This window comes from Argopecten irradians, chromosome 1 (genome assembly GCF_041381155.1).
Source record: "Argopecten irradians isolate NY chromosome 1, Ai_NY, whole genome shotgun sequence".
In the NCBI taxonomy this organism is placed as follows: domain Eukaryota; kingdom Metazoa; phylum Mollusca; class Bivalvia; order Pectinida; family Pectinidae; genus Argopecten; species Argopecten irradians.
Genome location: NC_091134.1, coordinates 29438721 through 29969624, shown reverse-complemented (window position 1 = coordinate 29969624; position 530904 = coordinate 29438721). Strand labels below are relative to the sequence as shown.

Below are 530904 nucleotides of genomic sequence, written 5' to 3'. Positions count from 1 at the left end.
ATCTTCATTGAAAACTTGACTGTCTTAATTAATCCAAAGAGTAGGGGGAAACAAATGCAGGATTTATAGTCCCGATAATATATCTCAGCAGTATAATAATTCATTATCCCCCTACACCTCCTAAAGGAAGGCTCGGAGCAGGGGGTCGGGGTACTAATAAATGTGTTTCCTTGAATGAGGGTGCGTAGCGACGGCGCCTTGGGGGAGGGGGTGTCCAGAGCAAGGAAAAAACATGGATATCATTTGATATTGTTAACTGGGTTGATCATTGCCTTGAAAAGTTGTCTTTTCCTTAAGCTTGCTGTGATCTTGCAAAAAAATGGCCCAGTGCCGTTGCTATTTATATACGCACCCTTTTATTCAAGGGGGCACAGGTATATATATTTTGGGCCACAAAACTAGACAGCAAAGTCACTATCAGACAGTTTATTGAGCCAGACAAATTTTCAAATATACAAGCTGCTGGTACAGTATTCAAAGTTTGTCATGGTAAAACGATATACAAAAATAGAAAAGCGCCAAGACTTTGAAAGGATATTGGGAGTTGGTTGGGACTACAGAGTAATCAATCAAAACGGAGACCATTTTTTTCATAAAAACTGAAACTGTGAAGAACTGGTTAAACAAACGGACTGACATTGAAGACTTCATTGTCTATCCTGATCACATGGATACCCACTTTCTTGACAGGGGATATGAATTGGTGTTCACATTTGTGAGGATGCCAGGAAACAGAGGAAATCTGGAAAACCTGCTGAATAGAGATATTTTGTAAGACTGTTGCAAATTGTTTTGAGGTATTTGTATCTAAAACATAAGATTTTGATTTAATGCAACCTACATGTACACATTTATTTAGATATTTTGAGGCCTTATCAATTTATCATATTGATTAATTTGTAACTTTTAAAAATGGTTATTATCTCAAGAGATCTGCTCTTCAAAATCTTGCAAAAACACTTTTGGCATGATGTCTTGAATTTAAAAAATGTGTTGAAGTTCAAACAAGTACTTGAAGATGAAATGACACTTTCTTTTGAAGCAACAGAGAAAGATTTAAATATTCTAAGAGTTGAACTGTATCGACTGAAACAAAGTGGGTTGCGTGCCAAGTCCAAAGGTGGTATACAGTTTAAGAGATTTTTGCACGGTATTTCCTTATCAAAGTACTCCTGGATGGTACCAATCCAAAGACATGAATGTGAAATAAAAATTGCTGAGCAAAGCAACTTATTCAAGCAAAAGATAGTCAAGTTAGAACAGGAAAAACAAGATGTGGAGAAAAAATTTGTTGAATTTGTGAAAAATGCAAATGAAGGGAAGAAGTATTTTGCTGAAAACCAAAGTAAGGCTAACGTACCAGCTACTAGTTCATGTAGGTCAGCATGTAAAACAACCCCTAATCAAAAACGGAAACCTTTTATGGAATGTTCAGCATCAGCACAATCAAAGCGTAGGAAACTTGAAAAGGACATGTGTAAAGATGCATTAAAATTTTTAACTGATAGGGGTGTAAAACCTGTCGCTGTCATAGTCAACAGACATGGTAAAGAGGAAATTTTCAATTTATTTGAAAAGGAGGAAGCAAATGAAGAGAATGATGAGAATGAACTGTCAAAAAGTGATATTGATGAGGTAAATACATTGCTCTACATTCTTGATTCATTCAATATATCTAGAGAAGCGTACCACGAGATGAGTACGATCTACAAAACATTACCATGACGACACACATTGCAAAAATATATATCAAATTTGAATTCCAACTTTGAAATAATGAACACCCCAGATGGTCCTGGAGTTCAGCAGTCATTAAAGAGAAAACTAAGGAGTGTGATGTCAAACATTTTGTCGGCTGACAAAAGTTTTGTACCAGATGGGAAACGTATCCTAAAAATATCTGGTGATGGTACGAATGTCGGAAAATATTTACACGTAGTTAACGTAACTTTCACTATCTTGAATGAAAATAAATGTGGGTCTTCGGATGGGAATTATCCGCTGTGTATATTAAGTACCAAAGAGAAGTACTCTGAGTTGGCAATCGCCTTGCAAGATTTACGTCAAGAAGTTTCAGAATTACAGAACAGTAAATTTCAAATTGAGGGACGTGATTTTGAAGTCAAGATATTACTTGGAGGCGACTACAAATTTTTACTTGTGTCTGTTGGTATTGGTTGTATTAGTTCAAAATATGCTTGTTTGTATTGCAAGTGCAGTAAGAATGAGCGGTGTGACCTACAAAAAGAGTGGTCTATGGTTGATATATCAAAAGGAGCTCGTTGTGAGTACAAATGTGATGCTTCGGCATCAGAGGCACGGAGAAAAAAAAAAGTGATTCTTGTTTTTCTGTTACCAATGAACCTCTATTTTTCCAGTTATATCCCCATTAGAAGTCAGTACAGGTGTTTTTGATAGGAACGAATACATGCACATCTCCAAATTGGAGAAAAACTTGAAGTCAGTTGGTCTAAATTTTGAATTGAATATCAACAGAGACACAAAAAAACTGGAATACAGAGATTTCAATGGCCCTGAAAGGCACATTTTGTTCAAAAAGTTTAGAGTAACAGAAGTCTTTGAGAAGGAGAGAGGAGAGAGAGCTCAGCTGATTCAAAACATCTGGGATGGTTTTGTGGAATTGTATGACTTAATAAATATGGATGGCTCGGATCCAGATGAGATTCGCAAAAAGTCAAGACAGTGGTGTTCATTGTACACATCATGCATACCAAGAAAGGGATGTGACACCGTACATTCACATGCTTCGATATAACGTGTGTGAACTTGTGGCCATATATGGTAATTTCTCAAAGTTCAGTCAGCAGGGGTTAGAAAAACTAAATGACAACATCACAAAACAATATTTCAGAGGAAGCAGTCACAGGGGACATTCTGCACTTAAACAAGTGTTAGAAAAGCAAAATCGCATGTCAGAGTTGAAAACATACAAAAGAATCAAAGAGAAAGTTATGACCTGTAGCAAATGTTGTAGCAAATGTGGTGGGCAAGACCATAACAAAATTAAATGTATGCAATGAAATGAACTGTTGAACAATTTTTGTGACATCCTGTGATTCTCTGGATACCAATGTACATGTATTCTCTTGATACCAATGTACATGATCTTGCAAATGGTTATCTTATCAAGAACATGTAGGTGATTGTATATACTATTTTGTAATACATATTTACAGTATTTTTAAGAAATTTGTCAATTCATATGGAATGTCATGAACATTAAGGTTTCATTTTTGAAGTGAATTTCAAATACATGTACATGTATGTTATGTCTTGGTCAGGTCAAACAATTACTATAATTTGTGTGTTACTTATATATTCATTTATATTATGAATTCCTCAATCAATGATGAAAAGTGCTTTGGTCAGCTATTAAAGTGATTATTATGAATATTCACATTATTATATCATCACCATATCTCAGAAGTTTGCATTTTATGGGTAACAGATATCATAAAAACAGAAACAAGGAGAACTCAAATTTATTCAATGTGTTTTTCATGAATGATGCTGTTCTATGCATGTTTATTTACTGTATGTGTTCAAACAGTGATCTGGCAATGTCATCTTTTTGTACAACACATTTACAAATATATGGATGTTAAAGCAATTATTTTCTCCAAATAATTGTAAATTATAATAAGCTATGCCATGGTATATATATATATTGATGTTATTTTATTTTTCTTTTCAAAAAAAATCCAGTTATTGTATTTTGTTTTATAACTGAAGATCTAATCATGATCTTCTATTGTCATTATACATATATTGTTTTATTGTATATTATTTGGAATTAATTTTTTTTTGCATTTTTTATTTTTTATTTTGTTATACAGTACTGAGAAATACTCTTTTTTGTTTTTATTTTTATTTTTATTCAATTTACTATATTTATGATATTTTACATAAAAGTTATGTTTATTGATTTTTTAAAAATTTAAATGAATCTTTATTTGTTATTTTTTTTTAATAAATTGTGTGCTCTCAAGTTTCTATGGTTTTGTTTTTCATCCTATTAACCACCAGGATAGTTAAATATGTGCCATTTTGAGGAGAGTGAGGAAAGTCGGAGTACACAGAGAATATCCCCAACCTACAATCAGTACCGGTAATATAACTGGAAACTGTACTGTACATATACATCTGAGTATAGATCTAAAGTTTTCAAAGTCGTTATTCCATCTTTGCATATTGCAGATTTGGCTCACTTGCGGGTAGGTATTGATTGTTATGTTATTATTTTGTGACATGACATCATAATCAATACCTACCCACAAGAGCAGATAACTCTGTAATATGCAAATATGGAATACCCAGAGATGGAGATGGTGGTATTGCCATCTGTTGCAACAATCACTGTAATCGTGGTAATGGAAAATTTGAATATTTCTATGAATAAAAGGGAAACAGCATTTAGAATGTGAATATTTAAGCATTAATCTTCTTTCGATTGGTATTCATATTTACTATAAATGCAAACCGAGATATGTTCAATGCTTATATTAACATTAACGTCAAAGATGTAACACCAATCTTCTGTGATTGCTGATTATGTCATCGCAATGATAATAAGTGGATGGCAGTTCATGGACTGATGAATGCCAGCTGCGCTTGGTAGGGTTGCAGTGAAAATGTAAATATTTGGGAATAACCATATTTTAACAAGTGTTGTTCATATAATTCGCCTAGTATGAACATAGAAAAAAGACTTTTTTCATGCATGAATCATAGTCATATATACATGTATACAGAACAATGATATATACAACATATGAATTGTTCTACTAGAAAATATACATGTGAAGTAGGCATGTCAGCAAGACTTTGTTTGTATTGACCATTGAAATGCCTTTTTAAATATTAATTAGATCAAATCAGCAACAGTACGTTGAATTTTGTTACATCTTGGCCTATGGGAATATAGACTCCAGGTAAAAATGTAGTACGGACGTGTGCAAGTCTGCTTAGTAAAATATCATCATATTTTTATCGTGAATCACTATTTCTTTACTTAAAAGGACACAAGCGATTTCAAGATTGACAATATTGTTTGTTTATTTACAGCTTTGTAGGTTTGTATTGTTATAAAAATGTATTTATTTGTCATATATATATACACATGGTACATGTACAATGGATTCCGGAACTATTTTCCGTCTACACCGGGTTGAAGTTATCCATAGAATTTTTGAAAAGTACGGAATTTCTATTTACTATTTAAAGCTACGAATTTGATTGGTTGACTGAAGAGATTTTCCAGTTGCTCTTCGTTGTTGTAATTTATGATTGGTCGCACACTTTATTTAAAAAACGTCACACTTAGGAGCAACCCCATGCTATTCTTAGTGACTGTAACGCAAACTCTCCTACCACTTGCAGAAATTTTCTGCAATTTTACGATCAAAGAAATAACATAATCCTTGTGTACCTTACATCAAACTATATTTTAATATCGTAGGAACATTATGAATTGTGTAATAGAATATTCACACTGGAATAAGTATGCACAGCAAAAGAACGTCATTTTTTCAAAAAATGTCTATGGGAGAAGCCGGGACATTTTGAAACAGGGGTGGTAACTCGTGTTCGCACTCAACAATCTCCTGATATGCAAAAATGAGAGAAGAACTTCAGATGGAGTCTTTAGAAGAACGTCGACACAGCCTCCGTTTAATACTGTTATTTAAAGTGGTTGAGGGGTTGGTGCCAGCATTACCACCACAAGACTTCTTAACAAAAAGAAGACCAAAACGTCAAATAAAAACAAAGACATTCAAAACAAAGACATTCAGCGACTGTGTCACAAGCAACATCATCGAGAACCAAGTGTGTAACAACAGCAGAGGCCTCCAAATACCAGATAGCACAACAAACCAATATAGACACTGCTTCTTTGTGAAGACAATAAAGTGGCATGCGCAGAGTCCCTTTGTGCCTTTAAGAGAACAAGGCCAATAACAATCAGGCACACTCTCGCTGTCGTGAAAAAACTGGTCAACGAGATCTATGACGAAACACATACAGATACAGATACAGATCCTGTTTGTTTACCATGTGTACACAAAATGGCGGACGGTTTTTCGATCGCTACTTTCATTTTGTGACAAATGGGAAATACCGACAAAAGCACACTATAAAACGTTTAGAAATGATAACATTCTGTTATTTAGGAACCTTTATCATAGATATACAGTAAGTATTCATAAAACCTGTATAAACATCACTAAAACGTTGTTGCCTGTTAGTCTTCATTCACACACATGTGTGGGACATTCAAATGACATGTTTTGTTTTGAACATGGCATTCTCGCTGTTTCTATGTGTAAACACTTGGCAAAGATGTCTTAAGTTGTCCAATGCAATAAATTTAGTTCTTATACAGAATGATCAGATATATGTTAAGCATCGAAATGAAGTGAAACAGTATTTTATTAGCATCTGCAAAGACAAATCGTCACAATCTGGCACAAAAATTGTATGAAATTAGTAGATTTTTTCCGGCAAAAAACGTGGGGGCGCCCTTATTAGAGGAGGCGCTCTTAATAGGAAAAATATGGTACATGTATGTCAAAATTGGACCCATACCAACATGTTGTTATAGGAGTCCCAGATCTTCAACCAATTACAGTTTCTACCAGATAAACAAATTAAAGATTACTAAAGCATCAGACAAATCATCACCAAACATAGTGTTTAAAACTAAATAACAGAGTGAGACCGTCATGGGTCTACATTAGACCATCATGACCTTAATTAACAGACGTGAAGATCAATGACCAAGTGACAGTGGATCTTTCAACTTGGAGATGGTGAGTATATGAGAGAGAACAATAACAGAAACACCTCAAGACTAATACGATATCCAACGATAACAGTGTTTCTCCTGAAAATGTGACACATCTTGAGACTGTATCTGATCTCTATGAACTAGGATCCTTACATTGATTTATATTACAGAGATGAGGGATTGGTGACTGTAAGGATGTTAATGTAAAAGTTGTATAGTGTAGTAGCAAGCTATGTCGATCATGTAAACCTTTGGGTCAGATAAGAGAAAACTGATAACAAGACAATGATTCCTAAAATTACATCACCATTCCTACATGCCTGGTCAAAAGGAAATCCTGAAGAGATAAGACATTACTTTATTTTATTTATTTTTTTCAATTTAAGAACAAGACTGAATACACACATAAATGCCATGGCTTCATCAATTATCTACTTATTTATTTATATATTAATTTTTATTTATCTTCTTGGTAAACACCTCAGAAGTTAGGGATTAAAGATCCAGCGTCGACCCTGGATATCAATTTTGACGAAAGACCCACCATGTCGTCAGCTGTGTAGACCCAGTAGGGACTGATCACCGACCTCCTACAGAATGGTAGTGGTCCCCCGTGATGGATCCCCATCCCACAGCTGGTGTATTCAACAAAATCAGTGGGCAAGTCTTATTAAGTTGAAAAGAAAAGATATGAGCAGAGAATGCTTTTTAGAGGCCTTACTAAATTGTCTTAAATTAGTGTCTTCATCTTGTTTTAAATGCCATCAGCTTCGTCAAATTTCTTGTCTATTTATTTATTTTCATTTATTAATTTATTAACCGGTATTTTCATTTATTAATTTATTTATTGATTTTCATTTATTAATTAATTATTTTTATTTATTTATTTATTTTTTCCGATCATACTGAATCACAAACCTAGACAATGTTTCGCTGTCCCTCCAACCACAGATTACTGAAGGTAAGGATGTCAAATAAGCATCTTAGCTGATTCCTAACTACGATTGCCCTCAAAACACCACCGACAATTGACTTGATAGGTAAATCCAACTGTCAGCTGTCAATCCAAGAATCCATCAAGGCTTTCGAAAAATACAAACATGTTATGTGCAGTACATACCCTGAAAGATAGCAGCATACATCAAATTCTACGATTATCACAAAATGTTCAGCGCCAAACCAGCAGCACTTTTGATAGAAAAACACATCAAATTAGACAGGCGTAAGAGAGACCTTTTAGCTTTGGTCAGTGAGGCAAAGAAGTCAAAGCATGCAAGTCTTGTGACATGGTATACCACACAACTCTATTCTGCCCTTTGAAAGAAAAAATATCACTTGGTCAACCATCAGATAAAAATTTCACTAAACTTGATCAACAGGGAAGACACAAGAACTACACCATTCTATTAAGATTAAAAATCCTTGGTTTATCAAGGTCATTATATCATTTTAAGATAATTGAATTCAGATTATAATATCAGAATTTACACTCATATAAAGTAGCCGATGCTAGTGGATACAGAAGGCACAACTCTATTGCTCGGTGAGTCCTGTTATACACTAGGACATTCCTGTTAATTGGTAATATTGGATAAATTACAAGACTTTGGGAAAATGGACGATCGTAAACAATGGTGGACAGATGATCAAACAAACGACGATGACCAGAAACATCAACGTCATACAATATGGAAAATCCAAATAATTGGGACTGTGGAGATCTTTCATAAAAAAACCAGAAGAGATGGGCATTTGGACTCCTAGTTCTATGTCAAAAGCTAATTTAAAAGATTGACTCCTTGAGAACACGAAACAAAGACGACGACCATAGCAGACGAACATCATACACATGACACTAACACGGAAATTGGGAGTAATCAACAACGGACCAGTAATAGAGCAATCCTATTGGTGAACAAGGAAATTACTTATCATGATGCATGTTTGGAAACTAACCCTAATAAAGAAGATTTGATGTGAACGGAAGTTCAGTCACCAGAACAATAGAGTGTGTGCGCAGTAAATAGGGCAGCCCCCATACAGTATACTGAATCTAGGGCTGTCACGGGTACTAAATTTTGTCCCCGGGTACCCGAATTTTAGTACCCGACCCGTACCCGGGTACTCGACACAGATCTACTGCTTTTGTAACAAATTGGATTACGTTGTGTTTGTTGTTTGGAAAGATTGGTTGATGGACGGAGATTCGATGAAATCATATGTGGGTTCAGTAAAGATAGCTTCAGTCGTTAAGTGTCTACTTCATTTCTATTTGACATTCATAACTGCTAATGAGCTGCCGTAAAGTGTCAGTCTAGCCAGCGTGTCTGTAGCTATACCAGTCCCAGAGGAAATGTTTTTGCACATGCGCAACAGGAAGTACTACATTCGGACGGTCTCTTGTGTTATCCGATATGACTATAGTGTGACCTATTTAAGTGCACATGTCCGTCAAGTAGATTGTTCTCGCATCAAAAAACGGTCATGAGAATTTAAATGTATTGAAAAGATAAGGTTTCATCCTTGGTGAATGAAAACAAAAACAAATGAGTTGGATTTTGTAATACTTTTAATATAAGTTCTAGACTTGTTTACGTACATCCAGACGAATTGTCCTATTTTGACGGGTACCCGGGTACACATTTTTTGACCCGGTTACATCCCCAACCCGACCCGTAACCGGGTACTCGGGTACTCGTAACAGCCCTACACAGAATACATTTAGCAAAGCAGGATAATGCAACAGCTACAAACAACCATCAACCTGCTTCTAATTCGGGGAATGCAAAGAGAGACAGTTACGCATAATGCATTAGACAATCATAACAAGCTAGACGCTGCCATGGCTAGGTTGTTGGGGACTAGACACTGCCATGGCTAGGTTGTTAGGGACTAGACGCTGCCATGGCTAGGTTGTTGGGGACTAGACGCTGCCATGGCTAGGCTGTTGGGTACTAGACACTTCGATGGCTAGGTTGTTGGGTACTAGACGCTGCCATGGCTAGGCTGTTGGGTACTAGACACTTTGATGGCTAAGTTGTTTGGGACTAGATACTGCCATGGCCAGGCTGTCGGGGACTCAGGAGGGCAACGTAAACAACAACAAATCACAGACACAGATGCGTACTCACAGCCGTCAAACAGTATACTACCAGATTCTCTCCCTCCTATGGACATAATTTCAGACAACATTACGAAACAGATTATAGAGGGAAGGGACGTTACTTTAGCGCCGTTATTAATCCCAGATTTCGAAGTGGCTAAAGATTGCGTTATACACACTGAAGGGGTTCAATTTAACGTCAAAGCCCCTACTGACCCATGTCTTAATAGAACATTAACTATTAGTGAGTTTATTACGGCGTTCAACAAATACAAACTGGTGATGTTAGAAGACAACCTAACAGAAAGGTGGAATTCGACAGATATGAAGAGACAAGTTATCTGTATGAGTCGAAGTTCTATAAATACCACAAGCACTTTTCTGCCTATTAATCAGAATTGATGTTAAGTCTAAGTGTCTGTAGGCCAGGTCATTTGCTGGAGAGTCAAAAACCACAGCTCTTACATCCCCTCAGCCCAAAAACATTTATGTTTGAATAAAATGTGATCAAAAGTAAAAGTTTCTTACGGTATATTTTGCGTTCGAGTCATTTGTTCATAAAGCTATTATATTATATATATGCATATTGTATGTCAGTTTTTTTCCATTCCTACCATAAAAGTGCATACCTTTTATTAAGGGTTGCATTATTTCTGGAGTAATTTTTGCTTTTATCTGAAGTGTATGGCTATACTTAGTGTATCAGCCTATCTCAAATGCTAAGAAAAAATTGAATATAACTATGAGTTTGTGTCTAAAGTTCCATAAGTACATAGATGAAAAGTGACCCGACATGTAGAAAACACACAAAATAAAATAATTTGTTCTGCTTTTGTGGTTTGCACAATCAGTACCTCATTCAATTAAGTATAAAAAGAAGTAGAAATTGTTCTGATCTTGTATAGATTTTTTTTTCTCTATAAGCACACAGATGAGCTTTTTGTAAACCAATTTTTTTTTGCATGCTATTTATTAACCCAAATTTTACGATCAAGATATATTCATAAAAGTTTATCTCCGCGAATTGATGTTTTCCACAATTCTTGCACAATAAAAGTCCATTATTTGCATTCAATTATAAATCTGTGACACTTCATCTTCATGAAAATGTTTTGAAGTGGAAATTGCGAAATTTAGTAGCTGCAAAAGAAAGTTGTGCCCTTCAACAGAGCATGTCTAAATTCTACCATTTCAAAATTTTTCTTTTTATTTTGCTGATCATCTAAAAAAAATTTATTTATTCATTTCTTTTTTGGTTAGTTTTTTTTTTTTTTTTTTTTTTTTTACACACATCAACCTGAGCCCAGGACTTCGTCATTTGCTTCTATCATTGGACTGCCTTCATTGGTTTACTGTAGAAATTTTATTATCGAAATTAACCCTATATATATAACTAAAGTTTGAAATTCCTGAAGCAGGGTTGATGTGTTGATGAAATAACCCCAATAGCGAAAAATAGCAATAACTTTGAAACAATAACGTAACCTGAACAGAAAAAGTTTTGACCTGAGAGCTCTTCTTGAGTAATGCATGCTTTACTTTCCTTGGCAGCTGTCGACACTCTTGTATCTGATGGCTTACATTCATTATTTCTTAAAAATGATTTCTTTGAATTGATTTCCTGAACATGACTCGGTTGATTTATACACTTTCTGTCCTTAACCACATAGTTTTGCTGAAGTTTACAGTCAAGCTTCCCATTCTTTTTTGTCTTATTTTTCAGCTTACACTTTCACCAATATCTGAAAAACAGAAAAGAACAATATAAATGCATACCTCTAATGTAATTATCTATCCAACTGTATAAAACATTCTGCAATAGGTAACTTTAAAATTTAAATAGAATTTTGTATTGGTTAAAAACTACTGTAAGTCAATGACTACCCTTTATCTGAGACCACTGTAACAAATTGTTCCTCCATTTTGTTTTCTGGTATCATAGTTATTGAAACATAGAATTTTTCAATATATTTTAAGACATTCATATGTTACAATTTTTGAACAAAATTTACCCCCTACCCAATTTTCTTACAGGGTAGTCTAGATAAAATCAGGCCAAGGCAATAAAATTTTCCAATTTAGGCCTACTTGGGATGGTTACCATAGTAACTACATGTACAATGATACAAATCTATCACACTAATTCTATCAGGTATGTACTAGATATTTAGAAATTAACAATTTAATCATAAAATATTTTTTGATGAAATTGGGTGCCAAACCAAACATAATCCTTTACTTTTAGCCATTTAAGGGAATTATTAATGGATCCGAGATGACAGACACTGCGCCATGGCAATGAAAGTTTGCAGGTTAATAATAATATCCATAAAACATTTTTAAGTTGAATTATGTCAATTTATGAACATATATGTGATTTCACTACATTAAAATGACGAAATATTCCAACTATCAAGGCTTACCAATATTAAGTGCCTACTTATACCGTTAGTTTAAATTTTACATCAACTACCAATGCAACAGTTAGATATATCAAAATTAACTAATAATTTTGAAATGCACCGAACCATCACACAGTCATAACTAGAGGCACAGATTCAGTCAGACATCTTTGTAATATCAGACAAAGCCTTCTCTGTTCATACACAGCAGCACAGCAACATCATCTACCTTCTGTAATATCAAGAAAACTAATAGCATTCATAATGTCATCATTACTCCATATAAATCATCCAGTAATCAGTAGAATTATGGTTTGAATTAAAATTGATCACATGTTATCAACTTTGATTATTTGACATAAGAACCGACAACCTGATGGCCTTATCCTGTACCCAATTACCTTATCTTTAATTCTAGGAATAAACTAACAACATTCTTAAATAAAATGACACTCACGTTTCACTCAGTTGTGATGTCCCTACAATCTGAGCACTGCCACATATAATGACCTCGCCAAAAATCTATTATCCTTAATCTCAATCTGTTTGATATAGCGTGTGTTCTCCTTTTGTTGTCCAGACACGTACAGTGGTACATTGTAGATGCTGTTATAGAAACGCTGCTTGCAGTAAGTTATTAAAGGAACGATCAGGAGCTACAGTCATCTACAAACTAACACTAGATTAAATACATAAACAGGTAACTATGACGTAGCAGTGCTGTTCCCCATGGTTCTAGAAGCAGATGGACCAGCTGTCAGCTCGTTGGCTATTTCCTCTAAGTTGAGATTTTTTTCGTGTTTGTTGAGATATATCTTGGTTGTCGCTCCCTTACAGGTTTTGGAGTGACGCTGTAAATGGTATTTGGTATAGAATCGTTTCTGACACTTAGGACAGGCGTGGTTTTTCTCCCCTGTATGCATTAGTGCATGTCGTTTGTAGTTCTGAAGTTTGTAGAAGATTTTGTTACACTCCATACACTGGTAGATCTTCTCTTTTGTGTGCTGGTACTGATGCTGCTTGCGGTCCGATTCACGTGCAAACTTCTTGACACAGTACCTACACTGAAGGTTTTTCTCGCCCGTGTGAGTCAACATATGAGTCTGAAGATGTATCTTCTGGCGGAATTGGTTACCACACTGAGTACAGGAAAACCTCTTCACATCTACAAAATGTAATTAGTCTTGACATCAGAAATGAGCCTTTATCCAATGGACTTATCTTCAATTCTAGAAAAAGCTTTCTTAAATAAAATTAAATTCACCAGGACAGAACTTTTGTCTGAGATAGGTACATTTTAGGACATAATAACATTCTCTTGGATTATGATTTAAGTATGACCTCTTAAATAATCTGAAGTGTAGAGGTTAGAACTCTTTATATTAAACAAGTAGGACAGATCGATGAATGAAAGTATAGGACACAACCTAAAAAGAACTTTCGCCATGTCTTCCTCCCATCTGTATTCTGTGGAAAAACATTACTGATGAAACATTAAATACCACTTAATTTAAGATTTTTCTCTCTCCTTTTACAGTGGAACTTCTCTAAACCGATTATGGTTTGTTCATAGGATTTTGGTCGGTTTAGAGAGGCTTAGTTTTTTCATTTTTGATAAAGATGAATTAATTCTGTACATCACATCGGTATTAGTTTTCATGAGGTAATCAGTTTTGAGAAAGATTGGTTTTGGGAAGTTACATAGTACATGAATCCACACACTTACTAGTGTGAGTGTGTAGATGTTGGCGGAGATTACTTTGGTCGGTAAATCTTTTGCCACACACTTGACAGGTATGAGGTTTGATCCCCATATGAATATTCATGTGGTCGTTCAGCTTGGCCGATGATGTGAATCCCTGTTCACACATGTTACAATTCCACTTCCTTTTCACCACATCAGCATGCACCAGTTTTTGGTGAGCCCTCAGGTTGAGACGGCCTACGAACACCTTCCCACACACGTAACAGGTCTTTACCTTCTTGGTTTCGGGACTCACTGGTACTCCTAAACAGAATACATACTCGCAGTTAGTTTACTTGTGAAAACATCATATGAATAACTAGAAACTTTTTTTTAAACATTATCCACATGATCTATTAAAACATTATCTTATTTTATTTTGTAGATCTCCATAAAGCTAAAAAAAAATCAATTTTTTGTAATGAGCTTCTTCTTAGAAAATGAAGTCTTGATCACCTAGGAATGTAATACCCTATGGCCTATACATGTAGTTAGATGTTTTTGAGGGTCAAATTTTTTGTAATTTTCTCTTGAAATGTCTATATGAATCAGCCCAGCAAAACAAGGCTATACAGTATCTCACCATTCCAACATCAATACAGAAAGCCTATCGACTTGTAGTATGGTACAGCCATATAGAAAGTAACTGTATGTCATGAATCATTGACAAGAATGTCACAATCAACAATACATGGCTAATTTTTATGTCTCCTCCATATTTCATTGGTCCAGAAGATGCAGGCAGGTTGATTCCAGTATATCCCCACCTACCTCCTGCTCTTGCAGATTGTATAAATAGATTAATACAGTAGACTTGACCACCTCAAAAGGGTGAAAATCTAAGATCCCAGTGCTATAAAATTCAAATATTTTTGCACAGCAATGTATAGAAAGTACTTTTCCATCTACCAAACCTGACAGTTGAGAAGAAGATTAGAAAATATAAGACCTCTTTTGCCCCCCCCCCCTCCCTCCATTTTGATTGATCTTAGGCCATTGAAGAATCCTGCAAAACTTTTACTGAATTTGTTCTATTTCTTATAGAGAATTCAAAAATGTAAATTGGTTAAGGACATTTGACCCGAGACAACTGTGCCCAGTTTCACCAACATTCCTTAACTTTCCTTAACTCCTTAACTACAGATTTGAAGGAAGGCTCCTTAACTTAAGATTCTTTCCTTAACTTCTGTAATATCTCCTTTGGAGAATTTTAAGTTTAAGAAATTCCTTAAAGTTAAGGAATGTTTGTGAAATTGGGCCTAGACAAAAGACGAATAAAATCGATTACTTGACACCTAATAACAATTTCTCCTCTTCAATCGGTAGAAATCATTTCTGAATAATGACTGTAGTGTGAGTGTAGTGTTTACCTAAGAAACGGGCATAATCCTTGGAGTACCAGAAGAGTAGTTCATCTCCTGGATAGATTTCCTTTGTGGTGAAGAAGAAGATCTCAGAGCCTAATTGTGTGACTACCATGTTCTGAGCTGCCTCTGTTCGTGCCATCTGTACAAATTTGAGCCAGTTACACTCTTGTTCATCCTCCAAATCATACTGGTCAACTTTGTCACTGTATATAACCTGTAACATTACAACAGTTACACAAATCAAATACCAGATACAATCAAGGGCCAATTGTTGTATATAACATATGGGCCAGGTGAGCTAAAAAGCATGTCAAGCCTCTGTAATTTCATTTGGGCAGAAAATTTAGTATTTGTATGATGGGATTTAATATTCTCTGTTCTGGATTTGCCCATTACTAGTGAATTCCTTTCTGGGTTATGGATACAGTGGCTGTGAAAGAAATGATGAAATTTATTTTGGAATGAAGTGATGAAAATTGTATACATATATATATGTATATCAGTATCATGAAAATAGGTTTACATATTTCATCACAACAATGTTGACAAGTACCTAGTTTAATCTTTACTCCATCTCTCTGAGGATTTTAAGAAATTCAATGAAAATGTATTTCTGACTACATGCTAAGCTATGTTCACCAGTCGCTACATTCACCTTCAACTGAGGAATAGTTACGTTTTCACGTGGAATAGTTCACAAACTATTCCACAGCAAAAGGTAACTATTCCACAGTAGTAGGTGATAATAGTAGACTTGAATGATGTTTACCTTGAACTCCGGAAGAGAGCCCAGTTTGGACTCGCCAGGAGCAGAAGAACTCACTTTTCCAACCAGTGGCCCAAATTTGCTGTTAGCTTTTATCTTTGAGTTTGCCCACACACCTAAAAGTATTATTTTATCAAGTTACACTTTGAGTTTGCCCACACACCTAAAAGTATTAGTTTATCAAGTTACACTTTGAGTTTGCCCACACACCTAAAAGTATTATTTTATCAAGTTACACTTTGAGTTTGCCCACACACCTAAAAGTATTAGTTTATCAAGTTACACTTTGAGTTTGCCCACACACCTAAAAGTATTATTTTATCAAGTTACACTTTGAGTTTGCCCACACACCTAAAAGTATTATTTTATCAAGTTACACTTTGAGTTTGCCCACACACCTAAAAGTATTATTTTATCAAAGTTACACTTTGAGTTTGCCCACACACCTAAAAGTATTATTTTATCAAGTTACACTTTGAGTTTGCCCACACACCTAAAAGTATTATTTTATCAAGTTACACTTTGAGTTTGCCCACACACCTAAAAGTATTATTTTATCAAGTTACACTTTGAGTTTGCCCACACACCTAAAAGTATTATTTTATCAAGTTACACTTTGAGTTTGCCCACACACCTAAAAGTATTATTTTATCAAGTTACACTTTGAGTTTGCCCACACACCTAAAAGTATTATTTTATCAAGTTACAGTATCAAACAGACAAAGATAAGGCTTAAGTCATTAACAGATCTAGACACTTGATCTATTATCAATGAAAAGTAATCTTAATTCCCTAATTGAAAAATAATTCAATCCCTAAAACACTCTGTCTTTACCATGAACATTAATAAGATCAGTTCAGTTACATGTCTAGAAAAAGTTCATTATTAACATATGATTCCTGATATAGCAATGACATGTTATGTTATGTATTTCATTTTTTCACAAGCCTTTGTAAATAGTTTTACCCATCACTTTTTGTAGAGGTGTATCTGAAGACTTGAGGTAGAGACATGTGGGGAGAGATGCCCGAGCTCTGCTGGGGATAGGAGTGTCGCCAATCGTAGTATACTCTGGGTTATGGACCAGGCAAGGAGACGTCTCAGAGGAGGCAGAATCACACTCCACACAAACTACAACAGTTTCATCAGAATCACAATCTGACACCCAACATATATAGCCTACAAAATTGTGAAAACTATCTTTGTTTGAACAATGAAATAGACTTTTATTTATGCAGTGGGCAATAAATCATCAAATGAATGCATAAACTTACCTGACATTTGTGTACATTCATTAAAAAAATCAATTTCTGTGGACTAAAATTCATTGATTTTGATCAATAACCGATCAACATGAAAATTAAACCCCGGCCATGTTAAATAATTACATGTATTTCACAGTTATGTGTTAGTAAACACTATCAAATGGTATTCATAGGAAAAACTTAAAACTTTATCTTTTTCTTTGGTCAATATTAGCAATGAATATACAGTATTTGAGTGTTTGAAACTTACAAGACACAAAGACTTCAGGTATAGCCAGGCCAGACCTTAGGACTGGTTCTACAGGGACGCTGACTGCTAAGGCAGGGGCAGTGTCTGGTGGTGTGTTAGCATCCCTCTTGCCTGCTAGCTTCAGAACCAGATCAACCACTACAAAAACATCAGGATTTGAGACAAGTTAAGACAACTTATATTAACCGTACTCCACAGGCGATTGGAATAGGTAACTTGAGACTTTGTCGATGTCAGAAGACCTAAAGATTGACAACTTATGGATTAGTTTTATGTTCTGGTTGATTGTAAGGTACTGTATAGCCGGAAATTTTAGCCAAGTGATATGGTGTATCATTATGTAGATTGCCAAAACTAACTCCGATAAAATTTTAACACTGCCTATTTAAAAGAAGCTTATTATTATGAAATATACATTTGATATCTCCTGATACTGCCATAACTCCTGAGAAGTCAAAATGGCACACTGGATCTATATAACCTGACTGTATATACTATAAACCTCTAGTGACCACTATCTATGTATACAGTATATAACAACAAGAGGCCCATGGGCCTTAGCGGTCACCTGAGTTCAGACACACAATGAAACAAAGACATGCATATAAACACTATAAATATATATTGGCCCATCAGGCCCTTGAAGTCAGTCAGTGATTTTATAAATTTTTAATCAATGAAGATTATTTGGTTCCATCAAATCTGTGAATTCAGGAGAAAGATTTTTGAAATGTTATTCATTTTGACCCCTTTTGGCCCCACCCCTCTCGCCCCTGGGGGTCGGCCAGGACCAATATGGAAATGATGTTAAATGCTATCTCAGGCTAATAATTCTAACCCCGATTGACTAATTTCCTATGAAAACTAAGCAAATAATGTTCCTAAATGTGTTTTCCTATATAAACTATAATAAATTTGACCCCCTCCCTAGGGGAAAATCTGAGATCCCAGGGCCATGAAATTCACAAATTTTTGTAAAGGGCCTTAAGACCTTCCAATCTATCAAGAGTATCTGGTTCCATCAAATCTGTGAATTCAAAAAGAAGATTTTTGAAATTACCATTTTGACCCCTTTTGGCTCCGCCCCTCTGGCCCCTGGGGGTCGGCCATGACCAATATGGATATGATGTTAAAATGCTATTTCAGGCTAATAATTCTAACCCAGTTTGACTAATTTCCTATGAAAAATAGGCAAATAATGTTCATAAATGTGTTTTTCCTATATAAACTAAAGTAAACTTGACCCCCTCCCCAGGGGGAAACATGAGACCCCAGGGTCATATTATTCACAATTTTTGTAAAGGACTTTAAGACCTTTCCATCTATGCAGAGTATTTGATTCTACCAGTTCCAGAATTTCAGAAGAAGATTTTTGAAGTTTTAGCCTATTTGACCAGTTTTGGGACCGCCCCTAAGGCCCCTGGGGATCAGTCATGGAAAATTTGGTAATAAGATTCAATGGCCATCACATAGGGATAATTCTGACTACAATTGACTAAATTCCTATTATAATGACTAAATAATGCTCAAAAATGTGTTTTCCATATATAAACTTATATATAGTAAACTTAACCCCCTCCCTAGGGGAAAACCTGAGACCCAAGGGTCATATAATTCACAATTTTCATAAAACACCTTAAGACCTGTCCATCTATGAAGAGTATTTGACTCTACCATTTCCAGTATTTAAGAAGAAGATTTTTAAAGTTTTAGCCTATTTGCCCCTTTTGGCCCCGCCCCTCTGCCCCGAGGGGGTTGACCAGGACCAATATAGATATGATATTAAAATGTTATCTCATGCTTATAATTTTAAACAAGTTTGACTCATTTCGTATTAAAATTGAGCATAAAATGCTCATAAATGTGTTTTCTTTATATAAACTATAGTAAACTTGACCCCCTCCCCATACATGCCATATTTTTCTAGGGGTGGAGAGGGAGATTGATAACCATTTAAAGGGATTTTGGTCTCAAAAGAGGGAGGTATACACGCGACATATATGAATAGATTAAATATCTGCTTTTTTATGATGGAATTCTGCATTCATATTGAATTTTACTGAAATAAAGGAATGTGTGATTTTGCAAAAGTAGTCACATCCCTATATACACCCAGTTCTGGAGCATTTTTTTTGTTCGAAATATTAGACTAGCTTTTTAATAATCTTTCATAATAACGGATAATTAACTTAGATAAAGTTCTAAATTTACAAGCACTAAATTAAAAAAAAAAACAGAATCGTTACAGTAGTATTCAAAATGTAATTTAATCTGAGAGAGAAAAAAAGTAAATTTCTTTTTTAATTTTATTTATTTAAATTCAGTTACTACTGATAATTTTTTATTATCAATATCTTTTTTTTCTAAAAATAAATTCACACAGAAATTCTAAAAATAATACTTTTTCCATTTTTAAAAACGTGGTTATTAGGAAATCCGGAAATTCTATAAAATCCGGATCATCTATTACAATTACCCAAATGGCGGCCATTACGATTGCAAAGTTTGTGACATCCATCAAATACAGATAGGCCTATTTAACATTAAAAACGTGAGTAAATCATTCACAGTTGTAAGCAGTATTTGTTTTGTTGTAATGCTCACTGGCTGTTGTCATAGAATTTATTGAAAGGCCAGCTGATTGTTTTCTAGGCGGTCGATCGGCTGCTTGACTTCAGTTTACGTAATACACAGACGTGAGTGAAAGTGACGCCACAAGCCAAGGTGGAAATAGCCCAAGGCTGCTAATTAGGGTCACTTGGTCGTTGGTCAGGGGGTCAGGGAGTGGTTACTCTCGTACTAAAATTAACCTAGCATGTACACAAATGTGGCAACGAAAATAAAACGGAGGGGTTTATAGAAATCGGGAATTTAGACTCTCCTGCCGGGAGACAATAAAAGGCTTTAAAATATGGGAGATTTTGTCTCACGCCGGGAGGTATGGCATGTATGCCTCCCCAGGGGGAAACGTGAGACCCCAGGGTCAAATAATTCACAATTTTGGTAAAGGACCTCAATACCTTTCCATCTATGAAGAGTATTTAATTCCATCACATCTGTGAGTGGAGAAGAAGATTTTTGAAATTTTAGTCAATTTTACCCCTTTTGGCCCCTCCCATAGCTCCCTGGGGGGTGGGGACCATATAATTCACAATTTTGATTGGCCTTATGCCTTAGAAGGTTTGTGCAAAATTTCATTGAAATTGCTTCAGCAGTTTTGGAGAAGAAGTCGAAAATGTAAATTGTTTATGGACATACGACGCACGACGGACGACGCACGACGGACGACGACGGACAAAAGGCAATTAGAATAGGTCACCTGAGACGAAAATGTATAAACCTCTAGTGAACACTATCTAACTATAGACTGTATAACAAAAATGTATAAACCTCTAGTGACCATTATCTATGTATAGACTGTATAACAAAAATGTATAAACCTCTAGTGACCACTATCTATGTATACACATTATAACAAACTAAATGTCATAAAAAAATAAACAACCTAGGATGATTCAATTTGTATGTCTGCCTATGAAATCAATTATGTGTTTAGAATTCAATGATTTACCTGTAGCGATTTACCTGTAATTACCTACATAAATGCATGTTGAAAAAAAAAATTTAACTTTGAAATTTTAAGGCTGAATGTTCCACAAAGATTTCCCGCTTTAGAGTATAGATCATCTTTTATGATTTAATGTAAGTAAAAGTAATTCATTCTTTTTGCAAAATTTTGTTTGATCTATCAAATAAGTTATAAAAGTAACAGGAAAAAACAGCGTAGTAAGGTTCTAGCAAAGAGTTTTCAGGTTTATTTCTTACATTATTATCTACTTCTTATAGGATTATAGGAGAACTGTTCACCATCCTAAGACTGACAAATCCAGTCTGAATCCAAAAAAAAATATCTTAAATCTTATTTAGTCTTTGAGACTTCAGCTGATATGTAAATAAAATCTTACAATGGCTGGGGCACTGTGGGTTTGATCCTGTGGTGGGCAACTGAACAAAGCCACTCTGACTGGTTATAGCACTAGAAATGGCCTCTATCTGACTAGCCAGACTAGCTGCCACTGTGGAGGGATCTTGACTGGTTATGGCACTAGAAATGGCCTCGATCTGACTGGCCAGACTAGCAGCCACTGTGGAAGGATCCTGATTGGGTAGCTCCTCAGAAATAGGTATATATGCAGCTGCTGCTGAAGCAAGGTTCGTCTGCATTTGTAAGTAATCTTGTGGATTGTAACCAACTGAAACAAAACCAAATACATTGAAACCTCCTGGGGATTGTAACCTACTGACACTGAATAGCCCTTTAATTTTCCAGGTAAAAAATATCTCAATTTTGATTTTAAAACAAGAAAATTGTATTTTAAAGAATCCAAATTTTGCACATCCATATATTTAAGTAATTTTTAAATGCTACCTCAGGTCAAAGTAGAACAAAGTGATTGTAAAGTGGAAGAAACTCTGTTCGGCACACCTACTTGATGCAGGCCAGGCTTGTGGTTTGAACATGATGCTATGTCAAAACTACATTAAATATCCTGCCACGTCATGAATTGTAGAAGTGTGTGTTATCATACTATGCAAATGCCTAACATCAAACTGCACACAAAGTTTAAGAGAACACTGCTTACCTACGGTCATCTCATTGCCAATGGCTACATCATTACACTTTTGTTGAGAGAGGCCAATATCTTCTATGTGGTGTTGAGTTAACTGTTCTTGGCCGGTCAGATCTGCTCTGTCAGGCTGGTGTCCTAGATCCGTGTTCGTACACAACATCTGGCTAGGGATGCTGGACTGTAGGTCAGAGGTCATCTGGCACTCATCACCGACGGACATCAGGGATTCCCCGGCATGTTGGCTGTGTGTCTGAAGGGAGTCTGTTGATTGGTGGTCAGTCAGATGGGAGGACTGATTGGTCAAATACTGACCACTGGCTAGGTCTTGATTGGCACACTGTTGAATAAATGCCGAATTAGACACAAGTGCTTCTAGTTGGGGACTTATGAGATCAGATCTGGCAAATTCTCCACCGCCTAAATGAACTGCTATTGCATCTTGCACAGATAAGTTTTGTAGAACTGCAGGAGTCTGTGAGGACGAGAGTGAAGAGTGGATAACACTAGACTCTCCATTATCACCGGCCTGTTCAGAGGAGTTATTCAGAGTCGGATGTAGCACCTGGGAATTAGTGGTCTCCTGTACAATGTTAGCAAGACTACTCAGTGAGGCATTTGCCAAAGATGAACGGTTTTGAATTGATACCAGTTCATTAGGATTTCCAAGTTTGAGGATGGAGGACAGGTCAAAAGAAGTCCTTGGCGGTTTCAGTGATGTATCTGTCAAGCAAGCGGTGACACACGGATGGGCTGGAGTTGTATAATCTTGTATGGATGTGGCCTGGGAGGAGCTTGTCAGCGGGGCGCCAACTTGAGGGAAGATCTGGGATAGAGTTTGTAATCCACTTTGTTGGATCAATTGAAGGACAGGAGGCAACACACCTGAAAGACAAGGCAATTACATCTTTTTTTATTATTCAGAAATATAAAATCTCAGGTTTCAGAAATCACTATATACAGGACTGTTTTCTTTATTATACACCAACATCTCAAAATATGAAATATGTTAGATTTTCAAGTTTCAAACATGCAATGAGGAAATGTATCAATATTTGAATACATGTATGTTTATATGATAACTCTGAATTTGAGGCAGAAAATTGCACTGTTTAGCTATAAGGTTGCTTTGATTTAAGCTCATAGTATTTCCGCGCGTGTCACTGCAGTATGACCTCACTTACCACATCAAATTTATTTTTGTTCATCAAAGCATTCACCCCTGAAGACACATTTAGACTCTCCTAGATCAAGGATTAAAACAGTCCATTATGAAATTTCAGGGGTGAATGAGTTAATAAAATAAAGTTACTAGCGGGAATGACAAGAAAAACACAGCCACCATCGAGGCCAAGCCTCAGATCAAGAATGTGATGGGAGATGTTACAAAAGGGGATGTGGATGTGGCGCAGTGGTAGAAGGCGCAGGTATGTTTGGCTAGGCGATTGGGTGCCATAAATCGTGAGTTCGAGGCCCAGATAGGGCACGAGTCAATAAATTGTCATGCTTTGTTAAATTGTTTCTTTGATGTTTGAAATAAAGTATGTACATTCTAAAAGCAAGTGTGCCTTTTACTAGGAATGAAGACAGTAGTTAATTTTCAACACTTTGGGGAGCGTTTTGGCATATATCAGATGTGCATTGCGGTTATCAAATAACTGAATTGCTAATTAATACATGTAATGGATAAATCAATGGTACTAACAAAACCATAGTCTGGCTATCTGGTTATCCAATCCAAGACTACAATATGTAGTTTTAAATCCATAACCAAGACTTCCTTTTCCATATAACATCATTTATCTATAATGATGCATTAGTATACTTACTCATTTTGGAATTTGCTGTATTCTTTTCAGGGAGACTAACTGACAACATTATTGGCATGGTTTGGAGTCCCATTCCCTGTGGAAGAGTCAGAGCGGCAGAAATCTGACCTTCTGAAGCTAAAATAAGAATATTACATCATTATAGCAATTTGTTCAAATTTAACATATATCAAAAAGCCATCAGAAAATTAAAACACAATCTTCAGCCACTTAAATTTTTGCTTTCAAAGGTTCTTCAGATTCTGTTTATAAGTCTCACAGAGCATCTGAGGTTCCTGATTCCGCTATAGAAATGTGGTATCTATTTTATTGCCATATACATGTAGTTACAATACCAAAACAGTGGACCTTTGATAATCCGGACACCTTCGTTCCCAGTCTAAACAAATTTTCCTGACTGGCAAATTCCGTGTTCTTAGTCAATTATATTGTCATGTATGAGTTACTCCCCTTGACTTTGTAATGGATGATAGGCTTTTTTGTAATATATGTGTAGTATAATTCGTATATTCGTTTGTTATGTTTTATAGGTGTTGTTTTCATATTATTACATTAAGAATATTACACAAACATATTTCTTTCTAAAATATGAAACCGAAAGCCATTATTAATTGTGTACTATGTATGCATATAGCTACGTATCCCACTCTTGATCTGTTGTACGGAATTTATGTTTTAAAATGCCTAAGGATCAATATCAATACTTACAGACTTTATATCAAGAAAATTTTAAAATTTTAATTTTTTCCAGCCATACTCAAATGTTCTGATTGTTATATGTATTCTTAACTTTTACCTGCGAATTTGTATCCCGCAAAAACATGCGAAATCACCCAACCATAATGGTACACTGACCCTATGTGCTGCAATTAAAAGGCGACCTTCACATGCAACTCCGGGTACTTCTACCAGATATCTACTCCATCAACACTTTGTTTGTGTACGGGGCAACTCATTTTTACGCCGTCTTGAAATTAGTGTGCAACATTTTTGATGCCACGCCTTACAGAACAACAAAGATATGCAGCTCTCGGTCTTGTCGAGGCAGGTATGCAGCATAACGTCATTGCATGACGCTTTAACGTCCATAAATCAACCATAACACGGTTGGTACAAAGACAAAGGGTAACTGGCAGTGTAAAGGACCGACCACAACCCAGTCAACCTTGCGTCACAACACAGCGTCAGGACAATTTTATACGGCAACGTCATTTACTAGATAGGTTTAGGACCACAGTTTTGACAGCACAAAATGAAGTAGGTTGTCATAGACGTCAAATCCACCCTCGGACTGTGCGGAGGCATCTGAAGGAAAGGCAGATTTTGTGTCGACACCCACTCATTGGATAAATTCTTACATGATGCCATTGGGCCATCCGAGTACAATGGGCATGAGATAAGCTGGCAAATCAATGAAATTGGCATGATGTAGTGTTTACCGACGAATCCCGATTCAATCTCTCAAATGCCGATGGAAGAGCACATGTATATCAACGTAGACATGAATGATATTCTTCGAATTGCTTTCTTGAACGTGATCGTTTGGGCGGTGGCGGCGTGATGGAATGGGGAGCCATCAACCACAACTTCCGGTCATCCCTAATCATATTGAGGAATACCCTAACCGCTCGACGCTATATTGACCAGGTATTGGCACCAGAACTCATTCCACTGCTGCAGCGCCATCAGAATGGCAACATTAATTTGACGTTTCTGCAAGACAACGCGCGCCCGCACACCGCACATGTTACGATGGACTACTTAAACACAAATCAAGTGAATGTTATGCCATTCCCCACTCGTTCACCTGATTTGAACCCAATTGAGCATGTGTAGGACAAACTGGGTCGAAGACTTCAAAAACGTCAACGTCAATCACTTGCCGTTCAGGAATTGGCCACATGTTTGCAAGAGGAGTGGAACAATCTCCCGTTGAGGTTTATTCGATGTCTGTGTACCTCAGGCTCTATGCGGTCTCGAATTCAAGCATGCATGTTAGCAAATGGGGGTCATACCAGATACTAACTGAAACGCTTCAAACTGTGTCCACCTCGTTTTCAACGCGGATTAATTGATCAATATTGAATTGACCACTAACTTTTCTTAGTGTAATGAATTGGTAATGATGTGAAATAATTATTAAATAGTTACTGTGGGCAAATATGTATACTGGTGTTTTTAGTATATCTTTATTTTTTCCTAGAGTTGCGTTTTTAAAGTCCGTCAGTATACATTCTTGGCATAAGAAAACTATGATAATAAAAAGTTGTGAGCATTTTATGAACTAATATAATTGTTATTTTGTATACATATTGTGTGTTTTTATTGACCATTTCCATACGTGTGTAACAACCACGTGCACATTCACGTCTAACTTTGTGCACAATGTCACACCTGTATATGGCATGTGCCGTAGCCTTTATATCATATACCATATTAGACGATGAAATCGAATAGATTCACATACATTTAAAATACTTATTACTTTCGTGAGTATAGGAGATTTCAGAAAAGATGGCGTGACGTCACAGAAAGTTTACATCCGGGTCCTCAAAGGTAGAAACACAGTATGGCGACTAATAAAAACAAGAGGCCTATAGGCCTAAGCGGTCACATGAGTTTGGAATTAGAATGAAACAAAGACATATAAACACTATATATTGGCCCATCAGGCCCTTGAAATCATTTTATAAAGTGATTTTATAACTGACTTTTCAATCTATGAAGAGTATCTGGTTCCATCAAATCTGTGAATTCAGAAGAGTTTTTTTTTCTAATTAAAGTCATTTTGACCCTTTTTGGCCCCACCCATCTACCCCTGGGGGTTGGCCAGGACTATTATGGATATATTTATAATGCTAAAATGCTATCGCAGCGTAATAATTCTAACTAAGTTTGATTCATTTCCTATCAAAATTAAGCAAATATTAATAAAATGTCAGTATGATATTTTGGGAACTTGGAATTTAATTTCTAATTTGATGCTGATATCTGCAATATAGTGTCAATGTTAATACGTAATGGCAACTGCGTTTATTCTCGTGACGGTGGAAAATTAAATGGAATGTAAACATAGTGAAACATATGAATACCATATGTTTATATCTATATATTATTCTGACATGTTTTTATTTACACTTTTTGAAATTGAAATAAAGCAACAATTCTCGGATTACCATACTATTATTACAATAAAATGTAAACAAACATCGCAAGCGGCTGTGTTCCCACCATGTTAATGTGTACAGATATACGGAGTTGTACCTTTGAGCCCCCGGATGTACCTTTGTGTGACGTCATCGCCATCTTTTCTGAAATATCACTTATTGTATCCAAAACTCAGAGCGATATATTCTGCATGTGAAACTAGTAAGGTATCGACAGCATACCTACCCAAGCTCAAAGTGCATGTTTAAAAGCGTGTGGCTAACAATATAGTGCTTATCTCAATTAAAATACTTAAGTTTGATCTCCTATAGAAAACCAATGAATCATTACATGACTGCATGTACCAGTGAGAAAGGTGTTCAAGTAAACACCCGTGGCTATGACCTGGCAGCCATCCTTATGACAACACACACAGTGTCAAGTTGTAGTGTGTATTTTACACAAAACTGTAGCTGGCCTTGGATTTTCTCGCAGAAAATGGTCCGGATTATTGTGGGAATTGATTAATGAAAATTATGTTTCATTCCCAAAGTAGAATTCCGGATTCAGAATCCGAATTTTCGGACTAGTGAGTACAAATAATATTAAGGAAATCCGTTCCCTGACATTTCCATCCGGATTGTGAGTTTTCCGGACTATCGGCATCCGGATTATCACGGGTCCAATTTACATACTAGCCATATACATATAGCTGTATTGTGGATTATTTGAATCTGTATTAAATTACATTGCATACCCGACATATCTTATGAATTATAAGAATATATGTTACTTTATATTACATACCCGATATATCTTGTGGATTAATATTGGAGTATTGTATTACATTACATACCAACCATATCTTGTGGATTATTGGAATATGTATTACATTATATATATATACATTACATACCCAACAATATCTGGTGGATTATTGGATTACATACCTGCCATATTTTGTGGATTACTGGAATCTGAATTTGTTGAAGTCATACTGATGTTGAAAGCTTTGTCTGTGACATCACTTGTGGAAACTATAATGATAAATAGTGAGTATAAAACAGTTTTCCTTGATCATAAGATTTTTTCAGAAAATTATTTTTTAGTTAGAGATACTTAACCATGCTAATTTAGGTTCAATACCACGAGGTCGCTTGAAACATCCTAATATAAAATAGTTTCGATGAGAATAGGAATTAGCTAAGCTTTGACTAATGCTTTCATCAGGTTGGGCACAATCCTTCTTATGGGTAACAGTTACTCTCTTGAGTAATTGCTATGCTGTTTGAGGCGTACCAGTTAGTTTCATAAGCAATTCACGCCATCTTGCAGGATAGTCATGTAGCAAGAATGCTTGAATCAGATGCCTGTTAAAGTACTATTTAAATGAATTACAGAAACAGACTTCAATCTGCCGGGATTCAGACGCTATCTTCCACATAAATCATGGTCACACAGCGCTTGAATCTGGTCAGATTTCAGTACAGAACAAGCATTTGTGGTAACAGTATTCTGATTTTCTAGAAATTAATCAGGCATTTTCAATGAAATCTGGTTCCATTTAAAGATGGAACAAATATATCTGTAGTTGTATACCATGCTTGAGACATTACTTTTATATTTCTTATTTAGTACACCATTGTATAATATCAGACGATGCGTAGATGCTAATTGACGGACCACAGAACATACTAAGAGCGGAATTAAAACAGAACATAGAAAAACACAGAAACATATAAAATATAGTGTTCGCCTTTTTCTGAGCTTAGCAGTCCCTGCATAATTTTTTTTTTATTTTGTTGATAACAAAAGTGTGATTTTTAAAAACTGTACGTCTGTACTAGACCTGGCTACCTTGCACTAACACAAGCTCACAAATTATAAAATAGCTTCCAACAGAACAATTAAAATTGGACGACACTATTGCCATTTTGGAGGTTGTGAAACGTAATTTGTCAAACAAGCTATAAACTGCACGGAATGCTCTAATATTTTCCTCACTTCCTTTCAAATACATGCATAAACCTTGAGACTCGACATTTATGAAAAAAAAACTTTGTAACAACTAAAAATCTAACTTTTGACGGTGTTAAGAACTGTTTGAAATCCATTATAATAATGCATATTTGTAAACAAAAACCCTTCCATACATGTTCAGTGTTATTGTGGTTATACGTATTTACCGAGTTTTGTTCACTTTTTCGCCTGTGCAAGCTACATGCTAGTTTGACTTTTGGACACATTTGCCTTACACACAAGCAATGTGGGACGGAACACGTGGCTGGAAATAAAAACCTAATACAACAGAAACTATGCCAATCTCGAACAAATCCTTTGCCATATCAAAGGATGACATTTTTCCGATAACAAATAACGTAAATACCTTGCAATCAACACATGCATGTCTGTCGTCGGCACGCTTTTTACTTTCACTTTCTTCTTGCCATCTTGTCATTTATGTCATTAAAAATACTTAAAGGCACATTACCTTTCCGGAGCAAAATATAAAGGTTTCTTAAAAAACATTAATAACATCAGAAAATGCATACCGATGACCTAAAATAAGGTTACGACACCAAACATATGCAACATTTCCTGCGTAATATATGAAAACAGTGGAGAGTCAATTCGCTGTTTTGTCGTCTGGCGCAATGATAATCAACTACCGCGTGGTATTTAGGACGACGGCAGGAAACATAATACGACCCGCGTTATGAAAATAAACATTTTATTTATTTTAATCAAATCGTTCAGAAGGTGATGATAAATGTAGTATTAACGGTAAGATGATAATTTTTAAGACTCTACAAAATTATCGATCTTGTTTTACATTCCCATTTTAAAAATTAAAAGCCGTTACAGGAAGGTAGTGGGCCTTTAACCACAGTGGAGTCTTCGAATGGAAATATCCAATGAAACGACTAATCACAGCAACATGTTTATTTGTCGTATATGTTTGTAAAGCATAGATTAAGCAAACAATCACATGCCATATTTTTCAACATTCAGCAAAAAAAAATAAGCTCATCTTCAAAATGACAGAAATGTGACAGGTGTGTTGTTGACATTTCCATGGGTGTACCACAGGTTATGATTGTGTGTTGAAAATGCATGTTGGCAGCGGTATTTTCATGTTTAACAATATATTAATCCAATAAATATATCAATACCATCATCGCTAATAAATTAGAAAGTAGGATTATTATTATTTGTTACAATTTCTTCACACAATTTACCCTAAATGGCCTCATACAAACTATTCTTATGGAAAAAACATGTTTGCCTCGTGAAGCCATTTTTGAAAGATATTCGGCTTAAGTTTAGGTCTGATATTTTAGTATATGGTGTTATCATTAAATTCTAAAAGTCAATACGCATAGATTGAAGATATGATAGGATAATTATTGATATTTTAGGCAATAACATATAGTTGTGACTTAGAATTTCAATTTCGTACATTTCTGGAATTTGATTTTAATTAAGTTTAAAATCAAATTGGAATATATATTTATTTTTTGACAACACCATCGTGTTCTTTACTTTATTTTAGACATATGGTGTGCTAATAATATGGAATTCTTAAGTTAAAAGTCTCATTTCAGTATCCTGCATATAACTGTATACAACTGACATAGTCAAGTCCAATATAAGCCCTTAAACTCACTCAGCTTTTTGGGAAGCTAATATTTGTAGTTATGTTTGTAATGGTGCAATGTAAAAAATATTACTCCCTTTTTAATAAAAATGTTTAAAATAACTTTATGCACTTTTCTTTTAATAGAATGCCTCATTTGGGCAAAGGCGTCTGCTTCTGGTTTGATAAAAAATATAATATAGTAGGGTTAGGACATTGTATTTTTCCAAAACCAAATGCAGACGCCTGTGATTTGGGTAACTATTACTCTGTTACTCACAAGCTTAAGGGTAACTGTTACCCATGATATTTACTTTGTTGTGCCCAACCTGTTCATGTCTCACCAAAATATTTCCCTTAGTCGACCAAAATTGGTAAAATCTGCTGAAAGCTGCATAGGCATCGACTGCACTCGATGCTACTGTAGGCCTACTCTCAAAACTCGTGTTGTGAAAGCGCTGTTGTGACTTCCGGCTCGAGTTTCCGCCCGAGTATAGTCCAGGTCAACTAGACTCTTGTTGAATACACTTACGCTGGACAGATCAGCAGCGTCAGGTTGACAGAGACTGCAAGTTCATTTTGTTATGGCGGGCTTATTTTCTCTTTGTCTTTCGTGCCCAGACGCTTCGGTCAGCCTCTGTGGTCCGTCCATAGGCTTCTGATTATATTTTCTGTATTTGCATGTTACAGAGTTATCTGCCCTTGTGGGTCTTAATTTTTGTATGGATAAAGAGGTAACGTCATGTAACCCAGATTGGCACACATTTTTCTTAATTTAAGGTAGCTCCATACTTTTGGAAAAAACCATGTCATTTTTTTCTAACAGGTCTTATTTTCTTGCATTTTTCATGTAGATTTCAAATCTGTAAAGATAAATGGGTGTTCTCGAAACACTTTTTGAGATATTTGAGCTTGATATATACCATCCATGCAAATTTGCTGACCGAAAATAGAAAAATTCATAAAATTATGTTTTCTGTAATATTAGGGTGAATGTAGTCTCGATCCTGTTGATTTTTTGTCCTAAATTTCTTACGATAGAACAATATACAAAACTAGTTTATTTTTACAAATGCCAACTAATTTTTGTTATTTCCCAGCACCGTTTCTATACGTAATTACCATGTTTTGCCATATTTTCGCCCGTAAAAAATCAATGAATAAGCCAAAAAGGAAATGAAAACCCATGTCAATTTCACAATATTTGTATATGATATGCCCAAGGTAATATGTTTTTCAAATATCATATAAAAACACGGGGTTCTCGATCAAAATTTCACAATTTTGTAAGCTTGAAGTTTGTAACTCGCAACCCTACCCCCATTTCATCCAGTGCTAAGATGGGTTATATTTGACTATTTTTTGAAAATCATGCCGCAAAAAAAAATTCCACATCAGTTCATACGTTTTTGTGATATTATATCTGGTTTATGTCTGTTTGTTTTTATGATTTTCTCCAAATTGTGTGTTTAAAGGAAATCCGTATGCGATTTTTTTAGAATTCCGGAATTTCGGTCCGGCCGGGTCCCGTCTTATGATTTATAGCGACGAACGGCACTTCCGGTGTTTAAAAATCCATTCCCATTTACGACAGGGACCGCAAAAACCTCAGAGATAGCATATAATTTTCACTTCACTGCTTTTATTTGATTTATTTAATGATTTTAAACATTCAATATTATATGTAGACAATTTTCACCTATTGAAAAAATATCCAAGTGTGATGTCGTGGTGTATCGGAAACCATTCTGGAATTTAGACTGGTTCCCGCCTCAGTTACCTCCCTTGCGTACGCTTCACTGAGGACCGGTAGCGGGTAGCCATCTTGAGTGGGAATTCCAACTGCAGAGTAGTGTTAGCATCGTAGCCTGGAGGCCCTACCCATAATTCCTAGCGGTGGGTTAGGGCCTGGTACACGTCCGATAATGGCGGCCCACATCACCGTAAACAACATGGCGGACGGCAGTAGACAGGTATAGGAATACGATAAAGAAAAGTGTTTTCCATGTGTTATATTGGTGACATAGGGAAACTGGCGTGCACATGTTTTCTCCATCATCTATTCTAACAGTACAATGTGTTATTTTAGCATGTCATGTGTGATAATGGTAATTTATGATGGATTTGTAACGCTCTGAAGCATGCTGTCGTTTTATACATTTGACAGTTACCAGTAGGTCAATGGCATGCTCGTAAAGTTAACTTATATGGACGACATAGTGAAACTGGTGGACATATATTTTCTTCATCACCTATTTCACCAGTGCAGTGCGTTAATTTAGCATGTCATGTCGGATACATGTGTGCAATATATACATTATTTATATCGCTCTATGTGTTTTGTTTACTTTTGACAGTTACCAGTATGGCATGTTCGGAACGTTACCAATTATGACAGAGTCAAGTTAAATAACAACCTTTATCTGTGTATATAAGCAAATCGTTTCCTATAAGTGTATAATGATACTATTAGAGGTTCTGGTGGTTCTATCCATGAGGGTACTTGGTTCAATTCCAAGGGAACCTAGCTGTTGTCATTATACACATTACAATTACATTAATGTATCACCCTTTCCCTTATATAGAATTCAGATCTATAATATGCCATGCTGGTAACCATTTCATTTTCTTATATGTACTTCTGATTATGTAGTGCTCAAGCAAAAGACAACACATTGATTTTGGGGAAATGTCATAGGTAATTTATTATCAACATCTACGGGTACATGTATGTACGTACATGTAGGAGATCAACGCATACATGGTAGCTAAGTCAAATCCACAAGTTACCTATCAAAACATATTCTGGGCTTATTTATCTTATCTATTCTGTTACATCTGATACACATGAGTGAAGAGTATTAATCATAACATTTCCATTCTTTATCTTCAAAGTAACAATACAATGATAATAAAATACTTTGTCAATTTTCCTTACAGCTTGAAGATGCCTTGAATGTTTATAACAATACTTTCAACACTGACATTAAGATGTTGAAAACTCTTCAAATAGAAACTATCCTAAATATTGAATCAAGAGACGTAATTGCGACTTTACCAACTGGTTATGGAAAATCTCTAACATACGAAATACTGCCTCTATTATGGAAACTCAAACACAATATTAACACCTTGATAATTGTAATTGTTCCTTTAAATGTAGTCATGGATCAACAAACAAGCAAACTTGGAACATCAGCCATAGGACTCACCAAAGCCTTAGCTACCTGTTGTAATAAAGAGTTTGTTGAAAATTTGAAAACTGGAAACTATCAGTATATGTTTTCTCATCCAGAAAACATCCTAAACAATGCAAACTTAAATAAATTATTGATAGAAAACAACCAAAGGAAAGTTATTGTTGTTGACGAGGTTCACTGCATGCTTGACTGGGGACACGACTTTAGACCTGATTTTAAACGTATTGTAAATTTAAGGTCTGTACTTCCTTCTGCACGTGTTTTGGCCCTGAGTGCTACATTATCAACAAAAGCTCAACAGGATGTGGCAAAGTTATTACTAATGAAGAGCTTACATATTGTGCAATGCTCTCCAGCAAGAGATAACATATCACTAATCGTATGTAAACGTCCATCAAGTAAACAAAACATCACAGTGAAAGACACATATGATTATGCTTTAAAGCCAATGTTTCAACAACTGAAGGTAATGAAGGATGAATACCCTTTGACAATTATATACTTTGGTGGAAATATCAACTGGGTTGGCCATGCGTATGAAGTAGCTACCTTTATCTTGAAAGATGATATATGTGACGAATTTGGTTCCGCTCGTGTTGTCATGTATCACTCTGCCATGGAAGGCAGCACAAATACGGTGAGTATTTACAAATATATATCAAAGTGGTAGGTTTGTTGTGATTTAGTATTATTATTACAAATATTACAGAGATAGAAAAGAACACACACATTGAATCCAAATTTTGACATTTTCATGCCATAAATCTTAATATTCTGGTACAGAGTAATTGCTTACATATATAAGTTACATAAACGAACCCTCTTTCAAATCAAAATCATTAAGTGAGAGTTTTAACACTTATTATTTTCGACAGCTGAAGGAAAAAGTACATGCCAGCCTAAAAGACTCCAAATCTGTATTGAAAATAATACTTGCTACAGTTGCCTTGGGTATGGGTGTGGACTTGAGGAATGTGCGACAAATTATAAACATTGGTCCACCAAATACTATTGAAGGTAAACAATATGTTTATATTAATGCAGAATATGTTAAAATAGTTTTTTATGGCATAACACATAACATATCCATAGTTAGGTGCCTGGTGTCACAGTGGGTGAGTTGGTAAGATGTCATATCATATCAATTATCACAAGCCCTCCACCCTTGGGTTGCAAGTTAGAATCCCATGTGGAGCAGGTACTGACCATTGGTCTGTGTATTTTCTCTGGATACCCCGGCTTTCCTCCACCATCTAAACCTGGCATGTCCTTAAATGAACTTTTCAAGCCAAACAAAAATTGAGCTACCATTATTACCAGTATTTCTTTTCATAATTATTTCAGCTTTACATGTTTTTACGAAAGCAAAAATGAAGTATGATAATGTACATACTGTATTTTTGTATTGTTTTATCATATTTTTTTTCAGCATATGTACAACAGATTGGACGAGCAGGAAGGGATGGTGAACCTTCAGCAGCTATCTTGTATTACAATGGCAGTGATTTAGCACATGTCACTAACACTATGAAAGAATACTGCAAGGGTGAAGAGTGTCGACGAAAGACAATCATACAGTACTTCATGCCTAATTCCCAAGAATCTGAGTCTGGTCTTCCCTCCATATGCTGTGACAAATGTAATGATATTGGTTCTGCATATGTCTATACTGACCCTAGCCTAAAACAACAGAAAAATGCTGTTCATTGCGCCCTAGAACAATACCGCAGTGTAGAGACCTGCACAGAAGTTCATCTGAAATTATCAGACGATGTGATTGACATATTATCTGAAAACTTTAAAAAGTTCTTGAACTGTGATACCCTTGTGAACAATTTTTCATTTAGTACAGAACAAGCAATAATAATTTCTGGCATATTGAATTCAGTGTCTAGCATGAAAATATAAAATGTAATCAATGACTGTTTGAGCCATAGAGTAACTTGATAAATAGTATCTGTTGCTATTTTCCCCAATAGTTATTCTTAAGAAAAATTGCTGTACAAATCATTAATGGACATACATGTGTGATGTTATTAACATGTTGATTGGAAAATTGTCATTAATCACCTTTTAAACAACAGGACCCTGGAGTAACAATACACAATGAGTTTTGCATAATGCTTAAGTTTTATGTTCAACCTAATTCATAACTTGCTGTTTTTTTATGACTTTCAATCCATGAAAAAAGATGTCCCATGTCAAGTTTGGTGATAGGACTTTTTGATACCTTCATACAAGACATACGCCTTCCAGGTTTTACATGAAACGGTTTCAAGTCCAGCAGGTCTTTGCAGATAAGTTGTTCATCTTCTGCAGAACTTGGAATATTGTGTCTGTTATACCTGACAATGACATCCAGGGTGGCGGACAGGTATGTGGAAATTTCCTGCATTCCTGCAAATGCTGAACTTCTAACAGACATACTTTTGTAAGACTTGTTAGCACACATTGCTCTTAGCTGATCTTTAGTATGGCGTACTTGGTACTCCATTTCCAGGTCTGCAGGGATGTTTGAGTCTATTTTGCCCTGTGTATTCACAAACAAACCATAGAGACTTTCATGGGCTACTTTCTCCGAAAGTATTGCTGTTTGATGAAATAAAAATCTGAGAATTTCCAACGCATACTTAGACCTGTTATTGTGACCTTTGAAAACCAGCATTAAGTACTTTAAACAGGGCAACAATCTGTTCCGGCTTGGTACATGAATAATATCATGGAGCTCTTTTATCAGCAATCCTAGTTCAAGAACATTTTTTGCATACAAGTTAACACTGTCAGGTTCTTCACTTGGTAGAACTTGTTGTGTAGGGGTAACTGGAACAGTCAGAGTGTACAGAGTACCATCAGAAAGTGGAACAAAGATCTGTGTGTATTGGGGTTGGTTCTGTGTACGCTGGATGTGTTCAATTGATTTTTTCCAAATGATTTCATCAACAACTTTTCCGAAAGTATGAATCATCCATGTGTAAATTTCCTTTTTGGAAGCCTTAGTGTTGACAGGTGTTGTGTTCACTGTGGGTGAGCTCTGTGTGTCTTCAAAACCAAAATAGGAGCGAACACATTCAATGATATATGCATCTATTACAGATGATGCAAGTTCCTTGCAACTGTCATAATGGTTTTTTACATCTTTGCCATCTGCGTGTCGTCTGTTGAGTCTGATTTTCTGAGAGTGAAGAGAACCAATATCGGTGGAGTTTTCACTATATAGAACTTGGTAAAATAATGTTAACAGTGCCATTTCAGTGTGGAAAAGCTCAAAGGTGACTGGGTTGAGAATAGAGCACTTTTCATCTTCTGTAAGAGATGCAGATCTTAAACGTTTAGCACCAGAAAAGCGTTCACGAGTTAGCTGATCCCCTCCAACATGTACGCTATTTGGAACTTCCACTCCTGCCTGTGTATAGATATCTTTAATAACAGACACATAGCTGTCTAGAATGTCCACTACATCTGTATACTTCTGCTCATTCTTTCGTAGGACAGGCAATGGAACAACACAATTCTTTTCCTTTAAGCCAGTGACATTTTCTTCCTTTATGTGTTTGGGTAAAACAGCTTTCAAGAATCCGAAGTGTGGAAAGACTGGCACAACGACCCTAGCTATTAAAATTGCAAAATCACTGCGCAACTGACCTAGATCTTCTTGGTCAGGAATGAATGTGCTGCAAGGAAGTGATGATAAGTCTGTCTGTGGACTTTCATTTGAAAGGTGGTCAAAGTTTGTGTTTTGCACGATGGCAGCTGATCCAAACCAATGTTCCATGTGGCTGTTTGTGGTTGATTTTCTTTCATGGCTAGCATTGGTACGAAAATTTATGTTGTCTCCAACAAGTCTGAATCTCTTTCCTTCCACCACTGCTTCAATAAGTTTTGAATTGAAATGACCACCCACAATTTCCAGTACCTTTAGGGTTCCAGTATAGCTTAGGCATGTCCCTAATCTTTGAAGCAGGTCATAAATCTGTAAAAAAGAAAACAACTATTCATTTTTCTTTGCAAAATGTAACTCATTAACATACTTTATTTAATGACAATTTTAAAGAGATCAACAGAATTTATTGAAACAAGGTTATACCATTAAGCTAGTAGGTAATGCTCTGGTTTTAATTGGAGAACTTATCATTAAATATGTATTTTGGGAGGGTAGATGCATATGGAGGTTTTGTTATATTAAGACAAGAGCTGCTTGAGAACAACACACCAGGTTTGATGACCTGCAGAGCTTATTAACTTGGAAGTACATTTATATCATCATTATTGGTCTCTAGAAATTCTCAAACTTCTGTGCCCCATCCCCCTCTCTTATTTGATGATTGTCAATATAGCTATCACCAATTATATGGTTCTGTATTTTAATATATAAATCAATGACAGGTCACAATCCATAGTCCCACCTCTCTTTGAGAGGCGCGCTAATAAAGGTTTCTTTCATTCAAGAAAAATGTTAATCAAAGTTACCTTTTGGTGCACTTTTTCTTCAGCAAGGGACAAAGATATCATTCTCTGCATGACTGATAACTTCATATTTCTGCATTGCAGCGCACAAGCATAAATGAAGGGTATACGTAGTGCAGCTTTATTCATTTCCTGTGAGTTGTTTAACTTGGTCTTTGGCACACACAGTGCTAGCAGGATGGTGATCAGTTGTGGAAAATTTTCAATAAGTTCCTTAACCAGATTTTCCCATTTAAAAGATTTCATTTCGTTGAAAGATTTGTTAGACAAAACACTTCTGGTTTTTTTTGATAGAACTTCTGCTTTTTTTTGTGTTTTGGAATATAATTGTTGAAGCTCCATGTTCTGATCTGGCATACTTCTCAAAAAACACAGCATAGCTTTTGCGGGTTCAGACCATTGTTGTGGCTCCTCATTTGGAAGGAAACTGTCCAAGTTTACAGGTCTGCAAAATATTATGGATATTTTCTTGATCATTTTAATTACCATTTAATAACTATTGAAAAATGATTAACATCATTCATGATTCATGTACATTAATTGTGAACCTCCAATCATTAATTTGTAAATCATTTAAATGATACACTTGTATGCAAAGCATAGTTGGAGTCTTGTCTATAATTGTTTCACCAATGACCCCAAAATAACATCAGTAAACTTGTCTGTATTAATTAATTTAGAGTTGGTTGCAAAACAGTGTATTCTCAAATGTATATTGAAGGCCAGCTTTGATACTGAGATCATTTAATCATAAATTTCTGATAACACAAATGGTAATATTATCCATAATTTGTGTTCTGTAGAATAATTATCACATTTATAAGAATAATTTTGTATTTTATTTTCAGCTCAAAACAGAACACTTAAATGGTATAAGGTCGAGCTGGAGTTTTTATTACGTGTCGTAAAGCTACTGTTACGTGATATTTCAGTTGTGTATGACTATCAGATTATGTTTAATATTACATGACATGACTGGATTAAAAATGTAATCTCACATGTCTTTTGGAAATGAAATAGCTGTCTGTGTACCGACATCTGTGGTCCTTTCTTCCATAAGTATGTCAATCCCATCATCAGGTTCATCCTCTGTCACGTTCAGTTCAGACCTTATCCTGTTGTACATTAGCCTACATGATGCAGCTGTAAGTTTTGTAAAGAAGACAAAAGAATTCAATAATTTTGTATTACATAGTACAAGTTTAACAGTAACTACTTTCCTGATTAAAAATTAGAAAATAAAAACTCAATTTGTTTATAAATTTGTTTCTCTGTAACTATGCCCGTGTCATTCTCAATATTCCAGGGTTACCATCACTGTTGTTACATACAGCAAACCTGAAAATGTGTGCGACAACAGATGTGATAGGTAGTTTAATGTACAGTAAAACATGCTTTAGTGGACACATTTTTATAAAGGCCACCTGCTTAATAAAATAACTTTTCTGGGGTCCCCAATGACCAATTTCAACACAATTCAACCTGTGTATAAAGACCATCTGCTAAATAAGACCACTTTTCTTATCCTTTGTTGTGATCTTTATAGACAGGTTTAACCGTGCATCAAAAGAATTGAATAATAATACACTGTATGGTATCGAAGTTGAGTACCGTTCCCTGTGATTTTCAAATGAGGTATCTGTTAGCCTGTGATGAAGTGTCACCAGTTTTTATGACATAATCCAGGGGTTGATATTTTGACATTGATAGTAACTCCTAAAATATCGAGAATGATATATGTCACTAGTATAATGTAACCTTTCGAGAACGTCATGACAAAATGGTAGTCTCCATTGGTCTATGATGATTTCATATGAGATTTTATGAAAAGGGTCTAAATAGTTTTACTTTTTGCTTGTCAATGCTCGGGAAAAAAATCAATTTTTCTTTCATAAAAACTCGTATCAAATGTATATGTTTTACCCAAGACTAGTCTAACCTGATCTTATAAATCCAGGAATTTTTGATTTCAGGTGTTCCACACAAGCTTTCCAATCCATGTCACTTTCCTTCCTTCCATAGTCCAGCAAAAGTTTTTTTTCTTCTTCTGTCCATGTTGATTTTGTGTGCTGTATGAAGAATTACAAAATTTATTTTAAAAATCCTAACTTTAGCTTAATTTGTAGTCTATAATGCTTGATGCTGAATCAATCTGTTGATTATATAACAGATCATGGAGAACTTAACTCCAAAATTAACTGTATGGAAATTCTATAGACTGACAGAAGAATAATATGAATACATATATTTTAAGGAGCAATACAAAACACCTCTGTAATGCACATTTATTGCCAAACTACATTATACTAAACATGCCTAGCCTGGGGACTATATATATATACTATACAGGCTACAGCATATCATGATATAATTGAAAAAAAATATGAATATTACACTCACTCTTTTTTCTTTTTTAAATTTGAAACACTATCTGGAAAAGAGTCTCTAAAACCTGTCTCACAAAGTATCAATAAATCAATACCCTTAACACTTTTGAATTTGGTGTATATCCAGTGGGGCTCATTATCGGCCTTGGACGCTGCTTCAGTTTCTTTGGAGTACATTTCTTTGCATTAACAGCATAGGTATGCAGATCCAGATGTTGAAAACTTGCACATCTTTCAGTAGCTTTGCAATAGCTATGGTCAAATGCCTGCAACAAAAATATAGGTTCTTTAATGTCATAATACGTTTTGGGTATGGAAGATTGTGTATAACTTGTCAAAACAGGCCACCATTTAATCCGGATCCCTCTCTATTCCAGCATAATTGTATGGTATTGATTCACTTGAATAATCCTGGCTATTCCAGCTTTATACATTTGTATGCTGATCACAGTGACATTTGATTTAGATAAATTACTCTGTATACTGTATGTGTAACTTCACTCATTATCATGGTCAGCTGACACGTGATAACATTGTATGTCAACATGTATTTCAAAATAATCCTGAATTAAATGTAATTCACAACTTTCTTATAGTAAATCTTTAGCATAAATTTGTAACAGGAGAGGAGAAAATGTAGCGGCCACACCGGGATTCGAACCCGGGACCCTCCGAACACTAGCCAAGTGCTCTACGGACTGACCATGAGCTACCTGGTCACCGATGATCAACTCAGTCCAATCCCGCTACAAATTATTAGCCTGTGCAATGTATCTCTTGACTGTTAATTTACACAAAAATGATCAAAATTACCAAGTACGCTCATGGATAGAACTAAAATAACCCCTGGTGATACATGTTTCTACATGTACGTACATACATGTACCCGTAGATGTTGATAATAAATTACCTATGACATTTTTCCAAAATCAATGTGTTGTCTTTTGCTTGAGCACTACATAATCAGAAGTACATATAAGAAAATGAAATGGTTACCAGCATGGCATATTATAGATCTGAATTCTATATAAGGGAAAGGGTGATACATTAATGTAATTGTAATGTGTATAATGACAACAGCTAGGTTCCCTTGGAATTGAACCAAGTACCCTCATGGATAGAACCACCAGAACCTCTAATAGTATCATTATACACTTATAGGAAACGATTTGCTTATATACACAGATAAAGGTTGTTATTTAACTTGACTCTGTCATAATTGGTAACGTTCCGAACATGCCATACTGGTAACTGTCAAAAGTAAACAAAACACATAGAGCGATATAAATAATGTATATATTGCACACATGTATCCGACATGACATGCTAAATTAACGCACTGCACTGGTGAAATAGGTGATGAAGAAAATATTTGTCCACCGTTTCACTATGTCGTCCATATAAGTTAACTTTACGAACATGCCATTGGCCTACTGGTAACTGTCAAATGTATAAAACGACAGCATGCTTCAGAGCGTTACAAATCCATCATAAATTACCATTATCACACATGACATGCTAAAATAACACATTGTACTGTTAGAATAGATGATGGAGAAAACATGTGCACGCCAGTTTCCCTATGTCACCAATATAACACACGGAAAACACTTTTCTTTATCGTATTCCTATACCTGTCTACTGCCGTCCGCCATGTTGTTTACGGTGATGTGGGCCGCCATTATCGGACGTGTACCAGGCCCTAACCCACCGCTAGGAATTATGGGTTAGGGCCTCCAGGCTAACAAAAAAAATAGTCTAATTGAAAAATTTGCTATATTTTTTGCGTCCCCTGGTCGTAAATGGGAATGGAATTTTCAAACACCCGGAATTGTCGTTCGTCCGCTATAAAAGAAAAGAGGGGGGGTGGGGGGGGTGTGGGGTACCCGCCGGACCGAAATTCGCCGAAATTCTAAAAAAATCGCATACGGATAATTTTCTATAAAGCACAAAAATTTGGAGAAAATCATAAAAAAAAACAGACATAAACCAGATATACTAACACAAAAACAATATGAACTGATGTGGGAATGTTTATTTTGACGCATGATTTTCAAAAAATAGTCAAATATGACCCATCAATTTAGCACTGTATGAAATGGGGGTAGGGTTGTGAGTTACAAACTTCAAGCTTATACAAAATTGTTAAGATTTTTTGATCGAGGACCCCATGTTTTTTATATGATATTGTGAAAAATATATTATATTGGGCTATCATATACAAATATTGTGAAATTGACCATGGGTTTTCATTTTCCTTTTTGCCTATTCATTGATTTTTTTTACGGGCGAACAATATGGCAAAACATGATAATAACCGTATAGTAAACGGTCCTGGAAAAATAACAAAAATTTTAGTTTAGCAATTTGTAAAAATCTAAGCAAGAGTTTTGGTATATTGGTTCGTCTATCGTTAGAGCTTTAGGACATAAAATCAACTGGTTAGTCGAGACTACGATCTCCCCTAATATTACAGAAAAACAAATTTTAATATTAAGAATTCTTCTATCTATTCTGGCCAGCAAATTTTGCATGGAGTGGTATATTTTCAAGCTCAAATATCTCAAAAATGTAGTTCTGAGAACACCCAGTTTATCTTTAACAGATTTTGAAAATCTACATGAAAATAATGTGCAAAGAACAATAAGACCTGTAAGAAAAAAATGACATGGGTTTTCCCAAAAGTATGGAGCTACCTTAAGCATCTATTTGTCAGATTGTAAAATAATTCCAATTTTTGTACCAATCTTACAAATAGAGCCTATCATCTGTCTGTTGGTCTATGTTTGGAATTCTTCCTGCACGTGTGTCCATAAATAGCATCCTTGGATACATGTCTGGAACGCACCTGATATCAACCAGGTGCGGGTACCCAGATTGGCACACCCAGGTAAAAGCAGGGAGCATAGAGAAATATCGGGATATTTGAAATATAATTTGACTTATATTGAAACTACAATACGAAAATCAACAATTAATGTCATTAAACACTTTTCTCCATATTTATTTTTAGAATGATTTACGTCAAAATTAATGTAGTCAATACGCAGGTAAAAATTCATCTTTACGGTTATCACTTGCTTTTCATAAATGATTTTTACGACAATTCATGAATATTTTGCCTTTTTAAGCTTTGTGTGTGTGGTACTGTTAAATAATCATATAAATGGCATAAGGGAAGTAACTCTTGGATTTATAAGTGCTATTCGAGCGCACCTTTGTTTCATTTCGCATGCGCACATTATCGCAGATGAAAATTTCCACACTAGGAAATCGACATTTACAGAGGATAAAACAGCTCTGAACTTAGAAACTACCAAATAACTGACAATTAAATTCATTAAATTTGTATTCTAGACATATTTTGTACCATTTCTTCACTTTTTATAAAAGACTTTTGAGCGAAAAGAGGAAAACTAGAGTCACGATGATTATTGCACGGGGCAATATTTACCGTAACACTTGATTTCAGGTATTTTCTCAAGATTATGGATGTACAAAATTGCTCCTAGCTATGGTCATGTGGAAATATCACCATTAAAATATTTCATGATGATCAGCACAACCTCCTCATATGTATGAAAATATGGCGGCCGCAAACTGAAGCTGTTAGTGCGTAGGATTGAATTTTGAAGTTTTTTTTTTTATATATATATGTTCGTGTATCTGTTACCTAAGAAGTGCTTCGCACTTCGTGCCCTTCGAAGAGCTGTGCCCTTATAAATGTTCACAATATCATACGATTTTATCAATATATGATTCAAAATCATATAATGGCAATATCGTATCATATAGTGGTGAATTCGTATCATATAATGGCAATATATCGTATCATATATTGACAGTATCCTATCATATAATGTCAATATACCATTATATAATTACAACTTGTATCATATAATGCCAATATCGCATCATATAATGATGAAATCGTATCATATAATGATGAACTCTTATCATATAATAATGAAATCGTATCATATAATGATGAACTCGTATCATATATGATATAATGATATATTCGTATCATATAAAGATAACTCATATCATATAATGACAATGTCGTATCATATAATGCTGATATCGTATCATGATGAAATCTATCATAAAATGATAAGTATATCTTTTAATGACAATATCGTATCATGTATTGATGATTTTGTATCATATATTGATGAAATCGTAGGATATTATGGACATTTATAATATAAGGCAGCTATGGCTTTCCATAAGAAAATGTTGATGTAGTCATGTGACCGCGAAAAATTTAGGGCACATTTTCCGTCATGGTGGGGACATGTGAAGTGTCTAAATTCACATGTGAAGTGTCTAAATTCAATATCCATGCAAATTTAGAGTACATGTATCTAATACAATATGGTTTCATACTAAATGGTTAAGTGCTCTGTCATACAATCATTACATATGCCGTACAAAGTCGTATGAATAAACTGACTGAATGTTGTATTCCGGAAAACGACGTATTGATTGTAACCAGAACCATATATGTATACATAGAGATTGGAAACTTCTTCATTGGGACCTCTGGTTTAATTATAGGCATTTTCCCTTGGCTAACTACTTTAACAAAAATGTATTCTTTTAAACATGATATTTTTTTTAAACATGATATTTTTGTATCAACTCTAAGTTTAAACATTATATCATGGTATAATGTGACCGGTTTTCCCAATTGATGTTATTCGATATAATTTTTGAAAGCATGAAAATCAGTAATTTTACCTGGTTTTTTCGAAAATCAAGACCGGAAGTGCGTTTTGTTTTATCAATATATTAGTTAAAATATTATTTTTTCTATCCAAAATCGTGCTCAAACCATCTGAAAATTCCTGAACTTTTTATAACTGATATATCAAAGTTATTTTTTTTTGTAATTAACTTTTCAAGAGTTTATCTAAAAACCCCTAAGCACATACAGAGGTACATCTGCCGATCGTAAAAATGACGGAGTTGCCAATCTAGATGTATATATGTTTCTGTTGTAACGTCATGTGATTGGGGGCGTAACGTCATGTACGCACACAAGGATCTCCTATACGTCCCTGACGTACGTAGGCCTAATAATTATTATCCTGCAACCAGTATTAGCATTGTCGGAATAACGGCTGTATCTTTTCACGTGCGCCGATTCCATCAACCTCCTATTGGTTGATCCATTGTTTGAAAGCCGGACATGTTTCTTGAACATATTAATAATACGAATATATTAATAAATGTAACACTGCTAAATATTTGTAATGTTGCAAGATAAAAAAAATACAAGGAGGCTCGCCACTTTCGTCTGTCTTAACACTCACCAGAATACAGCTTATATTTTAAGACACTGACCATGCAGTATTCTCTCTATATATTATAAATCATTGATGCTCACAAAATAATGACGTAACATTAAATAATCGATACCTACCCTGCAATGGAGTTAATTCTGTAATATGAAAAGACGCAATAGTTATAATTCAATTTTGCTTGTAATTCAAGCATTTCCCAAAATATTTTATCAGCCCATAATTTGGCATCAAGGGAAATGGCGTCGCCGTTTGTAACGTCCTTTCTGATTGGTTTAGATACCGGCGTAATTATTTCATAGTCAAAAGAATCTCAAAATGAATCTTCAGTTAATAATTAGTAAGGTTAGTAAGAGTGTACTCTTAGCCCGAGCTACTCTATCCCTGACACCAGACTTAGATATCATGACAGATTATGTCTGGTGTAGGGCAAGAGCGCACAGCTATATCGAAAAGTAGAACTCGCCGACACCGTTTGGTATCGGACGACCTCATCATAAACCGTGGTTTATGATGATAAACATCAAAATTTAGATTTTTGTGTTATATCTCCATAACATGACGAAAAAAATATGTTCAAATTAATCCTTAAATATAGACATCGCATTAGGGAAGTAAGTTCCAGAGTACACGTTTATATACAACTTTATAAGTGCCATGGATATTTTGGCTAAATCGCAAGTTGTTAGAAGTTCAAGATGCATTTTTAAAATGGCGGTCGTGACGGCCATCTTGGATTTCGGAAAAGCAACAACCCTTGCGCGGGGCCAATACCTATAAGATCAGGTCTATTTGAAATTCAAGATGGTGGCCATCTTGAAACACGTTTTGAACTTCTCCTCAAGTTTTATACTATCTGTGCGATCCTGACATTAAATTTCCCTTTACCTTTGTATCTTTGTCTTTTTTGTGACACAAGCTTTTCGCAGATCAAACTGGAAACAACACTTGGTCGGGACCTTGTCAGGATCATTTCGGACAAGTTTCAGCTAGTCGCACGTAGAACTTGAGAAGAAGTTCAAAATATGTTCAAAATGACGTGTTTATCAAAAAGGACTATAGACTCTTAGTACTACTCAACCCAGATTCGTTTTTGGTTGCTACGCCAAATCAAGCGTTTGGTTGAAACGAGACAAAAGTATGCGTGTAGATCGGTCGCCATTATAGCTAGCCTATATGTTTATTGCCGCCATGTACAAACCAACAACTAGAGTAATGGAAATAAGCTGCTTCTGCGTTTTCAATTCATCGTTTAATGCAACCAAACTGTGCTAGGTTATCCTTGTCAGCGCTATCTCCGCCATTGCGAACCATTCTTAGATTGGGTAGCGCAGTCGCTAGAGCACTCGGCTAGTGTTCGGAGGGTCCAGGGTTCGAATCCCGGTCTAGCCGCTACTTTTTCTCTGGCTGCAATATTGTAGCTCAAAAGACTTTCAGACAGAAAATGATGTCGTCTTTAGAGCTACAATTGGTGCCTTTTACTGCAAATGGAGCAAAGTAATGATTATGCAAACCATTATAAAATGTTTATTTGCATTTCATCTTACTTGTTCGATATCGTTTACTTACTAGGCAATAAAACTGAACCACATAGATTAACAAATTCCCACCGAGGCATTATTTTTTAACGTAATACATATGAAGATCTTTCTGAAGGGGATTTTTACGGCAAGTCCAGAAATTGTAAATATGACGCCGTGTGAGCGGTACGGTAGATATTAAGAATGGTAGTTATGTTTGTTTTGGACAAAAATGATATGCAGGAGCGTAGGAAGCGGGGGGGGGGGGGGGGGGGGGGGGGGGCAACTGCCCCCCCCCCCTCCCCCGTTCCCCAGGACGGGGGGCAAACATGTCTTTTTGCCCCCCCATTTTCGCCGACTGAAATTTTCTAAAAATGCTTATTTGAAAGAAAAAAGGGTCCTCCTGCACATTTTTCGTACTTCATTCTAGAAAATTTTCCGCTGCGCGGTTTGTTTAGTTTTACGTCCTATTAACAGCCAGGGTCATGTAAGGACGTGCCAGGTTTGTTGGTGGAGGAAAGCCGGAGTACCCGGAGAAAAACCACCGGCCAGCGGTCAGTACCTGGAAACTGCCCCACATGGGATTCGAACCGCTGCGCGGCGCATTTCGTCAAACGTTCAAACACATAATGTCAAACCTTATATAGTAAAAATTCAATACACACGAACTAGACTAAAAATGTCTATCAAGGGATTCTATGTACTATTTTAAAAAAAATGTCTCTTAAAAGATCAATTTGTTTATATGTCTTAGCGAGACAATTAATTCATTTTTTAACAATGTGCCTATGGTGTGAAGCCGGTATATTCAGATCGAGTAGGGTTGCATAATATAATGACGACACAATTATCATTTCTAAATGCAGGTAGCTTTAAGTCGAAAATTACCATGTTAAGTACGCTTTATAATATAATCATTAAAATACATAGTAAAACTCATCTCAACCATTCTAAATCGTAATTTTTTTTCCGGAGGAGACCCTCGGACCCCCCTAACACCAAATTCTCGCGCCTTTAGGCGCTTGCAAATTCATCAAAATGCATCGTAAAACTCATCTCAGCCATTCTAAATCGTATTTTTTTTCCGGGGGAGACCCTCGGACCCCCCAAACACCAAAATCTCGCGCTTTCGGGCGCTCGCAAATTCATTAAAACTCATTTAAGCTATTCTAAATCGTAATATTTTTCCTGGGGGAGGCCCCGGACCCCACAAACACAAAAATCTCGCGCTTTCGGGCACTCGCAAAATCATCAAAATACATTGTAAAACTCATCTCAGCCATTCTAAATTACAATATTTTTCCCCGGAGGTCACCCTCAGACCCCTAAAACACCAAAATTTCGCGCCTTCGGCGCTCACACGCTAATTTGCGCATTCTTTAATTTCCTTTAAGCGGGGGGGGGGGGGGGGGGGGTTACAAAATATTGAGGTCCTTTGCCCCCCCCCCCCCCCCCCCCCCTTACGTTTCATCATCCCTACGCCACTGAATATGTAAATGCATGCATACGCATAAAATAATTGGAAACCTGCAAAAAGGTATAGAAAACTGTGCCCGAGTGATTTTCGGAGGCAGCGCTCCACTACGACACATAGGGACCAATTCGTGCCCGGTCGAAAGGTATAGTAGGCCGGGTACGTATATTCGTTCCACTTTTCTCCTCCGTCTCCTGTTAGATATCTCTATTGAGTCGTAGATTGTTGTATTGCTTCTAAATTTTGGCAAAACATGCAAAAATTGTACATTTCAGTTTAGCAAACCTATCTGAAAATGATAATGTTCTCATTTGTTTTGATCACAAATGTATATTTTATCTACCATCTTCGTATCATTGATAAATGGTTGTAATTTGCGCTGGAGAGGGTTTCATATAAGTTTAATTACTTGTTACCGGTTTTTTGCATTAACAAAATATGTTTATTTAAAAGTTAACTGTAACTTTATATCACAGATAAAAAAAAAACATTAATGTGAAACTATACCCCTTCGTGGGCCTCTTCTGGTATCAAACAATGTAATTAACTCTCGCCACCTGGTGGAAAACGCGCCTATTTACCTGGGTTTAGGTCACGCGGTAAATAATTGAGTCATCGCTTCCACAGGTAAACAAAACAAAGAAAATTGCAATATATAAAAATAAAACTAACTCAGGTTTCAAAATATATTTTCTCACAAGTGGGACACGTTGAGGAATTGTGTGAAAAATAAATGATTCATATTTTGTCGTTGAATTTATAAATGCTTCCGGAGTTACCAATGAGGTCCTACAAGGAAAACTAATTGTAAAAGTCAGGTAAGTTAAATGCTGACTGAAAACTTCAATTGACTTTCTTATTTTTCTATTATTATTGTTAAGTTCCAATTAAAAGTACAAAAGAATCACTGATAATTGCCCATGGTGAAGTAAGTGACCATGCATATCTATAAGTTATAACGGATATATAATGTTTACCTGTCATCCCTAAATGGGCCCCTGTCATAATATTATACACACCTGAATCACACCTGGGGCATGCGCAGTAGATAAAAGCGTCTTTTACCTTATTCGAATAGGTGATCTAATATAGGACGCCATTTTGAATTTAGTCGAAGCGACAACACACTATCCCTTTGTGAATATCGTGTAGACGACAAGGATTCGGAGGATGTGATGTTCATGTTGAAATAGATCAAACTTTTACAACATGGGTTTGTATACACGGCTATTGTTTGTAGGTTTTACCTTGACGCTGTATGCGTCGTGGTGCGGAAGTGTGTCGCAGTCGGGCGTTTTCCACTGGCTAGTAGAGGATCGATTCGACGAAATTATGGACAGAATGTCGTCGGTTACAGCAGATAACTGTAGGTCCAAACCAAAAGACAAACTCCGCCTGCCAATGGAAACTGTTTCACAGTTACCCCGGTACAATATGTTGCTCAGTACCGTGATTTACTCGAACAGATCACAACTTTTACATCTACACAACATGGCTCTAAATCGAGCTTTTTTCTACAGTTTCATATACCAGAGGCAGAACAGGTCTGAAGATTTCATGAACCAACCTGGTTTGCAGTACCTGTATATGGCGGCTACCGCCGACGTGACGGGGAGCGAGGGGTTTATAAACGGATCAGCTCTGTATTTCGATAATCATTGTAGTTACCCCCAATGGTACCTCTATAACGGTGTGGAATTCAACAAAACACTTCCCCTGTTTGGGCCTCGCGCGTGGAGAACCGATGATTATAACGAGCCGACTAATTGGTTACGAGAACCTACTAACAACACTGTGGACATTCACGATTATGGCGCAGGAACTATGAAAAATTATACAAGTGATGCTTTCAAAGCAGCCCCCTGGTACTCTGCGTGGCTTCCGGACGATGACAAAAGCCAGGACTCCCTCAGAAAGTTTACCTATTTCGTAAATGTCAAGTTTTCCAATGCCACTGGACAGTTCACCCACAAGGAATTTGAAGGGATCGATTTTTTCGGCCCCCCTCAGCCTGGTCAGTCCGACAGGGGTGTATCCCTCCCAGTCGAATGGACGATGCCATATTTCGACTGTGGCCGTTCCAACAGGTGGATCGTAAGTGCTCACTCACCTGTTGTGGAATATATGCCTAGATACTCCAACTGGACCCATCTCCGTAGACCCAGGTAATGACCAGAAAACACGTGTAATTAGTTACAATATGCAACTTCCGGAATCCTTATAGCATAATGTACTGTTTCATCCAAACCTCTTCTATACAAAATAACTAATACTGAATCAAATTTACCCGGCGCCCAACTTGATGCTTTGTATCACATGTACACTGTACCTACTCCAGCCACCCTTTCACAAGCTCACGTTGAGAGGCCGTTGAGATTTTGGTCATAAAGAGACATTAGATTATGTAGTAATAGTAAGCCAATGTTGTGTATACCAATGTCCTTTTTTGTTATCTCCTTTACAGATTTGTCGCTGTGGTGACCCAGGATATTGAATTCGAGAGAATAGACTTCAACCCCTGTCCTAAGAGTGAGGGAAACCCGGACCCGAACTACTTCAAGGACACTGCCCGCTGTAAACCTACAACCATGGTACGCATTTACTCTCTCCGCCATATTATCATACGATTAGTAAATGTGTTATAAATCAATACCATTATGTGCAGTTCGGGTAACAAGTTAGTCTTAAGGATGCATACATTAAAATTGGAATTATTAATATTGGAGCATTTAACGAAAATTTTGTGCTGTTAGCTTGTACAATACTAAAAATATATCTCTCTCCGCTAGTTTTCCTGTCTCAAGAGTACCTTTTTAGATACAGATCTTGTCAAAAAAGTAACATCCCAACAGGCTTTTTGTTGCAGGAATAGCCTACACAAAACTTGTACTTAATTAATTAATGGCATATATATATGTTACCTGTCTTCTTACATATAAGCCTCTCTTGACTGTGACATTCGTATCTTCTATGATAAATACACTATGATAAAATTGCAACCCTACATATCACCGTGACATAATCGTCATTTTTTGACGGCGTTCACGTAAACAGAAGAAGAAGAAACAGATATTGTAATACAAATTAATATAGCTCTATTAATACGTGAATTCTGTCCATTTTTTTCATCATTTATCCATTGGTTTTATGTAATAATATTTTGTATGGTAGCTATGTAGAGGAAATAAGCTCCTCTGAATTGCCATATTCAGTCAGCGAATTATACCTTATTGGATATAAATGTTGCGTCCCTACTTGGGACCCTTTATATCATTTCGTCACTACTTGGGACCCTTTATATCATTGCGTCACTATTTGGGACCCTTTATATCATTGCGTCACTACTTGGGACCCTTTATATCATTGCGTCACTACTTGGGACCCATAATATCATTGCGTCACTACTTGGGACCCATAATATCATTGCGTCACTACTTGGGACCCTTTATATCATTTCGTCACTACTTGGGACCCTTTATATCATTGCGTCACTACTTGGGACCCATAATATCATTGCGTCACTACTTGGGACCCATAATATCATTGCGTCACTACTTGGGACCCTTTATATCATTGCGTCACTACTTGGGACCCTTTATATCATTTCGTCACTACTTGGGACCCATAATATCATTGCGTCACTACTTGGGACCCTTTATATAATTGCTTCACTACTTGGGACTCTTTATATCATTGCGTCACTACTTGGGACCCATAATATAATTGCGTCCCTACTTGGGACCCATAATATCATTGCGTCACTACTTGGGACCCTTTATATCATTGCGTCACTACTTGGGACCCTTTATATAATTGCTTCACTACTTGGGACCCTTTATATCATTGCGTCACTACTTGGGACCCTTTATATCATTACGTCACTACTTGGGACCCTTTATATCATTGCGTCACTACTTGGGACCCTTTATATCATTGCGTCACTACTTGGGACTCTTTATATCATTTTCGTCACTACTTGGGACTCTTTATATCATTGGTCCACTGGCCTAATACATTGCGTCACTACTTGGGACCCTTTATATCATTGCGTCACTACTTGGGACCCTTTATATCATTGCGTCACTACTTGGGACTCTTTATATCATTGCGTCACTATTTGGGACTCTTTATATCATTGCGTCCCTACTTGGGACCCATAATATCATTGCGTCACTACTTGGGACCCTTTATATCATTGCGACACTATTTGGGACCCTTTACATCATTGCGTCACTATTTGGGACCCTTTATATCATTGCGTCACTATTTGGGACCCTTTACATCATTGCGTCACTATTTGGGACCCTTTATATCATTGCGTCACTATTTGGGACCCTTTATATCATTGCGTCACTACTTGGGACCCTTTATATCTCAAGTATGCCAACCAACAGCACACACACCGGTCGCGTTTAATAGGGTAAACCAGTCGTCCCAAAAACGTACAAACTAGCTAAGCGTTAAGACATTCAATTTTATAGACTATATGTGCACTTAGCCAAGGGACAGAACCCAGAGGGACAAGCGCTCAACTCAGGCCAAAAATGAAGCGTTGTCCAGGTAGACCGATATGGAGAAAAGAAAAGATCACAAAATTAATCCATTAACGCCATTCTTTTAGAACATCTCGAGATACCAATTACAACTTCTATTGAAACATATCTTGATCATATACACTATGAAGTATATTATTCAAACAAACGAAGACTCCTGTTTTAATCATGTCGACCATATTGACTGAATTCCAATGTACCATTCTTCACGCTACATGTCCTCGGAGAGTTGGAGACCCTATAGCTATGCCCTTCGATTGCGTCGAATAATTTCAAACTGCGATCTTTGTCTACGCATTGTTACTATTGATCATGAACTCATACTAATACATTTTCTTGAAATATCAAAATACTCGAATGAATAACCTGAATTGTCGTGGAAGGTCAAAAATACCCAATTTTTCGTTAGCTATTGATGGTATGTACGTTTAGTATACGACTGAAGACTCGGTTCTAATACTTTTTTATATGTATTGTTCTAGCTGCAATATTGCAGCTCAAAAGACTTTAAGACAGAAAATGGTGTCGTTTTTAGAGCTACAATTGATGCCTATTACTGCTAATGGAGCAAAGTAATGATTATGCAAACCATTATACAACGTTTGTTTGCATATTATTGTACTTGTTTGATATAGCTTACCTACTAGGCAATAAAACTGAACCATATTAAATATCAAATTCTCATCAAGGCATTATTTTTTTTTTACATAATACATATGAAGATCTTTCTGAAGGGAATTTAGACGGCAAGTTCACAAATTGTGAATTTGACGTCTTGTGAGCGGTACGGTAGATATTAAGAATGGTAGTTATGTAATCATGACTATGAGTTCTAGGACATTGTGCCTCTGTTTCAAAACGCAATGGTGTTGAATACGATTGCTGCATATATATTTTACGACAAACTTTTGGCGGGTTTTTGTACCATCGAAATAAAGTGCATCCACTTTTGAAAATGTTTGAATTTAATCAAGATTTTCCTCCTTGTGGATTTAGTGCAAACACGTGGTGAGAAATAGCAAAGTTCTATTATTAATGTGCCAATCCGTACAATGTCTTGTGTAGGTATCTGTCCATATTGGTAGGCATCGTGGCCAAGCGTCCGTTGCCATAGCGTTGCATGCGGTTTATGGACATGATTGGTATCCTATTCCGCGCGGTACATTATGGCAGACGACCTCCGGCTTTATGATGAATGAGAAACTATCATATTATCGACCAACGGCAATCGTTTGGCCGTCCGCGCCAGGCAACACATTGTCCAACGAGAATAGAGCGTAAATTATAGCGGGGTAACCACAAATCTATAATTAATGAACTGAAAGACAAAGCGAAAACTAATAAATACGACGGTACTTGGTGACTTCATTACCATTGTTAACGCCAACATATAATAGTACACATAACATGTGTTAGATACAGATTTCCGGATTATCCGCATTTACAGACGCACCGACGCGCTTGTGTATCCGTGATAGATGTGGTAGGTTTATCACCATCTACGTGGACAAGGCAAGTTATCATCACTATAGCAACTGGATGTGTATGTCTGTAGTAGTTGTGTTCAAATCGCCATTAGATATAATGTATATCGATCTACGTCAATATAGTTCGCTTGGTTGTGCTAGAAGACAAAGGTTAATTATATATAACAGTTATTATGGACGATGATGTTCTGAAATAGAAAAATCGGTTCGGACAGGTAAAAATAGCTAAAAACCAATGTAATTATATGCATATTTTTTCTAATTCCTTCGAGATATAAGGTATTAAATATATTTACTGTCTGTTTTCCAACACCATTGAAATTGTTTGGTTTTTTTTTGTCCAATGCAACACAAGCAATACATCACACTATATATCAATGTTGTAATGCAAGGTATTTGGACACCCTGAGATCGTCTTTTGAATAAACATCCCAGGGACAGCTTTAATAACGCGTCATTGATAACGTATTGTCCGTTTATTGTATTTTCAAATGACAGATGTGCATATTGAAAGGTTATATAGTCAGTCCATGTCCATTATTAAAAAATGGTTTCCAAATTAATATACCTCCACAACGAAGTTAGGAGGAGTGGGGTTAATTTGAGATTTTGAGAGTCCGGCCGTAGGTAAATTGTCTGGTAATCTAAATTATTAGGTCGATTTTAAAATCTATATCTTTATTTTCTTTCATAAATATGCCGGATAGTTCGTCAAATTTTAGTATAAAGCAAATTTTAATTAATTTTACGGTAAGATAAAATGGTAACCGACTTCTTGTATGAAAATATATAACTCGTTAGCCATTTATCGGAATTCCCCGCGTTGGGCCTCCATCGTAGCGGCCTCGCTAAATAAACGTTTCAGTGACTATGATTATAAAATTCGTGACGACGCCGTACACCCGCCAAATGCAGCGTGGTCATTTAGTAGAAATTGACAGGTAGGTTAGATTAATATATTCTGTCCATGTACGACAAAATAAGCCCTTTTAACTAATATATAATCACGTTTCTATCAATGGTAAACCTAAACAATTCAGCACTAATAAATCTCATAGACAGTAGCTTGAAGTCTTCCTTGGTTAGATTCGCGAATCTAACGAAACGGAACAGGATGTTTATTTTACGGGTGTCATAGCTTATAAGCGGTACGCACATGAAATGTTACGGTTTGATATTGAATAAGTCGTCACATGTCCTTTTTGATAAGACTTTAAATTTAGATTGGAGGAGTTTGGCGGTCTGAAATGTACAGTAGGCCTACACGTTTTTGATGGCCGTTTTCGTTTGTTCAAGTCGTCTTCCAAGAATGAATCCTGACGGACCTGCTTTTTTTATACCGGCCTGTCAGGGCTTTGTCAAGGCTCGTCTGAAAACGATTTAAAATCACCAGGGCCCTCTTTAATTCATAAACGAACAACTAGGTCCAACCAGTCAAACCGTATAATCGAAAAAGGCCTATGCAATTCAGTCTATAAGAGTACTTAATGATTTGCACACATTTCAGAAACAAACCAGTTCTAATAGAAATTACATTAGTTTGTTTTACTGTGATATGCCAGAAAAGTCCACTGTAACTAGTGAAATATATGAGAAATGTTCAAACTCGCTTACTGTCAGGCGTTACACGTAGTGGTCGGATATCTTGTATGCCGAACCCTGGCCATTAAAGAAAAAAAATCATTCAAGACTTATTCGGAAACCGAATCAAGATTTTTTAATTAAGAAATATATCATTAAACTATGATGAAAAGAAATATGAAAACAAATCATTTTTATTGTTTATTTATTTTAGTTAGGCCCTATTATATATTAGTTTGTTAATTTTTATATGAATTTTCTTACTACCAATTTCATTCTCAGAATGCTTAAAGAACTTAATAATTGTGGAGTCATTTCAGTGATTTTACTATTTGATTTCATTTTAAAAAATGATAGTCCAAACTCCTGATCAATGAATCACATCGCCTAAATACCGATTTTTTAGACATTCTCCTTTCTAGGATGAATCATATATGCGTGTCTGGGCGTCACAAGTAAATGTTTCTCAGTGGTTGGCGCATGCGCGGCGGGTATAGTTTTACAATAATGTCGCTCGATTTTAGCCGAGAGAAAGATATTGACAACATTGGATTAATGTTCATTGGATTAGAATAATGGTGATATAAGTTAAAAACTCGACGTGCTTCAAGCTAAATATCATCCCCTACTATAACATCCAGGTTATGTGTCTAAGCCGTGTTGATCGGACTAATTTTTGACACAAGGTCATTATTCGATGGTTACGGTCGTACACCTGATTTGGTTCCCACACCTTTATAGGGGACCTTTGCCAGTAGCGGAAAAGTCAGTCAGAAGGTGATATCTTTTCCGCTACTACAGTAGCTACCTTATTAAGATGTATGTTCTTGTCTTAAAATTACATTTCACCAACTCCTCAGTGGTTACGTATTGCATGTGTTTAACGTGTATGGGTAGAGTGTACATGTTGTACCTGCTTCATGGTATTGATCAACTATTTGGAATTTCAGCGATATCCATCAAAATACCTAACTATGTCGTGGAATTTGTCAATATTTCTTGTTATATGTTTTATAAGAATTGTAGCACAACACATTTGTATCATATTTTGCTTCGTGGTTATGTAACAGAACCAGCCTCACTGTCCCTTTAAACAGTGCCAATAAGATGCATTTTTTATCAACTTAGTTATGTCCAAGTACACTTAAGAAGCACACACATTTGTTACACAATTCAAACAAGTATTTCCAGGGAGTCAATAGATTCACTGACTACTTGAAATTATCCCAAATAGATATGGGTATCCAATATCAAAATGACATGTACCATTTGTTATTTCAGTGTGAGCCATTGAATGGGTATGGATTCCGTAGAGGTGGCTACCAGTGTGTGTGCCGGCCAGGATATTACTTTCCCTGGTGGCATGGTGGTCCATTCCTGGGAGACGAGATTGAGATCGCGACTGAAGATGAATATATGAACAACTTTGATTGTCTTCCTGTTGAAGGTTAGGGTTATCCGAATAGTGTTACATCTTTTAATTCCCTGCAGGAGAACTTGAATAGAAGATGAAAATAAGTGATAGAGCTAATATCACAAAAATCTAGATTTACTCTTAAGTTAACTGCCAAGTTAGACATGATCAGAGGATACGGATGTTTATGTTGAAACTCCATAACATTAAAAATAGAAGCTTAATTCAGATAGTTCAATCTAGTTGCATGAAATTCTATTACACTTTTGTATCAGCTTATCAGACCGCTCTAGGACATCAGTTTTTACTCTTTTTTTTTGTCGCCTGCACCACAAGATGAGTTTGATAATGGTCAAAATCCATCAATATTCGCAAGATTTAGTTATTTATGGTCCGATTTCATCCAAATTTTATATATTGCTTTATATCAATAAGATCTTAGATGGGTTCAATACTGGTCAAAATCCATCAATATTTGCAAGAGTATGGGACTTGATAACTTCATCTAATTATTAACAATATTTTCAACTGTAAATAACTATTTTTTGTGGTGCTGTGCAGGCGACACATCCACTTCCTTGGAATTCTTGTTAAGGTAACATAAATTTCTAAGCCAATGGAAATGCTTGTTACTCACAAGATTGAATATTGAGTTTTGATAAGAAAGATATATATAACTAATGTATTCATTATGAAAAAACTGCCTACAATTACAGAGCTTCAGGTGATACCAAATGAGATGCCGACGTTTGTTCAGAGGAGAAGGAAGAGATCAACTTTGGTGGCTAAAAAATCAACTTTGTTTAACATCATTACCTCACAGCAGAGTCCTAGAGTAAAGTTAGTTGCGAGGAGAGCTGTACCAAAAGACTCAATGAAAGAAAAGCTCAGAAATCGTAGACATATTCCGCGTTACGAAGGACAGTCCAAGAAAGTCAGAAATAAACGAGATTTATTTGATGCTGACAGGAGAGTTAAAATGGACAAGATTTTATTGAGAAAGGCCCAAACCAATTCTGGAAACTGTAAGACAAAGATGCCCTATGAACTTTTCCTTCCAGGAGATGTTGCATTTGGTGTCGAAAAACAATTTGAGGCTCAGGGACGTACAGCTCTCCGTCTGGCCCACTTCCTGTCTGACTTCTTGCAGAATGTTGATGAGTATGAGAATTTCGGCAGTATGACTGGTGACAGGCGTTTGAATGAAACGCATCTGTTTGGAGAAGTTATTGCTAATGTTATGTCTGATTTTAAAATCCTGGGCAGTGGTGTTTTCTTCGAGCGTTACAAATTTCGCATGTCGCCTCCGATAAACAATACTGATCCCAGATTTACCAACGGCATTGTGAGAGAGTTTTTTGGCCCCTATGCATGGAGGAAACAGACCAAGACGGGAGATGGTTTGGACGAGTTCTTTGCCGTAGATTCAGCTGGGTACTCTAGATACTACACAGATGAAGTGTGGTATAGAACAATTAAATCAAGATGGCAGACTAATTTCCATAGTCTCATTAAGTACACAGCAAAACCCATGGTGAGATCTGATGTTAATGGTACAAGCCTTGTCCGATTTGAGTACTATCCCATCCAATACTACGCACCAAAGTACGAACACGGAGAATGGCTGAGACCTGAGTTCAAATGTGATGACCGAGTTATGGACTGGGTAGTGACATACGTTGTCCCATTCTTTGGATTTAATGAGCTGAAGACAATGCTAGAGTTCAAGTAAGAAATTGCATGGTTCTGTAATATATGGAAAAAACAAACATCATAACTTATTGTTGCAAGATTTATTTTTGGCACATTCAAAAATAACTTTTTAAATAATAATACAAGGGGGGGGGGTGCAGGGAGAAAAGTCTGATGAATTAAATCAACTTAAGCAAATTAAAATGTTTGACTAGCTTTAATGTGTCTGTATCATATACACAATGCTTTAAATTAATTGATATGGCGGGGAAAATGCACAAATTTTAATTTTTGAATCACTTTTTATTTTGCAGAGGAGTTGTGAAAGTTGATGTCAAATTGGATTACCTGGATATTAACCAATGTCCCCAAGACTTCTATGTAGCCAACGCTTTCAAAAATACTGCAAAGTGTGACTTCAAATCCACTTATGTAAGTCCTATCATATGTAAAGCCAAAATAATTCTTCGATTTTTAGGTCATCTGAGAAAAATGTAGTTATGAGACAAACACTGTCAGCATCCAAAAAGTTTAGAATTGACTAAAATTTCAACTTTTCTCACATTAGTGCCATTTTTGGTTCTATATAGAATTGCATGCTCTCATTAGTCCTGGCTGACTTCCCTTAAAAGCCTAATGGGTGCAAGGAATCGCATATTGTTTATATGTCTTTATTTCATTCTGTATCTGAACTCATTTGACCGTCAAGGCCCACAGGTCAAATTCATGGAGTGGTGTGTTTTTCGATATTAAGGCTTATGTGTCAGTTCACACAAATGATTTTATGTTTTGTCATTCTAGCAAAGAGTTTGGTACATTACCAGTAATTTATGAATTATTTGGTATGGGATGATTTAGCATAATTAGTCTGGTACGCTGTCACCTAACATGGCAAGAAACTTATTTTGAAAACTACTTGCCAGAATTTAAGATTTCAGTCTAATTTTACCCAAAAGAGGAAAATTAACATTAAAACCGGGCAAGTTTTCACCAATTTTCACTTGCTCGGGAGCATATTTTACTGGTCTCGGGCCATCGGACCTTGGATTTTTCTTGCCCTGCCTTAACATGTGTCAAAGTTGTAGATGTAGTTTCTGCCCGATTTAAACTAATTCTAGTTTTCATCATGGACAATGATTGGTTGATGGTGGTTTCCAGAGTTAGTTGTTGGATAATGAATAAGAATTTTTTATTTACATTTGGTGTAATTCCAGATTTCTGTTTGGTTATCGTTTAGGCCTTGGTGGAATATGAATCAGATTTCTAGTTGATCCCCGTTTGGGCCTTGGTGGGATATGAATCCAGATTTCTGGTTGGTCATCGTTTGGGCCTTGGTGGGATTTGAATCTAGATTTCTGGTTGGTCGTCCTTTGGGCCTTGGTGGGATTTGAATCTAGATTTCTGGATGGTCAGCCTTTGGGCCTTGGTGGGATTTGAATCTAGATTTCTGGTTGGTCATCGTTTGGGCCTTGGTGGGATTTGAATCTAGATTTCTGGTTGGTCATCGTTTGGGCCTTGGTAGGATTTGTATCTAGATTTTTGATTGGTCATCGTTTGGGCCTTGGTGGGATTTGAATCTAGATTTCTGTTTGGTCATCGTATGGGCCTTGGTGGGATTTGAATCTAGATTTCTAGTTGGTCATCGTTTGGGCCTTGGTGGGATTTGAATCTAGATTTCTGGTTGGTCGTCCTTGGCACTGGCGGAATACTCACCTTAAATGGCTTGTGAGTATTCTCTGGTGGCAAAGATGAATGCCAGAGTGTTCATCACAGGATTTCAAAACCGTTTTATTATCCACTCTAGTAGTACAGTTGTGGTTCTCTGCTAGCATAATCTGAAGGACATCTTTAATCCTCCTTGACATACTGACAATAAGGTTATCATGGTTTGAATAGCAGATTTGTGATGATGCCTTGACATGGTGCTCTCAGATGACGAAAAGTACTGGAATTAAAGGGTTCAGAATAGGAAAAGTACTGAAAATTTTCAAAGAGTGCTTTAAAGGTGCCTGAATTTACCCTTAATCGTATTATACTAATATAATTTCTTCAAATGTGCAAGAAATTACACACACTCACTCACCAACACCTTAAAAAATGCTGGAGAAGTGTTTGAATGTCTGTGCATATCATGCTTGAATTTTGCAGTTATTTCCCTTATATGGAGAGGTTAATTGAGAGAGCTAAAATGAAGTTTTTATTTCAGTTTTAGAAGAAGAAAAAATATTAATTTTAGATATCGATGACACAATTTCTATTTTGGAAAATCTCTTTGTAGTGTATTCCCATTCCTGGCAAAAGATTCCAAACAGGATCCTACAAGTGTGAATGTCGCCAGGGATATGAGTATCCATTTAATGATCTGGCTTGGTTTTATGACGGCCAAACAATGGAGGAAGAATATTCTAAGAAATTGAAAGGAGAACCTAACAGGTAAACATATTCTGTATTTGCATTTAACAGAGTTATCTGCCCTTGTGGGTAGGTATTGATTGTGACACCATGTGTTTGCGAGCGTAGTATCATACTTTTCTAAGAAAACGACATGAATTGCGCTCACAAATTAATGACGTAACAATTGATACCTATGGGCAAGGGAGCTAACTCTGTAATATGTAAAGACGGAATTGTTAATTCAATATCTTATATATACTGCATGGGTTTTCCAGCTATTAACATCAGCTCAAGAGCAAACAATCATCCAAGTATAGTGGCTAAGCCATGCTTCTCATTAAAGGTCTGTAGGTTCCAACAGCTTAGCTTGGATACCTCCCAGTACACGATTGATAAATTGGTTAGAATGAAAGATATCACTGATTAAAAATTAATCTTCAATAGTTTGTATGTACTGAGTGGTGTAGTTTATTTGTTTACAAAGTAATGTTGTTTGTTTACAGGTACGGAACTCTCAAGTGTCGAATCGCTGGTGCTGCTTCTGTGGTTGCCAACTGGATTTTAATGTCTGGATCGTTCCTGGCTTTCCTCCTCCTCCAGCGCTGGTAGATCAAGATGGATGTTCATTGATACAACTGCAATTATTGTTGTTGCAAGTTTTTTTTTCAAGTGCCATATTGAAATTGGAATATTAAAATGCTCCATCGCCGACAGAGCATAAATGATATTCATTATTTGAACAATAATTGGTGTATTATCGTGTATATATTTGTCTAATTAACACAAAAAATAATATAAAATAATTTATTTTGCCATTAGTGCATGCACAATCAGTACTTCATTCCATATAGATTATAGTGCAACGGAATTTTTTCGGGATGCAATTAATTATTTTTCATATTTTTAACTTGAAGTAAAATTAGAAGCTCAAACTTTTCAATGTTGGTAATGGTGTAAAATAAGTAACTTTTGTAACTGAAGAAAAGTACTAAATTGTCTTCTCCTGTTTTTGATAGTGAAAAAATACCATTTGTCGGTGATGGAGCATCTTTAAACTAAATACAAAACACTAAAAATGTGTGTTAATTTAAGTGGTATTTAATCAGATGAACAAATATTTCTGATAGGTTAAGAAAGTTCAAAATTTCAATATTGCAAGAATATTTCAATATCATTTGTTCAGTTTTGATGCCCTACAGATTTTCAATGAAAAGTCATATTTTTATTTTTAATTTTTTTCAAACCTGATTTTGTAAGTAATTGGTACAATGTTAAAGTGTAACTCCAAGCAGTGAAATAAATGTTTGGGGTGTGCGTGCTTGTCAGAGAGGTATGCATTGTACAGAGAAGAGTATATTTTTATAATGATAAACAAATTCCTATGCAAATGTGATATATGTTTAGTTAAAATGTATATAATCATAATCTGATTGTAAATATTTGTATATTTTGTATATATTAGTACAATGTATATAATTTGTCCTAGAATCATAGCTCAAAGCAGAAGTCCATTCCCATCAAACATTGTAAAAGTTTCAGTCTATTGACTGCTCGCCAGAAGGTATGTAGCCATACCTTGTGATCGTACACACACGTGTACCTATTCAAAGTCAGTGCAAATGTTCTAGTATATACAATGCACAAGTCGCACAAGAAAACCTTAATTTAAAGTGATCTACATATATCACAAATGGATTAGTTTAACCTACAAAGTTATCAAGTTTATAGTCCTAAGACTACAGAAATATTGTGCATTTTTTTAGGCTTTTGATAATTTTTTAAGATAATTTTCAACAATCTGTTTTGATTTACATTGTTGATTTTTATAAATTTCTTTGTTTGATACCAAAACATATGATAAAATATTAAAAAGTTATGAAAGTTTCTTAATTAGTGGAAGATTGGATTTGAGATTTATCAAATTTATATTAATATCAATCATCCTGTATTTTGTGTAAGAATGTGTGTTTAAATGTGATAAATGTAAATGATTTTGTGAGAAATATGAAAAGTGCTAGGGGATTTTTTTTCCAAGGTTTCATCGCAAATATCAAGAAAGAATTATTTCAAATTGCTGAGGAATTCTTCTGTAAATACATGTAATATAAAGGATGTGTGTGTAATATCTCATTGACATTCCTCAGATTTATCCCTTCAAAATAATCTTATGCAATGCTTTAGTTATGGGGAATTAAGTGAGAGAAAACCAGCCCATTTCACATAGATTTATTTGCTCTTTAGTAATCAGATAAACCTATTTAAGTAATATAATGATATATTAAAAAAAAAAAGTTAAAAAGATTAGCCTTTATCTTCAGGAGTTATCTACTCGTAGTAAACGGGAAAACATTGACATGTATATCAAATGTCACAGTTTACAGGGCCTTTTCCCAATAAAATTCAGTCAATTTATGTCTCATTATATTTTCATTGTTTATCTAATTCGGTTAGTGCAATGGTTTTTTTTCACAATTTTAAAAGATATCTATTTGTTTGGATCAAACTTATTTGAAACAATTGTTCAGGTATGGAATCTGTGTGAGATCAATGTCGGGCTAGTCGTTTTCACCTTACATTGTTAACATTGTATAGCAGTATGTAATGGTCTAACTTACTCTATATACATTCTCTTGTTTTCATCATTTTTGTTTATAATATCATGCCTTTTTTCTACAACAAATATTAATATTTTTTCATTCAAGTCTTTGAATGGAGATAATTTTTATATAAATGATTTTAATAAAAATTGAAATAAAAGTGAAGAGTTTGGTTATTTTGTTGTTTCGGTGATAGTCAGGAAAGCCAGACTAAGGTGCTGCTTTCCTACTAGCAGTAACAGTTTCAACATTTGTGTTTTAAAGTTGCTCTTTGCGTCAGTCAGAACACAGAATGGTGGAGAAGTGTTAGCTGCAATATTGTAGCTCAAAAGACTTTTAGACAGATAATGATGTCGTCTTTAGAGCTACAATTGGTGCCTATTACTGCTAATGGAACAAAGTAATGGTTATGCAAATCATTATTAAAACGTTTGAATGCATTTTATCTTATTTGTTTTATATCGCTTACCTACTAGACAATAAAACTGAACCGTATAAAATATCAAATTCTCAGCTAGACATTATTTTTTTTACATATGAAGGCCTTTCTGAAGAGAATTTATACCAGAAGTCTTCAAATTATGAATTTGACGTCATGTGAGCGGTACGGTAGATATTTAGAATGGTAGACATGTTTGTTTAAGATAACAACATTATGTAAATGCTTGTATACGCATAAATTAATCGGAAACCTACAACAAAGTATAGAAAATTGTGCCCGAGTGATTTTCGGAGGCGCTGCTCCACTACGACACATAGGGACCAATTCGTACCCGGCCGGGTACATATATTCGTTCTAGAGAAGTGTCTGTGTCAACCGTGATTGAAAAAAATATTTATACTGGTTCTTGTATTTTTGGACTAAATCTGAAATTAGTATATTTTGGATCCTTCAGAACACGTACATAGATTGATTTAAATAATAACGGCATGTTAAAATAGAGGATAAATTATATGATTTATAGACGATATACATAGATAATCCTCTTAAAGCCCTGATACCCACGTTATATATCCACTATCTTATAGTAAAACAGGAGACAACAGAGTCGACACGGGTAATTTGATCCTTTTATGTACATCAAAGAAATTGTATAACAGTACACTTGCTTTGAAGTTGGGCGTCATTTTTTTACTCTTCAAAGGAAGTCTGTACAGGCCTGTAATTGGTCAGATTTTTTCTTTTGAACTGCCTTCAGTTTTACGACGAGATAGTCCAAGGATGGATATAATGTTAGTGATTGTAACCCATAGAGTATCGAGAACGCCTCGATTGCATAATCCGAGAGACGTGATCGAAGTGAGCCCCGGAGATAAATACATAAGTTGTAAAACTTTTGCTCAAAATACTTTGCGCCTGAAGGTATAAAACAAGAGAAAAAACAACAAATATTAACATAAAACGTCTTTAATTAACTTTGATGTCGCATAAAACATAACTTAGATACAAACAAAATGCTTTTAGAACACTTAGTTCCTAGATCTATACAGTTGAGTGGAGTGTCTGTGGCTATCATGAATTCCCATGTACTAATCGACTCCTGATTATAGCATCTATGTATAAATGCTGCCATCACGAGAGGTGAGAATGTATACATGTGCTATGTTACAAAGCCAGAGTATGACATTAAATACGGTTCGCTGTATTAAATTTTGCCGCTCTTCATCAAGGAAAAGCAACGTATTGTTCACACAAGATTGCCTTGCACTTCCACGAAATGTTTAAGAATCTGTATCCCTTTATCTGTGTTGTCTCCAACATGTAACCGACATTTAAGGAATGAACCACTAATTACACTAATTACTATAAACACAAGGTCGTACGTGCTTGCAAATCTGATATACTTCCATGCTGTATTTGTCACGAACCTTGGAACAACTTCAGTTGACCAAGATAAGATTTTTTAAATAGTTAAATCCTTGTCATGACTCACTCACTGTTGAGACCTATATCCGAGTGTACACCGGTTGGATAGGTGTGAACTGGGGTAAACTTTTCCTGGCCACCGTGATGTTACCCCTGTGACGATCCTCACTGAACTGGATTATTGTCAACATTGTCTCTATAGCCTCGCGCCTTTTCACCACGCGCTTTGACTGCGCATGCCTACACGCGGGAATGTGCGCTTTCAATCCTTGTGCATACAGATATATCTTGCGGCATTTCGGATATCCGGGACATGACATCATACTGGGCATCTTTGCTCTCCAACACGCTCCTACAACAGATAGACGCTGAATTAATTTTGTTAAGAAAGTGGGGAAAACTATTACTTTACTGATTTATAGAAATTCAAAAAATAAAACAACTTACTATGGCGAATATTGGTGACAAAATGTTTCATTGAGTTTTGACAAACTTCGGTGAAAATAAAGGAAAAATCAGCATTTAAGCTTAAGAAATCGTGATAACCATCGACAAACACAGGAAAACATCATCATTGACATGATCATATACAAACATAGGAAACATCAACACACATGATCTCATTAAAAAAACATAGGAAACGTCAACATAGACATGATCTCATACAAACACAGGAAACGTCAACATAGACATGATCACATACAAACACAGGAAACGTCAATATAGACATGATCTCATACAAACACGGGAAACGTCAACATAGACATGATCTCATACAAACACGGGAAACGTCAACATTGACATGATCACATACAAACACAGGAAACGTCAACATAGACATGATCTCATACAAACATAGGAAACGTCAACATAGACATTATCTCATACAAACACAGGAAACGTCAACATAGACATGATCTCATACAAACATAGGAAACGTCAACATAGACATGATCACATACAAACATAGGAAACGTCAACATTGACATGATCACATACAAACATAGGAAACGTCAACATTGACATGATCTCATACAAACATAGGAAACGTCAACATAGACATTATCTCATACAAACACAGGCAACGTCAACATAGACATGATCTCATACAAACATAGGAAACGTCAACATAGACATGATCTCATACAAACATAGGAAACGTCTACATAGACATGATCTCATACAAACATAGGAAACGTCAACACAGACATGATCTCATACAAACAAAGGAAACGTCAACATAGACATGATCACATACAAACATAGGAAACGTCAACACAGACATGATCTCATACAAACATAGGAAACGTCAACATAGACATGATCACATACAAACACAGGAAACGTCTACATAGACATGATCACATACAAACATAGGAAACGTCAACATAGACATGATCACATACAAACATAGGAAACGTCAAAATAGACATGATCACATACAAACAGAAAACGTCAACATAGACATGATCTCATACAAACACAGGAAACGTCAACATAGACATGATCACATACAAACACAGGAAACGTCAATATAGACATGATCTCATAAAACATAGGAAACGTCAACATAGACATGATCTCATATAAACAAGGAAATGTCAACATAGACATGATCTCATACAAACATAGGAAACGTCTACATAGACATGATCACATACAAACATAGGAAACGTGAACATTGACATGATCACAAACAAACACAGGAAACGTCAACATAGACACGATCCCCTTAAAACATAGGAAACGTCAACATAGACATGATCTCATACAAACATAGGAAACGTCTACATAGACATGATCACATACAAACATAGGAAACGTCAACATAGACATGATCACATACAAACACGGGAAACGTCAATATAGACATAATCTCATACAAACATAGGAAACGTCAACATAGACATGATCTCATACAAACACAGGAAACGTCAATATAGACATAATCTCATACAAACATAGGAAACGTCAACATAGACATTATCACATACAAACATAGGAAACGTCAATATAGACATGATCTCATACAAACATAAGAAACGTCTACATAGACATGATCTCATACACACACATGAAACGTCAATATAGACATGATCTCATACACACACAGGAAACTTCAACATTGACATGATCTCATACAAACATAGTAAACGTCAACATAGACATTAACACATACAAACACTGGAAACGTCAATATAGACATTATCACATACAAACATAGTAAACGTCAACACAGACATGATCTCATACAAACATAGGAAACGTCAACATAGACATGATCTCGTAGAAACATAGGAAACTTCAACATAGACATTATCACACACAAACACAGGAAACGTCAACATAGACATCATCACACACAAACATAGGAAACGTCAACATAGACATGATCACATACAAACATAGGAAACGTCAACATTGACATGATCTCATACAAACACAGGAAACGTCAACATAGACATTATCACATACAAACAGAAAACGTCAACATAGACATGATCTCATACAAACACAGGAAACGTCAACAAAGACATGATCTCATACAAACATTGTAAACGTCAACACAGACATGATCTCATACAAACATAGGAAACGTCAACATAGACATGATCACATACAAACATAAGAAACTTCATCATTGACATCATCACATACAAACATAGTAAATGTCAACATAGACATGAACACATACAAACATAGGAAACGTCAACATAGACATTATCACATACAAACATAGTAAACGTCAACATTGACATGATCTCATACAAACATAAGAAACTTCAGCATTGACATCATCACATACAAACATAGTAAATGTCAACATAGACATGAACACATACAAACCTAGGAAACGTCAACATAGACATTATCACATACAAACATAGTAAATGTCAACATAGACATTATCACATACAAACATAGGAAACGTCAACATTGACATGATCTCATACAAACATAGGAAACGTCAACATAGACATGATCACATACAAACATAGGAAACGTCAACATAGACATGATCACATACAAACACGGGAAACGTCAATATAGACATAATCTCATACAAACATAGGAAACGTCAACATAGACATTATCACACACAAACATAGGAAACGTCAACATAGACATTATCACATACAAATACAGGAAACGTCAACATAGACATTATCTCATACAAACACAGGAAACGTCAACATAGACATGATCTCATACAAACATAGGAAACGTCAACATAGACATTATCACATACAAACACAGGAAACGTCAACATAGACATTATCACACACAAACATAGGAAACGTCAACATTGACATAATCTCATACAAACATAGGAAACGTCAATATAGACATAATCTCATACAAACATAGGAAACGTCAACATAGACATTATCACACACAAACATAGGAAACGACAACATTGACATGATCACATACAAACACAGGAAACGTCAATATAGACATGATCACATACAAACATAGGAAACGTCAACATAGACATGATCTCATACAAACATAGGAAACGACAACATAGACATGATCACACACAAACATAAGAAACTTCATCATTGACATAATCACATACAAACATAGTAAACGTCAACATAGACATGATCTCATACAAACATAGGAAACGTCAATATAGACATGATCTCATACAAACATAGGAAACGTCAACATAGACAATATCACATACAAACATAGGAAACGTCAACATAGACATGATCACACACAAACATAAGAAACTTCATCATTGACATCATCACATACAAACATAGTAAACGTCAACATAGACATGATCACATGCAAACACATGGAAACGTCAATATAGACATGATCTCATATAAACATAGGAAATGTCAACATAGACATGATCTCATACAAACACAGGAAACGTCAACATAGACACGATCCCCTTAAAACATAGGAAACGTCAACATAGACATGATCTCATACAAACATAGGAAACGTCTACATAGACATGATCACATACAAACATAGGAAACGTCAACATAGACATGATCACATACAAACACGAGAAACGTCAATATAGACATAATCTCATACAAACATAGGAAACGTCAACATAGACATGATCTCATACAAACACGGGAAACGTCAATATAGACATGATCTCATACACACACAGAAAACGTCAACATTGACATGATCTCATACAAACATAGTAAAAGTCAACATAGACATTAACACATACAAACACTGGAAACGTCAACATAGACATTATCACATACAAACATAGTAAACGTCAACATAGACATGATCTCATACAAACATAGGAAACGTCAACATAGACATGATCTCATAGAAACATAGGAAACGTCAACATAGACATGATCACATACAAACAGAAAACGTCAACATAGACATGATCTCATACAAACACAGGAAACGTCAACAAAGACATGATCTCATACAAACATTGTAAACGTCAACACAGACATGATCTCATACAAACATAGGAAACGTCAACATAGACATGATCACATACAAACATAAGAAACTTCATCATTGACATCATCACATACAAACATAGTAAATGTCAACATAGACATGATCTCATACAAACACAGGAAACGTCAATATAGACATGATCACATACAAACATAGGAAACGTCTACATAGACATGATCACATACAAACATAGGAAACGACAACATTGACATGATCACATACAAACACATGAAACGTCAATATAGACATGATCTCATAAAACATAGGAAACGTCAACATAGACATGATCCCATATAAACATAGGAAATGTCAACATAGACATGATCTCATACAAACACAGGAAACGTCAACATAGACACGATCCCCTTAAAACATAGGAATCGTCAACATAGACATGATCTCATACAAACATAGGAAACGTCTACATAGACATGATCACATACAAACATAGGAAACGTCAACATAGATATGATCACATACAAACACGGGAAACGTCAATATAGACATAATCTCATACAAACATAGGAAACGTCAACATATACATGATCTCATACAAACACGGGAAACGTCAATATAGACATAATCTCATACAAACATAGGAAACGTCAACATAGACATTATCACATACAAACATAGGAAACGTCATCATTGACATGATCACATACAAACATAGGAAACGTCAATATAGACATGATCTCATACAAACATAAGAAACGTCAACATAGACATGATCTCATACACACACAGGAAACGTCAATATAGACATGATCTCATACACACACAGGAAACGTCAACATTGACATGATCTCATACAAACATAGTAAACGTCAACATAGACATTAACACATACAAACACTGGAAACGTCAACATAGACATTATCACATACAAACATAGTAAACGTCAACACAGACATGATCTCATAAAATCATAGGAAACATCAACATAGACATGATCTCATACAAACATAGGAAACATCAACATAGACATGAACACATACAAACATAGGAAACGTCAACATAGACATGATCTCATACAAACACGGGAAACGTCAACATAGACATGATCTCATACAAACACGGGAAAGTCAACATTGACATGATCACATACAAACACAGGAAACGTCAACATAGACATGATCTCATACAAACATAGGAAACGTCAACATAGACATTATCTCATACAAACACAGGAAACGTCAACATAGACATGATCTCATAAAACCATAGGAAACGTCAACATAGACATGATCACACGTCAACATAGACATGATCACATACAAACATAGGAAACGTCAACATTGACATGATCACATACAAACATAGGAAACGTCAACATTGACATGATCTCATACAAACATAGGAAACGTCAACATAGACATTATCTCATACAAACACAGGAAACGTCAACATAGACATGATCTCATAAAAACATAGGAAACGTCAACATAGACATGATCTCATACAAACATAGGAAACGTCTACATAGACATGATCTCATACAAACATAGGAAACGTCAATACAGACATGATCTCATACAAACACAGGAAACGTCAATATAGACATGATCACATACAAACATAGGAAACGTCTACATAGACATGATCTCATAAAACATAGGAAACGTCAACATAGACATGATCTCATATAAACATAGGAAATGTCAACATAGACATGATCTCATACAAACATAGGAAACGTCAACATTGACATGATCACAAACAAACACAGGAAACGTCAACATAGACACGATCCCCTTAAAAACATAGGAAACGTCAACATAGACATGATCTCATACAAACATAGGAAACGTCTACATAGACATGATCACATACAAACATAGGAAACGTCAACATAGACATGATCACATACAAACATAGGAAACGTCAACATAGACATGATCACATACAAACAGAGGAAACGTCAACATAGACATGATCTCATACAAACACAGGAAACGTCAACATAGACATGATCACATACAAACACAGGAAACGTCAACATAGACATGATCTCATACAAACATAGGAAACGTCAACATAGACATGATCTCATATAAACATAGGAAATGTCAACATAGACATGATCTCATACAAACATAGGAAACGTCTACATAGACATGATCACATACAAACATAGGAAACGTGAACATTGACATGATCACAAACAAACACAGGAAACGTCAACATAGACATGATCCCCTGAAAACATAGGAAACGTCAACATAGACATGATCTCATACAAACATAGGAAACGTCTACATAGACATGATCACATACAAACATAGGAAACGTCAACATAGACATGATCACATACAAACACAGGAAACGTCAATATAGACATAATCTCATACAAACATAGGAAACGTCAACATAGACATGATCTCATACAAACACAGGAAACGTCAATATAGACATAATCTCATACAAACATAGGAAACGTCAACATAGACATGATCACATACAAACACAGGAAACGTCAACAAAGACATGATCTAATACAAACATTGTAAACGTCAACACAGACATGATCTCATACAAACATAGGAAACGTCAACATAGACATGATCTCATACAAACATTGTAAACGTCAACACAGACATGATCTCATACAAACATAGGAAACGTCATCATTGACATGATCTCATACAAACACAGGAAACGTCAATATAGACATGATCACATACAAACATAGGAAACGTTAGCACCGACATGATTAGATATACATTTATTTTTGTTGGGTTTTTTTTTAACAAATGCCAAAAAAAAATCGGTGTATGTTAATTACTAGAAGAACGGTAGTCATAGGACGCCACTCTGAAGAACTCAATATTTGAATCAGGAGTTCAGCCCATCTGGCTTCTTGAAATTCCAGCATTTTGTTCATAAAATGACTGTCCATATCTATATATCAACACTTAAAATACTATATCAACGTAGAAATCATTGTCGGTTGTTACGAATCACAGTATTTCACAACTTGCACCAAAACCTTAACCAACGCTGACGCCAGGGTGATTTCATAAGCTCTTCTAAGAATGGAATTCATTAACACACACAAGATGAAGTGATGACATGTAAATGTAAACCATAGACATGGACAATAGAAACATTGATATGGACATGGAAACGTAGGCATATACATAAAATATGGACATATAAACGACACATGGACATATCTACGTCATTATAGTATGAATATAGGCATGCCATGTAAATGTGTGCATGTAAACGTAAATACAAATGTATCGGCATGTAAACGTAAATATCTGTATGTAAACGTAAATATCGGCATGTAAACGTAAATATCTGTATGTAAACGTAAATATCTGCATGTAAACGTAAATACAAATGTATCGGCGTGTAAATGTAAATATCTGTATGTAAACGTAATATCGGCATGTAAACATAAATAACTGCATCTAAACGTAAATATCGGCATTTAAACGCAAATAACTACATGTAAACGTAAATATCGGCATTGACGTGTAAACGTTATCATATACATGGACAGAACAGCGTAAACATAGATATGAACGCGAAAACATTACACAAAACAGGATTTGTCGAAGTACATGTATATGTAGACTGTAATAGATTTTTTGTGTAATAATGATACCGTATACTGTAGCTGGTCAAGGGGGTGATATTCTCGCTATTTCGTGGCACATTAATAGTGATAATCATTTAACCCGTGAAATTAATCCTAGATTAATCATATATTCATATCGTCTGATTGTGAAATATAGATTCGTGAAAATATCTTTTTTAGATAATAGTCGCGATTTTAGCCCGCTAAAATTATCGAAAAATAAACATGGTTTTACCGAGTATGTTGGAATCCCAGATATACTTCCATGTCGTATTGAAAGTAAGTAAATGTATATAGGCATTTAATTGAAGCACAATCTATTTTCAGTAAAAACGGGTGTTGAAAATTGGTGCCAATTATTAAAGAATGAAAAGCGATTTTCAATTCTAAGAATGAAAAATATTGGTTGAAATATATTCACTACCTTAATTATGTTTGACAAAAAATGACTTAGAAACAAAACCTTATGGAGATGAAGGGAATTCAAAAGTGATATGGAAGTGCTCTGAACACAGGTTTTTTGTGAACATCCGCAAAAAAAATAACATTTTCTTTAAAGCGAAAAAATATTGAAAATATCTTATTTATAAGTATAAGCTACTACTTTTGTTAATTGTATAAACAATGGAGTCAATAATTCGCAGAAAACATATATTATAGATAGTAAACTTTACTTACCATGTTGGTGGGGTTAAATCAACGACTAGGTCTTAATAAAGACAAGTTGGACTACATGGATACACGTTTGATATCAATATAGACTAAGGCTGCGTCGGTATAGGCTGTCGTTAAAGTTCCAAATCATTTACACGCCAATTAAACTGTGTAATTTGAAATAATTTATCTAATTGATTCTGGTGATACTGGTGATATTAAACGTTATCAAATCAGATAATAACTCACCCTTTGTGTAAGTGGGGGTAGGTCCTGACCCACACGCGGCTTTCTGATCTACTACTCCAGCTTACTTAGCGCCTAACTCCAATTCAATATACACTGCGATACACGTATATATACATAGGTATAGATTTTTTTCAATGTGTCAACATCATTCTATTGATTTTTCCTAATTTTATATAATTGAACTATAATCTATTGAATGTTACAAAGGTGTTACATTGATAAAGATCAGCCATGAATGGCGGTTTAACTTAGGTTTATGTTGGTTGGCTAGTTTTAAATGCGTCCCTACTACGCGTTAAATATGGCCGGTTACACAGTGTTGACTGGAGACCCTTACAAATCCTTTAAGTAAAATCTGATTAGGTGTACACTAGCCAGGACACTTAGAAACATTATAAGGCCAAGCTTAAACTTATATGAAATCAATATTAATCTATTTTAATTTATTATATTCATTATTGAATACTAAACTACTGCAATCCTGCTTTCTCCTTGACACCACACGGTCTGTACTTGGCTGTATACGTACTATTATGTAAAGTTTATCATATTGTCACATGAGTAATTGCCAGAGAGAGAAGTTGTAAGTAAAGAAATGTGCAGCTAAGTGTCAATGATCCCTTGATAAAGATTGGAGGTTAGACTATTAAAATTCCAAAATGTAAGCTTTATTAGCCACTAGTCTACTTAAACCCTATTTTTTTCTTGTCGAACGAACAACATATTTTGTTAAAACCCAATAACTTACACAATGTTGCGTTTGATTAGCGACACTGTCCATATAATGGTCATGTATTGTCTCCAATTAATCAATAATGTATTAAGTTATTATACACCAAGTACAATGTATATGCGATATACAAACTTTGTTATCGATAACTTTGCACTGCGGCTTTTTAAGAGTCTAACTTCGAACCGTTTCCAGTTAGTTTTACCCCGTTACGGAAATAAAATCGTGAAACTATAGGCAGAACGTTTATAAATTATAACCGCTAGTTGCTTGTGGTCCTACAATTTTGTCCAATAATAACACACTTGGACTTGTGAATATATATATATGACTTTGGTATAGATCACTTTGGTATAGATCACTTTGCTTGACAATCTTCCTTTGTCCCTGGAGTGGTCTTTGTAGACAAAGTTTTTTTGCTCAGATATGTTTTTATTCAATCATATGTTATATTACAACATGTGATATATCAATATGTGTCCAAATCCAAATTCAGCAATTGCTTATAAAATTACTACAGTATTGTACTTATAGATCCTTTGTAGACAAAGTTGACTAAATTAGGTATGCAATGATTTTCCACTATTTTCATTGGCTAATACGTGGTCACGTGACATTCAATATATAGCATATCAAATTGGTGTTTCCAGTTTTAGTTTAGAAACACCACGTCAATATTTCTTTGTAAACTTCACTGCACAAACGCTGCATGCTTCAGGGTTGGGTTCTTTTACCTATGCTTTTCTTGTAATTAATATAATTATAAGAGACTGTTTTTGAAATTTGTTAAAGGAAGGAAATATCTAATATTTGAATTTGTAGAATTGTAGAATTTCTACACGGGTGATATAACACCATATGCACCTCAACAAAGGTCCATAATGGATATGTACTGTGCAGTCGAATATTTGCCGCTATAATTGGTACAATTTAAGAATTGCTCAAAACATAGAGCACAAAAAGCATATTCTTTTCGGTAACCCATATTTTTCATTCCAGTAAATTAATCGGGATTGGCAATTTCACTGCGGAATCAAAGGATAATTATAACAACCAGCATGTTAAACAAAATAAACTATCAGGGCCTACCCATCGTTGCCTGTAAGAACGAACGTGAAAACCTAACAATTTTATCATTTGGACTTATACCCAGCCGACACATGAGTATAAATTATATGTTATCATGAGCTGTGATATAGAGGTATTGAAATGTACGTATACTGCTATTGTAACCTATCTCCGGTGCTGTCAAACCATGCTAGAACCGCTGGTCCGTTTAAAAAGCTCGTAATCCGTGAATTATCGCTACTCTTGTTATAAATCTACAGTTACATAAGGGAGCGGGGTTTATATGTGTAAGTGGTTTTATAAATAGTTTAATGTGAATTTGATAGGGTAAGCTTGATTAAACATCACTTGCTCGGGATGATCGGCAAAGCTCTGATCGATAGATCGAATGTATAAATACATTGCCACAAAACACTCTAGACCAAGATTTGAGTTATTGATAGAAGTCACACACGTACCTTTTCGTGTGTTTACGAACTTAACAAAAACAGCCGACATTTCCTTAAAGATAAAAGCAGAGCAAATAAGCTAATGATGAGGTATCAACATTATAATAGAGACGTGTGAACTATCACAAGGAGGCGCTGATGACCGCTAAGTGTCTGTTTGGACATTTTATTCTCACGGGGCCACAGTCTTTATTTATGATAAATATTTTGGGACATTTAAAGACATCGATTGATCTTCCCACACGATATGTTTACAGTTACTAATACATACTAATAAACCTCCAAACTCCCATGTACTTAAAGCAGTCTGTTTCCCACAAAAAAACGTTAGCTTGACTGTCTGCATTTTGTACTTCTCGCTATTTCACTATTTACTTCCTGAAACATTAAACTCGTTTATAAACATCATCGCGGCATTTTATTTAGCAAACACTTACATTATGTATTTGTACCTCAGAAACCGTCCGGGGTACTTCTGAGGACCAATATACAATACACATGCATTTTTTTTATTCCACTTAATAGTAGAAAGCAATGAAACCTCGTTAGAAACCTAACGCCATTGTAAGAAGCATAGGGACCTAATTGATAGGAAGGTACCGATTTTTGTTACGAGCGTAGCAGTTAGTTTCATGAGCAACTCACGCCATCTCACAGAATTGAATTTATTTTTATTCTAATTTAAGAAAAAAAAAAACAAAAAAAAAAAAAAAACAATAAAAATGTCAAGATTGAAGGTGTGGGTTAGAAAATCTTGAGGACATTTGTGCCCCCATTATGTTTCACCTTCCTACGCCATTGTGCTGAATCGCTGAGTGAGCTGGAGAGAGGGGAGTAATAGTGTGAAGTCTGAATAGTCCGATAGGGAGAATTAAAAGGGACAGAGAAGGAACGGTAAATGAGTAGAAAAATGTAGTCGTGCCAGCATACTATTTTGAAAAGATCACTGTATTTTTATTTATCATCACTGTTGTTGGATATTGTAAAATACTTGTGTGATAGTTAAATTTTTATTCTGAATACAGCTACAATACTAAAAGCGTCCATAACTGCAGGGACATAATTCCTCATATCAGTATTTATTCAGGTTTTATACGGCCTCATTGTAATTTACATCAAAAGCTGTTTTTGATCCGTTTCCCTAGATTGGAACAGGTTGGTTTGGAGGGGATTCGGCAGGGTGAGAACATTGGACCCACATTGTTTCAACCCTGACTACGCCCAAGTCTTTATAATGTAAAATGATTCATATGTAGACATAACGGGATTTATCTGCATCGTGCGCACCCAACATTGGGTTTGAAATGTTGAAGCTTCATATTAGTCTAAAACAAAATATCAAGATCTTTTTCCTGGGCCTTCAAGAGTCTAAAGGACGAGAAGCTGACCAGCTTACAGGAAATTCGTCATCACTTATAATATAGGCAGAAACAATGGTAGAAGAAGTACGCGAAGTAATAACTTGTTTTATATATTGAAACTTTCATTGGTTCAGACATTACTATAGAATTACTTATTTAACAAGAAAGTAAATTTGTCAACAATATGGCAAGCCAAGTTACCTTTTATTCTATTAATTCCGACATCGAAATTGAAATTTCCGATATCGGAATTAAAATTCCCCATATCTGAATAAAAAGTAACTTGGCTTGCCATACAACAACGCAATCAGTGGAGTTTAATAATCTAATATACTCTTACTTGGTTGAGATCCGTTTCCAGATAATGCCGACTCAAGCGAAAATCTGGCAATCGTGAGATAATGGACTTGCTACAGGAACTATAAATAGTAAATTGATTGCATGTTTTGTGATATTATATTGATCAACATCTTAATTAGATCAGTCATCATACTCCGTCCGTCGTCGTCCGGTTATCAACATCTTAATCAGATCAGTCATCATACTCCGTCCGTCGTCGTCCGGTTATCAACATCTTAATCAGATCAGTCATCATACTCCGTCCGTCGTCGCCCGGTTATCAACATCTTAATCAGATCAGTCATCATACTCCGTCCGTCGTCGCCCGGTTATCAACATCTTAATCAGATCAGTCATCATACTCCGTCCGTCGTCGCCCGGTTATCAACATCTTAATCAGATCAGTCATCATACTCCGTCCGTCGTCGTCCACCGGGCCTAAACTTTTCATTCAAACGACTTCTTCTCTCAATAACTGAAAGGTCTAGAGTACTGATATTTTGCCTGTAGCATGCTGGGATGAAGGGCTATCTAGGTTTTAAAAATAAATGATCTTGATATTCATTCAAGGTCACTGGGGTCAAAATGGCTTAAATCTTTAAACAACTTCTTGTGAATAACTAAGAGGCCTAGATACCTATATATTGAGTTTATGACATGCTGGGATAAGGGGCTACGAAGTTTGTACAAAGAAATGACCTTGACCATCATTCAAGGTTAATACACTGGTCAAAATGTCTAAAACCTTTAAACGACTTTGTGTAAATAATAATTAAGAGACTTAGACTTGATATTGAGCCTGAAACATGCTGGGATGAAGGGATATCAAGTTTTTTCAAACGAATGACATTGACCTTCATTCAAGTACACAGCTGTCAAATAGAGTAGAAACTTACAACTACTGGAAAATTGGTAGTATACAGTCCTTTGTTAGTTGAAGAAAAGGAAACATTTTCAGTCTATTAAATTCCTTTTGTATTTTGCCCTCCTGCATACTTTAAATTTGCTGTATTATGTCAATAGTCATATGACCATTTTGGTGTAGTAGTTATGGCATTACTAATTCTGGAACTAAGGGCCTAGATACCTATATTTGAGTTTATGACATGCTGGATAAGGGCTACGAGTTTGTACAAAGAAATGACCTTGACCATCATTTAAGGTTAATACACTGGTCAAAATGACTAAAACCTTTAAACGACTTTGTGTAAATAATAATTAAGAGACTTAGATTTGATATTGAGCCTGAAACATGCTGGGATGAAGGGATATCAAGTTTTTTCAAACGAATGACATTGACCTTCATTCAAGTACACAGCTGTCAAATAGAGTAGAAACTTACAACTACTGGAAAATTGGTAGTATACAGTCCTTTGTTAGTTGAAGAAAAGGAAACATTTTCAGTCTATTAAATTCCTTTTGTATTTTGCCCTCCTGCATACTTTAAATTTGCTGTATTATGTCAATAGTCATATGACCATTTTGGTGTAGTAGTGTTATTTTACTACTTTTATTTTGTATACGTTATATTTTAGTGCGCGTTCGCGTATGGTCCGTGTAGCGATAGTCGCGGGTCGCGGATACGCAATGCGACAAGATCGTTGGCGCGCGCGCGGAAAAGGCACGTGTAAGTGAGAGCGATGAGTTATGTGAATGTGACGTAATGTGTATGTCAATCATATTTGTGTCCTTATATGGTATTAGTCTATTGTCTACGTCGAGTGAATGTTGGGTAGTTTATCTGGGGTATTGGTCACTTGGGGTTTGGATGACCAAGAGGCAACATCGATCTCTAGTAGATGAACTGATTGCAGACTCATAGGAAATTAGCCCAATACATAATTGTAAGTACCTGTATGTAGTTTAAATATTATTATCATAATATAATATAATATCTATTTAATATATTTGATTATGGTAATCGTTTATTTAAAAGTAACTTATCATTTTTGGAATTTCGATAAATTTTAATATCGGGCATAATTATTCAGACGGAGAGTGATTTCGATGGTATTGGTATTGTTTTAATTAATTGTATTGTTTTATTATTTCAACAGTATAAAACGAGTGGTTTGAGCTCGTCGGACGACGGTCCGGTGAAACCCTCTTCACACTGAAGAGGTGGGTATTTTTATATATGCTATAGTTATGTAATAGTTGCCATCTATACATATAGATGTTGTTAATTGCTATTATATATGTTCTGATAACGAACTGGTTAACTATCCGTTAGAACATGTAAAGTAATATTGAACATATGAGTATAGCCGTATAATTGTATGTATATAGATAACTGTATATTAAATGGTAATATGATGTAATTCATGTTACAGGGTATTATTTTAATGAATAAATGAAGTGAACCTGACAACAGCATTGGTGTCTTCCTTGAAACCATAGCTACTACATTGGCCCATGAGCCTCTTGTCACGAAAGCTGTTGTTTTACTTGTTTATTAAATAAAAAGTTGGACAAAGTTTTTTCAAATACCAAGGTGGAAGGATTAAAGTCAAAAAGTGGACTGTTATACCTTATGATCAAAACAAAACAAATGTGTTTCTGATGGTTTTAATGTATTTGGGGACAAAATAAAAACAAACAATGTAACATGTAATTCACAATAGTACATTAACCAGGGAATTCAGAGTACATACCAGGAACATAAATTACATATACACTGCTCTGTTTACTATTAAAGGTGACCCATATAGCGATGTCCAGCGACACAACAATATTTTGTCAGTAGCCAAAAGTATAACTTGTGGCAAATATTACCTTTGTAAGTTAAGAAATATACATGTATGTACTTTCAGATATATAAAGAACAATATGATAAATTTTTGGATCTCTTTCAGGAACAGGAATGTTATTTCATTAGATCACCATGACAATATTCAATCCATTTAAGATTTTGAAATATGAAGTTTCACAAAGACACTTTGAGAAATACAGGATGTTCAATGAAAAAGCACTATTTTGTAGTTTAAATGCTTCAAACATTTCACAAGGTTAAAACATAATGCTAATTTAAATAACAAAATAAATATATGTATCAGAAACAAAAACAAGTACTAAAGTGTTTAGATCACATCCTCCTTCAGAACAGTATAAATCCACCATAAACAGCTTTCCATAGGTTATCTCCCTTTATACCAACAGTGTCATGTTTGTCATGTTTACCTCCCTTTATAAAAACCCAAACAGTTGTTTCCCTTTATTGCATCTTTAATAATAAGACAAATGTCGTCCACCACATTCCGGTTACACAGCCGTGAGAGCACTATAATACACACTGCTAGCTTGTCGTACAAGATCCTGTAAACATCTCTGTTTGTAATGATTAGATCATATTCTATGAGTGTCCTTTCACTACTTAGATGGTGCGGTCGTCATCGGGTCACAACCACGAACTGTGAAGTCAGCTGGAGGCTGGTAGTAAATTTGATTGTAAAGATAATCTCCCGAAATTTCTGTATCACTTTTTGCTATTTCTGCGGCTTCTTCTACCTCTTTTCGTACTTCTGTATCTATTTTCTGTAAATTAAGATTGTAAAAGTTTGATTAAAATCTGAGGAGATAGAGAAGAGTCCTCCACCTCCTTGCCACAAAATTTCATTTAATAATATTACTATATATTACATATAATATGTTACATACAGTTCAAATCATTCCGTCATTCTACAGTCTTTTCATAGGACATGTGCCGATAAATACTATAACTGCTCCCCTATACTTATACGAATCCTTTTTTACCTTCAGTTCATCAGCAGTAACTATGTTGGATGAGAGTAGTTTTTCCTTGAATGTGGTAATGGGGTCTTTCTTCTCGCGAATTTCTTTAACTTCCTCTCTGCTTCGGTAACTATACAGGGGATCGGAAGAAAAGTTTGACATTATAGAAAATAAAAATACATATAAGTGAACATCTTCAAAGATCATGACTTTATCTGTCAATTTGCTAGTATATTTAAAATAGATTCTTGGAAACATAATAAAATTTCATTTAAAAAATAGATAAAAGTTTGACACATATGAGAAATGAAAGCATTTTGCATGTGTAATAGGTTATGGAGAAGGTTGAGAATTTAGGTAGAGTTTTGTATTGCCTTCTATAAAACATACCTTGTACCAGGGTCACTCATACTGTGTCCACTGTATCTGTATGTAGCTACCTCCAGAAGGATGGGACCATTCTTAAGAACATATTCTTTACAGAATCTCATGGCTTCTCGAACAGCAAGTACATCCATACCATCACACTAAAGTTCAAGGTCAACAAAATGCAAGTTATGGTCTGTTCAACAAATTACAAGAATGCAGTTTTTTAAGAAATGCAGATTTGTCTCCCTTATGTTCATTTTTACATGGTAAATTACCTTAAGATGTTAGAGTTACCTCCCTTAGTGTTCAGTAATTGAATATCATATTGACGTATATCACAACCAAACTATTAAAGATGCTCCACCGCTGACAAATGGTATTTTTTCACTATTATAAACAGGAGCAGACGGTTTAGTATTTTTCTTCAATTACAAAAGTTACTTACTTTAGACCATTACCACCATTGAAAAGTTTGGGCTTCTAATTTTACTTCAAGTCAAAAATATAAAAAATAATTAATTGCATCCCGAAAAAATTACGTGCCACTGTATCCTATATGGAATGAAGTACTGATTGCGCATGCTTCAAAGGCGAAGTAAATTATTTTATATTATTTTTTCTGTTAATTATAAATATATACACACGATTTAACACAAATTATTGTTCAAATGGTGAATATCATTTATGCTCTGTCGGCGGTGGAGTATATCTTTAAATAATATTAAGGGAAAACCAAAATATGTCTTTATTCCTTGAAAATATGAAGCTTAGGCTTCTCCTTCACCTTCTGTTGTTTATTATGGTTCTGATATATTTGTACAACATCAAAATTTATTTTTGCACAGAAAAAATATGCATTTTACACAAGTTTTTACGGTACATTGCTAAATTATTCACACCTAATTTCAAAATGAACTGTTCCAGTCTTTGAACTGGAATAGTTCAAATGCGAGTTCATGGGTGAGAAAATCACAAGAATACAGAAGTATTGTACTTAGACTGCGAGTTGCTTATACCCACCCTTATGCCTGGTACATAATCACCACGGGTATAGTAGTCAATACAAGCAGAGGCGCGTTCAGCACTGGTGCCCATACCATACCCGTTGTTCTCACAAACAAACACACAAGGCAGGTCCCACAGTTTCGCAATATTGAATGTCTCAAACAGCTGGCCCTGATTGGCTGCTCCGTCACCATACAGGGTCACACATATATTCTTCTCCTTCCGGTACTTCATGGCAAAGGCGATACCAGCACCCAAGGGTACCTATGGAAGACAAATGTCAAACAATAATATAACATCACCAGTGTTATTATTTAGGTTTAACCCCCGATATTTACCCAAAGGTAATCAACAAATGTCATATTGCATAAGTCCTAACTAGTGTTGTTATCTATTATGTTGTTGAATGTTTTAGTGGAATGGATAAGCATGAAAATTGTACAAAGTTTGAAGAAAGCATTGAACTTTGTATATGACTTCTTTATGACATAAGGTTTAAGAACAATAATGGACCCCAAAAAATCACAATCTCTGATGAACATCATATTTGTTTTCAAAATGGCCACCAAAAACACCTTCATAAATTGAACATCCAAATCCATATCTTTTATACATTATGAACATCCTGGTTGTGTCAAATTCATGTTAAAGGTTTGTCAATTTGTATTCAAAGATGGCTGCCAAATTTACGACCTACAGCTACTTATAGCATATATAATTGACAAAATTGATAAACATATAAGTAATTATTAAACATTTTTGTGGTGTTTGATATACAGATAATATGACTTTTATTTGATCCAAGAAGTCTATCAGCATTAACCCATAAGACTCCTTCAACAGCAGTTTGGAAACTGTTAAACACACTTGACAGGAACTACATTACAACACATGCTCAAGCCTGCTCATCATGATATTATATCATTGATAGGTATAAATCAAAATACCAGATACAGCTGATAGACTGGTCTGATGTGTATCCTTACCTGAGCTCCGACAATTCCATTTCCTCCATAGAAGTTTTTGCCATACATATGCATAGAGCCACCTTTGCCCAAAGAGCAGCCAGATTTTTTGCCTACAATATCAAATAAGCAATCTGCATGAATTTTTGCAGGTTAAATCTAAATGCTGAATACTGCATCAAGCATTATTTTTAAACTTAAAACTTGATTGATTGGAAATTAGTAAATCAAAGTTAAATGTATATCGGTAAGTAGATAGAGCCGACACTGGTAAAATGTTAACATAAGTGGATTCTAAAACCCAATAATATATAGGATGATTGAAGTATGGAAACATGGAAACTACAGGAATGTATATGGAGACAGGGTCCTCTCTTCATAGACAGATTTTGACTACGATCTGGCTTCCTTAAAGATGCTCCACCACCGATAGAGCATAAATGATAATCATCATTTGAACATTAATTGATGTTCAGTATTGTGTATATTTTTTTTATATTATTAACTTGAAATAAAATTAGAAGCTCAAACTTTTTCATTGTGTAATGATGTAAAGTAAGTAACTTTTATAACTGAAGTGAAATACTAAATCATCTGCTTCTGTTTTTGATAGTGAAAAATACCATTTGTCAGCGATGGAGCATCTTTAAGCGTATTGATTAGTCTTTACATATACTACCCCTCCCCCTCACCCCACCCCACCCCACCCCAGATACAATGTTACATCACCACATACAGCTGACATCATATTTAGATGGTAAGTGGTGTACATCTCATTGATTTATATTTGCATTTTGTGAAAAAATGAGGTAAAGGAATATTATGTGGCTGATAAGGTGAAACATCTACCATGGAGTCATCTATCACTACGAAACCAGATCAGTTGATCCAGTCAACACCCACCACCACCATGGAGTCAACCACAATGTTTATATAACAGGGAGAATGAAATGTTTTATTTTATTGGAAATCTCATACTGCATGTATAAAGGCTTTTTTACCAAAAACTGGCATAAACATTGTTTTTCACATAATTTTCCTAATTGGTGAGACAATAACCAGAATATTGGAGATAGATGGATGCCCTGTATGTATCGGCCTACCTGTGAGCTCAGCCAGTACTCCCAGTATTGATACCCCACGCATGTAGGTCCAGCCGTGAGCTCTGTAGGCTGTTATGACTGCATCATCGGGAGTAATAGCAGCTTCCATACCGACACAGCAAGCCTCCTGGAAATACATTAAAACAGGTATTTACAGGAGAAATTTTCTTAAATATTCAGAAATACTTAGATTTAATGTAATGAATGAAATTAAGGAATATGATTAATTTTTCTTCTTATACAGATTATTGCACAGTAACAAAACTACAGATTTTCTGTTTTGTTTAATTTGAAAATTGCTAGCTAATTGACATGTTTTTGTCAAGATTATTTTTCAAAACAGCAATCAAATGATATTCCAAAGCATGTTTACTTGTCCTGAGTAGAGATGACAGAATCCTCGGACTTGCTTGGCTTTATACATATTGCCAGCTGTTGTCTCCATCCTTCTGACCGTCTGCATCTCTCGGTAAAACTTGATACATTCCTCTCTGTTTGTGGTCACTTCTGTAGATGGACCCATGTCCAGTCTGTGTAGGTCAAAATCCTGCAACATTTTACATATCTGTGATGAGAAACGCAGGGCTCTGTTATCAAATACTGTTAGGTCAAATCAATAAGGGTTTATAAGTTTATGTAAGGACATGCCAGGTTTGTTGGTGAAGGAAAGCTGGAGTATCCAGAGAAAGACCACCAATTAGCGGTCAGCACCTGGCAAGTGCCAAACTGGCGACCAAGAGGTGGAGGGCTTGTGATAAAATGTCTTGACATCTTAACCACTCAACCACCACGCCCCTTCAAAATTAATAATTAATAAACATTTTCAGTAGTTTTATATATCGGTTTGTTAAGCTCTACATTCTATTAACAGCCAGGGTCATGCATAAACATGCCAGGTTCGATGGTGGAGGAAAACTTGAGGACCAGCAGTCAGTACCTGGCAACCTGCCCCACCTGGACTGGTGGTAATACATGTAAGTTAATTGGGACATCTTAACCACTCGGCCATCACATTCTAGGTGTATCTGGTTAGAACACAGGTTCTATTTATCGGGTATATAATTCCTTACATTGCTCAGATGTTATAACATACTGGTAATCACTTTACAATACTTTTTTATATTTGTACGTCAGAGGTCAAACTGAAATGTTTGGGAGAGTAACATCATTATCATAATTGATGTGAAAGAAAATAACAGTGGCATATCAAATTATTAAACAAGTTAAATCCTTTTCATACTACCCCCGTTTGTAGTCATTAGTGTAAGATTCTAATCATCGTATGACTAGTATTGATGGAAAATACAGACAAAACTTTCGATTTCTGTTTTACATTTATTTCTACATGTATATTGAGTGGCATCAGCGAATGATTTTGATTATGATGCCACACAATATCCCCTGTGACATCACAATGTGTTATTACTTATTACAGGTGTGTATTACAATATTTATGACATTGCCATACGGATGAATGGGCCAGTAATGTGATAAAAACATTACCTTCGTTGTGAATGTTACGAAAGGCTGAATGGGCCAGTAATGTGATAAAAACGTTACCTTTGTTGTGAATGTTGCTGAAGCTGCTGTTGAGTATTTGCCATTGCACAGTGATGCCCCATACTTCCACTGAAAAAGAAAATCATCTTAAAAATGTTTTTGAAGACCTTATGTATCTGATATTTACTTTGAAATGAAAAAAAAAGATAAAATCTATATACAATGTACTACGTATTTTGTAAAATAAAATGTATTTTTTTTCTAATTCAGAACTTAACTTTTTATTTTCTATTTTCAATATAAAAAATAACCAATGTAGACTAAGATTTAAAAAGAGATATTTTTGTTTTAATATATTAAAGATGAAAAACATGTACCAGTTCTTACAGTATCAAATTTTATAATTAGATAAGTGAATGATAAATAAAAAGTTAAAACAGGTGTTAATGAAACCCTTTTTCTTCTTTTAGCTTTCCTGCATAAAACAATGCATCTATCAATTTATCTCCTTATTAAAGCTTTTGTTTACATATTTTTTGTTCTCTGAGACAGAATGATGCCTTTGAAAATAAATAAAAGATGCATACATACAATTATTACCAAAGCATATGATCACACTAATTTATACATCAGATACATGAATACTTCAGGCAAAACAAAAATTAAAATGGTGCAAATTGAAATTAAATATGTCACATCCATGTTTAAAGATGAGGTAAACAATTTTTCTTAAGTGCATATAAATGTACAAATATTTAAAAGAAAAACAAAAGCCGTATTCGCCTTAATTAGCGCCCATGGCCAAATTACAAAATTGTAACAAGGGAGGAGCTTATTAGTGAACCAAAATTTAAGTTGTGAACGAAAAAAGTCTGTTACAGTGAATATGCGTATGCATTTTACCCTTGAGACAGTTTATGTCATGATTTAGATGTAAATATGCGTATATGCAGTGAATATGCGTATGCATTTTACCCTTGAGACAGATAATGTCATGATTTAGATGTAAAAGACTCACAAGTTAGAGACATCACATATTGCAAAACATTGTTAAATCAATGGGATGAGGCTGTTTATACAACTTTAACTCCTTATCCAGAAAGGGCGAGGGGCGTTAATTATGGCAAATAGTAATACAGTAATTTTGGCCGAATACAGTATTATATTTTGGTATGGTATAAACATTTAAGGAGTGGGAAGTACATGATTTTACCAACATATATAAGAAGTTGCAGGATATTGATAATAGTATGACTTTTGATGTCCTTTGAAACTTGAATATATGTAAAAGCTTAGTAGGTAAGAATAAAGCATAAAAAGAAAGCCAGATCATAAACAAACATTAACAAATAACGACATGTTTCAGGCCAGATGTATAATTGCAATTGAAACAGGATATACATACCATATTCGCCATAATTAGAGCTCAGAGAGCTTACCGGGTAAATAATTGAACAAAGGAGGCGCTCATTAATGAACCAAAATGTAAGTTGTTGACAAAAAAAGTCAGTCATATTTAATCTTTCTGTAATCAATATCCTCTAACGGGGGAAATAAAGCTTGATGATGATGATGATGGGAAGGGGGCACTTATACAACTTCAACTCTACAGAAAAGGGGAGAGGCGCTGATAGGGGGAGGGGCGCTAATTTCATTGAATACGGTACATGTATATCAACACTGCTCCCATTTGTAAGTTGTTGAATAAAATGATTGACACAAAAGGCTATAAACTGAAAATAGATTTACAACATCGATAACAACTATATTATACATGTATGCATATATGTGTAATGGGATTCTCACAATCCTTTGGAACATGGATGTCTGATTATTTTTCATCCTTGTGTTAGTCTGTGCCAATGTTGATTTGTTTCGGTCCACATCCATATTGATTGACTGGGGAGTTTTGAGTGTCTGATCACCCTTTGTTCGCTTAATGGTATGATTGGACATCAGAGAGTAATTCATTAAAGTGACCGATCTCCCATCATATGTCACAAATCGTTTGTATCTTACCTGCAATTAATGAATACCTGCTGTGTCAATAAAGTGAAAGTTGACATTTTAGAAAAGATAAAGAACTGGAATTTAATAACCTCTTCCAATGTATAATTTTTAACTTTTTGTGCACCATTGATAATTTGTTAATTTGTGTTTTATTCACATATGCGATTACAAGGAAAATTTATTTTCATGGTTTTACCGGCACTGACACTGTGCGTAGTCAGTGTAGAGTGTTAGTAAACTTATTTACAGTAAATGATGCACAAAGAAATATTCTACAGCTATGCACATAAGGATGAACTGAAACGATTTTTCTTACCGCTTTTGTAATCGCCGACGGAGAAAAGGTCCCCAGCTTCTTAAACGGTAGCATCTTTCTTGACAGAGGTCAAAAATTCGCCAAACGGAAGTAGGATGGATAAAGAGGGGAGATAACTCCAAGACACAATAAATTACTTAGGTGTCACTCATCGAAAAATCCTAGATAGATTGGGAAAATACATTGTGTAGTACTAAATATGTATAGGAACTATTCCTTTCTTTTTGTTAAATCTAACTTCACACGATTAAAAAATTCTATTAAAGTATTAAAAAAAATTCAGATAATGTAATTTGAATTTTTGACATACTGTAGTACATATATGTACCTGACAATTTTCCATTTAAATGACAGAAATATGTACTTTGTTGTAGATGTTGCTCTAAAAGGGGCCCCCATTGCGATTTTGTCATATTTAGTTAACGATTCAGGTTAGATTGTTTTGAAAAAAAAAGAATTGGAATAATAAGGCCCATCTCAGTAAAGATATTTATAAGAAATAAAACGTTTGATATAAATCTTACGAATGCTCACATAACTCAAAATTTGCCCCTAAAGTTTATACATTGTTTGTTGAGCTTTATGCTCGATATTCCAGGGGTTTATTATTATTTTTTGTCTTTCAGATCAAGAGTCGGACTCAAATGGTTGAGTGCATTTGACTCTGGGAGGTAACTAGTCCGCTAAACCTGTCTATAAGTTATTAGTCTTTTTCATTTTTCATTTTTTTTGCCTAATATATATATAAGGCAAAAAAAAAAAAAAATATATATATATATATATATATATATATATATATAAAGCCTAATAATATAGGCAGGTTTAGCGGACTAGGAGGTAACACGCATTTTATTTGTAAATCAAATTTGGTTACAGTATTAAATATGTTTTTATATGATAAAACTTATTTTTTTGGGTCGTGATGATTGACAAGGGCTGACCTGAAGGGGTTCGGGTGTGTTATGTTTGCTACTGAAATTGGTAGGTAATTCCAGTCAGAGATGGTTCTGGGAGATGGTTGGTGTAAATTTGGTTTTGTGTGCTCCTCTAGATCTGTTGTGATGAATTCATTGCCACAGTTTTATTTATGATAATATGGAATATTACCAGTCTGTGATATCTGATAATGACATTCAAATGCAACCATTTAATGTCGCTCCTTACAGAAAGGATAGAACAACTGGGCCGGGGGGTGGGGTTATTGTTTATTATAAAAATACTGTCGTGTTGAAGAGAAGAAGGGATTTGGAAAGAGATGATGTTGAGTTACTCTGGTTAGAGGTTCTAATAAATAATCATAAATTTCTCCTTGGCTGTATATATAGACCTGATAGTAATATTGATTACTTGGGCAAACTTGACGATACATTAACTAGAGCTACTGATACTTCACTAGATGTTATACTTACAGGTGATATTAATGTTGATATGCTAAATTTACCACTAAATGATCATTTATCAAGACTCCTTATTAAACATAACCTTGCTAGCCTTATCAATGAACCTACAAGAATAACACCTGATAGTGCCACTTCCATCGATATTATCTTTACTAACAACCCCAACCTAATAACTAATACTTTTGTATCACCACATTCTGTAGTGACCATTCGTCAGTTCATGCTCAAATTTCTCTTACTGTTTTTAAACAGGTGACTTATAAAAAAACTATATTAAAATATGACGAATCTGATTTTGAAAGTATGAATAATGCTCTCCTTAATATTGACTGGTTGAACTTATCAACACTTCAAGACCCAGACACATTTAACTCATTTATTATAGACTCAATCACCGAACAAGTCAACAGTTTCATTCCGACCAAAATTATTACTGTGCGTCCAAATGATAAGCCCTGGATGAATAATACCAACAGATTAAAAATGAGACAACACAATAGAATACATAGAAAAGCTAAAATAAATAATACCCCCCACTACTGGGAACGATTTCGTTATCTTAGGAATGAAACAATTGACTTGATTCGTGTGGCTAAAAAAAAACTACATCAAAAAGCTTGAAAATTGTCTAAATGAAAACTCGGTCCCTCCAGACAAATGATAGAAGATAGCAAAATCTATTACTAACTTCACTAATAAATCCTCTTCTATTCCACCTATTGAATCTGATAATCAAACCATCAATCATCCTATTGATAAAGCAGAAATCCTGAATAATCATTTTAGTAATATTTCTACATCTTCACCAAACCTTGAATTATCTCAGTTAGCTCAGCCCTAATATACCTTACTCACTTACTAATATTCAAATCACTCAACAAGATGTATCTGACCAAATTAATAATCTTAATGTAAATAAACCCCCTGGTCCAGACGGTATAGTTCCTAAAATAGTAAAACAATTGTGTAACTCACTTACTCTCCCTCTCAGTCTTCTATTTAATAAAACTCTGGATTCAGGAATAATTCCAATTAGTTGGAAACAATCAAATGTAAATGCTATATATAAAGGGAATGGGTCATCCAATGATGTTCAAAATTATAGACCTATCTCGATAACCTCTTGTTTCAGTAAAATAATGGAAAAATAGTATTTAAATATCTCTACAACTATCTTATGGAGAACTCTATATTATCTAAGCATCAGTCTGGCTTCATACCAGGTGATTCCACTGTTAATCAACTGTTGTTTATTTATAATGAAATTGTTAGCAATATGGACCAGGGAAAGGAACTTCGATTTATTTTTTGTGATATAAGTAAAGCATTTGACAGAGTATGGCATAAAGGTATTTTACATAAACTCCAGATGTATGGAATAAATGGAAATTTACTTCTATGGTTCGACAATTACCTATCTGATAGATTACAAAGAGTGACCACAGAAGGCTACTATTCACAGTTCAAGGTTGTAAATGCTGGGGTACCCCAGGGATCAGTACTCGGGCCTCTTCTTTTTCTCTTCTACATCAATGATATCACTGGTAATCTTTCAACTAATACCAAACTTTTTGCAGATGACACCTCCTTGTACGTAATTATAGATGAAAACCCAGCACAAGCAGCTCAAGCACTAACAACTGACCTCTCTAACATTAGTGAATGGGCAAAAACATGGGACATCAAATTTAACCCTAACAAAACCAAATCAGTACTATTTTCCAGAAAACATAACAAAAACAGCCCCCCAATAAACTTCCAAAACAATCAAATCACTGACACATCTGAACACAAACACCTAGGGCTTACACTTAAGGACGATGCATCATGGAAACAACACATCCTTAACATATATGAAAAAGCATACAGTAGATTAAACATTCTTCGTTACATTAAAAATAAAGTAAATCGTCAGTCATTAATTAAAATTTACACAGCATTTATTAGGCCAATCTTAGAATACGCAGATATAATATGGGATAATTGCACTCAACAATCAAAAGACCTTTTAGAATCTGTCCAATTAGAAGCAGCCAGAATTATTACAGGACTTAGGTCTGGAACATCTCACAATAAACTTTATACAGAACTTGGATGGGAAACACTATCAGTAAGAAGACACAAACACAAACTAATAATGATGTACAAAATAATGCATGGCCTATCACCACAATACTTACAAGATATCCTAAATCCTTTCAATAACATTAACAATCAAAACAATAATGGCTATGCTATCAGACATGCAGAACTAATAATTATTTTGATAGTTTCATCCCACTAATGTGTCGCACTATAAACACTTCTGATAACAATCTCTTTAACTCTCCTTCTCTCTCAGCCTTTAAACACCAACTTAATAAAGATGTCCCAGTTGTAATTGAATCAACCCAAATTTTTAAAACAGAAGGTGATAGAAGAGCTAATATTATTCTTTGTCAACTTAGAAATTTGTGTAGTAATCTTAATTCCCGCCTATATACTGACCATTTATCTGATGATACATCTTGTGCTTGTTCTTTTGAAAATGAAACTATATCCCACTGTTTTCTCGATTGCCCTTTATATGACCAACATAGACTTTCCCTGTTTACCTCCATTAGTAGTTATGCAAATCATAACCATATTGATATCAATATTCTTCTTCAAGGCTGTCCTGACTGTGATAAAACTATAAACAGACAATTACTTCATGATGTTCACCTATATATAGGTAAATCTAGACGTTTTAATCTCTATATGATTTAAATTAGCCATGACATAAGTTTTTGAAATAAGCTTATGAAATTTAAAGATTCTCCTTAAAAAAAAAAAAAAAAAAAATTACTATATAACATTTGAATAACATTGTATATATTCTACTATAATTATCCTCTGATAAAGATATACTTGGAGTATTTTGTTGAGTATGGTTGTTTTAATACTGTTACTTTGTTTTATTCTATATACAGCATACACATATCTTATTAAAAGTATATACATGTGTATATTTTCAATTATTTTCAGGAAATTTAAACAGTATTGAGAGCAGTGACAAGTGTATATATATACACATGGACTGTTGGTCATTGTCTGTCAATATCTGAGTAACATTTGGTCTAATTAGTAATATAACATGTTCTTGTATTAAAATAATAGCTGTATTTATATTATGTGTGTTGTGTGAATGGAGTATGCAAAAGAGTTATCTCCCTTTATATGTTGTAAAATTTCATTTCAAAACTTAATTATAATATCTATAATTGATGTAAGTTTAAACTATTACTTTTGCCACCATTGGAGAGAATTTATATAGGCTTTGCCTGTTATTTAATCCATTTGACTTGTAACATCTTTGTCAATAAAATTTGTTGAAATGAAATGAATATTACCAGTCTGGCTGGGTTTTTTATTGTTTTAGCTAGGGGCTCCCATTCTAGTGATTGTATCATATTGGTGACGCAGCCAGGGTTTCTTTATCTATGGTCATTATAAACAAATCGAGTAGCCCTTCTTTGTATGTTCTCTGTGGATAGGACTTGTTCAGATAGATAGGGATCCCAGCAAGGTACTGTATACTCAAGTGATGGTCTTACTAATGATGGGTATGTTATGGCAATGCCTTTCCTGATGCAATATGACTTATTGCATCTCGGAAAACTTAGTGTTTTAATTGTTTTGTAGGTGATTGCTTGTATGGAATGGTTCCAGTTTAGATCTGATGTGAAAGTAACCCCTAGATATTTACTGGAATCTAGGTTGTCAAAGACCTTGTTCTGTAAATAGTATTGATGTTTAAGTGTGTTTTCCTTCTTGGAGATGTTTATGATAGATCTTTTTTTTTACATTGAATCTAATTTGCCATCTTTCCACCCATGACTCGAGTTGGTTTAGGTCATTTTGAAGCTTGTAACGATCATCTATGGATTGACTTGTATTTCCTTACAAGAGATGGTAATTAGTTAGTGAGGTAAAGGCCCAGCATGTTGTCAGCCCTGGATGGAAAGTGAGCATGTTGAGGTCATTGAACATAGTTAAAAATCGTGCACTTATGATTTTGGGGTAGTTACTACTACAGATTGTTCCATTTGACCAGCTGATGTCACAGAGGTTGAAATCGCCTTAGACTAGCCAAAAGATGTGGTTTGGAAACTTGTGAAAAAGATAAGAAATTTCAGAGATAGTGTCTTCTATGAAAATCCGATCAAATCTGATTCTATTCGGACGCCAATAGAAGGAGGCAACTATAATAGGTTTTTCTTTCTCAAGATGGATTCAAGCTGCCACAATATCATTTTTTTTCTGTCATTCCTAAAAAGTGCACATTCTGTATAATTCAGTATCGCATATGTCAGGTTAAAGCCAGGTTTTAGTTCCAATAAAGATGTCAGGCTTTGTTGATTCAATGAGTATGGAAATCTCATTACGTTTGGATCTTCGACTTTGGAAATTAACAATCTGTGTCCTCAATGATTGAAGTGCTTTCCTAGGTGCAGAATGATCTATATACTATCATACTATCTAACAGCGAGGTATCTTATGCACTGGGTATATCGTAGTTAGTGACATTATAAGAATCATGGGTATTTGAGGACATACGCATACTTGTGTTCATGTTCTCTATTGAATTTAATGATGAAGTAACTATTGAGTCGTATAATCTCACTGAATTGTGTTAGTTTAGGAAAAGTCCAGGTATTCTGGTCTATATGTTCGCTTTGATGGCCTTCTGGTGATGAAAGGTTCACTTTTAAAGTGAATAGTCGGGCAAAGGAAGGCTTAAGTCGGTTAAAATGGTGTTAATATATCCAGTATAATTTCTTATGAAATAGAAAAATAAAATATCCTGTCAAAATCGCTCTGCACGCGAGGAAATTAATTTATAGTAAAGGAATCCTAAAACGTCCTCCCGGCTACCTATATCCGTGTTGACATTCCCACACAGCCTCGCTTTCAGAATTTATTTTTAGAACAGTGGTAAATTTATATGGGGCTTTTCATAATTTCAATGGTCTAAACTGGACAAAGTAGGCACAATTTGATCGTCATTTTGATATGCAAGGACTTTTGGAAAACCAATGAACGCATTTATACTGGTTTTCATTGCCCGACTATGCACTTTAAGCATTCAGCATTAATCCATTGATCGCATTTATCACAAACATACTTGTCATGTGTACTAGTGACTGGACGATAGCACAGACTTCAGGGAAATTTTGTTTTCTTTAAGAAGGATATACATTGTGGGCAGTGCCAGTTCTTGGATGGGTAGTCTGAGTGATAATGTAGATTATCCGATGACATAGAAATACAATTCAAGTGTGCCCAGTTGTTGCATATTTCAACAGCCCAACTACAGAAAATGCATGGGGATTTTGCCTTTGTTTAAGTTTAGTTCTACTTGGGAGATTTCTTGATTAATAAATAAACATTCTTGGTGTTTATCCTAACATTGTATTTCTTGTATGTTAACTGTTTGAGCCAGTAAAATATAAGTATATTTCGACTGAGCGTAACGTCATATTGACATGAAATATGTTGATCTTGCGGTCTAGCTGGAACGTTGACGTGCCACGGTTGATTAAGTTGTAATTAAGGTGTGTGTGTTGACCGTAGGATCATCGTCGCTTAGCCACGTTAATCAGTCTGTGGTCTGATATCGTGAGCTAAATAATACGCGTCGAGACATTTCCCGGATTTTTTTTGGCGAGAATTTGGACCAATCAGAAAGAAGCTTTCTTACTGCTTTTGGAGAACGATAAAAACCAATATATGGCGACCCCCATTTATCATGAAGAGTGTATCTTAGATATAAAGCTTAAGCTGAATTGGTCGATATATTTAGACATAAAACGTAATTAAATTCCCTAGTATCGTAGCCCAGGGTATAAACGGAGCGTAGTGGAGTTTAGACACTAGGTTTCCGAGGGTGCAGTAGAATTGGAAGCATCACATACTGCATGTGATTGAGATAAGGTTAACTGCCATGCTAAATAGTACAAAGATATGATAATAAATGTACTGGGAGAATTGTACTTTCATTGGCATTGTCACATTTGGTTCCTTTTAATCTTTTAGGTAATTTAGCTGCTGTCGGGATGTGCACGAGTCGGATGGTACAGACGTGTGCAGTGATGAACAATATAGAGAGGGCAATGAATTGTTATATCTTCGTTCTTGTGGTCGATTTCCAGACGCATATGAAACACACACAAATGATACCTGATATTAGTAATGATTAGAATAGGTCAACTATGTAGCAGTAGGAGACCGACATGTTACCAGGTGTTAACAGTTAATCACGTGTCTAAGAGGCGGGAGTTGGGGTCACACAAGTAATTTTGACTCAAACGAACTTAGGCTAATTTATATAGGCCTACTAATACCAAATTGAATTATGAAAATAATACACAAGTAGGCTGATGCAAAAGAATAACTTTCGAGAGTGTCTTAATTACTTCCAAAATACAAAAAATTCTGAGACAGTTTAACGGACAGTTCTCTTTCTTTTTCTACGTTATATCCACTCCTAGACTACCTTGTGGTCAAACTGGACGCAGTTCAGGAGAAAAATCTGACCAATTACAGGCTTCCAGAGACTTCATTTGATGGTTACAGAGAGAGCGACACCCAACTTCAAACCAAATTTTTCAATAACAGTGTTACTTTAGATTCAAGTTTTTGAAGTACATCAAAGGACAAAATTTCCTGTGTTTTATTTTGCATTCAATTTTGGTATGATATATTTCAGAGGTGAATATAGTCAGTGATAGTAACCCCCTGGAGTATCGAGGATAGTTGAGCTATAAAATGTAATACGCTGTAACATGATTCAACTATAAAAAAAAGTTATCGATAAACATGACGGTAGTCTCTCATATGCATAAACACGGGAAAATAGCTCGGCAAACTTTTCAACAGACTTGTCAGGCTGAAAACCTCAAAATCTCGTTCTCCAACAGTTATAAAACGTCGGAATGCTTTACCAAATGAGGAAGTCAACACCAAGTCTGTCAAGGGAATCATGTTGCAGCGTTTACGTCTGTATTCCAAGGTTGGGAGACCCAAGATACTGTTTTTGTGAGGTAAATCATTGATGACTAGAATCCTTTTAGCAGCTCTTTGCTGCACTTTTTGATTGCAATAATGTTTTGTTGGGAAATGGAAACCAGATGGCGACATACCTTGAAAAATAGAAATAAGAGAACCTGAAAAGGATAAGGAAATTGTTATATACGATGAAGGGATCAATCCTTTATAAAATCAAAAAGGTTGAAAATTTTGATCGATGGTAAATTTGGGACCTTCTGTACTGTCGTTACTGGTGATGCACCCAATGCCTTTGCGTTAAGCTCCTGAATTCTGTCGAATAATAGTTTTTGCTTCTTTAAATTTTGACGGACGTCTTGAAGTCCTTTAGTATTTATGGAATAGAATTAATGAAATGACCCCTCTAATCCACCCGTCGCAGCATGTGGGTCAGCAGTAAATCGAAGAAGAAGGCGTATTTATCAGTATTTATCATATACATTGCAGTGTAATGCGAAAGCACTTATTTCGAATATTCAGTTAATTCGATCGAAATTTTTTCCCGATCCATTGATGTTCGAATTTCCCCACCTTTCTGTGTATAACATAAAACACACATGTGCCATTTTCCGATGAAGCAAACCGATTAGATATCACTTAAAGTTATCAAAAGTTCTTAACTATTCTTCAACACGAAGTCAAAGGATCCAGGAAGATGTGATTTAAATACCAATTATATCAAATGAGCGATCAATGTGGCTTACTCAAGTAAGTGTTATCATAATACCAAATAAGGTTATGATAATTATAGATTTGAATAAGTGATATTAAGTGGTTTTGTTGTCGATATGTCAAATATTGGGATAGAGACACAATTTGCATATAAAATGTCAGATGAAATCGATACTCTTACTATTCAGTAGTGCCTGGTCCGTCCAGCTTGGTATTGTCACCAGGTCATTTATTTTCTCATTTTTTTCAATATAAAGACAAACCACTATTAAATACTAGGTATAACCTAACTAATAACTTTAATCTTAAAACTGCACCAGTTTCAGGGGGAGGGGCATATGCAGCTCTCTTTATATATACAAAAGGAAAGAGTATGCTCAAATCAATGTCATATTGTTAAGGATTTTAATTTCATATCAACGAACAAAACTTTTTCTGATTTTGAACTTTCTATTTATTTTGTGGTTAGAAATATTAGTCATCCTCGCCTAACAATAGCTCAATAACACACTATATGTTATGTATCATTATATTTGACATTGTAACGCAATACATATCTATCTGCAAAATACTCAATTTATTTCCACTCATGGCCATACTTACGATATGAAGATGGATGGTTCAATAACAATTGTAAAAACAGTATGTATTTTGTTACACGTTATACTAATTACCTACTTACATGATGGTTAGAATGTATCATGAAATACTGTAGATTTATTCATGTGTATTAGTAAGAATATATCATAATATAATGTAAAGTTGTGTATGAATATAAGTAAGAATGTATCATAATATAATGTAAAGTTGTGTATGAGTATAAGTAAGAATATATAATAAAGTAATGTAGAGTTGTGCATGAGTATAAGTAAGGATATATCATAAAGTAATGTAGAGTTGTGCATGAGTATAAGTAAGGATATATCATAAAGTAATGTAGAGTTGTGCATGAGTATAAGTAAGGATATATCATAAAGTAATGTAGAGTTGTGCATGAGTATAAGTAAGGATATATCATAAAGTAATGTAGAGTTGTGCATGAGTATAAGTAAGGATATATCATAAAGTAATGTAGATTATTCATGTGTATTGGTAAGAATATATCATAATGTAATGTAGATTTGTGCGTGAGTATAAGTAAGGATATATCATAAAGTAATGTAGAGTTGTGCATGAGTATAAGTAAGAATATATCATAAAGTAATGTTAAGTTGTGCATAAGTTTAAGTAAGGATACATCATAATGTAATGTAGATTTGTGCATGAGTATAAGTAAGGATATATCATAATGTAATGTAGATTATTCATGTGTATTGGTAAGAATATTTCATAATGTAATGTAGATTTATTCATGAGTATAAGTAAGAATATATCATAAAGTAATGTAAAGTTGTGCATAAGTATAAGTAAGGATATATCATAAAGTAATGTAGAGTTGTGTATGAGTATAAGTAAGGATATATCATAATGTAATGTAGATTTGTGCATGAGTATAAGTAAGGATATATCATAAAGTAATGTAGAGGTGTGCATGAGTATAAGTAAGAATGTGTCATAAAGTAACGTAGATTTATTCGTGTGCATTGGTAAGAATATATCATTAAGTAATGTAGAGTTATGCATGTGTATTGTTTTATATTTTTTACTATGAAATGAAAGCACACTGTCTAAGTGTCAGCCGTGATCCGTTTCAAATTTCCAACATGTTGTGTTGTGTATTGGATGTGAATTACTGCTGTATATGTATGATACTCAGACTGGGGCCTTACTATAGAGCACTTAATAGTCTAGGACTGGCATATCGAATCCTTGTAACTATGGAGCTGTGGATATTAGACAGGCCTATATTAACAAACATTATTGCCTTAAAAATTTTGATTCTTGCCTCTGGAATACAGAAAACAAAACATGTTCCTATAATTAGGAATATATAAAAAAAATCTGTCTTACAAACGCTGTGAAAATGATAACAATCTTGACGGATTCTACATAGTCTAGGTAAATATCTTGCACGCTTTGTAAGCGTAAAGTAGTATGGCCAATTACCGTGTATGTAACCAAATCGTCTTACGATATGGATTGATTTTGAGAATTTTTTTAAAAACAATATTTCATGTGTATAAAGAAGAATTTAAATGAAATAACTCAATACATTAGAACACGTGTCCTTTAATATCTTTATTCCATTGGTACAAATACAATACATTGTACTTTAAACAATAGCTAGCCAGCCAGATGTTACCGTTTAGTCCCGGTAGTAATGATAATAATGATAGATATACTAAATTATATAGGTACTCTCAGTTCATAAATTCATGATGAAGCTATATCTCAAATCGTTAATTCTTAGAAACCCTTTTTGAAAGAAAAGAAATAAAAAGTATAAGTTTCCTGTTGGAAATGATTAAGAAATAAACAGGTACATATATACTGTAGTCACATGACCAATAGTAACAGGAAGTATGCTGTGTGTGTATTTGTGTGTGTATATATGTCTGTGTGTTTGACATCGGTTTATTGCACTAGCTGTATAGCATCAGAGGTAGAGGTCAGTGTATATATAAGGGAAAGTACGACTAGATTAAAATCAACAACATGCCGGGCCAAAATGGTCAACTTGATCTAAAGAACAAACAAGGTAAGCAGAAAGCTAGCTAATGAAAAATTGTTGTAAACAGTTTGCAGCAGGTTTGTGATATTGTTAGGCAGCTATTAAAACGCATAAAAATATCTGAAAATGTCTAAAGTATAGAAGTAAAGGTAGTGTAGAAAAGGATAAGACTTTTTAGAATATATTTTCAAAACTCACCTAATGAACAAATACATTACTTAACGTCGATCGTTTATTCAAAAAGTTTTAATAGAAAAGCAATTATGACGAAAGACTTTCTAATTTTGTGCTGAGAGATTCAACATCAATACATCGCTGATAAGTTATGCATATATGACACAGTCAACGTGTTTCAAAGTAGTAATAAAATGTTAACAATTTTTTAAATAATACGAAAATCTAAATGTCAGCTTAAAACGTCCATTAAATGTAAACAGTGAATGTTCTACTTGGGCACTGAAGCAAGCTGACGTTACAAACATTCCATGGTAGTTAGAGTAGTATATATAGTATTCCACTGAATAAGTAGAGTAGTATATATAGTATTCCACTGATTAAGTAGAGTAGTAATATAGTATTCCACTGATTAAGTAGAGTAGTATATATAGTATTCCACTGATTAAGTAGAGTAGTATATATAGTATTCCACTGATTAAGTAGAGTAGTATATATAGTATTCCACTGATTAAGTAGAGTAGTACATATAGTATTCCACTGATTAAGTAGAGTAGTACATATAGTATTCCACTGAATAAGTAGAGTAGTATATATAGTATTCCACTGATTAAGTAGAGTAGTATATATAGTATTCCACTGATTAAGTAGAGTAGTATATATATATAGTATTCCACTGATTAAGTAGAGTAGTATATATAGTATTCCACTGATTAAGTAGAGTAGTATATATAGTATTCCACTGAATAAGTAGAGTAGTATATATAGTATTCCACTGAATAAGAAAGCGTATCGACTGTAACTAAACTCCTAAATGATTGTACTGAGCAACGACATTTACTTACAAGTCAGAGAAGTCTAGTCGGTCAGGTCAGGGATACATTCCCAGTAATTCAGATTGATGTTTTCATTGCTGCGTAAACAGAAAAGCAAACATAGTGTAGCAATCGATATTACATAAGGTTATACCATCAAACGTTAAAACATTCATAGGGCAAAATGTTTACTTTAATGAACACTTATCCAAATAAATATAGAGATATAAAATATCGAGACAGCGAAATGAGGGACGTAAACCATGAAACTCTAAGTTTGGAACATTTACCCAGCAAAATAAGCCATTATATAACGACCTTACGGTCATCTGTCTAATGGACTAGTTTGTAACAAACAGTATCATAATATATAATACATCTATTTTTGGACTCGTTAGCAGCAATAAGGGCATGGAGTGTTGCTGCTATTAGGCGACTGAAACAACTTAAAGTAGACTGAAAGAAAGACTCGTTTAATGTATATTATCCCGCAATCTTAGACATGTGGATATTAACGATAGCACATTTCATAAATATTACTGTCAAATGTATAAGAGATGTATACATATCTAGGTCTGTAATCGATCAGATCTGTCTACCACTCAACGTCAAAAACAAGACCAACACACCTATATATGTCTGTCACTATGATAATGGACATTTGACCACTGTCCACAACAGCGGTCACCAGATAAACGCTAAAGAGGAATAAACGCTAACAGAGAGTTTCCGTTTGTTATTGTATTTATACTGAAATGTCCTAAATCTTCCCACACTCACTACAAGTGGGTATCATTGAGTAGACAGGGCCATGGTAGTGTTTAGACTTAACTGGACAGACTGACAGTGCAACAACATTACTCCGTGTTATTTCAATTTTCTCAAGCGACAGTAGTTTAGAATGAATTGATTTCATGCTTTGTATTACATTATCACGCAAACAAATTGTTAGAGTACCCCCATTCTTCGTTTCATTTGATTACTCAATTGAAAACGAGTGTGCCAGCACAATTAAAAAAAGGAAGTAAAGAAACATGGAAATCCCCATAGCTGATAAAGCAAATCATGCACAAACAATAAAGAAGTAAAGAGATTTAAAAACTCAATGATAAACGTGTTACGGAAATGAACACGAAAGTTTATTTAACATGCAGTCAATTTTAAACAGTTATGAGGATGTATTTCAGGTGTAAAATTTACATGTGTCACAACTGAGGAATTACATAAAATACCACTTTTTGGTTATTGCTGTATTTATTGCTGTATATATATAGACTCCACGACTTTATTTTTCATTTCTATTGCGACTGTGATTGAGCCTTTGACTTTGAGCTATAAGATTGTATTAATATATAGTGTTTTTTCCACTGAGATACGGTATAAGTATATATTTTTAACCTCTCTCAATTACATGTAAATGATTTCCATTTTAAAGAGTTCGAGTCATTGCCTTTTATTAAGTAGGATATTTGTATTGCTGGGGTATATTTGAAAGTATATAAACATGTAAGTATCCGGTGAGAGGTATGGATGTCTACATTTATATGTATACCTGAGGTAGGTATAAATAGACTGCCATTGGAGAGCCCGAGGACACCCAGAGATCACTGTAAACGCTAACGAGTTTCCACTCCAGTAAGTTTAACTTTATTCGGGAAGACGAGGGCCGATCAAAGGAAAACAAAAGTCATTGTAAACTTTTACTTCAGTTCACACATAGCTGGACTTACATAGAACATTGATCATTGTAGACTGTTTCTAACAAACAAAATATTTCCAAGATCATCAGAACATGTCCGAGTTGTGTCCAACTGATCTTTCAGGTCACTGTTTACATTAACATCGTTCACTTTTATCACAAAAGTACAGGTGCTTATAACGTTTTATAGCGTCTATTAGATCAAAAAGACTTTTCTGGACATTTGGTGCGAAATGTATTTTTCTAGGAGGAATGTTTGGCGTTAAGACTAATGACTAAATTAAGGAACTTTGAGGCATTAGGTACCACGAACGTGCAATTTTATTCTAGAAAAGTTAAAATGGAGCCAATTAAGTACTAGTGTTCATCTTTAATTGACCTTGACGGTTCATGAGATCAGTGGAAAATCCGCGGAAATGAAGCGACTAACTCTGACCTCCGTCACCCTAAGTCAAAGTCCCAGAGATTTTCAAATGGTCAATTGATTTGTTGCGGTATTATTCTGAAAAGAGAAAACGTCAAACTTGATGCAAACAATTTAAGCATATAGATTTTCAAGAAGGTCACAATACTACAACACAAAGCTACGGGTAGTGACTGCGGTTTGTCAACAGTCTTATATATGGAGATATGTTTACAGATAGCGAATTACAACTGATGTTGTCACAATACTCATGCTTTCCTTAGCATTGCTGATATCTGCCAATATCACATGAATACTCTATATGAAATCAGTGTTAAGGTTGACTTTTCACTTTAATATTTGAGGAAAATTACTTAAGTTTGGCTTTTAAAGTCAAGACAAAAGGATCGAGATGAGTAATTATTCAATAAAATTATTTATATGATTTCGGAAATTACATGATGTGTAGTGGTTTACATCTAAAAGTGAACTTTAGTGAGTTTGATATTACATCTAGTAGAAGCACTTAGTACGACGTATAGTATATATAAGTGTGGCATAACGTGTGCTTTATACAGTTTACAGTGTTAGTGACATCAAAGAGATGTCTCCCGCACCTTCCCCTTGCCTTGCTTACCTAATGACTGCCACTATAGATCCAGAAGGATGTTTTCTTTGTTCACATCCTTGGAGGACAGAATTTCTTCCTTCTAAGGTCAACCATCTGGGCCCAGTTTCACCAAAATTCCTTAACTTTAAGGAATTCCTTAACTTTAAGAAATGCCTTAACTTTAAAGTACTCCATTGAAAAGCATTACAGATTTTAAGGAAGGCTCCTTCATGAGATTTCCCCCTTAACTTCTTTAAGTAATGCTTTCCTTTGAGGAGTTTAAAGTTAAGGAATGTCCATGAAACTGGGCCCGGGTTATTGTCACCTGACTATCTATTTATCATTAGGCCTTGAACTATGTTTGAATGTTGTCATGAACATATCATGTGAATACTGCTATTGCTTGATATATCGACAGGTGTGCATAGAGTCGTTTCCCAATTCAATCGACACAGATTTTTGTTGCATTTAATACCGGCATTATTAGTCCCTGCCGGTGAAATCGGAGGGGACTATAGTGTTTCTTCCCGTCTATCTGTCTGTCTGTCTATCTGTCCGGATGTGGTTTCCAGATGATAACTTGAGAACCAATAGATGGATTTTGATCAAACTTCACACACTGGTAGCATATGGGAAAATAGAGAGTGGGATTGAATTAGGGGCCAAAAGGTCAAACAAAAGGTCAATGTTACTAAAAATAGATTATTTAAAAAGTTTAGAACACAGCTTGGGATTTTATTGGGGGTCAAAAGCTCAACTACACAAAGGTCACTTTGAGTGCTCTACCGACTGAGCCTTCCAAACACCACCACCGTGGGTTATTTAGTTGGGCGTCAATTTTGTAACAGGAGAGAAGAAAATGTAGCGGTCAGACCGGGATTCGAAACCGGGACCCCCCGAACACTAGCGGAATGCTCTACCGACTGCGCTACCTGGTCACCGATGATCCACCCAGTCCAATCCCGCTTCATTACTAAAAATAGATTGTTTCACAAAATGATAGTTTCCGGACGATAACTGTGTACAATGATAGGATAACTAAGCAATAATAACTTGCCATATATCAGAAACTCTACTTGACGGTAGAGACGTGTGCTGTTTGCAACACTTACTGTAAGCTTGTTTACATAGAGAGTCAGGTAATAAATCGCTTGTTTTCATTGGTAATTCGGGAACACTTTAATCGTTGACCCACGGTAACGGGGAAACCGTGAAGTCCTATGTCTTCCCTGCTATTTGACTGCTACCTGAACACATCTGAAACAATTGTATACTGTTACATCACAACTTAAACTTTCCAAAAATAAGGATTTCTAAAATATTATATAGCCTGTTCGTCTGCTCAAAACAGTCTCCCTCGTTTACGTGATTGTTAGTTGATACGACCGGTGATCAAATCCCAAAAGTTTAGATTATGGAGAATTACGACCAGGTGTCTAGTAGAGTAAGCGTCCCTATTATCATTATGTCACTTACTATGTAAATCTACCAATTCAGCTATTTCAGGTATAGGTAAAAAAAAAAGAATAAGAAACTTCTAGAAATCCTGCATTAGTAAAATCATTTAAACCTCCACAGATGGTTTTCACAAGCCAAAGAGTTCTTGCTAAAACTGAGTGATTTTTAACCAGAACTATTTAACCAGAACCTAGTGTATTCAGTATTATATAATGGAGATACAAGTGATACAAATATTTCTAAACTTGATGTATTATTGTCGCAGGTGTCTATGTGTATATCTGCTACATAGATAGTGAATAAGTGTTTATACGCACCACACAGATTATTTTACCTGAGGGGTTATTTTGATAAAGTGAGTGTGTCAAAATCAACTTCCGATGCGTCGATGTTTTGCTCAGTGTAACTTGCTAGGGAATGCATACCAATTATAATATCATCCTATGATATCTATTTTTGATTATTTTACATATTCCTATCTATTGTGAGAGAATGTATCAGGCAAAAATAGCAGAAAATCATCGGTTCTCTCGGCCTAAAGGCACGTGACCTTCTACTTCCATTACAAGGACAAAGTATGACAAGCTTACAGTTAGTGTTGCATGGAACACACGTCCCCTGCTGACATTAACATTTTCTAATGTATACATCACAACATTAATATCAAGGGATGTCTCGTATAAAGTCATTTTATCGGCGTCATGAAATGAATTTCATCAAAATTCGTTGGTCCATTAATAAGTTTTCAAATTAACCCCACATTTGCCAAAAATTTAATTTTAGTGACAGCAACATTTGTAGGTGACATTTTGACTTCAAATTCAATCATAAGCTACGGTTGAATGAAGTTTAATCAAAATCCATTGATCCATTCTTAAGGTATCTGGAAACCATTATCCGGACATACTGACCGACGCACGGACGCACGGACGAACAGACAGACAGATACAAACACTGTAATTCGCTCCGGTTCCACTGGATATAAGCCTTAAGTTGTTACAGTGATAAAGGCATGGTACTTGGTCTTCAGTAGGTTTTAATACTTCTTTAAAGTTAGAAATCACACTTGATTTGAAACGATAAAGATATAACTAGTCTGAAAAGTTGAAAATGTATGGTAGGTTCTAAAAACATTTAACGTTAGAAATCATACTTAATTTGAAATAATAGAGATATAACTAGTCTGAAAAGTTAAATATGTATGGTAGGTTCTTAAAATGTTTTCAACATATGTGAATCGAATCTGTATACTAGTAATATTTTCGTTTTAAAAGAAAATTCCGAAGATTATGTACTAAAAAATATCTGTTATATGATGACTAAAATCTGAATTTCCCTGTTATTGAAACGTTCTATGCATGTTAAAATTCGTAAACTTCGGATACGTAATATAGAACTTATCCACAATGACTTGTTTGTGTGCATTAAATCAATTTTATATACACAGGCACCAATATTGTGTTCTTAATTTACAAAATAACTTCTGTATGAACACTTTACACAGTGCACTATTTTCTTTTGGTAGAGTCGCCAACATCTAGATATACTAAACGTGGGTTTATCAGCACTTGCTTGGTATTGTTCACTGATCTTTTAAAGACAACTCGGTAGAATATGCAAATAAATCAACACGCAGCTCCCGATAATACATATGTAGGTCTTGCTATATCCGGAAATCCAACTGTCACGTGAGTCACAGCGCGTGATGAACAGTGGCCAGTGTCATTTGTCATGTAGACGACCGATTTGTGCCATATATGGGCAATAGTTGACTAATACCAGGATGTCTCTGGACCAGATTTTACGAATTTTACGATTGGTCACAGGTCAGCGTACTTCTTTCCCTTTAGTGGTACACTTAGTACACAAGAAAACCAAGACAGAGATGAAAGGTCATAACCAGACAGAAGTGTATCAATTAAAATAAATCTACTCATGCTACTAGAAGCTTACAGCTAAAATAATAAACTGATAGATTGGATAGGTCAAGACAATAAACTGATATATACATTGGAGAAATCAAACAATAAACTGATATATACATTGGACAAATCAAACAATAAACTGTTACATACATTGGACAAATCAAACAATAAACTGATATATACATTGGACAAATCAAACAATAAACTGATATATACATTGGACAAATCAAACAATAAACTGATACATACATTGGACAAATCAAACAATAAACTGATATATACATTGGATAAATCAAACAATAAACTTATATATACATTGGACAAATCAAACAAAAAACTGATATATACATTGGACAAATCAAACAAAAAACTGATATATACATTGGACAAATCAAACAATAAACTGATATATATATTGGACAAATCAAACAATAAACTGATATATACATTGGACAAATCAAACAATAAACTGATATATCAAACAATAAACTGATATATACATTGGACAAATCAAACAATAAACTGTAACATACATTGGACAAATCAAACAATAAACTGATATATACATTGGACAAATTAAACAATATACTGATACATACATTGGACAAATCAAACAATAAACTGATACATACATTGGACACATCAAACAATAAACTGATATATACATTGGACACATCAAACAATAAACTGATATATACATTGGACAAATTAAACAATATACTGATACATACATTGGACAAATCAAACAATAAACTGATATATACATTGGACAAATCAAACAATAAACTGATATATACATTGGACAATTTGATATTGATCACTGTATTTTAAAATATGGAATTCATCAAATTATGTAACAGCTTATGGGACATTTCAGTAACAAATCGCAGCCAAAATGGCCAAAGTCACGATGTAATACTCTAAATGGTATAACATTGTTATATTTACTGACATGACAATAGTCTGACCATTATGCCTGTTGTCATTAAATGACAGGTACATATTCGGAAGTATATACTCTCGACACTATCGTCTTGTAAGATCTGACCGGGAATATCAGCCAATACATACAGCTAACCACATCAATCAGTAGAGATAATAACAACTGTCACCACTGTCACTGTTTGATGTTCTTCATGTGTTATCCAAGACATTCTACATTACACCACTCGCCCTCATTAGGTTTTCCTTATGTAATACTCTCATCTCTCTTATGTATTTAAGCTTATTTCGCTGGAAAAAAAAACCCTCCCAAAATAATCCATGTTACAATCTAGACCAAAACTAAGCTGTTAGTATATTGTTTCTAAGTGCCAACTTGTCATTTTCTCGACATCTATCCATAACACATTTGATTTCTAGCAATTTCTAAAATATCTGCAGAAGGCAGTCTCTTTGACAGTTTTTTTCTAACCTCTTAACCCCAGCATTCACCTCACTGATGCTCTTTTTCAAGCCAAATCCTGGTTATCACATTATTGTTTTGTGAATTTGATAATACTGGTAGTGTATGTTTTGTACCTATTGGTGGGGATGGTGTGATAGCCTGCGTGGTTCGGTGGAAGACTTAATTTAGATACAGTTGTAGGTATAATATCACAAAACTAACATATGTTTGCTTTGCATTGTATCTAATTTGTGTTATTTTACAATTGCAGGTGGAAAGTTCTATGGACAGCTGAAAAACAGGCAAAATGAGGAATTAACAGAAATAAATCAGGTTAATGATTTTATAAATCGGAATCAGGATTTTGCCTTTAAAAATATGTCAATATGAAGTTTCTTTTACACCTTTTATGATCACTGTTTATTAATCAAAACTCTTACTTATCAATATCACATGCATAATTGCATATAACATGTAGAAATTAAATACAACACTTTTATGATTATTATTGTTGAATTACGTAACTACTACTCAGTGAAATCCTTTCTAAGTAAGGAATTTACTATTCATCTACAGAAATTTTAGTACCAAGAACTGCTTGTCTTATGGCGTCCCTACGCTGTTATAGTTTTAAGACATAATTCGTTTGTATTTACAGACGTACTTAGAAGATGAATCATTACAGGAAATTGAGGATTTGCCCGAGAAACTCGTCAAGTACAAAGGTACCTGTTCCACCACCGACAGAGCATAAACAATAATTTATATTTGGATAATACTTAATGTTTAATTGTGTATATGTATGTCTAATATATCACGTATAAAATTATTTGTTTTGCTTTTGTTGTCTTCTCCGTTAGTACTCCATTTCATATAGGGCGTAGTGCCTTGGATTACTTTTGCATTTAATTATTTTTGATAACTTTATTCTAAAATGAAACAAGAATTTCAAACTTTTCAATAATGGTGGTAGAGGTGTAGAGTAAGTACCTTGTGATACTGAAGACAAATGTAAATTCGTCCGGTCCTGTTTTCAATAGATAAACATGCTCATTTGTCGACGGTGTACCTTTAACAAATGCTGTATATTTTGGTGGCCAGAATTATAAAACACAGTAGGCGAAGTCCACTGTATAAATACCGGATGTTGCGAACGCCGAAGCGAGAGATTTGTTTTGAAAACACAGTATGCATGTGATCAAGGTCAAGTTTTCGATACTTTCGCACTATAACGAAGGTTGTCGCAATATATATAATATATTTATATATACATTATCCTTTGATTTGTACTTTTTCGAAAATGACACCTATAATTACCTGAAAATAGATCGAATCAGTGCCAGTAGTACTCTCTGTGGCCGATAGTCTCGCAAATTGTTTTAATAATTAACTCGTAGATCATCTTTCACTTACAGTTTACAAATATTTCCTTCATTTGATTATGCTTTAATTTAAAGTACTTCTCATAGAAAGCATTCAAATTTTAGAAAACAAATTTAACATCGATTATAAACAGCACCTTTAGACAAGGTACTGTATGGCTTGTAGCGGGAAGACTGCATGTTGATAGCGATTTTGGTTTTATATGAATGTATGCATTGTTGGATTATTGTATGTAAGTGAATTAAGACCCTTTTTCACACAGATGGATAACTTGGATAATGAAGTTATTGACCAGAGAGTTGCGAAGATTTTGATGACATCATTAACTGCTGTATACAATAGTACTGTTCTTAAAATTGCATTTGTAAAAATTACATCTTTAGGAAGAGCAGTGAAAAAAACCAAAAGAATTTTCAAATAATTCCAAAAGAAATAAGCCTTGATGTATGTCAAAACTTAAACTACCTAATTATCTGAAGACCTGTGATAGATTAGTTTGTTTTTCTTCTCCTGAACTGCCTTCAGATTTACAATGAGATAGTAACCCCTGAAATATCGAGGATGTTTCTCCTGAAATCATGTTTCGTTCTTTTGTTTTCTAGATTACTAAACATATACAACTAATTTATTTTTGACTGGTGTTAATAGGTTCTAAAACAAGTGTCAGGATAGTAAAGCCAGAATTATTAAATTTTACATAGTCTTTCTTCACGATTTTCAAGTGGCATAGAGTTTAGATGGATGTAATAAATTTTGTTATACACTATATATGTGTTTTATTTGAGTATACATTATGCGTATCATTTTCTCAACAGATCAGTTCATGGAGTTTGACTTGGACAACTCTGGGGATATTGGTAAGAATCGAGGAAAATTGCACTATTTAGTAAAGTAACTTATAATGTCGATAAACAAATGTCTTAGTCGCAGTTGCTCACATATATGAGAAGTTGTTTATAAATGTTGGCTCATTCTGACAGAAAGGATTATTAGTACTGCATATTGTAATATATGTTTGATCATTAGACTGATAAAGAGGTTGGATAAAAATATCATGAATTACAGCATACTATTTAGGACAAATATAAAATAGAAATAAGATCAAAGGATACACAAAAACCTAACAGATATGGACAAAAACTCAGGAGGAGAAACCGTTTGTTTTGGAACTCTTCATTTCTCCAAACAAATTGTGTCGTTAGACTTAAGTATATTTTCCCGTTTTACCAGATATCATGGAATTGAAACAGATGATGGAGAAACTCGATTGTGCTAAGACACATCTGGAGCTGAAGAAGATGATTGCCGAGGTGGACACGACAGGCTCGGGAACTATCCTTTACAGGGAGTTTCTTGATATGATGTTAGGAGGAAAGTCTACAGTCCTCAAACTGTGAGTTTTTAGTTAGAATCCTGTCGATGGAAATGTTAAGATTGAGCTAGTATGAATATGATAAAGAACTTAAAATGATCATTTTTTCTTCTGAAACAGTATTCCATTAAAGATACTCCACCGCTGACAAATGATAATTTTTCACTATCAAAAATAGGATCAGACGATTTAGTATTTTTCTTCTGTTACCAAAGTTACTTACTTTACACCATTACCACCATTTAGAAGTTTGAGCTTCTAATTTTACTTCAAGTTAAAAATATGAAAAATAATTAATTGCATCCCGAAAAAATCAGTGGAACTATATTCTGTATGGAATGAAGTACTGATTGCTCATGCACCAAAGGCAAAATATATTATTTTATATTATTTTTATGTTAATTAGACATATATATACACGATTAAACACCAATTATTGTTCAAGTGATAAATATCATTTATGCTCTGTCGGCGGTGGAGCATCTTTAATATTCAGGACCAAAAATAACTAAGACGGAAAATATATTTTATCTCAATATAAACTATTGATGATTTAAAATTGGTTTTGCTGAAATGTGGACATTTTTCATTCCAACAAATTTTATTGATAAAATGGCTTAAGGATGTATTCTTCTGAGGTTTCAGTCCCGTTGAAGTCTCGTTTCGACAAAGATCAAAGAAGTTATGAGATTTTCAAATATATTTTATCAATATCTGTTGCAAGTTGCCAGATGCAAATTTTGTCAAAAAATTACATTTCTATTTTCAGTAGATTTTTTCATACAGAGATTTTAAGAAATGGCCCATTTGGCGGCCATTTTGAAATTGTGTCTTTTTCCTCTTTGAGTAGAGCCATAGTTTAACCATTTTTTACTGAAATTGTTTTTACTTAAATCATCACTGCACCAGCATTTTTAGCTGTAACGAGCTAATTTTTGCTGTTAATCTTTACTAGGTTCGTGGTTATTAAAATATTGAGCATTATTGTGTGAAGTGATACGCTTTTGTCACTTTATTTTTACATTTAATGGTAATTTGAGCACTTATATTTTTTACTCTAAAATACTGAAAAATAACACATATTCAAATGGGACAAAAAAGTAAGCACACTGACCCCCCATTTTTCTGCCTCATTTAGAAAGAACAACCCATGCCCTATTGATATGGAAAATATTAACAAAAGTTTAAAACCACAACTGTTTCTATAAAGGGTTAAATTTGGCAAAAATGGCTGAAAATGGTGTATTTTGTAGCTCAAAATTAAGCGGTAGGGGTAGCATATGTTATTCTGAGAAAAAATATGAGCCTTATTAATCAAAACTTGTATATTTTTAAAGGAGACTACAGGAAAATAAATTCTTCAAACTTCCATACATATCAAACATCTCATTAGGAAATTATAGCTTTAAACTCTTGTGTATATGGTCAGAACGGCAAATCCCAAAAAATCTAAGATTTTGTCAACTTGGTATCTTTGAGTGACAATAGCTCTAAAACAAGCACACCGACATATGTGTTTTCTTCCATTTTCTTGTATGGTATGAACTCCTATTTCCAAAAATCTATATGAGAAAAAAAGTTTAATACAAGAAAATTTTGACTTCTCAGAGGTGTACATCCTTAATAATAAATCATGGAAGCACAAGGTAAAGTTTTAAGAGTTACCTCCCCTTTTATATGCGCAATCTTACCAATACCTGGAAGAGTTCCCATTCTATCAATCTGTTACCTAGTATCCTTTGTAAGTTATATAATGTGTTATATTCTGTATCATCTACGTTAGATTAGCGTTTCCTAGCCGACATTGATACAGAATATTAATTATCACTACCTTACTATTGCCACGAGTGTGAAATCTCTATAAAATATAATTATTTCTAGTCCCAAAGCTGATATTTAGATATATTACATTCTGACAGAATCCTGATGTTTGAGGAAAAGATGAGGGAGAAAGAAAGACCATCTGGACCCCCTCCCAAGCGGGATCTGAGCAGTCTTCCGTGAACTGAATCCAATACTTAGGATATAATGAGGGTCAACAGCGTGATTGTGTTTGAATGTGTGGATGTAATGTAGATGGGAGACAAGGAATGAAAGAACGTGTGTTTTTTTTAGCGCGATTGTAATTTCGTAATATGTTATTTTTCACCATTATCTTTCAATATCATACTCCATTTCAATTAAATTGTCATATAACGCCATGTTTACATTTTTACGTTTTATCCGTATACTAAGTTAGTATGATAACTATCCGTAATGCAATAACTATTTCATCGTTTATATTAGTTATCGCACACACGATACATTTAGATGATAATGTCATTATTTCTACTGAAATTATACTTTAATTGCTATGGTACATATATAATGATGTTCGTCGAAAAACATAATAAAGTGCAATTATCTATACAGATACACTTTGTTTTTCCTACCTCAGTTAAGCATCGGATGAACCGTTGATCTTACTAAGTTTGCTGGATTTTGATAAAATAGGGAATTCCAGATTTCGCAAGACTGAACACGTTCTTAAAATGGTTTCGTTTTCGTTTTAGACGTACAAATATTAAAATCAATTGTATCTGAACTTTTTAAAAGTTCTGGCACGAAACCGTAATAAAAGGAAAGATGTGAGTGATAATAACATTGTAAAAAATTATGGTTTGAAGATATGTTGTTGTAATGTTCAGATGAGAAATAAACTTCTATAGTCATCCGACATATTGAAATAAGGTGGATATAAATCTTACATGATCTATATATAAAACATGTACCAAGTTAGATAGAAATATCACTGGGAAATAGTCGATGAAGTGTTGGATATCCACCGATTTTCTTTATGATCAATCATTAATAGATAAAAAATGGAAAGAGATACATTTATATCGCTATCATGGTGAGGCCCTTCCCCAGGCGGGTCCAACCACAAACCACGCAATACTACAACGGGCTGTACCAGCACAACCTGGACACACATCACCACAACAAAGTCATTTCAAGCCTGGAAACAAGGGCGACTGATTTACATAATCCGTGGTAAATAGGACATTCTAAACTAGCTATTGTCTTTTCTAATCAATATCATTAGATTTAAAGGACATGTTTGAACTAACAGCTTTCTAACGGATTTTTGGATTTTGTTTTCTCTGCGCAACGATGATACAAAAGACAATGCTACATACGTTTTTTTGCGTTCTATTTCTACATGGCTGTTGAATTAATATCCCGACGAGTATACAAGGCTAGGCGATGATAAAACCTCCAATAATGACAAACGCAAATTCAGAATATACTGAGGTTCCTGAACAAATACAAAGAGAATAGCACCAGATGGGCCGGCGGACTAAACGACCTCGGAAACACTATATGTTTTATTTTAGTCAAATAAGAGAAGGAAATACATGTATACTGATATACTAGAAACTTTATCACATCGATTGTGAAAAAGTTATATAACTTATACAAATCATTTTCTGTTATCCGGATGTAAGTGCGCGAGGGGTCTTAAAGTTGGAAGAAAGCGGGGTGGCCGTAAAAACCCCAACAAAACAACGTGATAGTGTAAGTGACCCCTGACCTTTTAACATGTCGAGGATCCAACCCCGGCCGGATAGGTGAAAGCTGAGTGACTGAATCATTACATCACATGGAATGAAACCATGGGCCTAACAAAGCAAAAATCATTTATATCCTAGTAGTGATATGTTCTTATTCAATTATAATATCGTCCAAACAAACGACTATTCTTTGTATATGATTTCAGTGGAGATCAATTTGACACTAAGAGATAAATGAACGCATAGACATGGATCTGCTAACATCTATACCCGCTCAGCAAAATTGAAGTGCCGGACAGAAAGTCGTATTCGAAGAAATCAATGTGATTAAGGCGAGTCAACCGAATTATCACGGGCTACAACACAGGCCAACACAAGTATTGGCCATGTGCAATCTGGCTACAACACAGGGCAACAAGTATTGGTCATGTGTAATCTTACCGAATTATCACGGGCTACAACACAGGGTAACAAGTATTGGCCATGTGTAATCTTACCGAATTATCACGGGCTACAACACAGGGCAACAAGTATTGGCCATGTGTAATCTTACCGAATTATTACGGGCTACAACACAGGGTAACAAGTATTGGCCATGTGCAAAATGGCTGCAACACAGGTTAACAAGTATTGGCCATGTGTAATATTGCTGTATTATTACGGGCTACAACACAGGGTAACAAGTATTGGCCATGTGCAATATGGCTAGAACACAGGTTAACAAGTATTGGCCATGTGTAATCTTACCAAATTATTACGGGCTACAACACAGGGTAACAAGTATTGGCCATGTGCAATATGGCTACAACACAGGCTAACAAGAATTGGCCATATGCAATATGGGTACAACACATGCTAACAGGTATTGGCCATGTGCAATATGGCTACAACACAGGCTAAAAGGTATTGGTTATGTGGAATCTGGCTTCAACACAGGGTAACAAGTATTGGCCATGTGCAATCTTACCAAATTATCACGGGCTACAACACAGGGTAACAAGTATTAGCCATGTGCAATATGGCTACAACACAGGTTAACAAGTATTGGCTTGGTGCAATCTTACCAAATTATCACGGGCTACAACACAGGGTAGCAAGTGTTGGCCATGTGCAATCTTACCAAATTATTACGGGCTACAACACAGGGTAACAAGTATTAGCCATCTGCAATATGGCTACAACACAGGTTAACAAGTATTGGCCATGTGTAATCTTACCGAATTATCACGGGCTACAACACAGGGTAACAAGTATTGCCGATGTGCAATATGGCTACAGCACAGGTTAACAAGTATGGGCTTGGTGCAATTTTACCAAATTATTACGGGCTACAACACAGGGTAGCAAGTGTTGGCCATGTACAATCTTACCAAGTATTACGGGCTACAACACAGGGTAGCAAGTGTTGGCCACGTGCAATCTTACCAAATTATCACGGGCTACAACATAGGGTAACAAGTATTGGCCAGGTGCAATCTTGCTACAACAAAGGTTAACAAGTATTTTCTATGTGCAATCTTACCGAATTATCACGGGCTACAACATAGGGTAATTGGCCATGAGCAATCTGGCTACAACACAGGCTAACAAGTATTGCCCATGTGCAATATGGCTACAGCACAGGTTAACAAGTATTTGCCATGTGCAATCTTACCAAATTATCACGGGCTACAACACAGGGTAGCAAGTGTTGGCCATGTGCAATCTTACCAAATTATTACGGGCTACAATACAGGGTAGCAAGTGTTGGCCATGTGCAATCTTACCAAATTATCACGGGCTACAACACAGGGTAGCAAGTGTTGGCCATGTGCAATCTTACCAAATTATTACGGGCTACAATACAGGGTAGCAAGTATTTGCCATGTGCAATCTTACCAAATTATCACGGGCTACAACACAGGGTAACAAGTATTGGTCATGTGCAATCTGGCTTCAACACAGGCTAACAAGTATTGCCCATGTGCAATATGGCTACAGCACAGGTTAACAAGTATTTGCCATGTGCAATCTTACCAAATTATCACGGGCTACAACACAGGGTAGCAAGTGTTGGCCATGTGCAATCTTACCAAATTATTACGGGCTACAATACAGGGTAGCAAGTGTTGGCCATGTGCAATCTTACGAAATTATCACGGGCTACAACACAGGGTAGCAAGTGTTGGCCATGTGCAATTTTACCAAATTATTACGGGCTACAATACAGGGTAGCAAGTGTTGACCATGTGCAATTTTACCAAATTATTACGGGCTACAACACAGGGCTACAGACACAGATTTATAGATCTTCTCTTTAGCTGACGTAATATATCTATAGGATCAACTGATTTTATGTTAATTATTTAGATAGCAGTGGCGTACCTGATCTGATTTGGTTTCTTAACTATTTATGTAAAACAACTTTCAGTTTTTTACATTATTTATCAATTGTAATTTAACATCTAGCATTGCCTGGCTGATTCATTCTTGTTTATTGTATTGACACCGTCAAACAAACTTTCACATACTGCATCCAGCGATCTCAAATTTACGGGACACGGCGTTACTATTCATTCTTAATGAAAATCAATCAGATATAATCTGACAATCAAATCAAATTTGACCAAAGACAGAAATTAAGAAAAATAAATAGATAAATAAAAAAATAAGAAAAAATAAAATAAGAAAATGAACAATTATAAAACAATAACAGCTAAAATGAAAATTGGACTAGAAACTGGAATAATAGAAAACAAAACCCGTCCATTTTGAATGAGTATCGGTCAAGACAAATAAGCAGGCAGGCGTCCCTATTTACATCCAGTGTTTCCTATTGTTGTTGAAGTGGTGGTTATTTACATCGATGGGTGATGAGGATGCTGTTTAAAATATATCCAATAGCCTGGTTCTTTCACATTTGCTATTTTCTATCATTCGTTCGTTCGGCTTCAATGGTCATTATATTTCTTAAAATTTTTCTTCATCTCTAAATTTTATTCATTTATGTCATATCTCAGTCAAAAACATCGATTTTCCGAATAATACTTAAAATGTTTGCCTAAACATAAAGTAGTAATTTTGTCGAGTTTCGAAATTTCTAAGATTACTGTTACTGTTCTCATAACGTACTGAACAATTTAATCACTATAAACGCAACAATGAGAGATTGATTGTAATCGTGTACACAGGAGAAATATATTCAGTTTGACACGGAAGTGTCAACTTTCTTAGAAACCGGTGAAACATCTGATTTGTATTAATGAGGATACCGTGACAAATTGTAAAAAATATAGAAAGTTTATTGCAAATCGTCATGTGAACTGAACAATGAAGGCTTACAAAGCCATGACATACACATTCTAGACAATGGAATGCTAAAGATTCATACAATGTTAATAGAAATATATTAATATGAAATACATTTCATTGCATTACTCGTTAACAATCATGTGATATGTTAACCTATTGTTAACATATCATGCTGACAGAATTTTCGACATCAAACAGACAGTAAAGCTAGGCGATGATTTGTGTACAAGATTGTAAATTGATGACATTTTGTCGTCTGTCAAACGTGTCATGTAATCAAGAGTAATCTACATTACAGCACACATAAAAAATAAATAAAACGTTAAAAGCGAATAAATAAAGCCGATCAACAGCTTCAAGTATATTAATTTATGGATTTCTAAAAAAATTCTACTACAAAATGTCAATCACACAGACACATAATATACATAATTACTTCCTACGAAATACTGCGAAAATGATTAACGAATATTTACTCGATACTGGTATAATATAAAATTGGAAAAATGTCCTCGTATTTATTTCCGTTTTAGCCAGCAATAAAAGGATAATATGACATTATCTCAATCGATATCAAAAATATAAATTATATTTGAGCAGGCTAATTAAAATACTTTCACGAAAGGGCGAAATAAAGACAGAACTGTTTTCCATTTTGTATATGATTTAGGCAAGCTGGTTATCAGACCTCCGAGACGCTTCCATATGACAATCACATGGGTCAATCTGACAGTAACCTTGGTGACACATACGTTCACACCATTCTTTATAACCTGGGACATTCCTGAAAAGTCCTCGAACCTCACATACAGGAACTTGGACAGCATACTCGGGATCTTCACACCTGCAGGTGTCAATTGGACAGAAACCTCTAATACCATTGGCTATACAATATTGGTCTATCTTCTCCGAAACTGCTTCCTCTTTGAACACGAACTGACCATGGTAACGACAGTTGAAACATAATCGCGGCTCCTCAGTTGTCGTCATTTCAGCTGTTGTAGTTTCTGCAACGAAAGGATTAAGTGTGGTTGTATCCTCGCTCATAGGGGGTGGAGTAGTTGTCATGATTACAGCCGATGTGGAGTCTTCATTGGTTGTGGTCTGTTTAGATGTAGTGGCCACGTCAGGTGTCATATCAGTTGTAGGCTGCCCAGCAGTTGTAGCATCAATGACGTCATCAGGTATCATTTGGTCGATTGTTGTGTCTTCTTCAAAGGCAGTTGTCTGTTCAGTTGTAGGTTGCCCAACTGCTGTAGCATCAGTGACGTCATCAGGTATCATTTGATTAGTTGTTGTGTCTTCTTCAAAGGCAGTTGTCTGTTCAGTTGTAGGTTGCCCAACTGCTGTAGCATCAGTGACGTCATCAGGTATCATTTGATTGGTTGTTGTGTCCTCTTCAAAGGCAGTTGTCTGTTCAGTTGTAGGTTGCCCAACTGCTGTAGCATCAGTGACGTCATCAGGCATCATTTGATTGGTTGTTGTGTCTTCTTCAAAGGCAGTTGTCTGTTCAGTTGTAGGTTGTCCAACTGCTGTAGCATCAGTGACGTCATCAGGCATCATTTGATTGGTTGTTGTGTCTTCTTCAAAGGCAGTTGTCTGTTCACTTGTAGGTTGTCCAACTGCTGTAGCATCAGTGACGTCATCAGGCATCATTTGATTGGTTGTTGTGTCTTCTTCAAAGGCAGTTGTCTGTTCACTTGTAGGTTGCCCAACTGCTGTAGCATCAGTGACGTCATCAGGTATCATTTGATTGGTTGTTGTGTCTTCTTCAAAGGCAGTTGTCTGTTCAGTTGTAGGCTGCCCAATAGTTGTAGCATCAGTGACGTCATCAGGTGTCATTTGGTCCCTTGTTGTCGTCTCTACGGATGTTATGGAGTTGCTTTCAACTAAAACGAGACGAAAAATATAACGATAAGATACATGAGCCAAATTAAAGCACGTTAAACAAATGTCTTACATAACCACTGAGGAGTTGATGAAATTATTTTTTAGATAATAACATGCATCTAATAAGGTTAACATACTGTAAGAGCGATAAATGTAGTTCTAGACAAAAAATTCTTTACTACACTGACAAGGGCCAGGGTTTCGACCACTATGTGTAATGGCGAGCAGTAAGCGAAAGCATTTCACAAACATTTCACTACAGAGGGCTTTTCTGGCATATCACAGTTAAGCCAACTAATCTAATTTCTATTAGAACTGATTTGTTTCCAAAATATGTGCAAAATTTAATGTACACTTAAACTAAAATGTCCCTTTAAACAATAAGTTTCAGCGACCTAATTAGGTTATTGTACATTATAACACCTACCTGTCGGGAGTGTGGTTTCCACAAAAGGACAAGTGAAAAAGTTCCTAGTTGGTTCCATCACATTGGAGATGTAACTAAGCACTGATTGGGCTTGATCACGTGTACAGTGAATGTTAGCGGCATTGATGAAACAGAGCTTGGTTGTCTCAAGCAAGCTGAAAAATACAAGAGGAAACTATAAGACTAGATACAATATTAGGTCGAACAATGACGTGCACAATGAACGGACGTCTATTTACATGGTACTAGGCTATATCGTTTAGTCATGCATGAATGATGAGGAAAAAAGTTTTCATTTTGATATAATAATTTAATGTATAATAACGAAACAATTAGGTTTGAAAATGAATTGATTTTAATAAATCTTATACAAACCTGCAGAGTTGTTGAGCTTGCATGAATAAATCTGGGCTAGATGCTACCATGGAGACGAGCCTGCCAATTTCCTGAGACGGTATCATGAGACATGACTGTGTTGAGAGAACGATGTCTGGTTTTGCGAAACATTTGGCGGTTTCAAGGAAGTCTGTGACACAACAAGGAAAAAATTATGAAATCTCCGATCTACATGTTTCTAAACCTCTTCACTTAGGTTGCAATTTTTACTTAGTATCGATAATTCTTTCTTAGATTGAACCTTGTATCATGCTTACAAACTATTAAACATGTTGTTTACCTTGTTTTCCTGTGTTGCATATGTAGTTGAAAGTATGACGGAGAGATGTGTATTGTAGAAGGTGTGCCCCACTACAGCCGGCTGATTCTCTCGCAAGACATGTCTCCAATGCTCCCACAGACCTGTACAACGAAATGCATCATTAGATAAATTCTACGCAGTTGTAAACAAGATTTCACGGGAGGGGTGTTATGTGAACAAAATGATAGTTTTCAGATGAAATTTTTATTGTATTAATTGTTAATTCTACAAAACTATACTTACATGCATAATTCTTGTAGTTCATTATCTGACAGCTGAGGAAACACTCCCGTTTTTGTTGCTTCCAACATCTGGGAATAGTAAGGTGACGATCCGATAGAGTTAACGATACATTGGGCGATAACTGTAGTATCGCAGCTTGGGGAATCCATCATCACATCTATGGATATCGGTTCCATGTTCAAGTCCGGTGATGGCATCATAATGGATACGGTGGTTGCTGGTTCCGTTGTGATTTGTTCCGTAGTGGTAGGTTTTATGGATGAGGTGGTAGTTGGCTCCATGGTGGTTGTTGTTTTTGGTTCCATGGTGGTTGTTGTTTGTTCTACCGTTGAGGTAGTGGATGGCTCCATGGTTATTGTTGTTTGTTCTACAGTTGATGTAGTGGATGGCTCCATGGTGGTTGTTGTTTGTTCTACGGTTGAGGTAGTGGATGGCTCCATAGTGGTTGTTTGTTCTACGGTTGATGTAGTGGATGGCTCCATGGTGGTTGTTGTTTGTTCTACGGTTGATGTAGTGGATGGCTCCATGGTGGTTGTTGTTTGTTCTACGGTTGATGTTGTGGATGGCTCATGGTGTGTTTTCTGTTGTTTGGTGTCATCTACGGCTGATGTAGTGGATGGCTCCATGGTGGTTGTTGTTTGTTCTACGGTTGATGTAGTGGATGGCTCCATGGTGGTTGTTGTTTGTTCTACGGTTGATGTAGTGGATGGCTCCATGGTGGTGGTTGTTTGTTCTACGGTTGAGGTAGTTGATGGCTCCATGGTGGTTGTTGTTTGTTCTACGGTTGATGTAGTGGATGGCTCCATGGTGGTTGTTGTTGTTTTTTGTTCTACGGTTGAGGTAGTGGATGGCTCCATGGTGGTTGTTGTTTGTTCTACGGTTGAGGTTGTGGATGGCTCCATGGTGGTTGTTGTTTGTTCTACGGTTGAGGTAGTGGATGGCTCCATGGTGGTTGTTGTTTGTTCTACGGTTGATGTAGTGGATGGCTCCATGGTGGTTGTTGTTGTTTGTTCCATGGTTGAGGTAGTGGATGGCTCCATGGTGGTTGTTTTTTGTTCTACGGTTGATCTAGTGGTTGGCTCCATGGTGGTTGTCGTTTGTTCTACAATTGAGGTAGTGGCTGGCTCCATGGTGGTTGTTGTTGTTTGTTCCATGGTTGATATAGTGGTTGGCTCCATGTTGGTGGTAGTTGTTGGTTTCATTGTATCATTGGTGACTGGCTTTATGGGTGCAGCTGTAGTTGCCTCAGAAGACGTTTCAATGGTTGTAGGAAGGGTTGGTATCATATCTGTCGTTGTTAAATCTACTGCCGTTGCAAGTGGTTCTACTTCCGCATTTGCTGTTTCGTTGGCAGTGGCCTCGGGTGATGATACAGGCTCTACTTCTGGTACACTTGGTTCTGGTGTTGAGGTCTGTGGTTCGGAAGTGTTGGTTGATTGATTGGTGATATATTCTGAAGACATTGTGGAATTGATGGTAGCACTTTCAGTGTCTTTAGTTACTAGGGACTGCTCTGTAGTTGTTACTTCAGGGTTATCTAATGTACCTGAACGTATAAAACATGTACAGTGAAATAATTAGTCACTTTATGTAATATCCTTTTGTTGTGCGATTGGATAGATTTGTTTGTAATAAAATGTCAAATCACATCGTGCCACAAAAAGACTGTGCACTATCAATGCATTGTTTAAGATATGAAAAAGTGACACATTTGTCTAACCTCTTATCGTAATAACAACTTGATTTTGCAGAGTGCATTATGTTATTATAAAAACGGAATATTTAAAGCAAATCCGACCGTTTACCTACCTGATATGATTTGTTGACAGCCAAGCATATCCTGTACTGGTCCTGTAAGCGTCATAGTGAACGCCGTCATGTAATCACTAGACCGTGTACCGCAATATGCATCAGTGATATTCGTCACGCATGCCATTGCGCCGTCCAGAAGACTGAAAATAACATTTAAAATATGATAGATCTACAGATATTATTTAAAGTTGTGACATTTTTATCGATTTAAAGTCTGAATTATGGTTTTGTGATTATATCCATATTATCTAGCTAAATGGCCTGATTCTATAAATCGATTGAGATAAAAATTAAAGTAATTCCATACAAACCTGCACACTGTTGAAGCCTGTTGACTGTTTGGAGGTATTTCAGAAATGGAGAAATCGCCAATATTCAAACATTCCGACGTTTCGTTAACAAATGATGGATCAGAGAGGCACATGTTGTTATCGAAAAACTCTGTAATATGAAACAAATACTTATTGGAACATGCATTTTAAGAATTTAATGTGTACTATTGTTTTATTAATTAGAGCGATTTCTTTCGTTAACGAGGTAAATGTTTTGCTGATTTATTGCAATTATCCGTCATATCGAAGCACTCTTGGCTTGCCTTAAAGGTTATTTTTCTTGAATATGTATGCACTTATATTCCGATGAACCAAACACACAATACCACCTACCGTCTTCGGTACTGCATACGAAGGCTATGGAGGACATTATCAACTCGAAAGGGAGTGCTTGATCTCTGGTGCAGTTAGTCAGGCTATTCCCGACACATTCGCCTAATGTAGTAGTTAAACTGGAAACAATGTAAAATAATGTTGTAAGAAATACAAAAGTATTAACGGACACCCCTTATTTATTTTCAGAAGAACAAATTTTAATCACCTCTTTAAATGATCGCTTTTTATTCAGAAACGAATCATGTCGCCCAATATGGTCAATATTGCAATTGGGTTATAATAAATGAAGTTGCAAAGTAAATTTTAATTTACAACAGCTTTTATGCAAACACTTCAAATCAGATGAATTATATGCTCTCTCTATCAAATGATTAAATTTTCAGTAAAATTGAATAGTAATGAACTTTCTACCACTAACATCATGAAAGTAGTGTTACGTCATCTCCGTGTGGTTTTCTGTAATGGGTATCCATAGTCACGACACTTGATGATCTATCACATATTTTATTCAAATCTGAATAATGAATAATCACGTTTTTGTACAATGGAATAATTAAGACATCTATTTTTTTCACAAATCTTGCTTACTTGCAAAGTGATGAGATTTCTTCTGGCGTAACATTAGGAATTTGACCTTGTGTTAATTGTTGTAGAACATCATTGTACGAAGGCCATTCCGATACCGCTGATTGGAGACAGGTTCCAAGTACTTGTATGTCACATGTTTGAGATTTGACTGTAACTGAAAAAAAAGTTACACAAATCAGAAAAAAGATCAAATAGATTGAGAAACCTTTTTCCTAGAAAGGAATATTACATTTAGAGATTTATTCAGTCTTTAAAAACATAATGTATTGGTTTTGTTTTACGTGTTTCACAAAATATTTCATATAGTATATGTAACTAACCGATCTCATAACACCTCCTTTCGTGGAGTAAACCGTGTATGATATTATAAAACATATACAGTGTTTATATAGAAAATATGTAGATATGATATTAAGTGCATTAATTACCGAGAAGCAGTTAAATCAACATTATATTAAAATAAAATAAAAAATGAAATAAACTAAAATTAATTTGATAGATAATTTCTAACTACCATTTCTGAAAACGATAAAATTTATTTTATTAAATATTAATTAGTTGTAGTCTGTAACGGGCGACCTATTAATTAAATATATTTTTGAATTGAAATGGATGGAATTTAGCGGTAAGTTTTTGATAAATTGTATTACTTACTTAAGAGTGTAGCAGAGAGAACTAGATTAAGTAAAGCCTTCATTGTCACTGTATTGTGTGCTGCCTGTCTTCAGTTTGACTGAAGCTCACAACCTAGATCGCCTTATATACATTTTAAAATGATAACAAGGCATGGCATGTGGCATAATTAGTTATTCCACAAACACCACATAGCCCACCTACGATTGTATGATGTCACAGACTGTGATGAGCGTCTTTCCAAGCATGGACCCGCCTCCTCCCTTTTTTGGTCTGACACCTTGGTTTGTTTGTGTAGGGTCACGTGACATGTGACGTAGAATAAAAATAACAATGTCCTTAATGACACTTATATGATCAATCATTGTAACAAAAAAATGTAATGTATTAGGTAACATATATTATGACAGTAGATATTTGTCTATATATATTGTGTTGAGTTAACAACGGCGAAAATGTAAATTTTACGCTAAGGTAATACATTGTATGCTAATGGCAAAGCTTAATCATAATTCTCCTTTGAATTCATTCATAAAATAATGCGTGATTGTAATATACAAACAGGCAATCATTTCCGAATACAATGGGAGCATTATTTTGTCATTGACCTAACTTTGAACGTTATCAATAAAATATTGACAAAAATATATATATAAACAATATACAAATACAAAACTCTGTAATCTTATTCTAGTAAATAAGAGCTAGAGCATAACGAGAAATTAGTCTCTTTTGATATACACTTAATCAAACATGACAGTTATTTGATGAAGGCTGACAGAAATATATATTTAGTTGCATTCATCAATTACTGTTTACTGTGCTGATCCTCCCAGGACAAATATAAATGCTACAACAACATAACCAAATTTGTCCATTGAGAAAATGTGTCACAAGATAATAAGTTCGAAAAAATATATGGTTTGAGAAATTATAAAATTAAGAGACAATATATGCTTCTTATGGAAAAGTAATTGCAGCATCAGAAATATATGTGGTCACGTGTATCTGGATGAGTGAATAAGTCGTGGTAGTGAAGTTTTGTGATACAGCCTATAAACATTCAATATAAAATTGATGTTTGGACGTAGTGACTATCACACGAAATAACATTTCTAATCAATTAAAGTTACGCAAAGATAATTTTTTCATTGGTTTAATATTTATCCGCTCGTTTGCACCAATTTCAAATCTTAATTGCGATAGCTATGTAAGATAGTTGGTTAATTTTGTAATCTTGGATACGTAACAGTAATGTGTCACGCTTTGCCATAATACTGTACGTAGGGTTTCTTACTTTGTTTAGATTTTCCCCAAAATGTATGATTAAACATTTATCCTATTAATATTTTGAAGATCGAAAATGTGGCTGAACATACAAAAGAAATTGAAACTTTCATAATTCATTTTATTCGATTAATAAACTATAAAATTCAATATTGCAATAGCCGATTGGGCTCATTTTGATAGAAGAAAAAAAATCGGGTAATTACGCTAAACTATCGCGTTATTTCGCGAAACTTTCGTGTTATTACGCGAAACGTTTTGGCGTTATTACGCGAAACGTTTGGCGTTATTACGTGAAAGTTTCGCGAAATAACGCGATAGTTTAGCGTAATTACGCGCTTTTTTTACGTAATTTCGCGTAATCATTTTTTCTTTATTTATCTTCTACCATAATGAGCCCATTCGGCTTTCGTACTAAAACATCCATTTAAAAAAAAAAGCAATACAAAATGGAATGTCTCATATTTTTGTTAACGATATTCAATATCTTTCTTTTATCACATTTCATTAATTACGATGCAATAATTGATTTTCTTTTTGTTTTCATACTTAATTTGACTTTCTGATTTGCCAATTCTTTTATCTCTATGCCACTATGAATAAAATCCCGCGAGAATGACTCAACTTTACCGAGATATCAAAAAGAGACATTGCCATTGAGTTATGATTCTGAAAAAGAATCCCTTGGAAAAAACACTGGAATCCTATATTAAAACGTATCTTATTTTATCAAATAAATTAAAAAAATGATTATGAGCATTGTTGTCACTATTTTTAAATTTCATTGGGTTTAAAAAAAATCATTTATGGATTTTTGGGAGAATCCACTACGAGTTTGCTAACAAATTGAATAAGCAAAAAATGAAGAAATAAATTCTGGGACAATTAAAACTTTTAATTAATGTTTCAAAATGCATGTTTCAATAGTATCATTAGAAAATACTACAGTTTTAATTGGATAGGATAGTTGAGTGTAATCGAATTTTATGTTTTTAATAAATTTGTCGTTTTATTAGATATAAGACACGCGACAAATATTAGCGAGGACTTAAAGGTTCGGCTCCGAACTGCTGTTTCATTTTTTATCTAGGATGCTTTTAATAAACTTGTTGACTACATATTTCACTGTATTTGCGGTTGTTGTGATGATGTCAATTATTTACTAATTTCTGGTATAGTATGTACTCCCAAATTGATTTCGAGAAACACACCTAGACAGGTACAATTTTTACCATTTTACTAATCAACAAAATAACATTTGTTTTTTTATATGTTTTTGTTAAATGATAAAGTTTAGCCCGATTTGTACTGGTATGACATTGGCATTACAGTTGTGGTAAGTATTGTTGACGTGCGGTGATTATCGGATACAACCTTTAAACACTCCTTAAAGTCAATTGCACTTCGATTCTGCATGTTCCCCATGAAATTGTTGACGTTGCCTGACATGTTCATAGACAAGTTACAATTTCAAAATGTAAAGTATTTTCCATAAGATGATATTATAGCAAAATTGCAATTCATGCTTTATTTCGCAAGTTCATTCAGTTTATTAGAATTTTATTATTATTATATATGCTATTGTACTTTAATGCAATGTATAGTAATTGAAAATAGTTTTAGTCTCAAACTGCCAAAAGTTTATAAAAAATTCTCATGTCGATATCAATTTCTACTTCCATTTTCAAACTCAAACTAAAGTGAACATGACAGATAGATATATCTTTATATCCTGAGATATAAAATTGTTTTTGAAAATCCTCATGCAGATATCATATCCTGTATACAAATTATATAACAAATGATATTCATTGTGAAAATGTTATGATGTCATTGTGTATTTGTCATATTGGTTTACTTTGAAGAACAGTGACATTGGAGCTGCACGTTTTCACTCGTGTACTTTTCAGGAATAAACGGATATTGTATTTTATCTCTTAAAATAAATTTTGCGTTTTCACGAAAAGGTTTGTTTATAGGTCGATATTCGTTGTTTTTAGCAATTGCTAGAATACATCGCTTTCTTAAAACAGGGACTAAAAATGCAATGCGTCACACATAGTTACTAAGAAAACATAAAGATATATGATACAGAAACACAGAGGTAGATTAACTACGGACAACAGCACTTGTATGTATGCATTGAAAATATTTTCCACATATTTTTATATTTTTATAGATAAAGAGAAATGTAAAGCAAAATTCATAAAATAAGATACTATATAAAAACAATTGACACGTAGGACTAAAATAATAACAAAATAAGATACATCTTTAATGCTAAACTGTTGAACAATGTAATAATTTTATTGTTCACCTGTTGAACGAACACTAGAAGACGTCACGACTATTAACGCCAATCTCAGCTGAATACAGAAAATTTATGTGGATGACCTAAATTAGACGACTTCTGCCTGCACCGTGTTGTTGTATCACCGTCACAGACAATACATGCTACATACATTACGTCAAGGTAACGTCCAAGCTAGCTCAGCCAATACACGACCAGCACAGAATAAACAATTTTATCTGTTTGGTTCAAATTTCACACACATAACAATGACCAAATAACAATGACCACGTATTTAATTATAAAAAAAAATGTTGTCAGGGATTGATTGTCATGTGATATTTTCATTGAAACTGACCTAAAAAGGAGTGTAGCGTTACGTAAAACAATAATTGGAATATATGAATAGAAAGACTTAAGGCAAAAAAAAAAACATTTTTTTTTTCAAATTAAGAAAACATCTCATGGTATGAACATTTCCTTTGAACTTAATATGATATAACTAAGAACATTTTACTATTTTACTATTAGATCAATTTAAGTACAGGGATCATTTTCAAAATACACAATATAAAGGTAAGCTTTTGAGGTAGAAAAAGCGACAAATTAAAAACAAATTTATCAAATATAAAGGAATTCGAGGTAGAAAAAATGACAAATTAAAAGCAAAAAAAAAAAAAAAAAAAATAAAATAAAAAAAAAAAAATAAAAAAAAAAAAATATAAAGGTAAGCATTCGAGGTAGAAAAATCGACAACTTGAATGCAAAAAAGATAAAATATAAAGGTATTAGCATTCGAGATAGAAAAAGTGACAAATTAAAAACAAAAATATAAATTATAAAGGTAAGCTTTCGAGGTAGAAAAAGCGACAAATTAAAAACAAAAATATAAAATATAAAGGTAAGCATTCGAAGTAGAAAAAGTGACAAATTAAAAACAAAAATATAAATCATAAAGGTAAGCTTTCGAAGTAGAAAAATTGACAAATTAAAAACAAAAAAATAAAATATAGAGGTAAGCATTCGAGGTAGAAAAAGTCACAAATTAAAAACAAAAATATAAAACATAAAAGTAAGCTTTCCAGTTAGAAAAAGTGACAAACAAAAATGTTAACGTCCCACGTGAAGGACAATCATAATAGGTGATAAATTTAAAGCTGTCCCAATGTAAATATGAAAATTCAAAAAAATAAAGTTTATAAAATCATCTATATTAATAAGAATTTTATGCGTCTCTCTAATTAAACAGATTTACCATGTTAACTCATTGCGGTTAAGGCGAGGCGTTCCGTGAGTCAGTAAGATCCTTTAAGGACAGTCAGTACCAAGAAAATATTACCGGATACAAAAACGTATAAATACCGATATCGTTAATATTAAAATCAACATTGAATTTTCGACATATGGAATTTGCAGTATATCCACACTTTGTCTATGTAAATGGTGTACTACGAGAGAGGATCACAGGGTCCAGACCACTACAACTTGTCCTATTCTGTATTTATATATTACATAGATTTATTACATTTTTCGCACTAAAATATAAGGTTTTAGGGTGAACATAAAAGCGATATACTTCACCCAGTGAAAATTATCAATTTGATATTTTCGTTCGCTTTTGACTAATCGGAATGCAGCATTGACATTGAAAATATCATTTTGATTGTTACGTCATTAGTTTATGCAGAAAAAATAATGACATATTTTTGTGTAGAAATATAACGTTACACTCACAAAAATACGACGTAATATTAGCAAGGGCAAATAACTCTGTAAAATACAACGGCGGAATAACCTTAGGCGGAACTAGTAGTGATAGACTTCTGTAAATGGAAGCGAGAAAACAAATGTAATAAATAAAATATTCCTTGTTTCTTGACGAATACCAGTTATATTTCATCGAGTGAGGTGGAAATTTTGATTTTTTTCACAAGTGCGAAACACGGCGAGATGTACATCGTCGATATATGCCTTTGCAGGTAGATATTTTATGAAAATGACAAACCACCGCTAAAATGAAATAGTTTTGAAGTTTTGAAGATTACAATAGCCTTGAACAAAAACTACAAAAACGTTCAGAGAAATAAGATAATATATTGGCATGGTACCCAGACCAGAGTTAAATACTTATAATATGTGACAATATGAAAGGCCCACTTCGTTTCCTTAACGAAAAAGAATAAAATTTTCTTAACACAATAATAACATAAGACAATCGATCACCTAGGACGAGGTTACAACACAAGACAAATGCAAAAATCCCCGTACAATCGATATTGATAATGAATAAGATTCGTTTTGCTGTTTTGCCGTCTAATGCAGTGATAGTCAACAAACATGCGGTAATGAGGATGATGGCGGGAAACATAACATTAAACTTTTGATTTATTTTGATAAAATTGTTCATTGTGATCATTAGTGTAGTATTAAAGGCTCACTACCTTTCCAGAGCAAAATTTAAAGGTTTCTAAAAATCACCAATAACAAAATAATAATAAGAAGAAACATATCTATGGCCTAAGATGAGGTTACAACATGAAGCTTGTGCAAGATATCCTGCGTAATATATAACAGTTGGGTTTCATTTCGCTGTTTTTGCCTTCTGCTTCTGGCGCAGTGATAATCAACTGCCACGCGGTATTTAGGACGACGGCGGGAAACATAAGACGACCCGCGTTATGAAAATTAACATCTTATTTATTTTAATTAAATTGTTCAGAAGGTGATGATATGTGTAGTATTAACGCTAAGTTGATAACTTTTGCGACTCTATAAAATCATCGATCTCATTTTACATTCCACTATTAAAAATTCCCGTGCGAGATGGCATCCATGACATCATGAATATTTATGAATGATTCATTAACTTTCAAGAATATAAGTTGATTGTGGTTCATGAAAAAAAGTTCATGAATATTCATCAAATGACTCATGAACTCTTCATGACGTTTTATGAATCCATGAAACATTCATGATTGTTCATGATCAATGTATCAAGAATTATCCAAGAAGTTTTATGCATGACTGACATAGAATTTTAATGAATATCAGTTATGCTTAAAACTTCATTAATGATTCTTGACATGCTATTTCATTCATTTTGATGAATTTTAATGAATATTCACTGAAGTAACATGACTTGTCACATGACCACATGAGTCACATGACTTCTATATATATTTCCCGCCAAAACAGTCACAATCCAGAAGAGCTGCTCTATCTGCTGGCGTGTGGAAGGGGGAACATTATTCATCTTAAAATGGACGTTTTGGCACATTAGTGAACGGATTATTCCATGCCTGGATTTCTTTAAGCACAGATGAACACTTTCAGGTAGCTATAGTGATTATATGCACAGATATTGGTTTGTGAAATTTTGTCAAATGTTAATGAATTAAATTGTCCATATAAACTATCATGCTTTACAACTATAGGTTTATTTTGGACAAATACTAATTTACTTGGAATGCATTATGAAATTGATTGCTGCGTATCACTGAAAACAGATTTTGTTAGCACTTATCTGTGGCAGTATGAAAACATAATGAACACAGTAAACTGTTTGTGATTTCATGTTAGACTTTTCTGATTTTATATATGGATATATATTGTTATAAGATAAGAATGTGTTTCGTCAAATATTGAATTGATTCCAATAGAATTGTCATTGGTTTGATAGAAAATTTCAATTCTGGACCCCCAGTAGAGTTCATGAAATTCAGATGCCGCTGACTCCAACTTGCATTCATTAAACTTCATGAACACGACTCATGTTCATGAATATTCATGAATTGTTCCAGTTCATGAATTTTCATGAATATTCATGAATTGTTTGTGCATACTGCTGCGAGTTGTAGTTCATGAATAACTCTTAAATTATCACGAATAAAATATTAAAATATTCATGATTTTTTTTATGAATTTTCATGAATGGGTTGTTCATGAATGTTAATGATTTCATGAATAAAAGAGATTCAGGAACATTCATAAATTTATGAATGAAAGGATTCGTGAATGTTCATGAACTATTTCCCCCTAAATTATTAATGGAGTTTTAAGTTCATGAATTGCATGAAAATATTCATGAATAATTGAAGAATATTCATGAATTTTATACATGAATTATTCATCAACGTCTCGCAATGGTTAAAATCCGTTTCGGAAAGGTAGTGGGCGTTTAAGGTTTAGCTCTTAACTTTTAGGTATGTACCTTTAATAACGGACACATGACTTGCTAATATTGAATTAACGTCTAGGACTAATAAGCAGTTTCCAATAAAAGGTCATTTTCAGAAATATTTCAGGATTCATCTTAAAAGCTTACGTCTTCTTCTTTCATTTTTAAGTTTTGCGTCGTATTCAGTGTGTTATGTAAACGTGTGTAAATTAATTATTTAAGAACGTGTGAAGCGCATAAGATAAACCGTTATTAATACAAATACATTGGGATGGTTTGTTATCATGCTCTATCAAAGTGTACAGTTTTAAATAATAGGGCTTGGGCATAATTAAATCAGAAACTTTCTTTCAAAGAGGACATTTCGATACTTAAACTTTATTTAAAGGACTGACAGAAAATAATTGAACTTAAAAACAATCTTGATTCTATTTCCATAGGAAATTTGGTCACCAATAACAAATAATGGTATGTATCATTTCGGTACACAATATATCAAACGAAATGCTGATATAAGAAAGCCATGATTTTTGAAGTTCGAATAGAGTTATCCATACCCTTGATGAGAGTTTTGCGCCTATAATCGAACTTGCGAGAAGACAATAGAAAAAACAAATGGATCAGAATTATCTCTTTCCCGGACATTTCTTTGCCTTATCTTTTTCAATGAATTATGTTTTCGTGAAGAGTCATGACAATCTTTACTAATTCGATAAGAGATATCGACGATGCTAATTGACTATGCCGAATGTCATAGCCCTTCCTGGATAGGTGTTAAAAAATGAGATAATAGAATACAAACAGAGGAATACAACGTGAATTAGCAAAGGTAATGCCAAGTTAAAAAAACTATTGTTGATAAGTGATGAGTGGGAGGTGTAAAACATAGTGGTGAATACTTTGGTATGTTACACGGAAGCTTCTGTCACTGATGGCAATGGCGGCGTAACGTCACCAACATATTACAACACACCCAGGTCACGAATCGTGAGTGTTTTGATCACTGTTTAAATTTCACCAAAAATATTTTCTACTGACAGGTAGAATTATATTTCACATATTAAATAAAATGTCCTACTCCTTATTCATTACTACATTACTACATCCTACATTACTTTTGGTAACCATTCCGGAAAATCCCATGCTATGAACGTACCATATAAATGTATAACGGCAGCTTCTTGTGAAGAAGGGGAAATAAACCGTATCTGAGCATTATGGCCATTGAATGATAAGGATGGGATTTAAATATGACTATATATAGTCATCTAAGAAATCCTTCTATATTTTATATGTGTTACCACGGTACCACACGTCAAACTCAGCCAATGCATGCCTTTATATAGTAAGGTGTTTAAAATATGATTAAATAGTGACAATATGTGAAATTATAGCAATTTACCCAAGAAAGGTAGCGAAAATGTACGTACCGAATTGGTCTCACTTAGAATTGACCATAATAGGAAAGCGATGACTTGAGACAATTGATAATTTGATAACATTTGGTTTGTGAATCAACATAACCGTTCTTGCTTCAGTTTCAACATTATTATTAATTTTTTATTTACATAAATGTATATATGTTTAATCATCCATTTTGAATGAAAACATAATATTATGCAACACAAACGAATTACGATTTTTTTATTCTATTTCCGTAAAATGAAATGTAACCATAAAATATAAATCAGAAATCCTCTTCCAATAGTAAAACTTTTCTCATAGATACAAAATGTGACACAACTCTGACGTACATATATATGAAAGCTCAACATTCAACCAATACAATGTTTGTATGATAAGGGAAGTAACTCCTTCCTATTTTAGTTATTGTATTTATAGAACAAAATGATCCGACAATAAGATAACCTCATATCAGTATCATGATAGTTCGCACAGATGCACGGATTGACACTGTATGGTAAAGTACAGTCTCGTCATTGGTAGGACGTATGTGAGAATAACTTGATAAAAGTAATACATTTATGCATATAGCTACTCTGAAAAAATGCTCATCAGCCAGTGTTGATTTTTATTATAGTTTTGCAGTGCTATTGGAAAGTGGTATGAGGATAACTGTAAAGATTATTCGTTATATTTAAAAGAAAAATATCAATATGTCGTATAGGCTGAGTACATTTGAACATTAACAAACAACATTCGGTTTTCATTTTCAATCTTAATCAAATGAGCATAAATTCCTTTTGATGTGTACTATTTTTTATTTCTATACATATACACATGATCAGTTACATGGGAAAGGTGCAGAAAGTAGTTTTATCTTATCTACATGTACTATATATAATGATGTTCCAGTTCTGAGACACTGTTATTGTCTTCTACTGAACGAAGAACAATGCAGCACCTACTACTGTTGTTGATTTGTGGGACATGTGTAACATATTCTGGTAGGACAATAGTAATGATTTTGATTGTTAATACTTTCTATGACAATTGGATAACAGATCACTGGTCTGCAAATGTTACTTGGTTAATGCTGTTCCTAATAAGTCAGACCATGTCACAAATATGTGGCAGTGACACTAGATGTCTCCTATTATTCTATTATCTAACTATAGAATGAGATAGCATGATATTTACATAAAATCTCGTTTTAGACTTAACTAAATGAAGTATTTCGAACAAATCATAATATTTAAGGGATATTCTAAATATGTACATCAGACTTGTCATTAAATGAAGTATTTGATATAAATAACGACATTAATATGTTATAGATGCTGTGGACTTGGCGTCACCTGAGGTCTTTGATGCTCAGTTTTACCTGAACAACTACCCTAATCTGCATATCCATCAAACACCAGAGGCAGCTAAAGCCCATTGGCTGTCGACCGGTCTAGCAGCGGGATTGCAAGGATGTGGCAGTTTCCATTCCAAACAATATGTCCATAGGTAATAATGAAAATAGCTTCGTTATCAGATGGAGGTTTGTTAATGTATGATGTATAACGGCTGTGGTGGCCGAGTGGTTTGTAAATGTATGATGTATAACGGTTGTGGTGGCCGAGTGGTTAAGATACTAACAAAAAGATGCCATAATATATAACCCATATAGTCACAAGTACTCCACCTCTGGATCGCAAGTTCGAATTCCGTGTGGAGTAGTTTCCGGGTACTGATCGCTGGTCAGTGATTTTTCTCCGGGCTCTCCGACTTTCATTCATAATGTAAACCTGACACGCCCTTAAATGACCCAGTTCTTAATGGGACGGTTAACTTTACAAACCAAACCAACTCTGAGTTGGTGGATTTTTGTAAAATGTTCGTTCCTTGACAAATATGCATTTTTTTTTTCTGTTGAAATCACATAATATGATGTTTTACTCTTTTATTCAATAACAGAATGGGGGTTGATTAAAATTTAGAAGGTATGGAATACTCGGACGCTTCATTTTCTTAGATTCCAATTAATGTACATAGTTTCTAAATAACATGAACAAATTGTGTTCAGATGCATCTATTATATTACAGATGATGTTTAGACAGGAAATGCAATAATTGCGGAATAATAGACATTACATTTTCTATTTTGATGTCTTCTGATGCTTGTTTTAGGAGCAAAATCGACAAGTCAACTAGGCATAATGTTAGGATTGAAAAATACATAAAATAAAGAAAAGAAGAAAGACAAAAAACGATTAACGTAAATCCAATTTAGATAATTATTTTCATATTTTGTTTCCGATATCCTGATTTGACCAATATCATTTATACTGACCACTTGTTTCAGATATCCCAACTTGACTCATACCATTAACACTGACTACTTGTTTCAGATATCCCAACTTGACTCATACCATTTACACTGACCACTTGTTTCAGATATCCCGATTTGACTCATACTATTAACACTGACTACTTGTTTCAGATATCACAATTAGTCTCATACCATTAACACCGACTATTTGTTTCAGATATCCCGATTTGACTCATACCATTTACACTGACTATTGGTTTTAGATATCCAAACTTGACTCATACTATTAACACTGACTATTTGTTTCAGATATCCCAATTCGACTCATACCATTTACACTGACAACTTGTTTCAGATATCCCAACTTGACTCATACCATTAACACTGACCACTTGTTTCAGATATCCCAATTTGACTCATACCATTTACACTGACTACTTGTTTCAGATATCCCAGCTTGACTGCAAAATCATTTAACATTGAATATTTGTTAAAGATATCCCAACTTGACTCATACCATTAACACTGACTATTTTTTTCAGATATCCCGATTTGACCCAGGCGTTTCATAGCGACTACACAGCAGTAGTGAGCCACTACTTGACAAGCGGTATCAGCGAACATCGACTCGGATACATCGACGGAGGATACGAAGGCAGGTGGACAATCTCTAACGGGAAAGACCTGTTTATTAGCGCTTCTAAACGTATGGGAGGCGCCATAGACAGTCTTGTTTGGAACAACAAACAGATGATCAATATGTACGACCATGGGAGGGAATTACAAATGGCCTGCAATTCTGACACTTACATTGAGTGTTATAACCCGACGGAGGCTGGAGGTAGGGACGACTCTAGGCACGAGACAACCCACACCCAGATCCAGTCGGTAAGAGCTGATGGCACCACTCTGGAAACGGAGGTAGGTATCATACGTGATACGTATCCCATTCTATAAATAGAGGTTCCTCAACAAGTGACTGTTATTTATCATGTTTATCAAACTCGAGTTAATTTTCAAATTTTGAAAAGACACGAGCTTTAGGCCATAACTTTAACTCTATATTTATACCGTGGTGACCATTTCTTCATCTTCAGGGAAACTTACCACCATACAACGTGTAGTGATATCTTTCCGTCATAAAACATAGTGCCTTAATAGAGAGCCAATATTCTATTGTTTAATACTTTGAATAAGCAACTACATGTTAAACAGTAAATATAATGATATTTAAAAGAAAATGCGCTGTGAAAAGTAGCCCGAAATTGAGAGGCAATCGGAATCTAGAGATCTTGAAGTTGACCAATCAGAGGCGCCGTAGGTGTTTACACACTAGAGTGTGTAAACATAAACGATAACCAACTGCTATGGAATTTATCACATGGGTTTTCCATTGTGAAACATGCATAGTTATGGGATAAATTATGTTAATACATGGTTAATGACTGCGGGTTCAGGACATATAATACGAGTTCTATGAGACAGCAAACCGATCACCAAGGAAAACGCAAGTGGTCAACAACTGTCCCAGCGAAGTATTTATTGTTTCGTTTGCAAAGTGTGTAATTCTTGTTGTGCATATGGCCTTGGATACTGTGGCTAATTTGTACCTTTTCCCGTATTTCGCTTTTGTTAAAATGAATGACCTTAACCATATTCAAGATCACAGATATCAAATAGGTTAAAATAAAAACTTTATACGACTTCTTGTGAATAAGTTTGTTCAAACAATTCACCTTGAGCTTCATTCCATTTCACAAGGGCCAAAATGACTAAAATCTTTTGAATAATCAAGAGACATAGAGACCTGATATTGGGCGTGTGACATGCTGGAAATGAAGGGCAACCAAATTGGTCCAAATGAATGACCTTGATCTTCATTCAAGGTGGCATAGGGTAAAGCATTTACAATCGTTAAACATACAACTTACTGTATTTCAGTTCTACTGTATATTGTATTAACAGATGACCGTTAAGGCCCATTGGGCCTCTTGTTCGTAGTGCATTTTTTCGCTTTTTGATTTTTCGTGTTGGGAAAAACGCAAGAAAGCAAAAAAAAGTAACGTTGCATTTTCGCTTTTTCGCGTTTTTTTCCACGCGAAAATGCGGAATAGCAAAAATGACACAATTCAGCCACCATACTTTGAAGAGGTATGGTAACTATGAATTACTTAGGTTTTCTGGCCAAGAAAAAGGCTGAATTGAACATGAGAATCTTAAGGCCAGTGCCATAATTTGCCGGATTGGCATCAAAAGCTTCAATTATGAAAAATCTGGAAACGGAGTGATAGCCATATTAATTACCTTGTCTAAGTAGAAAAAAAAAAAAAAAAAAAAAAAAAAAAAAAAAAACAACAACAAAACATCTAAACATTGTATACAAAAAAAACCTTTCTCATGCGTAACACAGATGATTTGTCTAATTATGTCTGATATATTGTGGTGACAGGTGCATCCAGCCTTCTGGCTACGACCTGGAACGCACGAGACGATCGCAACAGGCAAATCCAATTGCCACAGCGGAAGTCCGGCTTTGACCCACCAGGCAACGTACCCTTACCCATTCTGGAAACATGTGAAAATCGGTGTCCAGGGCATGTCACATGCAATTGAGTTTATGTCTAACTTCACACTTGCCGGGGATTGGCCACAAGACTTACATTATATTCAAATGGAAGCACCTGCTGGTTACATGTCCGGCGAGTTTACAACTGGCCATAGGTTTAACACCAAAACACTATCACTAGAGGATCACGGATCTAACAGAGATCCCCCAGTGCTTTCAACGACAGATGAGCAGTACGCTATGGGAGTGTATTCCCCGCCCGGTCAGGACAGTGATGCGTTCATGTATTACGGAATGGCCTTGAGACTAGGAGGGTCATCGTTTACCGGAAGCACCAACAAATGGAACGTCGTATTCCGGAAAAGCAGGTTTACTTCCGGTGTCCATCATCAGGTGTATAAAACCTATATTTGTGTTGGAACCCTCAATATGGTGACAAGTTGCTTACGTACGCTTGTCCAAAACATTCCACATGTGTAATTCCGGTTACGCATTATACAATAACATAAATAAAGGATTAACAGTCTTATCGAGATGACTTACTCTTTTGAATCGTTTGATAACTCTATCCTAGGTTTGTTTGATTGACTTACATTCAGTTGTAGACATTAGCAGTTTTTGTTCCGAGATAATAACTTTGACATTCCATTTTGCATCCAAGTATCGTGAGGGTTCATTTCATATCATATTTATCAAACGAGTCTTAGAAGTTTGCTAATTTGCAAAAATTTAAACTTCGAGACGAGTTTCATAAAATATCTTAAGAAATTAGGATATATCAAAGATGAATTTATTACAAAAAATCCCATTTCAAAGATTTCAACGACAAAACGTACATCAAATATCCAGCGGAAGTAGCCATATCTCGCTGTTTATGTTTTTTTTCTTGATGCCGATTTATGCAAAAATATTACATGGTGGAATTCACTGGATATCAGGCGGATACTATGATAAAAATATTATTGATTTAGTTTAATAGCTTCGCTTTTATTTGTCGATAATATGACTTCTGAAACTAACGACATTTAATCAAATATATTTGTCGATATTTTGATAAATGACTATATAGGATGTAAGAGTCCAAGTAAAAGCATGTTCAACTATTATAGCTCTTTATTCAAGAGAATCTTACGCCCATACTTCTGATGTACAACGTCCCAAAACATTAGATGTCACTGGATATCAGGCGGATTATGTGATAAATATCAGTAACAAACATGGATGTCTATATTTTATATGTGTTACCACGGTACCACACGGCAAACTCAGTCACTGCATGCTTTTATATAGTGTGGTGTTTAAAATATAATTAAATAGTGACATTATGTGAAATTATAGCAACACCCCAGAAAGGTAGCGAAAATTTACCTACCGGATTGGTCTGAAATAGAATTGACAATAATAGGAAAGCGATGACTTGAGACAATTGATAATTTGATATATTTGGTTTGTGAATCAACATAACCATTCTTGCTTCAGTTTCCCCATTGTAAAAAATCACATAATTGTATATATGTTAAGTCATCCATTTTGAATGAAAACATAATATTATGCGAAACAACCGAATTACGAATGTTTTATTTTATCTCTGTGAAATAAAATGTGACCATAAAATATAACTAAGAAATCCTCTTTCAATAGTAAAACTTCTCTCATAGTTACAAAATGTGACACAACTCTGACGTACATATATGAAAGCTCAACATACAAAGCAATACTATGTTTGTATGGTAAGGGAAGTAACTCCTTCCTATTTTAGTCGACGTTAATTATACATCAACTAAAAAAATAAATATCACCTGATGTCAGAAATTGACTTGGATTATAAGATTAAGAAAATATCAAAACCAATATAATAATTCCTTTTTATTTGCAAAATTTTGGCTACTTTAGCAATCATCAGGCGATGACAACTAGATTTGATTTGATTGTGAAAATATTCCCTCTAAATAATAATCGCATAGATAAAAAAATATGTTTGCAATGCATGCATAGAATTTATCAATAATATACAACAATATGTAATGGGAAGTATAGAATGATCAGACAATAAGATAACCTTTTATCAGTATCGTGATAGTTCGCACAGATGCACGGATTGACACTGTATGGTAAAGTACATTCTCGTCTTTGGTAGGACGTTTACTAGAATAACTTGATAAATGTAACACATTTATAAATATAACTACTCTGAAAAAATGAACATCAGCCACTGTTGATTTTTAGGATCTTACATGAGTGTTCATTTCATATGAGATTTTATGAAACGAGTCTAAAAAGTTTTTTATTTTTGCGAGCCTTGGCGAGCAAAAATGAATACTACGAGAAGAGTTTCATAAAATCCCAAATGAAATGAACACAAATATAATATACATGATACTTTTTATCACATAACTCCAAATACCTACATAACAAAGAAATCCACGTCAAAAAAATAAATGTAATACATTTATAACTATAACTACTCTGAAAAAATGCACATCAGCCTCTGTTGATTTTTAGGATCTTACATGAGTGTTAATTTCATATGAGATTTTATGAAACGAGTCTAAAAAGTTTTTTTTTTTTATTTTTGCGAGCCTTGGCGAGAAAAAATGAATACTACGAGAAGGGTTTCCTAAAATCCGAAATGAAATGAACACAAATATAATATACATGATACTTTTTATAACATAACTCCAAATACCTACATAACAAAGAAATCCACGTCAAAATTTTATCGAAAATCCAGCAAAGGCCACCAGTTTGTCCCACCGTCCTCTAAATCCTGATGTCACGTCATTTCTCCTGACGTCATTTTATTGTTTCTGTCTGACGTCACATGTATTTTCAGCTAATGAAAATCGCTCAAGGTCATATTACACTAGTGACATATGCAAAAATATTACACGGGCGAAATCACTAGATATAAGGCGGATTATGTGATAAATATGAATATGTTCAATCACTAGAAGAACTAACATATAATAATTTTACTGGGGATTTATGTAGCTGCTCTCTAATTAGGCTACTAGAAACAAGTATCAACTTACAAGTATGTCTCACCGCCACCGTGATGTTACTTCGTTCTTCCAGTATCAATAAGGTCCTATCAATAACAGTGGTCAAATAAGGATTTTGAATGCAATGAAAAAAGCCAATGTCCCTGAAATATATATCAACGTCCAGTATTCAAGTGTTACGCTAATAATGTTTGTCTCAAAAATGAGTCCTAAGCATTAGTACATACCACCTTATCAATTAAGAATGTACTCCCTCGACCCAACAACAATCGCAGTATGATTTGTCGAATTTATATGGTATACAAATACCACATCAATCTATACATTTGGACATTCTTTGCCATTCCCCAACGATGACAAACAACATTCGGTTTTCATTTTCAATCTTAGTCAAATGAGCATAAATTCCTTTTGATGTGTACTAAAACTTCCATTTCTATACATATACACATGATCAGTTACATGGGAAAGGTGCAGAAAGTAGTTTTATCTTATCTACATGTATTATTTATAATGATGTTCCAGTTCTGAGACAATATTATGGTATTGTCCTCTACTGAATGGAGAACAATGCAGCACCTACTACTGTTGTTGATTTGTGGGACTTGTGTAACATATTCTGGTAGGACAATCGTATTGAGTTTGATTGTTAATACTTACTTTCTCTATGACAAGTGGATAACAGATCACTGGTCTGCAAATGTTACTTGGTTAATGCTGTTCCTAATAAGTCAAACCATGTCACATCAATGTGGCAGTGACACAAGATGTCTCCTATAATTCTACTATCTAACTATAGAATGAGATAGTATGACATTTACATACAAGATTGTTTTAGACTTAACTAATTGAAGTATTTCGAACAAATCATAATATTTAAGGGATATTCTAAATATGTACATCAGACTTGTCATTAAATGAAGTATTTGATATAAATAACGACATTAATATGTTATAGATGCTGTGGACTTGGCGTCACCTGAAGTCTTTGATGCTCAGTTTTACCTGAACAACTACCCTAATCTGCATATCCATCAAACACCAGAGGCAGCTAAAGCCCATTGGCTGTCGACCGGTCTAGCAGCGGGATTGCAAGGATGTGGCAGTTTCCATTCCAAACAATATGTCCATAGGTAATAATGAAAATAGCTTCGTTATCAGATGGAGGTTTGTTAATGTATGATGTATAACGGCTGTGGTGGCCGAGTGGTTTGTAAATGTATGATGTATAACGGCTGTGGTGGCCGAGTGGTTAAGATACTAACAAAAAGATGCCCTAATATATAACCCATATAGTCACAAGTACTCCACCTCTGGATCGCAAGTTCGAATTCCGTGTGGAGTAGTTTCCGGGTACTGATCGCTGGTCAGTGATTTTTCTCCGGGCTCTCCGACTTTCATTCATAATGTAAACCTGACACGTCCTTAAAGGCCCACTACCTTTCCGAAACGGTTTTTGATTTTTAAAATGGGAATGTAAAACGAGATTGATAATTTTGTAGAGTTGCAAAAGATATTAACTTAACGTTAATACTACACTTATTATCACCTCCTAAACAATTTAATTAAAATAAATGAAATGTTAATTTTCATAACGCGGGTCGTTATGTTTCCCCCGTTTCCTAAATACCGCGCGGTAGTTGGCTATTACTGCGGCAGACGGTAAAACAGCGAAATTACTCTCCATTGTTATCATATATTACGCAGGAAATCTTGCATATGTTTGGTGTTGTAACCTCATCTAAGGCCATCGGTATATATTTTCTGAGGTTATTAATGTTTTTAAGAACTCTATATATTTTGCTCCGGAAAGGTAGTGGGCCTTTAAATGACCCAGTTCTGAATGGGACGGTAAACTTTACAAACCAAACCAACTCTGAGTTGGTGGATTTTTGTAAGATGTTCGTTCCTTGATAAATATGCATTTTTTTCTATGGAAATCACATAATATGATGTTTTACTCTTTTATTTAATAACAGAATGGGGGTTGATTAAAATTTAGAAGGTATGGAATACTCGGACGCTTCATTTTCTTAGATTCCAATTAATGTACATAGTTTCTAAATAACATGAACAAATTGTGTTCAGATGCATCTATTATATTACAGATGATGTTTAGACAGGAAATGCAATAATTGCGGAATAATAGGCAATACATTTTCTATTTTGATGTCTTCTGATGCTTGTTTTAGGAGCAAAATCGACAAGTCAACTAGGCATAATGTTAGGATTGAAAAATACATAAAATAAAGAAAAGAAGAAAGACAAAAAACGATTAACGTAAATCCAATTTAGATAATTATTTTCATATTTTGTTTCCGATATCCTGATTTGACCAATATCATTTATACTGACCACTTGTTTCAGATATCTAAACATGACTCATACCATTAACACTGACTGATTGTTTGAGATATCTCAATTTGACTCATACCATTAACACTGACTATTTGTTTCAGATATCCCAATTTGACTCATACCATTAACACTGACTATTTGTTTCAGATATCCCGATTTGACTCATACCATTAACACTGACTATTTGTTTCAGATATCCAAACTTGACTGATACCATTAACACTGACTATTTGTTTCAGATATCCAAACTTGACTCATACCATTAACACTGACTATTTGTTTCAGATATCCCAACTTGACTCATACCATTAACACTGACTATTTGTTTCAGATATCCAAACTTGACTCATACCATTAACAATGGCTATTTCTTTCAGTAATCTCAATTTGTTTGACTCATACCATTAGCATTGACTACTTGTTTCAGATATCCCAATTTGACTCATACCATTAACACTGACTATTTGTTTCAGATATCCCAACTTGACTCATACCATTAACACTGACTATTTGTTTCAGATATCCCGATTTGACTCATACCATTAACACTGACTACTTGTTTCAGATATCCAAACTTGACTCATACCATTAACACTGACTATTTGTTTCAGATATCCCGATTTGACTCATACCATTAACACTGACTATTTGTTTCAGATATCCAAAATTGACTCATACCATTAACACTGACTATTTGTTTCAGATATCCCGATTTGACTCATATCATTAACACTGACTATTTGTTTCAGATATCCAAAATTGACTCATACCATTAACACTGACTATTTGTTTCAGATATCAAAACTTGACTCATACCATTAACACTGACTATTTGTTACAGATATCAAAACTTGACTCATACCATTAACACTGACTACTTGTTTCAGATAATAAAACTTGACTCATACCATTAACACTGACTATTTGTTTCAGATATACCAATTTATCTCATACCATTAAGACTGACTATTTGTTTCAGATATCTAAACTTGAGTCATACCATTAACATAGACTACTTGTTTCAGATATCCGAATTTGACTCATACCATTAACACTGACTATTTGTTTCAGATATCCCAATTTGACTCATACCATTAACACTGACTATTTGTTACAGATATCCCGATTTGACTCATACCATTAACACTGACTATTTGTTTCAGATATCCCAATTTGACTCATACCATTAACACTGACTATTTGTTACAGATATCCAAACTTGACTCATACCATTAACACTGACTACTTGTTTCAGATATCCCGATTTGACTCATACCATTAACACTGACTACTTGTTTCAGATATCCCAACTTGACTCATACCATTAACACTGACTACTTGTTTCAGATATCCCAACTTGACTCATACCATTAACACTGACTATTTGTTTCAGATATCCCGATTTGACTCATACCATTAACACTGACTACTTGTTTCAGATATCCCAACTTGACTGATACCATTAACACTGACTATTTGTTTCAGATATCCCGATTTGACTCATACCATTAACACTGACTATTTGTTTCAGATATCCCGATTTGACTCATACCATTAACACTGACTATTTGTTACAGATATCCAAACTTGACTCATACCATTAACACTGACTACTTGTTTCAGATATCCCGATTTGACTCATACCATTAACACTGACTATTTGTTTCAGATATCCCAACTTGACTCATACCATTAACACTGACTACTTGTTTAAGATATCTCAGTTTGACTGATACCATTAACACTGACTATTTGTTACAGATATCCAAACCTGAGTCATATAATTAACATTGACTACTTGTTTCAGATATCCCAACTTGACTCATACCATTAACACTGGCTACTTTATTAAGATATCCCGGTTTGAATCATACCATTAACACTGACTATATGTTTCAGATATCAAAACTTGACTGATACCATTAACACTGACCATTTGTTTCAGATATCAAAACTTGACTCATACCATTAACATTGACTACTTGTTTCAGATATCCCAGTTTGACTCATACCATTAACACTGACTACTTGTTTCAGATATCCCAGTTTGACTGATACCATTAACACTGACTATTTGTTTCAGATATCCCGACTTGACTCATACCATTAACACTGACTACTTGTTTAAGATATCCAAACTTTAGTCATACCATTAACATTGGCTACTTTATTCAGATATCCCAGTTTGACTGATACCATTAACACTGACTACTTATTTCAGAAATCTCAGTTTGACTGATACCATTAACACTGACTATTTGTTACAGATATCCTGATTTGTTACAGATATCCAAACTTGAGTCATACCATTAACATTGACTACTTGTTTCAGATATCCCAATTTGACTCATACCATTAACACTGACTATTTGTTTCAGATATCCCGATTTGACTCATACCATTAACACTGACTACTTGTTTCAGATATCCCAACTTGACTCATACCATTAACACTGACTACTTGTTTCAGATATCCCAACTTGACTCATACCATTAACACTGACTACTTGTTTCAGATATCCCAACTTGACTCATACCATTAACACTGACTACTTGTTTAAGATATCCCGATTTGACTCATACCATTAACACTGACTACTTGTTACAGATATCCCGATTTGACCAATGCTTTTCATACCGACTACACAGCAGTAGTGAGCCATTACTTGACAAACGGTATCAGCGAACATCGACTTGGATACATCGACGGAGGATACGAAGGCAGGTGGACAATCTCTAACGGGAAAGACCTGTTTATAAGCGCTTCTAAACGTATGGGAGGCGCCATAGACAGTCTTGTTTGGAACAACAAACAGATGATCAATATGTACGACCATGGGAGGGAATTACAAATGGCCTGCAATTCTGACACTTACATTGAGTGTTATAACCCGACGGAGGCTGGAGGTAGGGACGACTCTAGGCACGCGACAACCCACACCCAGATCCAGTCGGTAAGAGCTGATGGCACCACTCTGGAAACGGAGGTAGGTATTATACGTGATACGTATCCCATTCTATAAATTGTGTTAATATATGGTTAATGACTGAAGGTTCAGTACATATTATACGAGTTCTATGAGACAGCAAACCGATCACCAAGGACTCATGGAAAATACAAGTGGTCAACAACTGTCTGACCCAACAATATTCATTGTTTCACTTACAAAGTGTGTAACATTTTAATTTTTTTCGCATATGGCCTTTGATTGAAGAGGTATGGTCATTATGAATTACTTAGGTTTTTCGGGTCAAGAAAAGGGCTGCGAGAAAATGACAATCTTAAGGCCAGTACCAAATCATTTGCCGGTATTGGCATCGAGCTCTTCAATAATGAAAAATCAGCAAACAGAGTCATAATCATATTATTTACCATGTCAAAGTAGAAAAAAACCATCTAAACATTGTATATGGCAAAAAAAAAACACTTTCTCATGCGTAGCACAGATTATTTGGTGTGTCTAATTATGTCTGATGTATTGTGGTTACAGGTACATCCAGCCTTCTGGCTGCGACCTGGAACTCACGAGACGGGCGCAACAGCGTCATCAAATTGCCACAGGGGAAGTCCGGCTTTGACTCACCAGGCAACGTACCCTTACCCATTCTGGAAACACGTGAAAATCGGTGTCCAGGGCATGTCACATGCAATTGAGTTTATGTCTAACTTCACACTCGCCGGGGATTGGCCTCAAGACTTACGATATATTCAAATGGAAGCACCTACTGGTTACATGCCCGGCGAGTTTACAACTGGTCATAGATTTAACACCAAAACACTATCACTAGAGGATCACGGATCTAACAGAGATCCCCCAGTGCTTTCAACGACAGACGGGCAGTACGCTATGGGAGTGTATTCCCCGCCCGGCCAGGACAGTGATGCGTTCATGTATTACGGAGTTAATTTGAGACTAGGAGGGTCATCGTTTACCGGAAGCACCAACAAATGGAACGTCGTATTCCGGAAAAGCAGGTTTACTTCCGGTGTCCATCATCAGGTGTATAAAACCTATATTTGTGTTGGAACCCTCAACATGGTGACAAGTTGCTTACGTACACTTGTCCAAAACATTCCACATGTGTAATTCCGGTTACGCATTATACAATAACATAAATAAAGGATTAACAGTCTTATCGAGATGACTTACTCTTTTGAATCGTTTGATAACTCTATCCTAGGTTTGTTTGACTTACATTTAGTTGTAGACATAAGGAGTTTTTGTTCCGAGATGATAATTTTGACATTCCACTTTGTATACAATTATCGTGAGGGTTCATTTCAGATATCATATTTTATTAAACGAGTCTTAGAAGTTTGCTGACTTGCAAAGATAAAAACTTCGAGACGAGTTTCATAAAATCTCATATGAAATTAAGATATATCAAAGATTAATTTATTACATAACTACAAAAAAAAACATTTCAAAGATTTCAACGACAAAATGAACTGCAAATATGCAGCGGAAGTAGCCATTTTGTCTCGCTGTTCACGTATTTTTTCTTGATGCCGATTTATGTAAAATTATTATATGGTATATAATATACAATATTATTATATATTACAAAATATTATATTCATTGGATATGATGCGGACACTACAAATATTATTGATTTATTTAAATAGCTTCGCTTTTAGTTTACGATAATAGGATTTTTGAAACTCACGACAATAAATGAAACATTTTTGTCGATATTTTGATAAATGACTATATAGGACGTTAGACCAAAGTCCAACTATAAGCATGGCCAACAAATATAACTCTTGATTCAAGAGAATTTTACGTCAACACTTCTGATTTATTACGTGCCAAAAACATTAGATGGGCGAAGTCACTAGATATCAGGCGGAGTATGTGATAAATATCAGTAACAAACGTGGATGTGTATGGTTAGATCGACAAAGAATGTTTAGATAGGTAACATATGCTTGTAACACACATTGGAGTGATGTATAAATTATAATTGAGATGACATCAAGAGAAGTAGAAAATATGTGCACATTGCAAGTTTGAAAAGGACTTCGTGGGAATCCTAAACAAGCCCCAATCAATTGGAGGAGTGAAATATGAACGCTCAGCAATCCTTGTAAAGGATTTGTTTCGTAAATAACATCAACCGTTTTAAATCAATCAGTCTTTAGGTGCGGTTGAGATCAGCGGATGTAGATAAAGTAGAAAAGACATGTAGAAAAGCTATAAAACTATCATTTCTATTGCAATGGGTCATAATTAATACAAAGTGTGGGCCGCCTCGGGGATTGTAGAGAGATTGTTTATGGATCTTGATGTTAGTGTTTTCTTATTGGAATAATTCTTTGTAGGCAAAAATAAAACATACTTTACAAGTGCATACATTTTGTGATCTCGAAGCAAGTGCAACCTTGAAAAATGTATCTTATTGAAATATTTTGATACTGATATTTGATGCCAACAACGCGCATGCGCTGGTTATGTTCACAAGTATATATGTCTACTTTATAAAAGTGCATAGCAACAACGTCTCTAGTCTGTTTAGTGAAACAGCTCGTCACCGCAGTTTTAAGGTACGTTTTTTTATTGTCTTTAATATAGAATACCAATTACAATTTGCACAATTCACTATTGTAAAATAATTGATTGCACACATACAGTAATTTTCATTTTTTTTTTTTTTTTTTTTGGAAAAATATATATTTTGTTGGCGGTGTGATTAAATACAAAACATGATTGTCATTGCTTTCATTGATTTCATATTTACCATTACAATTATTTAACTTTTATTTCTATTTTCATTAGTTATTATTTATTTTTATCTTTCTTGGGACATACGTCGCTTATTGCTACGTGACTAAAAATAGCTCAAGAAACAAATAAGGTGATATTATAACCGATAAACTCTAATTGAAAGGCGTGGAAGTGTGCACAAACGTGTCTCTATTTCACAATGTTTTAGTTTAAAAACAAAATATCTTACACTTTCAAAGATTCAAACAGACAGTTCAGCATGTTCGTTTTAAAATGCTCGCTCACTATCAAATTATCGGTTGCTTAAACTGGGAGCGGCCCCAGTTGAAATGGATTTTTTGCAATAATGAAAGGTACATCGCAACATGGAATGAAAATCAACTAACTATTAATGAAGACATCGATCATGTATTGCACTATTGTTCCTCTTTGTATTTATGAAATCAGGATGCAATCAGAAAACCGTACAAGCTAGACAATGGCATTTAAGTTATATGTTTCCTGTAGGTACTGAATACGAAGTGTTACACAGACAAAAGTGCCATATATATACATCATGCGTGGCCATTTTCGTGTGATTTTGAGATGAATCTCATCCGTAAATCGTATATATATAAACAATGAAAAATATTTTCGTATAATAAAACAGTCTTTGTTCTTTATCTCTATAATTTAAACAACCTGCTAATACATACGCTATTGTCACATGAACTCGGCATTTTCTATCTGGATCACGTGTCCATCATAATTACTTAGTATGTGAATCAACAAGATGTTTTGCGTTCATGGAAATGTGTCCCGACTTGTGTTTTGACTATGCATTTATAACTATTGTAGAGAATTTGGACATGGGGAATAAATCAAGCCAACAAGTGAAACCATTCGAAGATTGGGACGAAGGTAAAATGACAGTATGCAACTATGTATATACACGTAGACATTTACATGTACGTAACATTTTGTAAGCAAAATGTATCTTTAATTGCTGGTATTTCTGCCACAGTAATATCAGCTTCGTACATGCACATACTCTTGAATACTAGATAATAACTGTAAAAATAATTTAACTTCAGCTCCAGTTGATTTCCCTCCACAAGCGCCACCTACCGAGTTAGAAATTGCAGCTAGACAAATCAACCCGGCGGAGCATGACTTCCCTTTTGAAAATATTGTGTTTGAGGGCGGTGGTAGTAAAGGACTAGCTTATTGTGGAGCTGTTCGTGTAAGTTTTCTCATCAGAGACTTGGAAAACGTTTAGTGTACACGTGTTTATCAATAACGACAATTTACTAATCTAAGCACAGAGAAAAGTACCGTCCAGATGCCCCGGAAGGGTGTGCATTCTATGTTTGCATGTCCACAAGATCAACACATTGGGAAACTTTCACTAATCTATGTAATTGATTTAATTGAATTTGAAAGCATTTACTTATGTTCAGTAAAATATCATTACAATCTAGAGTTATTGCTGAAATGTTTCCTCGCTGAGAATAACTTCAAATTTTGAATTTTTTGAAAAAGACTTATATGAGCATCATTTGGAGTAACTTGATTTCCAGTAATTGCTGCAATAAATCAAACTATTTGCACACTGACAGGTCCTAGAAGAAATTGGCTTATTTCCAAGCATCAAGCGTTTCGCTGGAACAAGTGCGGGGGCTATCACCGCGGCCTTGTTGTCTGTTGGATACAACTCACACGACGTAGAGAAATTTATGAAGAAAGATCTGTCTAAGGATTTTATGTTAGGTTAATATCAGCTACGGATATCAATAGCTTGGTTGTACATAGAAGTAGTAATAATTCAGTATAACACCCACATTGAGCGAATCAATGGTTCTTGATATGGATAACCAAAATAATTTTAGGAAGCACTATGTACTGACAAATTCATAAATTAAAAGTAATTTTGTGTTTCATCAGTTAGATGATTATTGTTGCGTTTTATGTTCAGTGCCCGTATGTACCCAGCTCTGATTTTAAAGGTAGAGCAATATATTGTCAGTGACGTTAGTCCGTCTTTTGTAGGCTATTTACGTCTAATGTTCTTCCCTGTATATCCCTCATTTACATAATTATCCAAAAGTAATGACTTGTCATTTGAATCTATCTAAAGGTCAAGGTTACCTGATGGTATTATTTATCGTCGGTGTTTTTTCTCCGGTCACTGCGGTTTCCCCAACTTTTTTCGTTCTTTAAAATGACCCTTGCTATTTATAGAATGACAAGCAAACTAAACATACAAAATAAGTGCGATAAGACTAGTGGATAAAGACTTGTTACCATGGCCAACAATGGACAGCCATATGCATTTTATCCTTAAATCTAGTCATAAACAGTGTGCCAACAGACTGATTAAAGCTGGCGCTCAAAGGTATACAGACACTGACCATATGATTTATACCCCTGGTTGCGTAAGAATCATACACATGTAGCCAAATATTTGTTAGGCTAACTAGTTATTAATGATCGTTTGTTGACTGCGAAAAAAATTGCAACATGAAAAAGCATTAATATACATGCATTGAAGTTTTAATGCAGTTGAATTATGATGTAACTTGTTTTATACATGTTACTTTGAACTTCAAAAAGATATATCTTTCCACAGAAATTAAATGTATTATCCCCCGTTAAATCTAGTGATATTAATCACTTCTGTGGTGCAGTTGAACATAATTAAGTTGGTCAGAAGTGTGTATGTATCATGGCTATCCTGGTCCGTAATTTGTTAGCATGTCAATTGTAAACCTCAGAAAATGTATTATCCCCACCTGTGTCTACTTTTGTTTGACCGGATTCAACTTCAAAAGCAAACACATTGAGTATATTTTACCTTGGCATGCACATGGAGGTTGTAAACGTGCTCCTATTATTCATAGTTTTAGGAAAACTGAAGACTGGTTTTACAAAAAGTTCGACTGCTGTATTTAGGGCAAAACATGTAGCTTTACGAAAGAAAAGACATTTAAAAAACAAACTATTTTCCTTCTGTGCTCAGATACCTTTATACCATTGAATAGGGGCATTGGAACGCCTCCATATATGCCATATTTGCACGATATGTTTCACAACCGCTGCTATTTTTATAATAAATAAGAGAAGTATATTTTTCAATGATAAGAAAAAAAATTTAAGTCTATGTTCAAATGATATAATGAGGTTTTCTATAAAGATAATATATATATATAAAAAAGCAAGGAAAATGTCAATTCCTCTTTTGAAATAATATCACGGTGACATGCATATATAATATTAGTAAAAACAATATGTGTTTTATCCGATAGCCCACGAAAGTGTCTGTAAGAGAGAATTGTTACGTTAGCGGTAATGCTCTCCATGTTTTTTAAACGTTAAGGGCTTACTTATAACTTTCATAAAAGCTGCTGAGTTCACATATTTGATCTTGTGTCTGGACTGTTGGTCTTTATGTTGAGTAGTTGGTGACTTTGGGTCCCTTATCTGTCCCTTATCGGTCCCTTATCTGTACCATGTTAACTAGCAAACCGGTGCTTCATATTGGAAACTTTAGGCATTGAACAATTAACTACAAAATTATCCAAGTTATTTTATGTATATCTCATTGCAACTATTATTTACGTACAACAAACTATTCACCACTTTTATGTTATAACGAAAATGTAAGTGTCATGATCTTCATATAATCAACTGAATTTTGCCGCTTCACATTTTTACAAAATTCGATAATATGATCCCATGTATCCATTTTAGTAATCCATTAGTGCACCACTTCTTGTATCTGACACTGACCTAATGTTTTTGTAGATGTCGATTTCCTTTCCACAGATGGTTCCTTTCTGTGGAGAGTATTAACATTCATACCGAGGATCTGCTCGGGATATGGATTGAGTCCAGCGTCCCGTGTCAACGACTGGCTTGGTGAGAAATTCCGAGAAAAAACCGGTAGTCCAGACATCACATTTGAGCAGGTAAGTAGTCTACATGTGTGAAGGATTGCCCAAACGGGGTATCGACATAGGTTATACCATTTTTACCAGCGAGATGTCTCGTTTGTACCACATATAGAAATAACCAATAATGGGCTTCATAGATGTGATTTACGTGAATCAAATTGTCTAATTTGTGAAAGCTTTTTGCCAATTTTAAAAGAGTGGGTCAATGTGACTTGAGGTATATGACACACTTTTGGCTCAGTCTGTAGAATCGTGGATTTTCATGTCGGAGACTCGGATTAGACTCCTGGTAAGGTATTTTTTACAGACAGACAAACAGACAGACGGACAGACAGACAGACAGACAGACAGACAGGGGGGTAGTTATATATCCCCACCGTTGGTACCGGGGTTATTGTGGTATAAAACAACTGGGCAGGGATTTCTATAAAATATGCGTTATCGTCCACGTCCCTGTGAGCATGTCATGGTGTTACAACTATTTGCTACAACTAGTTATCTAGTCAAACCTCTAGTCTAGTCTGTACAGAATGGTTTGTGATTACGACAACGCCGCCAAAACGTTGTCACGTTCGTATTATCAGATAAATGGCTATTAAGAAAAAATATAGTTGTATTTACCTGAAGAGTGATAGACTTTAGAATATTTTATTTAATATAAACATTACACAATTGCATAACGACGTAAAAGACAATATTTCGTTTATTTATAACAGCTCTATAAATTCAATGGCAAAGAACTATGTGTTGTGGTAACCAATATCAACAATATGGCTGAAGAGTACTGTCACCCGAAAACCACACCAGATATGCCTGTTAGACTTGCAGTGCGCATGTCAATGTCAATTCCAGGTTGAAGTTTTTTTTGTTTCAGTAGAAATCTTATGCAAAAGTTTTGTTCTATTCAGTTGTTCCTAAATCTACTTTGACAAGACGTGTAACAGATAGAAATTTGTTTTAATCGTACATATATCTAAATAATATAATCACACAATGTTGTTCCTATACATATTTAACTCCTCTACCGAGTGTGTAATCGTCTTCAGAGAAAATTATATCAAAATAAAAAGACATTAAAACTATTTATTTCGAACATACTTTCATAATACAGAACTATATATGCATCATTTATTAAAATATAACACAAGCAGTACGTGTAATTTTGATAGACTTTCTATAGCTTTATGAATACCAAAATTATGAGACAAATCTCAGCAACTACGACACACTTGTTCTTCATTGATATTGGTAAAATAGACATTTATCTGAAATTAAAATGGATATCCACCTGATTTCCCGTTGTTTGAACGAAGTATGTTTTCAGGGATGTTCCATGTTGTGAGGTATAACCATGCTCGACAATCACAAGATAACATGTACATTGATGGAGGGGTCCTGTGTAATTATCCAATACACTGCTTCGATGGTAAGAGCAATTGATCGATATCCAGCTGACAATCAAACAGGTGTCATCTAAACTGTCCGGGTACCGGACGTGACTTTGCATTTTGTATTGTGAATGTACACATGCATTTGCTAGCACGAGGCGTGGCTACCATACTGACTGCTTGGCGATCGGTCAAGTTTACCTTGTATCTGTCTTCCCTATAAAGATAATTTTACAATTCCGTGTTTTAAAAATGATGCATATTTTTTTATCATTTTTTTTATCACTGAAACACTTAATATTCATCAATATAAGTAACTTCAGGCTTATGTAGCCTATCTTCACTGTGATATAATTCATTTATTCGCGACTTTGTTCTGGTTTTAATAAGCAACCGGTAAAAGACCGGTACATCCCGAAAAATAACCGACTAGACGGTGAATTTAATGAATTTGAAATGACAGGCTAAAAACTACGTTTGGCCACATCTATGCTATGAGAGTGTGGTCCCCTAAATAAACGGGCATTTTGATATAACATATGGCATGATGGTTTGTATCGAAATAGCAAGTTTTTTTTCCATTTGGCATGTCTTGGGTAATTTGTCATTCCAAAAGGCTGGTGGTTATCTATGAAGAAAGAAGACACTTTTATCCGAAAAATGCATAATATCCAGGAGATTCCTGCTATTCTTAGTAAAGGGAGTAGATTTGGAGAGCGAAACAACAAAACACTAGGCTTTCTGGTGGTGAGTTCTGCTTCCTGGCTTTTAATTCTTTCCCATTGCCTTTCTGGTCATGAACAGAACATCAATTATTACAATATAACAAATGCTATCAGACTATTAAGCAGACGATAAATAATCTTCGATGCCACTTCTGGGATATTACAGCCCAGTATGATTTTTTGGATAGCTTTAGTGATTTGTTTATCCTGCCAAGAAAGTCTATTAGCAATATAAAATATTTCAGAACCAACAATTGACATTAATGTCTTTTAGTATTCCGAGTCTGAAGCCGACAACTTCCGGTTTTACCTGGAGACACGGGCGTCGGTATATTGGAGGTCATCATCTACCCTATGCAGGTACTATTTATCAATTATGGACCTTTGTCGAGGTCCATATGATGTTATACCGCCTTGGTAGAATGAAATAATGACCGAGGGCGTAGCTTGAGGTTATTAGGATATATTCTACCATGGCAGTATAACACCATATGGACCGAATCAAAGCTCCTTAATTTTTATATAAGATATGTAGTTCCATTTAATAATATGAAAAGAACTATCCTATCATATGTTAATTACAAGAAGAACGATGGTCATAGGACGCCACCCTGAATAACTCCATGTTTGGCTAATGGCGTTACAGAAAGCATATTGACTTAATGGTTCTAAAACGGAAATATTGTGACGATATGCTGTATAAAGAACCTCACGTGACCATGTATTAGCCAATGAGAATATTGCAAAATCATCATCTCTCCTGCTCCTCAGTATATTAATGGCATTAAAGATAATAGTGATGACTAAGGCATTATATCAAATAGTGTTCCTTCTCCAAAATGTAAAATATTTTAAGGTGATGCATATTTCACGAAACAAGACTTTTTTGGGTGAGCAAAAATAGATATTTGAGACAGAAATTAGAAGTATTCAACGTAAAATATCCAACAAAAGCAGCTCCTTGTTGTAGACTGTCCTATCATCCTGACGTCACGTCGTTCTATATATCAGTAAATTTCCTACCCGGTACAGCCAATACAAATGGATTCAAGTCATATGACAATAATATAGGCTTTATTTCATGAGCGCTGAAGTCATTGGTTGATTACGTGATAAATGTTTGCAGTGGAGTATACAAATATGTTAGTCACAGATTGATGATATTTGAGCAAAATATACTGCTGTAAAGTATTTTTTTTCAAAATAAACATTTATGTTATGAATATGATATTTTGTAAGTTATGGTTCAAATCAGAAAATGTATTTTTATAGAAAGAGAAGAAGTGAATTAATTGCGAAAACGAGAGAACGAAAGCGGGTCACAGATGCCATCAATCACTTCCTTCCCGTAAGTTTGAATTAGATAAATGGATATTTTATAAATCAAAATGTTTCTCTAACTACTTCCGATTAACAGTAAGTTTGTACCACATTTGTAACATGTTCATTTGTATTTACCTCTCATAAAGATTGTGGTTAATAAATTCCCCTTTGGACACGAGAAGGTACCGAATTTCCCACACACTTTTTCTGGCCATTGCATGGGCTTTCTCATATGTTTCCGTCATGTATATATCGTAGATAGAACTGTTACATGTTAAATCGTCATATCAATATTTGACATTATGTATGGATTTGGATAACATTATAAGTTTTATTCAGATTTTAGATAAATACGATGCAAACCTAGATGGGAAGATTGATATGCAGGAATTTAGGACCATATACGTAAGTAAGAGCCAAGATTGCAAAGTGTTCCACAACCAATTCATTAACAAATGAAATTTGACTTGCTTAGTTTGAACATATTTTATTGTATCAAATATGTACAAAAGGATTGGGCACAATTTTTCCAACTCATATTAAGCCCTTTCCATACAATATTAGGTAACACATACAAAATTATACAAGATGACATTAACAATAAAATACTATTTTTGTGGAAGTGTGGATAAGGGAAGGGCAAAGATAGGATGTAAGAAGGTGCAGGTATATAAAAAGAATGTGACAGAGGCCTTCATTTATATTATCATAAATTATACTTAAGACATTGTCACTAAAAAGAAGCACTGTTTAAGACTGCATGAATTATTTTTCTAGACCCAGATGGCACAAGTACACAATCCACTACGCACAACTTTCGGCTTATCAATGTTCATCATATCTCCTTCCATGGTTTTCCTTCACTTTGTTGAATCCTTTCCTTCTGATATTTCCGTTTCGCAAGTGTCATATGAGTCGAGAAAGATAAAAGACGCAGTCTTTGATAAAGTTAAAGTAGGTAAACAGTTTATATATATATATATATATATATATATATATATATATATATATAATTATTTCAAATACACAATATATCAAATGTATCAAGTACTGAAGAGAGATATGTTGGAAAAAATTAGGAAGGCTTGCACAGTTGAAACTTGAATAGAAAGAGGTAGGTGATAGAGAATGTACAGATGTAAAATCAAAATCTTTTTGTATCGTTAATATATTTCTGAGTGTGCATACTTATTGCAAATCAATTAAATTAGCATGAAATAAGTCATCGTTTAAAGGACTTGAATTAGTTCTTAATCTAGCATGCAAAATATTAGTTTTCCTGTCTCCAAACAAATAATACGAGGGACACTTTATGTCATTTAACTTACTAAGAGGGTGTTTAGAAGCTGGGGCTGTTATACTCTGTCTTATAACAGGGTCTAAATTGTTCCAAAGTCGAAAAGTAGAGGGGAAAAAAGAACTATTATTAAGTTGAAGCCTGAAGTTAGGTACGAAGTAATTGTTAGCATTACGGAGGTTATATTCTAAATTTTGTGACACTGAAGGAGGTAGTAAAGCTGAAAGATAATTTGGCGTGAGGTTAGCTTGAATTTTGAAAAAAGCAGTAGTTTTCTCTTCTTTCTTCTATTTGCTAATGGTTCGAGTCCACTTTCTGAGTATAATGAAACCCTACTTGCATACGATGGTGAACCATTTATTATACGAATAGACTCTAACTGTAGTTTTTCTAAATTGTCTGCGTCACCGAGAGTACATCCGTCCCAAGCTTCCCAACAGTATTCTAGTAATGGCAGAATATATGCTCTGTAAATTTTGTCTAAAGTTCGTCTGTTTAACAAATACTTAAGTTTTCGTAGAACACTTACCTGTTTTGACACTATTTTTTACAAATATTTTCGATATGTTTACTCCATTTACAATTTTCGCTTATTTCGCTACATTTACATTATTAAATTTCTATTGCATGTTCAAGTTCAGAGTTGGAAATAAGTAATGCCTCTGTTTTAGAAGGATTAAAATTTACTAGCCACTTACTAGCCCAGTGTTTAATTTTATCTAAATCATTATTTATTTTTGTTTCAATTGTTTGAGGAGAAGCATCAGCGTTATCAGCTATGTCATTAATATATATAATGAATAAAAGAGGGCCTAATACAGATCCTTGAGGAACACCGGCATTGGTTGATTTAACTAAAGACTTCGTATTTCCCACAAAAACTTGCTGTTGTCTATTACTAATATAATTCTTAAACCACTCTAACAATTTTCCGGAAATGCCATAATTTGCTAGTTTCACTTCCAATGCCCTGTGCCATACACGGTCGAACGCCTTTGAAATATCACAGAAAACTAAAAATGAAGGACTCTCGTTTCTATGTTTTCGCAAAAGGTGTGATATAAATAATAATTTGATGATCTGTCGAATGACCTGGCTGGAAACCTGAACTTGCTTAGCATAGCATTATGTATATGTTAACGTGTTGTTACTCACTATCATCTCATTACAAATCACAAGTCCTATGTGGATTATGATAAGGTATTTCATTATTGTACGAATTGCCGAATATGATACATAATCTAATGAAAACTCCAAAACTCGGCACCTTCTTGAATAAGCTTCGTTGTTAATCCCATCAATATTCGTCTCATATATCATCCTGAAGGAGTGGTTTTTCATTTTACAATTTCCCAATAGTCATTGCATTTTCGAGAGATAGTGTCCAATATACTGATCAAGGACTCTTATTTTTATCTTCATGGGCTTTTAATTGTACCATGTTTTATGGTACATTAACAACATGATCTCATCGTGATTATGGATGCTCCGATGGTATTTTTAACTTATTCATTATAAGATATCATAACGCATGCTCGCGCCGCTTGGTGCACATGTCTCGAATGAATTGTTTAGTTTGAAACGATGCGCTCGAAACATGTTAATTGTTTGGGCGTGTAATGGGATTTCTTGTATCTCATAGGACACGGAATATGATGTAAGGCAGAATAGGTTTCTGATTCAAACATGATTATTTCCATTTTTATACTTTGATTAGGACCACCTTTCTGGCTTGGACAGGGCTACATTGTTTGGACATTTGGATGAACCAGATGCTGTATTTGCACAACTGGACAAAAATGGAGACAAAGAGGTTTGGATATGATTTTGTTTGTTTTACCTATATATACCGATATTTTTATCTATATATACGTGTGTGTGTGAACTTTTCATGGTTCGAGTGCATGCAGTTGGTGTTATTATTATTGAATATAAGAATGTGAACATGACACTGTTTCAGAAATATTATTTGCGTAAATGCAAAATAAATGTGATGCAAATTGAGCAGCTAAATTGATTGTTTTCAAACAAAGACTTACGCTGAGACTCACAATTAACTCATTTTACGGTTACAATACAAAGCAAAACAGTTATACTCGTATATATGTATACCGCGTTATAGTGCTTAAATACCAAAAATCGTTCATATTTGGCCAAGTATCACATTAATCAAAGAATAGAAGAATTGATGCATTTTGACAATTTAGTACATATTATTACTTCGATCTACAACAGTATAGTTGATATCGATCATAACTCTGCTTTATGTAAAACGTACACGTATACTCTTTTAAACTCTTAACTTGAAATGAGCGTGCATCCCTGTGAGGAAGGCTCAAGGTTCTGCCCCCTGGACGAATCATTGAACAGCCTAGTTAACGTCAAACTTGCGGGTTGAATTCAGTGACGTAAAATTTTATGTATAGACCCTAGTTTAAAGTTCAAATTACGTAACCCGAGTTAAAACTACCGCCGTTTTGCTGAAACATGCACAAATCGTGTGAATTCTAGAGTTTCCCGTGAACGCGCTCAAGTGAATGGTAGTTTATACTCATGTCTGGCGCGTAGCAGGAAGTAAATGGCACGACAAAATGAACTCGAAATAGTTGACTCGAAAATATCGACTCGAAAATCGATAAACAATCATCAACATCAAATTGATTAAATACGGCTACCTTTTTACTATTTACAATAAAAATTGATTTGCCTAATTCGTATGTTAAGATATCTGATATAAGATTGCAATCAATTTCCAACAAGGTGACGTTCCAGGAAATCCTGCAGTACATACATCACAGAGGTCTGGCTGTCAATCAACTCTTCCTTGGCTATAAGCGACAGGACGTAGCTGGCATTGTGTCTTACGGCGGAGCAATATTCAATACAATGCTTCTCAATCTTAAACGCCTCTACATGGAAGTAAGTCCTTTGTTGTGCATGCACAAAATAAGATTGACGATCTGACTGTTAAACATTTGCGAAAGTAAAGGACAATTACCTACTGAACCGGCATTAAAAATAAACCCTTCATAATGGGAATAATTCATGTATCACGTGATACCCTGTAACGTTTGTGCGGGACTAGTATCGCCAGTGGTGATACAACGTTTCTCCGCTGAAATGACGTTAGCCCGGGATATCATCCTATCATTCTATCACCAATAGAAACAATAGTCCCACACAAACGTTATCAGGTATCACGTGGTACGTGAATCAGTCCCATTTATTTTTCACCTTATCATTGTTAAAAGATCGTGAAGAGCATAATTTATTATCATGAATATTTGACAATCGCAGTACACATAATTTTTTGGGTTTTAGAAGAAACTTCTACTTAGATTAAACCTGGCGAATTTAGTAAATCTTTCCTCAAAAGTAATGGATTAGTAAGGGAATGTATGATATCGACATATCACCTGATTATATGACGACAGACAACAGCGTCCAAAAACGAAAGTTGGAAGGGAGATAATTATATAAAAGTAACATGAAACAAAAGAACACTGGTCGGAGTCACATATGCGCTTCTGACCAGACGACAAACTACAAGATAGATTCATTGTTACAGAGTAAGTTACCATTATTAGGAAATCATTTAGATTTTTTTTAATATTTATTCAAAATGCTTGACATATACATATATATTTTAATAACGATATTTTTCTTCAGTAATTTGACGAGATCACTTATGTTGCAACATTTTTCAAAGGTCTGTTTTATTATAAAATAAATTATATAAAAGGATGGAACGGGTGTTAAACTGAACAATTGTGTAGTAAATTGTATTTAGGGTCCTAGAATTCCGACATTAAATACAACGTTTAGAAACAAAGAGAAAAATGTCTATTTCCATGACAATGTGTTGGCGGCCGGTATGCCAATTACACTGAAGAATACAAATATAACATATGCTATAACTCCTAAATGTAATGAATTTCTCATAAAATTAATACACATAACTTAAAGGGAGTTAACTGATTCTTTGTATAACAGCATGCGGACGTCGATCGCACAGTAGGAATAAACACCGGACACATTGAAACTTCCGACTTTGACCTAGAGGACGAGGACATTGCCTTTTTGCTCGAGGTATTAACCACTTTATACAAAATGGTTTAATAACGTACACTATTGTACTACAGCTATATTATGTAATATAAACAAGCTTGCTGATCTTTAATATCAAATGTTAAATGCAATAACATATTGATGAAAAAATCATATAAATACATGAAAGATAGTCTGTAATATCTATTTAAGATTACTTTTTCAAAGTGAATCAAATTCAAGCCATATTTTTGAAAATTCTCTGGTTGGAAAGTTTGGTTTCTGTAATATGTATTACACAACCAGTGAATATTTTATGTGTGACGTTTTGATGAGTAGCACACTGTGTACACTGTCAACTTAATCAGTTTACTGATATATCAAAAATTAAAGATTTTAGTTACAGGAATATTGACTACAGATAACTTCAACTGTTTTTTGTTCTTTTCAGCAAGGGAAGAGGACAACCATCGATTTCCTTAAGATGTATTTGACCAAGAACAGAAAATCAGTTTAGTGTAAATATTAACCGATACAGCAGTATTCTTTACTCTAATTAACTGTGTGTTATGTAATAATGGTTCTGGACGAAATCACATTGTGCTGCTTTGCTAATAGCCGTGAAAAACGCTGAAATGAAACAACTGATTAAATATCCAAACCTCAGTATACCGAGTGGTCCATGCTGTACTGGCAAAAGAGCGACACTAAAAAGTACTCACTTTCATATGTATTTCAAAAACAATCTTTTGACATTTCTTCTACAAGATAAAAATAAGTCAATGTGTTAAATGTGTGTGTTTCTTGGGATTCGCTGGTCGTTTCAGAAAAATGACAACGTATTTGATACTGTTACGGAACCCCACTAATTAGTGCAGTAAACATCAAACTTTCTGTCGATAGGAAGTATTGATAGGTTCCCTGTGTGTCTTTATGTGGAATATTACGTCTAATTCTTAGAAGTGGACAGTGGTCATCACAAACAGATGGTAGTATTATGTAGCAATGTACAGTTCTTTACATTTAGACAAATGCTTTGAATATGTGAACACAACTACAGTATTGAACCTTTATTACCTGGTATATCCCATGCAAATGTATACAATGTATATATTTTCAATCTACGCAACATTTGCAATGCTAAAAAGTTCTCCAATTTGGACAATTATTATGTTACTTAATGTTTTTTCTATCCTATAAAAACCATGGTAACCAAAGAATTTTTTTGCATGATTGCAAAAAAAAAATCAAAAAAAATCCTGATTTTAATACCAAATTCCACCCCTCTACATAGATTTTATTTCTTAAAAACATTTAAAAATTAAACATAGCAGTTTCGTTGGGGGGAATGAGTCCATTTCGATATATGTTGATTAGTGATATACGCAATCGTCCCTCATAACACGGTTTTTAATTTCTGCTGTTACAAGATTGAGTGTTTTTGACTTACACACATTCGGAAACCCTCTAAACCATTAATCTCGAACCCATTTGCGGCAATTTCTTTTTGTAAATGTGAAGCCTGCATGACATTTACCATATTGGTTACAATTATTGTAGAACAAATCGAGTTTCAATTTTTATACATGTCTTAAAACAGGGGCTTAAAAATACCACCCATGGTCATTCACTCGTACTCTACATTGCAAACCTACTATTGATCTGTGCCAAAGAGGAGGTACTGTAACTGTGCATAACATATACGCGATAGGTCATCTCTCGAAAGGTTTTTCAGTTCGGACACCTGTGAAATTCTTAGAAGGCTGCAAATTTGTCAATAATTTGGTTTATATTGTGTATCATGTTTGTAGCTATGACACCAATCACATTTGAGATTAGTTGAAATTTAAATTAATAAATTACTGGTCAGGTGTATTCGTATTTGCTTGCCTGGGATCTACGTATTTGTATATTAACAAAGCTCATATTTCTTAATAGGAATTTTTCATATGTTTTAGTTGTAATTTGAGTTTATCTATACAACCTATTGTCTTGTATCAACTTTGTTAACATATACTCTAAGGACCTGGTAATTTGTATTTGATAACCCTACATGTACATATGAACAATGTACAATTAAATATTTAATATTAACATCATAAAGAGCTCTGTGGAACTAATATATAAAACAAAGATATATTAACAATTATTTTCGAGTATCTGTCGACAATTTTCTGTACAATTATACTAAAAATCAGTTTAAGTCGGGGAGTCAAAATAATTACCAGTTACGATTTGGTATTTAAAGTCTGGTAAATTGAAAAAAATGTATGACTGAAGTACAAGTACCTTGTATTATTATATAGGATACGTGTATAATTGCTTACGTGTCTGCAATTTTAGACGGGCTAATTGAACGGAACTTAAAACCCCTTTATGCATCGGTCTTCACGGGTACATACAGGTGAATAGATGTCGTCTTGCAGAACAATAATTTAAATGTTAGAGCTATTATTTGAGTTCAGTAACTCAGATTAGGGAAATGCTATATATAGAGCAAGCGGTGAAATTTCGTTCTTTTCGCGGATAGGAAACCGCACTGTAAAGAGATAAAAGAAACACAGCTCGTGCATAACGTCATCACAAGAGGGAGTGGACTAACAGTGGAAACGGTCCATAGCTAAAGGTAACTTTTCACTGCCTATGTCTCGACACTGGGAATATCTTTTTTGTTGACCTCGCTCCACCATGTTTCTTTTCCAGTAAAGATTGACAAGGATTTAGCTGACGTATACAAGTTTATTATTTGAGTTCAGTAACCCAGATTAGGGAAATGCTATATATAGAGCAAGCGGTGAAATTTCGTTCTTTTCGCGGATAGGAAACTGCACTGTAAAGAGATAAAAGAAACACAGCTCGTGCATAACGTCATCACAAGAGGGAAAGGACTAACAGTGGAAACGGTCCATAGCTAAAGGTAACTTTTCACTGCCTATGTCTCGACACTGGGAATATCTTTTTTGTTGACCTCGCTCCACCATGTTTCTTTTCCAGTAAAGATTGACAAGGATTTAGCTGACGTATACAAGTTTATAATCCATGTTGTAAGTAAGTCGTGGTAGTGCGTGCATTTTGGGTATTGTTTTACCTGATTTCTGTCGTCGAGGTCTTTGAATATGCCATAGGCATCTCTAACCCATTTGTTGTAATATAGCTTACTAGCTGATTCCTTGTTGAATTTGAAACAAAACTAAAAAAAACTAATAATACTTAATGCTGCTTTTTATGGTAATGCGTGGTGAACTGAAGTAAAATCGAACATTTGAAACCATTGATTTCTACAGTGGCTATCTATATCCTACAGCAACAATACAGATCTATCAAAGAAAATACCGAATTAATGTTAATGCAGCAATTCGAATTACGATTCGATCCATGCAATGTTACAATCCACTTAGAAAAAAAAATAACGCATTTTTAATATATATTTCAAAGTGTATATAGGGTGCATGTTCCTTGCACTTTAAAACAAAGAACTATAATTTTCAAAACTGTTACTTAGTGATTAAATTGTTGTATTCAGGAGCTGATCCAGAAAAGTCAGGCCAGCGCTTGTTCAAGCAAAATTACTACTGTACAATATATTGTTGTCTGTGGAATGGCTGTCATGTCCGGTGTATGCACACCATATACACTGTACCATCGACAAACAGGGGCTTGGTACATTTCCATAACGATGAATGAAGTTAAAGGTTTTATTCTTCGTCACTGGTGTCGAAAAATCTTTCCGTCCGGATTTTTTCTCCTGTATAATACTAGTTATCTAACCACTAATGAGCTGAAGTTTTATGAGTAGAATTATTCTGTAAGTGGAAGTAAATTAGACAGTCCATTTAAAGCAATCAAAATGGAAAATAACTACCGACGAGTCGAAAAAATTGTCGCTGTACAGTTTTCCAGCGCGTCAGCGTCAGGCTGTTATTAAATACACGTGTATAGATTTGTCATTTACAGGTAGTGTTGTATAATCAATTCTAATGAAACATGTGTTTTCACAATGCTTATCGGGTATCCAGTACAGTTATGTAAGCAAGCAGCCATGCATGTTAGGTCTAGTTGCCTCTGAGAAGCGCGGTGTTAAAAGAACACCTCTTCACCAATGAAGTCTTTATGATCAATTAAACAGTATAATAATAAGAAACTATTGTTAAAGAACTAGAAAATTTGTATGAGATAACATCAGAAAAACCACAAGAATGCGCACTGTCTAGACAAATTCGGTAGCAAAATTGCAGGAAAGGAGTGGTTGCAAAATCCACCCACGCTCGAGTTTTTAAAATAATCTTGCAGTCTAGGTTCATTACTACTTTATATGTGCTTTTAATCTCTTGTTGAATTTTTTAAAAACGTATAAAGGCCTAAAATGATGTTTTCTAACATTTTGGGTATGTGTACCTTTTATACATATTTATTGTCTTTTAAGTATTTCTGTTAATTACATACACTTCTTTCTTTATTTTATACCTATTTATAATGGCCGAGACACACCAAAGTCTGTAAAAGTGGTAGTTTCTGCTCCTGCTTAGCGCTCAGCAAAAAGGGAGTGGGACGACTGGTTCGCCCGTTGTCAGTATAATGTGACCGGGTGGGGTGTGTTGCTTGGTGTCTTCGGCGGCATGCTTCAGTGATATAGCACTATAAAAAGGGCAAAAGTTCCACTATACAAGAAGACACAACATGAATATACCGCAGTCTCCCGAAACACTCACCTCGCACAACATACAAGCAACACACCGCATACATGAGAGGCCGTCCTTACATGACCATAGCTGTTAATAAGACGTTAATTAATCAAACAAACAAACAAACATAATGATATTTACTAATTATTTTGACTACAAATTGATATTTCAAGTAAAACAAAAAAAAAAAACAAAAAAAACCCATATGTATGAATTTTCACTCATATCTAAAAAAATTCTAAATTTTCACCATTCAGAGTTTCCCATTTTGTTACCATGGAAACCAAGCATTTCGGAAGTGTTTCCATGTTAATATGCATACTTCATAACCTCTATATACCAATTTTCATAGATACTATCTTGTACGTACAAGATACTAAGTTGTACGTACAAGATACTAAGTTGTACGTACAAGATACTATCTTGTACGTACAAGATACTAACTTGTACGTACAAGATACTAACTTGTACGTACAAAATAAATAAAATTTTGTAGTGGCCCTAATACGCCGCCGTAGATAAGCACATACATTCAATGTTATTTAAATGTTTATTTCATTATCTTTGTATGTTTAAAACATTATAATTTTACCTCGTGCAATTCTAGAGAAAATAAACGGGGTTGCTAATTTGACAGTGTGATATGGAAGAAATTAGCAACTATATTTATGCTACAAGTAATTAGTTTGGTTTGATCAAACAATAAAGGATGTAGAGTCTAATAAAAAATCATAATAAGGAAATTTGCTCATTCTTACAGACCAACGTTTGCAGTCTAATTCAACTATTCTGATTGGCTTATTTCATGACATCGTAAGTTGTGCGTCTCCTTTAAGAAACACTTAACATTAAAAACTTCAATTATACATTTCATATAGCGATATGTGACTAAAACATAATAAAAAGAATTACTCACCTAACTTTTCAACGTTCAGTAACTGAATGCCGGGTATGTCGGCCATTATATTTAATGAAATGTTACCAACAGATCAGATGAGCTATTATTGCATATTTGGCCATATGACCTTTGACACCTAATGTTGACCCCACCGCATGGTAAACAAAATTGACACCATCATTTTTCCGAAAGAGGATGACCTACTGAACATTTTGGTATATGGTGTCAAACTTCATCAAGAAGTGCCCACGGAACCCCTAAACCCGACATAAGCCACCGGACTATACCCCTTTCAGTGCATGAAAAGTCGTTTATACAATTCAACAAATGTTGATCATACCAGTTATAAATCCAGTTATCACGTCCTTGATTGATGTCGCTACGTTGAACTGACAACCTAAAGTAATATTCATTTAATGGGTCGATGAAATGAATATTTCTATGCGCAAGTAGTGAAAAATAAGTTATATGGTGAATCAAGAGCCAAATCGCGAACTTGTGGTAGGATTTCTTAGGAAAAATCTTTACATGATAATTTCAGGATTTTCAAAACCGTATATGGAAAAAAATTTTAACACAAGATCTTACAAGCATTGGATGGTATAATTTTATATATTTGATATGGTGTGATTCCCCACAAGAAGGTCGATATATAGTATATCGACACCATGTTATCACTTTTTTTTACAAATATAAAATTTTCTACATGTGCATTGTAACGTCGCAACCAGGTTGATATTGCGCATATGAACTCCACTGTCCAGGAAGGCGTTCATCTGGTGCCCTATAACCATCGTTTCCTCAACATGCACATCAAAACACCTTTATTAAATTAGGAAAAAAACACGGATCTATACCTAATATAAAAATATGGACTTTTGATTTGCATATTATGGTGTTATACGTCTCTGGTAGAACCTTGAATAATTAAGGCACCGTCCTCGGTCCTTAGGGTGATAATAAGTAATATTAGCCTCAAGAAATGACTATGAAAAACAAATATCACACACATTTGCATGCATTACGACTAAAAGATGAAGCTAGCATTTACCTCAACAAATGTTCATATTTAATAAATATTAAATATATATAATAATATATATTCAAACTATTTTCAGTATTGGTTCATAAAGCAATAGCCTCAGACATGACCACAATAAGCGCTATTCTGTATAACAATGATTTCATCTTATGGCTACTCTGTATAACAATGATTTCATCCTATGGCATGACGATATAAATATGTAGCATAAAAGGCATTTATAAAAAATATGGTTAAATATTTTCATCATTGCGTTGAACATACATCATAATTAATTTTTCAAAGTGCGTTAAGTTTTTAAAGTGGGTTGTAGAAATGCAAGTGTATTTTTTTCTAAAATGGTGTTTTAAAAAGTTGCTTGTTATAACTTGAATAATATATATTGATATTATTTTCTGTGACTGCACATATGTGTATTTACATTAGGGCACTAGTAATTTTAAAATATTTCGTGTGATATCAACATTCGACTTGCAAAAGCTTCATTCATTCAAGTGCAATTATTTATTTACATATGTGTACCATTGTAATACATCAAATAACACATAAAGCACGGAAAACTAATGTTACGTTAGAGTAGATCAAGAATGTTTGGTAATGTATGTGTGCGTTACTGATTGAAGCTGACAAAGATAAACTTAGTGTTTAATGTATGTTCTAACAAAGCAGATACTTTTATGATAATCTGATTGTTTATGGTAATAATCAGTGTTTTTTTACGTAGTAAGTGAGAGTACATACTGCATTATGTATGGTTACAGTATATGACTTAGCGTGAGAATGTAACAGAGCACAAATATCGTGAGATAATGTCTCAATGTGACACAAACATTGGAGATAATGGGTCATAAAAAAACCCTGAGAGCTGACAAACCTGTTTACACGAATCTTCACTCGCAGACAAAACAACATTTACCTTAGTTATTACGAGGTAATCTTCACTCAATACATCTGTAGGAAGGCATTAAAGCGCATGCGCTGGTATTGCTGAATCTATACCTCGGGATATGTTTTGTTAAAAGATAGTTACTCTATCACTAGTGTGTAACAAGGTGGCTGAGAGAGTTTGAGGTAAGTTTGGAGCTGTATTATAGATACAGTAATGTATCCATATTTACATAGTTTACATTACTGTAATTTGCACAATTTACAATGATGTTATGTAGAAACAAGTAATAAGTAATATACATATGCACCATTTTGCACTAATTTTTCTTTAAAAAAGTGACTCATTCATGTGGAATGAATTATATATTCAACAACCACTAGCTGTGTAACCTCTAACTACGGGTAATTATCGTGGTATTAACGAATTGTATACTCGGAAAACTTCACTACTGCAACATATCCACATAAGGACTATCGGATGTGTAAAAACAAACTTAAAAAATGTCGCTGCTGTAATGTAAGGGTGGGGAGACCTATGTAATGACCATTGAAACAGGTGTCGATTTCATGATCAATGAGTCCGTAGCACACATCTGCAGAGACAAAAAAAATATCAATAAAAAACAAGTTTTCTTCATTATTTCTTCCCTAACAATTGTTGTGGAGAAGCGTGCGGCGAGTGTGTTTATCTACATGATCTATTAGGTTGCAACAAAAGACACATGTTTCATTTTACAAAATAAAATCATGATATATGTAAATAAATTTTTCGTATATATAAGGGATAGAAACCTGTTTAGTTCATTTGAAATTCTGGGTACTTCTAGGTAGTTTCTAGACACTTTTTATGACTGAAATCAGCAATTTTTAGCTGAAAATTTGAAGTAATTCACCATTCACATGGTAATTCTTCTCCATCCAACAACGGTTGAGATTCAATAATGCTTGGAAAAAACGTTGTTACAATAGACATTTCTAACGTCGCAGCAGATACGGACTCCGAGGCCAACTACGACTGTTTCAGGGATCATCTCAAAAATTAATATATATTTTTGCTCGGATGTCGCCGCGAGGACATCCAAACCCTGTATAATTTTGTAAATATGGTAAAGATAAGGGACCGATAAGGGACAGATAAGGGGCCGAAAGTCACCAACTATTCAACATAAAGACCAACAGTCTAGACACAAGATCAAATGTGTGAACTCAGCAGTTTTTATGGAAGTTATAAGTAAGGCCTTAACGTTTAATAAATATGGAGACACTAGTCATTAACGTAACAATTCTATCTTACAGACAATCATTTTCGTGGGCTATCGCATAAAACATATAACGATTTTACTAATTTTATATATGCATGTCACTTTGATATTATTTTAAAAAAGAGGAATCGGCATTTTCCTAGGTTTTTGATATATATTGTTTGAAAAGAAAACATCATTATATTAGTTGAACATAAACTTGATCTTCCTGCAAATTATCAATCTTGTCATTGAAGAATGTACTTCTCTTATCTTAGACTATTATAAAAATAACAGCGGTTGTGAACCATATAGTGCAAATATGACATATATGGCGGGGTTCTAAAATAAACTCTTAAAGGAATTGCTCTATACAAGCATGGTTAGCATAAAAGCGAAACCAATCCCTATATTTACACTCGTGCTATTTTTTATTTATAATTCATGCAATAACAAAATAACTTTCAGAGATAATTGTATTTAATTAGATCGGATATTTAAATATGTATTTACTTTTAGTAAAGGTTAATATAATGCATAATTACATGAAGTATTTGTACTCGGCCATATGTGTGAACTCGGTGACCGTCATTGTGCAGCGAGGCGAAGCTGACGCACGCTTGCACACTGGTGTTTGTCAAAACACCGGTGTTCAAGTAGCTCGATGTGTTTGAGATTGTCGTCTGACTTGACGGTATTGCATCCTTGGGAGCCCTGTGATTATATAATCTAAGGTAGATTCATCAATATATGAAACAACTTCACTTGTGTAACTGACTTATGTCAGAGGACCTCACGCCCGTCCATACCAAAGACTCGATCGTAGAACGAAGACAGACACATAGGTATTTGTTTACATTTGACATCCACCATTTTGAACAAAAATGAAAGCACTGCACGTCGGGATATTTTTTCCCGTTTCTTTAATACAACTGTTAATTTAAAAAAAAATATTTGTATTATATATAAATATAATATATATACTGTTTACATTTTTCCAAAATTCTATGAAAAACAAAATTATAAATGTAATGTACGTCAAAATGTAAACAAAGGCATGTGTTTCTTTTAAAAAAGTAGCCCCTATACGTTGCATAGAACATTTTCATACGCAAGTTCAAAGTTCAATGTTACTATGCAGTTATGGTAAACAAACTCGGCTAGTATCTGCGTATAGTTAACAAGCCTAACAAGTGTAAATATGATGGTTACATTTACAAATTGAAATGCTAACAAGTAACGAACCAGGGATGCTACCTAAGCATGTTCAACTGTACCAAAGAAGGGATTTATATCACTAGATTTAACGGGGGATAATACATTTAATTACTGTTATTACTTTGGATAGGTTTATTCTTTTAAAGTTTAAAGTTACATATATAAAATAAGTTACATCAGAATTCAACTAAATTTAAAGACCAATGCATGTACATACATAAATGCTTTTTCATGTTGCAATTTTTTCTCGATCAGCAAACGATCCTTTATATCAAGTTAGCCCAAAGACTTGGCTACATTGCATGTTTTTTTACGTAACCAGGGGTATAAACTGTATGGCCAGTGTATGTATACCTTTGAGCTCCAGCTTTAATCAATATGTTGGCACACTGTTTTTGTCTAGATTTGAGGAAAAATACAAATGGCTGTCCATTGTAGGCCACGGTTGCGACAAGGCTTTATCTACTAGTTTTATCGAACTTATTTTGTATGTTTTGATTTTGCTTTTCATCCTATAAACATAAAGGGTCATTTTAAAGCACAAAAAAGTTGGTGAAACCGGAATGTCCGGAGGAAAAAATACCGACAATAATTACACTATAAGAATAGTATTAGGTAACCTTGACGTTAGGGTTGATTCAATTGACAAGTCACTACTTTTGAATGTGAAATGTGTGGATGAGGGTAATACTGGGAAGAACATTAGACATAAAAGTAGTCTACAACAGACGGATTCACATCATTGACAAAATATTTCAATATCTTTAAAAATCAAAGCTGGATACTGAACATAAAACGCAAGAATAATTATCGAACTGATGAAATAATTTTAAATTTATGGATATCTGGCATTCGCTCTCACTGTCAGTACATAGTGCTTCCTAAATATATTTTGGGCATATATAACGAACATAAAAATCAAGGATCATTGATTCGCTCAAATTGGTGTTATAATGACTTATTACTATTTCTATTCTTGTAAGTACAACCATGATATTGGTATCCCTATACTGATATCGACCTAACTTAAAATCCTTAGACAGATATTTCTTTATAATTTTCTCTACGTCATGTGAGTTGTATCCAACAGACAACAAAGCCGCCGTGATAGCTCCCGTACTTGTTTTGGCGAAACGCTCGATGCTGGGAAATAAGCCAGGGCTTGTGACGTGTGTAAAGAGTTTACAAAAAATACTGAAAATTTTAAATGGTGCATATATAAATCTTTTTCAAACGTTCAAAAAAGCGGAAGAACACATGGGGAAATTTCAGCAATAAGTATCCGTGAATGTTACAAACTCCACTATAAGATTGTAAAGATTTTACTATTAAACATAAGTAAATGCAGCTGAAATCAATCAATAGAATGAATTACAAAAATTAGTGATATTTTCCCATGGTGTAAATCTTGCGGACATAGAACGTGCACCCTTCCGGGGCATCTGGACTCTGTACTTTTCTCTGTGTTTAGATGAATGAATTGTCAATATTGATATGAAACTTTAAATACACGTGTGCACTGAACGTTTTCCTATTCTCTGATGAGAAAACTTACACGAACAGTTCCACATGTACAGTAAGCTAGTTCTTTATTATCACCGCCCTCAAACACAATATCTTCAAAAGGAAAGCCATCCTTTGCTGGGTTGATATGTCTAAGGTGCTGGCACCACATTCGTTATTCAAACTCAAAACAATTTATCGAGGTATTTTTTTTTGAAGTTGTGAAATTATGTGTTGGTCTGTTTTTTATGTTTTGAAATTGTTATTTATTTGCTCATTTTTGAACAACGAATAAGGTGCTGGTACCGGATTTGTTATTCGAATCCCGAATCCCGAATCCGTTTGCCTTTTTGACCATTGTGTTTTGTCAAACGTAGATTTCGCCCAATAAAATATAATGACAACGAAATTAAATTTTTATCCTGAACATAGGTATAATCTTCAGGCCATTTTCAATGCATACAACGAACAATATAAGTGGTAAGTTGTCTAGCTTGACCCGGAAAATACTCCTCTAAAATCGAGCAAAGTCAAGCTTTACATAGAACAATGATGTCATTTTGTCCAAAACGAGGCCGTAAGGTAGGTAAAAAAACCCAGAGAAATACTTATGCGGCAACAACTATCAAAGCAAGAATTTCATACTTTGAAATTGATAAGTAGATCAAAGATGAAATACGCTCGCTAGCATAGTACATCAAACATAGGTATAGTCCCCCACTGCATGTCCGCTGGCATGTGTTGACATTTACCATGTGTCCAACAGAATTCTGGCAAGCTCCGCATCAGATGCGGCTTCTATCTCTACTTTTGTAACATGCTACCTATGACTGTCACTTCCTAAAGATATCCTAAGATGCTGTCGATTCCATTACAATTTCCTTCTCTTTCAGATACATTTTGTTTCTCGCACGTTTTCGTTCAGCCATTAACTATTAGGATGGGCGAAACCTACCTTTAATGATGTGCTAGATAAGTAATATTATGATTTATATTGCTGTTGTTTTGACATGATACTCCTGTGTAGAGATCCGGTTTGGATAAAAAGTTGCTCAAGGAATGAACCGGTTTGGATAGCGTTTTAAAATGTTTATCTTTATTATATATTCGAAACAGATCATTGCTTCTACTTCAGGTGCACTCAAGTGATTTGTCGTTATCATAAATTATAGAACAAACCCAGAGACACAGAAAATATTTACCTATGCGAATCACTATAGCAATGCGTTAAATGAAGTCATAATTTCAATGTAATCCTTTAACTGCTTAGATAACAAGATAAGAAATGTATTGTTTACTGGCGGAGAACCAGAAAATCCAATGATTTGCATATGAAAACAGGCTCCAGGATCATAAAAACAATCTGGACCTGAGAGTAAGCCAATCAAATATGACGTATTTTTTCTGAAGTCATTTTTTACTTGCTATGTCTAAGCACCTGGTTCCTGGTGATGGCATATATGAGATAGAAGTTAGAAGCTAAGGCAAATATTAGTCTTATGATAAATATGTTTCATAAACAGCTGTAGGCATGTAAAAAGTAACGAATTGACCTCACGTGTAATGTTTTAGGGATTATTTGGCGGTTATTTCTAAAATGTCTGTCGAGTTTAGCCGAGAAATTGTCAACATTAGATTCAAATGTATCTATCTGATTAAATACTGATGATAAAGATAAAAACTCAATGTCTAGAATAACAGCTAGCTAGAATAACATCCCCTTCTAACATATGTACAGGGATGTGTGTTTAAGCCAAGGTTGATCGGAATCATTTTTGACATAATCGATGGTCGGTTGTATCTGATTTGGTGTCCGATACCTTTATAGAGGGACCTTGCAGTAGTGGAGAATTCAATAAAAATGGTAATACATTTTTTCGCAAAAACATTTGCTAAGTCATTTATAATCAACATATAAACACTTGTAGCAAACTCAGATAACCACTATCGTCTGTTACCTACGTAATCCAGCCAACTATTGGTTACGGTCTGAAGCATGGAGCGTAGTGGAGTCTAGACGCTATACTGTAATCCAAGGTGATCGCGCTATAAGATAAAAGCGATTGTCATGAAAACAGGTAAGGTCCTTTCTACGGAATCATATATGGACCTCTATATGTTGTGTTCAATATCATTTTTTTCGATATAGCTTATGTCAATTTGGCATTTTTTACTGCGTTTCGCAAATCGACATTTTTAAGTTGTACGACTTGAACACTACGATAAGTTGCTTTGTATGGAAACAATCGACTTCAGTTTATCGACTTCAGTTTATCGAATCGACTTCAGTTTATCGACTTCAGTTTATTGACATCACACCTAAATCGACTTTCTGTATCTTGACATTTCTTGTTTCACGACTAAATTATTGCAAAAAAGTCGTGATATTATCTAAACATGTCGACATTTAAATTACGATATATTTTTAGTTAGATGTCGACATAAGTTATAATGTATGTCCGAAAAATGACATTTAAAACAACAAGTAGAGGTCTATATACTTTTCCGTAGAAATGTTAATATTGGTACGGATCAATTGATTTGTTATAGTGAGTACGGTACCGTGGAAAAAAACATGTGGAGAAAGTGTGTTGTGTCCTACACAAATTTCGATCACATATAAACAATAAAGAGACGAAGGGAGATATAGTTAGACGATAAACACATAAATTGATCAAAATATACATTTCCGAATAAAATTACGCCACTTTGTGTAAGAGAAGTGCTTGTATGAGGTCTTGGTTATTTTTGATAGAATTATGACGCTTCGTATACGAGTGCATGAGGGTTTGATAACTGTTGATATAGTGTCATTTGCATGAGAGTCCTAGAATGCCGCTATATGGAAATCCAAGATGGTCGTTTTAAAGAATATGCAGTGAAAATTCTCGTTTTAAACAAAATTTCTGAAAAATCTCGAAAAACTATTTTTTGAACAACCCTAGTACAGGTTTTTTTTATCATATATGGATTGCATTGTGCTATGTATATTATTAGATTCTTTCATATGTGGATATGAAGGATAGGGATATTCTATCCGAGGGTCACAAAATGTTATAAAACCCGAGGCTTGCCGATGGTTTTACATTTTTTGATCCCGAGGGTAGAATATCCCTGTACTTTATATCAACATATGAAAGAGTATTTTTCCCCTCATACCTCGACGTTTAATTGCAATTTTACAACTACGATTTTTCCGCCATTTTGAAATTAATTAAAAAAGAACGCGACAGAAAGTCAATTCTCCATACATGAAAATTGCGTGATATTTTCAACGCAAATTCCGCTGTTTGTTTCTTTTCAAGTAAATCCACCCTAGTTTCTGAAAAAAAATGTTAAAATTGTACCTAGAAAATAGTAATTTTGTTGACGCTGTGACATCACGAGGCTTTATTGCATGGGATTTATTTAAAGTTAAATATTAAAAATATTTAACTTTATATTTTAGTATAAATATTCATACTATGCATTTAAAATTTTTGTTATAAGTAGGACACGGTTATCATTGGTCACATTGGAAGGAATGAAATGGAAATGAATAACGACAAGATGGTGATACATTTTTTGTATAACTAGATTAATTTTGAATGAGTCAGTATTAAAAGCACTGCATCCAAGATAAGGAAACCCAATGTTCTGATATATCATTTATGAATATGAAGAATATAAATGGTCCAAGAACCGACCCTTGTTATATATTTGACTAACAGACACCAAAAACGACAATTTGGTTTCTTTCACATTTATAATCCCATGTGAAAGGAATTTTTTTAAGTAATCCACGATGCCATACCCTATCAAATTATTTTGAAATATAGAAAATACATGGTTGTTGTTTATTTCATAATGATACACAAACATTATGATAAATCTCTTCAAGTTGGGACACAGTAGAGTGTCCCGGAAAAAAACTCCAGACTGAAATGTATATAGAAGATTGTTATCGATGACAAAATCATACAGATCTTTTTTTTTATTTTTAATAACCGGCTCAAAAACTTTACTAACAGTACGTGGAAGAGAAATCGGGCCGGTGATGGGTTCCCGAGGTTCCTCATAAAACAAAATATTAAACTTAACTAAACCAGTATCTGATATACATATTGCACTGTACTAAATATTGTTTCACACTGTCAAGACCTGTTAGGACTAACAACTTCGTAAGGGGTCTGTTTCCAAAATGGCCCCATCTCTGATTCAAATTTCCTGTTGGCGGTGCATTGCCCATGCTGTTGTGGTCACAAATCTATAAAGTATAAAGATTTAGGTCACTTGGTTATTTGTTTATGGCTTCTCAAAGTTGTGCCTTTCAGAAGCTGTTTAAGCGTTGATAAAATGTGCATGTCATGTAAAATATTATTGAGAATCTAATCTAATGATGGTCAACGTAAAGAATACATTGATCGCATGATTGTGACAATAAATCATGTTTCCATCGCGCCATTTGGCTGTTTTATGGAAGAAACAATCTCAAAAATGTCATTTTTGGTAGTAACATTTAAGACACAAAAACTGTGTTTTATGGAAAACACCCTTTTATGGGCGTTGAATACAAACTAATTTTAACACTATTAAACAGTATGTAAAATGCCATTGGTAAGAGAAAAAATCATCAAAATGTAAGTGGTGGAACATTTTCAAATCTTGGATTGAATTAGCTTTTTCACAAGTCCCCGTGATTGAAGACATTGGCTGACAAATGCAGAACAAACAAAACATGTTCCTTATGACTTTGGTTGGTTTTTGCATTTACGGGAGTGTTCATAGCTACGGGCGATTGTATATTACCTATATTTAGGGCTTTTCACCTATGGTAGAAAAGACCTATTGTTTTTGTTCTGGTTTTATCATTCTTCTGCACAGAAACTTGTATACAAAGGATCTCCGAAATGGTAAGAGATATGCCAATGAATGTGTCATGTGTCATATTGTGGGGCATGAGTTGAAGATATCACCGCAACATTTTCATGTTAGTCAAAAATCCAATAAGGCCGCTATGAACTCACTTCCGGTTTTAAACTTATGTCAATATCTTGTTCACGGCTTGACGAATTTCTTTCGTTTTTGAATATGTTATTTAGAATAAAAATGGAGTAAATTACTGATGTAACACGTTTCTGTAAAATGTCACCTTACGGTTGGAAATAAGGGTCAAAGTTCAAAAGTGAAATTTTTCAAAAACCAAAAATCCTGAAATCTTAAAATGATTTCCAATGAAGTTCTAGAAGACCTAGAGGCCTAATATTAGGTCTGTAGCATGCTGCCATAAATGCCCACTAAGTTTGTTAATATGATTTACATTGACATATATTCAAGGTTACAGGGGTCAAAAACCTGAAATCTTCAAATGACTTTTTGTGAAGTTCTAGAAAGCCTAAAGGCCTAATATTAGGCATACAGCATGCTGACATAATTGCCTTCAAAGTATGTTAATATGAATGACTTTGAACTTCATCGAATGTCACATGGGCCAAAAATTCTAAAATCTTCAAAAAGTCCACAGTTGTATATGTTTGATCAGTAACGGCGAAATCCATATATAGATGTACAACGTCCCGAGAAGAGAGACTTTTTATAGCCGGCCAATGAGATTGCAGCCGAAGCCTCGCTCATGCATATTATATCGGCCACACAGCCAGTATGAATTTTAATTAGCTGATTTTCAAGATGTTTGTCATAATGGGGCTTATATCGTCTTACTGACGGGACGTTGTATATATGTGTAGGATGATTTTGAAAGGAAAGTTATCGCTCTTTCCAACGGTAGTAACCGTGTTTATGACGATGTACTAGAAATGTATTTTTATAGCAGCTAAACGTAGGCGGGTTAGAAATTTTGAGTCTGTGAGTTTCCACCCTTCTCGTATATAGTTCCATGTAGAGTATGATTTTTATCGTTTTTTATCTAGACCTCTTAAACGTCTAAAATGGTCTTAGGGCACTCTGATGGGTCCATGATTATATAATATGTAACTAATTCTCATATCCCCGTGATTGCAAACGCTTGAACTTGCAAATAAAACAAGATAAACCTAATTTCATGTTTCCAACGAAAGATAGGAAATATTTTCCTTTGTCTTTCTTTAATATATTGTTGATTTTAAGAAATCTAAATACAGATTTAAATCTAATTTTAAAGTATTTCATCTTCAAATCAATTTCTGAAAGTTCATGGATGCGCAATCAGTACTTCGATCCAAATTAGGGTATAGTCTATGGACTTTTATTTTGGCCGTAATTAATTATTTTGAATATTTTTATCTTGAAGTAAAATTAAAAAAATCAAACTTTACAATGGTGGTAATAGTGTAAGCACCTTTTGAAACTGAAGAAAAAGACTACTGCGTGTGCTTCTGGTTTAAAAAACCCGTCATTCGTCATCTAGCGATGCATTTACCTATTACATAAAATACCCCATTAATAGAGAATTTGTTTTGAAGTTAACGTTATATCATCCTCATGCTGAAATACCTTTCCTCTTTGTCGAACAAAGGTTCTCTAATTCCATCAATATCAACTCTTTTCAAAATTATTTGGTCCAAAGCCTCAGCTGTTAGCTGAAAACGCATTGCAAGTATTCAATCCATTTGATAAAGCGCTTTTCAAATGCAATCTTTAACAAAACTGTTTCAAGATTAAGCTTTTCCTAATCAATTTTGAGTTTATAGCTTGATCGATCCCATCACTATATATGAAATGTTATTAGCTATATCCCGCCCTACAATACAAATTTGGTGAAACACTTTTCAACCAATTAGACATAAGTCTTGCTTAAGTATGTTGTCAGTAATCAGAAGAATTATAGGTCTCCAATTTAAGCTTATTTCGATTTAATCTTAAAAACATAATTAAAGTTTCACAAATTCCAAAAGTTCTCCAAATGCTACGTAAAAAAAATACGATGACATTTTTTTTGGGATTGTTATATATTATACTATCAATACATGTAACATACGTTTCTAGAAACAAATTAAGGTTTCAGTTCCCTCCCGACTTATATTTTCTCCATTCGTTAGCTCCATGAGTTAAATACAGATCTTGAGACCATAAATGGGCCATATTTTCTATTTTAGTTTACTGCCGTACCTATGAGTAATTATTTATTTTAGCCATTTAAAAAAAAGATTACATTTCACAATATATGTGCTAAAATTGCATAAGGGTAACTGGATATTGCATACAAAACAGTTGACAGAACTTTTGATATATATTCATTATCTGTTGTAGATCTTCAAAATGGGAAATAAACAGAGTCACGAAAACGTAGAGACCGAGATCGACGAGGCGGAGGAGAAACACTTTTCAACCAATTAGGAGAGTACGAGTATTTATAATTCAAACGGATTGATTACTTAAAAAACAAATTAAGGTTTCAGTTCCCTCCCGACTTATATTTTCTCCATTCGTTAGCTCCATGAGTTAAATACAGATCTAGAGACCATAAATGGGCCATATTTTCTATTTTAGTTTATTGCCGTACCTATGAGTAATTATTTATTTTAGCCATTTAAAAAAAAGATTACATTTCACAATATATGTGCTAAAATTGCATAAGGGTAACTGGATATTGCATACAAAACAGTTGACAGAACTTTTGATATATATTCATTATCTGTTGTAGATATTCAAAATGGGAAATAAACAGAGTCACGAAAACGTAGAGACCGAGATCGACGAGGCGGAGGAGGAGAGTACGAGTATTTATAATTCAAACGGATTGATTACTTAAAACGTTAACATGACTAGTGTAGTATAGCATGAAGTGCTTTGCTTTCATCATTTTTATCAGTACTGATAACAATGTCTGACTTTAATTTATGTTAGAAGTAGCACATACCATCCTCGATACTCGTGTGGTTAATATCACTGGCATAATATCCACCCTTGATCTATATGCATAAGTGTAAAAACTGGAGGGCAAAAGAAAGACACAGGTAATTTCAGCCTTTAATATACATCAAAGGAATTCTATAACGGTACACAGTGGTTGACTGTGTGGCTTTGATGATGGATCTCTCTCCCCCTCCGTCTTTCTCTCTCTCTATCCATTCCTCCCCCTTTCTCTTTGTGATCTGTAAGTCTCTGTAGGTCTGTGATTGGTCAGTTTTTTTCTCCTAAACTGTCTACAGATTCACTATGAGATAACCATGGGTGGGTATGACGTCAGTGCTAGTACATTGTAACCCATTGAGTATCGAGGATAAACACTTAGATACAAAGACAGTGTGGTAAAACGTTTCATTCTCCCATTCCTAGTGGAGGTTTCACCTCCAAGTGAGCTGGAACTGCGAGCCAGACAAATCAATCCAGCGGAAGAGGACTACCCATTTGAAAACATCGTACTTGAAGGCGGTGGTAGCAAGGGCGGTGCATATTGTGGAGTAGTTCGTGTGAGTAGCACATCTGATGGGTTATCTTAGACCCTGAGGTGGATTGTAATATGTTTAATATGATTTGATTGGTTCAAAATATTCATGTGTAAACCTGCCTCGCCAATTTCAATAAATTTTTCACAAACCTTCCATGGTAACTCAAAAGATCAGATGACCGTTAAGGCCCATTGGCCTCTTGTTATGTTTCTGTAAATCCCGGTTCTCAGGAAGACATACCTTTAAACCTATTGTTCAGATGGTCTTCACTATCGAATAAAAACCTTTATGCAAATTCATTCTTCATCATTGCAGGAAAAAGACAATGGATTATTTACACTTGTTGAACATGTTTTATAAATTGCGTTTTTGTTTACAGTCGACCCCAACTTGGGATAATATGTAACCCTTTTTCTTCAGTTTTGAAATTAAGTTGAATGTCTTCTAAGAAGATCAGAACCAATCACCTAACATAAACTGAATGATAATTATGTATTTAATAATTATCATTTATGTCATAGGTTTTGGAAGAGATTGGCTTATATCCACAAATCAAACGTGTCGCAGGAACCAGTGCCGGGGCAATAACTGCTGCATTGATTGCCGCGGGCTATGATTCATATGAGATTGAGAAATTCATGAAGAATGACATCTCCATGAATTTAATGTTAGGTCTGTATTATCTTGTGGCAGTCTAGAAAAGGATACCTACACTCTGATAAAAGAACATAAGTATTTAACCTAAAACGTTTTTTCTTTTGAATTAATACATAACATATGGATTTTTCACGTTTTGTTTCGTGTATTTTGTCCGGTTAAATGAAATAGCATTTTTTGTCTTTAATGGATTTTGTCCGGTTAAATGAAATAGGATTTTTTGTGTTATGTTGTTTAACTAATTATCTAACTGAATACAAAATGGATCATAACTAATGACATATATATTCTCCTCAGACGGCTCATTTCCTTGGAGAATTGCCGCATATATACCTCGACTCATCAGTGGGTATGGCCTCAGTGGTGCGTCACAGTTTAACCAATGGATGGGCGAGAAACTCAAAGAAAAAGCAGGCAGTGCCGATGTAACATTTGATCAAGTAAGTGATATACAAGGACATTTTATCAAAATAATTACAGGAATGTATTGACATGTATATGCATAGCTGAAAGTATGTAACTAATAGCTATACGACGCCTGTTTTCATAAACCACGCATTAATCGTTTAGCATTGGATGAAGATAATCATCCAGAAGACACTAACGATTAAAAAACCCCTAGAAAATGTTTGTTATTAGCTCTAACAACAACCATATAGAAAGTTTTACATTATCTGATACAGCTTTACAAAATCAGCGGAAAAGAACTCTGCATTGTGGTTACCAATGTCAACAATATGGTCGAAGAGTACTGTCACCCGAAAACCACACCGGATATGCCTGTTAGACTTGCAGTGCGCATGTCAATGTCAATTCCAGGTACTGAATCACATTGCATGCCAAGTAGATATTGTTTTATCCGATAAAATTTCCTGATGAAGTAGGAAAGTCATGAAGGATTTTCGATTATAAATGATTATCCTTTTCTGTAGCTGCTGAAGTTTTATTTTTAAAGGAAACAACAGAAACAGAACTATCATCCAATAAGTTCTCAAGGACAATGGCAGAACAACTTTTTAAAAGACATTGAACTGATAATTGATTTCAGTAATTAAATTTGCCAATTTTCATAGTTATTATATACTAAATATGAGATATGAGACCTAAAAACACAGATATCTATTTCTATAATAAAGTTAAAACCCATGAAATCAAAATAACAGTATGAGCAATTTTTTATCATAATATGACATGACTATTTTTTAGGTCTAATTTATTCGGATTAGTTCATTATGACCCTTTTATTCGGATAATTTCACTATTTTATAACAGGCTTGTTCCAGATAGTGACGTACAAGTCGGCCTTTCATTTATCCTCGGATACTTATGTTGACGGAGGCATACTTTGTAACTATCCTATACACTGCTTCGATGGTAAGTTAGTAACCAATAAAGAGAATTAAACATTATACAAATAAACCTTACAAAAACACTTACTCGTGGTAAGCAGTGTACTGTAAAACATTGTGATTATTTGAGCGAAGTCAAATTTTAGTGCAAATGCGAAAAATGTAAATTATGCTTTATCAGCGCAGGCATAAGTTAGTTTAATGCGAAGTTTCGATACCGGAAACAGTCTTTTGTACAATTTGACGCTGGTTTCAAAGATTCGCGTTTAAAATGACTGCTTTAATAAATACGATTACTGCAATCTAGAATGCTGTTGGTGATGATTTTCTCAAAAAATTATTTTAAACCTTGGCTATGTTTGTCCTTTATAGCCCTAAGGCTAAAATGTTTAGCTTAGTATCATTCTCGTCCGAATTTTTCTGCCGTTTCAATTTATTATTATTGTTATAAAGGTCTTAATGAAGACAATAGAATGAAATGCTTTTATCACTTTTACTTACTAAGGTTGGTGGTTGTCTATGAAAACCGGAAGACGCTTTTATTCGGCGCATGAAAGACCTGGAACAACTCCCTCTAACACTGAGCAATGAGAATAGGTTTGGAGGGCGTTCTGACAAAACCTTAGGGATTCAGGTGGTGAGTACGATAGACGCCTGTGTATCCTAATTTATTTAGACATTCACCCCTGCCGACGTATTTAGACTCTTCCAAATCAAAGACTGGACCATTTCATTATGAAATTTCAGGAGTGAAAGAGTAAGAAAATTGTCCTGTTGATTTTCCAATTTGATTTTATCTTGATGTGCGTGTAATCTACAGTTTGGGTCATGAGAGCGTCTCCGGTAAAGCGGGTGCGTTTTGATATTTTTGGTAGCGGAAATAAAGTGTACCCTGGTCACTGGTAAAACTATCAAAGCAGGTGTTGATTTCATCAGCTACCAGGTATGTCCCTTTAGCGGTCATAACACTGACCACAAGTTTGATTTATCAAAAAAGAAACCCGATCTGTATCATTACTTTCCTAACAAGTTTAGGGACAAAAAAATAAGATTTATCTGGTTGCAACGACACAGGCTTTATTAGACCGTAACTCGTCGTAATATACATGTATGTATAATCAAATTCTCTAAGATACAAGAATTAACTGGAATATAATACAGAATTATTAACCCTGATATTATCATTTAAATATTTCAGTACTCCGAGACTCCGAGACCGAAATCGACACCTGTAGATTTTACATAGAGAAGCGTGCACCTGTATATGTCAAACCAGACTCCGCATTAAGCAGGCAAGTTAGATATGTTTAAAATATTTTGATATCTAGAGACAATTTTCAATAGCATGTCTTTTACTGTTTTCACTAAATATTTTATTTTAAAAAAATATTGTCGTTTTTGAATGGTGGGAATATGATGATTTCCATGCGAAAGTGTCAATATGAGTCTATACTATTAAAAACCGTTCTCATCACCAGCCTTATGATTGTATAACATAAACAATGATATGGACTCGTAGTAATTATATCTCAATATCTCAATAGCATTTTGGTTAAATTTTATATTAAGGTTTATTTTCACTAAGTAAATTTCGTTTTTAGGAAACGGAGAGCGGAAAAGCTGGCTAAGACAAGAGAACGGAAGCGTACAGCAGCTGCGGTCAAACGCTTCTTTTCGGTAAGGGGTTGATTTTCATTTGAAATAAAACACATATTGTTAGAGGAAACAAAATACAATGTAAAATGTAAATCATGAAACAAATATTGATAAAACGTAAGATTAAGACATTCCAGTTGTGGAGTAGTAAATTGTTTTATTCATCAGTATGAGTCTATACTATTGAAAACCGTTCTCATCACTCGCCTTATGATTGTATGTTTCGATAATATATAACCAATTCACTATTTTAGAGTTTAGAAAAGTATGATGCAAACATGGATGGACACATCTCCGAACCGGAATTCGAAAATATATATGTAAGTAAGAAAGATGAAACAATTTTTGATAATTATTTCTCCTGTCAATATGACAGTATTGCACTGCAAACATGTGTTAAGGCATCTGTAGTACACATTAATGTAGAGTTTGGTACAACTTTAAATTATCAACAATAAAAATTAATTTGCCTTTATATAATCAATGCATACGTTCTGATTGGTTCGTTATTGTATATGAAAAGGGAAAGGGCACGTCTGATTGGTTCGTCTGGAAATACCTTTAATTAGTATATTCATCCCTCATTACCAAATTGTTTATAGCATTCTGAAAAATTCATTGTGTTTGAATTTTAAATAGTCACTGTCATTGAATCACTTATTGGTCATTGCTAGGTTTCTATGTTTAAAACACAAAAAAATGGACATTATGGATTTGTATTTCAAGTTGAGCTAGGTTTGTGATCGTTTTGGCATCTTTCAAGACGTAGTGGACCGTGGATATCAAAGTTTTCTTTGAAAGGATAAATCACGGCTTTAGCACGGTGACAAGAGGACACTCCGTTCTTCTCAGATACGATTCTGGTGAGTTCTGCTTACCGGGAACACGTTTTGTCCAATACGTTTTTCACGGTTCGCCAAGGTACTAGGATGAAAGTTTAAACTTTTTGGAGCTGAACTGAAAATTTAAGTATCATTTCAAAATTTACAATTATTAAGAGGGTAGGTTTCATATTTATCGTCGTGGTTCACGACTCTTACAAGTCATAGAAAGTTTTATTTAGTTATATAATATTATGTTCCCCCTTAACAGAAAGAATGTAACAACACAAGAAACAAATTATTTTCCAGATCGGATTACCCACAAAAGTTCCGTTACTGTGAACTCGGACTATCCAACAAGTACATAAATCCCAGCCTGTTAGATTTAGACGTTGCATAAAAAGATAATTATGTCATCGCCAAGAAACGGCTGTCTTCTTGAATATTCCAAATGTTTGCAACATTGATTATTTTTAAACAGTATTTGATCATGTTTGCAATTACGCATCTGAACTGTCGGGTTTGTTTGATTAAATTCATCACCCCTATTACCAATATTGTTTGCCCTCACAATCACTGAGGCATTCTGAAATGCCAAAAAACTTCATTGTGTAGTTGAATTTTAAATAGTCACTGTCATTGACATCACTTATTGGTCTAAGAAGAATTTGTTTTGCCATTAGCATAATTTACAAGCCATAGAAAGACGAATTATTGCGTTGCAAAGTTAAGTTGCAATTTTTTCTTTAAAGTTTGGTATGATAGTTGAACTCCCAACTTTTTGATGCAGAGGGGCTCAGGTTTTTGAACACCTGATCTATGCCGTACTTACATGTATCTTATACACAGGTAATACTTCTTCACGTGCATTTCACGTGAAATATATGAACACAACGCACCTATAAATATTCGAAACAGTTATACATAATAGAGTACATGACAAAGTTGTTGTCAAATTTATTTATATATATATCGCCTTTTCTGACTTATTGCTCTTTAATCTTTCATATAAACGCATATTTGGCATTGCAATTAGTCCATTTAGCAAAAATTAGGGATTAATAGTTTATGAGTTGCTCATCACAAATATAATTATTTGTGCGGAACAAGTATATCATACTGAGATGTCCATGTTGACTTTGCTATTGATCATAATAATTACATGATACAAATTCGCTCAAAATCGCCGCACAAATCTGAATTAGCTAATTTCTATGATAAAAGCCCATTACAGTTTTGAATCTCAGTATGAGCATAATAAGTACAAATTGCATTACACAAGAACTAAAAGTGCAAGCTATAAAGTTAGTACATGAAGAGAAGTAAATTGAAAATAGGCCAGGATCAATCCAAAAAGTAGGAACACTAGGTCGGGACCATGTCATAATCATTTTTCAGCAAGGTTCCGCCAAATTGCACTGAGAGATCTTGAGAAGTTCAAAATGTGTTTTAAGATGGCGGCCATCATGGATTTTGGATCTATCCAACAAATAACAACACTTGGTCGGGACCATGACAGGATCATTTCAGATAAGGTTCAGCCAAATTGCAATGATAGATCTTGAGAAGTTAAAATGTGTATTAAGATAGCGGGCGTGACGGCTATCTTGGATTTAGGATCGACCCGAAATGTAACATCATTTCAGATAAACTGAATTGGTAGAACCGGAGAAGACATTACTGTTGACTGCAGAGTTTTGCGTTGGTTGTAAATTTTGGTAATTTATGCTAAAAAGTGTACATTTCAGTTAACATTTGAAAGGTTTTAAAATGTCTGCAGTGTTCGGTGCATATATCTGTCGCCAAAAAAACCATGTCACTATGTTTCAATTGACGTTAATCTATGCAACCAACCAACAAAGATTCACATATTAATTATTAATTACATATGTCCCTATATATTCAATGAACGAGGAGTCGCTTTCAAATTAGCGTAATGGCAATGTTGTATGAATACAATTCCAGTACCAGACCAAACTACTTCCACTTCACGGTTCGATAAGATGTAGAGTCACGTCATAATCTCAATAACCTTGTTAAGTTTACATTTTACACAGGTTTATTTGATTTAACATTAAACTAAAAGACCTTTTCGGTCTTATAGGAATCTACAGACTGATACTTAGGCGGAACGGACATTGTCATGCTCGTCAATGAAATGAACGGGAAATTGCAATGAAATGTAAACAAAGTTGCCTCGTCATAGATTGGTGGATTTAAAAAAAGCAATAGAAAGATTAATGATAAAAATAAGTTTTATTTTACCCACCACAGGATGTAAACAGTGGTGGTATATTTCGCAAAAGTTGTAATTCCACATGGTAAATTTTGAAGAACATAATAGGTTGTAGGACGAAGTTGCCGACCTTGTCATGTAAAATTAACCAGTAGCCATAGTTTCAAAGCATTCGCAATATTTCGTCTGCAAGCGTAGTATATCGTTATACACTTGCAGCGATGGCGACCTTCGGCTTACACAGGTGTAGCAGACGACAAAATTTGTGCGTACATAGTAAACATATCACAAACCTCATCAAACTGTTCTTTTTCAGAGACAATCATGTACATGAAGTTTGGTAGGTTGAGGGTCCAACATCAACACCAGTCACAGTAAACTCCTTTGATGGTACTGACGTGTCATGCATGACTAATGTATGCCTCAAAGTATCTCATAACTAATTGATGTTATGGGAGATATGTCTTTTTTACCAATGACTTGACTTGTGCATCATTATGTGAAATTTACATGAGCGGAAATTATTATTTTATTTTTATTAACTTTCAGGTCTTTGTTTATTTTGGTTCTGTTTATCTTTGGTTATGTTATAGCTGCTTGTCAGGCAATAATGCATTTATATATCTTGCCGTATTTTATGCTTTCATGTTGAGACATTTTCAGATTTTAGTGTTTTCAGTATTCTGTCTCTTTATTCATATTAATGACAAAAAATGTATTAAGCTTTAAGCCTTCGGTCTATTTTAGCAAATCAAATTAAATAATTTTGCTGAAAACGATTTGATAGCTTAAAATATTAAAGATATAAGATAGCTTAAGATGATTAGTACTTCATGTGGATCTTGATGTGACCTGCTCAAGATGATGACATCCTAGGCCCAGATTGGCTGGGTCACGTACCTCAAGTAGGTCATATCTAATGAATGGTATCATCTGACCACTAAGCATCCTCTGTTTTCCCATGTTTAAAGCAGGTTTGCAAATTATTTCAGCTTGATTTACGAACTAATTTCATAATTTCATGCAAAATCTTCAATGACAATAGGGTGTTAGAATTGTGCCTTCTGCTCCACTAAAGGGATATTAATTTCATGGTTACCTGAATTAAATTACTTTAAATCTTTAACTATATCGATGTTCAGGACTTAATGAAATTTATCCTTTTTAAGATGATTGCATCATAGGGTTACTTGAGCAGCGTGCTGGGGATCAATTAGATCACATGCAATGAATGGTATTGTCTGTCAACTAAGTGTCTTATGAATTTTCCATGTTTAAAGCAAGTGTTTACGCTATTTAAGTTTTAATTATGAGATAATATCAAGAAACACCTACATTGCAAGTAGGATGTTACTCTTGTTCCTGCTGCCCAATTTCATGATTTTAACACAAAATCAAATGGGGCCGAATTATGCACAGAAATAGCAAACAATACTATAAGAATGTTCTTTCCCGTCGGAATTTGAGTTATCTTTCTTCGTCCCATCAAAAATTATTTCATTCGGTCTAAACATACGTTTTCTCAAAGTCTCTTGTCACTGGCAGGTTTACCAAATGACAATTCAGATGTTTTATGGAAAACAACACACAAGTTGACCTTTGAGTTGTCAAACGTGACAACATAATCTCAAACGGAAGAAGATAATGAGCCAGGATTATTTCGAATAACTTACAAAACATAGGAAGAAAAAAAACGAGCCAACTACTCGAACCAACAGTCAGATTTAGATCATATCAAATATCTTAATGTGACATCGACAAATACTATATAGTAGTTTCTCTGCTTAACGCGTAGCATAGCGGGATCAGGATCAACCGGCTTTGGGTGCTTGCGATATTTAAAAAAGCAAAAGATTTCAATATTGAAACAGAGATAACAAAATGTGTAGCTTACACTCATATATCAGCGGCTGTCAGGCGGTTTATTTAAAAACGGTTAGTATTTATCTGTGATGATTGGTGCATTATTATCGATCGCTAAATATTGTTAAAAATAGGCTATCCTGACCTGTTGTACGTTCGCCGACAAATGAAGGAATAAATGCGTGTTGGTATGTCTAATTATTGTTTACATTTCAAAAACTAGAAAAAATTAAATCATACAAAGGAAAAAGTATGGGTTTGGCACAGTAGTCCCCAAATCCGCCATGCGCATTTGTTTGATTCCGGAAGAACGATGCAGGGACTATATTAATCCGGAAATACAGATGATGTAGAACGTTTGGGGTGTGTTTTTGATGCATACGTTTCATCTGCTGCGATTTCGGCCTGCAAGTTGTTGTTATATTAGATATCAACTTTCAATGCGCTCTCAGGCTAAATTGAACTGTCTGTTTAATAGAACAGCGTATTGTTCGAACATCAACAAGATGACTGATTACATTAATATCGTGTTACATTTTAGCTACATGTATCAACATGCTAAAATATTCGGAGTATTGAAACAAATCGCCATCTTTTGTATGAAAACGGGGATTGTATTGATAGTTCCTAAGGGAACTTTAAATGTTAGTGAATATGGGGTATACAAAAGTTTGTACTATTCGTTTACAGTGAAGAAACTCGCATTAGGTACCGTCGCCAGAAGATCATTCGCCCTGAATGAAAAATAAACACTGAAGTTAAATGCATAAAAACGCGTAACGAAATCGTTGCGAATATCAGGTGTTTACACGGTAGCCCTGCAGATAAGACTCACAATTGTAATTACTAACGTCTCCCGTGATACTGCCTCGCTGTTGGTCTTTTGTTGAGCGCTCGTTTCTGTGAGGTATGCTTTGAGTCCTGTATTCTGGCCGAAACACATCAAAGTCTATAAAAATGGTAGTTTTTGCTCCTGCTTAGCGCTCATAATAACGGGAGTGGGACGACTGGTTCGCCCATTGTCATTATAATGCGACCGGGTGGGATATGTTGCTTTATGCCTTCTACGGCATGTTCCAGTGATACAGCACTATAAAAAGGGCAAAAGTTTAAATATACAAGAAGACACAACACGAATATACCGCAGTCTCTCAAAATATGAACCTCGCACTTTACATAGGCAACACACCACATACCAGGGAGGCCGTTTTTCATAACTTTGTCTGTTAAAAGGAAGTAAAGTTGATCAAACAAACATACAGTACTCTGACATTCAAGTTATTGGTCAGAGAACAAGTCCATCTAGAACTGATTTCATTATATCCCGTTGCGGGGAATAAAAAATCGAGGATATTCACGACGGGGAAGGTGATGTCATTTTGTTTTTAGTCTATTAAACGTTCCATTTATAAATAACTCAAAATCAATAATGAAATGTCAAAATTTATTAAACTTGGCAATGGGGACATACAGCTTGAAAATGTGAAAATACCGAACGCATTTCAACATATTATAAAAGAAACTGTAGACTAAGTGTATTTGGAAAAAATGTCAAATAAAAATCTATCCCCTATAAAAACAAACTTGGGGATTTAATGAAACTATTGAATCAAAGTTGAAGTAAATTCCAAATACAGATGTTATGATAATTACAGCCAATGGGGACATACAGCTTGAAAATGTGAAAATACCGAACGCATTTCAACATATTATAAAAGAAACTGTAGACTAAGTGTATTTGGAAAAAATGTCAAATAAAAATCTATCCCCTATAAAAACAAACTTGGGGATTTAATGAAACTATTGAATCAAAGTTGAAGTAAATTCCGTACAAAGTTGAAGTAAATTCCGTTATGATAATTACAGCTGATAGATACAGATTCTCAATGTAAGTGACCAGTAATCACATAAATTACTGGGAAGGAAAGAATCATGAAACCATATACATATATGGGTTGACCACATATAGAATATATGGGAAGAGTGACTTGAAACCATTATACACATGGGAATAAGGTGGCGCAGTAACCATGTTGCAAGAACATGGGAAGGTAAATGGCGCAAGAAACCATTGTGTAAATGGGAAAATAAAGACTTGTTTTATGCATATATTGGAAGGTATATAATAATAGCTAATATACAAAAGATATAAGTTGAGAACAAAACAGAACTAATCTAACTACCATTGAGATGAATTAAACATTTAAGAAATAGTAAAAATTTCACAATATGTTAATAGGTATATGAAGCATCATATACTTAGTTGAACATGAATACAAAATGTATATGGAAATAACGATCAAACTTAATTAGTCCCCAAGGCACTAACAGACACAGGAGAGTGGCGGGGATGGAGGCGGTACGTTGAAAACCTAGATGAACTTAGCCAGCTTCATCAACAAAAGTCAGCCTAAGAATGAAAACGAGGCTAAGTAAACAAAGAAATTGAGGAATAAAGGGAGATAACTCTAATAGAGACTCTGAGAAACTTTGAGTTTATAAACCAAGATTATTAATCATAATCTTAAATTTATAAATAACTCAAAATCAATAATGAAATGTCAAAATTTATTAAACTTGGCAATGGGGACATACAGCTTGAAAATGTGAAAATACCGAACGCATTTCAACATATTATAAAAGAAACTGTAGACTAAGTGTATTTGGAAAAAATGTCAAATAAAAATCTATCCCCTATAAAAACAAACTTGGGGATTTAATGAAACTATTGAATCAAAGTTGAAGTAAATTCCAAATACAGATGTTATGATAATTACAGCTGTAATCCCCAAGTTGGTAAAAGTAATATGTTATATATAGGTAAAGAAATAACCAGCCTTAGTTCTCCCTGTGTCTGTTAGTACAAATATATATATATATATAGGTAATATCTATGACGATTACAAAGGTGTATGTAGTGTACATACGTGATTAATGTAGGAATCTGGTGTTACAGATTTGATTTTGAGCATCTTTCAAAACATCTTTTGAAGTATGAATGTAACGTGTATAACAATCTGAGGTCCAACGACCCAATGTTTGAATTAAATGATCTTCGAGACGAGCCACATGGGAGGAAGTTGCAGCTCCAGATCTAAAAGAATGACCATTATACAAATTTGCATCTAAACCTATTTTGGTTAACAAGCTTTTAATGTGTTGTATGAAAAAGGTCCTCGACAGAGGTTGTCCTTGACCATTTACATAAAAAGAAAGACAAGGGTTGTTTGCAAAAATCTTCCTCTTAAGACTAACATATTGCTGTGTAGCTAACACTGGACACATATTCGAATCATTGGCATAAATGTGAATAACGACACCTTTTCTGAAAGGATCTGTTTTAGATTTCCTTAATGTGAGCTCTATTTTGTCTTTCAATACAATAACATCACTAGTACACAAGTTAACATTTTGATCAAATTGTCCTTGCGAGGTAAACTCTCCACAGCGCAAAAAACCAAAAAATGCAACTAAACATGCAGATTTTAACATACTGTCAATAAAACAAGAAAAGACATTGCTATCTAGAGTAGAGCATATGCGACACAATATATTAGCTGTAATAGGCAAACGCACTCTTTTACTGCTACCAGCTTGTTTCTTTTTAATGGCAGTTAATATTGTTTGTAAGCCTGTAAAGGTTTGCCCATTAGGTTTTTCGAGGGGGTGAAAACCCCAGTGTCTCACATAATAAAAGCGAATACCACACAAGTACAGTTTAATTGTGGAGTGACTAAGTAGTAAACATTCGCTACTATATGTACAGAATCGCAGTAATAACTGTTCGTTCACTGGGGGCATGGAACCAGGTGACCATGAAGAGCCATTTAGTCTGAGGAAACGGAAATAGGCTGAAACTCCTACATCATACTGATACCGCGTACGATCGGACACAGCATACTGCCACAAATTGTCTAACTTCTGGTCCAAAGAATCTGTTCCAGGGGAGGGCAGCGGGTTGGGTGAAGATCCGCATATGGTGCTAGTCTCCTGAATCTGGCTATCTGAAAACGAGATAGAGCGTCAGCAATTTCATTTTTTATGCCAGGAAAATATTCACTATAAACAGCAAAATTGTTATTGGCTGCACACATAATGAGCGTTCGCATGAGTTTCATAATAATGGGTTCTTTAGATCTGCCTTTAGATATGATTTGAACAGTAGCTTGGTTGTCACAATAAAACTTAATGCGTTTGCATGTCCACTGATCTCCCCACAGAACTGCTGCGACGACGATTGGATATAACTCTAAGAAAGCCATAGAGAGAGTTCCATCTGTGATGTAGGGTAGATCTAAAGGCCATTCTTCAGAGAACCATTTCCCTTTGAAAAAACCACCAAAACCTTTAGTGGATGCTGCGTCAGTGAACAGAGTAAAATCTGCCGCAGTAGTGATAACTGTCTCATAAAACAGGGATACACCATTCCAATTTTGGAGAAAGAATAGCCACATGTATAGATCATCTTTACAGTCACGAGTCAAATGAACAAAATGATAGCTTTCTTTGACGGACGCCATGAGTCTATAAAGATAGGACACGAAAGAGCGACCCGGTAATATCACTCTCATAGCGAAGTTCAAATGCCCGAGAAGTTGCTCTAATTCTTTCCTCGTACACGATTTCTGGTGCAGAATAGTATTGATAAACTCGGTTATACGGTCGACTTTGTCTGATGGTAACCGCGCTTCCATTTTAACAGAATCTAAAATAATCCCGAGGTATTCAATGACACAGGTAGGACCCATCGTCTTCTTTGGGGAAAGTGGAATCTTTAGTTTATTGAAAACCATAGTGATGAGAGCCATGGTACGGTCACTGTCACAGGACGGGTTATCGATGGTCAAGAAATCATCTAACAAATGAAGCATGTTCTGTATACCATAATTGTTGATTGCTATCCAAACAATGGCTTGAGAAAGTTGATCAAATATCTTCGGACTAGACCGGGAACCGAAAGGAAGACGCACGTAATGGTAATAGCTATTATTCCATTTGACACAAAAGAGATGCCACTGACTGGGGTGAATAGGAATTTGTTTAAAAGCATCTGTAATGTCGGCCTTACAGAGTGATGCATACTGTCCTTCCTGTCTTATGATCTTTATAGCATCGTCTATAGTAACATAAGTAAGTGAACAAAGGTCCTTGTCGATTAAGTCATTCACACTACAGTGAGAAGAGTTATGTGGAGACGACAGGTCTATAATAAGACGTTTCTTACCGGAATATTTGTGAGTTGCTAATCCTAGAGGACTAACCCGATAGGAAGAAAAGGGAGGAGAGGTAAAAGGTCCATACATATATCCTTTGGAAACCTCCTCCTGTAACAGATCTGTCACGTCTGCTGAGTTGTTTCTCGCGGAAAGAAGATTACGGCACTCATACGTTGGTAAGTCGACGTTTGACACTTTAGTATCAAAACCAAACTGAAGTCCATCACACAAATTTTTAACAAAAGTTTTATCTGGATGAGCTCTAAGTTCGGACCTTAAGGTGTCTACTGAAATTGGAGTCGATGCTGAAGAACTAGGTTCGTTCGGAAATAGTCATTGAGTTCTACGTTTGTTTTGATCCACGCGGGTGTCTGTCTTAGAAGGTTGATCACCTTGAACCTTAGCTGGACATGAGATTTTTCCATGACCACTTGATTTACAACCTTTGCATACATGAAGGAATGAACAATTTGGTCTGGAACAGCCTCTGGGGCTGTTGAAATTATTGCAGACTTGGTTTCCGTTTTGGAAAATGATCTCTCTACCAAGAACATCATTTCTGTTGGTACGATCCCCCTTCCCTTTTCCTTGTTGTTTAGCCAAGCACATAGAGGACACATGTGTAGTAGATTTACAAAAATCGCAACATTTGACTTTAGAGCCAGCACACACAATCTGTCGTAACGAGGGATCGCCGTACGACCAGTCGATTTTCTGATTACGTTGGTGTAAAACTATGGCACATTTTGCACTGAAGAGTTTATGGTATTCGTAAAACTTATCTGGCCAAACGTTAGCTGTTTCGATGATGTGAGCCATGTAATCATCAAGTTCTTGGGAACGATTTGGAAAGCCCGATGTCATAATGCGTTTATAACGCCCGAACGCCACAACAAATTCATCTAATGTCAAGGTTTTGTGTAATTGTTCGTCAGTGTCTTTACAACGTTTAGAGGGTTCAAAATTTGGTATGAGTAAGGCGTTGAGATTAACATCTTTACCGGCTAGTATTTGCGTACGTACTTCCGGGTGAACCATATCAGTAATGGAAATCGAGGCCGCTTGAATACCAGAAGTTGAGTTGTTAATGTACTGACCTGATAATGGACCGGTGCATGGTGTCTGTAAGTTTGTAGCCATAGAACTTGATTGTGTTGAAGTCTGTGCCTCGTACGCTGACTGCAACGTAAATTCTTTATGAACCGAGGGTTGAAGAGTCGCAGACGTTGCCAATTGTTTCATGGTCTCCATAGATTGCTGACATAACTTGATAGTGTTTACAAGCATGGCTTCCATGTTGCCGGAAACGGTAGTAGACGTCGGCGCTTGCGCAATGGGGTTGTCACGGTTCGCTGGCGCGCACCTCTGTCCCTGTTCCAGAAATGGAGAGTCGTTGCTATTAACTAATCCCCCGAAACTGAAATCTGGTTCCAGTGCGATTACATTTCTCCTAGTCGTAGAAAGCTGCTCAGTACTGCCGACATTTTCGCGATTTCCGCTTTCGCTTTCACTTTCAGTTCTTGATTCGTTATCATGCCTAGCACTTGTAGTGGTATCGTTGGCATTGTCAGTCGTCGTAGTTCTGTTACGTCTGGCATTGATGTTATCATCATAAATTTTCTGTAGATCCTTGTGGCTCAAATTTCCCGAAATGATTATACCCACTTCTTTCAAAGCAGTCTTAAGTTCAGCATTAGTCATGTACGATGTTGCGGTAGGTCCACTCTCTGTCGGGTTTAAGCGACGCCTTTTCCTAGTATGGCGGTCCGCCATTACGATCGAATGGTAAACACAGACAGTTCCAAGAAAAAACACTTCCGAGCGACGTACGATGTTTAAAAGTCACCAAACATCATGGAAGAACTAACAAGGAACTATATTGGTACATTCTGCGTAATATGGTGTTGAGCCAAGAAATATTAAATGAGGAAAAATACGTTGAAAACCTAGATGAACTTAGCCAGCTTCATCAACAAAAGTCAGCCTAAGAATGAAAACGAGGCTAAGTAAACAAAGAAATTGAGGAATAAAGGGAGATAACTCTAATAGAGACTCTGAGAAACTTTGAGTTTATAAACCAAGATTATTAATCATAATCTTAAATTTATGAAGGATTGTCTACGCTTTTCACCTCAAGTAATCAATATGCCATATAAAATGATCAAAGTACCACATCCGGTCACATTTTACTGACCTTTACAAAAAACACAATCAATATAAAATAACATAAGAAATGAAGTCAAACGACTTAAACAATATTTTATTGACAACAGTTCATGCAATCGGAGAAAAATAAATTAGTAAACTACGCATGAGTATTTTCAATAGTCAACATAATCGCTTTGAAACATCATTTTATATTATTGAATACATTTGAGATTTTGTTAGCATATTCGATGTGTATCATTTATTAATCCTTGCAGCAGCACCACCAAATACAACCCAGAATGATTAAATCCGAAATTCCTCCGCCTCCGCCTAGGCCGATATACAATGTGAAATTCGAGGACGAATCTGAAGAATAGAATAAAACATAAAGCCACGATGTCGATGTTTGACCATTCAATTCCATCAATGTTTTCAAAGTATTTTTCAAAAAAGTACATTATAAAGTAACTGAAAAAAACAACTCTACACGTTCCTCTTATCTCAGAACTGAATTTATAACGTTTTTACTACCTTAACACAATCATTATTTTATTATTGTTAATTACATTTCAAAGTATCCAGAATGCATTACAATAACTATCGATCAAATTATGGAAAGATTATATTGGTTTGCCTGCTATTGGAAGTACTTGACAACTGTATCTTCGCAATACATTTATTGCAATGGAACTATTTCTCTGATGCTGATTTATTGCAATGGAATGATATATCTGATGCTGATTTATTGCAATGGAATGATATCTCCGATACTGATTTATTGCAATGGAATGATATCTCCGATACTGATTTATTGCAATGGAATGATATCTCCGATACTGATTTATTGCAATGGAATGATATATCTGATACTGATTTATTGCAATGGAATGATATCTCTGATGCTGATTAATTGCAATGGAGTGATATCTCTGATGCTGATTTATTGCAATGGAACTATTTCTCTGATGCTGATTTATTGCAATGGAATGATATCTCTGATGCTGATTTATTGCAATGGAATGATATCTCTGATACTAATTTATTACAATGAAATGATATATCTGATACTCATGATTAATTGTTAGTCCAAACATACCTTCCGTCGTAGTCTTGTCAGACTGGGACCAGACCATTTGTGCAATGACAGTCAGACCTAGAAATGGAAACAGAAATTTGTTGTAATAAACTGAGACTTAGATTCCAACCAACCATTACGTATTTAAAGGACAGCCTCTCCTGTATGTTACATGTATGAATGTCTTTGTATTGCGTGTTGTGTATGTCTTTATTCTAACATCGACATAGACACAGACTCGGAGTACGACTGCGACGGTTTGAGGGGTCATCTCACAATGCATAACAATGAATTATTAACATATCTTTGTACATTTCTCTTACACTATAGTTACATATTCGCTAATAGTCCGCTTAACCTGTCAATATTATTAGGCTTTTAAATTTTTTTTCTGCCAAATAGGTTTAGCGGACTTATTCGCTAATTGCAGCGCATTGATAGTATCTACATTTAAAATTTATAGTTTTGCAGCGTCATCCGCCGGAGTACATACTCGTGTACACTTATCTCGATTGAAATGCGTATTTTTTAGCTGGATATGCTATCATATGAACAAGACATTTCGTCACATCATACATATGCTATAAAAAATATGTTAGCTCTAGACGATATTTCATTTACCTTTATGATTGGCCAATCCGAGAGTTCATCGGAACTTGAGCTCTTATGGCAACTTAGAGCTTCGTGAAAAAAGTCTATTCCTTAATTTTCAATTCGCACTTCAATTCGATTCAGACATCGTGCGTATATCGTGCGAGAAGCTGAGGGGTCGCCTACCCGGTCACATGGGTTTTCTCCGGGCACTCTGGGTGCCTTCCATTCTAAGATCCCTCGCGCTTTTTCATCCGGGCCATCAAGAGTAATTTGTATACGTTGTATAACTTTTTTGGCAATCAATGTAAAATAAAGTTCGTATTTTTTATCGTTCGAACATGGTTTTAAAATTGTACAACCCCAAAACGTGGCATAAACCATTGGTTTGTTTTCAAATATTAAGCAATTTAGAGATATGTGTATTATGAAATAAGTAAAACCGAAAGAAACAGGGATATCAAAAAGCGCTTTTAAAAAAAAGGATGAAACTTTGAAAACTCATCCTCAATCAAAATATTTATGTTAATGGCGTTGACTCCATTAACCATTTTTATACAAATGTAATAAACATATGAGTGCATAATGATAGTACAGCGATAACATTGATTCTGTTGGTGGGAATTAATGCAAACGTCACACTCTGCAATCAGAACACGTCATGAAAAGAAAATGAAATCCGATTGAATAGGCTGTTAAATCTTACAAGTTGTCAATGACTTGATGCAGGGATGACAAAGATTATGAGAAATATGAATAGATTATTTGTTGGACAAATGGCCACCCTTTATTTTTAGCCACAATACTATAACCATAAGGAATACTTTTATTTAATTTTGTAGAGATTATTGATAGTGAGACAGTGTTATTGTTATAAAATATGGTTGATAACTGAAGCAAAATTAAAACTTTATTAAAGATAAAAAATCTTAATCAAGGAGATACTAATCTTGATAATAATATAGTGACTTTGGCTGATGCGTTTTATAAAAAGAAATTAAAATAATGAAGAAAAGTAAAACTAATATTAGCAAAACTTTTAAATTAAACATTTTGAGATGATCCCTGAAAACAGTCGAAGTTGGTCTCGGAGTCCGTGTCTGATTGACGTTAGAAACTCCTGTTCATATACACGCTATCTCACTGAAGCCTGCTACCATATACACCCCGGATATTTATACTGTAAAACGTAAAGCAGTCGCCCTGAGCGGCGGTAAGCAGGAACAAAATCTACTATGATATACGATGGCGTCTCTGCCAGGGGACATAACCCAGAGCCTTCATCAAAGGAGCAAACACTAGAGGCCAAAACTGAAGCAGTCTCAAGGCAGACGTTAGGAAGAAAAATGGGTAGAATGAAGAGATAAGATAATATCCCAACTTTAGATGCCTTTTATGATTTCGTGCAATTCTACTACCCAACAGGTACAATTCTACCATTCTCTCTGCTGGGAATGACACGACATAATAGGTTTGTGAACGCAATTTCAGTTTAAGAATGTTGTATGCACCTAACTTCATCAACTGCATATGGTTACTAACTCTAAATCCTTTCCGTTCAGAACTATGAACAGCCAGGGTCATTTAAGGACGGCCTTCCATGTATGGGTGGGTTGCGTGTATGAAGTCCGTGGTGCGTATTTTGGAAGATTGCGGTATATTCGCGTTGTTTCTTATGTAGTATATCACTGATGCATTCCGCCGAAGACAGCAAGCAATACATCCCACCCGGTCGCATTAAACTGACTACAGGCGAACCAGTCATCCCACTCCCTAAATGCTGAGCGCTAAGCAGGAGCAGAAACACTATGATGTTTCGACCAGGGGACAGAACCCAGAGCCTACCTCACAGAAGCAAGTGCCAACCAAAGGCCAAAAGCGAGGTGATGTCAAGGGGGACGCTAGGAAGAAGACAGTTTGTTTTATCTCATTTATAGTTTAATTCAATCATATGTAATATAACAACATGCCATATATTTATACATGTTTAATCCAAAAAATAGGTATACAGAGTCACATTTGATTTTCAATTTTCAAATAAAATATGTTTAATCTAAAAAGAATACCAGCACCACGAAGGCTACAACGTAATTTTGACAAATCAGGGGGGTGGGGGCTTTATTTCATTACAATGACAACACAATATGCAAAACTGTTACTATCTCATTCGGCACACCTCATAACTCACATGTACCAATTTTCACTTATATTAAAAAATATCTAAATTTCAACCAATGAGAGGCCGTCATTTTGTTTCCATGGCAACCAATCTTTTTAAAAGTAATGCCATGTCATTCAGCACACCGCGTTACCTCTACATACCAATTTTCACTTAAGTCTGACATAATTTAATTTTGAGCCAATCAGAGGCCTCCGTTTTGTTACAATGGCATTAGTATTTTCAAAGGTGTTATCATGATATTTAACATCTATTATTAAAAATTATCAAATTAATACTGTACACTAATTTTCTCTTACATCGGACTCTGGAATCATAAACTGGAAATGTATAGCTAGGTAAATGTTTCGTTCTCGTTTTTTCCCAAAAGTATAAATTTTTCGTAAAAATTGTTATTTCAAACAAAGATCTAAAAGATATGATTCAAATATAAAGTATACAATCTACTCAAATTATTTATGAATAAAAAATGTAGAATATTTAATAAATGCTAACCTGTTTTGGCATGTTTGTGTAGGTTGTTTTAATGAAAAGGAATACAATGTGTTCAGACCCTTTCGACCTTTATAAAATCACAAAAGGAAAAAAGTAGTGTCATTTTAAAGGAACAACTAGTAGTACTTTAGAAAATAGAAAATATTGCCAGGTTTTTCTGCAAGAAACAATAGAACGTACCTTGAACAAACTCAACATTTACATTCAAGCACATAATATGTGTCGTCATGAGAAATATAAATTTTGTTCAAGTTTGCGCTCAATGACTTCTAGAAAAAATGATTTATGCATATGTTAGGTAGTAACCATGGTACTTGCAATGACGCACAACTATCATACTTATTGTATCGGGGACCTAATAGTTGAAATTCAACAATTTAATCACCAAATAACATGTTGACGGATTTGGGGACCAAACAGGGCACATACCATAGATGGTCATTTTTCGCTTATTTAATCATGAATTGGAGTGGCAGTTATATATACAATGTACTATAGCGTAAAATCCACCATCAAATCCAAACAATTTTTGAAAAAAGAACATTCTACACCACTGACATACGAGCAGCACTTCATGCAAATTTGGCGAGGATTGCTTGGGATGAAATTAATAATCGATTTATTCTTTTGAAAAAAAAAATAAAAAAGCAAAATAAAGTGTAAGAAAAACAGTCGCCTGTGTTTGTTTTAAATTGTATGATGTAATTATGTGTCGGTGTTCTTTTAAAGAACCTTTTTTTATATACGTGACTAAGCGTATCCATTGTGATAATCTAGTCAGCTGAAATGTAAGTGAACTCACTGATAAAACTCCACATCATCAGTCTGGTCATAAGTAGGAGTAAATCCATGGCGACAGAACCAAGGTATCAATTCTGAAATATAAAAAATGCATTCGTTGTTATATTACCGAAACATTAAAATATATAATTCAGATATAAAAGAATGCACAATTCAAATTGTAAGTTAAGAATACATTGGTTCAGAGTTGGGTAGGGGCCTTTTGTCTGCAACACTACATAGCAACGTGAATGATGTTAACGATGTATTTACCTAGGACGACGGAAAGGTTAATATTTGTTATATCTTTGAGCCATAAATTACAATATTAATATGGTGTGTCGATTGTTAACTTTGTGCACGGTATTTTCATGTTTAATTACGCTTTTCCTTTTCGGTAATCTATTGAAAACCATAAGGTTTGATGAATAAAGCTTTAAATCATTCCAAAGCACAGACAAATATGTATGATGTCTTATAATTATTAGCTACAACACAATAATTTGCACTGTAAAAAACGTTTTATGCTTAATGTATGTTTAGACTTCAAAGCAGTATTTTGTAATGACACCAAACGTTTTTTTTCTTCTTAAGACGTTCATTCTCAATTTGCAATCGCCTTTCCTTCGTTCTAAAATCATTGGTTAATGATTTTCTGACCTTGAGATATACAGTGTTTACTTATTGCCATTGATCCAATGTTTTCACATTTTCGTTCGCATTTTAAACCATCTATGTACCATTTTGGTTGAAAATACTAACAATTGGTCTGTTCCATTTTCCCTCAATATGCATAAAGAATATTCTCGAAATAATGGTTTTGCAATAACCTTATTTTAATGACTCACTCTTGAAAAAAAGTGTAAATATTTTATTTGAATTAATACAATTAAAAAAAGATCGTAGCTATTCAATACGACATGGAAAATATGGACTGGGTTTAATACGATGAAAATCATAAAACTAATTTGAAGTAATTTTAAAATAAATATTATAAAAATCCAGACTATCGTATTGATATAACAAAAAATATAAAGTTAGCACTTACCGTAATGATGTGTTTCGCGTTCAAAGGAGCTGTGGTATATAGTCAACGTTTTCAATGAAACCATTTATATACATGTAACCATAGCTACATAGATCACGCGAGAAAACAAATACAAAAATAGTGTGTTGACAGTTAAAATCAATTTTGTCGTTGTGTAAAGTATTACTATGGAAATTAACGAAAATACAAAAACAAATTAAAAACTAAAAAACCAACATGTAGATAAGTGTGATAAGTCGTATATTATACCAAAGGGGATTGGTATTTGGTCTAGTTTCCAGGAAGTGCATAGACAAGGAAGGTAATTTTCCAAGAAAAGAAGTGGAATGCCCTTATTGCAGGTAAAATTCATTATTAATAAATTACCGTGGATTTCATACAGGTAAAACATTTATAATGTTTTATGAACGAAAATATTCAACCACAAAATAATAACACACAAACTATTACCGACACTTTTAGGGTGTAATACAAAGGGCAGATTATTATTCATAACGATAAAGCTGGTCAATTTGGATAATAACTTTATGTTTCAACATACCATCATGTCACTAATTCAAAAGTCCAGAATCCAAAGAAAGGATTTAGCTAAATTTGGGTTTTAAATTATTTAACATTCTGTCAACCTTTTTTATGGTCAAGAATGAACCCTAAATAAAGAAAACCTATGACAAACTGCAGAATTGAAAGTCGAACAGTTATAATCAAATCTTTCATTCTGAGATAAATTTAAAATCACAATCTACAATGTAATACATATTTTTGATACCTAAATAGTTGAGGTATTATCGCCTGTTCAAACAAATTTATTGTGGATATATATATCACTTCTCAGGTACACTTGAACATAACTAAGTTGAGCAAATGTTTGTGTGCATCTGGCCTAACCTTAGACATTACTGGTTCGGGTTCGGTACATATTTCTGTCACCAAAAAGCCAAGCCACTATCTAGAGTGGTTACAAGAAGCGTTTGGTTGACTGGATCCAATTTCAAAGAAACACACTCATCGGGTCATTGTTGACCTTGTTATGCAAATGGAGGTTGTAGATTATTTTACACAAATATGACGTATATGGAGGCATTAATCTAATCACCCATCCAACAATGCATACAGAATTTATGACCCTCATAAATGACCCTCATATAGGGCTGACCGTCCGTAAATGACCATCATACAGGACTGACCGTCCGTAAATGACCGACAGTCCGTAAATGACCCTCATATATAACGACCGTCCGTAAATGACCCCCATACAGGACTGACTGTCCGTTAATGACCATATGTGTTAATGTTAATTATACCAATTCGTCTTTGAAATGCTCGTAATAAACAAAAATATCTAAGTCTAAGTACGATAAATACGAGAGGACCTAACTTATTACCAATGTTTTAAAATCAAACTTATATTAACCTAAAGAAATCCAAGCAGTTAGGGCGTTATGGTTGTAAAAGGCGATCGACTACATTACGGACGACTGGTTCGCCCGTTGTCAGTATACTGTGACCGGATAGTGTGGTTTTCTTAGTGTCTTAGCGACATGCTTCAGTAATATGGCACTATACAAAGAGCATTATTTCCCCTATACAAGAAGACACAACACGAATATACCGCAGTCTCCCAAAACACGCACATTGCACTTCATACACGCAACACACCGCATACATGGAAGGCCGTCCTTACATGACCCTGGCTGATAAAAGGACGTTAATTTAATTAACCAAACAAACAATAACAATTATACAAAATAAAAAAAGACCAAAAACTTCAGTGTGGGTTGCCAAACTCTGCCGATACGCAACCTCACAAGCAAAAAATAATCGTTATACATATACGGTAACCATTATATATTTACTTAACAATAAAAAAATATGATTTCCAAGATATATTAAACATATGTTGAAATTTTATGGAGCATGTGGGTGGGAGAAAACTATTGATGAATATTCCATATTGATGAATATGGAATTCAAAATATGTTGACAATATTTTATCTGACTTGTATGTCTACATGAAACCCGGTTTTTTATTTTTTTATTTTAGGTTCAAATATTTTAGTTTTTCAAAACTTACGTTTGACATCTGTGTCATTTGCCGTATTTAACCAGAATCACAGAATCATCGGGAGTTATCGATCTTTATACACAGAAACATCTTCTCTAACGAGCACATAATATAATTTCATATCGCAAACCTCAATAAGATATAATTATGCATTTACGGCATTATGTTAAACATCAAGCCCTGCAAAGCGAAAGTCTCGCCAAAACGAAAATTAGAAAGTCTCAACGAGACTTTAATATCTCGCATCCCGCGAGATCTTCAGTTTTAAAAATGGCTTCATGCTAGCTGCAGTGCACGTTTGCAAGAAGTATAATGGTGAATTCTAAAGGTGATTCTGACGTCAAACCCACCCACAATGTGGAGTCGAGGGACGATAGGGATACCGGGCCTCTCTCATAATTGTGGGTTGATATTGATGGTGTGCGCTCAGGAGGCGGACAAGAAATTATATCTGTTTTCATGTCTAGAACTGGTAGAAAAGACTATAACATTAGTTGGTCAAGCATTCAATGCTACTAACTATCGCAGGCGGATGAATATCCTATACAATCTTACTAAGGACGTTAAGAAGTCTAAACATTTTTTGAAAGAAAACAGTGACAGGTTAACATCGGACAGTAAAATTTTTGGGATCTTCAGTTTTTAAAATGGCTTCATGCTAGCTGCAGTGCACGTTTGCAAGAAGTATAATGGTGAATTCTAAAGGTGATTCTTACGTCGAACCCACCCACAATTTGGAGTCGGGGGACGATAGGGATACCGGGCTTTGGGAAAAAATTCTACAAGGCGTTGGTTAAATCTTCAGTCATTTCCCGGGAGTCACGTGAGATCTCCAAGGAATTAGCAGCCAAGTCTAAATCCAGCTAAGATCGCTCTAGGTCAACGAACACTCAGAGGGACCAGGCTAAGCCTTACAATAAGCCCTTTCAGAAGAAGGCCCCATTTCGAGGAGGAGGAGGAGGAAGTGGTGGCCGATCCAACTCTTTCCGGGGACGCAGAGGAGCCCAAAAATCCTATAAATGTAGGTTTATTACCTTCATTACTGGTAAACAAAAATCTAGACGCAATACCTCAGACTCTGTTAAAAATACCGAACGAACCCCCAGCCGAGTTCATCTTGGATCTAAAGCACGTTCATCTAGAAAAAAAGTTACTTTCTTTTCGGCGAATGATCATAAACAAACCAGTATGGGGTCGTTTAAGACATTTCATAGACAACTGGAAAGTTATCACTCAGGATCCTCAGGTTCTGAAAATGGTACAAGGGATAAAAATTCCGCTGGTAAAATAACCCTTTCAAAATCGGATCCCATCATTATGGGTTGAAGGTCAGGATGCACATTTAATAGAGTCAGAGGTACAAACCATGTTGGAGAAGAACGTGATTTTCAAATCGTTTCCTTGCACGGGTCAGTTGCTAAGCCCTGTATTCTTGGTTCTAAAGAAGGACAGGGGAAATCGCCCAGTAATAAATCTGAAGAGACTAAACTTGTGTGTAGAGTATCAGCATTTTCAGATGGAGGGGGTACAGTCTCTAAAGACACTGATTCAGAAGGGCGATTTCATGGTAAAACTAGACCTAAAGGACGCTTACCTCACAGTACCGGTCCATCCAACTCATCAGAAAGTTTCTTTTGGGGGACCAAATATACATGTTTGTGGCAATGCCCTTTGGGCTAGCTCAAGGCCCCTGATTCTTCACCAAACTGATGAAACCAGTGGTAGCCCTCATGAGAAGGATAGATGTCCGAATGGTAATTTACTTGGACGACATGATTCTTATGAAGCAATCCAAGGAAAAACTCCTTATGGACATACACTCTCTGAAATTCTTGTTGGACCAACTCGGATTTCTGATAAACACGGAGAAATCAGTTTGGATCCCTACTCACGAGATAGAATTTTAGGCTATCTACTCAACTCAATGGAAATGACATTGTCACTACCTCAAAGGAAGGTGTCAAAGGTCATCGACAAGTGTCACAGTCACAGTGAGGGAGATGTCAGAGACCTTGGGGCACATGATCTCGACCTTGCAAGCGGTGGCTCCTGCCCCTCTGCATTACATACATCTTCAAATGTCCCAAATCCAGACCTTCCTATTGGACAAATCCTACCAAGCGTTAGTAACTCTCTCCTCGGAATGTCTTAGGGAGTTGAGATGGTGGATCTGTCAGATTGAGAGTTGGAATGGTAAAGCTATTATAAATGCAGGCCCGGATCTGATCATAGAGACGGACGCCTCAAAAAAGGTGGGGGCGCGTCAGGTACCAGAGAGATGGACTCGGAGGAAGGACATTCATATCAATGTGCTGAACCCAGCACTATTGCCTGAGATCCTACACAAAGGAAAATTCCCCAGTCATGTTCATCTGAGACTAGACAATCGGACAGCGGTAGCATACATACAAAAAAAGGGGGGGGGGGACCAAATCTCGCAAGCTACTGTCGCTGACCAAAGATTTATGGGATTACTGTCTGAAAAAGGGAATGTATCTGACAGCAGAGTACCTTCCAGGCAGTTTGAACACGGAGGCGGATTGGCAATCTCGCAACTTCCAAGACAGCAGCGACTGGCACTTGAAGGAAGAGGTGTTCAAGGCTCTAAACCGTCTCAAGGGTCCATTCAAGCTCGACTTTTTTGCGAGTTGGCACAATCACCGAATGTCCAGGTACGTGAGCTGGCGCTCAGACCCATACGCAGTCCAATAGGATGCCTTCCAAATGAGGTGGACAGAGGAGGGTTTGTACCTATTCCCTCCGTTCTCCATGATTTCGATGTGTCTAATGAAAGTGCAATTGGAGACGGCCACCGTAGTGCTGATAGCGCCGACGTGGCAATCTCGTCCATGGTACCCGTCTCTGCTGGGCATACTAGTGGAGACTCCAGTTTTACTACCCCCGTACAAGGACCTCTTAACGTCTGTAACAGGAGAGTCCCACCCGCTATTAATCCAGAACAATTTCAGGTTAGCGGCGTGGAAAATCTCCGGAGACAGGATGTTGGTAGAGGAGTTTCGGAAGAAGCTGCCAATATCTTGGCAGAGTCTCATGGAGGAAAGGCACTAACAATGCTTACAACAGCTGTTGGAGTCAGTGGTGTTGCTAGTGCAATAGAAAACAGTTTGATTCATTTCGGACCCCCGTGGTAAACGTTGTTAACTATCTTTCTGAGCGTTTCGAGAGGGAGATAAATACAGGACCCTCAACTCTCGGATATCTGCTATTTCAGCATTTCACGAGATTGTTGACGGAACTAAGGTGGGTCAGCATGACCTTGTAAAGCGTTTCTTCAATGTTAGACCTCCACAACCTAGGTATATGGGCACATGGGATGTTCATATGGTATTGAGTTATGTCGATTTCGAATCAATGTCTGTTCTTTCAGATAAGATGTTGACATTGAAGGTCAGTATGCTATTGGCCTTAACTTCAGCGAGTCGAATTTCTGAGCTTTGCGCTCTAGACACAAAGTTCATGTCGGATACAGGTTCCAAATTTTCTTTCAAGTTAGCCAAACTTACAAAGTCTCGTCGTGTTGGAGACCCCTCTATTGAGGTTGTGTTTCAGGCTTATGTAGAAAACCCCAATTGTGTGTAGTACAGACTCTCAGAGAATATATGACGAGGTCAGAGTCTTGGAGAAATCGTGACGATACTAGTCGAACCCAGATTCTACTTAGTTAGTAGAGCCACACAAACCGGTTGTCTCGTGTACAGTTGCGGGCTGGTTAGTTTCCTGTTAGGTTTGGCTGGTGTTGACACTGACAAGTTCAAGGCACACTCTACCCGTAGTGCCTCTACTTCAAAAGCTCGGGCAATGGGGCTATCTTGCCAGGAAATAAAGGAGAGAGGCCAATGGTCAAAAGTCTCCACGTTCAGGAGACATTATTTGAGGGAATCTTCTAATCTATCAAGTAAAGATAAATTTCAGAAAGCAGTGTTATCTGTAGGTTAGTACAGATGTATGCTTTAAACATAATATTTATATCTTATTGAGGTTTGCGATATGAAATTGAGAATTTCATCAGTGCATGTAATGCACACAATGAAATAAGAATTTCATGAGCAAACCGAAATAAGATATAATTCCCAGGACCCTTACCCACCCTCTTTCATGCTTACAAAGTTATCTTTGTATTGGTTTTTTTATTATAACAAATGTGTTGTTTAGTATACATGGAATGACTTCATGTACATGATTTCCTTTTTATACACATGCATGAGCAAAGTTGGCTTGCGTTCCATATAAGTTTCCTTCGTTCTATGTTACAAGACGGAAGAGCGCAGGTGATGTCTAGACAGAGAATGGGACTCGTTAGACGAGTCGACAGACCGACGTCCGTCCATGGATTTTGGAATTTTATATGGAATTTTGATGTTTGATGCAATAAATATTGCAGTGTTTAATGTTTCTCTTTTTTTACGTTTTCCTTTACTATCATTCTTCCATTTTTAAAACTGAAGATCTCGCGGGCGAGATTCTAAAGTCTCGTTGAGACTTTCCAAGTCTCGTTTGGCGAGACTTTCGCTTTGCAGGGCTTGATGTTTAGCATGATGCCGTAAATGCATAATTATATCTTATTTCGGTTTGCTCATGAAATTCTAATTTCATTGTGTGCATTACATGCACTGATGAAATTCTCAATTACACTGAAGAATACAAATATAACATATGCTATAACTCCTAAATGTAATGAATTTCTCATAAAATTAATACACATAACTTAAAGGGAGTTTTTTTTTTTTTTTTTTTTTTATAATTATCTTTTTATTCGTGATTTTCATTCAGTACAATTAAATATACAAATACACTCAATAGACTCTCAAACACATACATACTTACGTAAAAAACATACACTCATATATTTAACACATGCATATACATTCACATACATACAAATACAAAACTTAAATTTCTAGTACATACGTAGAAAAAATTATACGAATTAGGAGTTTGGAGATGAGGGGAAAAATTATATTGTACTGAATATTAAGGAAAGGAATCAAAGACAGGATTAGAAGAAAAAGAAAAAGTGATAGAGTTATAAAGAAAGAAAAAGGAAAATGAAAAGAAAGAAAAAAGAAAAAAAAAAGTTAAGAGTCTAGGTAGGATGGAGACGGAGGAACAATTATAACTGTATAAAAAATCTTTAATCAAAAAAAAAAAGGAAAAAAATGCTATTTCGGCTTTGTGCAGGGAAAGGGGAAGGGGGGGGGGTAAAATGAAATAAAATAAACAAATTATAAATATGGATTTAAAAAGTTTAATAAAGTAAATGTGTGACAAAGTGCAATTATAACTTGATTAGTTTTTCCCATTTTCTCCATTCATTTTCAAATTTAAGTTTTACTTTTTCATCTTTACTATTTGAAATATATTTTTGAATTGTATAATGGTCTTTAATTGTGTTGATAAGAGCGTTGATGCTTAATGAGTTGTGTAAACATCTCATTCTGTAAATGTATTGCTTTATAATTATGATAATTTCATTGTCCACTCTATTACTATGGAGATAATTTTCATGCAAGAGTCCAAAAAGAAAGGATTTTTTATTAACAGAAAAGGGAATTAAGAGAGCTTGTAATAATGTGTCAAAACTTTCAAGTAATCCTTGCACTTCGTCACACTCCCATAACAAGTGTGTAATAGTTTCAGGCTCAGTATTGCAGAGTACACAAAGAGGGGAGATAACTACTACTCTGATTTTAAACAAAAATGAATTTGTTGCCAAAATATAATGGATTAATCTATATTGGAACCACTGTAGTTTAGCATTTGTTGTAACATTAAATGGAATTTTATATATTTTACACCAAGTTTCATGATCTATATTGTTAAAAATTGCATTCCATTTTCTAGGACCGGACGGTATTATATCGGACTTGTTTAAAAAGTTATAAAACAGTTTTGATCCTTTTCTATCTTTGAGAAAGAGTTGCAGATTAATAGGCATATATGGATAATGAATTTGTTTTCTTTGTAAATCATATGAAGAAATTAGTTTTTTGGTAGCTGAAACAAGACCTTGGTACTGTAAAAAAATTGTGTTAACTTGGTAAATCTGAATAAATTCTTGATATGTGTAAAATAAACTTCCTTCTACACTCTTAACAATGTCATTTATGATACACACACCTTTCTGATAATAGTTTTTATAGAAGATTATCTTCCTATCCACCTTAATATCACTGTTATACCAAATAGGAGCCATCAAAATGTTTTCCTGACAGATTTTCTCGTTATATTTTGAGCTTAACATATACCACGATTTAAAAACATCACTCCAGAATTTATTTTTACATTTATTTTCACACATCTTTATATATTCCGAACCACAATTTGAAAGAAGATCAATATTGATAAAAGTTTTTAGAATTGTCTGCCATTTCTCTTTAGTCTGATAAAGTCTTCTTACCCATGTAAGTTTAAGAGAATTTATAAAAGCTATGGTATTTATCATTTTCAATCCTCCATTTGCATAATTTTGTGTGGTTGTCTCCCTTTTAATTTTGTCAGGTTTCCCATTCCATAAATAGTCAAATAATACTGAATTAAGTTTGCTTATAAATTTATTATCTGGATTGGGAAGAGATATAAAAAGATGATTGAATTGTGAGATAAGTAGGGATTTTAATAATGTGAATACCTTTATTGTATACTTTCTTAAACATATTCACGTATCATAAAAGAGATAAAATGAGCTTATTTATAAAAGTATTATTGTAAACATATTTATAGAAATTATTTCATTCTCTTTAAAACACAAAAAAATGACATTATGATTTGTTTTTATAAAGTGCAATTTTCAAAGATATGAAATCATTTTTCTTTGAAAGGATCAATTGTCTGACGAAGACAAACAGATCCTGTTCCGGGAACAGTCCACCTCAAAGGTAGTATTTAAAGAGCTGGACAAAAGTGGCAATGGACGGGTAGGTTTCATATTTATCGTCGGGTTCACGACTCTTACAGAGTCATAGTTTTATTTATTATGTAATATACCTCAGAATGTACACACAACATTATTTTCAGATCGGATTAAAAAAGTTCTTACTTGAACTCTATCCAACAAGTTAAATCCCAGCCTGGTAGATTTAGACGTTGTAATAGATAATTATGTCATCGCCAAGAAACGGCTGTCTTCTTGAATATTCCAAATGTTTGCACATTGATTATTTAAACAGTATTTGATCATGTTTGCATTTAATCTGAACTGTCGGGTTTGTTTGATATATTCATCCCCTATTACCAATATTGTTTGCCCTCACAATCACTGAGGCATTCTGAAATGCCAAAAAACTTCATTGTGTAGTTGAATTTTAGATAGTCACTGTCATTGACATCACTTATTGGTCTAAGAAGAATTTGTTTTGCCATTAGCATAATTTACAAGCCATAGAAAGACGAATTATTGCGTTGCAAAGTTAAGTTGCAATTTTTTCTTTAAAGTTTGGTATGATAGTTGAACTCCCAACTTTTTGATGCAGAGGGGGCTCAGGTTTTTGACCACCTGATCTTGCCGTACTTACATGTATCTTATACACAGGTAATACTTCTTCACGTGCATTTCACGTGAAATATATGAAATTCACATGACGAAATATTACCCGAGTACGCATTAGTACTTGTTTCTTCATCAGGTGACATTTGCAGACATTGTACGTTACATAGAACAGAAAGGTCTGTCGGCCAATCAGATATTCCTGGGACACAGGCGTCAGGACGTGAATGGATTCGTGTCATACCTCTCCTCAGTCTTCAACGCCATGCTGCTAAATATTAAACAGTTATACATACAGGTACTGACAAATTGTTATCAAAATTATTTAAAATATATCCATTCTACTTTTGTTTAATTTTCAATAAACGAATTAGGCATTGATGTCCTTAGAAAATAAGGATTAGTTGAGATCACAAAATAATAAATTTGGGAACAAGTTTAAATGTCCCTGATTGTTTTCAATGACTAATATTATGATACAAATTTCCGAAATCGGCCAACTGAATAGTAATTTTGAAGGCATTACAGTTTTTGAATTAGTAGAATTAGAAATTGCATTTCAAATAAATGTGAAGCATAATTATACAGAAGAGAAGAATGAAATAGGCAGCATGAGTCTTTAATTTGCGTTATTTTCTTGTAATTCCGTCCGTTTATAAGTATGAATTGATGTGAAAATGTTGGTTACACAACCAGTAAGTGTTAATATGTTACTATTATATAATAATATATTACCACTGCAGCATGTAACTATTGGGGTCTTTATTTAGGTCCAATGACAGAATTCGAAACCTTACATAAACATCTACTGGTTGCAGACGATAATCTTGATTCTTTCCGTACAAATTGGCCAACGATCTCAATCGTATAAGATACATTTATCTTTGCATATTGTCTTGGCAACTGCAATTGTTCACACATTATCATCCATGTACCATATCATCATCAGCAATGCATTTCCATTAACGATGTTTTACAGCCAGCTGACTTTGGACGAACTGTTGGTATAAACACAGGACATGTTGAAACTACGGATTTTGACCTTTCAGAAGAAGACGTTAATTTTCTGACGGAGGTATTGTGTCTTTCAACATTCAAAGAAAATGTTTATACATTTAGATACATGACAGACACGATATACGTAGTTGTTAAGTCTTGTTACTGGCCATACCTAACGTACACGGTGTTAACATACTGCTATTTTGTACAACCGTTTGTAATATGTTGTAGATATTGCTACGGTTGATTTCAATTCAATCGTACTTTGGGGAAAAAATGATCATAAAAAATCATTTGTATTTTAAGCTTTATGTCGAAATGTCCACGTATTACTCTGTATGAAGATTTAATATCATTCTGCGTTAATCCAATTACTAACGCGATCAATAAAATCGTAATTATAATTACATTTGGTATAGCTTAGTGCTGTCCGGTAGTTCAGTTAGTGTACAAATTTGTTTGATTGATTAACGTCCTTTTAACCGCCAAGGTCATGTATGGACGGCCTTCCATGTATGCGGAGTGTAGCGTTTATGAAATGAGAGGTGCGTGTTTTCGGGAGACTGCTGTATGTTCGTGTTGTGTCATCTTGTGTAGTGGAACTGTTGCCCTTTTTATAGTTCTATATCACTGAAGCATGCCGCCAAAGACACCAAGCAACACACCCCACCCGGTCATATTATACTGATAACGGGCGAACCAATCGTCCTACTCCCTGAATGCTGAGCGCTAGGCAGGAGCAGAAACTACCACTTTTATAGACTTCGATGTGTCCCAGCCAGGGGACAGAATCCAGAGTCTACCTCATAGGGGCGAGCGTTAAACAAAAAAAAAAAAAAAAAAAAAAAAAAAAAACGAAAGTGAGGCGGTGTCAAGGGAGACTTTAGGAATAATAAAGTCAGTTAGGAAGAAAATAAAAGATAAGATCCTAAATTTAGTCGCCTGTTACGATCATGCAATAGGGGCAGCAGGTACAATTCAACCCCCTACCTACAGGGCCATAGTGTAAAAAATAATGCCTGGTATTTTATCATTTCAGCAAGGACGTCGGTGTACAATGGATTTCCTTAAAATGTACGCAGCGGAGAGAAAAGAGAAATGATCAACACACGTTTTTACAATTGGTTTCCAGAGTTAAAAACATAACACTTTCTATCATTGGACAAAGACCCCACAAATGCCACAATCACCATCAATCTGGCATATCATCAACAAACTGTAAAACAATAATGACTCCCTTTTTACACAATATAGAATGCTTGCCAAGAGATTGATTTGTAGGAGGAATTGTAAATGACAAGCAAATACTTATTTAAAAAATTCAAATTTGGATACAATCGTAATCATTTCAAGATTTCCGATTGGTACTTTCTGTGTTTTAAATATTTTCTATAATTTTATATTTCTTTTAAATACTGTGAAGTTTCTAATGCATATTGTAAGAATATCATCATTCCAACTTATTATTTACGTGTTTATCTTTTATAGTTTACATTCCTCACATGAAGTAAAACCCCCAAAGTGAATTTCAGTTAAGAAAATACGAAGTAGCATACTTTTGAAATGTAAATATTGATGAAACATAATTTTCAAGCACACTGTTGTGTGTAACTGAGTTTCTTTCCTCATCAGTGGATGGTCTATTTATAAATGTAAACTTGACAGCTTTGTCCTGTATCTGTATGTGGAATGGGACATTAATATATGAAATATTTGCATATTAGATTTACAAATAAAAATTAGCCAATTTTTATTTAAGCTTCTATGTTCATGATATACATTTTGTAGAAAATAGTTATATATTTGTTGACTAACACCCTTTTTATAATGATTTTATTTTTATTTTTTTAATACTTACAATGTATAGAGTTTATTTTTACAAATACCAATAAGATATCTATGAAGAAAGAAGATATTTTTATCCGAAAGATGCATTATATCCATGAGATTGCTGCTATTCAAAAACACAAGGTCTTCTGGTATTGAGTTCTGCTTCCTGGCTTTTAATTCTTTCCCATTGCCTTTCTGGTCATCAACAGAATATTACTTATTATTACAAATGCTATCAGACTATTAAAATAATTACAACTCTGGCAAAACGTGTTTTATACCAGAATAAACTTCAATGCCGCTTCTGAGATATTACAGCCCAGTATGATTTTATGGATTGATTTTATGATTTGTTTATCCTGCCAAGAAAGTCTATTACAAATATAAAATATTTCAAAACCAAAAATCGACATCAATATCTTTTAGTATTCAGAGGCTGAAGCCGACAACTTCCGGTTTTACCTGGAGACACTGACGATATACATTTTATAGAAAAAAATAGTTATATTTTTGTTGTCTAATACCCTTTTTATGTTGATTTATTTTTTATGCCTGCTCCACATAAAACTCAAAGACAATATGAATTGAAATGGCCATCTTTTAAAGATGACAATTTATTATTAAGAACCATCATATTATTATATTCTTCAAAATTTATCATGTGAAAATACAACTTTTGCAAATATATCACCACTGTTCCATCCTGTGATGGGGATTTCACAGAATTACAGAATTGCACAAAATTCCAACAAAATTCTAATTACACACTCTGGCAAATAAATCAATATTTACTAATATAATTATGTAATAAACAAAAAGATAACAAAATGGGTGGACTGAGGGTGCGCTTAAAATTGTCTATAAATCGCCAAGTTTAAATAAAACTGGCGCTGCTGAAAATGTTTTTTCTCATCTGGCTAAAAATAACCAGCCAATCAGCGAGCAGCAAATCTGGCTACTGAAGCCCCCCCCCCCCACCCCCCCACACACCCCACCCCACCCCCACCCCCCACAGGATATGGAGGCCCCAAAAATCTAGATAAGAATTTTCAGAGGGTTGACAATACTGAAAGCAAAATTGTTCTATGTTCAATAACACCTTGAATTTCAATCAAAAAGTGGATGTGAAGGATGATGTATTTTGCAATTAGTGTTTAGGGTTGGGACACGGGTACATTCTTTTATAACATACATCAAACGTGTTTTTATTAAAACAATAAACCTGGTGTAAGTATTTCTTTATCTATTTTTCTTAATAACTTCATTAAAGGCCACCTCCTTTCCGAAACGACTTTTGATTTTTAAAATGGGAATGTAAAACGAGATTGATAAAAGTCATAAGCTTACCGTTAATACTACACTTATCATCACCTTTTGAATAGTTTAATCAAAATAAATCAAATATTAATTTTCATAACGCAGGTCAAATTATGTTTCCCGCCGTCGTCCTTATTACGGCGCGTTAGTTGACTATTACTGCGTCATATGGCAAAACAGCGAAATAAATCTTCATTGTCAATGCATATATCCACGGGAAGCTCGTATTTGTATGGTGTCTTAGGTCGTCAATATATATTTTCTTATGTTATTATTGTTGTTAAGAAGCATTTATTTTTTGTTTAGAAACGTAGGGTATTTCCATGTATAAAATCTATGGGTTAAAAAAAATTTGGACAAAATAGCAACGTACAGATGAAACGTTAATAGCCGCTCGCTGCTAATCTTACTGAAATAAAGAGTTTTTTTTATTAAACATGAGTAAAAGAAATGATTGTAATTCAAATAAAGAACGAATGTGACATTCCTTCATTATATACAGTTTGATGAACGCTTGATATCACAATTCCTGCAAAGAATTTCTTATAGTATCAACCATATAGTAACCATTGATTTTTTTTATTTGAGCCCATGCTTGTAAAAATAAGAATAAAGCTTTTAAATATCATACCATGATTAGAGTTGTTATATATTATATATGTCCTCTTCCCTACGCCGTCACAAACGTACAAGGACACTTTCATATAGATATGTAGCAACCAGATTTTTTTTTTGATGGTTCCGGTTGTTTGCAACCAAAAAATAAATTAATAAAAATATGAAAATATATATATTTTACATTAATTGTGAAACAAATTATATGATTTATGCAAATCATATTTATTTTAGTTAAAACCAACCTAAAAAACCGTAAACAGAATGTTACTATTTATTCGGTGACCTCAATATACTCTTTTCAGCTAGACGACGTCAGACTTTATTTACCAACAACAATTACCACCATTGTGAGAATTACAACACTTACAATGTATAGAGTTTAATTTTTCAAGTACCAATACGATATCTATGAAGAAAGAAGATATTTTTTATCCGGAAGATGCATAATATCCATGAGATTCCTGCTATTCATAGTAAAGGGAGTAGATTTGGAGAGCGAAACAACAAAAAACTAGGCTTTCTGGTGGTGAGTTCTGCTTCCTGGTTCCTAGCTTTTAATTCTTTCCCATTGCCAAGAAAGTCTATTACAAATATAAAATATTTCAAAACTAACAATCGACATCAATATCTTTAAGTATTCAGAGTCTGAAGCCGACAACTTCTGGGTTTACCTGGAGACACGGGCGTCGGTATATTGGAGGTCGTCATCTACACTAAGCAGGTACTATTTATCAATTATGGACCTTTGTCGAGGTTCATATGATATAATATCACCTTGGTAGAATGAAATAATGACCGAGGGCGTTGCTTCATTGAGGTAATTATGATATATTCTACCAAAGCGGTATAACACCATATGGACCGAATCAAAGGTCCTTAATTTTAATATAAGATACGTAGTGCCATTCAAAAATGTTATGAGAAATATGCTATCATATGTTAAATACAAGAAGAGAGAAGGCCATAGGACGCTACCTGAAGAACGAAACGTTTGGCCAATGACGTTACAGAAATAATAATGACTTGACGTTTCTCAAAATGGAAACATCGTGAAGATATGCTATATATCGAACCTCATGTGACTATATATTAGCCAATTAGAATAGTGGAAAATCAGAGTATATCTGATAAGGTTAAATACATTATCTCTCCTGCTCATCAGTATATTAATGGTATTAAAGATAATAGTGATGACTAAGGCATTATCAAATATTGTTCCTTCTCCAAAATGTAAAATATTTAAAGGCGATGCATACTTTAACGAAAAAAAAACTTTTTTGTTGTGTGAGCAAAAATAGATATTTATGACAGAAATTAGAAACACTGTTTATCACATCGTAACAACAAACACAAAATACACTATCAAGAAATTTCAACATAAAATATCCAACAAAAGCAGCTTTTTCTTGTAGACTGTCCTCTCATCCTGATGTCACGTCGTTCTATAAATAAGTAGATTTCCTTCATGAGTGTCGAAATCATTGGCTGATTACATGATAAATGTTTGCAGTGGAGTATACAAATATGTTAGTCACAGATTGATGATATTTGAGCAAAATATACTGATGTAAAGTATTTTTTTTTCAAAATAAACATTTATGTTATGAATATGATATTTTGTAAGTTATGGTTCAAATCAGAAAATGTATTTTTATGGAAAGAGAAGAAGTGAATTAATTGCGAAAACGAGAGAACGAAAGCGGGTCACAGATGCCATCAATCACTTCCTTCCCGTAAGTTTGAATTAGATAAATGGATATTTTATAAATCAAAAGGTTTCTCTAACTACTTCCAATTAACAGTAACTTGAAAAAAGCTTGGCATTTTCAACGCAAATCCTGTTGTTTGTATATTGTAAAGTAAATCCAGCCTGGGAAAAATGTTTAAATTGTACCTAGAAACTAGAAATATAAAGAAGTCATGAATCTGTGGCATAAAAGGCATTTGTATAATGTATGGTTCATCTAAGTACAAGAGTCTAAAATTTACACAGTACTAAAGTAATGAAAGTTGTTTGTTTCATACATATAGCAACATTTTTCAAAGTGCTTTGAAATGTATTATATCAACGCTCATTAAAGTTTTCACAGCCGCAGCAATTTAACCTTACTGCCCTTAAAGTAGATAAACAGCTTTGCGGAGGGCTGTGAAACGTGTGTCAGCCAACATTGATGGGGTCAAACTATCAGAAAATTTATAATCAAAGTACTCAAAGTACAGCAAATACAACGCAGCAGAAACAGAAATATAGAATGAAATCAAATGAATTTCCAAAATCAAAATATATAAACCATATTATAAAGATTTTAATATCAATTATTTCAAGAATATTCAACTGATCACAGAAAATACATATGTTTTGTTTGACATTTTTCTTAAATAAAGTTCCTACATGAAAATTACAAAGAAAACAAAAGTCTTCATTAAAATGAGTTTTCATCCTTAATACACTCTTGTTTCTTATGTTGCACATACACTTATTTTGGTAAAACCATCCACATATGAGGAAAGCCATATAAGTTATTTTGCCTTTACCTCAGATCTGTGTTTAACATTAATTTAAAAACATTATTTTAAAGTACACAAAAAGGGCATATGATTAGTTTACTTTAAAACTCTTATGTCTTTAAGCCTTAGATAGTAAGTCCAATTTGAATTATCATTAACATAGATTATGTAAGTTGGACAGAGGAGTCACCAGCAGGCAACAGTTGACCTAGATGGACTGTGTATTATATAACACTCTGTGTATTCTATACACACTCTGTGTGTTCTACCAATCAGAAGGTAGTCTTCCGATGGCTACTGATTGGTCCAAAGGAATATTATTCAATGAATTGGAAATTTATGAATGGAAGTTTATGAATGAAATGGTTCAAGAGGTCACCACTAGATGTCATTGTAGGGTAAGTCCTACTCAGTCCTACACATCAATAGTAAACCGGATAGCATTAATACAAACGCTAGTCGCGTTGTATTAAAAAATGTTTTAGTGTCACAAACCCTTTAAACAAAAAATATTTTATTATTGCGTTGAACCTACAGCATATTTAGTGCATTTTGAAATGAAGTATTAAAAGAAGGTTGTAAAAATGTATTATTTCTTAAATTGTATTTTTCTAAATTGGTGTTGTTTTAAAAAGGTGCTTGCGATAACATAAAAAATATAGATTGATATTATTTTCTGTGACTGCACATATGTGTATTTACATTTCTAGTAATTTTAATTGATTTCATGTGGTATCAACATTAAATTGTAAAGCTATATTTATTCAACAGAGATGTACTTATTTATTTATGTATGAAAGTGTAAGATCTACATAAAATAGCACATAAAGCAACAACAACTAATGTAACATTAGAGTAGATGGAGGATGTTTGATAAAGTGTGTGTGTGTTACTGATTGAATCTGACAAAGATAAACTTAGTATTTTTGAGTGCTTTAACAAAGCAGGTACTCGGGTTTTTTTTCATAATAATACGTGCTATTTTACTTAGTTAGTAAAAGTACACACTGCATTATGTATAGAAAATGTGATAGAGCACTTTCAGATATCGTGAGATAATGTCTCAAGTGTGAGACAATCATTGGAGATAGTGGGTCATAAAAAACCCTGAGAGTTGCCAAGTCTGTTTATATGAATATTTAATCGCAGGCAAACCAATGTTTACCTTAGTTATCTCGAGTACTATTCACTCTCAGACGAAACAACATTTACCTTAGTTATCTCGAGGTACTATTCACTCTCAGACGAAACAACATTTACGTTAGTTATTACGTGACAATGACAATCTTCACTGGTAGACAAGACAATATTTACCTTAGATATCTCAAGGTGATCTTCATTCGCAGACGAAACAATATTTACCTTAGATATCTCGAGGTGATCTTCATTCGCAGACAAAACAACATTTTTCTTAGTAATCTCGAGGTAATCTTCACTTGCAGACAAAATAACATTTTTCTTAGTAATCTCGAGGTAATCTTCACTAGCTGACAAAAAGAGGTTCCCCAACAAGTGACTGTTGTTTATCATGTTTATCAAACTCGAGTTAGGTAATTTTCAAATTTAGAAAAGACACGAGCTTTAGCGAGTGTCTTTTAAAAAATGAAAATTAACTAACTAGAGTTTAGATAAACATGATAAACAACGCGTAACAGCCACGCGTTGGGGAACTTATTTCTCTCATAACTTTAATTCTATATTTATACTGTGGTGATCATTTTCTCGTTATCATTCAGGGAAACTTACCATCATTCAACGTGTAATGATATCTTTCCGCCATAAAATATAGTGCCTAAATAGAGAGCCAATATTCTATTGTTTAATACTTTGAATAAGTAATTGCCAGTTTAACAGTAAATACAATGCCATTTAAAAGACAATGCGCTATGAAAGGTAGCCCGAATTTGAGAGCCAATCGGAATCATGAGATCTTGGAGTTGACCAATCAGGCGCCGTAGGTGTTTACACACTGGAGTGTGTAAACATAAATGATAATCAACTGTTATGGAATTTATCACATGGGTTTTCCATTGTGAAACATGCATAGTTATGAGTTAAAAAAATTATCTTAGTAATCTTGAGGTTATTGTAGCGTGACTAGAATTACGTCTATTGTACATATATCTATAGATTGTTATTATTGTCATAATTCCATGTATTAAGTAAAGATAAGTTTGTAATGTTTTAATCTACGATGACATGTTTACGTTTACAGTTGTACCAACCGGCCATGTGACTGGATGAAGTTTGTGAGATTGTCGTATTTACCCGCGGTAATAATACGTGTTACGATAATTCTAGGTTTTAGCGAGTTGTATCTTATCTACGCGATGTCGAGTTTACCTATATCACGGTCGTTAAGTGATGTTATTTTCCGTTTTAGGCATCGTAAATCTTGCAAACTTCAGACAGCCTTTTCCGCTTCGACTATTGTGTTGCGCATGTCCGCATGGGAATCACATTTCTGGTTTGCTTATTTTGGCCAGCCAATCAGCATCACGGAGTACCCGCACGCGAATTCGGAGCATCAGGGGGCATCTTATGCCCTCGGGTCAGTTACATTAGCAACTATGTTAAGTTCGTAGACTTGCGGTAGTTCCAGGTAGTGTGGTACTACGATAGAGTAGTAGAAATAGTAATAGTATTGATTTGTTGTGGGGTACTACTATAAAGAAAATAGTATTTGTCTGTGATAAGTGTGTTAATGTGGAATTATACTATTGAGATCTATTCTACTGTAGCTATAATATGTATAATAACTGTTAGATATTGTACTGTGTGTAATTTGTAATCTCCTGGTTGTTGATATGGCCATGTATACGTAAATAATAATGCAAATACTGAAATTTGATTTACTGAGTTTGTCAATTCTGTCACTGCGTGGTTGAACTTAAATATATATAGCCTTGCTACCAAAGGCGTAATAGTGATACCTCGCTAGCAGAGGTTGTACCCGTAGAAACCTTGTTACCAAAGGTGTAAGTTGTACCACGCTACCAGGGGTTTTAACCTTGTTACCAAAGGTTATAGAGCACCTCGCCTACCAGAGGGCTATACTATTTAAGTAGACTCGAGCACGTTACATAATTTTCACTAGCAGACAAACATTTATCTTAATAATCTCGAGGTTATCTTCACTAACAGACAAACTTTTACCTTAGTAATCTTGAGGTAATATTCACTCTCAGTCAAAACAGCATTTATCTTAATTATTACGAGGTAGATGAAATAGTATGTTATTAATATATCTGTTGGAAGGCAGTAAAGCGCATGCGCTGGTATTGCTGAATGTATACCCCTGAATATGTCTTGTTAAAAGATAGCTATTCGATCGATACTGTGTAACACGGTGGCTGAGAGAGTTTGTGGTAAGTGTGTAATATAGATTTGACATTACTGTAATCTGCACAATGTACAATGCTATTACTCCAATACATTAAGGAATTCTCATTTACACATTTTATAATTTTGTAGTGCTCGAACATATAACCGTAATGTGATTTATTTTACTCTAACTTACGTTCGTGTCATTTTCATTTTGATTTTTGTTTTAAAAAAGTGTCCCATTCACTTTTTATAACTGAAATCAGCAATTTTTAGCTGAACATTTAGGGTAAATCACCATTCACAACGGTTTTGATTCAATATTGCGTGGAAAAACGTTGTTGCAATAGACATTTCTAACGCCGCAGCAGACGCGGACTCCGAGACCAACTTCGACTGTTTAAAGGATCATCTCAAATATATACAGTATATATATATATATATATATAATAGCTCGTAAGTCGCCGCGGGGACATCTAAACCATGTTTAATATTTCCTTATAGTGATGATGATTGGTTTGTTGGACTAGCGGATACTGTGGCAGGCTCAAGATGTAACGGGCTGGGATTCGATCCGCATTAATGTTGCATTATCACTATTTATTTTTTATCGCATCAGTCACGAACTGTTATAAGAGGTCAAAATGTTAAACGGTAAATACCACATTATATTGCAAGTAAACACCATATATTATCACCTTGACCTAAGCATTTTTTTAAAATTTATATTTAAAATTCTAATTTTGCTTAGGTCAAAATGGATACATGGATGATGGGATCATATTACCGAATTTTGTAAATATGTGAAGCGGCACAATTCAGTTTATTGTATGGAATTATGCCACTGACATTTTCGTTATAACATGAAAGTGGCGAATAGATCTTTATTTGTAAATAATAGTGACAATGAGATATACATAAAATAACTTGAATAATTTTGTAGTTAAATGTTCAATGTCTAAAGTTTCCAATATGAAGAACCGGTGTGCTAGTTAACATGATACAGGTAAGGGACCGATAAGTGACCGAAAGTCATCAACTATTCAACATAAAGACTGACAGTCGAGACACAAGATCAAATATGTGAACTCAGCAGTTTTTTTGAAAGTGAAAAGTAAGCCCTTAACGTTTAAAAAATATGGAAAAAAATACCGCTAACGTAACAATTCTCTCTTACAGACACTTTCGTGGGCTATAGGATAAAACAAATAACGTTTTACTACATTTATATATGAATGTCACTGTGATTTTATTTCAATAGAGGAATGGGCATATCCCTAGGTTTTTGATATGTATTATTGGAATAGCAAGCATAAATCATCAGTTGGACATGAACTTGATCTTCCTGCAAATTCATAATTTTGTCATCGAAGAATATACTTCTCTTATCTATTATAAAAGTAACAGCGGCTGTGTAAAATATCGTGCAAATATAGTATATATTGTGGCATTCTAATGCCTCTATTCAATTGTATAAAGGCATATGAGCATAAAGAGAAAATACGTTTTTTGAAAAATGTCTTTTTTTTTGTAAAGTTGCAGTCGATTTTTTTAAACCAGTCTTCGTTTCAAGTTCAGTGTTTCTAAAACTATAAATAATATGAGCATATTTGATAATTAAAAGGGCCTTCTTATATGTTTAGGTAAAAAATACTCATTGTGTTTGCTTTTGATGTCGAATCCGGTCAAACAAAAGTAGACACTTTTACGATTGACATGCTAACAAATTACGAACCAGGAGTGCTACCTAAGGATAGCCATGATACATACACACTTCCGACCAACTTAGTTATGTATCACTAGATTGAATGGGGGGATAATACAATTAATACCTGCTATTTCTTTGTATAAGTTTATTCTTTTGAAGTTCAAAGTAACATGTATATAATAAGTTACTTCATAATTCAACTGCATTTAATAGCCAATACATGTATATAAATGTTTTTTTATGTTGAATTTTTTCATTTTTTTCGCGATTAGCAAGCGATCATAAATAATAGTTAGCCTAACAAATACTTGACTACATGTGTATTTACTTACGTAACCAGGGCTATGAATAATATGGTCAGTGTATGTATACCTTTGAGCGTCGACTTTAATTAATCCGTTGACACGCTGTTTATGACTAGATTTGAGGAAAACATGCATATGGCTGTCTATTGTCAGGCATGGTAACACGTCTTTATCCACAGGTTTCATCGCACTTATTTCGTATATTTTAGTTTCGTTTTCATTCTATAAAAAATGGTCATTTAAAAGCAAAACAAGTTGGTGAAACCGGAATGTCCGGAGAAAATTTTTTTTGCAGTAATTTACACGTACAATTCGTACTTATGTATCGTCGCCTTTATTGATATGTACATAGCACACTGATTTAAGAATATCTATAATTGATAACTGTCGCTTAAAAGATCGTTTTCAAATCTTGCGACATCCCATATTTATCGGCATGAATAATATAATAACATGGGTCTGTCAAGTGGACAGGGATATCTTAACCTGAGTGAAAGATTTTGGCTGGTCAACCCGAGGCTTGCCGAGGGTTGCCGGCCAATATCTTTCACGAGGGTTGAGATATCCTTGTCCACTTGACAAACCCATGTTTGATTCTTTTTCTCCCATACTTGGTAGGAAAAAAAACGCGAAATTCCTATTTGTTTCCAGCTGCCAAGTTTCGTTGCGTCATTATGCAAGAACGTCGTTATGCGTCAAAATTGATGACGCCATCTACAAGGCACGCCGCGGTGACGCCGCATTTATTGATGACGTCACGTAAATATCCAGCGTGTGTGAACTGTCTTACACCCCACTGTTTAAGACAGAGATATATTTTCCCTAGCAACCACGGGATATCCCTGTGAAGTATGGGAGAAAAGAGTATCTATTAACTGAAATCGCACAATAATGCCGAAATAAACATAAGGGTCATTGTATACACATCAAAATGAAATCTATAGATGTATGCATGCACCTAATGATCTGTAATTTATGGAAATCTATGAAATACAGTTACAGTGTTATCTTACATACGGATACCGGCGTGGCTTCAGTACAGTGGTACTAGATACGTAGGTGTAGAAAACGTAAATCTGACCCGTAACTGTGTAAATATGTGGTGTAGGAAGAGTGCAATACGATCCTCACAATTCGATAACCTTTTACATCTTATTCTGAATGGCCGTCTACTCATTTTTAACAAATAAGATGCAAATATTTTCATATTTTTCATCATTTTCTCTGGTAATGGTGCGGCTTATAAATAAAATGCCTTGCAACATAAAACAACATGCGAAGAAGAGCTGTATTACAGTTAGACATACATATGATGCACGTATACAATACCTTTTACACTAAATATGTATAACTAAACAAAAACATCAAATGAAGAGAAAGAGGGAGGTGTTTCTAAGCATAATTGACCAGGTTAGAAGTCTTTTTGAGGTATTTTTGACCAGGGTACAATAACATCATGGCGTCCTATTGGAGAAAAATTCTCTCTTCTTTGGGGGTCAACACATGTAAACAAGGGTCAACTGTCACGTGATAGATAATTGACTAATGGTCAATCGATAACAATGGAAATGCTGAGAGCTTACAAACTAATGCCCAGAAATTCAAATAACTGAAATATAAGTCAATTGCTCGTTGGTGGAAAAACACACCTGTATAGCCAGCAAGCTCTCTATACTCAAGAGAAAATGGCTCATCTCTTGGATGGGCGTATATTTATTTTTAACAAATAAGATGTAAATATCTTCACTTCATCATTTTCTCGGTTCAAGGTACGGCATACAGTATAAATGAAATGTCAAAAGAAAACATATAGCGCGAACAAGATTGGAACGCGATATGATGACGCTGCCACTCCAGACTTTTATTACACACGTGTAATATAACCTATACTTTCTGCATTATGATAGGTTGATTCCGTTGAATGGTACGTATATCTATACGTGGAAAATGACCCTCTTTTTCTTCATATTAAAGTGATATCTAATATTTAAAATAATAATTTTCCGCACTATTTATAACGGCGCATTTGGACCGACTTTTAGATTTTAGTATGGTTCGAATCGCAGCTAATCGATTAATTAACTTGATTGATCATCAAACGGGAAGAAACTAAGACAAACATTAGTCAAAAAATAAAACTCGTATCATTTAAAAAAAAAATAATGTGTGGGAAAACTCATATTACATATCCTCTATGTACGTAAAATACGTAAAGTACGTAAGATAAAGTTAAAAACACGATGTCTAGAATAACAGCTAGAATTACATTCCCTTCTAACAGACAGGTATGTGTGTTTAAGGCAAGGTTGATCGGAATATTTTTTGACATATTCGATGATCGGTGGTATCCCATACCAACGGAAACGTATATAGACCTATACTTGTTGTGTTAAATGTCACTTTATCGACATAAATTAAGTCGACTTGACATTTAACTAGAAACTGCACGTAGGTTCAAGGAAAACCAACCACTGATAAATTCTAAACATTTCCGATAATGTTATGTCAAAGTTCAAGGTGATCGCGCTAAAAGATAAAAGCGATTGTCACGAATACAGACAAGGTCCTTTCTACGGAAACATATATGGACATGTTTTGTTCTAGGTCATTTTTTCGATATAGCTTATGTCAATTTGGCAACATATATAACTAAACATATCGTCATTTCAATGTCGACATCTTTAGATAATATCACACTTGTCGTAATAACAAAAAATATCAGGATATAGAATGTCGATTTCATAAACCTATGCCCCGAATGTCTGTTTAGTAATTGTATGCAAATGTATCATGATATGGACCTATATAGAGGCTTTTAGCCGGCGCCTTCGACAAGTTGTTTCAACGGTACCATACTCGCTACAAATCAATTGATCTGTACCGATATAACAATGCAACATTTCAGCCTTTTTATTTTTACTTCTAAATTATAACAATAAATTGATTTTATTATTAGTCTACAGTTCATCGACATCTGGGAATTCAGTGGAAAAATAATAGACAGTGTGTTGTGTCCTACGCCAATTTTGATCACATGGGTATCAACAATAAAGTGACAAGGGGAGATATAGTTAGACGGATAAACACATAAATTGATCGAAATATACATTTCCGAATAAAGTTACGCCACTTTGTGTAAGATAAGTGCTTGTATGAGGTCTTGGTTATTTTTGATAGAATTATGACGCTTCGTATACGAGTGCTTGAGGGTTTGATAACTTATGATATAGTGTCATTTGAATGAGAGTCCCAGAACGCCGCTATGTGGAAATGCAAGATGGTCGTCTTGAAAAATATGCTGTGAAAATGGTCGTTCTAAGAAAAGGATTTCTTTGGTTATGGTGTCTAATATCATTTTCTTATGCGTGGAAAGCATGATTTAGCTATTCTGGATACTGTTTAATGAATTGACCATGTGTTTGATCGAAATTTTGAATTTCAAGATAGCTATCACGAAATCCAGTAAAACATCATACATTCCAATTCCAAAAGGGACATATGTACAGTTTGTCCATGTTTGAGGTTTTATATACTCAAACCAACTTTCATTACGTGGCTATTAAATTTGGCGATTTTCGTTTCAAAACATTTTCGCTGAAATCAAGTTTCGAAGATTTAGAAATGAATGGAAATATCATTGAATTTAATTGTGCAAGAATTACTTCAGACTGAAATGTACTATTTTTTGTGCATATTCTGTCAAAAATTACAAGTAACACAACAATCTACGAGTAAACAGTAATACCGAAGGTTAGTTCGGGTAGATACACAGTTTCCACCTTATTTATGTTCGAGTACACCTAGGAAGTATTATATATGCCTACAAAATATCGCAAGTTCAAACAACGGCAGATACCTTTAATGTCTAGAGTTTCTTTCATATCATCATTGCTGTCTGTCTTAATTTATTTGACATAATGCAATTTGTCCATCTCAAGGGGTTGTAGGTGCCTCAAATCTATTTTGCTTCAACACACGTTTCACACAAAGACACTGAAAGGACAAATGAATGAATGAAAATACATTGTATAGACAAAAACAATATACGAATTAACAAAGTTTTCAGGTATAAAAATAGTTAATAATGTATAGCATATCTCAGTAGTATGTTCGTTTGAACAACGCTGCAATATTTCAGCAATCTTTACATCGCGATAACTCCTTTTAGAATCCGTGGATGTTATCATTACCCTCAACGTTGTAACTGTGACGAAATCCATTCAAAAAGGTATTTTTATCAGTAAATTGGGCAAGTTTTATAAAATTAAAGATAACAAATTTACAATTGCATATTTTCAGAACCGATATCCCTGCTTTAAAGATATAGCTAGGTGTTTGCATTATCTGAGCTTTGACGGATTCCATCAGATGTTTTATCTTGAAGCGGCCGTTTTAACCTTTTGTGTGTGCTTTTTGTATGTTAGATATCACTTCTGATGACGTAGTTTGGCCCAATTGATTACACTGTATAAATATTAAGGGTAAACCATGGTTTTTTATGTTGATCATGCCATTTTTTAATAATTTTATTTTTTTCCAATCAATTTTATGAATACATGGACATATATTGACATGTAAACTCACTCACTCACTATCATTCGTCATTATTTTTATAGCAAGATATGTATATACCTTATATACATACATACTTGGTACACAACATATAAACCTTTTTACACACCATCACACACTTGCACACCTACATACACACATGAACATATAAACATATTATACAAATACACACAGAAAGACATACAATACAGACAGGCACAGAGACATAGATAGACAGAAAGGTAAAAAAGAAAAAGATAGAGAAAAAGAGAGAGATGGGGGATGGATAATTTATTATCATTATAGACCGCTAAAATATAAGTAAAAACGCAAATATTGTTTCAAAGCCCAGGAGACAAAATATGTCAGAACATATGAGAGAGAGAAACATAGAGGAGAAAAAAAATTGATTATACATTAATTATAGCAGAACAAGTTTTTCCCATTTTTGCTATTCCTTTCGAAATTTTACTACATAAACATTACCTTTGTTATAAGCCAAACATTTTTTAACATTATGATAGTCTTGAATAGCATTAATTAGAGAATTTAAATTTAAAGATTTGTGAAGACAACGCATTTTATATATATAGTGTTTCACTATAATGAGTTTTTCATTATCAATTCTACTATTTACATTTTGAAGGAGAAGTCCAAAAAGGAAAATTTTCTTTATTGAGACTAAAAGGAATAAAAAAAGAGTGTCTAAAAGAGTTTCAAGACTCACAAGAAGTTTTTGCACCTCTTGACATTCCCAAAACAAGTGTGTAATAGTTTCATATTCCGAGTTGCAAAGTGTACACATAGGCGACTGAACAATTCGAGCTTTAAATAAAAAAGAATTAGTTGCCAGAATACTATGATTAACTCTATATTGAAACCACTGAAATTTTGTGCTTTTTGTAATCATAAATGGAAGCTTAAAAACATTTCTCCATGATATATTACTCAAATCAAAAATTGAATTCCATTTCTTTTGTCCTGATGGTACAATATACATGTAGGTTTTTATAAGACTATTATAAAACACTTTGGAACCTTTAGATTTGCTAAACGTTTGCTCATAATATATTGGAATAAATGGACGAGGTATTTCTGTTTTCGAAAAAACCTGGATTGCGATTAAATTGTTTTACTGCTGATATAACACTGTGATACTGAAGAAAGTTAGTCTTTATGAGATATTTTTGAGTAAATTCTTCAAAAGTATAAAATCTACCAGAATCATAGTCTCTTATTAAATCCTTTATATTTATAACTCCCTTTTTAAACCAGTCTCTAATGAAAATTGACTTTCTATTAATACGAATTTTGTCATTATACCATAGTGGGGTCTTCAGATAAACATCATGATCATTCAAATCCCTTTCCTTAGCCAAATACATTTTTTACAGGCTTTCAAAACATCTAACCAAAACTTGTTTTTACATTTATGTTCACATTTCTTATATAGTCTGAACCAGTTGACCATGGTGTCACGCGCGCGCCGTGGCCCTTTGTAGAGTAACAACGGGAACTGCTTCACATGTTTTGTCAAAGATGTGAATAGGACTTGCGAGGATTGTTTCAGGAAATTTTGGATTACTCATTGGTAATATATATTTTTGGGACAACTGGATTATTTTAATGAAATCATTCATCAATTTAAAACAAGACCAGCTTCAATAAACCTGGTGCTGTTCAGTTGTTTTCGATCACATTAAAAAGGATTAATATATAGGCTGAATATAAATATGATCACTTTGTTCCCAAATTTAAAGCGAATAGTCGGACAAACAAAGGCTAATGTCGGTAAAAATGGTGTTAATATATCCAGTATAATTTCTTATGAAATAGAAAAATAAAATCCCCCATCAAAATCGCTCTGTATGCGAAGAAATTAATATATATTATGGAATCCTAATACGTCTTCCCGACCGGCTATCAGTGCAGTTGACTCTTAACGCGTGCGCAACATCCACTAGCTCTCCGTAGTAAACAAAACATGACTACCGTAGTTTGAACCAAAAGGTTTTCGCCAAAACAACCAACTGACTACCCTAAAATCCGAAAGGAAAGGCAATGGAGCAGCGACAATCCCAACATATGACTCGGTAAACATTACGAGGCATGGAGAGTGTTAATACAACTTGTTATAGTAACGAACAAGCAGTTCCGGACCGCTACTGCACATGTACACATGTACATGTACGTACCCGGTACTCCCTGCTCAGCTGATAGTAATGCCCATAATTACAATGGTCAAAACTGGACACCGTAAGCAGAACTTGACCATCATTATGGTATACAAGGACTTTTGGAAGGCCAAAGAACGCATTAAGACTGGTTTCCTTTGCCCGACTATTCGCTTTAAGAAAATCAAGTAAAGCCACCCAAGCAGGCAACATTTGAAACAAAATTGTGATAACAAAATCGCTACATTATTTAATTGTGAACGCATGAACTTGCAATTAAATCAAGATAAACCTAATTTCCTGTTTCCAAAATAATATAGAAAATATTTCCCTTTGTTTCTCTATATTATATTGTAGATTTTAGGGAATCTAAATACAAATTTAATTCTAAAATATATCATCTTCAAATTAATATCTAGAAGTTGATGAATGCACATTTAGTACCTCAATCCATATAGGATATAGTGCTATGGACTTTTTGGTCGCAATTTATTATTTTAAATATTTTTATCTGGAAGTAAAATAAGAAGATCAAATTTTCCAGTGGTGGTAATAGTGTAAAGAAGGCAACTTTTGTAAGTGAAGAAAAAGACTACTGGTTTTAAAAACGCCATTCGTCAGTTATCTAATACATCAAATACCCCATAAACAGAAGAATTATTTTGTAGTTACCGTTCTATCATCCGTATGCTGAAATACCTTAGTCTCCTTGTCGAACAAAGGTTCTTTAATTCCATCAATATCAACTCTTTTCAAAATTATTTAGCCCAAAGGCTCAGCTGTTATGCATTTCATTTAACGCTACCACTTATCCCATTTGATAAAGCGCTTTCGAAATGTAATCTTTTACATTTCTATATGACTCATCCTTTCAAAAACTTTTCCCTGGTCATTTTTTAGTTTATAGCTCAATCAATCACATTTCTTATACATGGAATGTTATCAGCTATATCCCGCCCAAAGATACAACTTCGGTAAAACACTTTTCAACCAATCAGACATGTCTTGCTAAATTATGTTGTCTGCATTCAGAAGAACTATAGGTCTCCAATTTGAAGTTTATTTCGATTCCTTTTACTCTTAAACAGCAGAATTATCTCCAAGTTTCATAGATTTCAAAAGTTCCCAAATGCTAAGTTCAATAGAAAAACCAACACAAAATAAAACATAGAAAACTTTTCGGGATTGTTATATATTTTGAGTACGGTAACATACGTTCCTAGAAACAAAGCAAGGTTTCAGTTGTCTGTCGTTTTATATTTCCTCCGTTATCCACATTTTATCTTATAGTTTATGCCGTACCTATGAGTAATTATTTATTTTATCCATTTAAAAAAATGATTACATTTCACAATATATGCGCTAAAATTACATAAGGGTAGCTTGATAATGCATACAAAACAGTTTATAGAACTTTTGATATATATTCATTATCTGTTGTAGATCTTCAAAATGGGAAATACACAGAATCACGAAAACGTAGAGACCGAGATCGACGACGAGGAGGAGGAGAGTACGAGTATTTATAATCCAAACGAATTGATTACTTAAAACGTTAAACATGACTAGTTTAGTATAGCATGAAGTGCTTTGCTTTCATTATCTTTTATCAATACTGGTTACAGTGTCTGACTCAGCTTTAATGAATGTTAGAAATAACACATACCCTCCTCGATAATCCAATGGATACTGTCACTGACGTTATACCCAACCCTGTCTATCTCATAGAATAAAACTGGAGGAAAAAGGAAACAGGGGTTTTTAGCCTTAATATACATCAAAGAAATTGTATAACGGTACGCAGTGGTTGACTGTAAAGCTTTGCTGTTAGGTCTCTCTCTCTCCCTTCTCTGTGATCTGTAAGTCTCTGTAGGCCTGTGTTTGGTCAGGTTTTTTTCTCCAGGGGGGATATAACGTCAGTGATAGTAACCCCTCGAGTTTTGAGGATAAATACTTATATACAAAGACACAGTGTGGTAAAACGTTTCATTCTCCCATTTCTAGTGGAGGTTTCACCTCCAAGTGAGCTGGAACTGCGAGCCAGACAAATCAATCCAGCGGAACAGCACTACCCATTTGAAAACATCGTACTTGAAGGCGGTGGTAGCAAGGGCGGTGCATATTGTGGGGTAATTCGTGTGAGTAACACATCTGGCGATTTATCTCAGACCCTGAGGTGGATTGTAATATGTTATCATTCTTTGATTGGTTCAAAATATTCATATGTATTCTATTGGATCTTGATGAAGACTAAGTCTCAAGCGACCTATTATAATCGCCATCAGTTCGTGCCGTGCGTCCATAAACAATTTACATTTGCGACTTCTTATCCAAGACAGCGCATGCAAATTCAATGAAATACTTTACAAACATTCAAAGGCAACTCAAAGATCAGGTGACCATTAAGGCCCACGTACCCCTTGTAATGTATCTGTAAATTCCAGTTATTAGGAAAAACATTTTTATATCTAATACTGAATGCATTCTGTTCAGTCGGTCTTTACCGTCGAATAAAAACATTTTTTGCGTATCTATTCTTCATAATTACAGGAAAACGACAATGGATTTTTAAGCTTGTTAGATATGTTTTATAAATTGTGTTTTTGCTATCAGTGGGCTCCATTTTGAAATAAAATGTAATCGTTTTTTCTTCAGTTTTAAACTGAGGTTGAAATTTTCTAAGAAGATCAGAACAAATCACCTAACATACACTGAATGATAATTATGTATTTAATAATTATCATTTATTTCATAGGTTTTGGAAGAGATTGGCTTATATCCCCAAATCAAACGTTTCTCAGGAACCAGTGCCGGGGCAATTACTGCTGCATTGCTTGCCGCGGGCTATAATTCATATGAGATTGAGAAATTCATGAAGAATGACATCTCCATGAATTTAATGTTAGGTCTGTATCATCTTGTGGCAATTTAGACAATGATACCTACACTCTGATAAAAGGACATTAGTATTTAATATTAGGTTACTATTTAAATGTTTTTTCTTTTGAACAAATGCATTTGGATTTTTTAATATTTGTTTTGTGTTTAAGTGAATTTGTCCGGTTAAATGAAAAATGATGATTTTTTTGTGTGTTTTGTTCTTTAATTCATTTTCTGTACAGTTAAATGTTTCCATTACAGTCTTCTCACTGAATACAGAAAGGATCATAACTAATGACATATCTATTCTCCTCAGACGGCTCATTTCCTTGGAGAATGGCCACATATATACCTCGCCTCTTCAATGGGTACGGCCTCAGTGGTGCGACACAGTTTAACAAATGGTTGGGCGAGAAGCTCCGAGAAAAAGCAGGCAGTGCCGATGTAACATTTGAGCAAGTGAGTGATATACATGGAAATGTTATAAAATAATTACAAGACTATATGGGCTATATGTTGTTGTTATAATATTTTATTGATAGCTATACGGCGCCTTATTTTACAAACCAGGCATTAATCGTTTAGCATTGAAGGTAGATACGGTATTCATCCTGTGTTAAGGTGGTTCGATACAGTTAGGCCTAAACATTCCCCCTCGTTTAATTTTCTTTAAAATTTACTCACTGAAAGATTGGTTGATAAACTGTTTATTAAGGCTTTTATTTGAAATTAGACTGAGCGGTTTTGGAAATATTGTACTCTCAAAAACCCTACTTTACCGTCTGTTTTTCTCAAAATACAATTTTACACACATATTACCAAAGCTTGGTATTGACTGAAATATTACAAACAACAATTTTTTTATCTTTAATATGTAAGTTTATATGGCTATCAATGTCGTCTCCACTCTTAAAAATACAATAATTGTGAATTTTTTACGCGAATGCGTAAAAATGAGACCTAAAAAGGGCCATTTTGAAATTTTTGCATTTGAATTTCAGCTTCAATACATAATTTCAAACTATTGTTTCGTATAATTTTCTTTATTTTTTGTCAACATAATTAGACAGTTGGTTTGGTTACGATAAAAGAATATATAAAAAAAATGACCGCGGAATTTTGGAGTAATTAGCCTTTCTATACCCCCTCCCCCAAAATATTACTTTCTTCACAATTATGATAGTAGACTGAAATCGAGGGGTAATATTTCTATAAAGTACAACTTATATATTAAACATTATAAAGTGTAATAGTCTGATAATATGAACTGTTATAACTGTTAATTTTACACACGATGCCACCGATTTGATGCCATACAAAGCTAAGAAATGGCACAAATAAGCCATTATTTTGCTTGGATATAACATCTGAAAAATAATTATGGAAAATTCCGTGTAAGGATTCCACTTCAATTACCTTTTAGACAATCCATGATTTTATATTCTAGCGTAGAAACATTTTATCAAAATCTATCTTTCCATCGTCTAAATATCTTAGTAGTGGGGGAGGAGAAATAGGTTTCCATGTACTTCTCTGGAAGTTTTCCGAAACATGTTTTTTAGGACCGGTATGATGTCTAGTTTTATTTTATGCTTGTTGCCATTGACAACTAATGTCCTATGGGGGTCATATGGCGGCCATCTTGGATTTCAGTTATCAAAAATGGCCAAAATGACACATTGGCATATATGCGCATAGATAGAGAACCAGACAACAATCAGAGGCAAATAAACACATATTTTTAATATGATTGAAACATGCTGAATACGATTAAATCATAATTATGACGTAACGTCTTTTCATTTTTGTGAAATGACGGGAAAACAATGAATTTTCCAGCTTTTTTTCCTTTAAAAAATCGATAAATATCATAATTTTTATCACAAGTAAAATATTGATTACAATTACATTTTTTAACAACCAGGGTCATGTAAGAATGTGCCAGGTTTATTGGTGAAGGAAAGGCGGAGTTCCCGGAGTAAAAAACATCGCCAACAGTCAATACCTGGCAACTGCCCCACATGGGATTCGCACATGCGACCCGGAGGTGGAGGGCTTGTGGTAATATGTCGAGACATTATACCAATCGGCCATCGCGGCCCAATTACAACTAGAACGTGGTTAGCAATAATAGTAATAATCCACTCTCTTATAGTGAACAACTGGAAAACATATTTTTTTTACAAATTATCGGCTCGTGCCAGAACGAAACGTAGTACTGTGTTCGAATTATCATCCTTGATTTTTTTTTGTCCTGAAGACACGATGGTATAGCACAGCTCATTACCACAAAACTTTCGGTCTCGCGGCTGTTCCTTTGGTTTTCATCAAGCTGCTGCAGGTTGGCGTAGGATTTCAGCACTCCAGGAAAATAAATGTCCACGTCTATTTCGACGATTCCCTCATGCTCCACCTAGTCTAGGAATCGTTGGAGCGAAACGCACGTCTGGTCCTGAAACGTTTGTTCAGAGTCGATTTCATTCCGTCCAGAGAGAAGTCCTAGGTTTTCTTCTCAGGACTTTGTGTTCCTGGGAAACCGTTTCAACACCGTTTGGGGCCCTTCCATCTTTGGAGAAGTTCCTAGAAGGCCAGATATCTTGCTCTGACCTACTTTTGACTGGTCTTTCTTCGACTGCCATTGCAAGTCGGGTGATTGGTCTGGGGATCAGGTCTCCCAGCACATCAACGTGCAGTAGATAAGGGTTATTCGGTTGGCTCTGCAGGCTTTTCAGAAGATTTTACATTCCAAGGTGGTTTGTGTGACTACGGATAACTCTACAGTTGTCGCGTATCTGAAGAGAAAGGGTGGGGGCAAAGTCACACGCCCTTTGTGCCCTCGCCATTCGTGTTCTTCTCTTTTGTCAGGAAATGCGGTTAACTCTCTCAGTCAAGCATCTTCCAGACAGGTTGAATGTTCTGGCGGATACTCTTTCCAGGCGCCGCAAGTCGGTTGTGACAGAAAGGCAGCTAAATCCCCCGATCTTCGTTGTCCACTTTTGTCTCTCCGGTGCCAGACCAAATGACTTGGGCTGTGGATGCTCTGTATCTGGATACATGCTTATGCATTCCCTCTAGTCAACCGGGTGGGCAGGGTTCTAATAGAATTGTTGGGAGCATCATTTTCCCCTCCTTCTGATAGCGTCCCTGTGACCGAGACAATACTGGTTTCCGGTGCTCTTGTCGTTTCTGTTGGTGGATATTCCTCTGGTTTTCCCACTCAGAACCAATCTCCTGCGCCAGCCTCGGTCCCGGAAGATCCATTCACGAGCGTGGAAGCTATCTCAGGAGGCCTCGCTCAGTCAGGCTTTTCATAAGACGTGTCAGCTCGCACCGCCCGATCAATAAGGTCTTCCTCACCTGCCGTCTACCAATCATGGAAGATCGTCTGTAATTGGTGTATCGACAGGAAGATTGATCAGGTCAAGGCCTCTGTCCAGCTGATTGCAGATTCCCTTCTCTATTTGTTTAGGGAACGCAAACTTGCCTCTGGTACTATTACAGGCTATCGCATGGCTATTTCCAGTGTACTGTATTCTCATGGTACACCAGAGTTAGGGTCTTCCAAATCTTTGTCTGCCTTGATTAGGGGGTTCAGTCTGGATAGGCCTAGGGTCCGGCAGTTTGGTCCACAGTGGAGTCTAGCACTTGTGTTACTGAAAGGGGTTCCTTATGAGCCTTTGTTGTCGGTCTTCATTAAGGTTTTTACTTTTGACTTCCTGTTTGCTCTTGCCTCAGGCCGTGGAATGAGTGATATCCATCTATTCACTTTTCGTGCTTCATTGGGCCAGATATAGCTCTGTTACCCTACTAACTGATCCTGCCTTTTTGGAAAAAATTCACAATCTCTATCAAGTCGAAGGAGAATGATCAGCTGCTTTGTCACAATCGGATGCTTAGGTTTTCCCTTGATAAAACAAGGGGGCGATGTACTATTCTTGCCCATTAAACAGGGTCAGCAGGATTTCTCCTCCCAGTACATCTTCAGATGGATATGTCAGGCGATCAGGATTGCTTCTGAGCAGTCTAATTATCAATCTTGGGCGAAATGCAAGGATATCGCCCATGAGGTTAGAGCCCTTGCGGCTTCTTTGGCTATCCATAATGGGTCATTGTTCCAGGACATCATGTCAGCTGCCTTTTCGCTTGGTCAGACTACTTTCACTGTTTCTACCTCCGGTCCCTGTCCTTTCATTCTAATAGATTGTTTTCCTAGGATCCCGTTGTTGCGGCCCAGTCTGTGACTGTTCCTCCTCAGAAGATATTATATGTATTTGTAGTTTTTAACTTTTGCGAGCAGGCATCGCAACGGTACAAACTTTTTCTGGGGAGGTATATCCAAAATTAGAGGAGAATAATTCGAACCCAGTTATTTTCACTAAAAAGAAATAAATTATTATGGTTATTGGGAACTGCCTGAATTATGGATAAAACATGTGAGCTAGCCTTTGGATGTTTACTGGATCCGGGAATAAGTTTTTTGTTGTTGAAATTATTGGGGAGAGGGTTGGGGGTCATCTCGCTTCTTCTGCTAAAAACCATAAATCTATCCTTTTATAACGCAAATGTGTTTGACAGAATATTTGGAGATTTAATTCATTGATTTTGTTTTTCATTTTTTTTCTTCTGCATTTTCTTTTCGGTGGAGAGGGGGGTGTCCCTCTCTTTTTCCCCAACTCACTCATGTAATAACGGTTAGTGCAATTCGAAATGAAGGTGTTTTGTCCATCAATTGTTTTACTTTTGATAAAAAATATGATATTTATCGATTTTTCAGGGGGAAAAAACCTGAACATTTCATTGTTTTCCCGTCATTTTTTGATAAATTGTTCGGGGGGGGATGCCCTCTCTTTTTCCGACCTCATTGATGCAATCTATCTTTTTATAGAACACATATGTTTACACAAGGGTTAGTGCAATTCGAAATGACTGTTACAAACTGATTTGTCCATCTTTTTTTTTACTTGTGATAAAAATTATGACATTTATCGAATTTTTAGGGAAAAAAAAACTGAAAATTTCATTGTTTTCCTGTCATTTCAAAAAAATGAGAAGACGTAACATCATTTAATCGTATTCAGCATGTTTCAATCATATAAAAAAATGTGTTTATTTGCGTATTCAGCATGTTTCAATCATATCAAAAAATGTGTTTATTTGCGTATTCAGCATGTTTCAATCATATCAAAAAATGTGTTTATTTGCATCTGATTGTTTTCTGGTTCTCTATCTATGCATATATATGCCAATGTGTCATTTTGGCCATTTTTCATAACTGAAATCCAAGATGGCCACCATGTGACCCCCATGGGACTTTAGTTGTCAACGGCAACAAGCATAAAATGAGACTAGACATCATACCGGTCCTAAAAAATCATGTTTAGAAAAATTGCCAGAGTGGTACATGGGAACCTATTTCTCCTCCCCACTATAGCTTCACCTAGTTTCTCCTCCCCACTATAGCTTCAATAGTCGTTTGAGTAAAATATTCAAGCATAAATTTGAATTTGGCGTCAAAATTGTAGTCATGAAAAGCGTCTACGTGACAACGATCGAAATCGAAATTGTTAACTTCAACTTGATCACAAAAATGTCGATAAAATCGATGTAATCATACACAAGTGTATGTCTTTGTTTGTTTTTTGAGGAGATATCTGCATATCTAATAAATATAGATATATATTTATTATCCGAAGTAAACTAAAACAGATTTTTAGATCCTCAAGATTACCTGTACTGCAAGTGTACGCCTAAGAAAAACATTTCTTATTCTGAATTTTCGAACTAGGTTCAGCTGATTACTGTAGGCAGGAAAATATTTAGTCTAGGCCTACATGTACATGTTTAGTTTCTATATCACAGATATAATACTTTTGTTGACACTAGCTTACATGTGCTTTTTCGTAAGATAGTATTTGATCAACTGAATCAGAGTACTTCCATGCATTTTCTCAAAACCGGGAATACATGCATCACCTACAGTGTAATTACAGTAGTTATGTTTTATCGTACATGTAATAAAGTAAATAAAGGCTTGTGTCCCGAACATGTTAGTGCTTATTGAAGATCATATTAGCTAAACATGATACATGTAGATATCTACATACGCAATATTCATGAAATATACTGGCTTGTACAAATTTAACGAAAAGCAGGGGTGAGGCGATGGAGAGATGAAAATATTTCTGTATCTGTAGTTTTATACTATAAAATTACTCGGCAAAATTGGAATATCTTGATTTAATTATGCATCTCCCTTAAACACATGTATATTAATATAAGTGTCACATATTCACAGTTAACCGGAGTTGAACAGAAAATGTTTTAATCACTTGATTGTTTTTAAATCTCATCTTCAGTACAAGACCGTATCGGCATATATCAGTCCGTTTGTATGAGTTATGTAATTTGTTTCTCAAAAGTCTCATTGTTATATTAGCCTAGCCAAATTCAAAGATCTGACAATATTAGTTTTTCTAGTTTGTCGAAACTAGGTCCTACACCTACCGTACAAACTTTGATTTTCACCCGGTACATTTTTGTATCAAGCTTTCGGCAAACCGAACTAAGAACAATATCGACAAATACACCGTTTATCGACTATATTATCCTGATTTTAACTTTAAAAGGTAAGATATCGTTAGACGGATTACATATAGATCGCTTTTCTTCATAATCTTAGTAGCAAAGGAGTTTTCATAAGCAGTCATTGACCCGAGGAGGTCCGAACGAACAGCGCATTCGATCCCTGTTCGGAACGTCCTTAAATAACATTAATGATAAAAACCTAGAAAATGTTTGTTAGTGGTTCTAACAACGACGCTGTATAAAGTTTTACATGTTCATGATTTGAAACAGCTTTACAAAATCAGCGGAAAAGAACTCTAAATTGTGGTTACCAATGTCAACAACATGGTCGAAGAATACTGTCACCCGAAAACCACACCGGATATGCCTGTTAGACTTGCAGTGCGCATGTCAATGGCAATTCCAGGTACAGAATCACTTTGCATGCCAAGTAGATATTGTTTCATTAGATAAATTTCCTGGTGATAAGTAGAAAGTAATGAAAGACTTTTTAAGTTTTATTGTTAGATGAAACAACAGAAAGAGTTTAAAAAAGAACTATCATCCAATTAGTTCTGAAGTATTATAATCAAAGTTGTGTTTGAGGACAATAATAGAAGCATTTTTGAATTGACGTTTGATTTCAGTAATTAAGTTTGCAAATTATTATTGTTATATATACTAAATATGAGAAAAGAGAACTAAAAAACACAGATATGTATTTCCGAAATTAAGTTAAAACCCATGAAATTAAAATGAGAGAATGAGGAATTTTATTTCATTATATGACATTAATGACTATGTTATTCGGACTATTTCACTCGGACTATTTTTATAACAGGCTTGTTCCAGATAGTGACACACAGACCGGCCTTTCATTTATCCCAGGATATTTACATTGACGGAGGAACACTTTGTAACTATCCCATACACTGTTTCGATGGTAAGTTGGTGACCAATAAAGAGAATAGAACACTTATACAAACAAAACCTTCATTACAAAACACTTACTTATGGTATACAGCCTACTGTAAAATATGGTGAATATTTTAACGCAGTCAAATTTTAGTGCAAATGCGAAAAATGTAAATTATGCTTTATTAGCACAGACATAAGTTCGCTCAATGCGAAGGAACAATACCGGAAACAACCTATTATACAATGTGACGCTGGCTACAAATATTCACGCTTAAAAATGACCCCTAAAAAGGTACGTCTACTGTAATCTGGAATGGTGTTGGTTGGAAATTGGTGATTTTGTCAAAAAATACAGCTTTAATATCTGCTATGTGTGCCCTTTATAACACTTTGGCTAATCTTAGTAAAATTCTCGTCCGCATAAGTCTGCCGTTTAATTATTATTGTTATAAAGGTCTTAATAAAGACAATAGAATGAGAGAATTTTATCACTTTTACTTTCTGAGGTTGGTGGTTGTCTATGAAACCGGAAGACGCTTTTATTCGGCGCATGAAAGACCTTGATCAACTCCCTATAACACTGAGTAATGAGAATAGGTTTGGAAGGCGTTCTGACAAAACCTTAGGGATTCAGGTGGTGAGTACGAAAGACGGCTGTGTATCCTAATTTATTTAGGCATTCACCCCTGCCGACGCATTTAGACTCTTCAAAATCAAAGACTGGACCATTTCATTACGAAATTTCAGGGGTGAGAGAGTAGAGAAATTGTCCTGTTGATATTCCAATTTGATTGTATCTTGATGAGAGTGCAATCTACAGCTGGGGTCCAGAGAGCGTCTCCTGTAAAGCGAGCGCGTTTGTGGTTTGATAATTATGGTAGCGGAAAGTTAACGTACTTTGATCAGTGGTAAATCATAATAGTGACCACAAGATTCATTTATCAACAAAGAAACTCGATCTGTATCATTACTTTCCTAACAAGTCTGGGGAAAAACGTATGATTTATCTAGTTACAATGACACAGGTTTTATTGAACCGTAACTCTTCGTTATATTTGTATAATCGAATTCTCTGAGATACAAGGATTACTCGGAATTATTAACCCTGAAATTAACATTAAAATATTTCAGTACTCCGAGACCGAAACCGATACCTATAGATTCTACCTAGAGAAACGTGCACCTTTACATGTAAAACCAGACTCCGTATTAAGCAGGCAAGTTAAATATGTTTACAGTACCCAATGTATTCACTGTTTTTGATTAAGACATCTCGAAATAATTTCAATAGTATGACTTTTACTGTCTGCAGTTAATAGTGGTTTTTTTAATATATTGTCGCTTTTGAAGACGGGAATATGATGATTTCTATGAGAAAGTGTCAATATGAGTCTGCACTATTGAAAACCGTTTTCATCACCTACCTTGATTATATAATATAATTAATGATATGGACTCGTAGTAATTATATCAGTATGCGGAATATCTCAGTAGTATTTTGGCTGGTTTTTAAATTAAGGTTTAATTCTACTGAGTATATTACGTTTTTAGGAAACGGAGAGCGGAAAAGCAGGCTAAGACAAGGGAACGGAAGCGTGTAGCAGCCGCGGCCAAACGTTTCTTTCCGGTAAGAGGATGGATTTCATTTGAATTAAGACACACATTTTAGAGGAAACAAAATCTATTGTAAAATGTAAAATCATGAAACAAACATTGATAAAACGTGAGATTAAGACATTCCCGTGGTTGAGTTGTACATTGTTTTATTTATCAGTATGAGTCTATACTATTAAAAACCGTTCTCATCACTCGCCTTATGATTGTATGTTTCGATAATATATAACCAATTCACTATTTTAGATTTTAGAAAAGTATGATGCAAATATGGATGGACAAATCTCCGAAACGGAATTTGAAAAAAATATATGCAAGTAAGGATGATAAAACATATTTTCATGATCATTATATCTCCTGTCAATATCAAGATAATGCATTGCATGCATGTATCAATGAAGCATTTAGTACAATTTTTAAGTATAAACAATAAAGATTAATTTGAGTTTATATAAATAATGTATACGTTAATTCCGATTGGTTGGTTTCCGTATATGAAAGGGGAAATGGCACATCTGGAAATACCTTTGTTGTGTACTTTCTTAAACATGGTCACTAAGTATACAATTACTAAAATGTTATTCATGAAAGCATTATTGTAAGCATATTTATAGAAATTTATTCATTTGCTTTAAAACACATCAAAGATAACGTTGTGATTTGTTTTCATGAAGTGCAATTTTCTAAGATATGAAACAATTTTTCTTGGAAAGGATCAATTTTCTGACGAGGACAAACAGATCTTGTTTGGGAAACTGTTCAATCCACCTCGAAGGCAGTATTTACAAGTCTGGACGAAAACGGCGATGGACAAAAACGTAGGTTTTATATTTATCGTCGGTTTCATGACTCTTACAGAGTTATAGTGTAATACCTCAGAATCTACACACAATATTGTCAAATCGTACTAGAAAAGTTCTCACGTGAACTCTATCCAAAATTTGATAAATCCCAATCTGGTAGATTAAGACGCTGTAATAGTTAAAAATGTCATCGTCAAAAAACGGTTTTCGTCTTGAATATTCTCATTTTTTGGTTATTTCAACATTATTTGTTTGCATATAATTTGAACTGTCGGGTCTGTTGAATCTATTCATTCTTCTATTTCCAATATTGAGTAGCCTTATAATCACTGAGTCAGTCCAAAATGACCAAACACCGTAATCATGTAGTTGAATTTTAATTAGCCAGTGTCACTGACATCACTTATGGGACTAAGAAGAATTTGTTTTGACATTAGCATATATAATTTACGAGCCATTGAAGTACGATTTACTAGCATGGCAAAATAAATGTAAAACTATTTTTTTTAAGATTCTGTATGTTCTTCGCAAATTCTTAAATGGTATGTTAGTTGAACTCCCAACTTTGTGATGTTATCGAAAAAACAGAAGACGCTCAGGTCTTTGAACACTTGATCTTTGTAATTTTCTTAATACATAGACAATATTTCTACATGAGGATTTCACGTGGTATACATGAAATTCAAATGAAGAAATCTTGCCTGAATACGAGTGATTTTGTAGTTGTTTTATGGTTGCTTATTGTATTAGTATTTGTTTCCTCACTAGGTGACATTTGCAGAAATTGTACGATACATAGAACAGAAAGGTCTGTCGGCCAATCAGATATTCCTGGGACACAGGCGTCAGGAGGTGAATGGATTCGTGTCATACCTCTCCTCAGTATTCAACGCCATAATGCTTAATATGAAACAGTTATACATGCAGGTACTGACAAATCATTAACGACATTATTTAAAACTTGAATATTCTTCTTCTGCCTATTTCTTCAACAAACGATTTAGGCTTTGATTTCCTGAGGAAATAAGGATTAGTTGAGATCAAAATATAATTAATACATGTATGTGAACAATTTTAGATGTTCTCGAATGTGGTCAAAGAGTGATTGTATGATACTAATTTCTAAAACTGGCCATCTGAATAGTAATTTTTGAAGGCATCATAAAAATTGCATTTCAAATTAATTTGAAGCATAATTATACAGGAGAGAAGAATGAAATAGGCAGCATGAGTCTTTAATTTGAGTAATTTTCTTGTTACTTCGTCCGTTTATAAGTATGAATTGATGTGAAAATGTTGGTTACACAACCAATAAGTAGTGACATGTTACTATATATGTACTAATATATTACCACTGCTGCATGTAACCATTGGGTCATTATTTAGGTCCAATGCCAGAATTCGAAACGTTACATAAACATCTAATGGCTGCAGAAGAAAATTTAAATTCTTTCGGTACAATTTGGCCATCGATCTCAATAGCTTTAGAAATATTTATCATTTGCATATTGTCTTAGCAAATACAATTGTTCATACTTCATCATCAATTTACCATAATATCATCTTAAAAGCCTTTCCATTCACGATGTTTTACAGGCGGCTGACCTTGAACGAACTGTTGGTATAAATACAGGACATATTGAAACTACAGATTTTGACCTTTCAGAAGAAGACGTAAATTTTCTGGTCGAGGTATTTTGTCTCAGTACCATTCAAAGCAAATGTTTATACATTTAGATACATGACTGACACGATATACGTAGTTGAACGTACCTAAAGGATTGGTCATACTTGCGCGAATAGCTTACCATAACGTACTGGGATGCTAACGTACCCCAGCGTAGCATAGCCTACAAAACATACATTAACGGACTTTTACTTATCTGAGCGTATAGACTAACACACCTCTGCCCTAATTTAACCCACGATTTTACCTAGCGTGATTTTAAAATTTTAACATGCAAAAAATTGTGGTACGCTAATCATTTGATATAAGCTTAGCGTCTTGTACCTAACGTGAAATAATGTACCTTTGATAATGTACCTTTGAGTACCTGAACGTATTGATAAGGGTGCCGTAACGTACCGATAATGTAGCAGCGTCGTCGGCCTCAACCCACATCATCGGCTAAGGTACATTATAATACGATGAGTCACGTTGTGTTAGCTACATGCTACATCCGTAAATACACATAGATGTAGGATGTGATACGCTAAGAAACGCTTTGCCGCGCTAGCTCCTAGACTGAGAGGTTACGGTAACTTGGTGTACGCTAAGTCACGCTACGTTATACATTTTGTAAATTGATGGGTGCTATTCGTCGTAAATCTAGGTTGGGGTATATTGTTCTACGTAAAAATTAATTCAGAAATTGTTCTTACTGCAAGGTTTTTGTTCTTAAGATTATAAAAACGCACTTCATAGGATTTAAGAACCAATTTTAAGTTCCCAATAAGCCTCATACCACACCCTTTAAAAAAACCCGATTTTTTTATTTTATTAATCAATAATTTTATCTTATTTTATTTTTAATTTTAATTTTACAATATAAACTTAACATTTCATCATTTTCACAAATAGCCTTTAATGAATTTATCGATATGTCGATTTAAAACAAACCACACTGAAAATCACATCGTATGACAACCTAGATCAATGTACAATGTAGTGTGTCACTGCGTGTTAAAGGGTACCTCATGATCAATCTACTTCTACCACTAACTCCTAAAATAAGCGTATTAAAGCTTATGACAGCGAATTCGAACCTACATTAGCGTATTTCTACCTAGTATTAGAAATACGTATACCGATGTTTACGTATTGGAAGGGGAGCGACCATTATTCTTAAAATATTTTATATTTTCTATTTTCGTGTTTTGAATACTGAATTTAAAATAAACTCACACTATCGTTATTTGCATGCTAGAAGTACAATACTCTTTAGGGTGTCAATAAACATATCATGATCTCTGGAAGGCTAACCGCTTAATCGAATACCCACGATCATTGTGTGACTGCCGTGTATTCTGTGTGATTTAACTGGGTAACGGGTAGGATTATACTGTTAACCTTATAGTTTGTTTCATTGTACAACGATTTATTAATTTATGAGATCAGAAGAGGTAAGAATTACAATGTGTTAAATAACATATGAATAAAATAGACGCAAAATAGAAAACATGGAATGTTTTATAAATAATGGTCATGTATACCGCTTATTGTAAGTATCCCTAATGCCCACATCATTAAGCCTAATTTAGCGTATTACAACTTATCATAATGTATCACAATGTACCTAGACGCACCTCTACTCACTCACTTCTTAAATACGCTCGGGTACGTTTATAGTGCCAGTATGACCGGGCCTTAGCCTGCAAGGTGTTAATATACTGCTTTTTTTGTACAACCGTTTGTAATAAGTTGTAGACATTGCTACTGTCGATTTAATTGTAACATTGTTCAATCGAAAAATCATCATAAAAAACTCATTTGTATTTTCAGTTTTATGTCAAAATGTCCACATATTACTCTGTATGCAGATTTGGTGTTATTCTTCGTTAGTCCGATTACTAACCTGATATGATTACAAGTGTAGCTTCGGTATGGCTTAGTTATGTCCGGTAGTACAGTTAGTGTCAAAAATAATGTTTGGCATTTTATCATTTCAGCAAGGACGACGATGTACAATGGATTTCTTTAAAATGTATGCAGCGGAGAGAAAAGAGAAATAATGAGCAGACGTTCTTACAATTGGTTTCCAGAGCAAGTTATGAAATTGAACTAGAACTTTTAAAAGCATAGCAGCACTTTCTATTATTGGAAAAAGACCCCACAAATACTACAATCGCCATCAATCTGGCATATCATCTACTAACAGTAAAGCAAAAATGACTCCCTTTTTACAGAACAATAGAGAATGCTTGCCAAGAGATTGATTTGTAGGAGGAATTGTAACTGGCAAGCAAATATGTTAATTAAAAACATTCAAATGGATACAATCGTAATCATTTCGAGATTTCCGATGGATACTTTCTGTATTCTAAATATTTTTATATTTCTTTAATATACTGCGAAGTTTCTAATGCATATTGTATGACTATGATCATTCCAACGTATTATTTAGGCGTTTATCTTTAATCGTTTACATTCTCCCCATGAAGTAAAACCCCAATGTGAATTTCAGTTTATAACATACCAATACCTTTGACATGTAAATATTAATAAAACATAATTTCCAAGTAAACTGTTTTGTGCAACTGAGTCTCTTTCCTCATCATGGTCTATATATTAATGTGAACATTTGCATATTAGATTTACCAAAAAAAAAAAAAAAACATTTTAATTTAGCTACTACGTTCATGATATAAATTTTAAAAAGAATAGTTATATTTTTGTTGTCTAATACTTAAAAATGATTTATTAAATTATAATTATGCTATATATATCTGCCTTCATTTGAAATTAGCTATTTTTATAGTTACTGTTCATGAAAATTTATAACTTGTTCCACTCTTATGTTTTGTAGGGAGAAGACCTATGTAGAAAATGCTTGCTGTTTAATCACATTGACTTTTATCAATAAGATTATTTGAAAATGAAATTGAAATTAAAACGGTTCTAAATCACGTTCTGTTTAAAAATCCAAGGGCCGCAACTGTTATTACCTTAAATATTTATGATTCCTGTTCTTGGTAGTAGAAAGAATAATTTACAGACAGCTTATTTCAGGTTCTTAAAGTTTGAATTTATGACAAATGACAAGTAATATGACAAATCATGATAAATGACATTGAAAAGAACAATAATTACCAATTTATGTTATAATATTGATAAAACAGTAGTTCCCAGTGTTGTTGTCCTTTGATGGATTCAGACGAGTACACTCCCTTTGGTCATGAGTTTGTCTCTGTACATGTGCTAAGCTATCTTAGTGTAAGACTTATATAATCTATAAACAGCTTTTTTATTCATATTCAGTTTTTATTTCTTTATCGTGTGTATATATTGGTGTTAACCGCTATTCACCAAACAAAAAATAATGATTTTAATCAATACCTGTAAAATATTAACGCCAAATTGCAACAACTTTTCAAGGCAGAAATCAATAATAGCTAATCACACGTGCCCATATAAAGGGCGTTCATAAATACATATTGTCAAGTACATGCGCCAGATCAAGCCATTATTAACAATGATAGTTGACGCTTTCTGTACGAAAGGCTTCACAATATCTAATATATCAATTTCCAAATGGTTATTATATTTGATAAAGGTGAAGAGATGAAAAAGAAACTGGTTTATGACAAGTTTGATTTAATTCACTCGAATTATGCATCTGTGAGATGATATGTGTATTCTTGTTGAACTGAACTCATTATGAAAAGTGGTTTACCATTGTTACGTGAATGTGAATAGATTACAACTTATACAGATTGTAGTGTAGTTATAGCCTACAAGCTTATTGTAAATGAACACATTTTGGTGTATATTCCATTTCATCGTTTAGTTCGCTGAAACCATTCGACTAATAATGATATATAAATACTTTATTTCATTCTTTAGGATACAATTGTAATGATATTGATGGTATTGAAACAAAGTTCGTCTTCATGACTACACTCACACACCTCTATTAGATCCATTTATGTTAATGTACAGACTAAATGACGGGGCATTATAATCCACAAACCTAATCTCGTTCGAGGACAACATGTGTGGTAGAAGTACCTATATGTATTCGTGTTACAGGCATAAGGGGGATGAAGACACCATATACACGGGCCTTCCTTAAAGAACTCCGACTGTTAATAGGACGTAAATATAATATACCAAAGCAAACATAGACAGATTTTTAGTAACCCCAACCAATTAACTATGTATAAACTACAATCTGGGCGTTTAAGTGGGGATGATTTATATTGCAATTAGTGTTTGGGGTGGGGACACGTGGGTAAGTATTTATTTATCATTTTTCTTTATGACTTCATTAAAGGCCTTTCCACCTCTCCAAAACGACTTTTGATTTTAAAAATGGGAATGTAAAACGAGATTGATAATTTTTCAGAGCCGCAAAAGTTATCAGCTTACCGTTAATACTACATTTATCATCGCCTTCTTAACTATTTGATAAAAATACATCATTATTATTTCTTTATTTGCCTCCATAATGAAGATTATATAATAATACAACATAATACATTTAACTAGCAAAATACAGGTACAAATTACATGGCATTTACTGAGAATAAGATAATTCCATCCTCAATTAATTAGATGATATTATCAATAATATTAATTAATAATTAAAAAAACACAAAGAAAAAACAACACAAAAAACATGTTTGTTAATAGTGACATAAACTATATCAATAATAGAAAAAGGTATGCAAACACAAAATCAAGGAACTATATAATACATCTAATATGATAATTCGAAAAAGATCAGTTCCATGTAAATACATCTAATGTATATGATTTTATTACATTTACTAAATTTTTACACTATCGTTCGTATTGTAGCAACATCTTATTTATAAAATACATATGTTCATTCTCATAAGGCAGGTCGAATTATGTTCCCGCCGTCGTCCTCATTACCGCGCGTTAGTTGACAATTACTTCGTCATACTGCAAAACAGCGAAATGGATCGTTACTGTTAAGGCACATTACAACGGGAAGCTTGCATTTTTATGGTGTTGTAACCTCATCTTAGGTTATCAATATATATTTTCTTAAGTTATTATTGTTGTTAAGAAGTGTTATATTTTGTTTAGGAAAAGTAGGAAATCTATGAATTAAAAAGAACAGTTGTAAAACAAGAGTATTTACAGGTATGTCAGGATATTTGTTGAAAAAAACCCATAGCAACGTACAGTTAATAGCCGCTCGCTGCTAATTTTACTGAAATAAAGAGTTTTTTGTCTTTTATCAAACTTAAGTATAAGAAATGATCGTAATTCAAACAAAGAACGAATGTGGCATTCATTCATTATATAAAATTTGATAAAATGAACACTTGATATCACAATTCCTGCAAGTTATTTCATATCCTATCAACCATATAGTAACCATTGAAACAAAATATAAGAATGAAGCATTTAAATATTAAACCATGATTAGTTTTGTATATATATTATATATGTCCTCTTCCCTACGCCATCACAAACGTACAAGGGAAGTATCATATAAATATACAGCAACCAGAAAATTGAGGGTTCCGGTTGTTTGCAACCAAAAAATAAATTAATAAAAATATTATACTATATCTACTTTACATTAATTGTGAAACAAATTATCTAATTTATACAAATCATGTACCAACCTAAATAAAAGTTAACGATGATCTCATTAGACTCCTTTTAGCTTGACGACATCAGGCTGTTTCATTCCCTCCATTCATACCACTCGAGTTCTAATGGAACCCTTTTTTGCACGGGCGTTGTTGTGACCTTCATAAGTAAGGAGGTTGTCACTGTGACCTAGATTAGTATAACGGATGTCGCTGTGGCCTAAATTTGGTTCGCGAGTGTCCCTGTAACTTAAAATTGTACGATTAGTGTGATCAATGAGGGAGAGAAAGGCAGAATCATCTGGATCTATGGTTCTTTTTTTTGTCATCCCTGGGACAAAATCTGTATTTTTTGGTAAAGTTATATCTGCCGTAATGGTCATACTCACTAATCAAAAAGAGCGTTTAATATTCTATTTATCACCAACAATTACCACCATTTTGAGAATTACAATACTTACATGTATAGAGTAAATTTTACAAATACCAATAAGAGCTTACAATGATTTTTGGCAGTACTGCCAAAATCATAATATTTATATCTACAGTGCAGAGAAATGGGTACATATGGCCAGACCGAGAAGCCAAGATGTGATCTACAATTTTACATTTTACATCGCAGATATTCTGTGTTGTAATCAATGTCAATAAGACATTTATCATGTCTGTCTGTCTGTCCAACTATGATTTTCACAGCTTAATTAATAATACCTGATGAATTTGACTACCTTACTGTAGAAAAATTACCATGTCAAAAGTTCGCCCAGTTATAGTACATATATCTATAAAGTGTGGCTTGATTTAATTGACTTGGAATTATGTTTTTTTTTATTTTTCGCATAATATTGTGATGAAAACAGTATTTCATACCGATATATTACCTAGTCCACAGTTCAAACTTTCAGGCTTCTTATAGTTTATGAATAGAACATGATTATTAGTAGATAGATTTTCAACCTCGCTCATTGTCGAAATACGATAGGTGTGGAACGAATATAAATAATAAAGAACAAAGTATCATGATAGACGTTCCTAAAAATTCAGAAACGGAAATTTGGTCTAGCGTTTTCGTAGATCGATTCCGTAAGCCGTTATTTGACAGTAACTTCAAGGCACGTCCGATGTCTGTTAGTTGTACATGGCTGTGATACATCCCAGACTCAGATCAGACAGATTTCATGTTATAGTAACTTACATGGTGATAACCAGGCAGTCGTTCACCGCCAGTTGACAGTCTCAGCTTATTAGATGTCGACTCAGCTTATTAATTGATCAGGTAAAGGCTATTTACAAATATTGGCTTGTTATTCTTACAACGAAAGTCTGTTATGATACAGAAAACACCGACATCTGCCTTTCATTTAAAGGTTTATCGTATAAGAATTCTAGTACAGTTATAGGCAATACGTCATCGATAAAATAAATCAATCTCGCTAGCAGCGTAATGAAATGCTGATCTCAACGCAAAAATATCAAGCTATCTCTTCTCTATACACACTAGTTACTGTCAAAGAAGTTATTTTAGAGTGGTATTATTTTAGCGTACTGCCGTGAAAGCGTTATCTTAATGGACGTGCATAGTTTTATCAGTGAGTTGATAATACTCCTGTAAACCCGATATCATGAATGTGTGACATAATATATTCAAATAATATAACGTTCGGTATTCTGCATTTTATTTCAGAGATCTATATAACTCTTTCGATAGTGTTGGCATTCAAGTCTTTGTTTTGTTATGGAATGGCAAAGCTCACATTGGCTATGATGCAAAACTTGGCCTTTGTTTTCTAAAAGAAATTATATCTAAAATCGGTGAGCAATGTTCTGAGGGTGAACAATGTATCGTTTCGTCACTTAGAAGTGCAAAAGGAGGAAGGACTCTTTTTTAAATTTTAAAATAATAATTTTATGCTTAACATTGATATTCTTTGACAATGCATAATGCGTTTGTTATGTACAGTATACCAAAAATACTGTATTTCTACTAAATCAGTCATATAACTAGAGCAAGGTAAACAGTTTGACAAATGAGTGATTGAAGGTGGTACACTGCCAATTCGTTATCTACTAAATACAGCATTAATGAACTGTATCATAATGATACTATAATGAAAATATATAACCATCACTCCAAAATTGTCTTTATATTACTTATACAGATTAAAAATACGTTTGGGTTTCAGATATAATAAATATTATAGCTCATGTGCAGCAAAGCTCATGCTTGTATCTGGTGAAATCCCTAATTTTAATATAAATATTGAATGCGATACCTTACACTATAATTTGAGCTTTGTGTTCTCGAAGTCGGTGGAAACATTAACCATTTTCATCCAAGTGGGTTTTAATGTGTGGAGTTCCCTAGAAGTAAATGGGTTTTAGTTTCAGATAATGACGTAGCGTCATTACATTTATTTTGTTAAAAAAAAGAATAATAATTACGACAGTAAACTAACCTAAATCAGACGAGTAATGATCGGAGATCTATGAGGTAGATCATACAGGTTTAGGGCTGGATGACTTATGTCTCCTTTCACTCCCGTGTTTATGACAGGCTGTAAAAGGTATCGGGATTTCCATTTGATTTATTCAGTTTTACAGTGCACAATGAGCATGATATTTATTTACAACCAAGAGTACTGATGATTATCTTACATCATCGGAAAAGTAAAGCACCCTCCAAGTTTCGGGATATATACCATCAATGAATCAGCTCTGACTGACGTTCTTAGTACACAACCGTATATCACCACTCTCACAGTAAAACGTTCAATAAATCAGCGATAGTGTTTTCTTACTGCACTTATATACATCAAACGTTTATACTAAAAAGCCGTGGCAGTTAGTTGACAGCAAAAGAGTTTTAAAATATATTCGATTATTCTCATAAATTATTTTGTTGTACTGGTAGTTCGAGAGGACGAAAGGATTACACAGAATGAAAAAAATAATGTCTTTGAATTTCCTTTTTTTAATATAGCAAAATAATTTGCACCTTACGAAACTATTTAATTACTTGAAAACAAAAATGGCACACAAGGTTACTGTTTGTTTGGGTTGTTTATAAAATAATACAACTACGCCGATATATATACATTAAAGGTATTTAACCACGAAGTAAAAATGGTACAGCAATACCATTAAGCAGGTACAATATACAGTACGTTGTGCCCACACTGGAGATAATGTCACATAAGGTGGCAATGCTTGACAAATGAACACCGACCGATATAGGGGGTCAAGGCCGATTATACATTACAGAATAATTAAGGATTTTACTTACAATAAGAATTAAAAAGATGAATTTAAAGACATTCTGTCCGAAAAAAATTGAGGACTTGACTATTTCAAGCAAAGAATCTTGTATAGAAGACATGGTTTATATTATTTGTAATAAACAATTTACTGAATTTACTCGTTTGTTGCAAATGGGTTCGCCCCAGAAACAATGATATTTTTCGATGTCTAAATGTTTGGGAGCCACTCTGTGAAATGCAGTTAAACCATATCATTGTATATTATGATAGTAATCTCAGTAACGTCCACTGTAGATGCTACTTCATTTAAATTCTAAATGTACGACCGACTTTCATATATAAGTTTTGAAGAACCGAAAGAAAATTCAGAGCACAAAAGGTTCACATCTAGGGATCCCACATCTAGAAATCCCACATCTTAGGATCCAACATCTAGGAATCCCACATCTAGGGATCCAATATCTAGGGATACCACATCTAGGGATCCCACATCTAGGGATCCCACAATTTAGGATCCAACATCTAGGGATACCACATCCAGGGATCCCACATCTAGGGATCCAATATCTAGGGATACCACATCCAGGGATCCCACATCTAGGGATTTCACATCTAGGGATCCCACATTTTAGGATCCAACATCTAGGAATCCCACATCTAGGGATCCAACAACTAGGGATACCACATCTAGGGATCCTACATCTAGGGATCCCATATGGCAAGCCAATTTAACATTTATTGAAGGAGCAAGGTATATCCCGTATCTAATCGAATTATAAACGATATTTTATATAATTATATAAGATATCTCATATATATATATATGAGATATCTTATATATATGAGAATCTTATATTTTTATAAGATATCTTGTATATATATAAGCTATCTTATAAATTACATAAGATATCTTAAATAACATATAAGATATCTCATAAAGTATATAAGATATCTCATAAAGTATTTACGATATCTCATAAAGTATATACGATATCTCATATATTTTATTAGATATCTTATATAATTAAATAAGATATCTTATAAAGTATATAATTTTCTATTTAAGACATCTCATATTCGGAGCACTTCGGAACACATCTAAGAATCGTACGCAATGACAGAGATGGCACTGAAAGGTAGAATCAACCGCTGTTTGGTTGCATTCAACGATGTATTGAAAACACAGAAGCAGTTAATCCCCATCACTCTAGTTGTCAATTCGAACATGGCGACAATAAATATATTAGCTATAATAGTGACCTATCTATACATGCATACTTAATTTTGTCTCGTTCAACCAAACGCTTGATACTGACGTAGCATGCGAGCCAACAAGAGTCTGACTGAACGAGTAGTAATATACTGTACAGCTCTCTATGACTTCCGGGTAGGGAGACTTCATTTCTAGGCTTTTGTTGAAATGAGATATCTTATAAATGATTAATTAAAAATATATATGAGATATCTCATATAGTATATAAGATATTCTATATATATATTATATAAGATATCTGATATAATAAATAAGATACCTTACATATTATATGAGATATCTCATATACCACATGAGATATCTTATATCTCAATCAAGATATCTTATATATATGTAGTGAAATTAAGGATCGACATTGCCCTTTGAATAAATGTCATGTTGGCTTGCCATAATACCACATCTAGGGATCCCACATCTTTGCCACCTCATAAATGATCGGTAATTGATCATTGAAAGGGCATCGCAACATCACAGAAGTGAGCAAGATGAAAAGTGCTTATAGTATAATGGTTAATTTTGTGTCTTCTATAGGGAACAACCAACTAAATAAAACAAGACCTTCGAAATGGCCCCTGTGTATACAAGATTGAGGATAGAATTTTAACCCGGTCGCTGATTGGCTGGCTAATTATGGATTTCAAAAGTAAAAATGTTTTCTGACAGGTAATTATTCCTAGATAACCATGATATGAATTCGGAAATTCATATTGAGATTTAAGTTCAAAATTTCAATTTTGATAATGAATAGGTAAAAATATTAGAATTTCAGGACTTTAGTGTCATAGTGTCATATTAGAACATAGATTTTAATTATAGAACACAAGAGCGAACTAATATTCCTTTGTTTTAATAATACAGTACAAAACTTTAACAAAGTTTAACACTGTGGTCTATGTAAACTTATTTAGTTGGTTGTTCTCTATAGAAAAATCTGAAAACATGTCCTTACATTGATGTTATTGACCCAGATTATAAACAGTAACTCCTACTTATTAATACAATGTACCAGGTTTGTATTTCGTCATCTTCCATTGTAAATACAAGCTACACGTGAGACAAAGCGGTAAGATTCATCCTCTTAGGGGTGAGACAGGAGATCTCAATCTTTGGGATAAGATTCTTACCCATCGGGTAGAAATTCTCCTGTCTCACCCTAAACGGGGTAAAAGATTCTATTAAAGTTGTATTTCTTGTAATTTCAAACATCACAGACTGTCATAAAACATACAATATGTGAATATGGATGATTATATATGATGGTTCAGATCCATGAGAGCGCCAATATACTATTGACATAGCGGTAAATGTCGCATGAAATATCACACATTTTAAAAGAATCGCCACAGTCAAAGCCATGTTTCAAACCTTCGGATAATATCGGAAAACCGAGTTGCATCACATGACCGTATCGCGTCGTCAATATCGGCAATACCTGTACAGATCGGAACAGTTTGGATACTCCTATCTATTTTAAACGCATACACGGTAAAAATCAATATTCTAATTTGATTGCCTAAAAACTTTGCGAAAACGGACTTTACAAAAGTCGGTCAATATCGAAAGTTTAAAACTTAGAGAGGCAGATAAGAAAAAGATATGTAGAAAACACTCTAAATATTTTTTTATGCCAAAAATACAACAAGTCACAGACCATACAACTTTAATCTTAACCCAAGTGTGGAATTTTTGTTTATCAACACGCAGATTGCCGATACTTAAATGATGGCAAAATTTCATTTATTCATAAGCATTTTCATCCAGCAATCGTCGCAGAAACTGATTACGCCATTGAAAATGTACTGCACATCTAAATAATAGTGATGACATCACATGACTGTTTACCAAGTGTGATCTGTCCTCTGCTTACTAAACAGGATTACCTGTCAAGTCATTGGGTGAAAATACAAGGCAGTGGTCGTAGGGCGATGTTTTTTCATCTTAAATTTCTGGTTTTCAAATTTTACACGAACACATTGATCATAATTGGTTCATACAGACCGATACATGTAATATGATAAAAATACAAATTCTTATTTACTCTCCGTTACGAAGACAATGTGAAGATATTTTTGTTTGAAGTTGTATTGACCACAGAATCTTAAGTGTATGTTGTTTCGTGTGATAGTGTTGTATGAGGATGAATAACGCATTGTAGCAGCGTGAGAATAAAGGTATGTGGTTCAAACCAAACCGGATATTTCATCGCTATAAGATCTACACGAAATGTGTACATACTATCAAGTTCGTAAGAAAGTAATAAAAATGAATATTCTTTCGAAAACTTAATGGATCTGAACTGGATAATCATGAAAGATGATACTATTAAATGGCGTACAGCTGAGATCCGGGTGCCGTCAAATTTGGTCATGAGTTGCAAGTAACAGTTGCATACAGTGTAAGAAGAAAATGGATTCAAATTCGAGGATGAAAATAAAACTAAATACGTCTGTATAGAGAACTCTATCATTTGATGGAACAGCCGATGATTTGGCGGGAACTTCCAGTAGGTACTGGCTGCTTTTGGTTGGGTCAATGGACATCCAACTAAACAATAACAGTAAATGAAATAGTCCTACAGATTAACCGGATATACAAAGATAAATATAACACCATAATCCATTTCGAATATTTTAATTGAACTGGATCTTCATGATGATCAGTTTTAAAATATTTTAAAGGCCCACTACCTTTCCGAAACGGCTTTTAATCTTTAAAATGGAATGTAAAACAAGATCGATAATTTTGTTAGAGTCTTAAAAATTATTAACTTACCGTTAATACTACATTTATCATCTCCTTCTGAACGATTTAATTAAAACAAATAAAATGTTTATTTTCATAACGCGGGTCGTATTATGTTTCCCGCCGTCGTCCTAAATACCGCGCAGTAGTTGACTATCACAGCGCCAGACGGCAAAACAGCGAATTGACTCTCCACTGTTTTCATATATTACGCAGGAAATCTTGCATATGTTTGGTGTCGTAACCTTATTTTAGGTCATCGGTATGCATTTTCTGACGTTATTAATGTTTTTTAAGAAACCTTTATATTTTGCTCCGGAAAGGCCTTTAAGGATATCTTAAAGTATATTATGATATTCTTCAGTTCATTGTTCACTGGTGTGAACACAATATTTTCGTGACCACTTGAACTCTGAGAAAGGTATTACTACGCCGGTGCATATGACTGTCAATGTAGTTACTGAAAATAATCATACATTTGGTATAATAGTAACATATACATCTGTAGGTAATATGCAGTGGTTCTCTGATCTATCATCATGATTTTTAACAAACTTCATAGATTAACTAAACAGCGTGCACTCGTCTTCCTTTGATATTGAGAATAAGACTGGTTAATGGAATCTCCATTGTTTGGAGACGTGACGGGTGCTGTGAAGTAAACGAGAAACAAATATTATGCACCACAATTAAAGCATTAGACAATGCAATTCTACTACGACACAGGATTTTATTCGTTGGCAGGTATCCCTCAACATTGGGCCTATATAAACATCAAATCGCTCATAGTTCTATCAACATATACTTATAATTAAGCGGGAAAACCACAACAAAACATGATACATACATCATGTATGTATTTATCTTATTCAGATTAAGTTGATTAACTAACATTTTTATCAATTATTGTTTCTTATATATGTAATTATTGCGAAAACAAATATACTTATATTAATACAAATATCGCAATTGTCGACCAAAACAAGCATATGAAATTATTCGATTTCATTCATCTTATCGTGTCAGGTAGCATCTTAACCATTCAATGTTTAAGACCAAATGGAATATATATCTGAAACTCCTGTATGCACCAGTATTCTGATTTGAGAAAACACCATGATTCCTCTCAACACCTTAAACATTACGTACACATTCTTTATAAATATTTATCGCTATTGTATTCAAAACTGCTTTAATCTATCGGCCCTTATAATAATTTTAATTTGGAGAAACCTTCAAATATAAATTCATAAAATTTTTGAATACAGTTAGCATATTGAAAGCACAAGAAGTTCATCTTTCGCTCGTGTAAACAAACGAGTTGTTACGGTAGTAAATGACATCTTGCTTATAAATAATACTATATGTACTTAGTAAGGGTAATGTGACATAAAATGATTTATTACATATCAGCCGAAATAATGAAAATACACGTGCAGAAAACGATTTTATCATACGAACGTATTTCATTAATGCTCTCGACGCAATATATAATGTTGATATAGTTGGAAATAAGGTCCACGTTTTAGTAATGACGACTGCTCGTAACTCTATATAAAATATTTTGCATTTCGTTTCTGTTATGACAGACGTCATCAATTTACAATCGTATGTTTCTTTGCCATCCGAACGAGTTAACAACAACTGCTTGTTATAATGTAAACAGAGCCTCCCGTTGATGTTTTATTGCCAACCAATAACATGTTAATGCATGCGCCACCTACGAGTTTCTTGTTAAATCTCTCGAGAAAAAATGTGGGATTGCACTACTGGCAAACGCATAGTCTCTCTATACTGGATAATTACTACAGTGGGTTAATTACCGAAACTCTTGTCTATCTTTGATTAATTAGTGAAACAAGGACATGTAAACCAGAACATCAACCGCTATACAGAACTAGGTCACAACATCCACCAAAAGTAGGTCACGACGACACCTGTCGGTAAATATAGATCTTGGTCATACCTATACCTTACATACAAATATAGGTCACAACGACTCCTACCATTCAAATCTAGTTCATATGTACACAATTTATGTACACAATGGCTATCTTGAAACTGAGTAATTTTAATACATAATTAACATAAACGTCTTTTAGATACAAAACGAGGATCTATAGAATATCTTTACACGCCAATAACATGTTCTGTTAGACTTTTAAAGTTTTATGTGCCGTAATTTTCATACTCACGAATCAAGAAGAGCTGTTAATCTATTGTTCACCACCAAATGTTTTGAGAATTACAATTATTTCAATGTATAGGTCTTAATTTCACAAGTGTAAACATGAGCTGAAAATGATTTTGGCAGTAAAGCCAGCTTGCGGTCTACAATATCTTTTAACATTTCTACAGTGTTATTAGTAAATGTAAAGTAATTTCTGTAGGTATGTTTCCATCTAAACATACATAAGACATGCAAAACCAGAATTTTACAGTGCATCAAGTCTGTGTTGCTTATAAGGCAACATATACGTTTGTCTGACCATTTGAATGATTTTCACAGCTGAACTCATTCATCTTACAGTTTGTAATAGATTAATGAAGAAAAATTGAAATGTCAATATTTTAGCTCAGGTACTGCACATGCACAAATAACTTAAAACTATCGGTTTTGTTTGCGGTCCAGCACTGCATTATATAAGTCTATCCAAGTCGTACTACTAGGAAAGTCCCGGGAAAGCGTGGTAGGTGTTGTGCACAGAAATCTTATAGTACCATCAGTAAACATTTTCTATATACCGACTGCTACTTGTAATACCTGGCGGTCGCCAACTAGTTACATGGCGACCACTTCAGGCATCACATTGTAAGTCATGAGAGAAGGCCGTCAACTAATTGTGTGACCGCCACATTAAATATTTTCAAACACAATTTCGACGCGTCGTTCTTTCGTTTTCGTAATTGTTGTGAGTTAATTCAAGGAATATTAAAACCGTCGATAATTTATACGTATTTAAGTTGTAGCCATCAAAAACCCAACAACAATTGTTTTTAAGTTTTAATGATATTCTTCATTAATGCCAGCGATGAAAGGATATACTCGCATCAATTATTAATAACATGAAAATTACAAAAGCTGTACAGCAATTCCTGGTAAGAACGGGCAGATTCGATTGATCGACTCTCTCTCTCTCTCTCTCTCTTTTTCTCTCTCTCTATCTATCTCTCTGTCACACTCTCTCTCCCCCTCTCTCTTTCGCTCTCCTACTTATTTCCTATATCATTACAAGTTGTCAAGATTTTTTTTCCATTTTTCATCGCTTGTTTTATATATTATAATAGTACCACACGACTACTAATAGTACTAATCAATTCCTTAACCCAATGAAAGGGATCAATCTCTATCTTTCTCCCTCTCTCTTACTAGTTTAATGTTCTTGGTGTTTTATGTAAATTCATACTATTTTGTTCCATGTAATCACGTGATTATTCATTTATGTATGTTTATATTTTCTGTATTTCAGGAGAAGTCACTTATAAGTTGGAAAAACTTAATGACTTATCCTTTTGTCATTTTATGTCAATAAAATATGTTTAAACTAAAGGATATACTTTGAAAGCTTCATCGAGGATACCAATTGCTATTAGGCTTTTTATGTCGCATGAACTTCATCCTTCATAATTAAACTTAAATAAATTTGTTTTCGATTTATGAGAGATAGATACTGATTCACGAAATTCATCGTACACAGACTGACTATAGTCCCGAAATTCATCGTACACAGACTGACTACAGTCACGAAATTCATCGTACACAGACTAACTATAGCCGCGAAATTCATCGTACACAGACTGACTATAGTCGCGAAATTTATCGTTCACAGACTGAATATAGTCGCGAAATTCATCGTACACAAATTGACGATAGTCGCGAAATTCATCGTACACAGACTGACTATAGTCGCGAAATTCATCGTACACAGACTGACTATAGCCGCGAAATTCATCGTACACAGACTGACTATAGTCGCGAAATTTATCGTTCACAGACTGAATATAGTCGCGAAATTCATCGTACACAAATTGACGATAGTCGCGAAATTCATCGTACACAGACTGACTATAGTCGCGAAATTCATCGTACACAAACTGACGATAGTCGCGAATTCATCGTACACCGACTGACTATAGTCGCGAAATTCAACATACAAATACTGACTACAGTCGCGAAATTCATCGTACATAGACTGACTATAGCCACGAAATTATCGTACATAGAATAAATATAGTCGCGAAATTCATCGTACACAAACTGACGATAGCCGCGAAATTCATCACACACAGACTGACTACAGTCGCGAAATTCATCAAACACAAACCTTCGATAGTCGCGATTTCACCGACTGACTCTAGTCGCGAAATTCATCATACATATACTGACAACTGTTTCGAAATTCATCGTACACTGACTGACTATGGCCACGAAATTATCGTACACAGACTGACTATAGTCGCGAAATTTATCGTTCACAGACTGACTATAGTCGCGAAATTCATCGTACACACACTGACTATAGTCGCGAAATTCATCATACACAAACTGACGATAGTCGCGAAATTGATCGTACATAGACTAACTATAGTCACGAAATTCATCGTACACAGACTAACTATAGCCGCGAATTTCATCGTGTACAGACTGACTATAGTCGCGAAATTCATCGTACACAAACTGATATAGTCGCGAAAATTCATCGTACACAGACTGACTATAGTCGCGAAATTAATCGTACACAGACTGACTATAACGCGAAATTAATCGTACACAGACTGACTATAGTCGCGAATTTCATCGTGTACAGACTGACTATAGTCGCGAAATTCATCGTACAAAAACTGACTATAGTCGCGAAATTCATCTGAAACACAGACTGAATATTGTCGCGAAAATTCTCATAGTAAGTAGAACGGGGAAGAATGTCAGGTTACATTTGTAATGCTATTTATTATTGAGAGAATGCTATCTTCACGATTTCACGGGACATAAAAATGATCGCGAAGACTTGATTTGTGAAGTAATGAATGAAAAATATACATTTTATAACCGATTAAATATGTTTTTTTTCAATTTTGCAAAAATTAATAACAAACTTTTTAAGCAACAAAACTAATATCAATGGTTTTTTTTAAAGTTTCATATTGTTGTCTTCGTCTATAGTAGCTTTATTCTGTAGGACATATTTCCCGTTTTATGCGGTAATGCGGTTCACCATGTGATGTAATCGATGGGAGACGATTTTTTATAAGCAGAAAATACTTTACAGTTTGTATGTATTTTGCGTTGATAGGGATCCGTTGTCTTTGAAGTGTGAAGACAGGTCGTCCTGAGACCAAAACAGGCTGGCCCAGTAACCAACACTACCGCTCCTAGAAAGTTGTGTATACATACACAGTGGTATCTTAACATTGACTTTCAGGGCCCAGACCATTTACTTGTAAGAGGTTCTAATCCAAAACGCAATATAGGCTAAAAATGTCCCACTTTGGTATTGGGCAGAGCGCATCTTACACCGGCATTTGTACAATAGTATCGAACTGCGTAGGATCTTTGGTTTCTTGTAGAATCTTTTTTGGCATTAATTACCGACTGTTCTGAAAATGACAGTATCTTAACAGGAATTGAACCTCCAAGTCTGTAGTACTTGAAGAAAATGACTGGCAATGTTGACAAATACTTCCGATAGTTTAAACACAACGGAATCCTTTTATCTTCATAGGTTTAAAGCTGTATTCAAGCGAATGTTCAAATCCCATTGAAATTGCCAACAGCTCAATTTTCTTGAAACTTTGCATATTGGAAGTACAACTTGATGTCCCTTTAAAATGACAATACTTTTTCCTTTTGTTATTTTAAAAAGGCCCACAGTATCCTTCGAAAATATTGGTTGCCATGGTAACAAAAAGCAGGGCTCTAATTGGCTGAAATTCAAATGATGTCAGAATTATGTGGAAATTGGCATATAAAGGTTATGAGGTGTCCCGAATAACAGGGTATCACTTTCAAAAATATTAATTGATATGGAGCAAAATAGAGGTTTTTCATTGGTTGAAATTTAGATATTATTAGATATGTGTGAAAATTGGTACATATGGGTTATGGATTCAATCAATGAAGAGTATTTGATTCTACCACATCTGTGAGTGGAGAAGAGCATTTTTGAAATTTTAGCCATTTTGACTCTCTTTGACCCCGCTCCTCTGGCCTCTGGGTGGTGAGGGGCCATATAATTCACAATTTTGATTGGCCCTATGGCTTAGAATGTTTATGCAAAATTTATTGAACTTGCTTCAGAAGTCGAAAATGTAAACTGTTTACGAACACACAACGGACGACGCACGACGTACAGCGACGAACAAAAGGCTATTAGAACAGGACCTAAAACGCACTAGTTTCAGAGTACATATGTTAGTTTACAAACAATTACATCCCTAACTGTTGTTTTATTATAGTGTCTATGATCAATTTTGAATTTACAGTCATTTAGGGCAAATATTTCTCCTGTGTACATTTCAGCCAATGAAATGCTATTTTTTTTTGGAAAACGCGCTGTTATAAGATTATACCAATAGCATGTTGTTAAAATAGTTAAAAAGTGTAGACAAAATCGATAACATGCCAAATATTTCGAACAAAACCAATATCCTCAAGTTTTATCCTGACAAAAATTGAGGTTTTTTGCTCGAAAATCAATTTGTATTAAGATAATTAGTAAATATCATTATAAATGGATATAAAATAAAGAATGGACATTTTTTTATAAAAAAAAAAAAAAAAAAAAAAATCAAAATGTGGACACACGGGGTGTGTACCCAAAGTATTTTTGGAAAAAAATCATTTTAGTCCTTTTATGCCTTTAAAAAATACAAAATAGATATAAAGTAGTTATGTACCTAGACCTTTATAATTGCATAATTTGGAAAAATGGAATGTGGGCGGATTTTGCAACCCACCTTTGCTTAATGCAATGCTAATATAATAGATGTCCTATGTAACAACCGACATGCATATTCGACCTTTAAAGAGCAATCTAAACTAAAGAATATAGTAGTTCCCATACATTTCAACTTCCACTCCCTTCAGATGCACACCATTCTGAAAATAAAGTAGAGAATAGTCTCCATACATTTCAACTTCGTTCCGATGCAGACCATTCCATTGTCGTACTGCCAACAAGATACGGAACTTTTCTCAGAAGGCATAGAGATAGGAGTGACAGCAACGTGTGTTGACTCTACAGGACAACTATAACGTATACTCCACACAATGTTTCCTCGTAACATAGCACCATGTCCCAGTCACAGCTGGGTTGTCATTTAGTTTAGACAAGGAACGGAAACAGCTACCATAGTGTTTTATTTCAACTTGATCAGTGATAAAGCTTGAGTATATAATTACCACGATCGAATTAGGTGATCCTCCATGTCTTTATAAGGATCTGATTTAATTTTCTTTCTTTATTTGTTAACGTTATTTAGTAACAACTAGGGTCAATAAAGAATTGATCACCTTTAGCAGATGAAGGTAAGTCGAAGAACCCGGAGAAACAATTGACTTGCTTTCAGTACTTGGTAACTTGGGTTAAGTGGAGTGTTAAGTCGCAGACCAAAGTTAAGGTGATTCAGTAATAATATGTAGGATGGTTTACCACTAGGACACCATTACCTAAACGTTCAGTGGTATCTCGTTACGGAAGCTAGAAGGGGGATTAACATCAAGTGTCTTTGTGGTTGTCTACAGATCAGGATCTATTGACACTTTGCTCTCCATCGCTTTGTTACTGATTTAAAGCTGTTGTCAGATATTCACTATATATGAATGTACATGGTTTTTTCTCCGGGTATAATGACATTTCAATGGAACCTGTCCTATTTACAAAAATAAATAAATGAATAAATAAAAATGAGTTTTCTTAGATGACTGAATTGTTTAGTTGTTTGATATTAACAGTGATGCGGTTAACCATGATTCTTTACAGGTGTAAGACGATAATTATATATAAAAACACTACAAGAACTCATTTAAAAACTTCGTATGATTATTCGTTATAAGATGGAACACAAAGGATGATATTTTATTCAAAATTCGTAACGGCGATTCTATGATTGGTAACAACATCGTAATAACGATTTTAAAATTCGTAATTTAGACTCAAAACATGCGAACAAATAATAATAATATAAAAAAGAAAATTAAAACTAGAAAACCAACATATGTTGTAGAACTTTATTATCTGATAGTTTCGCTATTTACATTATCGTTTGTAGATTGAGTTGAACATATTAGGTCTAACAATACTGACGGTAGCCACATTTGATATTGATAATTGATCAGTCGTCTTTAATATCGACAATCGAACATGTTAATGATTGATAGACTGGATATTTTCTCCGAAGTTTTACGTCTTAATTATTACTATTCTATTTTTTAAAAGTCGTTTCTACGATTTATGAAATACAGTATTATAGTCACCATTACGGCTAGAATGTAATTGTCTATATATAATTTTTGTTGTGGTCCTTTTTGGTATAACATTTCTTATCTTCCACATATGTGACAGTTTGCGATCGTTGATACGTCCACGGGTAAAATATTGTACCCGTACTTATGGTAGCGCAGTCAAATTTCAGCACAAGTGCAAAAAAATGTAAATTCTGAACTATACGCGCAGATATAAATCAGCGGAAGACGGAGGTTAATTGCCAGAAATATCCTTTCACAAAATTTAGCGCTTCAAAGACAGCGCAAAAAATGCGAAAATAAAGATACTGCGCAAATAAGTACGTTTACAGTATTTTGCTTCAAATTGTTTGCGATGTGACAATTTTTTAATGCTATTGACCAAGTGAACATATTCAAGTGCCATTTCACTTTGTATATAAGCTACCATATGGGTATATCTTCGCGGATATGTAAAAATGCGGAATGTACAATATCACGTTAGCACCGTGTAGTTACCTGACTAAGTCGAGTTATCTATAACCCAGACCCTTGTATCAGTATGGCCGGTAGTTACCGGACTAACCCGAGTTGTTTATTTCCCAAACACTTGTATTAGGATGACCGGTTGTTATATGCTTATGGTAAAGCATTTAGATAATCAAAAAATGATTAACCAGTAGTACCTCTCAGATTGTAAAGAAATGCGCTGAGATCTGGTAGTTATTACTTACATACTACACTTGTATTGACATTAACGATTTCAAACACTGCACAGCAATCTAACAACTGATTGTATCTGATCGTTAATGCCAAGAATACAGTGTATTGTTTGTAACACTATAGTCAATGTACTCCACCGATAGACTACATACTCTTATACTGTTACAGACTCGCTATTATAGAGAGCATGACCGAGAATGTTTGAGAACAATCGATGGAAGCAAGAGGCTTCGAAACAATAGGACGAGAAAATTTATACTACACTTTGGTATTCAAAATAGATGTGCTATCGACGAAATCCATCCCCTCAGAGGGTCACGGGGTCTCAGAGGACCATCCATTTAGTCAATAACAGAACCTACGGATGTAAGAAGCGGCAGGTGCCAAAACCGACCTATCGACCAATGAGAGACGTTCTCAGACGATTCAGCTTGTGACAAGCCTGGCCACAATGTGAAAGCGCAATGCATGCCTGTCAGTGCTAGTACTGCCGTAGTAGGTCGCCGCCGTGAAGATTTCAATAGGTGTTTTGATTGTGTAAGTTGTAAAATACCTGAGGACAGTTTTTGGGGATGGACTATATGTGTATATTTACTGATAATTAATGCTACATTTGTTAACATTTAGTGCCGTGTCTGTAAGCTTCGCTTTACCTTGTGAACAAAACAAAAATTGCTGTGAAGTTATATCTAACCTAACGTGAACATGTGTACCATGTCTGCACGTTGACAGGTGTAAGAAAATGTATTTTAAAGCAAAATGTAAATAATACCAGATATCTCTATCGCCGAGGTCACTTTAAACCGGAAGGAAATTCACTTAAAACGTGTCCGCTTCGTCATCAAAAGTTACTCTAGAGTCGTTAGCGACTGTGTGCGGGACACAGGCAACGCGTTATTCTCGTGTAATGACAAAGCTCTATTGAATCCAATGGAGCATGGATATCTAACAAGATCATTGTCACTGAGGTGGAACCATACGATTTGCCCCATCAGTGTGATAAGGGTAGGAGTCGACAGCCGTACTCAGGTCGTGTGTTGACATTCCACACAGGGATAGGCTGTAATCAGCAGGAAAGGGACATGGTTTGTTATTCTGTGTGTTTTATCAAGCGACATGTGTCGCACAGAAATTTAGGTGCAAAGGTAACCCATATGGGATGTTAATATTTATTGAATGAAACTAATTTCGTGGTCTCAATTTAATTCTCATTTGGTTGTGTCTTTACCTTTTCGTATATAAACTCTCCCCGGGATTTAAGTTCTGGTTCGTTCTCACTTCAAACAAACCAACGGAATTGGATTAGTTTAGTGTTCTTTATTTGTATCAGAAAGGATTGTATAGGATACACTGATGTAAGTTTGTGTGGTTTGTACTCTATAACTCTCACCATGTTTCCCTGTGTATTTTTGTGGATGTTACTACATTATGTGGTGTGTAATGTTGACACCCAGACCGCCGGGCTAGGTACCCGTCGGATAGCCCGTAAGGAGGGCGACATCATCTTCGGGGCTTTACTCCCAATGCACAAAAAACCACCAGAAACCACTGTTTACACACGCTCCTGTGGGGTCATATGGGAGCAGTACGGAATTCACAGACTAGAAATATTTTTGGAAACACTTGACAAGATAAATGCAAGTCCCGATCTTCTCCCTAATATAACGGTGGGGTACGACATTCGTGACTCATGTTGGTACTCGCCTATCGCCCTCGAACAGAGCATCGACTTTATCAAGGATTCTCTGGCGAATTTAGATGCCCAGGCCGACCGTGAAAATAACTCAACACGAAAAGGCGACTGTAAAACGGAGAATAGGAAACCAATTGTTGGCCTTATCGGGCCTGGGTCATCTCACAATACTATCCAAGTTCAGAACTTACTCCAAATATTTCATATTCCTCAAATCGGTTTCTCGGCCACAAGTATGGAACTAAGCAATAAAAACTTGTATGGCTATTTTTTGAGGGTTGTGCCCTCGGACAAGTTCCAAGCTCAGGCCTTGCTGGACATCGTCATTCGGTATAACTGGACATACATTTCAACAGTACACACTGACGGTAAGTAAAAGCATTTCATTGTACCCTTTTCAATATCAAATACCTTAATGATAGAAACATACGCCGTATTGAATTTGAAAGTCAATTAAACCTGCATATGTATTTTTTTTCTTATAGTTTAGTACACAGTTATTGCGTAAAGCTTCTTTTGAAATAAATATGTAAATAGGACATGTAACGTGTTTAGCAAGCGTAAGTTTCTTCTATCTTCCAGACAAACATAACCTTATAAATATTTCAATCTAAAAACGGAAAGTGAGACTTAAAATGATATATCCGTATCTGTAAGGTTATTTTAATATAACCTTATTGTGACCAATATATGACGTGATATTATCATTAAAAAGCCAAAAATATCCTTTCGGAATGATGGGAGCATGGTGCATAGGTAATACTACTATAGAAGTGAATATTAACACGAAAGATGTGTCTTTAGAAGCTAAAAATCTATAAATGTCAACAACATTAACGTCCCAGGTCGACCATGTATATAATTTTGGCGATATTCTCTGTCTGGAAAGAGGCTTAATTTCCTAAACTTGCGTCAGTTATATCATAGCTTCCTTGAGTGCTATACGTGTACTTCGGCACCTAGACTGGCAGCATTGAGGAGATGGTTATTATTACATAATTACGGAGTGCCGTGGAAAGGGTTTATAAGTAAAAGGATGCTACAAATATATGTGACTTTAACATGCTAACGTTTGTCTGTACAACGAATACAATTGTTTATACATTATCAGTGGTTCTCACGTCAAACCGTACATTTTATAGTATACACTGTACTTTCACTATAAACTGATGATATTGATTTTTGTTTAATATTTAGAAATAATTAAGCGACATTCATATTATGACATATTAGACTTATAAAGTGTATGGTTAAGGTGGTTTTTAGGATAGACAGGATGTGGTTGGTATTGTTTAAGAACAATATGAAGAAAGGTCCGGTATAGTAGTCTAGACATACGTGGGCCTTGACAGTATTTACTTAAGCCTATGTTTCCCCTGGAACATTGATTTATATTTCAACGTGTTTGTGGATGATTGCTGAAATATCCCCCAAACTGAAGTATTTGCACAAGATCATAAGGAATCAACTGGCTGACCTTGAGGGAACACGTGGCGAAAGTAGAATATCTCCACGTGCCATACCTGTATGGTTTACCTGCAGATAACTTAAAATCATGTGTGATTTAATAGTAGGATATAAAAAACTAGATATATGTGTATACGTGCAGTCTGACGTAACACCTCCATAAATTCTTCAGGACTCACAAACACTCTCCAGGTTGTTTCATTTTCCCGACACTTGTAAATTCGAGTCTTAGAACGAGGTGTGCTAGGTTATGTAATTTAAGTATATAACGGATCTATAACTCATCAACACTGACATACCGGAAAATAACATTAAGTGTTTTAAATATTCAGGATGCAGTTCTCGACAAGAGGTGCAATAAACAAGAACTTTCTTTGTTTTGATATTTGTATCAGCCGTAACACTAACTTAAACAGAATAATTAATATGCCTCCATCTATAGTGGTAAGTAATTAATTTCATTACAATATGTCATGTTAATATAACGGTGAGTTATGAGGCCAAGGGTGATGAAATATCTAGAGAAAGTAGAAAATAAAAATATCCTAAGGGTGTATACCGGGAAATTACATTAAGTGTTCCGTAGATTCAGGATGCAGTTCTTAAAAAGAGATGCAATGAAAAAGAACTTTCTTTGTTTTGCTATTTGTATCAGCCGTAACACTAAGTTACACAGAATAATTAATATGCCTCCGTCTATAACTCGCTTATTAATCTCATTAATCCGCCATGTTAATGAAACGCTGAGTTATAAGGTCAAGGGTGATGACGTCACAATGCTATTCTAAATATCTAGAGAAAGTGGACTTTCAGATTAAAATGTCGAAATTAAAAATATACGAATGATATCTTATTGGTTTTTTTTAAAGTATCGGTCTTTTTTGGTTATATAAATCATAAAATGATAACGAAGTCTTCACTGTTGTAAGTAAAAATATCATGTTTAAACGATTAAGTTAGACGGAAGTGATGTAATGATTTACGTACATTTGTATGTGACAGTGACGTATTCGGAACACTCATTCAGCTGCAATGTACTGAGTAGTGTGTAGCACACCGGTAGTTTTACAACAAAGGTTAATAACAACAAATCAGCATTTCATTTCTATGATTCATATTTTGAATATTGTTTTGTGTTGCATACGCACGCTTCTAAGTGAGATGCATTTCCTACACGATTCGTAATAAACAGATAAGACGATATCAAGTATAATTGAATGTGAGCTTTATTGGTTTGCCTTGTATCGATTTCCACTTAAATGTGGAGCTGATTTTTGGTATCAGAACAACTATAAGTTAAGCCATTATACAATATATCATTCATCATTTTCTCAAATTTAGCAATTATTGACTCTACCCCGGAGTCTGACATGACTATCATGTTGATATGAAAAAAATTGGCTAAATATAGATATTGATATAAATATGTGTATCTACATTTGAGCAGGTGATGATGTTTATAGGTGAAAGTACTTACAGTGAATAGTGTACTACTCTCAAGAAATTGCACACAAAGAACATTCTTCCCTTATGCAAAGTTGGGAAGATTTATGTTGGTAGAAGAAATTCATGGAACATTACAATGATACAAATTCATATTAACCGTACAAAGCAGCGAATTTATCGAGATTTGCTGCGTTGATTTCAACAGTCCATTGAGATTCAATGTTGATATACTATATCTGCAGAGAATTGGATGCTAATATTGCGTTTCGATTTCCCATGAGGACAATCTATTTTCATAAACAGACAGAACGAGGCCTGGTTTATGATTGAAAGTACCATGTCTTATTCGCTCAGACATGTGAATTAGAGCGACATGGATACTATTGTTGAAATAACCTAACTGTCAAACGCCCTAGCTGTAAGACTGGGTAATGAACTCATCTACAAAAGTGATTATCGAATCTTTTAAGATTCAAACAGAGCCACGAAATGGTGGATGTTTACAGCTGCATAGAGGAGCGTTCCCTGACAGGAAAAAAATTGATTATGAAAACAAAAATGTTTTATATTCTTCCCAAGGACAAATGAAATGCTTAATCTTTCGGAAATAAAAGTAGAACATAAATTCTGAGAAAAATGGTAACGAAATATTACCAAAAGGAAATTGTGACTTTTTTTAATGATAAAGATGCTGATACATCCGCCCTTGTCAGGAGATTTTCTTTCTACATACATGTTTTAGTAACATAGAAAGTTAGTTAGTTAGTTGTGGTTGGTTACTCTACGGGGTTGACTTTATCAGAACAGCATTATCGTTTATGTTCAGTAAAAGTGTAATTCGTTTGGGGTCACTGACTTGACGGTGTCACCGATAATGATATCATTTTTCTGTGTACATTCAAATGAATATGTAATTAATGATACCTGCACAAACATATCACAAAGTAAACATCATTCAATACAAGACCCAGTAATCTTACCCCTCGAGTTCACTTAATATCCGAAGTACACCTGAAACTCTGCCTTCACGTTTACCCAATGTAAGTGATAACCGAGCACGGACACGTACATTTATTTTGTTTTCTTTGGAAATAAAATTATATCATGATTAGTTAGACGTTTAAAGAAATATTGTTCAAATGTACCATACATTTGTTATTTTCTATTTTGACAGTGTATTTTGAAGACTACAATGGAAAAAGTATGATTAATCTCTACCAGTCTTATAATTAAGTGCAATATATAGGCCATCGACGTTGACCAGCAAACCATATCGAAACCTATGATTTTAAAGCCCACATGTTATTTGTCATATTTGATTTTTGCGTATTCTATCGTTGTTTGAGGAGCATGAAGGTTACATCAGTTATATCAGTGAAAATGATCGATAACCATATCATAAATTGAAGTATGTTTTGATTTCGAGAATTTTAATTTGAAAACAACTATTAACCTAATAACAGAACTAAGGTAAGTGACTTTGTTATATCTATTGTTCTTGGCCAACTCAGGTCAGCGTTCTCTAGACAAACAACACAGGCTTCACCGTACTAATAATAATCTGTCCTTTATGTTACAAGATTCATCATAGATCAAATAAAACACGGTTCTGCTGTGCGAATTTCGGCAAAAAGGATGCGCATAACCGGAACCAATATTGAAATTCTAATCTCCGGATTCGCTGTCGGTATCGCAACCGCCCTGAATGGTCTTGAATGATTTTGGACGAATCGCCGTATGTAGATTTGATGAGATACAACCGTTATCAATATTTGTTAATTAAACGTGTAATTATATCCAAAAATCAATACCAATTTCGTTGATCGTTCAACTGTGCCTGTTCCATCTTTATTGTAATACATCTGTAGTGTCTACTGCGCACCACATGACATGTACTTTCTGACCGTATTTATAAGGAAACCCTCAGAGTTGACGCACCATGTTATATAAAAAACTTTCTTGGTATGACACACCGAGAGTCAATGTGAAACTTTCATCTTTTTGTCCGAAGTCTTACAATGAATTCATAGTAAGAAGTATTATACATAAGGTTATAACTGTCTTGATAACCTCTATTAATGTACACAAAATATGTGATACATTTATTTTCATAAACAATACAATAACGATGACTCAGTGCTTCAAGGATGTATGATAATTACAAACCTTCCAACAATATCACTGAATCTTAAAGAGAATAGAGAGTATCATTATACGCTGCCATTATCAATTGGTATTTTAACTTTCTGTGTAAAGTCGGTTGAAAATGGTCATTAAGGACTCATAAGAAAATTGTCTCTGCGTTCAAATTGTGTCACGTGACGTATGCGATACTTACTTATATACTTTTAGACTATGCTTGATCAGTAAGAGCTATACATATGATTTAATGCCATCCGCGTGCCAATAGTCCGTTGTTGGCTCTCGAGAATTCGCTACGGATAAATGGAAATTGTAATAATTTTCCTTTAATCCTTGTCGAATAGATGTATGTATGGTAATAATATACCTATATAACGACGATGTTTATGAGTCGGTATCGATTTGTAATGAAATCCTACGAGCTGCCAATTAACTTTCCGTGGAGAATAAAGCCTGCCAACGTGTGAAGTATATTGATATATACCGCCAAAGACAGGTCTCACCGACATCTTGTTAGTTTTACTTGGCTTTCAATTGTACGCATTCTGTGGAAATCAAGTTGCAGAAAGATTTGAAAGAAAGAAAGTCAGAAATATTCTGGTCCATCGTCTAGTTTTATGTAATATGTTGTAAATCGACTATAAATTAATTCGTATATTCGCAGTAATTGCTGTATAAGCTATCGCAGAACAAATTTTCTGTATACATGTATTTTAGCGCAAGTTAAAATTGTCATCTAAGCAACCGATCTCAGTAGACGCTGTTTGGAACCCTCGAACATTCTACAAACTGTAGTGGTAATCCTATTCAAGTGTATTTAGCGCTAACACCTTTTCGTTTGAATACGATAGCACCAAATGCATTTTCTTTGACCAAGCAATTATTATATTATCATATTTGTTTTCAACTTAAATTGGATTAATACTCCACAATAAATACGTCTACAGAATGGAGAGAAATAGAGTTGTTATTGACAATAAACTTGGCCTAATCTACCATGGCTGGAGAAGTATTCAGTAACCCTCTCAGAGATAACGTTATCAAGACTGGAGATTCTGAGGAGTTAGTAGAGATGGATAGGGTATGTCAATACTAAACGGACACAAAGGATGGTGGTATACTAGTCAGGAGATATCGAAGATAAAACAAGTCTCTGGTCATAACGGGACCAGATTAGCAAACCAAGGAGGTGTACACAGTATATAGAACACAAACGATGTGATAAGATACATGTAAATGGCACCGATTAAATCATTATCTTCAATCTTAACCATATTAAAAGTTGCGTTTTTCCCATCTCAATGTCAACCTAATATAACACTATTTTTTATCATAATATTTAAGGGTTGTACAAGATGTATTTATCCCTATCTCAATATTTAATCTATTAAAGATGTTTTTTTTTTGTATTTATGTTATTTTCCAATAGGTTTTTCCAAACATGTACATAACATACACTAAATTTTGTTTTACCAGAAAAAGTGCCAATTAAATGCATTTTTATCTGAATATTTAGGCATTTCACAAATTATACCAATTATTTTCTATCTCAATTTTTCACCTTTTACAAGATGCATTTTCCCATTCCAAATTTCCCAGAACATTCCAATGAGCTGGAATCAATACAGTCAATTGTGGCTTGTCCATTAAAGTGTATTTTACTGCTTCCTCGTCTGATGACGTGAATGTTATACCTGAAGCACCATGAAGGTGTCAAGACAGGTATGTTGTGTTAGTGAAGGTGTCAAGACAGGTATGTTGTGTTAGTTAGTGCGATATTTACAACAGCTCATCAATTATTAAATAGCTCACATGGTTTATCGTGTGATTTCTACCGCGGAAAGTAACCGTCCCGTCATGTGGCGTCATGAATATTCAGTATATCATGAATAATTAATCCCCGTGTTATATTTCTTAGAAGGCTTTGATTCAGGAAAAGGTAAACATTGAACAGAGACAGTGTTTTCATATATACACAGTAACACGGAATGCACAGTGTGCAAAAAAGATGCATTTTGTACAATATATCTCGATAAAATGTATCGCATCTGGTAAATCCAGGTTTGTGAGCGGAACGAAATTCAGTCGCGACATATTGTTGACCAAACATTGGACCTACTGCATTTGGTAATATTTGTTTATTTTGCTCTAACGGCGTGGAAAGTTCCACATGTTAAAAGTCAAACTTAAGTATTGACATGGTGCGTTATAACAATCCTCTTTTTTGTATTTTGGTAAAAATTTACTCCATGTCGTTCCCATGTGAGTGTCTTTTTGAAACGTGATTGTTACACGTGTATCTTCATTAAACACAACTCGTCACTGTGGATGTCATTTGTAACAATTCACAGTTTCCCTGGGGATCACAAACACGATGAACACATTAGCGTCACTATCATTTTCTTTTTTCATTTATACAATTAGTTGAGCAGTTCGGTTTATACTGATCAGCCGTAGAGTGATTGCAGCAAATCTAGAAGAATAGATGTATTTCAACTGGGAATTGAATTTAGGTTTTACATCGTTTCAATTTTTCGTCACCATGAAGAAGACGTCTCACGTGACATGCCATACAAATGAACCAATCAGTGACGCTGATACAATGTTGTAGAGCATTGATAAGATTACACTGGAATATGTCGTTAAGATGATTTACGTACCTATACAGCCTTAACAAGGCAAATCACAGTATTGGAAGTAACTATGTGGCCTACATTCTCATGTCAACACGGAAGATAATATTCTATGTGCCAATCACCAGAAGCGTGCATCAATATTATTTTTATATCAATGATACAAGAAAATGCATACAGACTCCATGATTATACATGATACTGTGGCAATTGTGAAATAAACATCGACAGGCTAATATTAATGTTGGGCTTTTATTTCGATTTTTTGTTATTTATAGCCCACCATAAAATGGTAATTTCCGGAAAATTCACAATATTTGTGGAACTCCTGTCAAACGGTGTTGCTTTGTTTATTAGTTTATGGTTTTCACTTCCTGGTTATGATTTCTACTTCATTCAGCCATGGACTTTGGGTTTATATCCTCATATATATATATATATATTCGGTTCAGGGATGTTTAGACCATCTGTGAATGGCCGAGTGGTATAACTTCCAAATGCCCTTGGTATAATTACCACATTTTTTTCACTCGCAAAAGTAGAATATTTTTGGCAGATTCATCTACGAACCATTTTGTGAAATTCGACGCATACTTTGAAAGCAAAAAATCTTCGTGATCAAACTATATACGCATACTAAATGTTAAGTATATGAATACATGATAAAACTTCTTAATGAGGTGAACATATTAACAACATTAAACTTTACTGAGAAATTCAGGGAGCAGACGGATGATTTACCGAATATATCGGACATGCTTACACATGGTTCATGGAATTTAAAAGTGTTTTTGTTGAAAAAAGTCCTACCTTAAAAATTAGAATTTTTTTTTTTTATTTTAGTGTGTTATGATATATAGATTGATATACAGTGAGTGGTAATCGATTATGTTTAAATGGAATTTAGATGACTCCCAATATTTATTTAATAACAGGGTACTTGTGTTACTGCTTTTCATTCACATTTTGCTTCAAATTTTAGTATGTCAGGTTTCCTGCCTTTTTTTTTTTTTTTTCATTCGCATCGTCATTTAACCCAGGTTTTATTGAGATTGATGTAATGCTTGTCGTCGACATCACATAGAACGCTAACTCTTCCGGAACACTTAGATATAGTTTTATGTTACTTTAAAATACATACTGGTTTATTGATTACTTGTTCCTTCTACTTAACGCTCTGGGACTTAAATCAATAGAATCTTTCATCCCCTTTGGATTGGGACAGGAGAATTTCTATCCGAGACATAAAATTCTTAAGTTGTCAAAATTTACCGAGTGTTAGGTAGCATAAGAATATTATCCTGAAGATGACCAAATGTGGGTGAGTGTTCTTGTTTTGCTTTTGTTACTCTTTTTTTAATCTTTGCCTAAAAATGACGTATCAGCATTGCAAGCAAGGATGACGTGATCTACATCAATTGCCTTTAGCCGTCATTGTGACGTCAATACGTTGTTGTTATGATACTGTTGCAGTGACGACATACAATTATTGAGCACATGAAAATATGTCGATAACTTCCCTTTGCCCTATAGTGAGATAGAAAAATCTCACATCAGTACAATTGCGGATATCCCTGTCCCTGATAAGAGTTCGCCTTGTATTCGCATAACTGATAGCTGTCGGTATATAATTTAGGTACGTTTTTAAAAAGTAGCACTTAAAATAGTTAAACTCCATGTGATCACAATGAGATCAGACAAGAAAAAATAGTATAAAATAACCAGAACAGTATCAAACTTTATACTCGCCCTTTATTATCGGTTTTTACTATATACATTCGCTTTCTACGTTGGAATTTTTTCTATTGATACAAAAGCTTGTTACCACTTATTAATACAATGCATTATAAGGATATTTGCACGCTGTCTGTAAAGCTTATAAAGAGTGGTTTTCTTTGGGAAATCATACAACAGTGTAAATTCAAAATCATAATGCATAATTGTATATCTTTTTGTAATGAACACCATATACAGAACAGGTCAGCTAACATTTATTTCCAATGTGGTACTCATGATGATAAGGATGACAGTGTATAGTCCCAACGTCGACTTCGATATATCTACAGCCTGTATTTATACAGTTAGTAGGAATCGTTATTTCGGGAAACTTTCTACCATCTATGTCAACAAACTACAGAACATTTTCAGGCTGTTCAAACAGCGAAACAAAACGAACATGTCTTACCTTAGTTTCTGTAGTAAAAGTCTACAAATCAATAGTGTATCGGGATACCTCAGATAGGATAAATTAAACATGGAATAATACAGGGAGACTCCTACAGATCGGCTAAGTCATTATCTCTAGGATTGTCAGGTCGAATGTGAACGCTTATAGGGGGCTGTGGCCTCCCAGACCATAGGCAGTCTGGGGTAAACATTAGTGGGTTTGATTTCCGTTTATTGGCACAAGTAACCTTTATCGAGAAAACAAGACGACATTGGGTATTCCATGGTCTCAAAGATATACAAGAAGGTCAGCTTCAGCACCGAAATGGCGGGCCGTGCCATGATATGGTCTATTCAGACTGACATGGTTATAAACAGGAACTTTAACCGACGAGAAACTAAGTAATTGCTGTTGTGATTCTCGAAAGGAAATAACAAATAATGGAATGTGTAAGTAAATAGGTCTATATATGTATCATTACATACACCGTGACGCCTGAAAAAGCCTTGTTAGCTTTTAAAAAATATGACTTAAAACCAATATTGCAGTAAGACATGTAGAATTAACACAACCTTATGACAGTTAAGGAAAGTTTAATAGGATTATTATCAAAACATCACCAACTAAATGACTGTATTTCTTCACGTCCCGATTTTCATGCCTAAATCAGCACTGAGTGTTATGTGTTAGAAGCTTGTCATACTTGGACGTTTCTGCCCAGATGTATAGATACGGGGGCTGGATATACTGCCTGGTGAAAGATGTTGGCCAATGCAATAATGGAAATATACAATCAATAGCATTAAGTCATAAACTCCTCCGTACGTATTGCGTATTAGGTAAGAGCCCATTGGAATAACTTTCTACAAGATAACCATGGGCATGGTCATACGGTTTGCAATGATAACAGCGACAGCCATATGGACACTACACAAACACTCCATAATATGTACAAATCTGTATGTCTTCTGTTGATTTTGTCAGATTTGTATATTCATAATTATTCTTACAAACTTTTAAAAATTAATATAGTCATCATTATCTATGTCGCGTTCATTTTATAGAAACCTGAGATGTATAAGTATGTGTATATAGGGTACAGAAGATTGCACATGGAAACAGTCTCTGTGAACGAGACTCATCATTTAAAGATTGACCTTTTTAGGTTTAACACATTTTTTGTTATAATATTGTATAACATAACAACCAGAGTATTGTTACTCTAAAATATTCTTTAAACTGGATAAATTTACTCTTATCATAGATATCCAACTATTGAGAGACGTATTACTTCCAAAAAAGACAAACAAATGATAACCGGAAAACGAAATCGCATTGTTTGTAATACATAGCTAATATGAATAAATAGAAAGTTTTCCTTCTTGGCATTTTAGTAAACATCGAGATTGTCGATAACACTTATTTATCCTAAACCATATAACAAAGAAGACAAAACTCAATTTTCGAACATTTAATCTTTTTAGAAAATATCAAGGTTTCTTGAAAAGTTATTGATTCAATCAAATTGTGTTACAAAAAGAACTAAAATATGATTTTCGAAGATTTCATCTTTTTAGTAAACATAAAAATTGTTGGCTAAAGTATTGATTCAATCACGATTTACACGGAAAACTAAAACAAGATTTTCGAAGATTTTATCTTTAGAAATACTTCAATACACGAGTACCATTAGCTAATAGTTTTTTTTGGTGGAAGAAAGGGATAAAAGACAAAACGAACTGCTCTTTAGTAAGACAGCTTGCCTTGGTTCACCTATCTCCGCAGTCCATTTATCACCGGTCCATATAGGGGTTCATCTTGTATACATATAGATCATTCCAACGGTAAGTTTGCTTTGGTCTAACGATTTTCTCGGAGTGATACTACTGTGTTTAGAATCATTGATTGTATAAAGCTTATGCTACCTATCAAACGTGTAAACCGAAATCAGATAAAGGTTAAATGTCAACACGAGGTCCAAGACACTCACGTGACTACCGATCCACTGCCCTGTTCCATATATCACTTTGGGAGGTACGTCAGGATCTCCAAGTCTCAACGCAAACTATCCATCCTGGCTCGCTAATTATACAGCATATACAATGATCAAATGAAATTGGAAAAAGTTCAGCGCCCTGCTGTAGGGTATATAGCAGGAATTATTTCACTTAGTCAGTTAGCATTTCAAAACCTTAAAGGTCATTTGTGATTTCGGATAAAGGTCAATATTGATTAGAAGGTCAACTGTAATTTGGGTGCACAGCTGTTTCTGGACGGTACGGCATGCTTCTCACCGGTAAATATTTGTGCTACATTGAAATACCACCCTTGCTATTTTTTGTTCGGAATTAATGTATTTTTAAAAAATGACTTAACAAATTAAAGGAGCGTTCATTTCTAATCGGTATTTTTCTAGATGAAGAGTTAATGTTTTGTGTGAATCTATACGTTCTCATGTGCCATGCTGAAACAATCAATTAAAGAAATGGAAAATAAATAAAAAATATAATATTCTTAATTCTATATAAAGTTTCACAGACACCGCTATTTCTCCCTTTAATTGTAAAAGTACAAATCTGGCAACATCTTAGACAAAAAACTGTCATACCAATTCAGATGTGATAATTCAGGTTGAAAATAAAATGTCACTGATGAATTGGGTTCATATTGGGAACAGAATGATTATTGGCTGTGGTTTTTAGATTGTTTGCTAAGCTGTCTATTTCGAGCCTTGCTTGTAATTGTTCACGCCTCTTCTTCATTACAAGCACTGACAGTCTAGGAAATTTGTTCGACGGCGTTCTTGGAAAATATGAAAAATGGATATGAACCTTTTCATAGAGGGGAACTGTGTAGCCGCCTGTCAGACAGATATGTAGCCTTGACCCGTCATCAGTGTAAAGTTCCTCACATTTTGCCTGTAGCAAGACTTCCAACTAAGCATTTATGGTTTACAGTTTTTACACAATCCATGGTCACTTAAATAAATGATGCTACAAATCTCAGATTAGTTATCTTCTGGACAGACTTCAGTTTGTATTAGAAGCTAACATGATAGTAATTGATTATGAGAGTGAGTGGGATATGAAAGCAGGAGCAGTAAAATACTAGTCATATTAAAAAAAGAAATAGGCGAAATGTGTAAGTGACGACATAGAAACAATACGAATAGAAAAGTCAGTATTAAACATTACAAATGCTGTCATATGCATTATGTATTGTTGATCCAAAGGTTTAATTTGAATTTCCTGTTGAAATTTTGATGATTATTTTACAAAGGCTGTAATACAGCTGTGGCTAAAACAAAGACCTGGTGTCTTACAGCCCTATGGCGGGTATGACGTGTTGTAGAGTACAGTGTTGGAAGGTTATATGGCCTATTTGTGCGTGATACCCACGGTTATACAGACAGGAATAGAGGTTTTCTCAATATTTAATGGGATAGGAATAGAGCTGAAGTAGGCAATACCTTCTATACATGAAAACTTAGACTGTAAAAGGAGTTTTGGGGTACATATATGTAAGTTATGACAAAGGTCAGTTATTTCTATGGGATATAAACATTGAAGATAGTTCTAGCATCGATTGGTGATCCTAGTAAATTATAGCCCACTAGTATAAATAATTATAGTAAAACATATCAAATACAGACTTTAGTGGTGATCAATGAAATAAATTATTGATTAATTAAAAAAAATAAGCACACAGAACCGATGAGCTGAAATAAGATGTGGGTAAGTAGATCAACGCAGATCAATAGTGCTTAATTACAGAACATTCTCTAACATCATCACAGGGGTGGATCAACATCATCACAGGGGTGGATCAACATCATCACAGGGGTGGATCAACATCATCACAGGGGTGGATCAACATCATCACAGGGGTGGATCAACATCATCACAGGGGTGGATCAACATCATCACAGGGGTGGATCAACATCATCAACATCATCACAGGGGTGGATCAACATCATCACAGGGGTGGATCAACATCATCACAGGGGTGGATAAACATCATCACAGGGGTGGATCAACATCATCACAGGGGTGGATCAACATCATCACAGGGGTGGATAAACATCATCACAGGGGTGGATAAACATCATCACAGGGGTGGATAAACATCATCACAGGGGTGGATAAACATCATCACAGGGGTGGATAAACATCATCACAGGGGTGGATAAACATCATCACAGGGGTGGATCAACATCATCACAGGGATGGATAAACAACATCATCACAGGGGTGGATAAACATCATCACAGGGGTGGATAAACATCATCACAGGGGTGGATCAACATCATCACAGGGGTGGATAAACATCATCACAGGGGTGGATAAACATCATCACAGGGGTGGATAAACATCATCACAGGGATGGATAAACATCATCACAGGGGTGGATAAACATCATCACAGGGGTGGATCAACATCATCACAGGGGTGGATAAACATCATCACAGGGGTGGATAAACATCATCACAGGGGTGGATAAACATCATCACAGGGATGGATAAACATCATCACAGGGGTGGATCAACATCATCAACATCATCACAGGGGTGGATAAACATCATCACAGGGGTGGATCAACATCATCACAGGGGTGGATCAACATCATCACAGGGGTGGATCAACATCATCACAGGGGTGGATCAACATCATCACAGGGGTGGATCAACATCATCACAGGGGTGGATAAACATCATCACAGGGGTGGATAAACATCATCACAGGGGTGGATAAACATCATCAGGTCACAAGGGGTGGATAAATCATCACAGGGTGGATAACATCATCACAGGGGTGGATAAACATCATCACAGGGGTGGATCAACATCATCACAGGGGTGGATAAACATCATCACAGGGGTGGATAAACATCATCACAGGGGTGGATAAACATCATCACAGGGGTGGATAAACATCATCACAGGGGTGGATCAACATCATCACAGGGTGGATAACATCATCACAGGGGTGGATAAACATCATCACGGGTGGATAAACATCATCACAGGGGTGGATCAACATCATCACAGGGGTGGATCAACATCATCACAGGGGTGGATAAACATCATCACAGGGGTGGATAAACATCATCACAGGGGTGGATAAACATCATCACAGGGGTGGATCAACACATCATCTCACACAGGGGTGGATAAACATCATCACAGGGGTGGATAAACATCATCACAGGGGTGGATAAACAATCACAGGGGTGGATCATCATCACAGGGTGGAAACATCATCACAGGGGTGGATCAACATCATCACAGGGGTGGATAACATCATCACAGGGGTGGATCAACATCATCACAGGGGTGGATAACATCATCACGGGGTGGATAACATCATCACAGGGTATCAACATCATCACGGGGTGGATAAACATCATCAGTAGGGGTGGATAAACATCATCACGGGTGATAAACATCATCACGGGTGGATAAACATCATCACGGGGTGATAAACATCACACATCACAGGGGTGGAATTCAACATCATCACAGGGGTGGATAAACATCATCACAGGGATGGATAAACATCATCACAGGGTGGATAAACAATCATCATCACAGGGTGGATAAACATCATCACAGGGGTGGATAAACATCATCACGGGGATGGATAAATCATCCACAGGGATGGATAAACATCATCACGGGGATGGATAAACATCATCACAGGGGTAGATAAACATCATCACAGGGAAGGATAAACATCATCACAGGGGTAGATAAACATCATCACGGGGATGGATAAACATCATCACAGGGGTAGATAAACATCATCACAGGGGTGGATAAACATCATCACAGGGGTAGATAAACATCATCACGGGGATGGATAAACATCATCACAGGGGTAGATAAACATCATCACAGGGATGGATAAACATCATCACAGGGGTAGATAAACATCATCACAGGGATGGATAAACATCATCACAGGGGTAGATAAACATCATCACGGGGATGGATAAACATCATCACAGGGATGGATAAACATCATCACAGGGGTGGATAAACATCATCACAGGGATGGATAAACATCATCACAGGGGTAGATAAACATCATCACAGGGATGGATAAACATCATCACGGGATGGATAAACATCATCACGGGATGGATAAACATCATCACAGGGGTAGATAAAACATCATCACGGGGATGGATAAACATCATCACAGGGGTGGATAAACATCATCACAGGGGTGGATAAACATCATTACAGGGGTAGATAAACATCATCACGGGGATGGATAAACATCATCACAGGGGTGGATCAACATCATTACAGCGGTGGATAAATACCATCACAAAGGTGGATAAATATCATCACAGGGGTAGATAACATTATTGCAGGGGTGAACAAACATCACCACAAGGGTGGAAAAGCATCGTCATATGGGTGAATAAGCACTGTCACAGGCGTGGATAAACATCATCACAAGGGTTTATAAACATCATCATAGGGATTTTTTTTTATTTCTTGTCCGCTCCTAGCCACCGTACGATGGCTGTGCGAGTGAAAAACATTACTTGTTATCGTTTTTAAATTTCAAAAATCCCGTTTTAGTTGTTGCTATTGGTAGTTCATGCCCATTGGCTTCCTGTGCGTTTGAATTGAGTGGTATATATTTATTGCCAATATATTTATCTCTTAAATAAAATCGGCGACATACCTAAATGTATGTATGCACTGTTAGTTATGATTTAGCAGATTTTTCCAACAGATGCTACGACGACTTGCTTTGATTGTGTCTGTTGTGGCGGTCTTGTAACTATTTTGTCAGTCCTATCGCGTAAATGGATCTGGTAGCGAGAATTCGTCATCGCTCTCATGAACTATAACAGTAATACTGCCCAGTTAAAAACCTGTAAAAGTGCTTGATGAAGGTTTTACTGCAATATAAGATTATTTATTGCCGACCACAGATATTCGACGTTTCTTGTTCCGGGATATATAGAGATTGCATCGATAAACATATTCGATATTTTTTTGTTACTGAATGCATAAAGGTTGTACCGTTACAGACATTCGATTCACATGCATGATAGAAATACTTCCGGTATCCTTTAATGATGGACGTACCTCCCCTAACCGTCAAAAATCCATTTCCACTTGTTGATGTAGTTGTCTAATATCCTCAATGCTGATATTTTATCTATGCTGTGTTAGAGCAGGACATGTACAGCTAAATACTTCATTTGAAAATGAGATTTGCTAAAGAAGAATAAACAAACATCACTTGTAATCTATAAATTATGATAGTGTCTTTATTTTTCAATGTGTTACTCGCAAATTGGTTCAATAGCGCGGAACATACTTGTTGATTGATGTCAAATAAAACTGCCACAAGCTCTCGTAATGTTAATAACATAATCCCTTTTCTCACTTATTCATAAGGTGTTATTTTATTTCTCTTTTAGAGGCGAAACTGGCTAGGTGACTGATAGAATCATACCTGATACTAATTGTCTTCCATATGATATGATATGGTCGCGTTTACACATCCAATGTCATTTATGATATCCTTCTTGGATGTATGTTTCTGATATTGAGCATTCATGGTTTTAATCTTTATAATGTACGTTCAGCTATTCGATCTAAAGAAGACGGTTGTACCCCGTTGGGACCACCGTCTTCTCCAGGAAACTGAGTGAGACGAATAATAACTCTCAGATAAGCACCGGTACAGACGTTAGATACTGTGTGTGAGTGGAGATGTGGTTTATATAGAATTTATGATTTATAACGACAGCTATGTGACATATCTAAAGAATACATTTATCGTGAATGTCCGGTAGAGAGACAGGGTTAGAAAAGGTTATATAGATACAATACGATAACTGGACCAAACCGTGTACCCAGACAAACACAAGGGTTTAATGTTAAAGAAAAAAAACATCCTCTAACAGACACCCTTATACATTATGTAGATATTGTTTTAGGCACGTTATATGTGTTGTTGTGTATACTATGAATCACAAGTCATTTCAGTCCGGGTTTAATAATGCTTTATGAGTCACTGTTCACATTAATGTGATTCAAGCTTGTCAATGATCTGGATGTATATAGGCTAATTCCATTGTATTGCATCTAGGAAACCAATCCAATTTATTTATATGTTTGTGAATGGATTTCCAAACGCAATCCATGCTCATCCAATCAAGTTGTCAGCAGTACAAACGGCTTGCTGGACTTAAACTATGGTTTGAAATATCCACAAAACGACAAAGGACAAAAAACACTTTGATGGGATGTAAAAATACTAATAAAAATCTCTGAGTGTGATCGAACCATAGCACACTGTAGATCAAGGTAATCGAGTGTTCCATCTATCACACAGGCATATTTGACTATTGTAAGACACATTTTTGATAGTTTTGAACCCTTCGGTTTTTCATGGGGAACAGAGACTTCCTTCCACCTCGAAAGCTTGGCTTATATTTCAATCATCTTGACTTGCAATGTGACGTAAGATTGAAGAAAAATAACCCAGTGTGTTGAAATCATTGCTGATATTCCAATTAATGAACCTAATACTTCCTAAGTGTCCCACATAGGATCAGACGTCATCAAACGACCGTATATGGTAATAGAATGGCAAGAGGTGCCATCGAAATAAAGCAGCTTCTGTTTTCTGGAACATTCTAAATTCTAAAAGCTGTCATTATCAAGCTTACAAATACGATAGTATTTATTCTAAAACATATAACCATTGTGGAATGACTTACTTATTTCAGACTAACATTCCTTCTAACTAATGCACCTTACTGAATGAGTCTTCGGTATGGGAGCCTCAGGACTATTGGACCTTCGGTATCAGAAGTACCAGAAATATTGAGGTTTTGGTATTGGGAGCCCTAGAAATATATATTGAGCCTTCGGTATTAGGAGCCCTAGAAATATTGGTCCTCCGCACTCGTGATTTTTGGCATTAAGAGGGTTATGTGTCTATAAAACGATTATGTAAATGATCCTTTATCCTGCAACTGCCCCGCATACTGACGGATAACTACTGTCGGATAAACTTGTGCTTATCCTTCAACAGGAAATACTTTATCCGTCAATAGGATCACGTTAGTTTGCTCCACATCTGACGGAACAATTTCTAACTTGACCCCGAACATTAACCTTCCGGTGAATGTAACGTTATTCAGTCGCGCTAAAAAGTTACGTCATTTTCTCCTCAATTAATTGGCTCATGGCAAAGGTATGTATTGTAAAGTACATATGTAATTCTTTGATGAGCATTTTTTTTTAGTATTTTCAAATGGTTTCAGTGATATTATACACCGAATAGAAATATTGGTATTGTTTGCAAATGCGCTTATCTACTTTCCACGGTAGTAAAAGTGAGTACACTCTCATTCGGTTAAATGAATGAATCTTTTCATCCGCATCAAAGAAGCGTCTCGCTTCGACGAAACCAAATAAATAACTAACAATTTGCTTTCGTTTGAATGTTATAATGGTTGCAGGATAAACGAAATATACGGTAAGCATCTTACAATAAAAGTTTGATTTTGGTGCTCGTCACCGAAAGCCGAAATGACGAGCTTTCGACTTTTCTAAATCTCGCACCAAAATACACCTTGTATTGTAAGATACTAACCATATATTTTCTATATTCGGCGGGTGGTGTGAAGAAACTATTAGCGTCCCTTCTGTCAGCTGAGGGTTCTATGGACTGTCCCTCCCATACATAATCCTAGGTGGCGGCCCAATATAGTCACTTGCACAGAATAGACACCGTAACTGTAAATCGTATGGCCAAGCTGTAAATAATGATCAGCGATCGTCAACTGGACATCTAGATGACCCATGACGAAAAATGGCCGGCTCTATGGATCTAACTTCGAACCTGATTGGCTGCGCAGAGTCATTTATACATGCATCTAATATAATTCCGGACATTAATGGTCAGTGCTGATGAGATTGTGGAAGAAACGCTGGATGTTGTTCAAGACAGTATTACACATGCAGTGGTATTGGTATAATTGACTGTCCTCCAACAATACGTAGAGAGGCATGCATATTAATGGGTTTATTTAGGAATTGTTTTATCTATCTATGTGCCGCGTGTTCTTTATTTCAATGTTTGGTCATACGGCATGCTCATCAACATATTGTATGATAAGAATTATATGCTAATGCTTTTAAGCTTTGTTTAAATATTTACGTATTTTTTTTTTAAATTTAAGAATTTGACTGAAATTAAATTCGAGATAGCGACTTTTTTTCGCTGAATATCCGTTCTAGGGACCAGGAATTGACTTTGACACAACAGGAGTTTCGAGTCATCGAAGTTCGAGTCATCCGATCTTAAAATACATACACAAAGATGGACAAAAAACGGGACTTGAAAATTAATTTGACTCAACCGGAATTTCGCCTCAAGCGATTTTGAGATAACGAGTATCGACTGTACGTGGAATACACATCGTGAACAGCGACTTTAATAAGCATGATAATATATCAAAGAACAATCCAACGTGTATGACTGAAATACATCAACATTTGAACATGAGTTTGTTTTACTGGCAATTAAGGATCAACCGAACCAGTTGATACTAGAAGGAATTTATGGTAATATTCGCAACAGTGATGTCCTATTCAAAATCAATAATTCAAGATACCGATAACCTGCGGATACAGCAAATGTGTACCGTTAGGGTATATAAATGTCAGAATTAGGTACAACTGTACAATAAAAACAAAGATGAGTGTCACATCGAAATAACTCTAATGTTACATCGAAATAACGCTAATGTTACATCGAAATAACTCTAATGTTACATCGAAATAACTCTAATGTTACATCGAAATAACGCTAATGTTACATCGAAATAACTCTAATGTTACATCGAAATAACTCTAATTTTACATCGAAATAACTCAAATTTACATCGAAATAACTCTAATGTTACGTCGAAATAACTCTAATGTTACATCGAAATAACTCTAATGTTACATCGAAATAACTCTCGAATAATGCTTGTCGCCGATCTGTACAAAGTCCACTAATCCTGATGTGTTTTCTTTACTTTATTTGGTTTGAGAGTTGCATATTGATGAAAACTGTTTAAATGGTTTATGGTCTACTGTATCTTCTCATAGGAAAATCAACATCTGTATGCTATATAAAAAAACGCGTTTAAAATAAATATCATTATCACTTAATGGTATTCTTATTTGAGTTTGTGATTTAACTTGAATTATCCTTAGTATATCTTTAGGTATATTGTCGGTGTATTATTGAAATATTCATTACGTTTTCTTCTTTAGGTGGAGTACATCTCCCCATTTTCTAAATTGTTGATAAGATATTCACAAATGTGAGTTTTTTGCCATTTGAATAAAATATTAATTAAGCTTTTTTATAACATGTACCATGGAATAAAAAAAACGAGATTAAACTCAACATAAATATCCTTTGATAAATAAAGCTGCCACATTCGGATGACTTGTTTATGGAAACCTTGCTATCTTTGTCTCCGCTTTATCAGTGGCAACCTATATTAGGTTTAATACCACTATATAGTTACAGACAGGAAATTGTTTCTCTTGTCACATGTTTTAACGAAGAATGACGTCACATATACTATTTATACACCACGACCCAGGCCTTTATATGACCAAAAAACATACATTTATGATCAAGTTATTCAATAATGCTTGTTACGAGCATTTTTACTGGCTTAAAAATTTACTTTCTCAGCCCATAAAGGAAAAAAATGGCGTCGTCGTTTGAAACGTTGCTTCTGATTGTCTGAAATGACAGCGTAATGATTTCATAGACAAAAGAGTCCCAAAATGAATATTGAATATATTGAATATTAAAGAGATTATCTTTAGTAAATTGAATTATAAGTATTAATTTGTATATATTTTTATGTTATGGAGATATAACACAAAAATCTGAGTGTACTCTCTTCGCGGTTTATTTAGAGTACACTCAGATTTCTGTGTTATATCTCCATAACATAATTTATTCAAGTTAATCCTTAAATATTATCGAACATGATGTCCGAAAAAACAAGAAAGCAAAATTCTTTACATCCATAATAAAGTTCCAATTGTTTCTAATTTTTCTGGACTTTACCCTTACTCTGTACAAATAGAGAGCAAAATCAAGTTTAGTTTTATTGCTTATTCATCAGCCGAATTAAATAAGCAACCATAATTTAATTGTGTTTTCTAATATACAAACACGATGAGAGGATGCTCTCATTGTAGTAAATAGATACAAAAGTATTTCATCCAAAGTGTAAGGAATTCACCTTTTAGTCATTATTATTGTTATACAGTCATTTTTAAACCAAACTACAAAAATTTTATCATAAACAGAGTGATGATAGAAAGTTGATATACGAGTCATAAACTGATGGTTAATCTATACTAAATTTTCACTTGACAACCTTTTCCAAATAAAATGTTTGAAACTTTGAACCATCTCTTGGCTTGCTTACTTTATTTGATGAAACATACTTTATTTGACCTACCGGTGCGTTATTTGACCTTCCGGTGCGAGAATTGACTGTTTTTACTCTATAAACGTCAACTAGTTGCCCACACTCCTAAATTTTGAAAATTGAAAAACACCAAAAACTTACAGATTTGTGACTTCATTAAAAAATCCTAATAACTGTTTTAAATACAGACATTAAAAAATCCTAATAACTGTTTTAAATACAGACATGAATCTTCGGGTCTGTGCGGTAGTAAACATAAGATGTCAAAATTTTATCAATTTTACATTTTATTGGTATTATCATGAAAATGAAAATTACCAATGCACTAGATATCGCTAAAATGCCAACACTCTGTAAATTGCAGAGAACAATTTAGTATTTATATTCTGAAGTAACCGTAAAAAAGGTCACTTCTTAAATTGCTTGCAAAATATTCTACAATCAACAAAAGTCATTGTCTAACCGATTTTCATTTGGTAACATGTTTCAAATAGTGCAAAATGCAAATAAATCTTATACTCAAGTTTAATTTGCAATGGTCGATAAATTTTCATGCGAGTAACATGCATTTGGAGACATGAATCAAAATGAGAAAAGTGCATTATATGCCTCCTTATTCAGGCACCATCAGATACCACAAAAGTATACCAAATAAGCTAACGATAAGCTACGCCTTTTAAATGAATACATTCGGTCTTTACTTTAGGTTTCCATTGCTTTTAATTGTGTATTTTAAAATAATTTACATCTCTTGACAAACATCAATAGAACTGCAAGTAGTTTTAAAAGAACATACACCTTTTTACCCGAAATACAAGGTGGCGCTACTTTAGGTTTAGATGACAACGTTATCATACAAAATATTTCAAAATAATTCAAAAACTGTTTTTAAAATTTGTCTTCTTTCATCTATGTTTACATTTTATGGGTTAAATATTTCATTTTAGAGATATTTTATTAAAAATACAAATATAAAGAAAATTACAAAGTATTGTTAAAAGAATTAGACAACAGGCGCAATGCCTATATCAGCCTTAAATATGGGTTAAATATTATGAACTAGAGCACAGTTATCCATGAAATATTTGTATATCATATGATATCCGATGGAATTTATATATAATGTATATTTTTTTGGTGATATTACAGTGAATTCTTTATGAAAATCCTTATAGTTTCCTATACATGAACATATAACGAGCGGAAAAATGGAACGTTTCATATTGGTGTGATAAATCACGGTTTATAGTATCATGGCTTGTCTTTGGAGAAATAGAAATGAGTTTGGTTCCACAGTAAATAATATATATACATATATATATATATATATATATATATATATATGATTATTGAAAGTCAGATTCCAGAATGAAAACAAAAAAATTGCAATGTTCTTTCTGCTAAATTTACAATCAATATATTTTGTGATCAATAAGACAACCATTATATTTTTTGTGATACTAACAGATCATAACAAAATATGTCTAAAGATTAAGTTAAAATTAGTAGCGAAGTTAGATACGTGTAGTTTGTTGTGCATTTTTATTTCGGCGAGAAAAGTAGGTGCTGGAATGTGTATAGGAAACAGAGAATATAGGATCTGTACATCGTACAGGTGTAGGAATATTGGAAACACTTTTTGAGTTTTTCATAGTACTTTTAAATTCTCCTATCATAATTTTATATCTTGCTTATTACCTAGTTGTGTTTTCAAGTTTTATCAAACTTATTTACTTTTGGAAACATATTGAAATGATTAATGTGATACATATTCTTCCAGAGAGTAATAGAATAGAGAAGAGTTGCACAAACAAAGGCCGTTGAATGTAACTCTTCAGAATGGGTGAGGAACCGCTTTACTGTATGGTATAATTGTACTTCATCAGAGAGTACAGACTACAGACCTAAAGCGAGGGCTAGTTTACAAGATCTAAATCAACAGAGGCAACGCTTAATACTTTGACATTTCTTATAATGTAATAATGATCACTTTTATGATTATGGAAGATTGAATTGACCGCCAGTATAGAATGGCTTGATGTGTGTCAAAGGGGAATAATTTTGCCATTACTTCCAGATGAGCTAGAAAGTGTCTGGCGAATATAATAGTTCATAATCGGAAATATTCACCGGGCATATGTGGGCATATTCTTAGAACACAGAACTCGTTAGAGGGGAGGAATGGATTTCCTATGATACTTGTATCTCATTTCGTTGTACGATGTGTAGCTGGACTATGAATAAATGATTCAATGAACGAATAAATGACTGAAATGAATAAATAAAGAAATGAGCTAATGGATTCATCATTTGAATGAACAATTTATTTGATTAACAATAGATAAATAAATGATTAAATACATAATTTGTAAATAGATGAATGAATTGATTGATTTATATAAACCTATGTAGTCAGTCAGAATTACAACCGTAGTTTTACATGCTGGTTCCACCGGTTGTACTTTAGATCCAAAATGAAAACGAATAAAGAGCTTCAGTAAAATCCAGTTATGTCTTCTAGTGATTTATCATCATCTTTATATTGTATCTGGTGTAAGAATTACCCTCGAGGCGTATCTACTAACTTAGTTTGATTGCAATGTGAGAATAATGTTCTATTTATACCCATTCCTTTTGACATTCCGAGATATGACAATTAGCTTCGAAAACCACACAAAACAAAAACATTTGGAAAAAGTCTCGCCTAAGCATATTATTCAGTAATCTTTACCAAAAGATTCAACACTGAAAATGCTGTTAGTACAACATATAAATAGTATACGAGGCGGACCGTTATAGATTGTTTGTGGTGATCTGGTATTACGTAACGTGGTGACAACGGTTTCCCCGGATACCAATATCACACTCCACAGAGAAGCCAAAGAATTGAAGGAAATAATCGGGCGTATAAGGAAACACTTATCTCTTAATTTCCTACGGCTAGAGTCAGTAAATATAGTAACATAAACATACCTTAGTCACCCAAAAAGGGAATTTTGGTTAGTTATCGGAAATGTCCATAATACATATGAACACTATAAATAAATGTTTTAAGCGGACATGCCTATTAATCATTTAAGAGACAAGGGGAGGGGTCAGAGATCTGATCAATATTGATGTGTCTACACCCAAAGTTGGTGATAAATACAAGGAAACGCAAAAACCGTCAACCAAAACTATCTTAAGGTATAAAAAGTGCACGTTGTGGAATCGTTTAATAACAAAATAATCAAATAGATAAACATACATAAAGATATTGTTGTCTCATTTTTTTATGTTTGTAAAACTTGATTTACAAAAATTGAAATTTGATTCGATCCAACATTAACATTTGGAAAGAGGAGTGGAGATCATTTAAATTTTGTTTCACTACCATTGGCAATAATCAAAGACACATATCTCCTTTGAATGGGGTGGCTGAAGATATTTATAAACTGTATAAAAAAAAGCTAAGAGCTCAGAAAGGCTGCTGGGAAAAAATAAAACATTGTTAACACAAATAACGACGGGCGCATGGTAAAACGTCGAATAATCAGAATGTTCATTTAAGAGTATGTGTGTTTGATTTCAGAGTATGAGTGTTTGATTTAAGGGTATGAGTGTTTGATTTAAGGGTATGAGTGTTTGATTTCAGAGTATGAGTGTTTGATTTCAGAGTATGTGTGTGTGATTTAAGAGTATATGTGTTTGATTTAAGAGTATGAGTGTTTGATTTTAAGGGTATGAGTGTTTGATTTAAGAGTATGAGTGTTTGATTTTAAGGGTATGAGTGTTTGATTTTAAGGGTATGAGTGTTTGATTTAAGAGTATGAGTGTTTGATTTCAGAGTATGAGTGTTTGATTTCAGAGTAGGCTAGATGGTGGAAATGTTAAACCTAACATAAATCAGCAATGCATAAGTCAGGCATTATTTATTGTACATTAAAACAAAGGTAAAAAGGTATGCTGCGCCACACAACAAAATAGAATGCGAACAGGCAATCGATACAGGAGACAGTGAAATTAAAACGAAATGAAAGAATCTTAGACACCTCTCATCAACAGAATAATTCAGCTGAAGCGAAATGAAGATCTCTCGAAGGTAGTTTCCGGCCTCACACGTGGATTCCATCAGAAAACGATGACTACTGGTCTTTATTGTTTCATTACCGCGCGGGGTTACGCTTAAGTACCTTACGAGACAATCTCAGTAAGATAGTGGATTTAACAGTGTAAGGCGGCGCGATTAGTATGCTATTCGTACGTTGGTAATGTCTTTCTTTGTCTGACCGATCTTCATCGTTGTCTGGTATACTACATCACGACAACGTACACAGCAAAACAGAAGGACGTACTTGGCGTTATAAATACCACAATGATGATACCATGAAACTTATCATTTTGAATGCATACCTTGTTGTTTTTTAAATCATCGACGCTATTTCAGGCATGTACCAAATCATTGGTAACATCATATAATAATATATTGACATTTCTTTGTTATTTAACCTTATCAACCGAAAAATCGTTTACATTTGTGAAAACGCACAGGTTGCCGCGCAAGAATACACACTGGAAACTTGACTAGCACAAGCAGTGTAAATGCGCATCCTATTAGGCTTATTTTATCTGCATTGACAAATTTTCAATATAATGAATACATGAATGCAATGGAAATCTTTAATTATAGATAAGAAAATAAAATATTTATGAAATATTGTATAAATGGAATGAAAAAAATATATCGTGGAACTATATCTTGTGTACTCACTGAACTTGGCAACATTTCCCGCCAAAATGAAGCCAGGTTAACCAGGATTCAATCAATTTACCGGCTGGTACAACAATCTTATAACGTTACAAAGATTTTTTTTATCAGAACACTAGATTTAAAACAAATGGTTACTTGAAATGTAAATAAAAGGAATGACGTTTACTTTTTGTTGTTCACTGTTGTGTAAACTGCATTTTTGTGAACTTAGAAATTATCACGTGGAGCGCTATCCTGGAAAACATCGCTTGGCAACATTATTTTACTTATCTCTTAAGTCAGATGTCATTATAGCCGGCCATAAATCCTCCATAACGAGGCTGTTCAGATAAATGGCTAGCAATAGAATGATTTATCAGAAAAAAGCTGGCTAAAACTTGCCTCAAGAAGACTTTTATGGTAAAAAGTAATTATTGGTTACCACCTTATACACTTCATGGATATACGTATTTTGTAACTGATAAAATGAAACAATAACTTTTAAACCATTTATTGACAGTTTTTGTAAAGTTGTTAATACATGGCCGCAGTGGATAGTAAGGAAATCTCACCTTGTCTGCCCTTCTTATATCCATTCTCCTCACTTTGATAAAAGTCAGTGTTCTGTGAGTGTGGATGTTAATTCATGTTTCCCGATAGAGTATCATCATTAAACACCACGCTATTTGTGCTAACAATAACGGTAAAGATCACACTATACATTGTAATAAATCACAGATCATTTTTCTACCCCATGTGCGGAGGGAGGGTGTCTGATCGATAGAAGATTTTCGTGTCTAGCCACTGTTTTGACCAACATGGCCCTTCTGTCTGTCAAACCGTCACGTGACGACACACTATTACACACTAAAGGTGATGAATGGCATTTTTATTTTCTCGCCATTTAACTTCTTGTGTTATTAGAAAATTGCGTGCAACATGCTTTTGGTACAAACTGTACGACATATGACCTATCTGTGTATGGCTGTAAAGCACCCCTGTGCTATCCCAACGAGGTTAGTTTCACAATCGATTACAAATACAAATATCATTCCATGTATTTTCCAAATAAAGTATAATGTTGCTAAGAAAGAAGTTAACTTCCGCTTTCATCTGTCATGTACTTCAAGTTTGTATTTTGTAGTTTTTGCTGAGGTGATTGATATGCTTTCATTTTTATTTCTTTCGTTTCGTTTCTCTTTGAAGCTACAACGTTGTTCCTCGGTTTGGATGTACATGTAATGAGCATGTCTGCAGTTACGTTATAATCTAATAACGCTTTCTGGCGAAACACATGAATCAATTATTTCAAACATATATAATCTTGTTTTCATTCGTGTTTTACAAACATCATATTATAATTGTCCTGGAATGTATTTTGTAATTTGGGAATTAAGATAAAACCCAAGCTGCCAACTCACTGATAGACAATTCATAATAAATGACGACTACCTAAATGGGATATATTAGGGAACAACCAACTAAATGAAAAATAGACCTTCGAAATGAGCCCAGGATATAATTTTGATAATTAATCCAGATTGAAATTTAGGTTCAAAATATCGATTTTGATAATTAATTGGTAAAATATTAGAATTTTAGGATTTTATTGCAACTTGCACCTTATTTCAAAATGGCTACCCAGGTTTGAGCTGAAGGACCCAAACTTTTGTTCTTTCCAGTGTTATATGAGGACCTAAACTTGAAGTATAGAACACAATCGCTAAATATTCAGCTATTTTAGTAATACATTACAAAACTATAACAAACTCTAATACTGTCTGTGTTCTATGTTTAATTACTTATTTGGTTAGTGCCTATTCCAGATAGCACTACCAGGTATTATTTTGAGTCCATGTGATGAATGTATCTTGAACAATGACAGTGCACTAATTGGATACACTAAATTCTTAATGTCATATATAAATGGTTTGAATAAAAAAAAAAAACTTTTCCATTAAAGCTTTGATATTTTATTCAAAATTTTTCTGGTCATCCAAACACATCTAATATTGCTATAGAATAGACCAAGTACTATGTAATGTCGCGGGCAAGTAGTTCTTTCTATGAGGAGACGACACCGAACAAGTAAGTTTAAAATACGATGTGGATGATTCTCTCCTCAGACTCGATGTGTGGGCACACGTGGATCCATCAAATTAAGTCGTCCAAGATTTGTCATGCCTCCATAGCATGACGATCCTACTTGGAAGTGTAGTATTGCAAATATATACAATACGTTTAGGAGTCCGTGGACAAGTCGTTCACCGAGAAAAGGTATCAAAGGGAATTCCGTGTTTAAGGCAGTAAAGCAGCTTCCAAGTATCTGTATATCCTTTATCATATACATGGTGTTACCTTAAGGATGTACTCCTCTGAGAAGTCAACATTTTCTTGTATTTAACTTTATTTCTCATATAGATTTTTGGAAAGAGGAGTTCATACCATGAAAGAAAATGAAAGAAAAAACAAATGTCCGTGTGCTCGTTTTTGAGGTACTGTCACTCAAAGATACCAGGTTGACAAAATATTGGATTTTATGGGAATTTTGCCGTTTTGACCATATACACAAGAAATTAAAGCCATAATTTCCTAATGAGGTGTTTGATATGTATTAATGCTTGTAGAATTTATTTTCCAGTAGTCTTCTTTCAATGGGTTATTTCTTTAAAAAATCTGCTAAAGTTAGAACTGTAATTTTTTGACAAAATTTGCAACTGGCAACTTGCTACAGATATTGATAGATTGTATTTGAAAATCTCATAACTTCTTTGATCTTTGTCGAAACGAGACTTCAACGGGACTGAAACCTCAGAAGAATGCATCCTTAAGGAAGTCTTATTGTCACTTTGATTGACTAGTAAAGGATACTCACTACTTCAAATTGTCACCAATCGCCAGTTCGAGGATAACGTCGGTTGTTTTGGTGGTATTCGCAAATTTAGCTTAGTACTGTTTACGTTTTAACTATATGTGGAACTCTATGTAACTTACAGAAACATACATTTGACGCTAATTAATCTTTAATTTGTTGGGGATATATTTTTCATTTGGCTCCGAGACTAATTTCATTTTTTTTTCTTTGCCAACTGATAATGACTTTATTTTACGTCATCTTTGATCATCATGATCATCGAGTCTGGTTTCATAAAATACCAGTGCAACTAATGCATTTGTACTTATCGCTGATGTGCCTAATCGTATCAGGATTAAAGGACTGACTTATACACTCAATCAAAATCCATTCCATTAGAGTCAACTGTCAAAAACCGCCATTTGAGAGATACAGAATGTTGAATATATTAAGGTTTCTTTGTTGATACCACATTGTGATATAAGTCAGTACTTCTCCGAGTACTTTCTGATCCTATTGTTGTCACCCAATGTCAGATTGTTGCTTGTCCCAGATATAGACTTGTGTAGCGGCTGTAATAAAGGACTACGAGTGCATGGCTTTCACGTCTTTCAGCTTTCTGTCTTATTTGACTTGAAGACTTTGCTAGTCTCTTCCCAAAGCTCTATTTTACTTCCATTTGTACATTTGTGGCTTTGGCACATCACATTTTGTTATTTCTTTTTTTAACAAATACTTAAACATTCGTTTTTAGAACAGAAATACATCTTCAAATACATGATTTGTTCTTTTGTTTTGCATATTACTGAGTTACTTCCCTTGCGGGAATGTATTCATTGTTATGATAACGTTTTGTGAGAGAAATTCACATCTTTTTCTCTGAAAAGAATGACGTTACGCTCGCAAACAGATGGCGCCACAATCGATATGATGCTGTGTAATAATCAATGATAGTGAGTATCATCAATATGTTTGCCCTCCCGCGTTCAGCCCTATAACTCATTCTATCCACCAATATTTGTGCCCTCCCTAGTTCAGTTATATACCTGATTCTATAGTTATCTAGATACCGACAATATTTGTGCCCTCCCTAGTTCAGGTCTATACCTGATTCTATAGTTATCTAGATACCAACAATATTTGTGCCCTCCCGAGTTCAGATCTATACCTGATTCTATAGTTATCTAGATACCAACAATATTTGTGCCCTCCCGAGTTCAGATCTATACCTGATTCTATAGTTATCTAGATACCAACAATATTTGTGCCCTCCCGAGTTCAGATCTATACCTGATTCTATAGTTATCTAGATACCATCAATATTTGTGCCCTCCCGAGTTCAGATCTATACCTGATTCTATAGTTATCTAGATATCAACAATATTTGTGCCCTCTCGAGTTCAGATCTATACCTGATTCTATAGTTATCTAGATACCAACAATATTTTTGCCCTCCCGAGTTCAGATCTATACCTGATTCTATAGTTATCTAGATACCATCAATATTTGTGCCCTCCCGAGTTCAGATCTATACCTGATTCTATAGTTATCTAGATACCAACAATATTTGTGCCCTCCCGAGTTCAGATCTATACCTGATTCTATAGTTATCTAGATACCATCAATATTTGTGCCCTCCCGAGTTCAGATCTATACCTGATTCTATAGTTATCTAGATACCATCAATATTTGTGCCCTCCCGAGTTCAGATCTATACCTGATTCTATAGTTATCTAGATACCAACAATATTTGTGCCCTCCCCAGTTCAGCCCTACACCTGATTCTATCCATCAATATTTGTGCCCTCTCGAGTTCAGTCGTACACCTGATGCTGCCATTGATTAAGTAATAGGTCAGGGCTATACATTATCTGACACATTATCGGATGTGACAGATGGAATGGAAGTGCCTAAATCTAGGTCAAGTAATGTGTATCAAGGGCCCATCTTCTAATCTGTGTGTGACCATTATTTTCATCCCTGCAGTGTAAAACCAATTATATATCTCTCCGGAAGAGAAATCTCTATTTTGCTATTGAAGACATTAGGAAAAACACACGACCGAAATTACATTTTTATGTTTCAGCGTTGACAAACGGATTTGCCCGATGTTTATTTTGTAATGAAGACTCCTTATTGCCTCTCTATTTCGATCGAGTCAAGAAAACAGATCGAGAGTTCACTTATCCTCATCAATAACAGCGTGTGTCTCCTGATATTGTATGGTACATTAACTATATCGAGCCATATTCTATAATCACTACACCCGTATGTTATAAAAAATTAAATTATATACATAAAAAAAAAATCAATGTCAAGTAAATGACAGGTCTTAATTTCTTATGTATTCTTACGCGTTCCTTTCTACACAATTGGCATTTAATTGGTCTACCTCAGAGTCACAATTTTAGAACTGATATGTAAACTCCTATCGAGCTTTAATAGGACAACACAGAACCTAGTGCAATTAAATCTATAAATCTTTCATATGTTTACATTTATTACGTCTTCATTAGCTGTTAAGCAACAACATCTGATGAACTTTTTTGTTTTTGTTTTTGGGATTTTTATTTATTTATTTATTTGGTCCTGAGTTGATTAACTCTTAAAACTTGACCACAAACATTCTTAAAAGTAAAAATGATAATAATACAAAAAACGTTTAATACAATCAGTTAAGTTTCACCAGTACCGAATAGGGCTTTAGAGCTTTCCTCATCCATCGGCGCCTAGCCTTTGTGTTATAGACGTCATAACCAGATAGATAGAGTCAGTCTACGACAAATCGATTACACAGTCCATCAACTGCACATTTAAATAAAACGTTCCGGGAAAATTCACAGTACGGTAAATTTTATTAGCCAATGTAAATCGTAGTCAGATCCAGATCGCGAATCAAAGTCGACTAAACGTTTGAAATTATAACATCTGAGATTGAAATAAAGTGTTCGGTAGGTTTGTTGTTATTTTAGTAGATTTTACTACATTGAATGTTAGAGTAATCAATTTATCAAAATGACTTGATTCAGGACAATTTACATTTCACAATAGTGACAAATAATTGCCATTGTATATTCGTATATGTGTGTATATTGAAACAGAAATAAAACGAAATATTTTTAAAAACAAACGCTTATTATTTCATATTGCACTGCGATTTTTGTATCGGTAGCGGTCAACAAAGTAAATTATATTTTGTCAGGATGTCTCGATTTAATTCACCGATGAATTTAAAAAACGTGATGAACTACCATATATAGCCAGATATTGCCGCGGGTATTATATTTCAGCGGGTATGATATTTCCGAGGGTAATATTTCCACGGGTATGATATTTTTGCGATTTGGTCTTCGACGTGATCACGAAATTTTGATCTGTGAAATAATAAATATCGGTTGGCTTATACCCTTGAAGCCAAATTGCGAAATTGTGATTCGCTGAATTGAATTTTCCTTGTTTTTGATCTATGGCAAGAATGTTGACACTTCGATATCTATATTTTGACAATATCAAAATTACAATTAGTTGATTGGTTGTTTGAAACTTTCATCTCATCAACTACGATTATAATTACATGGCGTAACATGATTCGGGTGTAACAGAAAATGTCTAAAGGGTAAACGATTTACTGACAAGTGACGTCATACATCATCGTAAAGTAGCAAATTAAACGTTCCATTCCCGCAAATGGTTACAGCAATTATATTTAGAATCATGCATGTCGGTCTAACGTAAACTCGTATCTCCTTTCTTGTATATGCTCATCACAGTTATAGCTCTGATGACCCGTGTAAACGTTTTGGTGACCATGATTAGTCGACACCAATCACACAGCTACAAAGGGCTCAAAGCGTTCAAATGAAGCATGATGTTGGTAAAGTTTGCTGCGTTCAAATGTTTCAATAACTGTCATCTCACAGTAAGCAGAATTAATCTGTCGTAACACTAAGCATTGAGGAGCTCACTGGGATAACCATGTCAGTAGTAGTGTCAGTTCTGTTCAATCAATCCTTTCCTTCCGTGGCAAAACTTACTTCCAATTACTTGAATTAATGGCAATTTACATTTAGTTTATTTGCTGAAGTGTGTCTGCTAAGATACAGAAGGTATCACTATTAAAATCCTTACCTACAATTTTTTTTCGCGTTTATATTTTGAATACAGTAAATTCGTTAGGATTGAAGATTTGATTCTTTTTTACAAAGCTTCATAGTTTTAGTTGACACCATGATAAAGAAAACATTTTCTTTATGCAGTAAAATTTGACAATAATATGAACCAGGAAGAAAAGATAAATATGAATTTGATAAAGGACGAGCATCAGTATGTAACATCTGATTCCACACGTAGTGTTCAGACACGGTGTCGTATCGTACTATCTCCTCTCATACATTGTCAAACACAGGAAGTCATTTTAACCACTAAAGGCACACTCTGTATTAAATTTACTTTTTATAACCATAAACGGAGTGTTTTTATCTGTTCATTACGAGGAGACAACCTCACTACTCTACTATCGTGTATCCTCGACAGTAGATAATAAGTACCTTCCACATCTCTGTTAGGATATGACAATAATAAAGATAAGATATCCAAGTCATTCAGGTAAAGCTTATGATACAGTAAAATCATAGAATAAGGTGGTATCTATGGGTACGACATATGAAAACTATAAATTTGGAATGCTTATATCTTGGAGGCAAGTTGTTCAACCAAATAAGCACTCAGATATGAAACTGAGAAACAATGAATTGACAATTGTGTAAGTACTTTTATAGTAATGATTCAGATCGCGTGATATGGCACGAACAACAAGAACGAGACATGATCCTGTCACTCAGGAAACCGGATATTTGATCGTGCTTTTAGAGCGCCTAAGCGGCTTCGTACGTGTAAAACGGAAGTTGACATGTTCCTCTAGGAACTATTTCCCTGTGCAACCATGTTCTCGCTGATGAATTGGGCTAAAATAATATATTTGTGCAAAGAACTTCCGTTGCGATAACGCCATGACGTTGTAGTGACAGAACGGAAATGTATGAGGCTTTGGTAGTTTTTAAGGTAGTGCCAATTACATTACGTATAAATAATTCCTTTTACTACAAATATAAGATGTACTGTTAAAGCGATACAGAATCACAAGAGTGTATATATATATCGGTTACTTGGCACAAATATATTTGTCATTCATGTAGTTATTGGATGGCCCTTGACAGCTGTAACAGTGATTGCCTAGACTAACATTATATAGAAAAAAATAGCTTCTGTACAGCTCTATAATTGTTGTTGGACTCCTGACCTTCTATGAAAAATACAAGCTAATACTAAACAAATATGAAATGATGAAATTTCTTCGATGCCCTTATTTAGTTATTATATCTTCAAACAAATAAACGCTCGCCTCAATCGTTTTATCTTCTGATTGATTGCATCTAACCATTGTTATTTGATAAAACCTCTTTTGTATGTATATATCATTGATTTTACGCCCCTGGGTGTTACCTTTACAAATAAAGACAGCGTACTAGTAATGACGTCATTTGAGTAGTAAAATCTAATATTGTCTCGTTAATAATTTAACACTACCGGTATAATTAGACTGTTCTTATTACTAGTTACCCTAATCACAGGACGGCTATTCAAGCGTATCCATGTTCAGCCGTTTTGTTTGATAATGCAGTTCCCTGTATGACTATATGGTACATGAATTAAGAATGAACGTCCCACACGATAACATCAAAGTATGATTCCCAAAGGGACGTGGCGCACGACACAGGATTTATAATGTATGCTTATGGAATAAATAGTCTCTCAAGTAGTTATCGGGAACATAGCATGAATAAAATTTCAAATTCTGCATTGGGTACTCATGTATTCATCGACTTCTGCTTTTGTAATACCGGTTCTACCGTATATTATATGGGAGCTTATATTGTCAATTATCTTGTCAATAAATGTCGTGTTCTAGTTTGAAATAAATAAATAAAAAAACTGTTCTACCGTATATTATATGGGAGCTTATTTTGTCAATAAATGCCATGTTAAACATATTACCACACTGTCTTATATTCTTATACATTACAACTTATACTTGTAGAAAAGGGAAATAACTAATATATAATGTGAGTGGTAACTACAAAACTACACACTATAAGACTAATTAATACACAATACGTTTCATGTTCTTTAGTCTAACTTTCATACAAAGTGAAATGTCCGGTAATGTCCAGTAACAGTTGTTGTAATAACTGTATTAACTTCCAAATTAATAATCCTTGATGTCACTTCCAATATTCCCGATCACACCATGTTTGTTTAATACCCATTTCTAAAATGCAATTAATTTAAGTCTCTCTGCTCTCAAGGACACCAGTTTCAGAAACACAATCCTTCATTTGAACACATAAAAGAGAAGGAAACGAGATTTTTATTTACGTTTTACTCTTTTCGAATTTCACTTTTCGCCTAAATGTTTAAATGACAACGTAACCATTTATCACAAGTCTCCATGGAAACGAACACTAACTTAGTGTCAAACAATGCACAAACTGGCGATCAAGTATTTACAGCGATAACTTATTCAATTATGAACAAATGACAGCGGCTTCAACTTACCTGCCAGTTAGTGTAACCAAGCAATAGTGATTGTAACTTAGAAGCAATAATAACAAGTGTAACCTAGCAACAGTGGCTGTAACTTAGCAGCAATAATAACAAGTGTAACCTAGCAACAGTGACTGTAACTTAGCAGAAATAATAACAAGTGTAACCTAGCAACAGTGGCTGTAACTTAGCAGCAATAATAACAAGTGTAACCTAGCAACAGTGACTGTAACTTAGCAGAAATAATAACAAGTGTAACCTAGCAACAGTGGCTGTAACTTAGCAGAAATAATAACAAGTGTAACCTAGCCACAGTGACTGTAACTTAGCAGCTAATAACAAGTGTAACCTAGCAACAGTGGCTTGTAACCTAGCAACAGTGCATGTAACTAAGTAGTAATAATAATAATATAATAAGTGTAACCTTGGAACAGTAGCTATAACTTATTGGCAAAAATAACGAGTGTAGACCAGCATAAGTGCATTTAACTTAGACTGAATGACTTTAAATATAGTCACACACCTATGTAATACCATATAAGGAGAACCTGTAGAAGGACGTCAGGATATCTGAGATAGTTTTGTTTAACATAATGTTTTGTTTCCATATCGGTAATAGAAATATCATATCAGTGCCTGGTTAACTGGATATCGTATAGAAAGCATTAGTGCAAATAGGACACAGACTGTTGGCAGCTAAATATAGTTTTCAGTTACCAACTCAATTGGTTGTGAGCGTACTTTTAAACACTTATGCAATTCGAAACAGTTTCTTCATTTACTTTTAAAAACAGCCGAAACGCAAACACATGCTACCAGCAACATGATGCAATTATCCTTATTCCACGTTTAATAGCTTACAAAAATGTCATGTCAAGCTGTCATTGAAACATGTTACTGCAAACATTTCGTCAAATTGATTGCAAATTGATTTCACAGATTTTACACTGTAATTATTCATACCTGTATATGTGTATATTGTTTCGGTATCAAACAAAATAGTTTGGATAATGATATCAAATAATATTTCATTTCTCAGTGATTATGAAAACTATAAATGTTAATAATGTGACGGCTTGATTTGGATATCTACGTTGAAAAACGATTTAGACAATAAAAGCAAACTACAACAGGAAATTAAACTCTTGATACAAAATAAGCATCTATTGTATAAGAAAGTATCGTGCAAATGCTACAGGTGCTCCGGAGGTGTTAGCGGTTCATCGACATTTTAAACATTACAGATTATGGTCAAATTCTTGTAATGTCAGCTTCAGGAAACAATAATCGACTGCGTATTAATGTGCACCGCAGGGACAAGCAATGTGTCGCAATACAGCTGTATAAGTTACATTAATACATATAAAGGTATTGGCGTATTAATTACAATTACAGTAGAACATACGCAGTGGATATATGGTTAGGCAAAAAATGCTAATTGAGTCGCCATGATCTACGATGTTATTAAAGTAAAAAGAATGTCACCCTATTTGGCCGCCTTTATAATTATTCATTTGTTAACGTAAGTGGTCGATGTTACAATACTACACATTTTCAATGTAGACATATTTGCTTCAATGAAAAATCGCGGTTGCTATATTCGTTTCTGTTGTTCGCTTCGACCATGCCCTTGAAGACGTTACCTTGTCGTGCCAAACTCTCGTCATATTGCATGACTTTTCATTATACTTACATTCCAGCTGTGTATAAATCAGGTGTGCACGGCTAGTTTTTATCCTTGACTTCAAACAAACGGTTTCGTGATTTAATCTAGATTGTGGAGAAATGTCCACACATATCGAACCTGATGACCTTAATACATAATGATAGAGATTTGTTTATCTAGTTGGTATCTATTACAAAAACCATCCTTTTGTTGACTGGGACGATAAATTTCCATCCCTTTGTTAACCGATACGAAAACGTTTCATCCATTTATTAGCCGATTTGATACAGTTCCATTTTGTTGTTGACCGGTGCGATAACGTTCCATCCTTTTATAGACCGGTACGATAACGTTCCATCCTTTTATAGACCGGTACGATAACGTTCCATCCTTTTATAGACCGGTACGATAACGTTCCATCCTTTTATAGACCGGTACGATAACGTTCCGTTATTTTTTTTTAGATAAGATAATATTTTAAGACAGTAATTCGTTGCATATGTACTGCTAACAAAATGATGTATTGACATTAATCGATAGTTTTGAAATCAGTTCACATAACACAGAATAATATGGGTTTTAGAAAGATTTGTTGTTTCCATAGTGTTGAAAAAAAGCTTATATAATCGTATTGCTACACATATCGAACCTGATGACCTTAGTACATAATGATTGAGATTTGTTTATCTAATTAGTATCTATTACAAAACCCATCCTTTTGATGACTGGTACGATAAATTTCCATCCCTTTGTTAACCGATACGATAACGTTTCATCCATTTATTAGCCGATTTGATACCGTTCCATTATTTTGTTGACCGGTGCGATAACGTTCCATCCTTTTATAGACCGGTACGATAACGTACCATCCTTTTATAGACCGGTACGATAACGTTCCATCCTTTTATAGACCGGTACGATAACGTTCCGTTATTTTGTTTTCTATCTTTTTTTTTAGATAAGATAATATTTTAAGACAGTAATTCGTTGCATATGTACTGCTAACAAAATGATGTTCAAATCATTAATCGATAGTTTTGAAATCAGTTCACATAACACAGAATTATATGGGTTTTAGAAAGATTTGTTGTTTCCATAGTGTTGAAAAAAAGCTTATATAATCGTATTGCTGGTATTAGAAATGCTTGTTTTATTAAAGAACGACTACATTTGAAACCAATACTTTCATCTTTTAATGCGCTTGAAATTAAGTTACCTATCACCATCCCTGATATTTAATGCGTTTGAAGCTGAGTTACCTATTACAATTCCTGATATTTAATACGTTTGAAGCCAAGTTATCTATCAACATTCCTGATTTTTAATGCGTTTGAAGCCAAGTTACCTATCACCATCCTGATTTTTAATGCGTTTGAAGCCAAGTTACCTATCACCATTCCTGATATTTAATGCGTTTGAAGCTGAGTTACCTATTACAATTCCTGATATTTAATACGTTTGAAGCCAAGTTATCTATCACCATTCCTGATATTTAATGCGTTTGAAGCTGAGTTACTTATTACAATTCCTGATTTTTAATACGTTTGAAGCCAAGTTACCTATCATCATTCCTGATTTTTAATGCGTTTGAAGCCAAGTTACCTATCACCATTCCTGATATTTAATGCGTTTGAAGCTGAGTTACCTATTACAATTCCTGATTTTTAATGCGTTTGAAGCCAAGTTACATATCACCATTTCTTATATTTTTGTCGCCTGTTTTTTTTTTTTTTTGTTGTTGTTGTTGTTGTAAATGACTCTCTCATCAGACTTTATTAAAATCATTTTTTTAGTTCAATACAAAGATAACCAAAAACCCACATAGACTCGCGGAAAAGATTAATTCACTCGTATTGTTAATTACCATGCTTTATTGCTACGTTTTATACCATGCATCGCCCTTGAAACACCATTATCTTATCTATGTCTAGATGAGTTGGCGCTAAACATCCCCGATATACAATTATAAGCGTTACATTGTGTAGTCTAAGGGTCTGTTACAATTCCAACCACCAATGTGTCTTTGTTAGTGTAAACAAACGGGGGAATACCTACCGCCGTATAAATCACAACAAACCGTGATTCACGTAACTCGTACTTGGTGACATGCGGGGAACCTGGTGCCGCGATAAACACTAAACTGACCTTGATCCGATACGTTCATACATCCTTACATCAAACGTCAGAGTTACCGACAAGTGTTTCGTACGCCGAGGGACTAAAGTGACTAAAGTAAGTTCCAAGGAACGTTCTAAATTAGGCTTAGACGTTGTAGTGTTGAATGACATTTGAAGGAACGAAATAGGCCTGATTTATGCACAAACTTTGCTGTATAATAATTTGGCAAAGGTACATTGGTACTTTGTCCCTTTTCTGTTGCGTAGATATATCCAACAGGAAATCTGAGTGATATCGAGTGGTGTTTTTAAATTAAATGTTACAATATGAACATTTAACACTTCCTTGTTTCTTTCTATTTTTTTCTGTTATATTTTTGTTTTTTAATACTTACTTACGATATCTTTCTTATTTTACATTTATGAAATCTTTTAACATAGTGTAACCTGTGAAACTGTTCTGGAGTGAAACAGTGTCCTCTTCAACAGGTTTGCTATCGGTTGTCTGTCACATTTTACAATACGTAAATTTGCATTCCATACATATACATATTAATTGAAAGGTAATAAAGTATGCCAGAGTAGGCATTGCAATATATAAATATCCAGGCCTGGGTAGTGCCGGACAAGGTCATAGTCCGTCTAGGAACTGACATGATAGTCTATATCTTCAATACGTTATGACGTATTCTTTATCTCGCATCCCTAGGGAAATGACTGATCTCTACATGACGGTCTTTCCACTGTTATTGAAGTTGATATATATGGCGACCCACTTCCAGTCAATATCTCTTCATTACTTTTTACCTATATTTGAATATCTTACTATAAACGGGGGTGATTGATAAGATGTTCGTTGTAAAATGGTTAGTTCTAAAGATAGATGGACAGAATGACCTGATACATATTTCGTTTGGCGAAGAGTTGGAGCGGCTAAGAGCTCACAACTACATGTGTACTCATACCGAAATGGAATAACTACGCAAAACAAACTTGTCGACAACTACCCGGAACGAAACCAAAACGCTACAACTCCAAAGGAAACCAACACATTACCACTCGGAAGGAAACAACACATCACTACTCCAAAGGAAACCAACACATCACCACTCCAAAGAAAACCAATACATAAACACTCCCAAGAAAACCAACCCACCACCACTTCCAAGGAAACCAACACATCACAACTACCAAGGAAACCAACACACTAACACTCCCAACACATTACAACTACCAAGGAAACCAACACACTAACACTCCCAAAGAAACAACGAAGACTCTACACTCCGAAGGAAACCAACACACAACCATTCCCACCCAAGGAAGTCAATACGTCACCATTCCCAAGGAAACCATCACACAACCACTTCCAAGGAAACCAACACATTACAACTCACCAGGAAACCATCACACAGCCACTCCCTATGAAACCAACATACAACCACTCCCAAGGAAACCAACACACTACTACTCCCAAGGAAACCGACACATCATCACTCCAAAGAAAACCAACATATCACCAGTCTCAAGGAAACCAACACATAAACACTCCCACTCAACACACAACCACCCGTAACGAAACCAACTCACAACCACTTCCAAGGAAACCAACGCATCACAAGGAAACCATTACACAACCTCTTCCAAGAAAATCAACACACAACCACTTCCAAGGAAACCAACATACAACCACTCCCAAGAAATGCCAACACATCATCATTCCTAAGGAACCCAACACATCATCACTTTCAAGAAAACCAACATATCACCACTTTCAAGGAACCCAACACATCATTACTCCCAAGAAACCCAACACATCATCACTCCCAAGGAAACCAACACACAATCACTCACAAGGAAACCAACACACAACCACTCCAAGGGAAACCAACACACTACCACTCCGAAGGAACCAAACACATCACAACTCCCAATGAAACAATTACGCCACCACCCCAAGGACAAAAACATATCATCACACACAAGGAAACGTCACGTTACCACTCCCAAGGAAACCAACATTCAACCACTCCCAAGGAAACCATTACATCACTTCTCCCAAGGAAACAAATACGTCAACACTCCTAAGGAAACCAACATCACTACTCCCAAGGAAACAAATACATCACCACTCCCAAGGAAACCATTATATCACTACTCCCAAGGAAACAAATACATCACCACTTCCAAGGAAACCAACATCACCACTCCCAAGGAAACAAATATATCACCACTCCCAAGGAAACCAGTATATCACTACTCCCAAGGAAACAAATACATCACCACTCCAAAGGTACCAACATCACTACTCCAAAGGAAACAAATACATCACCACTCCAAAGGTACCAACATCACTACTCCAAAGGAAACAAATACATCACCACTCCCAAGGAAACCATTATATCACTACTCCCAAGGAAACAAATACATCTACTCCCAATGAAACAAATACATCACCACTCCCAAGGAAACCAACATCACCACTCCCAAGGAAACCATTATATCACTACTCCCAAGGAAACGAATACATCATCACTCCCAAGGAAATCATTAAATCACTATTCCCAAGGAAACAAATACATCACCACTTCCAAGGAAACCATTATATCACTACTCCCAAGGAAACAAATACATCCCTACTCCAAAGGAAACAAATACATCACCACTCCCAAGGAAACAAATACATCACCACTCCTAAGGAAACAAACATCATCACTCCAAAGGAAACAAATACATCACCACTCCCAAGGAAACCAACATCACCACTCCCAAGGAAACAAATACATCACCACTCCCAAGGAAACCATTATATCACTACTCCCAAGGAAACAAATACATCACCACTCCCAAGGAAACCATTATGTCACTACTCCCAAGGAAACAAATACATCACTTCTCCCAAGGAAACAAATACATCACCACTCCCAAGGAAACCAGTATATCACTACTCCAAAGGAAACAAATACATCACCACTCCAAAGGTACCAACATCACTACTCCAAAGGAAACAAATACATCACAACTCCCAAGGAAACCATTATATCACTACTCCCGAGGAAACAAATACATCTACTCCCAATGAAACAAATACATCACCACTCCCAAGGAAACCAACATCACCACTCCCAAGGAAACCATTATATCACTACTCCCAAGGAAACGAATACATCACCACTCCCAAGGAAACCAACATCACCACTCCCAAGGAAACCATTATATCACTACTCCCAAGGAAACAAATACATCACCACTTCCAAGGAAACCATTATATCACTACTCCCAAGGAAACAAATACATCCCTACTCCAAAGGAAACAAATACATCACCACTCCCAAGGAAACAAATACATCACCACTCCCAAGGAAACAAACATCATCACTCCAAAGGAAACAAATACATCACCACTCCCAAGGAAACCATTATATCACTACTCCCAAGGAAACAAATACATCAGCACTCCCAAGAAAACCATTATGTCACTACTCCCAAGGAAACAAATACATCACTTCTCCCAAGGAAACCAGTATATCACTACTCCCAACGAAACAAATACATCTACTCCCAATGAAACAAATACATCACCACTCCCAAGGAAACCAACATCACCACTCCCAAGGAAACCATTATATCACTACTCCCAAGGAAACGAATACATCACCACTCCCAAGGAAACCAACATCACCACTCCCAAGGAAACTATTATATCACTACTCCCAAGGAAACAAATACATCACCACTTCCAAGGAAACAATTATATCACTACTCCCAAGGAAACAAATACATCCCTACTCCAAAGAAAACAAATACATCACCACTCCCAAGGAAACAAATACATCACCACTCCCAAGGAAACAAACATCATCACTCCAAAGGAAACAAATACATCACCACTCCCAAGGAAACCATTATATCACTACTCCCAAGGAAACAAATACATCACCACTCCCAAGAAAACCATTATGTCACTACTCCCAAGGAAACAAATACATCACTTCTCCCAAGGAAACCAGTATATCACTACTCCCAAGAAAACCATCATCACCACTCCCAAGGAAACCAACATCACCACTCCCAAGGAAACCTACATCACCACTCCCAAGGAAACCAACATCACTACTTCCAAGGAAACAAATACATCACCACTTCCAAGGAAACCAGTATATCACTACTCCCAAGGAAACCAACATCACCACTCCCAAGGAAACAAACATCACCACTACCAAGGAAACAAACATCACCACTACCAAGGAAACAAACATCACTACTCCCAAGGAAACCAGTATATCACTACTCCCAAGGAAACCATCATCACCACTCCCAAGGAAACCAACATCACCACTCCCAAGGAAACCAACATCACCACTCCCAAGGAAACCAACATCACCACTCCCAAGGAAACCAACATCACCACTTCCAAGGAAACCAGTATATCACTACTTCCAAGGAAATAAATACATCACCACTTCCAAGGAAACCAGTATATCACTACTCCCAAGGAAACCAACATCACCACTCCCAAGGAAACAAACATCACCACTCCCAAGGAAACAAACACATCACCACTTCCAAGGAAACAAATACATCACCACTCCCAAGGAAACCAACATCACCACTCCCAAGAAAACAATTACATCACCACTCCCAAGGATACAAATACATCACCACTAGCAAGGAAACAAATACATCACCACTCCCAAGGAAACAAATACATCACTACTCTCAAGGAAACCAACATCACCACTCCCAAGGAAACAAATACATCACCACTCCCAAGGAAACCAACATCACCACTCCCAAGAAAACAATTACATCACCACTCCCATGGAAACTAACACATCACCACTTCCAAGAAAAACAACACACAATCATTCCCGAGGAAACCACCACACTACAATTAGAAATGTAACAAAGCCCACTTCCACACGAGTGGGATATTATCAGTATAATACAAATAAGATATTTACCACCAACCCATACATGTATAAGACGTTCACGAATACCCCTTTCAGATGAAGGAGGAATCGTGTTGTTTAGTATCTTTGATTATATTGCTAACGACTTATATGGCGATTTCCAATACCAAGGGTAAAAAATAGTTTTAAATGCAGTCCCTTAGTATTCAAATCCCGATATAGTGCTAAGAGAAATTCTTACACCGAGAAGTTATGAAAACTAACGCTTCTAAGATTTTGAGCTTTTAATTGTGTTGTCTCATGGCAGCCATTTAAACTAACGAAAATTGCTAAAGAACAAACATTTCATGTTATAAAGTATGGGATAAAACAAATCTCATAAAATCACAAGTTTTATTAAATTTTCACTGATTTATAATGAGTTTCATTAAGGTCTACTATAATCAAGTTTTAGAGAAACATAAGTATCATTTCTACAACTAATGTACTTCGAGAAAAAACCATAAACAGTCGTCTGTTAGTTAAATCAAATAGTGTTAAAAGTCCCTTTTGATTTATCATGCCCCTCGTTTACTGTAACCCAGACTTATATATTATGTTTAATTGAATAATGGAAATACAGAGCTATAATGAAAACAAATTGTCACTGCTCGTACCGCACCATAAGGGGAATTGATATGAATATCAGATGTGTGTGCCTCTCTTCTCTACATAACAGAGCCTGAATTATGTCGTTCAATAGGTGCTAGAACTGTCAGTTACTGGAGACATACAACCAATCTGTGATAGTGGAAACATATAACTGTTGAATGGTAAATATGATTGTAAATTGACTCATATTCTTTGGATAGTTATATGTATAACAGCGCAAGACAGAGACTATATAGACATCATAAATTAGTAGAGAACTTTGTACGGTTCTATAAGCGTGCATACGAACATCTCGTGATGAAGAGATTGTTATTGGATATCACATTAGGAGAGATGTCTTTTGGTTTGTTGTTGCGCTGAGCGTGTTTGCACGTGAATATTTTAACAAGCACGTTGCCATTAATTAGTGTTTTACGTAATTAAGGTAATTCCCATGTCGCTGCTTTAATTGTCAGTGCTTAATTAATTAATTAATTGATTAGTACATAGAAGTACAAGGTGTAACTCGTGATTATCGTTTAATTTCAACCATTGTGTTCAGTAATAACTAATTAATAGCGAGCACTGTGACATAACATTTTTTTATCTAACGGTAATAATAAAACTATAACAATACATTTGAAAGAATGGTAAACCGTTAAGTAACAATACATCTGATAGAAATAAGCAATTAAGTAACAATACATCAGATGAAAATAAACAATAATCTAACATTACATCTGATGGAAATAAAAAAAAAAGAAACAATACATCTGATGGAAATAAACAATTGAGAAACAATACATTAGATGGAAATAAACAATAAAGTAACATTACATCTGATGGAAATAAACAATTACGTAACAATACATCTGATGGAAATAAACAATAAACTACCATTACATCTTATTGAAATAAACAATAAAGTAGCATTACATCTGATTGAAATAAACAATAAAGTAACAATACATCTGATGGAAATTAACAATAAACTAACATTACATCTTATTGAAATAAACAATAAAGTAACAATACATCTGATGGAAATAAACAATCAAGTAACAATACATCAGATGGAAATAAACAATAAACTACCATTACATCTTATTGAAATAAACAATAAAGTAGCATTACATCTGATTGAAATAAACAATAAAGTAATAATACATCTGTGGAAATAAACAATTAAGAAACAATACATCTGATGGAAATTAACAATAAACTAGCATTACATCTTATTGAAATAAACAATAAAGTAACAATACATCTGATGGAAATTAACAATAAAGTAACATTACATCTTATTGAAATAAACAATAAAGTAATAATACATCTGTGGAAATAAACAATTAAGAAACAATACATCAGATGGAAATAAACAATAATCTAACATTACATCTTATTGAAATAAACAATAAAGTAATAATACATCTGATGGAAATAAACAATAAAGTAATAATACATCTGATGGAAATAAACAATAAAGTAACATTACATCTGATGGAAAAAAAATAAGAAACAATACATCTGATGGAAATAAACAGTAATGTAACATTACATCTTATGGAAATAAACAATAAAGTAATAATACATCTGATGGAAATAAACAATAAAGTAACATTACATCTGATGGAAAAAAAATAAGAAACATTACATCTGATGGAAATAAACAATAATCTAACATTACATCTTATGGAAATAAACAATAAAGTAACAATACATCTGATGGAAATAAACAATTGAGAAACAATACATCTGATGGAAATAAACAGTAATGTAACATTACATCTTATGGAAATAAACAATAAAGTAATAATACATCTGATGGAAATAAACAATAAAGTAACATTACATCTGATGGAAAAAAAATAAGAAACAATACATCTGATGGAAATAAACAGTAATGTAACATTACACCTGATGGAAATAAATAATATAGTATCAATACATCTGATGGAAATAATCAATAAAGTAATAATACATCTGAAAGAATGGTAAACAATTAAGTAAAAATACATGGGATGGAAATAAACAATAAAGTAACAAACGTATGCAAATTTAAAAGAAAATGAGACTTAACACATAGTATAAGAATATTATTGGTTTGGTAACAATTTCTAATGTCAACCTGACGAAGACAACTGCGATAAGGTTACCTTTAGAACTACACCATCAATATTTAGTCATGTATCTAGTCTTTATGATTTGTACATATATTAATAGCGCAATTATAATTCACTATCTGTCGTCCATATGAGACTTATTAGGATAGGTTCTCTTTCATACGATTTGAAATGCTATGATCGTTTAGATGGACATATTGATAGCAGATTCATTGATTGCAGTTAGTCATCGTCCATCTACTTATGATAACCTTCGTTTTACCTATTGTCTTAACAAGTACACTTTCCTGAGATATCAATGTGCGTGGGTTGAAGTCGCAGTTTCTTCCTTCATACGTCACCAGCAGATCTACCTCGTTTACAAAGGCAAGCATTGTCTATTGCAAAGGGCCTTAAAGTAATAGCGGAGAGGCCTGCGGCGTCCCAGCAGTGCGTTATATTACCGACTCCGGCAGCGGCTGGCTTTACCTACCATACACTAGACTAGAGGAGAGATTAGTGTGGAAGGACTTGTCAATTGCGTAAGACAACACTACGTTCTAGATGTAAAGCCCGAGTGTTCTGCACTTAGGCATTAATTTGGAACCAAATAAAGCAATACATTATTTAACCCGCGTGGTAATTTCCCATGATGTATTCTACGTAAATAGTCAAATGTTAGATCGCAAACGTATCGATTGCCTTACTGACTTCTTTATACGGCTAAAAAAAATTGTTAGTTTTTTTTTGCATCTATCTTATCTGCATTTTGAATGTACATTGTCTTATATCAAACTTTAAACTAAATCAAATCATGTTTACGTAATATTTGTATCTCATGCATTGCAATGTACTTTTTCCTGCCCAAATTTGATTTGTTTTTATTTCTGAAGTAATAAATTTCCATTAGAATATATCAAACCTGGATTTAAAACCGATATCCTGCTTGTTTATTAAAATAGTAAACTGACATGATCACATTCGCTTTTATCTTTGATTGGCGAGTACGAGACAGACAACCAGCTGTATTATATCTGATGTTAACACGTTTTCTTATCTTTCATGTAGTTTTCACCATTCCTGTCAAGACAATTACATGTTCATCTGGCAGAATATAGTCGTTGTATAACGTCAGATGACGTATGAGTATCTAACTAAGTATGCCAATGATAAGTTACCTAATCAAAGCATACATGTTTCTTATAACTAAATGTACCTATTTTTCATTTCCTTTTTTCTCGGTATTTTATTCTGTCTAATTTGAATAATGCTGCAGTCAGGACCTCAATAACAGGCATACATAGAAATATATAGAAAATACCCTATAGGAAAGTTTATTCCGTCAATTCGCTATAATCTAAATTTAACACCCACTTATAGTTGATTTTCATTTCTCAGTAAGCCTTTATCTCCCGTGCTAAGGTGTTTAAACCCCCTTCGGTAGATACCCCTGTGATGTGAATCCTCCAGTACATTCCCATTTATATTCATCAATGTGCATTACTCGTTCGAGTATTCCAGATTCTAGTATCCCACGAGACGATTGTCAATACAGATTTGTTTTGTTTTGAAGTGTTCACAAGGTGCATGTCGCTTTGTGATTCTTCGTCAGCTAATTGTTTAATGTTATTTATTTTTACTCGATACAACACGAGAAATGTTTCCACCATTCAGTGGAAGTAACTGTTTTGTTTTGTTTGGATTCTTCCTGCTTCCCATTCCTTTCCATTATACCTGACTTGCCCATTATGGCAAGCTATAACACCATGCGAAAACGTTTTATTTTTTTTATTTTTTTTTATTTTTTAATATCTTCGTTGTCTCTTATATGCATTTCATCGTAAACTTTGATTTTTGCATTGTTTTCTTGTGTGCACTTGTTTTATATCATTTGTCTTGTTTATACCTAGGCAAGGAACACATCATGGGATTGAAAATGATTTTGACAGGTAAAGTGTCTGGACATAGCATAGTTATGGTCGTGTAGGACTTTGTCAAAACCAAAACATAAGATACCACTGTTGTGTTTACATAGTGAAAATAAGACATTTCGGGAATACATTATTTATTAATACATTCTGTATGTTTGAATCGCCATTTTTATCTGGAACATTTGTAGTTGGAAATTTCGTAACAATAAGAAGAATCTTCATTTAAAATTACCCTATCTTTAACAACGATACAATTTTATTTGATAATGCAAATATATCAATATCATTATAGACCTAAACAAGAGCCTAAATCTTAGCATGTTAATGCATACATACGGCCTGGAATAGTTTTAAGGTTTCCATCTCACAAACATTTCTATAATTCGATATACTTAGAGTGACCCAATTTTGAATGGATATTTTTCAATACATAACGATGCCATAGTCTTGGATTTATTCAAGCAAGCAATAAACTGTTAACAAATCATAGTAAATAGGCGATATGCATGCAATTGAGATGGCATTAAGTAGAATGTCGTCCGCTATGGCTACAGGATTATTTATTTGTCACCCAAAAATTAAATAAAGCGTCTTTGTTGTTCTTTCCATCTTATGTCCATCCAGACTAACCCACAAAACCAAAGTTTCCATTGTAGATGAGGACATTCAACTTTAGATAAATAACCTGTTAAATGCATCAGCTATCTTATTGCACATTCCCTGTGTTTTAGTGTCAGATATACTGTATCGGGTCTTCAGGAAAACCACGATCATATACCAAAGTCGTTTTAAAGCGCTAAATCTTATTCTGTTTCATTAAAGAGAATTCAAAAACGTGCTTTACTGATGATTACAACATACATCTATATGTGTGTTTTTTTAATCCCGGGACATGGTTTTTTATGTTTAATATTCAAGGTAATTGATGTTTCTAACGATTTTATATCTATGAAAAATTTTGTTGGATATTTTTGAAAGTCGCTCTTAGTTTCTTTAAAATTGAGAACAGCGGTATTGTGCACTATATATGGTTTTTAGTTATATGTTTGATCAGTACATAATACATATATTTTAACACTTAATCAGTGGAGTGAGATGATTCACTTATATCAATAAGGTAAACGTATATATTTTACAGATACTATTGATTCAGGTTTTTAGCAGGAGCGTTGCGCTAAATTATACTCGTAGATTTTTAACACTATAATTAACGGGAATTCGCAAGTAAACATCTGACCTAACTTTCTAAATATAATTTTGGCGTTAAAAATTGATTGTGCCAAAATATGTTCGTTTACACCAGATGTTATCCATTACGCTTTATTTTGTAATTAGTTTTAATTAATAAACAAACAATTAAAGCAAGGTCGGTCAAATGAAATACGTTGTATTCCACCAAAAACGACGCCAACATGGTTTAACTGACTCTGTTTGATTCCTGGCCTTGAAAACACAATTTTAGAATGTATCTTCGCCAGTAATTGACAATGAAGTGACAGGTTGACTGCTACTGGGCCTCTGATAGACAGTTCTCGTGATGTTCCAGATATAAAAATGTTCTCGGATTTTCCCGCAATACTAAAATGGGTTTATCCAAAACTATCAAGGTTTTTTTTATAGATTGGTATATTGTTTTTGGTACCAGTTACAAAATAACGATACCTTTGTTTTCTACAATAAAATATCATTTGTCATTTGATTATTCAAAATAAAGTCGAACCAATGAAGAAAATAAAAGCTGACGTCGGTACACAAATGCCGGTTTGAACGGGAACGTTAATAAGGCAAAAGGCAAATTAGCAAGAAAAATAATTGTAAGAAAAAAAAACTATTGGAATAGGAAAAATAATAATGATAACAACAAAAATAAACAGATAAAACATGGACCAGAACTACTGTATATGTTGTTTTAAAATTCTCTGTATTCGATATCACAGTTCACACCGCCACGCCGTTACTGACTTCATAGTTTTGAAAGACATTAGGAAATAGTTAAGATGATTAATTTCGTATCGTTCGATGCCTTGGATTGGCAGATCAAGGTCGTAGGATACAAAGTCATTATAAGAAAATGACAACAGTCCAATTTTCACTGCGTTGTTATCGATTGATACCTGACAGAGGGCGTATCCGTTTTCTCTTTGAACGCTTATCAAAATACACGCAAGTATAATTTGACAAAGATATATCCAAACTGTATTATTCTAATAAGTTTTATCTATTGCATGATGTCCTTCTTAAATAATAAAAATAAAAATAGAAAATATGTGAAATGGTATTTCACAAATATTTAACAGTTGAAATGTTTGCATCTATAAAACACATTCCACCGCTACAAATCATAACACGACATTTTTTGTCAGGGACATCATACTCGTCTGTAATGTCAAGGACATCAAACTTGTCTGTGATGTCAAGGACATCATACTCGTCTGTAATGTCAAGGACATCATACTTGTCTGTGATGTCAAGGACATCATACTCGTCTGTGATGTCAAGGACATCATACTTGTCTGTGATGTCAAGGACATCATACTCGTCTGTGATGACAAGGACATCATACTTGTCTGTGATGTCAAGGACATCATACTCGTCTGTGATGTCAAGGACATCATACTCGTCTGTGATGTTAACAACATCATACTCGTCTGTGATGTCAAGGACATCATACTCGTCTGTGATGTCAAGGACATCATACTCGTCTGTGATGTCAAGGACATCATACTCGTCTGTGATGTCAAGGACATCATACTCGTCTGTGATGTCAAGGACATCATACTCGTCTGTGATGGTAACAACATCATACTCGTCTGTGATGACAAGAACATCATACTCGTTTGTGATGACAAGGACATCATACTCGTCTGTGATGACAAGGACATCATATTTGTATGTGATGTCAAGGACATCATACTCGTCTGTGATGTTAACAACATCATACTCGTCTGTAATGTCAAGGACATCATACTCGTCTGTGATGACAAGGACATCATACTCGTCTGTGATGTCAAGGACATCATACTCGTCTGTGATGTCAAGGACATCATACTCGTCTGTGATGTCAAGGACATCATACTTGTCTGTGATGTCAAGGACATCATACTCGTCTGTGATGTCAAGGACATCATACTCGTCTGTGATGTCAAGGACATCATACTCGTCTGTGATGTCAAGGACATCATACTCGTCTGTGAATTCAAGGACATCATACTTGTCTGTGATGACAAGGACATCATACTCGTCTGTGATGACAAGGACATCATACTTGTCTGTGATGACAAGGACATCATACTCGTCTGTGATGTCAAGGACATCATACTCGTCTGTGATTTCAAGGACATCATACTTGTCTGTGATGACAAGGACATCATACTCGTCTGTGATGACAAGGACATCATACTTGTCTGTGATGGTAACAACATCATACTCGTCTGTGATGTCAAGGACATCATACTCGTTTGTGATGTCAAGCTCATTATACTCGTGTGTGATGTCAAGGACATCATACTCGTCTGTGATGTCAAGGACATCAAACTTGTCTGTGATGTCAACGACATCATACTCGTCTGTGATGTCAATACTCGTCTGTGATGAAAGGATCATCATACTCGTCTGTGATGTCAAGGACATCATACTTGTCTGTGATGTCAAGGACATCATACTCGTCTGTGATGTCAAGGACATCATACTCGTCTGTGATGTCAAGGACATCATACTTGTCTGTGATGTCAAGGACATCATACTCGTCTGTGATGACAAGGACATCATACTCGTCTGTGATGTCAAGGACATCATACTCGTCTGTGATGTCAAGGACATCATACTTGTCTGTGATGTCAAGGACATCATACTCGTCTGTGATGACAAGGACATCATACTCGTCTGTGATGTCAAGGACATCATACTTGTCTGTAATGTCAAGGACATCATACTCGTCTGTGATGTCAAGGACATCATACTCGTCTGTGATGTCAAGGACATCATACTCGTCTGTGATGGTAACAACATCATACTCGTCTGTGATGACAAGGACATCATACTCGTCTGTGATGACAAGGACATCATACTTGTCTGTGATGTCAAGGACATCATACTTGTCTGTAATGTCAAGGACATCATACTCTTCTGAGATGACAAGGATATCATACTCGTCTGTGATGTCAAGGACATCATACTCGTCTGTAATGTCAAGGACATCATACTCGTCTGTGATGTCAAGGACATCATACTTGTCTGTGATGTCAAGTACATCATACTTGTCTGTGATGTCAAGGACATCATACTCGTCTGTGATGTTAACAACATCATACTCGTCTGTGATGTCAAGGACATCATACTTGTCTGTGATGTCAAGTACATCATACTTGTCTGTGATGTCAAGGACATCATACTTGTCTGTGATGTCAAGTACATCATACTCGTCTGTTATGTCAAGGACATCATACTTGTCTGTGATGTCAAGTACATCATACTTGTCTGTGATGTCAAGGACATCATACTTGTCTGTGATGTCAAGTACATCATACTCGTCTGTGATGACAAGGGCATCATACTCGTCTGTGATGGTAACAACATCATACTCGTCTGTGATGACAAGGACATCATACTTGTCTGTGATGACAAGGACATCATACTGTCTGTGATGTCAAGGACATCATACTCGTCTGTGATGTCAAGGACATCATACTCGTCTGTGATGACAAGGACATCATACTTGTCTGTGATGTCAAGGACATCATACTTGTCTGTGATGTCAAGGACATCATACTCGTCTGTGATGTCAAGGACATCATACTCGTCTGTGATGACAAGGACATCATACTACTTGTCTGTGATGACAAGGACATCATACTTGTCTGTGATGTCAAGGACATCATACTCGTCTGTGATGTCAAGGACATCATACTTGTCTGTGATGTCAAGGACATCATACTTGTCTGTGATGTCAAGGACATCATACTGTCTGTATGTAAGACATCATACTCGTCTGTGATGTCAAGGACATCATACTCGTCTGTGATGCAAGGAATGTCTGTGATGTCAAGGACATCATACTCGTCTGTGATGTCAAGGACATCATACTTGTCTGTGATGTCAAGGACATCATACTGTCTGTGATGCAAACATCATACTGTCTGTGATGTAAGGACATCATACTTGTCTGTGATGTCAAGGACATCATACTTGTCTGTATTGTCAAGGACATCATACTCGTCTGTGATGTCAAGGACATCATACTCGTCTGTGATGACAAGGACATCATACTCGTCTGTGATGTCAAGGACATCATACTCGTCTGTGATGTCAAGGACATCATACTCGTCTGTGATGACAAGGACATCATACTCGTCTGTGATGTCAAGGACATCATACTCGTCTGTGATGTCAAGGACATCATACTCGTCTGTGATGTTAACAACATCATACTCGTCTGTGATGTCAAGGACATCATACTCGTCTGTGATGACAAGGACATCATACTTGTCTGTGATGTCAAGGACATCATACTTGTCTGTAATGTCAAGGACATCATACTCGTCTGTGATGTCAAGGACATCATACTCGTCTGTGATGTCAAGGACATCATACTCGTCTGTGATGTCAAGGACATCATACTTGTCTGTGATGTCAAGGACATCATACTCGTCTGTAATGTCAAGGACATCATACTTGTCTGTGATGTCAAGGGCATCATACCCGTCTGTGATGTTAGCAACATCATTCTCGTCTGTGATGTCAAGGACATCATACTCGTCTGTGATGTTAGCAATATTATACTCGTATGTTAAGTCAGGCTATACTTAACGGTCAAAGAAGGAAGGTTTAACACATTAAAACAATCCTACAATTAAGAAATGACGTCGATGTCATCTTGATTCTCTAGAACCTCATCATAACAAAGACATTGACGCCGTACAAAGTCTGAAACGCTTCTAATCAAATACAAGACATTTATTCTAGAGTAAATACAATACTTGATTTTGATCTAGAGCCATACAAAGAAGAACTGATGATCTTCATCCTGATTTAATAAGCAGTATTCTTCTGAAAACATTCCTAACCTAATGACATCAATCAAGACAGCCACCTGAGAAATGGCGACCTTCTGTTTCTATTAATTTCCCTTTGTTCCCTAGCACTCTCCTTCAGTAGTGCTTTTATAAATTCGTTTGACACCAGAAAGTGGCGGACTGATGAAAACTTGGCTGTCTAGCACCTGTCAAAACTAAGCAATCAAATACATAATATTTTACCATTCGCACATTCTTAAGAAAATTCTCATGGGTAGTTTTTTTATAAGCGAAAATATTACATTAAGTGAAGGTTGACTTGCATGCATAGTGGTATTAGAATAAAAAATATATTCTTGAAATGAGGCGCCGGCGTTGATGGGGCTAGGCTGGTACACGCATAAACGTCTCAAACTCGTGTCCCTAGCACGTTTGCAATTATAACATAATACAATGGCAGGGAATGCTAGCTATTATAAATACGCAGAAAATAATTAAAATTGAGTATTGATTTTCAAGCTACAAATTTCTTCCACGGATATACTATGAAAAATTATCATGTACATATTTCATTCTCGAACTAAAAAGAATTTTGCGCCTTTTTACTATTTTATACTAGATTCGATCTAATATCAAGTTTCGTTTTAGTTGCTTCCAATACACATTCCCTTTGTACAGTAGGGTAAGTAATCACTTCAGACACAGATGTGTGGTTCGCTATGTCTTTTTACAATGTATTTTTATCACTTCGTTGCTAAAAAGGAATATGTAAGAAGAATAAAATATGTATTCAATTAAAAAAGGATTATGATTTTAAATTATTTCTGTTCCATTTTAAATAAAAACAGTGATCCTGACAGAAAATGACAATACCAAGTATAGCTGCAAATACGATATCGGTCTTTTTATAACATCGAATGTGCTATGGATTATTAAGATTGCCACATATTAGTAATGGTAACTCGTCTTTTAAACAATCAGGTCATAAGAACGTAACTTACTGATGTATAACAACAAATAAAACTTTCACCTCTGCGATGGACGAAGGTTTTTTGTGGTAGATGTTGATATGGAAGTCACACGATTGCGCCGGTAGATGTGGATAGTGTTTGTCATGTTGTTGGGGACTGAATTTAATCACGAAAATTGACGTTTAAATATTGATAAAGATGGAGATAATGAAAATATTTGGCATAGATGATACTATTTCCGATAATGATGTCGATGATGGATTGTAGGATAAGAACGGGTGAAAGTAGACATTGAGATTTTGATGATTTTGTTGAAGATTGGTTGTGGAAAGATTATCACGGAAGTGAATTCGCACATTCATAACTGTAGAAAATTAATTTATAATAGCGAAATAATATTTTAGTACAAACATATCTAGCGCAAATAGCGATAAAGTATTACTACCGGTAAGATATGTAGTTTTACCGTAGGTTCTGGTGACATATGCTTGATAAAAAGAACAAATAACAGACATCACTCATATGGTATTGTCTCATTTGAGAGATAATTAGCTGTAGAAACGAGATCAGAATCGGACGACGGTGAATATAATGATCGGATCAATTTCCATCTTGTAGTGCCATTAAAGCCATGTTTTAAATTCAAACATGTTACGATACGATAAAAGTGTTGATATTCCCCTATTGGTTTCAAAAACAAATACATCTCGCTACCATATTGAAAACAATAAACAAGTTTACGCAAAATAATGATAATCTTCAGTTTGATGAAGTATTGTTATTCTTTCAGTATTCTGTCAGGGCAAATGTTTTATCGTGCCAGCTGTGTATTTTATCTGTGAATCAAATGGCTGTTATGTTGATGTTATAGCATGTTAAAAACAAATTAATGTATCCAAATAGTAAATTTATGGTCACAAACAAAATAGAATGGTTTATTAATTTAAGCTCGACATTTGTGTCTGCAGAATGAATAGACGGCAGGAAGTTACGAAGAAAGCATTGTTTTTTGTGTTAATAAATTTAGAATTCGAAACTTCTTTTTACATAATTAAACAATTAAGATGATCGTTTTGTCAATATATCAAAAGGAGGAAAAATAGTTTATTGCAATGAAAACTAATATCATCCATGATACGCCGTATGTGCTGCTTTCTGGTATATAGACTATGGATGTGATACACAACTCGAATGTGTGATTGCACTGGTTACGTCGAACCAAATTATGCTGTTAACGTAATGATCCCGTTTCGCGTTAGGTCTTACTTTAAAGTACTATCTCTCGGAAGTACACATTTTTATACATCCAAATAGAGACGTCATGCGGACATTTTATCTTGACAATGTAATGGGCAAATAAACCATGTATTGGTGTCGATTGAAAAGGAGCCGAAACAAACTTATTATATGTTTAGTATATAATGAGGGAGTCAATACCCTTTTTTCATAAACCTGATAAAAGGGGCGCTCATTCTCGATGAACACGTGGTTCAATTACAATACAAATCGCTCGTAGTTTGGTCTGGTATAAAAGCTCTGTTGCAATACCTTCTATTCCCTTGGATTTGTGAAACTTAGATGAAACATGGCAACACTTAAGTATCTACCCTCATGTGACACCACTATTGAACAATGTGTTTAAAAGTGAGAAAAAGATACTATTTATAAACCTTACTAAAGCGATATAAACTTTGAAAAAGCGTGCGAAGCTTAGTCTTTATTGCAAATTTGTGGCATTAAGATTCAAGTGTGCCACAGACGTTGGTGAATTCATTAGAGTATATCATACTGGGATAAACCGGGGTTAATAATAGGTTTCACCATTGTAAATCTTCTCTTTCCACTGGGAGTCGTCAACTTCGCGGAATCTATCGGCGTCGCAGCCCGTATGTGGGTGTGCGGATACTGTAAGTCACAAACAATACACTGTTATTTCGATCCCTTTTATTTGAATTTTATTTTTAAGGGCTGTAAACAATAAACGAAATTTTAGTACAAAATCTTAAATATCCATCTGTTTTACATTATTTTAACATCTAGTCATCACAATAGACAGTGCATACTTGATTGTTTTGTTTTTTTATTGGATAAATCAAAAAAGTAAAATTAGTAGACCAGTGCCGATATAGAATGTGTCTTTATCTCCTAAATTTACTACACTAAAAATACTAATGTGATGAAATTAATCTACATTTAATCGGTTCCAAAATATAAAGTTTTGTGCAAATGACATGTAAATAATGTATTGGAATTATGGCTTTCGTTTTAATTGCTTTTAAGAATATTTCTATTTGTTTTATTTTTGTTTTTATTTGTTAGTACAATAGTTCTAAGGAATTAATGACGAAATGTCGAAATATATAAACACCGAATATTGATAAAAGAATGGACTTTCATTGTCTCGAAATTGATGGCCACTTAAAGCATTTCAGTTAAATTATGCCTAATGATACACGATAAAATGCTTTTGTTCTCCACGTGCTGCTGGAGGCTATCGTCTTACCATTGACCAGTCGATAGTGTATTACCTATGGAATACCACTGTATCCATTTAGGTATTGATTGTTGTTCTGGACCACATGCACCAGCCACAGGGAGAACTGACGTAAGTAGCCGGTCAGTGTGGTGGGACTGTTTGAGAATAGAGTGGACATGTGATCCAATGATTGTGACATACAATCCGTATCTATATCATTTGCTAATAAGCGTAAGGGGTTGAAGTCTCCGAGGACATCATACATGTCCTGGAATGTCTGTCAAGCTTATAGCCGCTGTATCGACATGAACCGTCTACACTGCCATACGTAATGTAATTTATGCTGGAGTTCTTGTTCAGTTTCCTCTTACTAATTTAAGCGATACTTATAGATTACTATTACTTCGTTAATCAATGAACTTCTTATTAAGACAGTTTTACGCTACACCTGCCCTACGATAGAATCAAGTTATCATTTGACCGATGAAGTCTGAATCAAGCCCTGTAGTTGGATACAATCTTATGTAATTTAAGGCGTTATGCGTAAAATGTTTTGAAGTAGACGACTTCTTGATGCAAAACGACATTGTTTCATGGATTCCATGATTTATATTCAAGTAGGACAAGCTTGTAGATAAAGCATATAAATGTTAATACCTCAGATAACGGGACGGGCCTGTTCGTTTGACCTGGTAGATAACTATATAACGTTCAGCATCAACAGAACTGTTAATGATCAAAACTTAAAGCATCAAGATCATAAGCATCATGTTAACTCAGCAAATTGCTTTAAGTCCGGTGGTTTCTATCCTAATAATTTATTTTCTGTTTTTCACATTCGTCTGGAATACAAGGAATAAAAGCAATATGAGCGGTTATTTCAAATGATGAATTCAGTACCATTACGGTATTTATAGCAGGGATTTAAGTGTACAGATGTTTTGATTAAGTAATTCTATTTAAATAAATCATGCGATTTCTTGAATGTTGTTGCTGTGAAACACAGGTGAAACACTTTAATGAAATTTTCTTATTACATTGGATACTAAGTGTTATTGAAGAACTCATGTTAAATACTACTTTCGTTTTTGAAAACAAGTCGTGCCTAGTGTTGATATTGATATTAGATCCACAGCCCCGTTGTGCAGGTAAATATAACTTAACAATTCGAGAGCTAAACGAAAAGAAATAGCACTGTTATATCATATTGCTGCTTCACAATCACCAATGTTGGTGTATTTACAGGTAACTACGGTGCACGAGGTATTATGGAGTTTAAGAACCTTGCAAGAAACAGCAGCGTGTGCATCGCTAACTCCGAAAGCGCTCCCTCCCGACAAGATCCACACTTTTTTGATGCACTGATTCGACGCATGCTCATTACAAAGAATGCCAGAGTGATCGTCTGCTTCTGTGAGGGCGCCACTGTGACGTCCTTATACAACGCCACCAGGCGGGTGAAGGGGGCAAGAGGACACTTTCTAATTCTAGGAAGGTACAGCGATACACTTGTAAAACACGTTTTATTTGCCTAAATACACATATTCCTTAATCTAATATAATTATAATGATCACACATGGGTAGATTGGTGATAATAATAAGGTATTTTAGGGATCGGTGTGATTAGGGTTTCTTAACTCCTCTTCCACTTGTGGATGTCGAGTTTCAAGCATACATATTATTGCTTAACATTTTTGTAGATTTTCTTCACTTAATTATCTCCATTGGTGATTGCTTAGATGACCAGAAGTTAAAATTCGCCTAAAAGTGATAAACATTTCTATAGTAATATCGAGCCACAATCAAACCGAATGAAATTCACAATGCTACGTCTGCTTGCGTCAGTAGTCAGATTGTTGATACGGCAGAGCCTGGTGTAGCTACTGTCGTCTGCCACATTTTGGTTGCTGTGATCCATCATTGAATCGCTGAATTGACATCTTCTGTAAGCTTTTTACGGTTACATGATATACTCAATATATATTCAGTAACTGGTTTAGTGCTAGATACACATTAGTACGATTATGTATACTAAATTCCCACCAATGACACGGTGCAATTGATTCAATACCCGGTCAAAGTATCTCATTGTCATACATTCCATCCTCTATACTCCAGGGGTTCCGATCACTTTTGATGTACATCAAAGGAATAAATTACCTGTTCTGTTCTGTTGCCTCCAGTTTTACGATGAGATAGTCCAGGGGTGTAGAGATCGTAAGTGATCGGAACCCCTGGAGTATCGAGGATGCATACATTCTGACTTGATGATTGATAATATTGATAGCCGCAGATGTTGTACGTAGGAACCTCAGTTAAAGAATTCAACTTGCTTTCTTTACCAAGGAAACATAACCTTCTTAGAAAACATATAAAAGAAAAATAGTGATATTATAATCAAATCGTGTTTCTATGTTTGAATACTCGTTTGATTTTATCTAAACGAGTAGGAATGTCAGTGGAACGTGAAGAAGTTTTATGATATTCACATATTCTAGTTTGTTCTAATTGCACTTTAAGCCAGTAATATATTGCGATTTTATTCCAACACACCTTCATTAGACTTGATTAACCTTTCCTTCTAACGACAGTGATGGATGGGCAGACAGACCAGATGTGGTACAGTCCATAGAAGATGCTGCGGCAGGCGGTTTGTCCATCAAGCTTCATTCACCCATCATTCCAACGTTCGATAAGAAGTTCAAAGCTTTGAATCCATTCTTGAACGAAAGGAATCCATGGTTTAAAGAATTCTGGCAGGAAAAATTCAGCTGTACCATTCCAGGGGACGAAGACGCTAATCCACAATTTATCAATAAAACCTGCACAGGTACAATAGCTACCATTGATCATATAACATAACAAACAATTTGTTTCTATTTGATTTTTGACAACAGTACAATTCCCGCGTAGTAAAAAAACCCGCACTTCATCCTAAATACAAGACACTTGGAAATACAGTCCTTATATGTATTACTATCCTTTCCTTTACATCTTGTTGTGAGCTTAAATATATTTTGTTACATTAGATTTACATCTTGTTGTGAGCCTGCTGATATTTTGTTACATTAGATTTACATCTTGTTGTGAGCTTACAGATATTTTGTTACATTAGATTTACATCTTGTTGTGAGCTTACAGATATTTTGTAACATTAGTTTTACATCTTGTTGTGAGCTTACAGATATTTTGTTACATTAGATTTACATCTTGTTGTGAGCTTACAGATATTTTGTTACATTAGATTTACATCTTGTTGTGAGCTTACAGATATTTTGTTACATTAGATTTACATCTTGTTGTGAGCTTACAGATATTTTGTTACATTAGATTTACATCTTGTTGTGAGCTTACAGATATTTTATTACATTAGATTTATATCTTGTTGTGAGCTTACAGATATAATTTTTTTTTACATTAGATTTACATCTTGTTGTGAGCTTACAGATATTTTGTTACATTAGATTTACATCTTGTTGTGAGCTTACAGATATTTTTTAATTAGATTTACATCTTGTTGTGAGCTTACAGATATTTTGTTACATTAGATTTACATCTTGTTGTGAGCTTACAGATATTTTGTTACATTAGATTTACATCTTGTTGTGAGCTTACAGATATTTTGTTACATTAGATTTACATCTTGTTGTGAGCTTACAAATATTTTGTTACATTAAATTTACATCTTGACGAAGCACATAATTCTCATTAGCATGATAATACCACTCATAAAATTAAATCAGATAAAAATTTAAAGTTAATATATTTTATTTGTAAAAACGGACAGAACAGATATGTGATGTAAGAGAGCCAGATTTACGTTAATTGATTGATATAAGTGGAGTTTAAAAGTGATATTTACCAACACTGTGGATTCATTATATAGGTAAAGAGGTTCATCGAGACTTTGTACAGGATTCCAAACTGGGCTTCGTTGTGAATGCTATGTATACGATGGCCACAGCTCTCCACAATATGCACCGGGATATATGCGGGGATTACCCGGGCTTGTGCCCGGAAATGATTCCAGTGGAGGGGCGGTTGTACAAGGAGTACCTTCTTAATGTGTCACTGATAACATACAGTAATGATGATCTTCACTTCGACAAAAATGGCGATCCGCCGGCAAGGTACAAAATAAAATTAAAATACCACACAGCAGTTATTTTTCGTGGATCAAAATTCTACGCAGTTTTAACTTATAACGAGAAGTTTAAATGAAGAATAAACATTTCAAGCGGTTTTAGGGTTTGGGTGATTCAACCATTAAGCAAAAGGATCAAATTTTCGAGTTAATAGCAATGTGCCACGCGATTGCGGAACTATCTTCCCCTAGAAGATGACCATTTTTGCAGTATCAAGACCTTTTTTTAACTAAAACGTCCTAGGCGTTTTGTGCTGCCGTGATATAGCCGTAAAATAACGTTTTTAGCATGTTCTCATTATTTGCTTTAGTTATAGCGAAGATATTGACAGCAAGATGAATATACTGTATATGTGTTGGTGATTATGATTCGTTAGCCTAGCTGGTGTATAAAACTAATGTTTTATCAGGACATGCCTTATACATGTAGCATATTTCGATACGAAGTATAACCATCATACTAAATGGCAAAATGGCTCATAGATGTACGCTTTTTTACTCATTGAAGAGACGATTGCCAAAATTGGTAAATCAAAAGATATCAATTTATAGTAAAAGTAATTCTTCGTATCCAGTAGATCTACTTTTATATTATTTGGAATAAATGAAATATCATTGTTGATTTTTCTCTCTGTGGCCCATGTTCGTAGACCTTCATATATGTCTACTAAGTTAATATCGTAATTAGACGTAATCCGTATGGAGTATATCATAAAAGATGTCGACCCTATCTTATTACATTACAGGTACGACATAATGAATTTCCAGAAAATCGGGGAAGGTGCGAATGCAACGTATGCATACGTTAAAGTAGGCGAATGGAACACAGGATACTTAGACATGAACGATTCTAAAATATACTGGCTAAATCGTGAGAAAGGGGATGCGCATACCATGTCAGTGTGCAGTCAACCGTGTCCTAAAGGTTACGTCAAGGTAAGTCATATCTTTCATGGATGTTTTTATTTTATTATGAAAAAAATGTTTTTATTGTTTTAAGTTCTGAATTAAAAATCTTTAAATGACAACTACTCTCACCTATTACATTGACTTTTTGAAATTACGAAATATTCTTTATCGCCATTCTTAACGACCGAGCGTACGTTTATGGTTCCGAATCAAATACTAACTATTGCGCTTGGTTTGGGTTGTGTTTGATTCAGAATATAGAAGGAAACACTCGGTGCTGTTGGACATGCATCCCTTGTGAGGAGAATGAGTTCATGATGGATGAAGAGACGTGTAAAGAGTGCAGCAAGGGGTGGTGGCCAAACGAGGAACTAACAGGTATTTATCGCTCACTCTTCAGGAGCCCATGGTCAGAAGCTCTTCTCTTGGAGTTTCGATATGAATCCATATTAAAAAAGATCTGAAACGTTTGGTTTACTTCCCTCGATATTTTTTCTTGGATTTCTGTTTCATGTTTTTTCTCCTGGTACTCAGACTTTCCTCCACCAATAAACCTGTCACGTCCATGCATGACCCTGGCTGTTAATAGGACATTGAACAAATACAACCCAAATGAGAAGGTGAATACTAGCTGCATTAGATATCTAGACTAGAGAGAAGTTCTCTTCATTTCGATCGGTTGAGCTTCACACTATTCATCTAGAATTCCCGAGTTCGATTCCTAACAGAGACAGTGATTATGTTTATATCAGCCGATGCGCTCTGTACCATATATCAGACCTTGTTAAAGTCGACTTTAGACTTTTACGTACGGTTTGATTTAATGTCGGTTGTCGTTACTTTTTATAAACTGTCTACTTAAATTTTATTTTGATTTTTTTTCTTAAATTTTTACTGCTATATTGATATAATTTTAAATAATTCTGAACAATACATTATTACATGCCAAATAAATCACTAACCCGGTCCATGAAAAAACCCAACTAAAAATGCAATTCGTCGTTACAAGCATCACCATGTCCTCTTTGATATGTCGACACCAGAAAGCATTGTAGTATAGTCAATCTCTGAAAGCTAACACCATAACAAACATCGCCAGCTTTATGATAGCAGGATACGTTATTTTTTTACAATGTTGTCATGCACACATCCACCAGTGTTTCTGAACCAATATGAATGTCACTTTAAGTTGGCATTAGCGTTGGTTGTGTTCCTGGGCTTAGAGTTACACCATGCTGATGGACTGTTAATACTGGCATCAATTCCTAATGAAAGCAAACGACCTCTGGTGTACTAAAACCTTCCTGGGCGATAATAAAGCAGCTTATATTTCTAGCTAGCCCATTGAGAATACTTGAAATTGATTAAAAGATACTTAATATCGGTAATTGAATTTTCGTCAGCACATTTCATACCTATAATTCAATTTTCAGCTTCACATTTCCTAGCAAATCATAAACGCAGGAGTTATGTGGAGTAGCTATTGGGAGAAATTCAATGATACAGCCGTGGAGACTACTAAGATTTGGTACACTCACGGTGGTAGACAAAACACCTAAAGCTGTTGATTTCCGCTGAAAAATACCAATAGAGAAAATTGTAGATTCTGAAGTGTGAAGCAGGTGGTTCTTTCTTGTGACTGTTATTAAACTATAGTCACTGTTTACGAAATATACACTTATTATTTTAATCCTTCTTAAACTGTTTTAGTAACTAATAAGAATATAATTTCATTTCAACGTGAAGGATTGGTTGAATCTTTAAATTAAAATATTATGTTATAATTATAAGTCTATTGTCTATAGAGAATCTGCCACCACGTAGTTTGTTGTATTACAAATATTTCATAATATTGATTGCGTTGTGATTAATTGTCTTAACCCCAACTCGAGCCCACTGATGCAATATCACCCTAACAGGTCACCCGAGCAATGTATAGTAATGGGATCGTGAGCAGTCTGAAGTCTTCGAGGGGGAATCAGCTATTTATAATTATAATTCACCACACCATTCTATGTTTGGAAAAGAAATAAATTTCAATTAAACCCACACTTAAAAACGTAAAGTGCACTGTTATCGGAAACTGTGTGCTACAATTTAAGAGAGGGAATTTTTATACTCCATATGAGGCGAATAAAGTGTATTTAACATGTGACAATAATACATTTGTAAAACTACTTTTTGTACTTGTTGTAATTTTGTGCACGTATAGGTTAAGATGTGAAAGGATCCATTTAGTTATGGATGTATACTAAATGACAGGGACACCATACAAGATATATTGATATATGTGATCACTTACTCCATAGGATACTTTCACTACAGAGAGAGCTTCGTTTTTTACACTTGTTTCCCTCTGATTTGGTAACATTCCGCTGTTTTATTGATTATTTCAGTAAACATTAATAAAACATCACGAAAGTTATGTTGTATCTATCTAACTACAAATCATCCAATCAAAATACCGCTGATAAATGTCACTTTAACGTTACCTTGCGTCGCTATCAATTTATCTTCATTGGATAGAGCATGGCTCCTTAGTCTCACTACCGGTAATTGGCTAAAATTTCGTACTGTCAATTTTCTTATTTCAAATGAAACAGAAACAAATAGTCTAGCAATCTTGCAATACTTTAAAGAAGTTTTCTTTCTTCACTGAAAAATAATAAAATTAGTCCTATATTGCATTTGCTTTAATCAGATTTTTTTGATTTTTTTTTCTTCTGAAATGAACCAAAACAAAAACTCAAAAAACAACCTCACTATTTCTATAAATAATTCCCATTGTTCTCTTTCCAGCGTGTAAGATGATCGAGACGGAGTACCTAAGCTGGTTTGATACCGAGGCTCTTGTGGCTATCTCCATGGCTTGTGTCGGGATATTCGTGACGCTCTGGATTACCGTCATATTTATTCGCCATCATAACACACCTGTCGTCAAGGCGTCTACGAGAGAACTTAGTTACATCATCATGTTCGGAATAGTCACGGCCTTTTGTTGTAATTTTGTCCTTGTATCAAAACCAACCATTGTATCCTGCTATTTCACACGAATCCTACCTGGCTTGTCGTTTTCGTTGATTTACGGAGCATTGGTAACCAAGACCAATAGGATCGCCCGAATTCTAGAAGGAACCAAAAAGATAATCACGAAGAAACCGCGGTTCATGAGTGCGTCTGCGCAAGTCATCATCACATGCATCATTGTGGGAATAGAATGTGCAATAATAACAGTTATGTTGATTATCGAGCCAGCAGATTCTGAACTAGACTACCCGACCAACAGGCGGGTGCGGCTCGTGTGCAACACGTCGCCTCTTGGAATCGTGGTCCCGTTTGGGTTTGATCTGGTCCTAATCCTAATGTGTACATTATATGCAGTGAAAACTCGGAACCTACCGGAGAATTTCAACGAGGCCAAGTTCATAGGTTTCACTATGTACACGACCTGTGTGATATGGTTAGGATTTTTTGCGATTTATTTTGGCAGTGAATCGAGGGTGCTAACAATGTCAATTTCAATCAGCTTAAGCGCTTCTGTATCTCTTGTACTTTTATTCTTCCCAAAGATCTATGTGATTGTTTGGGCGCCAGAAAAGAACACACGAAGCGCCTTCACCACATCAAAGGACGTAAGGTGTCATATTGGTTCAATATCCTTCCACTCTGGAGAAAGTGTTGACATGATGAGGTAAGTCTAATAATTAAGGTATTCAACATGACTTTCCATGATAATGGTATATCTAAAAAGTGCGACAGAATTTCCCATTGGACTCTCGACAAGCCGGGTTAAAATGCTTACCATGTATGTCTTGATTGATTTTCTGAACTGTAAGTGATGTCAGTGTAGTCTCGGTTCTACTGTGTTCCGTCAAGTTGTATTGCTGGGTTAGGATTTTTGTCACTAGGTATCGACTTTTACGTCATTCTTTTTGTTAGAATAACGTCACAAAAGCAGATTAGTGTATATGACATAATTTAAAATTGAAACATGAAAAATAAAGGAACAACACTACCAAAACATTAATAAAACATATCATAATGCAATACAAATAATAGTCTAGTGTGTGATAGATTATAGCTGATATGACGCAAGCTCTCCTAAACCATCACACATATGTAACCCAGATGTTTGTTACTTTTTAGAGGTACTGGGGAAGAGGAAGTGGGGGGTACATAATCACCTCCTAGTTTCGGCTCCATTGTACGTAGTTTTCTATGCATTTTTGCTTCATTAGCCTTAGTATTCAGTGTTCCCTTTAATTGCGCCGTACATGCTTATTCAGCGCGCTTTTAATTTGCCTGTGTGTGATGTTTCCGTAATGGCGGATTAATCTAGTGTGGGTAGGTTCGACTTATTGAAGATTGTTGTCAGCTTTATCTTCGTACGCTTCACAATTTCGTTTTTGCATATTACAGAGTTATTTCTCTTTCGGGTAGGTATCCATTGTGTCGTCATTATTTTGTGAGCTCACGTCATTTTTTCTCAAAAGTATTACGTTATCCACAGAAATACATGACGTCGGAACAATATCTACCCTCTAAAGCAGACGCTTTAATATAGAAATACGGAATTGGCATGCTTCGTGTAAACAAAAAACAAACTCTGAGGTACCCCAATTCACAAAAAGGAAAAAATCATTGTAAACGAAAAAGAGAAGCAAAAAGAATTAACAAATAAAAGCAACATTATTACTAAACACAAAATAAAATATAAATAATTAACAGACTATAAAGCACTGTCATAATGCTGAAAATCGACACCAAAACAAAATCACGAACAGAGCATGTCAATGAGCCCACAATAACCATCTTGTCTATCGTAATCCGGTGCTACTTCGTTGAAATTCGTGAGTCGCTTACTCGGTGTGGCGAAGAAAAGTTTGAAACTAATAAATTCATCGGCGAACGTTATACGGCATGGCCCGCCATAAGACGGCAGCACCCTCGGGACTATCGTGTGTCGTAGTGATGGGGGCCATACATCTTAGTGATCAAGGGACCGCCTTATAGGTAGACCAACTTCTCAATCACTTACTGTTCACTGTGGATAAAATCTACAGTTTATCATAACGGAACTATCGAGAGATCAAATGTTGTCCTTTGGAAATATTCCCCATATAATGGAACTTCCACAAGAAGTTATACAGAAACACGCATGTTTTGTATCTAGTAATTTTGAAAAAGGTAAAAAGTCAATTTATCTTCTTTCATGTAATTGGAGATTCAAAAGAATGAAGCTTTCAAAAATAGCACGTTGCTGCATTGTTTCATTAAAAATTAATTCAATACTTTTGTAATACTCATACTGTTCGACGAAATAAAATAAATAACTAAAAATAACGAAGAAAAGAAAACATGCCATATAGAGAGTTTTTTAGCAAACCATTCTTCATATTCAAATAACAGTCAAGATATTAGACTTTTCTACAATGAGAGTTATTGGTAATCAGCATACAGATGAACCGTTGGATCGAGTTTCAGTATACTAAATATAGTAAAATGTTACAAATGGTTAAATCAATGTGATGAGTCGATTTAGACCAATCGAGTGCGCCGCGTCGACAGATCAATAAGAAACTGTCAGATTTTATCACCAAGCTCACCCTTAAATGTAAACAACTATTAACGTCGATTTATTACGCCCCTCTCTATGGCCTTTCTCATCGATTTTTAATTTACGTGGTGATAGTATTCTTAACTTACCAATTAACAGCTTGTTAGTCGGGACACCTCACCTAAACTGGCAGATTGACGTCTTTGAATTGGCAATAATTCGCAGATATTTGGAGAGTATCTTTTCGTCGAGGCTAGTCCTAATGGATTTCACTCCGAAACAGGATTAGTCACGAGGAATTTATAGACAAGCGACATAATGTATGAAATCTAGGAACAGTTTTTAGTATAAGATAAATTGGGGCATGATCGTTATTAGTAATCTAAACTCGGCTCTCAGTGGATTCTTTTGACGACCGTAGACGTCTAGAAATAGTGTACATTTATTTCCGAAATAATGTATGGCTGTTACATTTATGTCGTTCTCCGAAATGTTCCAAAATGTTTCTCAACACTTTTGTTTGATTGCTTCAGTTTTCGGAAAACTTTTAGATCTACAATTACTACCCTCATTCCCTAATGGTTTGTGTTTGTTTCTTGATTCAGTTGTAACTGAAGCCTCCCCTTTGTTTCATGTTTGTCCCCTATGCTAATTCAGTTGTAAATTAAGCTTCCCTTTCTCCCTTTGTTTCATGTTTGTACCCTAATGCACTTTTAACCGAAACCTCCCTTTCAAATATTGTTTTCACGTTTGTTCCCTAATTCAGTTGTGAAATAAGCCTCCCTTTCTCCCTTTTTTCACGTTTGTTCCCTAATTCAGTTGTAACTGAAGCCTCTCTTTCTCCCTTTGTTTCACGTTTGTTCCCTAATTCAGTCGTTACTGAAACATCTCTTTCTCTCTTTGTTTCACTTTGTTCCTTAATTCAGTTATATCAGAAGCCTCCTTTCTCCTTTTGTTTCACGTTGTTGTACCTGGATCCTCACTTCATTCATTTCGTTTGTTTCTTAATTCATTTGTCGCTGAAGCCTCCCCTTATCCTTTTGTTCCACGTTTGTCCCTTAATCTAGTTGTAAATGAAGTCTATTTTTCAAAGAAATTAAATTTACTGTAAGATGGAGAGCTGTGACATTATAAATTGGTATGATAGGTGTATTATCCTCCGAAAGTCGACGTTAAAGCCGCAGCGCTGTTTGTTCGGTATATTAAATGTGTTTAAAAACCTAATGATGAACCCTTCCTGAATAAACGTAATACCATGCATTTAGTGAGAACATTTTTACATTCGATCTTTATATATTTTTTTCTGAATTGTCTTCGTGTGCTCTAGAAATGCTTTCTTCAACACTTGACAGTACTGACATTGAACATATTTGGAGGAATCTTATTTAGCGCATTAATACTAAGGAATCTAGAGAATGAGAATTACAGAATTTTAAAATATTTAGAACATTACTTCATTTAAAGTCTTTATTTGTCATAAGTCAAGCATATGTTATAATTAGGCATGCATAAGAACTTTTACAGCATATTCATCATATTCTTTCGAAAATTGATATAAAACCAAAAAAAAGTTTCGATCAATAGGCATTCTCGCATTCCTTTACATATTATTGTCATTTTCTTTGGTTTAAACTTTCTTTATTTCGATATATGCATTTTTAAACAACGAATATAAAATCAATTGGAAATAGAAACAAGTGTCACAGACACTTATGTAAACCTATCACCATGTGTTTTACATTAAATGATAACTTTGGAGCAAAATAACACCATTCTTTCACGATAACTCACTCACTCGCATTCACATTTCATAATGAATAAAGAAAATGTATAACAAATTAAATTCTATAGAAATTGGTGGGATGTAATATCTTACATGTAACTATTCAACGGAAGCAAATCTGCCCGTTTTATTTATATAGTGCTGTACGGCTAAGAATATCGATTTATTATCAGCTGTAGAAAAAGATTCATCTCCAAAAAGAAAACGATCCAAAGTAACATTGAAATCTAATGAGTGTAGGTAGCGTCGTCTTATTTCATCAAATCGACCACATTCAAGTAAAAAATGTTTGTTATCTTTGACCACACCACATATATGTAACGGAGATGGTACACTATTTTTCGCAAAGAAATGACTATTTAGAGCACAGCACTCCATTCTTAGTCGTGCATGATATATTTGACCCTTACGAGTTCCAGAACTGAAATAGGCAGGAGTATTCTGTAAATGCTTATGATAAAAATAAGTTTTTTAAGGCAGAAGTAGAAGGGTTTGAGCGAATACTTTGTGGTAGACTATTCCATTGGTTTATAACTGAAGGAAGAAAAGAATTTTGATAGAATAAGGTTTTATATAATATAGGTGTAATAAATATATGGTTCGAGTATCTAGTTTCATATGAATGACCTTCAGAAACAGTTTCAGGGATCATGCAAAAGAAGTATTCAGATGTATAACGATAGAACATCTTGTAGAAATGAATAATGTTATGAACTTGTCTTCGTTTCGATAAACTGACCTATGCAGATTCGATGAACAGTTTATCAATACAAACCAATTGTGTTGCACCTGTAATTTTTCTAGTTGCTTCAATATTTAAATTCTCAAGTTTTGTCACTAGTTCATGAGGTATGTTCCCCAAACCATATTTTCATACTCCATTATGGGCATTATAAATGAAAAATAAATTGTTTGTAAAGTGTTCCTATCAAGTTTAAAATTCAAAGATCTCAGAAGAAGATTTCCCTTTTTAAAAACTGGTACGGCATCAGCCTTTTTCCATGACGATGGGAATTTAGACATGGCAAGACATTTATCAAAGAAAATGGCAAGTGGACTACAAAGAATATCTGCTTTCTCTTTTAAGACCTTTGGGCTGACTAAATCTGGTCCAATTGCTTTTGATTGGTCGAGATTTACCAATACATTTTTGACATCATTCGATGATATATGAATGTGATCAAGCTTGCTAGGGGAATTGCACGAGTTATCTTCCGGAAGTGAAGTACCAGAGTCATCAACTGTAGATTGATTGGAAAAGTAAAAGTTAAAAATATGTATCATCATCTTCATTATAGAAGTGACCGTCACTAAAAATGACAGGAATATTAGAATTGTCCGTGCCTATTTTCGTAAAACTGATTTCCACCAGGACTTAGATCAATTTGAGAGAGATAATTCTAGTGCCAACTTACCGAAATATTTATCTTTAGACTGCCTTATAAGGTTGACACATTTATTCCGTATACGTCTAAATTCAGACAAGTCATAATCTGTGTTGGTGAGTTTTGCTCTTTTATGTAGTTTTTTACGTTTGGAAATAACCTTTTTAATATCAAAGGACATCCAAGGAAGATATTTACTTTTGACCTGAATAGTCTTAAGCGGGATGCAGTCATATGAAAGATTATCTAACACTTCAGGAAGTTTTTCACACGATACAACTACATTATTTGACTGAAGGAAAGGCGAGTCGGTAGACCGAACCATAGTTCTATACCTTTCGAAATCAGCATGTTTATAAAGTCACACCTAACGATTGAAGGACTAAAAAATGTCTTTTGTAAAATTAAATATATCAAATGTAGGACAAAGGTATCGTAATGGTTGATCTAGAAAAGATTCCCCGACATGTATTTGTTGCAATATTGAAGGATTACTAACAAGAATAATATCTAACAAAGATGAACTGTTTTCTGTAAAATGAGTACATTCGTTCACTAGCTGTGTCATATTATATGTATGAAATATATTGCATAAATGATTTTTGTGGGGATGATTTTGGATAATATTTACATTAAAATCGCCTGTTATAACAATATCAGAAATACCTGTATTAAAAGCTCGATCGATCGATTCCTCAATTCTACCCCACATTTGATTATTTGAGTTTGGGGGTCTGTAAAAAGTTCCGAATAGAACATGTGATTTTTATGACAGATTTCTATCCATACGCTTTCTACTCCAACAACGTTAAACGAGTTTTAACAGTTAATTCATTAGACACATACATTGAAACCCCTCCCCGTACTCTGTCATTGCAGTAAAACATACCTGGCTATGGTAACCAGGGATATGTAAGGATATGTCATTGTCTGATTCACGGAGCCATGTTTCAGTAAATACTACAATTATGCAGTTCTGTATGTAATATGTCCAACTTACTTTTTAGGCTTTGAACATTCAGGTGTACAAATGTAAAATTATAAACTATTCAAAACATCTTCAGACATATCATCAGATGAAACAGACGAAACGGAATCAGACAATGGACCGGGATTCGATTCGATGTCCCTACTTAAAAGTAAAAAGTATAGCGTTTAAATACAAAACAAAAGATAAGATGCAAATAAAACTCTACCTTCACTGAAGAAATTATGATTGTGGTTATTTGGAATAATTACCTTTTTGTTAACACTAACTATAAAAAAACGACATTAAGGCCACATTATAGCTGGAAATACAATACTTACTCTTTGGTCGAAGTGCTTTACTGTAGAACAGGCCAACTCTCGTTCGATAAATTGTATTATTCAGTGGCATTTATTATGTTATTTCCGCATGATATACGTCATAAAAGTGAACGAGAGTATTTAAATTAAACATTTCATTATAGCAGTTTGACCAATGAGACAGTTATGGAATATTCCAAGTGATAACAATTTCTTTGCAGCACCTAGGTAAATAAAGCAGTAGTCTAAAGAAAGCAATGATGAATAAGGACATATTTTGCAAGATATCAATAAGCACATAAAAGTTTGACATGTATATATGATTTTATTTGATTTCTTTAATTTATCGGATTTTACCGTCCACCGTTATCATAACGCCATAACGGCGGACAAAAAAAATACGATCTTACTGTATAGCGGAGTTTATTAATCTTCTTATGTTGATTTTTTTTTTAATTATTAATTGATCTCACCACTTACCTGTGTTGTAATAAACAACACTTTATATCAGTTAAATTTTGAGTGATATCCAGTAAAGTTGAATAGTTTTTTTTTTTTTTTTTGGTGTTTTTTTTTTTTTTTTTTTTTTTTGGGGGGGGGGGGGGGGGACAATAACTTAAAGCCAGTGCTGAAAACATTGATTGCGAGCGAGAAAATGTATGCTAATTACGCGAAGTGCGAAAATTCCCCCATGCATAACATTTATGTTAAGTGAGTATACTATGTTACAAATTATTAACATGTGTATGCATGAAACTGTCACATATAATGTAGATCGTTGTCTTTCTGAACAGGCCGATGATTGGGAAATTCTCTTCGTGCTTTACAAGCTATTGCTTTAAACGTCTTCTTGAAATAACCGACTTCATAAACCACATGTTTAATGATATTATGTCAATATATAAACAACGGGTCATGCATCATGTGAACTCTTATGGGAGACGCAAATAAAGAGTGCAAGTGTCTGTATAATGAATGAGAGCAATCTGGACTGAATTATACACCCAAACGGCAGCCATTGCAATGTAATGGGAATGCTATACAAGGAAATGTTATGGTGATGAGAACGTCTTTTGCTTCCAAAATAATACCTTTCGTGGCATTCTTCTCTCGAAATGAGATATCACAAGTAATATACGTGTCCGTCTGCAAGGAAATGGCCGCGCTCTTTATAGTATCGTAATCAATTCGTGACGTCATGCAGGCCTTGATCCTCAGCCAGCCTGCGCGTGGCAGATACATGCTTCGTCCCTAGTGGTTAGCCTCTATAAATGTAATTCGCGATTCCATTACGAGACCAAACAAAAAAGAGGTCGATCCACCAATGGGACCATTCTTCAGAGGAAATTGGTGTAACTTTCTTAAGCAAACTTATTTCCGAAGCTCTTCATACCTTTGGGATAAAGCTTTTATCCAAGTTAGTCTCAAAATTAGTCTGACTGATCGTTTTTACTTTCTTTTGTTTTTGGTAATTTATGTATTTATATATATTCGATTTTTTTCATCGTCCCATTTTGATATACAGTTGTATGTGTATTTAGAAAAAAAGTATGTACGTAGCGACGACGAATCATAAGCAGAAAGTAATAATTATTATTGAAGCTAATCAAAGATATGAAATATAATGAATTGCATCCCGAAAAAATTCCATGGCACTACATCCTATATGGAATAAAGTACTGATTGCGCCTGCACCAAAGGCAAAATAATCTTTTTATTCTATTTTTTGTGTTAATTCGACATATATATATACGATTAAACACCAATTTTTGTTCAAATGATGAATATCATTTATGCTCTGTCGGCGGTTGAGCATCATTAAACAGATGACAATAATTATCGGGATTTTTATAAACCATTACAGCTACATCACAAATATCAACACACAGTGTTTGACCATATGATCTAGCGATGTTTTATATAAATATTTCGTGTTATCTAGACGGTGGTTTGGAATGATGTATGGCGTATACCGGCGACCAATATCACATAAAAATATCACAATATGGTGATTTGGAATACATGTGCATTTCATCTATTTGAGAACAATTAGTTCGATAATTGCAGTAGATTATTCGCCAATAACAACAAAGTATCATCGTACGATTTGCGACGGTTTTCGAATTTACAAATCCATTCAACAACACGCGAGTTTTTAGCTCAGACAAGAGTTGTGTGCAGTCCAGGTCGTGACGGGCGGAAATGACAATACCTCTTTTACAAGCATTTGTTTCACCACATACTCTTTGTTTTCATCAATGTACCGTAAAACTAACAACAGAACAGCGGTATTGAAATCTATTTTGACACATGTACACATACCAACCATTTGTCTGACGAGGAGTTCAGCCAATATAATCCGATTCTATGTAAATGTCAACAGATATAACATGTCTGTTAGCTGTGGCCTGGATAGTTTATCCTTATTTTATACAAATGTCAACAGATATAACATGTCTGTTAGCTGTGGCCTGGATAGTTTATCCTTATTTTATACAAATGTCAACAGATATAACATGTCTGTTAGCTGTGGCCTGGATAGTTTATCCTTATTTTATACAAATGTCAACAGATATAACATGTCTGTTAGCTGTGGCCTGGATAGTTTATCCTTATTTTATACAAATGTGAACAGATATAACATGTTTGTTAGCTGTGGCCTGGGCAGTTTATCCTTATTTCTATGTAAATATCAACAGATATGACATGTCTGTTAGCTGTGGCCTGGATAGTTTATCCTTATTTCTATGTAAATGTCAACAGATATAGCATGTCTATTAGCTGTGGCCTGGATAGTTTATCCTCATTTCTATGTAAATGTCAACAGATATAGCATGTCTGTTAGCTGTGGCCTGGGCAGTTTATCCTTATTTCTATGTAAATATCAACAGATATGACATGTCTGTTAGCTGTGGCCTGGATAGTTTATCCTTATTTCTATGTAAATGTCAACAGATATAACATGTCTGTTAGCTGTGGCCTGGGCAGTTTATCCTTATTTCTATGTAAATGTCAACAGATATAACATGTCTGTTAGCTGTGGCCTGGGCAGTTTATCCTTATTTCTATGTAAATATCAACAGATATAACATGTCTGTTAGCTGTGGCCTGGATAGTTTATCCTTATTTTATACAAATGTCAACAGATATAACATGTCTGTTAGCTGTGGCCTGGATAGTTTATCCTCATTTCTATGTAAATGTCAACAGATATAACATGTCTGTTAGATGTGGCCTGGGCATTTTATCCTTATTTCTATGTAAATATCAACAGATATGACATGTCTGTTAGCTGTGGCCTGGATAGTTTATCCTTATTTCTATGTAAATGTCAACAGATATAACATGTCTGTTAGCTGTGGCCTGGGCAGTTTATCCTTATTTCTATGTAAATGTCAACAGATATAACATGTCTGTTAGCTGTGGCCTGGGCAGTTTATCCTTATTTCTATGTAAATATCAACAGATATAACATGTCTGTTAGCTGTGGCCTGGATAGTTTATCCTTATTTCTATGTAAATGTCAACAGATATAGCATGTCTGTAAGCTGTGGCCTGGGAAGTTTATCCTTATTTCTATGTAAATGTCAACAGATATAACATGTCTGTTAGCTGTTGCCTGGGAAGTTTATCCTTATTTCTATGTAAATGTCAACAGATATAACATGTCTGTTAGCTGTGGCCTGGGCAGTTTATCCTTATTTCTATGTAAATGTCAACAGATATAACATGTCTGTTAGCTGTGGCCTGGGCAGTTTATCCTTATTTCTATGTAAATATCAACAGATATAACATGTCTGTTAGCTGTGGCTTGGATAGTTTATCCTTAATTTATACAAATGTCAACAGATATAACATGTCTGTTAGCTGTGGCCTGTCTAGTTTATCCTTATTTTATACAAATGTCAACAGATATAACATGTCTGTTATCTGTGGCCTGGATAGTTTATCCTTATTTCTATGTAAATGTCAAGAGATATAACATGTGTGTTAGCTGTGACCTGGACAATTTATCCTTATTTCTATGTAAATATCAACAGATATAACATGTCTGTTAGCTGTGGCCTGGATAGTTTATCCTTATTTCTATGTAAATATCAACAGATATAACATGTCTGTTAGCTGTGGCCTGGATAGTTTATCCTTATTTCTATGTAAATATCAACTGATATAACATGTCTGTTAGCTGTTGCCTGGATAGTTTATCATTATTTCTATGTAAATATCAACCGATTCAACATGTCTGTTAGCTGTGGCCTGGACTGTTTATCCAGTTATTTTCAATGGTTGATTAATCACCGTATCCACCTGAAAATAGGTCGATAACTGTTTTATTATATGACACTTTCATAATATTAACCCGGCTCTTCAAAAAGACTTAACAAAAAACAGGATGATATTTGCAAACTCTCTGCTTACAAAAGCAATTACATGTAGTATATGCTAAATTTCCAAATGCTTCTTGCTTACGGTGTAGACTGGTAGAACAGGAATACTGTATCAACTGCAGACCGTCTGGCATTCTTGAATTTTTTTCATAAATTGAAGTTTGCAGCTGATCACCGTTGATCGCAGTAAACTTGCTGCCTTTCACCATAGATGTAAGGAACATTTTCAGATATCCTGTTTATTATAGTTAAGTCTTTTTGAAGAACCGGGTTAATATCCTGTAAATGTCACATAATAAAACAGTTATCGACCTATTTTCAGGTAGATACAGTGAGTTACCAACCCTCGAAAAACCGTATCCACCTGAAAATAGGCCGATAATTGTATAGTATTCTGCTTTTCGACAGTCAGTATTTACTGAAGCACCTCAAGTATGTATGGTTGCCAAGGAACGAGAATTAATGTAAATTCTTTAATGAAACTTTGAAGTTTACAACAAGATAAAATACAAAAAATAATAAGAAATACAACAATGATATGAAACATAAGCAGTTTCTGTAAGACTTGTGTGGCGTCATGTATATATACTGATATCGATAATTCTGTTTTATGATGTTTTGACATTGAATCACAAGCCACTCATAAAACTAGCGTAACCTCGCCATATAACTCATATAGTGTCTGTTACTGTTGGGTAAACCTAAACTACAGTCTAAAATATATTCCTATCAAATAAAAAACCCACAAATTACTTTCAGAAACTCTTCACTAAAATTGATATAACATCTAATGAGTGTTAATTAGTAATGAAATATTCGAAGCTGGTGAATCTTTAAATGTATAAATTAAATGATAGAAGAACACAACTTTTAGATAATATTGTAAAGTTTTAAATGTAAATGAGCTTTTTGGTTTCAGAGTTAAATGCTGTGATTTAGTTTTATCGCAAAAAGGTGTTTTTTTCTGATACAACCTTAAATATTCACATAAAATTCTGACAAGAGGTTTGTATTTAGTACAGAATCTGTAAGTCTACACTGAACGCCAATAAAACGTGTAGATGTCTAGGTTCGATCACAATAAACTTTGAACATATATGAGCTGCGAAATAAGTTTTGACATTTCTAAAACCACGTTGCCGCCATTATTTCAGGCTATTTTGGAGCCGCGGCCACAAAAGTCATAAGTCTTTGTAAGTTATTTATGTACATTTTCTTTGTCTACGTCTGACATAAAAAGTATGGTCATGTGACATGTAACTAAAATACCAGAATTGAATAGTCATGTGACATGTGACTAAAATACCAGAATTGAATAGTCATGTGACATGAGTCATGACTAAAAATACCAGAATTGAATAGTCATGTGACATGTGACTAAAATACCAGAATTGAATAGTCATGTGACATGTGACTAAAATAACAGAATTGAATAGTCATGTGACATGTGACTAAAATAACAGAATTGAATAGTCATATGACACGTGACTAAAATACCAGAAATGAATAGTCATGTGACATGTGACTAAAATAACAGAATTGAATAGTCATGTGACATATGACTAAAATACCAGAATTGAATAGTCATGTGACATGTGACTAAAATAACAGAATTGAATAGTCATATGACATGTGACTAAAATAACAGAATTGAATAGTCATATGACACGTGACTAAAATACCAGAATTGAATAGTCATATGACACGTGACTAAAATACCAGAAATAAATAGTCATGTGACATGTGACTAAAATAACAGAATTGAATAGTCATATGACATGTGACTAAAATAACAGAATTGAATAGTCATGTGACATGTGACTAAAATACCAGAAATGAATAGTCATGTGACATGTGACTAAAATAACAGAATTGAATAGTCATGTGACATGTGACTAAAATACCAGAATTGAATAGTCATGTGACATGTGACTAAAATAACAGAATTGAATAGTCATGTGACACGTGACTAAAATAACAGAATTGAATAGTCATATGACACGTGACTAAAATACCAGAAATGAATAGTCATGTGACATATGACTAAAATAACAGAATTGAATAGTCATGTGACATATGACTAAAATACCAGAATTGAATAGTCATGTGACATGTCACTAAAATACCAGAAGTGAATAGTCGTGTGACACGTGACTACATACCAGAAGTGAATACCTAGTGGTGTTGGCCATTCAGATGATGGATAAAATTTATGTAAAAGTTGACGATACTTCCGAATCAGTATGGCTAGTCCGATAAGTCAAAGTATAACAACCGAATATAGTTATATAGACTGAAAAATTACTTAACCTCTTTAGCTTCACAAGGTAAACTAGAAGAATTACACAAGCCGGATAGTACAGATTAGAACGGTGATAAAGAATAAGAGTTATTGGAGACTCCTTTTTGAAACTGTTTACTCGTATTGATGTAAACGCCAGTTACAAATAAATGACACTCACTATCTTTTTCTTCGCCTCCCTTTTCACAACTCATCTATATCTCTCCATCATTCCTCCTCTGTCTCTCACTTTCTTCAAATATTGTATTTTGAATACATTGGAGTAGTATTTTGTCATATTTTGCTGTCATACGTGATGTTTTTATAGCATATCATTTTGTATCATGAAGTAAAGCATTGAGTTGATGTAACTCTTTACCAATCCTTTTATTATTTAACATGAAAAAAATATTTTCAATTCGTACAAAGAAAAAATTCACACAGTTTGTTTCTGAGTGATAGTTATAGGAAACACAAATTAAACTAATAGGGACTTGGTCGTATTTCATTTACGTTAAATGTGGTATGAACGCAATTGAATATAGACATATTCAATGAACATGAGGATGATAAAGTTTTATTTTTTTCCTTCGGTAAAAAGGTATATAACCGATGATGTATGTAGGGGAATATACCTCGTGATAGAAAATATATACAGGTATGGTAGCAGGTTTGCAACCGATGTTGTTCCAGTATACCCCTTACATTGTTGTTATAGTGAAAGGGTGTATTTAAAGTATACATTACTACTATGAGCTGACTTGTCTGCTAACTAAAAACAATGGTATTGACTGTTTCTGAACATTAAATGTTATTATGACTAAGGTTGATACTACTAACGGTACACGTTATGGTTACGTGTATACAGGAACACTACAACTGCTGGGGTTCAATTTACTTATACACAGCAGACAGCCGCAACATTTGATTAACACCTATTTGGAACATGTCGTTACATACATAAACGTTTAACACATTTCAATTTCAATTGAGTCAGTAAAGGTTAAAACAACGGAGAAAATTAAAATTAAACTATTTGTATAAAGGAGTCTGTCAGTGAGGTAATTTTTTTACTGATATGTTTTATTATATAATTTCACACAGACTCTTAGAAGTAAAATGACACTACGTTCTGTACAGACACAATAGGACATATAGGGAAGCAATCATCAAACTCAGTACAGAGAGCGTGAAATACAAACGGCAGTTATGCTTATTTATGCTTTACACGGAAGCTGGAAAAAAAAACCCACAAATTAAACGGAACCAAAGGTATCGGAATGAAAATATCTGAAATGTAAGTCTAGGTCAACGAAACAACTTAGCATGTCCAATCATTGAATGGTACGTAGATAGAACATCTGAAAGAAATGAACAGCCAGAAAAAGAAGGAGAGTGTTCGTTATAAAAGGAAGGGCATCGATCGGACATTATTCACACTACATTTTTTTTAACAAATTAAATCTATCTTACGAAAGGGTTTGATTTAAAAAACGACTTTATTTGAATAGAAGGTTTTTACATTTTAGAAATGTTGTATCTCAATAATAACTAGAAAAACGCGATAAATATATATATATATATGCAGATAGTATAAAATATTCAACCTCAACAATTCCCTAGAAAGGAACTCTACCAACAATACTCTATAATGATACCCTCGCGGACGACCCATCGGAGCAGGTCAGAGTAGAATTGACAATATAGACATTATAGTCTCCAATTACGGATGATAGTGTGACCTGTCTGGATGTAGGGACCGCACGCACCAGTGAATCCCAGTTATACGCCTATTAAACTTTGGTCAACCTCGTTGTGATTATTGCGCTTGCGCTGGAAGTGTGGATGAAAGATTTGAATGAAGATTGACATATTCCGATTAATCTATAAATTGGCGTTTTCACCAATCAGAAATAACAATTCTCTCGATGGAGCAACACAGCTTTGTACATACCGCAATCACATGAAACATAATGGGAAATCCGCTGTCTTGCAATGTCGTCAGAGAGCACCATTCTAAATGTATTATTCTTTTAATTTTTAGAAATACATGTTACCGTTATCATCTTTGTAAGTGTTTGATTTCTGAAATGTAAATAAATAACGAAAATTTAAAAAAAACTCTAATTTTGAAAAACGCATTTTAAAGTTAAAATATATTAACAGTATATGCATTTCCATATAAAGAACTTGTCACATGTCGTAAAACGACAAGGACTTTGAGTTCCGTAACAAAAAATAATGCCTTGCATTGTAGTATATATTTACGATGGAAGAATACATTCTTGTTTTATATAACCCAATACAGTATTATATCTATATTCAACATGACTTTATTTGCGTGTGACGTGGTTTCATACGAACGCTAGCGTGCCTTGTTTAATTACAAAACCAAGTAAAAACAACAGTGTGTCAGATATAGCAGTAGGCCAGACTGCAGTCCTTCTACATGTTTCCTGTCATCGGCAGCCAAAGTCAATAATGGCCAAAGATTTATGACGAAAAAAACTACGTCACGGCAATATATCATAAGAGCTGATGGGCTCCATGACGTTTTTATCCTGACACGGATGTAATTGGATGTGGAGCTAAGACCGCTGTACTCCCCGGTTCTCTGATATCAATCATCTGGTGCTAACCAATTTGTAGTGTCCCGATATCGTTTGTGGTATCACCGATTACAGGGTTACCACCTATTACGATCTAGTGGTATCGGGTCCACAGATTACAGGCTTACCACCAATTACGATCACGTGTTACAGGTCAACAGATTACTGACTTACTACCAATCACGATCACGTGGTACAGGTCAACAGATTACTGACTTAACAACAATCACGATTACGTGGTACAGGTCAACAGATTATACTGACTTACCACCAATCACGATTACGTGGTACAGATCAACAGATTACTGACTTACCACCAATCACGATTACGTGGTACAGGTCAACAGATTACTGACTTACCACCAATCACGATAATGTGGTACAGGTCAACAGATTACTGAATTACCACCAATCACGAATACGTGGTACAGGTCAACAGATTACTGAATTACTACCAATCACGATTACGTGGTACAGATCAACAGATTACTGAATTAACACCAATCACGATTACGTGGTACAGATCAACAGATTACTGACTTACCACCAATCACGATTACGTAGTACAGATCAACAGATTACTGACTTAACACCAATTACGATTACGTGGTACAGATCAACAGATTACTGAATTACCACCAATCACGATTACGTGGTACAGGTCTGATTACAGGCATATAAACGATAATACAATATTGAATACAAAATAATTTTAAAAATCGTTATTTTTTTCTTCTACAGCTATTTTCGACCCTTTCAAACCCCTATAGATATGTCAGTCTGGCAGTATGCCTATAATATGGTTATCGGTTTAATCTCGCCATCAACAATAAACGTGCACGTGTATCTAACACGGTCTTCATGGTCATTCATAGTCCCATGAACCTGCCAAACAGCATTGTACAGAACTGTCCGTATCGGAATATGGACGTTTAAGTAGTTAAAACATTATAAGCCTCTAAAGAAAACGTATGAAGAGTCATCGTGTTACCATGACACAATATTCATTCGTATTGATTTCTTTTAAAGATAAAAGTATAAGTGTGTTTTGTGATGTTCATTATAAGCCTAACCAATATAAACGCCTCCGGATTCCGAAACCGTCCGTTATTTTGTGGAGTAGTCTGTTTATTTCCGGGTCCTTGTGAGTTTAATTTCGCTTTAGTAACACACAATATAATAGGTTAGGTTTGATTCGATAATATAATGACTAAGACCGTCAACTTATCGCATGTTGAAAGGCATCCCCAAATAGACTAATATCCCTGTCCCCATGACAGGCACTCTTTAATTGAATGTCCCCTAACGATTGTTTTTATCCATTACTTGATTGAAATTGCCGAGAAATCACGTCAATCCCCACAAGTAAATTACTGGTGTGTGGATTGTAATCTTGATGATATGTAATTACAGCCAGTTGTGTACCTCCTATCACAACGTCATGTAATTATTCGCTAGAAATCGTGAGTAATTTTTCTGCCAAAATATTCCGCTGTTTTAATCTTGCCTAAGGAAGACAAGATACATTTTCGTTGCCATTTCCCTAATTTTATTATGACATTGATAGGAGATTGAATCGCCAATATCCCTATCAGGGCGACTAAACTGTAGCCTAATTTGGCTTCTCTTCTGTAACAAGAGGTGCTGGTGAAGTCCTGAGGAGGTCTGGCTAGTATCCTCCGGGCGGTGAAGGGCGTGTCCAGCCCAGACCTCATATCAACCTTATATCTATAAGAGGTGCCGGTGAAGTCCTGAGGAGGTCTGGCTAGTATATATATCCTCCCGTGAAGGGCGTTTCTAGCCCAGTCCTCATACACCTTATATATATGTGGTGGGCATTAAATTGATTACATGGTAAATAACTGGAACATGCTAATAAAGCCATTATATGGTAAATAACCGGAGCACGCTTAATACGCCATTAGATTGTAAATAACCGGATCATGCTAATTACGCCATTAGATTGTAAATAACCGGATCATGCTATATTACGCCATTCAATTGAATTGAATTGAATTGATTGTAAATAACTGGAACACGCTAATTACGCCATGAAATGGTAAATAACCGGATCATGCTAATTACGCCATTACATGCAATGTGCTATAATCTACCATTTGATCGATGTCACATTCTTCCCATTGGTTAAAAACTCGGCAAAAATCGTTGGCTTTCTAGCAATTTTTGCACCTTTCTTTTCAATCTTTCGCCTTTTCTGCTTAGTTAAAGGAACAGCCCAAAGAAAGGGGACAGTGTGTTTATAAAATGTGTATTTAACCTGAGTGCTAGAAAGTCGTAGGGAAAGAGAACTACATGAATTTATGGCAATATGTATATTACTTGTCATATTATTCACAAATCGGAGATTTGATACGGGTTTTACATTTGATACATTTTAGGAATGTGAATATGACAAATTTACAACAGAAAATCGCTGGAGTGTTGTAGAATTGGAAAAAATAACGAATTATTTATAACTAAATGTGATGCCCAAAGGAACATGATAATGTATTCTGTCAATATTAATAATTGCACCGCATGAAGCGTAATTAATTATTCTGAACATAGATAAAAACGACGTAGACATGGTTTCCATTTAGATGAAAAAGATAAGAAAACTGGTTATGGCAATGGCGTTTTGCGCGGACACAGACCATGTTTGGTTGTCGTGGAGAGAAATGTCGGAGGCGTTAATGTTCTTTACTGTGCAAAATACTGCATTACGATACAGCTAACTGTTTATGACGTACGATGTTTGGCGCAGACACTGACAGGCATTCTATTCGCCTCCACACATATCAAAACTGAAAACATATACAGAAGATTTATATCTAAATTAAAATAGAAGACGCGTAGGTTTCAATATCACCAAGAGACTGGAATAAAAATGTCCATATTTGGTAAAATATTTCTGTTATCGTAATTCCCTAGTGTGTTTCACAAGAGAGGAACTGCAGTAATGTCTATATCAACATTTATTTATGTGTGTTGCTGGTTCGTCTTTTTTAGCCTTTTGATCTGTTCTAAATTTTACAATTATTTTCTATTGAAGTTGCAATTTTATCTTTCCTTGCATTGTAACAGGATTAACAGTAACAATTCAATCACATATTGTATACAACTAATCTTCTTTGAAAATGATCTCATTTAACCCTCATTTAAAATTGATGAGTACATAAGTAAAAGCTTACAAATTAATTTCATTTTATTTTCAAACTTGTATCTTTTCAGGGATAAGAAAACTATAGACGGTAAAACTGCCTACCGGCGACGGTCTCTATTTGGAAAGAATCGTCAGAAACCCAAGGAAAGTCTTGTCCGACATCAGAGTATGTCCTTACCACCCAATATCCGCCTTAATAGACAGAACTCAACACATGTCCAGGCGACGGAGTCTAACTCCAATTCCAACCAGAAGTTCCCTTGGACGACTAAGGACCGGTCTCCGTCCGAGGACGCCGAGGACAGACTAAGTACTATAAGTTCTAAGGAGGAGTCGCACAGCCATGGCAGCGACAGGCGGAAATCAGGGGCTACTGCAAGTGGGAACAAGAAACAAGATTCGCAGTGCCAGACTGATACTATGATGTTTGAGGAATACCTGGCACGCTCTCGCAGTGACAGGGTTGGGAGTTCAATCCGAAGTCGTGCTTCCACTGGGAAAAATTCTGAAGGAGCTCAAAGGTGTGAATCTGATAGCTCTATAAACAGCGACGAAATATTTCTATCGCTTCCCGCTAATAATGCCCACGAGAGACGCGGAATGTATAAGACATCGCCCATTCATGGCGACAGAAGTCCCCTTCTAAGCGATAGGGAAATTCAAGACAAATGTTACGGAAACAACTTTGTAGCAACTTTTGAACCATACGGTCACACCATTATGTCCGATTATCAGAGACAGGAAGTACCACCGCGTGTTAAAAGTGTTAGTCCTTACAATACAAGATATGACAATGCATATTCCAAACATAATCATCATAATGACTGTAGCACTAATGCATTCCTACATCCAAGTCCTAAAGCCGTGAGGGATCCCGCTGATCAAGTATTCCAACCACGTTTTTCTAATGGGCCTTTCTTAACAGCAACTGTGTCTGCCCCTTTAGGAAATACCTACCAGCTGAAGCCCGATGAAAGTTCCCTTTACGGGCGTCGCCATAGCGAAAACAGTGCTCTTATTAAGATCGATAACGCAGAAACGGTGCTACCTATTTCACAAGGGCGAAATGCAACACCTCGTCGATCAGTTACAAAATGTGACCGATCACATCTCGAGGCTAATGAGCCTCTTTTAGACGGCCACTCTTTAGACATGGCCAATTCTTCTCCAGTTTATTTTTCGCACGTTGACTGTTTAAAGGACAGTAGACTAATCACACCAAACAGTAACGTAGATCTCATTAAGTTAGCACCAGAAAAGCATGTTCCAGCTAGTGCCTTTAATCTGGCACCCGTAGAGGCGCCCAGTTTGAACTCCAATGGACCAGTCAACAGCGCCACGTGCCCTTCTCCTGAGAGTGTCGTGTCTACAGGGCTAAGTCAGCTGGAGGAGGAGGAGGTCTCTATGATATCATTCCATTCCTACCTTAAAAGTCACGGTGTGGATTTAGATATGTCTTCCGTTCAATCAAGTGACGTTTGATTATGTATGGATGTTGTGCTTCTTTCGCAATTTTCCATCTTATAATTCTCAGTTTACTGGAATCTCAAACGATTTTCCTATTTTCATAATCTTTAACAGAAAACAAATAAATGCTTGACCTTTTGATAACAATATGTTTCTAAATCAATGTATGACCGAACCAAAACCTATTCTTTTAGATAGAAAAGGTAAAGAAACCTAATTTTTGTGCTAATGCACCTGGGTATTAACATTGATAAGTTTCAAGAAGTTCACAAAGAAATATTTCATTGGTATCATTACCAGAATTTGACTTGTTATGTCACAATGAATGCTTAAAAACATGGCTTGGGAATTAAAAAAAAAAGTTAATGAAGGTGTTGCGGGATCAAATGTGGCTACTTGGTCGTATGAAAACCAATGTATCATATCCCGTTCGTTTCAAAACCAAGTACTCCCTCACATTGATTTGTCGTGATGATTCTGCAAATATTTTTAACGAATTTGAGAGGGTTATTAAAAGTGTGTGTTGTAGAGAATGCTTGGGTGATCAATATAGCCTTCCCTGAATGTAGTGGAGGATAATAATTGTTGTCGTGAATATTTGAATGTGCCATTAAAACGTACAGTATTTCCTTTTCATTAACTTCAACTATGTTCCTTGAATTTTTGACTGACACCAATGGTCTAGGTTTAATCTGATGGACATATCTTTGTATGACAGTTGTCATTGTTACACACAATTTATGTTGAAGCAGGCATTGTAACCTACATTGAACGTCTTCATTATGTGTCGAAGTAAAAGGTGCTTGCTGTTCCTGTTTGTTTTGTTCGTTTCAAAGGGTTTTAGTGCGAATTCGTATTTCATTAATATTTTATATTTTTCTCAAGCTTAACCGAATAAGGGCTTTTCTATTACTTTATGAGTGTTTTTTAATCAATGATTAAATAGAATACGTTCTTCGTGTGATGGAGATATGACACAAATATCTGAGTGTACTCTAGATAAACTGTGAAGTGGTTTATGATCAGACTTTCGTTTTAATCATTTTTCCTGCATTTCTACTTTTATTGATGAACTCTCTTATCTTATATATCATTTCGCTGCCATATAACCAATCAAATGCGACGTTATAAACGGAGACGTCATAATTTGTTAAACCAATAAAAATTCTTGATACAAGCAAGATTAAATTATCACGCAATGCTTATCTTAAAGGTAGGTTTCGCCCAACCAAATAAATATATTTTTGTGAAATGCGATAAACGGAAGAAAAGATGGAAAAACATATTAAAATACCTCAATTTAATTTCTTTATGCGTTTGAGATTGAACAAATGTGTCTTGAATACAAAATTGAAGGAAATCCTTGATTTTATTACGGTGTCCGTCAGACAAAATAGTATGCAAATGAAGCTGCAATGAATTGTGTTGTCGAAGTTTCGCGCATGCGCATTGTCACGCACTAAAAGTTAACAAAATGGCTGAACGAAAGTGTGTGAGATAAAGAAAAATATATCTGAATCGGCAACAAAGTGGAGGAAATTATAATGGATTCGGTAGCGTAATAGGATATCTATAAGAAATTAAATTCAGAGATGGCATGAACAATAGAAGAAACAGAAGCCACATCTCAAGTGGAACTTGCCCGAATCTGTTGGGACTCGTGTAACGGCATTGCACGTGGTGAGTTAAATTTCAACACATATGCCAGCGCACAAACAGCCGCAGACTAACTACATGTATATTTGGAGTACAAAGCTAGCGAGCGCATGTAAGTAACATGAAGTGTTTTAGATTATATGATATGTATAAACAGTCCATCGCACTTTGATTTGTTGTTGAGTTTTTTTTAACTAAACATGCCGTGTCAAGACTGTATCACTTCTATCTGACATTTTGTTGCACGCTTCCGTTTGTTGATGCGGCCTCGTTTTGGAAAAAAAATACGTCATGTTCTATGTAAAGCTTGACTTCACTCTATTTTTAGAGGAGTGTTTTCCTGGTCAAGCTAGGCAACTGACCACCCATATTGTTCGCTGTATCCATTGAAAATGATCTCAAGATTATATCTATGTACAGGATAAATTTCAATTTCGTAGTCTTTATATTTCATTGGGCGAAACCTACCTTTAACTTATCGTTCAACCAAACTTCAGCGTAAAATCAATCAATTATATGATACCTGATTGATAATGACATGTTATCCGCAAAATTTTCGCTCTTCTTAACATTTTTTTCTAGCTAATTCTCTGTAATCAGCAATCCTGTTCTCAGTGTCTTTTATAATACTCCTGGGACGGTCTGATTTCTGTTACTGGCGTCGCTGTAATATAGCGTGGATATGATATTTAATGGATGTTTAAATAATCTCTTGTAACGTGAGCGCCAAACAGTCTATAAACAGTGCTTAATTGTAATAAAATTAAGGTTTCTACGAATTTAAACATGGAGGTGGGAAGATGGAGGTCAAATTGTTTACAAGTTCACGGGAACTTTATTTAGTCAACGCTCATTCGGCTTCCATACATGAGATTACGCACTATTTTTGTGACCGAGTAACGAACACATCGATAAATGTAAATGAAATCACTGGATATCAGGCTGAATATGTGATAAATGAACATTTGAAAATGTGAGGTGTCAATTTAGCACTGAACGTCTTTCATTAGGCATCAATAGTCAATGTAAATGCCAGCTGACCAACAGAGAAAAATTCTATGATGCGCACTAGCGCATCATGTTGAATTTGCCTCTGTCCACTATCCAGTTGGTTAAGGAGATAAGTCGAAAACTGTACTATATGTGTGTGAGGGTACAGCAACGAGGCCCGTTCTCTCTCACACATATAGCACAGTTTTAGGCTTATCTCTAACTTAAAACACAGTTCCTTTTGTTGGTGCATCAGGACACTTTTTGCTCCCTAAGTTTTAAATATATAAAAAGAAAGGAAAAAAAACAAACAAAATATACATACTTATATACCAAAATGATATGACGTTTCATCGCTGCATTATAGTTTTTACAGGAAATGTTCATATAATATATCATTGAAGAGTCTTGGAACCCAAACTCAAACAGTTTCTTTCCACAAAACTTTTCCATAATTGTACACAATTTTAGAATAAATATGTTTTATGGATACTACTTGAGGTTGTGCCACGGTTATTTAGTCCAATTTGATACTATATGACTTGCTACAGCAGCATACATATCACGTGCAGGTGATTGGATTGGGATACATGGCAGGTTATGTTCGTGCTTCGTACGATACTGAAATCAGACAATGGCACAACATTCCTGATACTTAACTGCAAAATCAGAGGTATATTACTCATCTGAATTTTGGTCAATTTTATCTGTAGGATTTTTATAAGTTACAGCTACAATCACGTGTCAACTGTACCTCAAAATAACAGGTTTCTCTCCCAATAAAGTACTATTTTACAACATAAACATATATGCAAGTATATTTAGTCCTACTTATGAAAATGAGAATATTTGATTGCTTGTGGAACAGTGATTTAATTCAAAATTGTTTACATTCAATTTCGAGAAATATGGCGATCTCACAGTGTCCTAATGCACCTTAATAAAACCCTACTATACAAAGCAATCATCACTTACAAACCAGGTGGGTAACATATGCTGAAAATAACAACAATGTGCATTCATCCATATCATTTTATTCATCACATGTCATACCAGTAACAGGTTAAGCATGCACATATTCACTCACGTGTTTATGAGTGCAGTCAGCCGTACCAATGCATTCATCTCATATAAACCTGGTGAACCTAAAATACCCATAGTCACCCTTCTATAATTATCTATTATGGCCTGGTTGAGAGGGCACTATTGCCTCATAGTATTGTCGAGGGATGGAATAGTGCCTGAGCCGAAGGCGAGGGCACTATCCCATCATGAGACAATACTATGAGGCAATAGTGCCCTCTCAACCAGGCCATAATGGGTTTAGTACATCACCCTGACATGAGACCGTTTTCCATGTCATCGCAAACTTTGAGAAGCACGTCAAGCGATAGGCCTACCACCTCGCAACGCTATCTTCATTTCCACACCACGTTGTTACATTAAAAGTACAACATATAAATTGTGTCAGAGATATGGGATTCTATAAAAACGGGATTCAGCTTCATGAAAATTAAAAGTAGATCAATATAGAACATTAGTGAACAGTCTTCTGTAGAAAAGCAAGATTTGCTTCCATTCCCGCACAAAACAGCCTGTCCGCCATCTTGACGTCTTGGTCGAAGCGCAACGTTATAATGACGTCATGTAATGGTGACGTCACAATACATTCATGTTCAATTTCGCGCCACTTCAATAGTGCCCGCTTGCCCGGGCACTATTGCAAATAGTTTCCATGTGTGTAGCCAATCAGAATCCAGTTTCTGTCACGTGATGTACTAACGAATATTATTCATTTCTAAAATGTCTTCCTGCTCTACCAGGACAACGTCTTTACTGGTGAGTAAATGATTAGTGATACATGTACATTATATATAGAAACTGAAAGGGATTACAATGAGTGATTTAGTGTATCTGACAAAACAAAATGGGGGTGAAAATGCTCGAGAAATTGATAGGGTAAAACATACATCAGCTTAGCTTTACCTGAAAGAAACTCGACAAAATTAAAAGCGTTTAAAACAAACTGGATGTTAAAACACGATATATCAGTGTAGTGGGTCATGAATAAGATTTTTGGATACCTTAAAAATTGCAAGAAAAAAAGAATAGTGCTAAAAATATTGAGATATTACAAGAATTCGATACAGAATATTTATTTGTGTGTTGGTAAACTAAGCAATATGTTAGATTTGATTAAACCCAACAAAGAGTTTATGAATACGAAAATTATGTCCATTGGATTTACAGGAATATGCTCAACTATTCTAACAGACGTGTCAGTAGGCCTGATATGTGTTAAAACTGTTAAAATCCAAATGGCCAAAGATCACCTAATGTTGTATATACAGATATATTCACATGCATCATGGAACACGCTCGTGTGTATGCTTTGCTGTAGAAGAAGTGACAGTGTACATTCAACACTAAAAGACTTTTACCATCGAAAAACACTGCAGGATGCATTTAAAAAAAAGTTTATTTTCAGAGATTGAATTAATATATTCAACTTGAAATTCTGAATATTGTCAATATTGTTTTGTTTATGTTGATCAAGACACAAACATGTATTTCTTATAAAAGTATTTTGAAACTCTTTTAGAATGCCTTCACACTTCGAGCTGTGCTCAGGATTTACACACTGGTTTATAATGCATATGGTTTATAAGTGACTGTCCAAAAAAAGATCGCATATAAACCAGGCAGCGGTCCAAAATCTTAGTATAAACCGGCTACAGGTCACATATAGACCAGTTATGGGAAGATCCTTTACATTCCATGAATTATAACACAAAAAGAACAAAAGGATTTACGCTAACTGTGTTTTAAGAATTCACATAAGTCATGAATACCATCTGAAAGACGTTCAATGCTTATATTCACAACTGATAACAATTGTATAATGAAATTCCAAGAGATTTTTAATTAATAAAGAATTCGTTATCTTCAAAGACGGAAATTATTGCACGACAATTTTTGACGTCACAATGATAATGTCGTCATAATGTGGGGATGGCAGTTCATTTAATCAATAAATTGTTACCAGATTTGACATACGTTTGATATGAAGTCTATCCGGAAGAAAGATAAATATAATGACGCCCGTCAATAACAGTATTATATACTTATATTTCCATCACGATCATTACAAATCAAAATTCTACGTGTATATCGTTTGAATTTACCGCTTGCGATAGTGTTGTCGTCACTAAGTTCGATTAATGGAACACTCATAGAATCAGCTTCTGAATATAGTTTCCCCCAAAACGGCTTGAAACAAACGAACAAACAAAACTATGCGATGATATTTTTCAATACATGCTATTTTGTCAACAGGAATTTGAAGACCGCATAACTATAAAGTTACTTTTTTTTAAAATTATTTGACCGTTATGTAAAGGTGTAAGTATCGTCAGTAACGAGACGGAAATGTTAACTATTCATACACTTGACCATATGGGAGTTCATAGCCTACTATTTACCATCTTATTTAACATTGATCAAACGGAAACTGAAAGTAGAATGGAAATATACCGTGCGTTCCATGATACAAATCTACTGGATCTCAAATGGAACGCGCCGTACCAGTAGAACTGTACCGTTACAAGTGTTATCCAATGCCTTATCAACTTCATATGCAACTTGGACTATTCTATGAATGAGAGTGATCGTAGGTATAATAATTTTATAAAGTAAAGGGTCTGTCTCCTCATGGTAAAAGCTTTGTGGGTAGTTGGTTGGAGTTTAGGGGAGGGGCTCTGTGATCGGATGTCATTTATCAGTGATATCTGAAAACTGTGTTCTTTGGGTGTGGAACCATCTAAGTTCCGGTTTCTCAGGTAGTATACACGTAGATAATGTACAGCTTGTATAAAGGCTGTCGTTCAAATAATTATGACAAAAAAGGACAAAACAGTGGCGTTATCTTTGGTGATGTTTTTGGATTATCGTTAATGACTCCCGACATGCAGACATACATACATGTATATCATCATTGTACCCATACCAAAGCTCTCGTAAACATGATTCCGCCTGTTTGAAGAGATGCTAAAATATGTCGGTGACCGCGTTGAAATCTGTTGATATACGACCGAGGGTCGCGTGGTATTTTATAATCAGTAGACTCCATCAAAATGGAAATGTATTTATGGACCCTCTGGGTGTCATCATATCAACAAGGATCATACAGAGGGTGGCGACGGGCACGCGCTCACAGGCCACACACGTACCCATGGTGACTAGAAATGGTCACGCGACCTTCGGTAAAGGACTTAAAGTTATGTGATGCCCCCGGAAGACAATTTGGTACGTATTGTTGATTTATATCAAAGTATGGTACAGAAATCGTCGTTTTAATGATATTTTACTATGCACACACTGCGTGGTACAGCCTACACGTAAATATTGTTGTTAAATCCTGTTTTACGCTCCCGCAGACAGCATACACATGTACCTGAACATGGAAATCTTGTTAAAACACGTAAATAATTTCATACACAGCCGCGAAAAGTATATATAAGCAAATAATTTCAGAAACTCACTCCTGTGAATACCAAACACGTAAATATTTTACCAACACTGGATCCTATATAAATTCACTGTTGAATGTATTTATTACTATACTTTCCTGTACTTTGAACAAAGGTGTATTTCTAATATTTGACATTTGATTCATTTAATGATGTGTTTTTACAAACTGATTCTGTATTTTACAGTTATGTTATTTTATAAAGATATGAGGGTACAGATAAATTTTCATCCTGTTTGAACTTCATTGTTTTATCTCAAAACTAGTCTTATGCGTTATTCAATCATCATTTTGTTTAATATTTGCGGTCATATGTATATATCATCATCATTATTTTTACGGGAGAAGACGGATTATAAGTTTACAAATTTTGTCTAATCCCATTTGTATATAACGTGAAAATAAAATATGTTTAAATCAAATCAACACTGGAGAGTGCTATATAATCTCAGATTGAACATTTTAGTAACAAGTGCATAAGCGGCTAGACGGAGGTTCGAACCCGAGACCTCCGACCACTAGCCGAATGCTGCATAAATTGAGCTATTTGATCATGATGGTTGAATGTTTCGATCATTAAATTTTGCATATAAGACCAGGAAGAAAAATTCTAATGTTTAGAATTAATTTACATCGGTCCCTTTTTTCAGCGAAGGACAACCATCTGGTATATATTGTTGTCGATATTGGGTAGTTCGGTAGTATTTATAGGTTCGTTCCATTAAAGTAAACCTCAATTAAGGCTATTTTTGAAATTGAATAATTGATTACAACTATGACATGAAACACAAGTTATCTCATTAGCAAAATGTCTGTACGTTTGATGTTTGACCTCAATTTTCCTAGAAGCAATATTGTCTAAGTATTCCCCATCGTGAGTCTGCGTGTGCATGTGATTTTCAAAGTTTGTCGCTGTATAACTGTAAAAAATGTCTTTTACATGTCACAGACAAACAGACGACCCTAAATCTGCATGGTCTATGCAAAATAAAATAAAACCTGAAGAACATTTATTCCGAATCATGGAAGGAATCTGGCAGTGTGACTCGCTAGATATTTCCATGGAAGGAATTGGGTTATGTGGCTCTCTAGATATTTCCATGGAAGGAATCGGGTTGTATGACTCGCTAGATATTTTCCTGAGTTTGAAACAGTAGTCGAGATCTCAATTTCTCCACATTTGAAACCACAACATTATAGCGACAGTCAAACGTTCGCGGAGTATATTTATTTTCAAATATTTAAATAACATATTATGTCTGTATCGTAACATTTCCAACAATTTTTCTGATCTGTAACTAAATGTTGCTTCCAATTTTCTTTGATATTTGAAAATTGTTACAGTCCCGGAAATAAAACCTTAGAAATAGAGCTTTCCTTTAAATAGAATGTTTTATCAGCCATTATCAGGAAATTGGTAAAATCAGTGCCCTGGAGAGAGTCAACCTTCTTGCAAACAAAGTAGCTATATAGGAAATCCAACACAAAGGGTCCCTTGTGTGGTCACATCCAAACTTGCTACCTCTCTCAGCTATTCTCAGAACCCAATGAAAAATCATTGAGTCATCATCCAAACTAAAGCGTATCTTCTTCATTACTGGTTGACCGATGGTAAAAATATAAATCTATCAAACACCAAGTTCACCAAGTCATTGCTGGAAATACATGCAGTGGATCGCGATTAAAAATTGTCCCATTTGGACAGAAAAGAAGCGTCGCTCGAGGGACACATTTGGGATTAGCTATCAATGTGAGTTGTATCACCTACTTTCACTATGACCTCCAGTCTGGCCACCGTCGGTTACCCACGTTAATTAACGGTCTGGTGCTGTCTGGCTTGTAATCCCTTTACTCATCAAACAAGTTTAATTTCGTTTAATCAATGGATTTTCAGTTTTTGGACATTTGTCTTCTGCATGCTTTAATGTTGCGCTGACCCTCGGGACGCAAATTTAGTCGCTTTACTTCTCCAGCAGTATACAATCTTGCTCTCTTGGTCCTCTTTCGACAACCCTTCAAACATCATATTTTTTTCGATAATCATTTGCATAGCGGACGAATTCACATCATGGCTACGATGTTGTCATTCAGTATTTCTAAGTATTTCAACAATGTTCACTTTAATATTATCATAGTTTTATATCGGAACCTTTATTACAATTGTTCTCTTTCATTAATTAAGCTCATGCTTATGGATTAATTTTGGGTTTGTTTTAGGATTGTTTACTATATTTATGACTAGAGCGACTTGAGGCGAGTCGACATGTTGTAACTTCTCTGATGGAATTGTTTACAACCATCTTGGCCATAGACCCATTCAAACGCAGACTAGCTGATATTACTACGATTTGCTCATTTTTTCAGCAGAAACACATCGGAGGACCACTTTTTGGGAATAAGATTAAAGTTGTTTTTTTACTACATTGAATATAATGAGTTATACTATAAGTTGGTCCGCTGAGTTTTCCAAAATAAGATCATTTATATGTTAAATTTGCTTGACAGAAGCAAATGTATTCAGAAACTTCATATTTTGATGTTTACTTTTGGATTTTGAAAAAGGCGAAACGGACCGATATGCGTAAAACATCTTTGATTCTATCGTCTGCCACAGAAACTTAGTTGAAGTCCGGATCAGGGTAAAATCTGATACATGAACCAGTCTCATTCATGGTAAATCAAATGGTGTTGTGAGGACTGACCAGAGGACTATACCATAATGAATACAGTCCTTATGGAAAATATAGTATAAAATATCGACACGATATTGTTTTAAAAAGATATTAAGTATATGGCCTTAGCTCGTTATCTAAGTGGGGCCGCGGTGGCCGAGTGGTTTAGATGTTCTGACATGTTACTGTACCACATGCACTCCACCTCTGGGTCGCGAATTCGATTCCCATGTGGGGCAGTTGCCAGGTACTGACCGCTGGTCGCTCGTTTTTCTCCGGGTACTCCTACTTTCCTCCACCAACAAACCTGGCACGTCCTTTAAATGACCATAGCTGTTTATTGGACGTTAAACTTATTGTAATAAAACCAATCGTTATCTACTTAGAGAGACTCACTTTCAAGTGCGACATGTTTTCAAGATGTACTTGACTGCACGAAATTCAAAGTTTACTTTCTTCTATATTCGATTCAGGTTCATTACAATGTGACGAGTTTTTTATGTTTTTAAAAAAATCGGTAATTCACGCACGTAGCAATACTCGAATATGCTAACTAGACATAACTCTAACATTGGAAACTAAACAAATACAAAATGACTTTCGCTTGAGATATGTTTAGTGTAAAACAGATTCGAGATTAATTTAAAATACTTTATGTTACATTAATATTGCAAAAGTAAGAAAAGCAATTAAAACAAGTCAATAACCTCTAAAATTACATAAAACATACAGAGAAGTAACTAACTAGGTTCTATCTAGCAAGGTATCAATTACTAGATTAATTATTCCTTGTTGAGACCCCTATCCCCATATTTGTTAGAATTTATTTTATTTCAGACCTCTATAGAATGTTCCCACATGGGTTGACCCGCTGTCTCACGTGATGTTACATGCAATAGGGGTGTAAGAATTTTTTCTATCAAGGCCAAGGCTGATAAAATCATAGATATACTGTTAAAATGATACATTTACAGAAAACTGACACCATAGCAATACTGACGTCTAAATATTGACTACCGGGCATAACCAATGCCTATTCGGCAGAATATGGTCAAGAGTCAAGAGTCAAGAAGTTTTATTTAGAGTCGCGTACATGAGGAACATAATAACATTAGCACTGTAGTGCTATTTTTGCGACAAACATATTAAAAATATCACAGTACAAACAGCTAATATATATATAGACAGACAACAATTTAACTATAACAAGCATGCAATAGATACATGATATTTAGTTGGAAACAGCTATCACAGTTAAGCAGAAATAAGAAAATTTAATCTAAAGGTAATTACTTAATAATTACACTTGTATGTCACACAAATGTTACACAAAATAGGTTAAGACACTGAAGTGTAATGTACATAAATGCTAATATAGCAAAGTGTAAAAATTTACATGATATACACTACCATAGTGTGACTTAAAAATAGATATTGAAGCATAGGTAGAAAACAATAAGCTAAAATATGGTTTATAAAAGTAATGATCTTTAAAATGGTTTGAAATATCACAGGTTGTATGGTATAATTTCGAGCAGGTAGATTCCAAAGGTGAACAACTCCTCTATGGTGTGTACAGATGGTACAGGAGCAGATCTGTGTATACCAGGTGTGAAGCAGTCTGCGAAACGAACTGTAGTTTTTAGCTAGCCGACACTCATTTGGCAGACTGTTCCACACCTGAGAAGCAGCGAAACGAAAAGATCTCTTACTATAAGTGGAAGTGTTTACCCTTGGAATCTTTACCAACTTCTTTCTTCTCAACAAGATTTTGTTAAATATGAGGAGAAATATCATTTAAAATTTTAAAAACTTCAGAGGCCATATCTTTCATACGCTTTACATATAAAAATCAAGTTTGTGCCTCCTTAAAATATCGAAGACTGGGGAAACATAGTCATTGTCAATAAAACGAAGTGCTCTCTCCTTGACTTTTTCCATTTTCCTAGTATTTGTCAATGTACAAAAGTGCCAGGCAAGTGGACAATAGTTAAAATTTGAAAGTATAAAAGACTTAAAAATGGTAATTTTCCCCTTCTTTGTAAGATTATTTCCCAGTCCTTTTAAAACAGCAAGTTGTTTGGCAGAATTTCTACAGAGTCGAAATATGTGTGCATCAAATTTAAGAACAAAGTCAATATCTACACCTAAAAGTTTTACAGCATGTTCACACATAATCTCAAGGCCATCGATGTTAAGAGATTTAATAAAAAAATGTGTCTTCTTTCCAAAACATATAGCCTGGAACTTCTCTGGGTTGGCCTTCATACCATTAAAATTAAACCAGTCTATTAGAACTTAACTCTCTTTTTCTAAGCAATCATTCAGATGTGAAATAGCTGACTTACCCAGACCATAACATATAAACTTGCAGCTTCCCGAGTAGCAGGTTATGAGGAATGCAGTCAAAAGCCTTGGACAGATCCATCAGAATAGCTCCTGCATGCCGATGGCTGTCCAAGGCCTACCTCCAGTCCTCAAGAGCTCGCAGCAGGACAGACTGACACCCATAACCGCTCCTGAACGCTGCTAGGAAAGGATTAAAAATTGACTTAAAATATTCACCTAATTGGTTATGAATAAATCTTTCAAAAAATTTTGACATAGAAGGTAAAATACTTACAGGCCTGAAGTTACTCTTATCCATAGGGTTGTTTTTCTTAAAAATCGGTAAAAATGGGTGTTTGATAAGCTTTATCCTTATCAATATATAGATATCGGTCGTAAATAGTTACACTGTGTATGTCTATGTATAAGTCATATTAAGGTGTAAATGGTATACTTTATTTTATTCACGGGGAAACAGCGTCTATTGGTGTGATATTCCTTTCTAACTATCGTCAATCACAAAACAACCGCTTTGAATCTGAAATGGCCGGAAACGTCATCAGTACTGTGCAAAAGGCCTCATTACAAAGAATACATTTTAAATCTAGGATTAACTCAGATGAATCTATGTTAATTCTGATTTAGCGTACATTCCTGGCGGATTGATAAATCAATCCTGTTTTATTCAAACCTCTTCTTAACATCTAAGTAAAGATATTCCGCCGCTTAACAAAATGTTACCATGACGTCAGTATTCATAGAATGAGAGGAGCGTAAATAACATTTGATGTACCACGGATACCAGATTATATAAATACAATGTAGTATAGTTTGAAAATACTTCATTCGTTAGTTTATAACCAAAATAAACAAATTAACTTAATGGAACTAGGGTTTACCTTTCACAGTTTTACATTTTCATTTGAAGCTGTGCCTTGACCTGGAAGTGACTAAGACAGACATGCCATAGCCCAGTGGCTTCAATATTTTGAGGAACCGTCACCGCATACCAAAATATACAACAGACCATCCTGTTTCAAACCCATCGATGGTGTCATTTTAACAATACTGTGGAGACAAGGTCAGGCGTCAAAGTTTACATTGTCAAATGTGCAATAATATCCGCTGGTAGCCATAATTTCAAGTTTAAATGTGAATCATTATCTTTGCTCTAAGTACGTTCTTAAAGTATTAATTTTGTTTAAATAAATGTCCTTTTAGGAGGGAGTGTAGAGATGGGGGATGAATCAAGATCGTAATGAATTTTAAACAAATGTGATATAAGTAGACCTATTTGAAGACATCAGCTGTGTTGATATATATTTTACTCTACTTAATGAGCATGCATCCTCTAAGTATTTTAAAACGCTAAAACAATCATAAATAAGCATGGCCTTTAAACTGATAGCATCATTTCTGATATATTCGGTTGACACGGTATATCAAAAGTCCCCAGATAAACCACCGAACTACCAGGTACTATGAATGGAGAAGAGAATCTTTAGTAACACGTAGTCCTTGTATATTTTCATTATTTCCCGTACATTTTGTTTTATATACTTCGATTGTCAATTACGATGTTGATTTTTATCTTATTAATCTTGACAAAGTTAATAATTTAAGCGTGCCTGATTAAATCAATCTAAGATGTGATTATATTGTTGATGTTGAAGAATTTGTTCGGAACACCGTTGACGGTTGTACCAATAGAAAACCGTGGCCATTGACTACAGTTTTCCTGATCGATTTGGTGACTTCTAGTTAATTAGGAAAAGCATATAAATCCATTAAAATAAAATAAAAAACATATGATAACTTAAGGACAGAAAGCGTTCGACTATAACATTACATCATCCCTAGAAGATTCTCTAAGCCCAAACACAAAATCCAACGCACAACATGAAGTGCGGACTAGTATTTTTTTAATCAGCATTGGTTTCCAGCTGATTTATTTAGTTACATGTCATCCTTAACCGCTACGCGAGTTTGGGGATATTTCAATAGCTGTTTATAGCTCTCGTGATCGCATAAACAGATGCGCGTGTCTATTTTCGGATACAAGAGTTCCATTTTCAGAGCTGGTCATTCGTGTATAAACAGGAGAGGAGCAAATCGATTCCAGGAACAAAGATATCTCAGATGTGATGGCACCCCAGCCAGCCAGCGTCGTGTAACATATAAACAAAATCCAATAAGAATGATACAGTGTTTGTAGTAACTGAGTTAAAACAACATTGGCCTGATCTTTCCTTCATCATCACATTTGTGAATAAACACAGCGTAAAGATTGGTGCTAATGTTAGCGCTCTCCCTTTAATTTGTGTTCTCCGTTTATTACACAGAGGAACATGGCAACACCTGCTATGTGATTAACATTAAAGTCCTCTCCACCATGCCAGAGTCTCTGCCATATACTCTTGTGTCTGTAGGATGTGTGCGTCCTATTTACAAAATAGCGGTACGAGAGGTATTCCAAAAACAATGGGGTTAACGTGGGAACTTTTACTCGTAGTTTGAAGCTTTCCAATCAATTCATGGGTAGAAATATGCGTGTTTCGCCGAAAGAGCATGGTGACAAAAAATGTTACACCAAACATGATTCGCTATTTCTATATAGGGATTGGATTTCGTTTTTATGTTAACCATGCTTGTATGGAGCAATTCCTCTAAGAATATATTCTATGGGGCGCGTTAGCGCCCCATATTGAATATATTCTTAGAGGAATTGCTCCATACAAGCATGGTTAACATAAAAACGAAATCCAATCCCTATATTTACACTCACCCGACTTTTTATTTATATTTTATGCAATAAAATCGTCATTTGAAAGTGACGTAATTATTCAATAAAAGTCGGTCAAAAGTGGGAGGAGCTTACTCAATTGAACAGCGAATGATGACGCTTCACGTAAGGTAGAATTATTCATCCGCGACGACAAAAAAGTTCAATATTTTTAGTGTAAAATAAACATGACAAACAAAGTAAATTTCAGAGATAATTTTATTTAATCAGATCAGAACTTTAAATATATATTCAATTTTGCTAAAAGTTAATATATAGCGTAATAACATAAAGAATTTGTACACGGCCACATGTGTGAACTCGGTGACCGTTATTGTGCAGCGAGGCGAAGCTGACGCACGCTTACACACTTTAGTTTGCGGAAGTTGTGAAAACACCGATTTTCAAGTAGCTCAATGTGTTTGAGATGTCGTCTGACTTGACGATATTACATCCTTGGGAGCCATGTGATTATATAATCTACGTTTAGATCCATATCGCCATCGATAGATGAAACAAATTCACTTGTGTTCGATGGATACAATGTATTTGTGGTGACGCGGAACTGTCAACACGTGGATTATTAGCGGTGCATGTTTTATAATACACATGATTAAATACTCAAAGAACAAAGACAAGAGGATATGTTTATAACTGACCTCTATCAGAGGGTCTCACACCCGTCCACCCCAAAGGCTCGATCGTAGGACGAACATAGGCACAGAGGTAATGTTTACATTTGACACCCATCATTTTTAACAAAAATGAAAGCACGTCGCCCCGGTCGGGATATTTTTTCGTTTCTTTATACAATTGTTAATTTAAAAATTGTTTGAATCATATATAAATATAAAACATGTATATATTGTTTACATTTTTCCAAAATTCTATGAAAAACAACAATATACACGTAATGTTGCGTCAAAATGTAAACAAAGCCATGTGTTTCTTTTTAAAAAAGTAGTCCTTTTACGTTGCACAGAACATTTCCTTACGCAAGTTCAAAGTTCAATGTTACCATGCAGTTATGGTAAACAAAATCGGCTAGTATTAGCGTATAGTGACCAAGCCTAGCAAGTGTAAATATAAAACTCTTAAACAACGAAAATCTCATGTCCATACAGTTGTGCGCCCATGTCCATACAGTTGTGAGCCCATGTCCATACAGTTGTGAGCCTATGTCCATACAGTTGTGAGCCCATGTCCATACAGTTGTGAGCCTATGTCCATACAGTTGTGAGCCTATGTCCATACAGTTGTGAGCCTATGTCCATACAGTTGTGAGCCTATGTCCATACAGTTGTGAGCCCATGTCCATACAGTTGTGAGCCTATGTCCATACAGCTGTGAGCCTATGTCCATACAGTTGTGAGCCCATGTCCATACAGTTGTGAGCCCATGTCCATACAGTTGTGAGCCAGGGTGCATTGCGGTCCCTACGATTTCCCCTCTGTAAACGGCCCAGCGAAATTTTGAAATTCCAGAAAAAAACGTATTTCGGACGCATACTAAGTTCTTAAATACATATCGTAAGTTTCCTTTTGTAGCCTTTTCCTTCTTAGTTCTACTAAGGAGATAAGCCGAAAACTATACTATATATGTGAGAGGGAACAGGAACGAAGTCCGTTCGTGCCGAGTGCTGTCCCCTATCACATATATACACTGTAATACAGTTTGAGGCTTATCTCTAACTTAAAATACCGTTCCTTTTGTGTTAATCCTACTAAACAAAGCATTCATCACTTAAATAAACCAGGTGGGTAGCATTTGCTGAAAATAACAATGTGCATTCATCCATATCATTTCATTCATCACATGTCATACAAGTAACACGTAAAGCATGCACATTTTCACTCACGTGTTTATGAGTGCAGACAACCATACCAACGTATTCATCACATATAAACCTGGTGAACCTAAATTATTCCATAATCATCCTGATAACGAATATTATTCATTTCTAAAATGTCTTCCGAGGATGAACATATAGCCTTGCTCTACCAGGACAACGTCTTTACTGGTGATATAGAAACTGAAAGGGATTTACAATGTGTAATTAAGTTTTTTATTTTTTATTTTTTTTTGTACATGTATATATGACAAAACAAAATCAGAAAAGAATGCTCGAGAAATGATAAGGGTAAAACAAACGTCAGCTTTGCTTTACCTGAAAGAAACTCGCCAAAATAAAGTATTCCAAACAAACTGGATGTTAAAGCACGATATATCAGTGTAATAGGCCATGAATAAGTTTTTTGATTACCTTAAAAATTGAAGAAGAAAAAGAAAAGTGCTAAAAATATTGATATATTACAAGAAATTCGATACATGATATTTTTGTGTGTTGGTAAATTAAGCAACAAGTGAGAGTTGATAAACCCCAATAAAGAGTTCATGAATACGAAAATTATGTCCATTGGATTTACAGGAATATACTTTAACTATTCGCAAATACGTGGCTGGTAGGAGCTTACATAATGTTAGAGTGAATGTGGAAAAAGATGTTGAAATCCAAATGGCCAAAGACCACCCAATGTTGTATATATGTACGTGCAGCATTGAACACGCTCGTTTGTATGCATTGAGCTGCAGCAGTGCAGGTAGCGTTTAAAAATATTTTCAATGATGGAATTACTACATTCAGTTTGAAACTCTGAATATTGTCAATATTGTCTATAAATGATATGTGTATGTTGTTAAAGATAGTATTTCTTATAAAGATGTTTTGAAACTCTTCTGGAATTGCTTATGCCTTGACACTCAGGATTTACCAAATTGGTTTATAAGTGACTGTCCAAAAATGATCACACATAAACCGGGCAGCGGTCCAAAATCTTAATATAAACCGTCTACAGGTCACTTGTAGACCAGTTATGGGTACATCATGACTATTCCATGAAATATTACACATAAAGAACAAAAGGAATTACGCTAACTGTGTATTAAGACATTATATAATTTGATCATTCAATATCAAACCAGACAATAATGGATTCTTTTGCGGATAGACTAGTTTACTTGTAAATAAATAGTCACGATTTGCATACGATGTCCGTCGTTTCAAAAACAATCACTACGACGTCATATATATAGGGGCACAATCGTCATGACGTAATGTTCTAAGACCAGGGGTCAACAGACGGCCAGTTTGTAATTCGTTGACAGAGGGGAATGTGGGGACCGCAATGAACTCTGGGAGAGATTGTTTTAAACGTTGAAAATGGACTAGACTGGTTCCCGCCTCAGTTACCTCCCTTGCGTACGCTTCACTGAGGACCGGTAGCGGGTAGCCATCTTGAGTGGGAATTCCAACTCCAGAGTAGTGCGCATCATTTCTGCGCATGATATGTCATCATGGAGACGGCTACTTCCGTTAAGAGAAAATAACGTCATTAACGTCGTTCCTATGAACATTCTAAACTCTGTTAGCACGAAATGATTTCAAAACTTAAGATCTTATTCACTTTTGTTTATATATCGTTCAAATAAATTATTTATTCTTTATGTTAAGATCCGTCGCTTCGTGCGTAAAGGGGTTTCCCACGCCTAAAAAAATGTGATGCAGGCGAACCGGATATGTAGATTGACCAATCAAAAAAATCATCATGGTTACCCGCTACCGGTCCCTAGTGAGCGGAGCGCAGCCTAGCGGAGAGTAGAGAACTAAGGGAAGGGAACCAGTCTAAAAATGGACCCCCCCCTCCGTTGAAATTTGCCCCTGGTCTTTTTTAACGTTGAAAATGGACCTTAATATTTAAAGCAAAACTATTGTTACTAGATCTCGCACTAACAAAACATAATTGTTATATCGTAGCTAAAACCCGTTTCTAGTAGCTTACAATACAACGTGACATCATCATGGAGGTTTCCATCTTGTATTCAGTTTATTACAATGCGCATGCTCAGACATACAAGCGTGTAGTGATACAGATTAACAGACTTACTAAAGTCCGAGTTATACAAATAACACTGTGTACCGTATTTACTACATTCCTCCCCTCTATTTAAAAAGTCAGTCTTTAAATGTCTATAATTTCACCATTAATTATTATAGGGGATATTTAGAGTATTTTTCTTTAAAGATACACAGTAAATTATAGACTTTAAATTTACTCATTTCTTTTAAATCATAAATGTCAATGTCAGTTTCTCAATTATACGACACTGTAGATGGATTTTTAAAACACTCATTTTTAACTTTATGAAATGAAACAAAACACTTTAACAGTATAACATTGTCATTTTGTCATTAGAAAAATTAAACAAAACTGAAACATTATAGAACCCAGGGGTTCTTAAGAGTCTGCACGGGGAGTTATTATGTCCCCAGAGCACAGTGCAGCTCTGACCTATACCTAGCTACAAATCTAAACGCGATGGAGCTTTCCTTCGTCGAGCTGGGTTTCGTCTCGGAGATGGTGCTGACACAGTCTTGCCCGAGGACACAGCCACAGGATTTTCCAATGGTGGAGGAGGTGTCGCGACATCAGATGGAGGTTGGATAGGGACTGTTTCTGAGGCCTTCGGTGTGATTGGTATTGGTAATTTGGGTGGTAAGTCAACAACGAGTTCAGGGATGGGTAATTTCCCTTTGATGATTTGATCGGTATGTCTCCGCCACACCGCTCCATTACCAACATTTACTCGGTACGAAAGTGGACCTGTTTTCGATTCGATAGTTCCTGGGATCCACTTTTCTCCGCTTTGTCGATAATCACGTACATTTACCGTTTCTCCTTCGCTGAATTGTCGAGACGACTGATTTTCGTTTATCATCTTCTCCTGATTATTACGAACTGTACGACTCGTGCTCGGTCGGATAAGACTCAGGCGTGTTTGTAACAATCTTCCCATGAACAAATGCGCCGGGGTTTCGTTCGTTGTCGCATGTGGTGTCGATCTGTAGGCTAGTAGGAAATTACATAGTCTTTTATTTAACGTTCCTCCGTCCTTCCGCGATGCTTTCATGGCCTGTTTGAACGTTTGAACTAGTCGTTCCGCTAAACCGTTGGTACGTGGGTGGTATGGTGCGGACGTAGTGTGACGTATACCGTTGTATTTCATGAAGTGTTGAAATTCGTCAGATACAAATTGTGGGCCGTTGTCCGAAACTATACATTCGGGTAAGCCGTTTCTGGAGAACACTTCACGCATAACTTCGATCGTTTTCGACGCCGTCGTCGTTGACATTGGTATTATTTCCGGCCATTTAGAATGAGCGTCCACCATGAGGAGGAACATGGACCCTTCGAAAGGTCCGGCGAAGTCGACATGGACTCGCTGCCATGGTAGTTGTGGCCATTCCCATGGGTGCACAGGTGCGGCGTTCGGGCTACTTTTGTGCATCACACACCCATGACACTTTTTAGCTTGTGTTTCTAAGTCACTGTCTATTCCTGGCCACCAGACGTAGCTCCTGGCTAGCGCCTTCATCTTGCTCGCACCAAGATGACCTTCATGTATTTGATCCATGACCTTGAGACGGAGATTTTCGGGAATTATTACACGTATCCCCCCACATCAAACATCCGTCGTGTAACGATAGTTCCGTTTTACGGTTAGCATAGGCAGCTATGTCGGGGTCTGCCTTCACATCATTATTCCAACCGTTTAATGTCATTTCATAGACTTTCGACAATACTGGGTCTCTCCTTGTACTTTGTCGCACTTCCTTGACCGATACCGGTAGTGTGTCAAATTGAGTCGTCATGAACACATAGTCGACATCCGGCTCGTCGGTTTCTCGTTCCTTCACGATCGGTAAGCGCGATAGACCGTCAGCGTTTCCATGACTTTTCGTACCTTTGAATTCAATCTTGTACTGAAAACCGGACAAATACAACGCGTATCGCTGAAGACGTGCGGCTGTCGTAGCAGGAATACCTTTCTGTGGGTGGAAAATAGACACCAGGGGTTGATGGTCCGTTATTAGTGTGAACTCACGACCGTAGAGATAGGCGTAGAACTTTTTCACACCCCATACAATTCCCAGAGCTTCCTTGTCTATTTGCGAGTAGTTTTTTTCAGCAGCAGTAAGGCTTCGCGAGGCATATGCTATTGGCTTTTCGTCGCCGTTCTCGAGACGATGAGACAATACAGCACCGATACCAAACGGAGACGCATCGCACGAGAGTACCACGGATAATCGCGGGTCGTAATGCGTCAGAACTTCGTCCGATGTCATCATTTCCTTCACACGGTCGACGGCCTTCTGACATTCCTCGGTCCATTCCCATTCAGCATCCTTTTCCAGAAGTTTGTGTAGCGGGCTAAGTACGGTAGCAAGGTTTGGGAGAAACCTCGCATAATAGTTCACTAACCCTAACAGAGCTCGGAGCTCACTCACGGTTTTCGGAATCGGAGCGTTGACTACAGAGTTGACCTTGTCGTCGGTTTTGTGAATACCGTCCTTGTCGATTACATGACCGCAGAATTCGATCTTGTCGAGCATAAACGCACATTTCTCCTTGTTTAGGCGTAGACCAAATTTATCTAGGCGCTGAAGCACGGTTTCGAGGTTTCGCATATGTTCTTCCTCCGTTTCGCCGGTTATAATCATATCATCAAGAATACATTGGACACGACCTATCCCTTGAAGCACTTGGTCCATGGCACGTTGCCAAATGGCAGGTGCCGAGGCTATACCAAACACGAGCCTCTGATATTGGAAAAGGCCAAGATGGGTGTTTATAGTTAGGAATTTCCGATCCTCTGGTCTCACCTCCATTTGCAGGTACGCCTGCTTTAAGTCCAACTTTGTAAATTTCACACCTCCGGCTAACGAAGCGAATATGTCCTCAACTTTCGGTAACGGATACTGGTCCACGTCGAGTACCGGGTTGATTGTGACCTTGAAATCTCCACAAATTCTCACGGAATTGTCTTTCTTAGGGATTGGCACAATCGGTGTGGCCCATTCACTCGTTTCGACCTTCTTTAGGATACCAGCACCCATTAATCGTGTTATCTCAGTTTCAACTTTTGGTTTAATGGCGTATGCCACAGTTCTCGCCTTACAAAATTTCGGATTGGCCCCGGGGCGTACTTTGATCTGAGCGGTAATGTCCTTTAACGTACCCAACTCATCCTTGAACACGGCGGCATATTTCAGTTTGAGACCTTGTACTGTCATGTTTTCACATTTCTCATGAAAGTTGAGTCGCCGAGCTTCCTTGATTGCCGTCCAATCAAGTGTCAACACATCGAGCCAGTTCCTTCCGAGTAATGGCGGACCTCTGCACTCCTCACTAACAACGTGTATCGGTAGCACTGCTTTTTGTCCGTTTAGGTTGACCTTCACCTTAATTTGACCTAGTGCCTTTATTTTCTCACCGACTAGAGTACGAAGTTTTAAATCTGTCGTTTCCAGTGTACAGTCACTGAAATGTCTCTTATAGACGGACACAGGAACGATGGTAACTGGAGAACCGGTGTCCAGTTCCATAGCGATTACTTTACCGTTCACTTCCGGTTTTACCCATATGACGTCACAGTTGAGGTTCTTTACCGTGAATGTTAAACTTCCAAGTAGACTGTCAACATCACTGTCATCGTGATCTAGAGAGTACACCTTCCCCTTTTTATTTCCAGAATTAGACTTCTTTTCTGTGTTTCGGCAGGCTCTCTGTATGTGTCCTTTTTCTTTACAAGCGTTGCACGAGTAGTCCTTGTAGAAACATTCCTCCGCACTATGATTTTTTCCGTTGCACCGAAAACATGGTTTCTGTGATTTCTTTTCATTCTTTAAGCCGCTTTGTTGAGTTTTTTTCTTCATTTTCTTGTTTGGGTTAACCTTGTTTATTTTGTTTACAATGTTTCCTGACTTTTCCCTCTGAAGTTCCACAGCATCTCGGGATGCAGTTTCCATTGCAATTGCAATATCTAACGCGTTTTTATAGGTCAGATTATCTTCAGACAGCAGTTTCTTTTGTATATTGTCATTACGTAGACCACACACTAATCTGTCTCTCAAAGTTTCATCCAAAGACTGTCCAAACCCACAATGCTCACTTAATTTTCGTATGGCTGCATTGAATTCTCTGATCGACTCACCTGACTTCTGGTCTCTCTTGTGAAACCTAAAACGCTCGGCTATCTGTAGCGGTTGAGGGTTAAAATGTCCATTTAAGACGCCGACCAAATCTACATACGATTTATCACCCGGTAAAAACTGGTGCAACCAAGTCATGCAGGATGGAATACGGTTTCCCGCCAATAACACTCAACAACACCGGAACTTTTTTTCCATTTGGCACCTCATTTGCCTTAAAAAATTGTTCCAGACGTTCCTGATAACACTTCCACGACTCGACGGAATCGTCAAAGTTGTCGATTTTCCCCATGCGTCCAGCCATCCTCGTCGCCAGAATGTTATATCGTAGCTAAAACCCGTTTCTAGTAGCTTACAATACAACGTGACATCATCATGGAGGTTTCCATCTTGTATTCAGTTTATTACAATGCGCATGCTCAGACATACAAGCGTGTAGTGATACAGATTAACGGACTTACTAAAGTCCGAGTTATACAAATAACACTGTGTACCGTATTTACTACAATAATGAATATTAAAATTCAATGTCGTTATTTTCAAAGATCCAGGTCAATTTTTATACATTTTTTATCGACAAACACGTTTTAGAATTTTTTTAGAAATGTACAGCAAGAAGTCACTGGATCAAACGAATATCATTTATTACTTGTATATGAAGTGAAAGCAAAAGACTCTTAGTTTTTGTGAAAATCATGAAAATGATGTCGCTCACACAAACACTGTAAACTTAGGGTCACAGTATACCTTTCAAATAAGCGGTAATGCATACGTAATGGAATCCTCACAAGAATAAAACAACAACTTATAACAGAAGCATGGGGAGTAGAAATAGAAGGGTTCTGTTGATGCAGAAGACCGCGCTGCATATCCCACCCCACCTCCTCCAGATACAAACATTGCCCAGTATATGTTGCCGACTTAAAGCCTGCCAGGGTTGTCGCCACGTCGACCACACCAACCCATGAAGCTATTGCTGAAATCTAGGTCGTTTCTTACAATACAAGGTTTATTTTGGTGCGAGACTTAGGAAAGCCGAGATGACGAGGCTTTGCCGAGTCATCTCGGCTTTCCGTGTCGAGCACAAAAATAAACCTTGTATTGTAAAATACTAACCGTGTATTCTGTTTATCCTGCAACCATTATGGCATTCAAACGAAAGCAAATTGATAGTTATTTACTTGGTTTCGCTCGAAGCGAGACGCTTCTTTGATGCAGAGGTAAAGATTCATTCACGAAACCGAATGAGAGTGTACTCCTTTTTACTGCCGTGGGAAATAATTAAGCGCATTCACAAACACCATCCGTAATTCTATTCAGCGTGATATACCACTGAAACAATAAGAAAATACTAAAAAAAAACCAATAAATACCCTTTAAAAAATTACTTTATAATAGAGTCTACTTGAGTAAAAAAATCTGTCTGAGAAAGTTTTATGGTGCCGGGCCCAGGCCTTAAGTTATTCTAAAGCTGGTTTGTTCTTCAGTCAATCTAGGAGAAAGTCGTAGAGACGGCTCGAGTGATTTGAATATATATATTCTTATGAAGTTTTGAAATCATCTACAACTCCATAGTCTCAAACGAACAACTCGTACTGTTCCCTGTCTGTCCCTGGAACAGTTGTATGGACAAGTTGATTGGTATGATGCTGAAAGGCAGCAACTAAGTCTTTGGGGACCCATTACTACAACTGTACTATAGGCCCTGAATGATAGATTGATGTGTCTTCACCTTTGGCTAAAGAAACCAAAACACTGGGTTCGGGATCAATGAAGGAATCCGTATGTGCGTGTAAGACAGAAATTCTCCATTTTGTTTCAGCAGAGATTAGCGCGACACGAGTTAAAATTGGTTAAATGTGTACAACTTATATCGAAATAGGCTCGTTTCCGCTATCGTAACAGTGATGTTTGGTTTTAAACTCTGGCCAAGAAAAACAATATATAAAAGGGGTGTAATTTCGGGTTAATTCTCAATTTTTCGCAATTCAGGAAATATATATTTAGTTACCATGATTTTTATACGCTCGAAAACTCACATAAATCAGACCCATCCATTGTAAAACAAATGCAAATGTTGTGTAGATTAACAATTCAAAGCTGTGTCACATAATTAAAGCATGCCCTTAGCTTTATTTTGCTGAATTTTCATTTGTGACATCATAATACATTCTGTAGCTATGCGCAGTTTGTAGCGATACTTCATCATCGATCTGATAGATAACACGCTTTTATCTAACAAGAAAATGGGATGCAATATTTCCAAAATAGAAGAAAACGTACGAACAAGTGTACGCTTATTCTTCTGGAGAACACGGAACAAGGTGTTGCATGTAATTTCGCAGCGCAGTTTGAAATATATTGATAAACAATTGTCAAGATGAGCAGAAACAATGTCTTTTGGCGAACCACGTTATAATGTATAAAGTTATTAAAAGTATTTTAAAGTATAATGTTACAGTATCGTCACAATATAAAAAAAGCTTTCCATGGCGTTTTCTATCTAGTTACTACCAGCAGTAGGTGTATATGTACGAAGTTATATATCTAGTTAGAGAATCCGTTTTTGTTTGTTGTCTATGAACAACCATACTTGTTACTAGTTTAAATTTGGCCGATGTAAAAATCATCTCGACGAGAACAAATAATAGCATATATCACACACTGCGATTTACAATTCACGTTTGCCTTTACAGTAAAATGCAAGCCATTTTAAACACATATGTACTTTATTCAATAATAATTGGACATGTACCGTACCTAAGTGTCTTAAATTTCGACATCATGGGGTCAGCATTAAAGTTATTGAACGTGGAACATGTTAACATTTGTTTTATATTTTAGGTTGTCTTCTACTCTGTAAAATAGTATGGTTTTCAAAAATCTTTCTCATACGATCATTACTTTCCTTTAACTCATTACATTTATTTTTAATCACAGGGAAAATATTGAATTTTTTTGGGTTGAAAGTAAAAACAAAAGAAATCAAACTCGTATTTGCTTTATGTTCATGTATACGGGATGTAAAAGGTCCCTTTTCAATTGCCTTTCTAACACCATGCTCTATTACCTCAACACGATTACATTGAGCCTTAAGATATTGTTTCTTCTCACTAATAATTGTAATAATCCTTGAGGCAAGATTAAAAGGAATATTCACTTTAGTATGTTTACTGTGATTAGAATAAAAATGGAGGTAACTGTGTACATCTGTTTATATGCCGAAGGGTAAATTGCGCTCCATTAGGCTGTATAGTTAAATATTTGTCTTCTTTGTCCCGCATTTCTGTTCGTATGTAATCGTGTTCGTTTTGTATGTCTTGATAAAAGGGCTGATCGCCTCAAAAATATGACAATTTTTTTTGTCCACACGGTTGGAATTACTTCCTCGTCCCATCCACTTCTTTGACCCCTATATATATAAATATGCCTTTACTTACCTTGTAGGTCAGACCTATCACCGAAGAGAAGCCAGGACGATTCCTTGGATCAGATGCTGAAAACACCGTTCGCAGAACACAACAAACACTTCTCATGCAACTGAGAGCTGTTATGGTAACGAAGCAGGAGCAGGCAAGAAAGAACAGGAAAAGGAAAAAAGTAAAAAAGCCAAATATTCAAAGCATTCATGTAAACAATGACTTGTACCTTTATTTCTTTTATTGTAATATCTGTTTTGTTTTTGTAATGGATCGATTACACCATGTTTGCGTCCTATTGGTTTTGCAGAATTAACAATGACAATTTGAAATATGCATACTATTTGACAATTTTTAGACAAAGTGCGGGCAGTTTAGCGACTTAAAAATTCCATGTTGGGTTTGAGTTTTGATTATTATGTTTTACCTGATATTAACAGTTAGGGTAATTGAATAACGTGTCAAATATTTAGACAAAAGCCGTCTACCTGTGGTAAATACATGCTCCACATGGGATACAAATACTCAACCCAGACGTGTAACGGTATCGGTTTTTGTTTGTTTGTTTGTTTGTTTGATTAATCAACATCCTATTAACAACCAGGGTCATGTAAGGACGGTCTCCCATGTATGCGGTACGTAGTGTGTATTAAGTGAGGGTGTGTTTTTGGGAGACTGCGGTATATTCCCGTTGTGTCTTCTTGTAAAATGGAACTAATACGTTAGAACGTCACCAATGACCATTGGTAATTATATTAAGATAATTTCGTAGACCAAAACAAATTACAACACAACACTACATCGTCACTGCCATGAGAGTCACCACTACAATAGAGTGGAACGTTTGCCGATTTTACCCTGATTGATGCCGCTGTGAATATCTAGAAGTTTCCGATACCCTTCGGAATGTACCACTGACGATGATTAACGATGATTGACGATGATTGCTACGAGACATTGCGTATACTATACACAACAATACTTATTATCCAATTGGAAGAACCTATCTATATGGATGTCATATTTGACCTTACTTTCTTACGATCACCTTAATAACTGTCCTAAAGTGTAATGCATGTACATGCGTGTGGTGAGTGTGCTTGTCGTATATTTCCGAGGTGTCTCCTTGCGATAACGGACAGGTGTTTGCCTATAGTAATGGGCGTTGTTAGATAATTATACCAGAAACTTATTGGGTTGGTAGCATTGCTCCCATAGTACATGTGAGTAACAATGTACAATGATATCGTGAAATGACATCTGAAGTGTGAAAATGTACCATGCGGAAACAAAGCCGTATCTAAGGCGGGACATGCTTCGAAGTTTAGTGTAGACGTCTGTATGAAACCGTCTCAATAAAACCGTTATCTAATGCAACGTGACATGGTAATTTTCTCATTCCTCAGGATGTCTGAATGATAGTGCCGTACTTATCCAGTCTAACCGCGGAAACTGGAAAACTGGAGTACTCTAGGCCACCTCACTTTCCCCGTCGTCAACTCTCGTAGCCGTCGGCTATATAAATTGTACTATCTTCTACAGACTTGTTTTTGCCTAATGACATTGGTACCATAGAGAGGACGTCTCCAACTAATAATGGTCGGGTTAGGGATAGGCGTACAATTACATAGAAACTACACGCCGTGCCTCGTTATTCTGGTCAGGTGTTAGTTTGGGACATTTTCAACTAGACACATTTTTTACATTGATAAGAGATTTAAGGATGAAATTTGAAGCAACTGGCAAACGTCTTAAATGTGAACATGGAGGCCAGATTGTCTTAATACCCTTTGCTATATTGATGTAAAATAATTACAATGCATATAACTTGGTGTTTTAATGATAGATATAAATAAAATCGGCAAGGCGTTAATGACCACCTGGACAATATGAAACATCCCTGTTATTCTGACACGCTCAAACTGGTCAACAGCTCAGGGCGGAGAAAGCTCACCAAAATTGTATGGATTCATATAATGACAAAAGAAAAAAAGCATGACAAATAAAAATAAAATAATGCCAAAGCAAATGATATTTTGGTCAATTCGAATCAATATTGATGATAACCAGATTGATAAAATCAAATTATATCATGATAAAATCATATGATATAATAAAAACACATATCTCAAGTTTTGTTCCCATCTCATATTCTGTATTGTTTTTGCAAAGTAAAAAAAAAAACATATCAAATACTCTGTATAATTTAGTGTTGTAACGTCTCCCCTGACACTGCTTCGCTTTTGGCATTCAGATAAACATATACGAGGTAGGTGTTGGGTATGATCCCCTGATCGAGTCGTACACCCATATTCTATAACAGTGGTAGTTCCTACTCATGCTTACCGCCCAACATAAAGGGAGTGGGACGACTGGTTCGTGGCTGGCAGTATGTGACCGGGAAGGCTGTATTTGTTCGTTGTCTTCGGCAACATGATTCAATGAGATAGCACAATATAAAAGGGCAAAGGTTGAACTATTACAAAGAGACACAATATTGCAGGTTGTTTTTATCATTTTTTGTCCTTTATTTGGTTAACAAGATAGCTCTCCAAGCGAGGGGTACAAAGCCCTAAAAAACTTTTGCAGTTAGTTTGAGGTCTTAAACAGTGGAGTGTCCGGAGAAAACCCATGTGATCAGGTACGTAACCCCTGAGCTTTCCACGTTTGTATAGGGGCTTTAACTTTGACCGGCTAGGCGAATGGCTAAAACACTACACCACCCAGTTCAATCTTCCAGTTGTTTTTACATGTACACAACTTTATGGACCAAGAGAAACCCCCTTAAGCATTTCCCGAGAAATAATGGAAGTAAATTTAAATTGTCAAAATCGAAGATGACATTCAGTTTGCCATATTATTTTTGGATCGCTCCCAAATTTTATGACGGGCCTCGTTGCTGTACCCTCTCATACATAAAGTACAGTTTTCGGCTTATCTCCTTAACATATTGTCGACTCATTTCGTGAGATTAACATCGTCGGCAAACATTTTCACAACCGAGTTTAGCACTTCAAGCATATCATTAATGAGTATCAAAAATAAAATCGACCAGAGGATGCTCCCCTAGGGGACGCCGCTTGTGACGTCACGCGGAACAAACGGTTCGCTGTTCACAAATGCTTCATATACTTCAGAAAATCTGTTATCCATCTTAGAACATTTCTTTTGATATTTTTCAATTTTGAGTAATAATCGACCATGTGGCGCTCTGTCAAATGCTTTGTATAAGTCGTGGTATATAACGTCAGTACAAAGGCCTTGTTTAAGTCGTGGTATATAACGTCAGTACAAAGGCTTTGTATAAGTCGTGGTATATAACGTCAGTACAAAGGCTTTGTTTAAGTCGTGGTATATAACGTCAGTACAAAGGCCTTGTTTAAGTCGTGGTATATAACGTCAGTAAAAGGCTTGTTTAAGTCGTGGTATATAACGTCAGTACAAAGTCGTGGTATATAACGTCAGTACAAAGGCCTTGTTTAAGTCGTGGTATATACGCAGTACAATTAAGTCGTGGTATATAACGTCAGTACAAAGCTTTGTTTAAGTCAAACGTCAGTACAAAGGCTTTGTTTAAGTCGTGGTATATAACGTCAGTACAAAGGCCTTGTTTAAGTCGTGGTATATAACGTCAGTACAAAGGCTTTGTTGTTTAATAAGTCGTGGTATATAACGTCAGTACAAAGGCTTTGTTTAAGTCGTGGTATATAACGTCAGTACAAAGGCTTGTTAAGTCGTGTATATAAGTCAGTCAAAGGCTGTATATATAACGTCATACAAGGCTTTGTTTAAGTCGTGGTATATAACGTCAGTACAAAGGCTTTGTTTAAGTCGTGGTATATAGTCAGTCTGTATATATAACGTCAGTACAAAGGCTTTGTTTAAGTCGTGGTATATAACGTCAGTACAAAGGCTTTGTTTAAGTCGTGGTATATAACGTCAGTACAAAGGCTTTGTTTATCGTGGTATATAACGTCAGTACAAAGGCTTTGTTTAAGTCGTGGTATATAACGTCAGTACAAAGGCTTTGTTTAAGTCGTGGTATATAACGTCAGTACAAAGGCTTTGTTTAAGTCGTGGTATATAACGTCAGTACAAGCTTTTAAGGTATTACGTCAGTACAAAGGCTTTGTTTAAGTCGTGGTATATATAACGTCAGTACAAAGGCTTTGTTTAAGTCGTGGTATATAACGTCAGTACAAAGGCTTTGTTTAAGTCGTGGTATATAACGTCAGTACAAAGGCCTTGTTTAAGTCGTGGTATATAACGTCAGTACAAAGGCTTTGTTTAAGTCGTGGTATATAACGTCAGTACAAAGGCTTTGTTTAAGTCGTGGTATATAACGTCAGTACAAAGGCTTTGTTTAAGTCGTGGTATATAACGTCAGTACAAAGGCTTTGTTTAAGTCGTGGTATATAACGTCAGTACAAAGGCTTTGTTTAAGTCGTGGTATATAACGTCAGTACAAAGGCTTTGTTTAAGTCGTGGTATATAACGTCAGTACAAAGGCTTTGTTTAAGTCGTGGTATATAACGTCAGTACAAAGGCTTTGTTTAAGTCGTGGTATATAACGTCAGTACAAAGGCTTTGTTTAATTAAGTCGTGGTATATAACGTCAGTACAAAGGCTTTGTTTAAGTCGTGGTATATAACGTCAGTACAAAGGCTTTGTTTAAGTCGTGGTATATAACGTCAGTACAAAGGCTTTGTTTAAGTCGTGGTATATAACGTCAGTACAAAGGCTTTGTTTAAGTCGTGGTATATAACGTCAGTACAAAGGCTTTGTTTAAGTCGTGGTAATAGTCGTTTAGTCGTGGTATATAACGTCAGTACAAAGGCTTTGTTTAAGTCGTGGTATATAACGTCATACAAAGGCTTGTTTAAGTCGTGGTATATAACAGTACAAAGGCTTTGTTTAAGTCGTGGTATATAACGTCAGTACAAAGGCTTTGTTTAAGTCGTGGTATATAACGTCAGTACAAAGGCTTTGTTTAAGTCGTGGTATATAACGTCAGTACAAAGGCTTTGTTTAAGTCGTGGTATATAACGTCAGTACAAAGGCTTTGTTTAAGTCGTGGTATATAACGTCAGTACAAAGGCTTTGTTTAAGTCGTGGTATATAACGTCAGTACAAAGGCTTTGTTTAAGTCGTGGTATATAACGTCAGTACAAAGGCTTTGTTTAAGTCGTGGTATATAAACGTCAGTACAAAGGCTTTGTTTAAGTCGTGGTATATAACGTCAGTACAAAGGCTTTGTTTAAGTCGTGGTATATAACGTCAGTACAAAGGCTTTGTTTAAGTCGTGGTATATAACGTCAGTACAAAGGCTTTGTTTAAGTCGTGGTATATAACGTCAGTACAAAGGCTTTGTTTAAGTCGTGGTATATAACGTCAGTACAAAGGCTTTGTTTAAGTCGTGGTATATAACGTCAGTACAAAGGCTTTGTTTAAGTCGTGGTATATAACGTCAGTACAAAGGCTTTGTTTAAGTCGTGGTATATAACGTCAGTACAAAGGCTTTGTTTAAGTCGTGGTATATAACGTCAGTACAAAGGCTTTGTTTAAGTCGTGGTATATAACGTCAGTACAAAGGCTTTGTTTAAGTCGTGGTATATAACGTCAGTACAAAGGCTTGTTTAGTGTGGTATATAACGTCAGTACAAAGCTTTGTTTAAGTCGTGGTATATAACGTCAGTACAAAGGCTTTGTTTAAGTCGTGGTATATAACGTCAGTACAAAGGCTTTGTTTAAGTCGTGGTATATAACGTCAGTACAAAGGCTTTGTTTAAGTCGTGGTATATAACGTCAGTACAAAGGCCTTGTTTAAGTCGTGGTATATAACGTCAGTACAAAGGCTTTGTTTAAGTCGTGGTATATAACGTCAGTACAAAGGCTTGTTTAAGTCGTGGTATATAACGTCAGTACAAAGGCTTTGTTTAAGTCGTGCGTCAAGCTGTAAGTCGTGGTATATAACGTCAGTACAAAGGCTTTGTTTAAGTCGTGGTATATAACGTCAGTACAAAGGCTTTGTTTAAGTCGTGGTATATAACGTCAGTACAAAGGCTTTGTGTTAAGTACGTGGTATATAACGTCAGTACAAAGGCTTTGTTTAAGTCGTGGTATATAACGTCAGTACAAAGGCTTTGTTTAAGGCGTGGTATATAACGTCAGTAAAAGGCTTGTATAAGTCGTGGTATATAACGTCAGTACAAAGGCTTGTTTAAGTCGTGGTATATAACGTCAGTACAAAGGCTTTTGTTTAAGTCGTTTATAACGTCAGTACAAAGGCTTGTTTAAGTCGTGGTATATAACGTCAGTACAAAGGCTTTGTTTAAGTCGTGGTATATAACGTCAGTACAAAGGCTTTGTTTAAGTCGTGGTATATAACGTCAGTACAAAGGCTTTGTTTAAGTCGTGGTATATAACGTCAGTACAAAGGCTTTGTTTAAGTCGTGGTATATAACGTCAGTACAAAGGCTTTGTTTAAGTCGTGGTATATAACGTCAGTACAAAGGCTTTGTTTAAGTCGTGGTATATAACGTCAGTACAAAGGCTTTGTTTAAGTCGTGGTATATAACGTCAGTACAATAAGCTACAAGGCTTTGTTTAAGTCGTGGTATATAACGTCAGTACAAAGGCTTTGTTTAAGTCGTGGTATATAACGTCAGTACAAAGGCTTTGTTTAAGTCGTGGTATATAACGTCAGTACAAAGGCTTTGTTTAAGTCGTGGTATATAACGTCAGTACAAAGGCCTTGTTTAAGTCGTGGTATATAACGTCAGTACAAAGGCTTTGTTTAAGTCGTGGTATATAACGTCAGTACAAAGGCCTTGTTTAAGTCGTGGTATATAACGTCAGTACAAAGGCTTTGTTAAGTCGTGGTATATAACGTCAGTACAAAGGCTTTGTTTAAGTCGTGGTATATAACGTCAGTAAAAGGCTTTGTGTTAAGTACGTGTCGTGTATAACGTCAGTACAAAGGCTTTGTTTAAGTCGTGGTATATAACGTCAGTACAAAGGCTTTGTTTAAGTCGTGGTATATAACGTCAGTACAAAGGCTTGTTTAAGTCGTGGTATATAACGTCAGTACAAAGGCTTTGTTTAAGTCGTGGTATATAACGTCAGTACAAAGGCTTTGTTTAAGTCGTGGTATATAACGTCAGTACAAAGGCTTTGTTTAAGTCGTGGTATATAACGTCAGTACAAAGGCTTTGTTTAAGTCGTGGTATATAACGTCAGTACAAAGGCCTTGTTTAAGTCGTGGTATATAACGTCAGTACAAAGGCTTGTTATAAGTCGTGGTATATAACGTCAGTACAAAGGCTTTGTTTAAGTCGTGGTATATAACGTCAGTACAAAGGCTTTGTTTAAGTCGTGGTATAATAACGTCAGTACAAAGGCTTTGTTTAAGTCGTGGTATATAACGTCAGTACAAAGGCTTTGTTTAAGTCGTGTGGTATATAACGTCAGTACAAAGGCTTTGTTTAAGTCGTGGTATATAACGTCAGTACAAAGGCCTTGTTTAAGTCGTGGTATATAACGTCAGTACAAAGGCTTTGTTTAAGTCGTGGTATATAACGTCAGTACAAAGGCTTTGTTTAAGTCGTGGTATATAACGTCAGTACAAAGGCTTTGTTTAAGTCGTGGTATATAACGTCAGTACAAAGGCTTTGTTTAAGTCGTGGTATATAACGTCAGTACAAAGGCCTTGTTTAAGTCGTGGTATATAACGTCAGTACAAAGGCTTTTTAAGTCGTGGTATATAACGTCAGTACAAAGGCTTTGTTAAGTCGTGTATATAAGTCGTGGTATATAACGTAGTACAAAGGCTTTGTTTAAGTCGTGGTATATAACGTCAGTACAAAGGCTTTGTTTAAGTCGTGGTATATAACGTCAGTACAAAGGCCTTGTTTAAGTCGTGGTATATAACGTCAGTACAAAGGCCTTGTTTAAGTCGTGGTATATAACGTCAGTACAAAGGCTTTGTTTAAGTCGTGGTATATAACGTCAGTACAAAGGCTTTGTTTAAGTCGTGGTATATAACGTCAGTACAAAGGCTTTGTTTAAGTCGTGGTATATAACGTCAGTACAAAGGCTTTTTAGTCGTGTATATAACGTCGTACAGTTTTAAGTCGTGGTATATAACGTCAGTACAAAGCTTTTTAAGCGTGGTATATAACGTCAGTACAAAGGCTTTGTTAAGTCGTGGTATATAACGTCAGTACAAAGGCTTTGTATAAGTCGTGGTATATAACGTCAGTACAAAGGCTTTGTATAAGTCGTGGTATATAACGTCAGTACAAAGGCCTTGTATAAGTCGTGGTATATAACGTCAGTACAAAGGCCTTGTTTAAGGCGTGGTATATAACGTCAGTAGTGTTTCTTTTCTCCATTTCTAACGTTACATAACAGTTGGCAAACGCAAGATTTCCCTTTTATGAATTCAGGTTGGCCGTTATTAGAAAAGCCATTTCGTTCCATATGCGTGTTGATTTCGTCTTAAATAAATCATTGGGGGAAAAAACAAGGAACGGAGGTCAGACTTATCGGACAGTAGTTTTCTTTTCTTGTTTTAATCCTTTTTGTGTATACATTGTATATGTCACCAAGGCATTTTCCCAATCGTTTGGCAACTATGCTTCAAAGATGAAATTTTAAAAATGTTTTCAGGGGGTTCTAGTGTTTCATGGGATGTTTCAGTGATCATTTTTGATGGAATAAGTCAGGGTCTGTAGTAGAATTTGGTTTAATTTGGTGATCGCCGACTTGATCTTTACTTTTTCTCTGTTGCCATTGAATATTGAGCAAATTAAGTTCTGTGAATCCCCTACAGTTTGTTTTGATTTGGTATTACATATTTCCAGAGCTGCTTCGAATTCTCCTTGATTGGCGATATTTTGTTCAGAATGGTATGTAGATGTCATAAACGAGGTAATACGTTGTTTGTCACTGTACCATGTTCGTCAAATTAAACCGGCTTATGTTCTGAAATTTTCTATTCTTTTTTTTTTTAAATAAGGACTCGTTTTCCGTTTGTTTAATAGTCAGATCGCGGATCAAGATGACCTTTTTTGAATTTCCTTAAAGCTTTGTCTTCGATCTGCCTATAATTTTCTTGGAGGGTTTTTGTTTTTTCTTATTGTTCATAATGATTTTTAGTGATCTTACTCTTTTTCTTATTTGAAACACCAATAGAATCAGCGACTTCTTCAAAATTCCTTCTCACAATTTTTCGATTTTGGTAGATTGAAAAGGATAGCATTTGAGTCCCTGCTTTGTCGGTCTTGTAATCGCCGAGTCGTTTTACCTAAATGTACTATTTGCGTTATTTCGCCTTTTATTTCCCTAATTTTGCAATCCTTCATAGAAAGTTTAAGATTTGATTGGGTCAATAATTGGTTTTTCTGATTGGTTTGCCTTTCTTCTACTGTTACTATAATCCTTTCCCCAAGTTTTGTAATTCTATGTTCACTGTCATGTTTCAATTGTGTGAGTGAACTTTCTATTCATAGAAATATTGCTTCTGTTCCTTTCCAACAGTTGCAGGATAACGGTTCCCAAATTAAAGACCCCTTCTAAACTTGTTGAAAAACAGAAAGGATAACTACATATACATGTATATATTGTTGAAGGACAGATGGATAAATTAATTAGATGGACAAGGATTAAAAGAAACTCGTTTGTACTTAACAAGTGTTGTACTTTAATCAAGACAAACTGTGAATGCAGGCGACAACAAAACACATACTAATATTTTTTCTCGATTCCATAAAATATATATCCATTCATACATAAGTTATATACGGATAGAATCATACAATACATAATAATCAAATATTGTGACATATACAAAGACAAACTGGCATGTATTATATATATTTGGACGGCATACCTTTGTTCAGCTGATACTTCAGTAGGGGACGTTTTGGAATGTAATATAGGGAATAATTCCTAATGAGGTGAGTGCATGCGTCTTTTCACTCCCACAATCTTATTTTTCTTTTATCATTGTAATGATTTCTACACTTCTCAAAGTTTCACTTAAGTCTGAAAAAGGATTGTTTGTGAAAAAGTCACACACAAATTTTTATAGAATTTTCTTTAAAAACACACCAAAATTGTATTTCTAGTCTAAACATCACCAACCTATTGAGCTATTCTTTCTGCATTTCTATCATAAATCATAACACCAAAAACATTAAAGTCAGTATTCAAATAAATCATGTATGATAAATTAATGATGTTATTTTATTATTGTGCTAAATTATTTGATTTGAAACTTTGCAAAATGTCTCATGTAGTTACATATATGTAAATTAAAAAAATAATCAAGCAAAAACATTTTCTAAAGAAATAGCTATTTCTAATGTTGATGATTTAATATGACATTGTATAATTAAGTGATAAGGTGGGATGAAAAGTTATATGTGTTTCCAAAAAAGTTAAGTGTGCCTTAGACATAAGTCATGATCACAACCAGGAATGAATATGCAAAAATATGGTGGAACAGCATACTACTACTGTCTGATCAAGTAAAGATATCGGTGGTAAGGTTTGTGAAAAACCTCTCATTTAAGTCAATCAGTACCATAGCATTTTCAATCAAAATTTTACATGGCTATTCTTTTTTTCCGTTATAAGCACTGGTATCAATTGTTGGAACAATTGTATGTGAGAAGCAGTCATAGTGAGAACACAATGTCATTGTCACAGTTATTACCTGCTCACAGACAGGTGTGTGTCTGTATAACTGACCAGAGATGTTGACCCCATGTATCAGCTGAACCCACTCCTTCTCACCAAGTGTAAATTTAAAAAACTCTGTCGTGATTGAGGTAATTCAAAATCAAAAATTAAATAAGCAATAAACGTAAAAAAAAGATCATGAATACTTAATTACCTCTGTACAATAAAAAATATTTTGTGATCCATCAACCTATATAGAGACATGTATTATAATGTAAACAATGTCTAATCGTTTTCACAATTAACTTTTATGATCAGTCAAACATTTAATTCCATTCTAATATTTTTCCATTCACCTCTTTATCATCATGATGAACTATATTCCTGTCCCCTAATAAGTATTATTGTGATTTAAATTCTGGGTTTGATGATCAGGCATTACTTCATTTTCTGTACAGTACTGTAATAAGAAATCAATGATGATGTTCTACATGACATGCAATGTCATCACATTGTAAATATTTGATATGTAGATCAATTTGTGTATACAGATAGTCTAAACATAGTAATTTTTCGGTATATTGTTTTCAAAAGCAAAACAATCAAGCAATAATTTGAATTTTTAGAATTATATATATGCAGGTGAGCTAAAAGCAGTGATGTAAAACAGTGAATTCTACAATTTATCATATCTTTGTGTATAAAATGTGTGTTTTACATACACAAATTGATGGTACACTTTTGTAGTTTACATGGCCTACACAATATATGTTATGACACACTTTTAACAAAAAATGATAATGGATTGGTCAAAACAAAGTATGCTGACAACATGCATACAACTGTTAAAAGCTATCCTCGGTTTCCATACACAAATCTATCAAAGAAAGGCAATTTTTAGACAACTGTGTCAGTGACCTATCTTAGGCAGTGTAGGAATTCTCTAATTTGTTGTACATTTTATCACACTGCTATATAGCTTCAAAAGAAACAATATATTAAGTACATCTTTTATTTAACATATAACCTCATGAAAGACTTGAAAGTTGTTGGATTTTTCATGCAATAAAAAAACATGATAAAAATTGAAATTAAATAGGTGTAAACTACTTGTACATATACATATACACTCGATTTTACTCAAATGGCTACTGACTACTCATCTATGTTGTCTTGAAATAAGTTTTGTTAAAATGCTGGTGAATGGAAATGCTATTTGAACATTTGAACTCAACATAATAAATACAAAATAATGATTAGCACTTGTAAAGTTTTCAATGTGATTATGTATCAGCCTGTATTTGTGAACCAGAAACACATTACTTAGCCTGGGGATTCCAGTGATCCTAGCCACGGAAACCTGTGAATTCCAGTGATCCTAGCCATGGAAACCTGGGGATTCCAGTGATCCTAGCCACAAAAAAACTTTGTACAAAACAATGGAACATCATACATTGATAGTAGGCACAAGACAGTCAACAAAATTATCACATTTTACAATATTGCATTAAAAAAAATCCACCTATTTAAAAATCATATCAGCTTTGCAAATTCATCACTTCTGATGAAGTCAAACTTCAACACATCACATCAAGGATTCTCTCACTTAACTGGAGAGGGGTGATTCTCTACAACTTCTAACTTCCAATCAATTTTCAGCTAAAAGTCTGAAGACAATGAGAGAAAAATTAATATTTACACAATTAATTAAACATGAAATAGAAATCATGTGAAATCCATTAATAGACAATAAATAATGATACAAAACATTCAACCCTAGACACCTAACAATCACGCAGCAACCAAGTTGTCAACAAAATGCACTCTTGCCCATCTGTCTTAAATAGCAACAAACAAAACCACCAGCAATTTTAAAAGTTGTGATCAAAAGAAATAGATATTTCAAACAATACAGTTCCAGTAGCCCAAATAAATTATTCCTTCATCTTCTTATTTCATTTTATTCCTAAACCATTTTTTCACAAGTTACCAGGAGTTCCTGTAATTTCCTTATTTATAAACCCTATGTGTTTTTTGAAAATATACCTCTGTCTCTTTCTATATGCAATATCAATAAATGAAACTACCAGTACACCAATCCTTGAACATTTCAAAAGCATTACCTTTGACGTTTTTCAAACCTCTGTTTACGTTTTGTTAATAACTGCTATGATGTTCTCCATTCTTTGTCAAGCATTATGACATTTACACATAGTGTAAATGCTGGACAACTAAAATCTACCATGATATCAATCTCATCAAGTTTGTAAAACTGTATGATTTTTTCTTACAATGATATTTGGAATACTCTGTGTCAAAACACAAACTGTGGCTGGTCCTTCGTAACATAGCTAGCCTTAATCTACACTCATTAATGTGGACATCACAGTTAATATGACTATATCCATCTGACAAAACATGTCAGTGTCGGACCTGTATCAGTATCACTTCCACATCATATGGTCAAACCTTCAACATTGGTATTCAAAATCAAGGAAAACCTTTCAATTGTACAATTTACAAGAGATACACACATAAACATTTGTACTGCTCCTTCAGACTCCTCTTACATTAAAACATAACAATTTGGTCATCATCATCAAAACAAATTAAAATAAGCTCCATTAGCAGAGAGAGGAGAGGACAGAAGAATTCTAAAACTAATGACAAAAATAAAATTATGTCAACTCATTCACCTCTACAATATCATTATCAACTAGCTATTTCATCAAGAGTTTTCACCCCTGTAATGTTATTATGATTAAGCTGTCCCATCATCCGAGTTTCCACCCATGTAAAAATAGTATTATGAACTAGCGGTTACATCATAGTCATAAAGTATAAGGGTGAATAAATTAAAACCTGTTGGCAGGATTTCGCAGGGATCATAATACTTTCAATGCCTTAATGAAAGTATGCATCTTAGGTATACATGCTATATGAAATCAAGTCCATACAAGAAATACAAGTCCACATATGTAAAGAACAAAGTAGTACTCAAAAAATGCTTGTATATATATATACTAACTTAATCCAGGTGTTTTAACATGGATTAGACTCATGTACAGCATCAGTCTCGTAATAAACATGTGTAGAACTGTGTGTACAACCTGATGTATACATGTGTGTGACATCCAGCATGTGTCACACACATGATCTGTGTACCACACACATGATCTGTGTACCAGGTATTCAGCACAGAGTTACGTATACTCAGACAGGCATGCGCATCTTCCTCAAACTCTTAAGTGATATGTGTCATATTAAGTGATTAATTATCGTTTGTTTATACTGAATGAACATTATTAAACATCAATTATTTTCACCAGACAATAAAAATAAAAAGCAATGGAGATAAGAATTAAAAAGTCTTCACAAATTCCATCAATACATTATATATCATCAAACTGAAGAGGAAAGAAATTCCACAACCAGTCGCCTGTCTGAGAATCTTTTGAGTAATAATGTAGTGATATGACAGTTACAACCTTACACCAGATACAAAAGTATATCTTTCTTTGTCTCCCAAAATATTCTCAGTCTTTTCCCTCATTCAAAATAAAAACGTTTACCCACTACATTCATGCATTTCCATGCAGACAATCTTTGGCGTTCATATCAAAATGATTATTTACATTCTTAGTGGCGGCATGAAAAATAAAAACCTGCATATCATTGTGACAATAATAGAGTACCTTAGAACCCATCCCCTTTAGCTGGCCGGGCTCCTATACAATAAACGGAGTTGCCATTGTATTTATATCTTATAATGCAATCATGAACTCAACTAATATTACATACTAGGTGCTTTATCACATACCTAAACATTTTTCTCTAGTGATTTATCCCTTTGTGTTTGAATCACCATCCATAGAAAATATACAATTTCTACGTATTTATACTCAAGTATTCTATCACTTTCTAACGGATATGAACTAGAGCAAATGTATTTTGCAGATGATTGCGAAACTCTTATCAACAGCACTACATGTCCTAGCCATTGAGACGCCAATAAATCTCAAACAGACAAAGGAGTTACCTCCCTTGTTCTGTATGACAGTTCCTTCATGTACAATTATCTCCCTTTATCTGACATCTCAGGAAGTAATTTGAGCTAAATGACGAAGTGTGATGAATTCAGTTAAATATCACATATTTGAAACTGAACAACATGTGGTTAAGGAGTGGCTATTACTCGCATGCTAATTTACTGTCAAAACTGGACAGAGCAATGCCGAACGCCTGTACAGCACACAGTGGATAGTTAAAATCCAAGGTGAATACGTCTTCTGCTACGCGGCCAAATTGCATCACAATATAGTCCACTGAAACAGAAAACAGATACACTGAATTCTTCAGGAAATAAGTACATGTACTTGATTATATTATAAATATTTAGGTTGTACATCATATTTCCATTTTAAAAATAGCCATGTAACTTCTTTGTTTGCAAACTACTTTAATTTTTAAATAAATACAATTTATTGAATTCTACCTGTGATTTTAAGTTCTCTCTTTTCACTTTCCATGTTTTATATTTTACTGTATTTAATAAAATCAGCGCCTATGTTCCCTATTACTAGAACCCCCTCCCCTCCTACCACCAAAAGATTAAAAAAACTTCTCCAATACAGGTCTAAAGCTTAGAGATGACGATCTCTGATTGTTTTAATACAATATATAGGTTACTCATTGTGCATCACTGATCTGGTTAATTACTAGGTCCAAATTATGCTAATAGTCTAACATACCATCATTATCATGGACAATCTGGAAATTCTTCACCGACGCCTGGGTAACCCTTCCATGAAAGTTCAACACATAAGATTGTGTTTCTGAAATTGAAATCAAAATTTTCTTTCGTTGCAATGATATAAACATATGTAGTGGAGCCCTGTTTTACTGAAGTTCTCAGGAAATTGAAAAAAAAAATCATCCAAATTATCTGAATTTTATTGTCACCATGGGGAAACCACATATACAGAGACTTTACTGCAATGTAAATAAAGTAAGCGGTAATTCAATATACAATGTACATGCGTGCATGTATTTGAGTCAAATCTTTAAAGTGGGTTCAAAATACATATTGGTATTAAATTTGCTTTTCTGAATTTTGACATTTATGCAGCGATAAATACACTGTATGTTCATCAATGGCGAATATTTGATAAATTAGAACATAAATAGATCATTATTTGTTTTTGTAGCATCTGACTGGACAGAAATAATAACAAATTTAGGATTTACCGTCATTCCAAACAGGAGTTTTGTTGTGTAACTCTAGGATGTTTTCCATATTTTTCCTCTTCCATCGGTCAATAAGACCATCATTATCCTATAATATAAACAAATCACAGTTACTTCATACAGAAAAAACATTTCATCCTTAACCACTAGACCTGGCGCCGATTTCTCGAAACAAACTTAGGTCCAAAACTGACTTATAAGTCTAAAGTTTTCATATAAGTTACATAAGGAGAAAACTTTTGTTTCGAGAACTCGGAGCCAGGCCACTAGAACTTAGAAATCAGGTAAGTTAGTGACATCTTGTAAGGCTTAATTATTGACATATTTATTTCGATGAACTCTCAAAAACATGTATTCCACAGAGCCAGTACCTTGATGTAAGAGATCAGACATTACAACAACAGCACCTCTAAGTGGGATGGTTGAGGAGCCCCAAAGCTAACTATAAAGACCTCATCACAGTGTGGCACCTCATACAGTACATAACAGATATCAGGAGGAAAACCAAAATCTACCAAACTTCGTTGCTTTTGTCTCAGACTTACTGATCGCGGCTTGATGTCCACTCTCTCATGGTCAAGGTTCATCCCCGGGATTATAATGGTCATCTTTCTTGGTCCTTTGAATCCCAGCACGTTTGTTTCCTGTAATGGATTTTTAACAAACAGAATATATAATTCATTTTCAGTCAAGAAGATCATCATTCATTTATGAGGAAACCTAATCCATTTTATTTCATCAATGAGGAAACCCAATCCATTTTTATTTCATCAATGAGGAATCCCAATCCATTTTTATTTCATCAATGAGGAAACCCAATCCATTTTTATTTCATCAATGAGGAAACCCAATCCATTTTTATTTCATCAATGAGGAAACCCAATCCATTTTTATTTCATCAATGAGGAAACCCAATCCATTTTTATTTCATCAATGAGGAAACCCAATCCATTTTATTTCATCAATGAGGAAACCCAATCCATTTTATTTCATCACACCTACAAACTGTTAACCAGAGATTTTTCATAGCTACTAAATTTTGAGATTTTAAATTTTAAAACAGGTTTGCAAAGATTGATGTTTGTGATTTTCAAATTGAATGACATTTCCTTTCATTATAAGAAAAGTAAGAATATTTCCTATGGTGACCAACTTTCACAAATTTATTCTGATTGTGAAATTTCACGAAAGTAAATTGTATACAAAGGAAATTCCATTCATAGTATACTTGAATACTTACATAGACTACTCCAATCAGTTCCTTCCTTGCATTTTCATAATTCTGTTTTGGGTTATCTCCATTATCAAACAGAGTGAAGTGTGTTCCCAATAAGTTTGATCGTAGTTTTCCCACATAGGCCTCGCCTCCTCGCGACAAATCTGTCGGATCCGTGGATATCAGGTAATTGGAAGTTTTACTCTTCTTTCTTTTCCTACCCGCTAATAAAAAGATCTGAAATCATAAGACAAACATTTATAGGAATCATCATATGTAAATAAGCTATGATTTTATGGAGTTTTAGCGAATAGTTCCTGGATCAATTCTTCAATAGATCCTTTGGTATTAGTAATTAAGGTCTTTTTGATAATCTAGAAAATCTTGATAATTTGATAACTTCTGCACAGAAAAAGATTGAAACATGTAAGTTTTGATGAAGTCTGTTCCACATCTACCTTTTTGCCATCTTCCCTCTCCACATGTAAGTAGTAGGTGGGGTAGATTCCACGGTCCACGCCCTTTTTATCCCGTGTAATGCGACATTTCACGGTCTGGCCCTGAGGGGCCGGTTTGAACACAAAAGAATCTAGGTTTTCTGTGATATCAGGAGTCAGAGTGCGCCCCATAGCCCCTTGTACATCATCTCCATCATCATCCAAATCATTCTACAACAGATCAAATTACAGTAAATATCAATAAACATTGCATCCTTGGTAATTTCCAAACCCAAAATGTCCAAAATGTTCTTGGTTGTTATTTTTCATTATCTTAGTCATTAAATTTGCCATTCAAAGAGATATTCCCTTCGTCACAGACGTGAATCAACTTGAACTCAACATTCAACTGGCAGAAGGGAGACAACTGTAATATAAATATTGTGACAACCCATTGAGTGACATTCATTTGACTTGTTAAACTTGTGAACTGATTTTGAAATACCACAAAAACATTAATGGAATATGTTTCGAACTCTGCAGACTTGTTTTCCTGAAGTGTACATTTTTTTTGCATGTTTTGCCAAAAGGATTATGCATTGTTTGGGCCCTTTATGACTCCTAAATCCATTAAATTTTCAAACCTGTTATTTTGTGATTAATTTGTTGAATTTCAAGTATCTAGTACATCCCTTATACATTTAGTATGATAGTTGTGTATCATTCCAGTTGTAGCTGCCATGGCAACCATCCAAAATATACATAATTTAAGCAAATGTGAAAATCTGGTCATTTTTTGGCTATTTAAGTATCTAGAAATCAATCTGTTCAGGTAAATATTTTATTCCAATAATTGAGTGTCAATTTAACCATAGTGATAGTTTGATGCATTGAAAACTTTGATTCATGAAACTTTGATTCATACACGGGTTTGTCAGTAATTTTATAGAGTGAAGAAATTTGGAACCACGCAAAAAATTTGATACAGTGAGAAATTTTATTTATTGGAGTTTGAATCATAGTGGTTTTGACTGTAGTTAAAACAAGGGTTAATACGTTTATGTTTCTGGTGTAAAATCCATGAATTTTGAATGATGTTAGATTAATGTGTACCCTCAGTATCAATGTAGTACTTACTAAGATTGCATGTACTTATTTCTAATTGAGAAACAATCCTGTTTCATTTTGATCCTTTAAATCTGTTTCCAAGGAAGAACTGGCCTTTAATATGGAAACTGTAAATTAACTTTCTTTTGCGAGAGATTTACTTTCGCAAACCAAGTAAATTCTTGAAAGTTTATCTCCACAAATATTCAATATTTTCAATCCACAAATTGCAATCTCCATAAACTTGTTTTGAAATGAAATTAGTGAAATTCAATAGAAAAGTTAATGTTTGTTAACAGTAGATACAGTTGTGCTGAGTCTCTCCATTGCTTCTAGAAGTGTACAAAACTCACCCCTCCTGAGTTGTAATCCTCCTTGCCATTCCTCCCAGATGGTGATTTGCCCTGGGCAACCTGTTGGGGAACAATCGGTGCACTACTATCGTCAACATCTTCCACATCATCATCGCCCATATTTGGGTTCATGGACATGACGTTTCCGCCTCGTTCGCCCCGCTCTCCTGTACTTCGTTCCGCTGCTAACGCTGCCTGTTGGGCTTTCTTCTGTTTTTTGTCTTTCTTGTTCTTTGATTTATTTGGAGTTACATTATCTGAAATGAACAACACATTTTGATATCAATCTTTTCTTATTTTCTTTACCTTTTTGCCTATTTACATGGAAACATATAGCAAAAGAATTGATTTATTTTAGCTGATACACATATTTACACATCAAAAACAGCTGAAAATGAAGACCATATCAACATCAATTGTTCTAGTGTATATAAAATATGTATGGTATGATATAAAAAACTTTTAAAAAATGCATTATTTAATCTGTTATGATAAACTGGAGAAACGCTTAACGTCATTACTGGAATATGCAGTTATGAAAAAATTATATTGGTAATACATGTTTATTAATCAAAAGTTTAAAAATGTATTTAAATGATAACAACAATTTCATTATTTTTTTCCTTTAGATTTAAATTTCCTAGATTAATCAAAGCCACCTTTATGATTAATTATCAATGACTTAATAATAATAATAAATACACACAAAAACAATTAGTAATATAATGTTAAGAAAAATGAAAAACTAAATTATACTATGAGAAGGCCAAAGGTTATTTGAAACATATTTGAAAAAAAACAAAAGGCCCATTGGGCCTTAATGGTCACCTGAGATCTGATACAGAAGCATTATACCAGGCCCTTGCACTCTGATCTGACATATGAAGTTGGTCAGGACTGATGTTGGTATGTAAAATTGTATACTGATACAAAATCGACAAAATATCTAACGTAAAAACTTATATGAAATTCACACTATTGTAATGTTTTGGTGCTGGAAATACTGAAAAAATTAGTGGTACCAGTGTAATTTAGGCATCATCAATTTGGGGAAAAAAACTTTCACATAGAGGAACTGATTTTATCAATTTGACCTTTTATTCTATGAAGAGCATGCAGAAGAAAGTTTTTTAAAGAAATTAAATAAATATTGCTTAAAAATGTGTTTTTCTTATATAAACTAGAATAAATTTGACAATTAACTCTCCATTTCCCCCCGTTTTGACCCCTTCCATAGCCGCTTTTGAGGAAGGGGGATATACGGGGATTCAGAATTGCAAGTGACCATAATGCCTTTGAAGGTTTGTGCAAAATTTCCTTGATTTTGCTGCAGTAGCTTTGGAGAAAAAATTGAAAATGTAAATTGTTTAAGGTAAACAAATGCATGACGACGGACAAAAGACAATAAGAAAAGGTAACCTGAGAATCCCTCTAAGGTAACCTTGAAATGTATTTGAAACCTGATTCAGTCAACAAACATAGACTGAAACCTGATTCAGTCAGCAAACATAGACTATGATCGAAAGAAAATAGTTCAAATGTTAATGACTTTTGCAAAATATTAACTAGTTGATATGTAAACAGTGCTGCAAAGAATATGGAACTAAATAATACTATAGTCAAGCTATTTCTATAGAAGAGAAAATATTATTTCTAAATGCTTTGATTTCATTTCTAGCAAAATCTAGCAAAATTTATCAGTATTATTTTTGATGACTGAATACTAATGTGTTAAATGATGAATCAATAAAAATATCAGTGTATAATTGGGCTGTCTGAATTTTGCTTGTGTATGGCTGCAGACATCTTTACCGCTTATGATGGCCATTTATGTAGGACATCAATGTATCAAACAAAATTCTACTCAACTATAGCAGAAAAAGTTAAAGTCCTCATCACAAGAATTGGTGTATTGATGAAATCAGGAGCGATCAATTCACTAGTGACATCAGGAGCGAGCAATTTACTAGTGACATCAGGAGCGATTAATTCACTAGTGACATCAGGAGCGATCAATTCACTAGTGACATCAGGAGTGATTAATTCACTAGTGACATCAGGAGTGATTAATTCACTAGTGACATCAGGAGCGATCAATTCACTAGTGACCTCAGGAGCGATTAATTCACTAGTGACCTCAGGAGCGATTAATTCACTAGTGACATCAGGAGCGATCAATTTACTAGTGACCTCAGGAGCGATTAATTCCTAGTGACCTCAGGAGCGATTAATTCACTAGTGACCTCAGGAGCGATTAATTCACTAGTGACCTCAGGAGCGATTAATTCACTAGTGATCAGGAGCGATATTCATAGTATCAGGAGCGATAATTCACTAGTGACTCAGGAGCGATTAATTCACTAGTGACCTCAGGACGTCAGGACTCAGCGATTAATTCACTAGTGACATCAGGAGCGAGCAATTTACTAGTGACATCAGGAGTTAGCAATTTACTAGTGACATCAGGAGCGAGCAATTTACTAGTGACATCAGGAGCGATCAATTCACTAGTGACATCAGGAGCGATCAATTCACTAGTGACATCAGGAGCGATCAATTCACTACTTACATCAGGAGCGATCAATTCACTAGTGACATCAGGAGCGATCAATTCACTAGTGACATCAGGAGCGATTAATTCACTAGTGACATCAGGAGCGATCAATTCACTACTTACATCAGGAGCGATCAATTCACTAGTGACATCAGGAGCGATCAATTCACTAGTGACATCAGGAGCGATCAATTCACTAGTGACATCAGGAGCGATTAATTCACTAGTGACATCAGGAGCGATCAATTCACTACTTACATCAGGAGCGATCAATTCACTAGTGACATCAGGAGCGATCAATTCACTAGTGATATCAGCTGTGAGCAATTCACTAGTGACATCAGGAGCGATCAATTCACTAGCAATCAATTCACTAGTGACCTCAGGAGCATGCAGTTCACTAGTGACATCAGGAGCACGCAGTTCACTATTGACATTACGAGTGATCAGTTCACTATTGACATTACGAGTGATCAGTTCACTATTGACATCATAAGTGATTTGTTCACTAATAAGTTCAATAAACATCCACACACTATGAATAATTGTGATTATAATTTATAAAGGCAATGCTGCCTTCAGTAACAGCTGTTTGTATACAAATGTAGTTAATGAAAAGTAAACATTATTTGCCAGAGGTTATCAATAAACAAAATATGCCCTCAGTTTGATATTATTATGCTTCTAAATAAAAACAAAATGCTCTCAGCATGTTTTTTCATAAATTGAACGAGACCAGCTTGTTATATCCACCTGAGGCCTGACTGATCACTCCTTACACAGATAAATATAGAAACTGTCAAACATTTACTACATTAAACACTTACTTGCCAATAATTGCTTTATGTAGATTTCAATTAATTCTGTGAAGATCGAATTAACACCCGAAGTGACACTCCAATGTGTCACCTTTATAATCTTTGTTTAGTTTGTTCTTCTCCAAAAGCTAGCTTTATACTAAGTGTTAGTAAGAAAGGCTCCTGATAAAGTCAAGGATTTATACAAAGTCTGAAGAAATAAACTAGGTTAAGTGGTATCAGTGTTGGTTTTATCAATTCTAGTATTTGATTTTAAAGATAAATCTTTCTTTGTGTATAAATAAAATGTGCATACACCAAGATAGTATACATATTTGAGATTGTTATTGGCCTGACCAGAGGTGTCCTAAATTCTTGCCTAACCTGACGACCCCCATCTTCGACACGTTATCACTTCGTAAAGGTCCAATATAGACTTTAAATGTCAGTGGTGGCATTCAGCTGACGTCAGACATTTGCACATTCTTATGATATGGTAGGCAGTATCTTGGTGACCTGGCCATTGAGAATATATATACAGCAAAACAATTGTACAAGGGTCAAGGTCACAGAAACTGTGACACTTGCTATCTAATAGTATTAGTTATCAGGTTTGCACATGTAAATTTTACATGTTACATCATAGAACTGATAGAATTGTTATGTGAACAAAAGTCTGAAGTACAGCTAGCCCTGTTTTATGATAACCCAGCTAAATGTACTTATTAGTACTGTACATTGATTTGTTTACATAGAGAAAATTTATAAAACATTACACACCTATGAACTCATAAGTTGATATGAAAACACATTCAATTTGGCAAATTAAACACACAGCTGATAATATAATAAAACATGTCATATTACCATTTAATAATAAAATAAGTCTAATTAAAAAGGTTTTTCTGTATTTTAATGAGACAATTTAAGCTGAATATAAAACTTACACGGGTTATGATCCAGCCGATCGCCAGAGGAGAACTCATTATGTTCAGAATCTCCAAACTCGAATGCTTCATTGATACGAGCCCTACCCCCATTCTCCAGGTGACGAGACATGTTTATAATCCAACACTTAGATCACAACATTTAATCCAACATTGTAGATCATACACATACACCAGAACCATCCAACAGGGGACTTCCAATCAGCCATTCACACTCGAACTTGGAAACACCATCAGCTTTTTCTTGACTTTACTTGCACGAGAATCTACAGTCTATGTCCTATAACTGTTGTCTGACCAGACTGTTATGGATCTGTACTATTTATCCGTTTTATTGGCCTACATCGAGGATCTCCGTGAATGACCTACCCGTATTGAATTTAACTGATTGACTCAAATGACAAAACACTGAACCGTTTCTTTCTGCTAGACTAGTTACAGGCAAAAAACCCTAAAGCCACCCAGTGAGCAAGCGTCCACAAAGCTAAAGGTTTACTGACGATGTGTGTGATATTTTACCTGTAATCAAGCTGCACACCTGTAATTGTGTATGGTCTGCTACTTCAACACAGACCTCTTATTCAGCATGATTAAGATAACAACTTATGACAAAAATCTAAAACAAGTCTCTTTATAGCTAATCACAAGAATGAACATCAATAAAGTGACAATGATGTCAATATTGTATCCTTTACATCAACTCTTCCTAGGAAAATTAGTATTTAAGTTTATAACTGAAACACTAAGTAATGTGACATTCTATCAGGTTGAATTCCTTACCAATTAAGTGAAAAAAATAATAAAAACTGACCGAAGGACAACTTTAACTACAATAAGATAAATACCTGTTGTATTACATCCCTTACAAAGTAAATATAAAATTAGTCCAAATATTCAGTAGAAGGTGATCAACTGTTCTAGTCCTCTTTGGTTCTACACAGTAAGCTCAGACTACAGGCAAGATAGTAGACACTAAAACAAATAACAGAATCTCTTGAGGTCCCTCCCAGAGACAGAGGAACGGAGAAAAACAGCCGAGGTAAAATACGATATGGATGCCAGTTGTACATATCCCACTGTGGAGTTTTACCTGTACTCACTGTAATGGACAGTTATCTCCAGGGAATGTCCACTGATATCTATATGTTGGTAGGTCTATTAACAAATATTTCTGGTTTATCAGTTTAGTCTGAGTGGTGTGACAGCTTGTCAACTATCAGCTGTTACTCTTAAGTTATTCAGCTATATGTAATACAGAATACTTATATTTCTCAAGAATATAACAGCATAAATAACTATATATTGATAATAAATTTTAAATGCTCCTTACAGACGGAAAAAAATATAAAATATATATTTACTTTCTTTAGGATAATTATGGAGAAAATGTTTGGTTTGACTAAATAAATTCACTGTTCATCCTTTCTACAGCTATATATAGTAATTGGGAGAAACTCCCTATCACAAAAAGCCCACCGACTTACAGTCATTGAACCCCACACACTCATAAATCGATCTGGGCTATTAAAAGTGTATATAAGTAATATAACTTGTTTATAAGTAACTTCTTTTGCAATGGTTGTAAAACTTCTTTTGCAATGGTTGTAAAATAAAGTTTATAATTTAATCTTTGATATCTGCATCTGCCTTAAACTCATGACTTAGAGGTGGACGCTGCAGGTTAAATGTCAGACACTTTTACTACTAAGCCATCTGGTCAGCCAAAGCAATGTTTCGGTAGTGATTGTGCTGATCTATACAATGTAGAAGGATATATCTGCTTGAGTATTATACTCATAATGTTTTAACAAACACTGCAGTATTTACTGTATTCAGATTTATAGTGGTCTAGTCATGGCAGCAGATATGTTATACAATTTATTGGCCTACACAAATTTACTAGTGTGATATCAAAGGTATGTTGATGTATCGTGAGAGAAAGAATTAGGATAAATTGTTATATTAACCTTTTCTGTAATAATGAATTCTAGCTTCACTACTTCCTATTGAACACTATAGTTTCAAAACATATTTAAATCTCTTCTAAATTAATGTTAATTCAATCTTCTGTTGTGGTTTACCACTAAATAAGCATTAGTGACACAAAATAGTAAGAGTTATTTCCCTTTAATCAAACCTTGCCAACCTTCCAAAACTTTATGAAATGTAATCATAAAAAAGACTAATAAAAACTAAAACAAAATACAATTTGATTAAAGCTGCTATACATTTGCGATCAAAGAGGCACAATCTGCAATGCCAACCAAACTGTTTTATGATTCAACTGATCCATTGGAAATTTTATTCTGATTTTCAAAGGCTTCATATCAATATTTCATTTTCAATTATTTGTAAAAATAAAACCACAAAAAAGCATACTAATGAAGACAGCTATAAAATAATGTTCTACTAATTCTATAAGTATAGAAGAACATCTTGATATTTAAACATGTTTGATGAAATAGCAAAATAGCATGGACCTTATGGTAATGGTTTCTTTTGATCAATTTCAGAATTCATCAATGAATGGTCAATTTAATTAGGATACTGTATTGGTTGTAATTGACAGGCTATGCTGAAAGACTAGCTGAAATCTTGCTGCATGATGCATTGTTAGCTGAAGGATACAGTGTTGCTGGGAGAGTTAGACACACAAGGGTTATATGGGAACACTAACATGCAGTGCAGTCACCTGACCCTACTAGACCACGCCTCCCTACCTTGCAGCATGGGGATATCAGGAGATTCATCATCAACATTTTCAACCCCCTCAGAGATAACATTATCCTGAGATTTTTTCTTTTTCGTGGTAAAATTTGGGATTTGTCCCGTGTTGGCAAGAGTCCAATTTGCAGCACTCTTAGAGGTCTTGGCCTTGTCCTTTTTCCTGGTGGGCTGCATTGGTTCTGGTGCCGAGTTACCCATGTTACCTATAGGTACAGGAACACATGCAGGAGAATAGCTATGACAGGAGGGGGCGGGGATAAGGGGCAGGGTAAGGATAGGGCATGGGGCGGGGGCTTAAAGGACAGGGTAAGGATAAGGGCACTGGGTCGGGGCTGAAAGGGACAGGGTAAGGAGAGAGGCACTGGTTTGGGACTTAAAGGGACAGGGTAAGGAGAGAGGCACTGGGTTGGGGCTCAAAGGGACAGGGTAAGGAGAGAGGCACTGGGTTGGGGCATAAAGGGACAGGGTAAGGAGAGAGGCACTGGGTTGGGGCTTAAAGGGAAAGGGTAAGGAGAGGGACACGGGGTAGGTGAAAACAGGACAGCCAGGTGGGAGATAAAGGGACAGAATGGGGGATAAAGGGAAAGGGGAGGGATAATCGTAAGGGTGCGGATAATGGGATGGGGTAGATATATGGGGACAGGATAGGGCCAATGACATATAGACAGAGAAATAAGGGGTGGTAAAATCTAGAGGGAAGAGGTCATAGCTAGGAATAAACATATCTAAACAGTGGGAATTACGGGTCAAGACATCTAGGGGGAATATATCATAGCTAGGAATAAACATATCTAAACAGTGGGAATAATCAATTACGGGTCAGGTAAACATCTAGAGGGAATATGTCATAGCTAGGAATAAACATATCTAAACAGTGGGAATTACGGGTCAGGTAAACATCTAGGGGGAACTGATCACAGCTAGGAATGAACATATCCAAACAGTGGGAATTAGGGGTCAAGTAAACATCGAGGGGGAACTGATCACAGCTAGGAATGAACATATCCAAACAGTGGGAATTAGGGGTCAAGTAGACATCTAGGGGTTTGGGAGTGAACATATCTAAACAGTAGGAATTAGGGGCCAGGTAAACAATAAGGGAGTTGGGAGTGAACATATCCAAACAGTGGGAATTAGGGGTCAAGTAAACATATAGGGAATTGGGAGTGAACATATCTAAACAGTAGGAATTAGGGGTCAAGTAGACATCTAGGGAGTTGGAAGTGAACATATCCAAACAGTGGGAATTAGGGGTCAAGTAAACATCTAGGGGGAACTGATCACAGCTAGGAATGAACATATCCAAACAGTGGGAATTAGGGGTCAAGTAGACATCTAGGGGTTTGGGAGTGAACATATCTAAACAGTGGGAATTAGGGGTCAAGTAAACATCTAGGGGGAACTGATCACAGCTAGGAATGAACATATCCAAACAGTGGGAATTAGGGGTCAAGTAGACATCTAGGGGTTTGGGAGTGAACATATCTAAACAGTAGGAATTAGGGGCCAGGTAAACAATAAGGGAGTTGGGAGTGAACATATCCAAACAGTGGGAATTAGGGGTCAAGTAAACATATAGGGAATTGGGAGTGAACATATCTAAACAGTAGGAATTAGGGGTCAGGTAAAACAATAAGGGAGTTGGGAGTGAACATATCCAAACAGTGGGAATTAGGGGTCAAGTAAACATCTAGGGGTTTGGGAGTGAACATATCTAAACAGTAGGAATTAGGGGCCAGGTAAACAATAAGGGAGTTGGGAGTGAACATATCCAAACAGTGGGAATTAGGGGTCAAGTAAACATATAGGGAATTGGGAGTGAACATATCTAAACAGTAGGAATTAGGGGTCAAGTAGACATCTAGGGAGTTGGAAGTGAACATATCCAAACAGTGGGAATTATGGGTCAAGTAAACATCTAGGGGGAACTGATCACAGCTAGGAATGAACATATCCAAACAGTGGGAATTAGGGGTCAAGTAGACATCTAGGGGTTTGGGAGTGAACATATCTAAACAGTGGGAATTAGGGGTCAAGTAAACATCTAGGGGGAACTGATCACAGCTAGGAATGAACATATCCAAACAGTGGGAATTAGGGGTCAAGTAGACATCTAGGGGTTTGGGAGTGAACATATCTAAACAGTAGGAATTAGGGGCCAGGTAAACAATAAGGGAGTTGGGAGTGAACATATCCAAACAGTGGGAATTAGGGGTCAAGTAAACATATAGGGAATTGGGAGTGAACATATCTAAACAGTAGGAATTAGGGGTCAGGTAAAACAATAAGGGAGTTGGGAGTGAACATATCCAAACAGTGGGAATTAGGGGTCAAGTAGACATCTAGGGGTTTGGGAGTGAACATATCTAAACAGTAGGAATTAGGGGCCAGGTAAACAATAAGGGAGTTGGGAGTGAACATATCCAAACAGTGGGAATTAGGGGTCAAGTAAACATATAGGGAATTGGGAGTGAACATATCTAAACAGTAGGAATTAGGGGTCAAGTAGACATCTAGGGAGTTGGAAGTGAACATATCCAAACAGTGGGAATAAGGGGTCAAGTAAACATCTAGGGGGAACTGATCACAGCTAGGAATGAACATATCCAAACAGTGGGAATTAGGGGTCAAGTAGACATCTAGGGGTTTGGGAGTGAACATATCTAAACAGTGGGAATTAGGGGTCAAGTAAACATCTAGGGGGAACTGATCACAGCTAGGAATGAACATATCCAAACAGTGGGAATTAGGGGTCAAGTAGACATCTAGGGGTTTGGGAGTGAACATATCTAAACAGTAGGAATTAGGGGTCAAGTAGACATCTAGGGGTTTGGGAGTGAACATATCTAAACAGTAGGAATTAGGGGCCAGGTAAACAATAAGGGAGTTGGGAGTGAACATATCCAAACAGTGGGAATTAGGGGTCAAGTAAACATATAGGGAATTGGGAGTGAACATATCTAAACAGTAGGAATTAGGGGTCAGGTAAAACAATAAGGGAGTTGGAAGTGAACATATCCAAACAGTGGGAATTAGGGGTCAAGTAAACATCTAGGGGGAACTGATCACAGCTAGGAATGAACATATCCAAACAGTGGGAATTAGGGGTCAAGTAGACAATAAGGGAGTTGGGAGTGAACATATCCAAACAGTGGGAATTAGGGGTCAAGTAAACATATAGGGAATTGGGAGTGAACATATCTAAACAGTAGGAATTAGGGGTCAGGTAAAACAATAAGGGAGTTGGGAGTGAACATATCCAAACAGTGGGAATTAGGGATGGTGAACATCAAGGGGATAGGAGGTGCGCCGGACAGTAAGTGCAGCAATACAAATGGACATTGGAAGCACACAGTCTTACAAGATATTTCAACAAGTTCTACATACTAGTACATTCTACCCATTTATCACCATGCAGTATAATTATAGTCAAAATGATAGTTTTAAAACATTTCATTTCTCTTATAAGTCACAAGTCAAATAAATTACAAACATGCAACCAGGTGTTGATTTTCATATAACCACAGCCAATCTTCATTTCAAGATTCTATGAAAATTGATGCATAGTTCAGACTAAATCCCTGTTTCTATAGTAAAGGCAAAGTAAAATCCTACATGGAACAGTTCTGCTAACACTCACAAGACAGGCAGGTTATCAAAATTCATCACAAAAGTGAAGTTTGAATTGATCCAGGTGTTTTACTGTTATAAAATCCTCAGGTAAAAAAAACGAAATCAGAAGTTGGTTACATATTTTGTCCTTCTTGATATGATTGGAGGTTCAATATTGGGCATACTTTAGATTTGGTTTGTGGAGCTCAGTTATTCAAAGGATCACAAGATGTTCACAAGGGAAAAAAAAGATTAATTACATCAAAAAATGTTTGCTGTTGCATACATATATCTATATATTTCATAGCTTAGACAATTTTACTATAATTTTCTTATAAGCTATCGAAAATATCTAAAAATTAATTTTTAAAAATATCAGAATTTTTTTTTTCAAACTTTTTAAAAGGCAATCAAAAAAACTGCAAATAATTTCCATATGTATTTTAATAAGCACGATGTCCCCAAGACATTGAAGACTCGGTAATTGAAGGTAAAAGGAGAAAGAAAAATGTCATTTATAAACTTTGGAGGAGCAAGGAAAGATATGTCTGAGAATTTCTGGAGAAGGAAGTTGTTTGTGAGAATTCTAGCTAGTTGTAGTCCTCAGAAATTTGGCTTGGACTCTTCTATAAAATATTCATTCCTAGGTTTGGACTGGCCAGATTCCAGTTTAAGCACAAGTTATATCGAGTTACCATGCATTTTGTAATAGTCAGACAGTACTAGATTTTTTTCATTGATATTTACACGCAAAACTTAAATTGAACAGTTCTAAAATTTGATTTTAAAGTCTTCAAAAGATTATCATAGATTTATGGGTTAAGGGTTTATGGGACCAACAAAAATAGATGTATGAAATGTATTGATTTTAGTCCTATGTACTTATTAGGTGCCACAAATCCCTGGTTATAATAGAAAATAACATTAAGAATTTCTGAATTTAAAAAAAACGTTCTGTGACCCAAGTCAAGTGACCTTGGACACGCTATGGTGATAAACGATCTATGACCCCAGTCAAGTGACCTGGACACACTGTGGTGAGAAACAATCAGTGACCCTCATCAAAAATCTGGGCACACTATGGTGAGAAAAGATCTGTGACCCCTTGACCTGGACACCTTGTGGTGAGAAACGATCTGTGACCCCCGCAGAGTGAACTGGACACACTGTGGTGAGAAACGATCTGTGACTCCCGTTGAGTGACCTGGACACTTTGCATTGATGAGAAATGATCTGTGACCCCCCTTGAGTGACCTGGTCACACTTTAGTCATACAGTAACGATCTGTGGCCACCTTTGAGTGACCTGGTCACACTTTAGTCATTGAGTAACGATCTGTGACCCCCCTTGAGTGACCTGGTCACACTTTAGTCCTTTGAGTAACCTGGTCACACTTTAGTCATACAGTAACGATCTGTGGCCACCTTTGAGTGACCTGGTCACACTTTAGTCATTGAGTAACGATCTGTGACCCCCCTTGAGTGACCTGGTCACACTTTAGTCCTAGAGTAACGATCTGTGGCCCCCCTTGAGTGGACACACTGCATACCTTCTAGAGGCGAGGCAATCTCTGGTATACTGTCACTGTCATCACTGTGGCTGTCGGTTGTAACGTTTAGAACAGTCATCGTGCGTTGATCTTGCGGTGACAATCGTGCCATGTCATCTATATCATCATTAGCTGCAGGGCCGAGGTATTCTGAAATCAAGCATGTACAGTTATAATAGAAATTTTAAATATTTATAAAATCCAGGCTTATGAAATTGAATTGCGATGTAAAATCACAATGTTTGATTCTGTCTTACATTAAAATTCTTGTGGAACATGTATTGATTTAGGTTTGGACACACATTAGTATCAAGGACTGTTTGTCTATAGCTGGTGTATTAGATGTTATAATGGTCCTAATCTTCAAGCAAATATGTGATAAAACTACAGACACTTGAAGGAAATAAAGGTTATTTTTGCTTTAAGAAGAAAATCTTACGTTTATTTATATTTTTAAAGTTCAAAATGAATTACTTTGCAGTAAACATACACTTGTATGTGTAACTGTAGTTGTGAAATGGATTGTAGAAGCTGTAGACATCACTGCTAGGTTTGTGTAAAGGTCAGATATGGAGATGATTCCAATGGAACAGTGCAAATCAGTCTAAAATACCACAGAACATTCTCCAAGGAGTTTAAATGTCAGCATATTCCCAGAAATCAATGTCTTTGTTTAACCTTATATATCATTTGGATAGGATATTTGCCTGTATTGTCTGGAGAACCATCATTTTACATGACTATAACAGGATGTCTAGGCAGTAGAATTACTTGCCTTTCTGTGGTGTTATAAGCTCAGTGTAAAATGTGTGTTATTTGTCTATGTTTGTTTAAAGGAAACAGAAGATGGTAAAGTTAATGTAATGTTTTGACTGTGACATTACCTCTAATCTCAATGGTATAGGGGTGTAGGTCGACATAAACCAGATTTGACCTAGATTTGTATAATGTGTGTTGGTTTACATGACCTAGATTGTGTATGTCTGTCCTCATAACCTAGAATTGACCTAGATTTGTATAGTGTGTTGGTCTATATCACCTAGATTTGACCTGGATTTGTATAGTATGTCAGTCTACATGACCTAGATTTGTATAGTGTGTGTCAGTATACATGACCTAGATTTGTATAGTGGGTGCTGGTCTACATGACCTAAATTTGTATAGTGTGTGTCTGTCTACATGACCTAGATTTGACCTAAATTTGCTTATAGTGTGTCAGTTTACATGAACCAGATTTGACCTAGATTTGTAAATTGTGTGTTGGTCTACATGACCCAGATTTGACCTATTTGTAAAGGTATGTGTTGGTTTATATCGCCTAGATTTTACCTAGATTTGTATAGTGTGTGTCAGTCTACATGACCTAGATTTGTATATATGGGTGTTGGTCTACATGACCTAGATTTGTATATAGTGTGTTAGTCTATATGACCCAGATTTGACATAGATTTGTAAATAGTGTGTCAGACTACATGGCCCAGATTTGGCCTAGAATGGTATAGGATGTATCGAATGATATGACCAAGTCTGACCAGATTTGTAAACAGCGGTACCAATTTACGCCATCAATTATTTGTATTCTGACAATTTTGTATTGCTTTGCCAGAAAGGTTGCTCAGGTACATCTACATATCATCTTACTTTACAGAATGCTGTTGTTTTTAGATTACCACATCACACAGCTGACAGGGTATGAGATATGGACGAGGTATTGTAACTACTACAAATTTTTTTATCATTTGGCAAGATGACATTAAACACATATTTAACTAAAAAGTAAAGAAAACTGAACAAAACATTTTCTGCTAAAATTTTCAAATTACATTACAAACCTATTGACTAAATGACAACCAATAACTCAACAAAGATAACTGGTACAGATGCTTAATTGTGATGGTTAATTACTCACCAAAGTTTGTAGGTGTGGACGGTTTTGAAGATTCCTTTACAAGAGGCCGAGTTTCATCTCCACGGCGCCGGTGCCCTCCGGAGTTTGGCCGGCTATCTGTATTGGGCTGTAACAGCCCCATATTGTTAGTTGCCCTTTTCCTCCTGTTCTGTTCATCAATTCGTCTTCGCTGAAAACAAATAGAAATAGAAAGATTGCCATATCTTCTTTCAGTCAAGGATAATCACAAACACAACAGTCAAATGATTTGATAAATTATTGATTTTCGGAAAACCAAAATTTAAAACAAGACGTATTGCTCACCTAGTTTGCTATGCCGAGAAATGTTTTGAATATACACTGGCTCTACTTTCCCTATCGGTTCCACACCTCCTGCCCCAATTGGTCAGACTCAGACCAACAATTTGAGGCATATATACCGTACATAAAGCAATATCTTACCTCCTTGTCAAGCTTTTTCTGGTGTAAGGACATTGCCTGTTCATCTTGTATACTGAAACAAAAATCAGACTCCATTTGAGTTATCTATCTTAATCTTTCTCCTTGATCATGATTATCGATCTGCAGACATTTCTATATGTATACATATAAAATACTGATTCCAAAATTAATATCTTCTTATCCTAATTCAGAGAAATTATATCAAAAAGAAACTTTCCATCTACAAGCTATCATCCAATCCATTTGAATAACAGCTTGGTAACTTCCCAATATCCTTATAGCTAGACACCATCCACATACAGTCCAACGTCAAAAATCAACTCATATTTAGATCTTTCAATATCACTACAGTTCCGCAAAGCAAAAATCCCAAGCTGTAATCGATACCATTTTAAAATTTCATGAATAACCAATACTGTGTGCAAAATTCTGATTTAATTATCCTTTTTATAGAGACAAATGGTAAGGTCTTAATTTTGAGGTACACAACTTGTTTTAATAATTACTAGCTATCTTATTATCCCTCAAAGGTTACAAATCTATTCATCTCTAAATCTCTAAATCGCCAAATGACACGAGTCATAGTTGGTCGTCTAGCTGATGTTCTCTATGAGAAAAATTTGTTTCAATTCGGAAAAAACAGTTCCATCAAAATATGCAACTATGCAGTTATTTTATGAAAATCTCTACTGCAATAAACAAACTACTTTTTTACAAGTAAGATCATTTGTATCTTAGATGTAAAGCATACTTCAAATACTTTATATTTCTAAATATCTTTTTTGAATTTTGAAAAAAGTCAATTTCAGGTCAAAACAAGTTGATATGTATCATACCTCTTTGGACAGTTGACAGTAATTACTGGGAGATCCTTAAATGCCCCTTAAATCATTAGTTACAAGCTTATTTTAAAGCTGAATTTGAAAAGTTTGAAGATCTTTGTATCAACCAGGATCATGTATAGAAAAAAAATCAACCTTATTGGTGTGACCCTGAGGCTAGCTCTATATGCTTTTGTGTTTTTAGTTCTGAAAACTAAATCTAGATATAGATTATGTTATAATGATTAAATTGAAGAACACCTCAATAATTTCTAGGTAATATATTCAACCAAAGTTTGTCAAAGGACCAGCAGTTTCATACATATAAACTGATCGAGCTGCAGGCAGACTTTGAATATTGAACAAGGCGTATCAAAAACTTTGACAGTTCATTTAAGCATTGATGTCACTATTTTTTAATTTTATCGGGGTATGAAAAAAAATTGTTTGCAAACTGTGTGAATCCGCGTAGCGGATTCTCACAAAAGTTTGCAAACAATTTTTTTTTTCATAACCCGATAAAATTAAAAAATAGTGACTTCAATACTTATAATTAATTTTATACTCTATTTGATAAAATGAAGTATGTTTAAATGTAACATTATAGTGGTTTTTCAAGGGATTCTTTTTTCCGAATCAATACGCAACGTCAATGTCTCTATTGTGACGTCACGTTAACGTCGGGGTTTCGCGCCATTCTCGGAGTTTTTTTTCATAGTGGTATGCAAAAAAAATATTGGCCAATCAGAAAGCCAGATTTGGTATGAAAACAAAGAAAAATCAATTATTAATACATGTACACTAAGTACAAATCCAAACTGAACTCTTCACACCTGCTTCACAATTCACTATACAGCCCAAGTTCTTTAATGAGATAATTTATATATATTTTATCAAAATCAATTTTGTACAAGAGAAAAAGGGACAAATCTGTTACCATTTTTAAGTTCATTGACAGATAAAATGTGCCTTTTGATACAGTTTTTTAATCTGCAGTCCAGAAAGTCATATTTCAAACATTAAACCTCAACATAACCCCAGATCTATAGACCGAAGTATTACAATTAAATATTTTGCTCAATTAAAGTTTTTGTATAAAATAGACTTCAGACTAATGAAAAGTATTCCATGATAATGGACAACAAATTAGAAATATAGCTGCAGTCAAGCATGTTTTATGGTAACATCTTTTCAATATTCTCTTATTTTATGACTATGCATATACTTCAAATTTGGCCAACAATGGGACGAAATTCATGTACCACGTAATATCCGACAATCTTTTTGCGGGACTAGTTTATACAGTGGTAATATAATGGAACTAACTATTTTAATCTTCCAAATGAAATGACGTCAGCGCGGGATTTTATCTTTTGACGTCATTCCATCACCAATAGAAACATTAGTCCCACACAAACGTTATTGGGAATCACATGGTACATCAATTAGTCCCATTTTTACCAGTTGATGAGGAGTAACTATACAGCACTATAGCTATCTGTATGGAGTAGGATAATGACTATGAATGAGGAAATGATGCCTTAAACTGGGCCAAATAAATACTGATCAGGCTGAAAGCTTTGGATTAGTGGTAAATCTATCATTTTATAATGTCTGAAATCTTTCCATTCCTGAGCACTTTATAGAGAAACTTACCTTCCTGGTACTCCACTCATATTCCAGCTTGGCGGGTCAGATTCAGCTGGACTACAAAAAAAACAAAAAACAAAAAATTAATAATGTCTTCTTAACAAACATACTTTATTTGATGAAAACAACGCTTCTACATATAAATCTAATGCTACGTCAGCATAGCAAAGGAATCTTTGTTAAGCACCTTTTCTGATCCACGAGGAGTATTTACAGATTTTATGATATATAAGAGCTAACAAAGCGTAACCAAAACATGTGTTTACCGTATAGCTGGTTATTTTCGCGGGGATGATAGTTTAACGGGACACTGCTATGATTGCAAAAATTTGATAATAGAAATGGTTGAATGACATCTACCTTCAAAATCCATATTGTGAAAATTTAAAATCACTAACATATGAGCAAATTTTGGTCCGCGAATATAACCAGCTATACGATATTTTCTTAGTCTTTACACTAATTATTTTTTTTTTTTTTTTTTTTTTTTAACACATAGACACATAGAGATTTCTTCCTGATCTCATGGGTATTTTATTGTATAAAAAATATATAGCACCCAAGGTTATGTATGGATCAAATGTGCTTGGAAAACCAGAGTACTTCCAGTGACAGTGTCAGTATGGATAGAGCTATTCTGAACCCTGGGGAGAGTGTCAGTATGGATAGAGCTATTCTGAACCCTGTTGAGAGTGTCAGTATGGCTGGAGCTTTTTTGATCCTTGGTGAGAGTGTCAGTGTGGCTGGAGCTTTTTTGATCCCTGGTGAGAGTTTCAGTATATATGGTTGGAGCTTTTCTGAAGCCCAGTGAGAGTGTCAGTATGGCCGGAGCTTTTTTGATCCCTGGTGAGAGTGTCAGTATGGCTGGAGCTTTTTTGATCCCTGGTGAGAGTTTCAGTATGGACAGAGCTTTTCTGAACCCTGGGGAGATTGTCAGTATGAATGGAGCTTTTCTGAACCCTGGTGAGAGTGTTAGTATGAAGACTTTTTGGGCCTGACCCTGGTGAGAGTTTCAGTATGGACAGAGTTTAGTATGGACAGAGCTTTTCTGAACCCTGGTGAGAGTGTCAGTATGAATGGAGCTTTTTTGATCCCTGGTGAGAGTTTCAGTATGGACAGAGCTTTTCTGAACCCTGGTGAGAGTGTCAGTATGAATGGAGCTTTTCTGAACCCTGGTGAGAGTTTCAGTATGGACAGAGCTTTTCTGAACCCTGGTGAGAGTTTCAGTATGGACAGAGCTTTTCTGAACCCTGGTGAGATTGTCAGTATGGACAGAGCTTTTCTGAACCCTGGTGAGATTGTCAGTATGAATGGAGCTTTTCTGAACCCTGGTGAGAGTATCAGTATGGACAGAGCTTTTCTGAACCATGGTGAGAGTTTCAGTATGGACGGAGCTTTTCTGAACCCTGGTGAGATTGTCAGTATGGACAGAGCTTTTCTGAACCCTGGTGAGAGTTTCAGTATTGACTGAGCTTTTCTGAACTCTGGTGAGATTGTCAGTATGAATGGAGCTTTTCTGAACCCTGGTGAGATTGTCAGTATGGACAGAGCTTTTAGTTTAATTAAAACCTCTCCACTGACAACACTAACACCACTGCTTATACTATTCAACCAATGTTCTAGCTAGCTGCTTAATCCATTGAAATGGAAATCTGAGGGAAGGTTATAACGATACATTCCTTAATTAGACCCAACACATGTCACAACAGTATTGGTACTAATGATAAACAGACATGATCAGGCGTGACAGCAACTGTATCTTTCCCAAAGTCAAACAAAGTTATGATTTTATTAAATTTTACTTTTGTTCATATGCAGTCATTCATTTCTTGTTAGACTCATGCATTCAATAAAATATATCCCCTTCACAAATTTCTACATGGAACATTTGGATTTCACCCTGTTAGTAATTAAAATAATAAATTATCAAAACATTTTCTATTGTTACTATCAGTAATACACTGATTGGTTTTAAAACCGATTCTTTTGACACACTGGGTGGTATATACTGCTCTGCTGTTAGAGAAAGTATGACCCGGCCTAAAGATGTAAGCAGATAAACCCAAGGTATGCCTATATAGACCTATATCTATCAACACATGCAATGCAGGCGGGTAATTAGACAGTAATCAATAACAGGTATGTATAATGAAATATTTCTGTTTCACCCTAGGCTAGGTCAGACAGTAACATTTGGTACACGGCAAATTAATTATATTAGTGGTACCACTACCAACACCATAGTCGTGTCTAACAGTTCAACCATAATTATATTATATAACTTACAGTACTGAGGCTATGGTAGCCAGTCCGTTAAATGTCCATGGGTACCTCCTTTTTTATATATGGTGCTACTACACTGACCAAATAATGTCCAACATTCTACCACTAATCCTCCTTTTCTTAGATATGGGGCAACATAACGAGTATCTTTTATAAATACTTTTTTTTATTTTAGTGCCCACATGACTTGTTTCTAGTGATGAGGTCAAGGTATGCTTTACTAGTTATTGAGGATTATGAATATATACTGGCAAGCTTCACACACAGGAATCCCAGCGTCATTATCTACTATAAAACCTTCCACAAAATCAAATACCATTGCTGGTAAATTAAATCCTTGTAATCATGATAACAAGTGCTACTAAAATTGATATAGTCAGTGACTGATGACATGTAACAGTATTGATTATGATTTAGTGACTTTAATATAGCCATTTTAATTGTTATTTATATACGAGACAGCTTATCAATTATTAAGGAAACTGCTTTGAAAGTGTCTAGGCAGCATTAAAATGTATGTTATATTACATGTTGGCCTTCCTAAACATCATATAAAACCATGATGATTAAAACTCCATTATATCCTTATACAGGTGTCCTAGTGGTAAAAATTCAAGGTAATACAATAATGTCTCCTACCTATAAAGCTTTATAAATTCCTCCACTGTAATTATATTGCCATTTAAAAGTGGAATGATGCTATGATTGGATTTTTATTCAAGGTTGTATTTTCAATAGCATCAAATAAAACCCATTACAACAGATGTGATGTTAACTAAGCTAATGTGTTCTTCAAAGGTCGAAATGTCCTCAGAGTGATATGATAATCAATCTCAACAAGAACTTATAGCAATAAACTTTGGCATTATCTCCCCTGTTAGGTTTATGGTATTATCTCCCCTGATATGTTTGTGACATTATCTCCCCTGTTATGTTTGTAGTATTATATCCCCTGATATGCTTGTGGCATTATCTCACTGTCAGGTTTATGGCATTATCTCCCCAGTTATATTTGTGGCATTATCTCCCCTGATATGCTTTTAGCATTATCTCCCCAGTTATGTTTGTGGTATCATCTCCCCTTTTATATTCGTTGTATTATCTCCCTTGTTGTATTATCTCCCTTGTTATATTTGTTGTGTTACATCCCCTGTAAAGTTTGTGCTATTATCTGCCCTTTTATATTTGTGGTATTATCTCCCCTGTTATATTTGTGGCATTATATCACCTTTTATCGTTGTGGCATTATATCCCCTATAATGTTTCTGGTATTATCTCCCCTGTTATATTTGTGGCATTATATCACCTTTTATCGTTGTGGCATTATATCCCCTATAATGTTTCTGGTATTATCTCCCCTGTTATATTTGTGGCATTATATCACCTTTTATCTTTGTGGCATTATATCCCCTATTATGTTTCTGGAATTATCTCACCTGTTTTGTTTGTGGGGTTACATCGCCTGTTATGTTTGTGGTATTATCTCCCCTGTTATGTTTGTGGTATTATTTCTCTTGTGGAATTTTGTAGAATTATCTCCCCTGTTATGTTTGTGGTTGTATCTCTCCTGTTTTGTTTGTGGTATTATCTCCCATTTTATGTTTGTGGTATTATCTCTGCCGATATGTTTGTGGTATTATTTCCCCTGTGGTATTTTGTAGTATCATCTCCCCTGTTATGCTTGTGGTATTATTTAACTATTATGTTTGTGGTATCATCTCCTCTGTTATGTTTGTGTCATTTTCTCCCTTGTTATGTTTGTGGTAATATCTCTCTTGTTATGTTTATGGTATTATCTCTTCTGTAATGTCCGTGGTATTATCTCCCCTGTTATGTTTGTGGTATTATCTCCCCTGTTATGTTTGTGGTATTATCTCCCCTATTATGATTGTGGTATTATCTCCCCTGTTATGTTTGTGTCATTTTCTCCCTTGTTATGTTTGTGGTATTATCTCCCCTGTTATATTTGTGGTATTATCTCCCCTATTATGTTTTTGGTATTATCTCCCCTATTATGTTTGTGGTATTATCTCCCCTATTATGTTTGTGGTATTATCTCCCCTGTTATGTTTGTGTCATTTTCTCCCTTGTAATGTTTGTGGTAATATCTCCCCTGTTATTTTTATGGTATTATCCCTTTTGTAATGTCCTTGGTATTATCTCCCCTGTTATGTTTGTGGTATTATCTCCCCTGTTATGTTTGTGGTATTATCTCCCCTGTTATGATTGTAGAATCATTTCCTTTTTTGTGTTGGTGTAATACTTTCCTTTTCATCTCTATAGCATTATCTCCACATTTACAATTGTTCTATCATCTCCTTTGTTATGATAAAGATTTAAATTATTTCTATTCTTATATTTGATATTGTTTTTGGTGTTAAAAGTTTATTGCATTATTGGTAAAATAATGTTTAATAATGTTTGTGGTATCATGTCTCCACCATCTCTCAACACCTGTACAAACTAAGCCAAATTGACACAGTGACCCTCTCATTTTATATACGAAGCACAATTTAAAATTTCACCAAACCAAACTTCTTACAATCAATATCTATATCAAATTGTCTTCATATCTATAATTGTTTTACAATCTCAGAGTTAAATAGAGGTATCCGGTTTTATGAGTGTACTTATCTACATATAATGTATAGCATCATCGTCACAGCACGGAGAGACACCAGATTTTAGTGTTGGTTTAACAGTGCTGTGAGTGTAACACAAATATTGACAGTAAGATAATAGAACTCTGTGGTATATTGTAAAATGCCATCTCATCTTAATGTTAAAACAAACGATCAGTAAACAAAATTGGCCACCTTATCAAACTCAACAGTACTGATAGGTGATTATGTGTGATGTGTTTGCAGTCATAGCAATGGCACTGTTATCTGCATGGAAACGGAAACCACAGAAAACACAAACAAGATTGTCATGCTTTTTACAATAGTCTGATTTCACCATGTACGCTTGTGTAAATAAACAGCTGATCCCATTAAACATGTTTGATTATACATTCAACAAGTAATTAAATCAGATTAATTAATATGATACTTTAGAAATCAAACAGCTGTTTTTACAATTACAGTTGCCAGGTGTGTACATATGATCAAAACATAATGAAAATCTGGAATCGATATATGGAACACATGAAGTTATTGATGTTGACAGAACTTTTTACACAGACGATTAATTATCGTATTTTCCAGATTATAAGTCGCACCTAAGTAAAAGCGGTAAAAGACATTTTTTAACAAGAAAAAGAATCTAGAAACAAATTCTCTAAATGAAGATAAACAACATTAATTAGCTTCCTCAAAATGTTCACAATGTTCACATAAATAATCAAGCATTTGATTGGAAACGAAGAGACAATATTGCTTTATTACATTCATTGATTTCCTGTTTAGACTATGGACATTGAGGGTATTACCAGCAGCTCGACACATCTGTTAGGGGATGACCTACCAGCTGGGTTCTCACCTGCTCATACATCCTAGTCAATCCAGGATTAAACATGCTGCACCAATCATACTGTCAAATCTTTACCATCGTGCACACTTAAGCTGTTTAAGGTTGAGGTATGATGCTGATTTTAAAACTACATGCACTTTTGTTTGTGGTATTAGCTAGCTTTCAGACTGATGAACAAAAGCTGGGAAACATTCTATCCAGTAAAAAGTTCCTACATTACTGAACTGATGCTGCAACAATGGACTAAATAATTTCAACTCTTAATAGCAGAGGCTGATATAGTAATCAGTCATATATATTTGCCTTAATTAGTGTTGCAAGGTCGGGAGGGAAGTGAGGGGTTGGAGTTGAGGAGAGTTAAGGGGCCATGTGTGTGTGTGTGTGTGTGTGTGTGTGTGTGTGTGTGTGTGTGTGTGTGTGTGTGTGTGTGTGTGTGTGTGTGTGTGTGAGTAAGAGAACAAAAATGTAAGCTGTGGATGATAAAACACTAAAAGTCAGCCTATTCCTGTACTCATGCCACACATTTATCTCTCATAGTAAATTTTTATATGCATTCTTTCCTTTGCGACATTTACACATGCATTCTTTCCTTTGCGACATTTACACACAATTGCCATAACATGAATTTTTTGTAATTTGGGATACAATTCAGTTTAATTTAATTCTTTTATTACTTTCAGCGTTTCAGCTTATCACCCATACAATACAGAACATAAGTTTCAGCATGATGTATGTATATAAATGCACAACAGTTAGTACATTTAAGAAATGAAATAAATGGTGTATACCACAATTCTAACATATAAATTAAATATAATGATTAATTCTGGTGTTGTAAGCCTATCATTATTGAATCCATGGCATGAGGGAATTTATACTTGTATATCCAACTCAGAAGAGGAGAGGGGCGTTAGTTTTGGCAGATATGGGATCGTTGTTTCTATGAGAAAGAATAAGTTTCATCAGATTAAATGAGAGATGGAGAGAAACCAAATGACACCATATTGTAAACAATCAATTTCAAGACTTAACAATCATAATTTGGCTTTCTTCTGACAAGAGTAATGAAGATCTACTTTAAAATTCATATTGTTATCACCAATGACACATTAACGTAGACCGTCCCTTCTGTGACGTCATACATTTGTAACATCGCTATCCGGATCCAGGCAATTGTATTTTATTTCTCCGTTCCCATCTATTACAACTCGCTTCAGAAATCGGCATTCGAGCAACTATTTCGTCTAGAACCCTTTCGAGTGTTTATTTGAAGTGTAGCGATCTAAAGGTGTGGCAATCCGTACATATAGTATCATTTTGAAGATTCATGCAAGAAGTAAAATCCAAGAATCACAATAGTCGCTAAACAATCAGATGGAATACACATGGATTTACGGGGACCCAAAATGAAAAACTTCACGTCAGGAGTAACAAATGAATGAGTGCTTTCATTATAATTGTATACCTATCTTTTTGCAGAAAAGAAATAAATTTACACAGTATATGGATAATGAAGGAAGTTAGTGGTATTGTCGTCAACAAAAGGTTTAGTAAGATTTATTACATTATCCTTCAATCCTCAACATTGGATTTTTAGTTTAACACCATCAGGACAACATTACATTGCTAACACCATCAGGACCAGCACTACATTGCTAACACCATCAGGACCAGCATTATATTGATAACACCATCAGGACCAGCATTATATTGATAACACCATCAGGACCAGCATTATATTGCTAACACCATCAGGACCAGCATTATATTGCTAACACCATCAGGACCAGCATTATATTGCTAACACCATCAGGACCAGCATTATATTGATAACACCATCAGGACCAGCATTATATGGCTAACACCATCAGGACCAGCATTATATGGCTAACACCATCAGCATTATATGGCTAACACCATCAGGACCAGCATTATATGGCTAACACCATCAGGACCAGCATTGTATTGCTAACACCATCAGGACCAGCATTGTATTGCTAACACCATCAGGACCAGCATTATATGGCTAACACCATCAGGACCAGAGTTATATTGCTTACACCATCAGGACCAGCATTATATCTGACTTTGTGGTTTGAAATTAAAAGGATTACAGTTTTATAATACAGTTTGGTCAGGATCAGAACCAGAGGCTGCATGTATTGAATTTTACATGGTTTCCCCACACTTTGGCCACGAGAACAAACACGCAGTATTGAACTTAAATAAAACTACTGAATTTTGAATGACTTCTGATGCCAGTGGATTGGCTAGGTGATGCTAACACTAGACACACTGTAAGCTGTCTTGTTTTACGACCGTTTCTAACTAGCACAGCAGGTGAGAAAAAGCCAGCCTGATCAATACAAGAAGATTGTCTGTAATAAATACATTAGAAATGGCCTCAACTAAATCATTTTCTTCCCTTACAGCCTAAATGACCAGTACCAAATAAATGGAAAAGTTTTATCATAATATCACAGTCTTCCTTATACTCTCTGACACCAGAGGTATTCTACCCCACATGTTACGTAACTATTATCTGTGTTATACTGGGGTATTGATTATACAACGTCGCTTTTAAGAAACAAAAGAATTCAGTAAGACCATTGAGACTTCATTGAATACTCTGCAATCTTTTATCACAAGTCAACCTGTCATTTTGTAACATCCTTAGAGCATTACATATCATCGCAAGACCTTGAAACCTTGTTGTTATTTTGTTATCTAGCTTATGACTGACATTCTGTCACTAGCTCTTCAACCCGCTCTAGCTTATACAAGCTTTGAGCTCTCCACTGGCAGTGTGACTGATGATTTTTTACCACAAACGTTGAGGCCTCCCCCAGAGTGTGTCTGACATTCTACCATCAGCTTTGAGCCTTCTCGACATTTTATTGAGCCTTCCCGACATTCTAAAACAAGCTTTGCGCTCTCCCCTAGTATGTGTCCAACAACCTACCACAAGCTTTGAGTCGATCCACCCCTGCAATGTGTCTGACATTCTACCACAAGCTTTAAGCACTCCACTGTGGTGTGTCTAATATTCCACCATAACCTTTGAGCCCTCCTCTGAAGAGTATCTGACATTCAAACACCAGCTTTGAGCCCCCCTCTTGGGTGTGTCTGACATTCTTACACCAGCTTTGAGCCCTCCGCTGGGGTGTGTCTGACATTCTAACACCAGCTTTGAGCCCTCCTCTGGGGTGTGTCTGACATTCTATATAACACCAGCTTTGAGCCCCCTCTGGGGTGTAGCTGACATTCTAACACCAGCTTTGAGCCTTCCTCTGGGGTGTGTCTGTCATTCTAACAGCAACTTTGAGCCCCCCTCTGGGTTGTGTCTGGGATTCTAACACCATTCACATTCCACTGGAATGGAACTAAATTGAAATTTTCTGTAGGGGAGAGCTTCAAGTTAGTGACAAAATATTCTTAGGAGCTTATACATTGAGTAAAATTTGTAAGAATATAATTCACCAACATGTCTTAAAACTATTAGCTTACAGACAGTTTTAGTGTGTATTTTGTTCTCCTCCACTGAATGTGTCCCAGACTAGGACAACTTTAAATTACAGTATACACAGATTGTATAATCATTACACTATAGATAAATATACTTGTCCGTCTAAAAACCATGACTCAATGCAGTATGTACTGACACACAACAATGTGCTATATATAATAAATTTAAAGCCCTGACTGGTATCGTTTGTGCCATCAAGATATTCCATATAATACATAGGAAAAAGATTTACAATAAGAAAAAAAAAATATTTAGGGAATAAGCTATAATAGAATTTGCTAGCTCTAAAAACTTAAAAAACTTTTAAACAACATTATTTGTAACTAAATGGAGTGAATATGATCAAAGGCAGAGTATTTCATTTGAAACGGATAGTGATAACTTAAAATGCAAAACATGACAAAATCCATTAGGAGGACATGTACACCATGTTAAGGAGTCAGTAATCGACTGGTCTTTACACTCTTCCTTGAATTCTGACTGTTATTAATGTACACGGGATAAGTTAAGTAAATACAGGCAACTGGCAGTAGAATATTGTTACAGTTACATTTTAGGAGTGAAATACTTATCTAAAGAAAAGAATGACTTCAGCAGTGACTGCTCACCAAACAATAACACATGTTGTATTTATGTGTAATATCAAAAGGTGATGAACAAATTCCCGATTTATTTTTAATAACTGTAAGGCCTGACGTCATAGTTCTAAATCGTCAACTTTATTACAAATATCCCATATAATTGTCTCTATAATAAAACACAGTTGGGGGGGGGGGGGGGGGGGGGGGGGGGGGGGGGGGGGGGGGGGGGGGGGACACCATGACTATATGACTACCCGGTCCATGTTGACTTAGCCTTATATTTATATCATGCATTGATTGCAGTGTCTACACGAGTCTCTATAAACTAAGCTACAGGTATTGGGTGGCCCCCCGGTGCAGATATTTACATTCATGTTACCAAAACAGCCGAACAAACACAAAATGCCCGGGTATACATAGTGGAACAAACGGTAATTCAATATTCAAATGACTTTTTACATTGATCATCAGAATCAATTTTGTAGTTGTGTCTAATTAAGCTCATTGTAGTTTTCTAATTCTGATTAATTAATAATTTTGCTGCAGACAAAATCACAACTAGATTGACAGCAATCTACATAATGGGCATTACAACAAAGCAGGTCATGACAATATGAGTAAAACTTTTTCCTTAATTTTCCTGCTTTATTGCATTACAGTCAGTCAAGAATTAAAGCTTTACAGTGTTGTTCTAGGAATTCAAATGACAACATATACCACTAAACCACTTCAGCTCTGTGATCTTCAGTTTTATAGATGAAGTAAGCATATAACCTAAAATACACAGACTGTCAGAGAGATCAGAGGTAGGATCTCACTCATGACTTTAAATTATTAGATGACTCTTCCCTTGATATACAGTCATATTACAAAAGAAACTCCTATCTTCAATCAACAAATTTCATTACTACTATACAATAGTACAACGGCATTTCAACACAAAGTTGGTGTTTTACTAAATATGCTACATTAGTACATAATGTGACTTTTTCTCACGTTTTCATTGGCTCAGCCCCCAGACACTATTTAGCCATAGTCCCGGGAATAAGGTTTCCCACGGGACTATGGTTTCCCGCGGGACGATGGTTTGGCACGCTTTGTGTTACGAACGTCATATTGAAGAAAATGACACCACTGTCGCTATCTGTGCTGTCCACTGGCAAACAAGCTGTGTGCGGACGACGTTTTGCAAACATAAATGTCACGATTTGGAAACTTGAATGCTGATGAATTTACAAAAGAACAATTAGCAAATTGAACTGAGCAGGCAACAAAAAATGCAGTGAGTATTTTCAAAGATTTCTGCCCGGAAAAATGTATTTAGACGCCTCCAACCATGACATTTCTAAACGTTAGAAGTGGCCGCACCTGTTTAAATAAATTATTATTGGTGATCATATATAATTGTTTGTCCTATCATTTTTTTTTAATTCGTTATGTACTAAAAACATTATTGCCTTCTTTTGAGGGCACTATGGTTTCATAGTGTTGTCTTGTGATGGTATAGTACTATACCTCCGGCTCGGGTACTATGCCATCCCTCGACAACACTGTGAGACCATAGTGCCCTCAAAAGAATGCAATAATATACAATAAGAAATCTTACAACTATACTGTGTTAATGATTTTGTTTTAGGATTGTCAGATCAATAATACATATCTGTGATAGGGAATCTATTTTCTTCCTGTTTTTATGATGACTATTTTTTTGAAGATTCTTATAAAGTACACCCAATTATGTTTTGACCATCCTTATGTTATCAACTATCTATTCTTTGTTTGTATAGTACAGAGTTATCTTTCCTTGCGGGTAGGTATTGATTGTACGTCACGTATTTGTCAACGTAACATATATCATACCTTTTGGAGAAAACGATGTGAAATGCACTCACAAAATAATGAAATATCAAGAGCTAACTCTGTAATATGCAAAGACGGAATAGAAATTATTTTATGTTAATTTTCTCCATAATTTTAGATAATGAAATAAGTGTTCTTTGTCTCTGCAGGATCGGTTGGATTAAAGGTTGGCACATCATTTCTAAATAACTGTGGTACTTGTTAATGATATACCAATATATATATGCCCTCTAAATTTATTTCAGTGTACAGATAGAAAAGCACAATTCATATATACAGTAATGATATTTTGGGAAAATATAGATTCCTCGTTAACAAGTTTTAATAATTGCTATGACTATCGTTCTATTTCATGCAAGAATTAGTAGAGCATTTCAAAAGTTCTGTTGTGTCTACAGTAAGTTTCGAACAAAGCTTGTATTTCAAAATCCCTGAGTAATTTTCAAACAAAGCTAGTATTTCAAAATACCTGATGCTTACATGTCAATACAAGAAAACCTTTAAATCCTATAGCTATATATATATGTGTGTGTATGTGAACATTATTTACACTAGACATTAATAACCAGCATCTAGTATGTGTGTACTAAAATCATTACAGTTAACCAGAACGATGGAGGCCACTTCTATACCATGTACTCAATGAACCACATTACCACCAAACTATTCAAAATCCTCATCTTTTATTGCTCGACCTCGTCATTTTCAAAGACCTTGAAAAATTGAGTAACATTGAAAATGATTATAATCACTTTTTAACAATTCATGAACTAAAAGTGTTGTCATTATTTGTCATATAAAATAACTATGTAACTGTTGGTATCACCCTATGACCTCAGTAACTGTTGGTATCACCCTATGACCTCAGTAACTGTTGGTATCACCCTATGACCTCAGTAACTGTTGGTATCACCCTATGACCTCAGTAACTGTTGGTATCACCCTTTGGCCTCAGTAACTGTTGGTATCACCCTTTGGCCTCAGTAACTGTTGGTATCACCCTATTACCTCAGAACTGTTGGTATCACCCTTTGGCCTCAGTAACTGTTGGTATCACCCTTTGGCCTCAGTAACTGTTGGTATCACCCTATGACCTCAGTAACTGTTGGTATCACCCTATGACCTCAGTAACTGTTGGTATCACCCTATGACCTCAGTAACTGTTGGTATCACCCTTTGGCCGCAGTGTAAATTGATGTTACTGTTAGTATTACCGTATAAACTCAGTATGAATTGATGTAACTGTTAGTATCACCCTATGACCTCAGTAACTGTTGGTATCACCCTATGACCTCAGTAACTGTTGGTATCACCCTTTGGCCGCAGTGTAAATTGATATAACCATTGGTATCACCCTATAATCTTAGTATAAATTGATGTAACTGTTGGTATCACCCTATAATAATAGTATAAATTGATGTAACTTTTGGTATCACCCTATATTTCAGTATAAATTGATGTAACTGTTAGTATCACCCTATAATAATAGTATAAATCGATGTAACTGTTGGTATCACCCTTTGGCCGCAGTGTAAATTTATATAACCATTGGTATCACCCTATAATCTTAGTATAAATTGATGTAACTGTTGGTATCACCCTATAATAATAGTATAAAATTGATGTAACTGTTGGTATCACCCTTTGGCCGCAGTGTAAATTGATGTAACTGTTGGTATCACCCTATAATCTTAGTATAAATTGATGTAACTGTTGGTATCACCCTATAATAATAGTATAAATTGATGTAACTGTTGGTATCACCCTATAATATATAAATTGATGTAACTGTTGGTATCACCCTATATAGTATAAATTGATGTAACTGTTGGTATCACCCTTTAACTAGTATAAATTGATGTAATGTTGGTATCACCCAATAATAATAGTATAAATTGATGATGTAACTGTTGGTATCACCCTATATATAATAGTATAAATTGATGTAACTGTTGGTATCACCCTAGAATCCATTAGTATAAATTGATGTAACTGTTGGTATCACCCTATAATAATAGTATAAAATTGATGTAACTGTTGGTATCACCCTATAATAATATGTATAATTTAAATTGATGTAAATGTAGGTATCACCCTATAATTATAGTATGAATGATGTAACTGTTGGTATCACCCTATAATAATAGTATAAATTGATGTAACTGTTGGTATCACCCTATATTTCAGTATAAATTGATGTAACTGTTGGTATCACCCTATGACCTCAGTATAAATTGATGTAACTGTTGGTATCACCCTTTGGCCTCAGTATAAATTGATGTAACTGTTGGTATCACCCTATTAATTAATAATATAAATTGATGTAACTGTTGGTATCACCCTATGAATCCTCAGTATAAATTGATGTCACTGTTGGTATCACCCTTTGAACTCAGTATAAATTGATGTTAATGTTGATATCACCCTAAAATCTTAGTATGAATTTATGTAACTGTTGGTATCACCCTAGAATCTTAGTATAAATTGATGTAACTGTTGGTATCACCCTAGAATCTTAGTATAAATTGATGTAACTGTTGGTATCACCCTATAATCTTAGTATAAATTGATGTAACTGTTGGTATCACCCTATATTTCAGTATAAATTGATGTAACTGTTGGTATCACCCTATACCTCAGTATAAATTGATGTAACTGTTGGTATCACCCTATAACCTTAGTATAAATTGATGTAACTGTTGGTATCACCCTATAATAATAGTATAAATTGATGTAACTGTTGGTATCACCCTATACCTCAGTATAAATTGATGTAACTGTTGGTATCACCCATATAATCTTAGTATAAATTGATGTAACTGTTGGTATCACCCTAGAATCTTAGTATAAATTGATGTAACTGTTGGTATCACCCTATCTAGTATAAATTGATGTAACTTGGTATCACCCTATAATTGGTATCACCCTATAATCTTAGTATAAATTGATGTAACTGTTGGTATCACCCTCTTAGTATAAATTGATGTAACTGTTGACATCAAATGGCTTTAAAATATTACATAAATTTTCATAAATTGATCTATACACAACCTACTGACCCGTAAACTGTATACATCACTGATATACAAAGGTAATGACCGTGTTGATGATGATGACAGACCTGATACAGATCATAAACCACAGGTATTATCTGTGAATTTTGTATAACACTATATACAGAATTAGAATCAATAGATATTGAGTGGCTGTAACGTTAACGAACCTATATCATTAAGTACATGTCATAATTCCCCGATAGGATCAATATTTTTCTGGTAAGGCGTAAATGGGCCTTTAAAAAGTCGGAAATTATTCTACGTTCTAATTTTTGACAAGACAAATAGACAGCCAGTGTAAAATCAGCCATTGTTGTTGTCACTGCAGTAGTATCACGAACTAATCCAACAATAACACAGAGAATACAATACACGTTACAAATCCTCACCACTACCACCTACCTGTACAAATGAACAGGACTAGATTTCCCAATCTTATAAGCTGGTTCCATTTTCCTTCAGTTAATTGAAAAGTCAGATGTTGAGCAATAATTTCTATCAGAAAGACAATTTCCTGGGGAAATCCATTGTAAGGTGTTTCAGGAAGTAGAATTGTGGATCAGCCATGTTGTAAATTATGACGCCAAATGGTTGTCAACCTAGTGTGGTGTGTAATAGACAAGGGAGAGCTAGCAAAATCCCACCGCTACAAAGACCTGTCCATGTCAGATGACCACTGCCCTTCACCATTCATGGCCAGCCTAGCAGACAATCAAATGTCCACTATTGTTAAAGCTCTGTTGGACCAAGCTTTATAACCAAACATGTATATACACACACATACACACCGTCAGGCCGTGTGTGCACTCCAGCACATTATACCGTGACTGAGGGGGTTTGTCTGGCAGATCAATACTGCCGGGTCAGCTGATCAACCCGGTTAGAATTTCCAGGTAGATGTTTAGGTGTGGAGTCCTCAGGTGTCCTCAGTCATAGGTAACGGTTTTATCAGGTGAGGAAAACTACAGCCAACTTCACTGCTTCATCATTACCATGGTCATTCATAGCACATCTATATTGTTGTAAACATATTTATAGTTTGTGGTTATTCTACATTCAAACTTTTATCTTTTCGGCACTTCATTGTTTTTTGTACAATTAAGAATGTTCTTTTATTGCTTTTTAACCTTTGATAACACTTTGACTCATTGAATTACATGCTTTAAATTTTATGAAGACAGACATATCTCAATTAAACTAAAGTATCCTCAAATTGTGTGATTTGCCATAGATAATTAGTCCTATCGCCTATAACGACTTTGATTATCTGGTGCTGAGACCCACCATCATTTGATCAACTGATTGTGTTGTCAAATCCTCCCTCAAATGCTTTTTAGTAATTCTAACTGAATCTTTCCGAAGCTTAATGCTTTCTTCCTTCCAGTACTAATTTGATTGTTATATCCCCTGCCAATGCTAATTTGATTGTTATATCCCCTGCCAATGCTAATTTGGTTGTTATATCCCCTGCCTATGCTAATTTGATTGTTATATCCCCTGCCAATGCTAATTTGGTTGTTATATCCCCTGTCAATACTAATTTGGTTGTTATATCCCCTGCCAATGCTAATTTGGTTGTCCCATCCCCTGCCTATGCTAATTTGGTTGTTATATCCCCTGCCTATGCTAATTTGGTTGTTATATCCCCTGCCAATGCTAATTTGGTTGTTATATCCCCTGCCAATGCTAATTTGGTTGTTATATCCCCTGCCAATGCTAATTTGGTTGTCCTTTCTTCCTGCCAGTGCTAATTTGATTGTTATATCCCCTGCCAATGCTAATTTGATTGTGCTATCTCCCTCGCCAATTATTTGGTTGTAATACCCCCTGCCTATGCTAATTTGGTTGTTATATCCCCCTGCCAATGCTAATTTGATTGTTATATCCCCTGCCAATGCTAATTTGATTGTTATATCCCCTGCCAATGCTAATTTGATTGTTATATCCCCTGCCAATGCTAATTTGGTTGTTATATCCCCTGCCAATGCTAATTTGATTGTTATATCCCCTGCCAATGCTAATTTGATTGTTATATCCCCTGCCAATGCTAATTTGGTTGTTAATATCCCCTGCCAATGCTAATTTGATTGTTATATCCCCCTGCCTATGCTAATTTGATTGTTATATCCCCTGCCAATGCTAACTCAGTTGTTATATCCCTGTCTATGCTAATTTGATTGTTATATCCCCTGCCAATGCTAATTTGATTGTTATATCCCCTGCCAATGCTAATTTGGTTGTTATATCCCCTGCCTATGCTAATTTGGTTGTTATATCCCCTGCCAATGCTAATTTGGTTGTTATATCCCCTGCCAATGCTAATTTGGTTGTTATATCCCCTGCCAATGCTAATTTGGTTGTTATATCCCCTGCCAATGCTAATTTGGTTGTTATATCCCCTGCCAATGCTAATTTGGTTGTTTATATCCCCTGCCAATGCTAATTTGGTTGTTATATCCCCTGCCAATGCTAATTTGATTGTTATATCCCCTGCCAATGCTAATTTGGTTGTTATATCCCCTGCCAATGCTAATTTGGTTGTTATATCCCCTGCCAATGCTAATTTGATTGTTATATCCCCTGCCAATGCTAATTTGGTTGTTATATCCCCTGCCAATGCTAATGCCTATGCTAATTTGATTGTTATAATTATCCCCTGCCAATGCTAACTCAGTTGTTATATCCCCTGCCTATGCTAATTTGATTGTTATATCCCCTGCCAATGCTAACTCATTGTTATATCCCCTGCCTATGCTAATTTGATTGTTTATATCCCCTGCCAATAACTCAGTTGTTATATCCCCTGCCTATGCTAATTTGGTTGTTATATCCCCTGCCAATGCTAATTTGGTTGTTATATCCCCTGTCCAATGCTAATTTGATTGTTATATCCCCTGCCAATGCTAATTTGATTGTTATATCCCCTGCCAATGCTAATTTGGTTGTTATATTCCCCTGCCAATGCTAATTTGATTGTTGCCAATGCTAATTTGATTGTTATATCCCCTGCAATGCAATTTGGTTGTCCTTTCTCCTTCCAATGCCCCTGCCGAATGCTAATTTGATTGTTATATCCCCTGCCAATGCTAACTCATATGCTAATTTGATTGTTATATCCCCTGCCAATGCTAATTTGGTTGTTATATCCCCTGCCAATGCTAATTTGGTTGTTATATCCCCTGCCAATGCTAATTTGGTTGTTATATCCCCTGCCAATGCTAATTTGGTTGTTATATCCCCTGCCAATGCTAATTTTGTTATATCCCTGCCTATGCTAATTTGATTGTTATATCCCCTGCCAATGCTAATTTGAGTTGTTATATCCCCTGCCAATGCTAATTTGAGTTGTTATATCCCCTGCCAATGCTAATTTGGTTGTTATATCCCCTGCCAATGCTAATTTGGTTGTTATATCCCCTGCCAATGCTAATTTGATTGTTATATCCCCTGCCAATGCTAATTTGGTTGTTATATCCCCTGCCAATGCTAATTTGATTGTTATATCCCCTGCCAATGCTAATTTGATTGTTATATCCCCTGCCAATGCTAATTTGGTTGTTATATCCCCTGCCAATGCTAATTTGGTTGTTATATCCCCTGCCAATGCTAATTTGGTTGTTATATCCCCTGCCAATGCTAATTTGATTGTTATATCCCCTGCCAATGCTAATTTGGTTGTTATATCCCCTGCCATGCTAATTTGGTTGTTATATCCCCTGCCAATTTGGTTGTTATATCCCCTGCCAATGCTAATTTGGTTGTTATATCCCCTGCCAATGCTAATTTGGTTGTTATATCCCCTGCCATGCTAATTTGATTGTTATATCCCCTGCCAATGCTAATTTGGTTGTTATATCCCCTGCCAATGCTAATTTGGTTGTTATATCCCCTGCCAATGCTAATTTGATTGTTATATCCCCTGCCAATGCTAATTTGATTGTTATATCCCCTGCCAATGCTAATTTGGTTGTTATATCCCCTGCCAATGCTAATTTGGTTGTTATATCCCCTGCCAATGCTAATTTGATTGTTATATCCCCTGCCTATGCTAATTTGATTGTTATATCCCCTGCCAATGCTAATTTGGTTGTTATATCCCCTGCCAATGCTAATTTGGTTGTTATATCCCCTGCCAATGCTAATTTGATTGTTATATCCCCTGCCAATGCTAATTTGGTTGTTATATCCCCTGCCAATGCTAATTTGATTGTTATATCCCCTGCCAATGCTAATTTGATTGTTATATCCCCTGCCAATGCTAATTTGGTTGTCCTTTCTTCCTTCCAGTACTAATTTGGTTGTTATATCCCCTGCCGATGCTAATTTGATTGTTATATCCCCTGCCAATGCTAACTCAGTTGTTATATCCCCTGCCTATGCTAATTTGATTGTTATATCCCCTGCCAATGCTAATTTGGTTGTTATATCCCCTGCCAATGCTAATTTGATTGTTATATCCCCTGCCAATGCTAATTTGATTGTGCTATCTCCTTCCAATGCTAATTTGGTTGTTATATCCCCTGCCAATGCTAATTTGATTGTTATATCCCCTGCCTATGCTAATTTGATTGTTATATCCCATGCCAATGCTAATTTGATTGTTATATCCCCTGCCAATGCTAATTTGATTGTTATATCCCTGCCAATGCTAATTTGTTATATCCCCTGCCAATGCTAATTTGGTTGTTATATCCCCTGCCAATGCTAATTTGATTGTTATATCCCCTGCCAATGCTAATTTGATTGTTATATCCCCTGCCAATGCTAATTTGATTGTTATATCCCCTGCCAATGCTAATTTGGTTGTTATATCCCCTGCCAATACCAATTTGGTTTTTCCATCCGCTGCCACTGCTAGTTTGGTTGTCCCATCCCCTGCCACTGCTAGTTTGGTTGTCCCATCCCCTGTCAATGCTAATTAGGTTGTTCCATCCCCTGTCAATGCTAATTGGTTGTTCCATCCCCTGTCAATGCTAATTTAATTTCCCTATCCTCCAGCCAATATTAAATTTGGTTGCCTTTGCATTTCAAATTAACTGAAACTTTGTTGTGTCATTCTGTTTTCAAAGGTTAAATTTTGCTGCTAATTCAGTTGCCCCACTCTCCTATCAATTGCATATATGGTTTCCTATCAAAGCTGATTTGGTTACCCCAATCCCACAAGATATATTTTTAAGCCTGGTATATTGCCCCAATATCCAGTCACCACTAATCTGTTTGTCCCAAAACCTAGTCACCACTAATCTGGTTGTCCCACTATCCAGTCACCACTAATCTAATTATCCCACTATCCTGTCACCACTAATCTGGTTGTCCCACTATATAGCTATCCAGTCACCACTAATCTGGTTGTCCCACTATTCAGTCACCACTAATCTGGCTGACCCACTATCCATGCAGTCACCAATAATTTGTTTGACCCCCCTATCTAGTCACCACTAATCTGGTTGTCCCACTATCCAGTCACCACTAATCTGGTTGTCCCACAATCCAGTCACCACTAATCTGGTTGACCCACTATCCAGTCACCACTAATCTGGTTGTCCCACTATATAGCTATCCAGTCACCACTAATCTGGTTGTCCCACTATTCAGTCACCACTAATCTGGCTGACCCACTATCCATGCAGTCACCAATAATTTGTTTGACCCCCCTATCTAGTCACCACTAATCTGGCTGACCCACTATCCATGCAGTCACCAATAATTTGTTTGACCCCCCTATCTAGTCACCACTAACCTGGTTCTCCCACTATCCAGTCACCACTAATCTGGTTGTCCCACTATCCAGTCACCACTAATCTGGTTGTCCCACTATCCAGTCACCACTGATCTGGTTGCCAATGAGTGAATAAAACCAATATTTTTTTAAGAACTAAAAAGAACTTTTAAAATATGATTATACGCTGAATAATATTGTATGTTTTTTATTTGACTAAAATGCACTTCTATTTTATCTGTTATATTTTGCAGACTAGTTCACCTGTATAGTTTTGTCTTTATTATAGTACATAGTTTAGAATAACACACAAAATGTAATTCCAACTTGTACATCATGATCAAATCTGATTACAGCTAAATGTGTTAATTAAGCCATGTGAATGGGATTATAAGATTATATTTGTTTTCCCTGATTAATCATCAAAGTAAAGAGAAGTTCTTAAAATCATCTGCTACAGCTAAACCCTCATGATGAGACACAACTACATATGTATGTACCATGTGGATCTTGAACCGATTGACAAAAATGTGGAAGGCTAAAGTGACAAAATACTGTATGTCTGTTTAAAATTGAATCACTGAAACTGTTCTGATTCTGTTTTATTCAAGTTAAGCCAAATTATGAATTTGATAAACATGTAGGTACATGCCTAGCTATAAGTCAGAAGACTTCCTGGACTATGTTTAAAATTACTCTTTCATATATAATTTATTGTATGTACATGTATTAAGTTTGAACTTCAAAGGATTTATTATTGCTGCATAAAATGTATAGATATTAAATGAATTAAATTTTCTTATAAAACCATCTCTAGAGATAGTAGAGAGGCAACTTGATGTAACAGCCATGTAAATCAATAGTCACTGCCCGGTAGACACAATGGTTCAAATTAAAGCTTGCATCAGAGAAGAATTAAATCAGCTTTTTTACACCTGTGCAAACTCTCCTAGCAACATTGAAGCCTTAGCTAGCTACCTTGGTATCTACTTTCCAGAGAAAATCAATCACACTAGGGTATTGTGTAGATTTTATTACTCATATTTAGTAAGATGAACTATATTTAGAATATAGATAAATTGATTTGACCTAACACAGACAACTACTTCTATCTACAAGTGATCTACATATATATATATATAATATTGCAAGTGATTTTCCAGAGACAATACTAGGAAGATTTTTGAGGCCAATTTGAAGGTGGGTTACATATCAATATAGGATTATTTTGTAAATTGACATGAAGCTCTTTATAAAGAACCATCTGCAATGTCAGGATGATGATTAGTTAATTGTAAATCCATCAAAATCACATAGATTCTATCTCACTGCCTTTTACCAAACATTATCCTGAAATTTATATTTAAGAATCGAACAATATAATAATTAATTCAGTTTATGAACGTAGGAATGTATAGAGTAACTAAAATAAACAAACTGGGGGGAGGGGGGGGGGGGGTATTTGAGGAATGCAAGTTGGAGTTAGAGGGGATTAGCTTCTCCTTAAAACACACTGTTTATATGTACTGTAGGATATAAAACAAAATTAAACAAAAAACTAAACCTTAATAATTGTCTGTGTTGTGGGTAAATGTAAAAAAAACATACAGTATAAATATTGTTAAAGCACCTGTTTTACATGTTTACATCTTTTCACAAATACAAACTAAATGGTGTGACAAATTCTCATGCCATAAATAAATTTTTTTTAGGAATATTTAATGAAGAAAAGTATCAATTTTCTAATTATATTGTCAAATTATTTTTCTTAATCTTTGCAAACCCAATCACATGCTGTAAGGTATTGTGCCATATTATAGGTAGAACCTATAGCAATCAGAAGGTAATATATATATATATGTCTAGGCCAAAGTATGTGTATTCCCAATTCTGGACCAACATGCAGCAAAAGTGGAACATTGAAACAAAGGGAGATAAATTATAGCTTTGTTTGCTATTGATATTTGAAAAAATAGACCTTAGTATTCTTATTTTTCAAAAATTCTATTGAAAATTAGGTCCCAATAAATCAATTGTTCTCCTATTTTCTTTAAAAAGTAATCAGATAATCATGTGTCAAATCTAACTTGTTTCATAACTCTTGTAGCAGTTTATAAACACTACAGGTAAATGGTCTCTTTTTAAAAGCCTATTGTAATATATATGAAAGGATTAAATAAAATTCTTGTCTACACATGTGTATATTGAGCTAGTAATGAGTCACCAAGATAAGTGTAAAAATTGGAAGAATTGAATATTTTCAAAAATATAGCATGATACATACTAGATATCAAAAGACAGAAGACAGATGATTAATAATATATACTAGATATCAAAAGACAGAAGACAGATGATTAATAATATATACTAGATATCAAAAGACAGAAGACAGATATTAATAATATATACTAGATATCAAAAGACAGAAGACAGATGATTAATAATATATACTAGATATCAAAAGACAGAAGACAGATGATTAATAATATATACTAGATATCAAAAGACAGAAGACAGATGATTAATAATATATACTAGATATCAAAAGACAGAAGACAGATGATTAATAATATATACTAGATATCAAAAGACAGAAGACAGATTAATAATATATACTACATATCAAAAGCAAAGACAGTGTATCTACAGAAGACAGATTAATAAGTTATCAACTTTTGTTTCTTTTTTTATTATTTCATATGCATGTTCAGAGGACAAAATACATATATAAATAACAATTTTCTCAGTATATACCACTACCTCTCTATATATTATGTTTGATTTCCCACATAATATTGAAAAAATGCATGGTTCATTTAAAATCATTTTCAATTGCCTTTGGATTTCAATGTCATATGGAAAGAATTGACAACATAATTTATGGAAGTAATATCCCAAAGCAATATAGGTTTAGTATTGTCAAGAATAATGTATGATTTTTGTTTATTAAATATAAGTAATACACCTAAAGTTTATTAAATCAGAGTAGAGTGAATATAAAATCACTCGAATCCAGGAAACATCACAGATAATGTACCTTATGTGTGGAAACAATATTGTAAGCTTACATCTACAACAATAAATAAAATATAAATCATTAATTGTACAACTTCTTTGATATCATTCATTAGAGAAAGAAATCTCCTACATACATATATAGTCATGAAGCTTCACAGCAGCTGTATCAGTTGAAGGGAAATAACTCTTACATTTTGTCTTTTAATCATTGATTATCTCTTTAACATCTTTTTTTTTTATTTTCTATATTCTTATTATAAAAAAAAACATAGCAAGTATGTAATAATTTGTATGCACATTTTCAGAAATATATTTCAACATAAGCAATACTAATAAATCTTTGCTACAGGTAAATACTAACCTGGGAGGCTCGCCAGCATACATATTGATAGCTGGAAATATTTACTTTAAACTCCACAGATGTCTATATTAAACTTGTAGATCCTTCCACATAAATTCACTAATCACATTCCACATTTGTGCCCCTTTCCAAAGTTCATTCACTATAACCATGGGCCAGAAACAGCATATATCTCAAAAAAATCTGACAAACTTTTCCCCAAAGTTCACAATTGAAGTAAATCTGTCAGTACCGCAACTGTGATCAACTCGGGTTCTATAAGCTGTACTATATTGTTCAAAATATAATCAGCTAAACATATCACCAGCTAATGACTATTGTACAAGCAAGAAAGGTTTCTACTGTGCAGATTAAAACACTCACAGTTATTACGTCTGACACAAGGTAAATTAATCCTAACTGTAGTCTACCTGTGAGGACTTGCACTGACCACCCTGAGTCAATGTGATACTTTAGTAAGCAAATGCATACTTATTTAGTGTTCAACTTAACCCTGAATTGATATAGAAGACATAAGATTCAGACAATCAATAACTGGCATTTATATATAGTATTTATCAAACGTTATTCGTCTTCATGCGCTAGTGAATGTGACAAAAAGCTAATGATATTCCCAAACCTCGATCTAGCTATAGCTTTTAAAAAGATACTTAACACAAAACTAGTGAGCTTATCTTGTATATTAGTCATTGGACTGTAACAGAAAGCTGTGGGTGTCAGTGTGTGGCCATTAGTGATCAACAACTTACATCATTATACATTGTACTGTTGTCACCTAATCAGGTTCTAGTATACACAAAGTTCAGGTGTGATATACAATATACATTTCTATCACTATGAGTATCTAACAATGCCTATAGACTGTAATCCACTTTACTCCCAAGTTCAATAGTAGAACTATATATACATATATGTTTATGTTTTCCAATACAGGTATATTTGTGTAAAGTTTATAAACACACGTAAATATATATATATATACATATAACATTTGACTAATCGCTCAAATAGAAATGTTCATGTTGTGTACAAAGTATATACAAGGGATCAAGTTTTAAAATAAGAAGAGGGAATTAATGAAAAAAGTAACACTTTATACATGATACAACAGCATGTTTTATAAAAATAATCCTGTACTGGTAATATCAGCAGAAACTGAATTCAAGCATGACAAAAAAACACCTACAACTTAAGGAATTATGCTAAAGCAAAACTTACACAGTGAAGTAAAATTTTAGTTTTTTATGTGTAACTTTACATATTGAACAGCAATTCATGCCTGATTAGTTTTGGACACGGTATAAAGATGTTTGCCATCTTTCTGGGTCAAAGTTGATTGTCCCTAAAATATGTTCTATTCCATTTCCCAATACATGAGCCTTTAAACGGACTTATTGTATAGTACATAAATGGGTCCGACTGATCAGGTTTGTTCATGTTGTAGAATCAACATCAAGGTACATAAAGAATTGACGGTAGAAGGTGACAATCGAGGATTTCAGTGACATTCATGACAGTAAAACATCTTATACATAAAAAAACACAAGAGGCCCATGGGCCTTAACGGTCATCTGAGTACCTTGGCAATAATCATATAGGAAATTAATTAGATATAGTGTCATGGTTGCCATCTTCGATTGGGGATCAACCAGAGATGTAACAACACTTTGTTGGGACCATGTCAGGCTCCTTTCATGCAAGTTTCAGCCAAATCGAACCGGTAGAACTTGAGAAGAAGTTCAAAATGTGTTTTCAAGATGGCAGCTGTGGCGGCCATCTTGGATTTCGGATCAACCCGAAAAATAAGAACACTTTGTCGGGACCATGTCAGGATCATTTCATGCAAGTTTCAGCCAAATCGCACTTGTAGAACTTGAGAAGAAGTTCAAAATGTGTTTTCAAGATGGTGGCTGTGGCGGCCATCTTGGATTTTGGATCGACCCGAAAAATAAGAACACTTTGTCGGGACCATGTCAGGATCATTTCATGCAAGTCTCAGCCAAATCGCACCGGTAGAACTTGAGAAGAAGTTCAAAATGTGTTTTCAAGATGGCGGCTGTGGCGGCCATCTTTGATTTCGGATCGACCCGAAAAATAACAACACTTTGTCGGAACCATGTCAGGATCATTTCATGCAAGTTTCAGCCAAATCGCACTACTAGAACTTGAGAAGAAGTTCAAAATGTGTGTTCAAGATGGCGGCTGTGGCGGCCATCTTGGATTTCGGATCAACCTGAAAAATAACAACACTTTGTCGGGACCATGTCAGGATCATTTCATGCAAGTATCAGCCAAATCGCACCGGTAGAACTTGAGAAGAAGTTCAAAATGTGTTTTCAAGATGGCGGCTGTGGCGGCCATCTTGGATTTCGGATCGACCCGAAAAATAACAACACTTTGTCGGGACCATGTCAGGATCATTTCATGCAAGTTTCAGCCAAATCGCACCGGTAGAACTTGAGAAGAAGTTCAAAATGTGTTTTCAAGATGGCGGCTGTGGCGGCCATCTTGGATTTCGGATCGACCCGAAAAATAACAACACTTTGTCGGGACCATGTCAGGATCATTTCATGCAAGTTTCAGCCAAATCGCACCGGTAGAACTTGAGAAGAAGTTCAAAATGTGTTTTCAAGATGGCGGCTGTGGCGGCCATCTTGGATTTCGGATCGACCCGAAAAATAACAACACTTTGTCGGGACCATGTCAGGATCATTTTTATGCAAGTTTCAGCCAAATCGCACTTGTAGAACTTGAGAAGAAGTTCAAAATGTGTTTTCAAGATGGCGGCTGTGGCGGCCATCTTGGATTTCGGATCGACCCAAAAAATAACAACACTTTGTCGGGACCATGTCAGGATCATTTCATGCAAGTTTCAGCCAAATCGCACTGGTAGAACTTGAGAAGAAGTTCAAAATGTGTTTTCAAGATGGCGGCTGTGGCGGCCATCTTGGATTTCGGATCGACCCGAAAAATAACAACACTTTGTCGGGACCATGTCAGGATCATTTCATGTAAGTTTCAGCTCAATCCCACTGGTCAAACTTGAGAAGAAGATTGAAATGTGAAAAGTTTACGGACGGCGGACGGCGCACGGCGGACGGCGGACGGCGCACGACGACGGACGAAGCATGATGACTATAGGTCATCCTGACCCTTCGGGTCAGATGACCTAAAAAAGGCACAACAGTAAGGACAACTTAAAATCATGCAATGACATTTGGTATCCAATAAAGGTCGTAAACTTCTTTTCCGAGCATTCATCTTATTTCAAAGAAAAAGTTGATTGGTTCGGTGAAGAAAATACAAAGTTATTACTCAAGTTATTGAGGTAAATGCCACATAACAACAAGGTAACTATGCATGTGGCCCCAACTTCCAAACTCCCTTCCAGATGGTATTCAGACATGACATTATGACTCTTCATGAATAATTCATGACCTTTCAAGAATAAGACCTGATATTCATGAAATGGCTCTAAACCATGAAACATTCATGATTGTTCATAAAGAATGTATCAAGAATAAGTCATGACTTTTTTATGCATAACTGATATTCAATATATTAAATAGTCGCTTAGAGTTACTTCCCTTGTTCTTATTAGTCTTCAGTCATCTCCCTTGTCTAATTCTTTTGTAAAACGTTGATAAAAAAGATACAAAACATGGACAACCATGCACAGTGGCCCCATATGATGCAAGTTTTTAATTATTATAAGTTTATGTTAATGTTATGTATATTATCGTTGGTTGACTCTTCAGATGTTTTAGTATTTTTCGGTGCATATAACTTAATTCTAAAGATTGATAATAGTAGCTGATACATTTTTCGTTTCTGTAATCCAGCCTAATTTTTTGATTCATCAACCAAAAAAATTCACATTAGAGCAAAATCAGGTCTCGTTGTCGTGATATTGTCACTGTTTATGATGTCAGGTACATATGTATGTAGCTGCTTTGTTATTATAATTACTAAGCAGGCTTTTTTGCTTTACATCTTGAATTTCAAGCTGTTATGGGTTATATATACACCTTTCTGTATTTGCTCAAGTTTGTTAGATAAGCTTAAGATGATTTTGTATGATTAAGTAAAATATGATGGCACATTGACATTATAAGCAAAGAAAACATAGAGACTATAATACAGTGATATGATATAAATCTCCCATGTCTCTGTAGCTCGGGAGAATATTTTAACTAAATCTATGATAAATCTCCCCTAAATTAGTATCTAATTCAACTCAAATCATGTGCTACTAAATCATCATTTAAAATTCCTTTAAATAAATATCAGTTTCGCTTGGGAAAATAATGATGTTTGTTAAAGGCAATTCAAATGATAGAACTTCCTATAAAATCTCACCTGGTAAGGAGGAGTTACTTCCCTTTAACTGAACACCACAAATTAATCCACTAAATCCACATGCCTTCCATCACCATAAACACAACATATAGGACACAACATGCTCATCACTTAATGCAGCTACAGCAGCGAGCCATATGCACCAATATCAGACTCAGTGAAAACACATATATATATCCTGCTCCCCAATCAATACTGCCTGATAAAGCTGAGTGATCCCTCCCAGAGTGTCACACCCTCCTGCTGTATCTGACCCTGTATATGAATATTTTATAACGCCATAGCTCTCACCACACACATCACTGTGCAGTATTTATGCTTTAGGACATGGACACAATCTGTATACCAGCTTAGGTAGTTGTTGTTAAAATACAATGTCTTACTGACAAGGTATGGCTGGATATTGATGCAGTTTTAAAAGTTGACTGAATATAAAAATATAAGTACAGTGTACCAATTTATTATCCTCCTCCCCATATAACCTGGCTATCTATCTTTGAGTTGGTCTGTGGTTTGTATACTTTTGCAGGAGGTCAGAGTTCATCAGTCATTGCCGTGTCATTCACTTCTATCCGTGTCTATCAAACTATCAGCTATCATTCCATCCATTACACTATTTTTATTTATCTTTTTTTTTCAGTATTTTTCTTAAGACTTCTATCATTAAAAATGTGTGTTATCAATTTTTTTTTTCCTTTTTATAAAATTGACAATGTAACTTTTGAATACAGATTTTGTAAACATATGTGTACATATCTTTATAAGTTTTTTGTTGACATATCTGTATTGTATTTAAACCACTTTTTCGTTATACTTTCTTGTACATAGATTTTATTTGGCAGTTGGCAGAACAATATTTTAGTATTTAATCAAATATGTGATTATGCAATGATAGAATTTTACTTCCAAAATCATAATATATAAATGTAATGCAAAAAACATTAAAAGAATTCTAAATAAGTAATTAGGTTTAATTTATATCTACCGGTATATGTAAAATTGATCAAATGAGATATTCACAATATGCTTTATTTTGCAGTACCTCTGATAATTACAGTAGTTTGTTTATGACCAATAAACATTTGCCATTATAAGATAGATAAGGTTTACTCTGGAGTTTCCAGAGTCACATGTACATGTAGCATTAAACACACTTATACTGATCTAGATCTATAAATTTTGTAAAATCACAAAGTTTTCTCATATATTGGTACACACAAAGCAAGGATAGTGATTCGTCTCCATTATAAAACTCATTAATGATGTATATACCCGAGACAGGCCTATCAGATCATAGCCATACATGTGTTGGCCTTACGATAATAATCAATAATCAACCTATCTTAATTAATAGTTTATCCTCATGGTACAGGTGTATCAATAGGTATAAACATACCTACAGTGGCAAGATCTGCTTCATCAGTTCTTTTGAAATTATTAATGAGCACTAGGCATTAATTAGCTAAAAATGCTTTAAACTTTTCTACCATAAGTTGTGGACATAGTTTGTCATTTCCATACAATAAAATCAGCCTTTTTGACCACCTTTATATATAGAGACATTATTATCGAGAATTTCAACACAATGGAACCTTTGTAAATAAAGTCTTTAATAATAATTGAAAAGTAGCAATTAAGGTTTTCTATCCCATACATTTTATAGCATAACATTGATGTCCAATAGAAACCTATGTTGTAAATATATATAGAAAAAAAATGTTTTACACACTTCTAGTCCTAGTCTATTTAAATCATGAATATTTTCTTTCATCAAATAATTAACATAGCAACTAGCTTCAAATCACAATAGAATGTTTCAACAATATACACTTGATGTGAAACAATGTGTCAATAGATATTTTAGAGAAAAGATCTTTTACATACATGTACCGGTAGGCCCAATAATGTTAACTTGTTTTGCTTGCATGTATATGGGCATTGTATGCAGGTTATCAGAAAATGCTATTCTGTGAGCAAGTGTCAGAATGGCAAAATTCCTTACAGAATGCCATAAAATCTTATATTTAACATTGAAAAATGTACTAAATAAAACTATCATTCTAATAATGAGTATGTATTAAATCAATTAATCAACGTTGTTATGGGAGTTAATTATGATACCCGTCATGGCCTGCTAGGGATCGAGTCAGTTTGAACGTCTACCTCCTAAGGTCAACAGACTCTAGAATATCTACATGTAACTCTTATGCTGAACATCAGACAAGGTCTGGTAATGATGGTTTTTTTCAATGGATGACATTTTAATCCAATCACTATACCTTAAGTTTATGCACCATAAAATGAACCTTAAATTATCGACAACATATTTGCTGAGAACAATATCTATGGATTGCAAACACCTGTAGAAATGATAACATGAGTGATTGTCAGGCCAACCTGCTGGGCATACTCCATGTTTAGACAAGGAAATTGATTCCAAAATTAATGGCCAAAAACCTTCCCAATCAATAGCTATATAGTTGCCATGGCAACAACAAAGTCATTAATTGGAATGCATCTTGTGAGGAATGTCTACATTTCCTACAAGGTAAACAGTATAACGCCAGTAACCCGAGGCTATCACACCAGGCTCTGTAAGGCATTTTGCAATATGTGCCAATTTAACTGATGAGAGTACATCTAGATTTTTGTGTTATATCTCCATAACATAAAAAATCTATTCAAATCAATACTTATAATTCAATTTACTAACAAGAGTGATATCAATTCTAAAGGAGTCTACAAGTTACACTAAAAACAGATGATAAACCACACACATTGTTAACTGGTAAATAGTCATAAAAATTCTGATATATAATGAATGCCAGCCTTTTTTAAGATTAAGCAATATCCTACTGTAATCTCACCAATGGCCAGACCACAGACGAAAGGTGATTTGAATAACCTACCATCTGATGATAATGGCCTAAAAAACACTCTCATTTTCTGCATATGCAATCCAGAATATTTAAATAACTGTAGTTGAACTAAAATAGAAATATATTTTTTCCTAAAATATAGACAACTTGCGGTACCTCCTAAAAATGTTAAATTGTAAGACAGATATGGCCTAAGCTACTAAAGCAGAATATTTCTAATACTTTGTCCATGCAATGCCGGGAAAACATACTCATACCTATTCATTGCGATCTTATGTACCCCACTGCCCCCATGTTACATCCCATTTTTGAAATTAAACAACTTAAACTGCACAATGAAATACTTATATAATTATGACTAATGGGCGTCGACTCGACAACTAGTTGAGTAAACAGCAGCCAATCACCATCGCTTCCAGTTTCATTTTTAAAATACCACTATCTTAGAGATTATCACCATGTGTGTTATCTTCAAACTGAGCTATATGACTTGGCATCAATCCATGGATACTGAAAACTTATTGTGACAAGCTTTTCTAAGAGAAGTCTCCAAGATCAAGCTTCTAGCTTATAGAGATGGAAGAGCTTCCAGAAGCAGAGAAGCTACAAAACATGTGATCAAGAATTCTATTCTAGAAGTAGAGAAGAGTGCAAATCAAGCTAGGTTCTGACAACATATATATATGGCAGATCCTAACCCATATTACTCTGAGCCCTTACAATTAATGTTGTGTGTATGTAATAATTACATACATTGTAGAAATACAGAAAACTTATCTGTAAATGTCTTCATATGGATACACAAGTAAACAACTAATCACAACTTAAAGTCTGTAACTATACATACATGTAGAAATCATAGACATTGTCAAATCAACTGCACTTCCATGACACAATATTTAGTCAGCTGAACATTTGTAAATTATTGGGTTTTTTTATATAATTTCAATTCACTAATATTAGTTAGCATTCCTTCTCACGTAAAAACGTGTGAAGTTATAGTGAATGTTTGAGATTTCAATTTACATTGCACAATTACTTTACAGAACTCACCTTTTCAAGAATATCAAATATGATATATTGACCTGGTGTATAATCAAGCAGTAAATTTGCAGCGGTTATCAATCCTGATATCATCTATTCATAGCTTCAATCCTAAGTAGTAAAATCCAGATTAAGTTCTTACAACAGAAACAGTGAATATCCAAATGTGCATGTAAATGTGTAGTACATTGTTAGACAAATCATTCCCACCACCCTGGAAACAGGAGGCCATTGTGGCTCATTTATATCCCAGTGTTAAAGGTAGTGTCAGGTTCGATTTCTTGGCGATAAAAATTGGCCCTGATATACCTATAGATTTAATGGTCTATATGGAGAAATATGTATAACTTTTAGTTTATATGTAATGATTGCTGTTCCAGAAAGCAGAAGTCTAAATTTGTAAATCCTACCAAAAAGATTGGTGCATGGTTATATCAAGTGATGATTATATGACCATTTGGTTTACACATTGGGTCCCAGAGAATCTATACATGTATATATGTATTCCACTCAACTCTTAAGTGACCTTTCTGTTTATTTGGGTTTGTTTCTTACACTGATCTTCAAAATGTTTTGATGTTTACTGATTTCCCAAAGTAAACACTGGGATAGCATAAATCAACATGAAGACCAAAGTCAGAAGTCAAAATAGACGATTACAGAGAAATAACTGTGTTTACCAGAATCTGGAAAATGACACGGTAACATATACCATGATGTATGGCCAGTTTGACTGTAATAATAGTGCTATTGTCCATTGACCTGATTAAATGTAACAATAGCTGCTAATTCAGTCACAGTAAATTGCCAATGGTACAAGTGATACGGATGTATATCACAGTAATGGATGTATATCACAGTAAATTGCCAATGGTACAAGTGATACGGATGTATATCACAGTAATAGATGTATATCACGTACAGTAAATTGCAAATGGTACAAGTGATATGGATGTATGTCACAGTAAATAGATGTATATCACGTACAGTAAATTGCAAATGGTACAAGTGATATGGATGTATGTCACAGTAAATTGCAAATGGTACAAGTGATATGGATGTAAATCACAGTAATATGGATGTATATCACAGTAAATTGCAAATGGTACAAGTGATATGGATGTATATCACAGTAAATTGCCAATGGCACAAATGATATGGATGTATGTCACAGTAATTGCAAATGGTAAAGTGATTGATGTAATCGCGATTGCAATCAATATACAGTAAATATTGGATGTAAATGGTACAAGTGATATGGATGTAAATACAGTAAATTGCAAATGGCACAAATGATATGGATGTATATCACAGTAAATTGCCAATGGTACAAGTGATATGGATGTATATCACAGTAAATTGCCAATGGTACAAGTGATATGGATGTAAATCACAGTAAATTGCAAATGGCACAAATGATATGGATGTATATCACAGTAAATTGCCAATGGTACAAGTGATATGGAGGATTGCCAATGGTACAAGTGATATGGATGTATATCACAGTAAATTGCCAATGGTACAAGTGATATGGATGTAAATCACAGTAAATTGCAAATGGCACAAATGATATGGATGTATATCACAGTAAATTGCCAATGGTACAAGTGATATGGATGTATATCACAGTAAATTGCCAATGGTACAAGTGATATGGATGTAAATCACAGTAAATTGCAAATGGTACAAGTGATATGGATGTATATCACAGTAAATTGCCAATGGCACAAATGATATGGATGTATGTCACAGTAAATTGCCAATGGTAAAGTGATATGGATTGCCAATGGTACAAGTGATATGGATGTATATCGCAGTAAATTGCCAATAGTACAAAGTGATATGGACGTATGCCGCAGTAAATTACCAATGGTACAAGTGATATGGATGTAAATCACAGTAAATTGCCAATGGTACAAGTGATATGGATGTATATCACAGTAAATTGCCAATGGTACAATTGATATGGATGTAAATCACAGTAAATTGCAATGGCACAAATGATATGGATGTAAATCACAGTAAATTGCCAATGGTACAAGTGATATGGATGTATATCACAGTAAATTGCCAATGGTACAAGTGATATGGATGTAAATCACAGTAAATTGCAAATGGTACAAGTGATATGGATGTATATCACAGTAAATTGCCAATGGCACAAATGATATGGATGTATGTCACAGTAAATTGCCAATGGTAAAGTGATATGGATTGCCAATGGTACAAGTGATATGGAAGTATATCGCAGTAAATTGCCAATAGTACAAAGTGATATGGGCGTATGCCGCAGTAAATTACCAATGGTACAAGTGATATGGATGTATGTCACAGTAAATTGCCATTTCACAATGTTACAAGTGATTATGATGTATATCCAGTAAAATGCCAATGGTACAAATGATATTGATGTACTTACCAAAAAATATATATATGACATTAACTTTATGTTTCTTAATCATATACATATGTATCTCAACAATGTTAGCTATAGTGTAATATTATCTGAAGTGCTTGGGATCGAATTGAACTTCAAAATACACAGATCATTATATAATTTACACAAAATCTGATCCATTGATATCTTTGAAATACTTGAATGCAAAGTTAAGTTGTGCTGTTGAAATATATATATCTTTAAATGTGATAATATTGCCTTGCTTTATTTACACATTTTGTGATACAATTATGATAATAAATGTCTTATAAAGCATATCATTGTCTGTGCCTTTGATTGATTTTTACAGTTCACTTAATAATAATAATATAACTTTATTTCACAAGGGTTACATATTTTGTACAGTACAAAACTTTACATATGATTTATCAAGTTTTATAGTCTTCAATTGATTACTGAAGAAAACAACATGTCAAAATGTTCATTGACTTACAGCACATAAAACAAAACATCAGTGTAGACTGTACATGTTCTAGTAACTTATGGTTGTACATGTAGCTTGTGTTAACTTCTATACTGGGTCCCAACCAGTAGTCATGAAGGAACAGTAGTTGTGATTTAGGAAAAAAGAAATATTGTTTATATCTCACCAAACACATTATTTCCACATAAACAAAACAACGTCATCATAAAGCATTCGTAAACACCTCCAGACATTTGGAAATCTGGACGCACAGTAGAACATGCACATAATCATGACTACTGTTCCGTCACGACTACTGGTTGGGTCTCAGTACAGTAAATATATGTACTTACATTGAATAAAAACTTCTTCGACTTAATTTGGTATCAACTTCATATAAATATTGATATCAATAGCAATTAACACAACCTTCTTTGTCATCAATTAAAAGTATGTTAGGCCCACTTCCCATTACCAGACAGTAGCTACACTACAAGCAGGTTATTGTACAGATCTACCCATGTACTTTTGTCCATTGTAGGCAGTTGACCCAGATCGGGTCAAGGTGCCTGAACATGTTCAAAGAAGAATTTTCAAACAAAAAGTACAAAACAGACACTTATATATCACTATTTTAGCATATAACGCTATAAAAATGAACACCTATAAGTAAATGTGGTTTTTGTGTAAATTTAGCTTGTAAAAAACAAATATGAGCAGAGAATATGAGAACTCTAATATTGTCATCAATGAGAGCATGCTTGTTCGTAATGCATTTGTTTACATTGACATCGTGCCGCTGGACATATTCGACACATTGCCTATGCAGTATATTAATGTTATTTAAGTGTATTTGGGTATTTAGAGATTAGTGCTATATGTATTTATCTTTCTATAGTCATTAAATATACATTTACCTCTTATTTTCGCTAAACTGTCGATGTCAACAGACTTGAGTGTCGTCTTCACTCCGATTTCTACCGAAATATTCGGAAGATGACAGCCTCGAGCTGTCAAAATACTCGCAATTTGATTGGCTGAAAAATTATTGCTAAAGGGAGCGCACTCCTGCTCCCGTGTATCAAAATTCAGTCGCACCTGATGATTACTGTAGTTCAGGACTACATCATATGGATATTGCCCACTACCTCTCCGAAACGGCTTTTCATTTTTAAAATCGGAATGTAAAATATAGATATACAGGAGTACTTGAAAAATATGTCAGTTGATCTGTATGAACCATGGATAAGACATCTAAAACAAGAATTTGACAGTGCCTATATATATATATATATATAACTCCTTTGTTGTAATTAGTGTTTAAAATAAGCCATCAGACATGCCCAGCTTAATCGGGTTTCTTTTTCTTTCTTTTTTTAACACCCGACAAAAGCATTCAAAAATAAGAGAAACTGATACAGTATATATTACTGCATGTACATGTATGTGCAATATCGGCTGAAGCTTTATGCTTTCACTAATGCATGACAGATATAGCACATTCACACGGAAAAATCAACTTTGATTATTCAGCTTTTTGAGGCCTACTACACTCTACCTTTCCGAAACGGTTTTCAATTTTTAAAATGGAAGGTAAAATGATATTGATAATTGTGTAGAATCGCAAAAAATATTAGCTTACTGTTTTAGCATACACATGTATACCGCGCGTTAATTGACTATCACTGCATGCGCACCAGACGGCAAACCAGCGAAACGATTCGCCACTGTTAAAACAGATTACGTAGGGAATCTTGCATTTGTTTGGTGTTATAACCCCATCTTAGAACCATTGATATATATTTTCTTATGTTATTATTGTTTTTAAGAAACTTTTTAATTTTTGTTTCGGAAAAGTATAGTGGGCCTTTAATTCGACAGATTGTTTGCAATGTCATTTCTCACCGAATCCCCTCCAAAGCAACGTTTACCGGAACAGTTAAAACAATCCAGGAATCCGGATCAAATTTCTACGACTCAGCTTAATTTTGGTATATTTTACAATGTAATGAAAATCAAGATTCCCGTATCTGGACACTTTTTGTATTGTACATATACATAAATGTAGGTGTATTCAAAATATAATTTAATTCGAGCATAATCATTTGTATTTTGTGTTTTTTCACTCATCAGACACCCGCTCTCCCTGGTTCATTCCACACCATTACTCCCCTCTCTCCAGATCACTCACTCACTCCTATATTTCAATCTCACTCCTCAGATCACCGTGGACTAGTGACAACAAAAATGGGACTCCTAAGGAAGCAGTGTTCAATAGGTGTACCCTATAAGAAGTCACCAAGCCATATCATATTAGATATCATATGAGGGACCTCCGATCGCGATCCACCCACCAACGAAGGAAACAGACAAATGTAGATGGAAGTGTAGTATTACACTGTCACACGATGTGTTTGCATCAGGGCAAGTTACGAGAAGGTTAATCAAGGTTTAGGGGAGCTGTGAGTATACGAATGTATATATACCTTGGTACATGGCGTACATGTGTTTGAAAGAAGAAAGAATACCACCAGAGTTGAGCTAGTTTAACTTACCGTCAAGAAATCGTTTCCGGGTATGAGACTCATACACCATAATTGAACTTCATTATATATTGCAACTAAAATCGATATTTTTAAATATTGATATTTTTATACATATATCTTTGCATCTCTGTACAAAATACACGTTTATTATGTTTACAAAATACACGTTTATTATGTTTATAACATTTATAAATTAGCTTGGAATTTAAGTAAGATGGAAATAAGTAATCACTTACAAAGTAGATTTGGGATCTTTTTCACTTTATATTATTTCTCTGTGAAGGCAATCCCGGTAACTCTGATTTCCTTCTATTATACATGTAAACCTTTGTGATACTACGGAAGCCCATTGTGCCAAATAAAGTATGAACATTTAAAAAAAGATATTGCGAACAAACGCATTTACTTGTTGCGAATATACAATGTATTGCGTTTATTTGCAATACCTTTTTCGTTATATATATCTAATTTGCCACCAAATGGCTTCCGTACTTACTATTGACTTCACTACTACTTAAACATCTGTTATTTAATATCACCACCGATAAGCCTGGGAACTGTGGATTCAACAGGTCATGATAATTTGGCTTTTTATGATAATATTTTCTTGTACTTATATATGATGTATGGACAAATAACACAAACCTTGATTTACGTGTATCATAAACTGTTTCAAGAGGAAAAAGGGTATGGACGTAATACATATGTACGAATCATTACACACTAATCTATATTCATTCCAACACATTGCATCTACACTCTGTATGTATGTAACATCATTTAAATTTATCTAAAAAATACAACATAAATTTAGTGAAAATATAAATCAGTGATAGTAAAGATAAAACAATTAAAAACTATATCAAAGAAACCAATATCTACCCAAAACAGGGATGATGAAGGTGGTTGGTAATGTCTGGAACGGTTTGCCGGATTCGGTATTTAACGCAGAAACCACGAAATACTGCAAATGCTGTTCAAGACAAACAGGCAGTTTTATGGGACACTTTTGAAGGACAAATGTGCAGTTTCGTGGAACACTTCTGAAGGACAAATATGCAGTTTCATGGGGGCACTTCTGAAGGAAAAACGAACTGTTTCCTGAGACACTTCTGAAGGACAAACGGACAGTTTCATGGGACACGTCTGAAGGACAAACGGGCTGTTTAATGGGATACTCCTGAAGGACAAACAGACAGTTTTATGGGATATTCCTGAAGGACAAGCGGACAGTTTTGTGGGACACGTGTGAAGGCCAAACGGACAGTTTAATGGGATACTCCTGAAGGACAAACGGGCTGTTTAATGAGATACTTCTGAAGGACAAACGGACAGTTTTATGGGATACATCTGAAGCAAAAAATGGACTGTTTCATGAGGCCATTTTTGTAGGATAAACGGTCAGTTTTAAGGGACACTTCTGAAGGAAAAACGACGGACTGTTTCCTGGGACACTTCTGAAGGACAAACGGACTGTTTCATTGGACACTTTTGAAGAACAAATGTGCAGTATCATTGGACACTAATGAATGACAAACGGACTGTTTCATTGGACACTTCTGAATGACAAACGAACTGTTTCATGGGACACTTCTGACGGACAACCGGACTGTTTCATGGACACTTCTGAAGGACAAACGGGCAGTTTTCATGGGATACTTCTGAAGGACAAACGGACAGTTTCATGGTTGAGGACACTTCTGAGGACAAACGGACAGTTTCATGGGACACTTCTGAAGGACAAACGGACAGTTTCATGGGACACTTCTGAAGGACAAACGGACTGTTTCATGGGACACTTCTGAAGGACAAACGGACAGTTTCATGGGACACTTCTGAAGGACAAACGGACAGTTTCATGGGACACTTCTGAAGGACAAACGGACTGTTTCTATGGGACATTCTGAAGGACAAACGTGACAGTTTCATGAAGGACAAACGGACTGTTTCATGGACTTCTGAAGGACAAAACGGACTGTTTCTGGGCACTTCTGAAGGACAAACGGACAGTTTCATGGACACTTCTGAAGGACAACCGGACTGTTTCCTGGGACACTTCTGAAGGACAAACGGGCAGTTTCATGGGACACTTCTGAAGGACAAACGGACTGTTTCATTGGACACTTCTGAAGGACAAACGGACTGTTTCATTGGACACTTCTGAAGGACAAACGGACTGTTTCATTGGACACTTCTGAAGGACAAACGGACTGTTTCATTGGACACTTCTGAAGGACAAACGGACTGTTTCAGGACACTTCTGAAGGACAAACGGACTGTTTCATTGGACACTTCTGAAGGACAAACGGACTGTTTCATTGGACACTTCTGAAGGACAAACGGACTGTTTCATTGGACACTTCTGAAGGACAAACGGACTGTTTCATTGGACACTTCTGAAGGACAAACGGACTGTTTCATTGGACACTTCTGAAGGACAAACGGACTGTTTCATGGGACACTTCTGAAGGACAAACGGACTGTTTCATTGGACACTTCTGAAGGACAAACGGACTGTTTCATTGGACACTTCTGAAGGACAAACGGACTGTTTCATGGGACACTTCTGAAGGACAAACGGACTGTTTCATTTCTGGACACTTCTGAAGGACAAACGGACGGTTTCATGGGACACTATTTAAGGACAAACGGACTGTTTCATGGGACACTTCTGAAGGACAAACGGACAGTTTCATGGGACACTTCTGAAGGACAAAAGGACGGTTTCATGGGACACTATTTAAGGACAAACGGACTGTTTCATGGGACACTTCTGAAGGACAAACGGACGGTTTCATGGGACACTATTTAAGGACAAATGGGCTGTTTAATGGGACACGTCTGAAGGACAAAACGGACTGTTTCATGGGACACTTCTGAAGGACAAACGGACTGTTTCATGGGACACTTCTGAAGGACAAACGGACTGTTTATGGACACTTCTGAAGGACAAACGACGTTTCATGGGACACTATGAAGGACAAACGGACGTTTCATGGGACACGTCTGAAGGACAAACGGACGTTTATGGGACCTTAAGGACAAAGGCGTTTATGGGACACTCTGAAGGACAAACGGACTGTTTCATGGGACACTTCTGAAGGACAAACGGGACTGTTTATGGGACACACCTGAAGGACAAACGGACTGTTTTATGGGGACACGTCTGAAGGACAAACGGACAGTTTTATGGGACACGTCTGAAGGACAAACGGACAGTTTCATGAGACACGTCTGAAGGCCAAACGGGCTGTTTAATGGGATACTCCTGAAGGACAAACGGACAGTTTTATGGGACACGTCTGAAGGACAAACGGACAGTTTTATGGGACACGTCTGAAGGCCAAACGGACTGTTTAATGGGACACGTCTGAAGGACAAACGGACAGTTTTATGGGACACTTCTGAAGGACAAACGGACAGTTTTATGAGACACGTCTGAAGGACAAACGGACAGTTTTATGGGACACGTCTGAAGGACAAACGGACAGTTTTATGGGACACTTCTGAAGGACAAACGGACAGTTTTATGGGATACACCTGAAGGACAAACGGACAGTTTTATGGGACACGTCTGAAGGACAAACGGACAGTTTTAGGGACACGTCTGAAGGACAAACGGACAGTTTTATGGGACACTTCTGAAGGACAAACGGACAGTTTTATGGGATACACCTGAAGGACAAACGGACAGTTTTATGGGACACTTCTGAAGGACAAACGGATAGTTTTATGGGACACTTCTGAAGGACAAACGGACAGTTTTATGGGATACACCTGAAGGACAAACGGGCTGTTTTATGGGACACGTCTGAAGGACAAACGGACAGTTTTATGGGACACGTCTGAAGCAAAAAAGGGACTGTTTCATGAGGCCATTTTTGTAGGACAAACGGTCAATTTTATTGGACACTTCTGAAAGACAAACGGACTGTTTCACGGAACACTTCTGAAGCACAAACTGATGTTTCATGAGGCCATTTTTGTAGGACAAACGGACAGTTTTATGGGACATTTTTGAAGGTCAAATGTGCAGTTTCATTGGACACTTCTGGAGGACAAACGGACAGTTTCGTTTCATGGGACACTTCTGAAGGACAAACGGACTGTTTCATTGGACACTTCTGAAGGACAAACGGACTACTGTGAAGGACAAACGGACTGTTTCATTGGACACTTCTGAAGGACAAACGGACTGTTTCATTGGACACTTCTGAAGGACAAACGGACTGTTTCATTGGACACTTCTGAAGGACAAACGGACCGTTTCATGTGACACTATTTAAGGACAAACGGACTGTTTCATGGGACACTTTTGAAGGACAAACGGGCAGTTTCATGGGACACTTCTGAAGGAAAAACGGACGGTTTCATGGGACACTATTTAAGGACAAACGGACTGTTTCATGGGACACTTCTGAAGGACAAAACGGACTGTTTCATTAGACACTTCTGAAGGACAAACGGACGGTTTCATGGGACACTATTTAAGGACAAACGGAATGTTTCATGGGACACTTCTGAAGGACAAACGGACGGTTTCATGGGACACTATTTAAGGACAAATGGGCTGTTTAATGGGACACGTCTGAAGGGACAAACGGACGGTTTCATGGGACACTTCTGAAGGACAAAACGGGCTGTTTAATGGGACACGTACAAACGGACTGTTTCATGGGACACATTCTGAAGGACAAACGGACTGTTTATGGGACACGTATGAAGGACAAAACGGACTGTTTTATGGGACCACGTCTGAAGGACAAACGGACAGTTTTGGATACATGGACAAACGGACTGAAGGACACGTCGAAGACAGTTTCATGGGACACGTCTGAAGGCCAAACGGGCTGTTTAATGGGATACTCCTGAATGACAAACGGACAGTTTTTATGGGACACGTCTGAATGACAAAACGGACAGTTTTATGGGACACTCTGAAGGACAAACGGACAGTTTCATGGGACACGTCTGAAGGACAAACGGACAGTTTTATGGGACACGTCTGAAGGACAAACGGACAGTTTTATGGGACACTTCTGAAGGACAAATGGACAGTTTTATGGGACACACCTGAAGGACAAACGGACAGTTTTATGGGACACGTCTGAAGGACAAACGGACAGTTTTATGGGACACGTCTGAAGGACAAACGGACAGTTTTATGGGACACGTCTGAAGCAAAAACAGGGACAAACGACGTTTCATGAGGCCATTTTTGTAGGGACAAACGGTCAATTTTATGGGACACTTCTGAAAGACAAACGGACTGTTTCATGGACACTTCTGAAGCACAAAAGGATGTTTCATGAGGCCATTTTTGTAGGACAAACGGTCAATTTTATGGGACACTTCTGAAAGACAAACGGAATGTTTCAGGAAAAATTCAAGGGACACTTCTGAAGGACAAACGGACAGTTTTATGGGACACTTCTGAAGGACAAACGGACTGTTTATCTGGGACATTTTGATATTGGACAAACGAACTGTTTTCATGGGACACGTTTGTTAAGGACAAACGGCTTGTTTCATGAACATTTCTGAAGGACAAATGGATTCTATGGGGCGCGTTTTAAAATGACACATTTTGAACAAAAATGACTGTTTATTGTATAGGACATTTTGAAGGATGGTTGAATTGGACACTTTGTACAAACGTTTTTTGGGACACTTTAAAGGACAAAAAAATCGGATGTTTCATTGGAAAAGGACAAATGGACTGTTTTAATGGGACACTTTTGAATTCTGAATACAAAAAAACTTTTTATTTTTTGAAGGAAACGGACTGTTTTCATGGGGAATTTTGAAGGACAAACGGACTTGGAATTTTTCCATGAAGGACACAAACGGACTTTTCTTGGATTTTTATGAAGGACAAACGGACAGTTTCAATTGAGTGTACTCTAAACAAACCACTGGTTTTATGGGACACTTTGAATCCGGACTGAAAACAAAAGGACAATTTTATTTTGGGATTCTTCTGAAGGACAAACTCAGTTTTTTTTTGACCTTCTGAAGTACAAAAATTCGGACTAATGGACACTTGTTTGCTTTACAGAATACTGAATAAATTGTTTTTATGTTGTGAAAATTTAACTGGGGTGTTACTGTAATTGTTTGATGATGAACAAACTGCAGTTTTTGTTTGTTACTTCTGAAGTGACAAACGGAATACTGCTAGTGTTGTTGTTTTACTGCTAGTTTGCTGTTACATAATAATACTGTTATTGTTGTTGTTGTTACTTTTAATACTGCTTTTGCTGTTTTACATAATACTGCTATTGTTTGATGTTTGTTACAGATTAGTGCTGCTGTTACAGAATACTGCTATTGTTGTGTTACTGCTATGATTGCTGTTACAGAATACTGCTATTAGATGTTGTAAACAGCAAGTGTTGCTTTACAGAATACTGCTATTAGTTGTTCTTTTATGTTACTGATGCAGTGCTGCTGTTACAGAAACTGCTATTGTTGTTTTTTAATTGCTAGCGATGCTGTTACAGAATACTGTCTAATGTTGTGGATCACTGAACTAGTCGTAGTGCTGGTAAAGAATAATTTGTAGCTTATTGCCTGTTTCAGAATAATGCAAGTGTTGTTGTTACTGTTAGTGTTTGCTGGTTACAGAATACTGCTTGTTTTGTTGTTACTGCTAGTGTTGCTGTTACAGAATACTGCTATTGTGTTTTACTTACTATATCGCTAGTGTTGCTGTTACAGAATACTGCTTGTGTTGTTGTTGTTACCTGCTAGTGTTGCTGTTACAGAATTACTGCTATTGTTGTTGTGTTACTGCTAGTGTTGCTTGTTACAGAATACTGATTGTGTTGTTTGTTGAAACTGCTAGTGTTGCTGTTTACAGGAATACTGTGCTATTTGTTGTTGTTACTGCTAGTTTTGCTGTTACAGAATACTGCTAGTGTTGTGTTGTTACGCTAGTGTTGCTGTTACAGAACATACTGCTAGTGTTTGTTGTTTGTTACTGCTAGTGTTGCTGTTACAGAATACTGCTATATATGTTGTTATCGCGAGTGCTGTGTTACAGATTACTCGCTAGCTGTTGTTGTTGATGTGTTGCAGTTAATACTCGCTATTTTTTTTGTTGTTACTGCTTAGCTAGATTGCTGTTACAGAATACTGCTATTTTTGTTGTACTTTGTTGATGTTTCTGTTACTGCTAGTGTTGGCTGTGTTGCTGTTACAGAATACTGCTAAAGTTGTTGTTGTTATCGCTGAGTGTAATGCTGTTACAGAATACTGCTGCTCTTTTTTTTGTTGTTTGTTGTGTTGCTGTTTACAGAATATACTGCTATTAGTGTTGCTGTTACAGAACTACTGCTATTGTTTGTTGTTAGTAGTTTACTGCTAGTGATTGCTCATTACAGTTTGAATACTGCTAGTATTTTTGTTGTTACTGATAGTGTATGCTGGTTACAGAATACTGCTAATTGTTGTTGTTGTTACTGCTAGTGTTGCTGTTACTGCATACTGCTATTGTTGTTGTTGTTACTGCTAGTGTTTGATGTTACAGTATAATACTGTTTTTGTTGTTACTGTATTGTTTTGTTGTTACTGCTACGTGTTGATTTTACAGAATACTGCTATTGTTTTTGTTGTTACTGAGCTAGTGTTTGCTGTTACAGAATACAGTAATTGATAATGTTGTTGTTACTGCTAGTGTTTGCTGTTACAGAATTACTGCTAATTGTTTTTGTTTGTTACTGCTAGTGTTTTTTGCTGTTACAGATATACTGCTATAGTTGTAGTTACTGCTAGTGATTGCTGTTACAGAATACTGCTATTGTTTAAGTTGGTGTAAATCGCTGCTAGTGATCGCTGGTTACAGAATACTTTCTATTGTTGTTGTTGTTACTCGCTAGTGTTGCTGTTACAGAATACTGCTATTGGTTGTTTATGTTGTTTACTGCTCCATGTTTGTTGATATTACAGAATACTGCTATTGTTGTTGTTGTTGTTGCTTGTCGCTAGTGTTTGCTGTTACTGAATTCTGCTATTGTTGTTGTAGTTACTGCTAGTGTTGCTGTTTACAGATTTCGATGTTGTTGTTGTAGTTTTGCTGATTACAGAATGCTATTGTTTGTTGTTGTTACTGCTAGTGTTGCTGTACAGAATACTGCTTGATGTTGTTGTTTGTTATCGTACTAGTGTTGCTGTTACAGTATTACTGCTAATGTTGTTGTTGTTACTGCTAGTGTTGCTGTTACAGAATACTCTATTATTGTTGTTACCTGTTGTTGCTGTTACAGAATACTGCTATTTGTGGTTGCTGTGTTTGCTTTTACAGAATACTGCTATTTGTTGTTGTTTTTGTTACTGCTAGTGCAGCTGTTTGTTGTTGTTTACTGATAGTGCTGCTGTTACAGATACTACTATGCTGTGGTTAGAATGTTGCTGTTACAGAATACTGCTCTGTATTGTTGTTGTTACTGCTAGTGTTGCTGTTACAGAATACTGCTATTGTTTGTTGTTGTTACTGCTAGTGTTGCTGTTACAGAATACTGCTATTGTTGTTGTTGTTGTTACTGATAAGTGCTGCTGTTACAGAATACTGCTATTGTTGTTTTTGTTACTGCTAGTGTTGCTGTTACAGAATACTGCTATTGTTGTTGTTACTGTTAGTGTTGCTGTTACAGAATACTGCTATTGTTGTTGTTGTTACTGATAGTGTTGCTGTTACAGAATACTGCTATTGTTGTTTGTTGTTACTGCTAGTGTTGCTGTTACAGAATACTGCTATTGTTGTTGTTGTTACTGCTAGTGTTGCTGTTACAGAATACTGCTATATTGTTGTTGTTGTTACTGCTAGTGTTGCTGTTACAGAATACTGCTATTGTTGTTGTTGTTATCGCTAGTGTTGCTGTTACAGAATACTGCTATTGTTGTTGTTGTTACTGCTAGTGTTGCTGTTACAGAATACTGCTATTGTTGTTGTTGTTACTGCTAGTGTTGCTGTTACAGAATACTGCTATTGTTGTTGTTGTTACTGCTAGTGTTGCTGTTACAGAATACTGCTATTGTTGTTGTTACTGCTAGTGTTGCTGTTACAGAATACTGCTATTGTTGTTGTTGTTACTGCTAGTGTTGCTGTTACAGAATACTGCTATTGTTGTTGTTGTTACTGCTAGTGTTGCTGTTACAGAATACTGCTGCTTGTTGTTGTTACTGTTAGTGTTGCTGTTACAGAATACTGCTATTGTTGTTGTTGTACTGCTAGTGTTGCTGTTACAGAATACTGCTATTGTTTTTTGTTACTGCTAGTGTTGCTGTTACAGAATACTGCTATTGTTGTTGTTGTAACTGCTAGTGTTGCTGTTACAGAATACTGCTATTGTTGTTGTTGTTACTGCTAGTGTTGCTGTTACAGAATACTGCTATTGTTGTTGTTGTTACTGCTAGTGTTGCTGTTACAGAAATACTGCTATTGTTGTTGTTGTTACTGCTAGTGTTGCTGTTACAGAATACTGCTATTGTTGTTGTTGTTACTGCTAGTGTTGCTGTTACAGAATACTGCTATTGTTGTTGTTGTTACTGCTAGTGTTGCTGTTACAGAATACTGCTTATTGTTGTTGTTGTTGTACTGCTAGTGTTGCTGTTACAGAATACTGCTATTGTTGTTTGTTACTGCTAGTGTTGCTGTTACAGAATACTGCTATTGTTGTTGTTGTTACTGCTAGTGTTGCTGTTACAGAATACTGCTATTGTTGTTGTTGTTACTGCTAGTGTTGCTGATACAGAATACTGCTATTGTTGTTGTTGTTATCGCTAGTGTTGCTGTTACAGAATACTGCTATTGTTGTTGTTACTGATAGTGTTGCTGTTACAGAATACTGCTATTGTTGTTGTTGTTACTGCTAGTGTTGCTGTTACAGAATACTGCTATTGTTGTTGTTGTTACTGCTAGTGTTGTCTGTTACAGAATACTGTTATTGTTGTTGTTGTTACTACTGATAGTTTTGCTGTTACAGAATACTGCTATTGTTGTTGTTATCTGCTAGTGTTGCTGTTACAGAATACTGTTATTGTTGTTGTTGTTACTGCTAGTGTTGCTGTTACAGAATACTGCTATTGTTGTTGTTGTTACTGCTAGTGTTGCTGTTACAGAATACTGTTATTGTTGTTGTTGTTACTGATAGTTTTGCTGTTACAGAATACTGCTATTGTTGTTGTTATCGCTAGTGTTGCTGTTACAGAATACTGCTATTGTTGTTGTTGTTACTGCTAGTGTTGCTGTTACAGAATACTGCTATTGTTGTTGTTACTGCTAGTTTTGCTGTTACAGATTACTGCTATTGTTGTTGTTACTGCTAGTGTTGCTGTTACAGAATACTGCTATTGTTGTTGTTACTACTGCTAGTGTTGCTGTTACAGAATACTGCTATTGTTGTTGTTGTTACTGCTAGTGTTGCTGTTACAGAATACTGCTATTGTTGTTGTTACTGATAGTGTTGCTGTTACAGAATACTGCTATTGTTGTTGTTACTGCTAGTGTTGCTGTTACAGAATACTGCTATTGTTGTTGTTACTGCTAGTGTTGCTGTTACAGAATACTGCTATTGTTGTTGTTACTGCTAGTGTTGCTGTTACAGAATACTGCTATTGTTGTTGTTGTTACTGCTAGTGTTGCTGTTACAGAATACTGCTATTGTTGTTGTTGTTACTGCTAGTGTTGCTGTTACAGAATACTGCTATTGTTGTTGTTATCGCTAGTGTTGCTGTTACAGAATACTGCTATTGTTGTTGTTGTTACTGCTAGTGTTGCTGTTACAGAATACTGCTATTGTTGTTGTTACTGCTAGTGTTGCTGTTACAGAATACTGCTATTGTTGTTGTTGTTACTGCTAGTGTTGCTGTTACAGAATACTGCTATTGTTGTTGTTGTTATCGCTAGTGTTGCTGTTACAGAATACTGCTATTGTTGTTGTTGTTTATGCTAGTGTTGCTGTTACAGAATACTGCTATTGTTGTTGTTGTTACTTCTAGTGTTGCTGTTACAGAATACTGCTATTGTTGTTGTTGTTACTGCTAGTGTTGCTGTTACAGAATACTGATATTGTTGTTGTTACTGATAGTGTTGCTGTTACAGAATACTGCTATTGTTGTTGTTGTTACTGCTAGTGTTGCTGTTACAGAATACTGCTATTGTTGTTGTTGTTACTTCTAGTGTTGCTGTTACAGAATACTGCTATTGTTGTTGTTACTGCTAGTGTTGCTGTTACAGAATACTGCTATTGTTGTTGTTGTTATCGCTAGTGTTGCTGTTACAGAATACTGCTATTGTTGTTGTTGTTGTTACTGCTAGTGTTGCTGTTACAGAATACTGCTATTGTTGTTGTTGTTACTGCTAGTGTTGCTGTTACAGAATACTGCTATTGTTGTTGTTGTTACTGCTAGTGTTGCTGTTACAGAATACTGCTATTGTTTTTGTTGTTACTGCTAGTGTTGCTGTTACAGAATACTGCTATTGTTTGTTGTTGTTACTGCTAGTGTTGCTGTTACAGAATACTGCTATTGTTGTTGTTGTTACTGCTAGTGTTGCTGTTACAGAATACTGCTATTGTTGTTGTTGTTATCGCTAGTGTTGCTGTTACAGAATACTGCTATTGTTGTTGTTACTGCTAGTGTTGCTGTTACAGAATACTGCTATTGTTGTTGTTGTTACTGCTAGTGTTGCTGTTACAGAATACTGCTATTGTTGTTGTTGTTACTGCTAGTGTTGCTGTTACAGAATACTGCTATTGTTGTTGTTGTTACTGCTAGTGTTGCTGTTACAGAATACTGCTATTGTTGTTGTTACTGCTAGTGTTGCTGTTACAGAATACTGCTATTGTTGTTGTTACTGCTAGTGTTGCTGTTACAGAATACTGCTAGTGTTGTTGTTACTGCTAGTGTTGCTGTTACAGAATACTGCTATTGTTTTTGTTGTTACTGATAGTGTTGCTATTACAGAATACTGCTATTGTTGTTGTTGTTATCGCTAGTGTTGCTGTTACAGAATACTGCTATTGCTGTTGTATCGCTATATTGATTTTTACTCAATATTACCATTGCTGTTACTGTTGTTGTAGTCGTTGTTATCGCTATTGATATTGTTGTACTGCTATTAGTGTTGCTGCTATTATTATTGTTGTTCACTGAATGTTCATGTTGTTGTCGCTGTGTTACTATCCCTTAATTGTAGAGAATAACAATTTGCCATTGAATTCTGTAGAATATTAATCAATACTTATCATGTACGGACTTCTTGGGCGATATATTTCATCACCAGTACTCGATTGACCCCGAAGGTGTTTACCATAAAAAGTATTTCTTCTTCGCATATCATGCAAACATTGATTGTATTCCGAGATTTACACATAATGCATATCGCATCCAGCATCCTTCATGAGCAGGCGTTTATGTACTATAACCGAACAACAAGTTTCGATCTTTCCCATGGTGTAAACACTGAGATTTAACACCGTACTTTAATCCCTAAGGATGTATACAGCATCAGGATACCGATGCCTAACGAATAATTAAAGCCCGCTTGGTTAATCGCCTAATTGTTTCTTACGATCATACACACACATGCACCCAATTAGATTAGCGTTATCTGCCTGTGTATGAGTTGAATGGTTTACTATACACCTATAAAATGTACATCATTTTTAAGTTCAGTCAAATAGAAATTCCAGGTGATCAAAATAAATAAAAACCAATAATGGTTTTACAGCAACATGTAAATAGAAATTAAAAAAAAGATATTCAAGTCAGAAAGTACAACGATTCAACACGACGTATTTTTAACTATAAACTAGTATGACAGAAAGTGTGCTGAACGTTGAACACACAACTACTACAAAAATGGAATAAAACGATAGGGCGACAGGGAGAACTGCCAATCTTCCTAACATTGGCGACTTTTTGTATTACATAGAATACCGGAGATCGGACATGTAGGCATGCACGTGCACTGCATGAATATGGTATGTATATATATATTGAAAAGTAAGACATGAGGGATGAGGCAAGAAGACCAGGTCATGGGAGAATTTTGATGGAGCACGAATGGACAGAGTAACAGACGACATCGTTATGAAGTGCTTCATGCCACTACCATTTTACCATTACATGTAATTGTTCAATGCCACTAGACTTTTTTCCACCTTCTGAAATGTCACAAGACACTTTTAGACGAGCAAAACAGGTGCAGTTTCATAGGGCACTTCTAAAGGACAAACGGATTGTGTCGTGGGGCACTTCTAAAGGAAAAACAAACAGTTTAATGGAGTATTTCTGAAGGAAAAACGGACCGTTTCATGGGGCACTTCTGAAGGACAAACGGGCAGTTTCATGGGGCACTTCTGAAGGACAAACGGGCAGTTTCATGGGGCACTTCTAAAGGATAAACGGGCAGTTTCATGGGGCACTTCTAAAGGACAAACAAACAGTTTAATGGAGTATTTCTGAAGGAAAAACGGACCGTTTCATGGGGCACTTCTGAAGGACAAACGGGCAGTTTCATGGGGCACTTCTAAAGGACAAACAAACAGTTTAATGGAGTATTTCTGAAGGAAAAACGGACCGTTTCATGGGGCACTTCTGAAGCAAAAACGGACCGTTTCATGGGGCACTTCTAAAGGATAAACGGGCAGTTTCATGGGGCACTTCTGAAGGACAAACGGACAGTTTCATGTGACACTTCTGAAGGACAAACGGGCAGTTTCATGGGGCACTTCTAAAGGATAAACGGGCAGTTTCATGGGGCACTTCTGAAGGACAAACGGACAGTTTCATGTGACACTTCTGAAGGACAAACGGGCAGTTTCATGGGGCACTTCTAAAGGATAAACGGGCAGTTTCATGGGGCACTTCAGAAGGACAAACGGACTATTTCATTGGGCACTTCTGAAGGTTAAACGGACAGTTTCATTGGTCACTTGTGAAGGTCGAAAGGACAGTTTCATGGGACACTTCTAAAGGACAAATAGGCAGTTTCATTGTGCATTCTGAAGGACAAACGGACAATTTTATTGGGCATTTTTGAAGGAAAAAACGGATAGTTTCATAGGGCACTTCTTAAGGACAAACAGGGCACTTTCATTGGGCACTTCTGAAGGACAAACGGACAGTTTCATTGGGCATTTTGAAGGAAAAAACGAATAGTTTCATAGGGCACTTCTTAAGGACAAACGGGCACTTTCATTGGGCACTTCTGAAGGACAAACGGATAGTTTCATTGGGCACTTCTGAAGGACAAACCAGCAGTTTCATGGGGCACTTCTGAAGGACAAGCGAACAGTTTCATGTGACTCCTACTACTAAAGTATCCAATGGCATTATTCCTTTGATCTCATTCTGATGTCTCCCATACCACTTCTTCGCGCGAGAAAGACTATTGTGAATTATAAAGTTGTACCCTGTTAATTCAACTATTCGTCGCATTAACAACGTTAAATGGTTAAATGGCTTAGGGGAAGCTGAAGTGTACTCAGTGTACCAGGAGCGGGTGTATACCAATATCAATGTAGTATACACTTCCAGTGAGAGTCTATTAAAAAGACCACAGTGCTGATACGATACGGAAATAATAAATCAATCTAAATGCATTCTTTACGAAAATAAATATAAGTTTGTATGGCTGGTGGTTGTGCACTAAATTTGATGATGGTTTGACTACGTATTAAGACTAGAAATTCAGAAGTTCACAACTTTTCAGAATTATAAACAGAACGATTTTTGTTAATCGTTCTTTTAAGAATAATTATGTCAATCAATAAAGCAATTCCTCGCATAGACACTTTTATACTTGTTTCAAAAATACATTTTTGTGTGTGTATTCAATCCTATGGTTACACAGAATGCCGCAAATATTTATTAGTGGTGCAAACCCTAATTCCCATTAATACATTGTTAGTACCTAATTGCTTGTAATTATCCAAAATTCAAATTAAACCAATAAATGTATATTTCATTTCAATAGCAACAGTACTTTTTGGCTTTCCCTCTCTTTCTTTGGCGGAGTGACATTCAATGTTAACAATAGAAAATCGTTGTGAAAAATTAAAATGATAGTTCCTCTACACCGTCTACACCGAACTCTATATGGTCAATATATAAGTAGAAGCACAGTTATCATTCATATGTATTTTTTAATATTTTCATAAGTTTCACTGTTAAATACAATATCATTATAACAATAACAATACGAACAATTCCATTCTGTATCAAAATATTTCACATCCATGTATATGTGACAGAAACATATTTAATAGTTTTGATAAAACATTGGTAACAAAAAAAGCGTCTCCCTTTAATGGAATTTTGTCTATATTGCCAAGCAAGTAGAACACCCAGTGCGATATGAACTACTAGTATGTAAACAAGAGATATTGTTATTTAACACGGTGGTACCAGCACTGTCGTGGTCCCTGATGTTTAAATCGTCATGGTAACTTACACATACTCTCAATTATCTACTAAACTATTTAATCACCATAGCAACGTTACAAATACTCTCCAACCTCTCCTAAACGACTTCGATTGATATCCCCATGGCGACAGTACACGTACTCACCATCATAACGTGTTGATTGTCCATTTAGTGACTAGCCATGCTTGTAGCACTACAAAAGTATCATAATGAAACAAAATGGAAACAACAGAAAATCACCAATGGTAACAGATAGATATATATATATATATTTTTTTTTTTTGGGGGGGGGGGGGGTCACCTCTTAGTTTTATTTTCCATACCAATTGAAAATCAAAATGAATTGTAAGTTAACTGGTGGCTGGTTTAAAGTGAATAGTCGGGCAAAGAAAACCAGTCTAAATGCGTTCATTGGCCTTCCAAAAGTTCTCACATATTAATACGACGGCCAAGTTCTGCTCACGTTTCCCAGTTCTGACCATTAAAGTAAAGGAAAGTTGAAAGCATTGAAAGCGAGGCTGCGTGTAAATGTAACCACGGACATAGTCAGCCGGGAGGACGTTTCAGGATTCCTATACTTTAAATTAATTTCTTCTTACGCAAACAGATTTTGGCGAGATATTTTATTTTTTTATTTCATAAGAAATTATACTGGATACATTCACACCATTTTACCGACTTTAGCCACCCTTGCCCGACTGTTCACTTTAATAATTGTGAAATCAAGAAAAAGGCGGAACAATGCATTAATGACTTTGAATTATTCAATGTAGTCAAGAGACGTCTAAACAACAGACCGGAGCCAGTTAGACCAGATAGGTAGAGCTGTTTCCTGGAGCCAGTTAGACCAGATAGGTAGAGCTGTTTCCTGGAGCCAGTTAGACCAGATAGGTAGAGCTGTTTCCTGGAGCCAGTTAGACCAGATAGGTAGAGCTGTTTCCTGGAGACAGCTAGACCAGATAGGTAGAGCTGTTTCCTGGAGACAGTTAGACCAGATAGGTAGAGCTGTTTCTTGGAGCCAGTTAGACCAGATAGGTAAAGCTGTTTCCTGGAGCCAGTTAGACCAGATAGGTAAAGCTGTTTCCTGGAGACAGTTAGACCAGATAGGTAAAGCTGTTTCCTGGAGCCAGTTAGACCAGATAGGTAAAGCTGTTTCCTGGAGCCAGTTAGACCAGATAGGTAAAGCTGTTTCCTGGAGCCAGTTAGACCAGATTGGTAGAGCTGTTTCCTGGAGCCAATTAGACCAGATAGGTAAAGCTGTTTCCTGGAGACAGTTAGACCAGATAGGTAGAGCTGTTTCTTAGAGACAGTTAGACCAGATAGGTAGAGCTGTTTCCTGGAGCCAGTTAGACCAGATAGGTAAGCTGTTTCCTGGAGCCAGTTAGACCAGATAGGTAAAGCTGTTTCCTGGAGACAGTTAGACCAGATAGGTAGAGCTGTTTCTTAGAGACAGTTTTTTAGACCAGATAGGTAAAGCTGTTTCCTGGAGCCAGTTAGACCAGATAGGTAAAGCTGTTTCCTGGAGCCAGTTAGACCAGATAGGTAAAGCTGTTTTCCTGAGCCAGTTAGACCAGATAGGTAAAGCTTTTCCTGGAGACAGTTAGACCAGATAGGTAGAGCTGTTTCCTGGAGAGACCAGATAGGTAAAGCTGTTTCCTGGAGCAGTTAGACCAGATAGGTAGAGCTGTTTCTTAGAGACAGTTAGACCAGATAGGTAGAGCTGTTTCTTGGAGACAGTTAGACCAGATAGGTAGAGCTGTTTCCTGGAGCCAGTTAGACCAGATAGGTAGAGCTGTTTCCTGGAGCCAGTTAGACCAGATAGGTAGATCTGTTTCCTGGAGACAGTTAGACCAGATAGGTAGAGCTGTTTCTTGGAGACAGTACGACCAGATAGGTAGAGCTGTTTCCTGGAGACAGTTAGACCAGATAGGTAGAGCTGTTTCCTGGAGCCAGTTAGACCAGATAGGTAGAGCTGTTTCCTGGAGACAGTTAGACCAGATAGGTAGAAGCTGTTTCCTGGAGACAGTTAGACCAGATAGGTAGAGCTGTTTCCTGGAGACAGTTAGACCAGATAGGTAGAGCTGTTTCCTGGAGCAGTTAGACCAGATAGGTAGAGCTGTTTCCTGGAGACAGTTAGACCAGATAGGTAGAGCTGTTTCCTGGAGACAGTTAGACCAGATAGGTAGAGCTGTTTCCTGGAGACAGTTAGACCAGATAGGTAAGCTGTTTCCTGGAGACAGTTAGACCAGATAGGTAAGCTGTTTCCTGGAGACAGTTAGACCAGATAGGTAGAGCTGTTTCCTGGAGCCTGTTAGACCAGATAGGTAGAGCTGTTTCCTGGAGACAGTTAGACCAGATAGGTAAAGCTGTTTCCTGGAGCCAGTTAGACCAGATAGGTAAAGCTGTTTCCTGGAGCCAGTTAGACCAGATAGGTAGAGCTGTTTCCTGGAGACAGTTAGACCAGATAGGTAGAGCTGTTTCCTGGAGACAGTTAGACCAGATAGGTAGAGCTGTTTCCTGGAGACAGTTAGACCAGATAGGTAAAGCTGTTTCCTGGAGACAGTTAGACCAGATAGGTAGAGCTGTTCTGGAGCCAGTTAGACCAGATAGGTAGAGCTGTTTCCTGGAGAAGTTAGACCAGATAGGTAGAGCTGTTTCCTGGAGACAGTTAGACCAGATAGGTAGAGCTGTTTCCTGGAGCCAGTTAGACCAGATAGGTAGAGCTGTTTCCTGGAGACAGTTAGACCAGATAGGTAGAGCTGTTTCCTGGAGACAGTTAGACCAGATAGGTAGAGCTGTTTCCTGGAGCCAGTTAGACCAGATAGGTAGAGCTGTTTCCTGGAGCCAGTTAGACCAGATAGGTAGAGCTGTTTCCTGGAGCCAGTTAGACCAGATAGGTAGAGCTGTTTCCTGGAGACAGCTAGACCAGATAGGTAAAGCTGTTTCCAGGAAGGATCAATCATACATAATCTTACTTAACCTATAGACAAAGGAAATATGTAACAACACCAAAATATGGTTTACGAGTCTTTTGTATGGCAGAAATGCTTAGTTCAGATCATACGTATTTAATTTGTCTTTTGACTTGATTGTCTAATGAAAAGAATACCAATAACAAGTAAACAGGACATAAATTTGTTTTATAGCATACTTTTGTATGATTTAGCAGTGAAATAAGTTATTTTTCCATGTACAGTACTAGTAAAACCTAGTTAAATAAAGTCCAAGTTACTGGAACATTCTGTGAAAACGTTGAAGTGTATATTGAGTTGAGAGAGTTGGTAGGTTATGTATGAAGCTGGGTCGGAATCGATTTAAATTCTTTGAAATAAAAAAAAGTATACAAGTCTTAATAAAATCGACTCAACGATGAACTAAAGGTACGAATTTAGTTTTTTTCTTTTTCTCATAATGGGTCCTATTGTACAAAACATGAGGTATTGTTCGATATGGCGTGCACGTTGTTTTGCCAAAAAAAAAAAAAAAAAATACCAGCGTAATTATTTTGATGAAAAAACGTTTAACCGGTTAGAAATCCGGCCAGGTGCCTTCCATTTGCCACTAATGATTGTCATTATCATTGTTACATCGTAGCCATCACAAACATATCGGTTTTGGCGTTTCAAATTTACACGCAAACACTTTTTTTCATACGAAGAAATATCCAAATTAAACGAACCATGTTTTGATATATATCATTTGGATGATTTTACATTTCTCGTGGTCCATATTGCACTAGAAAATTAGGCCTTTATATCAGTTGAGCCTACTTGCACTCTGTAGGAGACATAATGTTGGGCAGCGCTAACGACGGGGCTGTATTTTCTCTGTTTAAAAGTGATGAAAGTTCAGAGTTCAATGTTCCCTTCGAGCTTGCAGGTTTAGGACTAGATGATAGCGCTGTGATTCTCTCAATGGAGGCAGCATGAGGCGATTTACTTCTATTATAAAGCGGAAGTGCCTGCCCCGCCCTGTTGTGATTGTGAAGTTGGTGATGATTTGCGGCACGTGCTGACGTCCTAGGCTTAGGGACATCTAAACCTTTTTGGTTAGCACCATGTGCTGTTGTCAGCACATGTTTTGTGTCTTTGTTAGCACAAGGGGAGTAATCAAGATGAATTAGTTTCTTGTTGTTGACTATTTTAACCTCAGTTCGTCTAATGTATACGTTATTTTGCCCATTGCACATTTGATGAGTGACGTTGTCAGGGTGATTCTGTGCCCTCTGAAAGCGAGGCTTATTGCCTTTCATGTTCACCGTGAGATCTGTGTTACAGCGTTTGATGAGACGTCGTACCAACACGTCCGCCGTCTCCGTATTTCCTCTTTCAGGAGCTGCCGGCAGTGGATCCTTCCAAAGGTATTGTTTTACTCGTCCAAGATGGCGTCTTGGGGGCATCATATGAGGTCGGTAGTTGGAACGTTTATTTACGGTACTGTGCGAATCTATACCTTCCGTGGTTCCACAATTGTCGCTGCCTATGTCCTCTATATGGAACTCTGGGGAAGGAGACAAGTCATGTGAAACACCAGCACCTCGCACAATCACTTTCCCGGGGACAATGGGAAGGTAGGTTGTCTCCCTTCGTATAGGCAGGGGCGATTTACAGAAGGAATGTTTCGGCTGGTCCGCTCTCGTAGTATCAGATGCTTCTCTTTCCAAAGCTATAACACACGGAAAATGGGGTTATAAAATACAAAGGATTACAATAGTTTCCTTCCAAATACACGATACGTGATAATAACAAACATACAGATGTAAAGAATTCAATGTATAAAAATAAGTTTCGGTACTGTTTTGGCTTTTGGCTCTCAGATATGGTAAAACCACATACTCTTTGTAGCTGGAAGGGAATTCAAGTTCTTTAGAAAAAGTCATTATATATCACTTTCACCACAATTTCATAAGTAATATGCACACATTAGCCGTTGCTAAATTCCTAGGGCCATAACGAGTCAACACTGTAGTGACCATTAAGGCCCCTAGTAATTCCACCTTTCCACCTTTAACGCAATCAAAACACTGCCCAATCCCCATATGGTCATGGTAAACTGATTGCTTTTAGGACTGATAAAGATGAATTAGCATGAGAGTATTATCACATGGAAGTATTAATTCTATGGCTTACAACACCCGTTTTTACCATACTTATTTACATGTAATTAACACTATCTACATTTGGATATCGGTCTAATAACGGTCGTTATGGGTTAATTGGTTTGTCAGCCGAACCCTGATGTTTAGTCACACTGCCCATAAATACGCTTTCAGCTGGACTATTATCTTCTAATGTACAGACATATCCACGACTAGACTGAATCTAGCAATCCAAAATATATCATATGACGGGGTTTTTTCTGAGATACGGAAATGATAATTAAGTCAAGTGTGTTTTGCTTTTGCTCAACTTGAAGGCCTACATTGCAACCAAATTTATATTTGTGATAGTACATTGAGCCTGATTTGAAGTTCCCGGCGAGTTTTGCCGATGGAGCAGAAGACGGCCATTATATTGAGACACCTGTATTTGGTTTACACTAAAACTCTCTAGTTTGTTTTCATTCGAACTTGCTAAAACGATGGATTATAATTTTTTGAAAGCATCCATCTTTCACTGGCTCTCAAAGAGATTATAAACACAAACCAAACCCTACATCATCTGTCAAACGCCATGGTACATGATACATTTTAACGCTATAGACACGTGTTTTCATTAACAATCTCGGTGAATACCAATATCACAACGTCACACTGTTGTAATGATATTGTAATGGAGAACCTTTATTGTGAGTTCGTATAAGGCTTAGTCTAACGGAAACTACATAAACTACACGCTTTGATCCCAAAATTAGATAGACGTGCAATTTCTCAGTAATCAAGACCAATCAGTTTATTCAACGGTTATATTTTATTTATAGAATTCTTCATAATACGGGCGTTAAAACTCAGTGAAGCGTACACTAATTTGGTGGATTTACCTCCGAATCGATACTTCCATAAATATAAATGGACCTGTGGTCTATGGAGGTAGTGTATATTGTATCTCTGATTATTGTTACTTTTGTTGATCTAGGTGACTTTACAGTCGCACTGGGACAGTATTGTTGTATTTATGCAATGCTTATCGACCAATCTTTTATAACACACACATCCGATGACTTATCTGTAGAATGTGAATAACATCACTCTCTGCAATACACCTAGATCTGCTTTGTGACACCGTCCATGGCATTATGAATTTAGACTTCAAATGAATTAAAGTGAAAATATTGAGAAAGAGTAAAAGATCTGGTACCACTTTTTCCCATTTATATCACGTTTTGAAAATGCATTATTACATAATTATGCCAGAGGAGATTAGGATTAGTCAAAGGGGTTTCGTAATAAACTACAATGGAGTAAGGAAACACTCATTTTGCAATCGAAGTAACTTTGTTAACGAAGTTTTTTATACATTCGAAAGAAAGTTCTGAGCTGACTGTTGTACTGTAATCAACGTTAACAGTACTTGGTAAAAGGTGTTAGATGAATTACGTTGATTATATAAAACCTACTTTTCGTCTGATCACTACTGTTCTCCTCGCCGTCCATATCTGTGATCTTCACGTCGTCTGCTTTCACCGCCTTTGGCTGTTTTTTCTTGGCCATATAGTTGACTGCACCAAACTTGGTCGGAGCCTGATAGTCATCGCCATTCGTAGAATTCCGACGAGCTTTTATTTTCTTCAAAATTAATTTAAAGATAAGGATACATTTTTTTATATTATTCAGATCGATATGATGTGGTCATATGTGCTTTAAAAAAATGAAAACGCAATGCAGATCGCAAAATGGTTATTGTAAGTGCAATTGCAACTGCTAGCATTCAAACACTTTTTCAACAAGAATTAACGGTAACCTGAGTTCTAATATGCTGAGAATTTTTGGCCCTATGCCCCACCAGCCTGATTTGCTATTATTGAGGATAAATGAAAGCGCAGTAAAATTTTAAAATTAGTAGTTCTTACCAGATTTGAATAATGATCAAAAATGTGTTTTCCCCTTTATAAACTATAATTATTTTGACCCCCTCCCCTGGAAAAAACATGAGAGCCCAAGGCCAGGAAATTATCAATTTTGTAAAGGGTATTTTTTACCCTTAATGCATTATATGAAGAATGCTTTTGTTTCCACCAAATCTGTGCGTTGAGATTTTTATCCCTTTTGGCCCCTCCCGAAGCCTCCTCGAGGTGGTAACGATATAATTCAAATTTTTGATTGGTCTGAGACCATGGAAGGTTTATACAAAATGAATTAGTTTTAGTAGTTTGGGGAAGAATTCAAAAGTATGAATTGTTTGAGGACACAAGACACACGACGACAGACCAAAGGTTAACAGTATAGCTCACGTAAATAAAGTGTTTGATAAAGTAAAAAAGAAAACAAAATCAATAACAACAAAAAGTATTCCTTTGAAGTCAGATGTATAGAAGGTATATTGATTTATATTGATTTACCTGAAAGACTAGTGATACTTTCTTATGTCCAAACATCGGCGAATCCATAGCAGAAACCTTTCCCTTAACACGCATGTCTGCCATATATCGAATCAACTTCCGGTGTAAAATATGATACATTGCTAAGGCCGGACTGGGGATGTTTCCGATAACGAATCGGATCACCTCCGACATTCGGAACCCCTGGCATTCTGTCATGTGCTTCATGATGTTGTCATCAAGTTCGTCATTTCGAAGTTTGTTAGGACAGGGAGCGCGCTCCATCGGAACACCTTTACCTTGATTATAGACAAACACATCAAACTTAATTTTTCAATTTTGTACGCATGCAAACATCCAAAGTATAATAATGCTGATATCACGTTGACATTAAAAATTATATTATGATGTCGAATCATTTTCATTTTTCAGAATATCTAAATGGGCAAATTGTTGAAAAAGCATCCACCAGCTATTCCTTTTGCATCAAGTTATAGACACACATACAGTTATCGTTACAGTTGACGATGCATTTTGCACGAAGATTTGCCAATTGAAAAAAAAAGAAAAAAAAACCTGATGATTTAAATATAGCGTTCTAATGTAAATATGCCGAATAGACATGGAAGGACGTACTTTCTGCTACCCAGGAATGCCTCATGGTATCATCGAGGGTGATGCGTTTATCGGGCTCCGGTGTAAGGAAACGCTTCAGTAGTTCTCGACAGTCTGTAAGGATATCACGGACATGGAATACACATCAAGTCTCAAGCATTCTGAAGAAAACATAAGACTGCTAATGGCACATCTTGAATGCCTGCTGGTCAAGCCAAATTTTATATGAACCGTTATTCAAATCAGAAAACTTTTTAACTTGAACCACTGTTTACATTATATAGATTTGTAATGATAACAGAAACAATACAGGTACAAAAAGTACAATAACACCAGGTGTTGTGGATGGGTAAACGTTCTTAGTTTTATTTCTCAAAATGAAACCAGGTGTTGAGGATGGGTAAACGTCCTTAGTTTTATTTCTGACAATGAAACCAGGTGTTGAGGATGGGTAAACGTCCTTAGTTTTATTTCTGACAGTGTAACCAAGTGTTGAGGAGGAGTAAACGTCCTTAGTTTTATTTCTGATAGTGTAAGCAGGTGTTGAGGATAAGTAAACGTCCTTAGTTTTATTTCTGACAACGCAACCAGGTGTTGAGGATGGGTAAACGTCCTTAGTTTTATTTCTGACAACGCAACCAGGTGTTGAGGATGGGTAAACGTCCTTAGTTTTATTTCTGACAATGTAACCAGTTGTTGAGGATGTGTAAATGTCGTTAGTTTTATTTCTGACAATGTAACCGAGGTTTAGGATGGGTAAACGTTATTTCCGACAATAATCAATTACGATTTTGTCATTTTCTTGATATCCTTACTTTATTTTCAACGTAATTGTCACTTTCATGGTCCGTTTAACCGATCATTATTTACATCACATCAATTATTTACATCAATTATTCACACATGATAAAATAAATAAATTGAATAAAATCACGAAATTAAATAAACGTGTATTCAATTACGCCTTTCGATTTGCTTCATGGCTCAATTGCAGATTCACAAACAGAGTTACAGTGCTTTCAAAGTCAATGAAGCTGTAACACTATCAGTAGAATGGTCGATTAGGGTTAAAGGTATTTGTTCTTGTTTGATAACAATTTTGTAAAAAATGTAATTACTGAATTTCTTCTTAAAAATGTAATTACCGAATTTCTTCTTAAAAATGTAATTACTGAATTTCTTTTTAAAAATGTAATTACCGAATTTCTTTTTAAAACTGTAATAACTGAATTTCTTTTTAAAAACGTAATTACTGAATTTCTTTTTATAAATGTAATTACCGAATTTCTTCTTAAAAATGTAATTACTGAATTTCTTTTTAAGAATGTAATTACTTCATTTTCTTTTAAAAATGTAATTACTGAATTTTTTTTACTGAACTTCTTTTTAAAAATGTAATTACTGATTTTTAAAAAAATGTAATTTAGATAAACATGATAAACAACACTCACGCGTTGGGGAACTTATTTATCCCATAACTTTAACTCTATATTTATACCGTGGTGACCATTTTCTCGTTTTCATTCAGAGAAACTTACCACCATAAAATATAGTGCATAAATAGAGAGCCAATATTCTATTGTTTTATACTTTGAATTAGCAACTACATGTAAAACAGTAAATACTATGACAGTTAAAAGAATGCGCTGTGAAAAGTAGACCGAAGGTGAGAGCAAACTGGAATCAAGAGATCTTGGAGTTGACCAATCAGAGGTGCCGTAGGTGTTTACACACTGGAGTGTGTAAACATAAACTATAACCAACTGCTATGGAATTTATCACATGGGTTTTCCATTGTGAAACATGCATAGTTATAGGATAAATGACTTTAAACATTACTTTTGATATATCTATATTTTTTGAGATTGATTCTTGATTCCCATCAATGTGTTATACACAAATCGACTTGATAGCATGTATCTGCTGTGGCGAATAGACCCAACATCACAAAATAGACACACTATCAAGTTAAGTTAGAATCATGTCACAATAATTTCGGTTGTTACATTAAAAATGAAAATTAAATGCAAATTTATAGAGTTAAAATAAATATGATTACAATTGTATCTTTCGTCATCATGGAGTTACCTCCCCCTATCTTCATTAATTTCACCATGAATATATATGTTTTTTATAACTATTTTTTATACAGGAGAAGACTTAAGAGGCTACGCCTATGTTAAATCATATGTGCCAAGGAGGAAATATCAACAGTTGTGTTCCATATAACACTGGATCCTTTAAGTATATGTCTGTAGGATACGAATTATTATAGTAGTAAATATAGGACAAAAAAATAATTCTAACAGTGCGGACAAAATATTATCGAATTTTCAAGGCGATCTGCCCCTTTGTCAAATGTGATGTTAAATCCTATTAGCTCTTAACACCTTTTTGTCGATAAAATATTTGGAAACTAAGCCCCACTTGTTGTTGAATCCATTTTGTAATTGTAACGATATGGCACTTTAATTGCTGCACACATTTTCCAGTTTTATATATTTTTGGTGATGATGTGATCATCCAGTGTTTGTAAATCTGATGAAGCTAAACGTTAGTTATTATCATATACATCCTATATGATACAACTACCATGTATTTATTGTATAATATAATAATTATACTCTCGTATAGAATAAAAGTGTAAATTAGAAATTACACTTGTAACACAGTGTATTCCTATTAAGTCAATTAAGATCAGGTTATACCTAATCGAAGATCTAACAATAAAACATTCAAACGTTACTCCCATATGTTTGCAAAAGCAGATTATAAGGACGACTGTTTAATACAAAGAAAACCCCAACTGGGCGAGATCTTCAGTCACAAAGACACTTTCATCATTGGATATGTCCGTTGCTACCCGGATTCCTATGTGTGCGTTATATAAAGGTTGCTTAGATATGGGTCGTCTGATCTAAGGCGTTAGCGTGATAGGCCTAACCAGTCATCGTGGGAGAAAAGATACCAATTAGCGATAAGATTAATATCTACTGTACATATACATGCAAGATTAACATCAGAAGCTTCTACCATTCTGGCGCCCGGTCTAACATGGGTTCATGGTGTCGTAAATCTTTACAAATTGAATCATAACTAAACGTATTATTATAACCCAGTATTAATGAGTCTGAAACAACGTAAAGAAAACCTTAGCAAACATAGGTAAAAATGTTCTTTTTCTGATGCATGTTTGGAAGGTTACCAAGACAACTACATATAACCGGCATACAAATTGTATTAAGGATGACTGAATACTTGAAATTCAACACTTTGATCCCTTTAGTTTTGAAAATTTGATAGTCTAGGACCCAAACCGGATATAGACCTTTAAAATATGGTATACCATATCATCAACAACCAAAGACTCAAACTGTATGATGTGCTGAATCGAAATCAATCAGGCTTGCAAATTAAACGAATCCCTTAAAACAAGTTTACTCTAAATTAATCGTACATTGATCTATTGCCATTGTATCCTTCTTAGAACCGCTAATGTCCTCCTGGTAACGTTGATTTTTACAAAACCACAATCACACTGACCCTAATTCTCACATTTGCGTTGGGAGAGTATGCCAATGTCCGTTATGAGATTTGAGGTTGATAGATGACGTGGATATGATATGTTCTCCTTCTAACACAGCTCCTTACCTAGGTCATGCTTGGCTTGGTTTACAATGTGTCGTGTAGCTTACCTTTAGATACGTTTTCCGGAAGTGGGTTCGTTTGACCGCTCAGCATTTTGTTGTACAGAGTTTTGATATTGAACGGATCGACAGTAAATGGAAGGTTCCCAGTAAGCATTGCATACATATTTACACCGCTGAAAATATTCGAAAGGAAAGAGCTCAAATCAACATTACATGTTACATAAGTTTAACCTTTAAATAGCATGCAATATTGTACACATAATTACACGCACATGTTCATTTTAATATTATCCCAAATTTGTACAAAACTATAAAACCATCATAATGTAACTAGGTCAGTTTATACCTCTCGAGAACTAGAAGTAATAATATTTTAACTCCTGTAGATTGAGGGGCCCTTCATCATTAAGTGCCATGGTTGTAACTTATTAAAACTATTACCGTCGATTCATAGACAATTGGTTGTGTTTTGCCTGTTTACCGCTGTATTGTTAATACAGTAACTACGTTTGTTAATTAGAGTTTTATATTCTGAATGGAAATATAACATAATACACCTCGGATATCAACGTGTCACTACACATATTGATACATTGGTTAAGTTAATCTCGTAGGCTAATCACAACCAGGCGAGGTTAATTTCGTTTTGGGCGTTAAGTTTCAGCTGAAATGTGTGATTGACGTGAAATGAAATGTGTAATAGACACACTTTATGTATGTGATGTCAATTACTAGTAGACCAAACCCATATTACAGTAAACAATAACGACAGGCAGATTACAATAGACTCAGATTCTCTTTTATAATGTTCCTCAGTATCATCAAAATATACATCACTGAAACCGACAAGGTATGTTTGTTGATTATCATAGAAATACCACTATGAATTTTGTATATTACTAGCTATTAACATTACCTCGTAGCACTCAATGGCCTACTTAATCCTAGGTATGCTACTATTAAGTCCTACCACACTCGATTCCAACATTTTATTTTAGAAAGTAAGATCAAGACGAACCTATTTGATACATTTGTTGTATCTTTGATACTGAATTTCATTTATCAAAATGATTTCGGTTTACCAATCATGTACAACTGACTGTTTTCTGTTTTGATTGTTGCCACAGTTGTTACGTGGAATTATGTACTACATGTACTAATGTAGTAACATATTACTTATTTGATTTCTAGGGTCAACATGAATATATCCGAACTGACGATGAAATAATGTAGCATGCCACCTTTTTGTATGGACAATAGTATATAGCTGACTAGTTGAAGCTACAGTACACGATCGCAGGCGTAACGGTTATACTTTGTGAGGAAACTGTTGATACCTAAACTCATACTGACATGGTGATATTTAATCAATGCGATGTATATGTCCCTGGCAGAATTAGTTTCAATGCCATTAAACGTGATCTTCGTGCAGCTTTAATCCGTGACCTGAATGCAGTGGAGCGTACAATTGATTATGTATTTAAAGTACCAGGGACTATGTTAATAAGTTTGTGATGATAACTAGCGTTCTTAATTACTAATTAGGATAGTAACGAACTGCAGGAGAACTCTATGGGGCATATTTAAATAAAAAAAATATTGTTGACTAATACGTTTTCGCCAATTTCATGTAAAAAAATCTGAATCGGTTCGAATCGGAAATTTTAATTTCAGTCATTTGGGGTTGTACCTTTGTTCACAATTGACTTACATTGATATGACATATGGTACCCATGGGGAAGAGTGCCTGCTATCAGTTTATTAGTTTTTTTCGTTCAAGCATGGTTTTATATTATTTACCTAAATGTACAAGTAATGTAAGCGAATATTTGGTACACAATGTATGCTAATTCCTAAGTGTGTTTTTTAATAACTGTTGGCAATGTTATCAGTATATTTCAAAAGTATGAACCATGTAAAAAGTATGTCGTTTATCTACTGTTACAAAAGGAATAAAACGATTATGTTACAATTAGTAAGCTATTGATGAGGGCGTGTTCCTCACCTATCCACATTATGTTCTAGTTACAAGACAATTAGGAATGGTTTTAAGGATAAAAGCATTAAACTGGGGAAAATAACCCACGAAATAGCATTTCATTGTAGGCAAAAATATCTCTATTTTAAAGTAAATTATCTATTTATGAGAACTGGATATCAGGGATTAAGTATTTAAAAATATAAAGGTTATTAATTATTCAAAATGTATGCCTTAGCAACGGCAGAAAAAGAGATCTCAGAAACCAGTCGACTGTTAATCGACTGGGCGACATTAATTCCTAAGAGTACTATGAAAATATTTATTTTATTTGGCATTCCATTATCATGCATTGTTAAGCGTCCATCACACTTCGTGTTACAGACACCATTCGGGTTTTTTAAAATTTCATTTGCTCATTTGTATTGTGTTTATTCGTAGTAATATCTATTGGGTTTTTTTACAGTACCGTGTCATAAGTATGGAAACAACGTCATTGTTCCCATTGGATTTGATGGGGGAGTTTTTTTTCTTCAATTTTGATCTTAATCGTCTGCTCCTGTTTTTGATAGTGAAAAAATACCATTTGTCAGCGGTGGAGCATCTTTAATGAAAATTAATATTTTTCAATAATCCTTTTGATGTAAAAAAAAATTGTGTCCATGTTCTAGTTGTGCAACTGCATAAGAATATAAACACTCAAAACTATCAAAATGAACAATATCACATTTTATTTTAACCGTTAGCAGCTTCTTTGCTATCGGATGGCAAACATTATAAAAATGTGAAAGAAAACAGTGGATCCAATGAAAAAAATAACGCTGTTTTCATACATGGCACGGTGAGTATATCTTGTATGTATTACCGTGGAACCGCTTTTGATCCAGATAAACAGGACATATTTCACTTATCTTATTCCAAACATAAACCATATTGCATTGTATTTTTATCACATCAGTTCTAATTAACAGTAAGCTGTCTCTTTAAAGTTATATCTTAACGTAAAAAATAACAGGATATGAGCTCTGATACAACTTTAAATAATACCACTATTAATTTATCAATGTGGCCTTAACAAATCATTATTCCATATATTTAATAATTGGGGTTATGTTTTTGTTAGACCATGTAGAAGCATTGTGACTTAATTTTCCTTTAATAATTGTGGTTAATAATTTTTCTTGTAAAAATGATTTATGGCATGGTGAAAGGCTCACTTTCGACATCATTTGAATTTAAAATTTCGTTAAATTTAATTGTGATGATAGAATCACCAATGACATGTTATACGAATAGCTAGAAGAGGATATTTAATACATGTATTTACATTATCGGTTGAGTATTTACAGTGCCGTGCCAAAAGTATTCGGTCACAATGGCGGCGTGTTAACGTCGTGTCAATAACATCGCTGAAAATGGCCTTGGCATTCATTGTAAACGTCACTGATGATGACGTGCGTCATTTTTAGGTTTGCGTATGACGTCATGTTACGTCACACAATTTTTTTTTGTTGTCGTCTGCTTTCTGTTTTTTCCCGTGGACGTGTATTGCCAAGATGGGCCGAAAAGGAAAAGAACTATCGATGGGCGTTAAAAATATGATCGTAGGGATGTTTAGGAGTGGATATTCACGACGAAAGATAGATAGGTGATGATGTAAAAATACCCAAGTCCACAGTTATTGACATTGTTAACAAATTTTGTACATGTGGTTCAGTGGAAAACAGGCCGAGAAGCGGACGACCAAAGTTAGTGAATTTGCGGGATTATCGTTCTTTGGAGAGGATTGTTAAAAACAATAGGAGGGATTCCCTTACTGATATTACCATTAAATACAATGAGCAAAGTAATGTTTCGACTTCTAAAAGAACACTTCAGCGACATCTGAGCCAACATGGGTATACCAGGTGTGTTTCTAGGAAGAAACTTGTCGTGAAGCAGAGTAACCGAACTAAGAGACTTGCTTGGTGTAGAGAAAAGCGGAGATGGACAATATATAATTGGAAGCGAGTTATTTTCTCAGATGAAAGCAAAATAGTTATTGGACAGGACCACAGAGTTTATATATGGAGAAAGCGAGGTGAAGGATGGCGACCGGATCTTGTGCAGCCGCGTAATACCCAAAACAAACTCGAGGTTATGATTTGGGGGTGCATTTGTTGGAACGGTGTGGGGACATTAGCTCGAGTAGAAGGAAATATTAATGCTGCAAAATATCAGGAGGTTTTGGAGGAAAATCTTTGGCCAGTTCTTGCCAGACATTTTCCTACTGGTGGCTATTTTTTCCAAGACGACAATGCCCCAGTTCACCGTGCGAGGTCCACCCAAGACTACATCGCCCAGAACGGAATTAATGGAATGAGTTGGCCCGCTCAATCACCAGATTTAAACATAATTGAAAATCTTTGGTTATTAATAAAAAGAAAACTTCAGTCTCGAGTAGCAGCTGTGAAATCGGCAAATGACTTGTTCTCCGAGATTCAGAGGATTTGGACGGAGATCACACCTTGCTACATTCAAAGCTTGTACAACACTATCCCTAAACGAATTTTAAACGTAATCAGATTGAAAGGACATCTTACAAAATACTGAAGGTAAGTGTGTAATACCGTTGCAATTAACTGTTTAGTATATAAGTAAAATTAATTTGGAATTCGTTTCGTTTTTGCCGTCATATTAACACGCCGCCATTGTGACCGAATACTTTTGGCATGGTACTGTAAGTTTAAACATTTTTTACAGTAATCTACTCAAGCATAACGGGATGATGAGGATGCAGACGGAATTAAAGTTATAGAGTTTTCTTATCTAAAATAACTTACATGCTCCAAACATCGACTTGAGGGCCGTACTTTTTACGCCCAAGGAGTTCCGGTGCTGCGTAAGCAGGACTTCCGCATTGTGTATTAAGGTATTCTTGCGCGCGTACCGAGTCTTTGGAAGACGACACTTTTATTGTATTGCTTAATCCAAAATCTGTGAATGCAAATAAAAAAAACTATAGAAAATCGGGTGTAATAAAATATCCTTAATCAAAATGAATGACACTAGATTTTGATAATGTAACAAGAATGTAAACTAATGTACGTGTGTAGTGAATTGTTTAACCATGTCTTGATCATTGTGTATAAGACAGTAATAGTATATATAATTAATATCCAGGTATATGAAATACAAATAATGTATTGAATTAAACTTCCAATAGAAGATTCCAGCAATACTAAATTGTTTTTTCCGTACAGGAAAAGGTGTCCCAAAAAACACACAGTAAAAAAGTGTAAACAACTCTCGGTAAAAGGAATGAATTTAATATGTAGTTGTATATGTACCCGAGGTTCATATAATGTTGTAAAACCCGAGGCTTGCCGAGGGTTTTACAACGTTCTGTGATCCCGAGGGTAGAATATCCCTTTTTTCATATCAACGTATGAAAGAGTATTTTTCTCTCATACCTTGACGTTTTATTGAAATTTTACTACTATAATCTTCCGCCATTTTGAGATAGATTCGAAAAAACACGACTGCAAGTCAATTCTCCATAAATGAAATTACGCATAATAATTTCAACGCAAATCCCGTTATTTGTATCTTTAAAAGTAAATATAGAATAGCTTCTAAAAAAAATCCTGTTAAAGTTGTACCGAGAAAATAGTTATTTTATTGACACTGTGACGTCACGAGGCTTTATTGCATGGGTAGCCATGCCATACAGCTTCAGGTGACATGAGTGTCTCTCATACCTACACGTATAATACTGTCTGGTCTTGGGCAACACACTCATGTCGCCTGAGGCGGTATTGCCTGGCTACCCATGCAATAAAAACCCGTGACATCACAGCGTCAACAAAATCACTACTTTCTAGGTAAAATTTTAACATTTTTTTTTCAAAAACAAGACTGGATTTACTTTTAAAAGATACCAACAACGGGATTCGCGTTGAAAATAATATGTTTTTATGTATGGAGAATTGACTTGCCGTCGCGGTTTTTTTTTTATTTCAAAATGGCGGAAAATCATAGTAGTAATATTGCAATAAAACATTGAGGCATGAGAGAAAAATACTCGTTCATACGTGGACATGAAGGATAGGAATATTCTACTCGAGGGTCACAAAATGTTGTAAAACCCGAGGCACGTCTTATAATATACAGAAAGATGTATATCTAATTGTTAAATGGAGTCATGATGAACTTGCCTATTATCTTGATGTCACGGTTTTCATCTAATAGTAAATTTTCCACTTTCAGATCCCTGTAAAATTGAAACATACAAGTATAAGGACAGGAGGACAAAATATTGATTCGATTCCATTACGCAAATACAAATGTAAAATATTCATATCGCATTAAGTGCACAACCACAAAGAAACATCTATGTTACATATACAGCTATCGCATTGTAAAACATGACACATTGTATGATGTTCAACATCACTCTTTTTCACATTTTGTTTTATTTATAGCCAAGTCATACATTAATGATCACATGACAACGAATGGACAAGGAGACCTCTTATCCGCCCGTAGATACCTATAAACACAACTATAACTCTATGAATTGTTAGTTTACTTATACCTTGATATCATGAGCTTACAAATATCATCGTTTGTTCCATTTCATTCGCATTTGTATCTAGTATATTTGTGTCGTATTTGAATAAAGAAAAGACAAAATAAAAGGAAACAATAACTGGCAGCGACAATTTTCAGATCGCCACCCTGGTGTGATGACAAACAACGGAACACCTGGTAGCATCAACCGTCCATCAGTGTAATTCTTTCACAAAATTATTTTTAAATCGCTTTTTATCTGGATACTGACACGATTCATACCGTTAGCCATTTCATGACTATCAGTCAATGTATACCTCTATTTCTAACTGTCCTCATATAATAATATAATGTCTTATATATGACTCCTGGTTCTTGATGCCACCACATCCCAGTCAATTAGTTAGTTTTATCTTAATTAAAAACGAATTCTAAATTGTATTACACTATTTCTGTGTGTTGAATTCAATCCCAGAGACATTTATACACAAACCAAGAACAATATAAAAGACATTACAGAAGAAAGTTTTGTGTGTGTGCCGCCCAAAAGATTCTAAACACTTGTAAGTAACCTTTCGTGCAGAGGTATGATAGTGTATAGTAATCGGTACTACATAGTATACCTACGGCCCACTATTTACTATGTGCCCTTTGGCTCCAGTGATCAATAATTCAAATGTTTACGTCTTAGATTGACTCTACACTAAACAATCCTCACCACAACAATAAAAATAACCCCTAGATTACACCCTGTATATCCACTCATCATGGCTTCAGTTGATTGTTTGTTAAATGACTGGAACAGACACCGAGATATTCACAGTATCCCGTCCAAGTGTTCATAGATGCCGTTGATATAATGACTATGCTAGTTTATAAGTTATCAAAACATCATATTTGAGCATTTAGATCCTAGTAGCAACTTGCCAATGAATTTACAGAGGTAAGTACGATTAACCGTCGATTAGTCCCACCTTCCGGTGATTATGACATCACAAAAAGCATGTCATTGGTAAATTGACGTGACCCTGTGTATTCACTCATTATGGTATGACAAGGTAAATTGTACTTTACCCATGTCGTTTTAGGATCTCGAAACTCCCGTGTTGCTTGAACACGTAACTTAGTTCAAGCGTCATGGTTCATTTCCGACGTGGTTTAATAAGAAAAATAGACAATGGATACTTAACATAAAGGTTTCTTTTTATTAATGGATGGCGTAGAAAATAATTTTCTTCTACGAACGAATATCTTTTCAAAGAGTAAAAAGCAACACATTATTAATTACTTTCTAAATCGTTATTGAAATTGACACATATTTATAGAATTACACTTTCAAATACAATGTTAGATATTTGAATACCGAGGGACGTGTATCAGTGCTGCATTTATACTCTGAAAGGAATACCTGAGAACTGACTTAAATAACCTATTGAGGGACAAAATTGGGGGAAAGCCCTCGTACTAATTTTTTTTCATTAAAAAATACAAAGCATGTATTTGACCTCCCAAACTTATCGGTTAGTAGTATATAACCTATTAGTTTTTCTAATGGGACGTTGATGGTGATTCAAGAGAAAGGTGGTTACTTAGTTCGATTTAACTTTGTCCTTCATCCAGTTTTATGATACGAAAATGTGTTAAAGATCGATTTATAAATGCTTTCGTCATTTTCCGCATGATAAAAATACTTAAATTTAGATTTCAACATTTTCGTAAATTCTATTGATATTTATATCCATTTTTAACCTCTATCTACGCCCATAGATCCGGCAAACATCGATAGCTTTAGCTAAGCCAATTTAAGGGGTATTTTAATGTGCCTCTGCTATTTTATCTTAGCAACTTAAAAATTTCTATTTTTCACAGTGAAAAAGAATAAATTTACTTAAGTACTATCCAATAGCTAAAAACTATTGAAGTATCAAGACTTGAAATAGGTATTTCTTTGATGTTAGAATGAACAAACCGAAGAATAATTTGAATAAATCATTACCGTTAGGCTACAATTATTATTTAGGTTTGTGTAAAAGGCAATATTGCAATACTGAAAATGACTCAAAATAAACCGTCGCTATTCATTATATTTCGCAAACATTTTTTTTTCATTTCACACAGCCAAAACTAAATATGTTTTTGAATCCGGAAGGAGTGGGAGGCCGGAGTTTCTGGAATAAACTTCGGCTAACGATCAGTATCTTGCCACAATTCCATATTACACTAAGGCGAGCTGGTCAATGCAGCGAATGAAAACCGAACCACTCGAAATATAAGTGCAGTATTAAGATGGACTAGTCAAGGCAAAGAAGTCATATGCTGCGGTAGCATTAATATACAGTGGGTTATGATCACTTACCTATGTAATATACCAAGTCGATGTAGATACTCGATAGCCGAAACGATCTGTCGAATAAACCTTTTTGCTTCTCTTTCCTCTAGTTTCTTCCGCTGACAAATATAGTCCATGAGATCGCCGCCTTTACACAGTTCTGTCACGAGGTAGTAGCTGTTTTCTGTCTCCATTATTTCAAATAACTGTACAATATTGGGGTGCCTTGCCATTTGCAGAATTTTGCCCTCTCGTCGAAGGTTCTTCCTCACATAACTGTCCTGTTTAGCTCTTTTTTTGTCGATAACTTTGATGGCAACCTTTTTACAGAAATAAACATTCGTGGTATACAAGGAAATTTATGGTTTAAACATGTGTGAATGGTGGGAAAGTATATAATTCTAAGAAACTAACATATCACACATAGTTGAGCTTAAAATAACCACACAAACGCATTTTGAGTAGTATCAGCGAATTTGTAAAATTATTATATCACTTTGTCTAACACCGTGTTCTTTGTGTTTTACTGGAAACGGTGTTGACTTCAAAAACTTGAATTAGGCACATTAAATTACACAGCGCATTTATTTTCTCATACAATTGTGATCAGTTATATAAACTGGTGATGGGGAAACCCAACAGAAAATATGTTACAAATGCATGATGTTATAGAATTTAATGGTATAGTATTACTTATTCCTACACTTGTTTGATACAATGTTTATGTATGATCTACCAACATCCCATTACGGGTCATGTTGTGGTGACCTTCCAATTGGCCAATCACAAATTGCTGTTTCTAGAATCTAGTAAATGAATAACAGGTGATGAAATAGTTTGAAAGGGGTGTCATAATTATTTTCTTGTAAAAAGGCTGAAAGTATATGTATACATATACATATACTGAGGCGAAATGTCGTTTTCAATGATGTAGCTAGGTGTAGGGAATGCATTTGATCTTAATTACGTGACCCCTAAAAGGTATAATGATAAGGATTTGTATTTCAATCAGATTGCTGTGTGTACTAACATGATTATAATTAAGATGATGGTGTGGTGGACGAAATATTTGTATAGTCCTGTCTCAATTGGAAATAATATTGTTTATGATTTAAATGATGTTGTACGGCAAGTCAATATAAATTCAATGTTTTGAGACACGATGTAATGGCAAATGTAGTAAAACAGACTTAAAATCATTGCTCATTGTGTATTACATTTCAATTTTGACATCAAAAGAAAGACAAAATGGATGATCTTGATTTTAACTTATCTATGCAATTTATAGTTATCTTCATAACAGGCAACATTGGTAATACTGAAATCGAAATCAAATTTCCGTCATGGTCGAGTGCAAAGCTAAATGTAACAATAAACAAATGTGTATACATGTCTATACATGACAAAAGAAATAATCATCCCATAACGATAATGTACTTTTTAGAAATGATTTCCTATATAGGTTGCCATCAATATGAATATTAGGATCCCCATATAAAGTTGTCTATACAGCCTGAAACATTTAATATTTAATAGAAATAACGTGGATTGATTATCACAGTTCGTTATTGATGTCTGGTATATATTACACATACCCTTTGTACAATGTGGTTATAAATCTCGTGTAGCCTCAGATCTACTTACAACATGGCCAATCATATATGTATATATATATATCACAGGCTAAACATAACCTCAAATAGTTTATATATTCATGAGCAAACATATCCCTCTTGTATTATTGCAACCATGACGATGTTTGATGTTTGTATATTATTGTTAACATGTGTTCAATTTTTATATTTCCAGTATAAGAACGATAACAACAAGATTTTATTCTTTTATTCTCACTCTGGTTCAACTGCTATTGTGATTGTTTTTTTTTTTTTTTTAGTTTATTTTGTATGTATTTGTGTTCACTTGGACATTTGAGATATGTATGACAATGATGTTATTAATACATTTCTAATACGGCTACCAATATGACTGAACTCTTTATACTTTATCACCGACCATATGTAAAATGTTCGGGGTTTAATAGTAAAAACAAAGGGAATTTACTCTGTGGTAGACTGTTGTTTGGGTACATCGGATAGGTCTGTATAGTATGATATCTCCAGATATCAGGAATAATTACTATGTTGCAACCATAAGTGTTTGATAAATGATCTTGCCCTAGTGGCATATTTTGTCATTGATAAAAGTAAACTGTGGTGGGGACCTTACTCTGTAAATGTTAAACCAGATACCCTGTGACACTGTGGTGGGGACCTGAATGTTTCACATGCCTAGAACAGAAGGCCTATCACAATACTGCCAACACTATAAAGAAATCGGATGATAAGTAAAGCCATGTACATACAACATATAGATAAAACGCACGACAATACGACAGTACTCGATTTTCCTTTCAGGATATGACAATGTGATGTGTTTCCTTGGGTAGACAAGATCAGTAAAGACATTCCTTTGTACAATCCATGGGGGATATCTTATCAACCCTAATGGTGGCTGCCGGGGTTTACACCCCGTCATATAGCTGTACAGTCTTATATTGACTCAGGATCATATTTATTGCTTTATTGTTGGTTTGCTCTAGTGTTTACATTCATAAAAATGCATCGTTTATTCCATATTGAAGTTAATAATAGCTTACAGATCCGATGCCATCATATATCATATAAAAGGTTTTACAATTGACCAAGCATGAATAAGAAAAAAACAATGGACCAGAAAGAACTAAATAGACGTTTTAATCATTCAACAGGACAAAAACAAACAAACCCAATCGTATGGAGACAATATTTGCTAGAAACACATCTTATAGAGCAAACTTTCATTTAAAAAAATCTATCAATCAAGACTTAAGGGCGATCACACTACCTGAATACGACGATCATACTACCTGAATACGACGATTATACTACCTGAATACGACTATCATACTACCTTAATACGACGATCATACTACCTTAATACGACTATCATACTACCTTAATACCACGATCATATTACCTGAATACGACGATCATACTACCTGAATACGACGATCATACTACCTGAATACAACGATCATATTACCTGAATACAACGATCATACTACCTTAATACGACGATCACAGTACCTGAATACGACGATCACAGTACCTGAATACGACGATCACACTACCTGAATACGACGATCACACCACCTTAATACGACGATCATACTACCTGAATACGACGATCATACTACCTGAATACGACGATCATACTACCTGAATACGACGATCATACTACCTGAATACGACGATCACACTACCTGAATACGACGATCACACCACCTTAATACGACGATCACACTACCTGAATACGACGATCATACTACCTGAATACGACGATCATACTACCTGAATACGACGATCACACTACCTGAATACGACGATCACATTACCTGGATACGACGATCACACTACCTGAATACGACGATCATACTACCTGAATACGACGATCATACTACCTGGATACGACGATCACACTACCTTAATACGACTATCATACTACCTTAATACGACGATCATACTACCTGAATACGACGATCACACTACCTGGATACGACGATCACACTACCTGAATACGACTATCATACTACCTTAATACGACGATCACACTACCTGGATACGACGATCACACTACCTGGATACGATGATCATATACTACCTCAATACGACGATCACACCACCTTAATACGACGATCACAGTGCCTGAATACGACGATCACAGTACCTGAATACGACGATCACAGTGCCTGAGTACGACGTACATGTGTGTTATGAATGGGTATACGTGTAAAAGTATGTGCCTCAACTGTGATATCGCCAGCTTATAATGTTATTTTTAATTTTAGGATAGACTACATCATACTACCGAACACACTGCAGTGCAGAATAGGATAGACTTCGTCATACTACCGAACACACTGCAGTACAGAATAGGATAGACTTCGTCATACTACCGTCCACACTGCATTACAGAATAGGATAGACTACATCATACTACCAAACACACTGCAGTACAGAATAGGATAGACTACATCATCCTACCGAACACACTGCAGAACATAATAGGATAGACTACGTCATACTACCGAACACACTGCAGAACAGAATAGGATAGACTACATCATACTACTAACACACTGCAGAACATAATAGGATAGACTACGTCATACTAACAAACACACTGCAGAACAGAATAGGAAAGACAACATCATACTACTAACACACGACAGAACAGAATAGGATAGACTACATCATACTACTAACACACTGCAGAACAGACCACCCAGTCACATTACGATTATCCTCCATACCTTTAGTGGAGGGAACACATTCAGACATCGCATACTTACATACACACGTAAATATTAGTTTTAAAGTGTCATTGTAGTCACAAACGTCGAGTAAATAAACTATGTAATTCCACACAAACATCAAGAAAGGTGTATAACTAGGTGATATATGCATACAGTTTATAATTTGATGTTTAATATTTATATAATGGAATCTAGCTATCGGAAGGAAATAGACGAAGTGAAAATTCAACACAGCCGTTTAAATCTACTTGTGTTGTTTGCTTATGTAGATTGAATATGCAATTCTTTATACACTTATCAAAGAATGTATGGTTTATTTTGTCCAAATGTTAAAAATGACTTTTAAAACAGAATAGAATACAATATGGGATGCAAAAACAAATTTTCAATTTTAGCATACACAGCAAAGACGAATGGATCAGTGCAATGGAATGAAGTAGAAGCCTATCTATAAGAAAATCAGTCATTTTTTTGTTTTGTTTAGAAGAAAGGTATTGAAGATTTAATAATAATATTTTTCAAACCAAAGTTTATGCATATTTCGCAAAAACAAAATTTCAGTTCCCACATCTCAGGCCTCGCCCATCTGTCCCAGAGCAGTTGGATAATACCATTGCCTTTTTTCAATGATTCTGCCAATCTCTGTAGAAATGTTTTCTGTGTTTGTGGATATTGACAGGACGGGCACGATGGTTATATATATAGTTCACAGTTGACGGGACGGGGCACGGGCACGATTGATATGGTTCACTGTTGACGGGACGGGCCTTGTGCACGATTGGTATGGCTGACTGTGTTGACAGGACAGGGCACGGGTACGTTGTCTATGGTTGACAGGACAGGGCACGAGCACGTTGGCTATGGTTGACTGTGTTGACAGAACAGGGCACGGGCACGTTGGCTATGGTTGACTGTGTTGACAGGACAGGGCACGGGCACGTTGGCTATGGTTGACAGGACAGGGCACGGGCACGTTGTCTATGGTTGACAGGACAGGGCACGAGCACGTTGGCTATGGTTGACTGTGTTGACAGAACAGGGCACGGGCACGTTGGCTATGGTTGACTGTGTTGACAGGACAGGGCACGGGCACGTTGGCTATGGTTGACAGGACAGGGCACGGGCACGTTGGCTATGGTTGACAGGACAGGGTACGGGCACGTTGTCTATGGTTGACAGGACAGGGCACGGGCACGTTGGCTATGGTTGACAGTACTGGGCACGGGCACGTTGGCTATGGTTGACTGTGTTGACAGGACAGGGCACGGGCACGTTGGCTATAATTGACTGTGTTGACAGGACGTCTTAATGCCACATGAGCTAGCCAATCACCATATATGACACTTATCCTGATATTTATCAATTATGGACCTATGCTGATGTTTATGTGGTACTATATCGCCCCGGTCGAATTAAATAATGACCGGGTGATAACACAATGTCATTATTTGATATTCTACCAGGGCAGTACGAAACCATATAGACCGAATCAAAGGACTTAATAGATATATGATAATTATTTCAAAATGTTCAGAAATGGCTAGACTACATCTTTCCGAAAAACTCAACGTCTCGGGGTCGGAGTATTGTGACGTTTCTAAAAATGGAAGCATAGAGGCCGATATAATTATAATCAGTATCGCCCTCCATGTGACAGTACATGTATATTAGCCGATGAAAATGATGGAAAATCGAAACCTACTAATATTCTCATGTATATGCATGGTTATCATCAAGCTCTTACTTACCAGCTCCCCAGTTGGAACATGGAGAGCTTCCTTGACTTTGGCAAAAGATCCCTCTCCGATTGTCTTCCCGAGTAGATAGTTCCCTACTTTCTTTGAGTGATGGAAGCTCCGGATGGCTTCCCGAGGGACATCAACTACCCGTGGGGGTAGATAGGAGGTATAACCAGAAAGGCTGGATGTCACTGTCATGGTGTTAGGGTCCTCGAAACAAGACAACCCAAAAAGGTCCTCCGTACTCTGAACGCAGCAACGATCAGCACACTATATGGTCCATTACACATGGAAAAAAACCTTTGAGATGATATCAACGTGCAGTCAAGTGTTTGTTTCATCTTTAATGCAGTAAGTTCGGTCGGGTACTTTTACATCCATCGAAAACATTTTTGTTAGGTGAAATTAACCAAACTTGTGTGAATATGCCTTGTGATTATGTTTGTATGGTTGTGTTATACTATCTCCATTAATAGGTTCACAGTGATCACCAGGCGAGCCGATATGTCTTACCTTTCTTTATAACACTAACACGATATTTAAATCGCTTAGAAGAGTATAACCTTTCATTGTATAATCACAACACTGTTTCCAAGTGTTTACAAGTGAAAACTTTAACTAACATCAACATGGTGGTTCCGAATGGTGGTCCTTTATTCCCGGCATGTCTCGACTGTGCACCGATGCACCTCCTCCCCTATAGATGTAGTGATATGTCCCCCAGGCGACTGCACCGTCTACCGACCCTAAAACAACAAATCAAATGTCATACAGTGGTATTTCATCCCAAAACTATTTCATTTACTGGCTTGACTGAACAAACACACATCTGTTCGTTGCCTTGTCGTACAAAGGTAAGACATATCCATGAATAAGCGCAATCTGAACACAACTCTTTTATTCTCTACCCACAAAACGTTTGGATCATATGTTTTATATGTTTTATAAGTGAATACTTGTATTGTGTATACCCTCCATTGAACTGTGTTGATTTAGATCACATAGCCGTCTGAAGACAAAACTATTGCCGTAAACGATCGATATTGTTTGGCTGATTTTGTTCTTTCTACACAACTAAATAAACACAACCTAAATATACATATTAATGTAAATATTGCAGGGTTTTAATTTCCCAAGTTTGCCGACAGATAACAACACCGTGCCCTTACATACAGTATAGCTGGTTAGTTTCAAAGGATAATTTTCGTGATTTCGCAGGACATTGCTATGATCGCAAAAATTGGGTTCGTGAAATATTGAGAAATGAATGAATCACATATAACCTTAAATCCAGACAGCGAAAAATTAATTTTCTCATATCGAGCTCAAATCGCGAAATGTTTTACCCTCGAAAATTACCGGCTATACGCGTACGGTAGGTTAGTTTATCAAATATATCTTACATTTATAATCTGGAAACTTTAACTGTAAATCTTCAATTGCTGATAATGTTTCCAACTACAAATAAAATTGGCTAAGAAAATCTTACATTTTTTTTTACTTTCAGAAAAAAATTCGCTTAATGATTTTAACTTTAAGCATATATATCCTTTATCGTTTACTGAATCTATTTTGAACATTTTACGTAAGTATTCTCTAATCCTGTAAGAACCGTATCTTAATGTTTGGTACACCAATTATATTTCGGTTTGGCAGTTATACGCCTTATATTTCGATAAGACAGACTATTGGTTCAAATACTGGCCACGAAAGGTAGGGTTTTATACTTGTACACAATTACCCGATCTAAAATTGAAATGTTCATTGGCAAAATTTGAAAGTTACAATCTAGAAACTCTTTCTTTAAATATGATACAATTAAGAAATGATCATATGATATCTGTTATAATTTCAAAGATTGTTTTCACTTTGTCAATCAGTGCGTGACACGAGTGAAAATACGTTAAGCATAGAAACAAATATATTGCATTTATTCCCTTGAAAATAAAAATAAAAATAGTTACGCTTCTATTTGTTTCATACGTGCTTAGATAGTTTCTATCTTTGAAATATGTATGCTTTATTGGATAATCGTTAAATTCCTGATCAACGAACAACCATCCAGATAGGACTCGCTAATACCAAGTAATGACCACAAACTATTTTCAATCCATTTTGTAAAATCAAAAAGATTTAACTTGTATCAGACAGTAGACAAAGCCTATTTATACATCATCCACTAACTTAAGTGACAAAGCGGACAAAAGTGACGTCCAGGTAATAATATCTTAAATTGAGAGGCATCGACATTGTCGGTTATAAGTCATACCTAATCTTTTCTGGGTAGTATTCAGTACAGTTAATGTAAGCAACAGCGATGGTCGACGTTTCGCGTTCAAGGTCAACAAAAACCAAAAGGTCTGGTATTAGCGATGGAGGATGGCTTTACTCTAAGGCCTCTGGCTTTTCTACATTACCATAACCTGGTGAGTTCCTTAATAAGAATAACTCGACATTTACACCAAAACAAATATAATATAAAAAAAACTAGATCTAAGAACGAGATTGGTGCGAAATAATTGTGAGAACGTACATTGTAATTCGGATTCATGTGAAGGAATTGTTTAATTCTCTCAAAAAAGTTACAATTACTGAATTGACATGATTTCTTTCCAATGTAAACATTAAAATTGATTTACGAATGGTGTGCTCGTGGTGTAGAATGTGACATACCGGTGTCATCACACGCGATGTTATTTACAATGTTATTTTATGTAAACATTCGAAGATGTCATGTGAAATATTACACACAATATCACAATAAATAAAACTGAAATCGTCTTAACAGATTTGAGTAATGGCTCTTGACAAAATTTTATGAGAAACTTTCGTGTAAAGTCTCCATAATATTTGTTTTGAAAACAACATTTCGGTTTTTTATTTATTGCGGAGCCGGTTGTTAAAACTATTATGTGCGATTCGTGATTAATTAAATTGATATCATTGTAACAAGCGATGATACATTATTGTATACATTGTTAATATGACATGCACCTCGTATAAAACCACTGCTAATTATATGTTGTATAGCGACATGTTTTGTCGTAATCTGTTGTCACTATAAACCTGTCATATTCAAACACCACACAAAATATCACATAATACGGATTTAGTACGTTAGTAACACTATATTTGATATTTCTATAAAGGGATAGAAAGGATATTGTAGATATACACCCGGTGGTAATGAGTTTCTGATAAAAGGCCATTCACTGTGACTTAATTACATGGCCCCTCCTACCTCCGGTAATACCTACACCACAAAGGTAATCAACCCAGCATCAAACACGTACGGACGTGCAATCAAGGGCTGACATCGATAATCAACATCTATATCCAGTAAGATGACTTTTTGACCTATCGTCCCCACCTTAACCTTGTATATATGATTTTGATTTAATACCACAGGGAATTCATGCGCAGTATATCCATCTACGTACAGTTTACCTTGTCAGTTGTTGTTATTATCATAATATTATATCGCGGTTTGTAATCAGAGATGGTGACTTTCATTGGCATACCTACATTATAACCTGATATATATTTATAAACACACATGTAATTTAGATTAGGTTTTTGATTATTGAAACTCTACGTAACCTTTTTTATTACATCATATTTGAAGCTATCATATTACACGGTATTTATTAACGTCATTCGGGCTTATATGAATAACATCCTTTATCTGACACATTTACTCAGCCCATACTATTTCATTCTGGGTTGTAAAAACGTATTCTACAAACACACACCTTAGAACTGGTTTGATATGTGTGTGATTTCAATGAGGACATATAGCATGTTAAAGCCTTTGCATCTGTAATTTGTAATTAACAAATGACCAAATCTTGGCAACTGTTATTGTTGAATAACATTTCAGAAGATCTCCTTGATAGGTGAGTATGAGAAAAACGGCACATATAACTGTTTTAAAAAACACCAACCACACACAAACAACTCTTTATTAGATCCTTAGTGTAAAATGGATGGCAATGTGATTTCATCCACAACTTCATACAATATCAAACCAGCATCTAGTCCTGTAAGGTTTATAAGTCTTGTAATGACATGTGTGTTACTGTTTGTCAAGTAAGTAGTGTACGTTGAACACGTTGGGAATAATCTTTGACGCAGAATGCCTTCCGGACGTCATTGCATACATAATGCATAATTTTACAATACCGCTAAGTAAAGATCAGATGAAAGTCATTTAACTTCAAATTGCTCCCAAATTGAACCCAAAAAAATGCCAGGACTATGGTTTCTTCAACATATTGTTTTGGTGGTTGCTGTGTAACGATATAATCTACACCTTTTTGCATTACATAAAAATCAAAGTAGTCCTTTGTGTACAGCAATGTTGAAAAACTTAGATTAGTTTTTGTTTCTATCCTAATTATTTGTTCTCCATGGTGGTATTTTGCTGTTTGAAGCATCACGTTCTAGTAGTTATAACTTCATATTAAAAGTTTCTGCTAATTTATAAATAAAGTCTTTCATTTGCAAGATGATTCATGTTTCTTTGTACATAGTGGTAAAACGTTTCTACAACCGTAATGTAACCGTAATTTCGTAAAACACTTTTACCTGTAAAATGAGGTTTCGATAGCCTACTCACTAAATTGGTTTTCCGCTTTATTATTGGTATGACATAGACATAGTTGGACATAATCTATTCACATTACTGATAAAAATGGTGTTTTAAATCACGAGATTGAAGTAGATTACACTTTCTCTTCACCTGGACAGTGACCCAACTTCCGTTGAGACTGAGATATTTCTACCTAACCCAAGGCAAGACAGTCTGCATGCACAAACTTTACATAAATACTAGTTGACGTCGTGCTAATAGCACTCCAGTGCGTTATGTTGACGTTGTCGTGCATTTATGTAATGTCAACAGTAAATGCAGCGAAAAGCAAACATATCAAAAGAAAAATAATCATTTATTCCATTGAAAGTGAGAAAAGGTTCATCTTAACCCGCGGGTTAAGATTCTTTAGCTGTCAAACACTCGGCAAGCTTCATGTTTGAAAACTTTAGAATCTTACCCCTCGGGTTGTGATTTGCCTGTCTCACGCTCGAGGGGGTGAAACCTTCTCTAGTATTCACACGTTTAACGTCAAATGTGCTAAAAGCATGGTCAATATAGTTATCCCGCCTTAGACAGGAATCTTGTAATTCTATTGGTTAAAATTACGTCACGTGATATCCAATAAATAATCTATCAGGTTAGTAGAATTCGTATCAGGTTTGGACGATAGAGTTATCGTTCTTTGCCCCTAACGCCATTAGGAACAAGAGGGCGGCCAAGTGACGCTTCGTGACGACGGCACTCGGAGAGTTGGAAGCAAAACGATGACGTAAAACCCAGTCTTTTCTTGACCTTCGAACTCTTATTTTGGTATTTGTACGCCAGAGCCTAACTGCCAATGCAAATACAGGAAATTATCATATATTGGGCTTTGTAGCAACATATAGGTCCTGTCCAGTGGCAATATTAAAGTTGTATGGTCTATAACTTTCGCTCTTTTGGTCACAGTGAAAACTGTTTAAGTGTTATACATATTTTTCTCCGTCTGCCTGAGGTTTAAACTTTCTAATTTTACCACTTTTTATAAAGTTGCAGCACTGGAAGTATCTTTAATTATAAAAGTAAAAAATCTTTTTAACGTGTACACGTGAAAATAGGCTCGAAAGATGCCGAATCATTCCGAACTCTTCCGAACATCGTCGCGACAATCTCGAAGTAAAACGAGAGTTATGAAACCAAGAGAAAATATCAACAATTTTTCATAAACAAAATATGTGGTCGACCTCATCAGACTCTATCTACAAAGAAAATAATGCTCGCGCATTACAATATTTGATACACACAACATTTTATGGTAATGTGTAAATTGGATGTTTCAAATACTCAATCTGTGGACATATACTAGCATGATTTGCTCATATAGGCCAGAAGGAAAACGTAAACAAACACATGTGTGCTTACGATAGTTACCTGGCTCACCACGTGCAGGTCGTGTCGAACGTCAGTCACGTGATACGATTAGGAATCCGACAAAACCCGAAGTCACTGAACATGGCGGTGATTGAAGGCGCTTTATTCAAAACCAGGAACATATGATTCCTAGATTTCGGCTCTCTTATAGGCCGACATATGCTTTTGGGGACCAAATCATCAAGTTACATGTCAATGTTTAAATATCAAATGTTTAAGTTACATATCGTTACAGTGAAATTAGCAGCAATACAACTTAAATATCAGCAAAACGAAACCGGCAAGCTCTACTAAGATTAGTTAATAGAAACGGACTATGACCATGTATTCGTCATTTAGGTAAAAATTGCTTACGTTCTGAGTATTTTTGGTTTCCATACATAATGTATTTTGCAGTTATTTCCAGTATCTTCAGTGGTGATGGAAAGTAACTATTTGTAATCTTCCCGTTGAAATGACGTTAGCGCTGGATATCATCTTTTGACGTCATTCCATTACCAATAGAAATAATAGTCACGCACAAACTTTATCGGGTATCACATGGTACATGAATTATCCCCAATGTACAGTTTGTTGATGACCGTACTAACAAACTGTGTAACTAATAATATTGGAAGCCTGCGGTATGTGTGTGTGTCGGTCATACTGTGGGAACGGGTAGACGACTACAGAGTGTTGGCTCACATAATCCTACTACTATACGTATCTAGCTGCATAGTCAACAACATTTCACTTCATTATGGTTATCAAGTTGTCTTAATCCAAATTTTCGAGCAATAATCAGTAACAAGTAGTAAGCTGACGTTAGAACCCAACCGCCCGTCCCCGATTGTATGTACAGAGGCGATTATACAAAAAGAATCAGATCTAAACCGCCACACGAGAAAGGATACTAGTATTCATCAGAGACAGGATTATTACCCAATTTTAAAGCTCTAGTAATACTGCAGTCGATAAATTATTCATAGTCCTACCTTTGGGGTAGACATACTAGTGTGATTTAGGGTAGCTTTCAGAGATATATAATAAAACATCACTGAAGTTATGTAGGAAGATACATTGTACGGAGATAGTTGTTAAAGTGAATAGTCGGGCAAAGAAAACCAGTCTAAATGCGTTCATTGGCCTTCCAAAAGTTCTCACATATTAATACAACGGTCAAGTTCTGCTTAGTTTCCCAATTCTGACCATTAAAGTAAAGAAAACTTGAAAACATTGAAAGCGAGGCTGCGTGGAAATGTAACCACGGACATAGTCAGCCGGGAGGACGTTTTAGAATTCCCATACTTTAAATTAATTTCTTCGTACGCAGACAAATTTTGACGAGAGATTTTATTTTTCCATTTCATAAGAAATTATACTGGATACATTCACACCATTTTAACCGACTTTAGCCACCCTTGCCCGACTGTTCACTTTAATATTGAAGGTTCCTATTATAAAACAATAGAAGACTGGCGATTTATTGGGTGGTATCACCAGAAGCCAGGAGGTAAGAATCATGTATTCCATTCCTTTAATTTTTGTACACCAACTTGCTCCAACTAACTGATTATATACATTTATGATTTTAACCAGTTAACTCCATACCTTCTATCTATTAAGGCATATCATTCATATTTTGTTAATATATTTTACAAAAGATTTTCACGATCAAACATGTTCGTATTACTTTATAATGATGCTTGGTTATCACACCAAATTTATGTTAATCATATGGGGTTTTAAATTGACGCGAATTAAGGCCTTACAAAACTTTTATATATGTAAAGGTACATGATCTAATTATAATTCAGCCCATATTAATCTTTAAATGATTTATATTTGTAGGCTGTTAACACTACTAGTCACAACATTGTTGGCATTATTTAACCGTACAAATGTATGGGCAAAGATACTTTTGATTTCAGCTATAAGTAGTAGTTTGGTATTTTGTGCTTTATAATTCATTTTGTTGTGTTGTATAATTTGTTATTCCTTTTTTTTCTAGATTCATATTGCATTTTTATGTTGCAAGTTTTTTTTTCTTTTTGTTCGTATTGTATCTTTGCTATTTATAGTATACCTTTCATTTCTGCATTGTATATTCGTCATTCATACTGCATCTTTCTCATCTTCTCATATGATAGCACGTCGTTGACTTTGTAATATTGTTCTTCATAATGTATATTTTATTATTCTAAGGATCTATAAATGTGATCTACGTCCATCATTATTCTTATGGTATAATCAATGTAAAAAGATAACGCCGGGAAGCTGAGTTTTTGAGATTGATTATACCGTAAGCAAAACGAAAAATCCTATATGAATGACATTTATACAATGTGAACGACAAGATAAGCAATAAGAATGACATTGATAAGATGTGAATGGCAAAGTCATTGTTACATTATTGTTTAGACATATCTCTCTGATTAGTTAGAAGCAGGCCACGTGTCGATTGCCTTTTGGACAACTGACCCCTTCGATTCTACCGGTGAAGCCTACACTAGTGTTCTGGGCGAATTGTAGCGGTCTAGCACCAATATAGTCATTTCATAACATATAGGGACCGCAGAATCAAACCAAAAATAGATTCCTGGAAATCCCCTTTTGGGCACTCCTGGAAATCTCCTTTTGGGCACAAGATTTCATAGAGAGGTGAATGTTTCGGAGCCTGCTGATTGGGTATTCAGGGCGCATCAGTTTCAAATGTTTAATGTGTGGGTTGGGCAATACATGTAGATGTAAAATATATAAAGAAATTTTAAAATTCTGTCAAGTGTGTGTCTGACAGGGGGGAGGTAATCAATATTGGAATTTCATGAATATTTTGGTCTATTTTCGTGCGGAATTCAACATAAGACGGCACCCCCCACATACAAGTTTAGCAAGATAGTAGATCTTAATTTCTTTTTTTTCACAGGTATGCGAGATGCCATTATTCAAAATTAGTGACAGGTGACCAGACTTGAAAACTCCATTTAACCTGGACAGTGGCAAACGTTAATATATCGTATATAGCGAAATCATTTGGTTCTGCGGTCTCAACATCTTGCCTTATACAATACAATCGCTTTATATCCTTGGGCAAGAACTTATTTTCAGTAGCACTATCATCACTATTTCATCGATCTTATATCGTTCATATTTCATGAAGTTAGTTTGATAGAGTGTTTCGATTGATTATTTCAATGATAGGGTAAAATCAACGTATATTGAATACATAATTATTCAAGTTAGTCTCATTTCTATAAAACCATAATTTAAAGAATTGCAATTATGCTAGAGAGAAATCAGAAAGAAATATGTATGTTAGTTATAGTTATGTTTGAAATTCACATTATTTGTAAGTGGTGCTGGTTTAATTAATAAACATTCTATGAATGTATTGATTATAAATCAAACTTAAACATGAAGATGAATAGAATATTATAATCTTTGTGACGTTATGTACCAATTGAACGTGCAGTATAATATACAATAGTTCTGTACTCAATATGACGCACTTAGTTTACACCATGTGCCTTCAACTGAACGTCGCGATGATCATATAAGGTCGTTCTGGTGAAACAACAAACTATATTTACCTTATAAACATTTACGAGAGTGTATACTATAAAGTTCATTAAAAACATCTCTACATCGCCAAGCAAAAACTCTTATCGCAATCAAAGACCTTGAATCATTCATATTTAATAATGATACTACTGATGTTTTTTCTCAATTATCTTTGAGTATCGGAAAAAGTTGTTTGAAGAAAGAAAAAAGTATAATACAGTATATCTGGGTAAACCATGAGAAATGAAATAACGTCTTCGTGCTAACTGATCAGCAATATGCTCATATAATATTACATAGAAAATGAGGATATTCGATAAATGAAAGTACTGATATACCGTACCTTTCAACTTGTCATCAAAGCAGAAGCATCCTTTATTTCACCTGACACGCACCGCTAAGGAAGACAGCTGATTGACAATGATGCTTGCGTGGTAAAAACCCTTTTACATATGCCAGCCTGACCCATATTATCAGAGATGCACTCTTTCACCTATCGGAGATGTCGCCTGTTGGTCTATTTCCTATCCTTGTTCATTACCAGAACTATGACTATGCTAACCAAACCGTGCCGTATTCAACGTCACCGATACATTCCAAACAGATCGCGCTCTCTGCTATATTGTTAAAGTCCACAAGGGAATGACTTTAACCAATACAGCTGATGCTAAATGTAAACACATGTGTCGCCGTAATGCCGGTGGTGTCCTCGCCTCTCTCTCGTCACGGGTAATGTCTGACAACACTCTCACTTTCCATGAACATTATCTAGCGGCGTGTGTACAGTGTATTATAAGTATACCTATCTCAAGTGGATGTGTAAACGGGTCGATTTTTTGTCTTTGTCTTGCATTGGTTAGGCCTTGGTTATCCCCATATAGTTTGATTAACACGCTAAACATCGAGTGTATCCTAGTAATTAGGCAGTCAGGTGTATTAACAATCCAGGTGTTCCCTGTCCAGGGTAAGGTGGGATTCACCTGGCGGCCCTACAATGCTTCATTCCTTTACGTAGTGACGAGGGTTTTCGTGTCGACTTTTTCTTCACTGTAAATGGCATATACATTAAATATTGATACGCTATTTCGGTATCCCAGGACACAAAGAAACACTGGCTTCATCGATAAATAGACGTAGAAAAATTATAGTAGCGAAATTAATCTTTAATGCTTTGGATTTATACTTTAAAGTACACTGTTTTTACAACTAAGATATCACTCCAGTAGATTATGAAACTGAAAAAAAAATCATTCCAGAAATTATAAAATACTCAAAGATGTCACTTCACATCAAATAGATATTGCAGAGTAAAACATTTGATATGCTGTTTTGGGGTTTTTAATATTGCTTTGTTTTGAGGTGGGTTTTTTATGTGTTTTACCCCTTTTTTCTTTCTTTTGATCGACGACACTGAAAATTAAAGTATCGAGTTAGGCTTTTCCGTGTCGACAGCTGTATATGTTATCTGAATAAAACCACAGACCTAACATCGAAATGCTCGTCTGTGTCTCTCACTCGAAACTAAGAAATAAGAGACATGGAATTAAGTACAGGATTGTTACAATGGATGACATCTGATATGTACAACTCTATAATGGCTGGTCAGAGCTTGAACATGTTAAAATTAGATATGGAATTTATTTAACAAATGTCGAAATTATCATCTGATGTAGACGTTAAGTATCAGATAAACGATGGCAACCCCGAACAACTAAACGTTTTGGTAATAGAGTTCACAGGTGTAAACAATGGGAACATCGATATGTTATTTATCGACCCACACGGGACCACACAAGAGTCGAAAATCAGAACATAATAATGCAATATTGTAAAAATAAATTGTTTATAATTAATACCCCCGCCAGAAATTAAAAAAAACAACACACAAATGAAGATTTACGGATACGTCATATTACAAATATTAACCCAACAAAATAGAAACCAAGAATTTAACCAAGCGTTATATTACCATGATAAGGACATTTTAAATGTCTTGTATATATGTTGATGCTTATTTTGATTTCGTTGGGGTTTGTTTTTCTCTGAATTTCTACCGTCCATATCCCAAAGATATAAACAGGATGATATCCATATTCTTTATTTTAATATATATGAGGTGTACTGTAGTTTACATATGTTATTTAGTCAACTTAGACTAATCACACTGTTCAGATGACAGCGTTGGAGGACCTGAGTACCAGGGCAAAAAAAAAAACATTGCCCTGCAGGTCACCTGGTCACGTCGGAATCTTAACCATGGTCGTCTTGGTAAAAACAAGCTGCATATAATTGTGTCAACTGGTCAATCAGTTTAAATCTTGAACATACCCGAGAAAACATTTGCGGGATTATTTTACTGACATTGTTGTTGTGATCAATTTAATTTTGTTGGCAATGTATCTCGTCAATTCTCTGTAGTGGTCATGAAACGAATATACTCAACCGCTTCGTGATATATGTGGAGTTTCTCCTAGAGTATACCTGTATACAGTCATAGTAACCCACGGAGTACCGAGGACAGTCTAGTTTACATACTATAAAGTTCATGTTGATTATAGTACGGTTGAGGTCATCTCGGTTTCATGACAACTGCCGTTGATATACAATAAGAACATTTGGTTGTCAAGAAAATATTTTGCTATTCTAATAGTTTGAACAAAATTTGATTTTACTAAATATACAAAAGATTAAATAATGCAGAACATATACTATGTACTAAAGGAATTAATACAAAGTTGATCTAGATATCGTATCCCTTACATGTTTTTGGAGTTAGTGTTTTGTTGGTTTTCTTTTCACTAAAACTACTTTACAAATTGAAACAAAATCAGTACAGTGTTACATACTAATATATGCCTCTCATGTTATTCTCAGACTGCCAACTGGGTCTTGGGTATTAATGTTCATCTTGTAAAATCACATTTAAACCATGCACGAGAATATAGTTAAATGTCGGACTAAAGTGAGAAAAATCGACTTACCTGTACAACAATCACCACACACACACATTTAGATTTGTACATGACATTGATGTAAGGTAATTAACATACATCCTTTTAACTCACAATTTAAAATGATTAATCCGTTTTAAGGCCTAGGTATAATTGTAAATGATAAGAGTAAGGTTTTTTGGTTATGATGGTAACGTCTATGGAGGATCAATGTACATGGACTAAGTGTAATAAACTCCGCTACCGTGGTATCAATGTGTATCTCACTCACCTCCAGCTGTTTATGTGTGAATTCGTCACTGTGGTCTCATGCTATATGTTATTAATGTATTATATAATCATGTATGGTCAGCTCTATCATTTCAGTCCGCTGTCAAGTCTTGATTCTTCATTTCCTGTTGTTGTAATATTTTTTCTTGTACGGTATAAAATCCAATGTTGTTGAATTGTTGCCAAAAATATTAATTTATTAAATCACTTTTCTATGGGTGGCAAATGATATCCAGATTGTCAGCAAATCGGTTCGTAGGGACCGAGCTCTAGATCCTCTCTAATTATAAAATGTTACACATGGAATTAAAACATGATTCGTACAAATGATGACATCTGATATGTATAACTGTATAATGACTAGTTAGTACTCGGACAGGTAAAATAATGAGTTCATTCATTGTCCGACTGGTAAGTGTTATATACATGTAGTTAGTAGGACCAGTTTGTTTTACTCTTAAGTGTTATATAGTAAGTATATAGGACCAGTTTGTTTTACTCGTAAGTGTTATATAGTATACATGTATATAGGACCAGTTTGTCAATTTAACTGGTTAAACCATTTGTCAGATACGTAGAATGATGAAATATGACAGACGTAATTAGCTTTAAAATGTATCATACCGTAGAGCCGGTCATTTTTGCTAATGATATTTCCGCGATTTCGCTAGACATGTTATGGTAGCGAAAATTCGATTCATGAAATATCGAGAAATGTTTTAATTATGTAAACCATGAAAGACATATCGCGGAATTTTTGCCTTTTTTTGCGCGAAAACTCTGACCCGTGTAAAGAATCGGCTATATGATATCACAAAACATAGTTAAGTTACAAAAGTTCGTGGAAAGAAACCAAAATATAATTACTGAATGTAGTACTATTATGATAAAATTCTTTATGATACATGTACCTCTATCGTGACAACTGAACACACCCAAAACAAAATACGGATCAAGAAGAAGCGTTCGAAGGGAAATAACTCTAACATAGATTATCATTTCATTGGTAGTACACCAACGTTAACCTCCATGCCACACAACAAGCCCAACTAACAAACAGTGGGACTAATAGAATCTTCCCCTACCTAGAGGGCGTGGCCGCCATTTTGGTCAAGATCCTGACCAAAATGATTATGATTGGTCAATTCAATAAACAAATCGCTGGGTACATTTAGACCGAGGATTCCATTCTGTTTACAATGGCCACGTGGTGGAAATGAAATTTCGATATGTTTAGGAAGCATTCAGAATAGAAAAGCTATTTGAAATAGTCTAAGAACGTTACAATTTAAAATCAACGACTAGATATCTACTCACGTACGAAATCTGAAGTTCCATACTATACGCTGACGTCATGATGAGTGTAACGGAAAACCCCCGAGCGTCTGTTTCAAAAGACAATTTCGCGTTTCAACACCTAATACACAACGAATGGTATGTAAAGTTCTTTTCTTTCAATAAATAACTAATATTGTTTACAATTTACCATTATATAGCAGACTAGAGATCAGCAATTCCAAAAATAGATGTTGGGTTTTTTCGCTAATAATATCCAGACGCCATTTTGAAAAGGAATATCCCCTGAACGTTATAAGTATAAGCCATTCAAATTCCCAAGATCGATAGCTCTGACCTGTCGTTGTATTTTCGGAGCGAGGCCTAGTGGAGAGAAGAAAAACTACGGCAGGCAATCCAGTCTAAATTTAAAAAAATTGGAGACCGCAATGCACTCTGGGAGAGATTGATTTCACCTCAGTAAACGGCCCACGGAAATTTCATGTTTCTTGAAAAATGTATTTCAGACGCTTACTAAACTCTTTAATATATATTGTAAGTTCCCTTTCGTATCATTTTCCTGTAAACGACTGCCAGCTCTGACATAATGTAATTTGATCATTCAATATCAAACCAAACAGTTATGGATTCTTTTGCGGATACTCTAGATTTACTTGTAAGTAAATAGCCACGATTTGCATACGATGTCCGCCGTTTCAAAAACAATCACTGTGACGTCATATATACAAGGGGCGCAATGAATTAAAAAATCGTCATGATGACCCAAGCATTTTCATCGCGACATGAACATGGTTCCGTTGACCACACGTCAATATTGATAGATGGTCAATCATATGAACATTCTAGCATTTTTTCGAAATAATATGATGAAGAAACTGTCCATTTTGATAGGTTTGAAAGTTTTTGACATGAAAAATGTGTGAATCATTGTAAAGAGGAAATAATGAATTTCTATCTATCTCTTGTGATTTCTACAAATCGTATAAATGCATGTATTGATATTATCTTATATATACATAATCACAACACAGTGTATGAGTTAGAGTACATATCATCATAAACTTATTTAAACCCATTATGGTTCCAAAATATAACATTGAAGAATACTCCTAAAGAAGGGGACGGTTTGACCATTATCATTCGTAAAAAACAAGTTTATATAAACACAATGGGACTAATTCACGCACCACGTGATACCCGATAACGTTTATGCGGGACTGGTATCTCCACAATCTCTCCCAGGGTTCATTGCGGTCCCCACATACCCATGATGATTGCACCGTGGTATTTGACGGTTATTCAAAAGGTCCAGATAATATACGAAAGACGCAATTCATCTGAGACGATCATGAGGAGTCATTGGTACTCAGGTGAACTTTACAGAAATCACTCCGTTTAGAACGAAGAAAGAGGTGTTTCTAGCCAATAATGCCAATAAAGATAGCTTCATCAATCTTTTGAGCAGAAAGATGTCTGAAAACGGAATTCCGACTAAAAGGATAACATCTGACGCTGATGTGTTGATTGTACAAACTGCTGTATCTTCGGCACTGTCAAAACCAACTGTCTGGCTGGGAGAAGACACCGATCTTCTGGTATTACTCCTCTTCCATATTGATTTGACCAAATCTCTGCGTTTGTACTTCAAATCAGATCGCATCTCCTGAGGGAAAATCAAAGTATGGGATTTACAGAAGACCAAAACTGTTCTTGGATCCGATGTTTTGTGAGGTTCTGTCGGTGATACCCACATTAATTGGCTGTGATATAATAATGTATGGCACTAGCAAAGCAGCAGCACTCCAAAGGATAACCATTGATGAATTCTTGAAATCACAATCACGTGTCTTAATTACACAAAGTACAAAAGAACAGGTGATTCGATCTGGATCAATTAGTCACTGCTTTGAGTTTTTCATGAAGGTCTAGACCTTATGAGATATCGGAAAAAACTTGTGTCCAAGTTTAAACGAACAAAACTTGTGTCCAAGTTCATACGAAACCACCTACCTCAGCTGCCGCTAGTTTCCATAGCATGAGAACATACCTTTAAGTGCAATCATGGGCAAATGATGTCAATATGAACCCTTGTGATTGGGGTTGGTCAACTGGCAATGACCTACAAAGACAAATAACCCCGCGGCTCCCGAATGCTTGCTTCATGTCATCAGCTACCATTGCAAAATGAATTGTGACTCAAGACGTTGTAGTTGTAGGAAACACGGACTAGAGTGTTCTATAGTCTGTAGGGATTGTAAAGGGAAAAGTTGTTCCAACTCATCCAGACATATGGAAGATGAGGCTTAGTATGATCCATTAACATGAACAATCATAAGACGTAATGATACTCACAACTACTTTTATTTTAATTTCAAATTACTGACAATGACTTGGAATAAGAAACAGTCATCCCGCCCATATGATATTTTTCTTGAACTTGTAATCATTGCAATATATTAAGATGGTTAAAAGGTGTTTCATGAGTGTTCCATGAAGATATATTTATGTGTTGTTCAGTCAGGACTCTGATCTTCGACGCGCTGTCTATAATGTCATAATAATGGGACGAATCGTCCCATATTTTACTCTCGGTATCGTGTAAACATTGTTTTAATTTCCTGATATTTTCTTAAAGTTGTAAATATTGAAAGAATTATTTCCTCATCGATTCGGGCAAACTGTAGAGGTGGTCATATAACATCTATTTCATGATATTACTTATTGCTATAATGTATGTAATACATTACTGATACAAATAACTAGTTTGACCTTTGACCTTTTAAATTTGACTTTCCCAATATCCATGTGTTTTCGAATTTGTATGTGTGTTCAACTGTGCACTATTAATTATGATAATGAATAAAAAGTTTCTTTTGCAATTTGTTTGAGATTTGGCTTAATTTGGCGTAGGATGGTTGGACTAACATTCAAATTGAAATTGTGGGGACAACAATGCACCCTGGGAGAGATTGGTATCTCCAGAGGTGATGGAACGTAACTATTTGTGATCTTCCCACTGAAATAACGTTAACGCGGGATATTATCTTTTGACGTCATTCCATCACCAATAGAAACAATAGTCCCGCACAAACGTTATCGGGTATCACGTGGTACGTGAATGATTCCGGACGGTTTTACACTAATTCACTTTTGTCTATGCGTGACATCTCTTCTTGTTTTCGCATACATGTAGTTATGTAAAATCGGTTCTTTTGATATAATTTATTCTGTTCAGTGTGAAATAGGGATTTAATGTATTTTTTAAAGTTACATAGGCAAATGTTTGTTTTCGTCAGTTTGTTGATTGATGTAGTGACGAAACACTCAAAATATAAATATAATACCATGAAACACAATTAAGTAAATATAAAACAAATTATTGTATTTTAAACATGTTTTGTTATAAACTCAAAAGAATCAGGCACAAGTTATTTCAACTTAAAGTCGTTTCCTATCATTATAGCAAAATGAACATATCCTTGATGACTTCAACTTTAATTTCAAAGTAATTAATTGACAAAAAGATATTAAAATGACAATCTGACCTCTTTAGATACAGGTAGCACAAACAAAATAATGAAGGTAAATGGCAACCGGTGAAGAAAGAAATCATCATCATTCATATTTTACTCTTCAAATCAACATTTGCATTTTTATTTTTAATTTGTTAACCGAATTTGAAGTGACATGATTCTAAATAGTATTACGGTATGTTTATATTTGTTCTATTTACCACAACTAATCTAACGAAAAAAATATAAATTTGATAGATGTAGTTACAAAATCCAAAGTATGGATATACATATTCATGTGTAATTAGTGCACCGAAAGATATCTTTATTGAATACCTAATGATATTATGATAAAAAAAAGAAAAGAAAAATTATGCATATATAAAAATTTTAAAACTAAACCAAATAATACATCATATTAGTTAAACATTATGATAAATCATAATATTTTCCATGTCACATTTGAGCAATATTTACACATTAATTGATATTGCATGATTTAAGATTCCAAACATTAACAATCATATTGTAAGTTGTTAACAATACACAGACATTTATTTGTAGCTTTATGTAATGATAATTCTATAATAAAAGCGATTATATCTTTAAAGCTTATAATCATTTATGTTCTCCCTGTTTACTCTTATCATACCTCCATCCTGCTGAAGTGGGTTCAGAGCCAATATTTATACAAACTTTCTTCCCCTTATACTAGTGATGTTCATGGCTCAATGTGGTTATAATCCATTTACAAATGAATGACTAATAGCGATTTAGTCAAAATGTTAGCGTATGACAGACGGACGTCCAGACAGACGATGGACACCGCCCCATGACATAAGCAAATGATGGTTATACACTTATGATCTGGTACTCATATAAAAAAAATACCAGACAGTCAGTGTAAAAGTTGGTAGATTTTATAACTAAGGTGATAAATTCCATGTCTCTTAATCTAGATCTAGTGTTTAATGGTATACATATTTCGTTCAATATTGAAATTATATATAAAAAGTACTCCTCGGAGCCAGTATTCCTAATACACATTTGAACGTATTTTATTCGAAACAGCATTCAGTTTTTAGTCCAAGTTCCGCTACTTTCTCCTTAAATACTTTATCAAACATTTCATTCTGGGAGACGGTGAACATGTGCTTCCATTCTCCTATTTGGCCTGCAAGAAATAATAGTAGAAGTTTTAAAATCAATATTTGCTTTCTTCTGACAAGGAGTAGCACGCAGTCCCCAATTATATTCATCTGGCAAATGTTACAAATTTCAAAACACATAAATTATCAACAATATATCATATATGTTTCAAACCTACTCTTGACAGATTTCAAAAATGTATTGTAGAATATTTGTGGATTTTCTTCTTTTTTTATCAAAGAACGGTTTTGATAGCGCTAATTTTGTTTAATGTTTTAATGTTTTATCTCCTTAAAGTGTACCGTCGAACTAGTCTACTTTTTCGTCAGTTAAAGTTGGTTTTTATAGAAGTTTGAGCTATAGCTATATAATGATGATTGTATACCAGCAACACAAGACCTACCTTTCCTGTAGATTGGTAATCGACCGTCTTCGGAGAATTCTTTCCATTTCTCACTGGATGGGACCGTTATTATGTGGTTTTCCTTCAGTTTTTCGAATCGAATATTTTCTGTGACTAATTGTAGAAACTTTTCATCGTGATCCACTTCTAAAAACTTTGCTAGCTTTACGACATTTGAAAATGTATTCTGTAATGAATCAAAGTTGTTCCAATATAATGAAGAGTGCTTAATTACTTCCCTGTAAATCTACCATAACGGTCACCAGTACAATATATATTGAATATACACTACAAAGCTATTGTTTTACTTTACAGTGGGTACAATGACAATACAAATAAGCTAATTTCGATTCAAAGCACAATCAACACCATCATAATATAGTATCCTTGTTGTATAACGTTTTCTATTGTAAACATTCAACTTTTAGTAAAACCAAGAGTCCAAGGGGCCTGTATCACTCATCTGGCATGTAAAAGCAAACCCAGCAATGTTATATATATGTATGATCACATTTGAGCAACAAGCAGAAAAAGGATTATAAATAATTTGCAAAATTTCCCCTATTGGCCCTACTGCGGCTCTGACACCCATACTCCGGGACCCATACCCTTGGCTTATAAAAAAATGGTTCCTTTCAGTCAAGCATGCTGCAGACCAAATATGAGCCAATTTTGCTTTATTCCTTTGTAGCATTACATTTATTGGGTCCCTGCGCATTTGACCCTTGGCGTACACTAAACTGGTTCCCTTTCAGTCAAGGATACTGTAGACCAAATATGAGTCAAATCCTTTAATGCAACAGAACCAGAGCTACGTTTTATACAAACCTATCCTTCCCCTTAAGATACTTCAGACCAAATTTGGTAATAATCCACTGCGTCGTTCATGATTAGTAGCGATTTAAAAGAATTGTTGATGGGATGGACGCTGGACGACGGGCGCCACGCTCATAAGCCTACCTTTCGGGCCAGGTGAGCTTAAGATGAATTGTTAACATGGGATTAACTGTCTTGTTTTTAAAATGAAACATGCATGACCGAAATAATGCAAATTAAAATCCCTTTCTATTTTCGTGTTGACTGGGTAAACATTATCTAAATCAGATTTCATTAAACAAAAATGAAAATCGCATTTTTAGACTTAGAATCAAAATGCTACTTGAAACAATCTAATTAAAATTAGACTTGTAATTCCCCTCCACTACGATACTCTACGTTACGCTCCAATACAAGATCTAACGATGCCCCGTTCGAGGTCACCTCCGCATGACCCCTATGGTTAGCCAATCAGCGTGTCGCCTACGGAATCTTCGGTGTGGTTGATTCATTCGGAAGTGTAAACGGATAATAGTACGTCCCGAGATGTTCCAATTCTAGGCCAGAGGTCATGCTGAGGTGACCTCGAACGGGGCATCGTTAGATCTTGTATTGGAGCGTAACGTAGAGTATCGTAGTGGAGGGGAATTACTAGTTTAATTTTAATTAGATTGCTACTTGAAAGTTTGTATAACCAATTAACTTAAATCTTATGGTTATATTGTATATGAACCTGCGTATGTTACCATGCATATCGAAACACAAATTTAAAAAAACTTCTAATCCCCAGCTGAACATAATTCATGATTAAAAAAAAAAGTCATTCTTAGAATCTAAATTGTTTGCAGTTTCGCATCAACATTCACGTACCTTCTTAAAGTCCTCGAAGCAAAGTGTCAGACAGTTTGGACTATTCCATTCCTCCATGTCTTTTGTCCAGGAAAACCATGATCCGAAAGTAAAGACTGAGAAGAGAAAATTACATATCGACTTTAATGTAACTTTATACGGGATATTAATAACAGTATGCAGTTGATTTTGTGAAATACCACAAACTTAGTATATGACCTTACACTGTTCTGTGAGGAAGTACTTCACTATACCGTCAAATGTCCCTTCGTAGCCAACAAATCGTTTAAACTGCCTAATCATATGATACAAAGATACCACGATGTCCTTTGGATTACGTGTAATAGTGATAACCTTCCCTTTCCCGTTTTTCATCTGTTCGGGAAGGAAGCGGCAACGTAGATGGGATCCGAAAGTCCTGGGTGATGGCATTTCTTCGATTAAGTTGAAGTCTTGTAGTTCCATCATGGTAGGAGTGCCATGATAATCCAAGGTTCCTGATCGTAACATCATCACAGTGTTATAGAGCCAGTGGGTACCTGTAATTAAACACGACGCCATTTTTTCATTACTCGATCTATAACGCACTCTTCGTAATATATAATTTTCCCAAATAATACATAAAAAGTTAAGGAGTGCTAAGTAAACAAACAAAAGAATTACGAAGCCAAGAACAAAAATCACTGAAACATAAAAATGTTTCAAAGCAGTGGCAACATAACAGATATAGTCAGTCCTATCAAACAGCACGATGGGAAGCCAGACAACGTGATACAGGGAACGAACATGATTGCTCTCATGTTCACTTATACAAGAAATAATTAATTACAATCGTAGCTGATTTGAATGTAGAACTTTTTTAACGAAAAGTTTAAACATCCACTAGAAATAATAGGATATAGTTGCCAGATGTAGGATAAACATTCACTAGAAATGATAATAAATAGTTACCAGATTAAGGATAAACATTTACTGGAATATATTAGATTTAGGATAAACATTCACTAGAAATGATAATAAATAGTTACCAGATTTAGGATAAACATTCACTAGAAATGATAATAAATAGTTACCAGATTTAGGATAAACATTCACTAGAAATGATAATAAATAGTTACCAGATTTAGGATAAACATTCACTAGAAATGATAATAAATAGTTACCAGATTTAGGATAAACATTCACTAGAAATGATAATAAATAGTTACCAGATTTAGGATAAACATTCACTAGAAATGATAATAAATAGTTACCAGATTTAGGATAAACATTCACTAGAAATGATAATAAATAGTTACCAGATTTAGGATAAACATTCACTAGAAATGATAATAAATAGTAGATTACCAGATTTAGGATAAACATTTACTAGAATGAAATAAATAATTAAAGATGTTACCAGATTAGGATAAACATTACTAGAAATGATAATAAATAGTTACCAGATTTAGGATAACATTTACTAGAAATGATAATAAAAGTTACCAGATTTAGGATATTCACTAGAAATGATATAAATAGTTACCAGATTTAATATAAACATTCACTAGAAATGATAATAAATAGTTACCAGATTTAGGATAAACATTCACTAGAAATGATAATAAATAGTTACCAGATTTAGGATTTACTAAATGATAAACATAGTTACCAGATTTAGGATAAACATTCACTAGAAATGATAATAAATAGATTTTAGGATAAACATTACTAGAAATGATAAAAAGATTAAGATGTTACCAGATTTAGGATAAACATTCACTAGAACGTCGTCATCCTTGATGGTACGTTGCGCTATTTTCTCCAGCAATTCTCCGTCATTTCCAAGAAAATCGATGCTAAAGGTATATCCTTTGTATTTTTTATAAGCATGCTTGTTGTTTTCTTCATCGTAAAAGGTGATGACTTCCATGATGATCGAGACCTGCGTATAGGTGAGGAATAAGATGTCTTTAGTAACCCATTTACAAGATATTGTTGAAATGCCTATCCTCACAAACACACATTCTCCACAAACATGTGCGACCCTTGTGGCATACCCCATCAAGTCTGAACGATTCGTATTGTTTTGCTTCGGCTTACTTTTGTGATTTTCCATAGATAAAATGGCAATGTCCTATCATAATGATAGATTTGTAATATATAATGATAGATTTGTGTTATATATTGATAGATTTGTATTATATAATGATAGATGTGTATTATATAATGATAGATTTGTATTATACAATGATAGATTTGCATCATATAATGATACATCTGTATCATATAATGATAGATTTGTATTATATAATGATAGATTTGTATTAAATAATGATAGATTTGTATTAAATAATAATGGATTTGTATCATATAATGATAGATTTGTATTATATAATGATAGATTTGTATCATATAATTATATATTCGTATTATATAATGATAGATTTGCATTAAATAATGATGGATTTGTATTATATAATGATAGATTTGTATCATATAATGATAGATTTGTATTATATAATGTTAGATGTGTATCGTATAATAATAAATTTGTATTATATAACGATAGATTTGTATTAAATAATGATAGATTTGTATTAAACAGTGACGGATTTGTATCATATAATGATAGATTTGTATCATATAATGATAAATTTGGTATTATATAATGATAGATTTGTATTGTATAATAATAGACTTCTATCATATAATGATAGATTTGTATTATATAATGATGGATTTGTATCATTTGTATTATATAATGATAAATTTGTATCAAATAATGATAGATTTGTATTTTACATGTATAATGATAAACTTGTGTCATATAATGATAAGTTTTATCATAAAGTGACAAAATCCTTACATATAACGAAGATGTCATATCATAATTCAATTTTGTTCGCAACTACCAATTTGTTTTATTTTTTTATTATACCAATGTAATGTTATTCATGAACAAGAGGTCCAGAGCGCCTGTATCGCTCACCTGTTTTGTATTGCAAAGTAATGATCTGAATACAGGTTCATAGTTTCTTTTCTGAAGGAATTTAAATATTTACCTCTAATTTCCCTATTGGGCTCCACTCATTCTGCTCCAGGGAGTGAGAGCCAAAATGTATACAAACTTTGTCCCCTTCACCTAAGGGTGTTTCTAGCCAAATTTGGTTACAATCCATGTAGAACTAATGACTAGTAGCGATTTAAAGGAAATGTTGAGGACGGACGACGAACGCTGCGCCTTGACATAAGTTCACCGGCCCTTCGGGCCAAGTGAGCTAAAAACCATTCAAAAATAATATTTGGTTGCAGCAAAGCTGAACATTGACCTCCCTGTTAAACCCCCCATAACTCACAAGGGACTCCGACCTGATCTTAATCATTAGTCATATCATTATGGCCTAATTTCCTGTAAACAAGTAATACTGCTCATCGATCATTATCGTCAGAAACTCTTCCTTTTATTTTATCAGCCCAGAAAGGAAAAAATGGCGTCCAGTTTGTGACATCCCCCCTGATTGCCTGAGACAATGACGTAATATTTCATAGAAAAAGCCCAAAAAGAATTTTGAATTCTTTGGATGTTATCTTTAGTAAATTGATTTGTGATGATTAATTTCAATACGTTTGTTTCTATGTAATGCGATATTACACAAACTTCTGACATTTAATAACATATGACAGCCATCTGTCAAACAGGTAAACAGTATGTACCCCCCACGATCGTGGTATGATGACACACATACAAAACAGATAGTGATAAATGGATCAAGGTCAACTCCTGATAACGAGTACACCAGATGGGCGTGTTTACTAGTCCGTTAAACCTACCGTTATCATCAGGCTTTTATATATATATATAAGGCAAATTAAAAAAAAAACTAATAATATAGGCAGGTTTAGCGGACTACATGTGCATGTACCGCCACAACTAAGTAAACTACACATGAAACAATAGAAGATAAGACATTGATCAACTCCCAACACTCCAGTCAATGAAGCAAAAATGTATGTAATATGCACAACGATTTAGACCTACCTGTATCTAGACCTGTTTCCTTTACCCTTCGTGTGTGTGTGTGTGTGTAGTATCGGATTGAATATGACCTAGATACATAATGTTTGATGTCTTATATACAGAACCCTGGCCCTTGCCAGTGTATTAAAGAATTGTTTTGTCTAGAACTACCCAAATCTTACAGTGTTCTTGTCTAAAAATAAGTTCATCAACTCCTCAGTGGTTACGAGGGGTGTTCCAAAATTATTGTTACTTTGGTGATTTCTCTTTGATAGAAGTAATTCTGATCATTTTACTTTGCCCTGTCCCTCGAAGTACTCCCCCTCTGCATTTATGCATCGTTTCAACCGATCGATCCACTTTTGGAAACAGTTTTCGTACTCTTGAATTGGTATACTCATAAGATACTGATAAATGGCAGAGCCAAGGGCATTTCTTGATTTATATTTTGTTCCAGACAGGTGAAATTTTAGTTTGGGGAACAAGAAAAAGTCACAGGGGGCCAAGTCTGGTGAATATGCAGGGTGGGGGAAGACAGTGACCTTTTCTGCCTTCAAAAACTCCGTTACAATGCGCGCCTTGTGTGCTGGCGCATTATCATGTAAGAGCCTGAGGTACTTCAAACCTGTCTGTGGGCGGCGGCGTTTGTAGACTTTCTTAAGTTTTCGAAGTACAACGTCTCTATAATACTTCGCTGTGACAGTTTTGCCTTTTGGAACAGGGATTTGAATTATTGGACCCTTGTTATCAAAGAATATGACATACAAAACCTTCCTCAGGGTGCGTATTCTTTTAGCAATGCTAGGGCGCCTGGCGTTTTTGTATCCCCAGATCCGATTAGAGCATTTTCTTTTGGGTTCGAAAAAATACACCCATGTTTCATCACCTGTGACCAAATTATCAAAAGCCTTTTTGCTGTATTTTGGGTATTTCTTCAATAAGGATTTGGCCTTGTCAACCCGGGACCTCTTTTGGTTGTCAGTTAGTAAATGGGGTATCCACCTGGCACAGATAAGACATGCATCGTTTCCAGTCCGATCGATCGTAGACCTGTTTCCTTTACCCTTCGTGTGTGTGTGTGTGTGTGTAGTATCGGACTTTTTGATGTCTTATATACAGAAGATAGTATGCATCGTTTCAACCGATCGATCCA

General features: G+C 35.2%; 18 protein-coding genes and 3 long non-coding RNA genes across 28 annotated transcripts; 10 read left to right on the top strand and 11 right to left on the bottom strand.

Annotated features, from left to right (window-relative positions):
* Positions 1-9539: 9539 nt before the first annotated feature.
* LOC138323492 (PR domain zinc finger protein 4-like) lies at positions 9540-31415 on the bottom strand. Of its 2 annotated transcripts, none has more exons than XM_069268147.1 (12): positions 31292-31415; positions 28261-28347; positions 24164-24280; positions 22350-23219; positions 21672-21959; positions 17707-17844; positions 17158-17322; positions 16194-16306; positions 15428-15638; positions 14040-14321; positions 12771-13478; positions 9540-11653 (listed from the first exon to the last, which is right to left on the bottom strand). In XM_069268147.1, the coding sequence occupies exons 2-11, from the start codon at positions 28304-28306 to the stop codon at positions 13018-13020; spliced, it is 2691 nt and encodes an 896-aa protein (XP_069124248.1). In that variant the 5' UTR covers positions 28307-28347; positions 31292-31415; the 3' UTR covers positions 9540-11653; positions 12771-13017. The 2 variants fall into 2 exon arrangements, with proteins under 2 accessions (XP_069124248.1, XP_069124241.1); XM_069268140.1 differs by lacking the exon at positions 9540-11653 and adding an exon at positions 12452-12545.
* Positions 31416-32872: 1457 nt separating this feature from the next.
* On the top strand, positions 32873-36161 carry LOC138321668 (ATP-dependent DNA helicase RecQ-like). Its single transcript, XM_069265550.1, has 5 exons — positions 32873-32920; positions 33888-34784; positions 35023-35164; positions 35577-35786; positions 36127-36161. Exons 1-5 carry the CDS (start codon positions 32873-32875, stop codon positions 36159-36161), a joined length of 1332 nt encoding a protein of 443 aa, XP_069121651.1.
* A 2110-nt stretch (positions 36162-38271) lies between these two features.
* Positions 38272-40710, bottom strand: LOC138323484 (uncharacterized). The gene is made up of 3 exons (XR_011208549.1): positions 40551-40710; positions 39610-39754; positions 38272-39056 (listed from the first exon to the last, which is right to left on the bottom strand). It is a non-coding gene; the product is annotated as an uncharacterized lncRNA (long non-coding RNA).
* A 9636-nt stretch (positions 40711-50346) lies between these two features.
* Positions 50347-65176, top strand: LOC138323474 (uncharacterized). Its single transcript, XM_069268122.1, has 7 exons — positions 50347-51463; positions 51763-51889; positions 58201-58366; positions 59050-60061; positions 60340-60457; positions 62304-62458; positions 62923-65176. The coding sequence occupies exons 1-7, from the start codon at positions 50508-50510 to the stop codon at positions 63026-63028; spliced, it is 2640 nt and encodes an 879-aa protein (XP_069124223.1). The 5' UTR covers positions 50347-50507; the 3' UTR covers positions 63029-65176.
* A 1232-nt stretch (positions 65177-66408) lies between these two features.
* On the bottom strand, positions 66409-76063 carry LOC138310264 (uncharacterized). Its single transcript, XR_011206385.1, has 2 exons — positions 75846-76063; positions 66409-67235 (listed from the first exon to the last, which is right to left on the bottom strand). It is a non-coding gene; the product is annotated as an uncharacterized lncRNA (long non-coding RNA).
* Positions 76064-82344: 6281 nt separating this feature from the next.
* On the bottom strand, positions 82345-90915 carry LOC138323465 (probable pyruvate dehydrogenase E1 component subunit alpha, mitochondrial). Of its 2 annotated transcripts, XM_069268100.1 has the most exons (10): positions 90793-90900; positions 90273-90485; positions 88527-88595; positions 87340-87513; positions 86967-87093; positions 85885-85976; positions 84914-85162; positions 83915-84051; positions 83546-83654; positions 82345-83326 (listed from the first exon to the last, which is right to left on the bottom strand). In XM_069268100.1, the coding sequence occupies exons 1-10, from the start codon at positions 90844-90846 to the stop codon at positions 83162-83164; spliced, it is 1389 nt and encodes a 462-aa protein (XP_069124201.1). In that variant the 5' UTR covers positions 90847-90900; the 3' UTR covers positions 82345-83161. The 2 variants fall into 2 exon arrangements, with proteins under 2 accessions (XP_069124201.1, XP_069124210.1); XM_069268109.1 differs by lacking the exon at positions 90273-90485 and having other exon boundaries at positions 90793-90915.
* An 11491-nt stretch (positions 90916-102406) lies between these two features.
* On the top strand, positions 102407-116182 carry LOC138323457 (allograft inflammatory factor 1-like). The gene is made up of 6 exons (XM_069268088.1): positions 102407-102570; positions 111286-111347; positions 111673-111739; positions 113213-113254; positions 113628-113790; positions 115689-116182. The coding sequence occupies exons 1-6, from the start codon at positions 102528-102530 to the stop codon at positions 115771-115773; spliced, it is 462 nt and encodes a 153-aa protein (XP_069124189.1). The 5' UTR covers positions 102407-102527; the 3' UTR covers positions 115774-116182.
* Positions 116183-120581: 4399 nt separating this feature from the next.
* On the bottom strand, positions 120582-127690 carry LOC138323448 (mucin-2-like). The gene is made up of 10 exons (XM_069268076.1): positions 127594-127690; positions 126940-127093; positions 126349-126467; positions 125995-126124; positions 125681-125823; positions 123872-125417; positions 123608-123729; positions 123307-123457; positions 122932-123086; positions 120582-122503 (listed from the first exon to the last, which is right to left on the bottom strand). The coding sequence occupies exons 1-10, from the start codon at positions 127634-127636 to the stop codon at positions 121281-121283; spliced, it is 3786 nt and encodes a 1261-aa protein (XP_069124177.1). The 5' UTR covers positions 127637-127690; the 3' UTR covers positions 120582-121280.
* A 9937-nt stretch (positions 127691-137627) lies between these two features.
* Positions 137628-142136, top strand: LOC138323438 (uncharacterized). The gene is made up of 4 exons (XM_069268065.1): positions 137628-137734; positions 138065-138239; positions 139587-139965; positions 141494-142136. The coding sequence occupies exons 1-4, from the start codon at positions 137683-137685 to the stop codon at positions 142088-142090; spliced, it is 1203 nt and encodes a 400-aa protein (XP_069124166.1). The 5' UTR covers positions 137628-137682; the 3' UTR covers positions 142091-142136.
* Positions 142137-145131: 2995 nt separating this feature from the next.
* Positions 145132-151104, top strand: LOC138323430 (uncharacterized). Its single transcript, XM_069268053.1, has 4 exons — positions 145132-145234; positions 145571-145745; positions 149579-149957; positions 150462-151104. Exons 1-4 carry the CDS (start codon positions 145153-145155, stop codon positions 151056-151058), a joined length of 1233 nt encoding a protein of 410 aa, XP_069124154.1. The 5' UTR covers positions 145132-145152; the 3' UTR covers positions 151059-151104.
* A 1067-nt stretch (positions 151105-152171) lies between these two features.
* On the top strand, positions 152172-167282 carry LOC138323420 (uncharacterized). 2 transcript variants are annotated; one of them, XM_069268040.1, is made up of 15 exons: positions 152172-152260; positions 153535-153597; positions 153771-153919; positions 154296-154446; positions 156502-156644; positions 157346-157481; positions 157954-158055; positions 158634-158764; positions 159017-159102; positions 160015-160090; positions 160405-160470; positions 163080-163175; positions 164123-164281; positions 165356-165451; positions 165861-167282. In XM_069268040.1, exons 2-15 carry the CDS (start codon positions 153546-153548, stop codon positions 165924-165926), a joined length of 1509 nt encoding a protein of 502 aa, XP_069124141.1. In that variant the 5' UTR covers positions 152172-152260; positions 153535-153545; the 3' UTR covers positions 165927-167282. The 2 variants fall into 2 exon arrangements, with proteins under 2 accessions (XP_069124141.1, XP_069124132.1); XM_069268031.1 differs by lacking the exon at positions 152172-152260 and adding an exon at positions 152312-152516.
* An 830-nt stretch (positions 167283-168112) lies between these two features.
* On the top strand, positions 168113-248019 carry LOC138321598 (uncharacterized protein YqhO-like). The gene is made up of 11 exons (XM_069265415.1): positions 168113-168326; positions 168404-168453; positions 184503-184572; positions 185138-185271; positions 185772-185922; positions 186205-186347; positions 186591-186726; positions 187180-187281; positions 247136-247266; positions 247761-247846; positions 247980-248019. The coding sequence occupies exons 3-11, from the start codon at positions 184512-184514 to the stop codon at positions 248017-248019; spliced, it is 984 nt and encodes a 327-aa protein (XP_069121516.1). The 5' UTR covers positions 168113-168326; positions 168404-168453; positions 184503-184511.
* LOC138308225 (uncharacterized) lies at positions 187807-221707 on the top strand. Its single transcript, XM_069249207.1, has 8 exons — positions 187807-187897; positions 188455-188548; positions 188858-188933; positions 189167-189232; positions 216269-216364; positions 217073-217231; positions 217913-218008; positions 218972-221707. The coding sequence occupies exons 1-8, from the start codon at positions 187807-187809 to the stop codon at positions 219032-219034; spliced, it is 741 nt and encodes a 246-aa protein (XP_069105308.1). The 3' UTR covers positions 219035-221707.
* On the bottom strand, positions 196387-201150 carry LOC138323411 (uncharacterized). Its single transcript, XM_069268019.1, has 2 exons — positions 200146-201150; positions 196387-197836 (listed from the first exon to the last, which is right to left on the bottom strand). Exons 1-2 carry the CDS (start codon positions 200819-200821, stop codon positions 196764-196766), a joined length of 1749 nt encoding a protein of 582 aa, XP_069124120.1. The 5' UTR covers positions 200822-201150; the 3' UTR covers positions 196387-196763.
* On the bottom strand, positions 201436-206412 carry LOC138310258 (uncharacterized). The gene is made up of 3 exons (XR_011206384.1): positions 206339-206412; positions 202293-202349; positions 201436-201562 (listed from the first exon to the last, which is right to left on the bottom strand). It is a non-coding gene; the product is annotated as an uncharacterized lncRNA (long non-coding RNA).
* LOC138310252 (uncharacterized protein YqhO-like) lies at positions 237688-246636 on the top strand. Its single transcript, XM_069251378.1, has 6 exons — positions 237688-237780; positions 238272-238405; positions 239023-239173; positions 239464-239606; positions 246003-246138; positions 246553-246636. The coding sequence occupies exons 1-5, from the start codon at positions 237720-237722 to the stop codon at positions 246030-246032; spliced, it is 519 nt and encodes a 172-aa protein (XP_069107479.1). The 5' UTR covers positions 237688-237719; the 3' UTR covers positions 246033-246138; positions 246553-246636.
* A 25252-nt stretch (positions 248020-273271) lies between the features above and the next one.
* On the top strand, positions 273272-363813 carry LOC138323404 (metabotropic glutamate receptor 1-like). Its single transcript, XM_069268007.1, has 8 exons — positions 273272-274835; positions 335066-335315; positions 336413-336651; positions 337708-337951; positions 338712-338901; positions 339129-339252; positions 341674-342565; positions 361396-363813. The coding sequence occupies exons 1-8, from the start codon at positions 274166-274168 to the stop codon at positions 362807-362809; spliced, it is 4023 nt and encodes a 1340-aa protein (XP_069124108.1). The 5' UTR covers positions 273272-274165; the 3' UTR covers positions 362810-363813.
* Positions 363814-398898: 35085 nt separating this feature from the next.
* On the bottom strand, positions 398899-461313 carry LOC138323381 (tubby-related protein 3-like). 4 transcript variants are annotated; one of them, XM_069267985.1, is made up of 13 exons: positions 461208-461313; positions 425279-425329; positions 422802-422853; positions 422361-422529; positions 420452-420601; positions 415284-415493; positions 408266-408522; positions 406827-407036; positions 406393-406605; positions 405698-405796; positions 405153-405240; positions 404657-404740; positions 398899-404230 (listed from the first exon to the last, which is right to left on the bottom strand). In XM_069267985.1, exons 2-13 carry the CDS (start codon positions 425296-425298, stop codon positions 404097-404099), a joined length of 1686 nt encoding a protein of 561 aa, XP_069124086.1. In that variant the 5' UTR covers positions 425299-425329; positions 461208-461313; the 3' UTR covers positions 398899-404096. The 4 variants fall into 4 exon arrangements, with proteins under 4 accessions (XP_069124086.1, XP_069124077.1, XP_069124069.1 ...); XM_069267976.1 differs by lacking the exon at positions 461208-461313 and adding an exon at positions 449148-449433; XM_069267968.1 differs by lacking the exon at positions 461208-461313 and adding an exon at positions 440452-440878.
* A 17740-nt stretch (positions 461314-479053) lies between these two features.
* Positions 479054-481998, bottom strand: LOC138321369 (uncharacterized). Its single transcript, XM_069265052.1, has 4 exons — positions 481983-481998; positions 480516-481208; positions 479876-480285; positions 479054-479533 (listed from the first exon to the last, which is right to left on the bottom strand). Exons 1-4 carry the CDS (start codon positions 481996-481998, stop codon positions 479054-479056), a joined length of 1599 nt encoding a protein of 532 aa, XP_069121153.1.
* On the bottom strand, positions 481393-515101 carry LOC138323371 (hormonally up-regulated neu tumor-associated kinase homolog A-like). Its single transcript, XM_069267957.1, has 10 exons — positions 514849-515101; positions 504971-505707; positions 498896-499188; positions 496185-496240; positions 494811-494964; positions 490056-490183; positions 486382-486474; positions 485767-486044; positions 484825-484993; positions 481393-482934 (listed from the first exon to the last, which is right to left on the bottom strand). The coding sequence occupies exons 2-10, from the start codon at positions 505157-505159 to the stop codon at positions 482036-482038; spliced, it is 2259 nt and encodes a 752-aa protein (XP_069124058.1). The 5' UTR covers positions 505160-505707; positions 514849-515101; the 3' UTR covers positions 481393-482035.
* A 7282-nt stretch (positions 515102-522383) lies between these two features.
* On the bottom strand, positions 522384-529821 carry LOC138323356 (amine sulfotransferase-like). Of its 2 annotated transcripts, XM_069267938.1 has the most exons (6): positions 529773-529821; positions 527492-527675; positions 525976-526290; positions 525773-525867; positions 524087-524273; positions 522384-523708 (listed from the first exon to the last, which is right to left on the bottom strand). In XM_069267938.1, the coding sequence occupies exons 2-6, from the start codon at positions 527661-527663 to the stop codon at positions 523593-523595; spliced, it is 885 nt and encodes a 294-aa protein (XP_069124039.1). In that variant the 5' UTR covers positions 527664-527675; positions 529773-529821; the 3' UTR covers positions 522384-523592. The 2 variants fall into 2 exon arrangements, with proteins under 2 accessions (XP_069124039.1, XP_069124046.1); XM_069267945.1 differs by lacking the exons at positions 527492-527675; positions 529773-529821 and adding an exon at positions 526780-526799.
* Positions 529822-530904: the final 1083 nt, after the last annotated feature.

Bases quoted from the DNA above. Each gene is read 5' to 3' on its own strand.
- LOC138323492 (XM_069268147.1), bottom strand. From the start codon at position 28,306: ATGACTTCAACAAATTCAGATTCCAGTAATCCACAAAATATGGCAG. The intron at 23,220-24,163 runs GTAAGTATACTA...CTTGTCTTTCAG, and splicing joins TACAGCAAATTCCAAAATGA to GTGTGTTGCCTCCTGTCCTT. The intron at 15,639-16,193 runs GTAAACATCATT...GTAATGTTACAG, and splicing joins GCTCTCTTCCGGAGTTCAAG to GTTATATACAGTGACAAAGT.
- LOC138321668 (XM_069265550.1), top strand. From the start codon at position 32,873: ATGGCGGCCCACATCACCGTAAACAACATGGCGGACGGCAGTAGACAG. The intron at 34,785-35,022 runs GTGAGTATTTAC...TATTTTCGACAG, and splicing joins TGGAAGGCAGCACAAATACG to CTGAAGGAAAAAGTACATGC. The intron at 35,165-35,576 runs GTAAACAATATG...ATTTTTTTTCAG, and splicing joins TCCACCAAATACTATTGAAG to CATATGTACAACAGATTGGA.
- LOC138323474 (XM_069268122.1), top strand. From the start codon at position 50,508: ATGGGTTTGTATACACGGCTATTGTTTGTAGGTTTTACCTTGACGCTG. The intron at 51,890-58,200 runs GTACGCATTTAC...TTGTTATTTCAG, and splicing joins GCTGTAAACCTACAACCATG to TGTGAGCCATTGAATGGGTA. The intron at 58,367-59,049 runs GTTAGGGTTATC...CTACAATTACAG, and splicing joins TGATTGTCTTCCTGTTGAAG to AGCTTCAGGTGATACCAAAT.
- LOC138323465 (XM_069268100.1), bottom strand. From the start codon at position 90,846: ATGCTACCGTTTAAGAAGCTGGGGACCTTTTCTCCGTCGGCGATTACA. The intron at 87,514-88,526 runs GTAACGTTTTTA...AAAATGTTGCAG, and splicing joins CAGCAACATTCACAACAAAG to GATTTTGACCTACACAGACT. The intron at 83,327-83,545 runs GTAAAAAAGGAT...CTTAATTTACAG, and splicing joins TTACTGCTGATGAACTGAAG to AAAATAGATACAGAAGTACG.
- LOC138323457 (XM_069268088.1), top strand. From the start codon at position 102,528: ATGCCGGGCCAAAATGGTCAACTTGATCTAAAGAACAAACAAG. The intron at 102,571-111,285 runs GTAAGCAGAAAG...TTACAATTGCAG, and splicing joins TGATCTAAAGAACAAACAAG to GTGGAAAGTTCTATGGACAG. The intron at 111,740-113,212 runs GTACCTGTTCCA...TTTTCTCAACAG, and splicing joins GAAACTCGTCAAGTACAAAG to ATCAGTTCATGGAGTTTGAC.
- LOC138323448 (XM_069268076.1), bottom strand. From the start codon at position 127,636: ATGAAGGCTTTACTTAATCTAGTTCTCTCTGCTACACTCTTAA. The intron at 127,094-127,593 runs GTAAGTAATACA...CTTTTTTTTCAG, and splicing joins TCTCTCTGCTACACTCTTAA to TTACAGTCAAATCTCAAACA. The intron at 123,730-123,871 runs GTAAGTATAGTT...TTCGTTGTACAG, and splicing joins GAACTACAAGAATTATGCAT to GTCTGTGGGAGCATTGGAGA.
- LOC138323438 (XM_069268065.1), top strand. From the start codon at position 137,683: ATGCAGCACCTACTACTGTTGTTGATTTGTGGGACATGTGTAACATAT. The intron at 138,240-139,586 runs GTAATAATGAAA...TATTTTTTTCAG, and splicing joins TCCAAACAATATGTCCATAG to ATATCCCGATTTGACCCAGG. The intron at 139,966-141,493 runs GTAGGTATCATA...TTGTGGTGACAG, and splicing joins GCACCACTCTGGAAACGGAG to GTGCATCCAGCCTTCTGGCT.
- LOC138323430 (XM_069268053.1), top strand. From the start codon at position 145,153: ATGGTATTGTCCTCTACTGAATGGAGAACAATGCAGCACCTACTACTG. The intron at 145,235-145,570 runs GTAGGACAATCG...AATATGTTATAG, and splicing joins GACTTGTGTAACATATTCTG to ATGCTGTGGACTTGGCGTCA. The intron at 149,958-150,461 runs GTAGGTATTATA...TTGTGGTTACAG, and splicing joins GCACCACTCTGGAAACGGAG to GTACATCCAGCCTTCTGGCT.
- LOC138323420 (XM_069268040.1), top strand. From the start codon at position 153,546: ATGGGGAATAAATCAAGCCAACAAGTGAAACCATTCGAAGATTGGGAC. The intron at 153,920-154,295 runs GTAAGTTTTCTC...GCACACTGACAG, and splicing joins CTTATTGTGGAGCTGTTCGT to GTCCTAGAAGAAATTGGCTT. The intron at 165,452-165,860 runs GTATTAACCACT...TGTTCTTTTCAG, and splicing joins ACATTGCCTTTTTGCTCGAG to CAAGGGAAGAGGACAACCAT.
- LOC138321598 (XM_069265415.1), top strand. From the start codon at position 184,512: ATGGGAAATAAACAGAGTCACGAAAACGTAGAGACCGAGATCGACGAG. The intron at 186,727-187,179 runs GTACTGAATCAC...ATTTTATAACAG, and splicing joins CATGTCAATGTCAATTCCAG to GCTTGTTCCAGATAGTGACG. The intron at 247,267-247,760 runs GTGAGTACGAAA...AAAATATTTCAG, and splicing joins AAACCTTAGGGATTCAGGTG to TACTCCGAGACCGAAACCGA.
- LOC138308225 (XM_069249207.1), top strand. From the start codon at position 187,807: ATGAAAGACCTGGAACAACTCCCTCTAACACTGAGCAATGAGAATAGG. The intron at 189,233-216,268 runs GTAAGTAAGAAA...TTTCTTTGAAAG, and splicing joins CGGAATTCGAAAATATATAT to GATCAATTGTCTGACGAAGA. The intron at 218,009-218,971 runs GTATTGTGTCTT...TTATCATTTCAG, and splicing joins ACGTTAATTTTCTGACGGAG to CAAGGACGTCGGTGTACAAT.
- LOC138323411 (XM_069268019.1), bottom strand. From the start codon at position 200,821: ATGGCGGACCGCCATACTAGGAAAAGGCGTCGCTTAAACCCGACAGAG. The intron at 197,837-200,145 runs GTCAGTACATTA...TCTCGTTTTCAG, and splicing joins ATGCACCGGTCCATTATCAG to ATAGCCAGATTCAGGAGACT.
- LOC138310252 (XM_069251378.1), top strand. From the start codon at position 237,720: ATGGGAAATACACAGAATCACGAAAACGTAGAGACCGAGATCGACGAC. The intron at 237,781-238,271 runs GTACGAGTATTT...TCCCATTTCTAG, and splicing joins CGACGACGAGGAGGAGGAGA to TGGAGGTTTCACCTCCAAGT. The intron at 239,174-239,463 runs GTCTGTATCATC...TATTCTCCTCAG, and splicing joins CTCCATGAATTTAATGTTAG to ACGGCTCATTTCCTTGGAGA.
- LOC138323404 (XM_069268007.1), top strand. From the start codon at position 274,166: ATGTTTCCCTGTGTATTTTTGTGGATGTTACTACATTATGTGGTGTGT. The intron at 337,952-338,711 runs GTACAAAATAAA...ATTACATTACAG, and splicing joins AATGGCGATCCGCCGGCAAG to GTACGACATAATGAATTTCC. The intron at 338,902-339,128 runs GTAAGTCATATC...TGTTTGATTCAG, and splicing joins GTCCTAAAGGTTACGTCAAG to AATATAGAAGGAAACACTCG.
- LOC138323381 (XM_069267968.1), bottom strand. From the start codon at position 440,501: ATGGAACCAGCTTATAAGATTGGGAAATCTAGTCCTGTTCATTTGTAC. The intron at 425,330-440,451 runs GTAGGTGGTAGT...TTTTTTTTGTAG, and splicing joins AGTCCTGTTCATTTGTACAG to TCCAGCTGAATCTGACCCGC. The intron at 405,241-405,697 runs GTAAGTCTGAGA...TTTATATTATAG, and splicing joins TGGACATCAAGCCGCGATCA to GATAATGATGGTCTTATTGA.
- LOC138321369 (XM_069265052.1), bottom strand. The intron at 480,286-480,515 runs GTCTAACTGTCT...AACTGTCTCCAG, and splicing joins GGAAACAGCTTACCTATCTG to GAAACAGCTTCTACCTATCT. The intron at 479,534-479,875 runs GTCTAACTGTCT...AACTGTCTCCAG, and splicing joins GAAACAGCTCTACCTATCTG to GAAACAGCTTTACCTATCTG.
- LOC138323371 (XM_069267957.1), bottom strand. From the start codon at position 505,159: ATGACAGTGACATCCAGCCTTTCTGGTTATACCTCCTATCTACCCCCA. The intron at 494,965-496,184 runs GCAAGTTCATCA...TTGCATTCACAG, and splicing joins CCGTGACATCAAGATAATAG to ATTTTGGATTAAGCAATACA. The intron at 482,935-484,824 runs GTAGGTTTTATA...CGTGTGTTATAG, and splicing joins CAGTAGTGATCAGACGAAAA to CTTTGGAAAGAGAAGCATCT.
- LOC138323356 (XM_069267938.1), bottom strand. From the start codon at position 527,663: ATGGAAGTCATCACCTTTTACGATGAAGAAAACAACAAGCATGCTTAT. The intron at 525,868-525,975 runs GTAAGGTCATAT...TTCTCTTCTCAG, and splicing joins GTACTTCCTCACAGAACAGT to TCTTTACTTTCGGATCATGG. The intron at 524,274-525,772 runs GTACGTGAATGT...GATTCATTACAG, and splicing joins GCTTCGAGGACTTTAAGAAG to AATACATTTTCAAATGTCGT.